Raw genomic sequence first — 576716 nt, 5'->3', positions numbered from 1 at the left:
TGGATTAAACATTAAAACTTTTGAACAGCTAAAAGATCTCATGCTGATTGATCAAATAAAAAAGCGTACTTCTCCTGATTTCAAAGAACATTTCATGGATCAATGGACAACTATAATTTCACCTACTGAGATGGTTAAGAAAATTGAAAATTTTGAAGATGTCAGAAAAACAATAAAACCGAAATTTTCTGCCAGTCAAACTGAGAGATTTAACAAAGGATCATTTAAACCTCGTTCCGATAATTTTGCGAAAAAAATAGAGCATCCGCCTCATTTTAAGCATTTTGATAAATGGGATGATTCAAAATACCAGAAAGATCACCGACAAAAAAGTCAATTTCAAAACACAAACCAAGAAAATTTATATGACAAAAGATATCGACCACGTTGCTTCGAGTGTGGGTCATACGAACATTTTAAGCCTCAGTGCCCTCGCTTAAAACCAAATGAAAAGGTAAATTGCGTATTTTCGAATGATGATTTGTTAAAGACATATACAATTAACGGTTTAGTTAATGGGCATGAAATGCCTATTCTTCGAGACACAGGAGCCACTGTTGATGTTATTTGTCGGAAATACATAGATAACGCAAAAATGACTGGAGAACATGTCTGGGTACAATATCTATTAAATGACCATTTAGTGTGTCTACCGTTAGCGGAAGTTGAAATTAATTGCGAACTTGGTCATATAAAGACAAAAGCAGCTGTTATTACAAATGATCCTGGCAGATATGTATTGGGTAAAAAAACTGCTCAGTTGTTCAAAGATAAACAGTTCTTAAATTTAGAAAGGATAAATGCGGTTTTGACACGATCTCAAGAAGGAGAAGATCGAGAAGGAGATCGAAGTAGAGACACCGAAATGGGGAAAAAAGAAGAACTGTCTGTTATTGAGTCTGACGAAGATATTTTACCGCAAGCTGATGAGAAAGACAAGGAAATTATGAAAATAATTAATGCTAATTCAAAGGAATTAATTGAATCTCAGCATCAAAGCAGAGATCTAATCTCAATGCTTAGCAAAGCTAAAAGTGAAAATTTCGGAAATTATTTCAAAATAAAGGAGAAAAAGAAATTAGATAAAAATGGAAATGAAAGGGAAGTAATTGTTATTCTTGAAAAATATAGAGATCAAATGCAGAACTACACAACTTTGATTCAGAACCAAACAAATAATAGTGCTAAGACTCAGGGTAATTTGGTCAATACTCACCCTCCTAAAAGTCAGGCTTCTGTCAATGCTTCACGGAAATCTGACAAACAATCTAAGCGTTCATCTCTTGATGAGAAAGCTGAAGTTATTTATATGGAAGTTGACTCACCTTATTTACCTGGTGATTCATCTTCTATGGATAATGTGTATGATTATTCCTCTACAAGTTCCCCAGTTCCTTCTTCTCCAAAAAGTAAAGATATGTTTGACAGTTTGTTAACAGCAGATCAAAGAACTTCTGATAAAAGAACTCATGAAGATGCTTCTAAAGCTAAGAAATTAAAAATACATTCAGAATCTACGCACACGTCAGAAAACTTAGCAAAGAGGCACAAACATGATGAAGGATACTCAAAGTTGCCACATTCAATGAGAGTGCAAGTAGCAGATAAGAACAAAGATTCATCGCGCAAAGAGCAAACACTATCTTACAAGAAAGAACTGATAAAATTAAACGATTCTCAGTTAAAAGTTCCAGATGAATTGCCAAGTTCTGAAGTTGAGATGCAAATCAAAGAGAAGTTTTTAAAGAAACTAAACAGACAAGAGCGAGTTGTTGAAGAAGTAAAACTGCCACAAAAGCCTTTGTCACACTCGCCTGATTTCAATAAGGAGTTTATTTTGCAAATTGATGTTTCAGACTCTGGTATGGGTGTCATTTTAGCTCAAAAAGATGAACGAGATAATGAACATCCAGTATTATACCTCAGTAAGAAGTTTACAGAAACTGAAAAAAAGTACTCTACCACAGAAAAGGAATGCGCCGCCATAATATTTGCTGTAAAGAAACTTCAATGTTATTTAGACGGGCATACTAAATTCCTCATCATGACCGATCATAATCCCTTAGTTTGGCTCAAAAATAATGTGAGTCTAAATCCACGACTTATGAGACGGGCACTAGTACTACAACCCTACAATTACACGATCGTTCATCGAAGTGGTAAAAACCATGAAAATTTAGACGCATTAAGGCGTACTCCCTGGCCTGATTAAAACATTTGTTTCTCTATATAGATAAAAAAATATTTGTTCCTTCCTCTCTTCTTCAGTGTATGTTATTATGTTATTTCTTGTTTAATTCTCCTTTAAATGCTTGTATTTTAATTCTGTGTTGTGCTGATATTGTTGTTTTAAAAACCGTAAACTTTAATGTATAAAAATATAAATTAAAGCTTATCTGGAGGGGGGAGAGGTTGTAATATCTTGTTATTTAATAAATAAATATAATTATTGTTGAAGTGGCAACGCCATATTTGTATTAAACCGTTGCTCAGCAACGTGAGATATTGTTTTAAAAGATTAGTATTCTGAAGATTTTTTGCAGCTAGGAGTAGTATTAAAATTTTGCCACTTAAGAATTGTATAAAATTTGTCTATCACCGAGAACTAGAAATAAAATTTATGTTCTACTAAGAAGATTGTCTGTTTTGTAAATTACTGCAAAATGCATTACAATATATATGCATACCAACTCTGTTACCCGGCTTGGTGAGCACAGTTCTTTTACAGCTATATGTTGTCAAATATTAAATTGTTTGCTTTAAAAAAGATTGGATTATGTTATTCTTATCTTCCAGTTAAGGTTTTTATGCCTTTAGCTAACCTTCATGCAATAGTTGTAGAATTAGCCATAGTATTATCAATAATTTAAAAGTTGCTTAACCCTCTCTAAGCCAAACGAAGTAGCCATTTATTTACATTTGATACTCTTAAGATTACTAGCGAATTAAGTTAGTGTTTGCACAAACTGCAGTGTCAGAGTGGGACCAAAAGTTAACTGTCAGTTTTGTGCACAGGAAAATCTGTCTTCCTGCGCGCTGGCCGAATTGCTTCTTTTTGCGTAGAAACGCTAATTTTAATTCTAAAAATTGTTTTTTTTTATTTCTTTTTATCTCTATTTGGTGTTTTACGGTTTTCTGTATTTTGCTATTTTTAATGAACATGTTTTGAGTTGTATGAATTTTTACCTTGCTGCGAAGTGAGAAAACTAATTGAATTAAAGGAATGATAAATATATCTCTAATGAAATTCAAGGAAATAAGTTCAAATGAAATGCAGCAAAAATTTGTATAATATAATAGGTCGTTCAAGGAAGTCATATGGTGTCCACATCAGATATTAAACATTTGTTTGAATACGAGAAATCTCAAGAAGGCATATAACTCAGACGACAGATACCTGCTTCGAAAGCTGTGTGAAGAAAAATGCCTCGCATTTATGTTACGCATGAGTAAAATCATGAAAACACATGTAGCGCGAACCCATTTATGCAGACTGAAACCCGCAACAGTCCTCGGCAGTCTTTATCTGCTCAGCCACTAGTGAGAGAGACTTACCATACCAAAATAAAAAAAAAAATTTATTCACCTATGTTTTAAAAGTGAAAAATGGAAAATTATGAAGCTGTAAATTCATTCTAGTTACAAATTAGATACGTCGAATGTAAAAATAATATTTTTAACAAGCAAAATATTTTCAGGACTGAAACCGTGCTTGCTTTGTGTTACTATCCGATGTAAATTAAGGAACCTTTTGGATTTTAAGATTAATTAATTAATTGTGGTAGCAAATTATTGCAAATGTATATCTCAACGCAAGGAGAAAAAATTCATTTCATCTGCTCGCATACTGTAATAATGAACAGCATTTCCAATGTTTACCTTTTGCATTAGCTAAATAAAGCAGTTTTAAAAATATGTTCAAAATGAAATCCTCTTCATGGTCTTAATCGCAGAATTTGAACTGCAGCTAAGTTATCCCTAATGTTTGTGGTGCAAATCACTTTACATAAGTCTTGCGACTAGACGTAGCAAGAGGCAAGAGAGAGGTGATATATTGTTCTTTTTTGTTTTATTATATAACAATTTCAAATTTTATTTAGTATTTCAGTAAAATATTTATTTTTTATAATTTTATTACCACCAGCCACTTATAATTACGTATTATTCTTAAGTTTCGATTCTAATTATTTTTTTAATGATTTCTATATTTCATAAATTTTATTTTCCAATATTTTTTACGATAAACTGTTATTATAAAATCAATTTCTTTTTGGATTTCCGATTTTCAATTTCTGACGCTGGAAAATTAATGCTGCTGTAACTGATGACTAAAGAAGCAGCTTGTAAATTAAATATTTAAATGATACAGAAATTTATAGTTTTAAAACCGTTTAGATATAATAATTTCAGGTACTATAAAGAAGATCGTATACGATTTAGTTAAATATTTTAAAGATAATTTGGGAATACAATTTAGTTCAATTACAAGCTAGGCTAAAAATTTGTTTATATAAACCTAAAAACGATAGTGGCATTGCAAATTGCTCGAAAGATTAAGACGAATAGTTAGTTTCATGAATTTTTTCCTGTGTAACGAGAACACAAGCCAGTTTGCTTTAGAACGTACAGCGCAAAGGCATCTCTATCTTTAGCCAAAAAATCTGGTGTGCTTTGACATATTCGAATAAGCAATTAACCGTCGTTTTCAGATTATGTTGCAAAGAAACTTCATTTAACTTAAAATAATAAATAGTTATGTAAGATAATCTTCATTTGGCTAAGAGATGCTATCAAACATAGGTATTCGGCGTGTATAATATGAATTAAGTAATCCAGTAACTTTTGAAAAACATATTGATGATTTTACTCCGATAAATAAAACATTTAATTATAAAACGACGTATTGAAAATTAGTTCAGTATCTTTTTATGTTACTTGTATTTCAATTTATAATTTTCAAAGTTAGCTATTTGTTTCAAAGTCAGTAGTTGACTGAATTATTAAACATTGTATTTTGTGATTTCAAAACTAATGAGATTTTATTTATTATTTTTCTGGATGTAGAATCTGTGATTTACAACTACTTTAAAAGGTAGGTTATAACGATCTAAAAACATTTGATGAATACGAAAACGTACAAGTACAGTAGATTTATGCTTTATATAGAGGCGCAAATTTACTTCCTTACATCAGGTTCAAACATCCACGACTGTGCGTAATAGTAGTACTCATTATAAAACCTTTAAGCTAAAAAATTGGAGAATTTGATTAAAATCCGTTTTTTATGAAGCCATCTCTTTTACGAAGCTATATTCAATATATTTCATTTCGCATGGTAATAGCTATCTTCCAGTTTATAAAAAAATATTTAATTTTTCCATTTGGGACATGGACATCCCACATTTATCACCATGTCAGAAATTGGACACATCATCGGTATTTTGCAGTTTTCTACTTTTACTATCAAACTGTAAACCTCCACCTTACCAATAGCCTCTTTCGAAAGCTTTTGAACTGATGGATTTAAAGCGCCTTTATTCTGCATACACAGTACGTTCATAAGCGTCTATGTTTTATCTGGGACGCGAATTATGAGCTTTTATAGAAGCAACATCCGTTGATTATTTGAACGATGACAAGCGGATGCTGCTTCCGTGAAAACTCAGAATGTATGAGCGTTTAAATGTAAAACGAATGTCATTAATTATAGAAAAAAATTAAATATTTGCTATACCCAGAGTTAAACTTTAATGTTTTCTATTTCGAAGAATAATGTTTTAGCAAATTAAGAATGCAATTCAGTTACTTACGTATTGCTAAATGTTTCTTTATTTAACGGTATTTCACTCAAGTTTATTTATGAATTGTTGAGGAATTTATAGACCTGATTACAACCAAATCTACATTCAAGCACAGCTTAAAAATTCAATAAAGTTAATTTGCTCAATCCTGACGCATCGCAACTAAATCCAAAACTTAAAAACTAAATGGTCACTTTACAGTAACATTTTACACGTAAGTGACTTGCCCTCGAGATGCATGACGTCAGTTGACTTATAAAATGGGGAGAAATGAAGACGCAAAGGGAATAAAAAGTAGTGTCTTTAGAGTACGCTGTGATGTTATAAGTTCAAAGATTTCTTGTCAGGAACATCCAACCTTGTAGTACCTCCTTGGTTCTCAGGATCAGTAAGTGGCTTTTCACTCCATAACGCATGAATTTCTGACAATATATGCCAGCTTTTAAACTGTCTTTGGCGTGTTTAATTTGTATACACCTTTACTCTGAGACCACAGATGTTATGCAAATCAAAGGGAAAATAATATTTACGTTTATATCAAGCTTAATTGTTACAAAAACATAAAATAATCGTGACAAGATACAGCTTTTTCAGTAATAATAATTTCGTTGTTTAGGTATTTGATTCAAATGCTTGATTTCTTTGGAATGAATAATATTTTAAATAAGTACAGTTACTGTAATTAAATGGAAAAGAAACTAACCAATGTAAAATTTAAAATTAGGGAAAGAAGAAACAATAGTTTGACAAAGATTTTAAATAAAACTCTGTGGAGTTCGAGGGCAGACACAAGTTTATATTCATTCAGGGGTAAAAAATTTTTGCAAAGTAGGGGGAATGACAACATCATTCATCGGCCAAATTAAAAGACCATAAAACGTTCGAAGCAAGGAATATTACGTTCGAAAAGGAAAAAAAGAAACAGATATTTTCGATACCTCATCATAGTTGGACACTTAATCGAGATTTTGATTTGGGTACTGTTGAAATTATTAACAAATCCTTAAGCTGATGCAATGGATTTCCTTGAAGCTTTTCAAGTTTATCGGCTTATTTAATTATGGATATTCATCCAATCCAATCCTTCCTAACTCTTTCAGAATCATAACATATTAATTTGAGCGTTACTATACTTCTCAACTAATGGTGCTACTTTCGCGTTGCTCCTCTCATAGCTTCTGACATAAAAATGGACATTTCACCTCCCGTTTTGCGAAATGTTTTTGCTCCCGAAGAAGAGGGACCTGTGCTTAGTTACCTTCTAAACCAACAGAGATTTATTAAAAATCTTAACCAAATAAAGAAGTCATTTTTGCCTAATTTTAAACTGTTATAATTATTTTTAGCATCAATTTTATAGGTATCGGTTTCATATTTAGTGTTTTCGAAATATATATCATAGAAAAAAGAAAATTGTGACTTTCCAATTTTGCCCCCAAATGTTATATAAAAACATTATAGAAATTCATACTTAATAATTACAACTGAACACCATTTCTGTGAAATAACCTTTGTCAGGTTCATACTAGATCATGAGGTAGGTAACTGTGTGTTATAGGTAACATAACAGAACATATCAATCAATATTGTAACAATCACAAACTATATAAGAATAGCTATCATAGTGTAACATTAAAGAAAAAATATGCAAACAATTCTAATTTACGAAATTGCGTTGTGTATGTCAAAAAACCCGTTCAATGTTTAAGGTCCAGTGTAAAAGTTATTTACAATAATTACAAACAGGATAATAGAATCAAACTAACGTTTATTTATGGTAGGAAAATATTATGATTACAAATTGGAAGAGAGTCATGACACTCATCATTTACGTTACAATTAAAACATGGTGCTTGGATCAATTAAAGTACAGAGGAAAACAACAGAAAAGGATGACATACCCTTCTTTAACATATATAAATATATACTTTTCACAGTTCCGTATTTGGGATCCATCATACAATTTTTTTGTAGATTACTGGTTACAGGCGAACAAATTGATCCATGGAAAAAGATCTGGAAGTAAAAAAAAAGTTACTAAGTTCATAAAATTTAACTAAGGCTATTGTTTTGGAGGCCAGGCTTCCCTCCTATTGCTGCCTCAACCCAGTAGGACACAGGTCTTCCCTCCACAGGCCATCAATGAAAGCGTAAATATGCAAGAATTATAGATGTTGAAACCTCTCTTCGGTGCTGGTTATTTTACGTTGCTACGTCTACGATGCGGCTCCCCTCCAAGCTGCACGGCAAAGTTGACATCTTTTATTTTCTGGTGCTTCGAAGGATCTCCTGAAATTTCTTTACTCCGTCTCTCGTCTCTCTCGGAAAACACTGCGCAGCCGCTTTAGTAGCTGGCGCGTTTTTTGAAAACTTGTCGTAGATGTTGATCAGCAGGAAGCCAAAACCAGCAACCCAATGCTAGAAATCTTCACGGGAAGGGGTTTCCCGACTACCAGACGAGCCGTTTCTCGCTATTCCATCATTCAACTTCCAAGGCCACACCAATCTGTCATGAAAACTGCAGACGGAAACAGGGGGGGAGAAACTAGCCTCGCTCCAGGGTCCCAGTCGATAATGCAAATCTTCTATCTCAACGAATATTTTCCTCCACCATAAGTATGCTGTAGAACATCTCCCTGCTTGCCTGGTCCAGCAAAACAGGGTCCTCTTTTCGTGAAAAACATATGGTATAACTATCCAGCACTTCGCCCCCCACACATGGTGGAACGCTTGGTAGAAGAAATTTTTGGGTGCAGTACAACTGCTGATAAGAATTTCCACTGAAGGAAATCCAAGCCGAGGGCAAGGGGTGAAAAATCTCTGAACCAAGTTAATACAAAATGACTTTGGGAAATTAAAAAAAATGAAGCTACTAATTACACAACATAATAAAAATGTCAGCACTGTAATAATTGTTTCCTCAGCCACAAATCAAGTTTAAATACAATTTATCCAAAATGAAATAAAATCAATATTCTTTCTTTCTATCGCCAGTCAGAAAGTATGTATTCGTTTAACTTTAAAAGAAAGAAGGTTACAGATTAACAGATTAAATTACTTAAGGTTAAGAAAAGAATTAATACACCAAAAGTGCAACAGCAAGGCTTTAAAATAAAATTAAACAACCTTAAGGGTCAAAACAACTAGATACAAAAACCAAAAATCTTAAGTCCCTAAACTCAAATTAAAATTAACCAACTTCAACTCAGAACTTTTAAAGCAACCTAACCAAAACTTAAAGTTTACAAAAGTTACAATTTAAACTTACAACCAACTTAAAAAAAAAAAAAAGAACTTCAATTACAAATCAAAACTGAAAATAAACAAAACAACTTAAGCTTAAAAAAAAAAAACGATTAATACATAACACAAACTTTATGGTGAATAATGTGAAAAAAAAACACTAAATACACTTTTCTCGAATAGAAAACGCCTTAAGCGACTTGTCCTTTGCTGATGCTGTTCTTTTTTATCTGAGGGAAAAAATTCTCGATCTGAGCTGTGCTGCGGTCAACACTAATGCTTTTCCTCTCCCGATTTTCCGATATGCACATGTGTTCTGAGAGAGAAAAATAAATTCTTTTATGCTTTCCCTCTTGCTTCAAGTGGCGTTTCTTCGCCCGCTAACTTGCAGCAGTAAAGAAGATTTACAGAACATCAATCAGGCACTTCAAATGTCTGAGTGTGAGAAATAATTCCTGATCCAACATTTTCTATGTGAAAGGAAAGAACTTTTACAGATCTTAGATAACCGTTACGAGATTCGGCAAGTACAGAGATCTCTTCTTTTCTCCTAAGTGGCTTTGATGATAATTTAATTTTCGCGCTAGATATAAATAAACGTAGCTCATGGAAACGTAGAAGGAAGTAATGAAATTATAACAAAACCGATCAACTGAAAGGAAAAGAAGAAATGTAATGTAGTACCAAATTCAAATATGTAATACTAAATTTAATGTCATAGTTGTAAGAAAGGCTCATTGTATTTTGAAAAATTTTAAACTGTAATGATTCCGTTTTATTAAATCAATGACTTATTATTTAAGTCTAAAAATGGAATACAAAATTACAGTGAGGAATTTTATTTGTCAATTGATCTCTTCCCTTTAAAAGATTTATTATTATTATTTAATTTTATGATTTACATTCTGCGAACTGATTTGATGTTAGTTTTAAGATGCTGTAAGTTGAATGGGATTTAAGGCATAAATTGCCTATTTTACTTGTAATTATTGTTAATTGTTACTTCAGTTATTATATCTAGTGTTAGCAAAGACCTCAACATGTTGGCAGATTTTCAAGCGTTCGATTTTTCAGTTCGTTAGAGAATCCGTGACTTGCTTCTTAATAAATAAATAATTATATTTAGGATTTTGATAATACGTATAATAATACACAGATTAAGACTTAATCTAAGATTCTCCAGTGTGTTCCATCACCATGTTTTTTGTACGTAAATTTCACGGTGCTTTTAGTGTGAAGTTGAAAATCCATGGTTCGAACTTCAGAGAAAACAAAATTGGTCTTTTGTGTTTCTTGGCTTCAAAAAAACCTAATATTTTCTAAAATAAACGAATTCTTGAAATTGCCATTATGGAATATAAACCACGAGTATTAAAACAACGTTTAATTTTTCATTAAAATTTATGGAAACTATTAACGACAGTTAAATTAAACTTTTGAATTTAAACTTCAGGCATGAAAGCAGAATTAATTATAATGAAGATGCCTATGGTATACAACGGTTTTGAAATTCGTCATTTAAATCTCAAAGACTTACCATAAATTATATTAACAATTACATGAACTCTGTCAACTGCATAATTCCGTCGTCATAATGATGCTCCCACAGAGATATCCATCTGTGTTATCTATTCTAAAGGCTATATCGTGCCTATAGTTTAACATTGTGGTCCCTGTGCATTGTCCGCATTCTATTGACTTCAGATTACAGAAATTATCGCTCAGAATGGAAAGGACAATATGTTAATTGGAACCACCAAGGATGGGAGGAAGTGTCATTCACTGATGAGTTAAGATTCAGTTTCCAAGCGGAAATTTAGGAGACATTCTCAAATCAACGAACACTTCTAAAATTGTCAGGAGAAGTTATCAGTGATTAATTAGACAAATAAGATTATATGCTTTAGCTATATATTTAATCATGATGCTGTATATACAGATTACCAACGTCAGATTAATGTCCATCTGAAATTACCTATGATGTATTTTCATCTAAGGGTGTTCGATATTCATTACGGTGGTAGCAGTGGAAATGCCAAACCAGTAAAGAATATTTTAAAAAGAAACTTTTAAAAATGTGCAAAGATAAGACACCTAAATATATGGAGCGCCAATTAAGTGTCGGTGTCCTGTTTCGGGCAATACATTGTTGAATACGCCGTGGCTTTGAGCCAATGCTCCAAGGGTGTAGTGTAATTGCATCAAATATTGTTGCTGTGATATCTCAGCTCACCTTCGTTTCGTGGAGGATGAAGGGCATTCATACAACACTAAATCACGTCTCACAAATGCTGAATTGGTTATAGATTTTGAAATCAGGCTGACCAGCATGCCTCGAAATGTATTTCAAGTGATCAAGCTACGTAATACCGAGCATTTATGCTGTTAAAAATGATATTTAGGATCCTCTCTGTACAGAAGAAAATGGAGATACTGCGAACCTTCGACAAATTGGCGCTCTTTTTATAGTGCCTGCAATGTGTGTTAGAGATGAAAGGTTGTTAGCGCAAGTGACACCCCAAATTACTGTTCCCCGTTAACGAGCCATGTGTAGCTCGAAAATGGTAGAGTCATCATCCACTCGGTCGTTGCGTCACCTTCACACCTTTACATGCTTTTCATCATTTATAAAACCGAGGCAAGGCTCGTCGCTGAAGTGTAAATTATCCCATTCGTCATTCTGCTCTGTTTTGAAGCCACTGCAAACGTTCGTATCGATGGCTAGCTGTTAACGGAAAGTCCACGTAATTCAAGGCTAGACACTAGACCTGCATCAACCAATTGTCATAAAATTATCCGCATCGATAAAATGGAGCAGTGGATAATTCCATAAATTTTACCAAATATCTGCAATTGTGAACTATGTGTCAGATATGGCATGGCTATCATATTAGTGGGCAGTGAGTGACATCTGTCTTCTTATTCTTCATCTCATATGGTGGTGCAGATTTCTTTTCTGTGTCCATTATCACCACATCTGATCAACATAAATAATCTATCTTATCTTTTTCAAAGATGCAGAGACTAAAGAGCCGACGTGAAGACCTTTATGAACTCTCTGGCTTCCTGATACCGTAATGCTCCGAATGAATTCATTAATTTAATAACTGCAATATCTTAAAGGTTTCGTTTGGTTTCTTTGATTATTACAAAGCTTTTGACAGCTATCTGCCTAAACAGAAGGATGCCTTAGTGGAGAACTTTCAAGGGAAACTCTAAGGTTACGTTACACATGAAGAAAACCACGCGACATTTTAAAGACATCACCTTGTCTTCGCCAAACTCAGAAATAGAGGGAAATTATACACATTACAGCCGTGATGATGCCCATTTTAGTGACTTCGTGAATAGTTTGGCTGCTTTTATTCCAAGTAATAATCTTCAGTTTGGCTTCCGAATGCAGTCATTAACATACTTTTCACTCGTGCACTTTCACAGAAATCTGCATGACAATGGGTTTTCTTCTTCGTGGTGTGTCATCTTCTGTATCAAGTGTGGCAGATGAGGCATAAAATAATATTTTTAATAGCTTGGCAATCAGAAAAACTATTTTGCGCATTGAGAAGTAAGAGATTTGACTGAAAAGAAGCAAAGAAACAGCTATTGGCGATAAATTATAAACTACGTTCGAAGAATTTCTTTTTTTTTAAATTCCCGCCTTATAATTGCAGTTAAAGTCATCAGGACTCCAGTTATCCAGAACGTAAATTAACCATTTCTAAGGGAAACCGGCTAGTACACACATTAACACATGGGGAAAACACTAAAACTTCCATGCAGCCAGACCGTTCGCATGGCACTGAATACAGATCAGAATTACCAGTGTTCAGCCACTTTACTGATTGGCCGCTGGTGGGCCTCTTATAGAGAAAGAAAGGAAAGCTTATTAGGCTGATTTTCGCTTTAGAATAAAAGATTATTTAATTTAGTATCAAAAAAGATCTAGAATATTATCTGGGGGGAATTGCAGTTATAGTTAAAGATTTGCTAATGACAATTAAGTAACGCTATTCCAAATCATAGGCATGTTTCCCACATTTTCTGTATTTTGTTTAGAAAGCAATTTGAATTTGTGAACGAAACGTAACAAACTGTTAGCAACGCGATTCACTTTAAAGCTGGGAGAACACTTGACTGACAGTTTAAGATCAAAATAAATAGGGCCAAGAAATTCAGTTTGCTTAATTCGATATCATGACGACGCATAATCAGAAATGGCTTTAGTATTATAATTGGAGTCTTTTATTATAGAGGGAGAGATGAAATAACTTCAAAATAAATTGCAGGTCTGCAATTCTTTTCTGACGCGGGATATATTTTGTAAAAAAAAAAAAAAAAAACTGTGAATGTTTTAGCTATAAATATGGGTTGACAAAAAGAGAAATCAAAGAATTATTCTGTACATAAAAGAGGATTTATCTGCTATCTGACTCATATATACTTAACCCGCGAGCACACGCGGCGGGTATGTCATACCCATGTACATTTTTCTTTTTGTATATTTCTCGCCAATTCTTTCATAAAAGGATGAAACTTGGTGTAGCTGAGTTCAAGGTCACATACTTAAATCGGGGGAATTCCTGAGGTGACAAGTGCAACGGTTTTTTAGGACCAGCATTGTTCGGGCATGTCATACCCGCGCGTGTACTAGCGTTTCTCAGTGAGTCACTTCGCAACTTCTCGTTTTCAAGCTTTTAGTATAAGTTTTTCTTGAGTTGTAAGCATGAGGCCGTATATTCCTTACGATGAAGAGATGAAAAGATTGAGAAATCTCCTTGAAACAGTTTTTTCTGATGAGGATTCATTTAGTGAAGAAGAGGAAGATGTTGATGACGAAGAATATAATTAGTAATCATGATTAATCCATATAGAGTAGTGATTCAGATACAGAAACAGAAAATGAAACTCTGGAATGTAGCAATGAGTTTTATGTTGGAAAAAATGGAGTAAAATGGAACAAAAATAAATTCCGGACTAATGTTAGAATTGGGGCCAAAATATTATAACTAAACTCCTTAGAAATACAAAGTATTCTAAAGACGTCTCGTACTAGAAAATTTAACTCGTGAACGGGATGAGTACTTTTCTCAAAGCCTTAGGGATGCAGCTAATAGAAAATGTTCAAAATGAACGACGACGAGTATCTGTGGTTCCTGATTCTGGACGAACTCTGACCACTGATGAACATGTTAACAATGGACCGCCCTCCAAAAAACCTGAAATGACTTACAAGAGGTGTACAGAGTGCTCCAAGAAGATGGAAAGACTAGATTCATTTGCGAAAATTGTAGCAAAAGTATATATATGGAACATATGACCCCATTTTGTAAACAATGTTAAAAAAATTGTAAGTAAATAATTTTTCCTCTCCTTATTGTTTCCTATATCTAAAATGAAGTATTAGTTTGGTTTTACATTTTAATTTCTTTTAAAAAAACAATTAATTTTTTTCGGCAAATTTTTATTTACAATATTTTTATTCGGGTATGACATACCCGGCGCGTGTTCTCGTGTTCGTCGGATCGGTGCGTGTGCTCGCGGGTTAAGGTTTTTAACATAATTAATAGAACATCTAGATTTCTTCAGAAAAGTTAACGGGAAAGAGGGAGTCCGAGACAAATAATTCCATTAATAAATTTTTAGTTTAATTATTTTATTTGGTACGATACTCATATAATAGATGCAATATTGTATCAGTATAAAAGCGTTTGCATTGTACTTATATTAGCATACGTCAAATAAAGGACATTATTTACTTGATTCCAAGTTTATAATTGCGTTATTTGTCCCTTTCTCATTCCCACACTGCGAACATTTATATCACATATAATAATCAGAAAAATTAAAAAAATATTTCATGGCTGAGGCTATTACTTTTTATAACAGATTAAGGATTATAATTATAAAACGTGTGCACAGTTATATATTCTTTACAGGCATTTCTTTCACCAAAGATCTGTATTTTTATTTAACATCCCTAATTGAAAGAAATCAGATGTGAACATTAACTTTTATGGCAAGAGGATGAAAATCGAGTATGTTTGTAGTTTTAATTAAAAAGTTCCCATAGGGTTAAACTTAAATTTGTCCCTTAACTAAGTACTCATTTAACTTTCTGGGTTGTTGACAAACTATTATCCTTTCCGCCCATCTTCCGCTTACCTGTAAATACTGTACCTCATAGGTAAAGAAAGTAATGTTTTCGGTCCAAAAATTCGATAAGGAATTTTTAGTAAATAACACGAATTAGAGTCCCCACAATATGTTTTTACTATTTTAACACCGATGCCTGTCAGTGTGTGTGTGACCAATTTTTCGCCCACAATAACACTTATTTGAAGTTTTCACAAATTCTCATTTTCCTTAATTAACATTTCTCTATTCATATAAAGAGCTGATTAAACTTTGGGAAAAACTAGACGATCGAAAGTGGTACTTTATAGTAAACCCATAAAGGCCTCACTAACGAGATTTTGAGCCTGAGAAACATGTCTGAAATCGACGGCTCCGCTAAAGGATATACATAATTTTACCTTCCGCCAAACCACAAGTATATACATAGCTTAAAAGAGGTAATGTTTACGGTCCAAAAATTCGCTGCGTGTCTGTATGTGTATGATTATTTTTACGTCAATGATAACTCTTATATGAAACTTCCAAAAAATTCTACCCACCGGCGGCCGTGCGGTACAATAGCTGAACAGTAGTAGTTCGGACCTCGATCCGATTCCAGGGAACCGGGCTGGGCTGCATGGGCGTTATCATGGTTTTCTCCATGTGTAATGTGTATATTATCCAATTTCCCTTAGAACATACCCCACGAGGGCATCTCTTCCCTTAGGCAGATAACCCAAGTATGCTCTTTAACATAATCTAACGAACGAAACTAAACTAAAAATTTATATTTTCCGTGTTTAAGATTTCTACATATACGTACATAAAGAGTTCATTAATTTTGGAGTAAAACTGGCCTGTTAGAAGTGATACATTACAAAAAGCCCGCAGCACCCGCAGATTTTATATTACGCCCAAATATGCGTTTTAGAATTACAGGCACATACACGTTTCTAGAGCTTTTGGGGTAACGCCACATTGGGTAAAAATATTTAAAAACAGCATATCTTTTGATTTCCTATAGACAGTGTCACGCCTGGCGATAAAAATGTTTTATTCCTTACACTGTTGCCATTGCTTGCTTTTAAAATTGTAGGCCAAAGAGGCGGTAGTTCAGAAGGGCTATTAGTCTCAAAATGGAATTTCACTATAAATTGCGAATTACTTTTTAAGTTGCTACCAGATAGTATCGCTATGTATTGTATTTAAAGAAATTAAATAATGAAGAACCTGCATGAATGTATGTATATTTCTCGCCATCTGAAAAAAAAAAAAAAAAAAAAAAAAAAAAAAAAAAAAACGACAGTACGTAGAGCCATAAAGTCGTGAATAATGTAATCCTCCACCTGAACATGGTCATATGGACGTCCAAATTTTGAATTTCGAATTTGTTTTATTATCTCTTTCATATGTTGTAAAACTTTAACGGATATTTCATTAACAAACTCTACGATTTCAAAGTGAGCAATGGCACCACTTGTAGAGATATTAGGTTATTTTGAAGCAGGAAAGAAGAAATATGAGAAATGCCCTCGCCGAGACTCGGTCCATGGACCTCTCGAATACGCGTCGAGCTTGCTGACCACTACACCACGAAGGCATGCTAAGAAGGCGAGAGAAATACCTTATACACTTTACGGGAAAAAACATTTTCATCTTCAGCGCGCGAGACTGTTTATCGGAAATTCTAAAGATGTGCCGCTTTTAAATATTTTATTGTGTATTTTAAATTGTGTGAAACTTTACGAATTTTTGATTAACAAACTCAATGATTTCAAAGTGAGCTGTGGCAGCATGTACGGAAAAAATCAGTTCTATCTCCAGCGAGCGAGATAGTCTATTAGAAACGATAGGCTAAGGCAAGCAGTTTTTAATATTTTTTAACCCAAAGGAAGATTAGCCCAAATGCTCTTGAAACGTGTACGTATACGTAAATGAAAAAAAGTCCCTTTGGGAGTAATATAAAATTTGAATGTTCTCAGAACTTTTTTACTGAGTTTTTTAATCAAAAATTCGTTAAGGTTTAAAAAATATGAAATATGCCATAAAACAATTTCGCAATTCCAAATTCGGCCGTCCAGGTGCCGTTTGAGGAATCTAGGTATCGTTGTTTTCTTACAGTGGGAAAAACACATATGCATTCATGTGGATGCGTCATTATTTAGCTTCTTTAAATATAATAAATGGAGGCAACCATTTAAAAAATTATACAGCCGGTAATAGTAATTCGACGCAAAATGCCGTTTCGGAGACTAATAGCCCTTCTAAGATAACGCCCATTTGAGCTAATAAAATGCCATTAATTCGGCTTCTAATTATGTGCAATACTAAACATAAATACTATAATCTATTACTTTTAAAGAGGCATTTTCCGGTCTTTATGATTACAGCTTTTAACTCAAAAATTTTAAATGCCGTTCATTGTTTGGGAAATAGATAGGCATTTTAAAACATATAGACCTGACACTTTCATTTTGAACAAGCAAATTATACGCATTTACTTTTACATAAATGGATAATATGCGTACTCTAATTTGGACATATAATCTTAAAGTAGCACAGTAGTTGATATGTTAAATATGAATTCAACATGCTGTAAGGGCTTTACTGTATGGTAGTCGGAGTAAAAAGAGGTATGCCATTATTTATTTAAACAGAAACATGTAATTTAAATGAAAATAGAGTAATATTCTGAGAATTTAAGACTTAATATATAAAATAAGTTATATACTGCATTGCTATGACTATATGAGTTTTTGAAATAAGAGACATTGAAATCTGTTATACAAAGAGAGAGAAAATAAATTTAGAAACATGATATTTAGCTTAGGTTTTGAGAATTTATTTTATATCCTACTACACGGCTTGGTGAATGACAGCAGAAAATTCCTGGAATTATTTTCGTTTATTTGTTATTTATCGTTTCGTTTATTTATTGGTGCAGTTATTATTGTTGAAACGGTTTCAAGAGGTTTGTATGATTAAATATACTTTTAATGACATTCTAGATGCATATTTGCACTTTAAAAAATAAGTAATTAAAATAATTTTAAAATGAGTATTAAGATTAACAGATTGATAATTTTTCAGTTACGTCAAAATTTTAATAAACACGATCGAAACAAAAATTTTGGCAGAAGTGTAGGTGAAGGAAAAACATATTTCATGAAGAAAAGAGATAAAAAAGTCTATACTCATATTCGTCAAATGCAAAATCAGCCAAAAAATACTCACTTTTTATTTCTCACATTAGAAAGAACATGACAAAAATTATCCAATTCATGATTAATTCAAATTCTTGAGGACAGTATGCAAATGTCACTAAAGAAAACTCTGCTGGCAAGTTTTTAAATGCAAATTTCTAAGACATATTTTTCTCATTATAATAACATGAACATATAAGGAAGGATTTTGGATTCCCAGGTTCTAAATATCCATGCCAACAACATTCCTTACCTACATATGAGGTGTCTCGAGTTGTTGATTCAAGTAACAACTCTTCGTTATCGCAATAATTTTAAAGCTCCACACGTTCAAGACATTTTGTTGTGGTTTAACATACCAAGCACAAACTAGACAATAATTAGTGTTTATATCATTGTATGTGTCTTTCATTAAATCGGCTTTTAAATCTGATTATTTCTATATTTTTAATTTTTTTAAATTTTAATTACAGTTTTTCCCTTTCGTTGGTCGATTTTAAGAAGTCAAACAGTCACTGCTCTGTTGCATTTCAAGAGTATAACAAATATCATTTTTAGAAACATTTCGTCTCATTTTTTTTAAGTAATTTTACTTTTAAAACTATATTTCTAAAAAACATAGTTCAACAATTTGCCAATTAAATAATGAACGAAATTATGAAGTTAAAGAAAAACGATATTATTACAAATGGTTTTAATTTGTAAATAACTATTATGGATTTTGCTAGATTATGTTTAACGTTTAAAAAAGTTACACGTAAATAATTTGATGACGTCTTCCAGATATTCATTAAAAATTAAAGAAATGCTGAAAAAAGGAATCAAAAGTTATATAATTAGACTGAAATTAATGCAATGATTAAAGACGTAAAGTGTTTTAATCTTTGAATAAATTTTTGGACATTTTTAGTGCTATAACTTTTATGATGCTATTATTAAATTTTGACAATGCAAATTATTATTTTCAGTAACATAATAAAGGAAATTACAAATTACATTGGCAAAATCCCTTGGCTATTTATATTTTAAAAACCATTAACTTATACAAAATTAGCTAATGGACCAAGCATTCTGCTTGCAACTAAAGAGGTAGTTTTAGATTGGTAATGCGTTTCACTAACATACGTATTCTCTGATAGATTTGACATTGGAAACTTAAGTAAGGAACATTTTAGAATTAATTGAGAAATTTAGTAGCTGCCTTATATTTAAGAAGGCATCTGATAGGAATGTTGAAATTTTTATTTAACATTGTTACATGTTATTTATACGTTGATTATTCCCCGTGTTTCGATTTCGTTCCTCAGCCTTACCATAATATAGATTAGGTGGTTAATATAATAGGTGGAGTTTAGCAAACGAATATGTAATTTAGAGAGTAAGTTTTGGCAACTTACCAGGAAAACCGATTATCTCAAGAGCCGCGCACTGTTAGAGGAGCTGGTCTCGTTGTGCATTTTCTTATAATTGCTACCGTTTTAGCTTTAGAGATGGAAATCTCTTTGTTGCCGTTGAACATATGTAAACATTTACCGCATTTACTCGCGTATTTCCCCTTCTACGTTTACTAATTTTATCGTGGGAAAATCTAGAGGGGAAATTTATGCGAGTAATCTAAATTCTAAAGGATGCGGTTGCAATAAAACATAGCAGGTAAAAGGTAGTCATGGTTAAACTATCAGCAACTGTCACGTTATTATTTATTTAAAAGAAAACTACATTTCAGTAAGAATCCATAGCAATATTAACATTACAATATCTAATAAGATAATTTCATTTCTACTTCACGGAATCTTGAATTTCGGCTGCTCTTCTTGTTGCTCACTACTAACTCCCTAGGCCTCAAATCCTTCAGTGCGCTGGAATTGCTAATATATATCGTCTATTACGGCTTACGAGTCGTCGCCATTATCATTGTCGTCATCGTATTCCTAACCGTTCTGTCTGTCTTTCCTCATGCAGCGCTTTTAAGAACCATCAATAGTATCACATATCTCTGTTTCCTTGAAACTAGTTACTATTATTGCTTCATCAGTCAGAGACCATTCACCATAAATCCATTACCAAATCAACTAGTAAGACGAAACCAACTACTAAGTGGACGAATTTATTTTAAAATTTAGAGCGCTTTGAGGAAGAGAAAAGTCACATAAATATGTAAAATAAAAATTCAGAAACTTGCGCTAAAAAGCTAGGGGTAGGAAAATACGCGAGGCAGAAACACGCAAATAAATATGGAATATTTCCAAGATCCCCCAAGCAGGGGTGAATAAACTTTGTTAAATTTTAGTAATGTTTAAAAAATTAGAGTTAATAAAATTTTAGATCAGGGTTACTTTCTATATGCGTTCTTATGTATCGCATGCTATGCGTTTAGTTAAAGTACAAAATCGGTAAGTTGTATGAAGCACAGGGAGGTTAATGAATGTTCTAATTATTTTAGAAAGTGTCTATATAACGTAGTATTGGTGGCAACAGATAGCTGATCGCTGGAAAGGCAACAAATGAAAAGATTTATTTGAATTTTAAAGGTATCCACTATTTTTTAAATTCTGTGGAATTCTTATGGTCTTGTTTAATTAAAATGCTCTTAATGGTCTTGTTAAATTAAATTTTTGCTTTATTTCTAACATTTAAAAATAGCGGAATTTCATAAATCATGCCTTTTTTAAATTCATTAAAACTGTTTCATTTTTTTAAATTTTATTTCTCTCAAATTATATAGAAAAGTGCATGAAAGTAAGAAAGCCGCTCTCAGGAAAAGTGATGAAAGTTCATTTTGCTTTCGACAGTAAAATAACCGAAATTATATCTAATTTATTTTAAAAAATATAATTAAACCAATAAAAATGCAAAATAAATAATTAATTCTATATTTGGTGCTCTCCCCTTAAATTCGTCTTGTCTCCCAAATTCGAGATCCTCCTATGTTACGTATCCCTTGATGCAGATACCTGCTGGCCAGACAAATAATTGTAAACCAAAACTTATTCTAACTCGAACTGAAACTATTTGACTCCCTCTTTTCTCCCTTTGAACTGCTACGTTCTCTTTCACTTACACTCTCCCGCTGGCTACACGCTACGTTTCCACACTGCTGCTTATTTGCTTAAGATGGCGTCGTACTTTAAAATGGAATTTGTTTTATTCAACTATAATTAAATAACGGTCTTCTCAGCCATGATGAATATAAAAAGCTGTTAAAAGTTCTAGTGATTTTCATCTACGCATTTTAAAATCCTGAAATATATATATATATGTATTATATGTATATACATACATGCATATATACATTATATTATAAATACCCAATAATTATAATAATTATACTCTCTCTCTCTCACCTATCTCTCTCTCTCTCTCTCTATATATATATATATATATATATATATCTGTATATGTGTACATAAATCACCTACACTCTGAAGACAAAATAAGTACTGCTATTTTAATATGAATTGATTCTGTTAGCACTGCATGTCTAGAAATAAATTAATACATTCCACTGACTCAAATTTGTATTAAAATATTCCATTCACTAAAAGACAGTTCTAGAAGAGCTGAATGAACTGGGTTTACTCAACCCCATACTTAAAAGTAATAGAATTTATACTAATTTAAATATTACCTCGCCGACCAAGAGATCACGTATGAGATATACTATGTCTTGCTTATCGAAATATGTGCAGATTCAGATTTAGTGAATAAACCTCAATTTGGCCTTATTAGCCTCAATTTAATTTCATTTGAAAAGGGGTATAGACAGGACTCGAGACAATATATTCAATGCGACGTAGTTTCGCAATCTTCGTGGAAAGATGGGAGAATAGGAATAGTTTATCGTAGTGGCTAAACTTAAATTATAATTTATTTATTTCTTGAAATAGTTTGATTAAGTTAATATTTTCTATTTATTTAACGGGTCACCGTTGAACTATTAAAGAGCTACAGCACATGAAACGTATCCCAAGAACTTCAAAGAATGAGGGACTGACTGCTTTGCATTAGTGTTCATATTAGTTTAATGAATGTACGGAATAGTTTCATTTATCTATTAGAAAAATGTGTCCGTGTTAATTTATTATGAAAGAAGAGTAAATAGTGAAGGACTGAAATAACTATCCTAGCTAAGGTTTCTGAATCTGAGACACACAGATTAAATTTCCTAGAATTAAAGATATTTCAGCGCAACAGCAGGATTTGTTTTATACTACAAGCGTAGATTTGAAAGCATTACTATTTCTCATTTTAGTGCTACGCAGGGAAGATGTGTTTGGGTGTATTGGATAGCAAATCCCACATTAATTCTATCGGCCTTAGGGAAGGGCTTCCGTTTTGAAGAACTTTCTGATGAAAATTGTCATAATCGTGTTACACATCGGAAAACCTAAAACTGCCTATTCATCGAGATTTGAAAACGATTCAGGCTACGAGTATTCAGCGTCCAAAGTTATGCACTGAAATAAATTTTAAGATATCTTGATTACGCCCAAGTCTTAAATTCTTTTGCGGTGAAGTGAAAGTATAAAATTCATTACACTTGGTTAGAATAACTGCACACTTTAGTAGGACAATTTGTGATTAACACATTCAATTTTTAATCCGAATAGCTCATGAAAATAAGAGGTTTGACAAGGAATTGATTTAAACACATCGCTAGAGTACGTTTCCCTAGCCAATTCTAAGGCGCAAATAGGCAGCCACTATTAACACGCCTTGCGAGAAACAGATGCATCTTTCAAAGTTTTCAGCTTAGGATCTATCACAAGAAGTAATTTGTTTGTCTTCGAAACAGAAATGATAAAGTCAGGAGAGAAAGTATTACTGAAAAAAGTCAAGTGTAATTTTAAAGCTGCCTGATGATAATCTGCATATGTAAATTTATCCTAAGTAATAAAGTGTAAAATGTACGTGAAATTATCATAACTAATACATGAATGTAAAATGTATATGAAATTATCATAAGTAATACATAATATATTTTTGAAGATATGGACCTAAATTTGTTATATTTCTGTGCTCATCTTTTCCAAAGATTAATCTTAATATGCAATTCATTACAGTGAACGTGTAGAGATATTAGGTATTGTTTTGGAAGCAGGAAAGATGAAAAATTAACAACGCTTTCGCCGGTAATCGAACCGCGGACCTCTGGAATACCTGTACAGTGTGCAGACCACCACACCACGAAGGCACCCCAAGAAGGTGGGAGAAATACCTTATAAACTATCGAAACGGCTTCCATTGCAAACGGAATTGTGGTTATCTTTCCAATAAACTTTCAGTAAGGCATTGCTAAACTTCCTTACATATATTACAAACATTACAAATAATACCTTATAAAGCAACATTTCATTACATTACGTTCAAAGTATTACAATATACGATCCTAAGTTACATCATCGATTACGGCTTGGAACCTCGAAAACGTTCCAAAATATGATAAAGTCCTTAGGAATGTATTATGTAACATTATGCATTACCAAACATTATATTATAGAATATACATTCTATTGCGAATATGTTGCGTAACATAATGCATTAAAACTTATTGTTATTAACATTATAATGCAGTACATGTCATCAAGCTTGGCATTAAATTATTAAAATCCAGCAATACTTTTCAACGCAACGTAAACGTTGTCAAATCCCCATATTTTGAAACATCTTTACAAGTACAGGATATGCTTAATACCCATACCTACACAATATCTTTATCAATGCCATACCAACTTGCCACCTTTTTTCACGCAGAGGACACTTATTATGAGATTTAAATCTTTGTGCATAGGGATTTAGTTCAGAGTATGATATTCTGTTTCATTTTTAATAAAGAATAATATCCCTGTTTTCATTTTCGTGAGATAAATGATCGTTTGGAATAAAGTCTTCTTTGAAGATCGTAATAAGGTCCCATACTAGATGTAGCTGCAGGTATGGTTTATGCAGTGATAGATGTCGACCTGAAGACTGCTACACCTAACCTTTCAAGTAGTACTCTATACCTTTGAAGTGCTGATGCAATAATTACGCCACGATGTTAACCTGGTGAAACCTAGCATTTTCGTGTATTGAGTTTGATCATTCTGATAAATGTACTCGATAATAAAGCGATAATCACGTTTGAATTTTTGTATACAAAGCGTTTCAATCCAGAAGGTAAGAAAATATTGTCTATTATACATAAAGATCGGCAGGCATAATTACGGTAGTACAGTCCTTAAACCTTTTCCTATTTGGCGCATCACAGTAATAATGAAATTTCCTCTTTCTTTCAGAAATTTACTAACGTCTGGTCCATGTTTGCCAATGTCTTAATCAGACGCGTGAATGCCGTATCTTAAATCGCAAGAAACATGCTATTTAATTGGTAAGCTGTGAGCGTTTTATTGATATTACTTTAAAATATAAGGAAACAAAATAGCAAACTGATGTCTGAAAACCTTAGGGATTATAGTTGAAAATAATTCTGTATTCGATAAACAAGATTCAACAGCCATAGATGTTTTGAAAATATCACAGTACCTAAACGTACTGAAAACACGTGAGTAAGTATACTGGGTCATTATCGATACATTATTTAATTAGCTGACAATATTGAGTTACAACGCAGATACTTTCTGTATAACGAGATAGCTACTGCACTTGTAATAAGTGTGTAGGTAACCAACTTCTTCTAATATCGAATTATCTTGGACAAACTATGCATACCAAGGTCTCCGCATCTTTAAAACATATCAGTTCAGCAAGGAAAAACGAATGCCACTGCCTCACTTGCTGCCACACTTCGCTCTCTAAATCGCTTGGAAATATGATACGATGGGTTGTAAAGAGGCGACCACATTAAACATTTGTCGTGACGCGACACAAATATTGTACATTAATAAAACGATAATTAAAAATATCGTATATTAGTAAAACTGCATTTAGTTATCTTGCATATTATTGCAGCCTTGGAGCTTCGCATGACTGGAGCCCTAAGAGTATATATAGATGCAATACCGTATAACACGCAAATAAAATTATTCTGTTCTAATTGACCACGATACGAAACTAACTACTGAGGTTAACTGACCACGATACTACTAAACTACTAAGGTTAACTGATCACGATACGAAACATTCTATGTGAAATTATAATATACAAGCATATGCAGAATGAATAGTAATGCTCTATAATATAAGACTGCATTAATCAAAATGCATGCATTTCAGTCACCAAAATGTTAAATCTCTGTGTTGATATTTCACTATGTTGAATACGATATGAAGATTTGCTAAAAATATACGGAAGCAAAACCTAATTGGTTATTATACATATATGTTACATTTACCTAACAGGGCTGGTGGATAGTTTGTTCTCTTATCTACTTAAATATTATTCACATAGGTTATTCTGACACTCTTCGAACATGTTCCGGATGTATGCATTAGCAGCGAAGTTATTATTATCTCAGCAAGGATTATGCACTAATTAAGGGTCATTTCACCTCTAGTTTCATCCAAAGCTCCAACTCAGTATCTCATCATCCAGTCTCGGTCCAGGATCCAGTCTCGGTTACCTGACCTAATTTACCGTGATAATCGTCATTGTCCAGAAAAAAGCAAAGCTAAAGGACTAAAAATTAAATGCATTTAACTTTAGTGCTATGCGTGCAAGTACAGAACATAATTCGAAGCTTTGTTGCGAATTCGAGTGTCACGGCACAGTCGACAATGATGTTTCTTTATGTGGGGCAAATTTTGTTCAGTGTGAAAAGCTATTAAAATTAAACAGAAAAGTTCCACGATTTACGCGTTAAATATGTTTTAGATCTATGTGATGGTCAAGCATGCGTAAGTTTATATTCATTTTGGTTTAATCACGAAAGGATTTGCATTTTATGATGCTTAGAACTTTTATGTCTATGACAACTGGGATGTTTAAACTAGACTCTGAGTAAAGTTTCGATTCGGTAAAATAATGTACTTGTTTCACAAGAAAGATTGTAATTTTAATAAATACGAACGAATACTTGAGGCATTTGCAGATCAGTGTTAATGTCAAAGCACTTGATTGAATCATAATGTTTTGTTTTTGTAATAAATTTTCATAATAGTGAATATTAACACGACTAACAAAATGTTTTGTCTATTGATTAAATGATAAAATATTTTAAAGGCCAATCCGATCATTCAATTATAATATTAGAATCAAACAGCGAAGCAAATGCATTATTATTTACTGTTGTTTCATCGGAGAAAAGTTAAAGCAATAAAACCTTTTGCTATATGTAAAAATAAAAACCACATTTGATTTTTTGTCAGAAACTGAGAAACCTCTTCCTTTTCACGAAATATCACTATGCTTAACGAAGCAATGCTTAACTTCGTAAATGTGCTAAACAGTTCAGTTGTTGTCGGAGTACTGTTATGTGAGGTTGTCATTGCATTATGTCAGAGTTAACAGACTTCGAACGTGGGCAAATTGTTGGAGCACGTATGGTAGGTGCTTCCGTAAGCAAGGTAGCCGAGGTGTTTAGTGTTTCAAGAGGTACTGTATCAAAGATTTATTCCGCATATTTGAAAAGCGGAAAAACATCATATGCTAAATCACAGCACGGACGAAAGTGTGTCCTGAGTGATCGTGACAGACAATCATTAAGGACAATTGTGACGAAAAATAAAAAGACCACAGCTGCAAAAGTTACTGCTGAAATGAATGTTGTGTTACCGAACCCTGTGAGTACCAAAACAATTAGAAGGGAGCTTCATAAACAGGGAATTGCTGGCCGCGCTGCAATTGAGAAGCCACTCATCAGTGATGCTAATGCCCGTAACAGGAAAAGGTGGTGTTTAAGTCATAAAGGCCTGGACTATAGAGCAGTGGAAACGAGTAATATGGTCTGACAAGTCTTCTTTGACATTGTTTCCCACTTTTGGCCGAGTTTACGTCTGGAGACTGGAGAACGCCATCTCAAGCCTATAATACAGACTGCCTGTTGCCAAGAGTGAAACATGTCGGGGGTTCTGTTATGGTTTGGGCAGCCATATCGTGGTTCTCTGCTAGCCCCATGATAACTGTGTCAGGGCACATGACTGCCAAGACTTATGTGAACATTTTGGCCGATCAAGTTCATCCCATGGTACAAACTTTGTTCCCCGATGGTGATGGTGTCTTCCAAGACGACAAAGCCCCTGTTCACACAGCTCACATTGTCAAGGACTGGTTTTCTGAGCACGAGGATGAGTTGTCCCATCTCCCCTGGCCACCACAGTCACCAGACCTGAATATTATCGAACCTTTGTGGTCTACATTGGAACGGAAAGTGCGTTCTCGTTATCCACCGCCAACATCGTTATCTGAACTTGCCACCGTTTTGCAGGAATAATGGTATAATATTCCCTTGGCAAACATACAGGAACTGTATTTATCCATTCCGAGAAGACTGCAAGCTGTTTTAGATGCCAACGGGTTTCCTACACCATATTAAGCAAAGAAACATGTTTTTTTAAAGGTGTTTCCATATTTTTGTCCAACCCTTGTAGTTATTTGTCCGGTAGTAAAATTGTCCCATTATCGAGTTACATTCGAAAAATATGTAGAACATTTTTCCACCAGATGGTTGGTACAATATAACCCAAAGTAGTGAAACGAAAATAGAATTTAACATGATTCAGATAAAGTATCAGGATTTTTTTTAAAAAACTTCTTAAGGAAATTATATCAAAGTAACAATTGTGGCGTTACCAATAAATTGTTTACCCATTTTTTATTGAGAAGACCAGGAATACGTAGATATACTGCAACATGCACTGGATAAAGTTATAAAGGTCGAAACCCCTCATCGTGCACTTCAGATATGATATGTGAATTAAGTGCAATATTATTATTCAATTATTCAATGTGATCAAATCTGCAGCAGGTAGACCGACAGTTATTTGAGAAATTTGCAGCAGATGTATAAGAAATATAAACCAGCATTTATTATATCCTACAGGCAAAACTATAACGAGGGAAAAGAAGAAAGTTCCAATGTTCCGGTGAAATCGATTACTCTTATTAAACATGCTTATTATAAAAACTTAATGACAAATCTATATGAGGAGTTCTGAAATGTATCTGAATAAAACATCATTTACGTATCTGACGATACATTAAAGGAATTTGATATCAGTTATATCAATAGTAACAGAACATATACTATGCATTAGCGCAAAAAATCTTTTTAAAGGATATGTCATAATGAAGTTTGTTTTTGTCATGAAAAGTTTTTGAACACTAAATTATATGTTATGACTGTTTTTTAGCGTGCCAGAATCGATTAACACCCTGAGTTACGCAAAAAATTCTAATGATAAAAATGATTATTCCAAGTGTATTTCACCTTACAAATTTTTATGTCTTTAGGTAAAAGCTCCATCTGCCAATGATGTTATTTATAAGATTTATTTGATTTTATATTTCAAGACAAATTTTTGAGCCAGTGTATTTTATTTTATAACTTTACTTCGCATTCTACCATATGAAGTTAATCGACTTTGCGAGTGAGGGACCTAATTTTCAAATTGAAAGTATTGAAATATATATATATACAGTGGTGGAGAAAATTGTGGATACTTTTGGAAATTTTTATGTTTTTGAAACTTGTATGTTTATAGAAAATGTTACGTTTCGCAAAATGCAAACTTGTATATATCATTTTAAAGAGAATTTATTACTGAATTCAATACAAAACACAAAATTCAATTATTTGCAATACAAAAAAAAGTTATATGTACTTTAATATAAAAAAAACCCCGTTATGAAGTAGTTTGTAATGTCTAGCTTTCCTCGCCAATAACTGTTCTTGTTCTGAGAACCAATCAAATGTTAGTAACTGACAGTAGAAGCTGACATCATGTTTACACTTGAAACAATTCATTATTTTGCTTTGTTCTGTAGAAGGAGGACCTGTTTCTTATACACTGCAATTACAAGTAGGAATTTTTGAAAAAATTTTTAATATTTAGTCAAAAAGCAATGACATCAAATAAAAGAGTAGATTGAACACCTAGAAAGAGATGTAATATTATTGTGTTACGAGAAAGTGGTCTTTCCTAAGCTGAAATTGCAAGACAGGTGGGTGGTTCAGTGACTACATCTGGAGTCCGAAAGTTTTGTTTACGATATCAGGAGACAAATTCAATAAAAAACAAAGAAGGAAAAGGCCGAAAAAGGTGCACCACATCTATTGATGACAGAAGAATAAAAAGACTATGTCTCCAAGATAGAAAAATGTCATCAGCGGCCATCAGAAGTGATCTGAATGATGCTGGTGTTTCTGTCAGTTCAAGAACAATCAGGAGAAGATTAACAGATGTTGGACGGAGAGGTAGAATTCGACGAAAAAAGCCTTATCTTAATTTTCAGTTACGAAAAAAAAAAAAAAAAAAAAAAGACTACAGTGGGCAAAGGAACACATTAATTGGACAGATGATCAGTGGTCACAAGTTATATGGAGTCATGAAACTAAGATATCGTTATTCGGTAATGATGGGCGAAAATATGTAAGACGTGAAATAGGAGAAGAGCTACATCCTGACTGCATTCAAGCAACTGTGAAGAACCCAGTTAGTGTTATGATTTGGTCACGCATGTCAGCAGATGGTATTGGCCGCCTTCATGTCATCGATGGGACACTGAATGCCAGAAAATACATTGACACTATTCTAAAACCAAAACTTCTACCTTCCATCAGAGATCTCTTTTCCAACAATGCTTCGTTTATTTTTCAGCAGGATTCTGCTCCTTGCCACACGGCCAAAATATTGAAAGGATGGTTTCGTACAAAGAGCATTAAATTGTTGTCATGGCCAGGAAACAGTCCTGACCTCAATCCTATCGAAAATTTGTGGCACCGTTTGAAAACTCTTGTCCGAACGAGGCGCCCATCAAATAAAAGGGAACTAATTGAGGCTATAATTGTTTCCTGGCATCATGTAATAACGAAAGAAGAGCTTAAATCTCTTGTCAGCTGAATGAAACGTTGATGTGAAGCTGTAATAAAAAATAAAGTGTACCCTACTAAGTACTGATAACTCACTGCAATCATCACTATCTAATGTATATCGATAACTATTATAGTTTAACTTTTTTGTATTGCAAATAAGTGAATTTTGTGTTTTGTATTGAATTCAGTAATAAATTCTCTTTAAAATGATAAAGTTTGCATTTTGTGAAACGTAACGTTTTCTATAAGAATACAAAGTTCAAAAACATAAAAATTTCCAAAAGTGTCCACAATTTTGGCCAACACTGTATATCATTTAGGACGAAGGGGACAAGACAAATATACTTGTAATCATGGCCGATGGTTATACATAGTGCAGTATGATAGTTGCACAGTACAAGGATAAAACTTAACCGTAGATGCAACATAATTTAACTATGGATAAATCAAAATGCATATTCTGATTCATACATCATCATATGCGCAACGTGCACACAACTGGATCTTAATGTAATAGCTGATAAAGAAAAGTCAGGCGTCACATATTTACTGGTGGCAAGAACGCGAGAAAAGTACCAACGCTATCAGAGAGCGTCGGAGAATATCTAAACGTTTCCGGTTTCCCCCACTGATTTGCTACAACATACCTACATTTCAGAGATATGTAAGACTGTATGATGGGGATTAACTTTAGAAGCGCAGTTTATATCGTTATATTATAAATAGTTATTATTTTTAGGACAGAAAGGGAAAATACACAAATTAAAATGTCGCCAGTTAAAATCAGAAGTTTGCTTTGCACATATTTATCTTACACACACACACACATATATATATATATATATTAGGCCTTCGTTTACTATTAAATAGCATTTATTTATCTAATTTGGGGACTAAAATAATCTTGACCCACTTCAAAGTTCTACTTCCCATTTTTCACTTCTTAGCTCTTTTCCTTGTTCATTCACATTAATAGCACAAATTCACCCTACGCACATACACAAAGCGTCAGTAGACGTTCATATTTCTAGTCAGTTCGTGGCAAAACTAATTTCATTAAATTATATTCATTATATTCATAAACTAATTTGTTTAACCAAATTAGTTATTAATGTTATTATGTTTAAATTAAATGCAGGGAATGTATAACTGAAGATTAAAAGCTTTAACGAATATCAGCAGAATGTAGTACTTAAGGATGTAGTAATGAGAACAGAAAATAAAGCTTGCAAAACGCCTGATGAGAGGAAATTTGTTTTCGTAGATTCATATATCTAGCATTCCATATAAAATAAATAGATTCCAGAAATAGAGCAGTTACAATGCTGGAAAACTGTAAATATTTTATAAGGTGTTTCCAAAACCTTACTATCATACATATTTTAGAAGCATCAGAGGATAACGACTATATCTGGTATTTCATACCATATTGTAAAAATTGCATGGAAATAAAAAAATAAGAAGACATAAAAATTCAATACATATGCAAAATATACGCAAAATAATAATTCGAAACGCATCTCTATGCTAAGAAGACTCCGAATTCCATCTTTTAATGCATGCATTTAGAACATCTGTCCTCAAAAAACTTCAAGAAGTTCAACTTCTTTATTTACTTTTACATGAAATTTTATGGAAACTTTGAATAGAATATTTTTAATTTAGGATTTCGTGATATAAAGTGCGTGAGGGATAACTTAACTCGAATTCAAATTTTTCCCCCGTTTCAGGAAATACAAATCATCTTTTAATATTGTTTAGTGAAGGCATAAGTTCGCCGAAACTCTTGAAATAACGCGCACTAGAGATGAATCACGCTAAATGAATTAACCCATTAACCGCCAAAACTACAAGGAATGTTTCTTTTCTCATGAAAATAATAACACATATTAAATTAAGCATTTATAACATAAATTTACATTGAAAAAAAATGCTCTTACCTGTGGAAAAAGCGAGTGGTGCGTTCGCGCAACGTCAGCGGAATAAGACTTCGGATGTTTAGTGAGTAGGATTGTAGTCGTGTGATGTTTCTTTTGAGTGGAGCGCAGGATTACTTTTTAGCTGTATAACGTTTTATAAATCTACAAATCACTTTACTTGTAATTAATTTAATATTAAAATATACATTGTATTTCTTTTACAAATACAGATTATTTGATTTGAAAGATTCAAGCGTGAAAAGCTTGATTACAATCATGATATAAAGCTACATTACATACTTTGCATCTATAAACAGTCTGGCTCTGGTACTCTTTACAACAAAGTCTTTTGTTATCAACGGACTTTACGATAAAATGTCTACAATCTCCCTGCAATGGTGTTTGAATGCTGCATTTACTAGTTCTTCCTGTTGCTGATCTATTTCTGGCTAATTCTACACTCTCAATAGGAGTTTGCGAAAGGAATAATGCATTCTCGCGTCTGAAATCTAAAAGAGACTTTATATTTCCAGTAGTAAAAAGTGGTGATATTTAGTAAGTTTAGATATGGTCTCACCTCATATAATTTATCAGTATTGTCAATTTGACTATTGTCAAATTCTGCTCCATATTCTTCTACTGCAAACGTGATATCAATTCTCGTACAACAGGAACTTATCAAAAGACCAATACATTTTTTCTTGATGTAAAGAATGATATCCTATAAGCAATAATATTCCAATAGATCTTCTCATATAGGCTTCAGATGCAATAAATTCTGGGCTTTTTTTATTTTTTTTATTAGCTGGGCGTATATATTTCTCTGTTCAACGAGAAGAGAGTAAATGTCTAAACCAAAAAGAAAATCGAAAATCTGTGCACTAGTTTTACCTTGTGTTTTGTCTTTTATAATTTCTCTTCTATCTCTTTCTTCATGTTTTTCCTGAGACATAACTCAACAGTTCCCTTTTTATCCACTTTAAGATTTCAGTCTTCTGCTTTTTAAAATTTTTAGTGTAACTATAACTGCTTTTAGAAGGATGAAACTTACTTCTTACATGAATTTCAACTTCCCCAGCAGTATCATTTGGTAAAATATCATTATCATTATTTAAATCATTGCCATTCCTTTCTTCAGGTCACTAGCCTCTGCAATTTCTGGTGTAACAACACCAATATCAGTTCCATTCTGGTCATTATTAACATTATCATCATCTGTTTCTTCATCAAAAAATCTTTGAAGGGCTTCTTCTAATGTAAGATACCTCGCTTTAAGCATTTTTAAACAACCAGAACATCGAAAGGAATGAGTGAAAAAGGAGATTGACTACCCGTTTCCTGCTGACATTGCGTCAACGCAACACCTGTTTTCCCTTCCTTCCCAACACAAATATCGGACTGATGTACAAACATCTGATGACACAAACATCTGACTGATGTAATGTTCTGATAAACGGTGACTTTGACTAAAAATAGATCACTCATAAAGACGGCGATTCTTTCGTTAAATATTTTCAGCAAAAATACTCCTGCCAAAATTTATGCCTGCCTTTAAGGTCAGAACTAAGTTTTCGCTGATATTTGAAGATGTACTGTAGCTTTTTGCATTCCGCTCACAACATACGCAGAGTTAAAAGGCTATTCTCTGTAAAGCATCCTAGTTCTTATTTAGTTAAGTTAGTTCATTTCTGATTTTTTACGTTTTAGACCATAAGTGCTGGTCTATGTATCCCGAAGGGCGGGAACGGCTATACGCTGTGAGAAATAAAGGGTAAATTTAACCCTTCTAACCTTTGTTGTATCTTCTATACACGCACGGATATAAAGGTTTGAGTAAAGTCCCTGTTCCTACTCAGGACTCCAGTTATGTTTCCAAAGGCAATTAGAAGGAACAGTAGTCCTGACAACTTTAGGTTAGGCAACCTCTAGCAATTTGTCTGAGAGCAAGATTTGTGCCACAACGGCAAAACACATTTATACATTTATGTTAGAGCCTTATTACGTCTTATATGCTGTTTTCGCATCTTTATAGCATCGAACATATAGAGAGTGAAGGTGTTCTATAGTGATCAAAGGAGATGGTAACCTATGGAGGTAAGGAAGGGTAATACCCGGGTTGGGCTAATATAAGGAAGACCTTGCTAAGCTATAAGGATAGACTATCAGGGGAACATCCTGATTGGGTTAAACTCCAGTCGTTTTTACCAGTGTTTAATCAAAGTGACATCTGGTAAATATGTACAGTCATTAGGATTTTTTGATGCTGGAGACATGAAAAATGTGCAAGGCCCTCGCCGGGACGCGAACCCTGGTCCTCTAGGATACGCGCCGAGTGTGCTAACCGTTACTCACGAAGGCATGCTGAAAGAAGAGAAAACTTACATACTCCCCCTTTTAAAGGCGACTGGGGATTACGAGACCGAATGGCCAAATACTGGTGGTGAAGAATCATTATCCACTACCTTTTAGTTCAGTCATTAGGATATTTTTATCCAGAAGATGTGAAAATGTTCAAAACCCACGCCAGGACTCGAACCCTGGACATCTCCAATATGCTCTGAGTGTGCTAAACATTACACCAGGAAAGCATGCTGAAAGGAGGGAGAAAATACCTTATAAATTCAATGTGAAAGCTAATGCCTTTGCGACTGATGAGTGCTGCCAAGTTATTCAATGCTTAGCAATTCTCACCTCCTGTTAAATTCTTTTAAAAATTTTTCACTTCTATGAACCACAGCAAAGAAGCACAGTTGCAGACTTTCTTTCTTCTTAGAGAGCCGCTTAGAAGTCATGGATTGAACTTCATAATGAAACCAGGAACCTGTATTCGTCTTTCGATTTTTGTTCTGTGAATCGACAACGATTTCGGTAGCGTGTAGAGGCTTGTACTCACATTTTTGCATTGATTCAGAATTCCATCAGAAACGACTGACAGATGCTCAGATAGATCCTCATATGTACAACTTCTCTCTTCACTCCGGGACAGATTCCGAAATCAGTGGTGATTGTAGTTATTTCCATCTTCACCCATTTCAGATCATATTTGTAATGCAAGCTTTGTCTGCATCTTTCTGTCTATGAAACTCGTACAATAAGCAATATCTGCGGTGCTTCTTGTAATTCTCCATTTAAGCTGTTAAACCTATGAATTATTATGATTAACTCAGTGCAGTAATTTAGTGTGACCTTTTATTCATATGCTTTATTGCTCAATAGTTTGCAGTAATTTAGTGGGACCTTTAACGTAATTCGTCCGATCACAGTTTGCACATACAAAAACGGATAGCTATTTTGTATATGTCCATTATGTTATTTTAAACACTAAACATGCATTACCTTAAACTTTAGCGTTATGGGCTACTCTTGTTTACATTATCATTCATGCATTAAAGGAGTGCCGCCCAAGAGGGATAGTAGTTGGCAACTCCACTGTGGGAATGCTCAATGTGTACCACTCTAAGGATTCTAAGTTTTACTAACGTTTATTTTATTTTAAAACTGTACTATCACTTCTTATTTTCTACTTCCGGCCAGAATAAAATGCTGTAACTTGTTTATGCAAATTATCTTGCTAACGCCAAGTACTTAAGTTGTGGCAAGAGAGAGAGAAGGAGTTATAGGAAGCAAGCCGCTTGCCACTGTAGTTTTACGAGTTTTCACTCTGTTGCTGGTTGCCTATAAGGCCAGAGGTTTAGCCCTCTTGATAGTTGCAGATGTATCGTAGTTTTAGCAGCTCGGCGTACTACATACGTACCTTTTTTAAATAAAGGCCAGTCTTAGTGCTAGGCATTTGTATACTAATTCAAAGTTAGCTTTTAGTTAAAGTTTTAGTTAGTAGTTTTTATATTCTTACGTTCAGAACACAAGTGGTTGGTCTCTGTATTCCGAAGTTTCGGAAATACCTGTAAAGTATTGAGAATAAAGGGTTTCGTATACCCTTCCTGCTTGTGTTGTCTACTTCACACCTTCCTGAACATAGCTTGAGTAAGCTCTTTGTTCCCCATTCAGGACCATTCATGTTTCCAAAGCAAATGAAGAGAAACACAAGTCCTGACACCACAACAAAATTCGAGTGGCTGAAATAGATAATATAGACTTGGAAGAGGTTGTTCGTAACGTCCGCTTTGTGTAGGGCCTCTGTTATTGTAGGCCACCACAAAGGTGTGCACTGTGCTAGTCCAGACTGAACACAGCTGCGTGTTTTTATCGATTACTTCCTGTTTAATTGTTCCAAGGCATTCAGTATTGAGCGATATTCTCTCAAATGCCAAATTGTGCTTCCGAGATAATGTTAGGAATTGCCAGATGGCGTTTTAACCACATTATCACGAGGTTTGCGTATAAATTTCACAGGGGCGGGAGCAGGTAGATTGGCTTAAACGATGAAGGTTCAGTTGGATCACTTTCTGTCTTGGAGAAGAGAATTACCTGGTCCCGTCTTGAATACCCCGGGAAAAAGTTCCATACTTTGGATTTTATTGAAGAATTTGTTAAGGAAGCTTCGTTATGCATTGTGGGACAGCTCTAATAACGTTGTTATCTAGGGAATCTGGTCCTGGAGCTTTTCCATCCGTAGTATACGGATTACCGCTTTAGCTTCTATGTTCGCTTGGTTTATATGATTGCGGAAGAGCCTCGAGGACTATCTGTCTGAGAAGAGTATGAAGTCCTTCGTGGAGGACTTTCTAATGGAAACTGTCTCGTATACACGTTGCACATGGGGAAAAACCATGAAAACACTCAATCAATCCCGTTCGCAGGATTCGGATCTAGGAACGAACTCCCAGTGTTCAGCGACTTTACCGCTCGGCCGCTGGTGGGCACTTTCTGTTCGTGAAAGGCATATCGTTTGCTGTTTTGGTGGACAGACTGTATGCTAGGTCCTCCGGCAGTTTCATTTATTCCTCCGGCTCCCGTGGAAAAACTGCATCAAGTATGGTTGACAGACCTCAGAGCGCATCTGCGCTGCGCTCCGAGGTCTCTCGACCACCAGTTTGCAGCATGCACAATTTTCGGAGTCCTTGAGAAGAAGATTCTATTGCAGAGCTCTAGCTGGGTCAATTGTAGAACAGCTCACGTCGGTTGCAATTTAGAATGCATCTACATCATTGTCAACCTCTCTGAGAGCTTGTCTTGCCTGAACAGAAAATTTAATAAGTTTCTCCTTTTAAGCTTATAACGCTTCATCGCGTATCAAACGTGAGATTGCCAGATTTGAAAGGTGACATACTTGTGGTCTGAGGCGGTTGGCACATCTTGAATGGCTCAGCTGCAAATCTTTGAGGCCAAAGATGCAGAGAAGAGTATGAAGTCTGGCAGGCTCTTTCCATGACGGGTTTTATAAGTCGGCGGGCTGTTCGGTGAGCGTGAGGTCGTTGTTTGCTAAAATGTCTTCAACCTCCTGCCTCAACCTCCTGTCTTCAACAAACTTCAATTTGTGTCTGGTTAAAACCAAGATTACATATACGCTTTGTAATCCTCAACCAGCGAATTCTGTGTCAAAGGATATGAACTGATAATTCTTTACTGGGCTACAAGCGCTTCAGCCAGGTCGGCTATAGGCGGGATGTATGAGTTTGGTGATAAGTAAGTTAAGGGTCATTGCATCCACAGAAATGGCGGCCATGCTCCTTGATACTGATATGCTGTTGGCCGAACACTTCTGTTTGCAATACATTGTTGCTGGCCTTGTAGAGTCATTAGGCCATTTTTGGAAGCAGAAGAGATGAAAAATATGCAACCGCCTTCGCCGGACCTCTGGAATACCGGCCCAGCGAGCTACCGTTACAGCACGAAGGCACGCTAGGGAAGTGGGAGAAATACCTTATATACTTCCCTTTTTAAAAGGCGACTAGAGTTTTAGGGGACCTAGTCGCCAAATCCTGGGTGCGGAGGATCATCATCCACAATCCTTTTAGATCGGGCGTCACTTGTAGAGTCATTAGGTAATTTTTGGAAGCAGAAGAGATGAAAAATATGCAACCGCCTTCGCCAAGAATCGAAAAACGGATCTCTGGAATACCGACCGAGCGTGCTACCGTTACACCACGAAGGCACGCTAGGGAAGTGGCAGAAATACATTATAGCCTTGGATTCGTTTCTTCGTTCGCTTAGATAACCGTCCATGCCAATGGACGTTTTGCCATACTATTTAAGTAACAGTACGACTATAGTGGCAAAATAAAGTCAATTTTGAGTTCCATAGCATATGTCACGAATTGAGTCGTTGCAGTTCTCGCACCTTGTAAATTAGTTTGAAGTACTTTTTCTTCTTACCGTAATGTACTTGCATTGGTGTTAATCGCAGTTCCTTGTTCCACGCAAGAGTTATTCACGTATTGTGAAGGAATGTGGATACGGAATTGCACATGCTGTTTAATATTTGATATTGTTTCTTTTGCGTCTGGCGATTCTCTCGTATTCGTGACAGCTGGGTTGATAAGCTGCGTGCCGGAAGTCATGGTTCGTGCTATATTTATTATTTGCACTGACGCAGTTCATACAGGCTGGCGATTATGCACTGCAGTTTTGCACATAATACTTCCCAGCGCAGAATGCTCAATATTGTACCGCACTTTTGCATTTATCCCGCAAGCGTCCCAGCTGCTATAACATCTCTTGATATCAAAGAATTATCTGACCACGTGTCCGTGCCATCCAGAGTATATCGTCTTGATCTTGTGTGTAGCTGCAAAGCTTGCTAGAGCGCACTCAGAATTCCACCTGACTCTATTCCCACATCATTTCTTTGGTCGGTAGAGTGTTTTGAAGGTAACTAAGTGCACCGCTGTGGCAGTTCGGAGTTCTTCGACGAGTCTCTGGCTTGGTCTCGATGACAACATCATGTATTGTTTAACGGGGCAGTCTTCTGGCAAATTTTGTAAATTCTGCCGGAACGTCTGCTCTGCGGACATGTGCCTCCAGTAATGAGATATTTCTGACGTGCTGCAAATCACCTGAAACCCTACTTTGCTCGTTGTTGTAAAGCCTTCTACGGGCGCCTTGAATCGAGCGAATGGCGTTTCATTCCTCAACTGTTTCTTAAGTTCAGCTGGTGTAGTATAATATTTTTGTTGTATTATTGACCTGAGCATTTTGGTCTTTCGTAGTACACCCGCAAATGTTTTGTGCGTTAGTTGCAGTTTTGCTGTCTCAAATGCGGATTGGGCTGACGAACCGCGTCTATGTTGATTGCGGCTTTTACAATAGTAAGAGTCAGCGGGGGCTCTATGTATTCTACAGTCAGCGGGGCTATATGTACTTGGTCCCCTCAATGCTATTATCTTAGGCTGCTATCACACATCCGTTCGTTTCGGAAGAACAACCGTTTGGGACAATTTTTCTGCTTTGTTACAACATCCAGTCATCACAGATCCCCTTGGCGTTAACACAGGGAAAACTGGTTCTCCATTACAAACAAGCTGATAGCATTCGAATAGCTGATTGGTTGAAAACGAAAAACTTCCTTTTTTTCCGAAAGGAAGGAAAGAATTTGCGTCTTTCTTTAAATAGTAAACCGAGTAGAAAAATTATCCGAAACAGCTGTTCGTGTGAAACAAATGCGTGTGTGATATGGGCCTTAAGGGCTACAACATCCGGTAAAATATGATCCTTGATTTCCTGCAGGAGCCGGAACTTATTACTGCTTCTACTGTTGGCAACGATTATGTATGCCTCGTGGAGAGCGAGGATCTTTTTCTCGTACGAGCTATTCTTGGATGTTATGAGTTCGTCTACGTTTAAATGGTTAATACAAACGTTGAACGGTAATCCAGGTTTGGCTCAATAACTTTACTGTCGTGCGGCATTTAAAGTGTTGGCAGCGAGAAACCTCAAAGCAGAATAATTACACTTGCTTGAGTTGGAAGGGACTAACTAGGTAGTGTGCATGTTTTAAGGCATCAACACTTTGTTTCAAAATTCCAAAACCTCAGCTTAAATACTCACAACTAATTTGCATTCTTGTAGGGAATACGAAAAAGAGAAGTTATAATAAACCCTGAATTTATAATACGTGTTTAATTAATATACGATACCCTACAGACATTTTAAAACAATCAAGCACGGGCGAGCATTCTTGCATCGGGCATTCTGAATTAATCTGCACAAACTGAATTTCATTAAGTTTATCATTTTACATATAATCGGACTATATTCTAGAATATATATTCGGGGCCAACGATCTGTTCGTTTTGGATTTAGATTAATTTTATGTAACATTCGCTTACACATAGAACTAATATCTTCTATAAGTTTGAGGGAACGAATATGTACCAACAATCTAAAACAGTATATTTAATGATTTTTATGGCTTTGTAATGCTTATTTTCGAAGTGTATCACTTGAGAATTCATTCTAGTAAATATTCCTTAGGAATTATATTTCAGTTATACAATATACTTCAGAGTTAAAAAAGCAATGGAATATTACGTTATTGTTCTTGGTAGGCGCAGCATAGTTTGGAACCGCCCTCAACAATATACTCTTTAAGGACTTCTTAGTGCTCTTCTGCATGTATGCCATATTTTGTAGTGTATTTAAAGCAAAAACTTCCTTAACTATTGCATCATTTAAAAATAACGTTTCGATTTCTTATTCATTCCTTAGACCATATCAATGACGAAAGCAACCTGTTGGAACATCCTGTTAAAACGTCATCTATTAGCTAAATATAATTTTGCTCACTGATTTAGTAATTTATATGACCATGGGACTGCTGTAGGAAAGTATATTAATGTGACTTGAATAAGATCATTTTTGCTGCAAATTTATTTTAATTTAACATTTTATCTCTGAGATGGTTCAACAATTTACTTTAGCCTAGCGGCACAATCAATTCCCATTCATATGCTCTAATGCAATTCATAGTCATATGTAATGATTCAGCACATTACTCATGCTGAAATGACTATTTATTGATGAGTCTTTCCTTCGTTATGTATCGCCAACGCCGAAAATTAATGATTTCTTTGAATAACGTTTCCTTTTAAGGTGCTTTTTAGTATAACTAATGTTAAAAAATGACAAACAACAGATTAAAAAAAACTACTCAATTGATTTTTTAGAAACATTCGAAAGTTCAACAAATTTTTTTCACTCATTCGCGTTATTTATGCATGAGTTTTTAAGATTTAAAAAACATCTGCAATGAAAAAAAAAGCTGCATATGAATTCCTAGATGTGTAGATGTCTATTCTATCTGTTCGAAATGTATATTGTAGTATTTTCTGAGTAAACAAAAAATTTCCTTGAAATAATCTGAAACGGGCGTTTAAGGTTTTTTCTCTCTTGAAAAGAAATCAGAGGTGTTTTTTAAACAATTATAGCTCAAGAATTATTTTTTTAAACTGAAGAACTTGCTTTATTAAAGCCTTATAATTGTAGAAATGATTCTGGGAAGTCATGCATATTTTTGTACTGTTTACATAGACACATGAAATGCATCTCAAAGGCTAAATTTTTGGTATAACTATAAACTATGTTTGGAAATATTGCAGGGATTTCTTGAAGCGAAAAATTATATTTTATTATTTATTTCAGGTTTCAATAATAATATTATTAATATTTTTTATTAAAATTCATGAAAATGAATTGTTGCATTTCGGTAATAATGAAAAATCTGATGTGTACACCACATGACTTCCTTGTACGGAATATTAAATTATACGCATTTTTTTCTAGCATTTCATTTAAACTTATTGGATTGAATTAAATGTACTTCGCCGACAGGTCATAAACCACAATAGAATAAATGAATTCTTTAAAATTTAATCTAGTATTTGTTTACCATAGCGACAGTCTGGCGCTAGATTCACTTAACAAAATTATATTTCGTTCATATTATAACTCAGAATGCACAAAATTTATATCATTTAAAGAATAGAATTATCTAATCGTTGCCAGATGTTCTATTCAAATACTATAATAAAGCAAGAATGATGTATAAAAGAAATTAAGCAAACTAAACAAAAAAGAACACGTCTTCACAGACGACTGAGTATTTTTCATTCAATTAATTCAGTTCTCACTTCGCGAGAAGGCAAAAATACATAAAAACTCGAAATATCTAAATTAAAAATTACGAAATAAATCTTAAACACTTATTTCCTCGAAAAATTCTAGAAAGGATTAAGCATGATTTAACTGGCAATAATAAATGAAGGCGCTATCTTTGTTGTTGCGAAGCTAAGTTTCTCTAGATTGGCAAAAAATCCACTAGTCTGCTGTTTCAAATGTAAACAATCAACGGCCGTTATAAAAAAAAAAAAAAAAAAAAAAAAAAAAAAAAAAGGCTTAGCGGCATTTAAACAACTTTAAAATTGTTGATAATTCTAAAAATATTGCATACAGATTTACTAAAGGCATAAAAGCCTTAACCGGAAGATAAAAACAATATAATTCAATCATTTTTAAAGCAAAAAATGTACAATTTACAAACATAAAACTGAGTAAAGAAACTGAGATGACTGAGCCGAGTAACAGAGTGGATATATATATATAAATATATTTATATACGTTTGGTGCGGTCTATTGCAACCAAAATACGAGGTGTACATCTACATGTTATATAGCAGTCCTATATACAAAATTTCAACGTTCTGAGGCTACTCGTTTTTGAGTTATGCGAGATACGTACGTACGTACATACGTACTTGCTAATAAGTCGTTCACATTAACAAATCAATTCGTGAATTCGTTCAAATTAATTCGTGACGTCTGTTTGTACGTACAGACGCCACGAAAAATTCTCTTCAGAATTAATTTTAAAGCAGTTTTAAAAATTTTTTGGATGAAACGAGTCTTTTATTCTGTCCTTACGTACATATATCACGCAAAAACTTCGTTAAATTGCATTCGATAGCGGTCAAAATGGATATTTTCGTTGAAATATGCTGCCTGAAACTTTTCGCGATTACAATACTTCCTTTTTACTTCGTGTAAGGATACTTAATCTTTCTGTATTTAATCTTAAATTTAAATTCATGTTTTTCAGGTGCCTTAGTAAGTGCCTTGCTGCCTATTGTTTAATAACACTAAATTTTTTTAAACAAGTGTAAAAACTCATTCCAAGACTTATTAGCAAGCACATTCTTCGAATTAAATGGTCAGAAAATTAAGATATCTAAATGAATGAAATTCACTTGAAAGCATTTTCCTATATGTTGAAATCTAATGTGTAATTTGACAATAAGTAACAATTTTTATATTGCAATTTATATGAAATGTGAACGCAAATTCAAATAGAAGTATTTTCAAAACGGGAGACGCTATTTTATTCATTTTATTAATGTGAAGGTGAATTATATTTACGTGTATTATAAAAATAATAGTTAATTAATTAATTGTTGCATAATTAATTAATTAATTGTTGTATAAATAACTATGTGTTAAATAATAATTATTATTATTTAAAATTTCTGGTATCAATAATAATTACCATTTTGTACTGTTCATCATTTTGGTTGCGAAAAACTTGTCTAGTGGAGTTTTTAGAATAAATGGTGATTATGCAAAAATACTTTTGCTGAGAAAAATCACTTGTAATTAAAATATATAACCATTAAAATTATTCAGTTTAACATAAAGTATAAGCATTAAACATCTAGTATTATTCATTCTTGAGTTATTTATTTATGAAATTGTTGAGTGCCAAAATCAATGTGAATACGCTTCATGAACAAGGCTATAGTGTAACAAGAGAAATAAGCATGCTCAGGTGTAAGGTGTGCACAAACATAAAGTAATTCAAAATAACTCCATTTTTAAAATAACTAATCTTTGCTTTCTAATATAAAAATACAGTGCGTTGTTATTACAAACTAAACCCAGTAAATTAGTTAAAATGGTCCAGTGTCCTAAAATTAATTAAAAGTAAAACCAACAAGGTATGTAAGAAAGAACATTTAGGATTTATTATACCAAATAGTATTATGTTGTACAATATTTACATTTTACATTAAGGGGAGTTGGAACCCCAAAATCTTCAAAATATTGTGATTTCGGATTTTTGCATTTTCAAATTCTCTACACTTTTATCCTTCTAAAAATACCATTCTTTAATCTCTATGAAAATTAGAACTGTAAAGAAATCTAGTTTTAATTTGTCATCTACTGCTTTTATCAATGAGGATTTTTACATAAAAACGCGTTTTTCTCCAAACGTGATTTCTTTATTCTCGATGTATCTTTTTTCAGGAACTACTGCTCACAGGTACCTAAACTTTTTATGGCTAAATTTACTAAATGAGCTTTTTGTAATAAACTTTAATTTTTAAAATTTAAAAAATTTTAATTTTTTTTGTGTGAGAAAAGTGCTAAATTTTACAATGCCTAACAAAATATCCTGTAATTTACTCTAAAATTCAAAATGTTTCAAATGCTCATTTCAGTATAATCAGATAGGTATAATTTAATTACAGAAAAAAATTCAATCTACAGCAGAGGTTGAGAAAAGGTACATCGAAAATGGCCAATTTAACATAATCGGTATAGGGGTTTCCGATACCCTTAAATTGGTGGTGGCTCGTCAACATTTAGTACGGTAGTAACATAAAATAACATACCTTTACAACTATTTAAATTTCATAAATTCGTGGATGGGGCCCACCTCATTTAAGATTTTAATATCGGAATTCTTCAACAAAGCTTGATCTGAATTTCCACTTAGCCGGAGACATTTTTATCCACGTCTAGAAATATATCTGTAAGGACAAAAAAAGTGTGAGATAAAATTAGACTAAGGTACCTATTCTTGTTTAGGTATGTTATACAATGTCGAATGACAAACCGGCAAGGTATGAAATACATCTGCGATTCTTTTCGAATACCGAAACTACTTACCAGAAGTTAATACATGACGTAAAAAAGACAAAATGACAGTTAAGAAAGAACCATGGGACTATTGGTTGCCCAATAGCTATGATGTGATTACTTGCGGAAGACAAAGGTAACTAACTCACTTACTTCACTAACTTCATGAAATTCATTTGGATGTTGGGCATGGGATAGAATGTTGAAGGAACTTCAAGCCAAATACCGGTAAGAATTACATTGAATTATGCATCCTTCGGAATTACATTGAATTATGCATCCTTCGGAATTACATTGAATTATGCATCCACCTTTGTGAACTCTGACAGAAAAACAAAACAAAAAGCTATTAAAAAGGGCATTATTTTACAACCTTACGATTGTTCTTAATTTAATTCCCGTTTTCAGGTTGATCTTAATGATTTCCAGTCAGACAGAGAATTCAAATTCATTATGGTGTATTAAGATCATCTCACTATTTTTTTCGCGCATTTAGAATAATTTTTTTTTAATGGCAGTCTTTCATTATTGCTTCAAAATAACATTTGTAATTTTTAGGAATGAACGCCTTTTAAATAATAGCTTATCATGACCTTTTTCTTCATATATTGCTTAAATCGCATTTGTTATTCTATAAAATGCCTAGGTATTTCATACAATGCCCAGATAAGGTATATAATAATTCTTGTATTTTATTCTTTGCTTACAAACCCCAGGCATTCTATAAAATCTATAGACTACCGGCGTTTCATACCTTAAATAGCTATGTGAAAAGGAGATTAATTTCAGTAAAATTATAATGTTTGACATCGATTTCAATAGCTAGAAAATTTATTAATGATGCCAGTAAACTCAACGATTCCCGACGTCAAAGCTAGGCAGTGATAGACAGTAAGGTTAATTCATTAAAGCGAAACAAGCGAAGACTACCTGACTGAGGGAAGGCTTGCCTTAGTAAAGGATTTTCTAAGGAAACCTATCTCTTACTTATGTTACACATCTGGAAAGAGACGAAAGATAAGAACACGGACTGAGCTGCAGTATTCATCGATATTATCTACTCGATCACTGGTGGGCAAACCATTATAAAGACGCTGTTTAGAAAATGCAGTTCATCTTGATATTGAAACGTCTGAGACTAACCCATCCATCCATTGGGAATTGAACCCTGAAACAATTACCGAACATCAATAACAATTTCTTTATCGAAAGAACGAAAGAAAATATAAATGGTGATCAGTTTTTATTGAAACCTTTTAGTAGCATTTCATAAAAATTTGAACATAAAAAGATGAAAAATATTTGACTGATGATTAATTTCTTTATAAACATGGAAATATTTCTACACTTTATTCTGAGGGCTCTTATGAAACAAAGAAACAGAAAACGAAATTTTTTCTGAATAATTTTTCTTCTTAAGAAATGGAAAAAAAAAGTCGCAGTTAATTAGTCAACAAACTTAGAGGCCATTTCCTGTGTCTTGATTTTTAAAAAAATTAAAAGAAGAATTTTTTCATCTAATAATCGTTTTTTATTTGCCCCCTCAAAAATATTAAATTTATCAAATTAGTTTTTTAACAAGAAAGGTAATTTATGATTTTTTTTATTTAATTATCAGAGAAGTTTTTAAGATCGCGAAAAAAAAGCGCATAATAAGGCATAAATGCTTAATTACAATGTTTAAATGCCTTACATTAGGATTATTTGAATGTTTGTATCAAGTGTAAATTTAAAAATCTCAGGTCACTGCACTTGATTTACACAATGCTTTTTTATATTAAATAATAAAATAAGATGTTTCATCAAAATGGTTATGCAAGTAATATTTTATTGCACATAAGCAATCAAACAGAAAATTTGCAACTAAATCAAAAGGAAGTTGACTATGAAATCGAATTACGTACTATTACAAATTTAAAATGATAAAGGTAATAGTACAAACTACAACTGATATATCAAATTTGGTTTTTTAAAACAAAAATTCATAATTCAGTTTAACAAATAATGATAGTATATCTTTTAAAATAACACGCCGAATAACGATTGTTTGGAAATATTAACGCAACAAGAATCAGGTTAAAGATTATGAGCATTTATGAATATCACATTGTTGCTTTATCTCCTCCACTAGTAATAGTAGTAATCGAAATTTGAGCGTAAAACCTTTAAAAAAGCTTTTATAGCGTAAAACCTCCTGTAAAAAGTTTAAAAAATTAAAATATGTAAAAACTTTAAAGTATCAAAATTATACGATTATTTCGCATTTTTTCTTAAATAAAAGTCGTATATAGAGTTTCTAACCTCATATAGCACAATTTTTATTTCTCGGTCGTAGCAATATTTACCTGAGTTGGATTATAATAGATATAGAGAATATATAGTATTTATTTAGATAATATTTATTTCTATTTTTCGAAATGTTTGTTTTTGTTTGTTGATACTGATATAAAAAGAAATATATCAAAATATTTAAAAAAATGTATTGCATTTGTAAAAAAATTCAAAAGCAAGTAGAAATGCATAACGAAGATCTGCAATCTATAAAATTTCATTGGAAAATTCGGATTTTATTCTCAGTGCAGACGATAGTGTAGGCAAGATGCAGAGTTAAATATATTTTATTCAACTGTTACATATTAGTGTAAACCATTTTTTATTTATAACACTTAGGACAATATAATATTTGTTGCAAAATGCTGTTAGAAAGTATAGAAAAAATAACTTTTTAGTTGTTAACTTAGCGCTGTATTCAACAACTCAATTTTAAATATTAGAATAAACTCTCTATATTCAGAAACATGATTTAAAATGATTGACATAAAGCTGCATTCAACTGGAACTAAATAAAATAGTTTATTCGTTATTAATTGACAAAAACGTCTATATATGTATGTCATGATTTTATCGAAAATGAAAATAATAACCTCCATTCGAGGTGTCATAAAACACAAAATTTATGAACTGAAATGATTAACATTTGTTACGTAACACGGTTACTCCAGCTGCGAGTTTGCATTCAATAACAAAAACTCCACAGAACACTAAAGGAAAAATTAATAGTATCTAAATAATTCAAAAATAAATGCATCCGTCTTTCTTTATTTTCTTAATAATATTTCCGTTTTGCTTCCTTTTGTTTAATTAGTTTTTCAATGTCAGTGTAAACATAGATAGTGATATTTACACTGCTATGCTCAAAATTCGGAGTGTTGAATGTACTTAGCCAGCATACAAACATCTAATCTATTCCATACTGAAACTTTTAGATGTTCCAGGCATGCTTAAATCATATTATCAAATCAAAACGGAAAACGAAATTCATCATATACTCAATAAACTTAAATATCATTCCAGATATTTAAGTTTATTGAGGCACTGTTACTGAGGCAGAATTTCCACTGATTAAGTTACTGAGGCACAATTTAAGTTACTAAGCAGAATGTCCACTCTCCAAATGGTACGACGAATAGCAAAGTCAACTGCTATGTCTTTAGATTTGTATCCAGATCCCAAATAAGGAAATGATTTTTGTAAATGCGTAATATCTTTGCCGCATGAAGTCACTTAAAAACTGACGAATCACACTTCCCCTCGAAAGACTGAATAAAATAAGCATAGAAAGCTTTTAAGATTCTGCTTCCTGTGGTGTTGTTAATCAAACCAACAAAGTTTTTCACTCAATAGAAATGTTCAAGATTTGGGGCAAATGAAAAAAAAATAATTCTATCTGGATTTATACTTAAGATCAGATCCAAAAGCTTTGCGCCCGGAGAGAAGCAATAACATAAAAAGCTAACACTCCATCCCATTTCTGTGTAATTAAAGCTATGTCGAAGTTATTCAAATTACACCTCAAAATTTTGTAAGACAGAAACGTGTCTTCATCTGAACACGGCTTTGATCATAATACTATTATCCGAAAGGAATCTAGAATTTAATTTTGAATCTTTAAAAAGCATTCGTCATCATCCCACCAAATATCGGAATTTTCACGAACTGTGTCCTTACATGAAATTCTTCCTCCCCATTTGCCTTCAGGTCATTGAGAACATCCTTCCTTGCTGATGTTCGTGGTCTTTGATCAAAAGATATTCCATATGGCGGAGAATCGAAGAAGGAGTTCTTTTGAATATTAATGGTTGCGAGTTTCAAAGCCAGCTGTTATCTCGAATTTTAAGCGGCCTTTGTGCTGAAGAACTTGCCACGTGATGGATTGCAAAAGTACCTGCTATAGAAGAGAGGGGAATAAAGTTTTGCACACAGAAAAGTTTAGCTGCAAAATGGTAGAAAATGATAAGTTTATTAAGATTTAGCAAGCATAATTTTATGTATTTTGAATAAATCTATTACAGAACTTCTGAATTTGTTTAACCAATTTTTTATTTAATTTATAAAAATTCCGATGTCGAGAGTAACGTTATGATTAAAATAAATTTATTAAAAATAGCGTGTTAAAAATCTTTAAAAAGGTAAGAAGAAAGCAACTGAAATATGAGCCTTTGCATTATATTTTGTTCTTAATATAAAAAAGGCTTGGCATAATTCAGCTTTTATGAAGTGATATTTCTGAAATTTAATTAAGATCTTGAAACTGAAGGAAACAAAAGTTTTGTAAAATTAAAAATTAAACGAAATATTTGGAGGAGACCAATTCGTTTCACCATTTAGGAGTTATAGCATTTAACATGAAGGAAATTGGTAAAAATGTCGATTCTACGTATTTTATAGGGGAGAACTAAAAAGTTGGTCTGCCGTCGAGATTCGAACCACAGATCTTCCAAATGCCTGATTGAATTAATAACCACTTGCACCATGAGAGAATTTAATGAGATATGCTAAAATTCTTTACATTTTCCTTCATTTAAAGGACGACCAGTGAGAGGAACCAGACAGAACTGGCTAAATGCAGACGGTGATGAGTTATGGTACTAAACATTTTTAGATTAGGCTACCGTCTACATACTGTCGTGCCTTTCTGATCGGTATAGTGGTTAACAGTACTTGCTGCCGTATCATTGGGCACAAGTTCGAATCCTGAAGAAGGCACAGAAAGTTTTAATTACTCGTATAATATCTATGCGGCTTAGGACACTTGAAATATTGTCTACTGAAACTCCTCTCGAGTGCTTTGGTAGTAGGCAAAGAGAAATGAGACACCCTTGGATCCTTTACCCGGATTGTTCGTCATCAACACTGGGGACAGTTAGTACAGTGAGAGTACACCTGTACAATTCAGTAATAAATTGTTTTATCCCACTCTTACAAAGGTACGATTATTCGCTTACCTGTTCTTGTATAAACGCATTTAGCCTTCAAACTGGAAAATGAGAAATATTAAATATGCCTATTAAAATGCATTAAATATGCATATTAAAATGCATGAAACTTCCACTTTGCTAGAGTCCAGACATATGCACAACTTATAGCCTGGGAAATTCAATAATTTCTTATATCCTTCCATTTAATTCCGACTAGGGACAGGTACGAGAGCTAGTCAACAAAATTAAGATAGGAAAAAGTTATCATTCACTACATATTATCTCGGATACTACTATGGAGATTATTAGATTTTCTTGTAGCCTTGAAACGAGAAAAGTGAACTGTGATCTCTCTGATATTCGAACCATTAGCCTTCATTTTGCTAGCTGGATGTGCTGATCATTTACATTACAAGAGTATGCAGAGGGTAATGCAATACGTTACTGCACAGATACATAAACAGAAAGGTTGAAAGGTTCAAAAAGTCTTCTACCATTAATCTAGATCTAAAATTACTCGGTTCAATTCTCAGTGCAGTTGTAAAATAAGGATTATCATAGAGATCGATCAACGGGATTAGCAGAAATCCAAAATTATGTTTTTAAATTCTTTGACTAAATGCTTCTATATAATGCTTAAAATGTTCACGCTGTAGTCACTAAAACTACAGAAGTGATGTTTTTCTTTAAGTGTGGTAACACTCTTACAGATGCAAAACCGATCCTTCCCATTCGGCTTCTACCTGCTATGAGACAAGTCCTTGAAAAGCACATTTTGCATTAGTTGAGCCAGATTTGGGACTACAAACATCTTTTGAATAAGCAACATTATAAATTTAGTGTTGGTCTATCAGTAGACCAACAGCTACCTAAGTAATCGTTACGTCCAGGCCAAAACTGACAAAGGCGTCTACACAGCTCATATTAAAGGAAGCTGCCCTCTAAGATCCTGTCTGGGTCTGTTGCTATGGAACATAGCATCGGAAAATTTCCCCTGTAAAATGGAAGTATGTGTATATGGAGACGATTTTCTCAACGCCGCAAAGGTGATGAATACAACACAAATGCACAAACAGCAAATAATCTACCAGCAAACTAGTCGCTGTAACACAAGCTGGTGATCTCTGTAGCCGAAAGAAATGCCATAACATATGCAGGCAAGTAACATTTGATACATGTAAGGATTTCATATATCAAATGTCACGGTAAAAACATTAAAACTGTCTGGCAGATCAAGTACCTGAGTGTAATAATAGATGATCATCTGAACTCGCAACTACATATGTGCCACATTAAAGCAAAACTCAATAATTTGGCTAACAGTACGTATAGAACTACAGCAGCTTGCTGGGAATGCTCAGGATCTGATATCAGAAGGTAGAAGAAAGAATCTAATTACACGGAACCTCTGTATGGAAAGTAAATATCTCATCTCATACGGAGAATTATTTTAAATGTGCGGAATGTCCCTTCATCTTTGGTATTTGCCTAGGTTACCGTACTTCCCGTACCAGCGCTCAGAACCTCCGACGGGATATTTCATCCTCTGCATTCAGTGAACCAGAGAAATTGCGCCATCGTGCGCACAGATTGAAAGTGAGTTGTATGCTCCAGAAAAATGAATTTATTCATACAGGTTATGACGAAAGTATTCCTCTACCAATTTTCCACTCTTCTGAATTTGACATTATAATAGACCAGCATCTGCTACATCCATAGGTGGATATATATATATATATAATTACTCTGTATATATATATGCGTTGGTTCAGTCAATTGCATCCAAAAACGATGGTACACAACTACATGTCGTAGCCCTCCCATATACAAAATTTCAATGCACTACTCGTTTTTGAGTTTTGCGAGACACATATATACGTACGTACAGATCCAATGAAAAAATATCTTTTGAATCCATTTTACAATCCTTTTTATCAAGCACACTCCTTTATTCGGTCCGTACGTACAGATGTCATGCAAAAGCATCGTTCGAGAGCGCTTGAAATTGATATTTTCATTGAAATACAATACCCAAAATTTTTCGTGATTAAAATACTTCTTTGCTTCGTACAAGGAAATAAAAACCATTAAAAAGATATTAAACTGCTATTCGCCTCCTACAAAACAAGCTGCTTACTATAATGCATATAAACTTATTAGCGCATTGAGAGGCTTAACATATATTAAACAGAAGCAGAACTATTTTGAACTTGAAAGTCAGGTTTCACTAACCTAAAACTCCAAATGACAAGAAAGCGGACCCATACTGAATATTTTGTACTTGCAAAGATATTTTGTGCAGCCAAACTTTGTAATAACTATTTGGTTTGAGTTCTCCGTTAAAATGAAAGATTAGGTTAATTGTTTGGACTAACGCAAAGAACACAAGGGAAAGAATAACTGCCTGCTTAAGAGAAAGAATAATTTCGTAGAAGACGTTTTAAAAGGATCTAGCGCATAATTCGCATTACGCACGAGGAAAATCATGAAAACTCCCATGCAGCCTACCAGTTCTTCGTGATTTGAATCCGAGTCAAAATGAAAGAAATGTTGGTACCGTTTAGTATCTTATAAATGTAATATTATTTTATACACTTATAGCGAAATTCAAAACTTGTGAAAATCGGATATAGTATCAAGATAGATATAGATATAGACAGTACATAGATTAAATTTATTAAGGTATTTGAGAACGGATATCGATGATTTTTATCGCTATCTTGAATAGAAGGTTACTTTTGCCTGTATAGTTTTTATAATTTTTCCCAGAATTCCTGCGAATTTTTTAACAAAAATTTAAATATCCTTAAAATCATCGTTGTTTGTCTTTTGATTATCAATAGTTATTTTCACATTTCCTCACCTGCTCTTCTGTATTCCTGCCTAATATTTTAAAACAAAATCCATTTCCAGAAGATACAACTCCACAATTTTTTAAGTCAGCACACATAATAAACATAGCTTGTAGAAGAGAAATCGTTTCCTTCTGGACATATAGGAGAACTGGTTGGTTACGAAATTCTTTTCCTTTACCTGTTTTCTCAAAGCGCCGAAGCTTCTTAACCTTTCATTCCGTAGTAGCATAGCTACTCCATAAGGTTTCCTAAGGGGGAAACAAAATAGATGCACGAGAAATGTTGGAGAAGATAGAGTATATGGCACAGGAGAGCATTGTAGAGGAACTTCACAAATGGAGAAACCACATTCTTCCATTTACTGAACGAATACTTCATAAAATATTTGCCAAACATAGCTGAGAGACTGTCTTTTCTCCCAGATGAAATTTTAAAAAACATAATATGTCTATACGAAATATTGTTAGAAAATCAGGAAGTGTATCAGAATCCAACACCGAGATGGACAAAACTCCTCTATTAGTGGAATTTCGCCCAGTTGGAGTAATCCAGTCCCTATTTCCTACCTTCATCCACAAATTGGGTATTTGCAAACATATTACAAAGGATTTACTGTGATGATACACTTACTCATGAGGAATTTGGGCGTCACTAATTATCCCTCGAGTATAAAAGAGAAAAGATAAATGAAATAAATTACGAGTAAAACAAAAAGAAAGAAAATGAGTGGATTCAGATTTTAACGTCTTGCTAAAGGATAAAGTTTTTATTAAGTTTTCGCTGAGAATCGCAGGTTAAAAATTTGTTCGTGGACTCGCTCTTACCAACACAATTATATTGTCATTTTAGCTTTACTATTAAACAACGCTTTCTTCGCACTTATTCCGCATAAAATCTAAGAGCAAAATCACAAAATATTTAAAAATAGCATGTCTTCAGATTTCCCGAGAGTGTTGCCATGCATTTCTTTAAAAATATTTTTTATATTATTTCCTTGAAAATTAGCCGATCAAGCGGCCAGCTGCCTAAAAGAGTTTTTTATAATAAAAAAGAAAAATGTACTATATAAGAATTTTAGTGATTAATTTCTTAATAATATTTAATACTTCTAGTTAGATATCTCATGATTTAAATGCATTTTTATTTAAATCGCTGAGATTAAAAAGTAAAATAAAATATTTTAAGTGCTCCATTTACTGCTTTTTATTAACGTGTATTGCTGCTCAGTAACAGAGAGATTAAATGTGAAAGTTAAATAAATATCTTACGCTTTTCTGAAATGCAGCACACTGGTACGTGAACATAATCAGTATTATATTTCAAGCAGTGGCAGCACATTGCTTTCAAATAGCCGAACTTGTGGATTAGAATTAAAAGATAAATACCTTACATTTACCAAATGGCAATGGTCTGGCGCGCTGGAGATAAAAAAGTTTTATTTCCAGCAGTGTTGCCACTTCTTGCTTTCAAATCAAAAGTCTATTAAACAAAATTGTTTTAAATTTTTACAAAATATGAAATAAACCAAAACCAGTTTTTCAGTTAAAAATTTCGACTTCGAGGTGCCCATATTCACGTGAAGGTCTACATGTATTAAAAATTCAGTGGCTGTGGGTGCCATTGTTTTTACACAATGCAAAAATCTTTCATATATACATACAGATACTTTGCCATTAAATTTTGTTTTAAATGGTACACCGCGAAAACATTTGGTGAGAATAATTTGAAACGTAATTCTGACACAAAAATGATACGGGCAAACAGTGAGTAGACCTAGTAACAGCTTTAGTGATAAAAAAAAAAACAAAACAAAAAAAAAAAAAAAATTAAATTTGAAAGCTTTCATATTTTATATTGCTTACAAATAGCCGTTTTTACTTCCTTGTATGAAGTAAAAAGAAAGTCCTGTAATCACGAAAAATTTCAGGTATCATATTTCAACGAAAATATCCATTTTGATCGCTATCGTATGCAATTTAACGATGTATTTTCGTGACGTCTATGCGTAAGGACAGAATAAAGGAATCTTTTCCCCAAAAAGTTTTATAAAACTGATTTAAAATTAATTTTGAAAATATTTTTTCTCGGCGTCTATACGTACGTATGTACGTACGTATCTTGCATAACTGAAAAACGAGTAGCCTCAAAACATTGAAATGTTTGTATATAGGACTGCTATAACATATAGATGTGCACCTCCCATTTTCGTTGCAAATCAGCCGCACCAAAAGTATAGTATATATATATATATATATATATATAATTGTGGAATTATCAACAATTTAAAAGTTTTTTAAGAGCGGTTAAGCCTAATTTTTGTTTACCATAATTTTTACCAATTTTTTAAACATGGCAGCCATGTTTCTTTACATTTCAAAATTTAGCAGAGTAGTGGATTTGTTTGCCAATCCAGAGAAACTAAGCTTTGCAACAACAAAGTAACGTCCTCTTTTATTATTGCGTATTAAATTATGCTTAATTAATTCTGGAATTAACATTTAAATTATTAGCTTGTTTTGCATAGAAACTGTAATTTGAATTGTAAAAATTGCTTTTTTATTGTTTTAACTAATATGATGTTTTGTGTTTTTCTATATACTTCAAATTTTAATGCGGGCTGGTTTGTAATCACAAAAAGTGCCTTCTGTTAAATCATTTGAGTCTTTCACACCCTTTGTACGTCTATGTTTACTGGACATAGCGGTAAGTCGCTTGCGTTCAAATTGAGTTTCAAGAGTGTTCTTCCAAAGAAGGTGAGACTCTGCAGGTTATCAGAAACAGGAACTTAGGCTTCCTATGATTATCAGAAAAGAAACTAAAATTATCTTTATCCGCATAATCATAAGTGGCAGTAACAGGAGGTTTAATTACATTATCAGCCACAGATCTGTTATGTGCCTTAAATAATTCGCACTTACGTTTTGTGATTTTTGCATTATTTTCTTACTTTGCACCTCCATCATCACTCAATGAATATTCTCATCGGCTTCAGGGTGATCCTTAAGATAATTTTCTATGGATTCCATAAGTGCTTGCTCGGAGCTCAGCGAGTTCCTGATTAAATCATCGTGATCGAAGTTTTACTTAGAAATTAAGTCCTGTCATCTCTCATCTATACGTCAGAGTCATTTCAAAATCCAGTTCATTTCTAGAAACGTCATCATCACTCCCTAATTATCTCAGAGTCTTTGCTGACAGTTTTGCACGGGTAATGTAATGCTAAACACATTCATCGAAAAACAATGGAATTGTTGGAATGTAACAATACTGAAAAAAATGCGAAATAAAATGTTCGGAATGATATGTTTCCCCACGACAGTGAAGTTGATATTTTCAATGCTGCTGAAGTCTGGTATTTTACAGGATGATGACAAACCGCTAAAAGTTTAAGGCAAAATGTACACTAAAGGAAAATTCTAAAAATATGAAATTTAAATTCTTGCATGTTTCAACACAAACGGAACTGAGCATTGTAGGCTTCTAGTGACTGGGAAATACTGAAAGCCAAAGTACCCAAAATTATAAAAAATCTTTTGAGTTATGGTTTACCTCGGAGCTGCCTGAAGAAAAACCAAGAAAACCTGATGAAGAATCATTTGCTCAAAAGCGAAGAATTGACTTTTATATTGCACACACAAATGTTGAAAACGCGTGATGCATTAAGATAACCATTCAATTTACGGGCCAAGAAATGATGAAGATCTTGAAATGTCATTTAAGAAAACAGTGAGAAATTAGGAAAAAAAGAACCATTTTACCTCTTTTAGAATGGTATGACAGAGAAGGGTGTCGTAAAGAGTTTGTCCTTAGTGCAGTTAGAAAAAGCTTAACAACCTGTTACCTAAGCAACCGTTGGAAATGATTTTGTTCTTGCTTGTCTAGCACGCAAAATCCTCGTCTTTGAGGATTCAAAAGCAGAGATGAGTGTCATTAATAAGTTTTGTACACAAAGATTATAAATCCAGGAATGACGCAGTCGTTTCCATTTTTGAACAAAAGTACAGATAAACGGTTTAGTCTGCATCATGCCAGCAGCAGATCAAATATTATTTCTGTTTTTACATCAAATGTTAAATAACAACTCAACATAATACGCATTTTAAAAGACTTTTTGAACCACGACTTTAATGGGAAATAATTTACAGTGTAATGTATTTTCATATGGTAAAACATACAAAGTTTAAAGTCCTTCCCTATTGGAAACAAACCGTGACTAAATTTTAGATAGACTGGCAGAGAATTAACGCAAAGTCTAAATAACAGCTTAAACTTAAGAATAGTGTAAAAGACCCTTTATTTAAATTAACTAAGATTAAAAAACTTCACTTACAATTCCAACTCACAACTCCTCAGGCATTTATGGCGAGAAACTCAAGTGGTAAGTTCAAAATGTAAAACTTAAAAATAATCCTAAAATGTAATGAAATAAACTAGTAGCCAAAGACTACACAGAGAAGATTAACATGAAGTTGGCTCTGAACGTAACCACCGTCGATCTCAACTATGAGAAATTATAATACAAGGCTGAGGACAAGAATTCTTATCTATTTTAACAACCTAGTAACGTGGCCTCAAGAGGCAGAACACGCTCTGTCTTACAATCACAAAAACTCACTTTAAATACACGTGAACAAAATTTCATTCTGGGGTAAACGGAAAAGGAGGAGTGATATTATAGTCTAAAAAATAAAATAACTAGTTAATGAAATTAAAGGAACCTCACAAACTGAAAAAACATAAAATACTTAGATATTGCATAAAATACAATTATCTGTTAATATGAATTTTTTCTACTAATTTCATTTAATTCATTTCTCATGGTATATGTGACATTTCTAACTCGGTTATTTTTATCATTCATCAGTTATTGTGAGATTTTATGAAATCATTAACTTTTCTTATCAGATACGACACTGCAAAACGCGTAAATTAGAGAGTACAAACTTTCAGTCTCATGAAGATTCACTACGGTGGATTTACTACATCTGTTATTAGTTAATGATTTAAATTTTGAAAATTAAAACTCATCTAGTGTATATACTTCATAATAAATGCAATTTATTCTTGGTAAATAATATTAAATTCAGAGTGATTACTTTGATTCCATGACTAGTTATGGAAGTTTCTGATTTTAGGAGTTGCAAGAATACATAAGTGTTTCCTAAGGCAATTCTGCTCATTCTAGAGAATCTATGTACTGTTCAGCCCAACTGTTTATACAGTTCCTATCGAGAACAAGTGGGTTTCACTATAAGGTTATTAAGTTATTTACCGAAAGTGAAGCTACGTATAATTTTGAAGCATTTTAATATCGGATTTCTAGACTTGCCAAATAATTGCTGAGAGTTCAAGTTAACGCTTGGCCTTGGTTTGCGTATTATAAGTAATATTTATGGCAATAATTGAGTTATTCTGAACTGTTGCCTATTTGATACCTTACGTAGGATGTGTTTAAATTAATCAAATCTAATTCATTTATTTATAAAGGCAATCCTGCTGATGCTCTAAAACTTTATTTCGGCAGAAAAATACTAAGAATGTAGTCCTACCGTAAGATGAATATTATTAAGATCCAAAAATCTTAAACATAATATAATTAAACATAACATAAAAATAAATAAAATGTATTAGTAGATACAATATTTAGAAATTTACTAATGTCATTTCCCCTCGCTTTTACTTTCTTGATTAAAAAAGCACTTGACATAATATATCACTGGTTGACATTTGCCACAGAAACTTAAAGCCGAGTGTCTAAACTAGGATGTCGCATTCTGCCATAGAAGCTTAACGATTGATCCTTCAATCAGATCTTCGGAAAATCTTAGAGAAATCATCAATCGCCATAAACTTTGTTCTCGACCTTCACTGTTATAGACATTGTTCGTCTTGCTGTTCGTCGAAATTATTTATTTGCGCTTCCATCACTTTATGCAGCCTGTAGCGTATTTCAATTTAATTTGGACTTTCACTTGAAGAAATCGAATGGCAAAGCGAACCTGGCATTTGATGAGAGCATTAATTCTTAAACATCTTTATAAAGATACTGCAGAATACAAACTTTTGGAATAAAGAAATGTTAAGACAAACTGCTTAACACAAAATGTATCTAATTTGATGTAAATTAAAATACTTTCCTTCATTATATATTTGTTTTCTAGCTTTTCGGACTTTATCAAAAATAATATTCACACGCATACACACACACACATATATAAATGTGTATGTATATATACGGGGTGGTTCAAAACTATATGTCAAAATCTGAAAGGTTGGCAGAGGGAACCTGAATAAGCATATTTTGTATAGGAATGCGTGTGCGAGAATGCCGCAAAAGCGTTGGCTCTCAAAGCAGTATGAATCACAGGAAACTAAAAAGACAAGTAAAGACAAAAGAAAAAATATATTAACAGTTACAATAGGTATTTGAAAGAGCGGTCACCAAAAGAGATACGAAATTCACAGCGGCGGCGCATGCATCGGCGTACATTAGAAAAGGCGTCAGGTATGTAGAGCACATGTTCAGGAGCAACAGACAAGCGGGCAACTTCTGCAGATGTGACGAGACTCCCGTACACGAGGCCTTAAATATGACCTCAAAAGAAGAAATCCAAGCAGGTTAAATCAGAAGAACGCGGCAGCCAGGGAACTGGTCCGCCCCGTCCTATTATTCAATGCTGGCCGTAGACAGCGTCCAGGGGATTCATGACGGTCCGGCTGAAATGAGCTGGAGCTTCATCGTGCTGGAACCACATTCGTCCGCGAACAGCTGAAGGAACATCGACCAAAAGTCCAAGTAAGACTTCCCTGCAGAATCGCTCCCTGTACATTCTTTGAGCAGTTAATCTATTTCCTTGTGCAGCCCCATACATGAAAAGTATGTCGGTAAGCTCTGCTGTGGTGTAACGATGAACAAAACAAGCATCTTCGAGAGTGACCACTAATTGTTCTTTCGTCGCTGTGGTCTGTGTAATTATGACCGCGGCCGCTATTTCGAACAATATCTTTAAAATTTTCTCATTGTTCTGTAACCGACAATGAACGCTGAATACAGACTGTATAGTAACTGTGAAACAATATGCTTTTGTACTCTTTGATAAAGCAGATAGTCCCTGTGTGCTTTGCCGTAACACAAGTAATCCATTTTGTACTTATTACTGTATTTTTTTTTCTGTCTCCTTTCGACGTAAGATCTGCATAAGTAGCTTAGCAATTCTCTTAACAAATGGGGTTTGAGATAGAATGCCCCCTGGCAATTATTGTCTATCTTGACGCCAGTATTATCCTCTTGAGTTTTTCCCTGTCTGAACAGAAAATTCTTTATAGTATTTTTATGTTATAACTCTAGTCGGTTTCCGATATTACTTGGGTAGTAACTGAAATTCAGTGTAAGAATGATCAGTTCTTTGTTATAATATTTCATCTCCAATATATCACATCTAACTGCCTTGCACTGTGAGAAGTGGCGTATATAAATTGCTTGCAATTATCGTCAATCCAAACTTGCACTGTGAGAAATGGCGTATATAAATTGCTTGCAATTATCATAAATCCAAACTTGCACTTTGAGAAATGGCGTATATAAATTGCTTGCAATTATCATTAATCAAAACTTGCACTTCGAGAAATAGTGTATATAAATTGCTTGCAATTATCATCAATCAAAACTTGCACTGTGAGAAATGGCGTATATAAACTGCTTGCACTTTTAAGAGATCAAAACTTTATAGAAATTTATAAGGACAAACCGCAACTGAAATTTTAATAACATTTCTTCATTAATTGTTTTAAACATGCATACAAGCAGACAGGTGTTTTTGTTTGTTAGATGCATATTACATAACTATTTAATGCGCTCGTTATTTTGATCTTACTTCATTAAATGCACTGAAATACTATTTTAATGCACTGCATGTTATATTCTTATGTGCATTGCATTTTACATAAAGGTTTATTATTTGAAATAAAAAACGTTGTTAATGCGAAATTTGCTGTAAACATAAGCGAGCGTATTTTTTTACCTTATCAATATCAGGTTTTATATTTTATTGATCATTAAAATATTGTATAATTCAGTTTATCTGATAATGAAGGACAAATTTTAGTTCCATTTCTCGAGTTATAAGAACATCATTGTAAACACTCAGTCAATTAAATTTATTGAAATTATAATACTAATGACGGCAAAGAAAAAATTAATTAATAAATATGCCAAAAAACTGCAGGTTCGTCCGTACAGAAATGAGCTAGAGCAACCAAGTAGGAAAAGCTAAAAAAATAGCCAGCTATAAAAAATAAACGTCACAATAAAAACGTTTCGAATGAATTTACATCATTAATGAAGCAGATGCTTTTCAAAAACATTAGTAGTTTTACCTAACAATTAGTAATTATAAAATTGAAACTCAATTATGATTATTATTAATAGTATCAACTGTAAATTATTATGATCACTAGGTTACTTTGGTAGTATAGGATAATAAAGCAGGATGACTACCTCAGTTATTTATATATCATAATTACTTACTTCCATCTTGGTTTTATCATTTATATAAACTCAATTAAATTTAACAACTTCGCGAATTATATGTAATATATACTTAAAGAAGATTGGGGTAGGCACATCTAAAGTAGGAGTTCAGTGTTTCAAAATATTTTAATACTTTTCTGCATTTTCTCATAAAACCCTCAATAGTTATTTAATATTCACTGCCAGCAATATTTATTCTGTGGATATCAGTTAAAATATTTTTTTTTCTTCACTGGTTTTAAATTTGTTAGCGCTACATAAGAAACATTGGAACTGAAAACAGTTTCAGTTTCTTTTTGTAAGATTTTTATTCCTTTTTTTAATTTCAACTAAATGAAGAAATAAAATAAAAATGAGAGCAAACAGACAACTTAAATAGAGAGTTACGGCAAAATTAATATTAAAATTAATCAATAAAAGTTTTAAACGGAAAACATAATTTCATTTTCTTTTGGTGTACATCATGGAGAAAAAAGTTTCTTTTACTTGAGATAACATTCAGACTGACTTGGAAGATAATGATTTTCTTTGCGAAGTAAATATAAAAACGTTTCAATCAATTAAAGTTTCTATTTTTAGGTTAAAAAAGGAATTAAAGTAAAATAAGAAAAATTGTAAAATATCCTTGAGAATTATTCTGAAACCACTCTAATTTTTTCTCGTGAATATTTGTTTTTACATAAATGTTTAACATTTAAAAACAATTGTATTTTCTTTCTATACTTAACACTAAAAAAACTAAAATGAGAGAGAGAGTATGATATTAATAAAATTCATCAAAATGGATGACAAACATATAAAACAAATATTCTAAAGAATAGAACTAAAGATGATTTCATTGACTGAAATGTAATGTATCATCATAAATTTCAGTTTTAGTATTTAAAAGCGTTTTATGTACATCAAACTTTCCCTTCTGCATCACCAATGAAACATAAACCCCAAAATCTCTAAATAATATAAAATTGAACTTATAAATTTTGAAGTAAAACAGTGCATCGAAGCCTAAAGAAGAATGAAATTATACTTGTCCCAAGAGCACAATAGTATCGAAAGTGTAGTTTTTCAAGAAACTAAATAATGATTATTTACTTTTTCAAACTTCATGTATAAATAAATGAAACATACAAATAATTAAACACTAATGTATATTGGTATGGAAATTGCAAGCACAAAATGGCTACATCAGGCTCATGATAGAGAGCGATTAAAGACGAAATGTTTTCTTATTAACTTAAAGAGAAAAATAATGCGTAAAGCAAGTAATACCAAATTAATCTTCTAAAAATGCGTTTCTCAGTTTTGATTTTAAAAAATAAGGAAAACATTGCTGATTCCAAATGTTTATAGTACATATTAAGAGTTGGAAATGACAAACGTTAGCTAACAGGGCTGCGTCTCTGTTAGCTAACATCTATTACATAAACAAGATACATTTTAAAAGGTTTCTTTAAAATAGCTTTTGACTGAAATTTCCTATACATTTTGCAATTACTGTGCCCAGGTTATGTGAATGTTTTTACATATTTTCAGTCAGAATCAGGTTTGCCAGCAACAAAGGTACTTTTCAGAGTCTGAACTTGAAGGAACATTTACCTGAATGTATTCGTTGGAGAAATAAAATTCTCTGAGGTCTATTTTTTGGCATAAATACGCTGAGAACTAGAAAAGAAGATGCAGGGTTTTTTTTTTTTTTTTTTCAGAAACGTAATTTTTCTCGAACTGGAATGTTGAAAATTTCAGAGATAAATTTAGGTAGAATTCCATGTGACGTGCTTCGAAAACTTGACAAAACGTGCAGAATATTCAAATGATAAAACAAGACGAAAAGAAAAAAGCTTCGATCATTGTAAGTTAAAAATCTGAAAACTAAAAATAAAAAAATAGTCACATATATGGTTTTTCAAAATGTTTTTTTCTCAGTACTTGGCTATATTTCTGTAACATTCTGCCAATCATAAAAATTTGAAATTTTATTTTGTGACATTACGTTTATAATTGCATTGAGTAAACTTCAAGAAGAAATGCAGTTAGAGTCATTGGTTTTATTTAAAAATACATTGCAACTTTTAAGTCATCAAATTACCTTGCATTTTCTAAGTTTCTAAGATATTAGAATGAAAATAGGTTTACATTGTAACGTCATGTTCTCTTTCCTGTCATAAAATATACCCGACGTTAAAAACTGTTTATTGAAATATCACTCCTTTAAAGTATTACAAAGTCAGGAGAACGGTATAAAGGACCCTTTATTAACTCAAATTAGGTTTACCAGTCAGCTCTAACTCCGGCATATAAAAGCTAGAATATTTCGCTTAATCCAAAAGGTTATCAATAATTTAAAAATAGAAGGTTAAATATAGACTAACGGCTTCACAGGATAACTATCGCGCAAGCTGGCTCTGACTTGAAAGTCGGCGTAAACAAGTCTAATGGCAAAAATAGCTCAACGCTACAGAATTATAATCGCTACAGAATCAAAGTGAGAAATGTGACCTTCAAACAGGCAGAACACGCTCTGATTTCACCTTCCGAAACATTCTTTAAATATTTCTTTCCTTCTACGTAATGTGAATATCGCGCGTGCTGGAAACTTGTATTCTGACAGGGAGATGAAATGAGAATTGAAAGCAAAAGTACTTTAACATAAAATAAGTTAGACAATTAAACGGTACAACATAAAATAAGTTAGACAATTAAACGGTACTCTACAACGTGCATTTGTTAATGCATTTACTAATACCAATAGAAATTCACATTGCTTTTATGAAAAAGATAGGTTTCTGGGCGTACAATGTGTGATTGTCAAATAACATTTCAAGGCACTCTTAGAATTTTTTTTCGAAAACTATACATTTGAGATTAAACATTATTTTTTATTGTAGCATTAGTAATGTTTATTAAGTAAAATAATTTAACTATGCAATGAATTTTACTTAAAAACTAATCAGGTTATTAAAAATTAATTTTTTTTTCCTTCTGTGAAAACTCTTTTGCTCCTCTTTATGCACTTCAAGGAACAAAAGCACATATCCATCTTCTCCTGGAGGGAAAAAAGTATTCTAGAAGAGCCCACTAAATCAATACTTAATTATAGAGAACACAACTCATCTCTTTGAGTACAATAAAAGTCCCAAAGACTACTTTCAAATAATTTTAACTTTAACTCCATTAGAAATTAGCTGTAATTGCAGTGTTCTAGAAGCAGAAGCAATAACTGTAATAGCAGTTACATGGTTCTTGAAAACCGGTATTAACTGAAGAACTTAAAGATTTTTTTAACATTATATGTTACTTAACTTTAAAAGCAAAGTTTCCATATTATCATAGATGACATATTCCTCTTAATAGAATTAGTAGTAATTTAGCTGTCACATTTTCATTTTTGTCTTCTTTGTTATAAAATCCTGGATATTTTACTAAATATTTATTCTTTTGTATGGATAAAAACCTAGTGATTTATTGTTTTAGAACCTTGTGCTTCGTCTGAATTGCAACAGTAGTGTTATATAGAAAAATAACCCTCGAATTTGAAATTGAAATTAGGGTAAAAATTTAAGTTTTGATTGATATTGATTTTTAAGCAGAGTATGCTTTGAAGGAGAGGGACCTCTCAGTATTCCTTGAATACAGTTTCTCTTCAAAAGCAGCCCCAACATCGGCTGAGTAGTTAGGACCGCTTTAGTAGGAGTTCGAGATGGAGGTGAGCGAGCTGGCTGCAGGTTGGTTTTAGTGGTTTTTTTTTTACATACCGTGAATACGAGCTAGTTTGCCGTAGAATGTCCTCCAAGAAGGTACCTTTGCCCTAAGCAGAGAGCCCCTGTGGGCTTTGCCATATTCAGCTAACCTAACATTTTCAATAGTAACGTCAATTAAAGGTGAATTTCGATAGAGATTTGGTTTTGTTAATTTGGTTAAATGAACGTGATAAATCTAAAATAGGTTTGAAACTTTCATTGATTGAAATGAACAGTTTTAATTAAGCTGTCCGATAGTAAATGTTACATTTAGAAATCTGCCTTTTCTGTATATTAGGTTTTGTATGCGTAGTATACATTTGTGAAATAAAAGGAAAAAAATCTGAAAGCTTTCAGATTTTATATTAGGACAAAAGGGGCGTTCTTTTCAATTACATACACATACACGTTTCGAGAGCATTTGGGCTAGTGTTTCTTTTGAGTAAAAATATTTAAAAACAGAACGTCTTAAGATTTTCCGATAGTCAGTCTCTCACGCTGAAAATATTTTTTTTCGTACAGTGTCGCCATTTCTCACTTTGAAATCATTAAGTCTGTTAATCTGTTAAATTCTGTTAGTATTCGTTAAGTGTAAAGTATGTTAATATTCGTTAAAGCTTTACAAATTATAAAATACACAATAAAACAAATTCGAAATTCAAATTTTGGGATTCCAGGTGTCTATATTCGAGTAGAGGACTACACTACTCAAAATTTGGTGTCTCTAGGCACTGCTGATTTTTTGGAATGCGAAAACCATGCATACATTCATGCAAATTTTTCATAATTTAATTTCTTTAAATATAGTATAGGGCGGTTATATTTGGTGGCAACAATTTTAAAGTGATTTTTTGACACTCATAACCCTTCTGGGTTAACGCTGTTTTGGGCTAATAAAATGAAGAATTCTCTGAAGAACGATTTTTTGACAGAAAATTTATTTTGCGCAAAGTAGACATTTTTAGCACCGAAACCGTTGCATTACAAATATTTCAATGCATTTGCTTTATAATCCTCTTTCTTGTTTATACGTGCTATGCTAATGATCAATTCAGCGTACACAAATTTCTCTTAAATATGCAATATTTAAATGCTGTTGTGTACTTCTTAGTGCAACACTTTGCGAAATTTTTGCTCTCTTTTAGATCGCATTGCTTTTCTGTGGAAGTCACAAAATACGAGGAAATTAATGCGCAAATGGCGTAACTTTATTTTACAATATAAATACATGAAGATTAAAATTCAAAATAAACCTCGATATAATACTGGTTTTTTATATATATATCTGATGATTGTATATTATAATTATTAAATATTATTAGACACGTACTTGTTATGAAGAAACTGCGACAATTATTTAAAAATTCTACTAACAGTTAAACTTTGAGCTATATACTGGCACATGCAGGCGGTTCATGATCTGTTAAGTATTACAGCAAAATATCAGTGAAAGTCCAATACTACAGCTGTAGATTAATCTAAAATATATTTAAAATTAGTAAAAAATATACTGAGTTACTTAGTTTGATTGTAAGTTGATATATGAAATTTTTATCAGATTACAATCAAAAAAGCAATCAGTACGTTTTGTTGAAAGGTGGTACTAGTAAAGCTGGTACTAGTATTACTGTAGAGACATTAGGATTTTTTTAGAAGCAGGCAAGATGAAAAATTAGCAACCGCCTTCGCCGGAAATCGAACTACGGACCTCTGGAATACCAGCCCAGCGTGCAGAACTACTACTACACCACAAAGGCACGCCAGGAACGTGGGAGAAATACCTTATATTACTACCTGCACGTGTTTAGTTAATTCAGTAAGTATTCTTTCAAAATGTTTCAAAATCGTACTGTTCAGTTTCCTCAACAGACATCTAAAGTGAACCTTATTTGTGGAAGATAATTAAAAACAAGTAAGCAAGTTTCTAAAGTATGAATAAGAAACACGTTCTCATGGCAAAGTTGTTGAAGCGTTTAAAGATGCCTTTCCACATACTCATGAATTTACCAAATGAGCTTCCGCTTGGTAAACTGATTTCAAGGAATTGGAAGCGTTCACCGTAGGAAATAAATGGGCCGCCGATCTGTTCTGAGCTCGAGCAAAGAGGACGAGATCAGGAATAAAATTTTACTATCACGAACGAAGAATGGGCGTTTCACAATCAAATTTATGCGTTACAAAATAAAGCTCAGCATTGAAAATGGTCCTGCTTGGGAAAACCTCATCTCCCACTAAGCAAATGATTTTTAAACTTTGTAGAGGCATTAGGTATTTTTGCAAGCAGGCAAGATGAAAAATTAGCAACACCTTCGCCGGGAATCCAACCACGGACTTCTCAATTACGCGCTGAGCGTGCAGACCACTACACGACGAAGACTCGCTAAAAAGGCGGGAGAAATACCTTATATACGCCCCTTTTTAAAGGGCGACTGGGTTTTTAGGGGACCCAATCGCCAAATCCTGGGTGAGGAGAAGCCCTAATTTGAATTTGAAATGTGTTTTATTATCGATTTCAGATTCTGTAGCACTTCAATGAATTTTGGATTAAAACCTAAACGATTTCAAAGTGAGCAATGGCAACACTGTATGGAAAAAAAAAAAAAAACACTTTTATCTCCAGTACGCGAGACTCTGTATCGTAAATTTTAAAGATATGCCCATTTTAAAATTATTTTGCGATATTGCTGTTGAACTGAATTTTATAGTTTGAGTATGTAGATATGATATTTAATAAATAAAGGTAACACACAAAACGTTAAAAAACGCCTCTTTGGACGTAATTTAAAATCTGAAATTTTTAAGATTTTTTTATATTTATTATTATTTTCATATAATTTTCGGCAAATAATTATGAACTTGACTTTCTAACTTTTTGCGATATTAAAATCAGTTGCGTTAAATCCTATTTTTTTATAATCTTCTCTCAACTATTTCTTCCTACACAATCATTTTCCTTTGCAAACCCTATGCTCTCTCTGTTTTGCAACATTTCACTTCAGAAGCGATTGTCATTTTTCCAGCAATATTAAAAACAGTATCGATCACTTTATTCTAAATTTTGAAGCATTTTAATTGTTATAATTAAACGAAACTAATAATTATTAATACGTGCCTAATGTAATAAATTAACCGTTTCGTTACTTGAAAAACTATTTTCTTGTGTAATTAAAAACAAAAAGCATAATATGGGTACTCGAATCTTCTTGATGGCACAGCGAGTTTAAGGTCAGAATTGCAGGTCTAGAATAAAAACTCTAAATCTCTTTCTTTAACTGTAGAAACGAGGCGATAACTTCACATCTGTTAAAATGTGTTGAAAATTCTTCTTCTTTCAGTGGGAATGGAGATGATAGAGTGAAACGTCTGGAGATTATAAACACTATATTAAAAGAAAGATTGAAGAACATGCTTACTGAGTAGTTCTACTTGAAATCTAAAAAGATAATATATGGTCATCTTCGAATTTTGATCATTTAAACACACATATTTTCTTTAGCATTCCTGACAATCCTGGAAGAATTTCTGCAGTACATCTTTTAATATCTGTTACAGATTAGCCATGGCATCATTTTGGATAGCTTAAATCGTCTGAAAAGGTTGAACTAGAATTAGTGTTACCAAAAGAGAAAAATGGAGAAAATGAATCTAGTCAAAATTCGGTATCCCGTTGAATGAACGAAAGATACCTTAATTCCCTCCTTACTGCAACACGATATACATTATTCCCGATGCTGTAACATTATGCATTTCTTCTATAGATAGTCCAATAACAATCTGTAACAGCTGCACGTAATATGATTTTTCCGAGAACTTAGAAGTTAGCAATCATAACATGAAGAAATACATTTTAATTTTATTTTGCTTTTACTAGCTTTTACTAGCTAGTATTGCAAACTGTTTGGCTTTTCACGTATAGTTTGAATAATTTTATCCACATAAAATCAACAGTAATTACCTATCGCTTTGCTTAACCCTCTGACTGGCAAGACCTCTCACCGTATATATACGGCCAAGAGTATTTTTTTTTTTTTTTTTTTTTTTTTTTGTGTGTGTTGGCTGCAAGAACGCATATGTACGTGCATCTTGAAATATGTCCAAGACATTAAAGCAATCCGTATATATATACGGCTAAGAGTATTTTTTGTGATGGCTGTAAGAACGTATATGTACGTGCATCTTGAAATATGTCCAAGAAATTAAAGCAATATATTAGAAACACATAAATCCAGCTACCTGGGACATTTCAGCATTAAAATAAAGAAAAAAGAAACCTTTTTTTTTTTTTGTGTCAGTTTTCAGAAATTTGAGCTTTTTCTTTTCTGTGCCGGAAAGAGGGTTACAAATTCATCAGTAGGTAAATAAAAATAAAAAGTTAATTTTTAATACATGTGCAATATCATGAAATTCAATTAATCATCATATTTTACTCGTATAAATTTCACTTTAGTAGTTCTCTATCTCTAGAAATCCCGTGTAGTACTTTTATTCTCTTGTGTCTTACTTAACACATACTAAATATTTTGCACACGCCGTTAAATACTTTACTCACTGCACTCTTAGCAATTACTGTCATGCTTCATTTTCTTTAATTAAGGTTTTCAGAATTTTGTGCAAACACGCAACTAAAACGCCAGTGGCATTCTGAGAATAACCAAATGTTTTTTTTTCAGGGATGAAGAAGATTAAATGTTACTTCTGTTCGAATAATTGCTCTGTAGTTAAGCTTCTAAATTTGTTACACATACACGATAGAATAGATCAAATTAACTACGAGGGATTTACATAAACTAAGAATATATTTAATGCATAGTGTGCTAATGATTAAGAAATTTAATTCTTCAAAAACAGTGTTTTAAATTCTGGAGCGATGATATTTATTTTATGTTCCTTCATTCATGTAAAATTCTGGGAATAATCTCACTCATACAATCTACGTCATGCAAATTTATCCTTTGCCTGTAACCGCAAACTCGCTTTAATGCGAGGTTTACTGAAATTTTTAACGTCTTGAAAAGAAGACTGCGTAAAATATTTAGCGACATTACGGGATGGGTATATAAATTATTTAAGCTTGTTAAACTGCAGCTTATTATAAACGTATAACAATTCAGTAATAAAAAAGTCACACAAAATTGACTTTCGGTAACGTTTTTATTTATAAAGTTACTTGTTTCATAATACAAAGCAATTCCTTTTGTGACTTTAATAATTATTTTAATCAAATTAATAATATTTTTAAATATTATTTAAAACCGATCTCAAGATAGACAGTTATTGAAAGTTTCTACGAAATACGAAAGCAAGAACTATGAGATTTTTATAATTAAATGCATTTGTTTTTTCAGAAATGAATCTCAGGTAATATTTCTTATATTGGGAATAACAATCTAAACAAGAATAAATTTTACTTGAATTTGTGTGAAATTTAAATATAATAATTTTATTCATATATAAAGAAATTTTAAATTTCTTACCAGATTATCAATTTGAACTCTTCAGTCATCAGTTATGAAAAACATATTAGTCATCATTATTTTTAAGGTCCGTTTGCGACTCGTGCTATACTGTAGATTGAAAAATGTTTGACTAGAATGAAAAGCATATAGAAGATATTTCCTTAAGGGGGAGAATGTCTTCTTGGTGGACATTTTTAAAGAAACTGGCTCATATTCATTTTACATATAGGGCAATCGATGAAAAATCTCAGCCAGCCAGTCCATGCATTGGTCACGTGCTGTTTGGATACACAGAAGTGAATTTGTAACTGATTCGACGACAGATCATATAACGCTTAATTAAGCATAACAAAAAGCAAGTTTGTAATACGAAATATATATTTTAATTTCTGCATTATAAGCTATGGCTTAAAAAATGTAGTTCTGATTTAAGCTTGTATGTGTAACACTCTTACCTCTGGCGAAGGCGATAAATCTCCGATTTAGTTAACTGATTGGCCATTAGATATAAGAATAGAACTGATTGGTCGTTAGATATACGAACGGAAATTCAGTGTATTTTAACGCAAAATTACACTTTAATTATAGAAATAAAAAAAAAAATATGAAAGGTTTCAGATTTTAAATTACGTTCAAAAAGGCGTTTTTTTAACGTTTTATGTGTTACCTTTATTTATTAAATATCATGTTCTTTGCACTTACACCATAAAATTCAGTTCAATAGCAATGTCGCAAAATAATTTTAAAATGAGCCTATCTTTAGAATTTCCGATACACAGTTCCGCGCGCTGGAGATAAAAAGTTTTTTTTTTTTTTTTTTTTTTTTTTTTTTTTTTTTTTTTTTCCGCAGAGTGTTGCAATTGCTCGCTGTAAAATCCTTATAAAAAATTCGTTAAAGTTTTACAAAATATGAAGTTGATAATAAAACAAATTCCAAATTTCAAATTTCGTCTTCCACAGGCCCATATTCGTAGGAGAATTACGTCATTCAAAATTCGATGGCTTTAGGTACCGTTGTTTTATTACAATACGAGAAATATACGTACATTTAATGCAGATTTTTCATTATTTAATTTCTTCAAATATAATGCAGAACTCTAAAATTTGGTGGCAACAGTTTGAAAAGTGATTCGCCGTTTATAGTGATTCAACGCAAAATCGCAAAACGAAAACAATAGTCCTTCAGGGACAAAGCCTCTTTGGACTAATAACATCTATGGAGATGCTGTGAAGTGATTTTCGTACTAACGTTTTTTATATAATAAAGGCTCTTTCAATATGAATAGTGCAATATTTCTGAAATAGCGATACATTTCTATTAGAAGTCTATAATGATAAAAAGCTCAACTTCTGAATCCCTGTATATAGCTAATTAAGAACTACTTAAAAAATACATTATTTGACTATACAGAACCTTTTACAGATGCAAATATTTTACAAGATTTTAAAATACTGTTTCGTGAGCATTTTTGTTTTACACTGCAGCTATGTGAGCGCTATACGAATAATTCACATAATAGGTCACACACGGTAGGTATCAGTATGAAATGCATCTAAATAAAACTACACTTCAAAGAATTTCTCTATATTTCTCATTTGAAATAACAATCAGTATGCTTATTGTAAAATACATGTTACAGGGGACATTAATGATTGTAAATATAACGTACTTCTTGCTGTTTTTGCCAAAGTGAAACAAAGTAAAGTCTAACAACTATATAAAAGTCGTTTTGGATGTCAAACGTGCTTCATCTGTAACAAGAGCTTATATTTAAATAAACGCATAAGTAAATCCTGAGCATAAATATGAGATATATAATGTTGTAACTTAACTCCAAAAGTATAGACGTAAAGCCGTAAATGTAATAGGTTTCGGAAGTAAGATTTAACTGATATCGCCTTTTCGTAATTTGCAGAACCATAGCCGCATACGCAAAAATATTTAGTGTTATTAGCTTAAAACTTTTGATTGTTAATGAATAACTGTCGAGCTATGGAAAAAAATGATGAGCCAAATAAAACAGCGTAGATAAGAACTGTGATGACTTGGTGCTTAGCTTTATTTAAACTGAAGCGTTTAACCGACTTTATAATATTGTCAATCTCTAGTTAAAACTGGAAGAAGACGTTAGTCTTTGAAGCTCCTTCTACTAAAATAAAGCTGAGCGCACGTAACGTTGTTTATCTGTACCCATCTGTCGAGCTAAGTTTAGTTCAATCCTTATTGCAACACTTTAGCAAAACGAAAAGATTTCACACAATCACATTCTTGTACACTGCGTAAAAAAATAAATAAATAAATAAATAAAAATAAAAAAGAGGGCAGTTCTATATCTCCCATTCTTCTGGGCGGATTGACGAAATTCAACTTGCGTTTTTCATGTCTCGAAAGCGCGACTTAGGATATGTATTAGATTTATATATATCATTGTTCTAATATAGATATTTTGACAAAAAATCTGCCTTTTTCTGAAATAACATACCAATCTTTTTCTATATTTTCATTCTACGACTCAAATTACGCGAAACTAGCAAGTTTTGTAAAAATCTCATGCGTAGTTTTTAAAACCTTAACTCTCAAAATTTTAGCTCCACAATGTTAATTGAGTTTGGTGTATATTTATTAATCTCTCTTTTTTTATTAAACTTATTTAATTATTCTTTTTCCGTTTCGAAATTAAGATTCACTCCAAATCAAATTCACCCATTTTTTTGTGATTTATTTTTAAAATTTGTATTTTTAATTAATTTTTAGAAATTATCAAGACATTTTTGTATTATAATCTATAAAATGTTTACCATTTTTAAAGTAGACGTATTTCTAAGCAACCTGCAAAAAACTACACTTTTTTATTCAAACTTTCCGAAGATATATGTGAATTTATCAACTGGCGCGTTTTGAAATTTGTCATATTTGTCGAAAGCGATAAAACATCAAATGTGATTTAGACACATTGCTAAAATTATTTTAAAGTAGTAACGAGGTTCCTTTTTCGCTCCAGCATAAAGAAAGGGAAAAGAAAATTGGTTGCCATACATTAAGATGTTCGTTAAGTGAATTATTCTTGGCGCAAACTGAAGAAATTGTGCCAAGATAAATTTTTGAATTTACAGGTAAATTTCGCACTAAATTTAATATCTAGGCATAATTTAAGTCGTAGAATTGAATATGTTATTTCCGAAAAAGTCCGATTTCGTGTCAAAATAGTTATGTGAGAACAATGCTATGTATAAATCTAATATATATCGTAAGTCATGTTTTCGAGACATGAAAAACGTAATTTGAATTTTGTCAATCAGCACAGTAAAAGAGGAGATATAGAACTGTCCTATTTTTTTTCGCAGTGTGCATTAAATGATCATTAAATTAGTCGCTCTTAAACGTGCATTTATCGTCTGCGTTTTTTTACATAATCATGTTATTCTGTAATGTTCACAGTTTAAGTTTCTTTGAGTAAAACAGATGCATTCCTTTCCCAATATATTCATTCCATTGCAGCTTTTCAATTAACTATATCACAGCTTAATGTTCACTAAAATCACCATACCGAAATGCTGTATTTCGTTCTTTGTCTTGTTCAGTTTTAATTGATGGAATTAACCCTGGCAAGTCAGCATTAGGAATATGTTTGGATCAAGGAGGTAACTGGATTTAGGACGAAAATTAATTTTCGGAACTGGTCTGACTTGTACATTCTGACAAGTGAAAATCACAACTTTGTTCCTAAAGTTTGGGTTGAGCGAAAAGTTTTACGTTAAACTTTTAAAGTGGCTTAAAGATTAAAAATTCGAAATTGGCTCTGTTAATCCAAGGCTCTAACTAGCTCTATTCTTGAAAACATCAGCTGTTTTAATTAAGTTGAAAGCATCGTATGAGGTGGTTATCCTATAGTAACCCGTATTTTCGCCAGCTTTCAGTTAACAAGGCATTATCGGGGATTGATTCATTTAATCAATGACAAGAACAGTTTTGCAAATGTATTTCAAGATATAGAATGGATATTTCTCTTCTAACGACTGCATCTATCTTATTTAATAAAAAGATGATTGATAAATTCCATGTAAAGTTTATCTAGATATTACTATTACATCGATTAAAAAACGGTTAAAATCAGGATATGGATTATGTTTTTTGCTTTATAAACAACAAATCCCCATATGCTTCTAACGTTTCACCTTTTATTCGCCAGTAAAATGTATAAAGATTTCAGCAGGAATTATTTTAAAGGAAGATTAATAACTCTGAATTAAACGGAATGAACAGTAATTCTAAGACTAAAATTTTATTTGCGATTTATCTTAATTAAGCATTTATTAAATACTAAAAGTATAACTAAGCTGTTTTTGAATTTTCTAGTACTTTCTTCTTGAATTGATACTTTAATATTGTAACTGAAGGCTAAATAAGCTTATAAGCTATTTCTCCCGCCTTCTTAGCCGGCCTTCGTGGTGTGGTGGTCTGCACGCTGGCCGCGTATTCCAGAGGTCCGTGGTTCGATTCCCGGCGAAAGCGTTGCTCATTTTTTAATCTCTCTTGCTTCCAATTAACCTAATGTCTCTACAAGCTGAAGCGATGAATCATTAAAGCAGTGAAAATTATATATGTTATGATGTATTATCCACAGTATATTTTTACAGGTTTTAAAAATTTAAAACTAAATTATTATTATTAATCCCATATCATTTTCAACGGCAGCGTTCCATATCATCTTAATTGTTTACTATTAACAGTTATAAAGAAAAATTTAATAATGATTACGAAACTGTTAAATAGTAATTTTGTACTTCATAAAACATCATTAATACACTAGATAAGATAAGCTACCCTATTTAACCAACTGTAGAATATGCTAATAAAATTTGCTATTCGTAAAAAAAATCATTTGGACAGAAAAAGAGTGTTTTTAATTTCCTAAGACCTTTGAGTGATTTTAATTTCTTAAGGCATTTCTTTCCTTTCAATTTTAGGAAAATACGGTCGAAGTTTAAACATGATTCTGCACAAACCTTTGTTCATAGAAACAATTTGCCGCTTGGTGTAAATAAATTGTCACTCACAGAACTTTTGGTATCAGCTACTTTTATCCTTCTCGTATTTGTTTATGTGGTTACTTTGTCCAATAAACGAGAAGAGATAGGCTGCTAGCGGAAGATACTTATCGATCACAGAATCGACCAAACTATCAAAAATAACAAATACTTTGTACCCTAAAATATCTAACCGATTTGCCCTCTTGTACAAACGAGAAACTGTTCTGTTTAAAATGTGTCTGCGAATGTTTGAGCAAACATATACTATAAATCATTTCACATATGAGGTATTTCTAAGATTTAAACTGAAATTAGTACTTGCACTGAAGACTAAACGTCGTTTCTAATAGGTAAAAAAGCATTTGGTTAGTATAGAATTGCTGCGTAATGTTTAACAGCATGTTTAACTTGCTTTAGACATTTTTGTTTCAGTTTTGATTATTATAGCTATTTCAAAAATTAATTAAAATTGCAAATTTGCAAGGTTGCAGTTGCTCAGTAGGCTGCATTTTAAGGCCTACATCCCCACTAGACAGGTTAGCGAGTTATCGCTTTGTCTGAAATAGTTTGATAAAGACTTGCAAATGTTTTAAATAACCATTTTGTTTAATATGAACTTTTCATATAACAGGCACGACTTGTGTTACAAAACGTGATAAACGCTACAAAACACGGCAAATATCCACTAACCGTGGCGATGTAAATTAAACAATAAAAATCAGATAAATTTAGACGCTGATACAAGTGACAGGTGGATGCAGAGCCGGACACTTGGACGGCTTTAATGTCAAATCAGGTGTCGTCCGGTACGCGTAATGGCAGACCGCACATTGAGTTGAACAATGTTAAGCAAATTTCGCTTAGTGCGCATGCTTGATGGTGTACCTTTGGCGCGGGGAGAAATATTGGCGACTAAGCAACCCTACGCTAGCTTATTCGTGATCACTATGGCTGTCGAGTGTGTTCGAGTGATGTTTACAATTGTAGTGTTGTGGAACTTTGCTTATTAGTTATTTTAACGTCCATACCGATTGCACTTGCTTATTTTTCTAATATATATTTCATTGTAATTTGTCAATAACAGTGCATTTAATATTTGTTAATATATGTTCGTAATAATTCGTCATTTAAATGTAATTTGTTTACATGCTATAATTCAGTAATTGTAAACTGGAGTATCTCGCTTAGTTTGTTAGCGTATATTCACGCTTTTATTTTATCATTTCAAAGAATTTAATAACTAGCATTAAGGAATTTTAAAACTTCTTCAGTGTTATTTGCAAGCACGTTTTATATCCCTCAGTGTTTCTTTACGTATGTACGAATGGAACGTATGGTAAATCCTGAATTTTTTTTTTTATTGTTTAAAAGTATAATGAATAAATTTTCAACTAATATATCCTAAACTTCAGTCTTTTTCTGAACGAAAATTTGTACAGTTCCAAAGGAATGTGCAGAATTTCATAGGTATTATATTTTACATTTTGAATGCAAACACTGCTTCACATTACTTCGCAATAATTTCAGCTTTCTAGTTGTTTGAGCAGTACAGCAAAAAATAGTATTTTAACACAGTAATTAATTTACATTTACATTATACTCTACGAAGATTTGAACGCCAGATTTGTTTACAATCAGATGGCGGTACATCTACCATATACCGTATTTATCTTCTTTTCAAATCGCGCCAACACAGTAATTACGCCAAATTGTTTTCTGGGCATGCGCAGTATGCGACATTCGTTTAACACTGTTCAACTCAATGTGCGGTCTGCCATTACGCGTCCGGTACCCGCACCTATCTAGAGCAGCACGACCATCGCGGAGTCCCACGAGGGCTGCATCGGAAATTTATTAATGCAGAATATATGAGGTTTTCGACGTGGCCAAACAAGGGCGTTTGCATATATGCTTCAACATAGAATTAATAAAAAATTAAAATGCATAGGCACATTGTATGCTTATATAAATTGGCCTGAATAGTTAATGACATATGCAAACAATAAACACTTATATCTTAATAGAAATGATACACTGATAATGATACTTGTGCATTGATGCAGGAGTTGACAAGTAATGATTACTCATAATCGTGTACCATGCTATATGGCTATACATAAACTACTAGAAATTATATACTTAAACACCTACACATTAATATCAATGATACTTTGACAGTGAAACTTGTACAATAATACGAATAATGACGATAAATAAAAACATATAATCATTATCCTACTTGGCTATGCATACATCGATAGGACTGAAACATTAAACACCTTGACAGAAACGACACACTGAGAATGATACTTGTGCATAATCGTGGAAGATGACGATTAATGATTACACGTAATCGTCTAGTAACCTACATTGTTAAACATACATTAGTAGACGTGATACTCTTTAATCGTTGACACAGAAGCCCAAGACTACAGAGCCAACCAGCTAAGATATAAACTGGCTCACTTTAATTTTACAGGGGCGTAAGTTTAAATTATTGGCGGCGAGAGCATGCAAAAGCCAAGATAATCATTTTTAGATAGAGCTAGAGGAATTTTAACAGCAAATTCTAACAGCGCGATTGCCAGAAACTCTGTTTTTGTAAAATGCAAAAGTCTTATGGTATATAATCTAAAAGCTAATTTGCATTCTGAGGAATACGGAAGGATGAAGTCATAGTAAAGGTCAAATTCTTAATAACTGTTTAATTAACATAACGTTCGTTACAACTTAATATATGGGTTGGGAATGCCCAGTAGCCAATGGTCATTTCAGGATTTGGAATTAACCATTCAGATATAAAAGAAGACAATTTTCTGTCCAGTCCTAATTTGCAATAACCATAAATAAATCCCAAGGACAAACTCTTGAAAACATTTGGAATGCATTTATTAGCATTTGATTTTAGACATGGGCGATTTTTACGTAGTGTGTTTCAGAGTTTGCCGATCCTGTGAAGTGAAAGTATTCAACGGTCCTCTTCAAGATCAAATTTAATTTGGGTGAAAGAACGGCTTTACCTGAAACATTCTGAACAATGAAGATTTTAATGAATTTCATGATTATTTTGTTATTTTTATTATTTTAGAATTTATTTCTTAACTTTACTATTCATTGTTCCGCAAAGTTTAAGTTATGTTAGGAAAAACAATAAAATACTGATCCACAATCGTTTATTCTTGATATTAATACCAAATCACAAAATGTGTATACAGCCTTAAAGCTGGATTTATTCTCTTTACTTTAATACTCCTGTTTTCATTGCCATGCAATTCATTCCGTAAAGTGTTTCAAGCGTTCGGGTTTCTGAATCAGGGACTTACTAGTTTAAATATGACTAATAAATTAATACTCATCAATAAATATTTTAGTCAAACTACGTCTGTATAAATCTTAAAATTGAGGTAAACATTAATAAGTTTGTAAAAGATTGTGTTCTAAGCAAGATCAAGTCCTATCGAAAATGGCTAACAGTTGCCAAATATGTATATTTAATAGACAAATGCTTCAATGCTGAATGTTTTGATTTGCATTTTTTAATCATAAAATTAAAAGTTTAATGTAAAAATGTGAAACTTTTGATACTAGTTAGTGAATTTTTCCTGAAAGGTTAGTAAATTTGCCCCGATCGCAGTTAATTTTAATAACATATGCTGCTTATGTTTAAGAATTCAGATTTATGATGGGCAATAAATTATGATAAAACCCACAAAAGTTTCATTTTCAAACACTTGTTACTACTTTTATTTCCAAACATCACATTTGCACTAAAAGTGATCCAAAAGTTTCCATCCAGTAAATTAAAATTGAAAATCGATGGCACTCTTGAATTATGATTGATGTTATGTATAAAACTGCTTGTGCCCTCAAAGAATTAAAATTCAAAAATAATTGCAATCGGTTATTTCCAATTCAGATTTTCTTTAAATCTTTGATGTTCACTGCAGCAACTCACAGACAAGCTGTATCCAATTTTCCCTTTTCACGGAACACTATTTCCTGCTATAAAAAGAAAACATTTGTAAGGAATTTTCTCCTTCTTTATCGTGTGCCTCGGTGGTTTATTAGAAGCATGTCCGGCAACTAATTCAGAAATCTGGAATTCGACACCCAGCAAAGGCATTTCTGATTTTTTGATGTTTCATGTCGCTTGAATTAAAATATGTTTGACGATAATATGTCGCAATTTGGATTTTGTGACTGGGTACACCCCTCTCTAGACGCGCTTAAAAAGAGAATGCAAAGTGACCACGCGCAATCGTGGTGTAATTGAAAGCAGGTCCTACTTGCAGTAAGGAGGTCTGGATCTCGAATCCCGCTGAGTACATTTCTGATTTTTCAAGTTTCTTGCTCTAAAATAAACCTTCTGCCGCTCACATCTTCTTACGGAACATTCAGTTTGCGGATTTGTAAACGTAAGGCTACTTTAGGAAACTCTTTCACATTTTACTTGTAAACGCGAATAATATAAATGTATGGGTAAATAAATGTAAAATATAAAAACGAATCTCTTCTTGTCTTACAACGATATCCAGCCTAATACTTCACAAATTTCCATTAGCCATTTACTATTAGTTTTTATTCATTCAAATATGAATTAAAATTGGCCAATAAAAGCTTTCATATCTATGTGGCAACGATTTATTAAATGTACAAGATATCACTAGGAAAACAGTAATGCGTTAATTAAATTATAACATAGTTGTGAACAAGAGTTAATGAAACTACGACGTTAATGAAGATCATCTTTGGGAACCGTGCCATTTTCTTCCTGCTAGGCGTAATGAAGCTTCTATTCATTTTCTATTCAAGTCTCTCTCTTCCTTAACCAGTAAAGTGAAATGTTTCTACCTGGAAACTTTTGCAAAATAACAATGGTAAAATCATTAACTTGAGTCAAATATCAAAGGTGAGAGAGAAATTGAAAGCGAGTTGTAACTTAATCCGTTGCTATTAGGTCTTCATTTGTAACTCCTTAAGATTTTATTTCCATGACGAATTCTCTTATATGCTTCAATTATTTACTTTAAGGGGGTTATTTATCGTCATCTGAAGCCACTTTGCGGGATTTATTGGTTGGCATACATATATCCTTAAGAGTACAACAAATCTTATTCTTACTTTACTTGAACGAAAACAAGCTAACCCGATTAACAAATGGATTGCTACACGACTAAAGAATCATAACATGAAATATTATGAAAATGTATTATTTGTTGAACGCAAAATAATTTAAAATGAATGAACACAATGTAAAACAGTTCCAAACCTAATTCGAACTGCGCGCTGATAACTGCAAAAGTGGCTGTAATAACGCAAAATAAATTAAATAATACGTTTAAAATCTATCCCTTATTCATTTTGGAATAAACCATATGAAAAAACAAAAATCCCTGAGCACAGTGGCAAACTGCATGAAAGGCGCAAAAAGTGACTGACAACCAAAAAAAAAAAAAAAATAAATAAACATTTTTCTCTTTATTGTCATCAGGAGATTGGTGTAACGAAACAAGCAAATATATCATCCTCTTTCGGAATCAGCAAAGACACAAATAAAAAATAAAAGTTTAATGCTTGAAATAATATCAGAAAATTAATCGAAGTAAACTGTGTCTTCAACCGAAGTAAACATTCTAACTCCTACAGTTAATGAAACATAGTGCAAAATATTACAAACTTAATAGCATCAAAACCATAAACAAGCTTAAAAGAACTTTATATTTTTTTTTCTTTTGAGCAGAGAGAGTCCTCCCCTCTCCAAATATCACTTATATTGTAAAGTCTGTAACTTTAGAGCAACAATTGCTTTAAAATGAAAAAATAGTATGTTCTTTTTTCTTGAAGCATGTTCAGCTTCTTGAAATTAAATTTGAAATGAAAGAATATTTTATTTATTCTTTACTTAAATTTTAATTTGACAACTATTAATTTTATTTATTAATATTGATTATATTCGCATTCATACGATGCCCTGAGTCTAAATTTATTTGAGAGGTTTTAAGAACTTCTCTTAAATTTGTAACAAAATCATTTTGTATTTACTTCCGTTAATAAAACAAATGATACCAATTCATGTATTCACATATCCTTGTTAATCGCTCAACTTCTCTGATTGTCAGGCACTTTTGAACATGATGCTCTTCAAGTTTTCTTTACTGTTACTATGGGGAGAAGGAGATTGGGGCTTTCAAATTTTTACTGTGTCAAAATACCTTAGCCATGTGAAACACCAGTATTGATGACTGCAGAAAATATTTGAACCTGAGGCAAAGTTTCAGATGGAAACACCGAGCTCTGAAAGACACCATTTTATTATAGACAGAATAAAAGCTTTTCGTTTTTATGTATAGGCGTAGTGCTAAGTCTAAAGTAGTCCAATATTGTAATTTGTATCGCCGGATTAAAGTCATTTTGTGCTATGTTGCTAAGCTATATCCCATATTTGTAAGCATTACTTAAATGAATGGTTAATTAGACATTCCTCTAGCGCTAATATACTATAAAAGGGCATGCTAACACTTTCGACCTGTTATACAAATATCCCATCGCCCACAGCGATAGCATTTTCATTTTCTTGTCAATATCGGATATTTTGTAGCCTTATGTAAAAATAGCATTCAATTTTTAATTGTTTTCTGCAAATGTAATCTCAGAAGCTTTTGTTCAGCTTACGTAAATAAATGATATGATAAAGCGTACGTAAATAAATGATATGATATAAATGATGAAATAATATGGTAAATAAATGATTAATATAAGAGCCAAAAGATGCAACACTGAAAAGAGGTAGTTTCAGTTAATTAATAAAGTTCCAATTTTCCACTTCAATTAGAAAGAAAGTGTTAAAAAAAGTTTCTAATTATGAACTAACGTTTTTAAAACTTTAACAGATAAAACATAATAGTTAATAGATAAAAAATAATAATTATTAGGTAAAAAAAAATCAATGTCAATTTCTTTTCCAATACAAATACTGATCGGGTTCTTATACCCTAATGTTTGTAAAAATGAATGAATTTTGAAAGTTTAATCAAACTTTCAGGAAATATAAAGTGAGGTAAGCCATGCAGAAGATTAGAATTACAAAGCGATTGCACATGCGTGGCATGAGAATCGGCCGCTTGGTTCCCTGTATATAAAGCACTAAATTTGCGTTGAAATCTCTTTATAGTCCTCTGTCTGCTGTGAACATTTAATAAGTGTTCATTATGCCTCGTCGTCAGTGAGGGGACCAACAACTAATGGAATTCGAACACGGCCAAATCGTCGTTATGCAAGAGGGTGAACTTTCATATCGAACAATCGTAGCCCGCACGCAGCGTAATGCCACAGAAGTGATGCGTATTTGGAAGAAATGGACAGAGGAGAACCAAATAAGGCAAAATCCTGACAGTGGAGCAAGCAACAGCACAGCGGCACGGGACGATAGACACCTCATCCGCATGGCTGTGACGGATCTCGTGCGTTAGCAAAACATTGGAGCACTGGAGCACGGTTACAGGTGTTCGTTCCACGTTCGTCACCGTCTGTGCAGCATGAACTGCGTGCAAGGTTTCTTCTATGCAGGATGGAAGCCGTATGGAATATCATTCCTCAAGATTGCATTCAAAACATGTATGATTCAATGCCACGACATCCATAGCCTCTCTTCTCGGCGTTGCGTACACACAAAGTACCGATTTTCAAGATTCGGTTTGTTTTTTTACTTAGTGAATTTTTAAGTTTCTTTGTACCACTTTCAATAATAAGTTAAATAAATTTCATTCATTTCCTAAAATTCTTTCATGGTTTTGTAAGATTGAGCTTCTAATTGCAAATCTTTATCTAATTCAAATGGCAGGTCATTTTTCTTTTAGATGAAATTCTCCATATTACATATCCAATAATGATTTAAATTAAAAATAAGATTAAATTTAGGCTTTCGACATCATCACTATTCTAACAAAGGGAAGAAAAATGGACAAAGTATCGCAGGGTCTTATAGCAGCGATGGCAGGAAGCAGTCTGACTAAAAAAAATGTCGCGTACTGGGTATTAATGCTGCAGTTACATAACACGTTAGAATATTCTCGAAAGTACTGGTCTGGGGGGGGGCGAAGATTCTGAAGCTGAGGAAGTTAATTAGAAGTTGCCTGTTCGCATATACATATATGTACACACACACACACACATATATATATATATGTATATATATATAATGAGAGAAAAAGAGAGAGTGAACTCAGTATTTTGCATTCTTATGTGTTACAATATGTTCATGTTTTGCTATAAATGTGATTGAATTATAAATCTGAATTATAAAATTGATTATTGTTATGTTCTGGTTAAGGTTTTTACGCCTTTAATTCATCTGCATGCACTAGTTGTAGAATTATCTACAATTTAAAAGTGGTTCAAGTGGAACTAAGCCTAACAAAGCCACTATTTGTTTACATTTGAAACTCTTAATAGAATTTAGAATTAAGTCAGTGTGCACACCAGCTTCGGCGCATTTTTTTCGAGTGGGATCAAAAGTAAACTTTCAGTTTTGTTCACTGAAAAATATGTCTTCGTCCTCGCTGGCCTAATTGCTTGTTTTTGTGTAGAAACTCTAATTTCAATTGTAATTTTTTAAAATGTTTATTACTGTATTTGATGTTTTCGCTTTTTCTGTATTGTATAATTTTGAATGAAGATGTTTCTAGTTTTCATGCATTTTTTCCTTGCCGCGAAATAATAACTGAATTAATTGAATGAGAATTATATGTCTAATGAAATTCGACGAAATACGTTTAAATGGAATGCAGCAAATATATGTATAATTTAAAAGGCCGTACAAGGAAGTGATGTGGTGTCCACATTAAATTTTTTCTGATTGTAATAACGAAACAAAAGCAGTATTCAGGTGGAAAATATCTGAAGTTAATTATATATTTCAGAACTCACATAAGAACAAAGACAAAAAAGCTTTTGCTATTTATAGATACATAGAATTGACATTTAAGCTCCTACATCGACTACTTTCTGGGTCTGAAAAAGATAAATATTCTGAATAAAGAAAGTGCTACTCATCCGTAAGAACCTTTTGAAATTTTTTTTCTTTTCCTACTGTTATAATAGATTTAGAAAAGCTGCTTCGAACTGATATCGATAGCCTGATTTTTCTGAGCGCCCTATATTCAATTCTTGTCTTAACAAATTTTTTGAGTGGAAAATTGTGTAGCGGATTTGGCAATCTCTGTATTTTGGATATTTTGTTATTTTAAGCATCCATGGAAAATTCATTCTTCAGTAATGATTCTTAATACTTTCTGAACTTGCACGTTCCAGTGCTGCTTAAAACTTTAGAAACCACAAAGGCTGTAATGATTTCCAATTAGTGATAAAGTCCTGTTCCTTACAGATGAAGGTCAGAAAAACCAGATCATATTGTTGCTAATCAACGATGCATAAGCATCTTTTATTACCTTCGATATCAAGAAAGTATGTTTCTTTTATTATAAAACTAAGAAAATTAATCAATTTATTTAATTTGTATACATTGATACGATTGTCCTGCAAAAGTTATTTTATATCATTAAGTGTGATAAACAAAACGCATTTCTAATACATATTAGTTATCAAAATTTCAAAATTCATTTCCTTAGTACATATTTGTCTGCATCCAAAAGAAAATCAAATGATATTTGCAAAATTTTATAGTAATTTACTGATTGCTATTTTCTTTTTATATAATTTCTTTCCTTCTTCATAATTTTATTTAATAATAAAATACATTTTTAACATTCTGATTTTTTTCTCTTTATAACATTTCGTACTCTAAAAATAAATTCAGAAGTAAGCTTGATATTTAAAACTGAAATTCTTTTTGAGTCGAGTTTCAATTTTATGCCGTAGTAAAGATTTTGTTAAAATATCGGCAGAGTTAGATATATTTTATTTAAAATGTGAAGTGAAATATTTTTAAGTTTCATATTCTTTTCACCTTTTTTATGATAAACGTATTTTTGAAATGTTACACTGAAATTCAAAATATTCGGTTTCCACTATTTTTCCAGTACTTATTTAAAAGATTGTATTTCTATAGGTATTTATTTATTCTCTGATTTTGTTTTTTCTTGATGCTTGGTTTGTAAAAAAATACTAATTTGTATTATTAAAAAATTACCGGATACGCCAGTAATTAAATACGATTTTTGTAATAAATTGCTAACTGTTTCAATCCGTGATTATGTAGTGATACGGGATGCAATAATAACATATGAGCAGATATCTCTGATTTTTGTCTTTTATGCATGGGTAAAGTATCCACTAATATGCGTACGTCGTAGATAAGATTTAAATTCAAAATTTACAAGAATAATTTATAAATATTTCCTCATACTTACAAACGAAAAGAGTATTGACTGTATCCTCTTGACTCCACAGGTCCACATATGTGGACCTTCAATTTTGCGATGCTGGAAATATTCCAGTACACTTTTACTCTATTTAAGTCGATTCCCACGTACAGGGATGTTTCAACTTTTCATTTTTACCAATGGATGGCAGAGCAGGTGCATACTTAAGAAGAAATCAGAGCAACAAGCGGATTGTTTTGCAAAAATGGCGCCGTCGAGAAGTCTTCGAAAACGTAAGTAATAATTAATTAATTAATAATTTAATTAATGTTTAAAGTGAATATTTAGAGCTATTTAGGTTAGAGCTTTTGTTTAACGTTGTTGTTTGTTCGTCAAAGTTATTTTTTGTGGCAATGCATTGAAATGTGTATAGGTCCACATAACGTGGACATCAGTCCGTTAGGGAAGTTAGGCTCAGTTGGCTACTGTCATACGCTTTTTTAATATTACGTAATTTCAGTTACTGTTTCTGAAGTTTATGTTTTATAAACAGCTCACCGATGGCATAACTGATTATATACATATAGTATGTAACTGTAATCTTAAATTATTTGTATTTTACAGGTTTTTTTTACCCTTTTCTCGTTTTATTTTTGAATTAAAATATAATATTCATAATATTGGACTTCTACTCTTCATATTCTTTGACCCATTACAATAAAGACAATGCATATCTATTACTGACCTGATTTTATATTTTTAATGTAATTTATTGTTTGTAATTTCTTTGTTATTTCATGTTATTAGTTGTAACTGATAGTAATTCAAGTTAACATGCTTGCAGGATACCTTTTAGAATGCTCCAGAGCCTTTTTCACCCTTGGCCTTCGTGTTTTGAATACCTGAGCGTGGAATGTTTTGAAGAAGTAGCTGCCCAAACTAATTTGTAGTCTGTTCATCGGAAATATAAATCTGTAAACACGAACGCAAATGAAATAAAGACGACTTGTTGATCTCAATACTTGGATGGACACACTGAAATTCGCTCAAGTAGAATTATATTAGTCACGAAACATATCAATAAGATGTTTTCATGAAACAATGGCAAGAGAAAGACTATTCACTCTGCCCCAAAGTTTTCATTTTGCAGCTAATTTAGCATTCCATGAAAATTATGATAAACTTTGGAAAGTACAAACCTTTTTAAATCCCATCAAGGAAAAATGCCTTATTTTGCCTTGACCGCAAAACATTTCTTTGGAAGAGCAAATGATTCCTTTTACGTACTATCGGTGTACTGAGATGACAAAAAAAAAAAAAAAAAAAAAAAAAAAAAAAGGCCAGTTCGAATCTTCTCCCATTTTGTGGATTTGGTGATAACAAAGTTTTGGGCGATGCATGTCCGCTATTACAAACGAAATAATCTTACGGGTACTAAATTCCTCATGGAATATCTCATGCTAGATGTATCAGCATTGCGCAGATATGAAGGAAATTTAATAACTAATAGAAAGAGGCTAAGACTCTCTTCAAGTTCAGGTGAGGAAGAATACCATAAGAAAGCAGAGTTTTCTTAGTTAAGTTCTCAACCAGTAAAGAACACGAGTCCGGATGGTGTAAATCACTTACCAAGACTCATGGATAACAAAAATGCATCTAAACGTAGAATGCCAGAGTGCACATAAAGAACAAGAATATTCTGTATCAAATGCAAAATGTATTTATGTGTATTAAAAACAATTATTTTGAAAAGTTTCATACAAAATAATGTATTGATAAAGATAAAATATTAGTTAAAGTAACTTAAAATTATTAAAACAATCATACATTAGGATGTTATTGTGAAATTATATTGTGTTCATGTTTTATTTCACATTTTAAACTAATGACGGCTTTAAATACTGATTATATTTATTAGATTATATTTATTAAATTTATAAGTGTTAAAATGTGAGATTATTTACTTATTTGAATCCCAAGGTACACATATGTGTACCTAAATTTTTTTGGTTCCCAAATATACATGTACCAAAAAAAATCCCTTTTTTCCCATCTATAGACAGAAAGCAAGCATATAAACTTCACGAATTATTTTTTAATTAAATATTTTAACTTCGGGTGTGAAGAGGGTATATATAGTGTTAAAAATGAATTCATATTATTCTACACATTAATACTGTTCTTAGACATCGCAGCATTACGATAAACATGAATTATAATAACTGCGTTTATTAAACAGAAAATATATGATATAAAGTAGAAAGGATAAAAATTTTTAAACTGCCATTTATAAACGACATTGTTAAATTTAACCCTTTTTTTTATGTACGTTAACGTGTTTGGCAAATCACTCATCGAATGGTAGAAACAAAATTGAATTTGAATGACTGTGGAATGCCATTTCACGCAGAATAAATTTGTATTCAGAACTCAAAAGTGATAGTTAAGCGTGAGGAAATACTAGCCTTCTAGCAACCATATCCCGATTAGTGTTCTATGGAACATTAATCTGGCGATCCATAAGAAAGAAGCCAAGTTAACACTTGGCGACCACGCTATAAGCGTATAACAATACGTGCGACGTATTCTGTTAGAAAGATACGTGCACGTTTACAATACGTGCGACATATTTCTGTTAGAAAGTAGGCAAAAGATAGTTCTGTGACTATGTTAAAGCAATAGTGTCCCATACTTTACTATTATGCACTGATTATTTAAAATGCTTAAGATTTGTAGAATGTGAGAGCATGAAACAGAACAGGATAGCGTCTCATGTCACATTTCTGACAATTAAAACATCATAACACTCTACAGGCCTTTCACGTAAAATTCTATATGGTATTAGCGAGATAAACTCCGGTTATGTTGCATCCACAAATTATACCTAGATTCACCGAAAAAGATGATAATCTAACATTCATGTTCGCAGTCCTTCCTTTCTGTATAACATCATAGTCTTTGATGTCATTGGAAGGAAGTCAAGAGAAATCGCGAAAGGGGATATCGAGCTACAAGTCATCTGTGCAACAATTATCGACGAATACTGACAATAGACTTCGCCCGATATGTTACTGTGATCTACTGTTGTGCTAATGCTACAGACGGTTTTGCATGATCCATCACTGCCATGCGTACCAGGCCTACCGTACCTCCCTGTTCTGTCTTGTATGCAGATGTTCCGCTGCTGTAATATCCATGCATCGAATCTTCTTCTGTCCATTGTCGATCAATCATGTGCGCATAGCTATACTAGCATCTCAACCAATATGTGCAGAGATTTTACCTGCACGAGAGATTTTACCATATCATATTGAACTTAAAATTTTTTCTCTCTCGAAGTCTGTCAGTTGTTCATAATGTTTACTCACTTTGCATCGAGACATGGTTATGTACACTAAATGTAATGGTATTGGTTTCATTGACCTGGGATGATGACGGTAAGCTGTACTCATGGCGCAACTCCATGTGGTAACTGGTGTTGACTGTGTTTGTTAAGGCTGAGTTGTAATGTTCCAACTTATAACTTACAGCTAAATATGTGGAACCTTAAGAACTGGTAAGCGAATAATCGCTTAGTTCAAAAAGATAGAAACGTAAACGTACGAAGGATTAATTACCCTTTATTATTCAAAATAGATTTAGCAGTTGACTCCTTCTTGGAGTTTACAGCAAAGCTTCCTTGGGCTTGAACTGAGGAATACTAAAAATAAAACGTAACTAAACTAAAGAGATATAGCCGAAGCTATCAGTATTCTATAAGAGTTGGCCCCTTAATGCTAAGTAAATGGCGAAGCTATCAAGGGCCTGAAATGCGGCCGAGCATAAAAATAGCTTTAGAGAGAGAGTGGTCTATAAGACGATTGCGCGCTGTTCAGAATCTCTGGCTCCCTAACGAAATCAGAAGATCCTTCAACTTTAAGTACTTGCTCTTCCTTCATTTACATTTAACCGCGATTCTGAAAACAAATTCTGGCAGGAATTTAGCTGAAATTTAGGAAGGACAGGTTAGTTATGGAATTTAGGAAGGACAGGTTAGACAGAATGTTTAGTTAAGTCGCTTTAACTAAACATTAATTGTTAGAAACTGAGGATAACCTTTGCAGCATATTACTTACTGAATTTAGAATTGAAATACATTTAAAATAGACGTATTTGAAGTTTTATTAACAATACATAACAGCATTGAAGGCATAGAAACAATTTATTGTAGGTTATTGTCCTCATCACTAGTCGAGAGTTTAAGGGCATCCTGATGTCTTGCCTTGTGTAAACGGTTGGTCTAAAACAGTTTTTAAACTCACTTAGTCACGGCTCCTTAATTGTTTGGTTGTATTTTACGTCACCCAATTCTTTGTAGTTGGAACTATATCAAAGGAACAACAGGATCATTGGCCGTGAGCCTCCCTGAAATTGTGGGGTTTTGGTGATAGACACATTGACACTGGCCTTGAGGTTATGTAATATTCTTGCAGGAACCTTTAACGGAAAGAATCATTGCTTCTGCAAGGCCAGAGCCTGTCGCCTCACACCTCGTAACAGCTTGAACACTGCAACCTATGGAAAACAGCACATATGAGTTTCATATCTTTGTGTGGCCTGCCGCAGAGCCAATGATTGATATTTGCCTTTTAAGCCCCCATTCTTATATCCTTCTAGTCAGATTTTAACATAGATTTTGGGCCCAGTTGATATATTATTCATTTGCATCTCAAATGATTACCAATTAGATGTCCAAATTTTAGGTCTCTCCGATCATATTTAGTTAATGTTACACTTCCTCTGAAGTTCAACGTATTGTAGTATAAAACTACAATTATTCAGAATTGTGATATTAAAACTATAATTATACCCTTTTAAAATAAATATAATTAAATTAAATTTGTCTCTAATTCATCTGCGTTTTCCATTTTTTTCGGTAACTTAAAAATAATACGAAAAGATGATAAAGCTGGTGATGCTTACATTTGAAAAGGCTACATGTTGTTCCTTTTACATCTGGTAACATTGATCTATTCATGACTGAAAATAGGATATATGGGAAAATAGAAACTGATTTCCAATAAACGCTATATGTGACAGAAATTCTATATTCATCCCTGAGCTTGTCACCTTGCTTTATATAAATTGTATTATGTTGTGGTATCAAATGTATAACACAGTTTAAAACCGGAAATAATACGTTCATGAATGCTTCTAAAAAGATTTCATAAACGAATTTTCATATAAACAAATCAAATTAGAAAATTAATTCGTAGGATTCCCGTTTGCTGTTATAACTCATAAGATATATTAGACGCAGCGGTATCCAACCTTGTGCTCGCCAGCCCGATTAGGTACTATGAACAAAACATAATTTAAAAATAACCATTAATTTATATTTCTTAATTGTTAAAATATGGTAAGCATTTATAGTCATAAGAGATATCTTGCAAGACGTTATAAAATAATTGATTGATGACTGATGAACTTGATGGCTAACATGGAATATTATTGCTTCATTCCGATGTTAGATGGCTCAGTAGGGTAAAAGTACTTGAACGATTTGTAGATCTTCTTTAGCTTTTGGAATCCGAAAACGAAAGTTATGAAGAATTGTACGATAATAATTGGTTATACGATCTGTATTTTCTCACGGATATAACAGCTAAATTGAAAAAAAACTGAATGAAGAACTCCGGGGGTTAAAGAAACCTTTCTCAATTGACTGGGACTGTAACTGCTTTTCAGATAAAGCTAAATTTGTGGATAAATCAGATGTAAGAAACAAATTCCACCCATTTTTTTAGAATTTATCAAGCCATATTAATAACCACAAGGCAATTGAAACAGAGATATACTCGGAAAACCTAAATGCACTGAAAAATAATTTTGAACTCCGCTTCTCTGATTTCCATAAAGTTCAACCAATGTTATTATTCATCTCAAACCCATTTGCCTAAATTAATATTTCAGATGTATCACACAAGATTGGAAATATGTTTAACAAAAATGTTGATGTTTTGAAAATGTGCTTGCGATACGTCAAAGGTTGAGCACAACTGCATTAGAGGCTTAATTGGTAGGAAATATCCAAGTGTGGTAATTGCCAAAAATTGTTTTTCTGGACTTCTAACTCTTAAAAAAAAGGAAAGGTCGTCTCCTTTTTTGACATATCCCTGTAAATTATCGACTGTTTTGCACTGTACAATTTCAGCTTTACATTTCACTTAGTACTCACTTTAGTACATTTCTAGTTCCTTACTTTAGATATTTTAGCTCGAAAACAATCAAGATTATCATATGAAACAAAATTACTACTCTTTGCTTTCTAATAAGTGATGAATACTAATATATCAAGTAGCTCATAGCAGAATATATCACTGATTTATAGCTTCATATTCACATAAGCACGAAATAAAAATGAATACACATGATTTACATCATCAGATTATTAAAAAGAAATCATCAAATTAAATTCGAATAAAAATATTTTCAGAAGCGCCTACTCTTAAACTTGATGTGGCTGTAACTTATCTCGTTTGTCTGACAGTAACATAAGAACACGTATACTAATGTTATTGCAAAGAGGAGCGTAGGACTGAGTCTGTCGTTGGTATGGGCCTTCTTTCAACTTGCCTTCACACCGCAACGACATTATACGCTTATAAAATGCAAGCACTTTCTGGGATTCGAACCCAAAAAGGCAGACAGTAACACTTACCACTCAGGGTGGTAATCTAAACTTAATGTCTAACTGGTTCGTATTAGTTTACGTCTACTATTTTTTTTTTTTTTTTTTTTTCTTTATGTTTTTGGTTTTTGTTTGTTTACATAAACGTGGTCACTGCAGACCACGCAAGCCATTTCTCTCTGGTGCGCATAAAAAAACCCTTAAAATAAATCAAGTACTAAAATTTACGATTAGAACGTGATTAAAAAACTGTGTTTATGTCATCTACAGGCTCTCAAAAATTCACTGCAAAATTCCCAGGTAACTTACAGCTGAGATTCCGTGGCAAATTTGAATTGATTACTGACATTAATCAAATAATTACTCGAAGTTTTCTTTTGAAACCTGAAGAACAGGACTCAAGCTGAAATAAAATGTTCCTACCAAACTGAATAAATTATTTTCAGCAACATAAACGATAACTAATAAAATTTCAATTTGAAAATATAAAATTCAAAATTCAGACAGAACGAAGTTTGGTAAATTTATTACGACTGCCAAGCTTTATCAAGGAACAATATAAATTCTTTTAAAAATTCACTCTTACCCCATTATGATTCTAGTTTCTTCTTCGAAGTCGTCATCAGCTGGTGCAAGTAATTTTGATTTATACTCATACGTCCCATATGGTAGGAGCATTTCATCCATAACCATGCTATATAATGTGTATTATGAAAGTCTCTATAAGTTACTGCGTGTAATTTGAGCTCATTGCAAAGAAATAGAAAAGGATTATTTCTCTTTGTGCGGATAGTAGTAATTTAGCGCCATGTAACACCCTTTCTGGCATATAACTTTTATTAAGAAAGGAAAATCGTTATTATTATATATATGAAGACATCTGCATCATCGTGTAATATGCTGTTATATTTGTGGAACAAAGCATATGTAGACTAGTTTAGATAAAGATATATTTTGTAGAAAATTTAATAAATGGTTCAGCGTAGTTCTATAATTCTATTTCACATAACATATGAAATTCCAAACATTTTGTGTGTTCTGAAAAATGTAATATTTTACTTAAAGATTAACTAATTTTTTTGTTAAATATCGTATACGTTTCGTATTTGTCTTGGTATATATACATGTGTTTGGTACATAGGTAGCTGCAATATCTGCCAATTTAAAAAATAAACAGAACAAAACCTGGAATATTTTAGAAAATACACAACAATGAATTCTTCCATTTGACAGAAAATGTTTACGAAATCGCTTTCAAATAGTAAAATTAAAAAACATTTATACCAAATTAAAAATCTGAAACAAAAATAATATGATGTTTATATTTAATCATCTCTTCTAAAGAAAATCTTTACTTACCTTTCTTAAAGAATGCTCTTAAAAGAGAGTTGTTTCGTTCAATGCTGTCCTTTATACAAACATTTTCCAAGCCTGTCTGAAACAAAAAGCATTTTATTTTCGTTCCTGAACATGCTATAAAAGAAAAAGAATGCGTTCTTATTTCATTAGTAAAGCAAATAGCTTTTAATTATAGAGTGTGTTCTTTAATGTCTTCAGCCATTAGAGAATTGACTTAGCTATTAAAAGTCTGTAAACCAAATGGTAGCAAATATAGACTGGTCAAAAATAAAATTTTAATTTGTTTGAGCATATTCTTTCACATCTTAGAGTTAATTTTCTCCTAAAACATTTTTTAAAGTTTTAAGTTTCTTAAATACCGAACTATTTTTTTCATTATTTCCTGAAGTCATTTAAAGGTACTGTGCTATATATAGCATTCGCATTACAAGTTATGAGCATTTTTTTATTGTTGAATATATAATTTTCATTTAACTTTTTTATCTAATGGCGGGAACTTGCCTATTCCACGCTGGCCATTCCTAAGGCCAGATATGGTGGCTATTTTATTATGAAGGCATCTAATCGGCAGTCACCTTTGCCTCCTATGAAGGGACGGTCGGTTACAGCCATGCCTTCTCTGGGATTCGAGCCCGGGTCTTTCGGTATCGCAATCGGCTACCCTAAGCACTATAATGTCTGATCAGTTTCTTGTGTAATATAGGTTACTCAATATGGTTAGTGTCCACTTACAGAAATTAATGAAACAATAAACAGTATTTCTGTATCTTTAGAGAAGTTGATAAACATAATGTATAGGAATATATGCTCTTTCTAGCAATCAACCATTGAAAGAACGCCATATATAGTATATCGTTTACATTTTGTATGTTAGTATGCAAGTTAACAGTCTTTCTTGCCAATGCGTGCCTTCGTAGTGTAAATAGAAGCACGTCTGGCTCAAAATCCCTGCGATAGAATATTTGATTTTTCCTATTCTTGCTCCGGGAAAAGAAAAGGGAAAAAATTCAATAGTATACGGTGGCACAAGAGTTAAATGAGGTGGACAATAAAATCTTCTTCACATGGACTAAGTGGGGTTTCCTTCCTCTTCAGTTATTCTCGTTCGTGGTGTAAGTGGTAGCACATCCGGCTAACATCAGAAGATCCACAGTTCAAATCAGGGGAGGGTATAATTAATTTTTATGTTTCATTCATCAATACCTGTTAGCTTTACAAATGCACGAAACAAATGTTTAGTAATTCATCAGTAATGTTTTTAATGTTGTGGGATTTCATTTTATTTTCCTAACATTTAATTTTATTTGGGAAGCATTTCCTTTAAACTCTCATTTTTCAACCCATGCTTTCTTGGTAGAATGAGATTTCAGTTACGCAAAGTAAGGAAGAAAGCTACTGTTTAAATTGAGCTCTGAGTTCCATCAAGACAGAACGTTTTCTGCCTTTCGGCCATGTTGTTACGCTACTAGTTGAAGCTTGTTATTTTACGGCCGCCGTGCTTAATAATTGCGGGTTCATCTACAACGGTGGTATTAACCAAGAGGTAAATACACGTTAAATGCTAATTTCGTGCAGCTTCGGCTGATTATTCAATTTAGATTTCATTTTAATTGTACGTTCTGTTTTTGAGTTGCCATTTTATGGTACGTTTATTATTGTTTTATTGTAGTTTAATTGTACGTTTTGTTGATGAGGTATCTATAAGCACGAAAAGTGCCTTCTTCGAGCTATTCTTAAGTGAATAAAAGGGTCTTTTCACATTTCTTCTTGAGTTGTTACTGATATAATAGAATTTAGCGAATAGTCGCTTTACAGTTCTAGTAAGTTCTGGCTTCAAGCAACTTTAATTTAGCGAGAATCTTTTAATGTAACTGAATATTTTAATTTACCTACTGCTGAATTTCAGAAGCATGATGTATAAATGACATATATTTTAATTTTTAAACTGTCTTCAACTTCAGAAACTTTATTACTGTTGTTCGTTGAACTATTGCCATTTTAATAAACTCAAATGCAGGTATGTAAAAACAAAGCAAATAAAGTCAACGAAAGTGTATTTTAGTGTCTGCAACTTATAGACATTGAACAACTTCTACAAGTTGCAAAGAAATCTTTTCTGCAAATTACACTAATTTCCTGCCACTCCTACAAATTTCAAAAGAAATTTCTATATAGTTTGCACTAATTTACTGCAACTCTGACATGCAGCAGGGTTATATATGAATCTTCTGTAACTGGCAGGTATTGTTAACGCAGTTCTAAGTAGTGCACAACACGAAATATTAAATTATCAGAATCTCATTCAAAGAGACTGTTAATTTAATTCTCGCTGTTTTTACTTTACTGCGAATGGTAAATTTAACCAAATAAACCATTTAAGAGCGGGGCAAATTCTGTTTATTGCTACATGGTAAATCAACTGTCAAAGTCGAAGATTTGTTAGGTCACAATAACTGCTGAATTTGGTATCCTCCGATGTTAATTGTTATATCTATATCCCTTGACGCCCTCTGTGGTCATGAATATTAATCAAATTTAGCTACATTTGAAGTCGGACTGAGCGGGGCGGATGGAATAAACAATAGCAAAGTTTGAACTAGTTACTTATTTAAAATTCAAATTCTTGAAATTTGTGTATTGATTTTTCAAAATGGACTATTATTAAAAACAAATACATAATTCAGCACTTGTGGAAGTAATAAAATTATGCGCAAAATAGAATTATTAAATATTTACAAATACACAGTCCTAGAATTGGGATAAATGAACATGCTATTTAATATGAATTACCAATCAACAGTAGATAAGCTTCACTTAGCCTATTTTTTGGTTATGATGATGAGGTGTAAGATGTTATCTGCTTGTCTGTGCTCTTATAATTTAATTTCAATTAATACAAAAATGAATTTATCGGAGACGGTGAAAGCTTAACTCATAAACAGGTCAGAATTTAAGGCCTATATCCCCGCAATCTAATGCTTTTATAACAGTGATTACAGAACTTTCGATTGTTAGAGTGGCAAATACCACAGTGCCAAATCGATGCGATAAGCATAAGTGAAAAAGAATGGTGAGATGAATAAAAAAGTCTATAGTAAAAATCCAAAACTTCTGAAAAATGCAACCGAAATCAAAAATAGAAGTGTCTTCTAAAAGTTGAGCAAAAGAAGTGCAAAAGATCTAGAAGAGTAAAAGAAAAGAAGTAGAAAACGGAAAAGAAAATGGCAAAGGAATAAAATATTCGACTATCGAAGCCGAGTTTCTACAGCTGCAACGTAAAAAAAAGGAGAAAGTGTGAAATAGCGCAGATAACGATATATGCATAATTAGTTTTCCGATTTTTCTTACATGTGTAAATCACATAAGGCATCCGCCAAATTTTTAACTTTCATCACATGGAGTTTGTAAGAACAATCGTTATAAATAATTTGGTTTTGGGCTTCGAAGTAAAATTGCTATACTTCTTTTGTATAATAATAACATGAGAAATCTTTACCGATGAGCTATGCCATAAAAATAAGAATACAGGGGTTAGTCCATTGAACATTTAGTAACTGGGTATCTCAGTACTTTGGCGATAAACCGGATAAAATCGCCAAACGTGGCGATATTTTAGTTCGTTCTCAGTATCATCGTAATAGATATTATATATGAATAAATGTATTTGATCACTATATTACCTGTAACCGTAATTCGACCCTCATATTGCCTTTAGTAAAAGTATTAGAAATATCTCGGCAGCTGGGTGAAAACTACATAAGGCCTGAGAGAGCATCTGCTGTCTGTTATCGTTTCCGTGAGTTATTAGTTCCGAGTGGCTTTGGAGTGTTCAAAGCTTCGCCTTTTTAATGCGTTTTGCATTGCAGTGTGTTTAAAACGTTCTTCGTAGTTTCGAAATGTACCTACTGATTGTACTCTCTGATATAGTGAACACATATAAGATTATTTCTGTAGAAAGTTCCAGAACTTTGAAGTCTTTCTTTTGGTAAAATAAATTTTACCAACTTATCATTGGACCTGTGTGCATTCAGTCTCTTGCGAACCCGTACGCATGCAACATTATTAAGTAAATGAAGAACCTTCTGCATATTATGTAGATTTATTCTGTACAAATGCAATATTTTTAATTACGTATGTTATTCACTTAATGTTAATTAACACGAATGAGTGAAAACAAATTTTGCCTGACGGCAACATGATAATTCTCAAACAGCATAGTAAATTTGAAACAAAAAATGTCTCTTAAGAAATTTCTCCTGTTTAATGCTAGCGCATCGAATGCAGATTTAATGGCATTCTCCCAGATTACAGTTAATTTAGTAACGGATGTCTTTTAGAGTTGCCTTTTCCAATTCTGTGACATTCAAAGCCATTCATAGTTTACCATCTTTATTTAAGTCCTCGCCTTAGATTCAAATTATCTTTCGTTACAATCTCTATTCTTCTCACACAATTTTCCACCGAAGTCTGACTCAGCAACGGAACTTCATTTGGTTGCATTTCGGTTAATTAAGCAAGTTAATTAAATACCAATTTATAATGAATAATTTATATAGTTTATTAGCATACATTTCTGGCAAAAGCATTTAAAAACTTCCGATGAAGTTCTACAGCATGAATATGTGTTTGATTTCTTTATATATCAGGGTTCTTTACAGTGTATTTTAAATTGTTGTAATGCATAATCTAAAGACAGGAAAATCTGCGTATTTGTCCTTAACTTAAAAGTATTCTAAAGATAGTTCTGTATAAGAACTTAATTATGCTTATGAGTTAATAAGGATACATATCTGAGCCTAATTTTTCACCTGAGCCAAATGTGCACCCCTGCATGCAATGTAATGAATGTGTCTGACAATTTGGTGAAATTTATTGTTTTTAAAATCAGTTTGTTGTTTCATTAGAAACAATAAACCAACTCAGAAAAGGATATTTCATATCCTTCATCATACATTTGCATTTCCTTCTTGACAAAAACAAGAGAAATTAATACTTTGAGTCTTTTAATACATCCAGCAAAACGCATAACTGCTACAGGTCAACCAGCTACTTAAGCTCCGGTGCACTTTGAAAGAGATACAAAATTTCGGACTCTGCTTCTCGTTCAACAGCAAATTTTCACAAAATCAAAGAGCAAAAGATTGATAACACTTCATTTTGAAATATTTTTACTTAGTTTCTCGAGATTATAGTATAGAAAACCGTTTTCTCGAGAGTCAATGGTTTCCCTTATATAAAGACGGTTCAATGAAAGACAGTTGCTGTATATAGCAGTTTTGATTTCATTTTATAAAGCAGTCGATGTTAAAAGTCCTAGTTTTGGTGCTTAATGAGACGCAAATCATACAGAACCTTTTTCATCGTCACCGAATAAGGTTTGTCATTCAAATTTTTGCCAGTATCAGAAATTGCGACTCAGATTTTATTTATTAGCACAACAGCGAGGGATAGCTCATTGTGGATTACAGGGAAATAGCAATGCAGATTTCCTACAAAGTAAAAAAAGGCTGTCTTCTAAAAGTCACAGATTTTTATGACCTTTCAATCTGATAAGAAGCTGAAAAATATAAAAATTTAGCAAGATTCGTGACTCAAATTTGTGCGTTAAAGCTACAGCTTGATAGTATCTCCTGGGCAAGGGTTTAATCCGTGATTGATTATTCTCCTCCTACAGCTGTTACATTATCCTGTTTTGTGAGTAGATATTATTGCCTTTGATGCTCGTGATATTGACTTTAGCACAGAAAATCTGTAGTGTGTTCTCCCTTTGTAACTGCCTATAGACGACGAATATTTAAATATGCGCTGTGCGTTTAATAGTTTTAATTTGGAAATGTTAGCTCAATTCAGCTTTAATTGAAGACAGCTAATAGATTAAATGACAAAATTTATTTGTAAAGAAATAATAAAAAATATTTTTTGAAAATGCAGTCTCAAAACAGGATGAGTTCTGATCTTAATTATTTTTTACTTTTTTCTTAAACATTCTTTGCGATAATACTGACATCACTGAAATTCATAAATTTAAGTTTTCATTTTTGGACTCAATGAATTGCTCTAAAATGTTATAATGAAACTTTATAAACGGGTCAGTTTCACTTAGAAAGTCTTTCACAAAGGCATCCTTTCCCTTAGGCAGAAGGCCTCTGTGAGCTTTGCCAAAATTAACTAAGCTAAAACATAAACGTAACATTTTATGATTTTAATGGAACAAGGAAAGAAGGGAATTTAATCTCTCCTGGAGACAATCTGTGTATTCATGAAAAACAGCGCTTTCATAAAAACGTCTCAAGTTTTATACAAAAAAACACAAAAATTTTGACAAAGTTATAGATAATTTAAAATCTTCTTTCATTTTCTACGGCAGCTTACTTTGGTATCGAATGTTCATAAATTGTATTTCTAAAGATTGAATCAAATTTATTGATTTCGCGTTCGCTTTTAATTCGAGCAAAGTTAATGACAAAGAAATGTAGACCCAATTTTTCACGCAAAATTACGGATACCGGAACAACGAAAAATTTTGTTTTCATTATATTTTTTTCATTATTTTTCTGTTGCGCGATGTACAAAAAAAAAAAAAAAAAAAAAAAAAAAAAAAAAAAAAAAGGATTAAGGAGTGCCGTAAACCAAAATCTTGAATCTTGCCAGGGGCATTTATTGATGTTTGTCGCGTGAGATGCGTCATACGTCTCGAGAATTTAGAAAGCGGTCGATGAAAAGAGGGACTTTCTTTTTAGATAAAAGGGAAGAACATTTTTCTGAGACTTAATTACTTAATTAAATTCCCTATTTGCTCGTTCACGTTATTGAATCGGAAATAATTTTACCCCAAGGTGAAGGGAAAGACAAGAATAAGGTTAGATGTTAACAGCATGTCCTTGAATAAAGACTTGCAGAAAACTAAGTTTTCAGGCGCAAAACGATTGGCTGGAGGGATCAAAAATGCTGTTGGAGGTAGATTAGGCGATATCCTTGGAAATGAGAGACGCGTGTTTCGAAATGTGTGAAGTTTCGTAAATGTCACAAAAAAAAAATCTGATTTTTGATTTAGAAATAAAAAACATGCAAGAGAAGTAAATTGCATTTCTCAATTACTTTTCAGTTGTTAATAATGCTGTTAAAATACCTTTAACTCAAGGGACATTTACATGAAAGCCATAATACATCTGAACAGAATTAGGTTACACATATTTGGAACTCTTTTGGCATGGGAGTATACAAGTCAGCTGCCATAGTCTTATATCCAAATACGAATAAATTATTTTAAAATACTGAAAACATTTGACAGGAAAATGATAGAGAAGATTAATCATGATAAGGTTGCAGTAGGGATTTTAATTTTAATTTTGATTTTTAGTTAAGTTTTTTATGTCTGTTTGTTGAAGGTGTTGTTTCTAGCTTGCACTGGCGCAGCCCGCAAGAAGGTCATAGGGCGACGTAAAGTCTGTCAGGAGGGTCGGGCTGCGTCCCTCATATCATATCATATCCAGACACGAATCCCGAAGAAGGCATGAATATTTGTAAGTGAAAATTGTCTTTGCCACATGTGAGCACGTAAACTATTGCCAAGCCGAACGTTCTGTCGAGAGGATGTGGTAAAAAAAAGGAGACAGAAAATCCTTTGGATCCGTTTCCCAGGCGCTCCTTTTAAATCTAAGCCGAGCTTCCCCTTCATGCACAGGTAATTCAGCTAGTAGCCTGGACAGTGTTCTTGATGACGATACGGCTATTGACAAGGGGGTTCGGTCATTCCCGATGGGTGCTTAACAAGCAAATTGTTTGGCCATTTGAAAAAATTAGATTATATATCATACAAGGTACAACTGTAAACTTCTAGCTCTGTGAACGGTAAGAAAAACAAATGTTATATGTACTGCATATATATCTATATATATATATATATACACACACGCATATTTATGTTGTTGTTATTGCGACTTATCTCATTTGTGTGCCAGTAGCATGCGGACAAACCCACGTAATTCACCGTGGCAACGAGAGCAAGATTGCACCAGTCGTCACCAAACAAGTGACAGTACGACTTCGCTCAGTTCTGCTTCCAATTTGGAAGGACAGCAGCCCGAGGGTGACGATTCCAAGGATCTGCCACCCCTCTTCCCCTATCACCAACTTCCGGAGAAGACTTTCAGCTCACTGCATATTTAGAGTGCCCCCCTGCAGCACAGACATTATAAATATACAAACAGTCGTGCCTTCTCCAGGATTTGAATCCGGCCCCTTCGGTATCACAGTAAGCTCCCCTAACCACTATACCGTCTGGGCGGCAACCATATACGAGTATTTTCTCTTTATGTTTCTCAGTTGGTTTTTGATAACGTCAATATTCGTTCCCTCCATGCTGTCCGTTTTACAGGAATAATATCCTCTGTATTTACTAGTAAAGACTGAATTTTAAGTAAAACACCTGCTAATCAATTTGTCACATGTCCAAATAAAAGAGTTTCTGCTTCCGTTGAGTGAAATTGCCGGAGTAATATCTATCTGAGTATAGATTTTATTTGCCATTGAAGAATATAGCCCATTGCTTTGTTTCTTGAAATACATTAATCGTTTTCAATTAATACTTACAACTCGAAAAAATATTAAATTATTTCATGCTAATAACTATTTAACAACCTAGCTCTTCCTTTTGTTAGATCTGCTGTTCACAAATGACTGCTTTCACAAATACTGATTTTCTTTTCTTTTATACCACTACGATTTTACTTTGATATAGACAAAAGACTGCACTCATCAAGTGGAACGTAAAGTTTTATCAGTTATCGGATTATCGATGTTACATGTGTTTAAAGCGATTTAGATGAATAATTGAAAAAGGTTTTAGAATAAAATTTTCTGGCAACACCTTATTATATGAACTGAGAAATATAATCTGTTACTTTTAAATTGATTCTGCTTTTAAATCTCGCATGTAATCAGCCTGTGATTTAAAAGATAGGTTTTCGCGCTTTCTGAAGTCAAAAATGCCTCTTCCATAATTCAAAAATGTTGTTAAATGCATTTTTATTAAAAGTTCTAAGTGCAAAATAAGCAAAATCGGGAAGAGAAAAAACATCAGTCATTACTTCTATATGGAATGAAGACTCGTAACCCGGAAACGAATAACCGTAAAAGGCACGTACATTTTATAATGTTTCTAAAGTTAAATTGTTGGTAAAAAAAGGAAATCTGCTGACGCGAAATTCAATTGCATAGTCTTTAAATACATCTATAGCAACAATAAAGAAAATATAAAAGCAAGATTTGCAATTTAAAAAACCTAAAAAGCATTATGCTAACCAGCTTTTGCCAAGCCATGTAGCTCAATGCAGAACAATTTGTAGAGCCCTGCAGGAAAATTAATGAGAAGATAAATGGAAATACATTCTGACTCTTGATGGAGCACGAGTTTCTTTAAATGAGTGCAAGGAAAAAAGGTCTATTCATTATCGAAATGAAGAGAAAAATTTGCACAGACCTGGTTCTGTCAATGCAAAGAAAATTTCTGTAAGAGGCTTATTATTGTCGTAGGATTATCGTACAGTGGGAGTATAAAATTAAGAAAAATGGAAATAAACATTAAAAGCAGCTCAACGTAGTATCAAAAGAGTGTTTTACGTCCGATATTTACGGGAAAAATCTCCATTTCTTTATCCCAGAGACTATCAAAGAATGAAACTTCATTAAGACAAAGCAACAAGTCACTCTTTGTAAAGTATCACTGGAATCCGTGACGAAATGAAGACTGATACACATTGCATACATATCTTTTCAACATATTCCTGTGAAGTTTCCTGACATCTGACCTACGGACTATTATTTTGTCTTTTCAAAGAGCGGTTTCTAAGCGTAAAGCCATCGAGATTGGTGAACTCTGGGAAGCAGTGGAAGATGAATGGAAATCAATAATCCTAGATATTTTAAGGAATACCCTTTTATAATGGAAATCACAATGAAGATTTATGGTCCAGAAAAAAAGGCTACCAGATATAAAAATAATCTTGCGTTTTAAACATTAATTAAACGGCTACGGAAGCTTTCTAAAAATGTATAAACAACCTCTGTAGTTTAGAGTTTGAGATACAGGGAATGACGTTAACTGTGTGTGTTGGATCGAGAACGGTTTTGTTGTAGATCGTTCAACATTAGGAATAATGTCTGTTTACCTTCTATGAAAGCGTTCTCAATTAAGAACAGGAAGTTCGAAAGATTTACTATAAAATGCTCTTATTTGAGATTATTACTCTTCATAGTTACAGAGAAGGCCTTTTGGCAGATTATAAGGGAGTCAGTTGCCATAAGCTTAGTGCTGAATTCATTTTTGATGAATGCACAGTATGTGTGGCTTATCCAATGTAGTTATCTTGCTGCTTTTAGGACCGAGTTAGTAATATTTTTTTTTTGCGTGAGTTACAGAGATTTGTAATCATATCTCTCATTTGTAACTGTAAAAATTTTGAAAAACTGTTATCGTTTAAAGCTGCAATAATAGAATGAGGTTTTTCTTTACATGTGACCATTTTGTTCAGGAGAATTTTAAAAACTGCTAAAATGTTAAATGCCAAAATTTAAGTTTTCAGTCCATCTTAAAATAACATTATTAGCCATTTTTGTGCATAAAATATAATGTATTTACTTACAAAATATTGCGCTAGAGTGTTAAAGGTTAAAATTTAAGAATGACATATGAGATTTGTGAAAATAAATATAGTTTTATAAAAGTCACTACAGTAGACGTTGAATCCGCATTAAGATTGTTTATCGGTCATTATAAAAATGTCTTTGCATTTATTAACAATCGCTCTTTTTGCCTTTATTTGTCAATATCGATACATATAATTATCAACATTTCAGGGCAATACCAGAAATGATATACCAGCTAATAATCAAACTGACATTCTGTTAAAGTATATGTGATTTTTTTTCGTTTCAGTATTTTCGCTTCTATTTTTCAACCAGACCATCAATATTCAACATTACTTTTGCAAGCTTGCCATTTTCTCAAAGCCCATAAATCATCTAATATCAAGGTCTACATTTTGCCCCACATATTTCATCCATGATAATATCAAAATTCAAACTTTTATAATTCATTATCTAACGATCTGGTTTCAACAATTAGTTTTTCTTTCAAATGAATGTATTTTTCTTAGAGTATCTGAGTATTTTCCACATTTATTCAAAGCTCTCACAATATTGCTATTTCAACTTCTGTACTTTATTCAAATAACATTTATAGAGCATCATTATCCCGTCTTTTTCCAGTTATTCATATTTATTCTTGTTTATACTGTAATTAACATAATAAAACATATTTTATCTGAAATAGTTAGTAGTAGATATTAGAAGAAGGATGCATCATTTAAGGAGAATGATGATCGACAGTGGATATTTGTTTGTGGTAAAACACAATGTGCCGAGCGAATTTCTTAAACAAATAATTATGCCAAATGGTTTGACATGATATTTTTGATTAGAGTCTAATCTGTATGTTAATGCACTAATTGGAAATAAATTCAACCATAAATTCATTATCTCTAGTAATATTTAGAATGAGCTCTTCTGTAATAGACGTAACATCCCCCCCCACAAATGCAGGAGACAGGAGACCATCAACAGAGCAACTGCACCATCATTACGACTTTCAGCTTTTGTGCTCTATTGATGGAAACTATCTACCATCCGCTATCAGCGGTATTTATTTGAAATAAAATTTTACAAGTGTACAATGTTTGTGCAAATATACATATGACATACAGAGACATATTATACAGTCTTGCAACAACAGGATAACAACAGGACAAGCAAAAAATACACCTTTTTACTCTTTCTCCCTCGTGAGTGTGAGTCGCCGAAAATCACAAAAAAAATGGCAGAGTTGATTTTCTCCATAAAAAGAACCTTCGTCTCCGCAGTAGCTCTTTCATCTTTTCAAAAATAATATATTCGAGTGGCGAATGATCAAGAGAGTACGAAGAAGGTAAAATTACTTATTGGTCGCAATTTTTCCTTATGCAAACAATGAGTAGCTTTATACTGTAAAAAATAATGTCATTGTTCAAAAGTTGAGATCAATTTCATCGAGTTTTGGGTCGTAACTTGTTCTGCGAAAATGTAGTGAAATAAGCACTATTGACAGTAATCTTATGAAGATCCTACTAATGGAGGATAAACTTTTCATGTCTGTAGAATACTATGTGCATACCTTTAAAAGCATCTTGAGTGTAGTACAGGAACAAGCGTGCAGTTCGCGAGCATTTTACCTACGGATAAATACTCATCATCCTAAAATACTCTTTATCCAAAGCAACAGCCCACAGGGTCTTACGAACCTCTACGAAATGAGGTGAGTGAACTGTTGAAATGTGTTAATTTTTTCAATGTTTGCTGTTTCTCATGATCTAGCTGTAAAATACCAGCTCATAAGAGATCAATTCACAAAGCATAATCTATAAACATTCTCAAATCATGATTAAGTTTGGTCAACTATTTACCTAGGAGATTCAATGCAACATCGCTTAGCTCTTCAAGGCTTCAGATCTGGGTTAAAAGAATGCATCTATAATTCAAGTACAATTATTATGCGAATAAGGATTCTTCTTTTTCCTTTTTAAGGTTGAAATTGCATTGTAACGTTCTGGCATGAAATACTAATTAATCCATGTTTGGAGTGTCCTGCATCAGGTATGAGCTTTACTTATTTGGCTCATCTGCAGTGTAATAAACATTTGATTCAGGTACTCCAGTTTGCGAAGCAATCGGCAAAATCATCATTGTCTGAAGAACAAAGAATTCCATTAATGTTCTTCAGATCTGTTGCTATTTCTGGAGTGCCAAATCATGTAACATCTGCTATGAGCCTTTCTTTTTTTACAGTAATGTTGCCCACCAACGGCCAAGTCTTTAAAGTCTGGTAGTTCGTTCTAAGTTCGATTTTAGAAGAAATGGGCTGGCTTCATGGCGTTTTCGCAGTTTTTCCAAAGTACAATGAGTGTCCGAGCCAGTTTCCTTTAAAAATTTCCCCACGAAGATATTCATCCTCTTAGACAGCCCTCCCGTGCTTCGTCATAATGAAATAAGCCAAAAAGCAATCTTCCACACTGTCTCATTTGTTCGAATGAAAAACAATCTCGCATAGCGAAACAATGTTTCCAAAACCCTGCTACACAAGATATGGGTTTCTCTTACGGGGTTTACTGACAGTCAGTGGCGGCTCGTGGCTAAAATTAGTGGGGGTGCTGTTCCAAAAAAATTTAACCTTTGTTTTAAAATTGTCTGAAAAAAATAACATGTATAAAAAGAAAATTTATTTTGAAGCATCAGGAAATCTTACAATAAAAAAATTAAGCATTTCTTAATTACTTTAACCAAACTTTTTACAGTTCACTCTTTGTCTATTCATTTAAACATGAAAGCCATTCTTCTTGTTTTACTTTGCACGAAAGAATCAATAATTTTCTCCTTGATCTCTGGATGACAACTGAGGAAATTTTTCTTTATTGAAAGGAATGAAAGCGCATTTAGTCTTTCCGAATTCTAGTGCTTCTTAGAACAGTTTTCATTCTTTTTAATGTTGAAAAGCAGCGTTCTGCCTCTGATGTAGTCATGGGAACTCTCAAGAGAATTTTTATCAGTTTCGTAATTCCACTAAGAACATCATCTAGATTATTTTCGAAGATGAATTTCAGTAGCTCATTTAATTTGCAGTATTCCTGGATATCAGACCTACAATAGAATACTTTTAGTTCAGTTTCAAGCTTTTCTTTGTCAATCATTGGATATGCTTCAGCAGTCAGTACTATTTCTTCTGTAGAATATTCATTCCTAAAACTAGCGAAGCATTTCTTGTTTAACAATTTAGAAGCTGCTAAGTGTTTAGTGGAAGAATATCTCTGCATTATATCAATACATTGTATAAAGTCACATATTCCCTTCTTCTATTCTGCCATCGGTGTCTTTGGAAAATTCTCACAGTACTTTGAGTTTCTTAATTCTAAGATAGCAGTTTTGGAATTTGTTATATATTCGTTAACTTTAAACACACTAATTTCTCTGAATTGTATTTGATTGTATATTATTTCAACATGAGGCATCTGATAAAAGAGCTCTAACCAAAACTTGAAATTATCATATAGTTTTTTTTAAATTCCTACTGCTTTTGCAATAGTTTGATCTGCATTTGATGTTGATTGAATTTCAGTAAAGCAATTTTTTAAAGGTTGCAAATTTCCATGAACTCTGTTTATGGTCCGTATGGTGAACCTCCACAATACCACACCCGCGGAGTAAAAAGAAATCACGTTTCCAACAACATGCCAGAATTTCGGCACTGCAAGAGCGACAGTGCTCTTCTTGCTACCCAGCTCGCGTGCTGCTTTCTGTGCGCGCATGCGCAGAACAGCCAAACATTACGTCGCCGGAACTGTGAAGCGCGCAGTTTCAAACAAAGAATTTCGTACCGTTTTCACAAAGTAGGGGATGGCAAGTGACATTAAGTTTAAGGATTATGTATTGTAAAAGTATAAAGAAAGAATTAAAGACTAAAGGGCACACTATATTAAATATTAAAAATAATAATACGTGGAAATAGGGGGTGCTGCAGTTCCACAGTGCTTATTACGAGTCGCCACTGCTAACAGTATTCAAATTTCCAGGCAAAAAGCTGCCTTATATAGCTTAATGATCCATTTTAGAGAGAAAAAAGTACTGCTGCAAATTTCTGTTATTTGAATACATAGCCAAAGCCACACTGTCATCTCATGGTATCTTCTTTCATTGGCATAGTATGGAATGCATCTACATAGAACACGTTTAGAACAGATTTTGTATTCTCTTATCTCTCTTAGATTAGCAGTAGGAAACACTCAAAAGGTCAAATCAGGCCTGTCTAATTAATATTCGCGGGAATAATTACCTGTTAGATTACAAAAGTAATCTCTTTTATAACAGGAAATTAACGTGATGCATCTCCAGTGTACAGGACTTCTATTCATTAGTGAAGTTATATTTAAATAATAATTATTTTCATACTTTCAGATGAAATTAATTCAAGTTTATAACCTTTCACAACATAACTGGAGATTTCGGCTGAGGAACTTCGCATATAATACATGAATATTTACCTAAAATTAAATTTCAAGAAATCTTTCAAAGAAAAATAGAAAGCGGAGTTCTTTTTTTTTTTTTTTTTTTCTTTTTTTTTTTTGTTACACTAAATTGAAATATTTTGTATGGTTAACGGATTTTTCAAAGATTCGATCCGATATTTTGAGTAACATTTTCGCAGAAACTGCGCCAATAGGCAAATCTAATATCTTTAACTGATGGTTCAGAATTAAATCAAATGCAATATGAACACTATGCAGATTGGAACTTTTATTACTCTCCATTTTGTGGGATACATTTGTCTAAAATACTTAGGTATTTAGTACGGATTATCTTTTGGAAACCGTACATGTCTTTTACGTTAATTTATTTTTGGTCTGTTTCTTGGGTAATATCAAAAAAACAATTTCGTTTCTTATTCTGAAACTAAGATGATAATACTATAAAGTTTTAAGCAATAGTGCATTGTAACTATCAAACTAATAAAAGTTGAAATAGCAGTTTTTACCTGAATAAAAATATGAGGCATAGTTTTAGTGATATTTCTAATACAATTAACCTCATTATCTTTCCTTTTAGTAAATTACATATTACGTTCGTGTTTCCTGTATTGTTCTTAGTTTCTAAATAATAAACGTGGCTGCAATTGCATGATGATATTTAATGTACCTATTTGCTCATATTTTAAACTGAACTTTATTTTTAAATTTGCGGATAAAAAACGAAGAAAATTTTGTATTTATAAAAGCATTTAAGTTTCTGTTCTTTTTTTTTTTTTTTTTTTTTAATTTGGAATTAACGTGTTTGCTTTTAGCAACTAATCTTCAGAGATTCCGCATTCTGTGTACTTTGTTTTTTGCTGCTTTAAACTACGGTAACACAGTACTCAAATATCCATTCAAAAACAGTGAAATATTATTACTTCAAACACCAAATTTGCCGAATACATTTATTCATCATCTGAAGTAACTCACATTGAATAGAAGGTCAGCAATTGGGGACGACGATTTAAGTTTAATATAATGAACTCGCATTCTGTTATTTGCTTTTATCCATAATGATGACGTTCTTTGAAATTACAGCACATCAAAGTGCGTGCCTACATACTGTAAGCAACAAATATACTGCATCATAATGCTACTGTTGAACTAAGACTGCATTTATATATAGATAGTTTGTTAGGTTAGTAGATCTTTAAAGCGTGCTATCCTTTGAAGGTTTTGTAATTAAGGAAGCTAGCAAATATTAGAGTATACATGTACCTACTTTATTTGCTAGATTCCTTATTCAGAACATCCATTCATTATACCTTATTATATTAATGTATATAAACATCAATGTGAAGTGTTTGACTGCTTTGGACACCGATGATTTGTTAGCTTGAAATAAGTTTTCTGGCAGAGTTAATAATGACACAAACATTCTGACAATTTTAAAATCTTTATCAAATTAAAAGTTGCCTCACGCCATTCAGAATTTAAACTTATGATAAAAGCAAAAATAATAACTGAAATTGTTAAAGGCATGTCACCTAAAACATTTTCACAATGAGTGTCGAGAATAATGCTCTCTTAATTTAAATGCAATAGAATTAGAATCTCGGTGCTTATATAAGACTTGTTTTTCATTTTAGAAAGAACTGAAGAGCTTTGCAAAGAGTTTAGTGGTTTACTTCGCTCTAACATATGCTTTAAAAAGCCTAAAATACCTCTCTTCGTTATTCCTCTCAAGTCCAATAGTATTACAACTTTAAGCTAAAGTATCACAGAAACCAACAATGTTACAACTTCAACATGTAAGGTATTTTATTGGCTTTTATTTCAAGAAAAAGAAGAAGAGTCGTGTAAAGTAGCGATTCCCAACTATTTTATTTTACAGTTGATTTCTTTTAATCGTGCTTGAACCCTCCAGCAGCTGAGTGGTTAAGAACGTTGAATACTAGAAGCTCGACATGGCTTCCATTCTAGGCAAACAGTCTGGCTGCATGCTTGGCTTTTAAGATTTTCCTATGTGTAATGTGAAAACAAATCAGTCTCTAGAAGATATAGCTTTCGCTAGAAAGATAGCTTGCTGTTACCTAACTCAACCTAACTCAGCTTCGGTTCGTTCTCATCAAATAAATTGTTAATAAGGATTTTCAGAATTACATGGGTTATGAGCAGCGGTTTAGAAAAATCCTGCAAGAATAAAGTTTTAATGTGAATATTATTCTTTAATTTCCTGAATTGCTGTTAATATTGAGGGGAAGTAACCTTATGGGAGTGTGAAAATACAACAGTCAGCTTAATGAGATCATTTTCAAAGGATGCGATGATACATGTTTGTAGCTACCAAATTTAAATTACAAAGAGAAGAGAAAGAGCGTTTGTAATGATTTTATTTGACTGTAAAATAATAATATAAACACAAAAATTTAATTTAATGCATAATTCGAATATTATAAGCATCATTAAATCTTGAAAATAATTTCCATTTTTTGATTGGATATATTGAAACGAAGCAAAAAGACTCATGATACGTCTCATCATGTACTTGGGAAAATGTTTGTACTTTATCGTTGAAAGCAGTCTTCAGTTTATCAGTCGTTTACATATATAAAGACAGTCTTCTTGAAATATTCTCAGAGAAAGTTGTTCGGATCTCTCTTATATGGAAAGTGGAATGGTCAATCACGGTGTAAAATCAGATGATTTAGAGTTTTCCATCAAAGTACAGCATACTTATGCTTGCCGTTACGTTGTACTGTTGGAATCAGACTCTATCCACCATTTACCTTGCTCACAGTTCTGGCGATCTTTATTGTTCTGTAGCAATGCTTGCAGAACATCTGTTACAAAGCATGTTTCAATGACTTCCACGACAGCACCATGCAATTTTACTGGCCAACAATCGATAGTAAACTAACTGCCTAATTTTTAACACTCTTGGGATGTGGCTATGGCTTCTATGCACACGTGCATTCCGGTAAGCTTACAAATTGAAATTGAGAAATACAACATCGGCGAATCTGTATGAGCACAAAATATGGAATCTAAATAACCAAGTGGAAATAATGAAAGTTTCACTAATTACCACCTTCACCAACTCAACTGTAAAGTTGTAGTATAATTAGATGTGTGGAAGCAGGTAGCATGAAAAATGTGCTATGCCTTCTCCAAAATTCTAACTCCTGGCCTACAAATGCTAGCCGGTCATGCTTCCATTACGCCTCGAAAGCACGCGTAAAAAAGGCTGAAAATACCTTGTATTCTCCCTCCACTTAAAGGGCAACCGAGGAGCACGAGCTGATTTGAAAAATCCATGTAAGCTTCATTTTGACCCACATTTTATAGTTAAGGTACCATTTGTATACTACATATTGTATACTATTTTAAGTCGGGAAACAAGAAAAAAGTTGTAAGTAATTTTTTCTGGATTCGAACTCCGGACTTCCCCATTTCCAAATGAACATGACTCCAATTACACCACGAAGGCAAGCAGTAAGGACAGATAAACTACCTGTCAAAATACCTATCCTACATACATATAAAGGGATTGCTTCGACATGTCTTCATCTACAACATCAAAGCTTTTTGATACAAAAGATGTTTCAGACATTCGTAATATGTCGACCTTAATGGATTTGATGGATAATAAACATCCTCAAACAAGCCCAAGTTCGACGACACGTGTTGATCTTTAAACCTGTCATTACAGTCCAATGATGGCGAATCTATGACACGCGTACCATACATGACAGCCGATAACATTTTAAGTGACACAATCACATAGTTCAAAGCTATCGACTAAGACAAAAGACTTCATTCGACTTCTATTGTTAATTTAAAGGACGTATTATAGAAAACACCATACTGAATTTTCTCTTTCAAAAGCAATTAAAAATGTTTTATAAAACAGTAAATTTTCCATAACTGGTAGAATTCAATTACATATGTAATATCATAAAACAGTAGCTTCATAATAAAATACTGAACTTACCTCTTTCTTTGAGTCGTTTCCAAAAAATATTGTAAATGGTTAAAAGAATGTTTAGATGTTTATTTATGTTTAAAGGAATACATATAAGTTTAAGATCTCATTTTCAATGATTTGAGTTCTATATAGTTTTTAGAGGTTTATTTATGCATCTTGTACTGCTATTTATGTCAATTGCAGTCGTTGCGGAAAGCAGTCATCTATTTGCAACAGCATGGATATCGAATCCTGTGCCATCATCTTCGAAGTTGTGATTAAGGCTATATAAACGTCTCTTAGAAGGATATTTCTTTCCTGAAAACTCCCTTCTGTAATTTTGCGGAAAATATCGTTTTTTTAAGTTTGCGGTACATACCGCTTTTTTCTGATAGCTCTGAAATAACGAACCTAAAGAACACCGTTTTCTCATCTTAATTTCAATCCCTATAAGAGAAAAAATAATAATTATTAAAAGAGAAGTCTACAGTATATAAATGAAATGTTTACTATAGGTTTCTGTTCAATAATTCATAAGTCAAACTGGTATATATATCAGTATGCATATATACCAGTATATAAATCAGAGTGTGGAAAATATTAAACCTCAGTAAAATGAATATTTATCTTCATTTTTGCTATATATTCTATATTAGTCTAATGGTATGTGATCATATACTGAAAATGTGTAGCTAAAGTTGTAGCTGTTTCCAATTTTATAACTATCAAAATCCTCAAAATTTCTTTTTTCTTACTTTAAAACATTTTTACACACATCATTCTTGTTTTTGGTGCAAATTAATTTCCTTTTGAAGGTTTTAATTTCATTAAATCTGAGATAATGCTCAATAAAAGCTGGAATATTCTCAAATTATTTGGTATGTACTTTAGGAAATTATATTTTCAGTTTCAGCGTGTTCAAAGAATTTTTGCATATAGTAAATAAAAGGTAATGTACCACACGTTTTCAAATTATTTCCACTTATGTAAAGTTTACAAAGAATAAAATTGAAATGAATTGGGGGTAGCCTGTGCAAAATGGTCATACAATTTCGTACTCATTTTAAAAAAAAAAATGTTTATAAAAACCAGCTATGCCGTCCCTAGTGTTTGGACTCCGGATCTCCGATTGCCAGTTTGACATGCTACGTCAGCATGCCTAGAGAAAGGCGATAATTTTCCTTATGAATTCATTTTAATTTACTGACATTTAGTTTCAGTTAGTATATCTCCTTTTTCCACATTTGCTTTTTCCACATTTTTCCACATCCCCTGAAAATAATTTCCTAATAACTAGATCCGCAAACGAATCTAAGAATATGGACTTCACAAATTCAATAATAATTTGACGGTTCTTGTATTAAACGATAATTCTCATATTCAATGATAATTCTCACAATTGAATTAATTGAACGATAATTCTCACATTTCAACGAAAAATGCAATGCTTTAAAATATCGTTTAGTACATAGAAGGAAGAAAGAAAAGTACTTTTTATTCCTCACTCTTTTCTTTCTTAATTTTTTTAATTAAAATTTTTTTGAATAGCTCTTTCATAAAATACAGATTAAAATAAATTTTTCTCAGACCATGCTATTGTAAATGAATTCTGATAAATACTGCAAGCACAGTTTTGGAGCTATTTATAGAGTTTGTGCATTTCAAACACATTGTGCATAAAACATGCACAGACATGACACGACAGTTTTATTTTTACAAATTTATGATGCTTTCAAATAATCATAAATATAAGCATCTCTCTCTTGAAAGCTTTTACTACAACAAAGGCTTTAGTGAATTCAAAATATATTTTCAGGATACATATTGAAAGCAATTTCCATTCTGAAAGAGGTTTTTGCTAGGTAGAAAATAAGCTACAGGATAAAAATAATACAGCAACGAGAATAGTTGATACCTGAAAAGGTTTAAGATACAATACTTCCTCTTCCTTCTGTAGAGATGTAATGTAATTGAAAATATTTTAACATAAACTGGAGCTGTATTTAACTAAGAAGTGGAAATCGAAAATATTACGTTCTTTTTTTTTTTTTTTTTTTTTTGAGATGAAAAATGGAATTTCAGTTTTATTTTTTTCTAAATAAATAGAAGGGAAAACGATTAAGTTCATTTCTTCCTGCTTATTGAAACGTATTTTTACATTTAAAAAAAATTTCGCGCAATATTATTTTCTTTCATAAATATATTTTTATTGTACTCTTTCAGTAGACTAGATATAATCTTAAATTTCTATTTATAGGATATCAGAATTCTACAGCATGGACTTTTACTCCATCACTTTTCAATTTCATAACTTTAAACTTCTTGCTTACGTAGAAATAAACATGACATTTAAAAGCTTATATGATTTCGATGGTCGCTTATTTCATGATTAAAGTTGCATAAGTGGATGTTATCAAATTATGAGTCATCCTTCAAACTATAGCATCACACTTAGTCGTAAATCATAATGTAGCTTGCTAACGAGTCTGGCCTGTTACCAGCAGAGTCATTAAAAATAAAATTGATTGTTTAAATTCTTCCCAAAGAATCTCGAAATCAGTTGCTAAATCAGTTCATAAAGTTCTGTTCCAAATATTGTTGTTCTGCATGGTATACAGTATAGTAAGTAATGAAAACTTAATTAATTGCTCTCAAATTTTAGACAACGATAAACATTTATGGTTATTTTTATGGAATGAATCACTCGCATACAGTTCTTTAAAAATATATTTTAAAAATTAATTAAATTGAAATATTTATTTTGTTACCGGGGCGACTTTACTGATTTATTTTGTTTCAATGAGGAGTCAGGTAATATTTACCGAGTGTATTATTTAAACGTTTACTGATGTGGATATGTCTTGATGTGAGTTGTCAGTGGGTATGTTGATTCAAAATAATAAAAATATTTTTGAAAAATTAGTACGTACATAAGTAGCAATTGATAAGAATTAAAAAAACGCAAATATAGATCTCAAAATATTCTCATTAGTACATTTATGATAACGAATGAAGACGTTTCATCGAAAATGTTAATCTTTGAACATTAAGCTATAAGCTTACTGTATAACAGTAAATTCCTTTTGTGTACAAGCCCCAAATTTCTAATTCCCAGTCATATTTCCATTTTATGGCCTTTGATAAATGTGTTCAAGGTTCGGAGCTGTTCCGAGTACATACTTAGGATTTCTTTGAATCACTCATGATGAGTTTCAAAAGCGTATACTTTTAGAGACATTCGGTTCAATCCATTTTGTGTAGATTTTTAATTAATTTTTCTCGAAATTTCGTATAATCTTTTGATTTGAGGCTATGAGAAAAGCTATTATCGATGGCAAAAATGCCCCAGCACTTCGCTCCAGGCACACTGAATTTCTTGCTCTTCGTGATTCTTTTCTTAAGGTGAGACAGACATTTCTGCTCTGATCGTTTCTTCAGGAAGTCCTGAGTGTATACAATAACAGTTCAATTTCCATCTGCTAACTTTTATAAAATTTTACTTGGCAAAACTTTTCTCATTTCCATCAAGCTGGGATTCAGTGAGGGCAATTGGATATACTGCTGTGATATAAGTGTCTTTCTGATGTGCAACGACTCCGTCCTTGTGAGTTGATCGCTCGGTTGTAGTGCTCCTAAGTATTCTTGTACAAGTAGCAAGGAAAATATATGAAAGCATCTTGAACACTTAAGAATTTTAAAAATTTTTAATTAGGTAAAAAATCAACATTATAAGATTTCGAATTGATTTCGAGAGTGATCAGACACAGGTCTTTCTTTTTCAGAATCCTCTTTTCTCAAAATCTAAGCCAAACTAAGGTTTATTGTCTTTAGTTTTAAATTTTACAGTAGTATATTTCTCTGCTAATTTGAACTATTAGAAGTGACACCAATCTAAAGTTTTCTATTACCTAGCTACCATACTCAAAATGTGCAGCGAGGCCCGCACTAAGTATTCTGAAGAAATTTTAGTGGGTATCTTACATATTATCAGCTATAAAACTTGTAACACAATAGCCTAGAATTTGGCGTAGATGTATGCCCAGATCTCAATCGATTTCGAGGAAAAGCTGGTATATTTCCCTTTTCGTCAAGACTGAGTCTTGCAGACTGAAATCTGCAGTTTTGCCTAAAGAAATCTACAAGCTTGAGTCTTGCAGATTTCTTTGCCCCTGACAAAGAGGGACGTGTTCTTGGTTGCCCTTGAAAATGATTGAGATCTGGACATAAACCTACGCCAAACTCAAGGTTGTTGTGTTACTAATTTTATGTTTTACTTATCGTATTTCTCTTTTGTATTTCTCTTTTGTTTTTATATTATCCATTGTTTTTAATGATAGTTTTTGCTCTTATCGTGATAAATTTATCTTAGCTGCAACAAAACTAATCTTTTCGATATTTGCAAGCTGGATGATTAAAAACCTGTTGTATGTTTCTTGTAGGATATTTGTTGAACTAAAATAGAAGAATGGTTACATGCTAAACTTTCGTTTGATACTGGTGCCCTCGCCGGGATTCGAATCCTGGCCCTCTCAAAAACACTCGTCGAGCATGCTTCCAATTACGTCGCGAAGGCATGCGGAAGAGAAAATGCCTTATAGTATGGTAGAGCAGGTAATTGCGTATATTTTATGTGGCCTCTCGTGGCCACATGTTTAGTATTCGCTAGCTTCGATACGATTGTAATTCTTCGGTTTTGCGTTACTGCTACCAATATTTAAATTGTTACGCTGGTGAGTAGTTTTGAGTTATGTGTTATGTGAGTTATGTGTTATGTATGTTATGAGTAGCTATGTGTTAAATCAAATATGTAGTCTTTGACTACTAGTCTTAGTTTTAAATTTGGATTTGACTGTTACTTTAAGTTCCATCGCCACAAAAAGTGGTTGATTTGTAAGCACAAGACTTCTATTCTCTATTTTATGTTCAAGTTCTGATTTAATAAAAAGGTTGTTTTAAATCGTTTCAAGATTCTGTAGTTTCTCCCGACCAAGCGATAATTTGCTCTAAGTGTATTAGGAGTTTGATACTGGTTAATCCTCCCAATGAAGGTCAAACTCTATAACTTCGGAATTAATTTTCTGAAGTACAATTCCGCCATTCGGAGCACCTTCAAATTTCGAAATGTTTTGGGCAAATTAGCATAATTAATTGGCAATATTTGTACAATAATTAATTGGAAATATTTGTACAAATTAATTAATTAATTTGGACAGTATTGATTAAGAGTTTTTCAAATCCTATTTCCAGGCAGAAAAGATAATTTCATATCCTAATCTCAGAATCGAAAATAACAGAATATTAATTTAGAGAAATAAATTAATTTTTCCTTTAAATAGTAATATTTAGTTTTATTTTTAAAAGTGTCGGTATCAAATTATTCTTTTAATAGGAAAATATCTGATGCTACCATCTGATATTTTACTCTGGGTAGTATGTATGTTTCGCAATTTGAATTTTTTATTGTTCAATTCATTCGCGCTGTAAGCTATTAAAATATTTTCTTTGTTCAAATAACAAAAAGTTTCGCTAAAATATTCTCTTTCACAGAAGAATGTCCTTCGCTTCGTGTTTAGAGTGTTAATTCGAATTGATTTCTTCTAATTAACAAAATTAGAGGCTTCATGAGATTAAAAATTGGGACAAACTTATTACAGTTCACCATTATTTTTTCTTATTTTGAACTTTACATTTGTAAAAATATAAATATTTATAACAGTACACATTAAATGTGAAATTACAGCTAAATCTTTAACGTAATGTTGAAATTCAATAGAGATGCTTTGATTTAGTACAAGGAGACTAATATTTTTGAGGATGATATTTGAAATTGTACTCAAAAAATTCACTTTTTAAAAGACAAGGTAATAAAATAACAAACGAATAAAGCATGGAGCAAAACATCTTACAATACCAGGGTAAAAAATAAAGATATTGAGTGCTTATAAAGAGAAAAAAGCTGAAGTAAAATAATAACGCTTGTTCAGAAATGCTCCAGCTGTTTTTTTCATTGTCAATCAATAAAACATTCTACCACAAGCTTCAAGATTTTGGAAGCAGATTTTGACATAAATCCAGAAGTAATGATAGGTTACCATAGTTTTCTAAAAGAAAATTTTTTACTTTTAAAATTATAACTGGCTTCCCTTAAAGTATGTCTAGGGATGCACTTACATATATATTTACTAATGGTTAATGAATTATAATAAAAATGGTAATAATAAAACTTGCAATATTTAAGTAAGCATATGGTCATATTTTTACAAACTTATCTTCGCGTTCTCAAAATATAACTTTGCATAACAAAGAGAAATATTTCCCACAATTCCATTTCTATTATTTTTCTACTATAACGGTTAATTTTAATTAAATTGACTTCAAATAGAAATAGAAAAAGATATGCAAATATAGCTGGAATTAAGATCACCCGAGATTTTCTAAATCTTAATATAAAGAACTTTAAATACGAATTAATACTGAATATTAAGAGTTGCTAAATCTTGATATTCAGTATTAACTGGCATTTAAAATTCTTTAAATATAAATTTTTCATTACTGAGATACTAAATTTTTCGTACAAATATACTGCAGATAGCAAAAATTATATATTGATATCAGTGTGAAGTTCTCAGTAAGGTTGGGGAGATTCATTTATTTTTACTAAAAGTTCATTTTTAGTTAAAGCAACTTTCCTTTTATTCTCCTTTTCATCCACGCTTTCCTATTAGAATCCTAATCAGTTAGCTCGCGTTTATTCAAATTCTGGGAGAAAAAAGGGCTATTTAAGCGAAGGTTTCCGAAGTTGATTTTAGAGCCTGCTTGAAGGCGACGTTGTTACGTATTAGCGATTTGATTCGCTGGCGTTGTATGAATCTAACCATTAGACTTGCTCCGCCGGCTTCTACGATTCAGAGCCTTCTGCGCGACTAAATTATCCTTTGAGCCGTTAAGCTAGTTTAATTATATTTTACTTTAAATTCAGCATTAGTTGTTTAAATTAGCCAGAAGTGTTGGCTTAGGCAAGCTCAAACGATGCTATATGTGAAACTTTTTTTAATTGAATGAAGAGTCATTTACGCCCCTCTTCTGATACTGTCTGCTGTCAGATCACCGGACCATTATATCTTTCAGTGCCCACTCACGGAACAGTTCCACTTCCCGATACCAGCCAATATCTCAGCATTTCACAAGTTCCTAGGCAAAAACAGAGCGGCCATAAATAAAATCTTCAAAATAATAACCACCATTCCAGCATATGGCCAGGACCTCTGTCAACCAGAGTAATAGGGCTTACATGCATTACTTGCACTGACATATGCACTCTAATGCTCTACCATCTAATCTCTGACTGCATAGGGAGCAGAAGAAAATTGAACACCATTTTTAGGTGTTTAATTTTCTTCTTTTGTTATAACCTATTAAGTGTTTTTTTTTTTTTTTTTTTTTTTTTTTTTTTACCGTGCCTGTATGTCAATTCAAATGTACTTCAAATGCCAGATGTTAAACAGTTGCCCCTGTATGGCCATGTATCCACACTTATAACTATTAAATAAACTCCAGGGGAGGACGCGGGACATATGCCTGTTAACCTCTGTTAAACTTCAGGCGTCCCCGTCCTCCGTCACCTGTCACCTGTCAAGATCAGTGAATTGGAACTCCTCTACAGTCTTTCTACAGCACGTTAGTTTATGTTGTCAAAGAATACCAGATTCTATAAGGTTACAAACAAGAGCTATTTAATATACAATAAAAAATAACAATAAAAATTTTTAATTTATTTTTTAAAATTATTTTATTATTTATAAAATTTTAAATCAAAAACCAAAGCTTTAGAAAATACATCTGACGAATTTTGTTACCAAATGGGTATTGAGGTATGATAAGAAGCAATGTATAACGCGCGAAGGGGAAAAATATTAATATTTTCTAAAGGCAAAAAATTCCTTAGCATAGCGAAATTTAAGAATTTTTATATCACCTATATTGTTGAAGAAATTGATATGGTTAGGAAAAAATTGTGTAAAATACTTAAATGCAATTTGACTTGAAAATAGAGTCCCAGTTGTCTAAATAAATTTATGTTTCTTAAATGCAGTTTTTCCCCTAAATGTGATTAAATGTTTATATCAGGGATTCAATAGAAGTCTTGAATTCGTAATTTCTAAATAGCTTCTTTAGTGGTTCGAATATTTAAAATAACACACTGTAAATGACTTTATGAATAATATTCTTTGGCATTTATACACTTTCTCTGAACTAATAAACATTGAAAATTATTTAACATTGTGAAGAATAAAAATAAATTCTAAAAAGTAAGGGAAAAAGGGAAAAACAACTGAAAAGTGCAGTCCATTAAGTTTGGTAGGAGGGAAGACTGCCTTGGTCCAGGGTTCGAATCTTGCCATAGAAAAGCCATAGAAGTTTGTAAGTATGTAGTGTTTTTGCGCCTTAAAATAATGTTGAGACGATTTATTTCTCTAAAATTTGGTAAGAGTTGTAGGTTTAGAAAGGGTGCAGATCCTAGGGCCAGTCTCTCAAGGAGCTCCTCCGTCAGTGTTGGAATGAAGCTTCCCCTTTATCGGGCATGTGATTTGGTCACCACTGTATTGACCGTGGACAACGTTCTCGATGATAAATGGCTAAATGATCAATGAGAGTTTGCCATTACGTTGCAAGTGTCCTTTCATTTGAAATAATAAAAACAGAATATAAAACATTTCTAAGGATCTACTTTATTAAAGTTACTAATATACATTCCTTTATTTCAAGTAGCACTAATGGAGATACATTATCGTAATTCATTTTGTATAAAGACCACATACAGCAAACATTACGTCTAGTGGACACAGCTTGACTTCGAATTTAATTATGTAGGAATGAATTTTAATTATTAAAATTCCCGTCAGTGAAATTATATTGCATACATTAAAGCCTTAACTTCAGAGAAGCTTAGACCTAACTAAAAGAGGATATTTAAGTAATCTGGATTAACTCTTCGGAATATATATTTTCCTGCAGATGTCTGCAACGACAGCTAAGCATAAGAGCTCTTCTCCATATGTATTTCATTTCCAAGTTTTCTAATTTCCTAGCGTGCAGTTTCCAAAGCATGAATATTTTCCTTTTAAAATTCAGCAAAATCTGGCTTTCGCTTTACGTTGTTAAGCTGAATTCGGTAAACTCAACTGTTTTGAAGAATTACACTAACAAGAAATCTAATAAATATATTTTAATTGTATTTCATGATTGATTGAATACCATCCAAGTTGCATAATTTGTTTTATAAAGTTACTAAAAAATACTTGATCAGAAAGATCGGAAGAAAAGTGTAAGAATTGCCATTTTGCAGAAGAGGCAATTTTAAATTCAGTTAATGATTAGTTGAAGTTTTTGAAAATATTTAAATAAAAGCACAGTCATTTCCATATATAAATAAAGAACGTTTAATATATCTGGTACTATTGATGTTTAGATGTTTAGGTATCAACTTATAATTAGTTCCAAATGCTTTATAAACAATTTCATCACAAAATAATATTAAAGGTTAAATAACTGAAAAGAAATATTTTTATTTAACCTTAATTTTAATACCAGTATTCGGTTCCGAATCTGTTAGCCTTTCTCCGAATTCCTTTGCTTGAGGAAAGTCCGGGTTATCGTCATCCGCTTCGTAGATAATAATATCATCTTCAGTTTCATTGATAGCATTACTTAGCGAAAGTGGTAATGTACATTTTGAAACTAGCAGAATCTGTATTTTGTTGCTTGGGTATCGCTCACAATATGGAGAACCAAAAACTCATATTTGATTCATAGCGCAACTGGGGCGAGGGATCCGGCATTTGCTTGACTAAAGGCTGATGAGTAAATTAAAATTCGAAAAATCGCCACGTTGTTACTAAAATGTCAAATGATATGCTTGCCTCAAAAGCTGCATAATTCGAAATGATCAGCTATTGGTCCCAAAGTGTCATCATTTCTTTCTACATTGCTATCAGCTCTTCTTTCATATGGAAACTGAAAGTTAACTGGTACTTGCTTCCAGTTTGTTTATTAGTGTAGCTACGTAAATGATCATTTCGAAGAACTTTTGGCGATATATAAAATGGTATTTATACGCGCAAATTTTAAATTCGGATTAGCTAAATTTGGGCAGCATATTCTTACCTCTCGACGTATCCGCGGATCGGCATATATTCGGAAACGTAGGATAATTTCCTTGTACTGTGTCTCACTTCAAATATTTAATTCGAAAAATGAGACGACAAAAATATGAGAATTAGGGAAAATTCCTCATTAATCGTCCGTTTTTCTCATTTTATTTCTTGATGTCTTTTTATCTTCGGTAACTTAAATCCAATGCACAAAACAATTTAAGAATATATAATTCACCACATAGTTGGCTAACTATAAAACAAAATATTTAGTAAATTATCTCTTTTCATTTCTTGTGTGTTTCAAACTTTAAGTGATTTAAAATTATGTTTTATTTATCTAGAATGAAAACAATTACAGCTGAACAAGGCCATGTATCTTAAATCAATTGTTAACGTCAAGCCTTTAGTTCCTTTGCTAAAGTCACTGTGAATATCTGTAGATTATATTAAATAGTCCATTCCTTAGTAATATATCCTGCTTTTTCTGTACTTAAACATTTCAATGAAGCAGGAGGATGCAAAAGATCCAGTGGTGACCCTGTATGGGCATGTTCCTTACATACACTTGATCTGTAACCGTGTATACTCAATTCAGTCGATGTAAAAGCTTTCTTGCGGAATATTAAATTATATCCTATTACGTGGTAAATGGCAAGATCAAATAACGGATAGAAATTTCATACGTAAAGGAAATTATATTTCAGTAATTGTGCACGAATGCGGCATGCAACTTAGGTGGAAAGTACTACATGCTAGGATATGCAAATAATTAGGATTCTAACTCATTCACACAAAGCAAATACGAAAAACGCCATTTGCAGTGTATGTGAATGGGAAAACTCTGCAGCGGGGTATCTTATTTGGAAACTGCATTTGAAAGTTGATTGTTTATATAAAGATCCTGTTATGCTTCGTTTGAGAAGGAGATATTTCTACCAACGTGTGTCAGACTTCGATCGCAGCAGGATCGTGGCCTATCGGGGCTGCGGTTTAACGTTCGGCAATTCGTCTGCGTGCGTTGGCCGGGACTGTCAGGTGAATATGCAATCGATGTGTACAGAAGAGCCACTGAATGTAGTGGAGGATTCCAGCAGCCCTGGGTCAGTAGCTGTCGAGAGGGCAGACATGTTGTCCTCTCGATTTTGTGAGATCGTACAGTCGCGTCTCGTACCCTGAGACAGAATCTTGGGACGCTGCAACAGAAACATGCTCGCCACAGTGGTATGACGAACGACGGCAATGGCCAAAAGCAGGACACAGCCTCTTCTTTTCAAGCGAATTCGGGTTCCGCGTCCAGCATTATGATGGACGTAGCCGTGTGTGGATGAACCGACGAAAACGAATATTGCCAATTTGCATTCTTCATCGTCATTTGAGCCCAATACCTAGGTGTGTTATTAGGTACGTATATCCGTCACCTCTTCAATGCAAAGCGAGTAATGTGGACAACTGCCAGTACATTTCTAAAGGGTAATGGCCTATGACTATGGTGTATCTTTAAAGCCTGTATGATGTCACCTTCCAACAAGATACTGCATGACACTTTTGCCCCGTGCTGTCCTGGTCTTTCTCGGTACACGGGTTCACTGTTGCTCTAGCCAGCAAGTTCTCCCGATTTCTCATCTGTGTAGAACTTTTTGTGATAGTTGTTGAAATTCTGGCACGTTACCAATCACCAGCCATAGGGATTAATGAAATCTTGCATAGAGTTGAAGCCATATAAAGTGAAATACTTGTATCTGTCAACCAAGCTCAGTTCGATTTGATGCCCAGAAGATTTACAGCCGTTGTTATTGCCACAGGGGCTCTGAAGGCTGTGTACCCCAAAACACTCTCAAATTTTATCATACCATTCTTTTATTACACTGTATATAGACAATAAATAAGATTCTGCTATTGTTTACCTTCTTGGTATAACGATTTGAATGGTTACCTTCAACATTAATGCTTCAAGGCAGAATTGAAATGTTTACTCTGTGTAAATGATTTAACTTGTGTATATGTTGAACATGTTACGGAAGTGCCTTCTCATCGAATGCCTACTTCTTGTTCGTTGATATATGCGACAAAATTTCATAATTAAAGCGAAATGCATATGAAACTTTAAATTATCTCAATTTTACTTAAAACCACTGAAGATATGAAGAATTATTTAATCTTCAGTTACGCATTTAATTTGAAAATGCTTTTAAATGGTCAGCTTTTCGAAAACTAGCATTAATTATGAAGCGGATGAATTCAAAACGCTTCAGAATTTCTAATTGTTTGCAGAAGTCTGCCACACATTCTATTTTATCTCCATTTATTAAAGCAATGGTAGGCACAGCTGACTGCTAAGCAAGGATCTCTCTACTCAAAAGAGTAAAATTTGTAAAACCAGCTCATGTTTAACGCATGAGCGATGAGAAATTAGAACACTTGCTCCGAGTCGAAAGCAGTATATTTTGCTATGAGTATAAAGTTTGTTCCTTTGTAGTACTACACAGTTTGTAATGTCACTTTCGTCTTTGATATATTTTACTTAAAACTCCCACGCTACTATATGATTTCATGTACGATGAAACAATATATTCGATTTATTATTTCTTACGTTGACGACGGAAAATAAGGGATTGTTTCTGTACAGGTACAGCGAAGATTGTGAAGAATCAGTTATGCCTTCGCCGGGAACTGAGCCGTACTCTTTCAGATTAACGGAACGCGTTAATCACTAAATCCCAAAGGCGTAATGGATGATTGCCTTAATTCCTCGCATTTCTCCTCGCTTCAGAAGTGATCAGGGAAAGAGGAAAAGACCACTTTCCCGAATTCAGGTAGTGAATCTAATTGAAAGAAAACTTACCAATGTAATATAATAGTGGTTAGGCAAAAAAAGCAACTTTACATTTGCTTCGATTTAAAATACAACTTTATCGATTTGAAGAACGATGAGATGTAGGTCCATATTTAGTAGAAGATATTTTGATCAGGTGGAAGTAACGATAGTTAGATTATACAGAAATCGGTGGGCGGAGGGATTTAATGCCGTGTGCAGAGGAAAATAATCGTGAATAAACTAAGATATTAGAAGTTCGAAACGATTGAGAATAATTAGATTAAAATTAATGTATATAATTTGTAAATGAAAAAAGACTGCAAGGAATTCCATTTAGCCCAATGAGAAAGCCATATAGGTAATTTTCATAGAATCAAAACCAAAATCGTTGTTAAATGTCCAGCAGTCCTACCGATTAATACTGATTTATATCTCCTTTCCTAACATAAGACTGACTTTTGTCTTATGTTAGGACTGACAGGAATTAAAATCAGAGATAACATCTTTAAGAATTCGCACAAAACATTTTCCTGATAAATGTCAAAGTCACATAAAAGCTGAAGTTATGAAGAACGTGAGGAATTTTTAAAAGAGAGGAGGTGAAACCGGAATGACCAGAAAATTATAGTGATTATTTTTTGAATCATTTTACCTGATGAAAATAAAATAGATTCTGTTGCAATTTTACGCATATCGTGCTCTGAAACTTTATTTTGTTAATCATTTTTTTTTCTCAGGAACTAATTTATGTACAGTCGATGGCCACTAAGAGAATACTTTCTTCGACGATCTTGATGAAGCCTATAAACAATTCTTGCCATCACAAAATGTATTTTACAGTTAAAAATAACCACAACAACCTTCTTGTCAAGCCATATTATCCTTCTGTCGGTTACAAATTTCTCGGATTCTGTAAAATTCATTGCTCGTTTCTTAAAGGTCTTATCTCGGATTTCAATTTTTGGAAAATTTTTAGCATCTTGAAAGTGTTCTTTGACACATATAGTTCAAACTTAAAGAGCTACCTGATTGTAGCTGGTCACTGAATTACAGGTTTGACCTCTGGTTCTTCAAAATTATCCGCTATTTTTTTCAATTTATGAATTAAATGTTTTAAATATTTTATATTCATTCATACTTGTTAATGATATGAATTATCGCCATCACTATAATTCTTCTCAAAATTTTGAAAATACTGATAACTTATTTCCAGTTTTTATGTTTATTCTCAAAAATGGCACTTCTATTCTATGGCGGACCTCCTTGGATGAAAGCCTTTTACAGGCATGGCTGTGGAACGGTCGATGGTTTGGCTACCGCTCCGACTCCAAAGCAAACATGATGGATTTGTTCGTGCGCTTCACTGAGTTCTTCATTTAAGAGATTCGTTCGTTTCCTGTCGTGTTCTGGCTTTTACGAACGCATGCAGGGTTAGGACTTCGCAGAGTTAGGTCTGTGAGCAGGGACGAGATACTGGCCGGCGGTTGAGATGTGGATATTAAATTACCAATAGTTTGCATGCGTAAGGGACAGTAAGCTGAATCAGGAATGACTACAGCGGTTGGAAATATTACAATCTTTGGCAAATGTTGATATGCAGGAGTTACCATTTAATTTATGCCTCTCGCGATATATAAGCGATTGTCCGAAAATACAGCTCTCTCGAAGTCATAGTTCATGAGAGCGCCTGCCTTATCCATGGATTTCCAGATAATGTGATTATCATTCCTCGTGCACGTGCGTTTTTTCCCCAGCTCCTGAAGAAGTGGGTCCTACCGTCTTATTGTATTAGAAATCGATTAAATTATATTCAAAATCTGAACGAGACTAAGCTTGTTTTTATATATGATTTTAAATATGTGGTAAAAGCCAATCACCCTCTGTATTTAAGTTCAGACTGTTCGATTTATTAGAAAAAAACTTGAAACATCAGTTGTGTTCTCACCAGAAATGAAACCAGCACATGTTGCATACTTTGACTGAATTTTCTAATCACTACAAGCACATCCCTTAATTCTTTACAGCATTTATTAGAATTAGGACATAAAACTCGCCGCTCAAGAAACCTTGCGAAAAGGTTGATGAGAGGAAGGAACCCTTGAACTTCCTCTCATCAACCTCTGAGTATAGAGTAAAGTACTCCTCAATAAGTAAACCTTGAATTACACCATCTGAGACATATTCTTGTCTCAATTATGACGTTTATGGGTCGGTCTGCCCAAGAACGGGGAATAAGCGACAACAGATCATAAATAAATACATATGACTTCTTGAATAACTAAGCAAATATTTTATTGCAATGCTTCAAATGAAATTGAATCACTAATAACAATTTGAAATCTTAAAGAAAATCAAGATGATTTTCATTGTTTAAAGGAATCTAATGTTTTCAAAATGCATAATTATTATAATATCAAAGAGGTGTTTACAAGGAGAGTCTAAGACGTGGGAGTATATTGATTTATCATATCCCTACTAAAGTATGAAATTATTAAAAATTAAATGTATTATTTTTAACAACTAGAAAATAGCTAGTAAAAAGATATAATTTCTTTAATATTACATCATCTTGTTATAGTATGAAATTACTCCTTGTTAGAGAAGTTGGAAGCATAAAATTACTGTTAATGTTTCATTCTGCGGCTTTTCATAGCTTATCAAGACTTAGACCAACCTAACATTCATTTTGTACTTAATTTAAATTTTATATTGGCCTGTTTCTGTTTCAATTTGAAATTAATTATTGCTAGAGAGGTATAACGGCATGAAAATCCTGTTAATCCTTTGCTTTGGGGCTTTCATATCTTATCGAATACAAGCAAACCATTCGAAATTCATATGAACATTCGTATAGCCATTGCTAATTAATTACCCCAGACAGTACCAACAATGATCAACTCAGACGAAGAGATGGTGTATTCCCAGGCCGATAAAATGTCGCGAAACACATCGAGAAGACAGGGATTTCTGTTAAACCTCAGCTTGAACTCAATGAAGCAGAGTGGAGTGTCCTGATTAAATTATCGGCAAAGAGCTATGGAATATCTCTTGAAATAGCAGCTTTCGGAACCTGTCAAGTGTCTGATATATTAAATGAAAGATTTGCTCTGGAAAGATTGTTCCTGAAAGATTGTTTCGCTGCCCTTCGTTTTAATCATTCTCTGTTATGGCGAATAACAGATTAATCTGTGTTTGGAAAATCATGGACCTTTGTGATAATGTAAATTATGTTTTCCATTATAACATAGAAAATTTATTTAATATACGAATCGAATGTCAGTAAAAATTCTTACTTTTAAAAACATAAATGCATCAAAATGTATTTGAAGGCTACATTCTTTGAAAACTATACAGAGTTTATTGCAGAATTTAAAATATATTATTTATCTGTAAATTACTTAGTTTGGTTAGCTATTTGAATAAGGCAAAGCACCTGCCTAGGAGGGACGCCTTCTTTAACTGTATTTTGGAAGGAAATAGCTCATTTTTAGGTTACACATGGGGAAAATACCAAAACATAACCATGCAACTAGCTCCTTTACATGGGTTCGAACCCAGGAAGAACCATCAGTATTCAGTAGTCTGAATACTCGGCCGCCGTGAATTATTAGAACGTTTTATTACATTTTTAGATTATGCATCGAAGGAATACTGTAAGTGCATTTTACAAGTTACACTCTTCAATGCAATAAGCTAGAAAAATGACACTTGTGTAATAAGTAGAAACACTATACGAATTCGCATTTCTTTTACTTATTGCACGAGTATTTCAATGCAATCCTTATATTCTTTTATGCAGTTCCAGGCTTTTGAAAGGATGCCTTTAGTTATGATGCATCGATATGAATAATTTATAATTAACTAAAGGAATATCAGGGCAGCTCCATGCTTTTATTACTCCAGTATATATTAAGAGTTCATATTTAATATACATATATGAAGAAAACTAATTAATAACAGATACATGTTTTTCGTGTACATTTGATCAAAACTCAAAATATAAAATTTGTATTCTATACTTTTTAAGCGTACGTGTACCTCACAGTTATCGAATTCCCATCAGTGCTGAAGATTTTTAGAGCGCAGGGATTCGAAGGTTCATGTTCGATGAATGGAACATTTTGGTGCTGTACCTGTTGAGTGGGAAATCGCCAGTTTTGCTTCAGGAAATCTAATGCTCGGGTTCGATACAACTTATGCAATACATGCTCGCGAAAGGTCTTTCTTGTGACATTGTGATAGCACAAATGATAATAAGACTTCAGTGCAAAAGAAACTATTTCGGTGCTATAGAAATATGTTATTAGGCTGCTTTCACCTGTAAGCTGCATCACAAGAGCAGATGATGGTTAAGTGAAGAAAATGATGAAGTCCTCTTCATCCCCAATGGCGGGTTTTACCCATTTATAGACGTTCACCACTAAGGCCAGAAGCGGTAGTCTCTTTATTACGGAGGCTCCTAACAGGTGGCCCGTTGTTGTGAAGAGGTAGGCAAATTATATTCATGCCTTCTTCAGGATTCGAACTCGGAAACTTTAGGTACAGCAGTCAGAGTCACTAACCACTTTCCCGTCTGAGCGGCGAAAAATGAAGGAGTACCAGGGCTTAAATTTCGCTTGCTCAGAAGTAAATATGTGTAAACATGTAAATGCGTCAAAGTGATGGATTGTAAAACGGTGTTGTTAAAACTTAAGACGTTCATTTTATATTCTCTTATGGTATAATAATCAGCTTATCGATTTGGTAATTCGAAGGTCTTTGTTTCTGTTCAGGGTAAAGGCGGGATTAATTTTTCAAGATTTCCTTTAAGCAAAATTCTGTTGTCTACGGAAGTTTTTTTGACTTGAACAAATTATCCAGCAGAGAAGAGTAGGTTGGTAATTAATGAAGAAGATGAGAGTAAAGTCGCCATTAACAAAAATTGAGAATATTTAAGATAGTTTACATAATGTATATCTTGGTTTAATCAACCATTAATACTAAACGCATTAGGAGGAAAGAAGAGATTATACGGAAGGAGTTATCTATCAGTCCTAGATTGCTTAAGTTTAGGCCATTAAAGTATTACAATAAATGTATAAAAAGATAAAGTTCGATAATGTTCGAACAGCATTAAGATATTTAGGCAAGTTAATAAAAGAATTTATTAATCAATAAAGTTAAGGCAAAATTTCTAAGGAGTATACGACATAGATTATTAAAAAGGAGAAAGTATAGTCATAATTAATAGTTTAAGAGAAAAATAAATTTCGTTTTAATAAGAACTCCTGTTTAATATGTCTTTTTTTAATTTTGAAAGTGAAGTCATTTTAAAGTAAACTGTCTACTAACTACTGAAGTTTGCTCTCGTTTTGCTTAAGTGTTGTTTCATCAGCTATCTTAATAATATTTATATCTCTCTTTAAAGATAACAAAAGAACTGGATATGGCTGTTGGATATTGACGTAAATACGTATGAGTACGAAGATAAAATAAAGATACTTGAAACTAATCAAAACAGTCGAAAATATATTATCATATAGAGAGTTCACGTATTGTAGAGTTTAAATGCTTATTTCAACAACATTATTAAATTATTAGCTTCAAGCTTCATTTTTTGTATCAAAATATCTTTCCGGTTCGCATAATTCACAAGTATACATCATTATTACCACTGAGGGAAAGCTTCAAAAATGATCTAATGAGCTTCTATTGCTCTTGTAATGAAAACTTTGAAGTCTTTGAAACTATTTGTTTCGCAGTAATAAATGCATAAATGTTGCTATCACTTTATTAGAAAATCTCTTAGTTTTTCCATTTAAAAGTTTATTTACTTGTCAACATTTCACTTTCGCGAAATTTATTACGCACTGATATATGAATTAGTATTCGTGGCATATTATCCTTCTTTACATCGAGAAAATAACTCAAGCTACAATAAGCTTCGAATATTATGCATTTACCTGTGGTTTAAGAGAATTCAAGTGTATAATTTTTTATAGAACTGAGAATAATAGGACGTGTTGCAATGAATCCAGTGTTTTCTTATCAAAAAGTCTGCATTCCTTTGATTTTGAAAGTATAAGATTCAAACTATAGATTGTGAATGATCTTAATATACCTATTGTTAACGTTAAAATTCATGTATGAAAAAATTAATTGTACTCGTAGAATAAGATAAATTCATTCATTCTGAATTTTTGTTTTTGTGTAGCCAATACTTTTAAGAGTGAACAGTTGATGTGAAGTTTAACACACTAAATGTATAATAATGCAAATTAGGAAAGTTCACTTTGAATAAAACTTTGGTTATTATTATTATAGAACATTTGCATAAAAACTGCAATAATAAATGCTAAGACTTTCACTATTTATATATATAATTATGCTTATATTTGATCTAACTTCACACTGAAAATTTCCACAAGAAATCCACGTTGCTTTAATAATTATTTTTCTACAAAAAATTACATAGCAGAACATTTTCAACCATCTTACTTAATGCGCGGCAAATGTCATATGAAATGATAGAAATATTACTGGAAGCCCATCCGCTCTAGAAATCACTTCCATGGTGGCTATATAGATGTACATTTACGAAATATGCTGCCGGTTCCTGTCTTTGTACATCGGATTTAATAAATGAAATCGGATCAAATTTGCAAGAAAGGCCCTGATTTAAAACAAATTTTAATTTTTAATGCTTAGAATGGTATTTAAATTGAGCAATACAGCGACTTCCGCCGTTACTAGGTTAACACTATGTTGCGCGTATCGTCCCAGTTAGAAGTAAATGGAAGTAGCTGAGAGGATAGACTTTTTAAACAAAATTTAAAACTAAATTTCAAATAACAAAGTAAATCTTAACTTCATTTCAAATTTACTTGCTAAATATTTATCAAAATATGCATAAACTATGTAAGTTTATTATTTTACTAAGCGCCATAAGTTGCATTAATTTTCTACTCATTTACAATTTTTATATGCCTAAGTTTCATTCTTATTTTTTAAGCAAACGTTTATTAGTTCATTAAAAAATATGAAATATAGAAGTAAAAGAATCCCTCTTTGCTTCTTGCGCTACCAAATCATTATACGAACATGCATTTACAACTTTTAAAACATGAAAACGTATGTCTGCAATGTTATCGTCATGCAATGATTTGTCGGTACTTTGGTTTTTATTACGATATTTTCGACGAGAATATTTTTAAACTGCGAAGTTTATTAACCGCTTTATTTTCGACCACGATATTTTGTACCACGATGTGTTAGAACTGCGATGTTTTCTCTTTGCTTTCTTGTTTCCCACGACGATTTGTACCATTACGTTTTCGACTTGCGTTGTTGTCTTCACGACGTTGTCTTCCGGATTGTTTTCGGCGGACACCCATACCACACAGGACACTTCTTCCCACTTTTTCAATCTAGAAACACGATGTAGATTGTCAGTCCTCTTCGCCTTCTGTGCTGTTGTCATCACTGATGCTTTCTGAACTGCCGGTATTTTCTTCTTCCTCATCATCCCACACTGCATAATTCTCAATTCTGTCCATGCTATTTGATATTCTGCACGTTTGAAGCTCTTAATAGCAAGTTCTTGTAAAATTCCATCCCAGGAGGCTTTGATCCATCCACAGGTTCGAGTTATTTCGGGATTCCTGGTGCGACCAATCGGTGTCAGTGCCTGATTTCCAGCGGCCATCCATTACATGTACATTCTTTTCAATACTGCTTTAAATGGGCGATTAATGCCTACATCTAGTGTTTGCTAGAGTCAGTATATCTCCTATAGATCCCTGGCCAGGCTATATTATTTTAGAGGGTACAGTAACATCGTATAACGTTATATTTTCTGGGAATACTGTAGCTTCAAAAAGAAATAATTAACACCGACCAACTGGCGTTTACCTGGCTTATATTGCTTTGTTTCTAGTACGTCGCGCACCTTGATTTTTCCGATTATAACCATCAAAAAATCCTTTGTGTGGTATTTGTAAACATACTGTAATTCTAATATGTTGAATTACCACTAAATAACTTACTGTTAGCACAAACGTAAAATAAACAAATTAAAAATGTATAACATTTTCACAGAAACCTCCTCCACTTGAAACAAAAATGAGAAACAATATCAATGACCTATTTTCTTTCCTTTGCATATTGAATTTTTTATACGCACGTGAAGAAAAAATACATATGAATGTGTCTAAAGAAAATTATACGTATCTCCGTTTTCTATTACAGCTCGACACATGATGGCCTTTAGAGTTTTATAACGTTCATAGCTTTAAAGAAAAATTACTGGAAACTATCTTTTTTCCTAAAATGTTCAATTAAAGAAACGAAGAATACTCACCTTGAGCTTTCTTACTTCCGTTTTCAGTAACTGGATTCGTAAATGATGAAATAGCTCCTTCTAAATGACTAAAAACTCAGCTTCATCCCAATTCACAAGAGTGGTTTAATATTTTGAAGACATTTAATACAGTAATTAAAGTTACAAGCACATTTTACAGCCTTATTACGCATTCAGAAATTCTACGCGGCTACAATTCGAAATCAAAACTTAAAAATTATAAGGTATTTCTCCCGCCTTCTTAGCATGCTTTCGTGGTGTAGTGGACAACACCCTCGACGCGTATTCGAGAGGTCCGTATGTCGTATTCGGGCTTTGCTCATTTTTCACGACTCTTGCTTCAAAATACGTAATGTCTCTACGGAGTTGTTTTTTTTTTTTCAGTTACAGAGGTAGGTAAATGTTCGTGATATTCTCTAGCGTTCGAGACTCATATATTTGTAACTGAAGCTCAAAAATTTTCAAAGCCACAGATTCATTCGTTGTTCCTTTTTTAACGGACGTCCAAAACGTGATTTTTGAATGACAACCTCATCATTTTCAAGATCCTCAGGAACACTTGGAACATTCACGTAAAGAGTTGAACTCCAGTCACTGGTCACTACCTCGGTTGGAATCGTTTTCCTTTTACAGTTGGTCATTATCTTTGATGTCTAATGGACATAATTTCAGGACAGGTATCAAATAAGTCCCATTTCAGGTATCTACCTAAATTTTAATCACTTTGGCTAAGCACCAATTGTTGTTTTTAAGTTGTCATCTTCAAGAAGGGTGACATCCCTTTCTTCCAAGTTATATTCTTTTGTGGTCTTGTTATATTCTCTCACCTATTCTAAATATTCAATTTTAAATCGTCTTCTAAGCTGTTGTCTAATTCTTTGTTAGTAAGAATAGCGCTTAATAGCTTTGCTTGAATCGATTAGATCTAAATTTGGAACTCCAGCTTCTTTTTTTTATTTCTTGGAAGAGCATTATAGGAGTTAAGGTATAAGATCATTCCTATCTTCAGACATGTAGGTTATTCATGATATTTTCAGCATCGCAGAGTATTATGTATAAGTCTTCATAAGCTAGACAAACATTTCCTAAAACACGCCTAAGTATATTTTTTAACATGCCTATCAAACCCTCCTAACAGTACCCTGCCTATCATTCCAGGTAATTCTCTTAAATGATATGAATTCCTAAAGTCTGGGCCAGTCAATTGATTTAAGCTCGTGAGCACTATGCATTAAATTTGAATCCATTTCTTAAATGCAGGAGATCATCAAAGTGTATCAGCGCAACTGATCATTATCACAAAGACCTAACATTTCCAAACTAAAGCTTCTCAAACACAAACTTCTGGTTAAAATCCTGCAGATACATTCACATGTTTTTCATTGCACATTGTACAAACAGAACACATCTTTATGATTTTCTTGGCGGTTTTCTTATTTTTCAATATACAATAATGTTCACATAACTCTGACATTAAATATTGCACACCGGCATATCCTAGGTTTTAGTGTTTCACATAATTAAGTATTTTGGTAATACAAGAAGTCTGAAAGTTTCATCATTTCGCATAAAAACCTTTGTTTTCTTTCTTAATAATAATCCTTCTGAATCAATAGCTGTTGAGACAGATCGTAGTCTTTTGTCATCTTTTTAAGGCCCAACAGCGGCCGAGCGGTAAAGTCGCTGAACACTGGTAGTTCGGTCCGAGGTTCGAATCCCGCGAACGAGCTGGCTGCATGGGCGTTTTCGTGGTTTTCCCCATGTGTAACGTGTATACGAGCCAGTTTTCCTTAGAAAGTCCTCCACGAAGGCATCCCTCCTCTTAGGCAGATAGCCCTCAAGGCTTTTCCATAATCACACACACACACACATCTTTTTAAGTGGAAAGTCTTCTTGGACTGTCTTTAAAATAATATTATCTCTTTTATCGTATTCACTCGCCTTTTATGTTCCTTGGTTTATTTTGATAGGTCGTCTGGTATTCTTGAAAACTCGATAAATTACTCTGTAATTCTAATTATCTTCTTATTCGGTAGAAGAAATTTGTTTTTTCTTCATTTATAGTGGATACTATACAGCTTCTTCATTTGACATCAGTTCAAAATTCGGCCAGTCATCTCTTGAATATTTTTAGCCAGATAGAACCTTTCCTACCATTTTCCTTTAGTTAGTTTTTTCGCCGAAGATCCTTGAAATGAAAGATCAGCTGAATTTTGTATTCCAGGAATATATTTTCCATTCATCGGTTGATGTCAAACTTCTGATTTCTGTGACCCTATTAGGAACAAATACGCCACAATTATCCTTCTTCTTGATCCAGCAAAGAGCATTCATTGAAACAGAGCAGATGTACGTTTCTGTGTTCTTTGATTTCAAATCCTTTCTAACTATATTGGCTAATCTAGCACCGATATTGCAAGCAAGTAATTCTAATACTAATCGGGCTATATTTGCTTTTTTAAGATCAACCTTGGATTTTGCTTGCACTAACTGACAAGTCACGGCATTCTTTGCATCCACCCTCAAGAAAATACACGTTGCATGTGACGACTGGCATACTTCGCAAAATACATGTAATGATATATTTTCGTGTCGAAATTCTAAACCTGGTAAACTTTTAGGAATTTTAATCTTCTTGATTTCGGATGGTTGATTTTTACATTTATGGTACTTTTCTTGCGATCTCCGATGACAATTACGTGTCCCACGAGACTTAAGTTTCCAGCGTTCTTATAACAATAACTCTGGTACTAATGTAAAGGGACGGTTGAAACCTATAGAATCGAGACTTTTATGAACCAAAGAGAGAATCTTTCGTTTAGTTATTGAAATCGTTTCTTCATCAGTGCATGTCTGAGCTTTCTTACTTAGTCACACTGAGCTCTCTTATTTCCGTTTTTAGTAACTGGAGTGAATGGCGAAACGTCTTCTTCTAAATGGCTAATATCTTAGATTCATCCGAGTTCACAACAGTGATTTGAAAACATGTAATAAAGCAATTAAAGTTATAAACACCTTTTGCAGCCTTTTAGAAAATATACTATGCACTCTATTCTACGCGGCTACAATTTAAAACAAAACTTTTTGACAAAAACAAACTTGAGTTCTTTTGAAGTTACAGATACAAAGGCAGGAGATCGTTTGTGATAATCTTCATCCAGGGATTGTAGATGCTCATCGGTCAAATTAAGCCATTTTGTTAGACTTGTTAATTTTGAACCAAATAGTGACTGACTCATGGAAAGTAACAACTCAAGATAAACGGACACGCCAGACTATACGTTTTATCAACTTTCGGCTGGCGAATAAATTAATTAATTGTACCGACATCACTTTAGCCTAGCCATGCACTCTGGTATGAAAGAATATAAAGTCGATGATTTTTTTATTTAACTGTCTTGATAAATCTATCCGTTCTATTTCATTTTCGCGCATATAAACACAATCCGATCTTTCTAATGTTGTCTCTATTGATATTTTAAAATGTCATTTCCAGAGATACGAATGATTAATCTTTCCTTCTTATAGCTTCTTTTACGTATCTGGCGGAGCGTTGCTATATAGGCGCTGCATATGTCCGTTTGGCTGCGAGCCAGAGAACTAGCGAACTCAATCGGAATGCAATAACTGCTGAAATGACTGATAGCGCTTCTCTGTTTTCTTAGTAAACATCGTATTGCAGTTCACTACCCAATGAATTTATGCTATATGAAAATATTGTATTTAAACAAATACATAATTTAAATGTATAGCCTGTACTCATAAAATTGCTTCGGGGCCTGCTCGCCCCGCTTGAGCCGCCAGGTTAAGATCACTGTTATAAATAATTATTTTCCCAAAAGTGCAAAAACGTGTGCCTTTTCCCCCTGGTCTGCCAGCACATACTAAGAAATATCAGAGTGATAGTTAGAAAAATTTCAGAACACCAAGCATGTAAAGAGTTTGTTGCAACAAAAGTGCACATATACTATTTATAATCCCTCAGCAGCAAGCGAGGTTTTCCTGTGCTAACGATTAGAAGCTCATTTAATCTATAATCTAAGATAAGTAAAAATTAAACTAAAACATTTACTAATAATTTATTTTAATATTTAGTTTTAGTAACCTAAAAATAATCATATTTGCAAACTTTCTTCTACATGCGGTCTATCAGACTGTGTATCAGTCCAGCATTCCATAACTGCTATGCGCAAATACGATATCAGTATTGCGCATAGCAGTTATATGAATTCGGATATCTTAGCTCTAATAGAATAAAGTCTAACTGAGGGAACATTACTCCCTCCAATTGAGAAGTTCCCCTTAAAGTAAAGATTTCATTATTTTCTAAACGTTTGCTTCTGAAAGCAAGTTTATCAAATGGCGAGCAATATCTCAGGAATACTGGTCATAGTGACTGATGCTAAGTCACAAATGTCGCTTTTCATACTCATACATTATTCTAATTGGTATTTTGCAAAAATGTCGCGTTATTCTTTTATGTTAATTTCATTTTATATGCTTTTAGAGTGATTTTTTTGTATGGCCTATTACATTATACTCGAATTTTTGGGGAGAGTAAGACTGGAAAGGAGAAAGTAATGCAGAATTTTAGTCAGTAATTTAAATCTAAATAAACCTAATAGTTTTAAACATTGTGCGATAAAAGATACTTATTATGTTTCTAGTCAACCATTCGTCGCCATAACAGGTCAACCTCGGCCGGTTATGAATCTAATGATTTCTAAAGAAGCATTGTGATATGTAGTACATATGTACCGCAAACATCGTGTTTTGGTACTTGACGCTATTATATCATTTAAATATTTTAAATTATATGCATCGCTTTTTACACAGAAAGTTAAACTAGTCAGTTCTTCAAAATGCACTTGCAAACATGTTTAAGTGTTTATTTCTTCCATCTGATGGAGAAAAATAAGAGGAATTAATAGCATTTAGTACTATTATCAACGTGTAAACTTATTAGCAGTGTTGCGTTTTTCTTTTTTCTGACACCAGTTGTTACATTATTTTCTTCCTTTACGTTCGTACGGGGTTCGTGGATTTGGAGTTAATAACGACGACACTTGATGCAGTATCGAAACGCACTTTATTTAGCCAATATTAATCAGGACAGCTCCAATAACACTTTTTACAGTCGTCGAAGATCTACTCTAAACACGCTGGAACAATCAATGACACAGCCTTCACACTGTTAGGCAATAACGGTGGAGACAGCTTCACTACAAAACTCCCAACTCTGCTTGGTCGTTCTCGGAACTTCACGTACTCTCGAGACTCCACGCTACAATTCGCGATGCACTCGACGACACACGAGTACAGCTCCCGACTCTTCGGTTCAGTCGTTCCCGGAGCTCAACACGCTCTCTCGACGATGCACTAACCGCGATACACTAAGAGACTCCTTCGGTGCACTCGACGACCCACTCGTCGTTGCTGACCCACTCGACCACTCGACGACCCACGTCTCGTTGCCCGGCTGTCAACTCGATCGACTCCGCAGGGATTGAGTCGCTAGACGAAACACCAGCTCGATACTAACTAACTCGCACTCTAGACGAGGCACACACACTGAGACACACACTGACTGCGAACCAGCAGGGTTAATATAGCTTTCGGCTTGTGTTCGAGAACATTCTGGACTAAACCGGTAAGAACTCGTTCCAGAAGGTTCTCCATCCGTCTATGGTATATCGCCAATTTTGTCGCCAAATGTTGCCAAATAGGCGATTTCTCTTGTCATTTTATGGCTTTCCCTTGCCATTTTATGGCAACCTTAAAACTGCTTTGCGGGGAAGCTATCTTACCGCACCTTTACATTTCGTAACACTGCCCCCTCCCAAGGACTGCACATCCCGGGCAGTACAACCCTTGGTCAGAAGCCAAATTCGATACAAACAAAAGGTAATAAAACATACAGATAACATAACAAAGAAACAAATATTTATACTATGTACAAGTTATATACACAAATTAAACACATAATAATGAAGCTGAATGAATTTCAGTCTCAGTCTATTCACTAAGTTATACCCGGGTCAAATACTTTTCCCCTGCAGTTTTCAGATACATTTCTGTTTTGCATATCACAGTCTGAAGATTCAGTCTTTTCAGAATTTTCATCCACAGGAAAATCAGAAACAGTTTCTTCACTACTCTGAAGTTTGTTCGCATCATGTGTACAGTTCGCCGTGATACTTTTAGAAGATGATACATGCTTATTTTCCTTCGTTTCCTGGGAACCGGCTCCAAATCCTGCATCAGAGTCATGAACGGAACCCAATTCTTCGCAAACACAAGTATCCAGGTTTAGAATCAAGTCCTTGTCTACAAAATCTGCACTATGAGACGCACACCCAGTTTGCGAAGTGGGTGAATTTTCTTGCAGTACTGGAGCGCAATGCTTAAGCTGCACATCAGCTTCTCTCATCTCTGCATCACATGTACTTTCAGATGGTTCAACACCTGCTGCCTGCGACTTCGTAACTTCACTATCAGTTTTGACGAATTTAACAGTCGCATTTTCATTTTCTTCCACTTCAGGCACTTGAGAATCAAAAGCTTCTTTCCTGTCTTTTATTTCTTCATGTTTTCGTTCTTTTTCTTTAATCCCGTTAGATGTTTCATCCTTAATTTCTTGATCTTTCTCAGACAATTCATTAGCTACTTCCTTCTTTTCTTCATCCTTTGATTCTTCAGATGCCACTACTCTCATTTCTACACATTTTTTTATAGCTACAGTTTCTTCCGGAAACTCGACGTTCACCTGTTGAACTTGCTCTCCGACCTTTTCTTGGCCGACATTTATTTCTTCTCGTAGGGCTTTTTTCCCTTCCAGTTTAGCTTTCGGACTGCAAAACTAAGATGTTAATAATAATGATTCATCATCCCAGGTCTGGTTGACTAAGAATGTATTATGGCATAACCTCATGTGTACTTACATTCACGGTTAACGGTGTTAGCACTTCTAGTTACCACTGCAAGATTCGTGTTTCGAATCCTAATCAGGACACAGCTCATTTTTCAAATACCCATGTCTGAAGAATCTAATAGTCCGTACAATATTTCTTTGTTTTTGTATACGCAATCATAGGGAACTTTGCACTGTCAAATATTTCTTCCAAGTATCACGTGAATGTATTTTGACAAATCTCTTTTTATAAGAGGGAAACGTCTGTTGTGGACATTACAAGATTTCCTTGTATGGCCTATTGAATTATACTCAATTTTTGCTGATTTATTTCAACTTATTTCCTCGAATTTTCGTTAGAGGTATATTTCCCATTCAATGAATTTAGTTCTCATTTCGCGGCAAAGCAAAAATACATAAAACTCAAAATACCTTCATTAAAAATTGTAAGATACAGGAAATTAGAAAACTCCAAATACAGTTAAAAGAGTAGAAATATTTTAAATTAAAATTAGAGTTTCTACGCAGAGAAAAAGCAATTCGGCCAGCGTGCAAGAAGACAGATTTTTCGGTGCACAAAACTGAAAGTCTACTTTTGATCCGATTCGGCAAAAAGACATAGAAGGTGCAGAAACTGACTTAATACACTATTCTGCTGAATTTCAATTGTAAACAAGTGCAGTTGACTCACCATTTAAACTTTTTAGTAGTTGCTAACTCTACAACTAATGCATGCAGATTAACTAAAGGCATAAAATCCTTAACTCGAACATTAAAGAAGCATAATTCAATCACTTTTAAAGCAAAAAAAATGCATAATTAACTAGCATATAACAATACAAAAAACAAGTTCACTGAGCCAGTTAACAAAATGTGAAAATATACATATATGTGCGATTGGTGCAGCCGATTGCAACGAAAACGGGAGGTGCCCAACTACATGTTATATCAGCCCCATATACAAAATTTCAACATTCTACGGCTACTCGTTCTTGCTTTATGCGAGATACATAACATTCGTACAAACGTACTTACAGACGTCAAGGAAAAAATCTCTTCTGAATCCATTTTAAATCCAATACACAAACCTTCCCGCCTTTATTCTGTTCCTACGTACAGATTTCACGCAAAAACAACATCGTTCAAATCGTTTCGAGAGCGATTAAAATGGATATTTTCGTTGAAATATGATAACCGAAATTTTTCGCAATTACAATGCTTCCTTTACTTCGTAAAAAGTAACTTTTTTACTTACTTAGTAAAAGGAAGTAAAAAAATAACACTACATACAGCAAAATCAAATTTAAAGTCAAGCGAAACTATGGATCTTAGACTTAAGCCAACCTGTTAGACAATACTAAATCTTTTTTGGCATTTTGTGAGCAATATTCAGGAAAAATCGTTTTTCCATTGATTGTGAAAATAACGTAAATATAAACACATTTATTTCCATAAAGTTTCTGACAAAATGAATTTCTAGAGAACACGTGAATGTCTCATTAAATGTGATTTTCCAAAATTAAATAAAAACGCTATTCATTATTGTCACTATTAATCATTCACGACTGCGGATCTCTTTTAAGCGAATTTCTATCATTCCTCATTCTCAGAATATTTCTGAATGCACGATGTTGTGACACGGAGCGTCCTTCTATTAGATGACATGAAGCAGATGCTCATTATTTATGATTCGGTTAATTTGAGTGCATCCTCTGTGGTTTCCCTGATTAAATACTGAATGAATAGGGCGGCGGAACAAGCATTAGGTATGAAGTTTTCACATTACCTATACAGGGAATATCAAGTATACGACGCTTTCAATTAGTTTTGAGGATGAAATATTTGAAAATTTCATATCCTTCTAGTTATGTTTATTTTCCGTAGTGTATGATTTCCAATCATGAAGCAAAACTTGTCTTCTGATTATATTTAACGTACAAAACATACCCGAGAATGACATAAGTTTAATGAGTTTAAATTTAATCATCATGAAGATCTAAAATGAGTTCGACTATTCAATCGATAATTAAGCGCATATGTCAAACTCCAGGTTTGCAAAGTTTATTTATTAGGATTGTAGGATTGTTAAAACCAATTACCATACATTTCTTTTTTGTGTGTGCCAAGTGTTTAAGGTTTATTTTAATTAACCTGTAATTTATGTTCAATCCGTCCTGCATTTCTGCCTTTTCATTTATTTCACCAGAAAACGTAAATTAAATAAGTTTAAAAAATGTGCGAGAATTTATTTCGTAAAGATGGAGTAGAAACTGACAATTTACGTCCGGATCACGATGATTAGGATTCTTCCTTAAAAGAGTGCTGTACTGATTGTTAATTAGCTATCTTTCATTTGTTGCACGGAAGAAGGCGCGTTAGAATAAAAGCCCGATTCTTAGTCTTTAGTAATTTGATATGGAACTAATTCGAGCTGCTATTGCATTTTCTGACCATAAGTAGCAGAAGTTCAGTTTTATTAAGCTTAATTGTAATTTTCCCCCAATCGCGGGTACTAGCTATTCTGAACATTGACTTCTACTAAGGCCGGGAAATCAGGAAATCCTTCGTTGGTACTGAGGGCCTCAACTGTAGATTTTACTTCTATCTGGCTTGTTGCTCTAAGACCACTGGTTGTAAGTACGAGAAAAATAAGCCCCTTTATTACTCAAATTAATTACCCTTTATTACTCAAAATAAAGATTAACAGATGGCTCTTTCCCAGGACATACAGAAAAGTCTCTACTTGGGCTTGAACTCAAGAGTGCTAAGAAAATCAAACTTAACTAATGCTTAACTAAAAATATATAGCCAAAGCTATCAAAATTCTACAGAAGTTGGCCCCTAAATGTTGACTAAACGGCGAAGCTATCAAAGGCCTGAAATATGGCCAAGCGTATTAATAGCTTAGAGAAAAGTGTAGCCAAAAGGCGAACGAGCGCTAGTTAGAATCTCTGGCTGTCTAACGAAGTCAGTGGAACTTCAACTTAAGTACAGCTCTTCCTTCATTTGCATTGAACCGCGATTCTAAAAATACGGAAATTAGAAGGGATAGGAAAGAAGCTTTAACTAAAGATACCTGTTAAAGACTTAAGATGAACCTTGCAGTTTTTCTATAGTATAAATTTTCTGTGTAAATATTTACACTGAGGCAAAATTAAAGCAGATACGGAATTGTATTAAAGTAACGTTAGCTTTACGATAAGTATTTGAGATCTCTTGAATAAGAATTTGAATGAAGTTGATGTGTATAACATAAGGCAACGTTAGCATAAAGAAACAACAGCAAAAATGTTCACGAGGATCTCCGAGATGCGGAACATTTGCATTTATATTATGTTTTTTGCAACGAACCTAAACAAGAAAGAGCACATAAACCTTCTGACATAAAAAAAAAACTATTTTGAGAGAGCATATTGTAGTTAGAATAATGTAAAATGATATTTCTACAGGTAAGACGGCGTTAAAAATATTAACTGAAGAATCTGTTAATAAGAGGCTTGTAACTATAAATAAGCTAAACATTAGACTTAGTAATTCCTTGGAAGCAAACAGAGACTTCAAAGCTTTAGTTACATTCTGTAATTATTAATAAATTATAAAATGAAAATTTAAAATATACATTCAACGGGATTTTTATTGTGAAAAAAACTCCATCATTATTTTCTTTATAGTTATCGAATATTTGATTCTGATTTGTGAAAGTTTCTTATTCGGAAAAGAGAAATCAAGAGCATTCCCATTTAATTGAATGCATCTGAAACATAGTTCAAATTATTTAACATGATACAGAAGCATTTTTTAATAATTATAAATGAACATTATATTAACAAACATTAGCCTCATTAGAAGTCTCATAAATAAGCACTTTCATTGATTAGGATTTACTTAATTAATGTTTTATGGCTTGACATTTATCTGATAATAACTGCATAAAGCAAACTGGAAAGAAGAATATTAGGTTCATTATTATGCGCATAATATATAATCATCATCTCATCCCTATGGAGCTATGTTTACTATGTAAATCATTACTTATTTACGTCGTTTAGGAACCTGCTTTCAAGTCTTATACTTTCTAACGATTAGTATCTGATATTATTATTTGACTATTTGTGACGAATTCATCAGATAATAAATATGTGACTCGATTTGGACAAAAAGAGTATTTTATCACGTTTCACATGTTATATTATTATCATTTAATGTCTAAACGTCTAGAAGAAGCTGTATATAAGTTTATCCTAATTTACGTACTTTATGTAGGAACCTGCTTTGAGATCGCATACTTTGTGGCTCTGTTTCCTAACTATTAATATCATGATTCTGATAATGTAGACAACTAGCTACCTATAAGCTTTGCTTCGTATGAAAGTTTACTTGATTATTTATGGATAAACTGGTAGAGCTGCACGAAAACAAAAGTTTCAAGTCTAAAAAAAACATTCAATACAAGTTAAAAAAATCTGAAATGTTTCAGATTTTAAATTAGTCCAAAGGGGCCTTTTTTAACATTTTGTGTGTTACCTTTCTTTATTAAATATCATGTTCCTCGCACTTAAACCATAAGATCCAGTGCAACAGCAATATCGCAAAATAGTTTTAAAACGAGCATATCTTTAGAATTTTCGATACAGAGACTCACGCGCTGGAGATAAAAATGTTTTTTCTGCACAACGTTGCCATTGCTCGCTTTGAAATCCTTGAGTTTGTTAATCAAAAATTCGTCAAAGTTTTAAAAAATAGGAAATCGATCATAAAACAAATTTCAAATTTCAAATTTGGTCTTCCACATGCTCATATTCGTTGGAGGATTACGTTATTCAAAATTCGATGACTCTATGTACCGTTGTTTTATCACAATACGAGAAGAGTCCGACGCAAAATGCCAAAACGAAACTAATAGTCCTTCGGGATTCAAATCCCTTTGGACTAAAAACAAAGATGATACTGTTCTATTTTAACAAAGATGATACTGTTCTATTTTAACAAAGATAATCCGTGACAATCTTACATACTTAAATATAATTTACATCTTACAATAGTTTTAAGATAAGCACATAAGTAATTACAGGATGTTTTTGTTTAATACATTTAAATATGAAACAAATACTTACTGAAGTGACTTTCAGTATTTTTATATTGAAATTTAGTGTTAAGATGCCTCATAAAATCAGTTCTATTTTGGCGCTTAACACTTGCGTTAAAAAGTGTTAATTATGTTAATTATATGCAATTAATTTTGGTTTTAAAATTTAAAATGAATTTAATATAATGAAAGATTTCATGCACAATAATTTTCTCCCTCCTTTCTCAATGCCTTCGTGGTGTAATTGGAAGCATACTCGACGCGTATTCAATAAGTCCAGGATTGGAGTCCGGGGGAGGGCACTGCACATTTTGCCGTCTCCTGCTTCAAGAAAACCCAGTGACTCTGTAAGGTATTTCTCCCGCCTTCTTAGCATGCCTTCGTAGTGTAGTGGTCAGCACGCTCGACGCGTATTCGACAGGTCCGTGGTTCGAATCCTGGCGAGAGCACTGCTCATTTTTCATCTGTTTTGCTTCGAAAAAATCCTAATGTCTCTAGAGGGGCGCCCGAACTAAAAGGTGGTGGATGGAGATTCTCCACCACCAGGATTTGACAATTGGATCCCCTAATCCCCCAGTCGCCCTTTAAAAGGAGGAGTATATAAGGAATTTCTCTCGCCTTCTTAGCATGCCTTCGTGGTATAGTGATCAGCACGCTCGAAGCGTATTCGAGTCCCGGCGAGGGCCCTGCTCATTTCTCATGTCTTTTACTTTGAAAAAATCCTAATGTCTCTGCAGTGACGCCCGAACTAAAAGGTGGTGGATAAAGATTCTCCACCAGCAGAATTTGGCGATTGGGCGATTGGTATAGTTGGAGGCATACTCGACGCGTATTCGAGAGGTCCAGGGTTTGAATCCCAGCGATGGCACCACACGTTTTTCACGTCTCCCGCTTCGAAAAAAAAAAGTAATGATTCTACGTAATATTTGCGGAAGCTCGTTTTTGTGTTACAACATTTTAATTTCTGCAAGAAAGGGAAATGTCATTATTTTTGGGCATTCAAAAACCAGTCGAATTAAAAATACGTTTATTTTATTTGAACAACATTCACTGGATTAAAATTCTGCATTGAGAAATATGAGTAACAACCTCTGATGGCCTTTCCCTGGATTATTTAATTTTAGAAAGTTACGCGGAGCTGTCTATTAAAGCCTCATCTCAATTTGGATATCGAGGTCCTCCGGATAAATTAAATAAAATTCGGCATATAATCTAAACTTAATTCGGCATTATTAGGATTTTCGCTGCAGAAAACGTAAAACATCAACGTACCCTCGCTAAAATTCTAACCATCGATCTAGCTATGCTTGCTAATTAATTATACTATAACGACATGTATAAGAAAATGCGGTAATATTTTATTTATCTTAAATAAGTAACCTTAAATTTTCTTTGTAAATATTAGGCAATCACATTTTAAAATTCCAGACCGGAATCAAAATATTTGGAACCTTCAGTGGAAAAGCACATTGTCAGTTTAGACGTTAAATCATTGGAGAATATTACTGAGAAAAAATTCGACGGAAGATTCGACAATTTTTAGTCACATAATAAGCGCAATAAAAATGCTAATTATCTTATTAACTGTCTAATATGTTAAAAAAGCCACCAAAATGCTAATTGAAATAGCAACATTTATGTTTTTTTTTTTTATTCTAGAGCAAATTCAAGGCTGATAGTCTTTATATTTTTAGCTATGTCATAATCTAAAAAAAAGGAAAACTAGAATCAGCTTAAGATGCTTTCTCATGTTTCGTGTCTTAAAGATATCAGTTATCAGAAATTCCTTGCACGTGATTCTCAATTTTAATAGCGCTACCTAACTTCAGAAAACTGCAGTATATTATCCTTTTTATTACAATAAGCCATCCGTTCAAAAAACAAAAACTCCGCTGAAGAGATTAAAGAAATAAAAGAGATTTATAACGTTTTTAGCTATACTGCAAATAAAATGACATACTTTCACTTACAGTCTACTTTCCTGCTGTATATGACATTCCACTAAATATTAAATAGCGTTACTTCCTATAGCATGGCATCTCGATAACTCACTGCACTAACGCTAAATATTTGGAAAAATTTCAAGTTTGTAAAACTGTATGAAACAAGTGTAATGTTATAAGCCTCGATAATGAACTCATCAAAGCATTACTATTTATTAATTTCAAGGATAGTGTTATATGCGTAGGTGTTCGTAATGGATTAAACCCACACAGAACCGATGATAGTTTGATGAAATTTATATTTCCAGAAACACTTTACATTTCTGGAACTCTTTAATCAAAACTATTCGTACAGTTCCTCTCGACATGACAGTACAAAATCAGCAATTACCACTTTAAGAACGTTAAACGCGAAGCAATACGAAAAGCCTCAGATGAGTATGTTCGCTCAGTGATCTCTCAGTCTCAATACTCTGAGCTAAATCCTGTCTTATATAATTTTCCGCAAAGAAATTTCTATTATTTTCAATTGTTCGATATTGCTGGAAGGTACACAATTACAGTTACATAGGGCCGGATACAGTTACAGTTAATAGGGATAGTACGGATTAAAGTCCCACAGGAATCGGACCAAAACGTCGCCAAATAATCGTCAAGTTTGGTGAAATTTGTACATTTCTCGCCACATTTGGCGATGAAAATTACTTATCAAAACCATCGCCAGATTGGCCCTATCTCCCAAATTTGACGAGATGGCCGTTTATCTTAATGTTAAATGGATTTTCTGCGATAAACTTATTTTTCCGACAACGCTTCGCATCCTGAGGTCTCTCATGTTGTATTATACAACAGATACTACAATTTACATATACTTCACTAAAACTATTTAAATACATACAAAATTCGTAACAGTAAGTTTTCTTGGCGCAACGTTCTGTCCCACTCAGAAGACCAGAGTATAGTGCAGAGGGTCGTACGCACAGTGTGTTTCTGACATCCTCAGCTATATTTTGCTTCGTCTCTGAGAAATTATAACGGCAATCGTATTTTTCCAGACAAAAATTGTCTAATAAGCAAATTCTATGTTTTTATTAACTCAGAGAGGTTTTTAATCTCATTCCTGAAATCTGTGTCTGTTCACTTTTGTCTCGAATCACTTTTCAGACAAAAGGATGCTGCCACCAGTTTTATTTTAAAAGAAATATTTTAGTGACTATAAAAAATATATGTTAACCCATAATACTCTATTTCGAATTCTAAAGATTTTTGCTTTTAAAGATTTTGTGATTTAATATAAATCCATATCCTGAATATGTGAATCCTGAATCACATATCCTGAATGTGGACAGCGGTTTTGAGAAATCTTATGTAGACAGAGGCTTTGCTCTTTAATTTGAAGGTTAGTTTGGTAACAGTTTATCAAGATTGGAATAAACCAATACATTTTTCTCTATATAGGTGATTTTTATGAATCCAGTTATTGTAATTTCACGGAGCAGCTAGTAATTAATAGCAAATGAAATGAATTTTCGCTTATTGTTTTTAAATCTGTTAAAATAAATTTGAAAGCAAAGTTAAATATCTTAAATGATAACGCACTGCCGAAGGGAACATAAACATATTTTAATTCGAGCAGTGACAGCATATTTCTTTTAAATCTCTCAATTTATTTATTAAATTCAAACAGTATATTCCGTGTCGCCTAGTCAAAAGACACGTCCTTTATATCGCTAATTCTGACTAAGCTTGAAACATAAATATATTACGCTTTGCAGAGTGGCTACACAGAGCCTTTATAAAAGATGAGTTTTAACGAAACGTTTATTCAATTCCAACACAATCTGTCTCTTTCTCTCTATATATATAGATATACGAGGGCAATACCAAAAAAAAGGTCTCCTATATTTTTAGATATGCAATGAACCGTTTATTTTCTATAATTGCTACATCACTTTAAAGATTGAAGAATGCTTTATTTTTCAACATAATCGCCATTTCGGTCGATGCGTTTTTGTAGACGCTGTGGTAGTTTTACAATGCCCATGTCATACCAGCTTGCCGCCATGCCCTTCAAGAAGCGTTTAACTTCATCTTTCACCTCATCATCGGAGCAGAACCGCCATTCAGACAAATGTTCCTTGAGCTTATGGAACAGGTGGAAATCGCTGGGTGCCAAGTCCGGACTGTAGGGTGGGTGTGCGATGATGTTATAACCAAAATTTTGCAGGAGATCGACGGTTTGACGAGCGACGTAAGGACGGGCGTTGTCGTGGAGAATGCTTACACCCTTGCTCAACATCCCTCTTCTCCGGTTCTGAATTGCCCTTCTGAGTTTCTTCAGTGTTTCACAGTACCTGTCTATAACTTGGCGGTAACGTTTATCGGGAGCTCCATTTCGAATGGCTGCCAGCCAAAACTGAGAATCCGAGCGAAGCGCCTGCGTGCTTATGTGGTAGCGGAGAAGGCACCACTCACAACAGTGTTGCCAACAACCGTATTAAAACTTTCTCTACGTCCCCACAAAATAGGAGACCTTTTTGGGGGAATTGCCCTCGTACATGCATATACATAAAGAGAGATCCCGTGCATTAGTGTTTTGATGTGTTATGTAAACTGTTACCTCTCTATTGTTTTAAAGATCAAGTATGCAAAGTTTTATCAAGATATTAATAAAACTGTAGACTTATATGAATTACAAACAAACGTACACTCTTCTTTTCTTATGTTGATAAAAAAGTTCCCAAATTCTTATTTGGAGGTATGTGCTCGAGATTGTGATAACTTAAAACAACAGAGTTCCGTGGTTAAGGTTAAAATAAAGCAGTTTCGAAATTTTCGAATGGCAATATCCAATTTTTCCTGCGTAAATTTTTTAGCGCATTAATAAAGCATAAGCGTCGTTGGAACGATACATGTATGGCGATTATTGCTGACATAAACATTTAAAAAAAGGAATTGCGAAGGACCAATGACAACCCAAGGAAGGAGAGGAAAAGAAGCTTTCATTGAAATTACAAATTTTAAATGTGAAAACAATTTCTTAAATGATAACGCATTGCATGCGAGGGATTGTTGACAACAATGACGAGCGTAACACTGTAGAATGAATCTGTGTAACTTCATGTTTTATTTAATCTTTCAATTCGGGCAAATCTCATAGATTTTAAAGCTAAGACGAAGCCCATGTTCCGTAAGAACTGTAAGAGATTTTGTCAAAACATTTGAGGAAAGTGAATGCGCATGTGGTAGAGCGCGATCCGGACGACCTTTTGATCCTGTTGAGGTTTTTACAGATGTGCATAATTTGATTACTGCAAATCCATTGTATACTCAAGAAGTGTTGCCTTCAGTTCCGAATGTACCGGAAACAATAGTCCTCAGGCTTCTACGCTCAGTTCTGCGGATGTTGTTCCTTATCGATTCTAGCGCGTCCAGATGTTGCAGCCGGAAGACGAGCAACAGAGTCTCGACTCTGGGATTATTTTTCAGCAGATACAAACGTACACTCATTATTTTTCATACGTACATTATTTTTCAAACGTACATTATTTTTCAGCAGCTACAAACGTACAAATATTGAAAAAGCAGGTGGCCGCTGCTGATATTATGGAAAGAAAATGTTTAATTAACTGGGAAAGTAAACTCCAAGAACTGCGTTTACTGTACTGAAGAAAAGATCCTCACGCTATAGCACTAGCGTCTTTTCACGGCGCTAAATTGACTATATGGTGCGGCATCAAAACCACATTCGTTCTTGGCCCGTACTTCTTCCAAGAGATCACTTCCTCAAGTATGAAAACGGGCAGTATCACAAGTGCTCGGTATATACAAATTTTGCAGAATTACGCAATTCAAGAACTGTAGCAGCGAAATGTCATTAATTACATTGTATTGAAGCAAGATGGTGATCCTCTTCCCGTCGCCACATCTGTTCGGCAAGTGCTGCAACCGCATTTTTAAGTTAGAGTGGAGTTATCCCGTTTATCCCACCCTCCGCGATTCTCCGACCATATTCCAATGGATTTCTAATTCTATGGTTGTCTGAAATATAAGATGCACACACAAAATCCATCAGATTTGTCAAAATTGCAAGGTGCCATAAAATTTGAAGTTATACAGATTCCTCCTGTTACGTTCGTCATTGTTGTTAACAGTCTTCCGTACGCAGGCTGTTGTCGTCTGTGGAGGTGTGTACGATGAAAACTCGAAATTCTAATTAGTTTTTTTTCCGTCTCCTTTCTGTTGCCATTGGTCTTTTACAATTTTCTTCTTTGAAAAAGTTTTATATCGGCAATTTTTGTCATATGTGTACGGTTTCAACGCCATTTATGGAGTTTCAATGTGCTGATCAATTTGCACTGGAAAACGTAGGTGTTACCATTCAAAAATTTCGAATTTTTAAAAAATTATTAACCATAACCATGAGAGGTTTATTGTTTTAAATCATCACAATCTCGAGCGCATGTCTTCAAATAACAATATCTAAAATTTAATTTCGACTGGTTGAACGGACAGGCCCCTAGAATTTCATATATCAGGGAAATTTTTCTGTGGCCACCCTATATATATAAATCACGTTAAAAAGAAATATTTTGTTCCTTTCATTTTACAAATTTCATATCTTCGCTCTATAAAAAATATTGGCTCTTGCGAGAAATGCTTGTTACAAGCAATAAGATAAAATACATTTAGAACTATACCTTTAATAATCAAGTATTCTCGTTATTATATTATCGCACATGATCTGCGGTGATAGCTTTACATGAATACATAACCATAGCAAATGTTTTATGATATATTTTATTCCTACTAAAAGGCATGTATTTAAATTTGTTTTGTATTTTAATAGCTCGTCTTAAATATATAATTTTTTTCTATTTTTTGAATTCCTGGAGAATCACTTCTTGAATTATAAAGCTGTCGTAATAGATGTTAAAATGAAATCCGCATACGAGACCTGGATTCATTTTATTGAAGATTTTATGTTTTTTATATTTTTTGTAATATTTTATACAATATATTAACTGTTTAAAACTTAAATATCTGAATTTCCAAGTTGGTAGACTGTAATAAATTTCCTTCAGATTCCTCTAACGTAAACAATTGTAGAATTCATATTTCGGTTTACGTTAAACTAAGTATTACAGTAAATAACTGATTCATTCGTAAAATTAATAAAAATATAGAAGAAAGCAAATACAGGTATTTTAAATAAACGTTCAGAAATAATTACTGAGCGACCTTTTGCGAAAGTTCAAGCTACATTGATAATAAGAAATATTCTTTTGCGGGCATTGAAAATGTCAAATGTAGTTGCGAGAAGAAACTTTGCTAAGGTTAAAAAACAGCATATGAAAATTTTCTTTCATTCTGATAAGCGGATTGTGTAATGTGGCTTAAAGGCTTAGTGATGTTCGTCTTCTTATTTTTTGTTTCATTTTCTAATTATGACATAACGCTTATTGTACGGAGATGTTAGCGTAATGTTAATTGAAACTTTTTTGAATCTATGACATAAGCATCTATCGGTCACCTACCTAACTCAACAAAGTATAATTTCATTTCTAATACGTGCAATAAAAATACCTAACTAATATCTAGTTGATAACCGCTTTCTAAAATATAAGGTCTGGAGAAATAACTTATTATTCTATATTTTACAATTAACCATTACTTCCTGTTCCCTAAATACCAATAAAATGTGGGATACTTTATATTTATTAATGCTTACTTGTCTTGTTTCTGCCATTTTTAAGCTCTTGCTTCAGGTACTAAGCCAGACGAATGTAACTTTTGGGACGTCAACTAGTTAGCAAAAACAGCTATTTATGCTTAAATATCACTTGGTACAGATTATTAGGATTTCTCGAAGCAGAAAACATGAATCAGTTGCAATGACTTCTCCAGGATTCGAACTCTGGGCCTGCTTCCGGAATTGTACGTACTTCCAATTACAGCATGAAAGTACGTGGTAAGAATGGAGAAACTTCGTTGCATTTTGCCTCACTTAAATTGTAACTGGAGACAAAGGGACCCAGTCCATAAATCTAGATAATGACAAATTATCATCCATCACATTTTAGTTCGGGTGTCATGCACGTTTTATCACAGCAAGAAAGTGGAAAAACGAGTAATGACTTCCAACTAGTAATGTTTCCAACTATAAAACGAAGGGATGCGATAAGGAAAGAGAGATTCCCTTATAAGTCAAATTTTGCAAAGTAAAAGAAAATGTAGGTTATAGGAATCGAATTGAAACACTGATAGGACTTTGTTTTCTCCCAAGAGTTCTAAATTTTGCACTTACAGAATAAAACTCAAAATGTGCATACATTATGAGATACTAAACTAGGCATGTACGTAGAAATGAAATTTACAGTTATGATTAATAAGATCATGATGCGTATAATAATAGAGCAAATACACGGAATAGTGTATAACAGTGTGTATTCTTTGCAAATTAGTCTATATCCTGGGAAGAAAGTAAAATTACTCTTTGAAGGATAAAGCCGTTTGTAATTAAAGATTAGGATGCTCGAAGCATTGGGTTTCTTAATACGATGTTCTCTCGTATTGCTACAGTCAAACGCATAAATTATTTGGAGTTCCCTCATCTACACAATCACATTGATGTGAAGGTTTTCTTCCTGAATCAGTTCAGGTAGCTGAGACTTTTTTTTTTTTTTTTTTTTTTTTTTGTAGACTTTCTTTCTTAGTTAATCTTTCGAAGACTTTCTTAACTCACTGGCTCTTTAAAAGACTTTAATAGCTTTTAAACTTTTGAAAGACCATAACAGGCAACATAAAAATTACGAATAAATAATACCAATAATTTACATAGATAATGCGATATCTTGTATCAAACTGTAAGATAACTTGGATGTAATAAACCGCCATTTTGATTATTACTACTTGAAAATGAGAGTCAAGTGATTCAGCATAGATGCCGATAACCCGTATGTCGATAATACTCTGGCTATTAACTGACATAGAGCAGCACAATCATATATTTATTTGGCGGAGGTTTTTATGAAACATAAGTGGAGAATGTTCCTAATCTCTGATATGTTTTTAATTAACTTTATTTAGTTATTAATTTCAAAATCGCCATAGTCAATGCGCTTCGTTCAGTGCTACAGGTATTTTAAGTTGCAAGATTTAATATTTCAATTTAAATAATATATCAGTATTTTACCGATTTTATATCGCTACTGTCTCTCATTCACTGCCTGCTATAAAATTATAGCTCCCGCCGTTAGTTGGCGCTTCGAGCGTCCTATTTCTGGAATTCTTCGATAACTTTAGTTTTGGAAGAAAGAAGATGTTAAGCCTTACAGAAGGTATGTGCATAATAATTATGCTTGTAACCGTTGTATTATATGTAAATAAATTCATGTGCTTTTTTAACGAGCGAAATTATCATTTGCCTCTGGATTTAACGCTCGAACAGAAATCTAGTTAATTATCACACCGTCTGTCGAGCAAGAAACAGCGATTAAGTTGGAAATAACAAGCGTGTAAATAAAGACTTTTTCATAAACTACAGAAAACTATTAGTATTCGAACTGAGTACCATTAATTCTGCGTTTGATGTCAGCACTTTCTTAAAATAAATATTTAACACTATTTGTTACTGTTCTTAGAAACTTTTATTTAATCTCGAAACGAGATTGATGCTAATTTGATTCTGACACTTAAGTGCAATTTAAGGTAGAGTTTGAGAACCGCCAAGTTATTCCTTCCAAATTTTTAGACAGAAACGTTTCTGTATAAAAGGCATTTTCATTTGTAAGCCTTTGTTGTTATTTGTTATAAGTAGCGATTTGCTTTAGTTTAAGTCGGTGTTCAGATACTTGAATTTTGCATTTTTACTATTCCTGGAAAGTAGGTAATGAGATAAGGCTAGAGAAAATAATAAAAGACACAATCGCTTCATAAATAACTTTTCTTTAACCTTATGTATGATTAACACATTGGGTGGTACAAAAAACAGTCTTTACTAGTAATTTTATATAAATTGTGCAGGATAGATTTTTTAAATACAAGAATTTGAGTTCTTATATTTGACCAAGAATAATTTAATTTCGTAATCAGTATCAAATTTGGGATTTTAAGACATTTGTTATTAAAGCTGTTTTCTAAAAACATCTATGAATGAAGAAGAATTTTTTTGGAATCGATCAGACTTGTGTATCGCACGAAACACGTTTATTTATTGAATTTAAAACTAGAAATATTCAATATTAATTTTGGAAACGTTTTCGTTCTGGGAATGATTAATGATGATATTCTCATTAATTTTTTATTAATTACAATTTTCTCGAGGCTCAGTATTGATAATGAAATCATTTCATTTTAGTTTTGTTTTTGATTTATTACTTCCAAGTAAATTGACATACGTTTACGAGCAACAAACACACAGTTAATAGTATGAACTGTTATCTAAGATATGCATTAGCAGGGGCGTATCTAGAGGGGGGCAAGAGGGGGCTTCTGTCTCCAGGCGCAGAATCCAAGGGGCGCCAAACTGATGTTACGACATTTTAGAATTAAATGTTTCCCATCCTTGGCAAGCAGGAGGGGGCGCGAAATTTTCAGTTGTCCCTTGGCGGTGAAAACCCTAGCTACGACTCTGTGCATTAGTATGCTAAATTAGCGTTCACCGATAAGTTTCAACTGATTTACAGGACATTGGAGAAAATTATAACGTAGCCGCATATGACGTCATCAAAAGATATTCGTTAGATGACATATCTCTAATTCAAAACATAATGTCATGGCGTATTCAAATTATCCGGGTAATGGAGTAGCAAACACGTTAAAAATGTTTAGAATTGTAGAGGCATTAGGTTATACTGCGGATTGTAGAACCCAGTCGCCAAATCCTGGTAGTGACGAATTATTGCCCACCACCATTTAGTTCGGGCGCTACTGTAGAGTCGTTAGTTTAGGTTTTTTGAAGAAGGAGACATAAAACATGTACCCTCTCCAGGACTCGAACCTGGACCTCTCGAATACGCGTCGAGTGTGTTACCATTGCACACGAAGGCATGCTGGAAGCAGGGAGATTGGTGTTGGTGTATTTAATTATGGCAAAGCACACTAGGGCTATCTGCCTAAGGGGAGGGATGCCTTTCGTGGAGGACTTTCTAAGGGAAACTGGCTCGTATACACGTTACACATGGGGAAAACCACGAAAACACCCATGCAGCCAGCCCGTTCGCGGGATTCGAACCTCGGACCGAACTACCAGTGTTCAGCGACTTTACCGCTCGGCCGCTGGTGGGCCTGGAAGCAGGGAGAACGTACCTTATAAGGTTATTCACAGTGATTTACATGCTCGTTGCTTTACGTCGTATCGAATTTGAAGAATATTTAAAAAAAAAATTTTTAAATATTTTTATTGAAAATTTTTAATTCATCGTGCACCACCTAGTATTTATTACACAAGGCTTACTGAGGTAAGTAAAAAAACAAATACAGCAACACAACACAAAATAAAATAAACTTACAAATTCACAGACGACAGCCGCCCAGACGGTATAGTGGTTAGTGAAGCCTGACTGCATACCGAAGGACCTGGTTTTGATTCTCAGAGAAGGCATAGTTGTAACTGTCCGTCCCTTCATAGGAGGCGATGATGGCCCATCTATTAGGTGCCTCCATAATAAAGAGACCACCACATCTGGCCTTCTATAGATTAATGGACTTTGTTACACTGTAACTTATCAGGTTCAATGTTTCTTCTAACCTTCTTCGGAAACATACAATGACCTGACTAGAACAGAGAGCTTACTAAAGCTATGTTCACTAATTGTAGTAAGTAGACAGGATACAGACGAAGGGTATACAAAACCCTTTATTTTTTTCTTTATATACAATGACTTCCGTACTTCGGAATACAATGACCCTCCACTCGGGGTCTAACTTAAAAGATATCAAAATAAAACTAAACTCTAATTTAACTTTAGAATAAGATTGGCCTTATAATAACAGAAAGCGTATGTAGCACAGAGACTGTGAACACTACAATACGTTTAATTTATCAAGAGGATTAAAACCTCTGGCCTGGAAGGCAAAGTAGCAACTGCGTAACTTCTAAGGTAAGCGGCCTGCTTCGAACTCACGGCTTCCTCTCTTCTGCTTGGCAAAAAGGCCACACTTAAATACTTGGCGTTCGCCAGACAACTTTGCATAAACTCCTTCACGCTTATAATTCTGGCCGGAAGTAGAAAATAAGAAGTGATAGTAAAGATTTAAAATAAAATAAACGTTAGTAAAACTTAAGATCCTTACATACTTCCCGCCAGAGTTAATTAGTTTGAAACTGAGGTCTAAAACGACCTTGTTGAAAACTTTTAGCTCTAGAAACTAACGCGAGGCCAACCTTTAACAATCATAACTTAGCTAGAAACTAGAAAATTTTAAAAGAAAGAAATTTGTTACAATAGCAGCTCCCGGAATATACAACAATCTTTTTTCTTTTTCATCTGTACTGCATCAAAACAGGAGCTTTATTCAATTCTGGTTCCTTCCAGAGATCTGGAAGGAAAACTAGTTTAATGAAATGTTACAGAATGACATTGCAAATAACATATAGAATATACTTTTCTTAACATTCTTATTTCATTCATGATTATTTTAATTATCTCTCCCCGTGCTCTCTGACATGTGTTGTAAAAACACCAAACACGAATGTGTTTCTGTCTATGTGTTCAACACTTCCTCCTACAATCAAAACACTAACGTGTTAAAATTCAACATACGAGACCTCTTAACACACCCTAATTTCAACTCTAGACCCTGAGGTACTATTCTGAAAGTGGCTAACTCTAAAGTGTAGCGTCAGAGAGCTAACTACATCATTCAACCTTTAACACATATTCACCATGATTTAATCTTTACAGTCACACGAATAACAAATTTTTAACATTACTTTCACTTTTACCATATCACGGTATTTCTAAACATTCAAAATAACAGTTCACATGTATACAAGAACATATCAAGATGCCGTTAATTTTACACATTTGAAAACATACATTAGTAGTACATTGTTAACTTCTATTCTTTTCAAAGCAAGTGCCAATTCTTTCTACATTGAAATAATACTACATTTCAAAAAGTCTTTCAGACTAAAACTTCTTTCTTGTTAGAATGTTTTAAATAAAATTTATACAATAACTTTTTACAATATTTAAGTCTTTATACAACGCTATTATACATCAACTTTAGTTTTACGCGCGAGTAATTGAAAAACATAATAAGAAAATCGGTCACAACTCATTTCTCGCCCTTTTGGCGATAAAGGTAGACCTCGCATGAGGTAAAACTTCTTGAAATCTGCCACTTGCAGTAAGAATGAAAGATTAACTTAAGTTTGTAAAGTAACATAAAATTTTACTTATCTTTGTAATATTCAGACATCCTTTTCTGGGCCCAGTCTTTAAAGGTGCTGCAGACCGTAGCTTGGTTGATCCTCCTTCTTGTACGGGCTCGCCCTTCAGTGCTTTCCTCTGGAAGCTTCCGTTTTTCACCACTACGGCCACCCTTGAACATCTTCCTTCTGTCCTCTGCTTGTGGTCTTGGCCGTTTGAAGGCAGCTGGTCTTGGTGGAACCGGGAAACTTCTGTCGTGATCCTGCTTGGACCTCGTTGTTGGCCGTTCAAATTTTTCTTGTACTTTTTCCTCCGCCGCTGATGGCCCTTCCGCAGTTCGGCGACTTTTGCTGCGGAGAGTTCTGTCGGATGAGTCAATCTTCCGTTTCACAGCCGGGTTATAGTTGCCGTCCTTTCTCCCGGTCTTTTCCACATACGTCGTCCTTCTCCCTTCTTCATTCTGGGGGTGTTCGTGAACTCTGTTTTTTGGACGGTGGAACGGCTTCTTTTTCTTTGTACCTTCAATTTTTCCGCGGGGCAATTTTCTTTTCACTTGCTTCTGTCTCTCATTGGCTTGCCCTTGTACTTGTCGTTTTCCCACCTCTGGAACTTGTACCTGCGGTGTCTGCCGTACCGGATCCTGCAAAAGATCTGAAAAGATTTGCATTTTATTACGGTCATAGAATGGTTTTATCTGGTCAATGTTTGCGGAACAGGTTTCACCATTTCTTGCCTTTAACACTACAACAGCGTGAGTTATTTTTTCTATAACATATGGTCCTTCAAAGCGTGGAAAAAATTTGGCAGTTTTATCTTCTGGTGCTGAAGAAAGTGAATGCTTAATTTTTAGTACTTCATCCCCTACTTTATAAGTTACTCCCCGTCGTTTCAAGTCATAATACAATTTTTGTTTTCTTTGTGCTACTTCCGTATTCTTTTTTGCTTCTTTTATTAGTTTTTCTATATCACCCATTTTAAATTCTGGGGCTCTTTGTTGCACATAAAATAGTTTATCTAACGGTGTTATAACCTTTCTGCCTAGAAATAACTCAGCAAGAGTTTTGCCCGTTGTATCATGTTTTGCGGTCCTAAGGGCGAAAGCAAATTCATTGACATAGTTATCCCAGCTTTTATGAAAATTTTTAACATAACTACGGATAATTTTCACTATATTTCTGTTGACCCTTTCCGCTATATTTGATTGCGGCCGATACGGGACCATTTTTAAATGACGTATGCCCAGTTTTTGGCACATGTCTTCAAATATATTACTTACAAATTGAGGACCATTATCCGATATAACTTTTAGGGGCGCCCCGTATTTTAAAATATATTTATTTAAAATAGAATCGGTAACTAATTTCGCGGAGGCTCGTTTTAAGGGAACAATTTCGGTCCATTTACTAAAATGATCAACTATAACAAGGAGATAGCGACTTTTGTTTAACTGACTTTTTGGGAAAGGGCCAAATAAATCGATGCCGATTATTTCATTTGGAAATTCGGATTTAATACTATTTAGAAACCCGGCCGGGCGGAAATTAATATAATTAAAGGCTTGACATGTTGGGCAGGACTGGACATACGCCCTTGTTAACTTTTGCAGTTCAGGAAAGTAGACTGCCTCGCGTACGCGTTGAGTAGTTTTTCGAATACCAGCATGAGAAGCTAAAGGGCTGTCATGGAGCTCTTGCAGGATATTTAATCTAAGACTAGCTGGGATAACAGGTCGAAATTCGTTGTTGGAATTCGTAGTTTTTGTATAAAATAATAGACCATCTATTAGTTCGTAATGGGCCGCCCTATTTCTTATCGCCACAATATCTTGGTGGCTAAAATTTTCAGGATCCTTCAAATACTCATAAATACTTCCAAACTCAGGATCCTTACCCAGTTCGGTTATTACAGTTTCTCGGGAATTTATTGTACACGCTGTCAGCATTGCAACTTTTACGGTATTACCCTGTTCGTCTAATTTAATTCGTGACAGGGCATCTGCTACGATACTTTCCTTTCCGGGGGTATGCTTGATTACCAGATTATATTCTTGCAGCTTGAGTGCCCATCTTATTAACCTTGGGGATAAATTTTTTCCAGAGTACAATCTAGTTACCGCCGCATGATCAGAATATACTGTTATCGGCGCCTTTCCAAAATAGATTCGGAACTTTTGCACTGCTAACAGAACTGCAAGTGCCTCTCTCTCGGTCGCGGAATAGTTTCTTTGTGTTTGATTTAAAGTTCGGCTAAAAAATGCTACTGGCTGCTGATTTTGCGAAAGTACCGCTCCTACCGCATAATCCGAAGCATCCGCTGAAATTTCTAAATTTTCATCCTTTTCAGGAAATTTCAACACAGGGGCTTGCGTTAATGCTTGTTTTAATTTTTCGAAAGCACTATTGGCTTCGGCCGTCCACGAGAATCTTGCCTTTTTCCTTTTTAATTTTAACAACGGCTCAGCGATAGCCGCAAAATCTTTTATAAAGGACCTATAATATGAACAAAGTCCTAGAAAAGAAGAGAGCTTCTTTGCCGTGTTTGGAGTCGGATACTTTTGTACAGCGATTATTTTTGATTCATCTGTCTCGATCCCTTTTTGCGATATTTTGTAACCTAAATATTTTAATTCAGGGGCTGCAAATTTGCATTTTTCGACATTAACTTTTAGACCGGCCTCATTTAATAAAGAAAACACCTGTCTTAAATCCTGTACATGTTGGTCTAGATTATCACTAGTAATAATGATATCGTCTAAATAGATAAATGTGGACTTTCCGAGAACAGGTCTTAACACAATGTCCATGCATCGCTGAAATGTTGCTGGGGCGCCTGAAAGGCCAAACGGCATTCGCAAAAATGCATAAGTGCCAGACTTGGTTATAAAAGCAGTCTTAGGCACGTCCTCAGACCTGATCCCTATTTGAAAATAACCATTCGTTAAGTCTAAAGTTGTCATAAATTTGGTTGATTTTATGTTCCTTAAAATTTCTTCTATAATCGGTAAGGGATATACCGGATATTTCGTTATGGAATTTAATTTACGGTAATCAATAGCCAATCTCCACCTTTTTGGATGCTCCAAAGGATAATCATTATTTTTCTTACATAAAACCACCGGACTAGCATAACTACTTGAGATAGGCGTTACGATCTTTTTACGTAGCATATCGGTAATATGCCATTCTATAATTTTTTCCTTATTCTTATCATACCGGTATGCTTTTTGACGAACCGGCAATGCATCTCCGGTGTCAATACTATGGTTAGTAACCTGGGTAAATCCTGGAATATCACTAAATAAGGAAGCAAATTCACTTACCACTTGTCGGATTCTATCTTGCTCGTCATTAGGCAGGTGGTCAAGATTTAACCTCGGCGGTTCAACCTTTTCTACACGCACTGGTTTCATCGTCAGCTTAAGAGACGCTTCATTAAAATCCAGTGTAGCTTGTGCGTCTGAAAGAAAGTCTATTCCTAGTATTAAGTGTGCTTGCAAATTCTTTACTATAAAAAACATCACCTTTACTTGTTCGTCCTTGATACGGATGTACAAAGGTTCTTTACCTACGCACTTACATTGTTCTCCTTGCGCCGCTAATACTGTTGTATTATCCGCATTATATATGCGGTATTTGCGAAAATACTTTCTAAAAAAGACTTCTGCCACACAGGAACACTGCGCGCCGGTATCCAGGAGTGCGGTGGCCGGGATATTATTTACCAAGACTTCAATCTTCGGAAGAGTTAAATTTTTCACCATTACTGTATTTAACTTGTAGGAAGAGGGGTTTTCGTGGCCTTCGGATTTCCGCACCCTCTCGTCAGCAGAAATCCGTTTTAGTTTAAATTATTTTTTCTTTCGGTGCTTTCCTTCTTTCTCCACTGGCCTTGAGACTTTTTTCCTGGGTTGCTATTGAACTGTCGACGTTCGCCGGCTGTTTTTGAATGCTCGGGTTTCCTTGCCCACTGATTCGCTTTTTCTCCGTAGCCATGTGCTTGAGTTTGCTGTAGTCTTGGCGTACCAAATTGGTTTCGCTGTTGATATTGGCGTCTTCTTTCGACGTCCGCCGTTCTTCTACTTTCAAACTGGATTGCTAGCTCAAATAATTTTTCCAGTGTAGTCGGATTTCTCAATTCAATAAAGTCTTGCACTTGGGGTAGTAACCTCGGCAAAATCACTTGAATTATTTCAGGATCCGGACGGTTTCCATACAAGAGCTTGAAAACGTGAATTTTTCTTAAAATAAAACTCGACATGTTTTCCATTCTTTGTTGATATATACTGAAAAGTTCTGTTTCTAATTTCGCACGATCCCTTACAACAGGGAAGGCTTTTAGTAGGGCAGTCTTGAAATTTTCGTAGGTATAGGTGGGACTTCCTGCTTGACCCAAGAGACTTCTGCCGATACATTTGAACCAGTTAAGCGCTTGGCCCCTCAAAGCGCTGGTAGCTAAGGTAACTTTTTGAAACTCGTGCACGGGGTAGAGCATGAAGTGGTCATCCAATTTTTCCAAAAAACTGGTTACCTGTGAGTTTCCATTAAACGTTGCTTCTGGTTTCATCGAAGCGCGCATGGTCTGGACAATATACCCAAATCCTTCCAGGGCGGCAGCTGGCATTTCTGGATTCTGAGCTGTTTCTGCAGGCAGCACAGGTTCTTCTTGAAACTCGGCCATGGTTATTCTTCGTCGGGCGCCACTATCAGGTTCAATGTTTCTTCTAACCTTCTTCGGAAACATACAATGACCTGACTAGAACAGAGAGCTTACTAAAGCTATGTTCACTAATTGTAGTAAGTAGACAGGATACAGACGAAGGGTATACAAAACCCTTTATTTTTTTCTTTATATACAATGACTTCCGTACTTCGGAATACAATGACCCTCCACTCGGGGTCTAACTTAAAAGATATCAAAATAAAACTAAACTCTAATTTAACTTTAGAATAAGATTGGCCTTATAATAACAGAAAGCGTATGTAGCACAGAGACTGTGAACACTACAATACGTTTAATTTATCAAGAGGATTAAAACCTCTGGCCTGGAAGGCAAAGTAGCAACTGCGTAACTTCTAAGGTAAGCGGCCTGCTTCGAACTCACGGCTTCCTCTCTTCTGCTTGGCAAAAAGGCCACACTTAAATACTTGGCGTTCGCCAGACAACTTTGCATAAACTCCTTCACGCTTATAATTCTGGCCGGAAGTAGAAAATAAGAAGTGATAGTAAAGATTTAAAATAAAATAAACGTTAGTAAAACTTAAGATCCTTACAAACTGATCACGATCTGCCATTGGAAAAAATGATCACAGAGTACACGTAAGAGATAAATTTACAGAAGAAAGAGAAAGCCATTTTATCTTGGACAAATACGTGAAGAAGAGGAGGAAATGTAATATTCACAGAGTTTAACCTAGAAATGAGTTCTTTTTGTCTTTCTTTCTTTTATAATTATATTGAAGAGGTTTTTATGTTATTCTTCTAAACATAGGGGCTTGGGTGAAATTTTAAACGTAGCGTACGTTGACACTTTATAAGCAAAATACATGATAGTTCTTAATGCATGACATTAAAAATACCTTTTCTTATTTACGTGCAAGTATTAAATTAGGTGTTTTATGTATAATAAAGTATCTAAATATAGTTTCACATACTGTTAAAAATGCAGAAATAATAAATAAAAATATCATTGTATATCCGAATCCGTAATACAGTGAAAGCGGTTACCTCTGAAAGAGGTCAGTATTTTAAGAATTTAAAAAAACACGCTGTTACCGAATATCTTTTATAGTCATGTTCTGTTGTAGGTCAACTACATCCATTTCATTCCAAAATATTCTGAAAATGGGAATTCTTGCAGGTTTCGTTGAATATGGCTTTATCAGGTCATGTTAGCTTAGGATATCTCGCGCCTATTAACTAAATGATATCATTCTGAATAGAATTCGGTCTCGATAGATATTTGTAGTATTTCTGCTCCCAACAATCTCACCGTTTTTGTGATGTGAAACTGTAAAGAACAAAGCCTAGCAAAAGCAAAGTTAGTCTTTCGTAAACCAAATTAACTTTACTTTAGGAAAACTGCAGTTGAGAACCTTATTCTTTTTGGTAAACGTTATACAAATGCGGTTTTGAGTAAATCACAAGTGCTCGAGTAATTTTTCAGATTAAAAAATTACGACATATCAGATGAAAACTGCTACAGCTTGTATCCGTATTAACGATTAGAAATGATGTAATCATCGTTGCGAAAGAGATATAGGGTACTCAATTTCGAAAAGAAAGTAAAGTCATTTACCACATTTCGGAAAATGCGTTCTCCATCCGACAATTTTTAAGAAAGAACAACATAGTGCTTGTGTCTCACTCTACTCACTAACCGTTATTGCTAAATGCGATTATTTCTCTTTTTCCTCAAATGACGAAAGTCCTCAAAGAGTATTTCAAAAGGATCTAAAAGTAATTCACTAATGTGGAAGGGGTGAAAGAAAACATTTTGTGTACATTTTGTGTGTGTGTGTGAATTGCATTCCATGTCTAATGTTCCAGAACTGTACCTATGTCTGCAGCGTTGGGCAAAACATTGAGAAATGTGTATCGATGCTGGTAAACATATCTTGAAGAGAAATAAAATACGTTAGTATTATAATGTTTCTTAAAAAATTCTGGTTAGTTTTGATTTTATTAAGAAAAGAAAACAAAGAAGAAAATTATTAAATAACTAATGTTTGTAAATATTTTCAGTATTTCACTTGCAATGTACTTATGTAACCTGAATGATAAATTAATATTTTGCAGCACGATTATTAAACTAACGATGTGCTGGGCTGACTAATGCTGTGGTAACATTGTATAAAGCAAGGTAGTGAACGTTACTTAATATGAAACATAGAAATTTCATACTCATTTCGAAGATCAAGTTCCATAATATATTTTGTAGAGAAATTAATACGAATTAAAATTAATATATTACTATTTAAAATTATACACACATTCTGCAAGCATTGTAAACTGCGAAGCACTTGAATTTTGAGATATAATGACGATCCTATTATTCTATTGTTCGTGGAAGTAAATTCTTTTCCTATTGGTGTAGTATGGTTATTATAAAAATTTAAATGCTTTTACGTGTTAAACAACATCTCAGATCACTACAGATGACGGATGCTTCAGTGAAGAAAGGAAATGAGACGATCTTATTGACATTGTTGAACTTATAATTTATGATCGGGACTATGTAAGTGAAATTTTTGATTCGTTCAGCAAACGTCAAACTTCCCATGTCCTGCAGGGACAGATTGTAAAACATTTTTCTCTCCAGTTTTATAAGCTCTTATTTTTAATATAAGCAGTATGTTCTTTCATGACGGACTTGTCAAGAATCCATATCAGCTCAATCAATTTTGTTATATTAAAGAATATAAATTAAATTCAGACTTTTTCTTTCTCTGTTAATTTTTGTAGATGAATCAAAATGGATCGAAAATACACCCCAAGTGGGTTTGGTCTTTTTAAGAAACCGTATCCTTCCTGGTACTTGTATACCAGTTTCTAAGACTCATTTGTATGTCATAACCAATTCCCTGGTATAAAAAGTATACGTATTTAAATCTTTCATAAAATGATAAACTTTCAACTTTGAGTGTAAGAGCAATCACATTTCCACATGATGTTTCAAGGAGTTTTCACCTTTTTTTTTACTGCGTGCCTTTGCGATGTAAGTGGGTTGGATTGGATTGGACTGGATTATTCAATTATGGCAAAGCACACGAGGGCTATCTGCCTAAAGGGAGGGATGCCTTCGTGGAGGACTTTCTAAGGGACTCTGGCTCGTATGCACGTTACACATGGGGAAAACCACGAAAACGCCCATGCATCCAGCCCGTTCGCGGGATTCGAACCTCGGACCGAACTACCAGTGTTCAGCGTCTTTACCGCTCGGCCGCTGGTGGGCGCGATGTAAATGGAAACACGTTCGTCTAGCGATCGGAAAATCCGGAATTCGATCCTGGTGTTATTCTTCATGTTTCCGCGCTTCATAAATATTCTATAGGTCGCGCCCGACTACGCTAAGGTGGACAAAATTCGTCACCATCAGGATTTGGCGACTGAGTTCGCTCCTTTCCAGTAGCTCTTTAATTAAAAAAGAATGTACAGCGTTTTTTTCTTCCTTACCTCACACTTTCATGATGTGATTGGAAACACGTTTGGCCAACAATCGGAATGTCCAGAGTTCGAATCCTGGCGAGTGCGTAGCCGAATTTCTCACGCCTCCTTCCCCCGAAAAATTCCGAAAGTTTCTACAATGATTCTGCACATTTTTTTCTGATTACCGTTATTGTTTCAAATGGTGTAATTGAAATTTGTTGATGATTAAGTATTTTGCAAAGAACAGCGATATGCGCTTTTCTCACACTTTATCACCTTAAAAGTCTTATAAAATATTTACCGCATTTAGAAACAAATCTTTTGTCGCAAAGTCAACTATCATCAGTGGTGTGTTTTTTTATCCCCTTTTCATATTACCGTACTTTCAACATTTCCGATGTTATTCTTAAGATATACAAATACGGGAGATATTCATGAAAATGTAGAATACATTTGTAAATATATATTGGGCTATAAAATGTCCTTGTTTCTTTCCAATATGTGTATATGTATTAAGCAAGAAAAACTACCAAAAGGATATCTGTTTCGTAAGAACTGTTTCTCAAGTCTTTTGTAAAATAAATATCAGATTTATCTAGAACAAAAAATATTTGTATTCTTGTATATTTTATTAAATATTATATATGGCGATACTTATATTTCTTTTGAGGATGAAATAAAAGGCAACAGATTCTTTCAAGATTTTTGATACCAGGGTAATAGGGCGAAATGACAGTTTTGAAAGTTTTGCAATTCATATTTGCCTGAAATAGAAGCATTTTAGCTTGCACTAGACTTAAAACGACGAATATGTGGTCTTTCTTTATTTTATGATTTTTAGGTTTCGAAAGTTTCCACTCAAATATTGACGCACGATATCTAAACTTTGATAAGCTGGATTTTATTCTGTCTTAGATTCTCCAACTTAAAATTTTTAAGCGGAAAACAAATCCCAAAGTCTTAATGAATGATTATATCTTTAAACTTGTGCTGCATACAAATTAATGTTTTAGTTCAGTTTTTAAAATATTTTCTCCCCGCCTTAACGCGTGACTTATGGGTGCAATTGGAAGCACGCCCGTCTAGCAGAGTAGCTGAGTTCTGGGGAGAGCATAGCACATTTTTCATGTCTTCAAAAATAATGAATCTACAGATTGTGAGTAAAAAATGTGCCTGAATTTCTTTAATATGCACTATTATAAAATATTAAGAAAAGTGGAATATTCCTGTGATGTACCTTAGTTTAAAAAGTTAGGTAGTATTCTTAAATAATTTCATAAAATATCGGGAAACTTTGTAATGCATTTAATAGTTTATGAAAGATATATGAGCCAAAAATACTCGAAAATCACAAATTCATGAAAACTTGCTTTTTAATAACTAAATTATGAAATCTTCATAACTAAATCTTCAAAAACAAAATATTATATGTACATTATTTAAATTTTATTTGACTAAATGTCTAGAAATGCACTTCAGCTGTTGTTGACGGTGTTTTACTATGATGCATAACACTTCTAACGTATTGATGAATGTTAAAACATATTTATCTTATATATCATTAAAATATTTTATATTATTTATGATTACATCATTACTTTTACATCTGGATAACTCAGGATCAAATTCAAAAAAGAAAATTTCAATCTACTTAAAATCGTTGAAACCAAAGTTTCAATAACTTGCTATATTTTTGGTAATTCGGTAGATAACCGTAGCTCTATAGCTAGCAAACCAGGTTTTACAAATGGCACTAATTGAAGCAAGAACTATTTTATAAACAGAAGCCAGCTTAAATGTCATATTGTGTGCTCAGACCAGTCCATCTTAAGAGAAATTAGATAAGAAAGTCATATTCAGTTGATACCAAAATAAGGATGTATTCATTAATGAAGCTGGAATTGAAGACTGCTGCTGCTTTGACTGTAGTAGAGGCTTAGATATCTGCGTATTAGCTTCAAGCAGGATTAATTCAAGTCTTATCTTTAAGCAGAAATCCGCCATTGTTTTCCATTTCAACTCATTGTAGACCTTATTCCACTATTTTTAGCGACCTAGGCAAAAGCCTCATCCTCTCGGCCCTCGAAGCAATGTAATGTGGCTCGTGAACACATTACAGTTATGAATTTGTTGCAGATACATTTGTGGAAACATTAGGTTATTTTTTAAAGCAGCAGTGATGAAACATAAGCAACGCCCTCACCGGAAATTGAACCACGGACCTCTGGAATACGCGCCCAGCGTGCAGACCACCACACCACGAAGGCACTGCTAAGAAGGCTGGAGAAATACCTTATACATTATTACAATAATTTCAAGATTTATGAAGTCCGAGTTTATGTTATTTTAATTACCATTAAAAATTAACATAAATAACGCATAAAAAAGTCTATAAATGTAGTTAAGTAATTCACAATGTGATATAAATCGTATTCAAAGAATAATAAACATAGGTTTTTTTATAGTTACCTGTCAAGACATTTGAATTATAAAATGTAGCCAACAAAAATGTCTTGTAGGTACCAAATTTTGGATTTCAAAAATAAAATTAAAAAATTCTGTCCGTCAGCTGTTCATATCGTGCATGCAGCCCCGGCAATCTGAGTTTGAGACCACTAACCCAGGCGAACAATACCGTTAAACAACAGCACAAAATAAACAAATGAAGGTATTCAAAGCAAACTATATCTGCATTTAATTCTCATTCGTGACAGCAACTTTTAATTAGTGCCCTGCAGAAACTGGTTCCTTGGCTGGCTACTAACGTAGATTATGCTTTAAGCAAGCCTCGGCACACTGAATAAATGCAGTTTGAGAGGCACATCCAGACTCAGAGTGCATGTCTCTGCTAAAGTCTGGTACTTTATGTTATATTTCAGATATTAAAATGGATATTGTTTTGGCATATTTCTATAAAAATATTCCATTTTTATGGAAACGATATCTAATTCGGTTAGAATAAATTTTAAGCACTGTTTAAAAATTTTTATTATATTGTTTTAAATAATGTATAATGCTTACAAGTTTTATAAATCTTCAGATTTTAAGGCCTATTCTATTTTACACTTTTGTGAACATTAAAAGCAACATTAATTGCAAACAAAGCAACTAAAATCTGTTTATGTACATATACGTAATAATTTATTTTTGTTCTAGATAATTTGATATTATTAGACGAAAGCTTATTTAAGGAATCCACTGATTCACATTTTAAGCATGGACGAGAAACCTGCTGCTTATATTACTAGCAATTGCAGTGTAGTGGGTGAGCGGATGGAATTTTGGAGAACGGCGAACCAGCTTGATAGTTAAAATCATTTACTTTTAAATGACAAATTTCTTAGCACATATTTTCTTAATTGGCAGAACACTGGGGGGGATATTAAACGGGACCCACAATTGTAGACACGCAGTTTACATTTTACATAAGGGAGAACAGATAGCAGAGGCTAAGCAATATGTTGCTAGCAGAAAGACGAAATAGTGAATGGGGATGCGCAGTTAGTTGCGATACTATTTATAAGCTGATCTTGAGGAGCAACTGGGCAAAATATTCCGAATTGCGGCTGTGTTGGAATAGAGTGGCGTAACAAGTTGCAATATGGATCCTTGAAGAGGGTATGTATTTATTGTGGAGATGGGCCAAACGTTATGGCCAAAGTTTGTTTAATATATAATATATCATCTCCAAGATTAAATACTTAAGTTTACTGAGTATGCCCAATAAGCAAATGACTAATTCCAACTAGAAATGCATTAAAATGCGTTATGTAAAAAACACCAATTGTTCAAAAATACCAGAATTATCGATTTTAACATTTGAATAATATTAAAACAGTTTTACTTACCTGTATAGTGCCATTATGTTTTAATTTGAGCCCAGAATAAGCATACTAATATACATTTTGCTCATTTTATTTAATAGTAGCTGCTAAATAATTTCCTAATTCTTGATTGCATATAGGTTAGTTACACGGAAACTGGCGCTCTTAAAAGAAGGAAAGAAAAGAACATCTTCATCGTTTCCTATCAAGTCACTTCATAAAGCAAAACACGTAAACACTAAAATAATCATAGTTCAACCTCAGTAGTTAATTATAATGATGTAAAATTATATTGCCAAATCACGTCAAAGGATACGTTCTTTAAAGTACTTGTAATAGTTTCGGCAAGCATGAAAAAAATTTTTGGCATTACAACTGCAGCAGCTCACCCACAGCACATGGTAAACGATAGATGACGCTGCTCGAAGACGTCGTTAGGAAGGCATTGTATTTACACGAAAATAAAGCTGTGCAGTTACTCGCTAGCAATTCTGTAAATTTCCTGTCTCATATGTTTAGGATAATTTTGTAGAAAAAGTCGAATTTGAAGATCTCGTCGACATATTCACTGCTTGCGACTTGCGAAAAAAGTGGCGGCGGTGACGAGGCCAGAAGCAAAGCTTCGTCCCTTGCAGAGCTCGGTGGAATAATGTGTCACAAAACCGGTTCGGCCAGACTTTATGCTCCCGCGCTGAGCGATGAAGATTATTTCATCGAAGTCGCAATATAAAAGCTTGCTTCTACAGTATTCAACTAAATTTAAGAATTTAAAGGACCATTCCAAATAAGTTTAATTTGATAATAAATTTTTCTTCTTACTTTTATATCTTACATATATATTTTACAATTCATGCAAGTTCGAAAAATCACAAGTCACAATAGGTACCTATGATGGAAATTGTGTAGGGTGAGTTAGAAATACGATTACCACTTGAAGTAAATGTATTATTTCACTGTGCAAGGAACTGATAAATAGTATATACTGAAATATAACTTTTTGCATTAAAAAGTGTGATATGCAAGAGCTAATATCGGCAGCTAAGGTGGCACTAAACTTGCAAAAGCAAGTTACAGTTATAAGGTATTTCTTTCGTCTTCTTAGCAGGCCTTCGTAATGTAATGGTCAGCAAGGTGGGCGCGTATTCCAGCTTGCTGACCATTACATTACGAAGACTGATTCTCGGAGAGGGCGTTGCTCATAAGGGTGGTGGATGATGATTTTCCACATCCAGGATTTGGCGATTAGTTCCCCTAAAATCCCAGTCGCCCTTTAAAAGGGGAAGCATATAAAGTATTTCTCCTGCCTTCTTAGCATCCCTTTGTAGTGTATTGGTCAGCACGCTGGTCCAAAGGTATCCCTATCCCAGAGGTCGGTGGTTCGATTCCCGGCGAGGCCGTTACTCATTTTTCATGTCTCCTGCTTTCAAAAACTACTTAATGTCTGTACATAGTTACAGTGTTAGAAACTGCATGCCAGGCTGATCATGAGACCGTGAGACTGGTCAGACATTATTTTATTGCAACATTCTCTCTACCAGCTATGGTAGGTTGAAGCAAACTACCGCATACAACGGAATTTTTTTATATAACAAAATCTCCAGAGAGAATTTCAAGAAGTACCGATGTAGTAATACCAATGATGATTAGTGAATTCTTCGAAATGGTAAATAGTTTGAAGCAATAAACTGAATTTGGTTAGTATTCTTATGTTACGTTTTTCATTCTGAAGATGAAACTTAGAAATGGTATTATCTCACTTCTTCGAACCATAATATTGTCATTATACGATGAAATTAAACATATAATCACAATTATGACTCTAGCTACACAATAATGATTTATAAGGGCTGTTATCTATAATTAGTAGTCCCACTTTCATCGTATAATTCTGATTTAATGCTATTGTTATCTACAACAGCGGTTTCAGTTTCAACCATTGAATAATTTCTAGATCAATAAAAAATTTTTTAAAATGTAAGCTATTTGCAATCACTTATAATTCGGAAGGTACTTCGTATTTCGCTATCTTCGAAATTCGCAATTCATATTTCCGAAATTTCTGTAGGAATGATGAAATACGATTAAATAAATTACAACGAAATTTATTTTTAGGCGTAATTTCTTTCTTTTATTTTATTTATCCTTTTTTGTTTTTTAATTTTTATCAACATGCTTGCGCTTCAAGCATTTTATGGAAAATTTATCTGCTCCGTTAATTCATCCAAAACGAATGGAATAAATGGAATGTAGATGATGTCAGACAACTAAAGAAGATTATTAAAATATAAAATTTGTCATTGAGTTTCATTACATTCTTCAGAAAAGAATCTGTAACATTATGCATTGTCCTCATATGCTGTTTTTCCTTAATTGTGAATTTGTTCAGAAAACTCATTAAAAATTGACGGGAACTTCACATTAAGAATATAGAATTTTTAATCAAAACACAGTTTTCGAGAGAAGATTAAAGTATTAAAACCTTTTTTTCTGTTCTAAAAGAGACTTCTTAAATGATTAGGCAGAACTCTTAGTTATGCTGGTCTTTGGATTATAGATTATTAACGTTTTCATATCCAAATATCAAAGCCGTTATCAAAAAGGAAAATGTAAAACCTGCTGAACTAATATTAGTAAAGTAATTAAAATTGATAGCCGCACATTTTCAGTTTTACTATTTATCTTCTTACAAAATATTAGATAAAATTGCCATAAACAAAACTGATATGAGATAAAAACCGATTTTTGTATGTACATATTTTTCTTTTACACAAGGCATTTCATGTTATGCATGCAAACTTTTTTTTTATCTAATGACGGCCATTTGCCTACTCAGCACTGCCACTCCTAAGTCAAGAAGTCGTGGCCATTTTATTGTGGAGGCACATAACAGGCGGCCACTGTTGCCTTCTACGAAGGGATAGGCAGTTACAACCATGACTTCTCCGGGATTCGAACCCGGGCCTTTCGATACCGCAGTCGGCTACCCTAACCACTATGCTGTCTGGGCAGCGTATTTATCCAACAATATCCGAAATCCTTAACATTTGTGTTCCTAAATATTGGTTAAGGCATTCGAATCGTATCGTATACTGAAAACATTTTACACTACTGTGCATATTAACTTTTTAAAATCAAATCACGTAAATATTTCTAATAGGGAAACAAATGACTGCTAGTTCTAAAAGCTAATGAACGTATTTAATATTATAGAGACACGATATGTTTTACTGTAGAATAGTGATATTCAAGTTGCTCTCAGAGGAACCAGGGATTCCGTTCAACTCTTCTAGGGACTCCACATTTTGAAATATTAAAACAATAAAAAAAATCTGAAAGCTTTCAGATTTTAGATTATGCCCAAAGGGCCGTTTTTAGCGTCTTGTGTGTTACCTTCATTTATTAAATATCATGTTCTTCGAACTTAAACCATAAAATTCAGTTCAACAGCAATATCGCAGACTAATTTTAAAATGAGGAAATCTTAAGAGTTTTCGATAACACAGTCTGGAGATAAAAATGCTTTTTTTTCGGAGTGTTGCCATTGCTCGCTTTTAAATCGTTGAGTTTGTTAGTCAAAAATTCTTTAATGTGTTACAAAATATGAAATAGATAATAAAACAAATTGCAAATGTGGGCTTCCAGATGCCCATATTCGGGCAGAAACGTACGTTATACGAAATCTGATGGTTTTAAGTACCGTTGTTTTATCACAATGCGAGAAACGTAAATACATTTATGCAGACTCTTCGTTATTTAACTCCTTTAAATGTAATGCAGGGCTCTAATATTTGATGGCAACAATTTGAAAAGTGAACCGAAATTTATAGTGAACCGACGCGAAATATCAAAACGAAATTAATAGTCTTTCTGGGCAAATCACCCATTTGGACTAAAACTATTTTACTATATAATAATTATTATATAAAAATTTTATTATTAAAATATTTACGATAAATATTATAGATAGTATTATCTGATTTAGATAATATTATCTGAACCGCAAAATTATATATCTAAAATAATAATTTTTTTTTATGTACTTGTAATTGGTACTTAAAATAGTTCAAGATGGTACCTCGGCAATATAATTATGAACAACAATGCTTCTGTATTCATTTTCCACAACGAAATACATGCATACAATGTTTATGTATTTTAATGCTTTTTTAATATTATTGAAGGTGATATTACTTCATAAAAAAGTCATATTTTGCATTGCTCCTTGAATCGACAAAACTGTTTTATGGGTTCTTTTCTTTAACAAAGGTTAAGACCCGTGCTTTCGAGAATAAAAGTTATAAGATCTGTGATTTTCTTCCAAAAATGAAGATTTTTTTTTTTTTAAATTTTCGATGAGTTTAAATGTGACATAATTTATTTGTGTTAGAATTTTTTTTCCTTCAAATATGTGAAACTATTTATATTATATAAAAGTCATGTGTTATGTCAAAGAAATCAGATAGATACTTATCGTCACAACCCGTTCAAACAGCATCGATAAGTTATTAGAGAACAAAAATATTATTGAAATATAATTTTTGAAGTATGATCATATCTCAGATTAAGAAGAATTTTATTTGAATTTTAGCAGTACATGAAATACGAAATACAGGTACTAAACGTCACCCTATAACTCTGAAAACTTTCTGCATATACATATAGTTGTTTCCTGGTTCCATACACTAATAAATAGCTAGTTTAAATAAACTTTCCAAAATAAAAGTAAAATGAAAGTACATTTATAAGATAATGCTTTATTGATCTATTATGGTACCTTTGTAATGCTCGATTTATTTATGATGTTATCAAATAATAGTATAAGTCTACGCAGTCTCGTATAGCTAACTTCTATGTTTATTTTAATTCTAATTTAAAACGGAAAAGTTCTCAAGTAAATTAATTATGTTTATTTTTTCTTTTAACTGAGTAAAATAAACTTTTTTTAATCATTGTTAATTGCTGATATAGACATCTTTAGGACATTTTATCATTTTAGCCAGAAATAGCATGACTCGAAGAGACGCTTCCCGATTAATTCGAGTAATTTAAAAATAAGTATTCATTTTCTTAAGCAATCCTTTTCTTAAGTATTTACTGTTAATATTTGCACTTTTAATGGTTAAAATTGAAAAACTGATATGTATTCAGCATATATCGTTTTCTCGTGAGCCTACAATAATTTTAAGATTACAAACTTATAATTGATTCTGAGTAAACTTCCATTAACGAATTAACAACATTTCTGAATTATGTATTTCGCTGATCGACGCAATATGATATCAAAAACCTGTCATTGTCTTTGTAATACATATAATTAGTAAACCCACTGTAAAATGCCTTTTATACATGTACTTCCGAAATTCGAAATTATGAAAATTTTGTCAGAAGCCACTTCATTTTCGCTTAGAATGCTATTAAAATAACAATTTTAATTTTCTTAATCTTGAAGGATTTTATTAGTTTTCTCATAATTTAGATGTAATTATCTAGTTAATGATAATGACGTGTGTAGTTGTTAAGCAAAACTGGTACCGTTCACAGAAGTGCAGAACACATAATGGCAGATTATGTCTTACAGCTTCTGCTTGAATTACACTGATATTACGTGTTCTTTAGAAGAATTTTACGAATTTCGATTTTTGGGCTTCATTTAATGGAATTAGGACAGTCTGAAGTAAAAAGGAAAGTTAGTAATAGCTGCAGCTCCTTCTAATGATCTTTTCTAGATTCTAGACTGAAAATCAAAGTTGGAATTAATTTTCTCTTTATCTTTGAAATATTAGAATTTACTTTTTATAATACTATTGAGAAGACACAAATTTCATCATGTAATCCAGAATTTAAGTGTACTTTGTCACATTTAATCAGAGAAGAGCAAAATATTACTGCAAAGTTAAACTGAGACAAAATAAAATATGTGCTTAGAAAATGACACAAAAGAATCTTCTGTAATGAGAGAATACAAATAAGTGCTTAAATACAAACATATAAGAATCTTGTATAAATGAAAGGAGCAGATGCATGAACTTGGGCATTAGAAGAATCTTAAGGAAGCTTTTTTTATGTCACATCTAATAGTACTCACCGCTAGCGAAGTGGAAAGATCTCCGGATAATGATATTTTCAGCTTGATTCAATTTTGAGAGAATGTACAGGCTGCAAAGGAGTTTTCACTGTATTTTCTATTTGCAACATTAATACGAGCCTGTTTCTTTGAAATGTTTTCCGCGGAGTTATCCCTTCCCTAAGGCAGATAATCTTATTATCTTTAGCCACAAACCAGAGGATTCCCACCTAAACTTACACATGAATAAACCTAAACCACACCTAAACTTACACATAAAATTCGGCTACTGTTTACGAAGACCCTTATAAGTAACACACATAGCAACACACCGAGGAATCCTCTGCAGGGTCTCCCCCGAAAACTTCGCGGCAAAAACATCGTGAACAAAAACCTTGCGGAGAAAACAACTCAAAGAAAAAACGTCATGGTAGAAAACATCTCGGGAGAAAATATCGTATTACAAAATATCGTGGTCGAAAATAAAGCGGTTCAAAATTTTCGCAGTTTAAAAACATCGTTCTCTAAAATATCGTAGCAAAAATTAAAGTATCTACAAATCATCGCATGACGATAACATCGCACATATGCGTTTTCAGATTTGGGAAGTTGTAAATGCATGATGCATGATTCTATAAAGATCATAGACCACAAGAAGAAAAGAGGGATCCTTTTACTTCTATATTTCATATATTTGAACGAACTAATCAATTTTTCCTGAAAAATAAGAAGGAAACTTAAGAATTTAAAAACTGAAAATGATTAGAGAATTAATGCAACTTAAAAAGCTTAATAGAATTTAATTTATATAGTTAATTAACATAGGTCATTAATAAATTAAGCTTTTTTTATAACGTTTAACTGATAATTTTACGTGAAAAATACAGTCAAAAAATGCTTAGAAAAAGGAAGATAAATAACTGCATGAGGTTACCTCTATAACAATTGCTTAGTTAATTATCAAATTATTTTCTTTCCCATTTGTTAATTTGATATTGTTTTAATGAAAATTACATATAGCTTTATTTCCGTTTATTCTTAAAGTGCCATTACCATTTTCATGTATAGCGTGCAATCAATTTTTTGGATCTCGATTTGTTAGTTATGACGAAAGTCAGTTACAAAATATGTCACTATGCGATTTGAAAAACACATGTATGCGATGCAATAGCCATGCGATGATTTGTAGGTACTTTATTTTTTACCACGATATTTTGGACGACGATGTTTTTAAACTGCGAAGTTTTTGAACCGCTTTATTTTTGACTACGATATTTTAAAATTGCGATGTTTTCTCCCACGATATTTTGTATCGCGACGTTTTCTCCTGGCGTTGTTTTCTCCACGACGTTTTCGTCCGCAATGTTTTTGCCACGATGTTTCGGCTGTGACCCTCTGTAGTAATGAGTAAACAATACTGAGAACTGAGAACTAAACTGTAATTAGTATTAAATGCCCCAATGAAACACAATGACTGTAGTGCTGTAATGGAAAAGCATGTAGTAAATAACATATGTATTGTAGATAGAATTATTTCAGCACCCATTAAGTGTAGCACCTTGTAATACTTGTCCTAGTTAATGTAACATTAACCCTAATTGAGAACTCTATAGTATTGTTCTTAATACAAGCTGCATCATGTGTTATCCTCGTCGAGTAGGCATAAAAACAAGACATGTAAAATGATATACCTACAAGTAAAATTAAGTTCGTGAGCTCAATGAGCTAAGGTTTTATTTAGTCATGAAACAAAATTACGTTAAATCGATGAATGATGATAAAACGTTCTTAATAAAATTTTTAATTTCCAGGTTTAAAAACAATAGCCTACCAAATATAAATTTTAAAAGTAGGTTTAGAACGAATATCAAAACAGTTCTTTTCTTCTTAATAGAATACAAGCTATCATCTTTCTAAAATTTAAGTGCCCCTAATACTTAAATTTACTTAAATCCGAAGCTAAATTTTAAATTCTCATTTTACGCGGGTGTTATAATGAGGAGCTTTAGAGATAAAACATTAAATACCAAATTCAGGCAAAGCCATTTTTCCCGTTTATGCAGCGTGAGGCTTATAAATAATTAAAGTTCTTTTCTAAAAAGGGAGCTGTAAACTGAATTTTTATGAGTTGACTGCATCTTTAAAGACTGCCTTTAATCTAACTTGTCAGCATGAAGAGTTAGAAATGTAAACTTTTAAAGAGTTTAATCAATCAGAATGATATCGCTTGTGAGCGTGCTTGTGACTTTAAAGTTTCTAAATTAAACAAACACCGATTTTTCTGTTCGATAAACGAAGGAATTACAAAATGTATTGGATAAAAGCATCCTTTAACATGTTTGCGATTAAAGCTTGTTTGCTCTTTGATAATTGGCACTTTTCCGTAAATCTTCAATGTAATTTGAATCACCGAACATGGCATTCTTTTAAAATGCATTTAACTTCAGACGAAAGGAGTTTGCAGTAATTAAAGTCTTAAAGCCAGGAATTTCGAGTACTTAACTTTAGAAAATGACCGTGCGATCGTATAGCAGTGACAGAGCCAGTGTGAATTACTTAAAAAGCCATTTAAACTAGGTAAAGGTTATTTGAATACGCTTGAAGGTACTTCAAAGACGGTTTTCAGTGCAGTAGAGAATAATCAGAAAAGACTGCCGTGATTGTAAAATTGTATTACTCAGAAAAAATAAGCATATATTCACGTAAAATGTTTAACACTATATTCAGAAATGTATAACATCTGTATACACATTTTAGTACATTTCAATATGTACGCCATTAGTTAGTACACAGACGTCAAGACGATATTCAGTTTCAGTCCGGGTCCTCTGAAGCATCTCAGAAGTTACGGTTACATCTATTATCTACATATTTTAGATTCTATATGCATCGGTTATGCTTTTATTGTAATCAGTGTTCTTGATGTTTCTCCTGAATATGAACTCCGGAATGTAAGATCTTGGTTTCGTGGAGACTATGGGAATGGACCATCTGGCCGACCCATGATTTGAGAAACCCCACATAGAGAGTGGAGGTAAAACTTACATCCTTAATTCAGTTTCAATACAAGAATTACTTACGAAGTTTAAGAAACCATTATGCAATGAGGTTTCGAAATACGAGCGTTTCGATTATGTATTATTATTTGAATATTTCTACTAATCTGAAGTTTATTTAAAGAATCATATGTTGTACATACCTGAATTTTAACAGGAATTCGAACTCATACTCTCTTTTCGCCCTACATGTTCACTACTTCAGTAAGTTTCCTACTGAATTAGCGAACATGTAGTATCCCTTAATAAGAAGCATAAATTTATCAAAAGCTTCCGTTTAATTAAACGCTTCCTTTACAATTAAAAAAAGTCACTTTTCCCACTTCTGTAGCAAATGTTTTTTTGCCTTGAATATGAACGTGATCTGACAAAAATCCGTTTGTATGCTAGTCCTCTGTTCTTAAGCGACAGTGTACCCAGCAAAGCGAAAGGATAATAAATTCAAGAATTCTGACTTGGTTGAGATGCTTTTATTGAATTTAAGCTAAAAGCCCTCTTCTCATCATATTATTGGGTTACAACAACTGCCTCCTCCTAGAACGGTATAGTGGTTAGCGTTGCTGTCTGCCATACCATTGTACCCGGGCTCGAGTTCCATTAATTAAGTAATGTTAATGAAAATTTATTTGCGTACTTTTTATTCAAAACAACAAATATTAAGAAAAATTATACTACACATTTCCATTAAGAAAAGAAAGAGTGTAAATATTTAAAATTTATTACTAGTTTATATTTAAACAAAAGAAAACAGAAATAGTTAAGAGAATTTTATTTCTGTTTTCTTGCACCAATGATATAATTCAGGTCAGAGGCCAGCTGCGCAACTATACTCTGTCTTTATTAAATGTGCACTTGTCAAAAATTTCGTAGCTGATTTTTTTTTTCAGATATATAATTAACATATCTAAAATGTTAATAATGTTAATGACTCTATATTAATATTCTTTTGAAAAGAGCATTATAGTATTTTTTTTAATTTATGGAATAATCAAGTTGATGGATTACTTTTAGGGAATTAATTCGTTTATTAGGGGGAACTTAGCACATTACGGTTCTGTGAAATCTATAAAAATACCGATTTTCTAACTTTTTGAAGAAAATATAGTTTAATACCTTTTCTTCATTGAAATTAAATAATGCAAAAATTTCGCGATAATATATTGCCTCAATAATCGTTTTCTTTTACATCTTAATTACTTTATTTATTTATTAAACATCAGTGTAAAAAGAGAGAAACGTAATAATTGCGACCGTAACTATCAGCATAGTCTGTTTGATTTTGAAAATGTGAGTGAAGTCTGAATTAAATATGTTTTTGAATTTTTCACTTCTGAATTTTCAGTCCATTGTGTTTTTCTTTGGACTCAACAAATAATTATCTGTGTGTTATCAATTAGGTTTGATATGTCTTCTGAGATACAAAATTTCCTGCGAATAGAAAGCCGTGGTATAAATTTAAGTGATCAGTTTCTGACAGTAACATTGCTGAATATTGTGCTGACTCTTAATTGACTTAAATATTTTTAAACTAAACAAAAAACAACTTATATATAAGAACAAAGAGATAGAAAAAGAGCAAAAATCGTAAATGTTGCTGAGAAATTTTGAATGTGAAATTCCACATTTGTAAAAATTTTTAATTATACTTTTGAAAAATTTTAATTCAACAGAAAGTTAATATAATAGTTCTAATTATAAATGTTTAGTAGAAATGTTATAATTGTTAATTTATTCATTAAAACTGTTTCCAAAATGTTTTGCAAAAGAAAAATATATTAAAGAAATAGGATTTACATTTTCTGATATTCTTTGCAATATTTATAGCTAGAAAAGGGTTTTAAATAAAGGTAAAAACTTCTGCTTATATTTATTAATTAAATTATAATAGATTTAATTTGAAAAGCATAGTAATTTAAAATTAATTAAAAAATATTTTAAACAAATGAAAATGTTTAATAATATTTTAAGAATTTATATTGTTTAAACTATATTTCCTCTGTTTGCATTCTTTCATTTAAATTCTAAAACTTAAAAAAAATGTGTAGCAAAACTTTTTTAACCTTATGTTTATTATTATCTACTTAATAGAATCGACGACAATTTTTGATGTATAATGGAAAAACAATGTATTGGAAAGGGAAATGAAGAGTTCTTTAATAAAAATCACTCAAATATACTCGTTTCCTTACAGTAGGCAAAAGGAATTCCTAATATAAAACTCCGAAATTCGTGAAGTATGTTATTGAAGTTTATGAGAAGTTGCAAAAACCTAAACTTTAACATTGGTATCCGACCGAAGCAGAATCATTACAACTACAGGGACTCCCTCCAGTTTGGCCCACCAGTAACGGAGCGACTAAAACCGTTGATACTGGACACTGGGAGTTCGAAACGGATCCTAATCTCGACGAACTGACTGGCTGCATTAGCGTTTTTGTGGTAACGTAAATCTCATGTAATGTAACTATGAGCCCAATACCCTTAGAAAATCCTCCAAGAGGTCATTTTCCTCTTAAGTAAATAGTCCGACTGTGACTGGTCGTAATATAATAAATTATAATCCCTCCAATTATGCTGCATTTGTTAAAGACTTCTAGTTTCAAGCTACATGAAATGAAAAATATGTTTCATAGTCTGGAGCTCCATAGCTCAGAAGGTGTGAAGAAATGTTATGGTATGAAGAAATGTTATGGTATGAAGAAATACTTATTTTCACATTCATTCAGTAATAGAGGTGATCATTAAAGGCACCAAATTAGCCGAGCTAAAATAAACGTTTATAGACTAACAAAAAATATATTACATTTACTTTCTGAAATACGTAGATTTTCTTGCTATTTTACGTTTTAATCGCGTAATTGTAACAGTATTAACAAATCTTCAAATTATCTTCAAACAAATCATGAATCTATTTTTTAAAATTCTAATATTAAATGAAGTAAATAAACTATTATTTAAAGGAATTCAACCTTTTGCTTCAAAACAACAAATGTCTTTGTTAGTCTGTTACGTTATAGAATATTTAATCTAATCAGTCAAAATTCTGTGTAACATATAAATAAATAATCATTAGCCGTTTGATAACTTATTGATGAACTGATCATTATCATGGTTAGTATGATAAATACTTTCCACTTCTGTCCAAGTTAATGTAACATTTAACTGTAAAATAACTAAAACTGATTAATTTCAATCTATTCTAATGACACCCCCTGAGCCGAGTGGTCTATGTTGCTTTTTGGTTATTCGCTTATGAAGGGTGTAGCCGGAAAATGATTTCAGGACAAGTAACTTTCAACATAAAAGCATTGCGTTTCTGAGTAATATTTGCATGAAAAATGACTCTGCAAAGACAGCAGTAGTTTTTATCTTACTGTCTATTATTTTGACTACGCCCCTGATAGTAAGAAGCAATCACAATTCTATAAAAAATAACTACTAATGCACATATGATATTTATCTCAGGGAATCAATTTCGAACGTCTGACAGCTTGATTCATTGTCCATTTTATCATAATTTCAAATGCGCAAAGGGCGTTCTAAATTGGGTAAAAGAAAAAGAATCATGGAATTATTACTGGAATTATATAAACCATCTCGGAAATTTCAATTTAGAAGACCGAAAAGACAAGCATGAATGTTAACGACATTATAAGGATTTATGTAATTTTACTAACCAGTTATTTTATGTTAATTATTCTTTAGTCTTTCTCGCTTTCCGTTTTCCTGCCAGAATGCTAATTTACATTTAACGCATATTCAAATAAGGTAGAATGAGATAATTTTTAAACGACGGTTTTAGATTCTACAGCCAGAGCGTTTTCCGGCTGCTGAAGACCACGTTAATAGCTGAATATCTTGATAGCAGTTTATCTGCGCCGTTGCATTATTCTCGCCATTAGACTTGTCACTCCGATATTAGGTTGATGCTAACTTGCGCGCATTCTGTCTGAGTAGCTTGTGAGATAGTTTATGATTTGCGCAAACAAGTGAATTATTTACTTCGGAGTTACGCCATAAATGCTGGCTGATTTTATAAGCACTGGCTGTGCATTCTGTTAATTTATCTGAGTTAAATAAAATGGTCTTTTACAACTTTTCCACGTCTCCAACATATAGAGATAATTTCCAACATATAGAGATAATTTGCTTATTCTAATAGAATCTCTATTTTAGTTTATATTATTAAAGTTGGAAGACTGTATATGTTGAGACTGTATATAACTGTATTATGTTGGGAGACTGTATAACCTGCTGGAAAAATAAGAATTTATTTTAAATTATAGCAAGGAAATTAAGCACTAACGTTTAATGTTTACACAGTAACAGAGATATATTAAACTATTTTTGTTGGTGGCAGTATACAGAAATAAAAACCAGCTGTATTTTCTTGAGTTATGGCAAAGCACGGAAGGACTGCTTAGCTAAGGGACGGATGACTGTGCGGAGGACATTTTGAGATAAACTGGCTGGTATTAACGTTACACATGGAAAAAAAAACCACCCACATCCTCGAGTCCGTTTGACAGGATTCTAATCCAAGTCAAAGTATCCGGTAAGTCCATAAGTTTGTACGCATTAAGAGTATGCGTGGAATTCACTATGACGCATTTACTAAAACAATACAGTTTTGAACCTGTTGAAACTTTTCAACATTTGACTAACATGTTATTCAGTTCATCACAAACTTTCGTAAATATCGAACCCATTTTAGTACCCATAGAAGATGAATATAGATAATCAGTACAAACGTGCTGTGCTACATTTTTTATTTTCGTGTGGTGAATCTGCCAGGTTTGCAGCGATAAAAATTAATAGTGTACATAGTGAACGCACTATTAGTGTAAGGAGTGCCCAGAAATGGTTTAAAAAATGTAAAGTTGGAAAAAGCAGCATTGATGATGAACCCCTTCAGGACGTTTTGAACTGTTAGAAGCAAATCAAACGATTAATTCAGAAGTTTCTACTGAACAACTTTGCAGTCTAAACTCAGAATTGATCAAAAAACGCCCACGATTGGTGAATATCACGAATGTGTTGTTTCATCGTGATAACGCTAGACCGCATGCGGCTCGAACAACACTGCAAAAAATTAGTGAATTTAATAGGAAGCTTTTGCTACATCCTGCTTACTCCCCAGATATTGCTTTAAGTGATTTTCACTTATTTCGTGCCTTACAAAATGTTTTACTGGGAAAAAAATTAAATTCTAAACAGGATGTACACAATGAACTTTCAAGTTCTTTTGCATCAAAACCAGAGTCTTTCTACAGCAGTGGCATAAAAAAGCTGCCTGTAAGATGGCGAGACATTGTACATAATGAAAGAAAATATATAATTGATCAAAATGTTAAATTCTGATTTTTTATATTATTTAAAAATTTAACAAAAAATGCGCACGGGTTTATGGGACGGATCCAATAATAGTGTTTAACGGCTTTATCTCCATGGCTGCTTATGGGCTTTGGAAACATAGATGAAATATATTTTTTATCAGCAAGACAATGAAAGAGTTCAGAAGTAAACAGCAAATGTAAATATTTTAGTTTCAATGCAATTTTTAACTCGTTTTCCTTGTCTTCGGATGTAAATCCTACAGATAATTTATAGATCGTATTAGCATAGGAAATGTATTTTACGCAGCTGTATATCCTTATGAATTTAATTTTTTCTGCTGTAAAGAAGTAACTAAAAGGTCAAAATAAAACACTTTATACTTTTTAATTAAAATTGTTTTATTTTTTCAGATTTTAAATTACGTCCAAAGATTTTTAAATTACGTCGTTTTTTTAACATTTTGTGTGTTACCTTTATTTATTAAATACCATGTTCTTTGCATTTAAACCATAAAATCATTAAACAGCAATATCGCAAAATAATTTTAAATTGAGCATATCTTTAGAATTTCCGATACTCAGTCTCGCGAGCTGGAGATAATTTTTTTCTGTACAACGTTGCCATTGCTCGCTTTAAAATCCTTCAGTTTGTTAATCAAAAATTCTTTAAAGGTTTACAAAATATGAAATCGATAATAAAACAAATTCCAAATTTCAAATTTGGGCTTCCAGATGCCCATATTCGCAAGAGGATTACATCATTCAAAATTTGATGGCTCTAGGTATCGTTGTTTTATCACAATGTGAGAAACATACATGCTAATTCAGAAGTCAAACAACAAAAATCAGCGTTATATTTTCAAAATTTTCACAGGACGAGTTTCGATGGTTTTACCGAACCACCTTCCTCAGCTGCAAAAACCGCAAATTTGCGGTTTTCATTCATTTCAAACCGCAATTTGCGGTTTTCATTTCATTCACCTATTTCTCATATTGTTATGGTATCGTTTTAATGATCTCATTTCCTTGGTTAATCATTTGCGGTTTTGCAGCTGAGGATGGTGGTTTGGTAAAACCATCGAAACTAGTCCTGTGAAAATTTTGAAAATATAATACTGATTTTTGTTGTTTGACTTCTGAATTAGTATTTATTCGGCGTGTTATTGTGTCTTAAACATACATGCATTTATGCCGATTCTTCATTATTTAATTTCTTTGAATATAATACAGGACGATAATACCTGATGGCAACAATTTGAAAAGTGATACAGCCTTTTAAAGTTTTCAACACAAAATGCCAGTCCTTCAGGGGAAATTGCTTCTTTGGACTAATAATATTTCTCAAATATAATTGTGAATGCATTTTAAAATACCCATCAAACATTAAGAGTAACATTTTTCAAATTTTAAACATAAAACAATTGTTAATTAAATTCATACACTTTCGTCTACTTTTTAGTACATGGCTTTACATAAATAACGCTGTTTATTTATAAGTAGTTTATAAATTTTATTTTTGTCCTGATTCATAAAAAAGCGTAACATTATTATTTATTACTAAATATTGAAATGGGAATGCATAAAAATAATTAACATAACTAAAAATTTTATTACCTTTGTTTTAAGGATTTTGTTTGCTTGTGAACATTATGCTATTGTGAAATATTGTGCATTCTTTGCTTTATCTTGTCAAAATACAAAATTTACATTAAAATTAATTAAGAGAAAAAATAATTATCCTCGCGTAAAGGAGACAAGTTTTTGTAACGGATACGTAGAACTTTCAGAAACTCGGTAAAGCTTTTAGCAACTTTGAAAAAAAAAGGTTACCTTCGAAGTTATGCATTATAAAAATGAGTATTTGGAAGCTGTGAACCTCTTTCTTAATCTCACGAAAGTTTGTTTATCATTTTATGAATCTAGGCCTTTTCTTTCGTATTTAAAATCTAGTTAGATATTTCTACCAAAATGAGATTGGAAAGAAAATGCGAAAATTAATTAGACTCAAAAGGAAATAAGAAAAACTATTTATATTTTTAAAAATGAGCAGTGCTACGTTTTAAGAATATTTAATTATCTCTGCCAAGAGACCAAGCATTTTCTTTTAACAATCAGTAAAAAATTGCCTGTTCCTCATATTGTTATTGTATCATTTTAATGATCTCATTCTCTTGGTTAGGATTACAATTAAATGTGATATAAGATGTGAGTTTATTTATGTATAAAAATATTTCAAAGGAGGAAAATCAGACTTATCATTTTCAATATAATATAAGTACATGGTAAATTTTAATTGTATTTATCTTTATTATAATTTCTTTTTCCAACTAATTCATTTGCATTTTTCACACATATTATTCCTATGTATATAAACAGTTCGTACAATTTGTTGATTACATGTTGTGATTATTTTGAAACCATAGCCAGCATTCATTATTTATAAAGTACACAGACAACAAATGAAATAACAATCATATGTGCTCAAAGGAAAATTACATACTGAGAGCAAATTCTTCGTTCGTTTGCTGTGACTTCCTTTGGCATGCTAATTATTACATAACGTAGAAACATCAAGCTGATAATGTGCACTTTCTTCTAATTCTTCACTTCATATCTTCTAAAAAGGACGAGGATTCTGTAGTTATACACAGTCTTTGCAAGCATCAAACATTCCCACATACAATTCCTCCTCTGTTAGTATTTTTGCATAGGAAACGTATTTACATATCTTAGAAGTATTGCAAAACTCTTCTGTCTACGCTTCTAGAAATCTTGGAAACATTTTTGGAACCTTGTTCTTTCCACTATCAAGTGCGTTTCTCAATACTTTTCCGCTCAAACATGGATGATTCTTAATCACCCATAAGAATTCAGGGAAAAGATTTAATGAAATCATTTAGTGAAATATAGTATATAGTATATAAAATCATTTAGTGAAATATAGTATATAGTATATAAAATCATTTAGTGAAATATAGTATATAGTATATAAAATCATTTAGTGAAATATAGTATATAGTATATAAAATCATTTAGTGAAATATAGTATATAGTATATAAAATCATTTAGGGAAAACTCACGTCAGATGAATATGTCGGTATCAAAAGGAAATAGTCTTTTGCCTAAGCAAGAGAAGTTCGGGAGAGCTGTCATTTGATAGAACTTTCAAGTTATCAATCCAAAGCTCAGATTAAAGAAAAAAAAACGTTCCCGATGGTCAAATAATACCTTTACAGCTTCATTTTTAGTGCAGAACTTTCGCATGCATGAACGTAACTGACGCCTGCTCTCTCGTCTTCTTCTCAGGAGCAATCTGGAAAGAAGATCACTCCAGTTTAAAGGAGTAGAATGTTATCGCTCTACTTCAGTACTTCATAACTGTTCCTGTCACTGTACAAGTTTCCAACCGTTCTTAAAATGTACTGCATTTAGAAAAATTGCAACTTTTTGTTGACAAAAACGGTACTTTTTACACATCCCCCATTAAATAATATCTGGTTTCAGAATACCCAGACGTACTCTGTCAATAACATGACTTAATTCGAGCCACCTTGTAATATATATAATGTTAACTAGCCAGTTATTATTATTTGATTTTTAATTAAAATTCTTTTTTCCGTATTCCTCACCAGTAGGCAAATTAGTTTTGACTGTATTTAAGTTGAAGGTTTGAATCTTAGAGTTACAAAGCTTCTGGCAATCGTGTCTGCTATTAGTAATATTTTGACCAGCTATTTTTGAAAAGTGATATTCCGGCTTTGCCATTCTCACTAACTTATGCGCCTATATAACCACTGAGCAAGCTTATTCCTTATTCTATTGAATACGCAGTTTTAGACTGCGTTACCCGCGTTTGAATTTAATTATATAGTTATAAGTTGCATAATCTGCACTAGTACTGCTCTGCAATATCTCTGTAGAGTTTAGGAATTTTTATTATCGTATATATTAATATATCGAGTGCACTATTAATGTGTAACGTATAAGATATTAATATATCGAATGCACCTTTTATGTTATGTATGTATTAAAGCATGCATGTATGTGTTAATGTATGTATTATTAATGTATAATGTGTATAAGTTGCGTAATGTGCACTGGTACTGCTCTGCAATACGTCTGTAGAGTTTAGGAAGTTGTATTATTGTATGTATTAATGCATCGAATGCTTCATTAATGTCTAATGTATAACGATGTATTACTACTATCATAATTAAACATAGTAATATCACTTTTTGATGTAAAATATCTCTATATTGTCATATATTATATAAAAAACATTGCTATTGTAAGACTCCGCATTACGTCTGTCTCCCAACATCAGGCCCTGTTTGTCAATGTTTTTTATGGATAGCTGCGAGATCTGGACGATACCTGAATATTCAGTGAAAGCCGCTCAGATGTCCGGACCCTGCTCTCATTTGTCCCCTACTATTGCTTAACTTAAATAACCGCAAATGGTGGTTCATCTATGTGCAGTTGGACTAAATAAAAAAGGTTGTTATAAATCTTCCTCGGCGTTCGAGTGTGTTAAGACGTAGCGATAGGTCGCTAGTAGTCTAGAGGAAATTAAACTTCCAGAGCTAGCGAGCCGGCTACCACTTATACCACAAAGATATGCATGGAGGAATGTGGCAATTTTTTGTAAAGTTACAGAACTAGACACATTGACAAGGTCTTAGAACAGATACGTAAAAGAAGTTGAAACCAAAATGGCAAAATAATATGGCTATCACTTTTAAAAGCTTGATTTCAATACTGCGAACACATGGCTTCTTTGGTTGATAAAGCTTTTAAAGATGGATGCTTTCATGCAAATTGTATGTTTAGACATTAGACGTACCACACGGGGAAATTTAAATTGTTTAGGACGTATTCTCTAAATTTGAAGATACTGTATGCATTTGTTATAAAAGTATGATTTCTTTCATTAATAATGTGTCCTCTAAAAATAAATCATAATGGAACCCTCCGTTTGAAAAACTCGGCGACTTTGTTTAAATTGATTCTTAATTATTAAATAATAGCAAAACTGTTAAAAAATGCTCTGATATTCGTATACATATATATTTCTTAAAGCGGAAGATAATACTTTCTTGTTAATATAATATGAGTTTATTATATAAGAAAAATTGCATACGTCGAGAAACATATACGTAGATCATAATATATGACTGCCTTTAGAAACAGATTTAAAGCATTTTCTCCTAAAGCTGTTACGTTAAAGAATTTATAATCCTTTCATTGTTTCGTTCTTAAGTATAAAAAAATAAGCCGTTTATAAAATAAAGAAGAACTATTTTATTGTCTTAAGGAGGTAAAGCTGCAGAAATTGCCTTTACAATGGGTCAAATTAAATTTGAATTTCAATGTTTTCACATAGGCTCGCCTATTTGAAGCACTATACCGTCTTAATTTATTACTCATTCACCCATTCAATATGGAAACTCAATTATTTTTCTCAATTTCAAATCGTTATCCGCAATACCAAAACCATAATATTGATTACTACACAGGCGTAAAAGAATATATTAAAAAAAATCTGAAATGTTTCAGATTTTAAATTACGTCCAAAGGGGCGTTTTTTTAATGTTTTATGTGTTACCTTTATTTATTAAATGCCATGTTCTTTGCACTTAAACCATAAAATTTAGTTCAATAGCAATCTCACAAAATAATTTTTAAATGAGCATATCTTAAGAATTTCCGATACACAGTTCGACGCGCTGGAGATAAAAATGTTCCCCCCCCCCCGGAGAGTATTGCCATTGCTCGCTTTTAAATTGTTGAGTTTGTTACTCAAAAATTCGTTAAAATTTTAGAAAATATGAAATCGATAATAAAACCAATTCCAAATTTCAAATTTGTGATTTCAGATGCCCATATTTTTAACGTTTTAAAATTTTAATTATAAACTCTTCGAGATATTAACTGAAGTTTTCAAATTCTAATAGTTATTTATTTATTATGGAGAAGCAACCTTGAAACCCCAATTGTACCATCACCAGCGACCAATTCCGAGGCTTCCAGTTTACCAGAAGGTCTTTCTGTTTGCTTTAACAGAATGTAAGGAAAATGCTTTAATTATATGCACGTAATGTTTACCTATATTATTTCAAACAATAAACAATCTCTTTTATTTTAGTTCTAAATTTTATTTTGCTTCTAATTCATAGTTACTGCAACACAGTATTTCCTAAATATTGATATACTAGGTCAGGATCATTAAAAAGCCAAAAAAAAAAAACTTTAAAAAGAATTAAAACGGAGAAGTAATAGCGCATATTTAACAAATCAAGACTATTCTGCCTCATTTTAAATTTCGATCTGCTATTCTATGAATCCTCCTCCTTACATCATAAATTCTGAAAAACGAAAATATAAAATATATAGTAATTAATGAATGAATAAAAAATCTGAAATACGTAATATATATTATCAGATATGTTTATATATCTCTTCATCAGCACCTTTGAGCTGGCTGCCCATTTATCTTTAACGCTATAAACATATTCTTTGCTAGAATTCGGATGTATACCCCGCAGTTTCAGTCATTTATTATTAACTGAAACCGCTAATGGTTTAATCGTTTAAAATGTCATTAAGATCTTCATGCATCTTTTGATATCACTTAATTTATTCTCAAGCAATAATATGAAAAGTAAATTATAAAGCCTCTATTAAGTGCAAATCTAAACTTCGCAGCATTTGCAATTTTGCAAGTCTATTGCGATTGCTACTATTGGAAGGTAATCTTTATATATATATATATATAAGCGGCTAAAGTGTGTGTCGCCGATAGTTTATTGTTGCCATTCGGAAAAATGAGCGCGGAAATTAACGTTTCCGCAGTTTTTAATTAATACCTCGGCCGATTTAAGTCGTACCAAGATGAGAACGGTATCGAAGGATTAGGAGAACTTTTTGGAATCCGAGGATATGAGTCTCTAATTTTAATTCGGCACTGTTTCGTAGATATTCGAGAAAAATTAATTTGGCACAAAGCCAAATCCCTCTAATCGGGAAAACCCAAGAAAGAAAGTGGAGAATGTAGGGAAAACGTAGGGAAAAATTAGTTTTTAATTAATATCTCGGCTAATCAAAGTCCGAAGAAGACGCGAATGGTCAAAATGGAGTGCCACGGGCCTGCGGAATCCAATGGTGTGCTTCGCTAAGCCCGGAAGCCAGCCGTTTTGGAGGAGATAATGTTACTTCACCCCATATATATATATGCGGCTTAAGTGTTTATTTGTCGCCGATAGTTTATAGGTTGCTTGCGTAACTGTACTAACCAATGGGGTGGAGATTCCACGGCACAGGGTTGCCATTTCAATTGAGACGTAGGCAATTTCCTGTAAAACTTGCCTTTTTCTATGGCCATCCATAAGTCTCAGGGCCAAACGCTTAAGCGTGTTGGCATTTTTTTTTTACCTGAGTCTGCATTTGAACACTGTCAACTTTATGTTGCCTGTTCAAGAGTTCGTGAAAGAACGGACGTAAAATTAAAAATAATGGATGGTCCTCTGCAAGGCGAGCTTAAAAATAATGGAAAGATCTACACGAGAAATGTTGTGTACAAAGAGGTCTTTGACATGTGAATTAACATTTCATTATTTAAATCACCTTTATTGATTGAGCTAGCGGTGGCTCTTAAGAAATGTACCGCTAGTGGTTTCCTTCATTGCACTCTACTACTCGCATATATTTCCAATTAAGCAAATAGAAGGGGAAAACCCCGTGGGGCAGTAAGCAAAGGGGCGTCCTCGCCGCCTACCCTGAGTAATTTAGTTTAAATTGACAGACACCTTTGCAGAAATCATTTTAATTACAATTTATAATATCTAGAACAGCGGTCATTTCGTCTGACCGCCGGGCGTTCTAGTTTATGTATAACTTAATTGGCGTGTGTATAACTTAATTGTTTGCTATCGTAATGCCACAAGTAGAAAGATTAAGGTATTTCTCTCACCTTCTTGGCGTGTCTTCGTGGTGTAGTGGTTCTGCACGCTGGGTCGGTATTCCAGAGGTTCGGTTCCCAGAGAAGGCGATTGCTCATTTCTCATCTTGCCTGCTTACAAAAATACCTAATGTCTCTACAAAGTAATAGGCATTTCTAATTATATATCACTCATAATCGTTCTTATTCATTCAGTTACTTTTTTATGTTTTGTTTAAGCCAAGTGCCAATACGAATTGGCGTAACTTGAGTAAATCTGTAGGATTTCTTCTTCGACAATGGAATTGAAAATGGAAAATAAAAAGAATTGCCTAGAGAGAACATCAGAGAGAAATTCTAGGATTTTACTCTCAAATGATAGAAATCGAAGCCACTCGAGCCATCTACTGAGTAAAATGTGTACGAAAAGCAAATAAGAAATAATTCGTTAATGAAAGATTGACAGGAATGATGAGTAGACATAAAACGGACATTAGAATTACAATTGTTAACCAGAGGTGAAAGTCTTTAGCCTAAAAAGACGGTAGCCCAGAAGGGGTAATTAGTTTCGAAACGGAATTCTGCGTTGTTTCACTATAAATGTCCATTTCACTTTTCACATTGTTAGCACTAAATATTATCGTCCTATATTATATTTAAAGAAATTAAATAATGAAGAATCTGCATGAATATATATATGTTTCTCGCATTGTGGAAAAACCACGGTACCTAGAGCTATCAAATTCTGAATAACGTAATCCTCCACCTGAAAATAGGCACCTGGACTCCAGAATTTCGAATTTGTTTTATTGTCTATTTAGAGTTCTGTAAAATTTTGCAAACCAATGTTTGATTAACAAAGTCAACGATTTCAAAGCGAGCATTGGCAACACTGTATGAAAAAAATATTTTTACCTCCAGCTTGAGAGACTGTGTATCGGAATTTCTAAAGATATGCTCTTTTTAAATATTTTGTGATATTGCTGTTGAATTGAATTTTATGTGGTTCAAAGTGAGAAGAACATGATATTTAATAAATAAAGGCAACACACAAAACGTTAAAAGAACTCCTCTTTGGGCGTAATATAAAATCTGAAAGCTTTGAGATTTTTTTTTTTCACATGAAACTTGTTCAACAAATCTAAGTCGACAACGCAAAGCTGAGAGAAAATGTAAATATCTTTTTCTAACAGTGATGGAGATAATTTTCTCTGATTCAGTTTGTTAAATCAAGGTTCAGTACAGCATGAGATTACAATGAATTATTGCAGATCAACAGAAGAAGATCGCTTTAACTATTACTATCATACGTTTCGAGAACAGAAGTTTGCATTTAAACACTTTTATTCTATATCTCATTGTAACTGTTTCAATATTTCAGACTCTTATCCTTAGAGATTTAAGATGCATTTTATTAATCTATGCTGTTCTATCGGGCTCAGGCAGACATAAATCAACATAGCGCATCATATCCTTTTTCCCATATCACAGTACTCTAGTGGTTTAGGGTTTAATTTGAACAACTGTTTACTTCTACGTCGTTAAGCCCGTAAAACTGGAAGATTGCGAATTCCTCTCGAATAAATATTGGAGAATGAAAGGATAAAGATACCACAACAATATCTTCTTCAAAAGCATAAATCTTTAATCCTTACAGTAGGTTTAGCAATAAATAGAATACTTCGCCTAACATCTATCTCAGCATTTCAGCATACATAAATGGCCGCCATCTTGTCTTTTTTACTATGAATATACAATATTCCTCAGTTGGATAAACCAAATTTTCAGATATTAAGCGAGTAGAAGAATTAATAATAATAATAATTAGTAATAGTAGTAGTAATTATTATTAGTAGTAGTTGTATTATTGTTGTTGTTATTACTTCTACTACTACTGCTACAACTGTTACTACTACTTCTACTCCTACTGCTACAACTGTTACTACTACTTCTACTCCTACTACTGTTGCTACTTTTACTATTACTGCTCTAAAATGACAAATCTGGTTTTTTCTTTAGTTAGCCGCTATGAAAGATGACATTACCTTATCGATTACCTGAGATGTCAAAGGAAATCATTGCAGTCTTTTACCAATACCAAATTTGCTCCGTTCCAAATAAATATGTGAAGGTGCGGTAGCAATTTCGAGCAGTGAAGAGACTCCTTCTAAAGCAACGTATCAGTTGCAATTGACTTTCGCTAGCTTTTTGTACTTACTTCGACATCTTTTGATTAGTGAAACCTTGTGATCTGAGCGAATATACCTAACGAAACGGAAATAGAAAATAACGAATCAGAACGAAAATAGGAACGAAATAGTTCTTCGTTACACTTCGTTTCAGTGTAAGAAATTACGCATGGTCCAGTTAGAGAAAATAATAGATGGAGGATTTTGTTTAACCATGAAATACATAGAAGATACAAACAACCTAATATTATCCGAATCATCAAATCTTATCGTATCATGTGGCTTAGACATATTTTTAGATCTGACATCTTGAACTCTGTGAAAAGGATGACTTTTACTAGTGTAAAGAGGAAGACCTTTTTTCCTAGTACCTTGGTAAACCACACAAGATGGATAGATTGTATGGAAACAGATCTTAAGATTTTGAAAATCAAATGTTGAGGAACCGTAGCGACTAATCGGATCCGTTGGAGGAAGCTTATTGAGACGACCTTGGACTGCGATAGGCTGTAGTGGAGTTGAAGAAGAGGAAATAAACTTAGTATTTAAAATGAAGGTAATTATCATGCTCCTACTAGTGTCAGTACCTATGTAGTAACACCTGAAGCATTCAAGATGCCATATAACTATTGTAATAAATTTTTGGAGCGATATAATCATTTATTTGGACCTGATCAAGAGAAAGTACGTTATGAGCAGCATGCTTGAAATAGGTAATGTTGTACATTGAAATCTTCTGTTTAACGTTGTAGACCAAGGTTGATCTTAAAATAAAGATTTGCTATTACTTTTTCATTAAATGAAAGCAAATAATATTTCTTTTTGATTTGCGTATCAAAAGGATTCACTTTGAAGAATTCGAGATTTCCTTAGTTCCATTTTGTATACCATATGTTACACTAGATTAGCTTTCTGTGGTTTCTGTTCCAATTAGCTTTCTGTGGTTAGTTTAAGTATGTTATTTTTGGGCAGTAAATTATTTCCTATGTCAACCAATAAAACATTGTTGTTATAATCCTTTTGTAAATCATGCGCAATAAACGACTTCCTAGTAAATGAACGATTTCCATTTTTCATGGATTCGCATTCTTCACTTTTAAAAATGCCTGTTATGTCTGCTTTTAAGTATCAAAACGGCCAATCAAAGATCAGATCCAAGCTTACATTCAGTGTGATGGTGATATCGAGATTAAACATTCTAAAAATAAAGATAAAAGGCTTACCTTTTCTGAAGATCTTTCTTGTTCTAATCCAAGGTAGTGTGGGAATATTTTATTATTAATTGAAGATAATCACTATTCATTCCAAAAGAAGGCATTGTAATATGTGCTATGTATGATATATATATATTATATAATAACATAATAGATATATGTATATATTATATTATATGTTTAATTCACTATTTACATTACTAACTAATTATATACTCAACACAAATAGGAAAATTTACGGGTTACATGTTTCATTCACGCGTCCATTACATGTTCTAAAGTTCTGTTTTAGTTCAGTTCCATTTTGGCTATGCTCATGCGCATATCAAGTGGTTTTTGGTAAAAGATTTAACGGCGAGAGTTTCAACATTCAAAGTAATTCTTTTTTTTTTTATATATTTTGCTAAATTTATTTCACATTACTCATTTTTAATCACTTAATTTTTAATTCCCTTTCTCATCTTTTTATTTCCTCAAGATATATTAATTTTTATGTTTTTTTAGATTTCTGAACACTTGTCATGTATTTTACATATGAATTCAGTGGAATTTATTAAAGTTAATTTCATAGAAACTCTTTTAGTGATGAAAATTATTGTGGTAGTATAGTTCTGTTCGCAAAGTATAACAGATCACTCATATAAATTGATGCATTCTCTTGTGTAAAGAGGACATATATTGCAGAAAATATATATATGTTTTGTGTGAAGAAAGGGTGATGATAAGTCAGACCAAATAAGGTTTGTGACAAGCCTGACATGTATGAGTTATCGTCTAATTCCCAGGATCGTTATCTGGTTAATAACACACGGTTTCCTATTAGCAAAAATTGATTTCCTTTTGTGGCAATATTTACCACTTGTCATTTTCGTGATTCTTTGTTCACCAAGAGTGAAGGTTATCTGATAAGAGTAGACTACTTTGAATACTAATAGAATATAGTTATACTAATAGAATATAGTTATACTAATAGAATATAGTTACCTTAATATAGTATATAATTATTTTAATACAGTTAAAATTTCATTATTTAAATAGTTAAAATGTACAATACTTGTTATTGGATAATGTTACTTTTGTTTTAAATATTTGCTTTTCCTATTGCTTTTCATAGCCTAAGCTAATAGGAAAACATATGTGTTTGCACTTGTTTTTAAATATACTTCATGAAGTTTACATGAATTGCACATACAGTAGAGAGATCGATAACGTACATTCTGTACGGAAAAAATAATCGCGGATGGAAATTGTTCTACCATTATCCTTCGAAATAGAATTGCGTAATCCATACTTCAATATTAATTGTTTTCCGCATTAGTAGGAGAAACTGCAAGGCGTAAAGCAGATAAACTTCTAAAATATTTCCTTGTAAAGCCGTGCGAAAACGTTTAAAAAAAGAAACAAATTCCTTGTATAGGCTAAAGTAAAGTATTTTACACTAGTTGTACACAGTTTAAATGCTCTTGCACCCCACGAAGGTATTTTCGCTAGAGAATTTATATCTTTCTAGTAAGGATGTCAAATAAAGTAGACGAATTTAGGAATGTGTTTTTATAGGAAAAGAGCAGTTTCTTCTCACTGTTTCTAACTGTGGTTTTGAGATGGTTACCAAATGAAATTTTTTTACATTTTATGATTATAATGATTTAAAGTGGGAAATAGAATTCTAAAAAAATGACTGCTTCACGAACTGTGCCAATACGCTTTCTTTGATAGGTAAACGGTTCAGATCGCACAAACGTGTTGATTCTTCGTGATCATGACTAAAATGAGAAAATAATGACAAACTGTGAAAGAAATACGGCAGTGTAGAATTTCAAGTTAAGGGTAAAAGGCTACCTTAAATTTGGTGTATATTTTGAATAAAATGCTGTTGATTTTGAAGGCAGTAAAATACCGGCGCCTCTTTTTTAGGAACAGAAACATTATTTTAAACAAATATTGCCTTCAGAAATAAGGTAACATTTTTTATAGCTAATGTGCAGCGTAATGAGCTTCGTTTGCTTTATCCGTTTCCTAGAGCTTATTTTCCGTATATCTCGGAAGGGCTGAATGAGATTTTATAGCAGCCTATATTCCTATGGTTATTTCTAAAGCAATTAATTGCATTGTTGAAAAACCTGGCCTTTTAAATAACATTATTTGTATTAATAAACTAAATATGAAAATGAAACTTAAATTTTAGTAAATTTTAAAGTAATTTATGTAAATTAGGTACATTACAAGTAATAATCGCATTTTCTCTTGCGGTATCAGCTAGAGATTTTTACTTTAAAATTTGGCGTTTTAGAGTCATTTCATTCTCCCTCATTTCGCAAGAAGTCATCACCGCATAGCGCATTTTTTCTCCAATTCATTTTGAGACTATAATTCAAGTCTCACTTCCTTCGTGCGCTTTCCAAGAAGCAAAACACTGCTAAAGAATATAGGGAAATGAGAAAATAAAATTAAAGGCTTCGATTATCTGTCGCTGCTGCCGTTACCATGACTATTAGACAGCAAGCACGAGGAGAGAAAAATGATCTTGACATATCTATTCTAATGTAACAAATTTTAGCAAAAGGGAAATCTTTGCTTTAGATTCCGTCGAGGGCATAAGCTGAATTTTAATGTACCCTTGTTCTCCCCTAAATTAACGTTTCTGCAATATTACTTCCTAATCTTCAGTGATATTTATGTATGCATATAAAATTAGACTAACCGCTTATCTTCTCTTTTATGAAATCAAAAAAATCAACAGTTGATCTAACGGGATTCACTTTGAGCACAAATTTAACCATAAAATTAGTTTCTGCACCATAGAGAACTACGGAGCCAGTCTTGCATCAGTAATGTTGATAAACGTAAATCTAATTTCAGAACTAAAATTAGAAACTTTAAACACATTCCCGTAATGGAATGCTGAAATACTGAAGCTGTAACATTTGTTTATTCTTTATCCTCCTTTAACAAATCTTCCTCGGCTGTACAGAGTGTCTCAAGCTCAGAGTCTCAGTCTTTTAGAAAATATTCTGATGATTTGGATTCCCACTGCAATAGAGGGTCGAAAATGCTTTATGACGCGGCAGATGGCGTTGAGCCGAGAGCTATCGCAAGAAGCTTCGTAGTTTTCCCCATGTGTAACGTGGATACGAGCCAGTTTCTCTTAAAAAGACCTCCACGGGGCATCCCTCCCTTTCCTTGTAGTGCCCAAGGGCGGAGCACGTAATAAACGCAGAGGTAGTAGAATGGGTTACTTATACGAAAGAAGATTCAAGTGATATAATATACGGGGCTTCTTCTACAGTATCTTCTTATGCTACAGTAGCTAGGTCCTGATGGTCCGGCGCATTAGCCTTCGCATTCGATGGTCGGACATTGAATACTTAGAGAAGCATTGGTATACGACACCATTGTTGACAATGTCAAGGAACTGGTTGTAAGCATAGCATTAGCTGCTGGAATAGTCCTCCAGACGCCAGGAATCATTTAGAATATTCAGAGGTTTAAGCTTCAGAGATGTGAGGACTATATTGCATCTCGTAGACGATACTTCAACCGCATTCTCTGACCTTTGTTTCTTTTGTAAATACACATTTATTACTAAAACACATATTAACTCATGTGATTGTCGTTTCATTTCTGGCTGCACATTCTGTGAACATTTCAGCATACATATGCCATTTCGAGTCGTATAGGTACACCGTACGTCTCCTACAAATTTGTAACCCTGGTTCCGAGACGCTCGGTAGCTAACGTCGTAGCACAGAAGAATATTTTCGCTTCTTCAAATTCAATTAAAATTTAAAAAAATACTTTAGTCTAGAAAGTTCACTGAAAGATTTTAAATGCATAAGGGAGACCACGCGGATATATACGAGTCGTGTTTATATATGAATCCCATGACATCTAGCATATGTGATGACAACAGTATACTTTAGACTAGCTAAGAGAAATGTAGATCTACCCAAGAAATTCCCTTTTTCCCTTTTAAAACTAAATTTACGTAATTGAGATGAAGATTGAGAGTACTTTCTGGAAAATACAGGGATGAATCTTTGGAATTAAAATCACGTTTGAAGAAAGGTCTACCACTCAGGAGGATTAAAATTTCTTTCGTCTTCTACTTATTAGTTTTATTCTACTGAATATTTTACTCATCCTCAAAATGTATCGTCGATTTTTTAGAAAATTGTTTGATTATCGTTCACAGCGTTGCGTCATTCTGTTTTTCCTCGACTTGGATAAAATAGTAAGTTTCGTGGAATGTTTCAGTCAGCATATGTATATTCTGCGACGTCATGTTATTCAGCAATTTAAAATATTTTAAAATGGATATAAACTTTTTTAAATAAGTTGGAAGACACGCATTTCTTTTCACTTTATTTCGGTTGGAAAGTTGGTAAACTCTAGTATTATTGGTACAGTCTTTCAAAGATACCTTCTCTTGCTTGTATGGAAATTAGAAAAAGTTTCGTCAAGATTAACTGCATGTCATTTATTCCTATTATTGTACAAGATTATTTATAAGAGAAGGAAATAAATTTACATAGTACTTCTAGTGGGCCCAATAATCATCATTTTGCTATAATGTCGGCCACAAGACAAAGAAAGCCATTTTCATCATTGACGATAAATTTAAAAGTGAGTAAATAAATAACGTTTTAGCTAACATAATAGTTCTTTAAGAAACAGGAGGAACATAAGGTATTCATGATAGTTAGAGGTATACATATTGTTTTTCCCCTATACCTGGCACCTTTTTCCTGAAACTAGCTCTCAGATGTCTAGAGACGCGCTGCTTGCTCTAGCTATTTCAGAAGCTAGATGTTTGGCTGTTAGCTTGGATCTCATTACTACACTGACATTTCGCTTTAAAATGGAATGGGAGTGAATTTCTGTTACTATCATCTGTAAATGGACTGGCAATTTCTAAACTCTGAGTGAGAAGATTTTTTACAAAGAGACCATCTCAAATTTCTTTTTAAGTTGTATATATGCCTAGCTCTGGAGCAGAATTCCATTCTTTATTAGCATGTCATAATTATATACCTCTTGTTATTGAAATAATGAAAAAAAAAACGAAAAATCTGTCAAAAACCACATGTGACCCACAGGCTGCACATTTAACATGCCTGATCTAGATATAATTGTGTTTTGTGACTTTTTTCTCAATACCACAGCTGAAAAGAAACTAAACTTGAGATACTTCGAGGCGCAATAACATCTACAATGGAGGTGGAAGTTAATTTCTACAGACTTACATCAGTACAACAGACTTACAACAGACTTTCTACAGACTTACATCAGTACAGTAACATTTCGAAAACGTGTTTCATTCGTTACACCTGCAGATGCAACACTTGTGTTACCTCAAAAAGTATTACTGAGCTTGGGAAAAACTAGCATGGCAAATTAAGAACAAACTGAGATGAATTTATATAGTACATTTTAAGTAAACTTAGTGGTGTTTTTGTGAAAGACTTATATCATATTGCCTTGCTGCCTCTGTACAAAAAGTAGTGAATAAATTCAGTTACATTTGTCAGGTCAAAATTCACAAGCGAAAATTAAAAAAAGAACTTACTAGGAACTATTAAATAGGAACTTACTAGGAAAAAAGAAACTATTAATTAACATTTCACTAAATGCTCATTGTAGTCTACTGATTTCACGTGAAAGGTCAAACGTGCCACTCAAAAATACATTAGCATCAGAGAAATTTCTGAGACCATATGTTGAGATTGCGTAAAAAAAATCTACTTCTCATCACCCAAGACAATTCATTTCTAAAATTAATCATCCATCTGAATCAAACATTCTTCAAAAATGGTATCTTCTCTACCCCTTCTTAGTTCTTTACTCATTTTCTACAGGGCATTTCTGCGGAAATAAATCATTAGTGTAATGATGGTTTTGCTTAACAGCCGTTTAATGATTTGTATGCCTGTTGCTGTCTCGAAGCATAAAATCTAGATTCGATATTATATCACAGAAATTAGTAAACTAAGAAAAAACAATGCTAGCTGTTCAGATATTTGGCCTAGCTTCCGGAAAGAAGCTCGATATAGCTCAATGAATAATAATTTAATACAAGGAAATAGAAGTTGTATATAATTAGTTCATTTGTTTTAAATAAAAAATATCAATTCCCTAGCCCTCAAAATTCAAAAAGTAATAGCTAGTTGAATAAAAATTTTTAAAAATGGATTTCCTGAAAATTCAATAAATATGTTTATCTTCCCTTATAGACATAAAAAATGCTCCCACTGACACAATAGAAAATTTTATTTATAAAACGTCAAACTGAATTAACAGCTTTGAAATAAAATCAAACATAGAGGGAATCCTCTCGTGGCGGCAATCTTCAATAAAGGGCCAACTTTGAAAGATACTTATATTTTTTAGAGCGTAAATAAATATCTAAAATGTTAATTATCGGATTTCCAACTGAAAATATAAGGAATTATTGCATTCCCCCGTGAGTGCTCTTGTGGTGTAAATGGTTAAATATTACGTTTGATCATTCACCACTAACTGAATTTGGACGAATGTGTCTCACGCATCTCTTTAGTTTTCTTATAAAATAGAGGGAGAATACATGGAATAACTGTTTTTCCCAACGCTTGCTCGAGTGATGTAACTAATAGCAAATGCAGCTAGCAACTAAAAAATATATGGCTCAAATACCGGTGATAGAATGGTGGATTTTTAACATCGTTTGCTCTCCCAAAACTTAATAACTCCACATTTTCTATACAAGAAGCTCGCTACCTAACTCAACAGAAACGAGAAAATATATTTATTTGACATCAGCCTGAAATGTTCCCAGTATTATAAAAATTTTAAAAAATTAATTTCCAAATAAAGGCACATTTTTTAAGAACACCAATTTTCTATAAATTTTTAAAGAAAAGTTTTATCTATATCTGGACCCAGTATAATTTATTTTATAGACTCCTTTGTAGCATAATGCATTTTAAATGATTTATTATATACCTAATTTTTTATTTTAATTTTCCATTTTCTGCCCGAGAAAACTTGTAAGATCGATTGGGTACAACAACTTGTATGATTAAATTTACAAATATTAAACAAGATTTACAAATCTTACAAATCTTTCGAAATGAGAAATAAAAAAGAAAAAACGAAAACATTACTTAAATTTACACATTCTTAATTAAAGCAAAATTTTAATCTTGTGTCTACTGAAGCAATTTTCAAACTACATTTCTTAAATGTGCATCTGTATTTATTATGAAGATGCAAGTGAATTTATAAATGAAATGTATAATTAAAACTCTTGAATCCTGAGGATTAATTTCTTCAATATAATGTGACCTAAAATACTTGGATACATCTCATATTTCTTAAATTGTTTCATAGAAATGTTTTAAATTAAAGCAAGTGGGGAAGACTAAGATTGTTTCAAGAGCTAACATTGATAAAAAAAATGGAACGCTAAACTGTCTTTAAAATGTCAAGAGCATGGCATTTAGTACCACTATGAAGTGATATTGGTGACCTAAGCTCGTTGAAATTCAAACAATCATGCTCATTGTTAATAAACGCCTATATATTCGACGTCATAAAATAAATCTTTCGGATGTTTTGCTTGAAACATTTAAGGGAATTTTAAATTAAGATTAGGTAGGATTCAAAAGATTCAAGTTTCAGAATCTCGAACCTTCGGCAAGATTGCTGTTGTTATTTTTGTTATTTATCTCGCTTACCTTGACAGTAACATCAGAATAAGCTAAGAAATTCATCGTGGCAAGGAGTGCAAGATTGCACCTATCGTTGGCAAGAGCCTTAAGCACCATGCAGATGACAATACGACTTTGCTCATTTACGCCCTTAATTTTGATGGAGAGCATCCCGAGAGAACGGGTCAGAGGGTTTCCCACCCCTTTTTCCATACCACCAAACTCTCGACAGGACTTTCGGCTCGCCGCATATATAGAGTGCCCCCATACCGCATGGGCACTATACATTTACAAACATCCATGCTTCCTCCGGGATTTGAACCCGGGCCCTTCGGTACAGCAGTCAACGTCGCTAACCACTATCCCAGTTGGGCGGCTTCTGAAGGATTATAGGATTCGACGATTCGAATGCCCCATTCCCAGTTTATAATGTTCATGAGAGAATTTTGGTTATCGTTCGATATTCCCTATATCATTGATATTTAATATTTCAGAAGAGTATGATATGGAAACGTAACACAAATGATAACTATGTTGCTGTGTGTCTATGTTTTAGTGAAAGCTTCACTTTTATAACAAACAATTCATCATGACCGAGATGTTTTAAAAATCAGTATTTCTCAAAAGAAAATACAATATAGTGAAGTATCTAAACATTTCAGGAAATTTTCCAAAATACAAACTGAAGATCCTAGATGGCGAAAACTATTTAATCTTGGAAATCAGAAAAATCTTTTATCCTTCAAATGCTGCTAAAAACATTAAATCAATTAGCTCGTATAAGGATGTATCAAAAGTTTCTCAAACTAGCTGTGTTGACAAAAACCTACATCACTCCGAATTGCATTTCCTTATTACTTAAGTCCTTTTTCACCTAAATCTAAATTATATTTTCAAAATAATCAGCTTGCAAAGTAATGCCGTGATTCCACGTTTCTGTCGTCGTCTGAATGCGGCGACGAAGTCATTTTATATAGACTAGGCCATAAACTTTTGCCATTCGAGTTAGATACCATCAACTGCTGTAAACCTGGGATTGAAAGATTGATTATTCCAGGCATGCGCATGGTGATTTTAGCTTACTACGTCACGACAGTCTTTCTGCTTGAGATCGTATCGCACATTCAAAACGTTTCGGATGAACAACTGTTTAGTATAATATTTCTGATTTCACTTGATATACAGGTAAAACAACCAGTAACCACGGATCACTTTAGACTTATCAGGTGAAAGGGAAACTACTTCTCCATTACAAATGATGGAGGAAGATGGAGATTTCGATGCTTATAGTTGATTGATTGTTGAAAATGAACAACTGAGAATATTTTGTGAAAGGAAGAGAAAAGTCTTGTTCTTTCCATGGTTAAGCAGATAAGAAAGGGTTTGAAAAAATTTTCGTCCGAAACACATGGATCTGTAATAGCAGCCTTAGAGGTCAGGAGACTGATTTCAAACTTGAAATAATTCGCCAAACATTAACTTCCAATAAATAGAAGAGAAACACGCCAATAAGAGTGGATTTCCTTCCTAACGCCTTTAAAATTCTGTTATCATAATTCTTTATTATTTTTGCTGATAGATAGCGTTGCCTCCTTGAGTTTGGTACTACCGGAGGGTATAAAATGCCGTTACAGAGGTTGCTTTCCTTAGCCCTTGACCGCGCCTGGCATGAAGGGCTCGTCTTCAAGCTTATCAACTTGAGACTTCCTAGAGAACTCATTCTTCTGATCTTCTCCTTTTTGCAGAACCGCACTTTCTTCGTCGCTCAAGGAAATGAAAAATCCAATTCAAGACCTATAAGATCCAGCGTCTCATAAGGAAGTATTCTCGGTATAGTGCTATATCTTTCTACATATCAGATTTTCCTCACCGTGGTTTGGACAATCACTCTCTGTTAGCATTTTATGCCGACGATATGGCGATTGCAATTAAATCCATCCAAGCTAATCATGCAATAGACAAAATACAAAATTACCTCTATGCCGTAGAAGACTGGTGCACAAATTGGCGTGTAAAAATCAATGCTATAACTTTTAATTCTTAGCAAAACTAAGAAAAACATTGCTTTTAAAGACCTCTACCTTTTTCAGGAAGCTGTTCCTCTGGTCACAAAGGCCAAATACTTACGAAATATTTTGAACCAAAGGCTCACATGGTCTAACCACACTAATAGTGTCAAGAGCAAAGTCATGAGCATAATATGCAGATTTCTCCCGGTCATTGGAAAATATTCAAATATTAGCTTGCATACCAAAAAACATATATATATACCACTTGCATTCGACCGATACTTTGTTATGATGCTCCTGCTTGGAACACGGTTACTCAAACTCAACTGCATCAATTACAAGTAGTGCAAAACAAATTTCTGCACATTATTACTGATTCACACTATCTTATCCGCAATAAACTTTTACACAGAGACTTAAAACTTGAGACGATTCCAGATTACATCAGATCTAATGAAAAATTCTTCAACAAAACTGTGCAATGTGACTTTGTTAATTACTCCCAAGTCTTTAATTATGAAATTCTCTTCGAAGATAGAAGCGTCAGACCACATGCAGCTCACACCTTCATGGGAGGAGACGACAACTTTTTCACTTAGCTTCTCAATTGGTAGCTGTTTATACTTCCAACGCATTTGATTTTGATTGAAGTTCTTCTGTAGCTTGAATATTATTCTTGGAGATTGATAAAACTAATGCTGTGAGATTTTTCGCATTGTGCTGATATAGTAGTGTTGTAAATAGGTTGCTTAGGTTGTTGTTGAGTTGCTGTAGTGTATTGCGTTGAATAGTTGTATTAAAATTGTGCTGTGTAGTTGTATTGTATTTAGCACTATTGATTGAGGTTGTTTAGTTGCATTTGAATTTGTCATTGGAACTATTGCTGTAGTGTATCTTCTCATATTGTTGTCATTGATTTGCATTGTCTTGTGTCCTCCTTGAAAGCTATGATCGCTCGTCACGTTTTGCGAACTTGTCCGATTGGATTGTCTTGCTCCTTTTGGTACTTCTCTTCTTCCCTTTTTCTCCGTTTTCTCATCTGAGATTTTCCAGAGGTCCGTGGTTCACGTCCGGATTTCTTTATGTCAAGTGCCCTTGGGCTTTAATTCTGGAACCGGCAACATTGCTCTTCGCAATAGCTCGGTGAATTATAAAGTCTAAATGCTTTCCCTATATTCGAGGTTCAGACTTGGTACGTGAAGGTGCAGTTGCCCCTCGCTCCCTATTTTTTCACTTCACTGATTTGTTTGCTTTTGTTTAGTCTACGTTTTATATGTTTGATCAGATAGCCTATAAGGTATTTCTCCCACTTTCCTAGCGTGCCTTCGTGGTGTAACGGTAGCACGCTGGGCCGGTATTCCAGAGGTCCGTGGTTCGATTCCCGGCGAAGGCGGTTGCTATATTTCATCTTGTCTGCTTTCAAAAATGTACCTAATGTCTCTACAGTGGCGCCTGAACTAAAAGGGTTGTGGATGATGATTCTCCGCGCCCAGAATTTGGCGACTAGGTCCCCTAAAACCTTAGTCGCCCTTTAAAAAGGGGAGTATATAAGGTATTTCTCCCACTTTCCTAGCGTGCCTTCGGGGTGTAACGTAAGCACGCTGGGCCGGTATTCCAGAGGTCCGTGGTTCGATTCCCGGCGAAGGCGGTTGCATATTTTTCATCTTTTCTGCTTCCAATTAACCTAATGACTCTACAAGCCTGGCTCAGTAGAAGTAGGCGGCCAGTGTAAATATGATTCAAAATCCGTTTACGACCACGTGTGTGCTAATAACGACCACGTTTTTCTGAGATTCCTTTGCCAATGCCTTATCTTTCTTCTTTTTCCCTTTTATAGTAATTTCGTTCTCCTGATGAAGAGGGACCTTTAGCTGCCCTCGAAATCGATTGAGTGTCTTTATATATATACGCTAAATACAAGGTTGTTATTGCGATTTTAATTAACTGCCAATGTTAGGAGTGTCTGCGGCAATCAATCGGCACACTAACAATGTCGTTAATTTTGTATGAGGAACGTTGCATGCATATGTGCATGTACAAGTTTCCAAATCTGTTCCATATTTGCATAGATCATGCCAACAGAATTTTTTCCAGATGGCCAGTATTCTTCAAAAGATGTTCTTCCATCTTTAAAGTGCCTGTGCGATTCAAAACTTTGCATATGACTTATTCCCCTTCATCGCCATCATTTGTATTGGAGAACTAGTTTTCCTTTTACGTGGTTACTCCAACGTGAGCTTACCGAAACATAGTTAATTTCTGTATATCCCATTTGTCTAGTTAAACGAAACATTTCAACATGGCTCATTATACCGACTTTCTGTCTATGATAGAACTGCACAATGCCACGTCATCACAAACCCAACTAAAACGACTCCCGATTTTAACACAGCGATGTCTCTTGGCACAATGCGTTTTCAAGATTGGAAAACACAACAGCTACGACAGCAACTCTAGATTGCCGAGTATTCTTGTATTGCAGATATAATCCGTGAATCTTTTGATACAGCCGTATAAATTACCGCAAAGGGGAAACCTTGAGTATTAATTCCATTCCAAACCGATATTTTTACAAGCTTTTGGGTATGATCCCCCTTTTACTATCTTATAACAAGTAAAGGTATAAAATAATAGTTTGTAGCAAATAATGGTATAAAACTATTAATAATTTTTATGCTAAGACTATTCGCGATTTTTTTTAAACTCGTACCTTTGAAATTTGTAAACTTATTCGGTTTTGAGAATACGCAATAAAATAATCGCAAAGCTTGGAACGTATTCAAACAGATGAATACTACGTTTTCATCCATTCTCCTCACTCCTTGTCATGTTAGAGAAAAGTCAACTTTAGGTATAATCGTTGATTTTACAGAAAAACTAAGCCTTTAAATGCAGGATTCGTATTAGAATTTTGCGTTATTTTAAATTTAAAACTTGATGATGTGTTACTTTCCAGTATACTACTTTCTTCTCTTTCCAGCTCAAAATGGACAATTGTAATTAATGTCCATTCCTCACGCTAATTTGGAACACGCAGTTAGTTATTAATAGAAATCCTTTTTATTTGCAATTGTTTTCATTTAGTTATATGCTATTATACAATTGTTAAAGTTTAGCATTTAAAGACAGATAAATTGCTCTGTTAAATACATGCATAGTTTATTTAGTTTACCAAAATTCCTTGGAAAATGAGGTTAATATCTATATGTCTATTTTCATCTGTTTAATATTTATGAAATTCCTCTAAAACATTTAAGGCACTTATATATATATATATATATGTGTGTGTGTGTGTGTGTGTGTGTGCATATATATATATAATTATTTATTTACTAAAGAAATATTGATTATATTATCTCCTAATATTAATTTTAGTAGAAGTATCTAAAAAGAGTGAACCCATAGGTAGGAAGTTTAATTCCGAAAATTGTTTTAAAGTAACTTGAATGTAAATTGTTAAAAATGTTTTACGGGGACTTGAAGTAAATCATGAAGAACAAAATTTCAACCTTTGAAAACGAAATTAAATTAAAAGCAAGTAATTATTGCTATTGATTGGAAATTAGTTTACTTTTCAAGGGGAACAAACCGACTTCCGTTCAATGAACAATAATTAATAAATACGAAGGTGTTTCGTCTTTTACTCAAGTAATAATGGTGATGCCAAAATTAAGTTAGACCAAACAGTTCCGTGAAGTGAAGGTATTTAGAACTAAAGTAGAGTACCAAAATGTATTGTTTAGTATATTATCTCCTTTGGTAAAGGTAGTTAGAATTCTATTGAAATGAAGTAACTAACATAATAAGCATATTTAAAAAATGAACCTAGAAAAATTTTTAAATGGAAATATCAAAAATGAATGAAGAATAAATTGAAAACGGAAACTTTTAAGAAGGTATAATTAAAATTAAAAATGTAATAAAAAAACCAAGAAATTATCGTCATTGATCGGAAATTAGTCGACTTTTCAAGGGGAATAAACCAACCTCCGGTCAATTAACAATAACTAATAAATGCGAAGGTGTTTCGTCTTTTTCTCAACGAAGAATTAATAATTCTTACTTGTGAAAAAGACTAAACACCTTCGCATTTATTACACCTTTCTGGCATAAAAATTCTTACGAGAGAATAAGACGAAGCACAGTCGCATTTATTAAATCTTTTTGCATTTTCAATTTTAATTATACCTTTTAGAAGTTCCCATTTTCAATTTATCCTTAGTTCATTTTTTATGTTTCCATTTTAAAATTTTATTTTTTCATTTTTTAAATATTCTTATAAGTTACTTCATTTCAATATAATTCTAATTACCTTTATCAAAGGAGATAATATACTAAATAATCGACTAGTAAATAAATTATTATTTTATTATTTTGCAGCTTTTGCGCAAGTATTGGACAATTTATAACGATTAATTAACATTTTTTCTTATATATATATATCATATATACTATTGTCGTTTGTGAAACATATATGTAAATAGTGAGTGTGATCTATTGAAAATTTGTAAAGCAATCATTTATGTATTAACTATTTTTATTTACAGGTATTCCTTCCGTCAAATGGAACTTCATATCTAGGAATTCAGCATTTAGTGAAGAAGTCTCGCATTGGGTTATTCAAAGCTCTACTTAAAGCCAATTTCGAACTAAGACAACATTTCTGAATAACAATAATATTAGAATAAATGTAATGGAAATGACAAAGAGATTTTACAGTAATTTAAAATTAACGTGCGCAACTGCTGTCTTTTTATCTTAGAACTTAAGTTCTGTTATCATCGTTTCCTGAAATACAGTATTAAAGGGAAAAAATACTAAAATCAATATTTTCATGCTGACCACAGCCCACAGTCTCGAATGAGATGTTACAGCTCAAAAACTAAGACATTTACATTCCGTTAAAAAGAAAACAGAAAATGAATGCGAATTAGGAAACTATTCTATTTTTTTATTCAACCTGCGCCTTCTTCAAATGTTTTCAAGATATGTTTAAAGGTACTCTGTGAAGGAAAAAATATCGAATTCAAGTTAACAGGAAGACGAAACAATGGTACTGAAAATTAATTAAATATCAAAAGCAACGTATGAGGTTCATTTTCATATCATTGATTTTAGGAAAAGAGAGGATTTTAAATCTTTGAAGTAAAACCATCTTATCAGAAAATTAAAAAATAGATGAAAAACATTTTTTGCGGAATATTAAGGATTTTTGTTATAGAGCTCTCAGAAATGCATTAAGATAAGTAAAATAATCGTCTCTGAGAATTAATAAGATATTTTTAATGATGGAAAATAAAAAGCAATGGAAGAGGTGAAAATTATCTGAGGTTTGCGAATAAAATTTTTAATACTTAAAAACGTAGGAAATTAGCACTGTATGTATTACTTCAGAGAATATTCAATAACAATTCTCATATGATTGAAAGCTCTCATACATTTCTCTAAACGTGCTCCCACATAAACAGAATTTTCTTAACTCGCTTCAGATATAAATTCAGAGGACATTTCTTCGAGATTTAACAGCAAGAAATGTAGGAGATCTAGAACAGAACCTACACTAGTTTTCATAAAGCTATTCTTTACGAAAATTGAATTTTATTTCCTATAGATATTGAAACGAATTACCAAACGTATGATTTCAAAGAAAATTTAATGATATGTCTCTCATGGTCCCGAAAATACTGTGACAGAAGCACCCTAAAGAATATTCATACAATTCTGTAATCAAGGTGTTTCTTTAAAGGAAGAATCCTAATGAAGAAATTCCTTTGAAGAAAGTTCTACATTTAAAACCAAAATATATTTTTAAGTGTTCATTAATTTGAAGTTGAAATTTTATAAATACCTAGAGAAAAACCGTTCCAGAAACCTGTGTTTATATTTTAGTTAACCATGCATAGTGATTTGGATTACAACCCAAATACTGTATTTCTGCCATCTGAACCACTTCAGCAACAACAAGGACCCGGGCTTCGGAACGCCAGTCCCACAAATAGTAGTGTAATGTGCACTAATGAGTATTGTGTATCGGATGAGGACTACATGGAAATGATCGAAGCGTACATATTTCCAAGCACATATGAATGGCTTTTGATAGCCCTTCATATAACAGTTTTCTTTGTTGGGCTGATAGGAAACGCTCTGGTTTGCATCTCTGTCTACAGGAATCATTCAATGCGGACAGTAACGAACTATTTCATTGTGAATCTTGCTGTGGCCGATTTCTTGGTGATTCTCTTCTGCCTGCCTCCATCTGTCCTGTGGGACGTGACTGAAACATGGTTCTTCGGAAGTCTAATGTGTAAACTGGTGCTTTATTTGCAGGTAAGTTGCATGCTATTCCATTAGGCCATTTTCTTGATATTTCGTTATATGTTTCTTAATATTCTGAATCAGACATTTAAAGTTACTATTAAAACCATGAATTTCACTTTATTATTGCTATCGCCTCTGCTCTGCATTTTAGACTTGCCTTTCAGAGACTTCATACATTTTCAGAATTTTATAGAATGATTATAAAGGAAAATAAGTCATGTTCATGGACATTTCTTCCTCTCAAGAAATGTTTTAAAAGTAAATAAACATTTGTTGTTATGCTACAGCTGTTATGTACGAGTAAATGGGCGTTTTCTCTTAATGCACTTTTAAAATTCTGTATTTTTAATTTTAGCATTGCAAAAGATGTTTGGAACTACATGTTCTATAAACGTTTCTCATTCGATAGGAAGCAATTATAAAAAAATAAAAGAGATAATTTTAACACTTTCTAACATAAAACATATAGCCAAGTTACTTGGCTATATGTTTTCATAGGAGTTTTAAAAACTCTTGTAAAATTTTTTTTAAATGTTCATTAATTTTCTTGCCTTTGAGGTCGCATAATTAAAAGCTGGCAAGCATTATTTAACATATTGGAAGACATCTTGAATAAACAAGATAATATTAATGTATACTGGTAAGAGGCTTCATAATGCATTATGGTATAATTAATTATATATTACACTTACTTAGTAAAAATACAGTAATATTTCAGATGTTTATATACAATATATATAATATACATACAAATATATATAAATGCATATCAATACATGTAAAAGAGCAAAACATGTAGCATGTAACAGCTTCATGTAGAAAATATTTATTATTTACGTAGAAAACAAATTTCTGAAATTTGGGCAGTTTCATTTTAATAAAGGTATTCAGTTATGATTATATACAAGTAGCTAAGAATGGTGGAGATACATTATCTTTCTTCAGTTATTTGTATTAAATAGACGCTTCCAATTACGCACATTCTTCAAAAAAGACAGCGAAACTTATAAAAACGTTTCAGCCTTCTCTGCGAAAAGATCTGTAAAATTAAAATGTAATTTTATATGATTATTTGGTTCTAATTTTGTATGGCAAGCATGAGCATAGTATTAATTACGCTTTTAATCATAAACGCATAACTGTTTAATCGCAAAAGCTAACAGAATTTACTTGATAAATTTTCAGAAGTGCTTGCTGCAAATTTAATGTCAAAAATTACTTTATTCGAAACAGAATTTTTAACTGCCAAAAGAACAACCGTTTATATCTGCTTTTTTACTTTTTTCTAAATATCTTGGTTTTAAATCAGAAGAGTCTGCCAATAAATTCTTTATGGAATATCTGTGCAAGATCTGCGCATGAAATAAGGGGCTGTTGCTTTTTTAACTCATTAAATCATAATAAAATTCCATTTACATTGGACTCAATTATTCCGTGGGAACTATATATAATATTAAGAGTTTTACCTTTCAAGATATTTTCCACATATAGTAATTGTTTTAATAAAACCATCCAAGTTATTTTAAGAATTGTTCAATAGGAAATATATATCTACGACCGATATTTAAAGAAATAAATCCAGTAAAAAATTTAGTTTTGAATAAATGAAAACTTTTAAATTTTGCATAGTCATTTGAATGAGGTCACCCAAGAAGGTTGTGCGTATGTTCAGAAAAAATGTCATCCATTGTTTTTCATTCCTTTTCCTTTAGACGAGAATGTATCATGATATCTGAAATTTTAGTAATGGAATGGGTTACTAATGTTTTATTCTTACTTTCATCAATACCTAGACCCTCAATACTGCTGATGAAAGAATAATTTTGAACGCAATATTTCAAAGCCTTTTTTTGTTTCGTATGGCCCTTCCATTATACACTTTTTTTACATTAGGGTATGCTTTTTTCTGTAAGTTTTATTTGTAATTGTATGTAGCTACTAGGTAATTAAACAAAGAAGGGGATGAATTTTAGCAAAGAATTTTCATTTATTTTTCTTAACCATTATTTATCATAAAAATAGTAGGAAAAGGATTAGCAGCATCAAATGTAAAAGGTACAAAAGGAATTTGGGTAAACGCTAATGGACAGCCATAATAATTTCTTTCTTGCCTGCATCGCTATGTATAATGGAGCTTCTATTAGGCATTTCTTCATAATTTAATAGAACGTTTTAATGGCAACAAATATATGTAATGTTTAAACATAAGCTTTCGGTAATCCTGCACAACATTTATTCTTCCGAAGAATGTATGCAGATATTGGGAATTAAATTTAATTTTCATTATGAAATTAGGAACGTTTTATACTACAATTTATAGTACAATAGTTTCAAATTTTTAAATTCCAGTTTAGCTGCCTGAATCCCTGGGGATAACATATTAATCAGTAATCTTGCTAGAATTTTATCAATATTTGTGACAAACACCATTAAGCGTTTTCCCCCTAACTATAATTTCTAGGAGATATCATCTTCGTATAATTCTCGTAAAATTTTAAAATAAGGATTTGTCTCGATTTATGGAACTACTAAATATGTTTATTAATTAAATTACCTTTTTCAAGCTGAAATAGTTAACGTACTAAATTTAACTGTAGCATATCATTAAATCTGAAAGAGAATAATTTGATAATTATGATATTATGAGACAAACGCATTATATTAAAAATCCCAGTGAATTACAAACAAAATTCAAGTATGCAATGCATCATTTCAAAAATGTTTTATTACATAAATTAATTTAAAAATTCCTTTCAATCTGTAATTTGTTATTAGCATTAAAAAATATACTTCATAAAAACATTTTAGAAATCCTAATTCTTTTTCTCAGTCGTTTATAAGATTACTTTATAAAACAATTACTATTTAGAAATTATATTAAAGTTTTGCTTACATTTTATTTGCTAAATATTTATTACATTTAGATATCTGGATAGAAGGACTGATGTCAAAAGTCTCAAAAAATTGTATTTTCGGTAACGTTTTCTAGCTTCTTATCTCCTAATAGATGGTTAGTGATGAAAATATCACGAATAAAACTTATCGATGGCTAAGATTTCATGAATAATGGTAAAAATCTTGCCTTTTCAGAAGGTCTTCTTTCTTCTTCTAATCCAAGGAAACCGGGAATATTTTACTTTAAATGAAGACAATCCAAGGACCTACTCATCATAAAAAAGGACACTTCTATAATAAAAACTAATTTCATTACTTAATTCATTACACACATCACTAATTATATACACAATACACACAAGAGAAATTATTGGAGGTTACATCTTGCATTACATCGTCCATTACTAGGTCTATAATAGTTCTTTTTCGAAGCAATGCGCATGCGCGAATGACATGATGTGAATTGTTTGGCAAGAGTTTCATGGCGAGAGTTTTAGGAGATAGCATTTTATATTTAATTCATTTTTCATTATGAATTTCGATAAGAATCACATTTTTCGGTTTTCAGACATGGTCTTTGTAACGTACGTTTGCTTATTATGAAAAATACATTTTGCTGGTGCATTTCCTTACCAAGTTTTCCGCCAAAAACCATTCAGAATGAATTTAGAGAAAAATATGAAAGTTATACCTTTTGTGCGGGTAGTAATCACCGCTCAAATCTATGTTTTTCTGTCAACGTTTTGTTAGTTTTTCAAAACTTTTGGCTCAGAAACTTGGTAGCCCCGATTGATCTCATTTCGGGCGTCCTGGCAGAATGGAAGATAGCACCAGCAGATTTGTAGCTTCTGGTGTGAAAAAAGAAAGAGGTCCGAAGGAGTAATGACGGCGCTATATGGTGGGTGTGGCAAAAGATCCTATTGAAGTTTGTACACTGTCCAGCTGATGAATGCAGTATATGAGCTCTTGCAGTATCTTGATGAAACATTACCTTTTTGCACCTGAACGCAATTCAACCTTTTCCTTGAGAGCAGTATCAACACGGTCTAGCATTTCGCTGTACACCTTACTATCGAGTGTTTCACTTTTTTCCATATACTCTTTGTGGATTATTACAAAAGCAATCCTACGAGATACAAATCATGATCTTTTTGGTTGTCAAACTGCGCTTTGCGACGCTGCCTCACCAGATGCGGACCAACCCAGTGTTGTTGAAGTAAATCCACTTTTCATTACAAGTGACGATTCGGTCCAGAATTTTGTTCTTGTGTTTATTTTCGACCAGATTAATGCAAGCCCGAACATGTCTGTCCTTATCTGCTTGAATCAGCTGATGCGGCACCCAGCGATTGCACTTGTACATTAAGTTTATACGATGCATAGTGCGACTAATGGACCTGACATTAACGTCTAACTCTTTAGCCTCTCGTGGTTTCGTTAAAACCTGTTATTTTGCTGACATGATCACCAAACATGTCAGCAAATCTCATTTTTCTTGATAATACACCAGTTGTGTTTTAAACTTAACTAACCTTTACTCTACATACTGTAATTTTTTGAAAAATTTACGTAGGTATTTTATTCGTATCTTAATTCTTTCTTAATTCTTTGTGTTCAAACAAAATGACAGTCCTTAAACAAGACGTAGTAAATATATTTCTGATATCTGATTAGACTTCTGAATTTATTCTTAATTGCTAGTAGGTATTGATCAGTTCCAGTTTTTACTAGTTTCTTTACCATAGACTCCCATTTCTTATTATAAAAATCACAATTTTTCTCGTTTAAAATTAGTTGATATTTGGGGAATAATAAAAAGTTTTAAAATGGAATTTTCATCTGAGTTGTTTCATTTATACTTCGCATTAACATACATAATACTGTGTGGCCCAAGTTAAAATCACTTGGTTTGGATTTGGATTGCTATCTTCGGCGACAAGAATGTTCCCGTTTCTTAAGAATTGTAGCTAAGTTATGACAATTATACTAACAACACCAATTTTACTAAGCGAAAACTATTCTTTTTCAGACAGAGCATCATCTAATCTCAAAATGCATAAGCAAGGAATATATTTTAAGAATAATACTTTGAGAACGTTAAGTAACAGATGCTATCAATATGTATCGATATATCTGTAGAAATAGCTAGTTATTCTTGATTAACTTCCCACTTAAACTTTTAAATTTTGATAACTCTGCAATTATTGCATTTTGCTTAACTAAATGCATAAAACCTTAACTACAACATAAAAACCGCATAATTCAATCAGTTTTAGAGCACAAAAGGTATAATTTACCAACATATAAGAACAAAAAAACTACGCTCATTGAGCCGTGTAACAGAGTGGGAAAATATATACAACTGGTGTAGCCGATTGCAACGAAGAGGAGAGGTGCACAACTACGTATTATAGCAGTCCCATATAAAAATTCAACATTCTATAGCTACTCATTCTTGATTTATGCGGGATACATACTTACATGTGTAAGTAGTACGTACTCAAGAAAAAATCTCCTCTGAATCCATTTTACAATCCCTTTGGCAAAAGCAGTCTTTTATTCCATTTGTACGTACAGAAGTCACGCAGTTGGTTGGAATATAAATTTTCGTTAAAATAATGATGCCTGAAATATTTCGCAATTGCAATACTTCCATTATTTCGTACAAGGAAGTAAAAATCAACAAAATAAAATTTGTTTTTTATGTTTCCTCGTAATTCAGATGAAAGTTGAATTTTTAATTTGAAATATTTGTCATGCATATAAACACACTTACATATATATGTGATATTTTAAATGCGTAGAAGGAACCCGTAACTTTAATTTCTGGCAGTCGATGAGACTTTACTGCGTAGTTAGAAAAATGGATGCATAAGCCAAAAACATGCTTTAAAAAACATACCGTTTGGAAACATACTTTTATTCCATGATAATGCAAATTAAATCAGAGTTTTGTAGACAAGATAGCAACAATAATTTTTGTGTACACAGGTTACAAAGTAGGACATCATCTTAGACAAGTCAGCATAGCAGCGCAAAATTGTTTCCAGGGTAGAAGTTAAAAAACGGAACGACGTAATTCCTTATACTAGGCACGTGTATATGTACAGCTAAGCTGCAATTGGTTAATTTTAGGTTTTAGTTCTCTTTGCAAGCAGTGCGTGGGAAGATCTCGAATTTGGGAGAAACGATTAACAAGAGGAGAACATAAAATTTAGTCAGTTTTGAGGTCGCTAATCATTTCTTAGCGCAGCCATCGTATTTTATTATATCTTACATATTCGTTGTACTATTGTAATTTTGGCGGAAGATAAAAACAAAACAATCACATTCTAGTCATGGCCGAAAATACTGCTACATAGATGAATGGAAACTGCGACGTAGTGGAATAACCTGCTGGAATTTTGGAAGAAGCACGACCCATCTTGATAAATAAACATCATTAATTTCTGGATGACGAATTTCTTAGCACTTACATAACTGGTAAAAGATCAGGGGTGGATGCTAAATTCGCCAGATAATTTTAGATATGCAATTACATTTAAATAACGGTGAACAGATAGCAGAGGCTCAGCGACACGCTGTCAGCAGACAGACGAAGAGGCGAAAGAGAGAAAGACTATGCAGTTAGTAGTTATTTATATTAGAAGGTTTGTTTAATCTGATTGGCCTAGGAATCATGCGCAATGCGGATGTTATGCAATGCAGAATTAATTTTCACATATGACGCATCTTCAAATTAAGAAAAAATCTGATGTGTACACCACATGGCATTTCCTGTACGGAATATTAAATTATACGCATTCTTTCTTGCATTTCATTTAAACTTATTGGATTGAATTAAATCTACTTCGCCGACAGCGCATAAACCACAATAGAATAAATTCATTCTTTAAAATTCACTCTAGTATTTGTTTACCATAGCGACACTCTGGCGCTAGATTCAATTAAGAGTATTAATTATATAACAGTTAACTTATATAATAATTATATAACGGAAACTAAGTTAACAGTTATATAATCCAATAATTATATAACAGTTAACTTATATATTTCGTTCATATTATAACTCATAATGCACAAAATTTACATCATTTAAAGAATAGAATTATCTAATCGTTGCCACATGTTCTATTCAAATACTATAATAAAGCTAGAAAGATGTATAAAAGAAATTAAGCAAATAAAACAAAAATGAAACAGTTTTTCACAGACGACTGAGTATTTCTCATTCAATTAATTCAGTTCTCACTTCGCGAGAAGGCAAAAATACATAAAAACTCAAAATATCTCTATTAAAAATTACGAAGTAAATTTCAAACGCTTATTTCCTCGAAAAAATTCCAGAAAGAATTAAGCATGATTTAATTGGCAATAATAAATGAATGCGTTATCTTTGTTGTGAAGTTAAGTTTCTCTAGATTGGCAACAAATCCACTAGTCTCCTGTTTCAAATGTAAAATCAATGGCCGCCATAAAAAAAAGGCTTAGCGGCACTTAGACAGCTTTAAAATTGTTGATAATTCGAAAAATATCGCATACAGATTTACTAAAGACATAAAACTTTTAACCGGAAGATAAAAACAACATAATACAATCATTTTTAAAGCAAAAAATGTACAATTTACAAACATATAAGAGTAAAGAAACTGATATCACTGAGTAGGGTAACAGAGTGGATATATATATAAATATATTTATGTACGTTTGTTGCGGCCGATTGCAACCACAATACGAGGTGCACATCTATATGTCATAGCAGTCCTATATACAAAATTTCAACATTCTGAGGCTACTCGTTTTTGAGTTATGCGAGATACGTACCTACGTTCGTGCAGACGCCAGGAAAAATTTTCTTCAGAATTAATTTTAAAGCAGTTTTATAATTTTTTTGAAGGAAAAGAGTATTTTATTCTGTCCTTACGTACATATATCACGCAAAAACATCGTTAAATTACATTCGATAGCGGTCAAAATGGATATTTTCTTTGAAATATGCTGCCTGAAACGTTTCGCGATTACAATACTTCCTTTTTACTTCGTACAAGGATGTAAAAAAAGGAATTAAGAAAATTAATAGATAGTTTAATGTTTAATCTAACCTTATGTTAATGTAAATTAAGTTGCAAATTTAAATTCAAAACAAGTTCAGATACTGCGAAGCAGAAAGAAAACGACATTTGAGCAGAATAATGCAAACAACCACTACATAAAATTCAGAAAATTTAAAAGCAAATGTTTTCTAAAGATTAAATGACTTTACACTTTTCCATATTTTTAGTGTGGTGGGTTGCACTGTTTTGATCGAATTTCGTTTATTTTCCCTTTGTTACATATGAATATTTTTCAGTTTTAATTAAAAATTTTATAACGAAATTCTTTGACAAAAAACACACTTTTCACTTTTGACAATATGTAATTATTGTCTACACTGTTCTGAAAGAATTTAATTTTTGGTTCTACTTTCCTGTATCTGAATATAATTTTTGAACTTGCTTTTAATTTAAATTATTGTCATGAAACTGCAGAAGCTTCATTCGGCGGTTTATTAGAACTCATTGTTGTTCTTTCTACTTCTATTTCATTTTATTTTAAGTTAAGTATGTGTAGATACATGTTGGTTGCTCTTGGCTGCTCTCCTGATTATTTGCAGTTCTTACAAAATGCCTCAATCGGTGTCCTTTAGGACTTACTCAATACAGCATCTAGGAAAAGAGAAGAAAAATATCAAAGATTGTCGCCCAGCAACGACGATTATTTGTGGTGTGAAGACTATTGATTCGACATTTCACGCGATTATACCTTGCTCAAGAAACAAAGAGGCTTGACTTGTGATTGTGTGCTTAACAGCTTTGTTGAAAAGCCAAAAATGATTAAATGTTGCTCGCATATAAAAATACATAGACGTCATTAAAAAAATAAAACAATATTAAATAATCATAACGATGAAAAATGTTGACAGAAATCGGCAAACGTTTACTTGCTGATTTTAATCACTTTTTTAAATTTTGCTAAATTACTTTGTTCTATTCTACTACGGAGTAGCTATGAAAAATTATAGATATTATAAAAGAAATTATTTTATGTAATTAAGTCAACATATTCATGCCTCAGGGCATGATCATCTACCTTCCGCATGCAATTCTAATTAAAAGTTCATTTATATTAAAAGTTCATTATATATTTTAAAAATTTGCCCACTATTGACCAAACAATAAGCCAACTGAACTGGTAATTCGACCTGGGGTTCAAGCCTGCCAAACTGCTTGTCTACACAGTAACTTTGTTTAGACAGGCCATTCGCCTTCATAAACGTAAACCATATACTAGCGAGTAAATCAAAAAGTCAATTTTCCTTTGAAAGTTCTCCACGATTTAGAATAATAATTAGTAGTTATGTACGATTATTTTTCTGAAAAAAATTATTTTAAAAAATAGTAAAAATTATTATGTTGAAATAGAAATAAATAATACACTGTTTTAATTTTAATATTTAAAAATGTATATAAATGTGTAGAATTCAGTATTACGCGAAACTTGATCAGTTTTAAAAGTGTAACTCGAAAAAAGTTTCTATAAGTCATTTCTTCCTCAGTTTTCTGATTTTTTTGTGACTATCACACTTGTGCAACGATAAATAAGTAATTTATAGCATTGGATTAATTTTACTAAAGAATTAAATAAATTGGAATTATAGCATAATATACTACAACTACCTGACTGAGGTTAGAGGATGCTTTCTTGAAGGACTTTCCAAGAAAAACTAGTACGTTCCCTGGAAATTTGACTTAAGTCAGCTTTTAAGTTTTCAGTGGTTCTTACCTACTATTTTGGCAGTGGTAGGATACTTCAATTACCAGCAATTACCAGAAAGCACTTTAGATTTAAATGCTGTAGTAGAAAACAATGCGTCGTTTCTGGCATAAAAATTATTTTTCACACGGCCTACAAATTTTTAATATGATACAAAATTTTGTTGTGATTAATTTCACTTGTCTGACGTAATCAGAACAAACCCACATATTTTATCATGGCCAGGAATACAAAACTGCGTCTGTCGTTAACTCAACGAACGGTAGATGTACCTGAGGAAAGTCCATCAACGGCAACCAGTCAGACTGTCCGACGTTACTCAGGTCCACCCCAAGTTTGAAGGAGAACACACCGGGGGATGGATCTGAGTATGTCCAACCTCTCTTTCCATACCATAACCTCTCGAAGGGATTTTCGACTTGTCGCATATTTTGAGTACCCTCTACCGTACAGACACTATACATTTGCAAACATCCAGACTTTCTCAGAGTTTCCAACCCGGGCCCATCGTTAAAGCAATCAGCGTCACTAACCGCTTTTCGATCTGGGGGGGGGGGGCTATAGAATTCTTCATATATCAAGTAACGAATTTCAAAGATTTCAAGTATTATCTTATACACATAAATATTCATTTAATCAATGTATACATCAGAAGTGCTATTACAAAAAATGAAAAATCGGAAAGATTTTTATTTATAATCTTATTTCCCGCCTCTCTCTCGTTTCTTTTCTTAATAACTAATTAAAATTTGAAAATAAATCTCAAAATTAGATTTCCGAAATTCTAAAATGCCATTAGTAAAATCGAATATTGGTCTACGTGACTATGACACAGCACGCAAGTGCTATCTGCCTAAGAAAGCTGATCCCTTTGCGTATGACTTTCTGAGGTAAACTGGCTTGTAACCACTTTACACTTGCATTTAGCCAGCTTGTTTGCCTGAAATCAAACACAGACTAAGCTACCAGTGTTCAGCGTCTTTACCGCTTGGCCGCTGGCGGGCCTGATGTTAAGTAAATGTTAATTCTTTAAGTGTGACTGATAAATAATAAACAAGTAAAAATCGGATTTTTACTGTGAGAACAGTAAATTCGTCGATATCCTTATATTATTTATTAATATAATATAAAAACATAACCTCGCATGGATAATTTATGATCTAATAAATTCCAATCTAACCAATTCCTTCATGTTTGAAACTGGAAGCTCAGAATACTATCAAAGCATAAAAAACTGTCTTTTAAGACAGAAATGATAGCTTTATCGAGATTCTTATAACATGTATTAATATAATATAAATTCTAGCTCACATGAATAATTTATAAACTTAATAATCCAATTAAATTCTAAATATCTGAAACTGGAAGCTCGAGGTATTGATTTTGTATTGCAGTAAATTCTATTTTTGTTTCTAACAATATACAAAGTTTTTAATAGCGAAATTTAATAAGAAATATACATGACTAGGAATGGAATTAGCTTCAATTATTCACGCAATCTCCGAAAAACCGTTGACATCAATAGATTTGATATGTCTTTGAAAGAATGCAAATATTCTGATCAGTTTCATCAGTGGATTTGCATGATCTTGAACGAACGCAAATATTCTAATCTGTAACAGTATGTCACACTGATTGCTTTAAAAAAGAAAGAGAATCAAAACTGAAACGGTATAGTTTTTTACAGAGTAGTGGTATATATCCCTTTTTTAATCTTTTTCAAATTCAGCCATCTTCTTTAAAATGGGATCTAAATTTATAATAAATCATTCTTCCTTATAATAAATATCTTTCTTTTTCTTAGTAAGAGGCTTTTGATTCTTCATAGTGTGCGATACAGAACCCGTTGATTCCCCATAATGAAACTTTTTCAATCCTGATGAATAGCGTATTCTTCATAATAAACCTTTATTCTTTATAAAACGTTTTTTGTTATTGTTGTTTTTGTTCTAGTAATTCTGCTTCTTCATCGTATTGTAACTTCCCGTTGACACTGATATCTTATTAGCTAAACTTAAAAACAATATATTACCATACAGTTAATGTTTAAAATGATATTGACGTCATCTAAATAAATAAGCAGAATTTCTATTATATGAGTTTAAAATTTGATTGCAATTTTCTGAATATCAAATTGTAACTTTTTAGTTACAAAAGGAAGTAGTATAATTTAAATTTCAGTTTATGATTCTTACTGAATGAACTTTTAAATGTAATAGATTTAAAGCTGTATTTAAAGCTGTAAGGCAGTTTAAGCCATTTTCATAATTTTATAAATATTTTGTACATTTTACCAATATTTCATTTGGTATTTTACTTATTTACTTCTCCACGAAAAGTCGCCAACTCATTGTTGACTTTGTGAATTCGCAAAGAACTTTTGTTTAGCTATCTGTACGGATTGTAGGTACTGTTCTTTTCATAAATAATGAAAAGCATTTTTAATAAGAACGAAATTTTATCATGGAAAAATCTATATAGGCGACATTTGCATTTCTACAGCTGATTGATATAGTCCGGTGATGTGATGGTTTAAACATAAAACTTATTAATCAACGTATATGGTCAAGTACAAGATAAGTATGCTCATGCGATGGTTGGCTAATGTCACATGTATCTTGAAAAAAAGCCAAAAACTCGCCAGTTCTAACGAGAGTGAAATAGAGAATGCAGATAACAAGAACGTATCTCCTTTAATTAATGTAATTTTGATATTAAAAGGTAAACCCTCAGCAATCTCAGTACAAAAGGCGCACGACTGCTCACAACGCACCTACTAGTGTTTTAACAATCAGCATAAATTTACGAAGATTTAAAACAACTATTGCCTTAACTAAAGAAGATTTAAAACAACTATTTCCTTAACTAAAGAAGATTTAAAACAACTATTGCCTTAACTAAAGAAGATTTAAAACAAGTATTGCTATCAATAAATAAAAACCTTAAATAAAATAAAAAGCTATTTATATTAAGAAATTAGCAACCTTATAAATAAAATTCTGTAAGGATATTACAAAGCGATATAAAAATGTATTTCCTACATTAATGTTTCTATTGATTCTTGTAGGAATTTTTCATCGGTTGTATTACACAGCAGATAAAATACAGAGGGTACATACATTTTTGTTACAATCTTCCAAAAATTTATATACAAATAAACCTTAGAATTTTATTTTCTAATATGTTCAGTCTGATAGCTCTTTTGCTGAACTATCGTATTACATCTTGATTTCCAAGATAAAAGTTCTTTTCTTAAAACATCAAGTTTGATTTTTATTCTACTCCTCCATCACAATCTTCAAGAGTCCATCCAATGTTTTGGGATGCTGCTTATAAAGAACATGTTTTAAAATTCCAAATGCATAGTAATCCATAGCAGACTCATCAAGGGACTTCGGTTAGATTAGCCTCAATTCCGCTTTCATTTCTCATTTTTAGGAGTAGTATTCTCATCATTAGAGCAGTAGATTTAGAGGTATGGCTTGGAGCCTTATACAGATGGAACTTCACGCTGTGAAAATTGTTTGGATAAAAAGATGGAATTTCGCTTCTAAAAATAGGTGTTAAAACATACTTTTGATAGTAATCCGAATGACATTTTTTTTTTTTTTACTTTGCTTATTTTAAGTTTTCCGTTGTAAGAAAATCCAGTAATAACCATAAAAACTTTAGAAAAACTTTCCTTGTTTTCTCTGAACCAACATATTAAGTCTTTTTCTCCTCTTTTTCTGTAGTAAATCGATCTTTTTCTGTTGCAATCAGATAAGCATATCCAAGTCTCATCAATTGTAACTACATGTTTCCATTTTTCGCCTGCCAAATAATTTTCGTAGAGCAATCTGCACATAATATTACGCTGAGAAACATGTTTCGACGTTAGGCGATGAACATCGTGTTTTTTTTAATTAGCTTTAGATCAGATTTTATAATTTTGTTCACAGTTCCTACAGAGATAAAGATTTTTCAGCAGTTCTTAGAGGGCTTGGATTTTCCTTTAAAGCATGATTAGGATTTAACAAGAGCTGTACAAAAATGTATACCCAGAGTCGTAGCCAGGGTTTTCAGTGCCCAGGGACAACTGAAGATTTCGCGCCCAGTATTGCTTCCCAAGGCTGGAAAACATTTAATTCTAAATTGTGGTAACATCAGTTTGGCGCCTCTTGGATTCTGCGTCCGGAGACAAATGCCCCCTTGCCCCGCTCTAGCTACGCCCCTGTGTATACCCTTTGTTCGGTATATATTTTTTGCCTTTTTCCCATTCAGATGTAAACTATGGCGTTTCTTTCATTTCATGTTAATTATCTCACTTATTTTACGTGTAGAAATATTAAAACCATGCTTTTTAAATATTTTTGTATAATTGAATAAAATTATTTCTCTTTGGACATCGCAAAGTATAGCCTTCGACCCATTGTTTATTTTTAGCGGCATTTTAAAGAAAAGAGTATTTTTAATGCTGCAGACGATAATTAAACCTTATTCCAATTTGACGCCAGTCACGTTTATATTTTAAAATTAAAATTTAAGTTCATGGAGAAAATCAAAATCGTTACGAAAATGCGTAAACACCCTGTGTATATTTCAATGTAATATAAATATCAAAGAATTATTTTAAGTGCTTCATTTAAGATAAATTGACTGTCATACTTTATAAGGTATTTCTCCCACTTCCCTAGCGTGCCTTCGTGGTGTAACGGTAGCACTCTGGGCCAGTATTCCAGAGGTCTGTGGTTCGATTCTCGGCGAAGACGGTTGCATATTTTTCATCTTTTCTGCTTCCAAAAATCCTAATGACTCTACAACTTCGTTAGCTATTTCTTACTGTTTTCTATAGGGCTGTATTTATGTTTTCATGGGCACAGTATCGGCAGAGTAGTAAGACCTCTAAACACTGTTAGAAAGTCCTTCACGAAGGTATCCCTCCCCTTAGGCAGATAGCCGTAATGTGCTTTGCCGTATTCTCAATACACCACCACACACATCACCTCTAAACACTGTTATTTCGACCTGGGTTTCAAATCCCAAACAAGTCATCTGCCCATTTTGAAAATATTCTTAACTGGTTTAATCGAAATAATTCAACCCAACTCAGTCTTGTTTCGCCCTGATTTCCTTATTCATCACAGCTTTCCAGTGCTACTTTTTATCGTAATTCCAATCATTGCGGACCGTTGAATTTCGAAATTTTCGTATCATAAAACTACTGGCTGTCAGCCATGAATGCAAACAGATCAAATATCAGAGCAGTCAAAACTATAGAAACTGCGCATAATCAAATTGTGAAAAAGATTAAAAGTGTCTTACTCACGTTATAATTAATATATGAGAAATGGCATCAAACCATGCATCACAGGCAATGATCAGGAATTAGAAGTATTTCTGAACTTCTTGCCCATTTAGCCATTTTGACAAAACAAGAACTAAACAGGGGAAGCTTTCATAAAAGATTAAAAGTTGAATGTAGATAAACAGGAGGTATATGTGAGTACATAATCAGCAATAAATGAAATCGTATGTGATGGAAAACCAGTAATATTTAGTGTAATTATAACTACAAATTACACCCAGAAGGACAAATGTTACCATCAGCGTACATTGCGTACACTTGCAGGACTATAGTTTCGAAAGTTAATTAGAACATTCTGCATCTATATGAGTGGAAAGGGAGAAAGCCAAGCGTGTGCAGTCCTGCAGGTAAAGAGGAAGTTTCTATTTAATTTTCGAAATTACAGGCTTGCAAATTTAATCAACATAGCTGATTCTTGTTAATCGAAAACATTTAACACTAGTTTAATATATGTAATGAATATTTCTTACATCAGATAAATATTGTTTTATATGGATCTTAAACTATAACAATAATTTTGTAAAACTATACGCTTTTACAAAATTATTGGTGAAAATTCTAAAAACGATTTTGAATATTTTCCGTGTCTTTAATTTTTCTAAATTAAATAACAAAATGCATTAATATTCAAACAACAAAATACAGAAATAGGATATTTGACTGGATAAAAATTAAGATATTAATGGAAGTAAAATTACTGCATTTTATGCTTAAAATTTGGGAATAAATGTTCAATTGCAAGATAAAAACGTTTAATAAAAGTCTGGAAAGGAATAAAAGGAATCATATTCTGGTTATAAAATAAAGCTTTTCAGACATAAAACTTTCAGACTGCGTTTGTTTATCTTTATCTCATTTACTGTTTATTTTTAAAGGCAATAACGAAATAGAAAAGTATTCTTCGGAAGAATTACTTTACTTTTGCTCAGCTATTTATAGCAATATTTCAAAGACATTTCTGCTAGTTACGAAATAGTATAAGCGTATATACATGTAGAATAGCTAATATACCATAACTGTCCCATCGTATTCTGCATATATTTTATATATCAAAGAAACCTAGGCAAAATAAGGATGCTTATTTTCTGCCGCATTTAAGTCACATCGTGTCATAGATGCTTCGATTTTTCCGTAGCTGAAGCTTCTGCTCACAAACAGATAGTATTAAGGAAAGATAATTGTTACATAGCGTAAGTAACATATACTTCCTTAAACTCACTATCTGTATAGTTGCTTTATCCTGCAAAAGCAACAGCGTTGTTGCATGGCCTCCCTATTTTTTCGTCGGTGTTTCCAGATTTATTTCTTTGAGCTTCAAACTGTATCGTGCTTTTCCCGCTGATAAGGCCTCTTGTCGCAATACAGCTTTCGATTGTAGCAAAAGCTACTCCGTTCTTTTGACAAAACTCGCTCCATGACTGTGCACAGAAAATTTAACATTCACATAACAAATAGTTGGGTATTTTCTCCCACGTTTCACCATGCCTTCGTGGTGTAAAGGTAGCACACACGGCGCGTATTCGAGAAGTCCAGTTCCCGGCGAGGGCATTGCTCATTTTTCACGTCTCCTGCTTAAAAATCCCTAATGACTCAACAAGTATAATAAAATATTTCTTTCATAAACACACGAGATAACCACTCCCTAAATTATAAGTCTCATATGTTCCTATTTGCAAGCTACAAAATATGTGAAAGGTAACATCGTGTCCCAAAAAGTCTTTATTACACTTTTACTTTCGCAACTATTAGTTATAGATGTATACTTCCAGTTACAAAAATATTTTAAATCATGTAAATAATCATGTGTAGACAATTTGTAATGTATAAAATCAATTTTATGAAAACTAGAAATCTACAGTTGTCACTGTAGTTGTATTAAGGAAAGCTTTGTACTCATTCTCAAAATTAACACATGTAGCTTTTGAGTAGTTTGAGAAAAATTAACCAAGAAATTTAATTTCAAAATTTGCAACTTTTGATTTAACTTTCAGCTTGTTTTGAGGATTCTGTTAAGCTAAATTAGAAAAATTCGAGGATAATTTTTTCCTGAAATTCAGAGATTTTATCTTGTGATGCAATTGTTTGTAAATTTTTCAATTTATGATTTTATTTCTCTTTGTTTGACGAAAAAGCTTTTACTCAAGTAATTTACCACTTAGAAAACGCTAAATGCCGTTAATTAATTTTTCAGAACGTTTTATTGCTTTAGAATCATAATCCAATAATCACACAGAAGAATAATTATACATTTTTTTAAACTATAAATATTTTTCACTTTAAATTTTTGCAAATAATGTTACAGTTTGGTACTTGCTGATTCGGTGAATAAGAGTTGTTAAGTACGAGTCTGGCACTGTTATCTAATATATGAGTGCTATAACATTCAGTAAAACAGATCTCCTTTTCGGGAAAAAATAACTGTATTGTTTATTACTTTTCATAACAGTCTCCATAGCGACGCTAGTCACTAAATCTATTAATACCCAAACCAAACTGTTTTTAAACTGTTATTTCACTTTTAAAGCAACGTACAAACAGAAACAACTTAGTCTTCAACTCATGTATATCCCTTGAATAAGACCCCAAACTTTAAAAGTAAATATCTCGAGCAAATGGTTTTAAGCGAGAGTGAAAATTTGTGTATTTTATTTTTAAGAACGTGCAAAAATGTTTCTTGGAAACATTTTTATATTTTAGAGATCTGAAAACTATATAAAAGATACGTGGATTTTACAATATAGGGATATGAAAACTATACAAAAAGGCAGACTTCATATATTTAACCAAATTTGTTTTTAACTTTAAAACCACTAGAGCATGAATATTTGCACAATTTAGAACATTGCTGCAAATGGAAATATAGTCCATGACGAACGATTGCGAAAATAAAGACGCATTAAAATCTCTGGGCAAACAGTCTATATTTTCAATAATTTCAGTAATAAAGAATAAAAGCTACCAATTTTTTCTTAATGTAATTTCTTAATACATAAACTGAATAAGTATATTATTTATTCAATTTAAGTATTTTTATAACTAATTCTAGTACGGTAATATCAGATTTTAGGTTTCTATTTCTGTATTTATACTCCATTTATAAACACGTCAAGTTAAAGACAAAACGCCCATATTAATGCCTCCTGTGCTTGTATTTCATTTAACTGATCTAATTAAAAGATTAAACTCTGTCCGAATTTAAAATTCATTGCCATAAACACTAGGCTTATTTTTCAATATACTCAGTTTAAACTAAATCCTTTCCTTCTCACCATTGAATCTCTTTCCCATGAAAATAGTTTACTTGATAAATTTGCAAAGATTCCTTCCCTTTCCTCTTTCCTTGAGACACTTAACGCATAACGTTGCCCTTAATCCTTTAACATAGGAAATTTACTTAAAGCAAAAATTCCTTTCACATGCTCATTTTGTCAGAATAAAATGCTAAGCTTTATACATGCGTGATCAATCGTTTCATTACTGTTAATCTTTCTGTGGAATTTCTTCCTCGGTTCTGTTAATAGCGCTGTATTGGGAACATACTCGGCATTGCATGGTTTTGAAATACTTTTTAAGAAATGACTTTTAAAGAAATTCTAATTTTTCATTTGGCTTTCCGACGATTTATTATTTTTACCTTCGCCTCCTTCAATCCTGTCGCTTCAATAGTTATTTCAAGTGCTACATATTTAACATGCAACGCCACAGTATCACTTTCTAAACTCTTAGTTCATTTTCTTCTAATTTATCAACTCTAATAATAAGCTATCTAAACGATAAAGCCATGTGCTTATAAATATAATTTATTTTAAATTGGGTTTAAAATCTGACCGATGTTATCATCTACAAAGCTGCCCTTTTGTCGAAAGAAATTTGAGAAATAATATCAAAATTAGTCAAAACGTAACGGCGACTTATTTCTCTTTCTGCCTTTCTTTTCTCGCTCCACCAGTGTTGACCACCAGATCACAAGAGCTGAATGTTTTTACACTGGCGTGTTCATTCAATTCTTTCATTTCACAGAACTATAATGTAGCCTGGATTTCTATTATTTACTTCTGTATACGCTCAAATACTCAATAATGCATCGGATAATATTTTTGAATCCCTACGCAATTTCCTTTTCCCGTAAGCATCTGTCTGTGTTAATGCTCAGAGTATACTCAAAACTCTAAATATCCGAATAAATTAAAATAATTAAGCAAGTTAAAACATTTTAAATGCTTTGAAACTTGGCATTTTTAGGATCTATCGCCAATGGGAACAATTATTTTATCTCTGACACAATGAAATAGATAATTCGGTTTTATTTTCCCATCACAGCACATGTACAAGTTAAAAATTACTTACAAAAACTGATTATGGTTTTCGCAAAACTATATTTTTAAAAGCATCACTCCAAGTAATCGTCCTTTTCCGCTGAAAGTCAGTTTTTAAATAGGAGTACTTACTTTTTTCTGCTCACCAGCGACTTAGAGAAAATCGCTGAAAATTGTCTGCTTCCACTTGGGTTTGATTCCAAGAGAACGGGCTGGCTTCATGGGCGTTTTCGTAGTTTTCCTGATGTGTAACGTATATACTAACCAGTTTCCTTAGAACGTCGTCCAAGAAATCATCCCTTCCCTTAGGGAGATAGCCTTATTAGGCTTTGCCATAATCTACCAGATCCTTAATTTTTTCCATGATTATCAGAAGATTATCACTCTGCTTTTAGTTCATTACTTGAGAACTTCGCCTTATATTTTCCTCCTAAGATTGCACCTTTCTTCTAAAATTTGCTGTGCTGACTCTGTCATTTGCTCATTCATAGCCTTGTTTTCTTGTGCGTCAAAATATTTTGCCCGTCAGTCTCATATGATCACTCCTTCCGTACACAGTGATACTGAAATTTTTACCGCTGTTCATATTTTCTTCACTTGGTATTCATGGTACAAAGGGCCATGTTCAGCCACAGATCAGTGATCTCTGGTGTTTGCCGCTAACAATGTATGCACAGAAAATTAACATTACAATTTTCATCTGCTTTATCTCTACTTCTGGGTTTTACTTTCATTGGTTTTTAATCCTTTGTTTGGATACCCGTCCACTGTAATTACCATGTACTATGGGTATATTAGATTACAATTTACTTCGCCTTTCTTCCAACAAAAAGAGATAGTAGTTTGTTTCTAGATTCATCCTACGTAATCCATAGACGTCGTCTAGTCTCTACACCATAATCGGTCTCTTCATCATATCTTTCCTCAACTTTCTGTTTGACGTACCTTTCAACTAACGTTTTTTTTCATTTTAATCTCTGCAAACGTATATCTGCCGGCAATTATTTACAAAAAGAAATTATTTTATTATGACTTAAAAAGTCACTATTATTTTTTTTAGATTCATAAACGATAACAAACTGACTTCATAACTCTTAAAATTAAAATTATACATTTAACAAAATCTGCTTCCCCGCTTACCCAATTGTGAGTGGTGGGAAAATATTGCAGATGGTAAAGGAACAATTCTCCAAGAAACATTAAATTTACCACTTTGACATTCGCTAGGGAACGGTTCCATCACTCATTTGAAATTATCGTTACCGTGACCGTTGCCCACTGTGCGTCACTGATAAATCGATACCGCATTTGTTAGGAAGAGGAAATAGAACAGAAATAACCAAAGTTTGCGCAAGTTTGGAGCCCTTGCTCATCGGTATTGAAGCTATCAGCCGTTACAGCTGATGTACACCGTCTATAGTAAAATAAAGACAAAATTAAAATTAAATTACGATCTTGGGATATTGTGCAAATATATACACACCATAAGAAACCCATCAAAATATTTTTATAAATAAAAACTTACTCTCATATTTTTAAACAAAAATAAAACCTTGCTTTCTTTTGAGGCACTGGTACTCTAATCGATGATTCCAAAACTACGCGGAAACCTCTTAGGAAGATAACCAAAACAGAATATTTGGATGATATCTTAGAAATGAGTAAATCAATATATTTGTAATATTTTCATATGGATGTTAAATATTTGCATAAGTCGCCTGCAGTAACGGCAACCGCCGGCAATAAAAGGAGGTGCTTTCCTTAGTGGTACCGCAGTTCCTTTTAGTTCGAGCCAGAATAGACCTGCCCGGGGAGAAGCCAGGGGATGAGAGATTCCGGTTTCCGCCCTGTTCCGGTTCCCGTCTTGTTGCGGATCCAGTCCTGTTCCGGTTCCCGTCTTGTTCCAGTCCTGTTCCGGTCCTGATCCAGTCCTATTCCAGTTCCAGCCTGGCCGTTTAAGTCCAAAACACGTAGGAGCGGATGTCTGAGTTCAGCGGAATGGAGATATACGCCGAAAGGGCTAGATGGATTCTGTCTTTTAAGGGAAAGTGTTCTTCACCGTGCCGGCATAGCTGTTACTTTAAAGCACTTTGAAGTTTTCCACCCAAGATGTTAAGTTTTCGTTTGTGATGTTAAGTTTCCATCAGTGTTGAAGTTCCAGTTAAATAAACCTTTAAGTTTTAGACAAGGTTTTTGTGTTCTTCAGAAAATTTTAGATTCGAAGTCAGATACAACACATAGGATTATCATCGAAAAATCAACATTTGGCATCAAGCGACAGGATATTATCTGCAAGGTAAGCGACTTTTTTATTTTTGAATCATGGAAGCTTTAAAATTAGCAAGAACTCAATATAGAAGACTATTCAGTAAAGCTTGTAATGAATTTGACAATGAAGAAACTAAATTTAATCAGGAAGAAAAATTAATTAAAATAAAAGTTATTGCCGAGAAAGCTAAAGTTTTGTTTGATACTGAAATGAAAATACGAGAATTAATGTTTAAAGAAATTACAGATGAGACTTTACTTATTAAAGAAATAGATGAATCTGAATTATATTTTGATAGGTGGAGACTTCTGGAAAGTAAAGTAAAAGATCTTACTTCTGGAACTCCGAATGTAACTTTAATTGATCCGTCCTTTATTCAGAATAAAATGTTACATTATCCGAAGATTAAATTGCCTATGTTTGACGGCAACGTGAAGAAATGGCTAGGATTTTGGGGGCAATTCCAAAAGATTGATAAAGATCCTACATTAGATAATAATGATAAATTTGCTTATTTAGCACAGGCTATGGAGAAGAATTCTCCTGCAGAGGAAATAGTTCAAAGCTTTCCGCCAACTGGCGATAGTTACAAGAGCGCAATCGAAGCATTGCAGACGCGTTTTGGTAACAAAGAATTACTAACGGAGATTTATATTCGTGATTTGCTAACCCTTGTTATTCAAAAACAAGGTACACACTCTTTGCGGAAATTATACGATGAACTCGAATCTAATCTAAGAGCCTTAGAGATATTGGGAATAAATAGAGGCAAATATTGCGCGATATTATATCCATTGGTAGAATCAGCATTGCCGAATGAAGTCTTAAAAACGTGGGAGAGACTTAGGTTTTCGCGTAAAGGATCAGAAAGTTTAACCGGCGAAAACGCCGAGTTAAGAGAAAGGGAATCTGACCTTGAGCGCCTTTTATGCTTCTTGCGCGGTGAAGTTGAAAGTGAGGAAAGAATTTCTTTAGCAGCTAAATCTTTCAATGTTTTCGATCGATTGGCTCACGGTAATAAGAAAGGGAATTCTGGTTTAAAGATAAGAGAACCTCGCTTAAAACCTACGGCAGCTGAACTGTTTACTTCTTCTAATGAAGCTAGAAAAGGCTGCATATTTTGTTCCAGTATAAATCATGGTTCTGCGGAATGTTTTCAGGCGCGTAACTTATCGTTGTCAGAAAGAGAAGTTTTGGTCCAAAGGACACGCTCTTGTTATCTGTGTCTGAAATCTGGACATTCTGTCAGGAGGTGTAGATTAAAAACAGTTTGTTTTACATGCGGCAAAAGGCATCATATTTTTCTATGTAAGGGCCATTCACAAATGAGTGAGACAAGGGCAACGGAACAGCCTCCAAATCAGGCTGAAACACTCGCCAACATTTCTTCAAGGTCTCCTAAAGTTTTGCTGCAAACAATAAGAGTAATAATTAAAGGAGATAAAAAATCTCGTTCGGCTCGAGCTATAATTGATACTGGTTCTCAAAGGTCGTATATTCTGCAAAGCGCAGCTCAAGATATGGGTTATAGGTATACGGTAAAAGAATACCTTAGCCACGCATTATTTGGCGGTACAACGACCAGTTTGTGTGAACATAAAGTTTACAAAATTCATTTATCTAGTACGTCTGGCTCGTACAGTTGTAATTTTGATGCGTTAAGTCAGCCTGTTATTTGTAATAGTATATCTTCTATTGGACAAGGAATATGGATTAAAGAGCTTGCTGACTGTGGAATAAGTTTAACAGATCGTTTAGAAGGACCTATAGAAATTTTAATAGGAGCCGATGTTGCAGGACGATTATTAACGGGGAATCGTAAACAAATTTCAAACGGTCTTGTGGCTATTGAGACAAAGTTAGGATGGACGGTTATGGGAAAAACCGGGGAGTTGAATAGTGAAGGTTCAACATTCTTAGTTACATCAATGTTGAATAAAGAGGCTTGTATTTCTGATTTATGGGCCCTCGACTCGCTTGGTATTACGGACCCATCCGAACAAAAGACTAAATTGGAATTGTATGAGGCTACCAGGCAACATTTTCTTGATACTGTAAAAATAGAAGATGACCGCTTTGTAGTGTCTTTGCCTTGGTTGGAAGGGCACCCTCCCCTGTCGGATAATTTTGAGTTATCGTTTAAAAGGTTGCACGGTACGATTAGGCAACTTGAAATAGATAATCTTCGCCAAGAGTATGAAAATATATTCCAAGAATGGCTCAAAGAGGGCATAATAGAGGAAGTACCCGTAAATGAATTAGATTTACCCCATCATTATTTGCCACATAGACATGTTGTTAAGGAACATAGTACTACGAAGTTACGGCCAGTATTTGACGCTTCGTCTAAAGTAAAGGGTTCTCCGAGTCTCAACGATTGTCTTGAAAAGGGGATTAAACCTTATTTCATTTATTCCTACAATCTTAAATAGATTTCGCCAAGAAAAAATAGGGGTGATTTCTGATATTCGTAAGGCCTTTCTACAAATTGGTGGCCTGAATTTTAGTGACAGAAACTTCCTCCGATTTCTTTGGATAAAGGGTGAAGATGGCTTGAAGCATTTTCGTCATTGTCGAGTCGTATTTGGTGTAACCAGTATTGCGAATGTATTAGGTTTGTTATGGGAAAGACAAGGCGATACTCTTCAAATAAATGTTGCTAATTTACAAAATCTTTGTTTCGAGAAAGTTACGAAAAGAAGTATTTTGGCAATAGCCCATAAAGTATTTGATCCCATCGGTATAACATGTCCAGTCCTTATATTACCTAAGATGTTATTACAGCGTACATGGGAAACAAAAGTAAAATGGGACGAAGAAGTTAACACCGAAATTAAAAGTAAATTTTTGAAATGGGTAAAGGACATTTTTCTTTTGAAAAACATTAAAATTCCAAGGTGGATACGATATCATCCAAAACAGTGTTCAATCCATGTTTTCTGTGACGCCAGTCAAGCAGCGTATGCGGCAGTAGTTTTTATTCGTGTAGAAGAACCTGAATCAGTTAAAGTACAGTTGCTTCAGGCTAGGTCTAGAGTTTCCCCTTGTGGTAAAAAGGAAACTACTATTGTAAGATTAGAATTGTTAGCAGCAACTATAGCATCTCGTCTTGCTGCAGACGTTCTAAAAGACTTTGAGGCCAGAAGTATATTTTTCTGGACAGATTCAACTACTGTCCTTGCATGGATAAAAAGGGAAGAACAATGGGGGACATTTGTAGAAAATAGAGTACAGGAAATAAGGCTTTTGACACGTGTGGAGGATTGGAGGCATATACCTGGCCACCTTAACCCTGCAGATCTTCCAAGTATAGGGCGTTCAGTTCGCCAACTCTCCCGGTCAAAATGGTGGGAGGGTCCGAGCTGGCTTTTAAAATCGCAAGAAAATTGGCCGAGTGCCGAATTTATAACTGATGAAGCGGAAATAGCCAGCGAGAAAAAAAAGGCAGTGGTTTCATCTCTAGTGTCTACTGAAAGGTTTAGTTTGAGTGAGCGATTTTCTAGCTATCGAAAAACAGTTAGAGTTGTTGGTTGGATTCAACGATTTTTCTTTAATTGCAGAAAATAAGAAAAAAAGGAAAGGTGAACTCACTGTTGATGAAACTGATTTTGCAGAAAAGGTTGTTATTCGCTTGATTCAATCGGAATCGTTTCAGGATATAGAAGACGCACGTTTACGAACTCTTAGTCCATTTTATGATGCGGGAATTCTAAGAATTAAAACTGGTGCGTTTCGAAGAGATGACACGTTAGAGTTTAGAACACCTATAATATTACCAGGAGAACATCCATTAGTTAGGAATTTAATTATGGAAGAACATAAAAAGAAAGGACATGCAGGTGTACAATATATACTGAATACCTTAAGGGAAAGGTTTTGGTTGTTATCTGGCAGAAGAACGGTGCGTTCTGTTTTGAGTAAATGCATTACTTGCAAGAGATATTCTGCTGCACCTGTTGACCACATATCAGCCCCACCGCCAATAGAGCGAGTAAATGATTCAGCAGTATTTCAAGTAACGGGTATAGACCTTTGTGGTCCTTTATTGTTGAGAAACAAAGAAAAGGCATGGATTTGTGTTTTTACATGCGCCGTTTATAGAGCGGTCCATTTGGAGTTGCTGACTTCTCTATCTACAGAAGTGTTTCTTCAGGCTTTTCATCGGTTCGTGTCACGAAGAGGTAAACCCACAACTGTGTACAGTGATAATGGAACTAATTTTGTAGGAGCTTCAAATGCATTTAAATTAATAGATTTTGAACAAATTAATCGGCAGGCAGCCAATGAGCGGATAACAAGGAAATTTATTCCCCCTGGTGCTCCATGGTGGGGTGGTTGGTGGGAACGTCTGATCGGAATGATGAAGCAAGTCCTTAAAAAAGTTCTTAAACATGCTTGTTTAAATTATGAAGAAATGTACACGATACTGTGTGACTGTGAAGCGATTCTTAATGACCGACCGTTGACAGTAATTCCTTCCGATCCTGAATTTAAAGCTTTAACTCCTGCCGACTTTTTAAAAGAAATTAGAACTAGTAGTTTGCGGGATATAAAATACGGTATTAAATCAAGTAATTTACAAAGAAGATTTCAGTATATTCTAACTGTACGAGAAGCATTTAAAAATAGATTTCGTAAAGAATATTTGGGGATTCTCAAGGTTTCGCATAAAAGAGCTGAAAGGAAAGTTACTATTAAATTAGATGATATTGTTTTGATTGGTAGTAGTGACAAAAGACTTTTTTGGCAACTTGGTCGTGTCATAGAACTACTTCCAGGACCTGATGGAATAAATCGGCTTGCAAGAGTAAAGACCCGAAATGGAATTTTGCTTAGAGCAGTTCGAACTCTGTACCCTTTAGAGGTAGCGCAAAATGATGTACCCGTGAAGCTGCAGAATGAAAAACAAGATTCGTTGTCTGAACTTAAACTCAACATAAATGATAAATCTGTCAGGCCTGTAACACGATCTGGTAGAACTGTAACTCCGCCGGACAGACTGGCATATTAAGGCTCTTTCGTATTGTTTTACTTTGATGTGAAAGTTCACTTTTTCCTTTTTTTTTTTTTTTTTTTTTTCCCTTAGGTGGAAGGATGTTAAATATTTGCATAAGTCGCCTGTAGTAACGGCAACCGCCGGCAATAAAAGGAGGTGCTTTCCTTAGTGGCACCGCAGTTCCTTTTAGTTCGAGCCAGAATAGACCTGCCCGGGGAGAAGCCAGGGGATGAGAGATTCCGGTTTCCGCCCTGTTCCGGTTCCCGTCTTGTTGCGGATCCAGTCCTGTTCCGGTTCCCGTCTTGTTCCAGTCCTGTTCCGGTCCTGATCCAGTCCTATTCCAGTTCCAGCCTGGCCGTTTAAGTCCAAAACACGTAGGAGCGGATGTCTGAGTTCAGCGGAATGGAGATATACGCCGAAAGGGCTAGATGGATTTTGTCTTTTAAGGGAAAGTGTTCTTCACCGTGCCGGCATAGCTGTTACTTTAAAGCACTTTGAAGTTTTCCACCCAAGATGTTAAGTTTTCGTTTGTGATGTTAAGTTTTCATCAGTGTTGAAGTTCCAGTTAAATAAACCTTTAAGTTTTAGACAAGGTTTTTGTGTTCTTCAGAAAATTTTAGATTCGAAGTCAGATACAACACATAGGATTATCATCGAAAAATCAACATGTAGCATTTTGGGACTGTACATTACTTGTAAATGATAAATAACGCATTGTAGCCACAGTTACCCATTGCAGTTAATACTTTACAGCTGTTTCTTAGGAATAAATACCTAGATAAAAGCAATAAATATTTAACGTAAATATTTGCATTCTGAAGTCCTGCAAAGCGAATACAAACGTGAAAATTTTAGACTGTAAATTTATAATTAATTTCTAATTGTAATATTTTCTGTGCGAATTCAAATGCATTAGACTTAAAATTAGAGTGAGAAGAATTAAAAGAAACTTCCAAATATCAAATTGAAAATTAGATATTAATTTTCAAATTAAGCCGTTATTTTTTAACAGCTTTCCGGACAATTATGGCAGTTGTATTCAAAGAATGCAGTGTTTTTGTTTGGGTTCGTAGTGACACAAAGACGAATAATTGTGAATACAGTAATTGAGCTAATCTTAAACCTTAGCCGAAGTCGTCAGAAACTGCGCATGAAACAGGATTATTTATAATTGTTTAAGGAAACCTCTAAAAATCATGTCAGTTTGCTTAATTATTGCTTTTTCTATAGTAAATTTTTGACGGACGTGCTCTCTCAGACATGTTGTTGTTAGGTTAGATCCAACGATTTCTGTTTCACACACTCTGGGTCGATCTTCAGTGTAGGTAATGATTCCTTGTTCTGAAACAACTATACTAAGAATGATTAGAAAACGTTGAGTCAGATGATGTTTCCAAAGAATATTGTTAACGTCTTTCAGGCTTTGATTTGTAACACTCTAGCTTGGAATTAGAACGATGAAATTAGTTTTTTTTTAATTGTAGACAGTAGCCATTTTAGGCTTTCGTCACTTCTAAGGAAAGAAGCGATGATCATATTATTATTTCGGCAACTAATAGGCAGCCACTATGAAACATTCTATGAAAGGATAGCCAATTTACATCCATGCCTTATCCGAGAATCGAACCTGAGCATTCGGTACCGCTGTCAGAGATACTAACCACTTTCCCGTCTGGGCGGAAGAGTAAAAGAGTAAATTCATTTAAAGAGAAAGTCTAAAGCACTTACTCGCCAAAACCACAGGCGGTCATTAGATACCTCCCAATCGTCTTATGGATATTTCTAGCCATGCGTAAGCTATATTATACAACAATTACAAAAGTAATTGAAAAATTAGCGGGTAGAATATTTTTTCAAAAGATCTAGGAATATGATAATTAGAATATTCCGAGTAGGAGGTTGGTAATACACCTCCCCCCATATTTTCTTGATATATAAGTATTTTGATGTTTGTAGTTTCGGAAGTGCAGACAGTGATAAATACACTTCCATTGAAAAAATAACGTGTAACATTTATTTTCTAGAAATGAAGCACAGAATAACAAATAATTACCCCATGCACTATCAATAAAGCATATACTTACTGTCAACACTACGTCTGTTGATAAACGTAAAGCAGACTGCAGCATACGTCTGGTAGACCACACATTTCAACGATGGATTTCTATTTATTTATTTATTTAGTGTAAGTGATTTTTATTCAAAACATCATGACGGAAATTCAATGGCTTGTAATGTACATTTTCTACAAATTTATTTTTAGATTTTGAATCGTAAACTTAAATACGAGTGGGTATATCTTAGTTCTAGCTACTCAAACTTGCTGCTGATTTCATTACTTTTATTATTTTAAATGAAATTTAGCGTTTGTTATATTGCCTGAATTGTTACTTAATTAATTTGTAAGAAAGCTTTAATTTAGTTTTTCAATTGTTTTTGATTTCTTTGAAAATTAAAGTTTTTCAAACGTGATGTTTTCGATTTCGAACTGAATATTGTATGTATCAGGTTAAGAATTAATTCTGTTGCGTGCGTATAATTCGTAATGAATTAAATGAGAGTTTGATAGAATTTATTTTCACTAAAGGAACACTTAACAGTTCTGGAACTTTCCGCAGAAATTCTTCTAGAGATCTTCTCAGTAGCATAGAATACAATCAGTAGTTACACTTCAAACAACTAAGAACATTCAACTCAGAGCAATGCAAAGCGCATATAAAAGATGAAGCTTACACGGAGATATCTTAATACTTCAACGCTGAACTAAACAACTGAGAACTGATGCTCTCTTCGGGCTCTAGTACCTTCCATTTCTCGAAATTACAGGAAGGCGTATACGGTTAAAGTTACATATAGGGACCGGATACTGTCACGGTTACATATAGGAATCTATTAAAGCTATCCAATAAAAGTGCCAATTATAGTTGTACGGGGATTGGACAAATTCCGCTAAATAGTCGCCTAATTTGGCGCTTTTGGTTACTTCTATCGTTATCTTGGAGATATCTTCATCAGTTTAGCGAAATAGCTCTTTACCTCAGTGTCAAGTAGACCTGTCTCTGTAATATTACTTTTCCGATTAAGTTTCATCTCTTCAGACCTTTCTTGTTACATTATACAAAAGATACTACGGTTTCACTTATAATTTTATTTAAATTATTAACATACATACCAAATTCGTAACATTATATATCTTTTACCACGTACATTTATATAACTAACGGTTTTATACGCTATCACGTCTAAAAGAGAATACACGTAACTTTAATGAATAGAAACACTGAGCAGAGAAAAAGAACATAATAACTTTTGCGCAGCGGATAACTTCGTTATAAGCGGTTTATATGAATTCATTAACCCACATTTACGATCTGTTCTGCCATATATATTGAAAAATATATAATTCAATGTATTTGAATATACCGATTTAAATATATCTTAGAATTTGTAATTATTAATTATGTTGAAATTAATACTTCTTGAATTTGTATAATAGCTTACAATTACTTATTAGTGCAAAGCAAATAAAAGATGGCACTTAGCCTTTACTAATTTTAAAGGAAAAATATCAGATAACTATATTTAAAATAGTTAAAATGAGTTAACATATAGCATTTTAAAATGGTTAATATAATTGTAAGATTGTTATTAGAGAATAATTCAAACTAGTTAATATTCAAATTTCGTCATGTGTTTGAGAAGGGGAAAGTATATAGCGGTGACTCGAAAATATTTTGCGAAAATATAAAGGCCGATAAAGGTTACCGAAATGAATAGATTTTATAATGGAGTCTGCGTATAGAAATATCGAGTTGTTGAAGAGCATCATTGACTAGCAGCAAAAAGCGATCTGCTGGCGTAACGCACTGTTCGTCGAGCAGATTACAGCCCATTGAAAATGTTTGAGATAGAAGCAATTGTTTAATGACCATAATCAATAACGGTACCCTGACTATCATGAATTAAAGTTAAAAATCCAATAATTGCAATGGGAAATTTTTATGTTTGTTGTTTCTTAAACCCTAATGTTGTAACCCTTAATTACCAATAATCAAAAAAAAATAGGTAGCAAATATACCTTTGAAACTCTTAATGAAATTGTTAAGTAATTACCATACAAGTGAAAAATTCCAAATCCAAGTAATTACAGATTTATTCTGCATATGGAACTGAAGCATTTCTGTAAAGATCATAACTAAACCTCTTTCAATAAATGTTTTTAAAGTAAAACTTTATTATTTTTATCACTAGTATTTTTGTTAACAATACCAAGGAAAATAGAATTGGGGATACTTTCAACTAATAGAATGGTTCTAACGTTAATTTACAATTTTTTTTTTTGTAATTACCAAAAATTAATAGAAAACTTTTTATACTAGTATAAAACTTAACACACGTCAGTAAGAAAAAAAAACAGGATTTTTTCCCCCATAATAATTCAACTTCAGTGTTAGATTATTATGAAGATTAAGGAATAGAGACGAGAAGAATTGGATACAAAAATGTATCTCAGCAAAGATTCGTAAAATTTTATTCGGAACGTAATGTTAATGGTCTTGAATACACTTACCGACTATTTGGATAATTCATTTTAATAATAATGAAGCAGAAGTATTTTCAAGCCCTGTGGAATGTTTTAATTACATAAGCATTCGAGAGATAACTGTGTCAGAAGAGAGAATGCCTCATAGGCATGCTTCTTACGGAAGATGGATTTGTAATTGCTTTTAATATGGAAAATACCACTAGAGAATTATAAAGTCAGCCTACTAAACCTTCAGGAATAAGTCGGTTTGGTTTGGTTTATGTGATTATGGTAAGGCCTCGAGGGCTATCTGCCTAAGGGGAGGAATGCTTTTCGTAAAGAACTTTCTAAGGGAATCTGGCTCGTATACACGTTACACATGGGGTAAACCCCGATAACGCCCATATAGCCAGGCCTTTCGTGGGATTCAAACCGCGGAACGAACTACCAGTATTCAGCCGATTTGTGGGCCAGGAATAAATCGGAATGAATTACAAGTGTTCCGCAGCTCTAATTAGTTCTCCACTCACAGATACCAGGCAATGAAATGTAGGAATATATCATGGTGAGAAACAAAATGCCAGTCATCAATCTTTAAAAAAATAAATTTTGTAGAACATATTTTTCGATGACAGCTCTCTTTTATGATTTACTTTAGGTTGGAAAATTTAATCATCATTTCTTCTTGATCAAACACAGACTTCTGTATGAAATAATTCGAATCTTTGGCAAATCTATTATTCCTAAAGCATGATCTGATAATATTATTTAACATTATGTTAAATAATTATTTTACTTAACATAATGTTGAATAATAGTAAAATATGATACAGTATTTTTTTTCAATCTTAAGCTGGAATTCCGAAATAATAATTTGTTTTTCCATTCGCTAAGTTTATCGTATTAAACTTAGCTCTTCAATTAAAACTGGTCCCTAAGTCGAGCACTTAAGACTGTTTAATGCTAGTACCTCGATCTAGGATCGAGTGTAACTGAACACCGCTTGGACGGTACAGTGGTCAGGGGTGCCTACTGCAGTACCGAAGTGCTCGGGTTCGAACCTCGGAGAACGTCATGGATGTTTGTAAATGTATCTTGTCTGTGCGGCAGGGGGCACTCTAAATTTGCGGCCATTGCTCTCGAGAGGTTCATGGTAGGAGAAGAGGGGTGGGAGACCCTCGGAACTGTTCCCCCGGGATCGTCTCCATCAAAATTGGGGGCGGAACTGATGTAAGTCTTAGTGTCACCTGTATGTTGCTCAAGAGTCTTGCCAACGACAGGCGCGATCTTGCACTCCTTGCCACGATGAATTTCATGAGAATGTTCTGATGTTAATGTCAAACAATAAGTCACAGCAACACGTAGTTGAATGGGCGTGGCTGGTTTCCTTGGTATTTTTAATGTGTAACATGAATATGAACCAGTTTCCCTTAAAATATCCTTCACGAAGGCAACCCTCTTCTTAGTTAGAAAGCCGTAATGTAATTTTCCATATTCAGATAACCTCAAGAAATAAGAAAAATGTAATAATTATACGCAATGTGAATATTACGAATAACCAACATGTAGACCTGCCACTTTTCTCTCGTTGTTCATTTTAGGAGAAACTGGACAGAAAAATTATTCTCAACAGATTTTAGCACAAACTTAAGTTATTCCGGAATAAACAATATAAATTTAGAAAAGATTTGACAACAACTAAAGCAGTTGACATGATATACGTCTTCGTATTACGAAACAAGTAAGTCTGAATTATTCTAATATTTACACACTGCGAAAGCATTTGACAGGATCTAGCGCGTAAGCTTCCATAAGCAACTCGCTCGACTGATGACTCTTACAGATGTCTTCTGTCCAATTTAAATCGTTTTCGGAAATCGCGGAATGTTTTGGCTTATCTGAAGTGTCATTTGCGCCGGCGGAGTGAAACGTAATTGTAACGCAAAATCAACATTCTTTCATTTTTTATACTAGCAAAAAATCTTAAGTCTCGAAAATTATTCTAAGCGTATTTTGTCCTGCAATTTGGAAATGTTAATATTATTACCAAATTCTGCAGAACTACGCATACCGCGAAAACACTGCAGAACAAACCGAAACGATCGAAAAGCGTGTAAAAAAACCTGCATTATTATTATGTTGTTGTGGCTTGTCTTACTTCTTTGACAGCAATATCAGAATAGGCCCACGAATTTCATCATGGCAAAGAGTGCAACGTTGCGCCTGCCTTTGGCAAGACCTTTGAGCACTATACAGGTAACAATACAACTTCGCTCAGTTCCGCCCCCAATATTGATGGAGAGCACCCCGGGGGACATGCCCCAGGATCTCCTACCCTCTGCCACCTCTCGAGAAGACTTTCTGCTAGCCGCATATTTAGAGTGCCCCCATGCCATGCAGACACTATACAATTACAAACATCCATGTCCTTCGCTACGAAATAAAACGAATAAAAATTTATTTTCATTCATTAAAGATTAAGAAGAAATTAGTTTATGCATTCAGTACTAATGTTAACAACGTAAATTTAATATTAAACGTGGTGCCGAAAACAAATTAACGTTAGCGAACTACCGTACAAGCGGAAAAGTCGTCTAATAATGGTTATTTGACCTGGGGTCCATTCAGGCAAACAAACTGTCCTGCATGGGCTTTTTTTCTTAATTTTTTTTTAAATGTGTAACATATATACGGCCACTTTCTCTTTGAATCGATATTCTCAGGTAGATATAACACTTACGTACTTTGCCGTAATTAAATACACCAAATCAAAATAACATTTTAATATAACTTATGTTGATTAAAAATTAAATTTCGAATATATAATTAAAAATAGAGATGTTAAATGTGAAAATTGTCTTTATGTATGTACCTTATCTCAAAAGCAGTTAAAATGAAGTTTCCATATTCTGAAATAAAAACAGAAACAGTTTCATATGAGCTAAAGAAAAGCATTGAAACAAACGCTTATGCATATATTTATATAGTTGAAAACATCGCAACTTATGTGTGAAAATATCTTCTACTTACAGAGAAAATTCAATAAATTTCCTTTTCTGTTTTTAAAATAATGTATTCCTTATTTATTTGCTCAGGTTCTAAATTTTTATTTGTAGCAAATGATAAAGGTTAAAAATACGGAAGTATCTTAAATCTTTAAATCAAATATTATATAGAAGTTATTCTGCAGAAATACATTAGCGCTGTATTTGTGGATTTCAAAACACTTCCCAAACGATGCGGACACGTTATTTACTCATGCAGACTTTTAAATGAGGTCGTTATGATAAAGTGAAAATTACATTTAAGGTAATTCAAATATAAAAATTCAGTCAGGGTTTTTCAGAAATGTTTTAAGTTAGGAAATATATAATATTGCGTCATTTCATGATATTTAATTCTCAGACTTGTATTTATGAAATGTTTTATATTCACTGTGGCACTAAACAAAAAGTTTAAGAATTACAACCATGAATTAACTTTTAACTCAAAATTTCCGACTGCATTGGTACTGATGGAATATGAACCGATAAAAGTCGTCAACTTACCGTTTACACTTACGTTTTTTCATAAAATATGTTATAAAGGTGCTTCTACTCAAAATATATACATTTTCAGACAGCTTTGCTCATATAGATATATCAATCGGTAAAATAATTGCAGACATTCTTGCAAAATATATCTAAAATTAATTTCCTGTTGATAGGTTGGATGCTTTGTTTCATTTGATTATGGCAATGCATGTCTTCGTGGATGACTTTCAAAGGAAAGCTGACTCGTACCCACGTTACACATAGTAAAACTACGAGCACCCACGCAGCCAGCCATTTCACATAGAATCGAATCCAAGTCGAATACCAGTGTTGAGCGATTTGGGATTTTACCTCTCGGATGCTGATGAGTACGATAGACTGGATGAAACCTTTTCATCCAGTCTATCGTACCTTAATTTGGATACCTTAAATTGGAGGTTTCACCTTAATTTGTTTCAGCTTTAAGCATCATACTAAAATTTTGTGGTCTTTTTGTGTGCTCGAATACCTAATAACACTGGGTATTTCTGATAGACAAGAACAAATATAATTTATCAAGTCTTTTTGTGCAGCTGAGGACAAGAAAGAAAGGAATAACCCTCGCACAATATGCCCTCAGAATGCTTTCAGTAGAAGTTAAGAGCTATGATTGATAATTAAAAGAAATGCCCATACTTTTACTAGTGTATTTTTACTCCACTCCAGATGATTGCATTTTAACTTCTCACGGACTTTTGCACTATAGTTGTACAGTCATTAGGTTATTTTTAAAGCAGAAATGATAAAAACTAGCAACGCCCTGTCCGGAAATCCAACCACGGACCTCTGGAATACGCGCCCAATGTACTGACCACTACACTACGAAACCATGCTAAGAAGATGGGAAAAATACCTTATATACTTCTCCTTTTAAAAGGCGACTGGGGTTTTTAGGGGACCCAATCGCCAAAATCCTGGGTGTGGAGAATCATCATCCACCACCCTTTTAGTTCGGGAGCCACCGTAGGAACATTAGGTGGTTATTTTTAAAGCAGGAGTGATGAAAAATGAGCACCGCCCTCGGCTGGAATGGAACCACGGACCTCTGGAATACACGCCCACTGTGCTGAACACTACCCTACGAAGGCATGCTAAGAAGGCGGGAGAAATACCTTATATATTGTCTGAAATATCCAAATTTCTTGGTATCAGAATAAGATAAGCGAGGTGTTCGAATAATCAATTTACTTATTTAAATAAATAGTTTACATAAACCATTTATTTTTCACAAGATCCAAAATATAAATATTCTATTTCAAAAAATAAATTCATTACCAAATTTCCGCATATTTTAATATTTGCAAGTCATGGCAAGTCAGTCAGTCACCCATACTCCAGCTCTTTGTTGAATATATTGTATTTGTTATTACAGTTCCATAAATTTTAATATCTAGAAGACCGTATTAATGTTTTCAATTTAACGCATTTCACAGGATATCAAAATAAGCGTGGGCAAATCCTTACTTATGAAAAATATTTTTTAAAAGTGGTCTGTTAAATTAAAGATGAACATCTTCTTCAAAAGTTGAATCATTTCTTTATAACATGAGCTCAAAAATTGCAAAACGATATAGCATTTGAATAAAATTTTAATTCTATTGTTTTGCGCTGTTAATTTTAATATCATTATAAATATATGATTTTATATCCTGTATGTTGAATGTTCACTAACTAATCGTTAAACTAAGCGCTTGCATTAGCTGCTCAGCTCAAGAATGTTTTATGTATTCATATGAAATTTATATACGAAGAAGAAAGAACATTATATATCATTTAAAATTTTTAATTATAGATTTTTCTCGGGACATTCGGCGGAATGAAAATTGAGGGTAAAAATAGAGGCATGAAAAGAAAAAAAAAATTTCCTTATGATTAAATGAAAAAATAAAATACCCTTTACGTATTTAATTATTTTGCTGTTATTGAATATAAATTTCAAAATAAGGAAGAGAATGAAAAATTAAGATTTTTAAAATAATTCAGAAACTTATCAAAAATATTTAAAATTAACAATTTTGCAATTTTTTAATTAATATTTTTTATTGTTCTTTCAAAGTATCATACTTTGGGGAAAATAATATTAAATCAAATAAAACAAAGTTTCCGAATTTGAAGCCAGTGGTTAATATCGCCAGCATATAATACATACTTCATGCACCAAAAAAGAGAGAGTTAGAGAAAGCTACAGTAATTGATTTTTGATAGCGGAAGTTACTGTGGAACGGAAGTTACTGTGTGAGACTTATCAGTCCAAATTTGATGCCTGAGATGTGATTTAATCTTTCTTAGGAAATTGAGTTAGATCTCTTACTCCACCGTCTAAATTAAATTGTGTGATATAGTTAATTAAGTCTGATGTTGGTCACTCTGGTATTTTTTCTTCAGTTTGTAAGGACCTATATTGAGCAGATTCTTGTTTAGAAACTGACTGGTGTAAATTTAGTCAGTGATCCTGCAATAAAAATTGTTTATCGATTTTAAAAACATACCAATTATTTTACCAACATTTTAAAAACATAAGCTTTTTGTTACTCACAGAGTACTTGCTTTAATATTTAAGTGAAGACATTTAGGCTTACCTTTATTAGAAAGAAACTGTACGGAAAACTGACTTTAGGCAGAATCGATACGCGAATAGCACAATATATAGCGTCGACACAGCGTACAATCGCCGTACACGTACCATCGATACGCCTTAGGATCGACAATGCATAGCGCTAGTAAGGCTTAAGATCGACAATGTATATATGGCGTATATTTGACGATACGTAGCGTCAAAATGGCATAGGCTACAAAATTCAGGGCAGTCAGGTTGAGAGTTCATAGTGTTGATGTGGAGTAGTTTCAAAAATACGTATCTTCGACATACTGTAAAATCGAGTCTGGCACAAAATCTACACTGGCAGTCAAACGATACAAGAATCCAGCATACTATCGACGTGATAAACTGGAGAATTTATAATGCAAAAATTATGTAATTTATAATCCAATAATAAATTATAAAGATACAATTAAGAGTAACAGCAATAATTCAATTAATCACCTTCACAGAATCATTATTTGGTACATGATTGACACATGGACCCGACGTATGACCCGCAGTGCGTAAAAGCATCAGCAGCACAAAATAAACACGACGTTGGATTGGCCCCAGCAATACTATGTATATAAAAGAAAACCTGACTCGTGTCCACGTTACCACATGGTAAAACTATGAGCACCCATGCAACCAGCCAGGTCGCATAGAATCGAACCCAGGTCGACTACCAGTGTTGAGCGATTTGCGATTTTACCTCTCGGACGCTGATGGGCACGATAGAGTGGATGAAAACTTTTTGAAGGAGAAGGTTTCACTTTAATTCGTTTCAACTTTATGCGTCATACTAAAATTCTGTTTTTTTTTTCTGTGTGCTCGAATACTGAATAACACTGGGTATTTCTGATAGACAAGGACAAATATAATTTATCAAGTTTTTTTGTGCTGCTGAGGACAAGAAAGAGAGGAATACCACTCGCACAATGTTGCTCCAGAATGTTTTCAGCAAAAGCTAGAGCTGTATTTGATAATTAAAAGAAATGTGGTTTACCTTTCAGTTCAAATTACCCATGCTTTTAGTAATGCATTTTTTACTCCATTTCAGATGACTGCATTTTAACTTCCCACGGACTTTTGTACTGTAGTGTCTGAAATATCCAAATTTCGTGCTATCAGAATAGGACAAGCGAATTGTTCGAATAATCACTTTACTTATTTAAATAAATAACTAGTTTATATACACCCTTTATTCTTCACTGAATCCAAATGTAAATATTCTACTTCAAAAAATCAATTCATTAGCAAATTTCCGCGTACTTTTATATCTGCAAGTCATGGCAAGTCAGTCAATCATCATACTCAAGCTCTTTGTTAAATATATTGTATTTGTTATTATAGTTCCGTAATTTTTTTAACATCTAGAAGACCGTATTGATGTTTTCACTTTCACGTATTTCACAGGGTATCAAAATAAAAGTGGTCAAATCTTATTTACTTTTATAAGTGATCTGTTGAATTAAAGTTGAACATCTTCTTCAAAAGTTGAATCATTTCTTATTGTGGAAATAAATGGTAGTTCTTTTACCTCTTATGATCACTGTAGCACTTTGCGTAGTAACCGGAACCCGTTGAATCTACATCGGCGTACAGTCACAATCGGTGTCGGATCAAAATTGGTTTTTGAACTGCCATTTTAATCGTGTGCCGGCAAAGCTGTCGATCCTATGTCGTATTTACTGATCTTACGCCGCATTTCCCAATGTTTAGATGCTCGAGCAGAAACAGCTATTCTTGTTCGTATGCATATATATCCTATGTTTATTTTAGACGTGTGTTTATGCATATATATCCTATGTTTATCTTAAAATCACGGGGTGGTTACGAATATCTGCTACTCAGAGACTTGTGAACGGCAAGGGTGGTAAAATGGGAATCACATTCTATTACTTAAATACATATCAATATTTTCATATACTCCGAGTTATTCCATGAGATCAGAATTGAACACCTTTCTTCCCAACCAAAAATTTTCCCATTATTTTCTTATTTTCTTACATTGTAATATGCATATATCTAATGTAAATCATTGTAATATGTATATATTTATATGTAAAGGCTGTATATTGTTGTGGGTTGTATTGTTGCACAAGAGGGTTTCAAAGTCTTTCAATTACGAATGATGTTTTATTCAGTCAAACACAAGACATGTAATAAAAAGCGGGTGCCAAGCACAAAACTACGCATGAAAACTTCCGTAACACAAAATTAAATTGTAATTACAATTTGATTACAAAATTTATATTAAATACTGGAAAATAGATACAATATTTGAGAGCAAAATTATAATTAAAAGTAATTTTTGTAACTTGAGCAATCTTAAAAATCTTATCTTAATCATTAAACATATATTTCACGGTGTTTAATCTGTTAACTTTGTAGGGAATTTTATGTTAATTAACCAGTTATTTATAATTCCAGTCTTTATTATAGCTTTTCCTTTCCGTATTCCTCACCAGAATGAGCGTATTTCTGGCATTGCGTGCAAGCTACATGTTAGCTTCCTGCCATCTCTGATAGTTGTAATTATTCGGCCTTGTGTTCAATCGCTGCCTACACTTAAAATTCTGACGCTTCGGTAAAGCATGTGAGCCAGCTTCTGGTATAGTTATTAATTGTGTAGTCTTTGACTACTGTTTCACGTTTAACTTAAATTTATTGCTCTGTTTAATTGTATCACCGTTCATTGTGGCTTATTTTGTTGCACAAGAGGGTGCCGCTTTGTTCTAAATTATGTTTAAATAAAAAGTTTTTTTTTTTTTTTTTTTTTTTTTTTTTTTATATATATATATATATATATATATCTTTTTACGACTTTTTCGTTTTTTCATACATAGCGATAAATCGCTTCACATCTTTTAGGGTTATTGAACTAATTAACTTTACCAGATCAAATGAACCTTTACCAGATCAAACAGACTTACAATTCTTTATTAATAGAGTATTTACAAATCTACAAATAAAGGCTGCATTTCGCTAGTTTTTGAATGAATGCACATTACATTAGAAAACAGATATTTATAAATTTGGTAAGTTCTTTTGCAGCTGGTTTACTATACTATTTCGGGTAATTTTTAAATGTCGTCTTTTCATATCTTACTAAACAAAATAAGGAGCGAACAAATGATTGTCTAAAATTTTCCCGTAAATAGAAAAGTTCTCTACATAGAATTGAATTTCCTATAAAGAAAAATTATGTAAAAAGAATTGTCGCTGCATTTCGTCCCATGCTTTTAAGATTAAGCGAAATTTATGACTCTTCAGAACCTGGAGAAATTATTCAGAATTTCAAGCAATATTTTGCAGACAACATTTCATTCAAACTAATCAAAAGTATTTTCAGAGAACAATGCACTGTTATTAATTACCAATGACGTTATATCACCAGTTCTTAATGACATTTCTCACTCTTATTATATTATTCTATGAATTTATATATGTTAAATGCGCTTACCAGTTTACATATGTCAACCAAAATTGAAATCACGTCAGAAGTAGATTATTAACGAGACATTTATTGCCTTACTTGATTTCCAAAGTGTGCCAAAAAAAGAAAGAAAACAAATTACTTCAACTTGCAAGTGACAAACTTCTTGAATTTATGAAAGTCTTGACTCAACATCCAAATTTATTATAAGCATTATAATTCGGTATCTAGACATTCTTTTTTCGGGGGGGGGAGAAATTGATGGCGTCAAGACATGCTATACATGTTCTTTTTAGACTTTCTTTCTGAACCAGATAAAAGTTTTAAGCATAAAGAATGATGCCAGACAGAATTTGCAATACAGATGAGCAAAATCCTGTTGTAGGATAAAATAATTAAGAGAAACATCAGGGAGTATTATCCGAAGTTAATAATACTAGTTATTACCTGTATAATACTAGTTATTACTAGCTGAATATATTAAACATTCATAATATGCAGTCGGTGATAAGCTAGGCATTACATTCATTTTGAATCAATATGACCATTAAGTTTCATTTAATGAAGCATATGAATGAATTTAAAATATTTTGATTAATACCATAACATCGAAAAAATGATTTTTAGAAAACAAATGATTATTACTTCAAGACACAAGAGACACATGCCGACGTGGAAAATAAAACAAGCAAACCAACATCCTTGTATTCGGCGTAGATTTTGTAAAATCCCAATCGATTTCGAGGGTACAGCGGGTCCCCTTTCATCAGGAGCAAAGCAATTCTGCAAAAGCGAGAAAGCGAATGTCGGTGACATGACATAGTACTCCTTATGCTAAGTCATGTCACCCGACTAAACAAAAAATGGCTTTTTTTTACTATTATGTATTAATTCGAGTTTTGTTTTATTCGAGCAAGTTTGTTCCTCGGAATCTCCTCTTAATGAACTGAATTATTTAAGATCTGTTGTCCTTTACCGAGGATTTCTCCCGTAGTCATTGATAAAGCTGCTCGAAAGTTCTCATCGTGCCATCTAAGAACACATTCTGATTCAGAAGTCAAACAACAAAAATCAGCGTTATGTTTAAAAAATTTTCACAGGACTAGTTTCGATGGTTTTACCGAACCATCATCTTCAGCTGCAAAACCGCAAATGAACAAGATAGGAAATAATGTTTAGATAAGATAAGAAAGCCTGGACAAGAATAAGCAAGTGGCGCCATCTGTTGGCGAAACCAGAACTAAAACATAATTTCTCTAAAAGCCGAAGGCAAATTTGGATTGGAATTAGGATCGTTAACTAGAACAGAAAGATTTTTATGAATGTGAAATGCCTCTAGAAAATCCAGTTCTTCAATGGAAGTTGTTTTTTGAATAATTTTGGCAGCAGAAAAATTGAAAGTGTGATTTTCGGACCAACAATGCTGAGCAACAGAAGACTTCTGTGTTTCCTTTTTTCTAACATATGCCTCATGTTCTTTGACGCGAAATTTTAAGGCTCTCTTAGTTTGGCCAATGTAAATTAAACCACACTGGCAAGGAATCCTATAAATACCCCAGGAATTCATATCCGGAATGGGGTCCTTGAGTATAGAAGTTGGAATTTTACCGTCATAAAAACCGTCATAAATTGTTAACCGTCATAAAAACACCCTTGCAGTTAAATTCGAAAAACTTCTTTTACAGTCTTCCAGTTCAAGTAGTTCAAAAAATCTTCCCATTGTAAACATCAAGCCAATAGTTAATATTTCTAATGTTAGTCTTTCAGAAGAACAAGAGAGAATTCTAAAATATAATTTTAACTTCTCACAAACCTGTAAACCCTCGATTCCAAAGATTTTGGCTCCTATAGAAAAAGCTTTCAAGTTCAGTAAAGTTTCAGATTCACAGAAAGAAATGATTAGGCATCTTATCGCTCATAATGTGAAATTCAATAATAAACCTTTGAAACCAAATCTAACTGCGAGAGAAAGAGCTACAATGCGCGAGATTCATTCTAACCCGGATATTGTCATTTCAAAGGCCGACAAAGGTGGCCAGATAGTCGTCATGGATAAGAACACTTACATCGGTGGTGTCACTAAACTCTTAAACGAAGGACCATATAATCCTATCCCTAAAGATCCTTCACCTTCGGACTTATCCAAAATAAAAACTGCGATCAAATCTTCGCAAATCATTTCAAGCAACTTAAAACATTCACTTATCCCATCTGTTGCGAATTGTGCCAGATTATATGCTCTTCCCAAAATTCATAAAAGTGGTATTCCTTTCCGCCCTATTGTATCAAATTTAGGTACTGCCTCGTATCCATTAGCTAAATATTTAGTTTCTAGATTTTCCACTCTATTAGACAATAACATTTACACCATAAAAATTCAATAGAGTTTGTAAAAAAGGTTAAAAACATTTCTCCTCGTAATTTTCTCATGGTTTCTTTTGATGTAAAATCATTATTCACCAATGTCCCAGTGGAGGGTGCATTAAGATGTCTAGAAACCAGACTTCGCGAATTTCATTTCTCTTGCATCGAAATTGATGAGCTAATTTCTCTCACTCAACTCTGTTTGAAACAAACACATTTTGTTTTCCAAAATAAATATTACAAGCAAACTGAGGGATTAGCCATGGGAAGCCCCCTCAGTCCCATCCTGGCTGATATCTACATGCATTATTATGAATCAAAATTGTTTGAAACTTTAAAATTCCCGGCATGGTTCCGCTACGTAGACGATACTTTTACCCTGTTTGAAGGTAATAAAGATGATTTGAATAAAGTTCTTTCAACAATGAATTCTATTGATCCTGCTATTCAGTTCACTTTTGAACTTGAGACTTGCAATTCTCTTCCGTTTCTCGACATTCTGGTCACACGTAACATATCCAACTTCAGTACTACAGTTTACCGTAAACCTTCATCGGTTTGCCTTCCACCACACTTTAAATCATGTCATCCGACTAAACAAAAGTTAGCTTCATTTTATTCCTATGTTTTCCGTGCTCTTCAAGTTTGCTCCTCCAAACTAGCCCTTGATGAAGAACTAAATTATTTAAAAGCAATAGCTATTGACAAGAGCTTTTCACCCAACATTATTAATCAAGCAGTTAAAAAATTCTCATCTCAACACACTAAAAGCCACACTCTTATTTTAGGAGATTATAAAATTTCTGTTGTCATTCCCTTCTTTCCATCAATTAGCTATAAAGTTGCACATATTTTGCAGAAATTTAACTTTCGGGTTGTTTACTCTCCCATCAATAAAATTCCAACTTCTATACTCAAGGACCCCATTCCGGATATGAATTCCTGGGGTATTTATAGGATTCCTTGCCAGTGTGGTTTAATTTACATTGGCCAAACTAAGAGAGCCTTAAAATTTCGCGTCAAAGAACATGAGGCATATGTTAGAAAAAAGGAAACACAGAAGTCTTCTGTTGCTCAGCATTGTTGGTCCGAAAATCACACTTTCAATTTTTCTGCTGCCAAAATTATTCAAGAAACATCTTCCATTGGAGAACTGGATTTTCTAGAGGCATTTCACATTCATAAAAATCTTTCTGTTCTAGTTAACGATCCTAATTCCAATCCAAATTTGCCTTCGGCTTTTAGAGAAATTATGTTTTAGTTTTGGTTTCGCCAACAGATGGCGCCACTTGCTTATTCTTGTCCAGGCTTTCTTATCTTATCTAAACATTATTTCCTATCTTGTTCATTTGCGGTTTTGCAGCTGAAGATGATGGTTCGGTAAAACCATCGAAACTAGTCCTGTGAAAATTTTTTAAATATAACGCTGATTTTTGTTGTTTGACTTCTGAATTAGTATTTATTCGGCGTGTTATTGTGTCTTAACACATTCTGATGTTAGAAATAACATTAATAACCTTGTTGTGCTTCCATTTCATCCTTCTATCAGTTACTAAATTCCACGGATTTTACACAAGTTTAATTTTGAAGTTGTTTTCACGCCTTTAAATAAAATCCGAGGTTCGGGGAATTTATAGCATATCGTGTCACTGTGGCTTAAGTTATTTTGGCCAAACAAAATAAGCACTGATGTTTCGCATAAAGGAACATGAATCTTACGTTCGAAAAGGCGAAATTAACAAATCTTCAATAGCTAATCATAGTTGAAAATTCAATCACAATTTTAATTTTTAGCTCTGCTGAAGTTATCCAGAAAGCTGGTTCTATTAGGGAATTGGGTTTTCTTGAAGCTTCTCACATCTACAAAAATTTATCTTGTTTAGTCAATGACTTTACTTCCAATCCAGTCTTGTCTAATGCCTTTAAAATTCTATTAACTTAAAACTTCATTTTTTGTTACTATATCTGCCGACAGATGGCGCTATCGGCTCTTCCACTAGTCGCCTGTCTATATAATAATAAAAGCAAGTGTAATGTGTCTGTCTGTCTGTCTGACCGAGCTCTCCAGCCAAATCTATCGCACGCAGGGACCTGGAATTTTTTATACGGAAGCACAAAGGGGCTGGCCACCAAACCTCGAAGCCCGATTTTCGATTTTTGAATTAGAAAAATTTAAAAAAAATTATTTATAATTAATTAATCACGGTTTTTTTGACTCACTGATATTATTATTTGTTTTCAAATAACGTTCGATTGTAACAATTGATTTCGTTATTCTAGCGTTAGTTTGCTGTTTTGACGATACATTAAATCGATTAATTACAATTCATTTCTTTTTTGTAGCTTGTGGGGGGGGAAGAGAGAGAGACAGTCTACGTGTCCTACACTACTATTCCTGCGCTATTCACTTATCTGCATTTTCTAAATGCACGGGCAACGCCGGGCGGGTACACCTAGTAGGGTATAAATATGATGAACATTCGCTTTCTCGCTTTTGCAGAATTTTTTGCTCCTGTTGAAGGGGGACCCGTTTTGCCCTCGAAATTGATTGGGATTTTACAAAATCTACGCCGAATACAAGGTCGTCGATTTGCCTGTTTTAAATGATTACTTACTTTAATACAATATTACTTACGGAATCATTACGCTTTTTCCTTTGTGAACAAAATTCTTGAAAAATCGCTACTAATCGAATCTATTATTTTCCAAATTCTAACTGTTTTGGCTATCATTATACTACAAGGACATACGGAATACTGCCCTTAAATTTTTACAGCCCCTTCCACTTAACAGGCAACTAGGGGAAGAAAACGAGACTAATCGACCAACCAAAGATATTAAATATTCCCCTTCCTCAAATGAAGCTTTAATTATACACTCGTCTGGAATCTAACATTCAGGTTCTCATTCTAATAACTAAATGTGTTGAATGATACACAACAAGGCGCAAGTAATAATTCCTCACATATTTATACACTGTAATATATGCATTTAAATGCCAAATTATTCGGAACAACACGCTAATAATGCACTGAGTCATCTTCTGCGTTATCTGAAAACCTCATAGACATAACACAAAATAAATTTCTTGATAATGTATTTGCAAATATGCAGCCATAGTGCAGTAAGCTACAGGCTGTTGCTCTAAAGCAGGCACTTCAAGGCAGTTTGCCAGCCACCCTCCCTATTTGCGATCAGAACTCGTGTTTTTATCACTATACAGCATTTATTTTCTTCACGTCATTTGAAGCTGTAGTTAAAGTCAGCTTTCGTAGGTGTGCTTTTCATGAATCGAAACAAAAAGTTACGAAACATTTTTTGATTTTTTTTCCTAATGGTGGGTTTTAGCCGTTCATAGCTGTTGACCCATTAAGGCGGGAGGCTGTAGTCCCTTTATTATAGGGACACATAATAGATGTGCCACCGTTGCCTCCTATAAAGGGAGGGACAAATTACATCCATATCTTTTCCGAGATTCGAAGCCTGGCCCTTCAGTGCAGCAATCAGAATCACTAACCACTTTCCTCATTGGGGGACTAGTTACAAAGCATAATAAAATAAAAAAAAAATAAAGTGCAATTTTAAAGAAATTCCAAAAAGTTATTATACTCCAAGAAATTATTAAATACATTAACTGCGCAATGATAACAAATAGTACTAGTGTTCCGCTCAACCAGGATAGTGGTTAGCGACTCTGACTATGTAACGAAAAGCCCGGGTTAGAAACCCGGAGAAGGGATGGATTTTCGTAAATGTAAAATGTCTGTGCGGCATGGGGGCACTCAAAATATGAGGTGAACTGAAGGTCCTCTCGAGACGTTGGTGTTATGGGAAGAGGGGTGGGATAACCTTGGATCCGTTCCCTCCCTTAAAATTGGGGGGGGGGTGGAACGGAACAAAGTCGTACTCTCATCTGTATGGTACCCTAAGATCTTGCCAACGACAGGCGCAATCTTGACTCATTGTCTCGATGACTTTCCTAAGCTGGCTCTTATTCAGAAAAGCGAGATTAGTCACAAGAACAACAATAGCACAAGAATAGCTGTTTGTTTCAAGTAATTGTGAATTTATAAAGAAATAAAAATTACTTTTAAACTGATATTTTGCTTCCTAAATTGACAAAATTATATTGTTACGTTTTTCTCTTTACGTTAAGGGTTCATGGATTTAAAGTGAATAACGACGACACTTCGCGAAGTATCAAAACACAATTCATTAGCCAGTATTAGTCAAGACAGCTCCAAAAACCCTTTTGCAGTCGTCGAAGAACTACCATAAACACGCTGAAACGATCAGCAACTCAGCCTTCAGACTATCAAGCTATAACGGTGAATACAACTTCACTACAAAGCACCAGAGTGCAGCTCCCGACTCAGCTCGGTCGTTCTCGGAACTGTACGTACTCTGGAGACTCTCCACGCTACAACTCGCGATGCACTAGACGATACACTACAGTACAGCTCCCGACTCTGTTCAGTCGTTCTCGGAGCTCAGAACACTCTAAGATGAAACTCGATGATGGACTAACTCGCGAAACACTAAGAGACTCTCTCGATGCACTTGACGACCAACCCGGCATTAGACTGTAAGATACTCGCTCACTGACTATTAACCTCTTCGTCGTCCGTAACGCGTCTAGCGCGTTCAAGTGAAACTTCCGCAGGGCGCCCGTAACGCGCCTCAAGCGTTCTTCTACATTTTAAAACTTTTAAACGTTTAAAACGCTTTCTAAATGTTTAATTGTTTGAGTTTTTATTTTTGTTTGCTCTAATACCTCCCAGAGGGCAGCGCTAATCAGGCATTCTATTTCTAATTGAATTTGCCTCGGGTTTTATGAATATTCTCGCCATTCTACATAACATACAAGACACTGAGCGATGTCTTCAACGTCTACTCAGCAGAGAAAGAGAAAAAAATGAGGTTGTGAATTGGAAAGACAAAAAGGATATACGTTTGATGAGTACAGTCCATAATAACTTGATGATTGATGTTGGAACACGGAAAAAAACTGTAAAAAAACCAATAATTGTAAAAGATTGCAAGAACAAAATGGAAGGAGTAGACCGCCTGGATCAGATGTTATCAAATTATCCTGCTGTTAGTAGTAAGCAGAGATATTATTATTTTTCCATTATGCTTTGTTTCCTTATAATTTTACTTAATGTTCATTGACATTCATCCATTACGAAAGTCAGGTATGGAAAGTTATGATGTACAGAGAAAACAACATTACACGCTGCGAAAAACAGACGACCGCTGGGGGGGAATTTTCGCGGACAGGTGAAGACTGCGAAAGGGTTAACTAACTCGACTAGGCAGTCACTGACTAACTATCAACTGACTCTTCGGGGACCAGCAGTGTTTATATAGTTTTTAGCTTGTGTTTGAGAACTGTCTGTGCTGATCCAGTAAGAATTCGTTCCAGAAGTTTCTACATCCATCTATGTCATATCGCCAATTTTGTCGCCTAATTTCGCCAATTGGGCGATTTCTCGACAAATGTGACAACCCTGCCAGTTTCTGGTAACCCTAAATATGTTTTGCGGAGAAGCTATTTTACCGTGGTTGAACATTTCGTAACAATATATATGGGTAATTATTAATCTAACTTCCTATCACTCTCTGCAATTACCCGTGTTCTAAGTAATACAAATTAACATTAGTGTCTATTAACTCATTTAGTCGGAAGCTGACATCGTTTAAAAGAACAATTGCAAATGTGTAAAAAGAGCATATAGTTTCCTGAGTTAGCATTATTTTTATATATTTGTATTAGTGTTCTAAATAGCATTTTATTAACACTGAAAGTATGATATTAATTAGCATCCATAAATATCAATTATTTTTAAACACATCGAAAGTAATTTCTTCGAAGTGATTATCATTTTCATCTGACAGATTAAGCACACTGGTGAAATAAAATGTATTGCTATTTGAAGGAAGTATTAATTGCAAGATTAATGCTCAAGAGTTTGATGTAATAAAGCTACAGCTAAGTCTTATGTAATTATTAACTAATTTATTTATTATTAAATAAATGCACAAGTTTCCGTATGTCATTAGATCAAAATTAAGCAATATTATAATAAATATTTCTTCTTACCATTTCGGTTTAACATGCTAAACAGTTCATTTTGGTAATGGTATATATCTTTAATTTCTACGAGACTCTTTCTCAACATAGCAGGCAGATTAATTGCTTAGTATAAAATTATTTTCAATGTTAAACTGAACTCTCCATATCAAGATCAGATTCTAATCTTATGTTAATAGTATGATTAAAATATTTACACTATCTTTTTAAACTTCTTGAAATTTTCATGGTAGATTCTTCGTGGTTTTAAACACACAATCTGAAGTTTTCAAATTCCTTCTTTTTTGATTATTTGTTTGCAAATACGACGAATGATTATATTATCGATTGCATATCACTAATATTTTTCTAATATTTTTATATTATAATATATTTATTTCAGAACATACTTTAAAATATTTAAGAATATTAAAGTAAATGCTGAAATAATAAGTTTGTTTATATGATATAAACCTACATAATTTTTAGCATTGTAGTTCCTGAGTGAAAAAATATCTGCAGTAGTTTCTGAATGAAAAAACAAGGTTATTGGGGCGAACATAATGTTCTCCTAAACTAGTAGCTAGACATGGTATTTCTTTTTTTATCTGTCGAAGAGGAAGAAGAACAAGATAAGTGCGTGGAAGAGTAAAAAGAAGTCTCGTTTGTCATTTGGTAATTATATATTCTTAGATGGCTTATATGCAACTAAGCTTTGAATAGAAAGAACAATACTTAATCTTTTTCTTCACAGAAAGGCAACAGTAAATCTATTATCCGACCTGAGTAACTGAGATTATAATGCGAGTCTCAAAGAGGTTAGAGTAAATGGAGCAAGCTTCCTCTGTATGTTCCGTGCAATGAAAGTGAAAATTTTCCATGAAACATCACGAATTATCATGGCTGCTGCCATATGTGGATTTCTGGTTGGTTTTGTTTACATTCTAATCGGCATTGTCTGCACATTAGCTATTCGTCACTGAACGCGTATCAGACTCCCATTTGAATTTTAGTAATTAACACAAATTATTTGCTACTCAGTACATGAAAAAAAATCACAGGGATTGCAAACAATTGTTTCAAATTTAATAAAACCTGGGTGCATGACAATGTGTAAATGGCATTGTCAGACAAATGTATACTTGATAGAATCTAGAATACGAGTAAATATTTATCAAATTATGCCTCATAACACTTTTCTGAACCTGTGGACAGTGGGTTTTCCTCTCAAAGACGGTGTAATTTTATTTAGCAATATGTTTCGTAGTCTCACACATACGCTATATGTCGGGCATTGGTAAGTCGTGACATCAAGTTGTTGACATCTCCATGGCTTAATTTTTGTGACGTCATGCTTACATCATCTATCTCAACCTCCTTGTTGAGTCTTAAGAATGTAAACTTTACGTTTATCTCTTCATACAAATTTCATAAAAGTAAAATAAGTTTCTAATTGAGAAATTTTGCTTATATTCTAACATCTAAAAGAATAATTTTTCATTAAAAATTTCAAAACTAGTAAAAAAAAAATTTTTAAGACATTAAAAACTTTAGTTATAAAAACGACAAATGATTTCGATCCAGTTTCTGACACTGGATTTATAAATATATTTTATTAATTATAGGAAAAACTGCATATTTTCACTGAAGTTATCGGAACGGTACTTATATAAATTAAATGCATTTTAATTCTATCAACTAGATACGTAATGTTTATAAAATACACGTTAAGTGAATAAAATTTTGCTTTTAGTTTTTTTAAATAGCTCAATTTTTAGTCACTAAAAGACTGATTAAATGTAAAAAAATAAATTTTATAGTATACGTTTTGTTGAATGAAGGGGTAAAACCCTTTGTGTCCCAGTCACTTGTAACACAAAACCACACGCGAGGAAATTGGGTAATTATTTATAATTTTATAGCATGTATAGCGTAAAAAGAGCAATGCTGCATTTTTTCAAATTATGCTAAATTTCACAAGAATGCGAAGCAGATGTTATAATTATTTTACTGAAGAAAACGAACATGTAGATACTATTATCAAATGGACACACAAATAAAAGACATCATCAAAGAATAATGCACTATCCAAAGCATTCCACTTCAGTTAGGTCAAGGAAAAGATATTCTGCCGCGCATTAATCTTTTACTTATCCGAAACTTATTAATCGGCCTCCTTTTGCCACAGTTTACTGACCGAATGCCTATTAATCCACACTCCTTTGTCAGAACTTATTGACCGGAAATCTATTAATCTACTTGTTTCGTAAAGCTTACTGATAACAGAACTCGAATTAGTTGACATTTGTTCTTGATATTTGTTCATAAACATTGACTGGATTTCATTTTTTCCTTAAAACATATTTGATTTCTTATTTAAAATAAATGCTGTTTGTGAAAATGAAGAATTTTATTTAGATAAATTATCTGTGTATTCAAAGTTATTCTAAGCTCAATGATTGCAGTCATTCAGAAAAAGCAAAATCTAATCTTGACGGGGATGAAATATATAAAGTATAAAATTATATTTAAACAAAGCTGATAAATCGATTCTGTAAAATAAAATTCAACACTTAAATCTTAGTAAGTATCCCAAAGCGAAGCGAATATAAAAAAACTTCTACTTCGAAAACATTTCTGCAGAATGTTTTTAACAAATCTAATGAATACTATCAGATACATACAGAATAGGAACAAATGATAATCAATTATTAAGAAATAAATGAATATTCACTTTTAGTTATAGTATTCACTTAAATTTTAGAATAAGGAAGACAAACAGATTTTATTTCCAAATTTTGTAATGCTCTACTACATGCGGCAGATAATTACAAAAAGTACTGTGTTGTGCTGTGTTGACATATGAAGTATTACTAATTAGAATCATAGTTTTGGGGAATTTGCATTCCTCGTTTGCGGCTGCGCTGAGGCAAAAGGAAAGTATGTAATCCATAAGTAGAATCTATAAGATGTGAGGTGAAGACAGTGTGTCCTCCCGATGTGTTTTATCGACGTGGCCAACAGCCGTGAATAATTCCAGAGTGGTGTGGCCATCTGATGTATAGAATGTATAGAATCGACAGATCCTGTCATGGGAAGGTAATTGGCGAATATTACAATGGAAATAAGAATCTAGTTAAATGTTCCAGATAGCAATTATGTTAAAGGTGTACTCCTTTGTTAGGGAATATCGTTTTTACACTACTGCGTATCACTCAGAAGAACCTTAAAAAAATGAAAACAACAACAATTTTCAAAACCAAGATAAGGTTTTGGAGAATTCACAGCTTCTTTTCCTTTAGAAAAAGCACTTTTGGAGTAAATTGTGATGGCCCAAATTAGATAGAAATTTTGGCTTCTTAAAATATGGAAACATTTTCGATATTGGTGCGGCAAGCAAAGCAAAAAGCGTTTTTGGCCAACAACAAATGACAGAAGTGTTACGCAAAAATGTTTTAGTATTCCCTGTGAGTAATTTTGGATGCTTTGTTAAATTTTATCTTTATACACCAGATGAACTTTTTAGAAAACGTTTCGTTTCGTTTTAAATATTGTTTGTGTGAATGTCTAATTAAGTACGAAGACATAATAACAACGGTCTCTCAAGTACATCAAAACACAAGAAGGTTAAAACGGAAGTACTTTACTAGATAAGTAAGTTTAACTGCACAAAATATGTTCAGTTTCAGAGAGATATATAGAAGGCAATGACAAGCAGAAAAATATAATTCTTCTGCTAAACAGCTAACCGAATTGAGGAAAAGCGAAATACAAGATCTTGGAGGATCTCACAGAGCTATTCAAAAGAAACAAAAAATGTAAGAGGCCCAACCAGTGACTGAGTGGTTAAAATCGATGAGTACTGAAAATCGAAAACAGTCCAAGGGGCTACCTGCATATTTGGTTTTTGTGTTTTACCCCTTGCATAGTGTGAATACCAGCTAATTTCCTTTAAAACGTGCTCCGCGAAAACGTCTCTCCTCCTAGGCAGTAGATAACTTGTTGTGAAATTTACAGCTTTATAGACTGCATTGTAAGGCAATTCAAGCTCTTCTAACGCAATATCTTTTGTGTGAATTGGATCTACATTCCAGAATATCTTGAGTTGTAGGTGTACACTTAATTACAGTAAACAGTGGATAAAATGTTTACAACTACAATCATCAGTAAACTTTCAGGATTCATTTATATATCAGCTTTCTTAGGATAAATGTATTAACCGTTGGACCGCTATTATCTTTCATTCTTTTCTTTTCTCAAAGAGAAGTCAAGGAAACCAAGTACAGGAATTAAACAAATAAAGGATGAGTTCCGACATGTTGTTGAGAAAAGTTTCCGAAGTACTTGATCTTGCAACCTAGAAACGGAAAAAGAAAAGATTTAGTCGTCGAAGAAGAATGAAGAGCTTAAAAGAAACTTCGCGGTGACAAAAGCACTTTCTTATCTGTCTTAACTTCCAGCGAAGAACATCTTATGAATTTCTTTTGTTTTAAAGCCGCGAGCATGACAATAACTAAGAATTATCGTTGGTGACCGAAAATAAACATGCATGGTTTGAGCATTTAATCCTTGAGCAGGAACAATATCTTCAAGCCTTAGGGATTAAGAAAGAAATAATAGATGAAAAGGGGAAAAAATGAGTATACTCATGAAAAGATACAATGAGGCTGAGTTCCCTTTCACATATCTTCTTTTATGTCGCATAAGATGCAAGATATAAATTACAGTACAATTTATTTTTTTCATTTTTTTTTATTCATTTATTTAAAATTTAGAACATCGAAACAGTATTTTATTCCAATGTAAAAATGCAGATTTTATTAAAAATAATGAGAAAGAAAATCATTTTTGCCTGCATTGTTAAAGAGAAAAAGATTTAGAAATTAGCAAAATTTTTAAAATAATTAAAATATTTCAAATTCATAATAGAATATTTATTCGTTATTCCCAGTTATTTTTCTCTAAAGACGTTTAGTGTTTTGTCTTAAAATGATTGTGTTTTGTTTTAGAAGAAAAATAACCACAATTAATAAGTATAAATCACATTCAAACATAAAAGATTTTCAGTTAACATGAAAGAGTTTTCAAAATTTATGGCATTTAAACCTCAGCTATGCTCGAGTGAATCTTCTGTATTTTTCCAATCCATAGAGAACACACAATATCATTCTTTAGACATTATTGCAATAAAATAATATTGCTTGTAAATATTTATTTCGTGTTTATATGTAATTATCGAGTTTTAAAAGTTTTATGAGACCTTACAAGGTATTCTCTTCCTCCTTCCAGCTTCCCTTCGTAGTATAATGGTAGCACACTAGCCGCGTATTCGAGAGGTGCAGGTTCGAATTCCGGCGAGAGCATTACGCCTTTCTCACGTCTCCTACTTCAAAGTAATATAATGTCTCTACCAATAGAACTTAAAGGTGTTGGTTGGGAAATAATACGTCACCACCAGTATTTGGCGATTGGGTATCTAATCGCCAGCCACTCTTTTAAAGGGATATTTATGTCATTTTCTCCCTCCTTCCAGCATGCCTTCGTGGCGTAACGGTAGCACACTCGGCGCGTATTCGAGAGGTCCAGGTTCGACTCCCGGCGAGGACATTGCATATTTTTCACATCTCCTACTGCAAAATAACCTAATGGTTCTACAACCAGAACATTAGCTAATAAGTAACATTAAAACTAAAGATATAAGATTTAGAGATTTGGCGATGGAGAGAAGCTATTTGAAATAACTCAAATTTCTGTTTAAAATACCATTTGATAAACATTATTCACTAGGAGCTGAGATATGTTTTTCTTTACAGCGGGGGATTAACCTTGTGACATATCAGTTGAGTTTTAAAAACAGTTAAGAAAATTACTTTCGAGATTACCTTTATGTTTCCTTTCTTCATGCTCTCGCTCAGTCTAGAGGTTTAAGCTGATGTTCTGGCAAGTGGCGTAGTTTAAACTGAGAGAAGAATCGTAACTGGAAAACTTGTGGAAGAGACGTTTTGTTGTTGCTACGGATGGCCGTCATCTTTCCCTTCTGAAAAATTCTTATACGTTTAAGAGGAAGTTAAGAGATTTAGATTAACATATTGTCGGTTGTCCAACCCAAGTATTATTTATAGCTTCAAGTAGGAGCACTGATATTGTAGCCAGTTAAATTGTTCTATATTCCAGGCTGTAATTGTTCCAGGTTGTTGTATGTTCCAGGCAGTAAGTAAGTCGAGGAGACATAGCTATTACACTATTTTGTAAAAAAAAATCGAAGCATCACGTAGATGTGTGTGCTTTGATGAAAGCGAATATGTGTATAGCTCATACACAGATAATCAAATGATTAAAAAATCAAGGTCATACAACCTGTTCACGACTCACAGTCACCCATTAAGTGTTCAAATGAGTAGTTGGTCGAACCACCCCTGGCGACAATGCATACTTGAATTCGTCGAGGCAAGGATTGGTAAAGATTCCTAATGTTATTTTGCGACACATTCTGCTAGGCTTCATCAGTTGTCGCTCCAGATCTGCGATATTTTGTGGTACCCGAATCTGGCGACCTACCATGCCTCAGACATCCTCGATTGGTTAAAGGTTTGCTGGCCAAGGAAGAGTATCAACCGCTCGGAGATAGTCCAGAAATATGCGAGCGGTATGTGGCCTGGCCAGAGATATGCGAACAGTATCTGTTCAAAAATGGCCCCAGGATGACGTGCCATGAAGGGTAATGCAACCGGCCGCAGAATGGTATCTACATACCGTTGAGCTTTTAAAGATGTACGAAGGATCACTAAAGATGACCTGCTGTAATAAGAAATAGCGCCCCACACCATCACGTTAGAGGTTATGGCTGTATGCCTTTGTAAAGCAAAGGCTGATTGGGACCGCTGGCCCCGTCTTTTCCAGACACTAACACGGTGGTCATCTGCTCCAAGAGTGAAGCGGGATTCATCGCTGAACACTTTACGATGGTAGCCATGATGATCGGCTGCGACACCACTCCAGACGACTCCGCCGATGTTATGGGTCAAAGGCAAACGTCTTAAACGCCTCTATGAGAGTACCCCCGCCTCAAACAAGCGCCGTGAGATGGAAGACGGTACCACGGCAGGTATAGACGTGGCTGTAGTGCGTTGAATAGTCGACAATGATACCGTTGGGGCGCTTCGGCCCTGGCAAACAATCATCCTATCTTGCCTCGCATTTGTGCTCCTTGGCCTTCCAGAGCCTTCATTTCGTCTCTAGTATCCTTGCAGCAACCATTGCTGTCAACATCTTTGCACAGCAGTGTCTGTACGCTGTAGGTGGCGGCTTATTTTTCGGTATGACCACACAGCTTCACGCAATCCTACAATGCGACCACGTTCGAAGTCGTGTCTAGTTGTCTGTAATGCCTTCGATATCGTTGCATTTGCATCTTTAGTTGCTTCTTTATGGAATTACAATGGCAGTAACAGAAAAAGATAAATTGTCCACCTCTGTTACTGGTATTATACTTTCCGAATTGCGCACTAGAAATGCGCGCTATGATCGCAATTCCTGTTCATTTGCCTTGAAACTTCCATCATTTGCATGTTTGATCAAGATGTTTTGCATACTAAATTTCGTCACTATCGCAAAAGTCCTTCTTGGTGCTTCGATTTTTTTTTTTTTTTTTTTTTTTTTTTTTTGCAAAAGAGTGTATATTCGTATTTTAAAAATTTATTTCCAATATTGAGCAAAATGAAGTTAAGTTAATATTTTTAGCCTTCGTGAGTTTGCTGCTTCCAGTCCTTAAAGCCGATAACTCTCCACTGCAGTTAAGGTAGCGCATAAGGATGAAACTGTAAGGCACTTAGCGAGAAAATTCTCCCATACCGGGTCATAACCTCTTTCCGGTTCAAAGAATGAAAACTTTACAATTAACGCATTTGTGCAGTCTTTGCGTCATTGCGCCCTCATATCTTTATTTATTGAAGGTTACTAAAGCGGTGACTAATATTTAATACCATATTATTAACTAAGCCCATGTTAAAGAACTTTTGAACTTAGCTTCACACTTTTGCACTGTTTTTGTCGTCGACGAATAACATAGATTTAATTATTGTGTCTAAAATAACTTTATTCGTTTATGAAATTAAATTAAGCTATCTGCAATCCTGCTTTATCTGTAACTCTTAAAAATGCAGTTTTAAGTAATAAATGTATTTGAATCAAATGGTACCTAAATTGCACTAATATTTAATCACACGAAAAGAGAACTAAAATATGTATTTGGTAGGATATATACCTTTTTCAATCCAAATACATAGCAATTAGGCAAAACATGAGTCACTTAAGTATCTAGAATATTGTGTGTAGACAACGTATACCCATTTTTATGGAGTAATGATATAAGGTTTTGTGTGCTGAATTGTATGAAATGCTGAAATAAACCCTTGCAAATGCTACATGTTTAACTGTATCTCATGCATATTTTATCAAATTAATATTTGTCTATGCATCAGGCCAAAATTTAATGCCTAATTCAAAAAATTCTTTTCACACTACAGACTGGTGGTATTGAAGCCATGCGTTTGTTTCCTCCCACTAAAAGAAAAATGAATACATACGAAAATGAGAACTCGTATTTTAGTTCTCTTTTCGTGTGATTATATATTAGTGCAATTTAGGTAGCATTTGTTTCAAATACATTTATTACTTAAAACTGCATTTTTAAGAGTTACAGATAAAGGGACTTAAACAATGCAAATGAACCACAGAGAAGTTTTTGTAAAGCCATCCGGTCAATGGGTGTTTGCTGTAATATCGGGGTTATTAGCGTGTGTGTGTGTGACTGGGGCAACGTATACCACACAGACAAAGAAACCAGCGACTACATAGGACCATTGCTTTAAGAGTTATTATCCACAAGCATAATCTTTCATCTATTCAAGGTCTTCTAATGACATTTAAGCATTTATAGTTAGTTTGGAATTCAGTTTCCTTTGAATGTTTGTATTTCCATCGCGTTTCATTTTCCGCTTATATACAAATATATTTATTTGCATGTGAATGCAAATCAGTTTTCCTTAGAATCTTCTACGAAGATAAAGGCCTAAAATATTGGAATTTTGAAGATTAAGCTACGTGTGTCCTGCGACCTTGCGACCAATTTATAAGCAACTGGCTGCAGTATCACATGCAAAGAAGGAAGGCTGAGGTGTCCAAAATTCTCATCTTATGTACTGTCCGACTACTCAAATTTTGTATTATTTGAGGCACATTGGCTTTTGAAATGGGCACTACAAAATTCTGTCTAACTTTTAAAGATTAGTTTTAAAGTACTCCATATTTTTAAAGAATAAAGTTGATTATTATGTTACATAAGCGCATATGACATCTGTTATACATGGTGATACAAAAGCTGCACACATCAAATTTGCAAAAAAATATAGAAATTCTAAAACGCGTATTTATGGCAAATTATTTCACTGCATAACAATCTTATACTGTTAAATAATATACCACTTAAAATTGCAGTTTCAATTTTTGTTGTTAGTTTTAAAAACCGCTTGATTTTTGAAAGATGGAGATGAGTTATGAATTACCCTCCCCCCAAAGTAAAATGAATTTTTATTGCTGAATTTTATTTTGCGGAGTATTCTTATTTTAAAGTTGTTGAATAATTTTAAAGAGATCTTCGCGAAACTGCATAAACTTACCAAAAATTGATTTTCTGCTTCATAATCTAACTTCGAGAATCTAAAAAGTTTCACAAAAACAAACGAAGTGGCCATCTATTTCTTATGAGTTCGAAAACAAAATATGAGGTCAGGAATAAAATATTGCAAACAACAACAAAGAGTATGAGAACGATGTCAATGCAAAACCATGTATACATTTCGAAGTAATTTGGATCAGAGAAATTTGTTCTACATAGGAAACTTCATCTCTTTGCATTAAACAATCGTTTTTAAAGCTTAATGTTAACCTTCAATTTAAATTTGAAGTAATATATTACTGATGATGAGGATGTCGTCCATTGAAACAATTTAAAAAGTTATAACCATTCTGGAATTTTCACAGTATTGAAAATTTAATGGCCGCTACTTTTGGATCACCCGGTATATCATGTAAGCAGTTTCTTAACATTCTTAACATATTTTCTCAATAGATTATGCAAAATGCTGTCCCTTGCTTACTTAAATTAATGTATCCAAAACAAAATCTGTACTACTTATTTTTTCATTTACATCAATTATTTAGTGTTTCCTCTCAACATTTTGTATTGAGGTAAAAGAAAGTAATGCATATTCTGATAATTAAATATAGCGTAAGTATTATTGTTTATGTCCTAATAGTATTTTATGAATATTTTGGAGTCATGCTAAACGCTTTTTTTTTCCTCCCAAACAATATCCACTACTTAGTACAATATCGAGTTTTGCTGCTGATGTTAATTAACATGAACCTTACAGAATGATTATATGTTTTGGAAGATAAGATGCTTTTATATGTTTGGGTTTGTGTTAGAAAAAATGAAGATTAAAACATGTCTGTGTCCTGGACGCAGTCAGATAGATGATCAGCAATCACATTAACAGAGTATTAAGTGTTGCCATACATTTCTTATATTCACTGTAATATTTATATTCTGGATGTAAATCGATGATCCTATTCGGGTGATGAAGATATGAGAAGCATAAAATTTGTTCCTAGCACAATTTGCAAGAAAGGTTCCACATTTTTTTTTTCCTCTTCAAACATGTTTATTCACAAAGTTTATAAGAGCTGTTAACACTCAAAAATTCTAACTCACTGTTTGAAACCACTGTAAGATAACAAATATTTAATTTACTTTTCTTTGTTTTGATCCTGCTGATGGCAAGACCTTGTGAAGCAATTTAAAATGAAACCTCAAACTTGTGAACTTCTGTTTATAAATCTGTTAAAGATTCTGTTAATAAAATCTCCACCAGCGGCCGAGCAGTAAAGTCGCTGATTGGAAGTTCGGCATCGCATCGAATTACGGCCAGCGGGCTGGCTGCATGGTCAGTATTCGTTTTTTCCCTCATACGTAACGTAAATACGAGCCAGCTTTTCTTAAAAATTCTTCCAAGAAGGCATCCTTCCCTCTAGACAGGTAGCAATCGAGTTGTTTTACCTCAATCAATTAACCTAACCAATAATATAATAAGTAGGATGTTATAAGCTTTATTATGATCAAATTTTGTTATTTGTATTCTGCGAACTGCTTCGATATTAGTTTTAGAATATTATGAGAAGAAGGAGCTTTAAGGCTTGAGTTTCCTACTTTAGTTATTATTCATATCAGTTATTATTTATCGTTATTAGTCCAAAGAGGCAATTTGCTCGGAAGGACTATTAATTTCGTTTTGGCACTTTGCGTCGATTCACGATAAACGTTGTTTCACTTTTCAAATTGTTGCCACCAAATATTATCGCCCTGTATTATATTTAAAGAAATTAAATAATGAAGAATCTGTATAAATGTATGTATGTTTCTCGCATTGTGATAAAATAATGGTACCTAGAGCCACCCAGTTTTGAATGACGTAATCTTCCAGATCTTAAAATTCTGATTTACGTGATTTCAAATGTACCAAGTTTCACCTGCAAATTAGTGTTGTGCTTCATCAAGATATTGTGAACTGTGCTACGTTTCTTCTTCTTTCGCCGGAGGGAATGTGCAGGTAAGCCTCAACATTTATTCAACGTCAAGTGTGTTCACTGCGACCGCTGAATGACAAGGCGAAATTGACGGCTACAACCGGTTTCTCCTTCCTCTGCTGTTGGGCGCTGAAGGTATAGGACGGTCTTCTGGCTGTTCTTACCCCAGTTGACGCGTGTGCCATTTTTGGTTCTTTTTGGTTCTTTTTTTGACTGCCGTTTTACGTTGCTGCATGTAGAGCCATGGTATTTTTTTTTTTTTTTTTTTTTTTTTTTTTAGTAAAGAAATTGGAACTGAAGATACAACTAAAAGATTTATATAACTAACATCTGCCGATAATTAATAATGTTCTACAATTTAAAAATCTTCGAAAGGACTTCATGTACACGTGCTCCTCTTTCCGGATGATTTAAAATTTCGCCTTGTGCTTCTTCAAAAATATATTGGGATGACCAGTGATCTCAATTTCCGCCGTTAAAAATTTTGATTTTCTTCCCCACGAAACTTTGCTTTACGTCGATGGAATGAGATCTACTTTGAGTGGAATATTACGCACATCTCGTACGAGAGGATAGGATTCAAATTGGTAGGACTATTATTATTCTGTCTGGTGATATTTACTTAATTTATGCTTGTACTGATTAAAAATTTAATGATGCCAAGATATAATAAATATTAATTGATTTGTATTATTTGAATTGTCATCCTTTGGTTTTATATTTTAGTTACTTTAATTTTATATTTCTTTCAGAACACACATTTCATCCTGCACGTTTATCAAGTATTTCTGGCTTATTGCGTTATTTTCTCTTACAATATGGAAGCACTAATTTGAATTTGAAATTTGTTTTATTATCGATTTCACATTTTGTAACACTTCAACGAATTTTTGATTAACAAACTAAAGGATTTCAAAGCGAGCAATGGCAACACTGTACGGAGAAAAAAATTTTTATCTTCAGCGCGCGACTCTCTGTATCTGAAATTCTAAAAATACGCTCATTTTAAAATTATTTTTCCATATTGCTGTTGAACTGAATTTTATGATTAAAGTGCGAAGAACATGAAATTTAATAAATAAAGATAACAAACAAAATCTTAAGAAAATGCTCCTTTGGATGAATTTAAAATCTGAAACCTTTCAGAATTTGTTTAATTATTATTTCTAGAAATATCAGTGGCATCAGCATCTTGAATAATATGATTTAGAAAGGCGAAGAGGGGAAAATGGCAAAGTAAGTAAAAGAGCGAAGAGAACAAAATCGTTGACAACATAGAGGTACTCAGCGGAACCCACCAGCGGCCGAGCGGTAAAGTCGCTGAACACTGGTAGTTCGGCCCGAGGTTCGCATCCCGAGAACGGGCTGGTTGCATGGGCGTTTTCGTGGTTTCCCCCGTGTGTAATGTGTGTACGAGCCAGTTTCCCTTAGAAAGTCCTTCACGAAGGTATCCCTCCCCTTAGGCAGATAGCCCTAGTGTGTTTTGCTATAATTAAATAAACCAAACCAAACCGTACTCAGCTGAAAAATGCATACGTTTAAAAATAATATTTTCGAAGATGAGCGTAACAAAAATCTATCTGAGAGAGATTATTGAGCACTCAAAAAATTTTAACTCTCTTTGTGCGCTCCATGAGTTAACATCAACACAGAGCCATCAAAGCGTTTAGTTCTATCCGTGCACTCGATAAGTTAATATCAAAATTCAGACACCAAAAAACACTATTCGAGGCAGAACACTGGGAATTGAAAACAAGAGTTGAACGTTGTACAGAACACAGGTACGTTGGTCGGCTTCGCATGCTTAGCGGATATTCAGTTAAATGTAAGTAAGTAGAATAATGTTTCTGGTATTGAAAATATTTACATTGTTTAACAAGATTCCTAGAGTTCACATTTAGAAGATGTAATGGAATCTGGAGCTTTAGTTTGGTATACTAGTTTAGGTCTGATAATAAACGTATTGGCTTGTCTAACTGGTTTAACAGTACTTATGATGTACCATATCTTAGCATTATTAGTAATATAAGCCATTTTTGTACCTTATCTAACTATCCAGAAATAAATATTTTGTTCTTTCTTAGCTCTACCATTAGCCGGGTGTTTATTACTGAACACTTGTATTTTGACACAAGCTGGAATCTGGGTTGAATGGGCTGGCTGCATGGTTATTTTCCGAAATCTTTCGCATGCGCACAACGAAAATGCAAACGAGTTTCGTACAGAAAATTCTCCACGAAGGCATCGCTTCTCTAAGACCTCATATTTTTTGCCATATTGAAATGACCTGTCCTAAAGTTATCCTTTTTCATTCATTAGATGTAATTTGGGCTGCAGTGGAATGCAGATGCAGCCTGAAGGTATTAAAGCCTAAGCTTTACACATCAATGTATTTAATACCTGAAATTCAACCTGGCATCTCACGTAACGTTTTATGGATTGAATACTGAAATTGTACACCAATTGTTAGTTATCGTAAGAGTTATTCAAGTTTTATGTACCTAAATTATAATTGGCTACTATGTTTACCATGTTTAGTTAAGGTTTACTACGATAATTGTCACTAAATAACGTTCACTTTATAACGCTGTTAAACAGGTATATGTAAAGCTTGATTTATTGCGACAGTAGTACACTGATGGAGAATTTATGAATATGACAACGACTATAATCACTTTCGCTGTTTGGATGTCAAATCATGCCTGGGGTCAGTGGAACTACAGCTACTCTTATGCTCATAATGATAAAGGTAGTTGAAATAAGTTTGATTTAGAATATGGAAATTCCGTATTTAACCCTACACTGCGTAAATTGCTAATTATCAACATAAATTTAGGTTATGTTTACAGACATCTATATTATTTCCAGTTGGAAACATTGTGCATCTAGGAAACCGTTATATGTAGTCTCAGCATGTTGTTCTTAGTTACATTCACAGAATACAGCAAAATGCTTTGTTTTCATAGCAATGTAGCTGACGGCATGATAGCCAGTTTTAACAAACTTTGTATTTTATATTCGTATTATATTTTAGAAACGACAAGATTTTGGTATTTTAAAATTTATTTTAGCATTACATTTATATGTGACAAAAGTACAAAAAATAGAAAACCAACAATTTTTTTCCATTTTTAGGCACATAAAATTCTATGTTGCTGTTAGCAACGTCATTCATTCAGTCAACGTCTGGTGGTGTATCTATGTAAATTAGCTGACTGCTTATTGTTCATACACTTCACACTGTTTCTGTGGTTTTATACGTTGTTTGGAAGCTTTACGCAATAAAATATAATGAAATGAGAAATTAAAATGTTATACTGTAGAATACATGATCACTGAGTATGTTGGTAAATTATGCATTTTTTGTGAACTGGAGATTTCAGTACTAGTGACAGAATCTTAAACCGACCCTAATACTGGCTCTTATTACTAAACCTTACGGTATTAATATTTGCTCACATAAACTTAACTTACTTTAAAGAGGCACTTGCCTTGCTTTGATCTGGAAGCATCACACTTCTAAATTAATGTTCATATGTATTTTTGGAAAATAATTCATAGCTGCATTCATAGATGTCACCAAACCTTCACAGTGTCATATGATACTACGTTAGTACATAAAGCTGTACGAATGATTTGGTGACATTATGTAGCTGACTTATTGCAACAGAACTGGAAGTAAATGATGGTTCTAATCTGGTAGCCTGATAGTTTCATTTCAGACACCTTGTATTTAATGATAATATTTTTTTTTTACAAATTTCAGGTTTCTTTCTTTCATATGTCAGAAATCGGTTGAAAAAAAATGATTAAACACGCCAACCCGAATGTTTTGCGCAGGTGATATTTGTGGTGACGGGAAACTTTCGTTCAAATCCGAGGACTATCTGAATAGAAAAAAGGATGTCTTCGCGGAGGATTTTCTAAGGCGAACTGGGTCGTATCCATGTTACAGATGCGGAGAACCTCAAAATGCCATGCTCTCATCTTGTTCATTCGGAATGGAGTCCAGATCGAACTAATGACTTCTACGCTCGGCGGTTTGATCTTATGTATAGTTTATGAGTTTCATGTAATTAGATTTTAATTTGTGAAAAATTTTTATTTAGGAATTAGGTGGTTAATTAGTGAAGCTAGGAAACAAAATATAACTGTTAACCTTGAAATCTGGAATATCGAGTGATTTATATTTTTGTATGAAAACTAGGGAAAACTGGGAAGATTTGGCTACGTGGCGACGTCATTTCAAAGGAAATCCAAACGTACTTAAATTCACTTTAAAATGCATGATTCAGGTTCTTAAACTACTAATAATAAGATTCTGAGTGTAAAATGTATTAATATTTAATTACATATTCTGAACTTTATGTTATTTGAGCAATTTAAATTTTTAAATCTTCGGCTCACTTTTTATTCCTATATGTTGGTAAATTATGCATTTTTTGCTTTTAAAATGATTGAATTATATTGTTTTTATCTTGGAGTTAAGGTTTTTATGCCTTTATTTAATCTAAATACAATAGTTGTAGAATTCTCAACAATTTAAAAGTTGTTTAAGTGTGGCTAAGCCTAATTTTTATTAACTACAGCAGCTATATTTGTTTAAATTTGAAACTTAGCAAAATAGTGATTTCAGTTTCTGCACCTTCAGTGTCTTTTTGCCGAGTGGAACCGCAATTAAACTTTCAGTTTTGTGCACCGAAAGTTCTGCCTTGTTGCCTGCTGGTCGAATTGCTTGTTTTTGCAGATAAACTCTAATTTTAATTGTAAATTTTTTGATTGTTTTAATTATACTTGATGTTTTATTTTTTTAAATTTTTCAATTTTTAATGAAGATATTTTGATGAGGGTTTATGTATTTTTACATTCCCGCGAACTGAGAACAGAACTAATTGAATGAGAAATATATCTCTAATGAAATTCGAGGAAAGAAGTTTTAATGAAATTCAGCAAAAGTTCGTATGATTTAATATTCCGTACCAGGAAGTCGTATAGTGTACACATCATATTTTTTGTTTTTGTCTTTAATTTATTGGCGGGTACTGGCCTATTCGGCATCTACTCCTAAGAACAGAATTGGTGGCCATTGTATTGTTGAGAAATCTAGTAGGCGGCCATCGTTGCCTCCTATGAGTGACAGACAGTTACACCCATGTCCTCTCTGGGATTCGAACCCGGGTCCTTCGGTATCGCAACCGGCTCCTCTAATCACTATATTCGTTTGGTCGGCTTTTCATAAAGGTTGCAGAATCCATATTTTTTAGGTAAAATCTTTTAAGTACTGACTTATACATTTATATATGTTCTAAAGCATTCCAAACTCTGTATGTATGTAGAAAGAACTTGTTAAATATCGCTAACTTTCTTTCGAATTATTACATATCTTTAATTGTAAGGATGAAATTCTGGCTTTTACTCGTATTACTTACAAGATTCTAATAGCTATTTGCTATAAATGTAGAGAGTAGCATTTAATTAATTAAATATCCCAAAACCCGATTATTAGGCATAAATTAAAAATAATATAAATCGAGAAACAATCTATCCAAAACTATAATAAAATAAGATGTAAATAATAAAAATTATAAATAAATTAAAACCAACACACAGTAAATGATTTTATATGTATAGCCTTAATGCAAGTAAAAAATAAACCGTACAGATAAATTACATAAATTATCTTATGTGCATTGCCTTAATACAAATAAAAAAATAAACCGTACAATGTAAACAGATGATTACATACATTTAAAGCACTATTGAAAGTTTTCTTTAACATCAGAAAAAAAGGATTATGACTTTTAAAATTGATCACCACGGTATATAAGGGAAGAAATGTTTTTCTTATAAATATTTCACATGAAAACGTGTACTTCTTAAAACTCCAATCTGTAAATTTTATACGCTTCTTCGCAAATACTTAAATTGTTGAAAAAATGGAAAGGGAAGAAAACTGCAGAAAGATTTATTTTCGGAGTCACTGCTTTTCCTTTATCGGGAATTTTTCAGTTTTAACTGTAACTGCTTCCCCATTAATCTCTTGGTTTCGCAGCAAGCACGTTTATTTTAATAAACTTCCCTTTTCCCCAGAGTTTAAAAAAAAGTAATTTTTCTCAAATCTATTGCACCCAAGCAAGTTACACATTTATTTGAAATAGTGGCTTGAACGCGCATATTTCAACAACGAATTGTTTAAATTCTTTCCCTTTGCATATTTCTTAAGAAGTTGTGAATAATCAGAATAAATTTTAACTAACATAAATAATTGAAAAGGAATATATTCCTCTGGAGTATATGGTAGTTTTACGCATCTGAATTTACGAAGAGATAAAACGTTCTATAAATTTGATTACAAAACATCTGAACTAAATATTACAAAATTCCTTTTCATAAGTAACGTTGAATATTTCAATAAGCCCTTTTTGCTAATTAGATAAGTATACTTTTTAAAGTGATAAAAATAGTTTGGAATAAATCTAAAAATTTCAAATGCACATTTTATTCAGAACAAAATATTTCTTGCACGTAAATGGATGTTGTAATAGACATTGTGAACCTTTAGGGAGAGCTTCTTCCGTAGAGGATTTTTTTTAACAGAAAAAGGCCGATAATTATGTTAAATGTGAAGAAAACCACAAAATCTTTATTCAGCGAGCAGTTGATTGAAACTACAGTTTTGGTGTATTCTACTACTAGTTGGCCTACGTATGAAACTGCAAGATATATATTATAAATCAACCCATTATTTTATTATTTTAACTATGTTTTCCCTCCTACTTTCGTCAGCTCTCACCGGGACATAAATTAGATATGTGTATGTTACCGTGAAAGATCGAAATTGGAGAATGTCGACTTTCACCGGAGAATATCATCATTCACCAAATACGTCGGTGAAAGACCGAATATTTCACTACATTTTTGTATATTCGGACCCTCACCGGTGTATGCCGACAATCGCAGATATGCTCTGGTGAAAGTCGAAAAGAGAGGGCATAAAGTGCCATAATAGTTTAAGTTGTTGCACTAAATAAGATTTGAATCGCATAATTTAGTAAATTTTTTATTACTGTTATTTTATTTTCTCATTTAGAACGTACTGTATAATTAAGTAAGTTTTTAACGTCTATTATTTTCCTTTCTCATTTTGAATGTATTGTGTGTTTTAGGTTCTCATGTTCTTAAGTTCTTATTTCAAGTTTCAAGTGCGTTTATTCGCGACTGAATTACGGAGAAGAAAATATAATATTGTTATATGTTTAGCATGCACCATTAGTACATGGTGAATGTCGACATTCACCGGTGTAAGCCAGAAATAAGAGTATTTGGAAAATATTTCGGACATACACCAAGAGACTATGTGAATGTTGACATTCACCGGTGAAAGTCGACATTCTCCAGATTTCGGTGTTTCACCCTAACATATGTAAGAACAGGGTTCGTATCATTAGGAAGAGAGCTTGGGGAGCAACGTTAACCATTGCACTATTTCCTTATCAAAGCACACAGGAATTTTAAGAAGAGCTTCTTCCATAAAGGGTTTTTAACAGATATTGGCCGATAATTATGTTACATGAGAAGAAAACCAAGAAATCTCTATGCAGCCAGAAGTTGGTGTAAGCTACAGTTTTGGTGGTTTAAGGTAGTCTGCTACTATTTAGCCCAAAGCTGCGTAATGAAACTGTAAGGTTTATATTAATTAACCTATCGTTTTATTATTTTAATTATGTTGTCCCTTTCGTCTGCTTTCACCAGGACATAAATTAGATATGTGTGTATAAGAACAGGTTTCGTATCGGTTACGAAGAGAGTTGTGGCAGCGATGTTAACTGATGTGCCATTTCGTCAGCCAGCTCTAAGAGATACTTTATACCGACGTAAAGCCATCTTCTATCCAAGTTGCTCTTTCAGATTCTGTTTGGCTTAGGCTTTTGAATCTTCAGAATTAAGTTACTTTCAATTTTAGCTTACATTTTATGTTAGTTGAATTTCGCAAGCGACGGATATTATTTTCTAATCGCAAGTCGTTCTTTTGCTAAGCTCAAAGGTTTAAATAAAAATCTTTATCTGAGTTTGTGGCTGTTTTAATATACGGAACAATAAGTCACCTAAAGATTATTAATAGAGACCATATTAGTTAATGAGTGGATCCACACTATTAGCATCCAATAAATCACATTCTAAAAGAAGCGTTATGAAAGTACAAAGGTACAAAGAATTATCGCATTCCCCGGCCTTTCTTATGTAAGTGGTTAGTATATATAACTAGTAATTTGAAAACCGTGCTTCAAATCCCGGCAAGAAATTCAACTGATATCTCACATTTAATTCTGTCAAAAAGCTTAATAGTCTCAAGGTATCAATCCTAAATTTCTAATTATTTCTGTAGGGCTCTATTGAAGTTCTCTAAAGGGATGCCATTCAAAGGCTTGATTACAGGTCTTTAGATGTCATTAATGGTATTAGATGGCTACCCTGATAGCTGAAATCTTACTATGGGGGGAGAGGAAATTATAGCGAAGCCACAAATCAGATGCGTACAGTGCGATGCACTATGATGACTTTGAAATGGCGCTGTGGAATAAATTTAAGCAATAATATGCAAGGATGGAAAAAATTATCTAAGAGACAGGGCCGAATGGACGAGTCGAATACGTAAATTAGCTGTGCTCAAAATACATTTATAATGTTCTGAATTAAATTACAATCATCCTACATAAATGATTTATATAAAATTCCAGGATTGCAAAATCAGTGAACATCGGTAATAATAATATTGATCAACATCATCAATACAATCGAACTACATTCATCTTAACTTTATAAGGGTAAATTCATTTTAGCTTAACCTTAAACTAATCTAAACTTCAAGCTTGGACTTTAAATCCCAGGACTTTTCCATAATATTATAATACTAAATGAATGTAGCAGAAATAAAAACTAAAATTTATCCTGCCTCCATCTTAAAATGCAATTAAAAGCAAAAGACATCAATTACTAAAGCTAAAGAGCTAAACCTGAACTAACAAATAACCGACTTCCTCTTCTCTAAGAAATAACAGACAACATGGAATTTAAATTATTTACAATTCACAAGTCAAATCCATTGCGAGTTCCTAACTCGGCTAATTTCTCGAACTATTATTTAATATTCAACAGCAAAGGGAAAACTCTCTAATTATGAAAAATACCGCTTTTGTCAGATACAAACAGAAAACTAACTACATTATGCCGGTTGGCATTTCCAAATCCTCACCACTTAGATTCTTTTTCCTAATTAAAACACTTCACATTTATCTATTGCGATGGAGTAAACGAAACTGTCAGAGTATAAAATAGATTTTTTAATATATAAGCAAAATCTTGTTAACTAAAACAAACTTTGTAACTCTTGGCGTCTGTAAATACCATTGAAAAATGCTCGAGTCAATAAGGCATCGCCTTTGGAATAATTTCAACTGTCTCCGCAGCGGACAATCTAGCTTTAGACCGAAATGTTTCTACGAGTTGTTATCTGCCTTTCAAACTCATCTCAGAATTTTACTAAAGTTTAAAAACACTAGCTGAGAGTAAATGCCATTCTTAAAACACCTGAACTAATACCAAGATCTTTATAGAAGAATTCATAGTATATAATTCCAGTTTGTATGTAATTTCCAATGGGCAGATCTTTCTATTAAAATAGATTGGCGCCATGTTTTCGTATAAAATATTCGAATAAACAAGGAACAGAAGAGAATATAAAATTGTACCTATCAGTATACAACTACCACAAAGAAATAGTTCAGGGATTCCTACTTAATCCACGTTCTGTGAGCAGCGTGTGGTCCATCAAGAAGTGTCTTTAGGTGCGACCCGAAATGTATTCTGTTTACATTTCTTGCAATCAAAGATGGTTCCTTCAGAAAATTATTCAAAAATTTGCAATAAATTAGCTGATTTATCCAAAGAATTCAAAACCTGACATCAAAATCTGAGGACGTTTTTTAAGATATTATTATGTAACTTATTTGCGAATTAATTTTGGGCTAAAAAAGAGGAAAATCTGGAGGCTAATCTTGATAACAAGCAAAACGAAGAACCTGCTGGGTTTTGAAATATAAGACTACTCTCACTTTTCTCATCAATACAACTTTGCAAATGATCTTATACTAAAAAGAAATATGCCAGAAACTTGGATAGATAATTGGCTCACTTATCCTCAACCTTGATGGTGTAGTATTAAGGGTAGCATGAAACGGCTGATTTGTCAATATTAGAATATCTTTCTCTCAAAACAAAAAATCACATTTTTTAAATAATAATTTGGATGTATTAAGGTTATTTGTTTTAGACGTTTACATTATTAAGATAATGCATAATGTACTAAGTTGAAAACCACGTGACATAGAGAATATGTGCATATGGACTCAGAAAAGAAGCGTTTGAGACCCATCGATGTACATTCCGATGTACAATCTAAATACAGAGATGTGTTTTATTTAAACTAATATTTATAACTGCAAATAAGCACATATAAATCTCAGCTCATAACATCTCTGTTCAATTCAAATCAATAAACTCGAATTTTAAAGCTGATTTTCTTAGATCAATAAAAGAGACATAATAAAAAAAAATTAAATAATGTCAGTTTGAACCAAATATATTTCTTACGATAAGGATTATGTTAATTATCTATACCCTCAACAAAGGAGGGCGGAGAAATATATCAAACATCAATAATATGCAAAAAAATAAATACGTTTGAGACAAGTACTTGAAGTTAAAAATCCAATTACTGAATATAAAAACTTTTGATTCATGTTACATGCACAGGTAAGGCATAACAGATCGTTGTTATCTGAGAAGTTGGTTTGAGAAGTAAAAGCAAGAAAAGAAACTCTTCAACTTCCAAAATTAGCATTATAAATATGTTGGTTTAAACCTAATATGCATATGAATTCCTAACAATCAATGTTTGAACTGAGGAAAATTTTATATATGTTCGCCAAAGATTGTTGTTGGCATCGTTATGAAGTAAAGAATTTGAAAAATATGTCACTAGAAAAAAAATAGCGTGTTTGCTTTTCGAATGCTTGAAAGTTTAAGAAAGCCGACAGTATTTAGATGTATTATGTCAGATATAGAACTATCTAAAGACATGTTACAGGTTTGTTTTTATTGTTTTGCTTAAAAGTTCGTTTCTGAACTTTTTATTGCTTATTCATTTATTGATATTTATTATGTAATTGCAATGACAAAATAAACGCCTTTGTCTTACCAATCTTCTTACTTCATAAGTGATTATCAAAAGTCTTATAGAGCTTACTTTAATTATTATTAATAGGTGTAAATCGTTAATTAAATGTTTACGTGATAATTTAACTGGGATCTCTTTGGGATCCGAACTGCTTTGCTTCCACTGACATCATGCGAGAACGCACGGGAGTATCGACAGTTTCTTGCTTTCTCCCTCAATTATCCCTTTCTTGCATTCTTCCTACAGGCAACTAGATAGAGTGACTAGGTGCAGTCGACCATTCAGCGTTATTCGCATTTTAGTTCAGGTTTAAAATAAAAACTATTAAGGATTTTCTGAACGTGAAAAATAAGAAATCAACTACTCCCACGCCGTGATTCCATCACAAAAAAAATATATGCACCCAAAAGAAATCGAACCCCAATCACAAAACTCAGCAAGAATGTAATCGGGTAAGAGATACGGTAATGATTTAAATTTCGATGCCAATAAGGCAAGGGTAAGCGCTTGTCGTCGGGACGATCCCGTGCGATCAGCCTAAAGTTATATACAGAATCACCACATGATACGGACACGAGGTCCGATTGGTTTTGGTCTCATAAAAGCACTCGTCCCCAGAGGGTCAGAGCTCTGCTGCATGTATTAGCTCTAGAATTGCCACAATTATCCAATTAGTAAGGTAAGATCCAAGGAACCATAACTGATTTAATGAGCCATTAGCGGTTTCGCCTTATTACGGCATGTACTAATACGCATTTAGACATGCATAGCTTAATCTTTGAGACAAGCATATGAATACTGGCAGGATCAACCAGGCAACTTGTTTACGATCATAGAACGTTCGAGCTACAAGCAACTCGAATCCACCATTTCATACCGCACACCTTGGAAATGTGCTGGAAGCCGCTGTCCAAACAGCTTTCTCTTTTATTTCATACGCACGGAATATTATCTCGTGCTTTCAGTAGCGGTTCACAACTCACTGCGTTTTCCAAGGCATCAGCGCCGGGATGTGAGCTTTTGTGGACATAGCTTGATCTGCGTGGGACGCAAATTCATAAATTCAGGTTAAACCGTGTTTCAGGTTTTATTAATACGTGTTTGGACGCCCAACCACGGCACGGGGGCAGAACTGGTTGCAGACCTGCTGTGGAAGATTTTAGTTCTCAAGCTCACATTGAGAAGACGAGGGAAGCCCTAGGCACACGCGAGCTAACACTCAGGAGGATAACACACTCGTCTACCACGAAAGAACTCCGCGACGAGTTTACGTGAAACCAGTTAAAGACAAGTCCCAACCAGAAGTGGTAGCCATTTCTCAATCATAGGCCGCTATCTCGTCCCTGCCGGCAGATTTAACGCTGCGAAGGAACGGCGGACTGAATGCCGTTCGTAAAAGCCAAAACAGGAGAGGATACGAAGTGATGCCGTTAGATGTCCGGAGCCGCACGCCCGCTTCAGCGTGTGCTTCAGCATAATCCGTTGAACCTCCTTCGTGCTGGGGATAGGGGCTTTTAAATGTTCCCCTTAAACTAGAAATTCCCAGTAAGCACGAGTCATAAGCTCGTGTTCATTACGTCCCTACCCTTTGTAAACATCGCCCGTCGCTACTACCGATTGAATGATTTAGGTAGGTTTTCGGAATGGCTCTCGAAGCGGCTTTCGGGCCCCGTCGGCGAGCCGGAAAGATGACCAAACTTGATCATTTAGATGCGTAGCTAGGACTGTTTAAAAACATGATTGCACGTGTGGTAGAAGTATGTAAACGAATCTGTCGACTTGGATGGACGGTATTGTGACTATAATTATTTTTGAGACGTAACCAGCTTCAGTATGGACAGTTGTCAGATTTTGAGAAAGGACGTATAATAAGCCTTAGAGGAGCATGTTTGTCGAACATGTGTATCAGCCGCTACCTCGGTCAGAGCGATATAGCTGCTCGGTGTTGGAGACAATGGATTACAGAAGGGATAGTTCACCATTCGCAGAGGGTCAGAGCGCCCCAGGAACGGAAATAAGCAAATAAGTTTTCCTGAATGGCAGTCATCAACGCTGTTGCACAACGATCGGGAACGGGGACCAGAAAACTTTCTTTGCTTTCCCGACATAAATCCCCCGAATATCCATTATTCCGGAAGAACACATCCAATGTTTTTTTTTTTTTTTTTTTTTTTTTTTTTTTTTTTTTTTTTTGTGTGTGTGTGTGTGTGTGTGTGTGAAAAGACTTTCGTCTCTTCTATGATTTTGTCATCTTCACCGATTTTCTTTTCTTTTACGAGACATCAGACTATTTGCACATACCTCAAGTAGTTATTTTAATTTTACTGTTTTGTTATGGCTGATTTCTAACTGCAGTTAACAAAACTCAGTCGCCGTCAATTCCTTACACCACAGATAGATAAAACGAACGACATTGAGGAAAGAAAAGAAAACTGAATCGTCACTGAAGAAAGACACGAGCCTTCAAACCATATTTTGGTTCACACTTTTTATTTTCACAGCAATAACGTAACAACGCCATATAGGCGTTTGAGTCAAAAGTTAACTTCATCAAATGATTTTGAGAACCAAGTCAATTTTTTTAATTATTCCTTTGTCCTGAAGAAATCTTATGGCAGTCTCTCCGTCAAATCTGCCAAACCTTGTCCATAATACTAAAAAAATGGCGAAATATGGCAAAAAATATGATGATATTTCAAACGAAAATTAGGAATCTCCAGCCTCGATATTTGAAACATTAAATTCTCAGACCACGATATTTGGCGAGTTGTTGAAGCATTGTTTTCTTCTCATATTTTCCTTCATTTTTAACTGACGCCGCTCTAACGAAATAATACCTAGGTTTGAGTATCTGGGTCGAAAGATCAAGAGTTACTTTGCAGAGGGGAGTAAAAAAGCCCCGCAGTACAAAATTTCAAAAAGCTGTTAAAATTCGAAAAATGGATTAATGATAATTTCTTCAATGGATAACACCTCCACATTTTTACGAGTATGTTGAATCTCCGAAAATTTAGGTGTTTTATACTTTTTTAACCTTGAACCTTGACTCAACTTATGGTGCCGGACAAAACTAACAACAAAAAATATATAATCATCATAAAATTCATTCATACATCATAAGAACACTCTTATAAACATTCGTATAGTGGCAGTACTATTTACCTTTTAGGTTCGCGTTGTGAGTAACCTATGCAAAGGAAAAATCAACAATCCCAATTCAATAAAACTCCATGCTTCTTAAAAGCCTCCCTATTCAAACAAATGGAGGGACATGACAGACCACAGTAAATTACACACAAGATAAATACATAAATGCAATTACATTTTAAACACACATTTATTAAATTCTTGAATATATTATATTATTAGTAAATACTTGGGTAACTGATCAGTATCCCCTACTACATATTTTTACTATGAAAATATCGCATCTGTCACATAAAATTTCAGCTTACAATAATTAAAACATTTAATTAATAATTAACATTTTTTCACAAATTAAGAAGGTGTAACACATTATAATTCTCCAAATAAATGGTTCTCATTAATTAAAGGTGAACAATTTTCTAACTCGCATATAAAGCTGGCGTAACTAATTTTAATCCTCCGAAATAACTGGTCATTCCCTTAAAATTTCTAATCACTTCTCAATTTTACCAGCTAGCAATATTTAATTTATAAAATAAAAATTTATATCTGGGAATAAATGGCTATTAACTAATCCACCATGGCATTTGGGAAGACAGAGAAAACAATGAAAATAATCTTAAAATTTCACTCACAGATGGAAGACAGTTTTTCCGGATTGAAGGATCTTTAGTGTCCAATCCACTTGGAAATGAGCGAAGACATTCTTTTTTGTCAAAACCTTTCAGAATCGTCCATTGATTTCAGAAATCACAGGTGTAATATGTTAAAGGCAAATTATTCAATCAGCCAGGAACCGCGTTAAATATGTCCATTAAATAAGAGACAATTTCCGAACAGAAAGATCTTTAGTGTCCAATCTATTCCACTGGGAAATGAGCCAAGACATTTTTTTTTCTGACAAAACACTTTCGGAAGCGTCCATTGATCTCAGGAACAAGGGGACCATGATACCTCCTTCTGGAACAAATCTGTATCTCATGACAAATTTCTTCAACTGCAATGTCTCAAACATGACTATTCAAGTTCTCCAAAATACACGATGAAGCGACGAAACTAAATTTTGCGTAGAGCACTTTCGGCACAAACGTCTTAACTGTAACCAATCTTTTTTGTCTATGACGAACAATTCTAACTGAAAAGCCTCTAACATGACTATTCAAAGATCTCAAAATACACGATGAAACGGTGAAATCAAATTTTGCGTAGAATATTTTCTCCGTTCGAACAAATTCTCATCAGCGGGAAAGCCGCGAGAAACTTCGCCTCAGACCGAGGCGCAAGCCCCCCGCAGGAGGTCAAGCCCAACAGAACTTTGTCTTTTACTGCCTTACATCTTCGCAACTCAAATCAGACTCCAAATCCGACGCAATAATCGGCGCTCGCAAGATTAAGACCCGCAAGGGGTCAAGCCCTCACTCTTTTCTCTTTTCTTTTTCTTTCTCTTAGCTTGAAAATCAGAATCAGAATGAACTCTAGCCTGCATTAACGCTATTTTTCATTAATATATATTTTGGAATTTCCCTAAAAATTGACTCACACGACGTTTGGATCAAGGTGTACTCGCATGGTAACAAAAAGCATTCATTTCTTGCTGTTTACTTTCTATTATATGAAAAAGACTGATGTCGATGCCAAATATAATGTTAGACAAATATCTGCATTAGATTATGGTTCATTTGTAAGAAATCTACCGATTTTGGAGGAGCGAAGCAAGGATGTCCTAATATGTTTAGGACTTCATTTCGTAATTTCCTCCAACCATTTTGTATAAAACACTTTCCAGCCTAGGAATAATTTTGGCTGGTTTTATATCGCTTTCTAGCGTCACGGAGAACTTAAATTTGTCTTCCAAAATATAGTTTATTTGAAATGAATGGGAAAATTTAAATTTGAAATCAAAAAAACCACAGCTTGCAAGGAATTCTAATGAGTTAATATTGTTATGTGCTATAGATTCTTAAAAATCTCGTCGAAATATTGGGCGAGGTGAGCAAAGAAATTTTATGCGAACTTCAAATGAATGCTATTAAAAAGAAGATAGATAGCTATAAACAGTATGAACGAAACAAGGAGATATCCCCGAATCCTCCTTAACCCATAATAATAATGCAAGTCATAGCAATCGGCTGTGAGAGCTAAGTCTAAAAGCAATAATTACTGGGCAGGATTTTTAGCAAGTGAAGCAGATTAAGACTCACGATCGCCTTACAATTTTCCTTTTTATATGATTACTTGTGGGAAACAGTAAATACTTTTGGAACAGAAAAAATCCTTCCTAGGGCTTCAAAAGCGCAGTTTAGTTTTTGAAAATTTCCTAAATAATGCCAATTAAACGATATCAATATTCAAATGTAACCAACTTTGTGATAAAAACTGTCAATGCATGATTTATTTGAGCTATCCCTACAATCATAGCATCAACAAACTTTTAATGAAAAGCTCCAGGGAATAAAAACATGAAATAAGCATTCAATAGGTAATTCCGCATCTAAATTTAAACTGAACGCACAATACATAGACACATCTCCCTACAAAATATACTAAAAACTGCTAAATTAAATTTAAAAAATAACAAAACAAAAATACCTATAAAAACCAAACTGCAAAAAATACATTCAAATCTAAATATAAATTATAGCAGTATGAAAAGAATATCAAATTATCTAAAGTGTGTTTCAGAAACAGAAATTAAATTATGGAAAAGAAATTAAAAATTTATATCATAAATAAATGAAATCATTGCTAGCATAAAATGCATTTTCACAACTAATCCTTTCCGAAATTGTGAATAATTAACAGTCTTTCTTTCTAAAAGTAATGCATGCTCAATTAAACATTTTCTTCGGTCTTTCGAACTCATTGATTCTAGAATCCGAAAAACAAAATCTTTAAAAGGACTTAAATATTAAAAGTCAGTAAAAAGGTGTATTCCATTATTTTTGAGGAGTTAAACTGATTTTTCTGAATCTATGCCCGCGAGAAATCTGGTTATTTTACTTTAATTTTTTTTTTCGTTGAAAAAGAATTTGTTTCAGAAAGAAATGAACTTACATTTTAGTTCTATCATAAATCATTTCTGAAGAAAGCTGTCAGAAATACCGAAGTTACGCTGTTACTCTTAAAATTTGTAGGTATTAAGCAGTGAGGCATTCAATTTCATTGCGAAGGTATTCTCATCATCTAACTTGAAGGTTTAAGAACCAAATGTCAAACTTATTTTAATATTTAGTAACATTTCCTGCACAGTGAAACTACATTATTTACATCTACTGTATATAGAAAAAGTAAATTTACATTTAGATATGAAACACCTTTATAGAATGTTTATATTTTTGTGCATTAGAATATAAACAGTAAACGTTTGCTTTTCCATTAAGTTGGCATTCTTAGTCCATTAAGTTATATATATGTATATATTTTATTACACGATGCATTAGTGTTATCACAGTTTTCTTGAAGCTTTATGTAATGTTTGCGTTGCGTCATCCAAACAGTCATCAAACATTTATGTTTGGCTCAAAGTGGCGCCCCATTAGTAGAAAAGTACCGAATAAAATATGTGATTTATAAATGCTTTAAGACATTAGTAAAAATTTTAATTACTGATACTGAAGTAACAGACAGAATAAGCATTCCTTTATAAAACCTACTAATGAAATTATGAATTGCAAATGTTACGTTATTTCACGTTTCATTGCATTAAAACAGAATGCAATGCAACGTGAAACAACATAAGAACAAGTATAAAAGGCAATAATGCAGTAATGGCTACCAACCTCGAGGAGGTTGGACTTCTACTTTGATAACAGTTTTGAGGAAAAGCAACACCGACGGTAAGAGGCTCCGAGGGTCTCTTAAGTTGCGTTCCCACTGGGGTTTGTCTGAGCTAACGAACACAATTGAAGTAGCCGACCCATTTCCAAAACCAGTTTTTTCCCATAGAACGGCAACTTGAAAAATCTGAACTGCAGGCACTGCGGAGCTAGTCGACACATGAAACTGACTCCGTTAGCTCAGATAAACCCCAGTGAGAACGCAGCTTTACCTCTCTCTCCTACGACCAAATTACACGAAAGGACTTCCGGCTCGCCATATATGTAGTGATTCCATGCCGCAAAGACACTATACGTTTACAAATATCCATGCCTTCTCTGGGATTCGAACCTGGCCCATTGGTACTGCAGTAGGCTTCCATAACCATTGCGCTGTCCAGGCGGCCATGTTGGTGTAAGCACAGGAAATCGCGATAGTTAATGTACAACATTTACTTCGGTTTCCTTATTTAACGGATAAATACACTAGTATTTCCGTATCAGAAACCGATATTAAAATATATTTTGCTTGATAATTTTTTGTGGTGTATTTGACAATGGGTCATACGCAAGAAACGAAATCATTGTCAGCAGTTTGTCCAAGGGTGATAAGAATGTTTGTAACTTCTAGTTAGTTGCCTTAAGTAATTAAAACATTTATATTTGCTTTAGTTAACTATGCTTACTTTGCTTTAGTTAAAGCATTAAAAATGCCTCCTGAAATGATGCAACTGTATCAAATACACATACTAAAAAGACACTGAAACTGTTTTATGGACCAATGTAAAAGCTACAGATCGGAATTATTTCCAGCCATCGAGAAACTTTCATGTCCCACACTTTCACAAAATCACTTCCGAAATCTCCGATAAGAATAAATGTATTGTTTTTATACGCATTTATAGCTTTCTCGGATCAATAAAATGACCGGAGTCTTGTAACATATATATATCAAATACCTATAGTCTCGTTTTTCAGAGCCTTTTTAAAAAACTTCAGAATTCTACTTTAATACGTCCATCCACGTTTAACGATCTCAAAAACGGGCTCTTAAAAGCGTCATTAAATTTTAGTACTCTTTTTTAATTTAAAGCTGTGCGTTTATTGAAAGCCATGAATTTCAGCAGACGTTTTTGTTCTAAAAGATAATATTCACGAATAGTCTAAATTTCATGCGCGGTCACTTTTTCCTCAACCTTCCAATCCTGTTACTGATTACAGCAGTTTTGTCGGGTGTATTTAAAGTACACTTCGTGATATGTTATGAAGAAGAAAAGTAAATTAATTTACAGATACTGTACTGTATACGATATTAATTTGTTCCGGATTTTGTATTTAATTTGCTATTTTTAGTAGAATTACAATTAAAATTGTTTTATTTTCCCGGGCAATGCAGCGCGTGACGAGTTTTAAGAGAAAGCTACGCCGAAAAGTAAAAATACAGGAGAAGGCGCATTTAACATTTAATATATAGATATCTCATAATTGTGCTCATTTGCTTTCCAGAAATCTTCAGAAAATACCAGAATGTTCTTGTTCATGATTAAAAAGCTTCTAAAAGCCGGAGAAAAATATCTCAGTTCAGCTGTTCAGATAACTGTTATTGTTTACTGTAGCGAATTCGCGGTGAGATCGGATTAAGTCTCTCTGCACTTTGAATTTTGTTCTATTTAACGTTTAGTAGTTAAAAATATAACTACTGTGTGATAGTATGACAAACTTAGATTTAACAATTTATTTCACAGTAACATGAGGGCACCTCTACGAATTTTATCATGAATAGGAGCAACGGGTTGCATCTGCTTTTGCCAGGGGCTTTAGACAGCCTATAAGTGACATTAAGACTTTACCCATTTTCGTTACAATTTAGAAGTTATTCCGGGGAATACGTCCAAGGGTCTTCTAACCCCTTTTCCTCTACCACCAAATCACCTTTCGGGCAAACGGGCTGGCTGCATGGCCGTTTTAGTCGTTTTCTCCCATGTGTAACGTGTATACGAGCCAGTTTCCCTTAGAAAGATTTCCACGAAGGCATCTTCCTTTAGGCAGATAGCCCTCGTGTGCTTTGCCATAATTAAATAATCCAAATCCAATCCACTTTTGGCTCCTCGTGTATTTTAATGTCTTAATGCCGCTATATAGATACAAACATCTAAGCCATTCTCGAGTTGCCCTACAATGGCGAAGCCAGCATGGTTAGCTATTGCACCTATCAAGGGCACACGAGTCACTGTTGATCAGGGCAATTTATGTTGAATCTGATCAAATCCTTATGCTGTTGTACACAAGCAATGATTTTGATAAATATGCAATTTAGATGAATTCCTATATGTACCTTTATGTATTGTTTACAAAAACAAATCACATTTTTTGCACATTCCATGCTTCTTTCGTGATATGAAATTACTTTTCTTCGTATTTAACGCTGTTGTTGCCATTCCTTATGCGATTACTCAAATATCCCGGGGGGTGAAGGATAAATGTTTTGGCCAGCGAATACATTTAACAAGTCATCAATTTATGATTTAACAAATATTTAATTTTTTGTTCCTAAAATGGGACTAAAAGGGAATTATCCTTACAGACTTCTGTTTATTTCAAATGTGACGCTTACTTCGTTACTCAGGATATACGAGTAATCGCATGAGAAAAGGTAAAATAACGGTAAATAAGATGAAACGTAACTTACTCTAAAAAGAAACTTCGCAGGCAAGAGACAAATCTGATTTCATTTTTTACAATTAGCAAAGAAATTGTACAAAAATCAGCACAAACAAAACCATTGCTCACTAGTGTTACCATAGAAAAATGTTTGTTGAAAATAGTATTTACTAGCGGGTTGAAGCCAAAGCAAAATTTGTGAGTTCTGCGTGCACCTGACAAAAAATGTATAAAAACATGTCAGTATGGACAAAGTCAATTCTACATATCGTTTTAAATCACAATGAGAAAAGGTATGTTATTTCTAACTCTAGAATGAAAAACTTAATATTTATTACCTCAGAAAGTAAGACTTAACAACAATTTTCTAACGTGTTAATACACAAAATAAATTATATTATATAGTATGCAATTTATTACTAGTCTTTTAATGAAAAGATTTAATTTTTGGATGCTTTTAAGTATGATTTCTTTTAATGAAAGAACCACCGTTCATCGTCCCTTGACGCAAGACACAATATTAATACAGTTGTTAAATGTATTCGCCATCCTTACATACATTCAGAATAGCACATTTAATTCAAAGAACATTTAAAATATCATGCTTTTTCCCAAACATGTGCATATATTTAATTGGTATTATCTCTGCCGTAAAACAATTTTGAAATTTCCATTTCCCAAGGTAACCTTACTGATTCTATCTATTTCCTGGTGAAAAATTATATGATGTCGTGTTTGTATAACACATATTAATCAAGTTAAGAAGTCGAGTTCTTTCTATCAATGTCACTCATGCTACTGTATCTGCAAGAAAATCAGAAATCATTTGAAAAATGTGCACAAATGTAATTTGAACTATTACTGAAATTATTTGATTTTCGACTAGATTTTGTGATATATAAAATTTCTGAAAAGACTGATATCCTTATCTAAAATTTTGTACAGATAATAGGTAAATTAACCTACTTATACACAGCAGGGTTTCAAAATTTTTTGTCACAAGTCGATAGCAATTATCTTTGTAGCCGAATTTTGATCACTTAAAATTTAATTCTGTAGCCTCCTCATTATTGTTTCTCTTACCAACTTGTATGCTTGTTTATTCCGGTTATCACTAATATATAGGCTTTTGTACAGTCGATTTGAATATTGGCATTTTAATTCTTGCTTGGTAGGGCTAATATGTGCTAGGCTATCGTGAACGTTTTAGCACCAGAAAATTAGCGTTTTGTTTTTTGACCTTGATTTATAGTGAGCGAACGATAAACACTTATTAATGAAAATCATATACTATAAAGATTACGCATGAAAATACGAATGATATACCAAGAAAACGAATTCTAAAGATTAGCGGAACACTATGATTATATTTTAAAAGCTATTCGGAAATTTAGGTTGTCGTCCAGATTTTCTAACATATTCTTTTGACAGAGATTCTTTTGCTGGAAAACTGAAACAGGAGTCTAGATCACGACTCTAATGAGTTGTGAGTGCATAAAAATGGTTCCATTATTAAAATACAAACTATCTAAACTCAATTAACATTTATTGAGACTTAACACACAAAATTCAAAAACAAAATAAATCATAATTCTCGTTCTAAACTCTGTTTCTAGCATCAGCACTCAGCACGTTTTATCCCTCAGATTCGCTATAACATTTAGGTTACTTATGAAAATAACGCATGCAGTTGCTTGTAGCTATAAATTCCAAATAGAAATATTCGTTTTTATAATGTCAAAAAATAAATCAATAAAACAAGCGTTTCAATTAACCAATTGAAAGAGAAAGGCTTTAGGAAGCTGTGGAACAGTTATTCTTAAAATTTATTAACAGATAAGCTTAAGTTAAGGGGACTCGGTACCTTTTAAATGATTTTTTTTATTTAAGAACTTTCATCTACTTTTTATGAAAAATATTAAGTGGTTTAATGAGACAAAATGATTTGAAGCTGAAACTAATTTTTTTTGCTAGTAATATTTGTTTAATTTAAATTTAAAAAAATTCAACAATTAAAAATTCTTCCTTCTTCCACAATTTTCAATATTTTTGCTTCAAATTTTTTATAATATTTATAATAGTGTTCTTAATAACTTTACGCATCGATTTTTCAATTAATCAATTAGTTTCCGAGGAAAAAAATAAAAAGCACATTTTTATATAAAACCTTTAAAAAAATATGGTTTCAAAAACATTTTCACTTCCAATAATTTTTTTCTCACTATTTCTCAAAACCTATACTTGATTCTGCTAAGTATATAATTTTCAATAAATAGTACAGTTATTAAATAATTTGGCCCATATCTGTGCAAGTTTTAGGCCTTTAAAAAAGATATTTTGAAAAATTGCAAACTGAGAAAACGCAATTTAAAGAATGTAAACTGTTCTGAATAGTCATTAAATCATTTCAAATTTCTTAAAACTTTTATTAGTGAATTTCAATACACATATATATATATGAAATAAAACTTAGTACTGCTCAATTGATTAATATGAACATAGTAAATTCAAGCTTTTGTTTAAAACTTTATCTGGCTAGAAATATTGTAAAAAAAATCATGAAATGCAAGTAGAATTTTTCTTTACCTGTTTTCGTTTTTTAAAACACGCTCAGAACAATTTTAATGCATGAATGAATTATAATATATTTCCTAAAACTCTTATAATCAATATTAATATTATTAATTTGTCGTTTTATGCATTTTTTAAAAAAGCAAAATTGGAATTTTTAACAGACATAAAACATTTTATTTAAAACCTCTCAGCAGCGTATGTGATTTCTTCTCTTGTTTTAGCCATTTGCTCTCATATATAAATTGCATTTTTAATTAATTTATGTGCATTTTAATTAATTAAAGAGTTTTATGCTTATTTCTGCACTGTTTCAATAATGCTACAGTCAGAAACTTGATCACTTTCATTACACCACCTCTTTCTGTTCGTATCTAATCACAGATAATTTCAATTTTTGAATAAGCATAGCAAAGCTAACTGATAATACACATAAAAGTATTTGCTGAGACAATATAAATATATAAACTTGCCAGTTTAAAGGTGAATTTTTTTTCCAATTTCAATTTGTATTTGAATAAATCAGTTTATACACATAAACAGAGTTTTTTGATAGCTGGAATCATATTTAATTACACTCCTTTTCATTTACTCTGATTTTTAGTAAGTTACTGAAAAAATTAAGAAGTAAAAAAAATAAACACTGAGGGGGCTGTGGCATTTAAAGGAGTGTCAAAATTTTTAAAAACCTTTTTATAGCATTTATAATCGTCAGATCATTTCAAAATTTCTCTTCAGTGTAGTAAGTGTATTAAGGTACTTTTCCAGCAAAAAATTGAAAAATCGGTAATTGAAAATTTCATTGATTTTGGGGTACCGAGTCCCCTTAAACGTGGCCTTATCTTTCCTTTGATTCGTGGCACATATATTCGCTCAAATTAAAAAGCTACGCAAATATAAAACAGCCGCACTAAACGTTAAACGCTAGAAAATATTAACTGCAAATTGTTGCATGCCTTGCTGCATGAAAAACCGTATTGTTATTGTTGAATGCTAATACTGATCAGCATTTAAAAGAAAGTAGTACTGGTCGAAGGCGACTTCGAGTCCTGGTATTGTCCTATATTGGTATTAAGGCACTTTGGTAACTCTTTTTTAGAATGAGTAACTAAGCATTAAAATACTGGGTATCTTCTTTTGAGAAATTTGATTTGGATAACTGTAAACTTCAAGGCAAGTCAATGGGATTATTACCCATTATCATCGATACGAAGTCGACCCTTTATCTTGTAAATTATCATTACCAGGTTGGGCTTAGGAGAATTTTAAATCTGTGCTTATTAGGTCGAGAACTCACTGAAGTATAAGCAGTAACTCACGGTATAGAACCGTTAGTTATATAGAACTTAAATTAGATCATGAATTATGTTACAATTTCAATTTCCTGTATTTTTCGTCTGCATCTGCATTTCCTGTCTTCTGTCTGCATCTAATCTCTATCTGAAATAGCGGAACACAAAAGGAAATAGATCTAAAAGACTTTAAGATATAAAAGGAGAAAGCTTTTTTTCGTTACCTATTTTAATATCCGCCTCTCTTTTAATGGTGAAAACCTTATCCAAAATGCTGAAATGTAGGTATTTAGATTCTTAGAGCGGCTGAATTCAGAATAAAGAAATTAGCCTCCCAGTTTATTTGAAGAATTAGATTACTGAAGAAAGGAATAGGGTTCCGCTAGTTAACGTAAAAAAAGCATTTTGTTGAAACTCATCACGTAGAGCAACTTTTATTTGGTCAAATATACCTTCTTATTACACACTCGACTATTTCTCAACCAAACTTGACTTCTAGCAAAAACAACACAAAACTGAAATGGAATTCTTTCCGATGCTGTAGCAAGAGTACCTTCAAATTCGCCAGCAGAACCTAACATAAAATAGTTAAGATGATAGAAAACCATGTTCTTTTTTATTCGAAGAAGAAAATGTAACAGAAATAAGAATATATATCGATCACTCAGAGCCTTTATTTTCTTAGTTTAATCAGAGGTTTGTTTCGACTTCTAAATTTTTAGGAGAAAGATTAGAAAGTAAATTTATTTTCCATGTGTGCATAGTATAAAAGCTCCTAAAAGTCGGAATCAAATGCCCCATATATTTTCAATGTTAATTCATATTTTATATATACAAACCTTCTAAATGGCTAAAATTGTTAGTTAAAAGAAATGGATTCATAAATAATTTTTAAAGGTTGTAGGGATTTATATTTATTTTAAATAACCAATTTATTTAATTTTTAAGTTGTTTCCTATAAGCCTTCATTTCCCTAATGCCCACCAGCGGCCGAGCGGTAAAGTCGCTGAACACTGGTAGTTAGGTCCTAGGTTCGAATCCCGCGAACGGGCTGGCTGCGTGGGCGTTTTTGTGGTTTTCCCCATGTGTAACGTGTATACGAGCCAGTTTGTTTCCCTTAGAAAGTCCTCCACGAAGGCATCTCTTCCCTTAGGCAGATAGGCCTCGAGGCTTTGCCATAATCACACACACACATTCATTTCCCTAATTGTCAATGCCAGAATATTTAAATTTGGTAGCGAGCGTGAAAAAATGCAAATTCTACCTTGAGGAGAAAAAGCTTAAATACCAAGTTCTAGAAGGTGTAATGTTAGAGTTTTAGGCTATTGCCTTCACCTGTGTTGCGTGAGCTTCTATTCCCGCAGTTACTGCTGGTTTACATGGCATATCAGCTTTTACATTGTTGCCACTAGTTTAGACGCGGTTTTAAGTAACAAGAGTTTTCTGAGCCCTGTAACGTGATTTCTACTACTTGTGAATATCTTCGAACTTTTAGTTTAGTTCTTGTTATTTCAGTTATCGCTCGAGTGAGGCGTATTGTGTTAGCATCAAGTTGACGCACTGAATTTTAAAAGAGTTTAAAAAAGTACTCTTTTAACCCTTCTCCTGTGTAGTTCTTACACGCACTTACTACACGTATAGTTGTCACTTATATGATAAGCAAGTGATCCCTACAAGGTTTAAAGAGCAATATTTTTTTTTCTGTGATGCGAGAAAATAAAGATAAGGATTTTATATACACCGCTGTGGTGTATATGGGCCTTGTCTACAGCATTCCTTACCTGGCCTTTATATTTGCAACCGCTGGCTGTGGACTTTTTTTTCCAGTTATAGAAATGGTTTATCAGACGCAAATATTCATATTTTAGCTTTTTAAAATGTAAACAACTCAATTATGTAAAAATTACAAAATATAACGTTTTATACGTTTCCCTGCTGCCTGTATTTATGTTTAGGAACATACTATGCTCATTGTAAAAAAAAAATAAATAAATAAAAGAAGCATGATTCCCGTACGACATAAATTGACCTAGGTATTTCAGGTGAAGTAGTACACAAATTCAATAGCGAAATATTTGCATTTATACGTAGTTTAGAATATGGCTTCTGATGTTAACAGATTTATTCTGTATAGATTATCTTGGAAAGCATTCATCAATATACTGTTTTCCAATCTTATAGAATTCATGTTCAAGGAAATATTGGCAGACTTCAGTATGGGCATGTAGCCAACTCACAATGAAAAAATATCTGTATTTTAATAATTTTTTGTAAAATTATTATAGTCTGATTCTAAAATAATGAAACTTCACGAGGATAATAATAACATAATTTTAAAAAACTATATAAATTACTTGCGCGAAAATTATTTCGGCATACCAATTACGGAAAAATTATAAATTAAAGATTGTTACATACTAGTGAAACACTAACGAATATCACTAAATGTCATTTAAAGTGAAAATATAAATTTCGAAATGTTCTAATTTATTTATTAGCCGAGCCCTCAAGGTAAAAGAAAAAAATATTTAAAAAACTCTAAATTTTAAAATTAATGACCTTCGTAATTTTTCTGTCTTACGGTTCAAGTTTAATGTTTTACATTTTATTTTCATAATCAGTATAAAGATATCTTAAATATAAATATAGGGAATTATGGATATTATAAAATGTTAGTTGCTTAATTTTTTCAAAATCTTTAATTAATTTAAAAATTAAAAAAAAAATTAATTTTAAAATGCTGGAACACACATTTGCGTCAAAGGGGGAGTATATAAGGTATTTCTCCCCCTTCTTACCATGCCTTCGTAGTGTAGTGGTCTGCACGCTGGGCGCGTATTCCAGATATCTGTGGTTCGATTCCTGACGAGGGCGTTGCTCATGTTTCATCTGTCCTGCTTTCAAAAAATACCTAATGACACTACAAGGTGAGAACTCCAGTGGATACGGTGCGTGTGCTATTGCAAATTATACTAATACAGATTATATATATACTGAGAGAGAGAGTATCAGAAAATTTTCATAATTAAAAACATAAATATTTCAAGTATTTCCGCAAATATGCTGCTGAAAATTTATCAGTATAGACAAAAAATAAAAATTTAGAACCAATTTTACACAAAGGCTGAAAAGAATTGAAATTCAATACCAATAATTTTCAAAATACCCTGCAAATGAATAAGAATGCAAAATACGAATAAAAAATGTGAAACTAAAACCAAAATTTATAAAAACTTGAGAAATATATCAAAACCAGAAAAAGTGTGAAAAAAGAGGAATTCAATTAAATCTGATATAACGTTATCAAGAGGAGGATACATCAGACTGAATTACAATCGTCCTTCCACATGAAAACCTTTGCATTTCTGTATCCAAAATCCGCTGATGATCTATTCTAAAGTATTTAATTACAACAGTTCATTCTAAAGTCCTCCCCGCCGGAGGGTAGAAATTCCTATGTCAAATCGTGCAAAAGAATTAAATTAAACACATTTTACTGAATTTAAAATTGAAATAATGTAGAAATACAAAAATTAAAATACCAAAAAAAAACTAATAAATCGAGAACAAGAATTAAAAACTTAAACACAGAGTATGAAGAAGCAAAACGTTCATAAAACATATTAAACACAACGAACTGAAAAAAATCCCAAATTTGTATATAGTGAATAATTAAGTATATTTTTTCACATAATGTAAGATTAAAATTGAAAAAAAAATTAATTAAAATGTAGTATATAAAATGTACTAGAAATTAAACGAAAACATTGTAATCGAACTACAAATTTTTAAACAAAGAAAATTTAGATTCAAAATTGGCACTGAGGGTTGCCAGTTTGGCTTCATTGGCGAAACAAATTGGATAAGGCGAGTTAAAAAAAACTCCTAACAGGGGTTTTTAATGCTTGTAAGATTTTTTTTTTTTTTTTTTTTTTATTTTTCATAAAAATAAATGTGTAAAGGAAAGGAAGAAGAGAAATAAATGTTAGAAGAGTAAAACATCTTCAAGTCTTGGGCGTAACGTGACGACTGGAGTATAGTAGGCCGCTTACCCAAGTAGCAAAGCAACGTCGTAACGACATTGCAAACTCGTAGCGGATGTCGTTGCAAAAACGTTGCAATATGTCGTCTTTAAGACGCTCAGATATCCTCGAACATCCACTGTTTTGCAACCGCTGCAAAGACGTCTTTATTACGATTCTGCAGATGAGATATTTGTCGCATAGACGTCGTTATTGCGTCTTTCGCAGGTGATATTTTGGTTGTGAAAACATCGTATCACAGCGTCTTAACGACGCATAAATGTTCACAAAATTCCACCTTTTTGCCACAGTTGTGAAAATGTTGTTATTATGTACTTTTACATATTAATTTATGCAGAAAAATAAGCTTAATAATTAATATATTTTTCATCTTTTTTAAAATTTTGTATTCTTGTATTTATCTAAAGTTTAAATATTTTATCATTTCCTGAAAACCAGAAGATAATACATTTTTTTCTCTTTAGACTAAATATGCATAATAATTAATAGCCTTACTTATTTTTAGTTCTTTAAACTATAGTTTTTAAATTTCTCTTCAGACTAAATATGCATAATTAATAATATCCTTAATTATTTTCAGTACTTTAAACTATACTTTTTAAATAACTAAAACTATAAGTTACGATTTTTTAAGATTTCATCATTTTTTACTTCCTTTTACGAAGTAAAAAGGAAGTATTGTAATCGCGAAAAGTTTCAGGCAGCATATTTCAACGAAAATATCCATTTTGACCGCTATCGAATGAAATTTAACGATGTTTTTGCGTGATATCTGTAGGTATGGACAGAATAAAAGACTCGTTTCCTCCAAAAAAAATTGTAAAAGTGTTTTAAAATTAATTCTGAAGAGAATTTTTCGTGGCTTCTGTACGAACGTACGTACGTACGTATCTCGCATAACTCAAAAACGAGTAGCCTCAGAACGTTGAAATTTTGTATATAGGACTGCTATAACATGCAGATGTGCGCCTCGTATTTTGGTTGCAATCGGCCGCACCAAACGCATATAAATATATTTATATATTTATCCACTCTGTTACCCGGCTCAATGATATCAGTTTCTTTACTCATATATATGTTTGTAAATTGTACATTTTTTGCTTTAAAAATGATTGAATTATGTTGTTCTTATCTTCCGGTTAAGGATTTTATGCCTTTAGTTAATCTGTATGCAATATTTTTAGAATTAGCAAGAATTCTATTCTTTAAATGATATAAATTTTGTGCATTCTGAGTTATAATATGAACGAAATATAATACTGTTAAGTGAATCTTAGCCAGAGGGTCGCTATGGTAAACAAATACTAGAGTGAATTTTAGAGAATGCATCTATTCTATTGTGGTTTATGCGCTATCGGCGAAGTAGATTTAGTTCAATCCTATAAGTTTAAATGAAATGCAAGAAAAAAAATTCGTATAATTTAATATTCCGTACAAGGAAGTCATGTGGTGTACACATCAGATTTTTTTCCTTAAGTGAGAGTAATTATGAAAGTGATTATATTATAAATATATAACATTAATAGTAGGTTTTAAGTAACTAAAACTCAATTAGACATAAATAAAAGTAATATATGTGGGTAAAAAAAGAGCGTTCCTGATAACAGAATTATCACATTTATTTTTGTTAAATCTCAGAGACATTTAAAATTGCGCCTGTCATGATAAATTAGGAAGCGGTTCTTAAGGTAACATAATCAGTATTTTACCTGAACTCAAGTATACATTTATTCGCGTTTCACAGTAAAAAATATAACCATTAACTTCTATATATCCAAGATATTCAAATAAAAGACAGTATAAAATATATGTGATAAAAAAATATACCTAAATCTATTAACTTCCGATATTCATATCTAAAATGAAATAATAACCTAACAAACAACATACATGACAGCACTATTTAAGAAAAAACATGAACTAGTAGTGTTTGAAAGTATAAACAGCAGTAGGAAGGTAACAAAACTAAAATTTCCAATTAATAAAAAAATATTTGTGTTTTTTAAATAGTAAGCAATTAAAAGTGAAATAATTACGGATTGCAGTATTTATTAGTAATGCTGATGTTTCTTAGCACCATTTCTTTCGATCATATGTAAATATATTTACCTATTTTTAGTTTCTACATTTTAGAATAGTGCTAGATTACAATGATCATTTCAGACATTTTTTATAATCAATTAACTCTCCTTTTGATACTGTACATAAATAATTTAAATAATATAGTATATGATAGTAAGCTAAGTACGTTAAAGTAAGCTCTTCGTTAAATAGCACACGTGAAACATTTTGTTTTTATTTATTATGAGTTTCTTTGTTATCACAAGCACATAAAATGTAAGCAAAGAATATATTTAAATTATGAATATACTATACTTAATTGACTTACTTAATATACTTATTTAAGTATAATGAATATACTTAAATTTAATAAAGAACAAAACCAAATTTCCAACATTCATTTATTGAGATAATCTAATAGACATACATAACGGCAACATAAAAAAACGCGAATTACACAGTGTTTGGAAGAATAGATACCAAATGACAAGTAATAAAACTGCAATTTGAAATCAATAAAAAAATATTTAGTGTTTTTCAATACTACACAAATAAGTATGGCATAATTATAGATTACAATATTTCATAGTAATGCAAAGTTTCCTTACTATTTTTTCGATTATATGCGCAAAGTCTGAGCACAAACCTGTATCATGAACACAATAATCGATTAATATGAATGATATACGCTGTAGAACTTAGAACGTTAACCGAATCCGTGTATCCAAATATGACGATAATCCGTGTACCAAATATTGCACGACGTTATAACTGAATCCGTGTATCCAAATATAACGACAATCCTTGCATCCAAATATTGCACCGCTACAGCCACTGAAGATTGGAAAGCCACAATATAAATTTAATCACCGGAAAGTCGTAAAACACCAAACAGAACGCTATTTAACTTTATAAACACGATATTAGCACATTGTACGCAGATATTCACAAACAAAATAAGCAGAAATTCGGCATTACCACGGACATTTCTCTTCAATTCAAAATAAACTGCTATCATTATATTTTTGTACGCCGTTCTTTTTCTGTATTGAAGCTCTCCAGTATTTAATTCCAACGGTGAATTACAAAAGCGTGAAGAAAATACTCCTGAAAATACGATGGAGTGAAATTATCGCGCAGTTACTAACTTGTTCTGTTAATAACTTGTTCGAATTTGGCAGCTAGCCAAAGCGCGCAAGTCTGGAGCTCAGATGTTCGTTTATATAATCAATCAGTAAATAATATACATGGAATGTCGAACAGCAATTCAGTTTCAGCGATTTATTCGATTGCATTTAACATTTCAACGGTTCTTCTGATAATTTAATAGAATCTTTTTAAATGGCCTAGAAAAATTATTTCAACTGAATAGAATTACGAACAATGTTCACAAAATACGAAATTTACAAAATAATATTTATCGGGCTCGCTAAAACATTCGTAATATCAATGTCGCCAAGTCCCGAATATACCGTAATACTAGGATTAAACCAAACATTTTTGAATGCACTGGAAAAACGTGAAAACATAACAAACAGTTCATCAGAATTTTTATAGGTAATGAATTTCGTATTTTTGTTCACAGTTTCTCTAATTTTGATGTCAACATTTATTAGTAATTTATCAAAGGTATTAAATTTATCATTTTCCATTAAAATTGTTAATATTTCTTTCTCCTTTTCCATTAATTTTTCCGTTCTGCTTGTCCTGACCGTCCATGAGTTTTCCGTCATATATATTGGACAGACGTTAAAAATGCATGGATGTGCATCGTCTTTTAACATAGGACGTTCTCACGGAATTCTTAACATCACCCTATTTTTATCCGTGTATACATCTTCGTAAATTGTACTTTTTGCTCTGTATGCGGTAAAATGTTTCATATTATGTCAGCATATTAATTTAAATAAATTCGTCCTTACTTCAAAAATAATAAATAAAATCATATTTTAGCAGTGAAATAATTGCTAACATGTGATTTGCATTGATTTTGGAAATATAACTTTTTTAAATATATAAAATGCATAACTACTTATAGAACATAAAATGCAACTTACTTTATAGATTAGTTTCATTTTTAAATATTTTGCTATAATATTTATAAAAAATATATTAATTATTTTTCAAAATTTTAAACAATAATTTAGTACTAATTAAATTTAATAATTCAAGTATATATATTAAATTTATATTTCATTAGACGAATCCACCTTTGATTAATATATTTAGATGAAATAAAGTAATGAAACATCGCAAAATAAATCTTATGCGGACTTCAGATTGTTGAAAGGGCAGATTTAGTCTCTTTTCATTCTAAAAGTAACGCTGATGAACTATGAAAAAGATGCTGAAACGACCACGTCTAAAAGCGATCGTATCATGACGTTTCAACGACGTCGAGAAATTGCCAAGATGCAACAGCAAATATTTTGCGTCTTCACAACGTTGTAAAGACGTCGTAAAGTTACCACGACCACTTTCCAACCTCTCGGACCAGTTTGCAACGTCTTTGCAACGTCATGTGCTACTTGGATAATTTGTGTTAATATAATTTATAATAAATATGTATAATTTGTATTAATATAATTTGCAATATATATGTGTAATTTGTATTAATGTAATTTGCAATACATATAGTTTTTATTAGTATAATTTCAATAAATATGTAATTTTCATTTGTACACTTATAATTTGTAGTGAGAATAGTTACATTTCTGTTATTCTGGAGAAGACGTTGGTACAGTAAGACTTCAATTATTTTTTATTCACTGAATTGCTTTTTGAGAATCATCTCGGCAAGAATAGAGAATGTACTATAGAACTGCTCACGTTTTGCAACTACTGTTGAATTGACAAAGACGAAAACTGTTCACATTTCGATGAACATATTACGTTGATAAAGTTGAATTGTCATAAAAGGCTGTCAGAATCCGCATGGTGGCATGAAACACATCATTTTTTTCAAGGCACAAATGACTTCTGTTTGCCATACGAAATGGCATATCCTGTATAATACATTTTATCATTACCTATATTTGTAACCAAACTAATCTGTGCACTGAGCATCAGTTTTAATTTTCTTGGTTCCCTGTCCTACTTCCTACATTTACTAGCTATAAAAAAAGATCTTTCCTCCCCTTCCAAACAGACTGTATAGAAATGTGGGGATATTATGTCAGTTCATCGCGCAAGGAATTTTCGCCTTGCAGTTTTGTACAGTGTAAAAGAAATAGGCCTCTCGTGCATACTGTAGCGTTGTAGTATGGCAATTTAAAAAATTGTATAATATTTTTTCAAAGCATAAAAATATGTAAAATTTACCATAAATTGAATTATATATTTTATATTAAATAGGCATTCTTCAAAACAAAGTGTAAGGTTTGAAATATTGACTAAAATAAAAAATTAATATTATATATGTATTTAGCTTATCCCATCTAAAAAAAGAATTAGCCAGATTTTTCCGGTTCCAGAAAGGCGGTTTGCCTGTAGTTTTAATAAAAACATAGATTAATATTTTTTCCGTACTGCTAATTTCGATACTTATAGTCAGAGTTTACAGTTATATTAACCTGTTATTATTTTACGATTAATTTAATACAATTCTAACCGAATTTGATTTTTCATAGATTAAATAAAGTCGTAAGTTTAAACCTAATTCGTTTCTACTCTACGCCTGTTTACTCTTTAAGCTACGTCTAGTAATACAACTAAAATTTAACAAAACCTAGGAACTATAGCTTGCAGGGTCTCATAAATCCTAATTTTTGGATACTTACAACACTGAAGTTATCTTTCTACGCCTAACTAACTTAGCGTGAACTCTATTCTTCTGAGCTTAAAAAATTACAAAAGTTTATTCTCCAAAAATACATATTTGCTGGAAGTTGGCATTTTGCTGGTAGTTTGTCACAGATCCCTCTCTTAATTACAGATTCGCTCGTTTTTTTAAACTTAACCTAATCTGCAAAACTTAATTTTATCTTATAACTTAATCTGGTGATGGTTGTTGGAAGAAATGGAAGTTTCAGAAAAGAATTAACAGGAAAATAACCTGTTAGCTAATATTAAACTTACAAATTTGAAAATCGATTAGTTTATATACTTATATATATGTATATGTACATATATATATATACATATATATATGTATATACTTACATCGTACAAAAATCTACACCTTAATCATTAGTGATAAATACTGCAATCATTGCAAGAAACGGGTCACCAGAGTGTTTTCATCTTATTGCTTTCTTTAATTCGTAAATGGAGAGCAAATGGAGCGAAAACATCTCTGACAGAGCCAAAGCTATTTACAGACAAGATTAAAGATCTCGGGGTTGAGAAACACAGTCAAAGACATTTTCCGTGAGGATTAACGATCCAGAGACTCAGAAACAGATCCAAACCATCTGTTTGTGAAGAAGATTCTAATAAATGGCCTGTGAGATAGCATCCATCTTATTTGTTTATAAGTATGACTTAAAAATATTTATCTATTTATCGCAAATTTCAAAAGCATTTCAATTCTAGGAGCTATTTTTATAAATTTCAGCATTATTTTAGAAGGAGAACGATTACCGAATATCACAAATACATATATTTTCTGAATTTGACAGGATATTTTATTTTGTTTTAAATAAATATTCTTTTGTTTTGGAAACTGAATTTTTCATTTAATTAAAAATTACGTATGTTCACTTAAGATGGCATTTAAAATACTGCTAGAAAATTTTAAAAATTTAAGTAATAAAAGAAAAGTCAGAAATGCTCCGAATTAATCATTAAAACTCTGAAAAAAATTAGCTTAGTATTCACAATTTATTTAAGCCAAAATAATTTAATTATAGATATAAAACCCTTTTTGATAGCATTTTCTGCTAAAATTTCCATCGTTTCATAAAAAGCAATAAAAGATAATCTTACACTTCAGGACCAGCACTCGAATGGGTTCAGTCAGTGCGTCAGCACCAGACGGCAGAATTAGAAACAGTGCTTTATGCAACAAAACATTCCAGCACCGGTTTAGTTCTAGCGATGTACATAGGTTAATCATAATCGGTGTACATAAGTTATTTAAATTAATCACATTAGCTGAACACTTATTTATTTGTTTATTAGGTTTTACTGATTCTTTATGTAAAATGTTTCTAAACAGTGAATTGGATTTAATGTGCCTGTGAACTTCACAATTTATCTAACGTGGCCAATTTTAGTTTTTGCTGAGCATTCTGAATTTTTCAGCCAAATTTTGCTCTAAAAAAACGATATTTGCTTTAAATTTATAGTAATTAAAGGTTCTTCATGAAAGTCGCTGCCAATATCATTTAGACTAAAATTAGACAAGTGAACACATTTTTAATCAGTGTGAAAAGCAAATCCAAACTTATAATCTAAGGGTTCTTGATTTAATATCTATATCTTAATTAAAGTTCTTATTTGCTACTCGATTTAATTATTTTCTGGACTTTCTCTGGACATTATAGCGATATCTTCGATACTCACGTTACTTCAAAATGTATCTCATAATCGGTCTCCTTAATAATTTTGTCCAGTTTATTATTTCTAATTTTCACTCACTGGAAATGTGATTTGCTGGAATGTTTTGATAGCCCTACGCCATTTGCTACTCTTTGCTCTCGTTGAGCATTTCAACGCATTTCATCAAGAACGCATTTCATCAACGCATTTCAACGAGAGCACAGCATTTCAACGCATTTCATCACTGAAATGCTGTGCATTTCAGTTATGCATTTCAACCACATATTTCTTCAGTGAAACAAGCATCTTGCAATAACAATAAATGTTATGAATGGCTACTCGATTTTTTTTTCAAATGAATATGTTTGCATTTCCACTTTCACATTACACATTTTCTTTGATACATAATCTGTGTTCACGAAAGTTTTTTCCCCGCCCTTTATTCTCGCAACCGTTGGTCGTAGAAATATACTTGCAATTACAAAAATGATTTAAATAGCACAAAGATTTGTTTCGGTATTTTTAAGTTTTAAAATATCGATATTGTGAAAATTACGAAGTTTAAATTTTTGTACGTTCCCTTAGTCCTTACGCTTATTTTAAGAAAATTTTTACTCATTATGAAAGATAAAATACAAAACGTGTAACTCCCATGCGACAAAAAGAAAAAAAAACACCTAATTACTTCATTTTAAAGTTAGAGATAATTTTTAGCGACAGTATACAAACTGAAGAATGAACTATTGCACTTGTTCATTCCCAAAAATGAAATATCAGTTTAGAAAAATAGTTTCTGATGTTAACAGATTAAGAAACCAGCATTTCTGCGCAGATTGTTACGAAAAGTATTGATCATAACAACAGTTCAAAAAAGAGACCTTATTGACAGAATTATATAGAATTTGTGTTCTAGGAGAAAATCTGGAAGACTTCGGGTATTGGCAAATAACAATATGTGCTATTCTGTGTGCAGCGACAAAACTTCATGAGATGGTTCATAATGTATATTTAGCTATTGTAAATGATAAATTATTTGTCGGCATATCAGCTGTGATCCAATTGCAAATTAAAGAATATTACACATTAGGTAAATCGGGAGATGATGTTATTGATTGGCATTTAAATTGAAAAAGCCTTCTCGAATTACTATAACTTGTTTATTAACCAATCCTTTAATTTAAGTAGGAAATAGCATCAAATACCTCAAATTTTAATATTAAATATCTAGATCTCTTTTCGTTGTACAGGAGCTAATTTTTTATCAGTATAAAATTTTCTTAAATACAAGTATACTGCACAAAAAAACAAATGGGACAGTTCTATACTGTTCTAATGGGCGGATTGACGAAATTCAAACTGCTTTTTTGATGTCTCGAAAGCGCGACTTAGGATATCTTTTACATTTATATACAGCGTTGTTCTAAAACAGGTATTTTGGCATAAAATAGGACTTTTTCTGAAATGACATGCCAATTTCTTTCCCTATTTCGATTCTAGGACTCAAATTATACAAAACTGCCAAGTTTTGTAAAAAATCGCTCTAGTAGTGTTTAAAAAATTAGCCCTCAAAATTTTAGCTCCTCGATGTTAATTGAATCTGACACATATTTGCTAATATCTCTTTTTTTATTAAACTTAATTGATTCATTCTTCTAGAATTCGAAATTTAGGCTTAATCTAAATATAATTAATCTATTTTTAGTTATTTATTGTTAAAATTTGTACTTTTTCATTTTTTTTATAAATTTTTCGAAAAAGGTTTTGTATTATAACCTACAAAATTTTTAACATCGTCTTAAAGCAGATCTATTTCTAGGCATACCTGCAAAACATTAGAGCTTTAGAGCTTTGGATTCAAAATGTTCTAAGATATACACGAATTTACATATTTTCGCGTTTTGAAATTTGGCATCTTTTTTTTTTAGCGATAATAACGCCAAACGATAATACGCACTTTGTTAAAATTATTTGAAAGTATGAAGGATGACTCAATGAAAAAAAGAAAAAGAAAATGGGTTGCTATAAATTAAGGAGTTCGCCAAGTAAGTTATTCTTGGTGAAAACTGAGAAAAATAAGCCAAAAATAAATTTTTGAATTTCTCCGTACATTTCGCACCAAATTTTATAAAATTTAATATTTAGGCATAATCTGAGACGTAGAATCGAACTATGGAAAACAATTGACATGTCATTTCAAAAAAAGTCCGATTTTGTGTCAAAATACCTATGTTAGAATGATGCTATATATAAATCAAATATACATAAGTCGCGCTTTCGAGACATAAAAAAAGCAATTTGAATTTCGCAATCGGCCCAGTAGAATGGGAGATATAGAACTATCCCATTTTTTCCCCTTTTACGCAGTGTACAAGTATAAAATTTTAAAATGTCAAAGCTTAAATATTTAAGTCATTCATATTTTTAAATGGAACCATTCTTCATATTTTTCGGAATTTTCCTTCATTGTGAATTAAAAACTCTTAGCTTCCGTTTTCTTATTTATCATCTCCCAAAATCTTAGACCGACTAGCGGCCGGCGTTAAAGTCACTGAACGTTAGTATTTCACCCCAGGGTTCAAATCCGGACGAACGGGCTGGCTGCATGGGTGATTTCGTGGTTTTCACTGTGCTTAAACATATATACGAGCCAGTTTCCCTTAGAAATTCCTCAAGGAATGCATCTCTCCTCTCAAATACCTTTTACATTTAGTCTTAATAAAGCAGAAGAGGTAAATTTGTACTACAAACGAAACTTCCACTATTTGTGAATATTTTAAATTAACGAAGTTAAATTCAATCGTAGAAAGTAGATGAAGACATAAAATACAGTAATTTATGATGACTCAGATATTTTACCGGTACAAATGTCAAACCATCGACTTACAGCATGCTAAAGAGAAATATAAATTTTAAGCAGAGCTGGCGAGAATAGTGACAGAAGTGACAGCAATCATAAATTTAGTTGCCAGATGTTCTAAAGTAAAGATTCAAAACTCTCAACTCAAATACCCAAAAAACCTAATTTGCATTCTGGTGAGAAATACGGAAAAGGAAAGTTACAGTAAAAAAATTAAGGCAGTAACTACTAAGTAAATATAAGATACCTTACGACATACTGTATCAGTTTACCATCTTCTTTGATGACTTTTCTCTGATGATTAGCATGTCTTGTCTTTGTAAATAAGCAAATTTCCGTCATACGAATGCCATTTATACACTAGAAAACAATTAAACTTACAGCATCGGAAAGAAACGAGTTTATTTCAAATTTCTACTGTTCGATAAAATACGTTTTCCTCTCCTAGCGACATAGGAAACAACCTATACAAAGAAAACATCTATAAAAATCTATAAATCCTGAAACCAGAGTGGGCGAGTGGGATTTCTCAAAGATTTGAAGACCATTTAACAAGAGAAATGTTCTCTTACATTTCTAAAAAAGTAAAATAAAAATAGATTGATCTGTCCTGAACCTGAAGATGGTGGGCAAGAAATTCTCGAATTTGATCCGTTAGAAATGAAAAACATTTTCAAAATACTTCCCTTGTTTTTCTTTGAAATACTTTGAAATTGAAAAGTTTCTGTAGGTGAACAATTCTTGAAATCCTTCAAAACAGCGCATGAAATTTCTTTGAGCAACGGTTACGTATATCCTGCCACAATGCTGCGTTTTGTACAATCAAATACAGTGCAATAATTGCTCATTAACTTCTATAACGAACTAAAGAAATTGTTATTATTAAAATAATTTTAAAATTACAAATTTAATACTTTAATTTAAATGGAAATTTAATTTTGCATAAAGTAATTTCTTATTATGGATTATTATTAATAATAGATTAATTCATTATTATTGTGAAATGAAATTACCTTTTATTCGTTAAATTAATTATTTAAAAGAAAGAATATTTCATTCTAAATAAATAAATTTGTCAAAAATTTTTTTGAAGAAGTTCAAATGTTTCACCTTCTCTGAAATAAAAGAAAAAAATGTTTCGACGAACATCACGAAACTGAAAGCTGGTGCAAAGTAAAATATATTATGACAGTGAATTTTTAAAAATATGAATACGAGAGCAAAAACGCAGTAAACTTGAAAATCATTTTATTCACGTCCGAGGTTTGAATCAGTATTCCCCATGCGTAACGTATATATGAGTCAATTTCCCTTATAAGGTTCTTCACGAAGGCATCCCTCCCCTTAAGCAGATAGCCTTCGGGACTTTGTCGCAATCATATAAACCAAACCAAGGAGTCAGTCAACCGATGAACATAGCATCAATCAGTTTGAAAAAAAATGACTAAATTCTCTGAAAGTTTAGAAAATAACCCATATTACTTGAACACTGAAACTTCTAAAAGTATTGTTACAATATTAGTAATGCACTTTGATAACTGTCATGTAAACTTGGGATTTCCCAGTAGAAAAGAAGTGCGAATTTTTTGCCTAATAGTGCATTTCATATTTTTGTTTTGCGCAGTGATAGTAACAACATCACTTTGAATAAAAAGTTAACTTTCAGTAAAATTAAAAATTAAATTAAATGAAACCTTCTTCCATATTTAAAGAAAATAAATCCCTAAATATTAATTAGGAAAGAAAGAAGAATGTATGCAAATGCAAATACCTTCCACTTCGAACCAGTTCGTCATAATGCAAATAATTTACTTCTAAACTTGATAATCTATAGCAATGTAAGAAAATCTGCAATGTTTTAAAAGTGTTTAAACAGGAATATTTGCTAATTATACTGTTTTAGATTCTGTAATTTTTGTTAGAAAAGAAAATATTAATCCAATCCTTCAGCTTCCAACTTAGAAGTTACGAATGTTCTTGCAATGCAAAAAGGTACAACTGTTCAAACATACTTATATTATTTAGGCCAATAGCAAAAATTTCAAATTTGAGCTTTATTGGAATATAAATTAGAAAGAAAATATGATATTTCGTTTCACATTTGAAATAAATATAAGGATGATATTTGTCATTCAATAAGAGGTAAACTTTATTGCTCAAAATTAAAAGATAGAAAGAAATGTGTCATTGTAAATTACATGTTGGTACGGAAATTTGCTGCTATCATTAAATTTCATTTTTGATAATTCGATTATGGTGTACAAAGGGTAGACATTTTGAAAGCCAATTACATAGTATAAGATAAGCATATAAAATGTGTATTGCCATTCATGCTAATAAAGCAAACTTTAATAAAATGGTTTAACGTTCATACAAATCCAATGTTCTCTTTGCAAATATCTATGATATCGCTGAAATCGCGGTAATAAACCGCGGCAAATGTTCAGAAAATATACTGTTAATTATCTTGTTGCTAATAAATGTTATCAAAATATTGTTAAAAACGTACATATTGTTTCACAAAGGTTGGGTAAAAAGATGTCGCAACACGCAGATAACTCTGAAAATATTACCGTAAGGGCAAACCTATAGTCTTTCAATATAATCGCCTGCTATATCTGCCAAATTACTTAAGTTACATTGTACACTATCAACACGCCCATATTTGTTGATACCCCTCAGTGGTAGCCCTAATATGTAGATAATCTCTATTCTATAATTGTAATGAATTTTTCGCAATATTTCTCTCATTTATATATACGAGCAATCACAGGAGGCCATATCTTGTGAGGCTGAATATGCATGAATGTGCAGCTGACTCAGCGAAACTGTCTACCGAATGCCGATTCATATTTCCTTCACTGTGACTGGTTGGTTCTTATATCTTTGAATTGGCAAAACGATTAAAGGTAGATCATTTTGTCTAGATTCTTACATCAGTTTCTGTGATGTAGAATGGCCTGGTTTCCCAGCAATGAAGTTCACTTGTAACGGCAAAGCCCTCGTGTGAAGCTCATGAAGTACTTTATTATCACCATATTTCCTGGATTCAAGTCCCTGTAGCAATGATCTGATTCTTTTCGTTTCCGATCTGTTACAAAAATGTTTCACGAAACAGACCACTTCGTTTCAATCATCAACAGAAAGAGCCTTGCTACAGTTATATTAAGACTCATATCACTATGAATGCAAATGGCTGCACTGAAGAACAGTATAGGTTTTGCAGAAGTACCACTTTGGAATTCTTTGTAAATAAAAAGGTGAAGTTTAGTTCCATCCTCCGTATATGTGTTTTGTGATCAGTGTTTTACCTTTACGATTAGAATAAAATGTAAAATTTAGCTAATGATGAATAAAAACTAACATTTCTTTAAAGGAAAAGTACAAAACATTTCTTTATACTCAATTAAAAATTAATTAATCATAAAAAAAGTTCAAATGAATTATTTCTGATCAAGATATAATCTTCTCAAGCTGTAAATAAAGAACTTTTTAACCACTACAACAACCTACCTTGTTCCATGAAATTATCTGGAAAATGTTCTTTAGATAGTTTTTTTAACTGGCAAGGGAATTATTTTTTACGGCAAAAGTAGAAAAACCGAACATGATATTTTTTAACTAGAAAAAGGTAGTAATGAGAGAGAGAGAGATTAACTTTCTGTTATTCTTACACGTATTAGCTCAAGAAACACTTTATTTTATTAAGAATAATTATCCTGTTCCTCTTTGGTAAGGCTTATTGTTTGGTTTGATATTTCAGTAACAGAGAAAAGAATCAATGTAAAGAGAATAAAAGGAAAAGGAATGTGTTTTATCATTAACTACACAAATTAAAATTTGTTCAGTAAGAAGTGTCAAATGTAGTTTGAACTTAGGAATTATTTAACCCAGATTAGAAATCTTTTGCGGGATTGCACGTAGTATATTGCTATAATTGATTTAAAGGATGCAAAGAAAACTTTGAAATGTTTATACTTGAAACACTACTTAATGCATTTCTATTATTGAGAAATAAACTATAGTTCAAAACCGTGAAAAACAACCTTATATTTAGCGTAGGTATAATGAAACACTCAATCGATTTCGAGGGCAGCTAAAGGTCCCTCCTCATCAGGAGAAAGAAATACATAGAAAGAAGAAAATAGGAATCACAGAAACACGTGGTGCTTATCAGCACTGCACGTCGTTATAACTAGATTTTTAATCAGAGTTGCACTGGCCGCCTACTTTTACTGAGCCAGGCTGTCTGATCAAGCATAAAGAAATATTAGCGAAGTTAAAATAGGGAGCGAGGGGCAAAACTATAGTTATTTATTAGAAATCCATAGTGTGCGTCTATAATTAGGTAGGCTCTTAAGTATTCTTTTATAATTTTATATTAAGGAAGACTTTTAATTCTTTAAATGTTTTTTTTTTTTTTTTAGATACAGTTATTTCAAAAACATTAACTTCTATGTTTTCTATGTCTTTACCTGAATATTTTCCCTCGAAACTTGTAACCACATATTGGCTTTGATATAATTTTTATAATACAGTTACGGATTATAGATTATTATTATCATCGAAGTTATTGGCTGTAACATAACAGAATTTTAAACTAAATACTGTCATTTATTGTACTAACAACCATAAAATAAATTTAATCAACAGCTTTTCATAACGTAATAAATGCTAAGGACTACATAATAGTACTATCTAATTTGAGAGAAGCAAAAGAACAAAAAAGATATTGAAAAAAAGGTTATTAGGAACAGGAACTAGACTTCATGAATTATAAAAAGTCATGTTTCATTTAGGGATAAATATTGATGTAAAGTTGTAAATGGTTGTAAATAACGTTCTTTTAGGCAGGAAGGTTGAAACATCTAACCATGGAATCAATACTTTCTTTGCATATTAATTTACAGACTACTGTTTCAATTCAAAAATAAAGGATTGAGATTTTTTAAAAACCTTTTGTCTGATAAAAATGCTGTTGACAGAAAAATCGAAAGAAGTAGCATCTTACACAGATCGTGTAGGGCAAAGATTTATTTAATAAATTATGTATTATGTGTTACTAAAACGAAGACAAAAATTTCCGTACTTATATATGGAAAATCCTCAGAGATATTCAGAGTAAATTTATTGACATGGAACATTTTCTTTTGCTTCTCGCCGGCTTATGCTAGAGATTTTGAGATCAAACGTAACCAGCAGTTACATGGAGATTGATAGTTTTGTCTTTTGTTATAACAACATTTAACATTAAATTCGTCTCTGAACTATTTTGGTGAAAAACGTATTAATTAAGCATATCTAAAAAGTATTAAAAAATAATCGGAACTCAGAAATATGAATAACTCCGAAAAAGCACTTCTTTTTCTGAGTTTTCTATGCCTTTTTTTGCGATCTCACTTTTTGAAATATAAAACATTACCTATGCGACACATTTGTGAACACAGTTTAATATTCCTCATTTAATAAAAGTCGGGTTTTCTGAATAATCACTGTGGGCTTAAGTAGCCACAATCTTTCTTGCAAATATAGCCAGTATATTTTGATTTTACGCAATATCCAATGCGTTCTGTGTTTGATGATTGTCAACGCTTTTATTCAATGAGAGAAAATGTATTTTGTATCTAATGATAAGAAATACGTTCTGCGTTTTATGAATGATTATAGTGATAGCTAAATGTGTTCCGAATTTGGCGGTAGTCAATACATTCTGAGTTTGATTATAGTTTAAGTTTTTACGCCATGATAGCCAATGTATTCTAACCCTGATTTAAATAAATTTAAAAATAATATTAGGAGTCCAACAGCAATTAAAGCTAGGTAATTAACTAGCACTCCAAAATTAACTAGCACTAATAATTAGCAAATTAATGTAACGAACTCAGATCACGCAAAGGCTAACGGGGATACTTTCACTTAGAATGTGTTTGGACTTGGCTTTTTATTAACTGGTTAAGGTAACGTATGCAATAATTATCTGCATTATGTTGAGAAATGCCTCTGACTTTTAAAACGAAATTGAGGCTTTTTACATTAACCGTACGGAAAAGCACATAAAACGGAATAAAGAACAGAATCCAGAAAAAGCTATTAGAGTACAGCGACATTTATCACTCGACCACTAAGAGACAGGGTTATTTAGAAGCAATTAGTATGTATAAAGTAGAATTAATCACGTTTCTTATTTCACTAGGATGTTTGTGGTCAAATATTTGATATCAAACTAATCCAATATCAAACTCTTTGTCTTTAGAAATAACAACTAAGGCATTGATATTGCTTTTTAATACTACAATTTGACATTTTATTCCTTGATATTTCGGAATAAAGAAAAACCTGAAACAGAATCTTCGATGATTCTTTACTGTGCGCCTTTTCCTTTTCTTTTCTTTTCATTTGAAAGCAAGGTTTGATGTTTTTCTATACCTTTTATATCCAAAACGTCATTTCTATCTTAAGGCACTCCTTTTTGTATGTGTGTCATTCAAAAAATATTTCGCAATTTTGGGGAAATAGCTACGGGAAATTCTTCGGTTGAAAACTTGTTTGGAGAATTCGAGCATAATAAAAATAGTATAGAACATGTAGTGGTTTTAGACTTCGAAGACTAAAGGAACTGATATCATATGTTTGCTATCCATTTCTTTTCGGAAAAGAAAAAAAAAATTCACTTTGAAAATCGTACATGTTAAAACCTTGCGTCATTATAAAGCTAAAATAAATTATTAATGTTTTAAATATTTTTTACTCTAACTGAAATTTCTGCAAATACTTTTCAGCAGTGAAGAATAAAGGCAAAAGGGCATTCTAAAAGGGCATTTAAATTAACATTAAATACTAATAATTTTGGCCATTATATTTACATATGTGATGCAGCAAATAGAAAAGTGCTTACAGTTATGTTAATTAAAGTTTTAAGCATTAATTGTTTTAATATTAAGATAATGTTGATATACGATATGGAATATTAACTGTGAAATCTTTTCTACAGAACGTGAACATAAACTTTAAAAGTATTTGCAAAATAATTTTTAAGGAATTGAAACAAATTTGTTGGTTTCAAAGAACAAAGAAGAAAGTTTAATCTTAAATTAACTTATATGAGCAAGAAATTATCGCTGATTGCAGTTTCGTTGGAGCTCAGTCCAGCTTTATCACAGTCCAGCTTTATCACAGCCTTTACAGTGAAAAAGTGGAAATTGCAGTGGATATTGTCTCATAAAAGTTGGAGGGCTTGGCCCGAAGAATATATGAGATGCTCGGAATGAGTTTTTTTCCACACTTCCAACAGAAACAGACTGAAAGCTGCGTTATTCATTATATCATGATGATGGAATATTTCGAAAACTTACAAGAAATTTAAAAATTAGAAGCTAATTAGAACAAACCATGTTTTGGCCTGCGAAAATTAAAATTATCGTATTTCAGCGGTATGGGGCTGTTGATAACCGTTTTTTCTCCTTGACACTCTTCCGTTAACTTTTCATTCATTTTTCTTTTTACTTCCTTCTGTGACAGATGCATCGGGTTGAATCCTATCATTGGTATGGTACCAGTTCCAATTTAGTGATGGGGTTAGCAGATTGATGGCACATCGGTAAGTCCCCAAGAAGCTTTAAAATTGCCTATCTCGACTGCAAAATTTATAAATTAGATATATATTTTTTAATAAAGGAATTACCGAACCTATCGATTACGTAAATTACTTATTGCATGCAGAGACCGAATTTGTAACTATAAACTAAACGTTGTGGAAGAAATTATTTTTTTTTAAATATCACATTTTTTTTTTTTTTTTTTTTTTAGATAATAAGAAATATTTTTGCAACATACCTGACTATACAAATTACAATCCGTATATTGTTTAAATAAAATTAGCTACTTCAATTTTTATTTTCTAATTATCATCTGTTTGTGCTCTGCATTTAAAAGTGATATATTCTTCGACATTTAATTTGCGTCACAAAAGCAGTGATACTAAGCATTTGTTTCCCATTATACCCTTTCGGAAATTCACGCTACTTTTTGCATTCATGAAAATTAATTTCTTATCTATTATTTAACTTTATGTTTTCGATTAATTTTTTTTCTTAAATTTCTGTTGTGCTGTGTTTTTTTAAAATTCCTTAAGCTGTATTTTATTTAATATTTACTGTTAAACTGTGTTATATTATGAAACTATAAATTTAAAATGTTTATTATAATACTATTTTATTCTTAAAGGCAAGTATACTATATGCACAACAACATAAAAAAAACAAAGGCATTAATGTTTTGCTGCACGAATAGTCACAATCTTCTAACAATTTTCATGTTCAAAATGCTGTAAACAAAGCACTTAAAAATTATGAGTAAACACTCGGGATTTTTAAAATTTCACTACTTCATTATTTCTTTTCATTTATTTAAATGAGATGATTATTAATGGAAACTTCTCCAGTTTCGAAACCATTAGTATTTTTAATACAGATGGATAACTGCGTCACTAATGAGGCAAATGTTAGTATCAGTCAATATTTTTATATAAATAACGATTAAAAGATCACATTACGTCAAAATATTTTACAAAAGAAAGCGAATGTCAAGGTTGCAGCATTAATTAAATCTATGCCTATGCAAAACCTTTGAAAACCGCTCACTTATAGTTTTACACTTCATATAATATGAAATACTTTCCTTGTTAAAATAACAAGTTATATAAAAGTTAAAAGAATGGAATTCTATAATAAACGAAACACGCTTTACAAATTCACTAATAAAATTCTGCGAGCAAATCTTCTCTAATTCTCAGAAACTGTATCCTAAAATGAAGCATTTTATTTTTTAAGTAATTATTCCTATGTTTCCAGATTTGAACTTTCATATAGTACTTCGTGAATGATGTACAAACAGTATAAGGGATTACAATGTTATCTTCATTCTTTGGAAGCATCACATAGTTGAATTTTCACGTCTGCTACTAAAAGACCTAATGTTTCCACAGTAGCACGCCAAATAAAATGTTGTAGACAATAATTGAATACAACCTGAATTAGGTCGAGTGAGTCTCATACATTTACCCACTACCTCTGTACATAGAGAAAAATGTAAGCAGTTATTTTATCATTTCGTGATGTGTATTGTTAGCATGTTGAGTTAGCAGTTGAAAAATCCGTGGTCCGAATTCCGATTAAGCTATAGTTGATTTTTAGCATTTCCAGGTTCAGGAAAAACTTTGTGTCTCTCAGTATTTTTAAATGTTCTTATAAGGTATTTCTCCCGTCGTCCTAGCGTGCCTTCGTGGTGTAATGGTTCTGCACGCTGGCCTGTATTCCACAGGAGAAGTCCGTGGTTCGATTCCCGGCGAAGACGTTGCTAATTTACATCTCTCCGGCTTTTCCAGTTAACCTAAAGCCTCTACTGTGGCGCCCGAACTAAAAGGGTGTTGGATGATTATTCTCCTCACGCAGGATTTGGCGATTGATTCCTCAGTCGCCCTTTAAAAGGGGGAGTATATAAGGTATTTCCCCCGCCTTCCTAGCGAGCCTTTACTTTCGATAGAATACTATGCTTTTCCTGCCCTGTTTGCGCATATTCATGTAAATCATATAGGAAAAAGTTTAGCAGGCACAAAATTGTGCCCTAAGATCGATCACCAACTCGCCCTGGTACGTTGGAAATCAAAAACGTCATGATGAATTAGACATTGAACAACTGAAATATTTTTACTGCCGGCTTGCGCGGAATTTTTATGCTAACCTCCAAAGTATCGGCAACCCTCTTATAAGGGTTTACGATTATGATGTGAATGACCCAAATAATTGTGAACGTCCTATGGCCATACTTAGTACACATATTATTTAAATTGAGATGCTTTACCTGTATTGTACATTTGTGACTTATAATTTAAGTGCAGCAGTTGACTCACACTATCTGTATTGCGTGTATGTATTATATGCATCTCTAGACTCAGGTTAAAACCAGCTCGTTTTCCCTTTCTCAGCTTGCTTTCCCAGATGGCATTTTTAGTATTGGAATTCGGCGCACTCTTTATTTCTGCTAGAATTACCAGTTGTCTCACTCTCCTTTTACTCAAAACTATAGCATAATAATTTGAAAAAAATCATATTTTATGTTAGTTACTCATGACAACATTCGAAACAACCTACATGTTCGAGAAGAGGTAGGGTCCTTGACCCAGGCGCCCTGGTGCTACAGTGTTTCCATGTGAGCTGGCATGCCTTCATGGTGTACTGATTCTGCACGCTGGGCCGGTATTCCAGGATTCGTGGTTCGATTCTCGGCGAAGGCGTTCCTAATTTTCATCTTTCTTGCTTCCAAAAATATCCGTAATGTCTCTACATTCTTAGCAAGATATTTATACAAATTTCGATTCTTTTCGAATCCTAATTGTGTGGCATCTGATTCAGAAGTTATGGACTCGAAACAAATTGCAAGCTGTTCATCTATAGAATTATTTTTAACAATCAAATTTTGTAATTTATAATAATTTGATAATAAAATATTATTATAATGTTATAATACACTTTTATAATAAATATTTTTAAAAATCTTCTGCCATGTTAAAGTAATGATTCAGATCTTAAGGACTGTTTGACCACTTTGAACTGCGTCCGATTCTAATTAAATGTTTCTAGCAGCCACAAAATTTCTTTTTTAATTCGCAGCGCAGTTTTTAAATTTTATTTCAAATTTTGTGCTCTCTCAATTTTAATTATGAAGTTTTTAAATTTTTTCTCTGTCTGTATTGCGTGATTCTATGTAACAGTGAATAATATGGTATTAAAAATTAAGACTATAAATAAAAAACCAAATACGTAAACATATGGTTATGTTATGTATGATCAATTCCAGGTCAAGGTTTCACTTAAAAAATTTTTTTTAAATAAATTCCCTGTTCTAAAAATATTTACCTAAAAAAGTGCTTGAGGAGTTTAGCATAAAAAAAGTCAGATAATTTATATCAAAATGAGGGAAAAAAGTAAAGGAATCTTACATTCATATTCTTATTGCAATTTAACATTTAAATAATTTTAATCTGAAGAGTTATGTTAAGCTTGTTAATTTAGAAATGCATTTAGAGGAGTTTAATGAAAAACTTAAAAGTTGAAGTTATGTATTATTTGAAAAGCGATATGGCGCAAACATTTGGGTACCTTATAAGCAATATGCGTTATCGTCCGAAAACCAAACATTCGACAACATGATATTTAAGCATTATACGCTTCCATATTTTATTTGAAAAGTGAAATACCTCAAAAATAATTCAGCAAAGTTAGGATACGTTATAAGCGATATAAAGTCTAAGAAGAGTTTTACGTTATCGTCCGAAAAGCATACATTCGGCAACATGATATTTTTGAACGCTGTAAAGGTAACTTATAAGCATTTGGCATATAAGCGCCTATGTGCTATAAACATAAGTTATAAGTGTTAATAAGCATTATGAGTGTCACTGATAGAATTTAAATATTGGCACAAGTTTACAATAATATCACTTCTATTAGCGATTCTTAGAGTACAAGGATTTCTGTATATACAGGGTGGTCATAAAAGAACTTCCAAATAAACAAATGACAAAATGATTAACAAATAAACACAAATAAAGAATGAAATACAAAAAAGAACGTCATTGTGTTATTCGATTTCTTGCCTCCCACTATTACTCGACCAAGGTAGCCCCACGTAGAGCTCTGCAGTAAGAAATATAGCGACTATGCATAATGACGTGATCACCAAAAAGGTTAGAATAAAGGATTCGGAAAGATATTTTAAACATGTGTCCAACCAAATAGTAATGCTGAGTGAAAAGAATAAAAATTTCGTCCACTTCACGGTGGAGCCAGTCAGGCATGTTCATTTGCTCCATAACCTCCAAACTTTAGAAGCAGTTTGAACTCTTAATCCCTCATGGTGTCAGGAAAGAAACAAATTCTCGATAAAATATATTATCGTACAAAATGGAACATTGTTACGTGGGACCTGTAGTACGCCAGCACCTTTCTTCGCCAGTTTGTCAGCCTGTTCATTCCCACTTAATTCACAGTTATCTGGCATCCACTGAAAAACAATTGTTTTTCCCATCAATTCCAATTTTTTGTATGGATAGTTTCCAATCCAAAACATCCCAAGAGGAAGGGTCATGTGTTAGGCTAATGCACTGGGTAGCAGCTCTGAAGTCGGAGAGAATGACGGGCCTTCGCAATTTATCTCAGCGAATAATCAGTTGCTTTTAAGCTATGCGTATGTCTGAAACCTTTCCATCGAAAGGCTGTTCGAAAACTTCCAATAGGGGAATAAAAGGTGAACAAGTCACAAAAGATTACCGCCCTAGTTTTAGATTGGTCGTTAGAAAATGCAAACAACAGCCAGGCTGACTGGTTGTTGTTTAAAATCTTCAGAGCAAGAATGTGAAGAACTTGAGAAGCAGTATCGTATTCTAGAACGGAGTATTGTCTATTTAATTTAACCCTAATTCTCTAACATTTATAAAGGATTATGTGGCTTCAAAGCCTTATTCACCGTTACAGGGAAAGTTTTGGTATGGTGTTTGATCGACACACGTATGACGAAAACTGCCGGTGTAAAATATCTGCAAAGAAGAGCATTGTAAAGGACCAATGACAACACAAGAAGGGATAGAGAATTTTTTTTTGTAATTACAAGTCCTCAACTTGCTCAGCTACTCAAACAATAACGTATTGCCTGCAGGAGATTGTTGACAATACGGACGAACGTAATATCACAGGAGGAATCTGTGTAACTTTCCGTTTTAGGACATTTTCCAGTTTTGACAAATCTCGTGATTCTTATTCGTGTACACCTTAGATTTCATATAACCCCAGAATCAGAAATCCATTGCAGTGAGGTCAGGGGAACGCGATGGTCACAAAATTGCAAAGTTACGGGAGATGACTCTATCTCCAAAATGATGTTGCAGCATTTGTGGAATATATGCTACGATATGTGGAGGAGCATTATCTCGCATGCTTACAATGTCTTTAACGACATTTCGTTGCTGCAGATCTAGAATTACGTAGTTCTGCAACATTGGTGTATACTGAACACTTGCGATAAAGGACATTTTCATACCTGTGAAGGTGATCATTTCGAAGAAGTAAGAATATACTTGCGATCTAATATTCTCGCTCACTTTAGCGAATTTGCTCTCTCTTTTTAGCTTCGTGTAAAGGTGCTGGTTCCACATCGTGAGTATTTTCATAAGACCTGGGAACACAGTTTTTGAAGTTTACGTTCCCAGTTATGAGAAATGCGCCTCATTCGTCCATAATATCCTCAGCGGCCGCTTCATCGTGTCTGTTGAGGAAGCAATTCGCAATGTCGACACGTTGTGGCTCGTCTCCAAGTTCAGGATACACTGGAATCAATTAAAAAAACATTCGCAATATAGAACGCAGGAGGAAAATGGTTTTCGCTCGATATAAACTGGGAGCAACACTTCTTGCAGTATAGAATGGATCTGGAGTAATCGCCTTATACATTACCACAAGAATTTCAACACGAGCACATAGTCGTCCAGATCATGTTCTATCACATATGCATCCAGTTTCTTCAATCTGTTTACCAAATCATGTGCAATTTTTATGGAACATGGGCCCCATCTTAACTTACGATTTCGCCGATAAAATCGCACTGCTTCAACTGCACTTTTTCCGTACAGATAAAACAGCTTTATAATTTTACTTCATTGTTTCCCTGTAAATGCCATCTTGTTAGCTTATTCGAACACCTAGCTAAAGAAACAGTCATCCCACAGTGTTTGTTAAAGGTTTTCCACATGTAGGTCTTCGCACATAGTGTTCTCTATGATTGCTTATTGCACTCTCTGCCCCCTGTGAATAATGCAAAGTGCGTCGGTGAACCCTCTCTCTGTGTTGTCAATAACACAGCAATGTTTTTCTTTGCAATGCTCTTTTTTGCAGATTTTTTACGCTGGAAATTTTCGCAATACATGTATAGTTCGAGCGCCATTTAATATTTTTCAATGTGTTGATTAATTTGCCTAGTAAAGATGTGAAAATTTCCAAATTTTTTCACCGTAACGGTAACCCTGAGAGAACTCTTCGTTTAAATTATGACAATCTCGAGCGCATACCTTCAAATAACAATATCTGAAATTCCATTTCTATTGGTTGAGCGGATAGGCCGCTAGGGTTTCATATATCGGGGAATTTTTATTATTACCACCTTGTATATATATATAGGAGAGTCGAGAGAGAAAGAGAGTTACATGAAATACTTCAGGTATAAAATATGAATGAAAACTACTAGTTTTAATTTAACAATAGTCCTTTAAATTCCTCCTTTTAATTTTGTTAAGTTCCTTTCCTGTCTTAAAACTACCTCTAAACGTTCTTACAACTGTCTTAAACTCACAAAAAAGTTCTTAATACTTTCTTATTAAAAAAAAGTTCTTATGAATCTAAGTTGCCTCATCTGAAAACTAATCTACATTATATCATTTTATTAATCTTGCAGTGTGGTTAAATCTTGTCTAATCACCGTTCAAAATTCACGCAAAGAATTCAACGCTACGCTAAGATGCACACACACACTTTGCTCTCTCCTTGCGCTCTGCCTGTACGAGTTATTTGCCTCTCTGCATTGCCCATTGTTTTAAATATGTGTTAAGTTACACAAAGTTGTGGGGTACTTGTCACAGCCGAAATGGTGTGTAATTGAGAATATGTGTCCTAAAATATTATTCATCATTAAATACAGTCATGTGCTACAGCTAATTTTTGTCCCCAAGTTCCATCTTTCTGTTATGCATTATCTCTCTCTCTATATATATATATCAGCAACATCGATATCAGTCTCTGCCACCATTAAAAAACAACTGGTGTCTTCTCTCGCACTCATCCTAAAATATTACATATACGTATATATATGATGACTTATGATTTGAAAGGCAATACATTCAAAATGTGAGGATAGAAAATGCTAACAACAAAAATTTAAATAAAAAAATAAATTTAAAAAAAATTAATTAAAATTAATTAATTAATTAATAAAGTAAATAGTGGCTGAAAAAAATCAGACTTATTGCATTCGAAAGCACTCATACATAAAGCTCATTATTTTTGAATGAAGCTCATTCTCGAAAGCTCATAAAGTTTTCATGAAAAAGAAACTGTCATTTATTTTTAGAAATTCTATTCTGAACTGAAATCAGCCTTAAAGGATCCGTTTTATCACCCGATTACGGTCAATTCTGCGAGAAAATGCATCTGCAATATATCCTACTTCGTAATTAAATTATAAAAATTTATTTTAATTACATACAACACTATAGGGAGTATATTATCAAATGTTCAGTTATCCAGTTTTCTTCTCCGTACATTAAAATTTCAATAAAATGAAATTCTTATGTGAGGAATTTCGTAATTTAATAATAGCTAGTCTTATAATGTTCTGAAAGAATTAGCACTAATACTGCTTAATCTCATTATACCAAGCTAACGGCCACTGTAGTTGCATTCCTGGCGATTAAATTACTTTAATGATGCATGGAGCAACGAGTTTTTCCTAATTAATATTCCCTTGTTGATCGAATCTTTCATTAATAGTATGGGGACATTATCTTCTGGTATAATCTAATTATAGGAGAAAGTACCTTCATGTTCTACGTGATCTCTGCTTTATATCAATGCTGCAACAGGAATTGCAGCTACAAATTCTTAATAATAAAACCAAATAGAACTTTTATTTCAATTTCAATTTAAAGATTCTCGTAAAATGTAATAATTTTGTTCTGTGTTGCGTTTATCGAAATTAAACATACGGTTAAAAATTGTTATGTTGCTAAACAAAATTTTTAAATAAAACATTATAAATAAGATTCCTTTTCAGAATTCGTTCTGGAATAGTAATTGCCCTTATCAATTTTGAATCGATGTTTTACTCCGAAATTTGTTAGCCAGTTAAAATGTCTAGGGAACACGACTGAAGTTAGTTAATTTCAGAATAAATTCTAACTTTTTTTTTATTCGTCCAAAAGGGCGATAGCCCGAACGATTAGCCTCGAAATAGGAGTTTGCGTCGTCCACTATAAGCATTTGTATTATTTTTTTAAATTTTTGCCATCAGATTTTTACAGAAATTATAGAATGAAGAATCTGCATGTATGTACGTATGTTCCTCTTGCTGTAAAACACGACAGTACTAGGGCCATTAAATTTTGAATAACATAATCCTCCACCCGAGCAAGTGCACCTGTAAGCCCGAATGTTTTATTTCGAATTTCATATTTCATATTTTCTAAAACTTTAATGAATTTTTGATTAACAAAACGATTTAAAAGCGAGCAGTGGCAATATTGTGCGGAATAAAACATTTTTATCTCAAGAGCGCGAATCTGTATATCGGAAATTCTAAAGTTGTGCTGTTTCTAAATATTTTGTGATTTTTCTTTGAACTGAATTTTATGTGGCGTAAAAAAGAACTTCATATTTAATTAATAAATTTGACACACAAAAGGTTAGTAATAAAAAGACAAAAAACGTTTTGCACTAGTTTTGCTCTTAAGCCATCTTACTAAGAAAACTGAACACTGATATGATGAACAGAGAAAAGACTGGAAAAAGTAGAAACATGTATTCCAACACTTAACATTGCAGTGGGAATTCTAAACTTATGCCGCTAAATTATGCTGCTTTTATTACTTTTTTTATTATTTTGCTGATGAACTGTATATCGGAAAAAAACGATGCTTAATAATAAATCCAAAATACGAAAAGAAAAGGTTAGCAGAAGTGAGTGCAACAGTCAGACTAGTAGCTAGCGAGCTCAGCGGGAGCGCAAAATAAACCTTAACAAGCCCTTTCGAAAAACCGTTAAAATTTGAACCCTTTCAATTTTTTTTTTCTTTTGCTGTCTTTTTCTTTTAATGATAAAAACTATTTTCATGTTTTTAGTTTTATGGTAAAAACTATATATGTCTTAAATTTTAACAATATTTTTAAAATGTAATTTTTTTAAATATTCATCAGTTTGCTTAGATAAAATTTTAAATTACTAAAATATTTGCTATTACTTTTTTAAATATTAACATTTTTGCTCTGATTTTTCCTCTATTTTTTTAAATATAATGCACAAAACTGCTCATGGAAATTTTTAAATATACTGCAAAAAAAAAACTACATATGGAATTTTGGATGTTTCTTGTATTAGTTTCAATAGCAATTTCTTATTACCATGCACAATGAAAAAACATAATATTCAAACTAATTCGTTTATATGTTTAAAAAATAGCAACTATTATTAATGTTTATCCAAGCAGTGATTTATCAAATATGTTACAATTAAAGAGTGCAAAAAATTTCAAATCTGTTTCTTAAATATTAAACAAAATGCCTTAGTATTTTTGCCCTAGCATGCCAGCAAAAAAGTAACACGAAAGAAATGAATTTAAAATTTTGAGTAGTGGAAATAACCCGTTTAACATGCATTTTGTTTAATCACATAAATTACTTTATCAAACAGAGAAGCCTTAGTATATCTAAAATATTTCATACATCTTTAACGAGAACACAAAATTCCTAAACCGCTTTAAAAATTTTGATGTTAAGTTTCAAAATATTTTTATTTCTTACTTTATCACCTGGTATATGCGGCTCTATCCTCGCGCCAGATGTTTATTCTTGCATACGTATTTTCATTTTTGTTTGTTTTTTGTTGCAGCATATGTGAAATCATAAGTTAGAAAAATCGTTTATTCGTTTAAAATCGTTAAAATCGTAAAAATTCGTTAAAAAGTGTGTAATAATAACCTTTCTACTAGCACATATAAAAATCTAAATCTTATTTATTTTGTGTCCTTATTTATCGTGTCAAAAGTCAAGTGCTTCCAGGTAATTGTAAGTCTATGAAAATTCAAGGTAAGCTATTTAATAATTATTAATTATTGAACTTACCACCAACCAGTCGACAAAAATGAAAATTAGTTATGATGTTCATTTGTGTAAAACACTACCTGTCTGTTATAATATGGCTTTTTTAAGATAAGTATTTTTATAACAATAAATATATATTATTATTGTTAACGTTAATCATTACTTAATTTCACTTGTAACTTTTGGTGTCACGAAATAAAATATACCGAACGCTCTCTAAGACAACCACTCACAGTTAAAAATGATTTATTCTTCTATGGAGGTGGTCGTCTTAGAAGACGTCACATTTAGTGCCAGTGTTCATTTCTCTTCTTAGATAAGTGCTCTGTTTCAGATTGAATCTTCTCAGAGAGATGGTCGCGTTTAGAGTTTCATTGTTATTTTATATTTCGCCAAGATATGACACTAGATATAGCAAACGTTTAACCTTTTGAGGCCGGGGCTTTGCTAGCAGTAAAAGCTACCAAAGAACGCGGAATCTTAAAGCGAATGCTTTCCCCCTTTAAGAAATTACCTCCTATTTGTAACAAAGATTCTTGTGTGTAGTTTAATGGATCCTCAGAGGGGTGCATCTATGTCACAAAAGGAAGATCTTTGAAAGACATAAGTGGTTAAAGCCCCACGGATGTCAAATTTGACATTTCACCCCACTTTTCAGCCTGGAAATGGGGAAAAAAGACATGACCACTAAAGTGGACAACCCCGTCTCTTCAAAGAGAGCAATCTTTGGCCACTATAATGGCCATCCCGTCTTCAAAAGGTTAAAGGAATATTTCTTTGAATTCTAGCTTAATATATTTCCTACCTATTGAAAATGCAGTTTTGAAACTTTTCAGTATACACTAGTCTGCAAAACTTAAGCAACATTTCTTATTTTGGCCGTAATTCCGCAAAACATCAACTGGGAGATATAAAATTCATACTACGGAGCCTCAGTGTAGTACTTAAAGGATGAGAAGGCATAGTAGCAAGAATAGCACTGATACAGTATGAAACAAATAAAGGAAAACTTTATTGAAAGAATGGTATCGGTACAAAGAACTGTCCAAGAGAAGACAAACAGATCAAAGAATCTTCGTAAGAGATACGACACTTCAGCAACGGTTGCGTTGCAATGTCTCTCGATACTCAACACCAGATTTGATTTCGATATCTTTTCGCCTTCAAAGCAATATATCTGTCAACAGTCACCCCATTGTTTTCCTTGACCTACCAACACTAACTTTTCCTACAGCTGTATCTGCCGTTTGGAAGGCTTCCCAAACTCGTGAAACAGAATTTTTATCAGTTCCAAACTCTTGACCAACGGACGTCAAACTATGTCCCTCCTCAATTTTGCCAATTTTTCTACCACGCGTAAAAGTGTCGTGGTGTTTCCTTGTATCCATACTGCACGTACAACCTCATTTTTACATGCAGAAAAATGCCTAGAAATGTGCCACTGTTTTTTTCTTTTAAGTTGCTTTGCATTGCACGAGCTGACTCCTTGCTTGATTGCCTAAGGACACAAAATAAATAAGATCGCGGTGCTGATATTTGCATATACAACACCTTTCTACTGAGTTGGCATTTCACTGTACTGATGCAGAAAGCCCTTTCTAACATTTTCAGGATTGTATATTGAAAAATGAATTTGTTACTTAGATTTCGTTACAATAATGTACTTTACGGGTGAAATCCATAATAAAGAATAATAATAAGAAAATAAAAAAAATCCATAATAAGAAAATAAAAAATCCATAATAAGAAATAATAAGATCCATAATAAGAAAATAAAAAAATTGGCCATTTTTAACCATTTTGGGATACTATATACCCTTAAATAGACCTGTTTTTTCCCGGACTCATTTTTCTGTATCATAGTATTCAGTTCAGAAATAAGAACGTCAGTCAAGTACGCAATATTTCATGCGAAAATCAACGAATTTTGAATTTGGCATATAACATATGACGTTAAAAACCTATTTTTTTACAGTTCAAACTATAGTGCAAATGTTCATAAAAATTAACAATTGGAAATTTTACGCATCGAATTTGTTTAAAATTTTATCAGCTGTTTAAACTAGCTATCAATAAAATGAAAATTTAAATCATTAAGAAGTGGGTTCCTTGCTTTTAAATACTAGATCATACATTGTAGATCGATTAAATTCTTGAAATAAATTAAAAACATGTTTTGTAAAATTGCAGTACTCTGAAAGCTAAAATGCTTTAAACTTGCGTGAAGATAAATTAAAAACCTTGTGCTTCGCTCGGTAGTATTACCGACGGAGTAAAGTGAATAATGTTACATCGCAGCGAAACATAAGGTTAGAACACTTTTGGAAGACTACGCTAAAGAATTTCTAACCCAAAAACAATACAAACAGAATTATGTAGTATTTTACGTTGGAGTGAAATTGCTGACTGACTGCCAGTTCATGTGATAAATCTCGTATTCTGCACAACTGGGAATGAAGCATCAAATGTACTTTTACAAAATAACTTGTCCGTATGGAAAGTTTAGAGCCAGTCAATTATTCTGACAATCGTATACCCGAATTCGTTAAAAGTTTAGCTAGATATTGGCGAAGGTTTTAGAAAAAGTCGAGAAAGAGAAAAGAAATGTGATCAGAAATTCTTTGAAGTCTCCCCTTTCCTTAATACTCGATTACTTAGTTCTTAAAGCTAGCTTTCTTATCGCTAAAACGTATCATGTGATCAAAGTTATTACAGTCTGAGAACATGCCTCATTCGATTCTTGAATACCGTCAGTGCCTGGACCTAGGCACATTAGTCAGTGCCTTAACATTTTCCTTGTAACTTTGTTTCTTACCTTCCAAAAACGAAGGAAAGTAAATGCTCAGGATGTCTGAGATATGTGTCTAGGACTGTAAATTTCGATCGGACAATGCCCGATTCTTAAACTGGAACAGTGCGTCTATGACTGTTTGTTTAAGAGACGCAGTGTGTCCGAAAAAATATATACATACATTTCTGATCGTTAACTCAGCATTTAATAAAATAACGTTTTTCACCAGTGGCACTAGTTTGTAAATATACGCTCCAAAAATTTTCTTGGGAAATGTGCATTCTCTTCAGATCTGGTTAAGTAAGGCTTGCAAAACTTCTCTTTAAAGTTCGAATTATCTCTAGTGAGAGTGCTCATTTTCTTGAAGTAAAACGTTTCCAATGACAGTACTAAATTCAATGTATACATGGTTTTGAAATTCCTTTCTCAAGGTTCGCTTCGATCAGTTTCTTCAATTCTGGCGATCATTCTTTCTTGCCTTGTGGAGCTGCTTGACGTCTGCGGTCTATTGAAACATTCTGAATGGCTTCAAACTATTTTAAAATCGAATAATCCCAAGTCGCGTAAGTGCATTTATTTGAAATTCTCTTAGACTTTCGAACTTTAAATATTCAAAACATTTTAATTTCACATATATTTCATGCTTTTATATTAAAATCCGTTTTCCTAGAAACATTTAAGCAAACTCCAAGTAAAATTTCTCTGTACAATGGTTACCATTATACAGAGTGTGTGTGATTAGGGCAAAGCTTCGAGGGCTATCTGCCTACAGGGAGGGATGCCTTCGTGGAGGACTTTCTAAGGGAAACTGGCTCGTATACACATTACACATGGGGAAAACCACGAAAACGCCCATGCAGCCAGCCCGTTCGCGGGATTCGAACCTCGGAACGAACTACCTATGTTCAGCGACTTTACCGCTAGGTCGCTGGTGGGCACCCATTATTCAGAGTAAATAACCATTTTCTAAAGCTTGTCCCATTAATAGGGCTATATGGATTGTTTACATTTCCTTTTCTCTTTTTTGACGTATTTAATTCTTTAAAGTATACATAAACTACTTCCACATACACTTTTATACAAATTTATAGTTATGCATGAATATTAACATATATAAACTTATCAGCATATATATTTATGCGTTTATTCATGTTAAGACAAGACATTTCATACTGACAAGTTTCCAGAGTAATTTCGTTTTCAGTTAACGTTTACTAAAACTGTGAGTACATTATTTCTGTTACCTGGTTGATTAGAATTTCGAGAAATTTCCATTAATGATGTAAGCTCTGCATCTGTATAACGTGACCAATTCCGGTACAGGTCGGTTCGACGCCAGCGTTTTGACGCGTGGTCAGTTGGACACGAGGTTGTTTCGACGCGGGGTCAGTTCGACGCTATACTTTTCGTATTTTTATTTATTTTTAGAATAAGTTTGCATCATCATTCAAATAAATTTGGTGTCATCATCATTTGGTGTTTCATACTCCATGGTCTCAGGCGTGTTCAAAAATCAATTGATCAATGTTATGAACAATTTGTACGTGGAGATGAACCGCCGCCCAAGCGGAATAGGTATCTGCGAGCTGATATGAGAATTAAAGTAATAGGTGAATATTTTGAAAATCGAGAAATAATGGAATACATGAAAGGTGTGGCGCATAATTTTGCAATGGATTAGTATAATAACAGTTATGTGATGTAATCTTATTTATCTCTAATCTTATTTATGTGTAATCTTATTTATCTGTAATTATATTTGTCTGCAATATAATATAACTACTTTGTAACCGTATGTTTATTTAACAATTCGTGTATTTTGCCTTTTTGATGCTGTTTTTCGAAATAAATAAATAAAAAAACCCTCCCTCCTGTCCCGGGGCCTTGACGTTGGCGAGGGGGCTTCTCACTAATCTGGGACACAAACAGAAATCTAGAACACTTTCACACATATACACACATATATTTATTTCAAATATGCATGCAAACAATCGCTAATTCAATAAATAAAAATCAGTCATATTACTTATTAAAACTATTGACTATTATTGACTGATTTTTATTAAGTCATATTACTTAATAAAAATCTGTCATATTACTTCATATTTATTCTAAAAATAAATAAAAATACGAAAAAAATATGGCGTCGAACTGCCCCTGCGTCGAAACGTACGGCGTCGAACTGCCCCGGCGTCGAACCGTTGGCGTCGAACCGTCGGCGTCGAAACGACCTGCTTCGACCAATTCATGTGCCTTTTTTTGACTTAAGAACTTTTAGAATTGTAAGAAAAATAGAAATCATATGAAAATTTTGATTCATGAATTTTCATTATTCCGGTTACTGTTAGGACGACTATGGAAGCAGGTAATAGTTTAAAGATATAATTTTGCATATTTATATACCTTAAATGTTATCAGATATATTTTTATATTTCTTTACTGACGTCAAAAAATAATGTAATATTATATATGATCATAAAAAAATAGGATATAAAGAAACTAATTCTCGAAACTATAATTCTTCTGCTTTTGTGCAAAATTTATCCGCAGTCGTAGTCAACGTACAAGAATTTCGGTCAAACTGTATAAACTCTATGTGAGCATAAAAGAATAAATTATTTTACTTCTCGAATAAAAACTTTAGAAATAACCTTAAGTTAAATAAGTTAAATTAGAAGCCAATTTTGGGCTCTCTTAAGATAAAAACATGCCATTCTTTTAAGAAAATTTGAATCGGTTGTTTTTTAAATGAGGTTACTTTAACTATGCGTTATATTTTTTTAATCTGAGAATAAAGAACAGATTAAAAAAAATCTTTATTTGTTTCATCTACAATGCAGCCTATAGTTATGTACTATAATTTTATGTCGAAGAATGCATTTTATTTAATTTTATTTAAAACATTATAAAATCTGGAACATAAAGTAAAACGGCAAATGCAATATCACGAATAACGAAATAAGCATGCAAAATTTTACGATCATACACTAGTCTGTTATAAAGATTCTGAGCTCTAAAATATGTTATATTACTGGTATATTATGGTATAATAAAGGTACCTGACTCCTTAAACTATTTTTCCACTTAAATTTCATTTTCAAACGTGCATAGCATATAGAATATACTTTTCTCAGTTCAGAGCTTGGTTTAAAATGCAGCCATTATTTCAAAACTTTTGAACATGAAAGAAAGAAATATTAAGTGGTTTGGCAAATGCTAAAATGTGTGTACTTTTTCTTTTTTTTTTTTTTTTTTTTTTTTTCGTGATGCACTATATTATGTTTTGCAGTCTTCTTGAAACATCTTTTATACTTTATATTATGTTTATTTTTGCAACTTCTTTTTTAACCTCCTTCTATGTCTTGTCGTAATGCAGATTACTTACTTGAAACATTTCATTTTCTTAAATACCAAAAATCATTTGTTTTCTACCAACAAAAACGGTCTTTCATATAAAATAAATTTGTTATTTCTAAATAAGCTGCTTTGCATATTAAAGGTTTATTTGTGCAATGGCACAAACCTCTCAATTTGTCCCATGTGAGAAGAACTATTTTTACTTACTTTATCGGCTTGGCAATTTATTGCTTGCATATAACAGTGCATTCCAGTTCTCAATAAAATATTCAAATGAGAAATAGTAAATAAATGAATGCATTCTGAGCGATAAAGAGCAGTAAAGTTGATTAAGGAAAATGGCTTCATTTTGTTTATGTTGAAAAAGATGGTGCACTTTATTTCTCTTCCTATAAAGAGCATAGGAATATATTTTTCCATTACGCATCCTTTTCTACCTGACTTTAAAAGAAATAAATCAGAATGATGTTTTTGAATGGCTTAAAGGAATGTCCATAAAGAGGAACAAAACGTCAAATTGCAAAGAAAAAGCTAAGAAAACAATATTTTTAGGCATTTCTTTCCTTGATTTAAAGCATGACAATAAAAGGGATAACTTTTCTGAACATTAGTATTACTATAAAATAATGGACTTTAAATCTTAATCTCTAAAGGTTATATTATATAATACATCTTTTGCGAAAGTAAGCACTGTCTGGATTAAAAAACGTAATGCAAAAGAGGTAATTTTTGGTATAATTTTTATATGTAGAGTACTCCTATAGCTTGAAATAAATTTAAAACAATTATCGCATTTCTGTCTCATGCGTCGAAAAATGACGGTCCTGCTGTAGAAGTATTATATGTGATAACAGATATTAAGCAAACTCTTCTACGCAACATTTCCATGCATCCTACATGATGCTATTAGATGGGGTCACATGATGCTATTAGATGGGGTCACATACTTAGTTCTGCTTAATGAAAATATTTCAGTTTCTTCTCTAATATTTGAAATTAGTTAGACAAATAAATTTCAAATACTTCGGTCTGATATCACACAGTATTCTTCAATAAGAGTTCACAGATAATTTTACACATTTTGTGTCAAAATATATTCGCCTATGTTTAACTTATGGAACTCAACTGCAATCTTGATGACCGGGACAAATTTCATCATTGGATCATACACATGCGGGCATCATAATCTCATTCCTTAAGCGACGCAAGTCGTGATTTCCAAACAACGCTCCCTCAATAATAGCCACCCAACAACTGAGTGTGCTTGTTGAATTCCACATTAATTAATACGATCATTTCTGAGTTATTTCGGTTTGAATTACGGAAAACGCGATAAGTTTGTCCGGTTGGATTCTTGCCTATGCAGTAATGGAATGCATGTTCATATTGATTTAATAGCGAAGCTATTTGCTTTCAGAAATGGAAGGAACTCCTAAAAATGAATAAATGGATAAAGATATATTATAAGTTTTTTCTAAGTAATTAGTCAACAAACAAGATAATTTCGATTTGTCTAATTTAAATATAATTATACCGCAAATAATATTACTTCATTACATCCGGGCAGATGCATAGCAGACCAAAAGTCCCTCTACCATTTAAAAGCAGAATGAATTGTTTTTATTTCTTTATTAAATTAAGTATTTTATAAATATATGACAGCAAAGGACAGGAATAAGCATACTTACCGAATGGTGGTTCAGGTACTATCCCGTGATGCAACTGAGTGAAGCATCCTATCGCAACTTCCTTGCAGGCCTCCTAAAATGTTTCCATGCAGTTATTATTTAGGAGAATGGGTATACATAAAGACGTTTTCGTAACAATTATTCCTCACAAATATCTTACTCTTATTCCGAAAGATATTTTACTATGTTGTTGAATCTGTGATAAAATTTTGGATTAATCATTATATATCTTCGAAACTCAAAACTTCGAAACTCTTCGAAACTCGAGTCCGTTTGTAGTTCGTTTAACACTGCGATTTACTTGTGATAATGGGCATAAGAAAAGGTAGTATTCTGGAAATCCTCATTCGCCGCAAACAGAGATGTCTGAGAAAGACATATTTCTCTCGTAGTAATAAGTCGGTAAGTGTCTATGTCAAGACATGAGTTGATTTAAACGGAGGTCATTGATGCATCTTTTCCCGTTTATTATGTTGATTAGTTCATGTATTCTCTTGTCTTGGAGAACAGTTCTAATCTTTCTACCATCTTTGATTTATTGTCTTGTTTGCTTCTCTTTTTTAGGTATGACTTAGGCTATTTTAATTACTAGTTCCTGCATCTCTAAGCAAAAGGAATTTCTAGGCAACCTGGTAAACACAAACTCAAAGTCTATTTTGAACAATTGCACTAACACATCACAATGACTCCTGCAAAAAAAATCAATATAACAAAAATATAGCTATCTTAGTTCAAATGAAATTCAAAACACTCAATCAAAATTAAATAAACATTAATATATTCGCTATTAAATAACTCAATATAAAACAAAATTTAATATAAGATACAAAGTAATACGCACCTAAATAAACTTTGCCTCACGCTTAATATTTTGACGAAGCACTTACGGCTAGCGAATCTAAAACCGTTAAGCAATTCAATAGGAGGAAGATCTATCAGAGTCTGTGATACAGAAAATACAGTGAATGTGCTGCGCTGCATAATTCTGGTATGCGTTAGTGCAGAAATGAGGAATGCAGAAAGTGTGGAATAAAGAACTAAGGATCATTTTCGTCATATTATGCTCTTTTAGATTAAAAAAGGAAAAAATGCTAGTCTTTCAGCTCGTAAAATTTGTCCATCTGTGAACAAAATGCTATTTTTGATAATACCGTGCGAAACTGGTTTGAGAAGTTGAAGCACTGAAGTATTAGCCTGGAAGATAACTTTCGCTATTGATGACCATTCTCTGTAAACAAAAACTTAATAAACTATTGCTGAAAATCCACCTTACTGAGTTCAGGAACTATCAGAGAACCTAAACATTCTAAAAAAATACAGTATACGATAATTTGAAGAAGATTGGATATAAAAGGGTTCATGTTGTTTGAGTACCCCATACTTTGAGAGAGTAGAATACTTGCTCGACTTTCGGTATGTGATTCTTTGTTGAAAGGATACAAAGAAGCCTCCTTTTTGATAAGGTTTGTTACTTGAAATGAGAAATGGATATTATACTATAACAATACAAGAAAAATATCATGATGTAAGCCAAAAGAACCTCCTTCAATAACTTCGAGATGACAGCTGTATCCCGAAAAGGTAATGCTTTGTGTATGGTTGAGATTACAAAAGAATTGCATACTACGAATTGTTGCCGTCAAATCAGACAATAAATTCAGAAAAATGCTTTCCCAACTGAAATCTTTAAAAGCATAAATCGAAGCAACCACCCCTCATTTCGATGAATGTCAGTCGGAGACTTATTGACTATACCTGGAATGTTTTGTATCACCCCCAATATTGTGTCACCAGCAACCATACCATGCTTCCTTAGATTTTGATCTCTTTAAATCATTTCAAAATTCCTGAAAGGCATGGAGTTCACTTCTTCGAAGATTATCAAATAGTATCCCGATATTTTTTGAATAAATTTAATAGCTTTTTTTTAAAAAAAAAATATTTTTAAGATGCCGTAAGGAAGGCAAAAATTCATTGAACAATACGGCGCTTATGCGATTCATTGATATTTTCTTATGAGTTTGTACTTTTTCAGTTGTACTTGTGATTAAAAACGCCTCTTTCAATAACCCAGTTAAAACTCTACAGTTTCAAGACTATAAACGAAAGGGATTACTATGTATAAACTCTAACTTCTTATATAGTTAGGTAACACATAATGATTTCTATAGCTACTACAATTTTTTAGGGAACGCAGAATAATTAAATGCTAAACAAGGAAATTGTAGTTCCCATTTATTCCATAAATCTGAGCATAATGTTTTCAGTTTTCGGAGGTATGTATGTGTGTGTGATTATGGCAAAGCCTCGAGGGCTATCTGCCTACGAGGAGGGATGCCTTCGTGGAGGACTTTCTAAGGGAAACTGGCTCGTATATACGTTACACATGGGGAAAACCACGAAATCACTCATGCAGCCAGCCCGTTCGTGGGATTCGAACTTCGGACCGAACTACCAGTGTTCAGCGACTTTACCGCTCGGCCTACGGTGCGCCCGTTTTCGTTGGTAATAGTTAATGAAACGTGATCAAATTCAATGACTAAGGGCTCACTAAAAGTCCAAATGACGAGTTTTTATTATTCCAAAATTCAAATAATAATTAGCAGAAGTCAAATTGATGAAATTTTACAAAAACGTAACAAGTTGTATTGTAGGTTTTTCCTTATTTTGCATAACAAATTTATTTTAAGTTTGATTACCTTGTAGAGACATTAGGTATTTTTTGGAGGCCGGAGAGATGAAAAATTAGCAACGCCTTCGCCGGGAATCAAATCACGGACCTCTGGAATACCAGCCCTGCGTGCAGAACCACTACACCACGAAGGCACGCTAGGAAAGCGGAACAAATACCTTCTATACTCCCCTTTTTAAAGGGAGACTGGGGTTTTTAAGGGGCCCAATCGCCAAATCCTGGGTGTGGAGGATCCTCATCCAACATCATTTTAGTTCGGGCGCCACTGTAGAGACATTAGGTATTTTTTTGGAAAGCAGGAGAGATGAAAAATTAACAACGCCTTCGCCGGATTCCAACCACTGGAATACCGGCCCAGTGTGCAGAACCACTACACCACGAAGGTCCGCTAGGAAGGCGGGAGAAATACCTTATAACCTGTTCTAAACTTCTCAGCTTCCCCTCACATTCTCTCGCCTGAATGCAAATTTAAAGTTAAGTGAAGTGCTATTTAAACGTGTGAATATCTTAGTTTATTCAAAGCGTGTTTCGCTAGCCAAGCGCCCGTTTCGTTGTTATTTCGCGGTCACGCTAGTAAGCTTCTTGGCCTTATCAGATTAATATCATGCCGATTAGATTTCTGTGAGTCCACCTCTTAGGTGTAAGCTTAAGTGCGCTCTTTCACTATTTATTTCAGGTTTGACTTGTATTATATTCTACGTTTTAGTTTCCACTGTAAATGGACGGTGTTTTTGTAACGCACGAAGTCTGTGCCTTTCTGTTAACTTTGTTTGAATTAATAAAGGGTAATGCTCCCCCTTCTTCTGTGCTCGTAAATAATTCCCGCCTGTGCGAGAATTGGCCAGGTTCATTGTAGAATCTAATTTAGTTTATGTGGAATAACAGATACAGATCTTACAATATCATTTTTGCCTGACCCTTTTCCGATTTTCTTTTCCATGTTACAAACAAATTCTAAACGTCTTTACTTCAAAAATATAAATATTTATTATCCAGATAACTAAAATGCACTCACAATGGTTAGCTACGCAGATTTCAAGCCTCATTCAAAACGCAATATCTGTTTTAAAATACATTCGTTTCGATATTAAAATCAATAGCTTCGATCATACAATTCATACAATTTATTAATCGTTTAAAGAATAAATTAATATGTGCATATTTTGGATTCCATTAATCAATATAAAAATTGTCATTAATTAATATTCTTTATCCTTTGGCATAATTTCGTATCCCCAAATGTTATAATTATCGAAGGAAAAAACTGCAGTTTATGAATATTAACTAACTAATAAACGAAACATAATCCGAAAGATTATGTCAACTTATTTGTAAAAAACTAGTGTGAGATAAAAAAACACACTAGAAAAAACAAAAAATGCCTTTAATGTTATATGAGGTTGTAATTTCAAATAACTAATTAGAATATTTATTTTCTAAAAATACATTCAGAATATTTGGTAACATTCTATTAGGGTTAATATATTTACATTTTTAGATTAAATTATGAAGTTCAGAAGAACGATAAAGCAAGAATTTCGAAAAAAAATTAATTTCTTCACATTAATAGTTGAGAAAAACAAACTATTAAACTATTTTTGAACTTATTAACATTTTGAGAAGTTTCCACAAAAGGAATTTCCTTAAGAATTGAAAATCAATTCGCTTTTATCTAAAGTACTTAAAATTCAGCCTTTTTTAATCCTAGAAAGAAAAACTGAAATTAATACCTGAAAGAAAACAACTAACTGACATTAATCTATTTTTTAAACTTCTTAAAACAAATACCAGAGTCTACCTTACGAGAAATTAATGATTTTTGTTTTAGAAGTCTTGGTATACCTAAATTTCTTTCCGATTTTTTAATGAAATGAACATATAATGATACACGAAAAAAAAAGAAAATTCAAGCGTCTAAACAAAAATTTGCACAAAAGAAATTGGATATTTTGACTGCTATTTAAACGTCAAATATTTCTATCTCTTTAACTTTAGTTTTGATTTATTTTTCATCGCATTCGTTTCCTAGTTTTATTTCTATGCTTCTAAGATGTCTTGTTTATATGTATTAATGCAATTTTTCTTCTCTGTTAAACTGATTAAATAGATTAACTAGCATATCATGGTAAAATTGTTTTCTTAATGCATCAAGTAAATTAGAAACCCTTCTAGAGTATATTCTTTTCTCCCTATAAGGAAAAATAGCTCGATTATATTTTGATTTCATTTTTCTAGATACATGTAATATAATTAGCGCAGAATTTGGTTTCTCGAATATAAACCGTATCATGTGTATATGTTTTGTGAATGTGTTTTATGCACGTTATTAATTTATGTAATTTTAACTGAGAGACAGAAGAATAAATAGGTAAATGTTAATGATTAGGTATATAGATAAGTAGATAAAGACAAACTGATAAACAGATGAATAGTTATAATACAGAAATGATTACAAAAGAAATAAAATTAAAACAGGCACATAAAAAAATATTTAATCAAACTTTCTACCTCACTGAGAGCAAGTAAAAATATAGTCGTAACAGCAAACACGCTTAAAACTTTTAATTAGAATTAGAGAAGGACAATTTGAAAATACGGATTTTGTTATCATTTTGATGTCATGAGAGATAAAAAAAAATCAACCATGTTATTCAGATATATAAGTAGTTAAACTACCGATGCATGCAAATGTTCAATACAAGTACGATGCTTTAAAATTCTTTACAAAATGTTCACATTCGTTTTCTTTGTAGGTAAATAAATACTTTAGTTTTTGATTTAGTATGATGATAGCGAATTTGTGGAGCACGAATTATTTTCATTTTCAAAAAAAGCATTCTGTTTTTGAGCAATTGCTTTGCGTTATTAAGTAGCAAAGAATTATTTTTATTTATTCGTATTTTAAGTACTCTAGAACAGACGATAATTAACTAGAAATAAAGGAAATTGCTGATGGGAGCATTTTTCTTCAAAAGCTGGTCATAGTCAAAAGTTTTACTTTGATTTTAAAGTTATTGGGTCCTAACTTGTGTGAAAATAATTTAAAAGTTATTTGGGAAGCCTGGCACTTGTGCATTGATTAAGTATGGCCATTTGTTAGGAATCGCATATTGCTTCCGTTTTGCATTCGGCTCCCGATGGAAAACACTCCACGGTGTGGTCCCCAATACGTTTACAAACATCCATGTCTTCTCCGGGATTCGAATCCTGTCCAACGATACGGCAATCAGAGACATTCCCACTATCCCATCTGGGCGGGCTTTTAAACAACAGGTAAAACGTGAAAGTCTGTGGTGAACACCAGAACTTCACTATGAGATTTTACAGGTATTTTGCCCTTACACTGACCGTCTAGAGAAAAGACCCTTCTATGGGATTTCGCGAGGAACCTTTTAAGCGAAACTTGAAATCTTGGGGTACTGGGTGTTTAAACGGGTGATTTACCGGCTGAGAACGCATTCTGCGCGTCCGCTACCTTCATTGGTCGAAATTATATTTGATTATTACTCAGAGTATACGGTGATTCGCAGAAGAACCTCCATTGGTATTAATGAATCAAACTTGTAGAAGCATTAACCTAACTTTGTGACGTAGCATTAAAACTATTGCTTAGGTTGAGAACATACGCTGTTATGCCCATTTCGCAAGGTAAGTTTGCAAACAGTAAATTAAACAATTATTTTGGTACTTCATTGCATAACTTGATAAATTAATAATTACTTCCGTAGTTTAACTTTCTTATTGTACATATAATATAGATAATTCGTAAGACACATTTTACATTAATCAGTAAGTAGCAGTTAAATAAGTAAAATTCATATTAAATAAAATAAGATACCTTAAATTATAATTATATACAAAATGAGAATACAATTTCCTAATTGGGATTTAGTTTTGGTGATTTTATGAACATGTTAAGTGGCAGTGGTAATTACAGGGATTAGTCTTTCTATTCTGCAGAAATTCTCTCTCGTGCTACGGACATGTACAGAGATCCGAGTTGTTTCGAATCACTTAATCTTAATATAGAGCTCTTGGGTTCTGAGTTCATTGTTCATCCGATTTAAATTCATGAATCGGTTCTTAGTTCCTTGAGCCCATATTTGAATCCATTTGGTTACTGAGCTAGGTAGGATCAATTCTTGTTGATTTGTTCTGGAGATCTGCTATTGCTCTGGGATATCGGGAGAAGTTTGATAAGTTTCTGTTCCATATCAGTTAACTTATTATATATACAAAAGATAAATATTGGAAGCCAAACTCAAGTCATAGCACCAATACTACGACAACAATGAAAACACTCGTGTTCACTCTACAAAATGACAACAAACAAAATCTTCAAGCTAATCCCAATTCATCACCCCATGAACAATCCGAGTACCCCAATGACAGACGAAGTCAAACCTCAACTCTTTTCTCACTGCTGTCCTACTAAAAAAGAACCCTGAAGATTACGGCGAGGTACCGAAATTTCTCCAGAGCAACGTAAGTCCCGCTTCCACTAACAAAGACCCGCCATTCACTCAGCAAGAAATAGCATCAAAACACTAAATCAGAACACGGGTCCAAGATCAGATGTAATCTGCCCTGAAATAATTCAACTAATGCACTCCACTAATAAGAACATCATCCCTAAATTCTGTAATAAATTCGCCGAAATCCACACTTTCTCCGACTCCTTTGAAAGGGAACAAATCATCTCCGGATAGTCCTGAATCATATAATCCTATAAACGTCCTACCAGCGACCGGAAACGTTCTACTACATGGCATAGTAGGAAGAGTCATATTCCTCTTTAATTATAATGACAAAATTGATAAAAACCAATTTGAATTCCGACAGCAGACTTTAACAATCAACGCTATTCAAGTAAGCCTAAAACGAAGGGAAGACGACAAATTCGGTGCACACCCCTCCCTAATCTTCAACCTAGACCTGAAAAATTCCTTCGACTCGCTTTGTTGGCCTTCGATTCACCAAGATCTCAGCAACCTAGACACCTTCATCTCCCGCAGACAATGAAAAGTGTTCCGCCATGGGTCCTACATGATTGCAGACCTGTGTAACATAATATTTATTTCCATAATTGATCAGAAATACTCAGCACACTGTTCCATTGCAACTTTCACCGACGACGTCGGATTTGTGGTCAAAGGATGGACTAGAGACATTCTTGAAATGAACTGCAGAGAAATACTACCCAAATTCAACAATTTTTTGAGAAAAGTATAAATTCCAACTTTCCGAACAGAAGTCATGGTAATTCACAAGCCCGGGCAGATTATTATGATACTCATGATCAATGGAGATCCCATTAAGTATGTCAAAACAATAAAATACTACAGAATTCACATCGATCATAAACGAAATTACATCAGTATCTCAAGGATATCAAAATGAAAACGCAACAAATTGGCATCAACCTTCGAAATTTCCCCGGGAAGCCTGAAGCCTCAGCTCACAAATTACAGAATCCTCTTCCTGACGATGGTAGTGAAAATGGTAACATACGGAGCCGCCATATGAGCCCTTCCTATGACCGAAAGGAAAAATAAAATCCTAGCTTCCATTCACAGACAATTCAACCAGCGCATAACTCTCGTCTACTTCGCAACGTCCAACGCAGCATTAAATATCATTACTGCACCACCCGTCCTGAAAGCAATTCACAAAGCCATTTACTCCACAATCTTACAGCTCAAAAGCAACATCTCATTTGCAGACATGATTTTGCTGCAGAAGAATATGATTCCCGTCCACCATCTAACACTAAGCATCCAGCCAAACCTTACACCAAAAATTATATTTTCATCCTACGGAATGCAATAATCGCTTATACTGACGGTTCCAAAATACCAACCAGAATGCCATTCAGAACACAATAAACTGGAATGGTAACTTAAACTCATTTAACTGCATCTAGCAAGCTTAATTATTTGCAATTAAAGCAAAAATACATTTAGCCGACCTCCATAATGTACATATTCTAAATATAAAATCCAACAGCCAAGCTGCCATATTCTCTATATTAAGTTCAGATAATCTATCCCCCATATCATTTGAAATCTATCAATCATTCAGAAATTTACCAAATCCCAACAACTCCATCCCAAGCCGCCCAAAACCAAACAGGAACGGCCTTATCAATCAAACTCTCAAAATCTTATCTTCGAAATATTATGTATGGCGGGAGGAATGAGAAATTGCCATCACAGGACGCTTTTACCTTAACTCAAAACAACAAAAAGTGTTCAATCTCACTTGACAGACCGTTCCCTGAAAAGAAGACTAACAGCAATATATGCGTATGTGAAGATCATGGAGACGCCGATCACTAGGCATTCTGTTATCAACTATCCCAAGACCTTCGCCAACGCCATCCGTCATTAGTCACCTTAACATTCAAACGTCTTCTAGTTTCACAACGCAACTTCATCCATACGATTAAAAAAATAATATAGTATATAATAAGTTAACTGTACTGTTGCTATGATCTGAGTTCGGCTTCCAAGATTTGACTCATAATAAGTTAACTGATACTGAGTTAACAGTATTGTTGCTATGATTTGAATTTGGCTTCCAAGATTTGCCTTTTATAATGAGTTTCTTATGCCTGTATCTTGAAGGAGTTCTTGGCGATTCTCTTCACGTGTTGCAGATTTCTATGAAACAATGGTAAATTAAATTTACTTTTCATCATTCGAGACTAATACAGACCTAACTAATCGTCGGCTCAAACCTTTAATGGCGCGATTTGACTTCAGTAGGAAAAATAACTAATATTAGAAATGATTCTTATCATAGCTGCGACCATCGCTTCAGGATCTCTATATCTGAAACATTCAAGTCCTTCGCATTAAATATTCGTACCTTATTTGCTTCCTGTGAGGGCTAACAAAAAGAATAAAGGACAGTACAGATCTAAATCATAAGAAAAATCGGCTAATTAATATAAAATTTATCTAATGAAGTTTCCAGAACCTTCTTCGAATTCAAGTGGTAAGGAAAGTTCTTGTCTCAAATAAATGAATTTTTATCTGCTTAAATAATTTAAAAAAAAATGTTTCAAAACTGAACAACTGATTTAATTTAACATAAAAATTAAATTTATTTTTATATATTTTTTTATTTCCGTAATTTAATTCTGTGGAAATTACATGCCAAAAGATAACGATCATTTTATTTTCAGCAGTTACATATATAATACTAAAATATATATCTCTTTCATAATTAAGCGTCCTTGACTCCTTCAGTGCTCCGAAATTCTTAAGTTGCTTTGATTTTTCCAAAACCAACGGTTTTTGATTTTTTTTCCTTTATATGGCCAACGGAACAATAATAATTTTCTCCTAGAGAAGGTATATTGTTCAAAACCAAAAATCTTTTAGCAACATAAAATATTTGCTTCTAAAGGATAAAACACCCTCGACATCTAAAGAGTTTTACTCAAAATCTAAGCAATCGTAAGGTTGTTCTATGGTCAAATTTATTAATTAAAATTAGGCTAATTAATAACTGTATGCAAAAATTATTTGCTTAAGAAGTAATACCTTCATAGAAAACAAGCAGCTTCCTTTCCATATTGTCCCTCCTTAAAGTTTCTTTTACGTAGGGCAAAAACGAAACTACCAATGCATCCAAACTATTAAAAAAATCCAGAACCGTTATATCCGGTATTTCATGCCATTCGTTTATTTCCTCATAAAACTGTAACCGTTTTAACAACTAGTTTCTTTAAAATTAAAGAGAATTATCATATAAAATAATATGAAAACTGCAAAATTGCTTACATTTGAAAAAAAAAAAGATATTTTATATTTTTGTTTCTAGTTTTATATTTTAACTCAAAGGACTTAGGCCCAGAAGAATTATTAATTTTGTTTTGCCATTTTGCTTTGATTCACTTTTCAAACTGTTGCCACCAAATATTACAGCCCTGTATTATACAAATATTTAAATAAATTAAATAATGAAGAATATGCACAAATGTATGTATGTTTATCGCACTGTGATAAAACGACGGTACCTAGAGCCATCAAATTTTGAATAATGCACGTTTCCATCCGAATATGGGCATCTGGAAGCCCAAATTTGGAATTTTTTTATTATCGATTTCCTATTTTGTAAACCTTTAACGAATTTTTGATTAACAAACTCAACGATTTCAAAGCGATCAATGGCAACACTGTACAAAAAAAACATTTTTTTATATTAAAGAATTTAATTTATATTTTTTTGTAGTTTTAATATATATTCAGAATTTATTGCCTTTTATAACGCCATGTCTTCGATGTAATTTAAGGAGAAAGAAAGTTAAGATTAGGGGGAAAATTTTAAAAATTACCCAATGAAATAAAACGAATAATAATAAATTGAAAACTATCAAACTGGTTCTTATTAAAACATTATGTACATTAAAAATAAAAGATAAAATTCTAAACGAGAATTTTTCAAGCTCTTAGAAATGAAGTCATTAAAACCTAACATTTTAACTCATTTCACAGATTCTGACGAAAAGAAACATATTAATCTATTCATTTTACCCAGTTTATAGAACTTCATATATCTAAACGTGAAGCCAAGCAGAATTCAGCTGAATTTCATATCTAAAATCTATAGTTGTCTATAGTTTTATGTCAAATATTTCTAAACCATACTTTTATATCTGTCACTCATATTAAAGTCACTGAACCTTGAAAAGATAGACAGCAGAAAATATAATGTGTTTTCTTTAAGTAAACAAATATAAAATTAAGTATTTATTATTTGACACTGTCTTTTCAAACAATTTTGGAACTCTTTCAAGATTATGTATGGCATAGGAATTATCTCAGAATACATACACTTATATGTATGTCTAAGCTTCCTAATTAGCAGTAAATAGTAACTAGGATTGTAGATTTTCATGTTAAAACAAGATGCAATTTTTTCAGAGCAAATAAACCTGTTTCGTGATTCCAAATTCCATTTTGTGGTTAAACTTGTTCAAATATTTTACTTGTATTTCAGATTCTGAAAGTTTTATTCTTTGTAATTAATGCACAATATAATTTTATCAAATATGCAAACTGTAAATAACTCAGATCTGTGCAATTACACTTTAAAATTTGAAATAGTGGATAAAAACTATTAAAACGCCTTACAATTATTTGATTATAAGTCATGTAATATTTAATTACTAGCGGGCAAGCCGCAAAATGAGCGGGCTGTGGCCAAAGCAAAATTTATATGTATATGAGCTCTATGTACATTTGAAAGGAAAATGCATAAAAACATTTCAGTATGAATAAAATCCGTTCATTCTTTCCAAGCAACAACAAATTCGTAAATATTTTTGTGTTGCCAACCAGGAAACAAAAAGTTTTGACACTTCAGGTTAATACGTATGCGTATGACGTCCTCACATAAATTTAATGTAATATAAGAATTTTTTTCAATATCAATAAGAGAATTAATGTTGCAATGACATCGTGTCAGTTATCCTAACCTGAAACAAAAAAATTGTCAAAAAGCAGTATTTATTTAAAATGCTGACATCAAAGAAATATTTTCGACATATAATGATGTCACATGCAATCGCCTGCTTTCTTCAACGTCAGATTACGGACGGCACTATATAATAATAACATGATGAGAAGGATCAAAATTGCGTGCAGATTTTGATAGCTTAGATTTCATTATGAATGATAAAATAAATAAGCGCTGAAATTATTTACATCATAGAAAGCCAAACGATTTGAAATTTACGTCGTAATCATCTACTAGCTTTTAATCCAATACATATACTTTTTCAACTAATATAATTTACAAACTTTACCAAACGCGAAACTCTATTCCAAGTTTCTAAAAGTTAAAAAGAAGTCGCATATTTTTAATTAAAGCAATAGAACCAGTCGACAATACGAGTATCGCACAATAGAAATATTGGAGAATCGACGATATTCCTGGCACGAACAATTTCTGCTATTCAGACTGGTCGGCACAGGAAGCTGCAAGTGTTATATTTAACAGCCAGTAATGAGGTCGTCATGCTTCCATTGCGGTATGTGACAAATTACGAGACAACCTCACTAAGATAAAACCCCTTTTCTCTTACTATTCCTGTCAGGAAGCATGTTTGTAAGAGATATTTGCAGCGGTGCAAATGGACAACTTGCAATCAAATGACATTGCCACCACGTAGCTCTTTATTTCGTTTGCTGATAACATTCCGGGAAAGGAAATGGGAAAACTAAGCTGAATGCAGAAATATGAGCAATAAATCTAAACCTTAATATCGGAGTACTCTTTGAAGCCGTAAACAGTAGATGTACATTCCAGTAGCTATTAAGAGGTATCACTGGTGCAATATTTCCTGATAATTACTGGAATATGTATAAACTTATCTGAAAAAAAAATTGAAGTCATTCATTCTAATCCTACTTGAAGCTGATAGATCTTACTATGGCTTGTGGCCTTTGGTGAGCAGAGCTTTCCATTAGACCTGCACATGTAAGGAAAATCTTCAAATACAAGAAGAGAGTATGATAGTATACCGTTTAGACAAATAACTCAGAGAAAAACTGGTTATCAGATGCTACCTAGCGCAGCAATAAGTGATTCAGATATTTTATTCCTGTGCTCGAGGGTCTATTTTAGGAATTTTATAGAAAATAAATAAATAAATAAAAATAAGGGATAAACACTCTAACTTCAGATATATAAACTTGCGAATAGGAATAAGATTGCTTGAAATTATTTTAGAATTGCAATCCATTATTATACAGATGATTTTAAATTCCAAAATAATGATATACCAGCTTTGGTATATTTTACGGTCTCAAAAACATCCTTTTGCTATTGTATAGAAAATATTACTTTAAGGAAGCACTTTTGTTTTTAATGCTTTTGCTAAGTAAACGATTCTGTAATTGGGGAAAGCTAACTTAAGAACACTAAGGAAACTTGAAAACAATTTACTCTTTTTCATGCATGAGTACTAAGTGAGAAACTGATGTACCACATATAGATATTTATTGTTATTTTATTAACCTCAACATAAAATTTCTGCTATGGTTTGTCTAAGATTTTATTATTACTCACATCTTAATATTCAGGAGTATGTGTCCGAAAGCAAATGTATGGAATATACAAGTAGCAATAATTTTTATTTTTAACAGTTTATTTAAATTTCTATATTCAGAAATAGAACTAAGGGTATGACATTGGTAACTGTAGCAAAGGCTTTGAGGAAATCCATTTCACCAGCTGAAGAAGTTTTGTGGACAGCTTTAGCACAATCAAAGTAAAATTGAGGTTAACTGGCCAACTTAGATTTCGTTGAAGATTTCAACATTCACAGAACTTAACTTCTTTAGTTAATGGCATTACTTCCAGTACATTATTTCCTTATCTTCTAAAAATTCTCTTTGCTACGTTTGATTACTAGTACCTTTGACAGATGGCACTACTTTCGTTTTTTCTTTGCTTCGCCCATTGATATCTTTCATAATTTTTTTCTGCTTCACCGGCTTTTGTGAATAGAGAGAGAAACCTATGCCACATCGGGATGGAAATGAATAGCATGAGATTCAAAATCTGGGGACATTTAAGTTTAACTTTTTTGCCCAATTTAAAATTTTACATTTTCATGTTACGTTTCCAATTATAAGTAAACATAGGAAGATTATTGTTAATTAAAAATCTTCTCAATGGACGTTTTCATTTCTTAGGATTTGAATTTGTTGGGATAAAATAAAAAAATTATTGTGAGAAAAATGTAGCGAAAGATCTTTAATTGTGTTCAACGAAGTAAAAGAAGTTGGAAAGTATATGTTAATTTGATGTCACAATCCAAGATAATAAAGAAAATGTATAAAACTCGAAAATGAAAGAATTTTGTATTAATCAATTACTTTCATTTACTAATAATTTTTAAATAATTTCCAATAAATGAATTTCTTTTGCGAAAATGTGTTTACAGAATACGCTACAAAGCGAATCGGAACCTTTTGTAGCTGCTGTCTACGTTTAAGATTATCTTTGCCTTGGGTGTAGGAATTTTAAATTGACAGACCATATCGTTACTTTTGCATCACAAAGAACTTATCTCTATTGGAACGTTTCAATTATTCTTTGTTTCATTGAACGTTTCGGACCGTCTGACTTTCTTGTATTAGTATGAAGCGTGTAGGTTATTTAATACTTTAATGAAAATTCTTTTCCTGTCCTGCAAAGATTTATTCCAACTAGGAATCAAACTTGGAGCGTTCCAATTTGCAGCTGAGTATGCTACATTTGCACCATTAAATCAATTTATGACGTTTGCTAATTGAGCTCTGTGGATCTGTTGAATGTCTATCTTTAACGAATCACCATGTTATATCCATCGTTGTCGCAAATAGTGGCGTAGACCCGAATGTACATTTGAAAGTTCATAAAACATTTCATATAATGTACGTAATTGAAAAATAGATATTGAAATCTCTGAAGAGCATCAAAAGCCTTAAAAAAGAGACTTGTGTTACTGTCTGATAAAACATGTGTGTCGATTATTTCGATAAAATAACCCAATGAATCTAAATTGCCAATTTCTTTAGGTTTCATAAAATCTGCATGTGTGCTGTTGTTGCTGCTTTTCCTCCGGATTCTGACGGAGTCAGACAAGTTCCAAAAGACTGTTGACTCTTAAGAAAGTGGCGCACAAATAGGAGATTGGTATAAATATCCTCCCTGGAAAGGTTCAAATAGAACAGAGTATGTTCGGCAAAAGCTTGCTATTCCCGGCATTTAGTGCACGTGGAAAAGATTTTAATGCCCTCCTTGAAAGAGAGGCCCTTAATGTGACCGCTGGATATATGTGAGATCTCTGTCTGGAAGCTCCTGTCACATCCAAGGTTTAGATTACATCCAGAGCTGCTAACCAAGTACATCCATGCATCCGTTCTTGGTGCCTACTAATATTTAATACTCACTAAAATTCTGAATAAAATGCTGTCCTTATTAAAGGTATAAAGAATTAAGTCAGAAATAAATTTTCATCTTTCTGAAAATATCCTTTGAAAACTTCCAAAAACATGTTATAAAGTTATCTTTCTTGATTTTCCCTTGAAAAATAATCATAAAGTATTCGTTATTACTCTTTCAACATCCTTACGTAGTATTACGTGTTAACAGCTCGTGTAAAGCCGCTTACATGCAGCGCCAGAAAAGAGAAAAGTATAATCGATTTATTGCACTTCTAAACCTAGCAACTTTTAAGGAAGGAAATGAGCAACTGCATACTTACAAAAGCTACTTGAAGGATAGCTGGAAAATATTCTTGTTACTCTCAACATGGAAATCAATATGGCAGTTTTAATTTGAAAGGTGCAAAGTCACTGAGATAAGAAATCCACAACTTTGGAATAAAGAAATATGTGAAACAATTACAAATCGCTCACGCAACAAAGGGCATAAACACTGAATGCGTTAATTGCATGGCATTTTAGCCTACAACGAAATTAAAATAACACTCAACCTAGACCTCTCATGAAAGCGGTACTTAACTCGCATCTGAGTTGTAAACGCAAGAAGCAAATATATATTTATATATTTCCCACATATTCTCAAAACATTTATCCTGGGCTCTCAAAATTTATTTTCTAGAAACTATCTCCATGTCGACATGATTGCAAAAATTCGAAAAGGAATAATAAACTTCAACAATGTTCAACTCAAAAATTTCCAAATGTCAACGAAATTTAATATACTGTTTATATTATTTACATAAGACCAAAGCTTATTTATACATAGTTTCAAACGTTGCAAAAGCAGGTAAATACATAAAATGCAACATGCTTCCACAGATTAAGAACCAGCAGAAACTCACATAAACTAAACACAACATTGCAATAAATCATGTACATAAAATTCATGTATCTTATAAATCATCCAAATTAGATAAAAAATTTTCGGTGATTTATGAACGTATTGTAGCTTCTGAAAAGCAGTAACTGATTACACTATAGTACATAACGGAAGTGAAAAAAAAATTAAATTCAAGGATTGCTTTATACCTTAAACTTTGGTTCTAGAGAAGTAATACGATGCTGGAATCTCGAACGTTTTATGTACTTATTTAATAAATAAATATGAATTAATTTATAATATGGACGGAAAATCTCCAGCTGCATAATATATATATTATTTGAATACAGTATTTATAACATATATAAAAGAATTTTTTTCCTTCATTCTTTCAAATGAAATTGTAGCAATAAAAGGTAATAATTTTTATTACAAACGTTTGTTTTTTTATTTAAACTTAAACCGAATAATGTCATAAATTTGCCTCCTTTCAGTGTAAATATGTTGAGCCATCAAAAAACACCAATCTATCGTTTAGTAATGAGGAATATTTACTCTTAAATACATATATATAATAAGCGTGTGTTTATATACATATGTAATTCAAAGAAACTTTACTGTACTTTTAAACTGTACTTTAATAAAAGTAAAATATGATTTAGCCGCGCAACTGGAATAGTGATTAGTAACTCTCACTGCTATACCAAAGAGCCCGGGGTCGAATACCGGAGAAGGCCTGGATATTTGTAAATGTACAGTGTCTGTGCGACATGGGGGCGCTCAGATCCCTCGACACATTCATAATGTTTACAATATTATATGCATCGAACCACATAACGTTTATCTATCAAAAGTACATGAAACTCAATAATTAAAACGATCAATGCAAAAATTGATTGGTATCATATTAAAAATATGAAAGCTCAGTTAGAATAATTTAATTTGATAAACAATTGAATGCAAAAACAATTTGATAATGACTGGGAGGCGTTGAGTCTAAGTAAATAAATAATACTTGTAATGATTTGCAAACGCTGTAAAAATCGTAGCGACTTTTAAACTTTGGATTAGAACTTACTGGTATCATATTAACTACTAGTGTCTTTAGTATATTCGATTCAATTATGATTGCAAATTATCATCAATGATAACTTCAGTACCCTTTTACTTCGATTTAATTCTTTTAAACTAAGTTACAATTTCTAAAATGAATTAGTCGGTGTACTGTGTGCAAGATTAGTTTCTCTCTCTCTCTAATTGCGCAATAAGTGACCACTGATTAAGTACATTCATCAGCTGACACTGCCCCCTTGGCGGTGGAGGCTAGTCGTTAGTAGAATTTCCACCTAGCAGGCATTATTCCGTTCGATTTTCGCCTTAGGTCGGAAGCCTCCTCGGTGGCATTACAAAGTGTAATTACATCAAAATTGTAGGCGGGACCGAACGGAGTTTTTACCTGAGTCTTTAGAGATATTCTCTAAGATTGATAGTAAAAAAAAAAGAATGAAATAATGCTCAAAGGAGCAAGCAACATCAGAGCAAAACTAAGGTATCGAGCTGGTGACTTTATGAATGGTGGGAAATAATGACAAGTCTATAAAATTACATACAGTCACTATTTGACTATATCCACTTGTAGATTTGCACAATAACACTGCTTTATAAAGAAGTATACTGAAATGACTAAAACAGCAGTTACGTCCTTTGGAGTATGTAAAGAAATAATAATACGTATAGAAGAGAAAAAGCTTTGAAACTTGAAAAGTCATAAGAAGATTTTACTTACGATTAAAGGTTGGTCTTACTTCACCACTCGAGGTCATACTTTGTAGTGCCCTTAAACATTTAAAATTATTTAGAACCGCCCTATAACTGTTCACAGACGCTGCAATTGTTTCAAACTCTGAGTTCTAAGTCATTTTGAAGAAGTTATAGAAAGATGTTAGAATATTATCATGAAAAGTGAACTATATTTAGACCGTTTAAGTTAATACTGTTATGGACAAAACATGAATGTTTGATTATATTTCTTAGCAACTTGTTCTGAAAGCAGCAGCGTCTTCTCAGTTGGTTTGTGGTATAATGTAGATATAATATTATAACTGATATTGTTATGTAGAGATTTTGACTTCTCTTACAGCATTATTCAAGGGTATTCCTAATTAACGGAAACCAGCGACAGGAAATGAGCAATAGGCGGCAGTAAAATTGCGATTAAGATAAAGGATCCCTCTTCACTCTTGTGCCTGTTACAGAAAAAGGGAGAATGCATTTTCGTCTCTTAATGAGCGGCAAGCCTCGTGGATGTCTTGGAAAGACGGAGCGGTAAAGATTCTTGCCGTGCTTTGATGAAAAGGTTCCTGTTTGCGGTTGTAATGGTTAAGTGACACAGGTACGGAGCTTCAACCTCTACATAGCAATACAGCGCTTAGATAGGGCTTATCATATAGAACAGGCATGCAGAATTCTTTCGTTTTTATGGTTAAGACTAGATTTCCTGCCAGAAATGCTAAGTAACTTTCTGTAAATCCGTACAGATATATAAGATGTTACATTGCGTAAAGAAATACCCCTCTCCGACAATTCTTCTGTGATAAGTGAAACACGGGCTGTTCAATTTCTGGCAACACACATTCCAAGTACTACATGGCTCATAGTATACGTTTTTTTTAATTACCTGCCATCGTTGCGGAGGTGCCAAAATATTGCTATACTTGTTCTCTTACAATTGCCGTATCACATATTCCACGACATGTTTCTGCTGAAATATGTTAACTATCGTACACAGACGGAAGATAATATGTGATCCAGTTTTTTTCTTTTTCATTTATCACTTAGAAATGACACGCAGCTACCATACCAGCGTCTTTTACTAGACAGCACATAGGGCAGTTCCCATATTACACCATTATCATTTAGCGAAATGTACAAAGCACAATTCCAAAGCCGTTACTAGAATAAAAATGTTCCATATGCTCATAGTTATGTTTTTTGCGGGGAAGGACTTGAAATATTTCCGCTTTTGATTGCGCTTATATTGGCACAAACAAATATTATTCACAAATTGCTGTTACTTAAGTTAAACTACACTGAGTAAGCTAATATCTCAATACTTTATAAGTGCCATGTTTTACAATGTGAGAATGTAAACAAAAGATCTTATTTTATATGCACTGATTATAGTTTTCTATTTTACTAAGCCATAATTCTTTTGACAAAATTTTTGACATAATGTTTTTAGTTTGGCTGTACTATATTTTTGGTTTCTTCAACAGCGCCTTGATATAGTACTTAAATATTCATTGAGCTTGTAATGTAAATTTCACAGTTGAATTGATTAATTCTTGTAGAATAAATTCCGCTTTTAAACCGAATCAAATGTATTGCAAAGAATATATGAAATTGTTAGCAAGGGATATTTCAAACTTCGTTCTATGCATACCGGTGTTCCCTTAAATACATACACATTCCAAAGCAAGGATTTTGTTCGCCAGTTAAGAAAACACTGAAAGATAATTTACATATACTTGTTATCTGAACTTCCTAAACAAAAATTTTAATTAGTCTTTAATATAGATAAGAAAGCAGAACTTTCAGTTTTCCCCCTCTTTTCGCGAATCGGTATTCTTTGAAAATGAAACTTCGAAGCTGTAAGGAACAAGAATATTTTTCTTTGCGTCAAAAGCGAATTGTCGATTTTTTTCCTATTTAACTCGAAACATTAACTTACCTTACGTAAAGAGAAACTTAACAACAGATAATGCCTCTGTTCTAGAATCTGAGATAACGCTTCGGGAAAAATTCAAACTGACAGAATAAGGTAATTATCAGTCTGAAATTAATTACGTTTTAAAATTAAACTACCTAATGATTAAGTCTCACGATTTAGAAAGTAAGAATTTCATGTAAATAATACTAATCTTTTTTATCTCAGCTGCATTTTTTTGCCTGTATCAGATAAGGATAATATTTAGTTTAAATTATTCTTCTTTAAGGGAACAAGTTTGGAAAAAGGCGTCATTAAAATATTTTACGTATAGCAGAATAATAATATTAAATGAGAACATGCACATCATTAAAATGTATACCTTGTGCCATGTAACGTTAATTTCAAATAACTAAACAGTTTTCCCTAACTTTCTTTCTGATTTTAAATGTAGCCACACACCTGTCCCAGATGTTTATGGGATAAAAAATGAAAGATACTTCTTAGCAGTATACGCCATGTGCACAAAAGTCTTTAGAATTTGGAAATTTAACGTTTTAAACGGTTTCTTAGTTCTTATATTTAGGAAACTTCTGTACTCGTTTTAAAAAATAAAAACACACGTTTTAGTCTGTTGTGAGAAAAATTGATCTAGATATTTAATTCTAAAATTTTGGATATTTGACGTCATTTTCAGCTCGCTTTGAGAAGTCGGTTAATAAGAAAATTTTAATAATTTAAGCTTCATTTTCTCACTTCAAATGCCGTTCACTGATATTCTTTTGTGATTAAGCGTATAACATTTTCTAATTCAGAATTTTATCACATATGCCGAAAACTTTCGTAGTATACCGAAAGAATTTTCCTACAAGTAATTTATAAGTTTTCAAACGTTAAAAAGTACGTTATTGATATTATCATCAAGTTGCATTGCTTTAGAATGATACAATAAGCTTATAAAACGCTCATTAAGCTAAATATATTTTTCATTTTTAATTTATGCAAATAGCATTAGGAGATCGCTGTGTTCCAGTACTCAACTCACCAGTGTTTTCTAGAACAAAAATTTAGCAAGATTCTGCGAATAAAACGGTTCTACAAATATATAATTGTGCGAATATATATATTATTCCATACTGTGCATAGAAATACTCGTCGATTAATCTGCTAACACTGAAAACCTTTTTGTAAACTGATGTTTTATCTTTAGTTGCGTACAAATGCAAACATTTCGTTCTTTAATTTGTGCACAACCGCTAAATAGGATGTCTAAATTTTAAAAGAAATATCTCGGTCAATTTGTATTGTGTGAGAGTCACACTTTTTACACTGAATTTTTTTTAATCGGGTTTAAATTTATCCTACATATAAGGTTTTGGAAAGAGGATTAGAAAGTTAAGAGTTCTTATTCATTTTTTTTTTCAAATTGATTTTCGTTTTAATTTTAAAATGCCTAAACGGGAATATTTTCTTTATTTAAAATATTTCTGTCCTTGAAGATATATGTCTACGGAAAATGGTTGCTAAAATAAAGGCCAGGGGAGGACTTGTAAAAACATGGTGCATAGTTCACACATTAAGTCTAAACTAAAGTCAAGTCAGATCACCATATTTAGAAGTACACTGTGAGTAAAGAACTTAGCCGAATTGTTAGCGGCACAGAAGGTTGTGATTAAATTTATCACACTCTCAAGAGCAATTTTTTCTCAAGTTATATTTTTTATTTAACTCTGAAAGTAGTTGTAAGATTTTAGTAAGTGATTGTTCATTTTAGGTACTCCAGTGCTACTTTTATTTTGTTAATCCATACAATAATTAAGAAATAGGGATTAGGAAATACAGAGTTAGAAATTACAGATATTCTTTTATAGAACCAGACAATCACGCCAACTGACATATGCGTCATTTGATGGGGAAATGTAAATAATTTAAGTGACATATTTATTTTAAATAATACAATATAGTTATACATCCAAAGGGTTAGAAGTTACAAACAAACCAGTACTTTTACACTGCTGGCCATTAAAATTGCAGCACCATGAAGGAAAGAAAATACAAAAAAGATATTTATTTTGCGTAAACAGTATGGCATGAGGACAAAATGATCAAATTTGTAAGCAGTCTGAGGGTTTACAGAAGTGCGAAATTAGTAGAAACAGCTGCCAAACCTGGCAGCTAAAACGTCCCTTATTCGATTAGGCATGCAGTCGAACTGTGTTTGGATTACAGAAACGGAAAGCTCGTTTCATGCTGCTTCAAATACACTCATGTCCATAAATTAAGGATAATTCGGAGTCACGCGGAAATCGAACTCTAAAATAAATATATCACCTGTAAAATCACTACACACATCTTCAAGAATCATATTCAAATTTCAGGAAGTAACCAGATGACACCGATGGTACGTCACAATGACGAGAGTGTAAGTGAGTGATATATAAGGAATACAGGCAAAGAAGTAAAATTGTTCGCAGGCGCTTTATAAGCATTTTAGTGCAATAACCGAATAGTTATGACACAAAGGACGCATTTGGATGATTTTTTACGTGGTAGAATTATCGGCCGTCTGGAATGTGGGCGTACCCAACTGGAAGTATCAGACGAACTTGGAATTGCCAGAGTGTCATCTCCAGGCTTTGGCAACGATTCCAAGATGATGGTAATGTGAGTAGATGTTACAACACAGGTCGCCCCAGAGTTATAACGCCGAATGAGGACAGGTATTTGGCAGTTACTGCCAAAAGAAACAGGCGGAGCACAGCCTCAGGCCTGTCTCGTCAGCTCTCTTCAGCCACTGGTACGACATTTTCAAGGCAGACCGTGTACAGATGCTTAGGGCAGATTGGTCTATATGCTCGTAGATCTGTCAGATGCGTTCCACTTACTGCAACTCACTGTCGCCTGCGGTTAGCCTGGAGGAGAGAGCATGCACTGTAGACACCGCAACAGTGGGCTTGTGTGATGTTTTCCGACAAGTCTAGGTTTAGCTTGCAGTCTGATTCTCGCCGGACTTTCATATCGAGAGCTCCAGGTACCCGTTACCACGTTTCCGGGTGCCATGGACGCACTATTTGTGTTTATGGATGACAACGCCCGTCCTCACCGTGCAAACATCGTAAGCGAATGCCTTCAATCGGAGGATATCACCCGTATGGACTGGCCAGCATTCTCACCGGACTTGAATCCAGTAGAGCACGTGCGGGACATGCTTGGCCGACAAGTTGCAGCCAGGTCAACCTCCTCCTACATGTCTACCGGAACTTAGGAGAGCATTGCTTTTTTAGTGGTGTAATACCCCCCAAGATCAGATCGATAATTTGATACTCAGCATGCCTAGCCGTTGTACGTACTGTATTGCATCGTCTGGGAGACATACAATGCATTAGCAATACATTGTATTAATACAATTTACCTCCTCCTACATGTCTACCGGAACTTCGGAGAGCATTGCTTTTTGAGTGGTGTAATATCCCCCAAGATCAGATCGATAATTTGATACTCAGCATGCCTAGCCGTTGTACGGACTGTATTGCATCGTCTGGGAGACATACAATGTATTAGCAATCATACCAACCATGTAATATTGGTTTTTTGTAAATACTTTTTTTTTTTTTTTTTTTTTTTTTTTTTTGTAATTTGCTCCAGGGAGAAAAAATCGCTAATTTTTTTTAATAATATCAAACGTATAGCATCTTTTTTTGCTCTTTACCCTTTGTTTAATAAATAAGCTTTACAAATTAAGTCAAATTTGTTTTGCTTCTTACTCTTCCTTTGCCTGATTTTGCATTATCCTTAATTTATGGACATGAGTGTATATGTCACACTTCATTGACTATATTATCTGTAGAATGGTGTCGGATCAGTCTCTCAGCAATTCATGACCAGGTGTTTTCAATGGGTGATAGATTTGGAAACAGTGCAGGTCAAAGAAGCAATCGAATACCCTGTGTATCGAGGAAGGTCAGAACACGACGTGCAAGATGTGGTCGTGCATTATCTTGTTGGAAGGTGGCTCTTGCCTCAAAGGTAGGGCATATCAGCTGGATGTAAGATGTCAGAAATGTACCCATTAGTACCCGAAAGTAAGAAATGTACCGAATGTAGGGCATAGCCACTGGATATAAGATGTCAGAAATGTACCCGAACTAGAGATGTGCGTGTCATGTACCTAATGGCTGTTCAAAGCATCCACCCAGGTGACGATATCGAATGCAAACAGGTGAAGTGCGGTCTTCTCAGAGCCTCCAGAAACGTATACGGCCATCAGAACACAGCACGCATCACTCCTGTATCCAGCTTTGCCGTTCGGCGCACCAGATTTGCTGTCTCTCTCTATGCTGCATTGTCAAGGGAAGCTGAACTAATGGTGACCGTGTTGAAAGTCAACGCTGCTGAAAACATCAACGCAAGTGGATGCTGGGTGTGCTGCAAACATTCCCATTTTCTGATTAATGGTCCGTGATGTGGTTGTACGGTTTTGCAGGGCTGACCTCACAATATGCCTGACCTCTCGACAGTTAGTCAAAGGAGGGCGTTGAGATCCCACATGCCGTTCAGTATGACCCTTAGCAATCCATTGATTCCATATTCGCATGACAGTGGTTGGATGTCGACCTGTGCGCCGGGCGATATCACGGAACGATAATCCACACTCTCAATAGGCAACGATCTTGCCTCTCTCGAATTCCAACACTTGTTGGTAAGCATTTCCTCTTATTATTCGAGGCATAATACGATATTCTGAGCAAACTCTGACCTTACAAGGCATTTTCCGGATGAAAAATCCACTAAACATCTGTTCGTTTGTGCAATGCTTCATATGTCGTTTCTCTCTCTCCAGCTTCGTCTAAATGCTCTTAAATTCTAATCACTTGTATATCCCAACCTCTTCTTCCTTTCTTGTAATTTTGACGTTCGTCAGAGCATTCTTTCCTGGTGTTGCAATTTTAATCACTAGTAGTGTAATAGGTTACATTACCCATTTTTCAAATTCGATGCGTCATTGATAAATTTAAAATACGAGTACATTCCACTACTTTACTCCCTTCCTATACCTTTGTTAGTCGGTTTCAAATTTTTTATTAGTACAAACATTTTATCAGTTCCGTTAAAGTCAATTACACATGTGAAACGATTAATGTTGGTTTGCGTTCTGCACGGGTTGCGTTCGGAGGTCATCATTTTGCAGGTACGGCTTAGTTAGCTTCGGGACTAGCACTTTAATGAGGACAGTAGTTGCTCAGCAGTTGCGGTGTTCAATACCTTTTGGATTAAACCGCGATTTATTAATTTTATTATAAAATTAATGAAATTAATTTTAATTAATTTCATTAATTAGAAACTGAATATTGTTCCAGAATCCCAAAAGTGTTCTCGTGTCCCTAAAGTCAATATGTCAATCACTTCAGTGAGAGCACCAGCTTGCCATATGTATAGGATCTGCAAACGCTCAAATACTGAAACTAATATTTTTTCTCTTTAAATATTCAAATCTTTAGAAATACTATCTTAATTTTTGTTTTAAATATTTACTAGTTTTAAAAATCTCAGAAATTCTACGATTAACGTATATGAATAAAAAATTAAAATTAAATAATTCTGTAAATTTTAGAACAGTTTGCACACAGTACATGCATTACAGTTGCATGTATAAAATTATACAGCGAAGCTTTCATTAGATTAATTATCGAATATTTTGAAATAATTTTAGTTAAAGATTTCACTTCTAGATCAGTCGTCGGAGGTCGGAGGTATAGCAGATATTCCGGTCCATAACTATCTGAGTATGCGCATATATTGTCTGGATATGTGTGTATATTATCTTGATATACGGGGGTATATTGTTTGTTTTCTTTTGAATTTTGAGGAACTAAATTTAGGAACGCTGTAAAGCGAAGATTTTAAGACGGACTTCTAAGAAATGATTAGAAATTTATATTTTCATTAAAAAAATTTTTTATATAGGCATAATGTTTCTTTTCTTTCAATTTTTCGTTGTCATTTAAAACCTTTCCTCAAGTTTAAAATGTTTTGGGTTATATGGTTAACTGTTTACTAAGCTCTTTGCTGTCTTGATTTATTTCATAATTTATTTATTATTATATCCTTGATTTATTAGTCAAATTCCGCCTTTCTTTTATAACAGGATTTATAAAAAGGCTACTGTTATCGCTTTTAAATAACTTACTACTTATTTTATAATAGAGATGGACAGATATATACATGAATGAATATAGATGAATACTTAATATTATGTTAAATGGACAGAAATATAAATGCGTAGGTAAACAGACCAACGTATATTCGTGTGATATAAATTTTAAATATAATAACATTACAATATTAGGGCTTTTATGTTTATTAACCTATTATTTTGTTATTTTAACAGTACTAACATTTTTACTTTCACCGGCTATCATCAGGATGAGATTAATGCTGTAGTATATAAAACTGATTTCTCCAGATTAAGATTCGGGCAAAGTTATACAGTCTGGCAAAGACTTTTGCCCGATTTCTAGACTAAATTGAATAGGCTCGAGCTTTTGATATAGCTTGTTACTTTCACATAGGAACTTCAAGGTTACTTTCCTCTACCTGATTTCACTTCTATCAATGGAAACAAAAGCTGCGGAAAAACGATCGAGTAGCTAAATTTTCTTTCCTCACTTCATTTCCATTTATTGTGTTTTGCTACATAAAGAGCACGTGAATGAAGGCTGATTAACCGGAGGTAAATTCGGTATTACATCCGCGACAGGAGATAAGAGACATGCGCACTTTCTACTTCGGGCTAGCATTCAGCCTTCTGTACACACTACATCGTTCAGGAAAGTATTTAATTTTGCACTGTGCATGTCAAAGCTATCAGAATAATCCACATCTGATTCGTAACACCGAAAAGTGTTCTATCATCAAGTAGAGTTTCACTGCTCACCTCACAGAAGGCAACCTCACATGACAGCCTAAGTATTTTTAAGTTTTTATGTTTCCTTCTCCAACGCTTTTTTCATCTAACATTAACTAACATGAGATATATCTGCATACCGTGTACACAAAATTCTTTATCTGGCCTTTATTTTCGTAACCATTTCAAATGACCCAAATATTCATGTTTTGGCTCTTTTAAACAAAGCAAAAGCGTAGCTTTGTAAAACCTACGAAATGTTAATTTTTATACCTGTCCCAGTCCCTATACGTGTATGTTTAACAAAATATACTAAGTTTAAAAAATAAATCCAAAAAATGCTTGATACCCGTACGGCAAAAATTTGACCAAGGTGCTTAATTTCAAAGTTTTAACATCATTTTCGATTCTGAGATCATTCTCGATTTGCGATGTGCCGATTATTAAATAGACTCTATCCCCCCTTAAATATCATTCAGTGATATATTCTTTTGTGATTTACTACTGTCTTTATTGCAATTTATAATCTTTTCATATTTCGTATGCCGAAAGAATTTTCACACAAGTAATATGTAAGTTTTCGAAGTCTTAAAAATATTAACATTCTTTATGAAGTTTTACTGTCTTAGAATAATAATTTGGTAATCATCCAAAATACATTCGTTAAAATACAAGTACTTTACATATTTAGTTAATGCAAATAGTGTTACGAATGCCATTAAATGTTTTGCCTCCCAGTGTTTCCTCGAACGCAGATTCCTTAATATTCTGTAAATGAGATTTTCATTATGAAACAAATATGACATTGATGAGTACTTTTCACAACAGCAATGCACAGAGATGCTCGTTGCTTAATCTATCAACATCAGAAATCGTATTTATAGTTACGTACAAATTCAAACATTTCGCTCTTCAATTTTTGTGCGGTGCCCGAATATAATATTCGACTTTTAAATGAAATATCTCAGGTTTTCGGATCAGGAAAACACATAAAAATTACAGTTCGTAATTTATAAAAAAAAAAAATTATTTTTTAATTTAGGAAAGAGCCCAAACATGAATATTTCTTACATTTAAACATTTTTGCAATTGGAATTACATGTCTATAACCAGTGTTTGCAAAATAAAGACCGAGTAAAGGCTTTTATGTTTACGGTGTATAACTCATTTTAGCCAACTATTAGTTTCCTTCAGTTTTCTTCAGCTGATTAGGCATTGCAATCAAAAGTTAAAGCAGGTCAGCTGTCTTTTCAGTTTTGTTTGAAAAAGCCTTCTATCCCAAAATATTCGACTTTTGGAACTGGTAAAAAAAGTAACTTCTTGAAGCACGAAGTCTAGAAAAGAGCTGTCAGTTTGGGAGCAATAGATGGACACATTTTATTTATTTTATTCTTCCGTGCGAGAGAGATACAAGAAGTTCAAGTTCCTAACATCCTTATCAAAATGCCAATAAAAATTCAGTATATTTTGTGCTCTGATCCGTAAACTTGAAAACTTTTGCAATAGGAAAGTTCAGATGAAAGTATGACAAGAAATCCCCTTTCCATGCTGAGTATCGAAAATGAAATCTCCAATTCACTTACAGTGGACAAGACTACACTGTCATCTTTCTGTCACTATTTTGCACTTATTTCATCTTTTATCAAACCTTAGCTTTTGGGGAAAAACAGAAATAAAATTCATATTGCCTACATAAAACAATTTCCCAGAAAAACGGAAATTCTTTTTACCAAACTTAGAAATATGACAGAAATTTTCTAAAATTCATGCAAATCATCACTTTACATATGTAGATTTTATTTTATATTCCCTTTACGAAATTGGCTTGCTCTGAGTAAACAAATAAATGTAAAGGAACAATTTACGCTACGCAATCATATCAAAGTTGATGAAAAATATGAAAACTATTTACATTATTAAAAGCCTCATAAATGTGATTACATAACTTTAAATGCTTTTCATATGTTCTTGAATATTGTTTATAAAATAATTTCAAATATTCTATATTCTTTGCACGCGTACCTCATATCAAACCCGAGTTCATGTGGCCATTTCAATATTATTCGAGTTCAAACAATATAATGTTCAGATTCTGCATTACAAAGGCAATTTAATGCACAGCGTTGTAGTAAGGTGACCTGATTCAATACTGTTTCATCAGCCATATGTAAACGCAACTTTTGAATTTTCATGTTTTTGCAGAATCCTCGATTTTATCTCGTGAAACCGCAAAACTTCTCGGAAAGCCATTATGCAAGCTTATCTTAAAAGGAACAAAATTATTATTAGATCTCTTTATTATATCAAACGTGTACGTAAGTAAAACATATTGGCTATGTCAAATTTCAGAAAAATGGACAAAACCAAATACCATTAACTGAACTCAAATGTAATTTTGTGAACAATAAGTAATACCCACGCTCAGGATTTGGTGTGTGATGACATATATTGAATAAAGGTTATAGAACAATATATATTCTTTTATTTTTCTTTGGAAAGCGATCATGTTCAAGGATCTGTAAAATGGAATTTTCTTTTTATTTAATGTTTATCTTTCTCGAGGCTTTTCAATACAATGAAATAAAATGAAATTCCAAAGCCTTTCAATATTATTGTGTTCAGAGAACAGTATATTGTCTTTGTACGCAAGAGAAATAAAAACTTTGTTGTAATACTATTGGTATCATAGCTTTACGGATATTATACTGATTGAACGTGTTTTTACCTAAAACATGATGTATAAATTTACTTAGCTTTGAGGAAATTCATTAGCATCTCTCCCACGAGGGGGGCGGGGAAATCTGAAAGATTTCAGATTTTATATTAAGCCCAAAGGGGCTTTTCTAACGTCTTGTGTGTTACTTTATTTGTTAAAAATCATGTTCTTTGCACTTAAACCATAAAATTCAATTCAACAGCAATATCACAAGATATTTCAAAAGAGCATATGTTTAGAATTTCCGATAGATAGTCTCGCGCCCTGGAGATAATTTTTTTCCGTTCAGTGTTTCCATTCTTCGCTCTCAAAAACCCTTGAGTCTCTTAATCAAAAATTCGTTAAAGTTTTACAATTAAAACAGATTTCAAGTTTTGGCTTTCAGGTGCCCATATTCGAGGCGAAGACTATTTTATTCAAAGTTTGATGTCTCTAAGTACCGTTGTTTCTTCACATCGAGAGAAACATACATATATTCATGTAGATTCTTTTTGTTCTTTAATTTCTTTAAGTATAATAAAGGGTTGTAATATTTGGTGGCAACAATTTGAAAAGTGAAAAGCCGTTATATAGTTGACGATGCAAAGTGCTAAAACGAAATTAATAATCCTTCTATACAAATTGTCCCCTTTGGACTAAATATGTTTTCTAAAATATCAAACAGATCCTTACCGTGTCTACAAAAGTAATTACGTGCCTTTTAATTTCGCAGTATTATTATATTATTCGCAGTATTATTTCGCAGTATTATTAGTATATTGGAAGTATTTATTTACGACCATTGGTCATTGGTCGTAAATAAATACTTCCAATTGCAAAACTTCTGACTTCAATAAATTTAATAAAATCAGTGTTTTATAGAAGTAACGAAACCAAACACTTTGCACGTTCCTCCACTCCGCATACTTGTATTTAGGAAAGTTTTGTACTTGGTATAAAAATTAAACCGCAAAATATTTCACTCCCGTACCAAAGAAATTGGCGGAGATACTCGATATTAAATGCGGAGGTCATATTAAGGATGATGCAAACTGAAGAGAGAAATGTGTGCATTTGTAGACGTATTAATGGTCTTAAAAATGCACATACTTTCATGAGGTTATTCAGTTACATAATATGATCATGGCAAAGCAAACAAGCACCATCTGCTTAAGTATGCCTTTATTCAGGACGTTGTAAGAGAAATTGGCTGCTATTCATATTAAGGAACATGCGTAACACTAGAAGAAACTTAATTGCGAATATCTCACTGAACTTTACATTCAAAGCTATGAAAATTTTAGCACTTAGTTTTTCAAATTCACCATCTAACTGTACTAGGGACCATATTGAAAGTTAAATTTTGCATTTTCAAAATCGTTCTAGCTCCATCCCTGACACTCACATAAACTTCTATATTTCATTACGTTATTTTGAACATTTTTATTGGAAATACATGCATGGGATCGTAATTTCAAGATACAGAGCCTATAGTCACTTTCACAAACCCCCTGAACGCATATTCTGTCACCATTTAAAGTTGTGATTATTAATTCTGTTACTTTCTATATATGTAAGGTGTGACTCCACCAGTGGTCAAGCAGATAAAACTGCTGAATATTGGTAGTTCGACATGGCTTCAAACTCAGACGAACTGGCTGTTTGTCTTTTCATGGATTTCCCAGGTGTAGTTTCCGTATTTCAAAACTATCCGTGACTGAGCGTCAGAAGAAACATTTCTAGAAGTCGTCGCTTTTGGGATATGTAATTGGTTGACTTACTAGAAAACGAGATCTTTGGGAAACTTCTACGCGAGACACAACTGCAAGCAAAACATTTTCAACGTTATCTCAAAATGGCCAGAGTACATAACCCAGACATTGGTTCCAGAGAAATTGTTTTCACTAGGAATTCTATAGTGATAGGAAAAGGAGAAGCTCTTCTCGGAATTTTTTTTTCCTAGAGTCCTGCATCGTTAGATGAGACAAACCCATAACATGAATGCTAGTTAGTTCCCCCTTAAACCGTCCTCCATAAAGGCATTTCTTCCTTTAAGCAGATAGCTTTTGTGTGCTTCATTCATATAATCAAATTTAGATAGTATAACTAATCATATATACCAAAAAATATAAGTAAATAATCAGATTAAGCTGCGTCACCGTTAAAGTACAATGCCCCCCCCAAAAAACTGGGACAATTCTATATTTCCCGTTCTCCTGGGCCGATGGACGATATTCAAATTGCGTTTTTCTTGTCTCGAACCACGACTTAGAATATGTATTAGATTTATATATAGCATTGTTCTAATATAGGTATTTTGACACAAAATTGGACTTTTATTTTTTTCTGAAAAAATATACCAATGTTTTCTCATATTTCGATTCTACGACTCACATTACGCCAAATTGCCAAGTTTTGTAAAAATCGCCGATGTAGTTTTTTAAAAAACTAACTCTCAAAATTTTAGCTCCTCCATGTCAATTGAATTTGGTATATATTTATAAATATATCTTTTTTTATTAAACGTTTTTGATTCGTCCTTTCACATTTCGAAATTTAGGTTTACTCCAAATAAAATTAACCCAATTTTTATTATTTGTTTTTAAAATTTGTATTTTTAAAAATTTTTTATAAATTTTTCGAGAAACATTTTGAATTATAATCTATAAAATTTTTAGCATCATCTTAAGGTATTTCTAAGCATATCTGCAAAAAATCAGAGTGTGTATATTCGAAATTTATGAAGATATAAGTGAATTTACATAATGGCAAATTTTGAAATTTGGCATATTTGTTATAAGCAATAATAACGGCAAATTTGGTTTACACACTTTGTTAAAATTATTTGAAAGATGGCTTTTTTCCTCTCCTGTACAATGAAAAAAAAGGAAAGGAAAATAGGTTTCTATAAATTAAGAAGTTCGCCAAGTGAATTATTGGCGCAAACTGAAACAAAATGCGCCAAGATGAATTGTTGAATTTCTCCGTAAATTTCGCAAAACATTTTACAAAATTTAATATTTAGTCATAATATGAATCGTAGAATCGAAATATGGAAAACATTGGCATGTCATTTCAGAAAAAGTCCCATTTTGTGTTTAAATACCTATATATAACAATGCTATATATAAATCTAATATATATCCTAAGTCTCGCTTTCTAGACATGGAAAACGCAATTTGAATTTCGTCAATCAGCCAAGTAGAACGGGAGATATAGAACTGTCCCGCCCCCTTTTTTGCAGTGTACTTTGCAGATGAACTAATAAAGTCTTCTAAATTCTATGCGAGCATATGAAACTAATTTTATTTTCCCTTTATTAGCATTTATTTAGATGCCCTTCAGTATTATTATAAAATTTTATCAGACAGCACATCAAATTTTATATGATTACTAATAAGTCAATAAGATTTGATTGTCACGCATTCTTAAGCATTTAAAGTCCTTTGGTACAATTTTACTGCTTTAAAAGTTTTGAATAAGTTTAACTATCATAATTAAGTTTCCTAGTTCGAAAAACTCAATTATATTCCAATTCAAAATTAATTACTTCTCTCAGGAATTTAAACCTTGCAATTAACTCGTAATCGTCGTAATATACTTATTAAATAAGTACATGCTTGGTAAGCTTTCTCCCAATTTCCATTGATAACTATTCTCATTCAAATGACTTTAGAATTTCCTGTCAAATTTCTGACGCATTAAAGGATGACTTCTAAGGTAATCATATATACTTTGCTGTTGAAGTTCATTTTTAAGTAATATATCATGAAATAGAGATATATAAGCTTGTAGAAAAAATAATCCCATAAAAATATTGAAATTTCTTATGTATAAAAAGTAAGAATAATGTGTTTTTAGCCCAAAGGGGCAATTTGACCAGAAAGACTATTGCGTTGCCTATTGGCTAGTGTCAATTTCGTTTTGGCATTTTGTGTTGATTTTTTATAAACGGCGAATCACTTTTTAAATTGTTGCCACCAAGTATTAAAGAACTGTATTATATTTGAAGAAATTAAATAATGAGGAATCTGCATAAATGTATGTTTCTTGCACTGTGATATAAAAACGGTACCTAGAGCCATCAAATTTTGAATAATGTATGTCTCCACCCGAATATTAGCATCTAGAAGCCCAAATTTGAAATTTATTTTATTATCTGTTTCAAATTTTTGAAGCATTTATGAGTTTTTGATTAAGAAACTCAACCATTTCAAAGCGAGTAATGTCAACACTGTACGGAAAAAAGAAAGACTTTTATCTCCAGCGCGTGAGACTGTGTATCCGACAATCCAAAGTTATGCTCTTTCAAATAGTTTGTGATATTGCTGTTGAATTGAAATGTATGGCTTAACTGTGAAGAACATGATATTTAATAAATAAAGGTAACACACAAAACGTTAGAAAAACGACCCTTTGGCATTATATAAAATCTGAAAGCTTTCAGATTTTTTTTATGTATCGTTCTTGTGTATATAAGTGTTTAGACAAACAATTTATGAAGAATATCAATAATCCGTTTGGAAGTTTTAAATGCGTTATTAATGTTTTCATGAGAAATCTATAGTCTGAGAAACATGTTAGGGAAAAGATAAAAGAATTTGCTAACTAATCAATGTTTTCATTAGTATATCAGTTATGATATTGTTAATTTCCGTCAATGAGAATTTCAATTTTATATGATGGAAATTGATTTTACTTTCTCTTTTACAACTCTTTTGGATATTTAAGCTCAGAAAGTTTTTAAAGCTGAAAGGAGTAAGAACTAAAATGGCTAAAAAATATCTCAAACCAAAATGAGATTTTGAAATCATGTAAATTTTCTTTTTAAAATGCAATAATTTCAGAAAAAAATGCAATAATTTGCAAAAATTTCACGGCATTCACAACCATCTCTATAGTGCCAAAAATCTTCCATCTAAAAAAACACCTTTCAGTTCACTTCAAAAACCTGATAATTCTCATTCATTCTCCTGATCCGTCTGAGTAACGTAATCTCGGTTGCAAATTAACTGACCTCGAGCTCACATTGCAATCTCTTTCTAGCTGATTATTCTTTTCCTACAGCCATCTACACCAAAACCGTTCTCAGTCGTTCAAGTGGCAATCGAAAGTAGCAAAATAAGCAAAAGATTGATAAGCACTAATATCACATAAGTCAAACTATTGTATTTTCGTAAGCAGTAAATGCAATGAAAATGCAACTGTGTCCTCGCTGGGATTTGAACCCGGATCTTTTACTGGGATTTGAACCCGGATCTTTTACTTCCACGTTAACTTTTCACATCTTTACGGCACGCGCGGTAGAATGTTATTTTACTAACCACGTTAGCTTTGTACTTCATAACATCACGCGCAGTAGAGTGATATAATTCCTTACACGCTTCCTCACTTTAAAACACTGGGTACAGACACGAGACCCAGTTGGCCAAATCTAGATAATGACGAGTTTTCATGAAAAATATTTTTCATTAAGAGTCCATTGTAGAGACTACCAGATATTTCGAACCACCTGTGCTGCTGCCTTTATTTCATGCCATGGATATTCGACTTGCTGCTTGGACTTGTTAACCATTTACACCACGAGAACATGCACGGGAGAGAAAAATGAAATCGAATTAGTTTTTCTTTCACATTCCTTTCTACTTGGTACAGAGGGATTTTTCTGAAGTCAGAAAGTACAATATAAATGAATGTTCGATAGGGTGGGCAAAGGATTAGAAAATATATATAAATATCTCAGAAATACAGATCACATAAAACACATAAAAGAATGATGTGTTCTAAATAAAAGACGAATGATATTACAATCATATTCTTGTGGTGCTGCAGAACAAAACATCCAGAAAATTTAAGTAATATATGTAAACAAAGGTTTAGGAATTTCAGATTAAAATAATCAATTATTAAAATACCTCAGTATGCTGAGAATTTAATTAAATAACCAACAGATAATAATTAAACCACGTATGATACCAGGAATATCGTGTAGCTCGTTAAGCCCTTTCTTAATTTAATTTGTGACTTAATTACTATCTCTTGATTACACACATACATAAACTATATTATTAAATTGAGTTTAGGATCTGAAATGATGTAATATAGAACTTCATCAGTTAATAATTTACATTTGTTAAACAGCATTTATCTTCCATATTTATCATTTGAAATTTATATTAATTATGAAAAGTTAGATGTAATCCGGGAAGAATTATAAATTCCAAAATATGCCTTACAGGAGGTTGAAAAATCAAAGAAAACAAATCTGAATAAATTATTTAAATGAGGATAATTATTTGTTTATTCTTCTTAAAATTTACAAATCATTGAAGATATATAAATCATAATTAAAGAATTTCATTTTTCATATTTAAGTCATTTTTAATTTCCCAGTGTAGTAAATAATAAAATATTTATACGTTTCTTAAGTAATTACCTTTTAAACGATTATAAAGCTGATAAATGAAATAGCTTGCTTATTTAATCTGAGAATTGATTTTTTATTTTATTAATGATCTGAGAATAATTCTTCTTCATTTATTTCTTTTTGAATATTAAAGATATTTCAGCTATGTCTGAGTTATGCAAATATCTGTTATTACAGAAATTAGCAAAAAAGAAAAAAAAAATTCTTTCGGGGGTGTAGAAACGATACAAAACGTGTGTACTGAACTAATATTTAACATAACTCCTTTACAATGAAATAATAATGAATTTATATTCTGGCTGTGATAATATTCAAAAGAATGACATTGTTTCAAAATATTATGTTAACATTTTACAGATTTTGAAAGCCTTGGACTTCCTAGGATATTTTGTACCTTCTTATTTAAAAGAAGTCTGATACACTTCAATTATTTAAATTTACAAAACGTAAATCTCTTTAGGCATGATATATATATATATATATATATGTATGTGATGTAACAGCTTTTGTCCGGAATAAATAGATTAGTAAAGAAATATAGATGTAATCGTAGCTTAAATTATCAGACGATAAGTTTAAAAAACAAGGATTCATTTATTACTGGTCAGGAGAAATAGCAGTTACAAGACAAAAATCATATTTCCGGAGTAAATAAAAAAGAATTACTAATAACGTTTTATATGAAGTTTACTGCATCGTTACATTAAAGAAAAGACCCCGATATACCTTTGCGAGTCCTTTTATAGCCTCTGGAAAGGCGGAGCTTCCAAGAAATGACGTCAGCCATTCCAGTTCGCTTTAAATATTTCCAGAACATTCTATAACTGTACGTGTAGAAAAGGCGGGAAAAACAACTTGACTACGGGGCTGTGGATTTAATTCCACGTACTTTCAAATAAGAGACCGTCGCCATTAAAAAAATGTAAAGAACATATAGTTAGAATTTTAAGTGTATTCTTGACTATGGAATTTTGTTATTACATGTGTATATATATATATATATATATATTGCCAAAATTAAAATTATGTTTAAAACCTGTAAAACAGTATTTGATAATTAGTAACTGCTTTACATTTATTTCATGGGTTATTATATTATCTCCTAGTTTTCTAAAATAGGTTTTCATTTATTTTTCAATCTACAATACAGATGAAATTTCCCAAATTCTTTCATCACGTTACCTCTTTTAGTGAGCCAGATAAATAAAATTAGAAATAAAAATATATCTCTTCGTGTTGTTATAACAATTAATGATTTTTAACTTAAAAGTAAATGCGGGTGAATATGGCGTTTTTTTTATTCAGTTTAAATATTTAACGTTGGAGTCAAATATTTAATTATCGTCATAGGGAGCAATTAATATTTTTTTAAGTAACAGTCAATTTAAATAGATTATCCTCCTACCATTTACCATCAAACGGTAACTGTTGTTCTAATGGCATGTTTTACTGGCTTAAGAAGTTTTAAGTGAATATTTAAAAGAGAAGTAATACTCAATTTCCTTTAATTCAGTCTTCGAATTTAATTGAAAGTACATAAGAAATACAACCCTAAAATAAAATATGTTTTAATCTCATGTACTTTGAAAAACTAAAGAATAGTTCTTTAATAATAAAGCTCACATATGTTATCAAAATATTGTTCTAAATTTTAATAAAAAGCTGTGGGATTAATTTGACATACATCTAAAATTTTCGAATTAAAGCAATGAAATATATCGCAGCCAACCATTCTCTGCAAAAAGATTTTTAATTTGATTTTCTTAAATCTTGATTCTAAAAATTTAATTATTTTTATTTAAATTCTGAAAGATTTTTAGCAGTTTTGAAAATACTAATTCAGCTGACTGCTTCTAACTCGACTAATTGTTAGTAGGTTTCTATTTCGGGAACTTTTATTTCATACTGTTTAATTTTATAAAATAATTTTTTGTTTTGGTTCAAGTCGCAGCAGATTGTATCTTGATAATTTACTAAAAGAATCTAAATTGTTGTGGTACTTTTCCTTTATCTGCCTGTGAATCTGGCAGACGTATCTCATTATGCTTTGGTGGTCAATTTTATTCTCGAAATTCTCTTTTTGAGTCTCGCCATACAGCTCTTTGAATTATCCAGATTCTTTGAATTATCCACTGAGAAAGATTCGATAGAATATTAGCAGCAACGTGGAGTTCCCCCAAGTAATCGAAAATATTCAAATCTTCATGATATAAATCTATATTGTAATATTGTACCACGTCTGCCTACGGGCATGGCACCAATGTAATAGTGTGCCTTCTGCGGTACAATATTTACGTTTCATTCTCTTAGCAAAAAGCATTCAAATGTTTTCCAATTACTAAAAACATTTTTTATGCATTAAGCCTCATATACCATATTACGTTCAATTTTACCAAAACTCAAGTATAAGACCGAATATAGATATGTGCAGGCGCATGTATTTTTTCATATTGCCGGGCTCGTGCCCCCAGTGAATAACCATACCAGAAGAACTATTATGATAAACAAATAATAGTCAGAGCATTAAGCAGGTCCATTTATTTTTACTTTTAAATTCTTCTAAACTATTTTGTTACAAAAAAAAAACATATAATTAGAAATCATTTCATCTACGTAAGCAAGGGTACCCAAAACCAATTTTTACCCTTCTTTGAACATGAAGTCAGTTACAGTTATTAAACATTATTAATCCATTCTAATAAATATTAAGATTTCTTAAGTGTATTATCCTAATTTAATACTATTATCAATCCTTGCCAAAAGTTATTAAGAATTTATAAATACAAAAATCAAGAAAGTCAGCAAAGAATTTTACTGTTAATTAAAGCGAAATTTTTATCCGTTAAGCAGATAAAGCGTAAACTGAAAAAAAAATTAAAGAAAATAAACTTATGCTAGAAGATATAGCCCGCCGATGACAACCTGTGCTTTGTAGAAGACTGAACCTCAAACGAGAATCTAGAAACAAAGGCCTTGACAGAAAAATCAGCCCAACGGTGAAACATGCAGATGATACTGGCTCAAAAGGGAATTCGGAGAAAAGCATCGCAAGGTTGGCGCACTTGGACGAGACGATGACATTCCAAAAAAGAAATGTTAGATGACAAACGCAGGAACAGTCAGGTTAAAAGGAACTTGCCGAAAGCAACACCAGGTCGACGAGCAAGAGGACGACATAAGGTTTCACGTTAAGTCTAACTAATGGCGGCACCCAATGACTGATAATAAAAAGAAAAATTCTAAACACATTCAATTGCAGATTTCACGTTCAAAAAGCGGGTGCTCATGGGTTAATGGCGAAGTGTCTGAAGCTGAAGTCCAATGCCTTTTCGAGACCCATACCAACCATATGTACCACGTCATGAGAAGAATTTACGCGAGCTCCCAGAAAATGTCGTAACGGAATACGGAGTGGTAGAGGAGCTTATTAATTGTTTGCTTCATTCATATTGTCAATACAAACTACGCAGTTGATTTTCATTGCCTTCGAAACACACGTTGAACAGAAAAAGTCTCTGCATATTCTAAAACATAAAAGCTTATTACTATAAGTACGTTATTATGGGGATAGAACTTACATCTGCCACCTGATGTGCCAGAAGAAAATTTTCATGTGAGAATTTAACAATTTAAGGTTTTTTATCTGTTTCAGAAATATGAGGAATACATGGAGTTGTAGTGCGGAAACACGTGAAAACTTATTGGACTTCGGAATAGGATGGGATATTTATAATAGTTTTGTATATTTTTTCTCTGACCCACATATTCCTCTGTGAAGAATTTTTAATTAAATCTATTACCATTTCATGCGATGTAAACAATTGCTGAAACTCAAATAACCTAAGAATTAAGTAGAAATAACACAGAATATATAATGCGTATGGATGCAGTCACAAACATTGCCAGTCCGTCTACAGAGGCTGTCCGCACATTTTTAGACGATTTTGGTAAGAGGTAATAAAACATCGTTTGCTGCAAAAGAAGTAATTGCAATTGTACTATGTTTTCAAAAGTCAAAATTATCGTCTGTGGCTAGAAAGTTTTGCTTTTATTCAAAATGGCGAATTTAACAAAGCAGTGGTTCGAAGGCTACATTTACGCTCTTTCCGAAGAGAAATATGAATACTCCGTTATCCAAAAACGATATGAGTGTCATGTTTTTGTGATATCTAAAGCGTCGATAGGTAATATAATCAACAAGAAAGGAGAAAAACGTCAAATTGGAGCCTCAAGTGGGACAAAAATTCCAAACAAGTATCCAAGGAAAAAACGGACATCTTCGACTATTGCAAAGGCACGTTGTTTAATGTTAAAAGAAAATCCCCCTAGTCAAAGGAAAGTTGCGAAATCATTAAAATGCTCGGTGTCCACTGTAAACAAAATGATAAACGTGGATTTAAATCTTAAGAAAGCGAAAAAACGCAATAAGCATCGTCTTCTTCCAAAGCATATCGCTCAACGCAGGACACGCTGCAGAATTCTATATGAGAAACACTTATCCAAAGAAAAATGGAAAACAATTGTCACAATAGATGAAGCATGGGTGTATTTAAATGATTGGGACAAAAAAAGAGCCATTTATTATCATAAAAGAGGAGAAAAAAATTTAAGTACATGGTTCAAAGAATCGAAAGAAAGTTTTTCTAAGGGATTCATGATTGTTGATAGTTTTTCTTATAATGACAAGTTAAAAATAAAGAGAGTGCAAAAAAATGTCAAGATTAATTCCAAATACTATCAGGAACATATTTTATCGCCAATTTTTCTGAATGAAATACCATCGCTTTACCCACAGTGCCATCAATCTGTGAGACTCCATCAGGACAAAGCTAGCAGTCACACATCAAAATCCACTGTAAATTTCCTAAACGAAATGGAATAAAAAACTGATATCAAGGCATACCCTTCACTGATATCCCTACTAAATTTCCCGATATGTCATGTGTGGATTTTTGTGCTTTCGGACTTTTAAAAACTGCATTATCCAAACGTTGTCCCAAAACCCTAACAAGACTCTGGAAAGCTGTTCGGGAGGAATGGGATAGAATATCTCTTCTGCCACTTCAAAAGGCATTATTATCCTGGAAATTGCGGTGTCTAAAGATAGTTCAGAATAAGGGATGTCAAATAAAACATTTAAAACACAAGAATTTTATGTAATTTAGTTTTGTGAATACAATATACATCGTCTAAAAATTGTGTGAACAGCCTCTGTAAATGGATTGCAAAACTAATATCCACTGAGATCTTTATGTGATCAATATATTTATGGTTTAAAAATATTTCTTATGTCTGATACAAGAAAATAAAAGAAATGTCAGCTTTTTATTAAAAGCGAAAACTTAAATAAATTTCCTGAAATACGGATAACAGATTCTCAAAAATATATTAAGATGCTGTAGTTTGTGAAACACAAATCTTCTTGCTTGTTGAAAAGCGCCTTTATAATCATAAAGTATATCCTTTAGTTTTCTTGTGTCATATTCCTTTTCAGCAGTTTGTATGTGTATATAGATATAACTCAGGCTAAACACAAAAAGTATCTGCTCCCTAAAATTGATGCGACTGCCTGAAAAAGTTATTCCTTTAACATGACACCATCTACGAACAGTAATGTAATTTAAATTGATAAATTAAATTTGTTTTTTTTTATTCTGAATAATATTCTAAGTTCTTCACATATGTTCTAAATTCTTCACTTCGCAGCAAATATTGCGCTTTAATATTTGTAGATGTGAAGTGTTACATATCCTTAACTCCTCTATAAAAACCTTTGTTTACTTTAAAAAGTTTAAGTCCAGTTTGAGATTACTTTCAGCGAAATTTTCGGAATTGCATTATAATATTATTTAGTGAATCTTATATCCAAAATTATTTCTTACTTTCCGTTGAACAAATTTTCCCATTTACCTACCAGCGTTACTGTTATTTTCTTGAAGCGTAAACATAAAAATTCCCAGAATCTCCCGAAAAGTTTTGATGTTTCGCAACATCAGAACTGATTTATGATCATATTTTTTAAACTCTCTAAAATTTTTTCCCAGTATGATTCGTTAAATGCTTCGTTATGTTTTTATCACATCGAAACAGAAGTTGTTTAAACAGTGTGAATAAGATGATTACAGATTGTTTCGAAAGGTCTGTACGACTGCAAATCTCTTGTGCACATGATTTTCAAAGTACTGTTCGTAAAGTGAATATATCATATACGAAAAAAGGTCAAATAAGGTAGGCTTCCAAAATGGGAAAATTTTGGTTTTGTTTGGTTATGTGATTATGACAAAGACTCGAGGGCTATCTAAGAGGAGGGATGCTTTCGTGGATGACTTTCTAAGGGAAACTGGATCGTATACACGTTACACGTGAGGAAAACCTGGAGAACACCCATGCAGCCAGCCCGTTCGCGGGATTCGAAACCTCGGACCGAATTACCGGTGTTCAGCGTCTTTACCGCTCTGCCGCTGGTGGGCCGGGATAATTTTCCTCACGCATCAGTTTATAATAAAATTATGCAAAATTAAAGCTTTTATAAGGACATTCTATAAAACTATGTCTAATTAATGCATTTACCTATACTGTTATTCTCTTGAAGCATAAACATTAAAATTCCCAGAATCTCCCGAAAAGTTTTGATGCATGCATTTTCACAACATCAAAACTGATTTATGATCATATTTATGATCGTAAACTCTCTAAAAATTTTCTCCAGTATGAAGAAATAAACGTTATCCAAAAGTACTCCTCAAAACATTTAAAAAAAAATTATACTACTTCTTATTTTTGTTACTCCTTCTCACTTGTCTAGCAGTAACGACAAATATGTTCACGAATTTTATCGTGTCAAGTAGTGCAGGACTGCATCTGTCGTTGGTATGGGCTATGGGTCCTTTTTGTCGACAGTACTACTTTGCTCAGCTTTGTCTCGATTTTATAGGACAGTTCCCTGGGGACGGATCCGAGAGTCTTTTCTCCTTCTCTCTACCCACTCGACAGGACTATTAGCTTGTCTTGTATTTAAATGCCAACATGCTGCAAAGACACTGTTCACTTACAAACAACCAAGCTTTCTCTAGGACTCGAACTCGGGCCTAGGGAGTGATGAAAGCACTTTTACGCGGTGAAGATAATAAAAATATTGATTTGGGGGATCATGTAAAATATGAATTTCATCACTGAAAAAGATCTTTTATAAAGCTGCATTGCTTAGCGGTCCTATACCTCCATGGGTAATCCTGACTGAATTCGCAACTCGAAAATTTACTTAATTATATTTCAGGTTAAGCCCTGGACGGTATAGGAGTAGTTAGCCCAGGCTAACTAGTGACCAGGTGTAAGGAGTTTGACACTCACGTAAAACTTCGCTATATATGTATGCCTTTCTCTTTTTCTCACTAATGTAATATTGATCATTGATCAACCCCTGTGGTGCAACCTTGACAGCATTCTTGCTGATGAAACTGCTATATAACCATTGGGTTTGGGCATTTCTGACAAGTGCTTTCAAAACAGTATTCGAATGGCAGAAAGGTAACGCAGTATTGATCTTTGGATATAAAATGCGCATGTCTTACTTATTTACTTATTAGCTCAGAGGAGCGTTAACCCAGAAGGGCTATTAGTCTCAAAACGGGATTTTTCGTTGAATCACTATAAAAGTCTGAAACATTTTTCAAACTGTTGCCACCAAAAATTATCGCCTTGTATTATTTTTAAAGAAACTTTTGCATGAATGTATGCAGGTTTTTTTCAATATTAAAAAAACTAGAGTCATCAAATTTTGAATAACGTAATCCTCCCCCCCCCTGGAAGCATAAATTCACCTGGAAGTGTGGACACCTGGAAGTCCAAATTTTTAATTTCGAATTTGGTTTATTGCCTATTTCATATTTTGCAAACCTGTAACGAACTTTTGATTAAAGATCTCAACGATTTCAAAAGGAGCAGTGGCAACACTGTCGGGAATAAAACATTCATAACTTCAGCTCGCGAGACTGTCTATCGATTTTTTTTTTCCTGTGTATTTCATGTTTTGTAAACTTTAACAAATTTTTTATTAACAAATTCAAAGATTTCAAAGCAAGCAACGAGATGATTTCAAAGCAAGCACTGTACGGGAAAAACATTTTTATCTCCAGCGCGCGAGATTGTCTATCGGAAATTCTAAATATATGATGTTTTTAAATATTTTATTGTGTATTTGAAATTTCATATAATTTTAAAGAATTTTTCATCAAACTCAAAGATTTCAAAGCTAGCAATGGCAACACTGTATGGATTAAAAGAAAACAATTTTATCTCCGGCGCTCGAACCTGTTTATCGGAAATTCTAAAGATAGGCTGTTTTTAAATATTTTAGCCCAAAGGAACTTTAAAACCAAATTCTCTCGAAACCTGTATGTTTATATAATTCCATAAAACGGCCCTTTAGGCGTAATGTAAAATCTGAAAGCTTTCAGATATTTTATGATTTTTTTAATTTTATGTTTTAGTATTTTTTATTTTTTATTGGAATAAGAAAACATTTTTCACATTGAAATTTTTATTACGGTGTCCGGAATATCTGTATATTTTTAATAAAAGCTATTACGTGACGAAAATTATCGCAACAGTATTTTTTAACATCAGCGAAACGTTACGCATATTAGAATACATGACTACATATTAAATACTGTGCTACGTAACTTCATATTAACCATTAGAACACATGACACTAAATTAAACATAAGAATAAGCATCTCACGTCTAGTGTAAAATTTATGTGTCGTAAACTTTCGGTTTTATATTATTGCATCATTTCATTCCATTTAAAATGTCACGTTTCTTCGTCGCATACCTGAACCGCTAACTATATTTTTCTGTTTGCAGAGCCTTACTCTCATAAGCAAAGTCTCTTTTAAAGTTTACTCAGGTACATATACCCTGAATTTCAGGATGGAGATGAAGTTTTCTGAAAGAGCGGTGGAAATGGAATTGTGCTTTCGCATAAAACCACGATGTGCTTTTCTGAAGTGTTTGTGGCCTTGAGAGGAGTATAGAAAAGCCTTTCTGTAAGAAATTCGCGTATAAGAGTTGATATATAGGAGATACTACATGAATTCTTTTATGTTTTCCTATAAAAGCGAAAAAATCCTTAAAGTCGCTGAATGATGTAGAGAAAGTATATTCTTTCAACAGAAAGCAAATGGTCAAACCTTCCGGGGATCTAAAGTTTGAGAATAGTATAAAATTTTCCTTTATTTATTTTTTCTTGTTATATGTAATTGAATATCGTCATAGAATCATGAACAATAATATTTACTTCAACATTTCGATGTAATGCTTACTCGTAAGGCTTTTAAGTTATTACCAAATATGCTGTTATATTTTTTAAAGATTGTGTCCATAATATAAAGACTTACATTTTGCATGTGAATATATAATAAAAACTGCTTTTTTTATGTTTTCTATAAAATTTGGCGTAGCTAACATTTGCAGTGATTACAGAATAGATGTATGCATTTAATTTCCTGCTTGATCTCTGCCATAATTTAATTTAAATTAATTTTATTAATATTGCATAAAGCAAAAACGATTCTGTGTCGAGGTACATAACATACGATGTTAGAAGTATATTTTTCTTAGTTAGAACAATGCTGCAAATGTAGGTAAACATTATCGGGTGGATATTTATAAATTTAATAAATTATATAATACTGTGTAATATTATATAATTATGTTGTAGAAACATTAGGATTTTTTAGAGCAGGAGTGATTTTATTTTATTTTATTTATTATTATTCCGCCTGCTTCCCTCCTCAATGGGCACTACAGGTCAGTCATGTTACTCTGATCGCTGCTGCAGCAACCTATTTCGGTTATCTTTTCAACCTTATTATAGATAAACAGATTTAATAATAATTATTACTTTTATTGGATGCTCCAAATTAGAATTTTTTGTGAATGTTAGTATAAAATTAGCAAAATGGGTTAATTAACTTAGAGATATTTACATATATACATGAGTAGAAGCAGGTGCCTAGACCTGATTATCTGCTATGATTATGTTTCTCTTAGAATAGACATACATTATTATTGTTCTGACGCCCCGCTGTCCGTAGTAATCCTGAAGAAGGTCTTTAAGGCTATGTGAACCCTGGAGCTGAGGAAGGAAGGCTCTGATGGGAGAAGTGAGTGGACAGTCGTGGATGTAATGTGAAACGTCTGCTGAAGAAGCTGAAGCACCACAGGCGCATTTTACGTTTCGATGGCAGAACCTGTTGAGGCACGCGGGAAATCTTCCGTGATTTGTGAAAGCTTGTAGTAGATATAAATCTGTTTTGAGCCTTTTGGTAGAAACCACGGGAAAATTGGAGTAATTGTGTCAACTGGTATCTGAGTCGTCCCAGCGAGCTTGCCAATTGGACATGAAGGCGCAGAAGATCTTGTTTTCTTGTTTTTGGCAACGACTATGGAAAGTGGTACCTCTGATTCGATGAAGGGATGACTTGTGGTTTTTTCAGCTAAAGAGTCTTTTACCTTGGGTACCTTGATGACTACGTACCCAGCATAGAGACACTTGCCTGGAAGAAGGCAGGGTAATAAGCACTTCTTTTAATGAAGAGATATGGAAGCTTTGTGTGCCGTTCTTGTTCAGTACCTGTAGGACGCTCATGCTGTCCGTATAGAAGCTGATGGATGGAAAAATGGTATTCCCTGCCCAGAGAGCTGCCTTCTTTAAAGCGAAAGAGAACCGAGGCATGGTCGCTAAGTCTGAACCGTGCTGACTTAGCGACCACGCCTCGGTTATCTAGGCTGTCCTTCGCATTAAAGAAGGCAGCTCTCTGTGCAAGCAATACCATTAAAACTAGCAACGCTTTCGCCTGGAAGCGAACCACGGACCTCTGGAATACCGGTCCAGTGTGCAGAACCAATATACCACGAAGGTACGCTATGAAAGTGGGAGAAATACTTTATATACTCCCCTTTTAAAAGAGCGACTGGAGTTTTTAGGGTACCCAGTCGCCAAATCCTGGGTATAGAGAATCCTCATTCAATACCATTTTAGTTCGGGCACCACTGTAGAGACATTAGATGTTTTTTTCGAAGCCAGAGAGATGAAAAATGAGCAACCCCCTTCGCCGGGAATCGAATCACGGACCTCTGGAATACCGGTCCAGCGTGCAGAACCACTACACTACGAAGGCACGCTAGGAAAGTGGGAGAAATACTTTATAATGTAAGGAATTATATAACATTATAATAAAAATTTATTATATAATAGGGAAATAAAATAATTATTTAAATTATCGGGAAGTGCTTTTATTTTCTTTTAAATTACTAAGTATGATAAATTGTTACAGATTGGTTAAATTTGAAATATAAATTCTGATATGCGTGTTTCTTTCGTTTATGTTTTGCTAAATGCTAACATTAAGAGCAAGAAACTATGTGCAAGTTCAATATATATATATATATATATACTGAATACATATATATATATATATATATATATATATATATATTGAACTTACCTTACATATATATATATATATATATATTACATACTATATATATATAAGGTATTTCTACTGCCTTTTCAGCGTGTCTTCGTGGTGTACCTATCAAATACGCGCCGAGCACGCTGACCATTACACCACGAAAGCACGCTAAAAAGGCAATAGAAATACCTTATATATATATATATATATATATGAAAAATCAATGCATTCAATTTTAATATTAAGTACATTTCAGTTTTAGACTGGTGTTAGTTTTTCAGGGGGGGAACTGTTTTTTTTCTTTGAAGAAAACTCGGACGACATGTGACAGACACTGACTTACTCCGATAAAATATATTTATTTCTTAAGAAACAAATGACATCTTGTCAATCACTTATGAAATGTAAAGACCTTTTCTTTATATTTACTGTCAATCTAAGTTTGAACTAATCTTTGTTATTAAGTGCATAAGACTTCTGTTAAAAAATGTTCTTCAATGTTACTGTAAAACATGCAATTTCTTGCTTACGCAAAACAATTCAGTTACAAAAATTCAAATATATATTCGGCTTTAAATACATCGATGTAAGTATAGAGCAACATACTCACCTAATAACAGTTTTAACTGCATGTGCAAATGTCATGCTTAATACCAATAATTCCATATTTAAGCAACATGCTCACAACATTGCTCTGTTTTGTGATTCTACGGAAAGGAACTACATATTCTACCAACTGGATATTTTAAATTTGTTAAATTTACGAAAATGGACGATAATGCTAAAAAATATGTCGAGACATTAGGTTATTTCGAAGCGGGAGATGTGAAAAATGAGCAGTGCCCTCGCTGGGACTTGAACCAAGGACATCTCGAATACGCGTCGAGTGTGCTGACCACTACACCATGAAGGCATGCTAAGAAGGTGGGAGAAATACCTTATATATTCCCACTTTCAAAGGGCGACTGGGGTTTTAGGGGACCCAATTCCCAAATCCTGGTGGTGAAGAATCATAACTCACCACCTTTTAGTTTGGGCGCCACTGTAGAGGCATTAGGCAGTTTTTGAAAGCAAGAGAGATGTGGAGAATGAGCAATGCCCTCGCCGATAATCGAACCACGGATCACTCGGATATGCGTCGAGCGTGCTGACCGTTACACCTCGAAGGCATGCTAAAAAGGCGGCAAAATTACCTTATAAATGTTTAGTAATAAACTTCAGCTGCTTTTGGCATCGCAGTCATATTTGAAACATGAATAGTATTACGTAAATAATATTGCTATCAATTGTATTGTGGTCTTGCAAAAAGCAGCTGTTAAGCCAGGTTAGGTTATTTGAATACTGCAATATACGAGTGCTATCTGCCTAAGATAAGCGGTGCCTTCGTGCATGGCCTTCTAAGGAGAACTGAATCGTATTCTCGTTACACATGGGGGAAATCTTGAAAACCTTGCTACCAGACGTTTTACCTGTGTTCGAACTTACGTTGAACGCCCAGTATTGAGCAGTATTAATTACTGGATCATTGGCGACGCAAGACAATTTATCTAGGCTTTATTTTATCTAGGCTTGGCAGTTAAATGGAAAGAAAAAAAAAATATTTACAAGTTTTGATAAAAGTCTGTTTTAATTTTCGCACGTTTCTAAAATTTAAAAAAATTTTAAAAAATCATGTAAATTTCAAAGAAGTAATTTCTCTTTGAAACTATTTCTCCAGGAGTCCTTTTTTTTTCTTTATCGTTGCAAGTAATACACAGTTACTTTTTATTTAAGAAATGCAGTAGAATCTCACTTAAGGTATGCGCCTATCTTAAATTCGTCGTTTTGATGAAAATTTTCGAAATTTTTTTTATTTATTCATTTTATAGGCCATACATTTAGCTTTCCAAAAATGCTTTATTTTTGTTTTTACGATAACTAGAAGAAAAGTTATTGTATAAAAAATAAACCGGAAGTGAATTTTTGGATGCCGGAAGTTGGCATTTAAATGGTCGTAAAAATGTAAACAATAAGTTTAAACAACTATTTTCTAATTATTAAACAATATAAAAGGTGTAAAAGCAACACTTCTTTCACTTTCACTTTCTTGACATTTTGCTGATAAAATGCCTACATGGGAAGACTCAAAACAATAATGAATGTTTTAATAACCTTTTGAGGACTATTTTACCTAAAGAAACTTTTGTCCAACTGAAAACATTGCTTTTAGGTGCACATATTGCTATATTATTATTTAATTCAAGATATTTAGGACTTTTACCTATTTTCAGGTATAAGAAATACAAATGAATACCATTATGCTTGAAAGCTACAGGGGAATAGACAAACAGCGAATTCAGAAATCGAAACGCCAATCTCTACAAGCAACAGAGTTATCCAGAAAAATGCTAAAAGAAAGTCAAAATTAGTTAATAATGAAGTAAAAGAGGGCCTAACATACGAATACGGCGAGTTTTAAAGGTCTAAAGTAACTACAAATTTTTTGTGCTGTATTAAAGTCTTTAAATGCATTTTCTGAGAAATTGGGGTTTTCGTTACTTTTGATTGCGATTACGTTAATTTCTCAAAATGTATTTAGAATATTGAAATGAAATTTTACCAAAGGGTTTTATTCATCTTTAGATGTGTTCTGTAGCAAAATGTGACCTCTTTGTATTTATTTACTGATTTTATTGACAGTATTTTGAAGAAAAGAGGATTTTTTTTTTGTTTTAATTTTGAGTTTTTGTACTAAGTTTTGAATATTTCAAAAAATTTTATACGTACAGCAAATCTTTTGCTACAGAACACAGGTAAGTATGTTATTTATATACTGTGTAAAGATTATTGAAGTATATTCATTAGAATCTATTATAAGAGCTTTGGCGTAAATGAAAATTTTCACTAAAATTTTATTAAATATTGCCTATATTTAAAAAATGAATGAAACGTTTTATAAAATCCCATTTAAATTCATAGTTTTATATCCCATCTTACTCAAAAACATGTGTGTTTAATTAAAATTTTATGTATTTAAAAAAAGGGCTTCGTATGTAGGCACATACCTTAACGACCATAATTTGTTCCCGAATCTTATTTGTAATGCTAAACTTCATCAAGAAAAACACTTTTTTTGGTATGAATCAATATAAAATAGGATAAATTGTTCTATTTTAAAAGCAGCACTCAAACAAATTTATAATAATGTGATTTTTTACTTATACTGGATCCCTATTTACAGAAAATTTGACTAAAGACGTTTGGTTTTGCCTACCTTCAAAATTTGGTAAAAATGAGCCATAAAATTATATTTAAATGAATTTGAAGTGCTCATAGCCTTATTAGAGTGATGCTTGTGACAGATTCTCATACTTTCAACATCTCCCATCTTTCACTGGAACGGTTATTGATTTTCTAAGGCTGTTATGTCCTCCTCGCCTGACGAAATCTCCTCCATAACTTCTTACTATGACATAGAATGCAGCTCTGTTACTTCTTCGATGATCAGCTCCTGGCTGTGCTCTTCCACTAGTTCATCGATGTGGTTTCTATCGACATCTAACCACATGATCTTGGACAGAGACGCTATCTCGTCGATTACAGGTTTCACAGGCACTTTATCAAACACCAAGAAGTTACGTTCGACAACATTGTCCGGCCAGAGCTTCTTCCTTGCAGAAATAACAGTTATCTTGGTGACCCACTCCCATACCTTGCAGATTATCTTGAGGCAGGTGTCGACGTGAAAGCGATTTTTCTAAAACTCTCTCATACCTTGTATACTACCTTGAGACAGGTAACGATGTAAAAATGGTTTTTCTAAAACTGTCTGAGAGCGAAATTGGTCAAAAGAGCTCTGAAAGAGTGCTTTCGTGTACAGCACTTTTAAAATCTGAAATGACCTGCTGGTTCATAGGCTTCAGGAAAAGAGAGAGAGAAAATGGATCTTGATGAATTTAAATTCCTCAAGGAGGTCATCTCTAGCCGTGGAGAATGTGCAGGAGTGTTGTTTATATATGCAAGGCATGGAGTGAGTAGGGGTTGATTAAACTCAAGCAGATATTTTTTACAGACGGACCAAGCAGTTCATTGATCCAATCTGTAAAAATGCTCACGTGTGACCCAAGCCTTGTTGTTGGACCTCCAGGTAATATTTAGCTTGCTCTTCTGATTTCTTGAAGGCTCATTGATTGCTCGAATAGTAAACAATTTAATTTTCAAATCACCACTTGCATTTGTTCAAAACAACAGCGTGAGACGGTCTTTCGTTGGCTTGTGGCACTGCAATGTCTTTTTCTAACCCTCAGAAATCACAAGCTTATTTAATACACCTATGCAATTCTCGGTTACCATTAAGTCTGAACTTACTGCTTCTGTGTGAATGTCGTATCTTCTCTTAAACATTTCTAACCACCCATGGCTTGTCTTGAATGCTCCTTCCTCGTTCGTTAATGATGTTAGCATCCTCTAAATGAGATATGCAAAAATTAATTTCGCCCTATCACAAACTACATTTTCGTTAATAGCGTCGCTTTGCATTTCCTTCTTGTTGATCAATATAAGAAACAATCTTTCACCATCGTCTAGAATATGTGGCCAATGTGTAAGCATTCTTATGATATACTTTGTAGGATCAATCTACTTAATCTTATCCTTCATTTTGAGGATAATGGAAATTGTTGATGTAGACCTATTATCTGTAAGTGCTAAATCGGCTACGTTTGCACATCATTCCTCTTTATCAGTGATTTGAAATCTAACTCCTACCACGATTTTACTTCTGTAACCCCTGTCTTCTTGCAGCTTTTCTTTTCGGATAAACGCTTAAACTCCGCAGTGAAAAATGTACGCAATAATATATTCCAGATACAAGTTTCACAAGAGACCGTAAGATGCGAGCTGAACGAGCGCTAAACACAGCTTGATATCTGAGATGCAGCCAGGATCCTGCATGTGACGTCACGATGTCTCCACATCACTCATTCTGCGAAACATTGTTCGTTCAGGGAGACTTCTTTTGCATTTTGACTAGCATTGGAGACTTTTGTTTTGCTAGTTGGGCGAATCACTCATTATGGTATATGCCCGTTAAGCGAAGTTTGACTGTATATCAATAAAACATTATTAATAATAGGCTTTTGATATGAATGAACATATTGCACTATTCTTTTGAAGATGAATCTTTTGAAATGAAAGTACATTATATGTACACCCCTGACCTTCTCTATGTAATGAAATTTTCGATTTCGGTAAAGAGGAGAGTAGCTCTCAAACAAGATTATTTTGGAAACGGTTTTCTTTACCTTTCGATGTTAATAAAGTATAATAGAATTAGCCCAATGAAATACTCATATTAAAGGCTCATACAATTCAGTATGAAAATTTCATAGACATTTCCTCACTTGTTAAAGAAATCATTAATAACCTTATCATTAAAACAAAATTCGCCAGTTAATTTGTCCTATTATTTTCGTGAAATTAAGGGTACTTTCTATGACTTCGAAAACATCAGAGTTTTCCACGGATATAAAATAAATCCTCGAAATTCAGAATAGTCGAATTTTTCCTATTATTTGTATTAACCCATTAACCGCCAAAACTACAAGGAATGTTTCTTTTCTCATGAAAATAATAAAAAATATTAAATGATACATTGAAAATTTAAAAAAATGCTCTTAGCTGTGGAAAAAAGCGAGTGGAATAAGACTACGGATGTTTAGTGAGGAGGATTGTACTCGATTGTGATGTTTCTTTTGAGATATATATAAAACTTATATAGTACTTTCATATTTAAATACTTTTTATGTTATTTTCGTTCGTAATTTCTGCAAAAGTACACCGAAAAATAATATCAGTTTAACAGTTTTGTCTGCATTTCTATATTTTATTGTAGATGTCGATAAGAAAATGTTTCATGTAATTATTATTAAGGACTTGTTATTTGTTTCTGACATACACATCTTACCCCCCCCCGCAAAAAAATATGTTAATGTAAACCCTCGATCGCAAAATTAATTTGATCCATTTTGAGTGGTTTGATGTGCACATAACCAGCGAATGTCTGTTGAAACTGCTAAATATAGCGATTCACTCGCCCCGATTTGTCACGTAATATTATTCATGCTGACCTTAAAGTAGATTTCGTCGAGTATAATACACTGAGTGAGATGCCTACAGTCTATGGAATGAGTTATGTGAAAGTCCACTTCCCGGATCTCACAGAGATTAGAGGGGATAACGGCACATTGCTCGAAAAGCGCTGTAAGTGCACGTAGATCATTTTACCTAATGAAGGATAGCTGATATTGTTCAAGAGACAGTTCTTATGCACATACATTTCTCACCATCATTGTCAACATAGATCAATATAAAGTTATGCAAGCACTTTGCTCAAACGACTGACTTGGTAATTCACCTTTAATGGACTTGTGTAAAAGGATCGATTCACACCTTGTTCACAAAGATATTTTCCTTGCCTATATTTTTGTACCGTTGGTCACAGACAAATACTTTCAGTTACAGAAATATTTTAACTGATGTAAATATTCATATTTAGACATTTTTAAATTTAAAAAAAATCAGTTTATAAAAGTTTTCAAAATCTAACATTTTATGCGTTTCCCTGTCTTTACATTTATTGATAGAAAAATTTGGTACATATTATAAAAAATAAAATTGAAAAAATGTGATTCTTGTACGACGAAAATAGACCTAAATATTTCATTTTAAAGTTGGAGATCATATTCAGGGGTCTTACACAAACTGATTAAGCGAAGTTTAGCTGATGAAGATGAAGAGCGAAATGTTTGCATTTTTACTTAATTAAATATAAAATATCAGTTTTAGAAAAAAGTTTCCGATGCTAGGAGTTTACATCAGTTCAATCGCCTATCTAACGCAGTCAAGTCTCTTACACGCGAAAAAGCACAACAAAGCTGGACCAGCTACCTTAACTCACTTTCCACAGATGATAACTCACTGTGGAAAGCTGTCTCTAGGTATACTAAATGCTACAATAAAATTCCGCCCCTTAAAGGCCCCACGAGGATTCACTACACTGAAACTGAGAAAGCAGAATTGTTAGCATAGCAACTGGAATCTCAGTTTTGCACGAACAACATACATGATACATCAACAGAACACATTGTTTACACATTTCACAACAGCATCACAGCAGATACAAACATAAACAACATCCCTCCGGTCATGCCCTCGGAGGTTGTTGACTATGTCAATAAACTCAAGAAGAAGAAGAGCCCTGGCTTGGATGGCATTACTAATTCCATGCTGAAGAAACTTCCATTGAAGATCCTTTTCGTACTGGCAAAGCTCTTCACTAGGATTATGCAGCTTCAATATTTTCCACAAGCATGGAAAACAGCGAAGATTATACCCATCCTCAAGCCAGGAAAGTCATCATCAGATCCAGCTGCTTACCGACCAATCAGTCTACTCTCCTCCATGAGCAAGATCTATAAATCAACACTCCTTCACAGAATCAACAACCATCTAGAGCGAAATAGCATCCTCATCCCAAGTCAATTCGGTTTCTGAAAAGGCTTGGGAACAACCAACCAACTGTACAGGGTGGTAGAGCTCATCTCAGAAGGACTACACAAGAAGAGAGTCACTGGTGGTCTGTTTATTGACATAGCCAAGGCCTTTGATCGGGTCTGTTGATCGGGTCTGGCTGGAGGCACTAGTTTACAAAATACACAATCTGGGCTTCCCAGATTACATCACAAACATCACCAAATCCTACCTAACAGGTAGAAACTTTGTCGTTCACGTCTCTGGAACAAATTCTACTGTACACCCTATAAGGGCGGGGGTCCCTCAGGGGTCCCTTTTAGGGCCCATTTACTTTAATATTTACGTGAACGACATCCCTACAACACAGAACACAACACTGGCTATGTATGCCGATGACACAGCAATCCTCACACAAAGTGCATTTGCTGGTTCAGCTATCCAACATCTACAAAATTACATACATGCATTGGAGACTTGGCTCCTGCAGTGGAAAATTAAAGTTAATATAGACAAGACCAAAGCTATCCTATTTACAAGAAAAGAGAAATTTAAAAAGAATCTTATCATGTATGGCAATTCTATCCCCTGGGCCAAGCAAGTCCCTTATCTTGGTGTGATCCTCAGTAAAACTCTGTCATGGAACCCACACATCACAAATATTATCAATAAGTTTCGAGCCCGTAAAGCTCAACTCTTCCCCTTAATTGCTCGAAACAGTGTTTTGTCAATAGATAACAAGTTACTCATTTATAAATCCATATTGCGTCCATTACTATGCTATGCATGTCCTGTATGGGCGTACTCATGCAATAGGTATCGGGGTAAACTGCAAACAGCCCAAAATTGTATTCTCAGACAAATAGCTAATGCACCTTGGTATGTGTGCAATAATAAAATACATGAAGAACTGGGCGTACGCCCTCTAAAATCTGTTTACTATCATATAGCCAAAAGGTTTCACTGCAGGCAGCTAGAAATCCAAAACCCTGCCATTAAGATACCTGAGTACGACCCATGCAATCTTGACAACGAAAACAGATCATTGGCCATTCTAAATGAGTGGATTATGTAGCATAGCATAGTAATGCATTTCTGCTTAATGTATTTATATATTTATGTAGCGCTTTCTTTTGTATTTTTATATATCTTATTTTTGTATTGTCATATATGTATGTTTATATGTAAATATTCACACTTACCAAGGGCTGGTCTCACTTTGTGCACTGCTTTTTGTCATAACATCTTGACTTCCAGGTTTTTCACCACTCGATAGCTTTCTGTCCTTCCAGTCCATTACAGCAACTGAAAAAGATAACCTGGGTTAGTCCAGGAGATAGAATCATAACTTAGAATATATAACAAACCCAAAAAATCTACAAAAAAAAAAATTAAAAATCAAAAATATAATATTAAAAACAAAACAAAAAAAAATGATGAAATCATAAAAGTTAATGTCATATCAATTAGTCGAAATGTCTAAACATATTCTACAAGGGGTAGAGCCTTCGGCCCAGGTACCCTGGTGTACCAAAGCACCGTTCCACTGGGTTGCTAGGAGTTTATGTGACCAGCATTTTGATGTAGATTGTGATGAAATGCATTAATCAGTATGTACATTTCAAAAAATGAGGTGTTTACATAAGCTTATAAGGTATTTCTCCCGCTTTCTTAGCATGTCTTTGTAGTGCAGTGGTCAGCACGCTAGGCACATATTCCAGAGGTCCGTGGTTCGATTCTCAGCGAAGGCGTTGCTCATTTTTCATCTTTCCTGCTTCCAAAATACCTACTGTCTCCACAGTGGCGCCCGAACTAAAAGGGTGGTGGATGATGATTCTCCATACCCAGGATTTGGCGACTGTGCCCCCTAAAAATCCCAGTCGCCCTTTAAAAGGGGAGGTATATAAGGTGTTTCTTCCGCTTTCTTAGCATGCCTTCGTAGTGTAATGATTTGCACGCTGGGCGTGTATTCCAGAGGTCCGTGGCTCGATTCCCGGCGAGGGCGTTGCTCATTTTTCATCTCTCCTGCTTCGAAATGACCTAATGTCCCTACAAGCTTATAGATCTCGTGCTCTAGGAAACACTGGCAGTCTTCAGTACTGGCACATAACTAACTCGCAAGAATATGCGCATATACTGGAAACGAAAAATATTTATAATTTTATGAAATTTTTTGTAATCATTTAATTACGAATTAAAAATAGTAAAATTCTGATGAATATTAATAACGTAATTTCACCATTCGAAAACTTAAAATGTACTTGTGTGAAAATACTTTCGACATACCAAATGTAGCAAAATTATAAATAAATGAATGTTATGCCCTAGTAAATCTCAAAAAAAGGATTATTGAATGGCATTTAAGAAGGAAATTGAATTTAAAGTTTTTATAATTTATTCATGATCTTACCCATCATGGTTAATTGAAAATGACGTCAAAATGACACTCTTGAAATTAAATACATCCGTCAATTTTTGTTGTACGGGAGTCAAAAGTTTTCCTTTTTATTTTTTATAACAAATATAGAGTTTTCCTATGTAGAGAGTGGGGACCTAAGTATAGGACTAAGTTCAAACTTTATACCGGTATGGGGACTAGGATAACGTATAAAATATTAGATTTCGTAACCTTGGCGAAGTTCATTATTTTTTAATTTAAAGAATATCAAAAGGTGAATTATAACCGTCATTTCAAACATTTTTGTAATGAAATTTTATTGAAAAACTTTCATTTATTTTAAATTATTAGAAACGCTATATATTTCGAGTTGTAAGAATTTTTATTTTTCATGCCTTCAGTTAAAATCCATTTGTGTTCCATCTCATCATATGAAATGTATATATAAAAGAAATAAATCATACATGTAAATATATATTTAATATAGTATTCTATTAAATGAAATTATTGAACAGCTATACTATTAATTAGATTATGTAGCAAATAGTTGAAAATTATTTGGCCTTTTTTACGAAGCAGTGAAAACATCCTCAACACAGCTGCGTTTCCGATTTACATCTGAGTGATTATCAAAGCAAATTTATGAAATAAATTAAAAATTGATGGAAACATAATCAAATTTAAAGTAATATAAAACAACAATACAAGACCTTTAAAACTTTGGATGTAGTAAGACTAAAGAATGCCAATGGCCTCCCAGACAGTATACGGGATGCGTAATGGCAGACCGCACATTGAGTTGAACAGTGTTAAACGAATATCGCATACTGCGCATGCCCAGAAAACAATTTGGCGTAATTACTATGTTGGCGCGATTTGAAAAGAAGATAAATACGGTATATGGTAGATGTATCGCCATCTGATTGTAAACAAATCTGGCGTTTAAATCTTCGTAGAGTATAATGTAAATGTAAATTAATTACTGTGTTAAAATACTATTTTTTGCTGTACTGCTCAAACAACTAGAAAGCTGTAATTATCGCGAAATAATGTGAAGCAGTATTTGCATTCAAAATGTAAAATATAATACTTATGAAATTCTGCACATTCCTTTGGATCTGTACAAATTTTCGTTCAGAAAAAGACTGAAATTTAGGATATATTAGTTGAAAATTTATTCATTATACTTTTAAGCAATAAAACCAATTCGGGATTTACCATACGTTCCATTCGTACATACATAAAGAAACACTGAGGAATATAACAAGTGCTTACAAATAACACTGAAGAAATTTTACAACTCTTCAATGCTAGTTATTAAATTCTTTGAAATGAGAAAATAAAAACGCGAATATACGCTAACAAACTAAGCGAGATACTCCAGTTTACAATTACTGAATTATAACATGTAAACAAATTACATTTAAATAACGAATTATTACGAACGTATGTTAACAAATATTAAATGCACTGTTATTGACAAATTAAAATGAAACATATATTAGAAAAATAAGCAAGTGCAATCGGCATGGACGTTGAAATAACTAATAAGCAAAGTTCCACAACATTGCAGTTTTTAAACATCACTCGAACACATTCGACAGCCATGGAGATCACGAATAAGCTAACGTAGGGTTGCTTAGTCGCCAATATTTCTCCCCGCGCCAAAGGTACACAATCAAGCATGCGCAGTAATCGAAATTCGCTTAACACTGTTCAACTCAATGTGCGGTCTGCCATTACGCATACGGGATAGGGAAGCCTACTGCGATATGGAAGGGCTCGTTTTCGAATTCCGGCGAAGGCATGGGTATTTGTAAATGTATAGTGTATGTGCGGCATGGGAACACTCTAAGTAGCGAGCTGAAAGTCCCCTCGAGAGGCTGGTGGTAAGGAAAAAGAGGTGGGAGACCCTCGGACCCTTACCCCCCCCCGAGTGCTGTCCTTAAAAATTAGGGGCGCAAATGAGCGAAGTCATATTGTCATTTGAAGGGTGCTCAAGGCTCTTGGTGACAGACACAATGTTGCTCTCTTTGCCAGGGTGAATTTCGCGGGCTTGTTTCGCGGGATCTGATGTTACTGTCAGACAAGTGAGATAAGTCACACCACAACACAACAAGCATGTTAATAAACTTAAGTTTATTTTTTTTCTTTCAATTTTTTAATCAATCATCAAGATCTAATCTGCTTCAGCGTGACTCTAAAGATATCATACACCACAAAAATTTAAAAATATAAAACTGGAATTCTCGAAATTAGTAAAGGAACAAAACAAAAAAAATTAGGCAAATTATAAAAGCAGCTTGATGAATGAATAAACTTCCAGTAACCAAAGAAATAACAAAACGGTTAAATAACTGTTGCGAAACAAAAATAATTAAATTTTAATGTCAAAATTTGAATAAATGAAATTGAATTATTTAAGAAGGTTACTTAACTGAAAGTAAAGCAAATAAGCATCGAGATAATTTTTGTTTAAATAAAAAATTTCCGGAACGAGTAAATAGAGGAAGAAATCATATTAGAGAACTAAAGACAATAAACTTAAATTTGATTATGTCAATAAAATGTATTAGAGATATAATTCAATAGACAATAATCCAAAATTTGGAAGAAAATAAGTTATAAATTGAATGAAATATAAAAAAAAAGAAAATGAAAAGCCCGTTTAGAATAGCTGTTCCTTATATCTATTGGAACTTTTCGCACGAGACTGCAAAGAAGTGAGATGCGATAGTATGAATTGAATTGACTTACAGAGAATTGTGGTTTAATAATTCCGTTCGCCTGAACTCGAGCCCGCGTTCGACTTCCAGCATTCATCACTCGCAACCACTCTGCAACTAGTGAAGCCCATTAAATGATAGAAGAATGAAGATTTGGTTTCACAGAAGAATTACAAAAGTATGTGTTAGAGAAATCTCTAGTTAACCTGAAGACAGTCCAGTAATGATTTTTTAATTAATTCTTATCTATCGTGTTATACAGTTGCATACAGCAAATTTTCTGGTGTCTAAAATAAAGCTTGAAGAGACAAGCTTTCTTCTATGACTTTCTAACCTATCATCAAAATCAGCATTAATATGTCCACCTTTTACGTTACTTACCCCTTTTGATGAATAAGGAGCAAAAATGAAATTCTGCCCATACTTTTTTTCCTCGTTAAGAAAAAGGGCAGAAGTACCTGCATTTGATCACCCTCTAAATCGCTAGAGTTTTAAAAAATGCACCAAAATAAAGTTACTGTTTTCCCTAATTTTAAATATCATTTTTATTTTTTAATTAATTTAAAGTAAGAAATCTAATAATGTGGAAGAAATTATTAAAATTTTCCACTAATAATTGACAATAAATCTGAATTTCCTGTTTCAATGTAGAATAGTGTTTTTAAATACATTTTCCGTTAATATTTAGTGGCGTAATATCTTTAGCTAATCTTTTTGCCACAGACAGTCAAGTCAAGTAAAACCATTAAAGGCTTTTTAGAGATATATACTGCGCTACAGTATATACAATATGCATTTTAGTATATTATTTAAACAACGAAAATATTAAAATTACCAAAAATAAAATATCAATGATCTTAATTTTAGTTGAAAAAGTAAAATAGAAGTTTTAAAAAATGAGAACAATTTTAAGTTATCAGAATGAAGCTCGAGTGGCGTGCACCGTACAATTCTGTTTCAATTACACAACTCGCAAGACAAAAACATTATGTATTTGTGGTTTTGTAGTCCATTCATACTGAGATCAGACTTCCCTAGACTTTTAATGTAATTACATAGAAACTTTGTCGTTTCTTGTGAACTATATTTTCCATTCCGAAAAGTTGAGAGCATTGCCATTCTCTTGCCAAATTCTCATTACACTTACTACTAGTCAAAGAATAAAAGAGATGGGTAAATATTTGCAGACTTCTACAGAAGCAGACTATCTAGTAGATCTTGAATGTCCGCCTACGTTACGTCTTCATTGAGTTTACATTAGTTGTAAAAACTTCCGACTATCTTAAATAGAAATCTTACGACAAAAGCAAACACTAGATACATTCTGAACAAAGACTAGAAAGAGATCTTCTTGAAGTTTTGCAGTTTACAAAAGAAGTCTGTATTTCTGAAGTTGATGCAATTCTATAAGTACAAATAATACTATATATGTATAGAAAGCAGTAAAAATAATCACCCAGAAAAGTGCTTCTAGTTAAATAAAGGGGGAAATGGCTTTCAGAGAATATTTTAGTTTTAGTGTTATAAGCTGGACATTTCATCCATTTTGTAAAAGGAAGTTTAACATGCTGTGAATATTAAAATTAGATACTTTTCGAGCTTTTATGTGTTAAATGAAATGCGTCAATAATTTCTAACAATTTCTCTCAGATCTCTTCTATTCATGGAGCATGATTACGGTTCCTAATTTAAAATGTAATTCGAAAACAAGCTGTTGCAAATTTTTTGCATGGATGGATGATTTTAGTGCAGTTTCATGTGAAACTGTTGTGTTGTTGCTGTAACATGAAAATCATAAAAAGCGAAGCTTGCGGGAGCTTACGAATACAGGAGCTAGTCTATTTAACATTGAGTAAATGGCTATCTCGTTAATTTTTCGAGACTAATTTTGTTGCGGTTTTCGAGACTAATTTTTGTTGCCAAATGTAATGAGATATAGCCAAACTTGACGAGCATTTTGGCGACATTTTGATCCGGTCCCTGTATAAATGTAATGAATATTGCAACTGAATAACTGTAACTAATGTATGTTCTCTGCAACTGTAACCGTATTCAACCTTCATATGCTTTCTTGTAATTTCGAGAAACATTAATTACTAGGAATACCTCAGCGACCGTGTGAAAACTATGTAAAAACGGAGAGAGCGTCTACTCTCACTTTTTAGTTGTTGTTAGCTGTTTAGTTCAGTGTCAGTTGGAAGTACTGAGATATCTCCGGGCTAGCTTCGCTCTTCATACGCGCTTTGCATTTCGTTGTCTTTAACATTTTTTGGTACTTTTAAGTCTAACTATTGATTGAACTCCGTGATTCTATAATGAGTTGAACGACTATTTTTTGTTGTAATTTCCAGACCTGTGAAGTGTTTTCTTTGGTAAAATAAATTTTGTCAACTTACCATCGGATTTGTGGGCATTCAATGTATTACGAACCCGTACGCATGCAGCAATGCCTTTCTTGCTTATATGACGGTAGGCAGTTTTATTGTTAAACACAGACACAATTTGCATGATTTTTTAATTTTTGCATTTTTTCACCTTTTCTTTAAATAGAGAAACAATACGTGTAACGTAAATGAACATAAACGTAACTTGCAATCACTGAAAATTAAGTGATATGCTTACAGAAAAATAAATTTCATAAGCATATTTTTAGATAAAATCAAAGTGTATATTATTCAGGGGTATACCAGCTATCTGTAATGGGTAACATAGGAAATATGCTGTAAAAACGTTCATCTTAAAAGCAAAATTCATTCATTAATTTAACCTTTTTTATGTTACAGTTTTGAATAAAATTAAAAATTATAATATTTCATATCAAGGGCTGTTTGTTTATGAGAAATGCCTCAATGCTACTGCGTTTAAAATGATTAGACTGTAAATTTTAGGAAATATTTTAGGATGACATTAACTAATTTCATAAATTTAAAATTTGCCTTCTATCTGTTGCTCAATTATAACTCCTATTTTTTATATACTAGATTTTATTTTCGATCAAAAAATAAATTTATTTCATGAATCAATTCTTATAAATGATGATGTCGTTACATAAAATATTGTTACGTTACGTTCGTAAGGGGTTCGTGTGGATTTGGAGTGAATAACGACGACACTACTTGATGAAGTATCGAAACACACTTTATTAGCCAGTATTGTCAGGACAGCTCCAAAGTCACTTTTACAGTCGTCGTAGATCTACTATAAATACTCGCTGGAACAATCAGCGACACAGCCTTCAGGTTATCAGACTATCACGGTGGAGACAGCTTCCTGCAAAGCACCCGACTCTGCTTTCCAGAGTACAGCTCCCGACTCTGCTTGGTCGTTCTCGGAACTCTACGTACTCTCGAGACTCTCCACGCTACAACTCGCGATGCACTTGACGACACACGAGCACGGCTCCCAACTCGTTGGTTCAGTCGTTCCCGGAGCTCAACACGCTCTCTTGACGATGCACTAACCACGATACACTAACAGACTCCTTCGGTGCACTCGACGACCCACTCAGCACTCGCTGCCCGGCTGTCAACTCGATCGACTCCGTAAGGATTGACTCGCTAGATGAGACACCAACTCGATACTGACTCTCTCGCACTCTATGCGAGGCACACACACACTAACTGACGGTGACCAGCAGGGTTTATATAGCTTTTGGCTTGTGTTCGAGAACATTCTGGGCTAAACAGGTAAGAATTCGTTCCAAAAGGTTCTCCATCCGTCCATGGTATATTGCCAATTTAGTCGCCAAATGGGCGATTTCTCTCCGAATGTGGCAGGCCTACCTTCCTTTGCCATTTTATAGCAATCCTAACACTACTTTGCGGGGAAGCTATCTCACCGCACCTGTACATTTCGTAACAATATAATATCATACGTTAATTAAATATTATTTTTAAATTAAATTTTCATCATAAATATAACATTCAATTTCTATTATATTTCAATATACCTCGAAATTTTAAGTAAAAAAATAATTAAAACAGTATTCCCAAACTTTGAAATTCTTGAAGCAAAGATAAAGAGAGATCAAAAGGAACAGAGATATGCAAAAGGAAAGAAAGAAAGAAATGAGATATACAATAGAAGAGGTAGAAAAGGCAAATCCCAATATATTAGAAAAACAATCAGTGGAGACGAAGAAAATTACAAAAGTCGCCCTAAAAGGGTAATAGTAAGGATAAGAAAAGAAAACCAAGAATAAATAAATATGAATTAAAGTAAAAAAAGGAAGAACAACAACGAGAAAGAAGAATATAATAGGGAAAGAAAGAAGGCAAGCACAACAAGAGATATTCAACAAGAAAACACGGAAGAAGAAACATAAAAGTAGCAGGAGAAAAGGACATAAAGTGAAAAAAAAAGAAAAATTGATGCACAGTAAGATAGAAGAATAGGAGACGAAAACTAAAAGCAAGAGAACGGAAAAAGAGAACAAACACACAACAGAAAGAAGAATAACAAAAGAAAATCAACATGAATATATTTTACCAAACTAAACGAATCTTTAATTCTCACAAAAATACCTTGTACTGCTCAAACTAACAAATTTTAATAATTAGGACATCCATAAGCAACACGAAACAGTAAATTTTACGACAGAGAATTTTCATTGCTAATAATTAACCAACCTCATTCATATCTGAGATTTAAACACTTCATGTGACATACAAAATCTAACAACATTTGAAAATAAACTTTATACATCTTACAATAATCACTAACAATATTATTCTGCAATAAATTTCTTTTTATACAATTACATCGTGAGTTCTAGTTCCGCTTAGAAATGAATCTCTGTTTTCAAGAAATGAGTATTAATAGACATCTAAAACTCTAAAATATTACACTGTGTATGAAATACATATTTACTATGGTCATCTGAACAGAAACCAAATCCTCTAAACTAAACTCGATTCGAATAACAATTATTACGTAAGGCTTTCATAACAATTTAATTCTCCCTTAGTGGCAACAACGTATCCCGGGCAACGAATCTTCACTATTCATTGATGACGATTGCAAGCAGTCATGTTGGGATTTAACTGCGTTTCGCTTTTAATCCAGAAATACGATGATTCACTAGATGCTTCTGTTGCAGAGCACCTCAGACTAAGAGCAGTATATTTATTACTCAAGTGGTTATATTCTGACTACCTCAGTTTATTCCTGTATCTGTCTGAAAGCTGTTGATAAACCATACTCAATTTATATCATCCTATGTCGTCGATATTTAATGTTTAACTAAACAAGAGTAGATACAAAGGCACTTCTGTCTCCACAGAAGTCCTTGCTTCGCATTTAATCTAACCTTTGATCGTAAACATATACATGCAACAACAAAAATGCTTTAAAGCACAAAGAATTTATGTTGGCAATTATTTTCAAGCTTAAAACAATTAGTGTTATGAAAACTACTAGGTATCCCAGTCTCTTTACTTATACAATGGAACCTCGTATTACGAAAGCTTCTCTTTGTAAATAACTCGATTCAACGAAAACATTATCTGAGCAAAATCACTTCAAATAACGAACAGTGTCTCGAGTTATGAACACTCAAATCGGCATTGAATGCTATTCAAAGGTATTTTGAGGTAGCATTTGCTATATAATTAACGCACAAAAACTTCTGAAAGCATCATTTTAATATTTTTCATTGCTTAATTTTTATTAACAAAGCCTGGTTGTGAGTGAATTACAGGACCATGAATTCGGGCTGAAGGAAATTTTGGCCAGACTTGGTTGCAGACAGAGATTTTGAAGGGTTTAGCACTTAGCATTTCTTTTCGTTTGTGCGATATTGTGTCTTTCAGCAAAATCGTGGAATAGAAGTTAACAATGAAGATGTGGAGAAGTAACTACAGGATCACAAATGTAACCTCAAAATCGTTTCCTTTCAAAAGGAAACGATTGCAACTTCAGAACAAGCACCGACAGACGATTTCTTTTATCTGTATACTTTATTCAAAATAAGGTAATATGCAACGTTTTGCTGTAACTACCTCACTCTGAAAAAGCAGTGACAAGCTACAGTATAAGCATTTTCATTGACAATGCTATGTCTTACTTTAGATACGTTTTAAAACGTAGGTTACAATAAAACACATTCGAAAAATTCTCAGTGAAACAGAGTCCCACTCAATCTCGAGTAGAGAAGAGTACCGCTTAAAGACAAAAACAAAATATTTTAAAATGTGCGTGACAACAAATCACATTGAAGAAATTCGGAGTGAAACAGAGTCCCACTGAATTTCAAGCAGATTGAAGTCCCACTTAGAGACAGAGTAAAGATAAATTTAGAGATAAAGAAACATGATTAGAGATAGCGAAAATGCCGTTTAACAGCAGTTACACGATATTTTTAAAGAAGAGAATTTCATATCTATGTAATAAGATCTCTCTCATCATTTTCCATTTACGCCGCCCACTCCCTTTCGTATAAATAGAGTAAAATTTAAATATTTTTTCCTTTATTTTATCTCTTAACTACAGCTTAAATATTCTTTTGTCGTAGATTTAATGATTTCTAATGGTATGAAATTGTAAATATTTGTACAAAGTGCTGCTGTAAAATTTAAATAAGCAATCATCTGTGGTCCGGGAATGAATCAAAATATATTTTACACAACTGTTTTTCTACGAAGAAAACTGTTTTGGTGTACGAACATATCGGTTTCAGGAACAAATTAAATTCTTAACCTGAAACTTCACTGTATACTTCACCGTATAGTCATTATAAAAAATATAATTCGAAGGTATGACTTCCGTAACACAAAAATTGACAGATGTTTAATTTCAAAAGTTTAGATATTTGGCATCATTAAGTGATGTAGTAGTAATTCACTACAGCTGATCATTATTCTAAAAGCCGATCATAAATCCTTCCTCATTCTCATTAATAAAAGCTATCAGTCACCCATGCTTTTCCTCTTACGCTATTTCACTAGCCAGATAGTCTCGAGCACACATATTAAGTAACAATTTAATTCAATTCATTATCATACATGAAGTCTATACATTTTTAGCAAATTTTCCTTCATCTCGCACATTCTTGCGGATCATCCCAGAATTACTCCTATCTCTTCCTTCCTTTACTTCCACAAATTTTATCTCATTAATCATCCACATTTTCGCTCTCCTTTTTTAATTTGTTTCTTCTTCGTTTCGTCAAACTCTTCAGAACCGCTCACTTTGTAGAGACATTAGGTTATCTCGAAGCAGGAGAGATGAAAAATAAGCAACGCTTTCGCCTGGACTCGAAACGCGAGCCTCTCGAATACGTGCCGAGCGTGTTGACCACTGCACTACGAAGGTATGCAAAGAAGGTGGGAGAACTATCTTATATACCCCCTTTTAAAGGGCGACTGGGGATTAGGTGACCCAGTCGCCAAATCTTGAAGGTAGAGAATCATCATCCACCACCATTTTAGTTCGGACGCCACTATAGAGACATTAGGTTATTTCGAACCATGAGGCTTGAAAAATGAGCAGTTCCCTCGCCACGGACCTTTCAAATTCGCGTCGAGCGTGCTTACCACTACACCACGAAGGCATGCTAAGAAGGCGGGAGAAATACCTTATGACTTAGCTTTATTGTTCCTTTCTTATTGTTCCTCTATCTTCCTTTTTTGTTCCTTTTGGATCATATTTTTCTGTATTAAACTCTTGATCTAAATATTAATGCGAACCGCCTTCTGATGCATCCACGCGTCACATGCTCTTACATTAGTTACACCATTTTTTCTAAACCAATCACAATACCGGAGATGTCAAATTTATGTACTGGAATTTCTCTTTTTGCCTACGAAGAGAAAACCAAACCCTCCTTCGCACAGCATGAGATCCAGCGCAACAAACGTAGCGGCTCTTACGAAATAATAATCCTAGTAGATAGTTTGTCCACGTTTTCTTTCTTTATCACTCTACAGAAAATTCTACAATAAAATGACGCCTTACTTAAAGGAAGTTTTCAAATCTATCACTTATCGAACATCCTACAGCGAATTTGTTTCCTATATATTTAACGTTTTTCTAATTTTAACGTCTAGTTATTTCATAATCATCATACATATGCTTGTTACTTAATTTATTAAAATCAAAAACATTTTATGAACTCGTATTTTATTTTTAATTACGTACAAATGCAAACATTTTGCACTCTATAGCCACAGAATATTATCTCTGATTTAAAACGCTATATCTCTGTCGCCTTTTGTTGTATGGGAGTCAAACTTCTTGCATTTATTTTTTTAATAATAAGCATAAATGTTTCCTATAAACATTTGCATCAGATTTTTGTACTTAATGACGATGGTTCTAATAGCATATGCACACATTCTGTAATATTAAAACTAAATATTAAATTTAAATACAAAATGTTGTACGAAGAGAAATAATGCTTTAATTTTTTTATCTATGATAAATACACATACACACACACACACACACACACACATATATATATATATATATATATTTCAAATCTCATTTTTATATATTTTATCTATTTTCACTTTCCTTCTCAAAGAAAAAAAAAAGAAGAAGGGGAGGTGCGAAAATCTCAGAATTTTTAATTCCTTAGCTGTATGCAATACTTGTGATTGTGGTATAAAATCAATAAAAGTTACTGCTCTTTCATTTTTGACTGCGATTGAAAATCACATAGAAAATAAGAACGAAAAAAAAAATCGTAAAATAACGCGGATGCAGCAAGATTGGATACGAAAAAGAAAATGCTGTCTAAAATAAATGAATATCAGTTTGAGAGAAAGAAAAATGTGCTGAGTTTTCGCATCGAGATTTGTTTAGTGGCATGAATGTGAAATTGGAAATGAAATGATGTGGATTACTAATGCTACAACAAGAAGGTAAAAAACCTGTTTCTGTGACGAAAAATCTTGATTCAGAGCTTTTTATATAAAGCAAATGATTGAAAATTCAAATAACATTCGCTTGAAACAACAGTGTCTAATACACGTAACAGAACACATTATGAGATTTTATAGACCTTATGGTGAAATATTTAGATTGCATCACGGGTTTAAATTGAAAATCCAAGTTTACAAAAGTTTCGGGAAAAAAAAACGAAAAACGAAGCGCTGAAGTTTGCTATAGTTAAATTGACCGGCATTTTTAATCTACATTACCTAATTTTTTTCTATACTATAGAAAGTATTAAAAAGAATTTTAAATTAAAGAAAGTTTTCGCTTACCATTCTTATCAACTCTAAATTCCTGCCGTCGGGATCCAATACTTCGGCATTCTAGTTTGAAAATTGCTTACTTAAAGGAAGGACTCTATTCCATAAGCTATTAAATTTAATGAGTTGAAAAAACGTTTGCAACCGGATCTTTCAGATGCTAGTGAAACTCGTAGAAGCGATTATTTTTAATTACCTTAGTAATGGATATGATTTTTTCTCTTTTTTTGTTTTTCTCTCTTTTTATTTTTATTTCTACCAAATAATGGCCTATCATTACTATATAGTAAGCACTTTCGTTTCTTTTTATAATACCAATGGCATTTTCACTTTGATTTGCAAACATTGCTACAAACATTGTTGCGTGATAATGTTTGGCTGATTGCAGCTTTAATTTTTTAAAAATATTTAAAATTTGTAAAATAAATAATGAACTAGAAGTGGATTAAGAAAATTAGCTTTTAAAATTAAATGCTAAGTAAAGTGTATAGAAACAGGAAATGAAAGACACTGAAAATGACACGATAGATTTCCCAGTAAATAATTTTAAACGCTAATAAGTTTAATTGCTTTTGAGATTAATAAACGAAACTAACTGTAAGCGCAAAAATCTTATCTATAAAAACGGGGAGAAATGGCATGTATTTAACGGCAGAAGACATCTGTAGTAAGCTTAATCTCTTCTCGCCAATAATGAGATGATCGATGCACTGGGGTGTTAGTACATCGGCCGAAAGATGTCGCTGTTGTAACTCTCAAGAACAGACAGGACCGGATTTAGACTTGCCCTAAGGTAGTTGAGGTATGGGGCCCTTTATTAGTCCAGATACTATATGTCAGTGCCAAATATAATTTTTTGGTACCTAGAGAGTTTTTTTGGAGGGCCCCCAAGAAAGCGAGGGCCCTATGCTATAGCTTGTGTAGCTCATACGTAAATCCTGCACTGATAACAGACGTATCACAAGTTGCGACAGATCACTAATTAATTGTAATCAATGATTTAAAAGGATGGATCATTATAAAACATTGGTGAGTTTTCCAGGCTGGATAGTAATAACGCATTCAACATGACTTTCTCTGACGCTGCTTTCCACAATCCCTACGGTGTAAATGATGTCCATAAATAATGAAGCTGTTCTAATTTAATTTTTGAAGCTTTAATAACACCATAACTAAAGTTCCGAGTAATATGATATGGTTAATTCAAACTGTCTGCTGCGATTGGGCTTTTTTGACAATTAACGTGATAAATGAAAGGGTTTATTATTATTATTATTATTATTATTATTATTATTATTATTATTATTATTATTTGCAGGCTTCAAGACGTTTCAAAACCCTTTAGGATTCGGATTCAGAATTTCCGCTGCCTTTTAACAAATTCAATTAAAGAAATGTTTCTATTGGTTACGCTGCGCATCTGCGAATCCTATGAATTAATTTTCCAGCCTTTTCACGTAATGTATTTCTAACCCCCCAATCGTGTCGTAGACAGTTTTACGGTTATTCTTTTACTCTAACATGAGTTTATCATGCTGAAATCAATCAGATCATCTCCTTCGGCTGAGGAGCCTTGTATTTATAGTCTGTTACTTTGGAATTGGCAACTCAAGATCAATTCTGTCCTTTTCTGACTTTCCAAGTAACCATGGTAATGCCTGTTCCGAAAAATGATGAAGTCAGCTAACTTTTTCTCCCAATACTTTATTTACGCGCTATCGATTCTGCGTTAAATCAAAAGTAGGCATCAGCATACTGAATTATTCTGGGAAATGAAAAGTAATCCAGAACAAAATCAAATACTGATTTTCCAAAAAAACACACAAAAACAAATATTCCTTTAATTACAAAATTACATTTGTAAGTTAATACATGCTATGAAAGGCGAGATTTTCGAAGGGCGGGAGAAGTTAATAAACAATAATAATTTTGTAAATCAAATAATCAATTTTTATAAAATAATAATCAATTATATAAAGTTTTAAGAAATTTAAAATTTTGCTGACTTAAACTACTGTCTTTTGTGATGAGCGGTTTTTTTTTAATTTATAGAAAAAAAATAACTGAAACCATCGTAAGTAAAAGTTATGAGGATGCATGTTCTCTTATTAGTAATATTATTTTACTACATTAATTATTCATTTGAGCATTAACCTTCCTTAAATTTCGTTGGCCTAAAGAACGATTCCATAGTGTTGTTTCTTTCATTTTTTACTCAGTTAACCGCACACGTTTTTTTGCCTTGTAGTGGATTTAAATGGAACGCCACCCATGTTTTTTACTCTCTCTGTATTCAATAAAGCCAAAAATAAGACCCCAGAGATGTGAGGAGTTCTACCTTTAGTTCAGTACCCTTTACTTTATTTTTGCTTCTTGTGACGTGCTTTGTTGTGAAGCTATATATACATAGCTCTCTTTTCCGCTTTAGATGGCAATACAAATTTTTAAGCACATGAGTAAGAACACTGGTACTTTTCGCCCTATTTACTGAATAACTGTACCTGTACAAACAGCAATAAAAGCTCGTAATTTTTTTCTTAAGAAAGCGTAGGCATATTTGCTAGTACGTTTTTACAAATTAGAAAGATATATTTTATCTTTCACTTCCTAGAAAGAATTTTGCTTGTGTTCAGACTACATAAAGAAAAGTTCGTTGAACTGTTAAGTTTATTCTTATGTCACAGGAAGAGGTCGATCATATTACAGGATATTCACCATATATGCACATCGCGCATTTATTTTTATTGTCTCCGCTGAATCAGAATAAAAATTTATAAAAAAATGCCCGTAAAATCACGCCTTGATATCAAATTAATAAATAGATAAAAAAAATCTGATATGCAAAATTCAGATTACAATCTTAAGTCTTCGAAGAAAATTTTATCAGTAAAGCTTTAAAAGATTTAATTAATTAGAAAACGTAAAGCACTTTAAAACTTAATCCAGTTATGTAACATATGCCATTAGAAACATTTTTATGAATGACAAAACTACAGACATTCATAAAAGTTAACGGATCAATGTTTTCACAATAAATCCCCTTTATTTAATAAACATATTATAAAGAGAATATAACTAAGGATTTGTGTGTTTTCATCTCATCAATTTGATTAGTTTGTCAACTAATCACTTACTCATTAAATGAGGATACTAAATACAAAATTTTATGTTTTGGCGAATGGCAATATTCCGAAAAGCGGCTAAATACTAGAACCAGTGGAAGATTAGTCAAAGTTTCAAATTTTATGCATAATCGTTCAGCTTGTTAATAAATAATATTCTGATTAATTTTTTTTTAAAAATAAGGCTTTCAGGCTTTCTGGAATAGTATCATTGAGAATCGTCTGTGCCCGAAGGCATATGAAGAATTCGTTCGATAGCAATATTGCCACGCGAGGATTTTTTTTTTCCATTCTTCAGTTCCCTGTCTATGGATTTTAATTTTCCAGGCCAAGATTCTACTGTCTAATTTACTGTAAATAAATCATCTCTTCCGACATGGGAAAAGTAACTCGCAATTTATTTTTCTCTCTTAATAAACACATGCAATAAATTGCTCATGCAAAAAGTCACACTTCACTCAAAAAATCACAATTATGTACTGTAACATTAGGATTCTTCTGCGAAATTAGGTCCTCCAGTATTGAAGGCTGTCCAGCAGACGAAACGTTAGCAATAAATAATGTTCATATCGACGGGAAAAACGTACCGTATGAGTTATTGAACCCTAGGATTCATTTATGTGCAGCTTATAAAACGACAGTTTAAACTACTAGGCAAAATAAAGAAACCCTTAATGGCAAGGAACATACGTATAATGTTAATATACTATACGAGTTAAAACTGGGAAACACCAAAATGATTCTAGCGGAAAGGCGTCGCGCCACAGATTGGTATAACCATTCAAAAGAGTTTAAAAGCGGTTAAGTGCATATATCAACTGCAGGTGTTAGCAGAGTGTAGCAATAGGATGAGTTCGGGTTGTAGATACACATAAATAAAGAATCTGATGTGTACACCACACAACTTCTTTGTACGGAATATTTAATTATACGCATTTTTTCCTGCATTTCATTTAAACTCATTTCCTCGAATTTCATTAGAGATATATTTCTCATTCAATTAATTCAGTTCTCGCTTCACGAAAAGGCAAAAATACATAATACCTCAATATATCTATATTAAACAATGAAAAATGTGGGAAAACATAAAACACTAAATACAATTAAAACACTTCAAAAAAATTTTTTACAATTAAAATTAAAGTTTCTACGCAAAGATAAGCAATTCGGCCAGCAGGCAGATTTTTCTGTGTACAAAACTCAAAGTTTACTTTTGGTTTCATTCAGTAAAAGGGCACAAAAGGCGTAGAAACTGACTTAATTTGCTGTGGGCGTTATGCTGAGTCAATATATGGGATAATTTAATAACTTAAACGATAATTCCAGAATGGATTAAGCATAATTTAATTCGCAATAATAAAAGAAAAAGTTATTTTGTTGTTGAGAACCTTAGTTTCTCTAGGTTGGCAATAAATCCCTGGTTTAGTCGCACTTAAACAACTTTTAAATTGTTGATAAATTTACAACTATAACATACAAGTTAACTAAAGGCATACAAACCTTAACCGGAGGATAAGAACAACACAGTTTAATCATTTTTAAAGCAAAAAATGTACAGTTTACCAAAATATAAGCATAAAAACCTGAGTTCACGGAGACGAATAACAGAATGGATATATATATATACATATTTACATGCAATTAAAATTTCATAATTTAAAATTTCAATTTTAATTAACTTAGATTTTAAAAGAAATTTGCTTTATACGAATAGAGAATGTTTGTTAAATTATTATTATATATATATGTAATGCATAATAAAATATGATAGCTGTTTCGGAAAAATAATTGGCGACCTCAGGATTGGCATTCTAGATTTCATGATTTGCCCCTGGGTTCATCTCTCCTCTCACAGGTTCCAGATTTTTCTATCCTACGTAACATTTTAATGCAGATGCCTCTCGTCCAATCAAATTAATTGTAAACCAAAACTCTGAACTGAAACTTTTCCGACTCCCCTTCTTCCTCTGAAGATCTATGATACTCTTCTTTTTTTTCACATAAGCTCTCCTGTTGGCAAGACGCTTTTCATGTATGCTACTGCCGCTTACTTGCTTAAAATGACTTCGCTCTTCAAACTGTAACTTAACTGTATTCAAATATGATTAGGAAACATCTTATCTGCTAAAGGATGGTTTGATATACGTAAAAAAAATAAAGATTGTGATTTTTCAAGGCACGTTTTGCTAAATTGCGTCATCATGCTTTCCACTCTGCCACCTTCAAGACACTACGGTTTTCTCGGTTATCTACGCAGTATCTAAGCTGTTAAAAGTTTCACTATTTTCATCTACGCATTTTTAAAATCATTACATATTTATATATACACATACATACATATATATATATATATATATATATATATAGTATATGCATTTATATACGTTTAATGGAGTCGATTGCAACCAAAAAGTGAGGTGCATGTCTACATGTTATAGCAGTTCATACAAAATTTCAACGTTCTGAGACTATTCGTTTTTGAGTTATACGAGATACACACATACGCACGTACAGACTCCTTGAAAAAAATCTCTTCTGAATCCATTTTAAATCTGTTTTATAATTCGTTTCGAGAAAAAGAATCTTTCATTCTGTCCTTACGTACAGATGTCACGCAAAAACATCGTTAAATTGCATTCGATAACGGTCAAAATAGATATTTTCGTTGAAATATGGTACCCGGATTTTTTCGCGATTACAGTACTTTTTTTACTTCGTACAAGGAAGTAAAAAACCAATAGACACATACCGGTGGATTGAGTAGCCCAAGCTATGGAAGCATCTTATCCAGTCTTCTGCTACCGTACTTAGAAACAAGATGTGCTCGCTATTTCATGTAAAATGTACAGAAGCTTTATCAGACATCAGCAGCACATTGACATCAGGTTCTTCCTAATGACGCTGGTAAATCGTTTTCCAAGAAACCAGGTACTGGTAATCCAAATTAAACTATCAAGCATCAGATTCTACAGTATTAAATCATAAATATAGGAAACACATGCGCGAAATGCAAATAATTTGTACAAAATATTTCTCATTGCTTTTTTTAATTTGTAATTTTATGGACTTTCATGTTTGGAATCTTAAAATCGTATTTCGAAGTTAAAAAATCATTATTTTTCAGGACACATTCCTGAATCAAATGGATGAATAAAACAAGAAGTTATGTTTCCTTCTTATTTTTCTACAGTAAAAAATCTGTGTACACCACATGACTTCCTAGTACAGAATATTAAATTATACGCATATTTCCTCCATTTCATTTAAACTTGTTTCCTCGAATTTCATCGAGATATATTTCTCATTCAATTAATTCAGTTCTTACTTCGCAGCAAGGCCAAAATGCATAAAACTCAAAATAACTTCATTAAAAATTGAAAAATATAGCAAAAAATAAATACAAAATACAGTTTAAACAAATAAAAAAATTTACTTTTAAAATTACAGTTTCTACGCAAAAACAAGCAATTCGGCCAGCAGACAAGGTAGATTTTTTGGTGCACAAAAATAAACGTTTCGTTTTGATCCCACTCGGTAAAAAGACACTGAAGGTACAGAAAGACTTAATTCACTATTCTGCTAAGTTTCAAATGTAATCAGCTCCCTGAGTCGAGTAACGTAGTGAGTATTTTATATATATATATATATATATATATACATATACACTTTTTGTGCTGACGATTGCGACCAAAATGAAAGGTGCACACCTACATGTTATAGCAGTCCTATATACAAAATTTTAACGTTTTAAGGCTACTTGTTTTTGAGTTATGCAAGATACATACATACATACCTACGTACATACGTAAGTCAGGTACGTACAGACGCCATGAAAAAAGTATCTTCTGAATTCATTTTAAATCAATTTTATAATTTGCTTGGGGAAAAATAATCCTTTATTATGTTCTTGCATACAGATGTCATGCAAAAACCAACGTTAAATTGTATTCGATAGCGGTCAAAATGGATATTTTCGTCGAAATATGAAATGCGGAATTTTCAGTGATTACAGTACTTCATTTACTTCATACAAGGAAGTAAAAAAGGATATAATCTCTCGATTAGATCGTAACAAAATATACTGTATGTTTGGCTGTCTAAAAATTTGACAAAAATAAGAATTTGTAATACAGTGGTTTTCAGAATACTTGGTGATTTTCGAACCATATTTATATTTTTTAATATTCTAAATGCCTAGATTTGTTGTTCATCTCTTTTTTAAACGTACGTAATACTACTCTATTAGACTAGATGTTGAAATATAGAAGTTACTATTAATCTCTTTCAATAAAGGATTAGTTAGATTACTGTAATATAACATTTCACATGCGCTTACATATATTCTTGGTAAAAAGCTCTAAACTTTAATAACTATGAATTTTCTCTAAACCTACAAACATATTTAAAAACAGTGAAATCAAACGATTAATTATTTTCAGTAAACCCAAATATTATCCGTAATTATCATTCATGATTTATTAATGCACAAAGCGCCACTGGGAGGACAGTTCAGCGAAAATATTTACAGCTATTTCTAAATTATTCGCTAAGATTTTAAAACAGATAAATCCGCAACCACTTTACGCAGACACGTCGGCCAACACAAATTCCACGCGCGACTCGTGACAGACAATAAATTTCAAGACTCCGGATCATTTTTCTCGCGGGAATTACAGAGATTAGAATGTCGAGCTAGATAGAACAAAGGCCGGAAGGGGCTCTACAGAGATATTTCTGTATTAATAAAGTAATAAATGCGCCGAGAAATTTTCGCTGATGCTTCGCACTATGAAAGCATTCGAAGCGCCATTTCTCAACTTATGCTAGAATGAAGTTCATTAACTGGAAAAATATTGCAGATTCCATAAATTGTTTTGTCAATTTCGTAAAATTCGACTCTTAAGAGCGGAAGATTAAACTTCAAGCACTCCTGTCTACGATCATATAATAGAAATTATTGAAGACATATGTCTCAATATATCATATTAATAAATAGCTGGAAACATTAAATTAAACCCTTTTATTCTTTTTTAACTTCGATCCAATACCGATCATTTAGAGAGAAACGATTTCTTCCAAAACAGTTACGGCCAAATGGTGTTCAGCTAATCTACTGCTTTTTGCAGACTCGTATTACTCATACTTTGCTTAATTCAGTTTATAAGGTACAACATTACAGAGCGGATAAAACCGCTAAACACTGGAAAATTAACCTGAAATCAAATCCTGGCCAATGAGCTGGAACTTTCCAAATATTTCATCTACATCTGAAGATCATAAAACTTCATCCATGGCTGAAACTTATTCATTGATAATTGGTCATTCAAATGTAGTGTTGAAGTATCAGCCAGAATTCCAGTTAGATTGGTATGAGCTGTAATGAGAATTCGTTATTTATCATAGCAGAAAATGGTGGACTTGATGCGGAAAAATTACTTTTAATAAATGACTCCTACTTCTGAATAAATAACCTCTTAAACAATATTCTATATTTGGTAAGACTCATATTTCAGCAATAACGGTTTTCGAATGTGATTATCAAATCAAATGCCAATAACTAATTACGTTCTAAGATTTTTACTAGTGTATTTCTCAGTTACTGTAGAAAGTGACGAATCTTAAGAGCTAATTACCGAATAATCGCTTAAGTTCGTCTAACAAGAAACAATAAGATGGAAGGGTAACTAACCCTTTATTAGTCCAATAAAATTTAACAAAACTCCGTCTTGGAGTGTACAATAAAAGCCGACACTTGGGCTTGAACTTAAGAGACTATGAAATAAACTAAATCTAAGATTACCTAAAGAGATATAGCCGAAGCTATCAAGATTCTAATCGAGTTGGCCCCTTAACTCTATTTGACTACGAAGCTTATCAAGGGCCTGAGTACGGCGAGCGTGATAACAGCTTTGAGAGAGAGAGTAGCCAAAAGGCAGACGCGCGGAAATCAGAAATTCTGATTCTCTCTAACTCTGCAAGTAGACTTCGGGGTTTAAATACCGCTCCCCCTCATTAAGTATTCAGAGTGATTCCACAACTACGTTCTGACCGGAAGTAGTAAGTTGTAGTTAAGAATTTGACAGGAAAGGAACTTAAAATTTAACTGTTAATAAAATTAACATAATTCATACAATGTGTTAACACTTTAACTGACAAAGTGTTGAGAAAACTTTCGTGGCACTATCTTTAAGATTTTATTGGTTTTTGACTCCAATCAAATTCCAATTTGATCGGACTATTTTAAGGTAATAGTAAAAATTTTGAAGTTTATAATTCAATTTTTATTTCGAAAAATATCAAAAAAATCATTAAACAATACAAATTGTAAAAAGAAATGATAAAATATCTGCGAATTTTATTTGGTCTAAATGTAAATTTTGAACTGTGAAAGAAGGAAGCAAGTTTAATTACAAAAATCATATTATTAAAATTATACCAAACTAGAAAGCTCGGCAGTCATACGAAATGACCGCTGTTCTAGATATTATAAATTGTAATTAAAATGAATTATGCAAATGTGTTTGTTAATTCAAACTGAATTACCCAGGGCAGGCCGCGAGGACGCCTCTTTGCTTACTGCCCCACGGGGTTTCCCCCTTCTATTTGCTTAATTGCTTAAAGCAGAGTGCAATGAAGGAAACCACTGGCGGTACATTTCATTTCTTAGGAGCCACCGCTAGCTCAATAAATAACCGTGATTTAAATAATAAAGTGTTAATTCACATGTCAAAGATCTCTTTGTACACAACATTTTCTTGTGTATATCTTTCCATCATTTTTAAGCTCGCCTTGCAAATGACTATCAATTATTTTTAATTTTACGTCCACTCTTTCACGAACTCTTGAACAGGCAACATATTGTTGACCTTGACCAAATGCAGGCTCAGGTAAAAAAATGCCAACACGCTTAGGCGTTTGGCCCTGAGACTTATTGATTGTCATAGCAAATGTCAAGCTTTATCGGAAATTGTCTACGTCTCATTTGAAACGGCAACCCTGTGCCGAGGCAACTTCACCCCACTGGCTAGTACAGTTGCGCAAGCAACCAATAAACTATCGGCGACAATAATAAAGATATTTATTTATTTCATTTTATTTGTTTTTTCATCGTTGCCTGTTTTTTCTGATTGTATACTTCCGAATTCTATTATATATAGATGTTAAATTTATTTACTAAATGTTAAATGCACGTCCTCTTGTATTTTTAATTTTTCCAACTTAGCTGTCTCATAATATTCGTCACGCGCTTCAGTGCACGGGGAATAAAACATTTTACAGTTACGCAAGCAACCAATAAACTATCGGCGACAAACACTTATACACACAGCTTAGAAACTGAAAACGGGTTCATGTGAATGTTATGGAAAGAGAACTGACTCATATTCACGTCAAGCATGCATGAATACATGTAACAAACCGAGCTTTACACACAGAGTAAAACTACAAAAACTTCATGCCGACTGCTCCTTCTTAGGTATTTAACCTCAGGTTTAAATTAAATTGTTCAGTCATCTTAGTCACTTTTGAGGTGAACGATCACGAGATGCTGAATCTTCATAAAAACCTGAATTGCGGGATAATTGCTTCTACAATGGACAAAGTATAAAAAGACATCAGAACGGAGTTTTCAATAGTTTATACACTGACTACCAATAAGTATTTGGACACCTATGCAAATGACGGTATCTATGATTTCGAGAAAGGTATAATTATCGGTATCACAAATGTGGCCGATCCTTAAGGGACATATCTAGCGATCTGAAGTACCCAAAATCGACAGTGGCCTATGTGATTAAGAAGTGGAAGGTGAGCGGTGATTGTCGGAATGTGCCCCGAATCGGCAGACCAAAGAAATTGGGAGATAGAGACCGACGAGTGCTGTCCAGAGAAATTCGGAAGAACCGCCCCTAACCGATGGTCCTCATCCGCGAGGAGTTTCAACAGGCATCCGGGAGTATTGTTTCAATGAATACCATCCGTAAGGAAGTACATCTGTTTGGTTTTCATAGTCGTGCTGCTGCCCATAAGCCTTTGATCACAAAGTCCAACCGCGCTGCTCGGTTAATGTGGTGCAAAGCACATCGAAATTGGACCGTAGATCAGTGGAAACGGGTTCTTTGGAGTGACGAACCAAGGTCCACCCTTTACAATTATGATGCCAGGGTTTGGGTCTGGCGTCTACCTTGAGAACGTCTCCTGCCAGAATGCATTGTGCCAACAGTCAAGTTTGGAGGAGGTGGAATTATGGTCTGGGAGTGTTTCTCCTGGTATGGGCTGGGACCCTTGGTCCCCATTCATGGTAAGCTCAACTCCGATGCCTACTGCACTATTTTGGATAACAATATGCTTCCTACGTTGTGGCAGTTTTACGGGTGGGACCCCTATTACTTTCAGGACGACAATGCCACTTGTCATGTTTCGACGTTAACCAAGGCTTGGTATGGTGCCAATGGAGTTCATCGAATGGACTGGCCTGCCCAGAGTCCAGAAATGAACCATATCGAGAACCTCTGGGACGAGTTGCATCGCCGAATTCAGGAGTGCACTACCCGTTCAAAATCTGTGAAAGAACTTCTATATCCTTTCCAAGCCGATGGGAAGAAAATACGACTAGCTGTCATACAAAGACTTGTGGAAAGTATGCCCCGGAGGGTCCACACTGTAATTACCTCTCGTGGAGGCTCAACCAACTATTGATTTTGAATAAAGTTAGTTTTTCTTTTCTATCACAGGTGTCCAAATACGTATTGGTAGTCAGTGTATGTTTGCTGGGGGCCTTCATTTCTTCATTGAAACTTTTGAATAAAAAACGCGAACTTCATTTAAATTATAATCGCAGTGACATAAATAAGGAAGAGTTCCTCACTGTGAAATACTTAGAAATTTTATTTTTGGTACTATTTACAAAGATAAAACAAACAACTGGAAGAACAGTCATTTTGAAATTTTGCAGTATATTCTAAAATCCACTCTTTAGAAAGTAGTTCTAAATATTGCGAAACTACTTCCAGTTTTCTTCACAGCTATTGAAAGTGGGTACAAGAAGTTTCTAATTAGAAATCTATTAAGATAACCTAATAATTAAACCATGTAAGCCTGAGTACTTTTCGTTTATGCAGCCGTACTATAATCCTTTACTGAATGATAACTGGAGTGATGAAATTTCTCGAATGTTATCCACAGTTATGCTCTCAGATAACAAATTAAATAGCAGTTTAGAATGTTGAAATTAAAGCTTTATTTTAAAACAAGTAAGCGCAGAGCTTTTAATTTGTAGAGTCGTGAGGTTATTTTGAAGCAGGAGACATAAAATATGAACATTGCCCTCGCCAGGAGTTGAACCTGAACCTCTTGAATACGCGCCGAATGTCCTACTATTACACCACAAAGGCATGCAGAAAGGAGGAATAAAATACCTTATATACTCCCCTTTTTAAAGGGTGATTAGGGGATTAGGAAGCGTAATCGTCAAATCCTGGTGACGAATTATTGTCCACCACATTTTAGTTCAAGCGCCACTGTAGAGTCATCAGGTTATTTTTGAAGCAGGTGGCATGAAAAATTAGCAATACCCTCGGCGGGACTTGAACCTGGACCTCTTAAATATCGTTACACCACGAAGGCATGCAGAAAGGAAGGAGAAAATAATTTTTTTTTTTTTTTTTTTTTTTTTTTTTTTTTTGTATACATTGCATGTGGTGGCAAAAAGATCTTCCCTGGGGGCAAACGCTCTGGCTACTTATTGTTACAGGATAATAAAAGAATATCGTAGGAAATTTCATACCTGTTTCAGACGGTATTAATGTACATGTCTAAAAGTTTATTACACTTGAAGGAACAACAAATTTTACAAAATGAATTCACCGCCTTTTGCGGGTTCCTGAAAACGAAAATGCTTAGGTACAACACAATAAACAAACGCTTAAGCTTAAGGTCTGCTTATTGTGTTGTATTTAAACGTTTCCTGAAATAGAAAACGCTTACGTACAACACAATAAACAGAATTCCTGACTTTACAACCCCGGATCCGCATCATCGGCAACCTTTAAGTATAAATACAAGCAAAATGACAAAACTCACTTCCCGAAACCAGCTTTGACTACTTACAGGTAAAACTATAGGAAAACACTTATAGGAGTCAACAGAAAAATATCATGTTAATTAAATAAACTTCGCAAAGTTCTCAAATAGTCTTAATGGTAACAAATCATCCGATTATGCCCTGCCTTCAAACGTGTTGGACAATCTAGAATAATCAGTTTTTATGCTTCAGCTATATAACTTGAAATTTTGATCCAAAAATTCCTTTGAATCTAATATTACAATGCATAGAAGGTATTCTTTTTACCATTATGCAAAGGGAAATATAATAAGGGTAAGCTATGTTTTCGGATAATTTTTATACTTTTAATTTTCTAACCTAACATATAATTGAATTGTTTTCATTATTAAAGATAAATAAAAGCCATTTCACCAAAATATTTTTTTATTCGTATGCATTGCCTTTCTAAAGAGCTAGTGTTCCTTTTTTAAATTTAAATCAAAATTTAAACTTAGATAAATTTACTTAAGGTACTTAAGGTTAAACGGAATGCTCTTCAGCTTCATGAGTGAAAGCAAAGATTCTGTTAAACTTTCTTTTCAATTGTGCAGCTGAACAAGGAAAAGGTTCCATTTAATTTTCGAAACTAGTCATGCACATTTAGACAACTTACGTTGTTTCTTGTTGCTATCATAACTTTAATATTAGTTATCTCCTTCTTTGATTCCCATTATTTCCATGAGTTATTAGAGAGACTATTTACACAAGCTGGTTTGAATCATTTTAGATATGTCTTTCAAAATATCTTTTCAAAATCCGTAGTTATATTATAACTCATTAAATTGTATTCAAATTGAGAGCTACGATTCATTGGTAGTGAATCAGAAGTAAAATCTATTCTTCGTAATTTATAATCTTGTTACGTGCATGGAATTAAAGCATTCCAGAAAAGGATTATTTTATACCTGCGTAGGGGTGTTAAATCTAGTGCGTAGACAAGCAAGTGTAATTTTAATTCCAATTAAACTAAAGCACATACAGTAGGGACATACTTCGGAGAAATACTAGTTCGTGCTAAAAGCTCTCTGATATGGAATTTCAAACTGTTTTCAAACATTTGGTTGTATTACTTCTTTCTTTAATTTCCGAATCTATCAGAATATCTGAATAAAGCCGCAATTTTTTACCTGATTTTTGACTTCTCTTTGTTCGGGTTTGTTTAACGATGATTCATTTATTTTTCAAAATTTAGTATCTTTTCTTCTTAAACAATTGCAATTTAAATGTATTTCCTTTGAAACTGTTATAATTTCCTTTCAACTTTACGGATCATTTCTGAAGTTACAAGAAATACGTACCCTAAGCAATGTACACTGAGCCCCTTCCCCAACATAAAAGGGAGAGTTCTACATCTTTCTGGCGAACTGAAGGAATTTAGCTTAAGTTTTTCATTCGTCGAAAATGCGACTTAGGTTACATAGTAATATTTGACTTACAAATAGCGTTGTTTTAACATACGTATTTTGATACAAAATCGGGCTGTACCTGAAATGCCATGTCAATTTTGTTTTTCATTTTTCGATTCTACGCGTCAAATTAGGTCAAAGTGTCAAGTTTCGTAAAACTCGCAGCAGCAGTTTTTTCAAAATCAGCAGACAAAACTATACGCCTGTATTGTTAATTCACTTTGGCATTTATTTAATTATATTCATTTTAAAATTAATTTTACATAATTTCTTCTCTCATAATTCGAAATTTAGGTTTAGTTGAAGTAAAACTGATCTAATATTTTCTGATTTAGTTTGAAACTTTTTATTTTTAAATAATTTTTGCAAATCTTTCTAAACACAAAATATATTGTAATCTTAAAACGTTCAACCGTCATCTTAAAGTAGATATAGTTCTTGGCATACCTGAAAAGAAAGTAGAGTATTTTTATTCAAAATGTTCGAGGCTATTTATCTTCTGCTACTTTATTTAATTTTAGGTGCAACGAATTTATTTGTATATATGAAAATAGTGCGGCGCATACGTATTTAAAACTTCTCAACACTTCAATTAATACGTCAAAAATATCGTATATAAAGCACGTTGTCATCTGCTACAGAAATATTGAACCGCGGCAAAATTTGCTATAAGATTTTTCTATGCTTTTCTGTGTATAGCAAATGCAACAAATAAAACCTATTTTTAAAATAATTTATGTCTATAAATATCGCATGGCATCAACTAAATAATATATTTTGAAACAAATGCTGTTTATATTTAAAAGGATTGCTAAGATTGTTATCAGAGACTCTTTTTTCAAAGCAAAATATATTTTTTATGTAAGCATAAGATTTAGAATAATCATTTTTATTGAATGTTTGCATTACAATTTGGCATTTAAGAAAGTCAAATTTTAATTCAAACATTCAGTGATATAAAGATCGAATTAGTCAATCAAATTACCGAAATTCAAATGCTATGCAGAAATCATACGCAGCTGTTCTTGATTTGATTGCCAACGAGTACACGATCTTTATTAAAAAATTTAAGATAATATTTTTAATAAAAATAAACTAATTTTATCAACGTATTTTCACTATGTGCTTCAAATTCTAAAATAAAATATTATTTCTCAAGTTCAGAATTTATATCATTACTAACGTAATAAATTATTATTATTATTATTACTTTTATTTTCACATATACTGTTATGTTAGATTTTATTAAAAGTCTTCTTGTAAAATAATTTCAATAATTCGAAACGTTGTCGTTTCCTGTATTCAATGTAGAGTCATTATGATTTTTGAACTAAAAAATGAGAAACGCCCTCGCTGGGACTCGAATACGAACCGAGTGTGCTAACCGTTACACCACGAAGTCATGCAGAAAGGAGTGAGAAAATAGCTTATAAGGCTTGGCTGTTCGGTAACGTCTCTCAAATGCCGTTGTGTGTTGTCCGTTCAGGCGGCAATCCTAAGCTGAATATTTGAAACTTATAAGGCTTTTGCTAATTTTATGTCAGTCAAGGATTTAACACCTGCACTTCTATTCTTTTCTTCACCTGCACCAAAAAGTGCAAATTAAATTAGTTAAACTAACTACTGATAACCTGTATTTAGAAAAACAAAACTGAGAATTTAGCTATTGGCTATGTATCTTTAATATTCATGGAGAGCTTCTGTCTGTGATAGTCTAGAAATCTGTAATTATAAATCTTGTATAAATTAGGTTGCTTGGTTATTTAAATATGGCAAAGCACAGGGAACGTATCTCCAAAGAGGGATGCCTCCATAAAGGACATTTCTAAGGCAAAATGACTCATATTCATCTTACACATGGGCAAATTTACGAAATCCAACCATGCAACCAGCTCGTTTGCCTGGGTTGGGCTGTTGCAACTTATGATCTTTTTTCTTATTCTTATTATTTACATTTAACAACATCGATAAGTGAAATTTTGCTTACCTTTCTTAATGAATATCCACAGGAACGCTTGGACTTCCTTTTCATTTTTATCACACAGAAGCTTTATTTACAGCTATGTACAAGAATTGTATGCTTACATTAGAACATTCATCATGTTATTTTGGTTGCCATTACATCTATCTCAAAAATCCGCAATGCGGTAAGAAAAATATAACAAGCTAAAAGTAAAAAACGCTGCGCCCTCTCGTGGCCAGCTATATAAACTGTAACATCCTGCCCCCTTGATGAACTCTTGGTTCATCAAAGGATTGGATTCTAAAGTTATCTTAAACACTAAATGTTTTTAATGTTCTACAAGTTTAAGTGTTCATAGATGCAGTGTTCGCAATTTAAGTTCATTGTATTCAGTTCAAAGAGTTCAAGTCATTTCTAATGGGTACAATAACTGCACAGGACGACGAAGATGAGTTCCATTAGCTAAACGGACAGTGCAAGCCCTTATTTTCCCATCTCGTCCTGGATGACACTCCTGTACAACTCCCATCTTCCATAATAATCTTGGTAATTTTTCTTCATGTACAGAGCCTTTCAAAAGATCTGTTACGGCATTACCTCTCTGAATTTGTTTTACGTTTCTAATTTCAAGTAAATATTCTCTTTTCCATCTTTTCCAAAACTCTTCTAATAACCTTAGCCGGTATTTATATCGCCTTGTTAAATTTTCTTTAGTTGAATCAGGTTCAAGAATTTTGCCAGATGGTAAGGATGTCAGTCTTCGTCCAACTAGAAAATGAGCTGGCGTCAGCGGTTCTGGTTCTCCAACTTCACTATAAACATCCGTCAGTGGACGGGAATTCAATGTCGCCTCAATTTCGATTAAAACTGTTTCCAGCTCTTCAAATTTAAGTGAAGCCTTCATGAGTATTTTCTTCAAACATGACTTGATAGATCTAAGAAGCCTTTCCCAGAAACCGCCCCACCAAGCCGCCTTCTCCACATTGAATTTCCACTCAATACCTTTATTACCAAAATAATTTTGAACTTCTGTGTCCTTGATGGTATTCCATAGTTTTTGTAATTCCTTGCTCTTTTGAAGGTTTTTGCATTATCTGAATATATTATTCGACATATTCCTCTTCCTGAAATAAATCTTCTAAAGGACAGAAGAAAATTGTTTGCTGTTTGGCTAGACACAAGTTCCAGATGCACTGCTCTGGTTACAGCGCATGTATACAGAGCAATATAAGCTTTCCTAGTTTCATCCTTTGTACTCATAGGACCAGCAAAATCAAGTCCTACAACTTCGAAGGGATTTGCCTCTGTTATTCTTTCGATTGGTAAAGGAGCGATATCCTGACTTAGTGGCTTAGCTTTAAATCTGTAGCAAATCACACACTTGTTAATATTACTCTTTACACGCTGTCGACCCTTAAGTATCCAAAATTTTTCCCTAATTTGAGTTAAAGTTTCAGCTACACCAGCGTGTGCTTGCATTTCGTGACAATCTTTAATGATATGATCTGTGAAATGAGACTTCTCAGGTAGTATTGCTGGGTATGTTTGATTATAGCTTAACCCAGCATTTTGAAGCCTTTCTCCTACTTTGAGTATTCCATTTGAGTCTACAAATGGATTTAATGTAAATATTTTCGAACTATGTATGCTTTGTTTCATCTTTAATTTCCTTATTTCTTCTCTAAACTTTTCTTCCTGAGTTTTCTTGATCCAGAAATTCTCTGCTTCATTCATCTCTTCAGCCTTAATAGGTCCAATTCTTCTTAGTTTTGGGTTTTTCGAATTATTGATAAATCTGAAAACATAAGATGTTATTCTATATACCTTTTTTATGTCACTGAAGTTCTCGATAGGAATGATAGGTTCGCTGTTTTCAACAATACAGTTTGCTGTTAAGATTTCTTGCTTCTTTCCTTTTCGTTTCTCAGAATTTGTTATTTTATCATCTTCCTTAAAATTTCTCGAAGATCTGGGCCAAACGTTGTTATCTTTGACAAGCCAAGGTGGGCCATACCACCACAGCTCATTTTTTGAAAGGGTTTCTACCTTCTGTCCTCTCGTCAATAAGTCCGAAGGATTCTCATGGCTGGGACAATAATTCCACAAATCTGGATCAGTTTTCTCTTGGATTTCTAGACACCTATTTCGTACAAATTGTTTCCATCTTGTCGGGTCAGCCTTGACCCAATGTAATACAATTTCTGAATCTGTCCACATATAAATCTTCATTTCTATGTTTTTCAACGAATGTCGGATGTATGTGATGAGTCGAGCTCCTATGACTGCTCCTAAAAGCTCCAGTCGAAGTAACGTAACCCTTTTTATGGGAGCAACTCTTGCTTTGGACATAACAAATGATGTTTTTGTTAACTCATTTTCATTGTATCTCAAATATACAACGGCACCATATCCCTTTTGGCTACTATCTGTAAAACAGTACAATTGAATATTCGACAGATTTCCTTTTGACAGATTGTTGAAACAATGTTTTGGAATTTCAACATTCTTGCATCATCATTTTAGCTGCAACGACAAATGGAGATATGAAACCGATAAGATCGTATAGTTCGCCCGACACTTGAAGAATCTTCCGTTTTGTTATTTCCTCAGCTGGATCATTGAATAATTCATCTTTGATTCGAAATTTCAGTTTATCTACTTCATGATTCCAAATATATCCTAACAAAGTGCTATTCATTCTGTCTCCATTAAACTTCGTATTTTCAGCTGCATTCCAAATCGCATGTAATTCGGCGTTATTACTCCTCCACTTTCTCATATTGAAACTAGCAAGCATCATAATTCTTTTCACATCTTCATAAATTTCTGCAGCTTCTTCTTCATCATCTGTACCATGAATCAAATAATCTACGTAAAAGTTTTCTTCAAGAAGCTGACAGATCTTCGAATATTGTGCTTTCAACTTTCTTGCGTGATGCTTTATAGTTGCTGCTAGTAAAAAGGGGCTGCAGGTTGCTCCGAATATTACACGCGTCATTCTTAAAATCGTCGGTTGCTCATTTTCCTTTGAAGTCCAAAGAAATCTTATTGCATTTCTGTCCTCAGGCTTCAAGAGAATTTGTAGAAAAGCAGCTTCGATATCTGCAGCAAATGCTGTTTTGTGTTAACGAAATTTAATTAGCAAATCTAATAATTCAGGGTTTAAATTTGGTCCTGAATGTAAGCAATCATTTAAATATAGACTGTCATGAGTATGCGAGGAAGCATCAAATACGACCCTTAATTTCGTAGAATCGTGATTTTCTATGATTACACAATGGTGTGGCAAATAATAGATGTTTTCTTCAGAATTCTTCGGAGCCATTTCAGCTATTCCTTTATTTAGATAATCTTCAATTACCCTTGAATACTTGTCATAAATTTCAGGATTTTTCTTAAACCTTCTAAGTAAACTGTTCCATCTGTTTAAGGCGATGTTATAATTACTACCTATTTTGTTCATATTGTCCTTCCAAGGTAATGAAACTTCATAACGATTGGTTTTATATTCAATAGTTTCTTCAAATCTACGCATAACTTCAGTATCATTCTCATTTGTTGAATAGTCATGTATTCTAATTGCATCTAAATCCCATAGCCTTTTTAGAGCTGCACTAATTTCTAAATCATGTGGATGTGAAGTATTCTCAACAACATTCATTACCGTAATTCCGGAATGAAGTATAGAAACATTACTTAATGCTTCAGTTCCGCTTATAGTGTAACCAAATAAGGTTTCAGAGGCAACAAGACCCTTTGATAATCTTTTAACCTTCCCGGTGACTATTTTCCAGTAATAATCATTACCAATTAATACTGATATTTGAGAGTTATGGACACCTATATCTGTAGCATCAGCAAGTCTTATCGAATTTTCCTTACAATAATTAAGTATTTCCTTTCCTGGCATACCAATAACAGCTTGATTAATTTCTGGAGTTTCAAGAGCTTCAATTATTATTTTCCCAGGTCCACATATATCTTTAAGAATAACATTAACCTTTTTTAGCCTTTTAACTGTAGGCTCAGTAGAGCCGAAGGTGTAAATCTGAAGTTCTTCTTCCCCCACAACACTTAATTTTAATTGTTTTGATACTTCTGTCAGGATGAAAGATTTATGAGAGGCAGAATCGAAAATGAGTCTTACATTTTTTCTTCTATTCTGACCTAAAGCTATTGCATTTGCAGTTTGTAAATAAACCCTATTTTTGTTATCTCTTTCCGAAATTGACTCCACCAATATGTCTGTTTTAAGCTCACCTTTATTTTCCCGTTTATTTTCAAATTTATTATCATGTAAAATAGTATTATGCCTTAATGAACATAAATCACAGCGCATATCCGAGCTGTAACGGGCAGATGTATGAGACTTACGAAAGCATAAATAGCATCTGTTAGCCAATTTTAATTTTTTTCTTTTTTCCTCAATTGGAATTGCGCAATTTGAAGTAGAATGTTTCAAAGATTCATTTTCTATCTTCCCACAAAATATACAATCGGCTGTTGATGTATTCGTATTCAACGACGCAACTGCTGGAACAAAATGTTTGTTTTTGAAGGCAGTATGATATTTCTCACTTTTAATAAGGTCTCGCGATTGATGTTTATGTTGTTCGGTTCTAATGTTAAACTCGGAATAGTTTAACATAAAGCCAAACTCGGAATAGTTTGGCGATGTTTGGAAAAACGTACGCTCTCTGCTTTCAACTTCCTTCTTCAGAAATTCCAAAATGTTAGTCACTGTGGTTTCTGTGTCAGGGATTAAAGATCGATTAAACTCTAAAACCAATTCGCTAGGAAGTATCCTCATTAACAGTGGGCATAACAAATAACTGTAAGAATTCGAAGTAACGTTAAGGGAATCAAGGCTTCTAATTTCAATTTCTAAGCTATCATATAAGTTACATAATGTTTTAATATCATCCATTTTTTTAACTGGCTTTAAATTCAGCAGACGATTCATATGTGCATTTATTAAAATGTCCTTTCTACCAAACCTTTCTTTAAGAATATTTATTGCCTTAGCATAATTTTCGGCAACTAACGGTAATCCCTTTATTGACATTAAAGCTGTATCCGTTAGTAAAGATGTGAGGTAATTAAATTTGTCTACATCCTTCAAAGCAGAGTTATTATGTATAGCAGATTCGTATTGAGCCCAAAAACATTGAAATTCACATATTTCGCCTTTAAATTTATTTATGGTTAGTTTCGGAAGTTTAGCGCTATTTGTATTTGTGTTCTCTACCGTATCTATAGTAGTAGAATTAGATGGCAACTCGCTTAATTTAACACATTTTCTATTTCTAAATATTCTACTGATCTTCGATTTACACAAGGTAATTTTATTTTTATATTCCAAGCTATCCTGTATTTCAGTTTCGTACTCTTTTTCATCTGTTAGGATAGATTCGATTTCAGAGTTCAATATTAGTATATCGTTTTCATTTTCATTTAAGATGGATAAATCATCTTCTAATAAATCAAATTTAATATTATCCGATTCTATTTCCTTTTCCATTTTAGCTATCAGTTTTGTTACTGATGCTCTTAACATTCCTCGCTTCTTTTTTAGTGCTTTTAACTTATCCATTTTAATAATCAATATTCAATCACTAATCGCACAATAATAAATACTTAAATCACAATATATCTAAAGATCACTGTTATCTCGGAATTTCGGCACCATGTTGCAACTTATGATCTTTTTTCTTATTCTTATTATTTACATTTAACAACATCGATAAGTGAAATTTTGCTTACCTTTCTTAATGAATATCCACAGGAACGCTTGGAATTCCTTTTCATTTTTATCACACAGAAGCTTTATTTACAGCTATGTACAAGAATTGTATGCTTACATTAGAACATTCATCATGTTATTTTGGTTGCCATTACATCTATCTCAAAAATCCGCAATGCGATAAGAAAAATATAACAAGCTAAAAGTAAAAAACGCTGCGCCCTCTCGTGTGGCCAGCTACATAAACTGTAACATGGGCAAACTGCAAGTAATCAGCAGTCTTTTACCGCTCTGCCACAGATAGGACCATTTTAATTAGGAAAATGTTGCTTATTTACGATTTGATTTGCATGTATATAATATATTACATTTTCATGAACAAAAAGCAGAGCTGAATTTCTGTGAATACATTAGTTTTAAAACTAATAAATATTTAGCATTGCAAATGAATGTTCTGTTACATTTGCTGCAATTGTATAAACTTTTCATTGTAAAGTTAAAAATAGCGATTATTATATCCCTTCATCAGTCACCATGGAAAGATTAAACTGGTGTTTAAATTAAGCGACATTTACATCAGTCTCCGTAGAAATTAAACTGGTGTTTAGATTAAGTGACATTTACATCAGTCACCATGGAAAGAAACTGGTGTTTAGATTAAGTAGCATTACTTTTATCTTACAAGATGAGTGTCAAAACAATTCTTCAATTTTAAATCTTTGCTTAGAAGTTGACGTTTCAATGGATGAAAATTAAGCAGACGATTTTTAATCTTAAAATATTTAGTTAGAAACTGTTATTCCAACTACGCTGTATAGCACGATAATGCATCTTCGTACTGGCCAATAACCACTTCGTACAGCCAATGTCTCCTATGTATACTCTGTCATTCCGCGCTTTCTCCAGATTTGTATCTCTGCAGTTAATTTCGCTTCTCGAAAATTAATGTTCCCTTTCAAGGAGAAGCTTTATCTGACATTTAAAAGAGAAAAAAGAATAGAACATTCTACCCATACACTCGGGCTCAAAACAGACCTCTATAACCCTTCTTTTCTATTAGTACCTGTCCTAGTTGCATTAATATAAGACGTTTCATCCGTTTAAACTCTGAAATGATTCTATTTTTCAAAACCCTCTAATTGGGTAATTGCCATACGGTCAATATACACTAAAACTTCGATTATCTCAACTTCCGTTAGTCCAATTTTTTGATAGAATTATTGCGAAAGTAAGTCAAAATGAATATCGAAACATTTTACTCGAAACTGATACCAAACCTAAGTCGGACTTTTACATTTGCTTTTTGAGCAGTGCGTCCCTTCAAATTTTGCTTACTGAAACTTGATTCTATTTAGGTTGATTCATTGTTTTTTTCCATAAAAGCGAAAATACTATGCACGGTATAAGTATATCGTAGACTATAGTATCAAATTAAGTATTTAACAAAATAAGCTAAGCTTTAAAAGTTTGCCAATTTTTGTCATATCCCATCTTTTAGTAAAATTATAAGAAATACATATTTTATATTAACCCTTTTACAAAGAATAATTAGTTTTTCCTCATACTATTAAAGATAATTTTTAAAAATATGGTTTTTAATACATAACTTATTGATCTTAAAATGGTCAAAATTGTATGATTTAGAATATTGGCACCCGATATAAAGACTGGATCACTAGGTGGAATATACTGCTCTAACATTTAGTAAGCACGCTTTAACCCAACTATTCGTCTTCTGGATTTCACTTTAAGCTTAATGTGCAGCTAAAATTTGTGAAAAGCTGTTTCCCTGAAAGATACAAGAAAGAGAATTTGATAAGAATACAAATTTATGATAATATAACTGTCTAAAAAATGTAATATTCTTTTATCCCCACTAAAATCAAATGTTTCTGAAAGAAAGATGTCGGAAGAAAGAACAACAGTTTTCAGAAAAGCCGCTTTCAAGAAGTTGCTGTTCAAGGCGCAAATATTTGAACGTTCTGTGCGTCAAATTCTTCAACGAACTGGCCTAAAGGAAGAGACACAAAAGATAATATCGCGGATGAATACGAAGATGACTATTTTTCAAATGAATTATTGTGTAAATTTAAACTACGCCAAAGAATGCCCAAAGAATCCAAAGATATCTCAGCCGAATTTTAAGATTTAAGATTTTATCTAAACAGATACGTTGATATTAGCTAAAGACGTTTTCAGTGTTAATGAAATCAATCTTATCTTTTATCTCATGCCTTACAATTCCTAGTCTATAAAGACGTGCGGTATGGTGGTCAAAATGACTACAGTGTTTTACTCTCCACTAAATGCTGAAGAAACAGTAGGTGATGCCTGTACTCAGAAGAACGTCACAAAAACCAAGCTGTTTCGGAAGTGTTTATGATGTATAGCCAATATAAAAAAGAAAATTGTTATGGACTGCGGGAATGCCTTGAGAAAATTGTTAATATTTTGAGGCAGTAAGGCGTTAATAAGAAAGATTCAAGACATCATGGAAGCATTAAGAAGCATTTTTTCCTAAACTTTATTTATTTATATTATGTTATTTTACGTTTTTGTTATTTACGTTTGTGTTGTTTTTATTTTTGCGATTTAAAAAGTGAAAAATTTGAACTTATTTGAAAACATGAATAACATTTTAATTAACAAAATGTAGGATGATAAAATTGCGTAACATATTGACATACTGATTAAATTGTGCAAATTAGTGGAAAATTATATGTATATTTATCATTCTAAATTGAAATATCGATGATACATCTTTCTTATTTCTTATTTATTTATTGTATTTTTTTATTTATTTTCTTATTTCTATACATCCAGCCAGATTAAAGAAGACATAATAATACTTTGTGATATTTTCCCTTGCAATGGAATGCGCAGTTTTCAAAGGCATCGTGGTAAATGCTGAATAACAAAATATTCTTTCAAACGAAATGCAATTCAAATTAAAAAAAAAAACTTTAAAAAAATTATGTGAATAAATACGATTGAAGTACATCATTCGAATGAATAAATAGAAATTTCTAAAATAAGTTTTTGAAGAAATATAATTTTCAATCAAGCAACTTAAATAATTAAAATATAATTCTAAAAAAGAAAAAATATGTAAAAGAAAAATCCGCAATATAAAGTAAAAATATTTGCAAGAAAGAAGAAATGAGGCCCTTTTTACGCCCATGGAGAATTAAAGGAAAAGCAAAAATATTAACATAAACCGAAAAGTCGCCAAGTGATTTACTCTTGGCGGAAAGTTGAAACGTGAGCCAAATCTTTTCTCGAATTACTCGTTAAGGCATAATATGACTCGTAGAACCGAAGTATGCAAAAGAAATTTATCTTCATTTCAGAAAATGTCCGATTTTGCGTCAAAATAGAAAATAAGTAGTTTAGAAGAACGCTGCATATATCCTAAATAGCGCTTTCCAGACGTGAAAAACACTAACTCAATTTCGTTCATAGACCGGGAGATAGAGAAATTATTAATTTTTCTTTGACTTGTATATATTCCATAAGATTAAAATGCTTGAATTGGTAAAACGATATCATATGTTAAAAAAGCATTTTATTGAGCACTAAAATTCCTATTTATAGCAAATGCTGTTTGATTTAAATTCAAACTCGTCTAATCTTACTACTTAATCAGCTCTTCAAGTAATTTCACAAATGTTTCATTTATTACATTTAGTTTTATTTCATGCATTCAGATGAAACGTCCTGCCTTGATCATTTGCTTATAATTTGATCTTACGTAAGCGTATTTTAAAATAGTTTTTCATGCTATATATAAATAGTTTAAAAGTGCTCGTTTATAACATAGAATGTGAACTGGATTGAAATTTACTGGAATTTGTACAAAAATTCATGCTCTGAATTTTTGATTATTTGTGCTGATTAATGCAGTAGCATACATAGATAAATGTAAATCCAGAATTATACCGAAATGGTAAAAAAGTCACCTTTCGTAGATTTTAAATGAAAGATAAACGATGTATTCCTTAAAATAATATTTATTTAGAATGATGATAAAACTTGCATAGATTTGTAACCTTCCTCCTGAAAGCAATTTATTGCATTATTTTCCCTGGTAGCTATACTGACATTCTTTCATGGAATCTAGCTAATAATGAAAAAAGTCATGGCATCGTTAATTTCAGATTTAAGCTGTTTGCCAATGCAACGTAGTAGTTTGTATGTATACTCCGGAAAACAAATTTGGGACATTTCTATATCTCCAGCTCTATTGGGCCGATTCACGAAATTAAACTTGCGTTTTTCCATGCTTCGGAAGTGCGACTTAGGATATGTATTAGGTTTATATATAGCATTGTTCTAATATATCGGACTTTTTCTGAAATGACATGACAATTTTCTTTATATGTCTATTCTACGACTCAAATTATTGCAAATTGGCAAGTTTTATAAAAGTCGCTCGAGTACTTTTTTTTAGCTCTCAAAATTTTAACTCCTCAATGTTAATTGAATTTGATATATATTTACTAATATCTCTTTTTTATTAAACTTACTTGATTCCTTCTTCCAGAATTCGAAATTTAGTCTTAATCCAAATATAATTCCCATATTTTTTTTTAATTTATCTTTTTAAATATTTTTTATAAATTTTTCGAAAACATTTTTGTATTTTAACCTATAAAATTTTTAACATCCTCTTAGATAGATGTATTTCTAGGCACACTTGCGAAAAATTATTGTTTTTATTGAAATTTTCTAAGATATACCTGAATTTCCATATTGGGGCCTTTTGAAATTTGGCATATTTTTTATAAGAGATAGTAAACGCCAAATGTGGTTTACGTTCTTTGCTAAATTATTTGAAGGTATGATCAGTGACCTTTCTTCCGCTCGTGTACAATGAAAAAAAAAATGAAAGAAAAATAGGTTGCTATAAATTAAGCAGTTCGCCAAGTGAATTATTCTTGGCTCAATCTGAAAAAATGCGCCAAGGTAAATTTTTAAATTTCTCCGTAAATTCCTCACCAAAACTTACAAAATTTAATATCTAGGCATAATTTTAATCGTAAAATCGAAATATGGAAAAAAATTGGTATGTCGTTTCAGAAAAAGCCCGATTTTGTGTCAAAATACCTATATTAGAACAATACTATATATAAATCTAATATGTATCTTAAGCCGCGCTTTCGAGACATGAAAAATGTCATTTGAATTTCGCCAATTGGCCAAGTTGAACGGGACGTAGAGAACTGTTCCCTTTTTTTCTTTAATTGGAAACGGTAAATAAGCCAAACTTAGCCGTTCTTGGTACTTACCGCCATCTTTTTTACCCCCTTGAGCTCTTCTGTGGACTCCTTCTCGAAAATGTATCAACGATGTCTTGGTCTGAAAACATTCTGAAGCAATCATTGCTGTTTGAGTAATACCAGCTACAACTCAACTCTGTTTAAGTTTTATGTTTTGAAAATAAGTTCTATCGTTTCTGTAAGAATAACTGCTTCTAAATTTTTTGGAAATATCTGCAATTAAAGTGTTTTTTCATATTAAATCCATAGTTATTTTCGAATCCTTTAAAATATTGGCGTCCGTGGAACAGGACTATGGATAATTTAAAACGGGAAAGAACACAATTACGGCGATATTTCACAAGATCTTTGAAAGAAGTGGACACTTTTCTAAAAGATGAAGCAGTAAGTAAGATTGATTTGATATCTGTATTTAATATATTTAATGATAAAGCTGACAGATATTTTCAGTTAGATGAAAAAGTTAAAGTAAAATGGCTATAAATGGAAAATTTTAATAAGATGAATTTTCTAATGATATGGATTTAACGGAAAGCTATCTAAATAGTGGGTTGCTATGAAAACGAAAGTGGATTTAATGTTACCAACCACTGAAAGAAAGGGCGATATTTCCTGTGTAGTAAATGAAACCAAGCGAAATTTCCGTCTTCCTAAGTTGGAATTGAAACGTTTTGATGGTAATATTAAAAACTGGCTAGGATTCTGGGGACAATTTAAAAAGATTCATGATGATGATAGCATGGATGCAGATGATAAATTTCAGTATCTTTTACAAGCAACTGAAGAAGGTTCATCGGCTAGAGATTTAGTTGCAAGTTTTCCACCATTTGGAGAAAACTATTATAATGCTATTGAACAGCTGAAATCTCGTTTTGCTAAAGATGAACTATTAATTCAAATTTATGTTCGTGAACTTTTAAATCTAGTTTTAACGCAAGCGAAAATTGGCGAAATTTTTACTTTGCGGATTTTTTATGATAAATTGGAGACTCAGCTGCGAGCATTAGAGACTTTAGGGCTAACGTCTGAAAAATATGAAGCAATTTTATATCCTTTAGTAGAATCAGCTCTGCCAAAAGCTCTAATCAAGGAGTGGGAACGCACACATAACCGTGTAGAAAATAAAGACAAGATGAACATGTTAGGAAATTTATTAGAATTTCTTCGTTTGGAAGTCGAAAGTGAAGAGCGATTACAACTTGCTCGATCAGGGTTTGCGAATGATCAATTTGAAAAATTTAAAACGAAAGAAAAAATTCCTACTGCAGCTTGTATTGTATCTAATGTAAAGCAAAGAGCTGAGAAAAATGACAACATTGTTTATTTTGTAATGAGTCATTTCATAATACCTCAGAATGTTTTAAGGCTGCCGAGATGTCATTGGAGGCGAAAAGGGAAACATTGAAGAGAAGGGGAGCTTGTTTCGTCTGTTTGAAAGCAGGACACAATCTGCAAAGCTTATTTAAAGTGCAAGAAAAAACACCATAGCATTATGTGTCCAAATATAAATCAATCAAAACAAGACAAACAATCTGAATCGGATGCACAGGTTCTTTTGTCACCCAAAAAAATCTCCAACGTTATTGTTAACTGTATTGGTGAAAATCATCAATGGTGACAAATCCGGAATCGTTCGTGGATTATTTGATACTGGTGTTCAGAGATCTTTTATACGAAAAGATATTGCCGAGAAACTAGGATTGAAACTTGTAGATCAAGAAATGATGAGTCATGGACTTTTTGGGGGCAGTGAAACTAAACAAGAGTCTCATAATGTCTACAATATTACATTACAAAGCTTGTGTTCAAATTTCAAGTACACTATTTCAGTTTTGGACGTAAAGAAGATATGTGGTGCGATTCCACGTGTAGAGGATCCTGTTATTTATCCAATTTTGAAAAAGAAAAATATACGCTTAAGTGATACAGGAGAATATGTGCCTGAAATAGGTTTATTAATAGGAGTTGACTATCTTGGCGCATTATTGACTGGGAGAATTGAGCCCATGGATAATAATTTGGTAGCTATTAAAACAAAACTTGGATGGACGCTTCAAGGAAAACAAAGAAACTACTCAAAATCTTTGGAGAGTATTGTATATATATATGCTAATAATTTGAATTTGACGGAATTATGGAGCCTAGATGTCATCGGTATAAGATGTCCTGCAGAAGTAAAGTCAAAGCAGGTAACCGATGAAGAAACGGTAGATTTTTTTCCATAAAACTATTAAAAGAAACGAAGACAAAAGGTATGAAGTATGTTTGCCATGGAAAAGTGGACGTCCAGAATTAGAAACGAATAAGGAATTAGCCACTAAACGGCTAATGTCAACTACCAAGAATCTCATATGATCTAGACATTTAAGCGAATACGATGTGTTTAATGAGTGGGTTCGGAATGGAATTATTGAAATTGTAGGTAAAGACGAGAAAAAGGGACACTATTTACCACATCATCCTGTGATAAAAACTGGTGTAACAACAACAAAAATTCGTCTGGTTTTTGATGCGTCGACGAAAGATTCCAAAGGAAATTCCTTGAATAATTGTTTAGAAAAAGAGCCAAATTTATTAGAATTGGTACCCAAATTTATAATGCAGTTTCGGAAAAACGCAATTGGCGTAACCTCAGACATCAAAAAAGCATTTTTACAAATCAGTTTGAATCGAAGGGATGAAAGTGTCTCTACGAATATGCCTCTACGCCCTGAAGCTAATGCTTAAGATTCCATTGAAGATGATGATTCATCACCCCAAATCCCAGATTTTGTTACTAGAGCTGGTCGATGTGTTAAAATTCCCAATAGACTTGATTTATAACTTTTGTTGCAATTTATAGGTATCCTACAAATTGCAAGGTGGGAGGTTGTTTGAGTAATACCAACTACAACTCAACTCTGTTTAAGTTTTATGTTTTGAAAATAAGTTCTATCGTTTCTGTAAGAATAACTGCTTCTAAATGTTTTGGAAATATCTGCAATTAAAGTGTTTTTTCATATTAAATCCATAGTTATTTTCGAATCCTTTAAAAATTGTCCTGCAATGTTGATATTTTTTCGAGATATGTAGTAAACATTGCGCAAAGCCATAAAGCTTGCAACTTCAGATTCAGTCTATTTGTAGAGTCAATTAGGTTTTCCAATGCAAGCAAAGAGAAAACTGAAGAGTGCCCTCGTCAGGATACGAACTCTTAAGCTCCCGCCTGCTAGCTGGGTACACTTCCCGATTATGCTAATAAGGCACGTGGTAAGGAATGGAAAACTTCCTCTTGTATTCACTCATATAATATTCACTCATATAGTTTGTGTATAACTTGGTCATAATAAGTCCAATTACTGTAATCTTTTCTACGCTATCTAGCTTTTGTGCTGGTTTTGTGTCAGTACTGAATCATGAGCAAAGTCTTGATCTGATAAAATTCATTATTGAATAACTCTTGTATTACTTCATCCGAATTTCTACGATTTTAAATACTCGTTTTTAGTTTATATGTAAAATTGCATTTTGGTAGTCCTGCACGCAACGCAATCATGTCTTGGAAACTAACAGACAAAAAGAAGAAAAATATCCAGAAACTACATTTACCATAAGTCATAGCAAGTACTCTGACTGAACAAACTTCAAAATATTTCTCATGCATAGCGGAATATGTTTTTTACAGGTACAGCCATTTTTTTTAGAATATTTTCATTCGGAAATACTTAAGATCTTTAGTTCGAGTTTCAGACTTGACTAGACTGTTGTTGTTTAATAAAATTAATTAATTCGAAAACAATATATATTGTTCTTAATATCTATATTTTCAGTTGACTTTTTAATAATACATACGACTGCCAATTTTTATTAAAATTCGCAGTTTTACTGCAGTTAATGAAATGAGTGTCACCAACATTCGAAACATACGATGTTGAATATATCTTTCTCACGCCCAGCCGATTTTCAGGGTATTACGTTTTGGCAAAGTTCGAATGCTTAATTTGTTTACGAATTTGGTCTAGGATTCATTAACAATCTAAATGCAATAATTTATTTTTCATGCTAAATATGAACAGTTAACAAAGTATGAACAGTTTAAAAGCAATAAATGCATTTATTAATAATTTGAAACTTTTTTTTCTTTTTAATAATGTATCTATTGTTATGAATTTTGTACATATATAGATAATTTTATGTGAAAATGTTATATCTAGAGAGAGGATGCTCTGCCGGAAAAATAAGAATACAGGGCAAGTCTATTTAATGTTGAATAGACGGGTATCTCGCTAATTTGGAAAGATATCGCCACGATGGCAACGGTTTTCACGACTAACTTTTGTCGCCAGATTTGGCGAGACATCGACAGAAGTCCCAAACTCGCCTATCATTTGGCGATATTTTTGTCCGGTCTCTGTATCACCCTAATAGGTATTGTAACTGAATAACTGTAATTGACTTCAGATGTACCTGTAACCGTAATTCAGCCCTATATGCCTTCCAGTAATTTCGAGAAGCAGAATATACTAGATGCAGCTCGGCGGACGCGTTTTGCATTCTCGTAGTTTGAAGTATAACTACTGATTGTATTCTGTTCTAATGTAAACACCTGTACCAACACCTGTAGTATTTCTGTGGATATTTTGAGAAGTATGAAGTGTTACTTTTGGTAAAATAAATTTTATCTATCACCAATTCTGTGTGCATTCAATCTGTTACGAACCCGTACGCATGCAATACTATTAATTCAAATTTAAAACATATTTAATATACTACATAACCAACTGATAATTTTTATGAATAGCTGCCAAATGGTAAAATTAATAAAATATATTTCTAACGCCATATATTATGTAACCGGTGCATAAACGTTTTAATTTTTTTAAGCTGTTTTAAATTTTTATCTGTTTTCTTTCGTTCTTAATTACTTTTTAGTGGTAAATTAATTTGTATAGTTTAAGACAAATATCTGAAATTTACTAACTGCAGTTTTTTACCGAGAGTTAAGCTTGCCATTTTTATTCTTCATTTAATAGAAATGCAATAACGCAACTAAGATATTTCCGATGAGAATAACTGTGTATAAAACTGTGCATCTTACATCCATGTGTTATCCTAATTTATTTTCTCTGCTTATCCATTACATAAACCTCCACAAATAGACAAATTTATAATGTAAAAAAACCTGTTTTCCAACTTTTAATAAAAGTTAAAAATTAGTTTGTTTTAAAACATCGAAATGTGAAGATGTATTTAAATTCTATCGTTAAAAAATTGAAATCTATTTAACTTCTGTATAAATCACTGTAACTGTCCGAAATAACGATAAAACCAAATGGTTAAAGATTTTTCCTTTCAGTAGATTTTGTTTGCTGGTGTAGTGTTAAATCCTTTTTTTTCCATAGCTATATTGCTAATCATCCGATGTCACGAAAAGTCTGTAATTTCCGCTGAACCTGACAGTTACCGCAATCTGGTTGGTGAAGTTTACTTTTTTTTATCTTACCCTAGTTGTTTCCTTCGGCAAAAGAATTTGTTCCAACCACCTCGCATTCCAGTTGCAGTTACAAAAACTTTTCGACTTCCTTAAGCCTGACTAAACTTATTTCACCACTTCTGCTTTGCTTCCTTTTCCCCAGGAATGTTGTTTTTACTCCGTTACAATTGCTTTTCCTCTGCTATAGGAAAGAAACTTTCAAGTCCTTACCTGGTTCATTTTAAGTTCAAAGAATATTTTATAACTCTTTATATAAAACTGTATATAGAATTTCAGAAATGAAGTCTGAGGTATTAAATAAAATTGCATTTTTTTAATTTCAGTGAAGTTGAACTAAGCTGATTTCTGTATTCACGTGTAAAAGGGAAAATTTCTTTCTGACTCAAAGAATCCCAGAAGGGCTATCAGTCTCGAAACGGTATTTTGCGTTGAAACACTTAAATGCGATGCATCACGTTTCAAACTGTTGCCACTAAATATTATCGCCCTGTATTATATTTAAAGAAACTAAATAATAAAGAATCTGCATGAATGTATGTGTTTCTCGCAATGTGAAAAAACAACGGTACCTAGGAGTTATCAAATTTTGAATAACGTAATTCTCAACCCAAACATGGAACCTGGAAGCCCAAATTCGGAATTTCGGTTTTGCTTTATTATCTGTTTCATCTTTTGTAACACGTTAAGGAATTTTTTATTAAAAAAACTCAACACTTTCAAAGCGAGAAGTGGCAACACTGTAGGGAATAAAACATTTATATCTTAGGCACGCGAGAGCGTCTATCGAAAATTCTAAAGATATGTTGTTTTTAAATATTTTTAGCCCAAATGTTTTGGAAACGTGCATGGGCCTCTAAATAAAAAAAACACCTATTCGGGCATAATATAAAATCTGAAAGCTTTCAGAAATTTTCTAGTAATGATAAAATCATTACTAGAAAATTTCTGAAAGTTTTCTAACAATTTATTTTAGTAATATTTCTAATAATCATACATTTTTGTAATAACAATCATACGATATTACTTGTTACGGAGTTAGAAATCGTCCGAATCGATACCGTTTAGCATACTTATTGTTAGACCTGGAATAAATCCGGGAGAAGGCTAGAAATTTTATAAATGTATATTGTCTTTGCGACATAGAAGCAGTTAAAATTTTATTAAGTACTTCATTAAGTCCCTTCGAATCGTCCCGTCAAGACTATTAACTCTTCATAAGGCTTTAGTATGTTTTGAGGAAACAATGAGCCGAACGTCCCCTGAAGAGGTTGGTGTAAGAGGGATAACAGATCCTTGGATTCTTCCTCCGGAATGTTTTTGACCAAAGCTGGGACTGAATTTATCGAACATTTAAGGACCGTTCACAATGGTTTTCGTCTGAGCAAATGCAGTTTGTTACATGAGTCAACTAGCTCTAGTGTACGAGAAGTTCAGACTTTTCAACTGCAAAAAACTGGTTTTCTTGACATTGTGAAGCCCTATTGGCTGTGCCAGATGTTTCCATTACCCCAAATAAACCTTTGTGTGAACAGCCCTTTATTCTTTTATTATAGGTTACATATATTATTCATCTATTATTATAGGGTACTCAAGATACTAACCATTCACACGCTCAGTTCTCTCTGTTTTAACCGCAATAAAATTGTTGATCTGATCTGGAATCTGATCCAGGATCAGGATATTTAATTGCAATAACAACGAGTTAAAAGAAAGTTTTAGTCCTCAAGCTAAGGATCAGAATTTTTTCGGACACATGTTTGCCAATGGAAATTAACCATCTGCCTGTTACTTCTACTTCTGCATAAAATTTGGGCAGTTTGACCTTGTAGAAACATTAGATATTTTTTCGAAAGCAAAAGAGATGAAAAATGAGCAACCGCCTTCGCCGGGAATCGAACCGCGGACCTCTCAATTACGCGCTGAGCGTGCAGACCACTACACCACGAAGGCTCGCTAAGAAGGCGGGAGAAATACCTTATAACCTTAACTAACTGATCCAATCATAGTATGCCGTGTGCTCCGTCACATTTTTATAATAGGTTTAAATGCTAATAAAATAATTCAATTGAATAAGAGTTAATTCTAAATTCTAAAGCAGTTTAAAGAAATTAAGCTTCATAGAGCAAAATGTAAGAATGTTATTTTTCTTTTTATCCCAAAGGGGCAATTTGTCCAGAAGGGTTATTAATTTCGTTTTGGCATTTTGCGTCGTCCACTATAAAACAGCTTTTCAATTTTCAAATTGTTGCCATCAAATATTAGGGTTCTGCGTTATATTTAAATAAATTAAATCATTAAGAATCTACATGAACGTATGTATGTTTCTCGCATTGTGAAAAAACAACGCTACCTAGAGACATTAAATTTTGAATAATGTAGTCCTCCACTCGAATATGGGCATCTGGAAGCCCAGATTTGGAATTTGTTTTATTATCCATTTCATATTTTGCAAAACTTTAAACGAATTTTTGATTAACAAATTCAATGGACTGCCTTCATTTCCCTCCTGCATGAAATACCGACGCAAAATTTCAAAGGATTTTTTTCGCATCCTGTGTTGTCACTTGCACTAACTTATTAGCGGCATCATCATCATCACTTTCTTGGTCCGATGCTGTTCTGTGTTTTGCTGCAACTCGAACAGCGATTGCAGCCTCATAATCTTCGTTTCCATTGTAGCATTGAAGCTCATTGTCGATGGATAAAAATTCTTCGCCAAATTTGTACCTGTTGAAGTTCCACATGTCTGTCATCATTTTCACTTTCAATGAGCATGTCCGCATCCATCTCGAACACTGCTTAAAGCCACAGTGAGAAAAACAGTTCTGAATTGTCTCACTGCTCACTTTTCGCCAGCTGTCGGCAACAAATGTAACTGCTTGTAAGATGTTGACCTTTGCACTGACTTCGCTGGCTTTTGACGATGAGGTTAACAAATTTTCTTCAATTGTTTCAAGGATATTAATTAACCAACCTTGTACGATGAAGGGGATTCAAATTTTTTATGATGTCCATGTCCATCGGCTGGACCGAAGCTGTGGTCCTGGGAGGAGAAAATTCCAGCTGGATATTCTTCAAGAAATCTAAATGAGGATGTGCTGCACAATTGTCAAGAAGAAGCAGCACTTTTCTCGACTGGCGTTGTAGCTCTCTGTCCCAGTCCTTCAGCTATTCTTTAAAAAGTTCAGAGGTCAGCCACGCATTTCTCTTCACAGGATACACAACTGGTAAACTCTCCATCCTAAGTCCTTTAAAGCAGCGAGGCTTAGTGCTTTTTCCTATAACCAATAGCTTCCTCTTATCCGTTCCTGACATGTTTGAGTAGCACAAGACGGTTACGCAATCCATTGCTTTTTTGGATCCAGAGAGTGCAACATATTTATAACTTAACGAACCATCCGGTGTAGCACGATAATATAGCCCAGTTTCATCAGCATTGTAGATGTCGAATGCTGAAAAATTTTCAAGAAGCTCGAGCAGTTTTGTTGATTTCCATTCTTCAGCATCTACACTATCAGCACTTTCTCGCTATGTGTTTTCTTGAATTTTGTGTCATGTCTAGATTTCGATCGAGACAACCAACCGTCCGTAGCTTTAAATTCATCGTGGCCGAGCCTTTTAGTGAGTTCTTCTGTTTTGCATTTTAACACTGGGCCGCTCACTCGCACAGCTCGTCCAGTAACAACGGCAAACCATTCATTAAGGGCCTCATCGACGTCTGGATTCTTGCCTTCTCGCTTCCGTTTTTTGGAAGTTCTTCCTCGTCCTTCACATTGTACCCATTCTTCTCGCAGCTCATTCTCTTGTTTTATCAAGCGCGAAATTGTAGTCTTTGCCAATCCGGTAATTTCCACCAACCGACGCTGAGTAGTGTTCGTGGTTATTGCTTGCTCTTATCCAGGAAACCAATTTTTTTCAGATAACGTCAAGTCCCGTTGTGGCATTTTGGCAGGAAAGAAAAGACACGCGTACAGTTCACTGACTAAAGTGGTCTGAAGAAACCTTGGTGTTTCGGGGTAAAGCTGTTGAGGTTAAGAAGGAAATAAAATGGTCGCCATTCAAAGCTTTGGCACTCAAATCATCCCAAAAGGGTGGTGTTCTCGTGTAAACTTTAATCATGATTCACAGGTGAAAATTCCTTTCAGGTGGAGCTGGACACTCTGTTGTTCATTTCCTCGAAAATCGGAGACGAAATGAGACCACTAACCTCGCTGGCGGCTACTGGTAGCTCTGTTTTAAGAAAGGAAAAAACAATGGTGCGCGTGTGTCACCCTCCCATTGGTTTTGCTCTTGTCATGCACTTTAAGGAATTCATGACCTTTAATCTACACTATCAGCTTCTACCCTTCTCCTGGGGAGTGCAGCTACAGATCCTCCCATATGTCGATTACCACCTGTACATCCGCTGTACGCGACAGATTTGTGGCTTCTGTTTCTTATTCGCTCTCACGTTTTTTGGACCGATTAAACGGAGTTTTGGTCCAAATAAGCGAATGATATTAGGCTTATGTACATAGGATTCGGTCCTAAAAATCGGCTGGTCAGATTATCCGGTGGTCCAATTAACCGGATTCGACTGTAGTGTCTTTGCGTCATTGGGGGTACTCTAAATATATGGCGAGCCAAAAGTCCTCTCGTGTCCTCTCTTGATGGAAGGGAAGAAGAGTGGGAAACCCTCAGACCGCACCCCGGGGTGCTGTCCCTCAAACTTAGGGTCGAAGTCCAACCTCCTTGAGGCTCTGGCAACCATTCTTCCATGATATTCATGAACAGGACAACATCAACAACAAAAGGAATATTTCGAATGGGATTTGCAGCTAAGAGTGTAAAATTGTACATACTATTTAAATAAATTTAGTCTTGAACTTTGATCTGTTCTCATAATTAACATATACTGAAACAAAAAGTTATTATAAAGCTATAATAAACAAGAACCAAACTCTGGTCTGAAGACGGTTATTTTTAGAAATCATAATTCATAATGATACATTTGTTCATGAAACAATGTGAAGAAAAGTTGAAGTGTCGGGTAATCCCTGTAGGTAACGTAATACCTTTTATTATGTTCTTTGTTGCACAAATTGGGAATTATGACGCAATTGAGCACTTTCTCTCCCTCACATTGCAGTTTTCAGAGCAATTTTGTAGCTAAATAATAAGGATTTGGAACAAATGAGTGGGTGTTTATAAATCCCGATAGGGCGAAGATATTTGAATATGTACTTCGCCTCCGGAAAGACGCAAAATCAGAAATAACAGGGTTATTTGAAAGCATTATTTGTTTATACCATTTAAGAAGAAAGAGAAATAAGAGGCACTGTTTGAAATGCTTTTCGACAAAAATTGGGCAAAAAAGGTAAAAATGAAGAGTTAGTCATACTATTGAGTTTCATTACCTAGGGCTTGAAAGCGAAATTATTTCCATGCTTTGCGCTGGTTTATAATACAGGAAATTGTGCACTCACCTTTTTCTTTTTTCCCAATTACAGTCAGATAATTTTTTATTTTGATCTAATTTAAATTTTGCAAAAAAATTATTTTTAAAAATACATGTCAGTGAATGTACTTAATATAAAATAGTGAACACGCGAAATTACAATTAATGAACTTATAGGGGAAACCATTTTGTTACGGAAATATTTTCTGTAAAATTACTAAATAGAACTTCATATAAATCAAGCGTCATTATATGTTGACATACAGTGTAAAAATAAATAGCGCTACGTGCTGAAACATTACATTGTATAAAAAGTAGCGTTACATGCTAAAACAATTAATAGTATGACTTAGAACTCTCATAGATACAGATACAATAATATATAGATATAGAATACAGATAATTAATATGATTACAAGGTAATTTTTCTCTCCTTACCGCGAGTCTTTGTAATGTAACTGGAAGGACGCCTGGTTAACAAGTCAAAGGTCTGAAGTTGCGAATCCTAGCGAGGGCACTAAAAATTTCTTCAGTTTCTTAAATTCAAAAAAATTTAAAAGACTTTACAAATGGCCCCCGAGTAAAATTATGATGAAAGATAATTCGTCACCATTAGGAACTTACGATTGGGTTCTTGTCTTCCGAGTCGCCCTTTTAGTGGAGAAGAGTATAAGGCGTTTTCTAACTTCTTACCGGGTGTAATTGAAACGGGCGTGGTGTAATTGAAAGCATGTCTAGCTAGCAGTCGGGAAGTTCAATGTTCGAATGCCAGAGAAAACATTGCTCTTTTTTCATATTTCCTGTTCTGATAAACTTAATGTATACAACATATCAGGATAAGACATACATATTTTAACATCAGTTTTAAAAATCTAGTTAATAATCCATGAATATGCTTCGTGGTTATTTCAGTCTAATGAATCTGTAAACAATTTTGCATTATATACCAAAAGCATACCACTGACACATGTATCTGCTGTAAATTTGCCCCATCAAGCGCCCGAGTGGTGAAATCGCTGAACACTGGCAGTTCTGATCTGGGTTAAAATCCAGGCGAACGGGCTGGCTGCATGAGCGTTTTCATGGTTTTCCCCATGTACTTCTTGAAGTACTTAGAAAGTACTTCAAGAATTACTTAGAAGTACTTCAATAAGGCTTTCCTCCACTACGCACACAGCTTTGTGTACTTTGCCACAATAAATTAAGCTAAACCTAACCATTTTCTGTGAATTTATAATTATTACATGTTTCATACCTACAATGGCTTTTTCATCTTATGAACTTGTAGAGACATTAGGTTATTTCGAAGCAGGAGACATGAAAAATTAGCAATGCTCTCGCTGGGACTCAAATCACGGACCTCTGGAATACGCGCCGAGTCTGCTGGCCATTACACCACGAAGGCATGCTAAGAAGGCGGGTGAAGTACCTTACATACTGCCTCTTTTAAAAGGCGACTGGGGAATCAGGGGATGTAATCGCCAAATCCTGGTGGTGGGAAATCATCATTAACCACCTTTTTTAGTTCGGGCGCCACTGTAGAGATATTAGGATTTCTAAAGCTGAGAGACGTGAGAAATGAGCAATGTTTTCGCCGGGACTCGAATCTCGGACCTCTCGAATACGCGCCGAGTTGTGCTGCATATTAAATCACGAAGACATGCTAAGAAAGCGAGAGAAATACCTTATAAACTATAGTTTTATTTTTTCTTTCAGTTTTCATGTTGTGTATTTGGGGAAATTTTTAACACTGAAACATTTCTAAAATAATACTAATATTTTGATACTTTTAAATAAACACATACTCTTTGAAATGATACATGAAGGAGGCAATAATTAATCGATATCCAGAGGCAATGTAGCGCGATGATTTTCAGCATTTCATCAAGAACAAATAAATGATATTTTGTAGCAATTATACTTACTTAAGTCTTCTTGGAGGTGCATTCGTTTTACATAGCTTGAATTTTGTTATAATGAAGTAAAATTAATAAATAAGAATTAATAAATAAACTTTCCTTCGAAACACACTTTTTAGTGCCCTTGTTATGGAAACTACATTTTTGATTAGATCCAAAAATTCGATATTCGATTTGGGTAAATTTTCTTAATGATTGCCTAACTAATGTGCTATTAGTTTTAGATATAAAAAGACCACTTAATCTTCTCTGTTGATTAAAAATTCTAAGCGCTTAGAAGCATTAGAATTTCTGTAATCCATTAAAAGCTTCTGGGTGAAAGAATAGAACTTTTCTTTGAAAAACGTTGCTCTCATAGAAATGTCAAAAACATCTGCTGTGCAATTTTTATATTATGATTTTAAGGGAAAACGAAAGTACGTGATATGTATTATGAGAGCAAATGGTCGCTGTATTGAGTTCTCTGAGCTTCTCATTGAATTTTCCCTCCAAAGAAAGCGATTCGTTCATTTTTTGAAAAGAAGTGATACACAGTTGAATATAAAACAGATTTAAATTTCATTTCTTGATATTTTCATCTTCGGTTGATATTTTCTCTTCATATTGAGCACAGTGAAGTCGTTTTTTATATCCATAACTAATTAAAATCATATTTTAAAACCCTGAAATTGTTCAAATATTCGTGCTGTTTCTAAAAAGCCATTTTTACATGTAATAAAGTATTAAAAATTGCTACGAAAACTGACGAAAAATGGAGTGTAAGAATAAATGTCTTGACATTTTTTGAGAAAAAATCTTTCCATTATATGTGTTCTGATATTCTCGACTGCCGTAAATATTTCTACAAATGACAAAACAGTCTAAAGTAGTAATTATTTTCGGCACTGTAAAAGAAATTGATTTCTGAGTTATAAAATAGCATAAAAAGTAACAGAGAAACCCGCAAATGAATCCTGATTTGCTTTAACTGCACGTCTTAATATCATAAAAGTCTGATTTAAAAAGAGCATATCTTTAGAATTTCCGACAGACAGTGTCGAGCGCTGGAGATAAAAAAAAAAAATTCTGTACAGTGTTGCCATTGCTCGCCTTGAAATCATTGAGTTTGCTAATCAAAAATTCCTTAAAGTTTTACAAAATGTGAAACAGATAATGAAACTAATTCGAAATTCCAAGTGCGGGCTCCAAGTACCCATGTTCGGGTGGAGGATTACGTTATTCAAAATTTGATGGCTCTAGGCACCGTTGTTTCTTCGCAATGAGAGAAACATATTTACATCCATGCACATTCGACGTTATTTAACTTCTTTTTAAAATAACACATAGCGATAATATTTGGTGGTAACAATTTGAAAAGTGATTCAATCTTTTACAGTGATTCAACGCAAAATTCTGTTTCGACACTAATAGTTTCGAGACTTCTGAGCTAACGTTCTGTTGTTGTAAATAGGGTAAGTACCATTTTAGGGAATATTTTTTAAAATTTTCTCGCATGTATTTTTCAGATACGATTATAAACATACGTCTATTTATTCAGTTATACACGGTGATCCAAATGTCGCAATATCAAGTTTTGAAAAACAGCGAAAATTCCAAAATAGACATTAATGGCAATGGAGGACATTTCTATGCAGTTAAAATGAATACATCACTTGAAATTTTGGTTGCAGTTTATGCTATTAGCTTTAAAAACCGTTTATCTGATGCAAGAAGGAGATGAGGTTTTGCCTAAGCAAAACAAATTTTTATGATTGGTCATTACTTCGCCGCACATTCTTACAGGAAAATTGTTTAAGCATTTAAAGATACCTTCTCAGTAATTATGAACCTAACAAAATAACGATTTTCTGCTTGATAACTTGATTTTGAGAAAGTGGAAGAGTTCATCATATGAAACGAAGTTTTCGGTCGTTAAAACTAAGTTAAAAGAAAATAGACAAAATAAGGAATAAGATATTGCAATATAACAATTACTGTGAGAAATATCAGCACCGAAATGAAATCTGTCATATTTTTGGGAGTGTGCAAATTTGTTTGTTTCATTAACGCTTCCACTTTCTCAAAATCAGGTTATCAAGCGGAAAATGATTGTCTTGTTAAGTATATGAATACTTGGTAAGGTCCTTTTTAGAGGTTTCACTAACTTCTGGATATTAATGTGTTGTGAAGTAATGCTCAATCATAAAAATTCTTTCCGCTCGGGAAAACCTTATCTGCATCTTGTACCAAAATGACTAGAAAGCAAATAGCTTAAAGTACAACTGAAATTTCAAGTAATATATTACTCAAAATATAATAGTTTAGGAGTGTCATCTGCCATTCAAAATGTTTAGGAGTGTCATCCATTAAAGCTGTTTGCCATCAATATACATTTTTGAATTTACGAACATTTTGAAAGTTTACTTGCATAATATTTACCCTGTATTAACTAATTCACTATAAATTTGGTAAAGTTTTATCTTTAACTGTGCTTTTATCTGATAATTCTAATAAAAGTTATTTTAGACCTCTTTTTTCAAAAATGCTATCATGTTGTAACTCTGTAGTGTAAAATTAAGTTTATAGTCATTATAAATGACCTAACACATAAAATTATCTTATTACTGTTGCCCAGGTATCGCTCTCACCTAAACAAACACACAAATTAAAATCCAAATGAAATTTATGTAGTGGTTTACAATTGTAATACAAACTGAAATGATTATTTGCTCCATAAAAATATTTCATGAAGAGATTGCTTGCCTTTTTGCTAAATGCTCAACTTTTACAAAAATAAATATTTCTGAAATAATTAAACCTTGGTCTGTATACACAACAACTAAATCTTTAAATTATTTAGTAGCTGTACAAATGCTTATCTTAGTTAGGCCCACAACCGATGCAGAAGGAATTACTGGTCAGTGATCCAGCTGTAATGGGACAAAGGCTCCAATGGGCCATAGTTAAACTCCTACTTTTAATGTATGACATTTTGCTACTTGCATAACTTTCTGATTTCAGCAAATATTGCTATTTTATGTATATTATATTTAATAATTCCAAATACAGAGTATATACGTAATAAAAAATTAATAGTAATGATGGCGTAGGAGCAATTAATAGCATAGAATGTAAAATGTTGAATCCATAATGAATAGAAAACTTGGCAGACGAAAAAGATAAAAATCTTCATTTTTATTCCAGTAAATATGTTGCAACCACAAACAGCTTTATACACTACTTGTGTCTGTTTCAAAATTTTTGCATTTTTGGTAGTTTTGCAGTAAGAAGAGAGCAGCAAGCAGCAGTCCAGCTAGGCAGACAGGTAGAAAGCAAGGACAGTTCTGTTCAAGATGAAATTTTAATTCAGACTTAGTTTTGGTTCTCAGTGCATTTCGATTATGGATTAGTGTCGAAATAACGAAGTGCTGAAAGAGATATTAATGTTTTTAGAACAGAAAGGTGAAAATAAATTTAAGTATTAAGATGCTATGGCTAATTTGAATTATAATTTATCTTTTGCATATTTTTATTTTACAAATACATATTCAGTTATCATCAAATTGGTTTTACATTAAGTTTCATCTTTAAAGATTGACAATACTAAGAATACCGCTTTATGCGTGAAAATACCTTATTTATAATTTTATTTAAATTGAAATCTTAAGCTTCTTATGAAGAAATTTTGAAAAAATATGCATCTTCCTATTTAAATAGTGTTTCGAAACCAACAAACTTTAAAGACAAACTTTTAACGTTTGTTTTAAACAAAAACAAACTTTAAAGAGTGAAGTAGCACACCGAAAGAAACACTTCTCATCACAGAATGCATAATCGCACTTGTTAGGTAATTAGATATTGGAGGGCACTTTTATGTTTTTTCATACAACATAATCTTTCTCTAAGCAAAATAATAGGCAATAATATGCGCATTTCCTCATGCCAATCCATTTCAAGTCTACAGTGGTGAGGCATAAACATTAAACATGATGATTTCACCGTAAATATTTCGCGAAGCGGCACTTGTCACTTTCAGTGGGAATAAAATTATTGAAAACGATGATGCAATTAAATCTGGAGCTGAGGGTCTGAGGAGTTTCGATTTTGGAACAAGATTCTTCTGCAGCATATGTTTAGCAAAATCTAAACGTAAAATGTATTATAAGGTATTTCTCCCTCCTTCTTAGTGTTCCTTCATGGTTTAGTGGTTTGCACGCTCGGCGCGTATTCAAGAGGCTCTTAGTTCGAGTCCCGGCCAGGTCATTGATCATTTTTCATGTCTCCTGCTTCGAAATAATCTAATGTCTCTACAATTTCGCACGAACTAAAAAAGGTGGTGAATGACGATTCTCCACCGCCATGATTTGGCGATCGGGTCCTCTAATCCCTAGTCGCCCTTTAAAAGAGAGAGTATATAAGGCATTTCTCCCGCCTTCTTAACGTGCCTTCTTGGTGTAGTGGTCTGCACCCTCGGCGCGTATTCGAGAGACCATTTTTCATGTCTCCTGCTTTGAAATAACCTAATGTCTCTATAGTATTTAGATATGAAAATAATATAGTACTCATGTTGGGAATTCAAAATTTTTTTCGGGAAAAATTTTAATTTCTGTCTTTTATTCGACATTCCCAGGATAATTTGATATTTGCTGTATCTTAGAAAATCCTTTAAATTTTCGAGAGAATTTCGCTTCCCATTAATTTCTTGCCAAACCTATACGATAAGCATTGAAATGAATTTGTTTTCACCTCACTCCCTCTAAACATGATCTCTGTTATTTACAAGCATTGGGCGGTTCTTTCCCTCTGCGATTTCTTCTAAACTGAATATCAAGACCATTTAAAAAAAGTGTAGGGTTTTTATCACAATAAATTATTTTATGTTTGGTATTTTTCCTGATCATCTCATTTTCCTCTCTCGTTTCCTCGCCAGGATGCAGATTTAAAGTTAAATGAAAAAAGTATGAAAACACTTGAAAATTGAAGTTTATTCAGAACATTTTTTCATTAGCCAGCGCATGTTACTATTTTGTCCTTACTGCTGTTACACTGAGTTGCTGATACGCCATTTTTCCATTTAATAAATATATCACCGGATAGGTTTTTGTGTCAGCCTACTTAGCCTTAAACAAAACTGTCAGTCCAGCACTACTATTTACCTTTGAAATTATTGTTAAATTATTCTCAAGTCCCACCGCAAGTAGTCAGGATTATTGTGAGCACGAAACGTGAGCATGTGTGCTAAGAGTTTGACGAATAATAAAAAGTTTATTTTACCCTTCTTCTGTGTTGGTATTATTCACTCCCGTGAGATAAGTCGCCAGATTTCCTCGTAAGATTTTTTTAATATATATTTTAACTGTATTTAAAGAAGACCAGATCTTACAAATATAACGTATTTTGTCCCCAATTTCCGCATGCCTTCGTGGTGTAATTGAAAGCATACTCAACGTGTATTCGAGAGGTCCAGGGTTCGAATCCCGGCGAAGGCATTGCTCATTTTCCATATACTCCTGCTTCAAAATAGCGTAATGATTTTACAGTGGTGCCCGAATTGAAAAGGTGGTGGACAATAATTTGTCACTACCAGGATTTGTCCAGTGGGTCCCCTGATCCTCAGTCATTTTCTCCCTCCTTCCAGCATGCCTTCGGGGTGTAAATGTAGCATATTTGGCGAGTATTCGATAGGTCCAGATTCGAGTCCCAAGGGCACTGCTCATTTTTCATGTATTCATGCTTCAAAATAGCCTAATGACTCAATACTTTTGTAGAGTCAAAGAAGAATTTTGTAAAGAACATTTCAATTAGATATTTTATTACGGATATTAGACAGATAGCAATTTTAAAGCTTACATTTAACATAATCTATACCAAATTTTGAATAGGAATAAACTATATTTTATAAAAATGCATCCATTCGAATGCTAAATGCAGTTAGACAATAGCTTTTAATAAGATCCTTTCGACCATGTAAATTAGAATCTAAGTCTCGAGAATGTTGAGCGTATTGTGTTATTTAGCACATTTTATGACTTTTTATCCTTTTGTTTGTCTGCAAGTAATATGAAAATTATTTTATCGCTTCAACATATCATTTGAAATCATGTTTATAGTTAAAATATGCATTTAAATGTCAGCTCCTATCAATTTTACTTACTTAAAATTAAATTCACATTTATTATTCACGCTTTAAATATTAACTTAATAAAAAAAAAACATTCTTCCATCAAATTTAAAATTACATAAATTGAATACATAATGTAGTAAAATAAATACAAAGCGATAATCTTTTTAATACAATTATTCAATTATGATCTTTTAATGCTGTGAATATACCCATTCAACTATTTATCATAATCTATTGAATTGTTAAATATTATACTATCATTTAAACGTTTCTACCATTTCGAAATTTCAATATGGTCATTATTCACATTTATAAAAAACATTTACACTACTGTTCTAAGAGTGCCTTTTTAATTTAATATTTACATATACATTATATTTTATGATGGTTATTCGTAAATGTAAATTTTACTATGTGGCACTACATAGACCACTTAAAACCGCTGGCAGTTAAATAAATAATTCATCACCTTGTATTGAATTAATGTACTTATATATAAAGTGCTTTTACATAGGCTTCGTATTCGATAATACATTATACTTATGAATATGTATACATTAATAATCTAAACTACCAACAACTGGAAATTTCTGCTGTATAAATTAATAACTGAAAATTTAAAGCACTTCCTGAGTTCCGATGCTTTGTTATAAATTTTTTTAAAAAAGTATTGAAATTTTTTTGCCTAAATATCAATATGACAATGTATGCAGTTCTGAAATTTTCTGTGTTCCAATTAGAAATAGATTAGTTAGAAAGTCAGAGAATTTAAAAATATTAGGAGATTTATTGCAAAAGTATTGTGAGTTTGTTAAATCTGATTATTGACCCAACAGAAACTGCAGGAATATTTTCATTAAAAAAAAAATAAAACATTTTAGTTTAAATATTTAACACCTTTGGCTCAATACTTTTCTTAAAAATAGTCATAATTTTCAAACTCTTTTAATTATGCACATTATCATTATTAATTAATCGAATCGTACCAACTTTAAAGATAATGTTTTATGCAATATAGATGTTCTTTTAAAATGATTCCTTTTATAAGTGAATGCTTGGATTCTGTTGCTTTAAATTCTAAAATCTGCGTATGAGAAAGAAACCGAAGATATATATTAAAGATCATATATATCTTTGAGATAAAAAAATTTGCATTTGCTGCACAATTCTCTTCTGCAGATAATATAAATAAATATTCAAGTGAAAAATATATATAATGAAGCCTCACAAAACAACATCTGCTTAATCATTTTCACATGTAAAATTATTTGCGATAAAACAAAGGAAATTATTTTCACAGACTTTTTACTTTCTTGTACGAAGTAGAGAAAGTATTTAATCTCGAAAATTTTGGGGTATCGTATTTCAACGAAAATATCGATTTTGACCGTTATCGAATACAACTTAACAATGTTATTTTCCTGACATCTGTACGTAAGAACAGAATAAATGACTCTTTTTCTCAAAACGGGTTGGAAAAAGGATTGAAAATGGGTTCAGAAAGATTTTTTTCGTGACTTCTGAACGTATGTATGTATGTATCTCGCATAACTCAAAAACGAGTCGCCTCAGAACTTGGAAATTTTGTATATAGCACTGCGATAATATGTAGCTGTGCACCTGTCTCTCTTTCTTTTCAATCGGCTGCACCAAAAGTACATATATGTAAAATATTTATAAATATATATAAATTGATGTTTATTGACACTTAAAATTAACACTGAATAATTCGATTGTACATTAGCCTAACCAGGCCACTTTGTACAGGTTTTTTCTAACATTTTTTAATAATTTTCCTCTTTAAGCAAACAATTACAACTTTAGCGTTTTAAATTTATTGCAAAGATGTTTTAAAGCACGTCGGGAAAAGGGACAAATCTATTGAGAGATTTTTAGTAGTAGATAAATAATTAAATTAATTTCAAGGAAGTCGTTTTCATTCTCAATATGTTTGTTCGACAAAATGTGTTTGGATGTCTTAATGGGTTAGTCAACTTAGTTGAAGGCTTCAAGCATTTTTCCCTTGATAAGTTCTGTTTGAAGCTTTGAATACAGAAGATTAACCATAATTTTTTTATGTACAATTTTTCTGTTATATATATATTGGATACATGTTTTCGCTTTTTTGAGTTACTTGTACAATTTTGCTAATATAAGTAGATTAGATAGGTTTTTTTTCGCAAATATTTTTTATTTAATTTTGATTTAGATGATATGACATTGTTTTTCATATAATGTTAGGAATTAGATAGGAAGTTCAAATGTTCTTTACGGCCCTAACTATATTTTTAATCTCTCCTTTATATATATATGTCATGTTTAAGTGCGCAGAAGAAGGAATCTGGTACTTTTATCAGCTTGTGGCTGTAGACAGGCTTAGTGGATAGGCATGATCACGCATTTAACACAATTGAGCTTAAAGTACCACAAGCTTTATTTTTAAGCATATCGAATCATCCTTTTGGAGGCAAGATTTTTAAAATCATATTTGAATACAATAATTTCCATGTACACGGGTTTTAAAAAGTACGATGTCGTGTTAGATAAGTAAGCATAGCATCAAAGCGTCCACCAGGAGGAAAGCGTAAGCGAAAAGGGACGCAGCAATTCAGAGGAAGAAGGGAAGGAGTAAAAAAGTTTCAGTTCCGAGTTGAAAGGTTTTGGTTTACAATTATTTGATTGGGCAAGAGGTATCTGCATTAAGCGTTACGTAGGATCGTATGATTAATTTGAATGACGCAGTTTAGACTTAAAGCGCTAATTTTAAGATAGAGAGAGGACATTCTCAAATTAAATAAAAAATAAAAGTGGTTATAGCCAATTAAAATTAGAAGTTTACTTTCATATATTTTTCCCTACATATATATAAAGATAGAAAGAGAAACTTAATAATATAATAATAGGCTAAAAATTAAAAAAAATTTTTTTTTAACCCGTCCTGCGCTACAGCTGCAGAACAGAAGTGAAATGAACTTAAAGCATCTAAAATTAATATTAAATTGGAATCACAGCAACGCTATTCCTCAACAATGTTAATAACTGCAATCGTGTATAAGAGGTTAACACAATATCTAAATAAATCAAAATTAAAATAAGAATTCATAGTATAACAAACTCGAAAAATAAAACTGTAAAAGGGAAAATATACACAATTATAAAAATATAAAAATTAATCTCTTTTTCCTGAAACCTCAATTCAGAACTCATCAGGGAAAAGTGAATTAAAGCTTCACAAAAGTTGATTAACATGTTTAGAAAACATGTTTCTTTCTCCTGGTTGATTTGAGATCAAAAGCCAAAAAATAGATTCAAATAAATTTTCATTTAAAACATTAAAATTCATATAAAACCGAAAAAAAATGATTCTCAAATGTACAATCCACCAGAATTTTAGCTGGGGAATAGGGAATAAGGAAATTTCTGGTACATTTGAGATTCGTTTTTTTAGGGGGGGTATATGAACTTTAATGTCTCAAATGAAAATTGAATTAAATTTTTTTTTCGGATATGCACCCGCTCTGTTACTCGGCTCCGTCAGCTTACTTTTTTTAATTCTATATGTTGGTAAATTGTGCATTTTGTGCTTTCAAAGTGATTGAATTATGTTGTTTCTATTTTCGGGCTAAGGTTTTTATGCCTTTATTTAATCTGCATGCAATAAATGTAGAATTATTAACAATTTAAAAGTTGTTCAAGTGCTGTTAAGCCTAATTTTGTACCATAGCATCCACATATGTTTATATTTGAAATCTAGCAGACTAGTGAATTAAGTAAGTTTCCGCGTCTTCAATGTCTTTTTGCCGAATGGGACCAAAAATAAACTTTCAGTTTTATACATCGAAAAACCTGCCTTCTTGCCCACCAGCCGAATTGCTTGTTTTTGCGTAGAAACTGTAATTTTAATCGTAAAAAAATTTTTTAACTATTTTAACTGTATTTGATGTTTTATATTTTTCTATGTTTTTTCAATTTTGAGGTTTCATGTAGTTTTGCCTTGCCGCGAAGTGAGAACTGAATTAATTGAATGAGAAATATATCTCTAGTGAAATTCGAAGTAATAAATTTAAACGAAATGCTGCAAAAAAATGCGTATAATTTAATATTCCGTACAAAGAAGTCATGGGATGTACACATCAGATTTTTTTTTAATATTACGAACGTACACATATATACTAGAATGATTTACGACCTTAGCTTGCGTCTGTGATGATAGTTATAGCTCAACTACTTCGAGAAACTCAAGCTTTCGAGATTAGGCCATGATTTACGCGCCTTGGTCTTAATGAAGAGTCATTGCTCCCTGCTGAGAATCAGCGCGCAGTAGAAGGCATCACCTGAAGATGATTAAACACTAAACCTCCCCTTGATATTTGCCACACACATTAAACGCAATTATTTTTAAATTTTAAATAGTGTCGATTTAATAATATTTTAATTGACTTATCTTTAAATTCCTGGCAAGGTTAGTAATAAATTCATTTTAAACTGGAAATAAACATCTTAAATCAATCAAGCATCTTAAATTGTTTTATTAGCATTTAATTTATTGTCGTATATATCTTTATGTAACAGATTATATTTAATTTATAATCTTATATATCTTTATATGCCTATCTGAACAGACAGACATGCAAAAAAATTAAGAGAGATGTATGTACAATTTCATTTACAATATTTAAAAAATTAAAAGGTATTCCTTCTATGTGCTATTTTGGTGTAACGATCAGCAGTTTAGGACTTTTTTTTGCATCCACATACAGTTTTAACAAGAAAGATTTAAGGAACCGAAAGAAATACAGTGTCTTTTCAGTTACTCAGTAATAAGTAAGTAAATATCCTGAGTGAGAATTTGAATGTGCTAGTAAATCATTAGTAAAAATATCATAGAAAGCAAACTCGATTCTAGTAAATTTTCAACCACCAAACTGGGGTAATCATTTGACTATCGCAATTAATCACGAGTCTAAAGTGACAGTTTCAAAATAAACTAATGCAATTTTATCTACAGGGGACTTTCCATGTGTTTATAAAATATGTTAAAGACAACAATATATCATAATTCTAGTACATGGAGTATGGGTAATTTTATTCAGTTACACTTTTTGATTTATACATTTTTCAATTTCCATGATCTTTCCATTAAATACTCATTTTTCAAGCCTGAAATCATTCGTGATCCATACTTCATATCTTACTATTTGCCTTATACCTTTATTTTGCGAAGAGGTCTGAATATTGTATTGAACTTATTTACATCAATATTTTCTTTTCACTATTTCTTGAGGAAATATTTCTGACACTGTAAAACCTCACTGCTAGTGAAACGTAAATACTGCTTAATTAACCTTTAATTTGAAAAACGATTACTAATTATGTATTTACCTAGTTTCACTAATGAAGAGAACTGCTGATTTGTAGTGATAAATCTAAACTCCATATTAGGCAGAAAGTGGGAATTCGGTTTGCATCTTTGGATCCCCATTTCAGATGCACCATGTTTTATTCCGAAACCAGCCTCACTCGTTGTTGCTAAATAAAGAGCCTCGAAAAGAGAGGAATAATTGAACTCTGATCTGCCGTGTTCCCCATCAGAAGAGATCTTAACTGGTGCCCCATTTTACATATGATTTTTCTTCAGAGCTGAAGACCTCTGAGTTCATTCTCAATAAATACCATAAACGACTCTTGTTAAAGATTTGACTTTAAATCGTAAAAACTCTGCCTTCATCAGCATCAGATGTTCACAAGAACTGCAAGAAAAGTATATATTTTCATTTTTCTAGAGCCTCAGAGTTAATATTTTTACTTTGTAAAAAGGTCTCCAGCACCACAGAAATTTATCGCAATTCATAAGGCACCAAGTAAGTTTTCTGAGAGAATAATGCATTGATTTCCTAAAACAGGACGTAACACTACTGACACTGCCATAAATTTTGCTTAAATAAATGTCGCTTCACATCAGTCTACCAACAGTTGAATGGCTAAGGCAGCGAAAGAGTAGTAGTTCATCGATTTCTAAGTTCGACAAACGAGTGCACTGACTGCAAGAGATTTCTGAATTTTTCAACCCGAGTAACTTAAATATGGACTGATTCTCTTAGGAATTTCCTCCACTAAGACATCTCTCATCATGGTCGATACCCCTAATTTAATGCAATCCTTTTCAAGTTGTAAAGAGTACTATTTTTCAACGTGTAAAATAAACAAATCAGTTATTTTTGTTATCAGCCGTCGCCTTACAGTGTTTGCGAAGTTGCAGCATCCACAAGATTTATGTATTATGCTCAACAAGCAATCACTGGTAATCATTGTAAACAGGTTCTAAGGAATTCACTTATAATACTTTACTTATGAGCCATTTTCTATTCATATAACATAAAATTTTAAATTCAATTTTTTAATTCAAGTAAACTTATTTCTTATTAGTAAAACGGTATAAACAATGTTATCCTGGAAAACGATAGCAGTATTTATTAAAATAATCATCATTGCTTCTATTTTTAGAATCTAAGCAAAAGAAACTATACATTTTCAGACACAAGCATTTTAAACTTATAAATCAGTCTCATGTAGCATTTTCTATATTATAACTATTAGATATTCAGTACTTCCATATTAGTATGAAACCTGTGATAAAAACCACATGTACGATCGATATCACTGTCGTGCCGGGTATGAAAGCTAATGATCTTAATCCGCCTAACAGAAGGTGTATTCTTGCATTCATAGGAAACTGAGGAATAATTTTACAGTTTGCAGTATCCTTTCAGTAATGCACCAAGCAACAGCAGTTAAGTGTCGTCAAACTTCTTCTAAGCGAAAGAGTTAAACCTTTAAATATATAAATATATGAATGGATCAGCGATGGTGGTATCATAAGCGTAAGAGATTCTGTATGCAAGGATCCAAATGTCACGTAAGACAACATAGCCCCTGTGGAGAATGTAATCGAGAAACCCGACAATCACGAAAGTGACATCACTATTGGATATTATGATGAATAAACCCATCAGATCAATCATGGTGAGTAGAAGTTCCTAAAAGTATGCACAAGTTAGATAGACTAGGACATGACATCTGAAATAAATCAAAAGATGTGTCAATGAATTTGTAAGAATTTCTGCTCCTTTATAAGGCTGGTAATGGAGTATTTCTTCAGCATATATTCACTGTAGAAGAAATATGAACACATTTCTGAACGGTATGAAGTTCCGAGACGACAATAATATTGAGTTATTGAAGCGTGAGTGGTTGGATATTTGTCGGAAAGAAATATTTTCAAATTTATGCCCTTTTTATGTATTGGCATAAATAAGTTGAATTAAATATAAGGGTCCGGGTTCAAATCATGAAGAAGGCATGTATGTTTCTAAATGTATAGTGTCCGTGCGGCATAGTCACTCTAAATATGCCGCTATCCGAAAGTCCTCTCGAGAAAATGGTGGTAGAGGAAGAAGGGTGGGAGACCCTCTGACTAGTCCCCCCGGGCTGCTCTCCATCAAAATTGAAGGCTGAACTGATCTAAATTACACTGTCACCTGTAAGATGCTCAAGGCTGTTGCCAATGGCAGGCGTAATCTTGCAATCCTTGCCACGAGGAATTTCGTGGGCTTAGGCTATTCGTCAGACAGGTGAGCATCAGTAACAAATACATCAGAAAGTTTTACCAATTACAAAAGAATTAAACATTAAAGGAAAAGAATGTTATAGAGTGGAAATCATTAAACTGAAAAAGTTTTATTAATAATTAAGTAATTGCTTTTGTAAACAAAGAGATTGATTTTCTGTTTATAAAAACTGAAATTATCTATAATTCTGTTTTTATATGCTTAAATGATAATTTGAAATGTTTACAACCAAAAGCCTACTATCTCTAAATTTACTTCAGTGTTGCTTCCATAACTTCTACGAAATGCACTTCGAACCTGATAAACAAATCTTATTTTGAACTTTACAGCTCTAATCTATTCTCTCCATGTGTGCTATAATACTTCCTCAGTGTTTCCGTTAAGTACCAAATGGCAATTATTCGAGGTGTATAATCACTCTCCGAAGTATTCATTATGTATTAACTAACACAGCCGCCAGGCTATTTTCTGCCTAATTGCTTTGCAAATTAGTTATCATGAAATTCATTTAGCAAATCTCAATAGGCGTAATTCCAACTCGAATTGCAGTTAGGTCGAATGGAAGGTTGGCTTGCTTAAATTTATTAAACCTACAAACTGTAATTAACCGAAGCTTAAATCTAAGCTTCTTCATAACAAACACAATATTTGAAAATATTATTTAGACACTGGAAAGTTGCATAGTCAGGTTTTACCATTGTTTCCATTGTTGTGTGCATACGGGTTCGTTACGAAATGAATGCACAAGTCCGATGAAAAATGAACAAAAATTTATTATTATGAAATATGATTAAATATCCTCAAATAACCGTGCAGTATCACAATATATCACAGTAGTTATCTTCTAACTAATCAAACGTTCAAGAGAACTTAATTCAAAACAGCTAAAGAAAGCTAATCCGCGAATTCGCTACAGTCAACAAGAGCAGTTTTCTAAACAATCTCTTAAAAACAACAACAAACTAAAATCACTCGAACTGAGAGGTTTTCCTCCTTTTATAAGATTTTTAAATCGCGCGCGAGAACTTTCTAGAACTTTCTCGAAATCAAAAAGAGATATTTATTAAATGTTAAATGCACGCGCTCTTGTATTTTCAATTTTCCGGCTTAGCTTTCTTTTAATATTCGTCATGCGCTGCACTGCGCGGGAAATAAAACCATTTAATTTACAATTCAACTAACGTTAATTATTTAAATGCCAAATTCGTAACACTGTCCCCTTCCCAAGGACTGCACGTCCCTGGCAGTACAATCCCTGGACAGGAAGCCAAACTTACAACTAAGGCATAAGTGCAATACTAAGCATTACATTACAATAATAAACAACAGGAACATAAATGCAATCAAATACTAAATACAAATTAAATACTACACATTTAAAAACAAAAAGACCATGGTCTTACACTATTTACAATTATTTACATTACGTACTATGGCTATAGTAATGAGCTAACCTGTCGTAATGAACGACTTAGAGTTCGAAGACTTGCGGATCCGAACCACGACGTCTTTCAGCCCGTTTAGGACTGTGTACTGACCATCCCAAGATGACTGTAATTTCGGACAGAGTACATTCCGTCTAGTCGGATTCCACAACCAAACCTTGTCTCCTTCGTGGAACTGATCTTCAGTAGCTCTTGTGTCGTATCGGGTCTTCATCTTCCCCGTCGCCAAGTTGACTCGTGACTCGCTCCCGTGCAAAGTTGTGCATCACTTCAAACCGGGTCTGGAGATCAATATATTCCTCTTGCGATGAAGGAGCATCCGAAGGGCGACCGAACAAGAGATTATAAGGCAGATGAAAGTTACGACCGAAGATCATCATCTGTGATGGGGAATAGCCGCTTGTCTCGTGGACAGCACTGCGGTAATCCAGTAAAAACAGTGGTAATTTCTTGTACCAATCCTCTTGGTTTCTGGAAACCACTAATGAGAGGTTATTAAGGATGGTTCGATTGAAACTCTCTACCATGCCGCCAACTGACTGGGGATGTAATGGCGTCGTTTGGGCTTTGTCAGTGCCGAGTAGTTTGCAGAGTTCTTTGATTATTGCCGACGTAAAATTCCTTCCCTGATCGGAATGTAACTGAAGAGGCACTCCGAACCTGGAAATCCAGTGCTGTATCATCTCCTCAGCTACTGTGACAGCCTCTTGATCATGAATAGGATACGCTTCAGGCCACTTGGTGAAGTAATCAATGACAACGAGTACGTATTTGTTGCCATCAGCAGTTCGTGGCAGAGGTCCCAAAATGTCAAAGGCGATACGTTCAAAAGGCGCCCCTACGTTGTAACGTTGCAGCTTGCCTCGGCTGCGCCTCTTCGGTCCTTTCCGACCTGCACAGGCATCGCAAGATCGGCACCACTTTTGCACGTCATGCTTTGCATTATTCCAGTAAAAGCGCTCACGAACTGTCTGCAAGGTCTTCATTATTCCAAAGTGACCTACTGTAGGGCTGTTATGTAATCCTTTAAGGACATCAGGAATCCGGGATCTTGGAAGTATCAGTTGCCATCGGAACGTCTTCCCATCATCCGATTTGAATTTCCGGTATAGGACGTTGTTTCGAATGTGAAGTGAATCCCAGAGTACCCAGTATTGTTTTGTTGTAGGACTACAGATAGAAATGTCCTGCCAGGTAGGTTTTCTGTTTCATGACTCCATTAAATCAATCATGGGTTTAATGTCGCGGTCTTCCAGCTGGTCTTTTCTGACTTCAGCATCACTCCACGGGTCTCGATCAGCCGATGATGATGTTGTAATTTGTCTTCCGACCGGAGTCAGCAGTTCGTATTTCGCTTCCACCCTGCAACAATATCGGCAGCTTTCTGGTCGTCTAGACAGAGCGTCGGCGTTCCCGTGTGATGATCCCTTACGATGACGGATAGTGATGTCATATTCTTGGAGTCTCTGTATCCACCTGGCTATTTGACCCTCAGGATTCTTGAAATTTAAAAGCCAGGCCAATGAGGCATGGTCCGTGCGGAGGAGGAACTTTCTGCCGTATAGATAATGATGGAAATGTTCTACAGCTTTGACTATGGCGAGCAACTGTTTCCTGGTGACACAGTAATTCTACTCCGGTTTTTATAGGCACTTGTTCCAGTAGGCTATGACGAATTCTTGACCCTTTATTTCTTCGGGCAAAACAGCACCGACATTATCATTGCTCGCATCCGTGTCAAGAATACATGGCTAGTTGAACTGCGGATACATCAGGATTGGAGCCAATGTTAAAGCTTCCTTCAAGGTTGTTAAATACATCCTCACATTCTTTTGTCCAGGAGAACTTTTGCTTGTTTTCTGTCAGCTTGTGAAGGTGTCTTGCAATAAAAGAAAAGTCCTTCATGAATCTAGTATGGTAGGTGCAAAGCCCTAGGAAACTTTTCAGCCAATCGACATTTTCATGACGTTTCTAGTCTTTAATGGCTGACAAGTTTTAAGGATCCGTGCACACACCTTCATCAGAGATGACATGTCCGAGATAAATCACTTTCCTGTCTTCCTAATATGCATTTAGCGGGACTCAACTTTAGATTGGCTTCCTTTAGTTTCTTAAGTACATTTCTAAGATTTTTTAGATGGTCTTCAAAACTGTTTCCGTAGATGATGATGTCATCCAGGTATATCAGACAGGCTTTGTAGGAATAATTTCTGAAAACGGTCTCCATGAGACGTTCGAATGTTGCCAGCGCATTACACAGTCCAAACGGCATCACCTTGAATTGCCAAAGCCCTTGTCCCGTAGTAAATGCCGTCTTTTCTCGGTCTTCAGGATGTATTTCTACCTGCCAATATCCACTCTTTAAATCAAGTGTGGAGAACCACTTGCTTGCAGAAAGAGTGTCTAGAATGTCATCAATTCTAGGAAGAGGGTAACTGTCTTTCTTCGTAACCTCATTCAACCGGCGATAGTCAACGCAAAATCTCGTTGAGCCGTCTCTTTTCTGACGAGGATGATAGGGGATGCCCATAGACTTGCCGAAGGCTTGCTAAAGGCGATAACTTCGCCTTCTTCCATATCCTTTAAAAGTGTTCGTAACTCTTCCTGTTTAGCAAACGGTAGACGTCTTGAATGTTGCTTGATCGGGGGATGATCGCCGGTATCGATTCTATGTTGTGTCAAACTGGTTCGACCCACGTCAGAAGACGAGCGGGAGAAAACAACTTGAAGATCTTTAATGACGCGATCGGCAGCATTCCTCTCTTCATCGTTTAATTCCGCATTCTGCAATAACTCCGATGTAATACTCTCTGAGGACACGGATTTCGGGATGTTACTCTTTCTTTCAACGCTGGTTACTGGAGTACATGCTGTAACCACTTCACCTTTCTTAATAACTGTCGCCCTCTCAGTTACATTGGCAACTCTCACCGGAATAACCGTTCTCGATAGGTCGACGAGTGTTGAGGCTACTAGTACTCCTTTCGGGCTATTACAGTTATTGGGATATTCTATGATGCCGTAGCGGTAGATAGTTTCAGAGAGGGACGAGTAGGCATTGGTAAAAATTAAAACCATCCGAATTGCTCCCTGCCCTGAATTGCTTTATCGCTACGAATTTCTTTAAAGTATCCACTTCTTTGGAAACTGCAGAAACTCTGTCATCAATTTTTTGTTCGATTTGTTGTTGAACAGCAGAAACCTTTTCTTCAATTTCTCCAACTCTATTATCAACCATGTTCATTCTATTTTCCTTAGCCTCAAATTTGTTTTCTATTATGCAGGTAATTTCTCTTTTCATTTCTTCTTGACCTTCTTCAATCTTTTCTTGACCAGCTTGAACGGCTTCCATTTCTTCCTTAATGGAATACATCTCATCTTTAACAGAATCTTTCATCTTTTCCTTGCCAACTTCCATCTTCTCTTTCATTTCTTCTGGTCCCGCTTTCATTTCTTCCTGTCCCGCTTTCATTTCTTCCTTAAATGAGGCAAAGGCTGATATCAACTGCCTGAACTGCTCTTCCATCGCTCTTGTTATTGGCATTCAAATCCCACTTCTGACACCAAAAATTGTTGCGTGCGTACGGGTTCGTTACGAAATGAATGCACAAGTCCGATGAAAAATGAACAGAAATTTATTATTATGAAATATGATTAAATATCCTCAAATAACCGTGCAGTATCACAATATATCACAGTAGTTATCTTCTAACTAATCAAACGTTCAAGAGAACTTGATTCAAAACAGCTAAAGAAAGCTAATCCGCAAATTCGCTACAGTCAACAAGAGCAGTTTTCTAAACAAACTCTTAAAAACAACAACAAACTAAGTAGCTAATAATCACTGACTTGAGAGGTTTTCCTCCTTTTTATAAGATTTTCAAGTCGCGCGCGAGAACTTTCTGGAACTTTCTCGAAATCAAAAAGAGATATTTATTAAATGTTAAATGCACGCGCTCTTGTATTTTCAATTTTCCGGCTTAGCTTTGATTTAATATTCGTCACGCGCTGCACTGCGCGGGAAATAAAACTATTTAAGTTACAATTCAACTAACGTTAATTACTCGTATTTAAATGCCAAATTCGTAAGACCATATTATGATTTTACACCTCGAACAATGTTATTGTTTCGAGAAGATATCATCAGATCTGAAAACGTTAACAGTTGCAATGAACAGAAAGTCTCGAGAATCAGCCTTCAGCAAATTCTAAATTTATAATTTATTTTCCTATCTCATAGCAGATTCTTTGATAGATACCAATAGCCTAAAATCATAAGATCTTTAAAATATATTTCCACGTTAATCTGTCTGCTACTAATCACTGAACTTAGAGATTTAAAAGCAATGTACTGTACTTTCACAAAAATAAAACTTTTGTCTTCCTCTCATGTAGCCATTCTTATCATGCTGTCGTTCGATAAAGCATGAGATGTTTAATTTATCATTCTAACATAATTATTTTGTTGTTGATTAGCAAACTGTGACATTTAAAAGCAATAAATGCATTTCTTAAGAATTTAAACTCTACTTCAGTTTTTTTAATAATTTACTTGTTATCTAGTTGATATGAAATAAAGTTTGTTGAATTTGTAGTATATTCCGCTGATAATTATTGTGGATGTTTATAGTTTCGTTGGGATTTACAAAAACCTGCTTCGAATGTTAAATATTATCAGTTATATTGGATACCAGTTGCACTGGTAATTTTTACACAAATATCAGTTATAGCGGCAAACAATATCTTTATGATGCTTTAAATTTTTTAATATCTCAAATTCTCTTTTATTTGTATTGGTGAAGTCTTCTTTGAAATACTAGATTTTAATCTGATGTTTTCAGATTACACTTTGCTGTTTTGCACCTTATTTGAAAACTATCGGATTATTCCTTTATCCATGGACTGTTGTGGTTTACTTGTGCAATGTGATAGGCTATAAGCCTTCTTCTACCCCAGTATTTCAAGCAAGGATAATTCTTAGTTTCATGTGACTAGAACACATGTGTAGTTTAAATATAATTATTAAATTTTCTTACTTTTCCAAAACGAATTCTTTAAAAAAAACTCGAAAGTTTGTGAAATTTGGTGCGTTTTACCATTGGGAAAAATGAAAAGAATTTCTTAAATTAAACATCATTAAATGCCCCAGCAAAGAAGTTTTAGGGTTGCCATAAAATGGCAGGGGAAGACAGGGTTGTCACATTTGGCGAGAAATCGTCCATTTGGCGAGACAGTTGGCACGCAAATGGAGAACCTTCTGGAACGAATTCTTACCGGTTTAGCCCAGAATGTTCTCGAACACAAGCAAAAACTATATAAGCCCGACTGGTTCGCAGTCAGTTAGTGTATGCCTCGCCTAGCGAGCTGATAGAGAGTGCCTCGTCTAGAGTGCGAGTTAGTATCGAGTTGGTGTTTCTTCTAGCGAGTCAATCCCTGCGGAGTCGATCGAGTTAACAGCCGGGCAGCGAGTGCCGAGTGGGTCGTCGAGTGCGCCGAAAGAGTCTCGTAGTGTATCGCGGTTAGTGCATCGTCGAGAGAGAGTGTTGAGCTCCGGAAATGACTGAACCGAAGAGTCGGGTGCTGTGCTTTGTGTGTCGTCGAATCCATCGCGAGTTGTAGCGTGGAGAGTCTCGAGAGTACGTGGAGTACCGAGAACGACCAAGCAGAGTTGGGAGCTGTACTCGGGTGCTTTACGGTGAAGCTGTCTCCACCGTTATTACCTGACAGTGTGAAGGCTGTGACGCTGAACGTGTCAGCTTGTTTATAACAGTTCGACGACTGTAAAAGTGATTTTGGAGCTATCTGATTAATATTGGTAAATAAAAGTGTGTTTCGATACTTCATCAAGTGTCTTCGTTATTCACTCCAAATCTACGAATCCCGTACGAACGTGAAGGAAGAAAATAACGTAACAGCTGGTGTCAGAAGTAGGATTCGAACCCACGCCCAGAGTATGTTCTCCCTCCTTCTAGTATGCCTTCATATTGTAACTGTTAGGATACTCGGCGCGTATTCGAAAAGTCCAGATTCGAGGTCCCGGCGAGGGCATTGCATATTTTTCACGTCTCCCGCATCAAAATAGCCTAATGATTCTACAGCATAGCTGAGTGAAATTGAGCTTCTATTTATATACATTGCATAAATCTTGCGTGTACGCAGTCACCGTGAAATTAATTCAACTATATTATTTTCAGTTCTATAACTTTTTCTTTAAATACGAAATGGTAATAGTGCGTAAGAGTAATGCATACGAATGCAACATTATGTAATATAAGAATATTTAGTACATTTTAGTAATTCTAAAAAACTGCTTTTATAAAAAACAATGAAACTAAATTTTTGACTACAAAACTTGTCTTGATACTCGCTCATGGTAACCGTTTACTAGTATCATTAACTTTTAGATCTCGGTTAATTTCGAATAATTCTTATAACCAGAGAATAATTTTTTTTTACTAAGAATGATAGAAAAAGCAAAATGTATTTTTCTGCCTTTTGACTTTCAGCTTTTGAGCACTGCATGTAGTGGAAAATTTACTGTTCAAGTACCTCAACTCTTCGGAAAGGCATTAATCTTTAATCTTCGGGAAAGTATGCAGGGTTTAGTCTGTAATTTCACTGATGTTGAGGGAGATCTCTAATGGAGAATTTATCTGCAAAACTCAGAGTAAAATAATATGAAAAATCATTACAAATGTAATAATTCCCATAGGTTGAAATGAGAGCAATAATGATATTCAAAGCCCCTTCGTCAGGAATTTTGATGAAAGTTGGAGAAAATATTCAGTACTTTGTGAATCTTAGGCCTGAAAGAAAATATTGTGTTCCCGAAAGATATTTCATGAAAAACGTATCTCGTAAAGAAGCCTATCCAGAAATTAGGTGTAAATTTCCAGGTGCAGAAAGATCTCAGTATGGAATTAGTAGCTTCTTTACAAAAATGCAGGGCCAAATAAAAGTGTTTCACATTATTTATAACACTATAAGTCAGCTCTGTAACTATACTTAAAAGTAGTTCTAAATCTGCTGGACTGCTGGTTTAAGTCTACACTCTATTTCACGTAAATAGCATACTATTTAGTGTACAAAATGAGCTGGTTATTTTATACACACAATGACCTTATCTTAAAGATATCATTTCTATAGTTGACCTCAGTACAGATAATTGATAAACTTTCCATCCAGAACTTTGGGATGAAGAATTAAGGCTAGGATAATGTTCTGTAATTCACATTGAGCGAACGTGAAGTGTCAGGTTTGTTTTGATGCACCTTGTTGGAGCTCATGGAATTTATACCCAGTTCTTTCAATAAATAATGTAATGAACATATTTTATTTCAATTTTTCCTTTAATCCTTTCGTAACTTGAAAACGAGTGGTGTAATTTGAATGCGAGTTATTTTCTCTCAGAAGATCTTCTTCGATGGTGTTCTTTTTAGGACGCTTCGAGATGCTTTTCCTCAGTTAATAATCAGTGAGTATATGAAACAAAAACCAACTCCAAAAAATCATTCTTATGCTGTTATGTTACTGTGTAAATTAATGGTTCAACTAATTTCAATACGATATACCCATGCTATATTCCTTTCTCGATTTGTGGTGTTGTAGCCGAAACCGCTATGCAAACCCTGGGTTGTGACATCAGGTTCAAAACAAAACACAGCATAAAAATTTTATTGAACGCAAAAAAATGGCTACATACAATTCGACAAGAAACTTATCTTTTTCAAAAATCAAATTCTATACATAGAACGTGCGAGAGCAATTCGTGGCTCTCGAGCTTGCGTTTTTAACATTGCCAACGATTTAATTATTTTAATAAAGACTATTTTAACAACTATTGAAAACGTGTTTGTAAGTTAAAAAATAATAATTTTCAGCTTATTCTCACGAGACATCCTTGTCCATTTTAATCTTCAGTCTGTTCTTCTTTTATGTGACCTTTTCACAACTCCTCACCTCATAAAGAAATTTTTCTTGACTATGATAGGAAAAATTCTAAATACATTTCACTGCTTTCAAACCACAAGTGGTAACCATTTAAGTGATATTAGAGAAGCCAGTTATCCTGCACTTATTTATAGATAACATAAATGCAAAAATACAACAAAAAGATTTAAATTTTGAATCTACACAAAGTACCTTTTCAGTTTACAAAATGCTAATACTTAAACATTTGATTCTAACCATTTTCAAAATGAAACACACTATGCAAACAAATTTAAATCTACAAAAATATAATTCCAAAACGCTACAAAAATCATTTTTCAAACAACAGTTTACAGAACAAAAAGGATTGGCTCCTCCATATACTTCATATGCTAAAGTTCCTGCTGTCCGTAGATCTGATCTCGAATAATCAATCACTGAGATAGGACACTCTTCAGCATTTACAACTATATTTGGATAAGGTCCCAATTTCTTTTTCCTGACTTTATGATTTGTCAGTTCATCCAAAGAAAACTCGCCAATGGCTGGTAATGTCTCCTTATACATAGCACACCATATAGCATATGCCTTTGATTCAGCATTATAATTGAGCATCATTTTTACAGCAAGGTTATTTGGAAGCAATTTCTCAGAAGAAAACATCTTGATAGAAGTGGGTTTTTCATATATCGAATTCTGCAGATCTTGTGTTCCTTCAGTATGCGATATAATAAATTTTGTTTGGGGTTGAACATTATCATGAGTTTCTGTTGCTTGTGCTTCCGAGAATTCTGCTGGCGAAACATCCGCAAGGATAGCCTTTTTCTCTAAACTGATGTCTGGAATTTTAATGTTCTCCTCCGTATTACTGGATAACCTCCTTTCTTCCGAATGCTCATTATTGACCGCACTTTCACTTTCTATCTCTTTCTTTTCTTCCGATCTGGAAGTCTTTTGCACTCGCTCTCTCTAAACTCCTGCGCGCATGCGCCTGACTACGAGTCTCCACAGCATTCAAGAGAACCGGTCGTTCCCTAATTTCCTCAATCAACTGTGCAGTTTTATTCCCTAACAAACAGTACTCTTTATCTAACTCTACCGGAGTAACCGCTGCCTTTGTGGTAACCACACCAAAATCACCTTCATTGGTGACTTTCGCCAAAGGTAAACATTTACATTCTGTGTCCAAAGGCTGTTTCACCCATACAGTTTCCCCTAAGAAGTCACTAGTATTAATCCAAGTACTATTACACAGATCTATACCAGCTCCAGTATCTCTCAGATATTCTCTCTTTATCCCATTAATTACTGCTTTCTTGAAATACGGCTCAAAACATTTTCCTAAACTCTCCGTTCCTAGATTATTCACCAGATTAGCCTTATTCTTTTCCAGCGATGGACAGTTAGGTCGGATATGTCCGTCCTTTGCACATTGGTAACATCTTATTTTCCGCTATTTCTCGAAACCTGCTTCATTGAAAACTTGCTTTTTTTAGGAGCCTCCACTTTTCTATGCTCCTCTGATTTAATTCTTTGATGACCACTACTTTTCTGATTATAACTCCAGTTAGAATTTACATACCGCTCTCTATCTTTCTCAAATGGTTGCTTTAACCCCGCTCTCTGTTCTAACTTCCTCGTATCTCTTCGCAAAGCCTCATACTTGTCGCATTTCTCTTCTAAAATGGAAGCTGTTTTAAATTCTTCCCAATTGTCTAAGTAGTGCTCTCATATTTCTAGAGGGACTCGCCGCTTAATTTGCTCAGTGAGCATAAGTTCCTTAAGACTTTCAAAATCTTGAACTTCTACTGAATCCAACCAATTCTCTAAATACACTCTCAATTCATACACTAAATCCACCCATAACATTCCGTTTTTTCTAGAATGTTCTTCAAATTTTGTTTTTAGTGCCCAAGAACTAAGCTTGAATCTCTGCATGAGTAATTTCTTAACATGCTGATAATCATTTCCTTTATCCGCTGGTTCTTTCACTATAATCATTTCCTTTATCCGCTGGTTCTTTCACCTTACTGGGCTACATCGTAAGGTGATAAAGGAATTAATTGCGAGACCCAATCAATCTCATAAACGTTCTCTTTTTGAGCTTGTTTCTCAAATAGCTTAAAGAATAATGAAATATCTATATTACTCGGTTCAAAACGCGGTACTAGATCTTTCAAATTAACCTTTTTTTTTCTCTAGATTGTTCAACTTTCGAAACCGTGGAAGCTAAGCTATTAGTCTGAACCACATTCATCAGTTTTAACCTTTCCAATTCAAAAACTCGCTCCCGCTCCCTTTCCGCTCTCTCTTGTTCACGTTCCCGCTCTGCTCTCTTTTGTTCCCGTTCTGCTCTCTCTTGTTCACGTTCCCGCTCTGCTCTCTCTTGTTCACGTTCCCGCTCTGCTCTCTCTTCTTCCCGTTCTGCCCTCTCTTGTTCGGCTATTTCTTCTGCTTTTCTCTGCTCAGCCGCAGCCCAAATTCTTGCCGCGTATTCTTTCGCAGCTCCTTCTTCATAGTCCTCGGCATTTAGAATAGCCTGCCTAATTTCTCTTACTCTATTTGCCTGAGACACATTTGTTTCAAACTCCTCCGCTAACTCCAATAGCAGAGCTTTAGTAAATTTCCTCATAAACTCACACATTATGGAAAATTAAAGAAAAATAACCCACCCCCGAAATACAATAACACAAAAACAACAACACGTCTATCTCTCGAAAACTGAATAATTCCCTAACAATTCTGAACACACATTGCCTTACAACACTTAATGATAATACCTATGCCTACAAACAAAGCGTATATAAAAAATGCTAATTAAGAGGCAACCTTTTCCTGCTCTATATCCAAAATAAGCCTAGTGTCGAATAACTGGCATAACTTCTCCAAAATCACTAAAAAGGGTACTCACCAATTTTGAAGACGCCTTCGATTCACTCTCCTGGCACTACTTGGATATTCTTCCCGGAAATTTCACTATTTTGCGGCACTAGATCACGCTTTCTCCGGCGTTCCCTTCTGACACACTGTCACTTGTCACTGAAGAGGCTTCACCACGCGAACTGTCCTTGCACGCAAAATTAGATCGTTCTTGAAGAGAAGAAAGTCTTGACTGTTCACTGGCGAAAAGGTCCGTTCCTAAATTTACTCTCAGGAACAATCCCTAAAAGCTGCCACCAACTTTTAATATTTACTGCTGTGGTGTAGTGGCCGAAACCGCTATGCAAACCCTGGGTTGTGACATCAGGTTCAAAACAAAACACAGCATAAAAATTTTATTGAACGCAAAAAAATGGCTACATACAATTCGACAAGAGAGAAACTTATCTTTTTCAAAAATCAAATTCTATACATATAACGTGCGAGAGCAATTCGTAGCTCTCGAGCTTGCGTTTTTAACATTGCCAACGATTTAATTATTTTAATAAAGACTATTTTAACAATTATTGAAAACGTGTTTGTAAGTTAAAAAATAATAATTTTCAGCTTATTCTCACGAGACATCCTTGTCCATTTTAATCTTCAGTCTCTTCTTCTTTTATGTGACCTTATCACAGATTGCATGGCCATAAATGATGAAGATTACAATACATAATATAGAAATTAAATACTGGATCTGCATTTTTAACTGCGTTTTTAAGAAAGAATGCGACGGTTTTATTGTTGCATTTTGCTTCAATCAGGTCAAAAAACGTTGTTTCAAATGAGCTTGTAAGAATTATGTTAATTTTATTAACAGTTAAATCTTAAGTTCCTTTCCTGTCAAATTCTTAACTTCAACTTACTACTTCCGGCCAGAACGTAGTTTTGAAATTTTTCTGAATAGTTAATGAGGAGAAGGGGTGTTTAAACCGCGAAGTTACTTGCAAAGTGAGAGAAAATCAGAGTTTCTGATTTACGCGCGTCTGCCTCTTGGCCACTTTCTCTCAAAGCTGTTATTACTCTCGGCCGTACTCAGTCCCTTGTTAAGCTTCGTAGTCAAATAAAGTTAAGGTTCCAACTCGATTAGATCTTGATAGCTTCGGCTATATTTTAGTTAATCTTAGTTTTAGTTTAATTTTTAGTCTCTTAAGTTCAAGCCCAAGTGTCGGCTTTAATTGTACACTCCAAGACGGAGTTTTGTTAAATCTTATTGGAATAATAAAGGGTTAGTTACACTTACATCTTGTTGTTTCTTGTCACACGACCTTAAGCGATTATTCGCTAACTAGTTCTTAAGATTCCTCACTTTCTACAGTAACTGAGAATTACTCCAGCGAAAATCTTATAAACTATACTGCAAAACCTATTTGCATTGACAGGAGCAGCAATTGTCACTTAAAAAAAACTACTATTTAATCGCGCGGATTTATCTGTTTCTGAACAGGTTCTACTCCTAAAGTAAAATTTCCTCGCAAAGGAGGATTTTTTTTCCTGGTAGTGAAGATGTCAAAGATCTACAGCATCCTTTCCTAAAGCTACATCAAAAATACAGTTAAAACTTTCTTTTCGTTATCTGATTATCCCAATTTTCCTGTAACTCTTTCGACTCCAATATATTTCCTAAACTCTCTTTTTTTACTTCCTTGTACGAAGTAAAAGGGAAGTACTGTAATCGCGAAAAGTTTCAGGCAGCATATTTCAACGAAAATATCCATTTTGACCGCTATCGAATGCAATTTAACGGTGTTTTTGCGTGATATCTGTACGTAAGGACAGAATAAAGGACTCGTTTCCTCAAAAAAAATTATAAAACTGCTTTAAAATTAATTCTGAAGATAATTTTTCGTGGGGTCTGTACGAACGTATGTACGTACGTACGGATCTCGCATAACTCAAAAACTAGAAGCCTCAGAACGTTGAAATTTTGTATATAGGACTGCTTTAACATGTAAATGTGCGCCTCGTATTTTGGTTCGTATATAAATATATTTATAAATATATTTATAATATAAATAAATAAATATATTTTTATATTATAAATATATTTATAAACGTATATAAATATATTTATATATATATATCCACTCTGTTACCCGGCTCAGTGATCTCAGATTCTTTACTGTTATATGTTTGTAAATTGTACATTTTTTGCTTTAAAAATGATTGAATTATGTTGTTCTTATTTTCCGGTTAAGGTTTATATGCCTTTAGTAAATCTGTATGCAATATTTTTAGAATTATCAACAATTTTAAAGTTGTTTAAATGCCGCTAAGCCTAATAATTTTTTTGATGGCGGCCATTGCTTGTTTACATTTGAAACAGCAGAATAGTGGATTTGTTGCCAATCTAGAGAAACTTAGCTTCGCAACAACAAAGATAACGCCTTCATTTATTATTGCGAATTAAATCATGCTTAATCCTTTCTAGAATTTTTTCGAGGAAATAAGTGTTTAAGATTTACTTCGTAATTTTTAAGATAGATATTTTGAGTCTTTATGTATTTTTGCCTTCTCGCAAAGAGAGAACTGAATTAATTGAATGCGAAATACTCAATCGTCCGTGAAAAACTGTTTCTTTTTTGTTTTGTTTGCTTAATTTCTTTTATACATCTTTCTAGCTTTATTATAGTATTTGAATAGAACATGTAACGATTAGATAATTCTTTTCTTTAAATGATATAAATTTTGTGCATTCTGAGTTATAATAATGAACGAAATATAATACTGTTAATTGAATCTAGCGCCAGAGTGTCGCTATGGTAAACAAATACTAGAGTGAACTTTAAAGAATGCATTTATTCTATTGTGGTTTATGCGCTGTCGGCGAAGTAGATTTAATTCAATCCAATAAGATTAAATGAAATGCAAGAAAAAATGCGTATAATTTAGTATTCCGTACAAGGATGTCATGTGATGTACACATAATATTTTTATGTTAGAGGAGTAAGTAAGTCCACTTTACGTTATTACGTTATAATGTATTGTTTGAATATCAGTTTCCATATACTCGACTAAATTCTGGTTCATTGCGGTATTGTCATACTTCGTAACTTCAATGTTTTCATTTATGATTGTGATGAATTGGTAAATAGAACTAGATATAAAATGACCGTTTTACTGATTAAAAATAATATTATTTATCTGTTGCATATTCATGGGATACTTGTGGCCCAGAGAGATTTTTGAACAGCTTATATACTATTACAGGTTATACATTCATATTGTTGGCTTGAGAAATAGAAAACTGATCCTGTTTTAAATTGAGGTTTTAGTCGCCAGTTTGAGTAAAGTACAATCGCTCGCAGATAAATCAATTCGACTTCTCTAAATTCGAAATTTGGACCGAAATATTTAAGGCTTGTTTACACTATCGGAACTTTGAGCCCCAGACACGCGTGCGAACTTGATGGCTTTTTAATGGAATTTGTCTCATGCGCTGAGAAGGTATTTTTTAAATTCTGAATCATATTATCACCTAGGCGATTTTTTTGTGCAGTGAAATATATAAATATTCAATTTTGTCTCAAAATAGCTGGCTGCTTCTTTTTGCTTTTAGCCGAGTCGTAAAGCTTGTGTGCGATCATTGGACTAAATAATCCATTATATGTAAACGAAAATTTAATGTAAGGTTGTCTTATTTCGGATAATGCACATCAGTGTAAGATGTAATACCATTCAATCTTTTTAATGAATTCTTTTAACTGAATTGCTATACATGAGCACATTTAAATACATTACCGTGATTTTTAAGACTCTTTAAATAATATGTATACAATTCCTATTCTTGTATGTGTGATGTACGTATATATAACCGAATCCTTATCTTAAAAAAAGCGCAATTTTATATTGTTGAATTTTTCACGCCGCAGGTACGCTAGTTTATAATCCCCTTTTTCTCTTGAATCAAGTTGAAAATTATTATATCAAATTGTTCTACCTTATCATGGAGGACTGCCATTCGTGGTGATCTCAGAGCAAAATCTTTCCAAGGAATTAACAAACTCATTCTTCTGCTCCTGATAACGGTTCTACGAATCAGATCATTTTAAAGAGTACAACTGATTTAAGCTGCTTAAACTACTTTCCAATTATTTTAACTGCATAAAAACAGAAGCTCATTTTGTATATTAAGTTTCCATCTGATAACATATTGATGACATAACATTAAGAAAATGAAATCAAAAGAAAAGATAGAACAGAATATATTTTATGCTATGGGAGAATACGTATGGTATATTAACTAGTATGCAAAACTTAAGCAATATAAAGTCAATTTCAACTTAGAACCATGAAATTGTTGAAAAGAGCTTTATGCACACAATGAAAATCCAACTAAAGAGAAAGATGACGTCAAGGTCCGCAAAACGCGAAGTGTCACCGCTTGTTGTGTAAGGCAACTTAAAAAAAGAACGGAAGGCGCATTTCCATGCAGTCTACTGAAAGCGAAAGGAAGATTTTACGTGCAGTACCTCTGACAATTTAACATGTAGTAAAATGACTGGAAAATTTGGGAAGGAATGTAGTTTGACGTCTGTTGCCCAAGAGTTTGAAATTGATAAAAGTGTTGCTTCACTAACTTGGAAAGTCCTACAAACAGGTACAGCCGTAAGAAACATTAGAAGTGGCCTGCCTAGGGAAACAACGATGACTGATCACCAACATACTCTGTAGGCGAAACGCGGTCGAAACATCATGTAATATTGCTCAGTAGCAGCGCACGGCAACCGAACAACAGATGTACCGGTTTATTGTGGCTAGAAAATCATAAAGGTGGCTTATTCGCTTGCCGTCCTGAATGCTGCATGCTAATGACAGCAGCCCATCAGTGGCGCCATTTAGAGTGGCGCAGGGAACATAAATACTGGACACCTTATCAATGGAGACCCTTCCTCTTTATAGATGAGAGTCATTCGAGTCTGGCAAACGATTCTTGTCGCCAAATGGTATGGAAAAACGTAGGAATAGTACACTGGCACACAGGACTTAAACTGTTGAGGAACTCCTGAAAAGTGAAAATATCCACAGAAAGGATTGGTCATTGGGCTTCACTGATCTAAATTCTATTTATCATTTGTGGTATACTTTAGGGAGACAGCTGGCTGCTCTATGTTACCACCTGGAGAACTCCAGACAACTGAAATTGACACTTCTTGGAGAATAGGAACTCTTGCCTCAAAAAATGCTTGATAATTTGGTGCTGAGTATCGACAGATGGTGCAACGCAACCATTGTAGTTCGGGAAGTTCATGTCCCTTACCAAGCCTCTTTGGATTGTTGTTCTCCTTCTTGGGCAGACAGCTTTTTGTACCAAATCCATTCTATCAATAATTCCTTTTTCTGTTTGCTCCATAATCTCTATACGGCCTATTCATATATATATATATATATATATATATATATATATAATAAACGAAAAATATTCCCCCTTCAAAGAGAAAAAGGCTTAGCGACAGAAAAGCCTTTTTAGAAAAAGCATTAAAGCAGTAGCAAAAGAAACGAAAATACAATAGTACTTATTGTATTTCCACGTGGAAACAAAAACAAAGTCACAGAATTTTGATCTAAATCATTTTTAAAAATAAACTCTTGTAAATATCACTTTTTAACAAAAATCCAAATTGAAAGTCTGCAGTTCATTTTTCTGTAGAATCACTGAAGGAATGTCCTAATTTCTTCAAGAAATACTGGAAAATTTCACAGTTTTTTAAAATATTTGCATCAATATCATAATCGTAATATTTTGCAATTATGTTAGTAATTATTTGGTCAAAATTTCAGAATTTGCATTTTTCAAATTACTTCTTTTTATTTGCTAGTGCTTTAACGCTTTTTCTCTAAAAATCTCTTTCTCTCACCTAGCCCTTTTATTCTTGAAGGGGGATATGTAAAATATAAAATATCTAATATGTAAAATATAAAATCTAGCTTTCAAATAATAAATGTATAGCCCTTTAACTTCTGTTTCATTCTAAAAATAACAGCAATAAATTTTGCTCCCTACAGTTCTGATGCGCACTTACCAATGAAATCTGAACCCAAAATCCTGTCGACTAAATTGTAATAAACGCAAAATTTAGAAGTACTGATATAGGAACACCGAAACTTAGAAAAGCAGAAAATACTGATGATGAAGCACGTGGCTGGCATATTGAAAAGGAAGCATTCCGACTGCGTCATATGCTAATATGCTAATTTCGTAATATCTAAGAAACTTGGCAGCCGAGCCGATTTTAATCCCATTTTTATTTGCAAATGACTTTTGTTGCCACAATCACTTGGCACTCTAGTCGTGCCTATTCACAGAACGTTTATATCTTTTATATTATTTCGATAGCAAGATAAACATCCTAGCAGGGTAGAGAGCGAAACCAAAGGGCGTATTAATGCAAGATGGAAGCCTACGAAAAGAAAAGTTTTGGTTTGAGTTTAAAGTTTCAGTTCCCAATTATTACGTGATCAGAGCTGCGCAGGCCATGCAAAATAGATTGATCTAGAAATGAAGCAATCCATAGAAGTTATTACGTTTTTTGGAACAGAGAGGGATAATTAAAGAGTTTACCATTAGTTTAAATTATAATTTTGATTTACATATTTTTGATCTTACATATATATATATATATATTGCTGCTACGCTTTTCTCATTCTTTAAGTAGTATATTTTGCCTCTACACTGTGAATTTCATGTCTCCCAGATGATCTTTGCGTAATTCTGGCCAGAACCAGAAATGTTAAGTTTTGCACACTAATCTAGTAATTCATTTGTCATGTACGATACCTAGCAAAAATTATTATTAACACATTTTACTATATTCGAAACTTTTTAATCATCGTCGTAAAGAAATACATGTGGCATAATATGTTTTAAGTTTTTTTTTTTTTTAATTTTATTTTTATCTATCTGGGCGTAAATTTGCACTCAATTTAACTTTTCTAGATTTAGAAGTTTGATCTTTGATTATCGTTAAAAATCACGGAGCTGTTCACAATGATAGCTTATTTCATTATCATTTATTTATTTATTAAGAAATCGTTCATGAAAGCTGCATCTCTGATTAGATTCATTATAATTCTTCCTCCATGGTTGATGATCACCTTCTTCTCTGTCTTACTCAAACAGAAAGTACCTTGTCCAAACATTATTGGCAGGTCCAGATCGCATAAGACTTTACATACAGACTTGTTTTGTAGTATTCTGACATTTTTTACGTATTTTGCCTTTGTCTCCATTCTGTATTTTTTAGCATCTTACTTTTATTTTAACTAAATTTTATCGACGATTTTTCAATGCACTGGGCGTTAAAAAGTCCTTTATTGTTGGAAAGTCCACAATAGCTAAAAAAATCCAATAATTTTGTAAATAACTGCCAAAATGCTTTAAATTATCTAACAAAGTTCTAACAAATCTTAAACCAGAAGATTATTTTTCGATTTCTAAAAGATAAATTTCAAAATTTTAAGAGACTAAGTTTGACCATTAAGACAAAGCTAGGTGAAAAAATATTTAAGATAATATAAAATAAAAACCTTCCGAAACTTTCTGTAAAATTAGTCTGCTGTCATCCTAAGTATGCATATATGAAGACTAGGTGAAAAGGAATCATACGGGATGATGATAATAATAAACCGAATTAAATAAAACCACGTTAGAAAATGAAAAGTTTTCACATGCAAGATTTTCAAGTAGATACTTTAAAGAATTAATAGCAAAACTTTTTAAGGCGTTAAACTGGTGAATAAATTTTAAAAAAATTATATTATGATTGTTTATTATTTTTTTCTGTTAAGGCAAAATACTTGGCATGGATGTTTCTTAATGTAATGCTATATTTTCATTTAATACAACTATTTATTACAGCTGTGATAATAAATAATAGTTATTGGTCATAGCTGTAGTAAAAAGTAATAAACGGTTATTGGTTTTGAAAGATTTCACAGACAGCTGTGATTTTTCATATTGGAGTCAAAGGCCTGGCAACGTTTGAAAAATCTTACACTTTATTATTGTTTTCCTTTAATCTTACGTAATGAAATATTGCTTCAAAATGCATAAAACTTTTTTATAAAATCAATACCGTTCTAAATTTGGATTTTAAGTTTAATTTTACTATGCTTTAAACTATGAATGTTAAATATTAACCATACTGAAATTTATTCGAAATTTTTAAAGGTTTTTCTAAGTTTAAGAAACAAATATTTCTTTTTGAGAAACTTTTATGGGCACTTGCATTTGTGCTAATACATAATTAACACGAATTTTTAATTTCCAGTATTTCAAAAGTTCTAATTTCGTTGCATTCCAAACTCCATTATGCAGCATGGGATGTTTATTTTAGTATAATATACCCGTAGGACGATTTTGGAAGAAATAAAAGATATTTAAACTAAAATATTTTAAGCAATGTCCAAAAACAAGAAATTTCATTTTCAAATGGGGAATAAAATTCAATTTCTTGCGTTCTCCAAAATATAAAATATTTTTTAAACTATTTCAGGAAAATAATTTCAGGTTTTGATAAAAACCAAATGCAAAATAGAAAACAGTTTTTTCCCCCTCAAGAACTACAAAAGAAAAATTCGTCAAATTGAAAATAGGAAAAAAATCTCATCTTTTTACCTCTTCTTTAATTTCTATCTCTGCATGTTCCTTATGACGTCATTTGCAAAAATATTACAAGGAAGCATTTTAAATTTTTTTGACTTCATGGTAATTAAGATTAGTAAGAATAAATTTCCGTATTTATTTTTAAACAGTCATACAGTGAGAGCTACATAATTAATAAAACTGTCTACTATTCTCTTTTGTTTTTCTTTGAACTTATTTGAAACGAGCAAAGACACTTTTCAGATTTTAAATTAAATTTCTGACTTGTGCAATCTCTGTGCATGACTTTTCTGATTTGACATTACGACTTTATTATAAGAATGTGTACTATATTGTTATGATACTGATAATATTTTACAAATTCTTATAATGAATTTCGTAATTTATTATAAAAGTGCGATTAATGTATAGAAAAATTTGCTCTTGCGTTATTTGAAGATTAGTTGCAATAAATAGAAATATCGAATATAATTTGGAACTAAAAAATCTAAATGAATAACCTGTTAATTATTACATTATGAGTCATATACATAGTAAGTTTATAGCAGTTCAATCATCTCAAGTGAGGTATTTAATAATTTGCCGTTTTGTTTCAAAATAGCACAGTATCGAAATTTTATTTTTCGTTTTAACATACAACAAATTTTAAGAATAATACTAGGCCTTGTTTAACCATTTTTAATCCATTTTTTTAATCTGGTATATTTAATTTACTACATTAGTTGCGCATTTTAATTACACATATTGGATAATTATCATAATTTCAGTAAAAATTTGCAAATGTAATGTTCACTATTTCGTTCATGCACCACATTGAAGACACTTAAGACTTGTGCTACAATGGTTGGTTTGGTTTATTAGATTACGGCAAAGCACTCGAGGGTTATCTGCCTTAAGGGAGGGATGCCGTCGTGGAGGACTTAAGGAAAACTGGCTCGTATACACTTTACACATGGGGAACACCCCGAAAACACCCGAGCAGACAGCCTGTTCGCGGGATTCGAACCTCGGACCGAACTACCAGTGTTCAGCGACGTTACCGCTCGCCGCTGGTGGGCCTTCTGCTACAATGAAGTTGATATTATGAAACTTCTAAAAAATAGTTAATATTTTAGTAAATATATTACAACAAATATTGCTTCAAACGCATCCTCTTAACCAATATCCTGATGTGATATTAATGATAAATATTTAAAATTTTCCCATTCAAACTGCTTACCAGTAATTCAGTTTAAACGGTTAATTACGTTGTAGAGATTAATTTCATTTAGTTAGCAGTTAAATTTTTATTTTAAAGCAACTTTCTTTTCATTTTTTCTCACGCTTTCTTACCAGAATGTAAATAAATTAGCGCGCGTGTATTCAAAACGAGGTAGAAAGAAGTAGTATTTAAGGCAAGCTTTTGAAAGGTGATTTCAGAACGTGTTATGCCTGCTTGAAGACCACGTTACTGTTTTGAATCACTAGCGATTCGAAGCTCGTCTAGCCAATAAGCTTGTTTACGCTTACTTCTACGAGTCAGACTTTTCCTGCGCGTTAGATTATCCTGTGAGCCGTTAGGCTAAACTTACTACATTTTAAATTCATCTTTACATTCTTTGAGTTAAGGCAGAAGTTTTGGCTTTGTGTACGCCCAAGTGGACCAATTTGTGAAATTATAGTGAGTAAATAAACGCCCTTCTTCTGATTTTTTTTTTTTTTTTTTTTTTTTTTTTTTTTTTTTTTTTGTCACAACTAAGACCTGAGGATAATTTCTCACACAGTCCTTTTGGTCTCTTAGTTTATGCTACATAAAATTACGAGACTCTATAATGATTAGCATTTCAAGTACGTCAGGTATAAAATTTTTGTAATGCCAATTTAAATTCATGCTTTGTCTGGTATTTGATTCTGTAATCTTCCAACTTAAGACAATAATAAAAAATATTCATTATTTTTATTTAAGAATGATACTCGGAATACCGAACTTCACAGTGTAGTATAAGCAACATCAACTTTTCTAGCTCTCTAATTTGATAAGGTATCCTTTTGAAAGCATAATAAGCGATTGATAAAAACTGATGCTTACTCTCGCACTCGATTCTGCACTTTTATTTCAGCACTCATTTATATAATCTTTAAATTTTATTATTTCTTTACTTACCATTTTCTTCATTCTTTAAGATCTTTTTAATAATGACGTGGTCATATTTACCTTAAAATTATTTCAAATTATTTTGTCTGTAACTTTCGGAAATGATCTTATGCATGTTCGTAAATTTCGGTCTTCTAAATATTAGTCATGATTTATTGAAATGTGTGGCGATAAATGTTTGAGAAACATCTGCAGATAAAATTATATTTTCTCCCTTTTCTGTAATAATAGCTATTGCTATGCCTATTACACTTTGTCAAGGTATTCAAAAAGTTGATCATATAAAAAGGTACAGCAGTAAGACACTATTTCATTTAGTTAAAAAAAGCTAACATTAATATTTCTGGCATCTATTTTTTTAAACAATTTGTGTCAAAAACAAGACACAGTACTTTCCAAAAGAGCTCCAATGTTTTCTTTCCGAATTGTGGTGCTTCTACATTATAGCTTGCATGTTTTTCCTTATACAGAAGAGAAAAATTATAGTTATAAGATTCTCTGTGTTATATTCAAACAGAATAATTTCCTAATTCGGAAAAAATTATTTATATAGAATAAAGTATGTTCATCTATTCATGCATGTAATAAAAAATGTCGCTATCAAGAACTAAGAACACGTGTTGTGAAACTCACTTATTTTTGTTAACTTCCTTTAGAAATCTTTCTTTCTATTTTAGTATCAAACAATATCATTTCATAATAATTACTTTTAAGATATCCTATCTTGTAATGTAAAGTTCTGGTTAAATAACAAATTTCAACCACCTCTTGCTCTGATGAAATTTCCTTTTGTTTCTAAACAGAAGTGTAGAATAAAAAAGAACTAAGAAGTTTAAAACTCAAACAAGACGTAATCCTTAACTAAAAGATTTATTAAAAATTACGTCTTGGAGTATAACTCAAAATTAGCAATTATTAAGTATCTCTACTTTCTGGGTTTTCAAGAATTTAAATATATAAAGCTGTAAATCTCAAAACAACCCTTTCCAACAGTTTACAATCACAGATCGCACTCACGAGCTGGCAGTTCTTCAAACTACAGTTACAGGTAGAAACTAGGTCAGAACCTTTGTAATGCCGTAGGTGATGGAGGTATTGTTGAACTTTGAGGATGAACATTCAGGGAGGCGGTCCGAGGGTTTCGCCATGTGTTTTGAGTGCCATCTTGCTGCACAAACATCTTTTTATTGAACCCGGACCCATCGGTTAGGCAGTCCTGTCTTGGAGTTCAGAGTGTTCAAAACATCTTTCCTCAAATGAATACTATTGATCTATGGGGTCAAATACAGTGCCACAACCAAGACAACTACCGGCTATAGATGAACTCTGGCAACAAATTCTAGCTGCGAATTTTGCAATATCTCAAAGTACCTTTCAAAGCCTCTTTGACTTTATGCCTTGCTGCATAGCAACACTTATTTTTCCTCATAGTTGCCCCATTCGCTACGTATCATAACATATTTTGTTTGCTCAACGCATTTTGATTTTCAAGTACTCTAATATATAAAATAGTATCATTAAAACATCCTAGAGCTACCTTCCACTAGAGCAACATTGGAAGCAATGTTCGCACTCAGCATTTGGCAGTTCCTCCACGCAGAGCAGGTTTCAGTTCTGCCTTGCCTGATGCGTTCACCAGATGTTTGCTCAAATTGAACACAACTAGCCTATGGAGTTAAAGACACTGGCCCAACTAAAATAAATACCGGCTACTATAGATGAAATCTGCCAATGAACGGTTTCTCTCCTTAAATGTATTTTTTATTACTGACATATTAACGATTCCACGTTAAACATTATGAGGCAAGTTTCTCCAACTAATAAGAATGCATGCCACATGTTTTCTATGCTCAATAAACTATTTTCTTTTCATACAAAATCCTAGTCTAAGACTCCCAGACCTACAAAGCGACCTCAGAGAGTGGCTTGTATCAATGAGACATTAGAAAGCAATCAGTATTCTAATTCAAAAGTGATGCAAAATTTAATTAAATATTTCGTAGAGGGGGAGATATGTAAACGTGTAGGGTATCTGTTTTACACTGACGTTTCAGGAAAAAATAGCCTATTGTCTATCTATTATTTGAAATTTAGCACATGAGAAATGCTAGAGAAAGTGCAGTCAAAATAACGTTGTTGTGGAATATCATACGCCATTTTTGCACGAAACGTATTTAAGGCATTCTTATCACCTTTTCTATACTTTGTATCTAATATATTTACACTGAAGTGTTTCGAGAAATTCCTCCTTGAGGCTAGAAATGCACATCATATATAAGAAACACGTTAAACTTACAACGTACAATTTTAGCGTCTGTATAAAATGATTCAATTTTGAAGTTGGTTTTCACCGTTTTGTTTCTCCAGAAGGTTTTGCGAAAACAAAAGCACAGAAGTTGTGAAGACATGGAAGTTATTATTGGAAAAACTCAACTTTTATTGTTTTTTATTGAGTCAATTTTCAAGCTGCTACAAAGTAAAAATCATGAAATAAAAAAATGAAAATAGAACAGAAAGTTTTTTATTTCTTTCGCGAATTCACCACCAGAATAGTGTAAGTTACTTCATTGTTTTTCAGGACTTTTCATTGTAGACAAGAACATGGGGTTTTCAATAGTTGAGATAAAAATAGCAGCCGTAAATTGGCATCTATTGTTATCTGTCAAAACACCCTGCAGGATGAAATAAGTATTTTAAATTGTATTCTATAAGTTTTGTGGCCAATCATTTAAACAGTTAACAGTATTTTACTAGAAATTTGTTTTTATTAGCTAAATGATCTATTAACTTTTCCAAGTTATAGATCAATTTAGCTAATAAAAACTTAGCTTAACTTTTCCATTGTTGAATAAAATGGGTGATTTCAGGCTTTAGGTACTTAAATATTTATCCTACATATTTCTTTTTCAGTACAAATCGCCTTAACATAGTAAAGATAATTTTAAGCAGTTCTCTAACATAATATTACGGGAGGTCATGAACGAGACAGCAAATGAAAATGTATAACATACCTGTACCGCTCATGGCCTGCAATATTGGCTCAACTCGAAAAATTAAGTTTTGAAATAAATGTTTGTAAAATTTTCCTTGGCTTTGAAATGTGGTAATCACACGCTTAATTGATGTACTAAGGAGAAAGAGATACTCGAGCCTTCGTACAAGTTCTGTTAAAAATAATAATTATACAATATTGTGATATTAACATTATTTAATAATAAATTTTATTAAACTATATTACGGTTGCCCTTTTGTTTTACATTATGTTGAACTATACTGGTGATTCTCGGCTAATAAAAAATAATTTAGAGACTAGAAATTAAACTTTATTAGCACTATTACCTTTTTGTGACATGTTGCACAAAATTATAAAATGGACTGTTTAATGGTTCAAAGCGGTATCATTAATCCAAATACAAAAGAATGTGAACAATTTCCAAGTTTCAAAATAAATCCTATTTTTATGATTCAAATTTTAAACTTCTGAAAATGCCGAATAATACAATGGTATTGCATTGGCTGGTTATTAAATTAGTAGGTCGTCAGATTTATTCTTAAATACTGCTGGATGTTTGTTATAAGCTTCTTCAATGTTGCTTCCTGAAAGTAATGCAAACATTCCTGCTTCGGGAACCGTTCCCATTGACAGTTGGTCCACCAGCGACCGAGCGGTAAAGTCGCTAAACACTGGTAGTTCGGTCCGAAGTTCGAATCCCGGAACGGGCTGGATGCATGGGCGTTTTCGTGGTTTTCCCCATGTGTAACGTGTATACGAGCCAGTTCCCTTAGAAAGTTCTCCACGAAGGCATCCCTCCCCTTAGGCAGATAGCCCTAGTGTGCTTTGCCATAATTAAATACACCACACGTCATCCATTGACAGTTTTAAAATCTTCTTTAAAAGAAGTCCTCCAGAAGTAATCAACAATTGTTTAATTCAATGACTCAGGAACATCAGCACAATTCAAGAAGGTTCATAACTGATGAACAGAACTTGCAGTGCTCGCGCCAACTACCTGACTCAAGCTGAAAAGTATCATTTCAGTTTGTGCCAGGAATTTGCCGCCTACAGAAGAAATCAAAGAATGCAACAGAGACGCATTTTTATTTGCTAGTGTAGTATTTGAAATAAATACTTGAATAATACGGTTTCTGCCAATATTGCAGCCCATGAATGATAATGACTTCCGTAAACTAAAAGATTTAATTAATAAAATTATCTTTATTTTTCCATAACCTGAATTCATTACGCTTAAATAAAAAGGGCTCATACTCATGCATGAAAATTTCCAGCACATATTTAAGAATGATTTCAAAGATTTAGCTCCTGATACCTATCATCGAATGAAACTGATAGTTATTTTCACTAGATTTAGAAGGTTGTGTTCATAAAAAGCTTGTCGTAGGCTTTAAACTCCTTAAATACTTATTCTTGATATCTATATTCAAATGTTTCCAAACGGGTGATGGGAGGGCTCGAGCAGTATTAAGACCAAGCAATTCTGAGCAATATAAGTAATATATAACATTAGAAATATCCTTATTTAATTACAACAACCCTGAAAATGCTCATAAATGTTACCAGTTGGCTGTATTATAAATCAAATATATATCTTGGTTTAATTAGATATACAGTACCTGACGGATATTAAACTCATTGTTTAATAAACTCAGCCTCTTATTACATTCTAATTTCCAGGAACTAAAACAAACACATACTAATCACTAGAAAAATCACAGTTTACTAAACTTATCTCTCCCAGTAGAATATCATAACGGCAGAAGACTGATTCTTCAGTTTCAGAATGTCCCACTATCAAAGCTTTTCGTAGTTCATTCATTTAATGTATTGTGGATGACTTTATCATTCAGGAATGTAATGCTTCAATAAAACCAGTTTGACTGAAATTTCCTTATCCCCGGTTTCTGTACCTGTGACACACTGAGTTTTTTGTATGCACTGGACTTCAAAGCGGCAGAACTGTCTTCCCTTAAGGTTAATAAAAAATATTTTCTGGAGGCATTATTAATGAAGGCTCTTCTCAAATATAAGCTGATAGGAAATGAATTTGCAACTTCTATATTCCATCTTTTGAGGTTTCTATCTTCAAAATCATCAGCTTGTAAAGGATTCATTGTGTTCACAGAGAGTTATAGAAGATGGCGTGAAATTCTTTAAAGCGTTATCGTACATTATTATTATCTATAGCGTTATCGTACATTATTATAAGTCTTTGAATGTAAAGGAAGTGTTGATTGTAGACTGAAGAGAAAGGAAGGAAAGCATTTATCGTACTTGTAATCATGAAGTGGCAGATCAACTAAACAGACAAAGGGCAATCATTGTGTTGGCTAGAATCGTAAATTTTTACATTTGAATAAATAACTGAAAAAATCTTTTTTTTTTTTAATTTATTGTGTGCTTAACTTCCAATTTGTCGAAATGACGAGCGAAAAGACTTAAACCTGAAAAAGAAAAGGTTTCATTGTTAAAATATTTTAATTGTTAAAATATTTTAATTGTTAATTGTAGCCAAAGAAATACTGCATTTAAATTAGAACGTTCACAAATAGCATTGGGTAATTTACTTAAAAAAAGAATTGTAATTAATGAAGAACTAATAAAAAATGCAGAGGTCTCTAGCAAGTGCAAAAGAGATAGAAATTCGGGAGACTTTGAAATTGCTATTCTAGATGGTTTTATAAAGCTAAAATTGTTTCTATTTCTAGAGCTTTTTTCACTAACTAGCTAAATACTAAGACATAATTTTACATCAATTCACATATGCCTCACGTGTTGAACCAACAAATAAACCAACATTATCATTAGAAGCTGCGTAGTGAGAAGGAAGAAGCGGATCGTTATACAGCTGATAAGTATATAGAAGATACTTCACCTGGGCTGCTAAAAGAATATAAACCACAGGAAATATATAACACAGAAGAATGTACAGAGGGTGTTCACACATTTCTGTAACAATTTTTTTTTCTGAATTTACATATTAATTTTAAAATACAAACGTGACCGGCACCCAGTTGAATTGTTTAATTATCGTCTGCAGAATTTTAAAAAATACTTTTCTTTAACATGTTGCCAAAAAATAAACAATGGATAGAAGGCTATATTTTTTAGCTGTCCTAATAGAAATACTCTTATTCAATTATTAAAAAAAGATGTGAAAAGCATGCTTTTAATATTTCTACATGCAAAATAAGTGACATAATTAATATGGAAGGAAAGAAACGTTAAACTTTACATCTGACTGAAAAAAAGGCAAGACATGCATGCAACAGCAAATGTACAGCTCTTATTAAATCTAAAGTCACATCTCATGTTTTAAAGGAATATTCAGCCCTCCTCCCAAAGAGCTATTGCAAAATCTTTAACTATCTCTATAGGAACTGTGAACATAATTATAAAATCTGATTTAAAGCTAATCAAAACAAAGAAACATGATGTTTATCACCTAACGCCGAAACATGTTTCTCAGCGTAAGACTATGTGCAGGTTGCTATATGAAAATTATTTGGCAGTAGAAATCGGAAATGTGCAGTTACAATTTATGATGCTTGGATATACTTATCTGACGGCAATAGAAAAAGATCGATTTACTAATGAAAAAAAGGAGAAAAATGCTTAACATGTTAGTTCAGAAAAAAAGGAAAGTTTACCTAAAGGTTTCATGGTTATTACTGGATTTTCTTAAAATGGAAAACTTAAAATAAAGAAAGTATTAAAAAACATCAAATTAATTCGTAAATTGGAAAGAAAGGATAGAGCAGAAATATGTTTTAAGACCTATCTTTAAAGACGAAATTCCATCTGTTTATCCAAACAATCTTCACTATGTAAAGTTCCATCAGAATAAAGCTCCTTTAAATCTACTGCTCTATTATTTGAAAATTGAGAAATGGAAGCTATTCCCTTTAAATGCATCCCACCCAATTCCTCCGATATGTCTGCTATGGATTACTGTGCATCTGGACTTTTAAAATAAGCTCTTTATAGGCGGCATCCCAAAACATTTGATGGACTCTGGAAGATTGTGAAGGTAATTAAGGTCAAGATGTAATATGATAGTTCAACAAAAGTACTATCAGACTGAACATATTAGAAAATGAAATTCTAAGATTTTTCTTTCTTATATATAAATCTTTGCAAAGTCGTTACACAAATGTGTGAACACCCTCTGTATGTGGATTGCTTTAGAGAACAGTAATAGAAAGTGTATTAATACTTAAAAAGGAACGAGCAGGTACCCTGAAGAAACGAAATAATATGTTACTATGTTATTAATGTGCAATATGGGCCCAGCAATTAATAAAGACAACACTGGTTATTGACAAAAGCAGAAACCTCGATGTCTGAAAAGAGTAAAGAAGATATAAGGTATTTCTCCCGTCTTCTTAGCATGCCTTCGTGGTGTAGTGGTCAACACGCTCGGCGCGTATTCGAGAGGTTCGTGGTTCGAGTCCCGGCGAGGGCATTGCAGATCTCTTCACTTTCCTGATTCAAAAACATCCTAATGATTCTACAGTGGCGTCCGAGCTAAAACGAGTGATAGATGATGATTCTCCAATACCAGTGTAATGACCTTGCGGATTAATAAGGCACCATGAGGAAAACGACACCAACATTTATTAAAATTTACCTTTCAAAGAATAATGAAAAAAAAAATTAACATTTAAAGAATAAAGGCAAACTCGGAGCACTACCTCGCTCCTACAACATAATTAACCTACAACCTGCCTCCTCTGAGGCTAACATGCAACTGTTCTCTCTCTCACTTGCTGGGCTCTGCCAGGCAGCTGATTGGCTCACCGCTGCCAGATACATGACAACCAGGTTGGCGATTGGGTCCCTTAAACCCCAGTTGCCCTTTAAAAGGGGAAGTATAAAAGGTATTTCTCCCGCCTTCTTAGAGTGCCTTCGTGGTGTAGTTGTCATCACTCTCGGTACGTATTTGAAAGGTCCGTGGTTCGAGTCCTAGTGAGGGCATTGCTAATTTATCACATCTTCTGCTTCGAAATAACCTAATGTCTCTACAAAGTTACTTCTGGTTTACCATAGCAATAAAGACCAACAGATGGCAAGTAGTATTTTTACTGATTTTCTTTAGAATAGGACAGTGAAATAAAAAATGAAAGCATAGTTTTCTTAAAATGAAAGAATAGTTTTGTTAATTCGATGACTGTACAGCATACGCAAACATAAGTGTCTCATCCTGTAAATAAATTTTGTAGCTTTTACTTTTTCATTTCATTTCATATTTCATTAAATGCTTTCAAATTTCATTACAGAAAAGATGTTCAATAAATAATGAAGATAATTGAATTTAGTCTAAAGACAAGCATTTCGAAGTCGATATCCCTGCTAGAAGCTATTTATATTATAATCGATGAAAAGGATTAATCTCTTAAAATCAGCTGAAAACTGTTTTGAAGATTTGTCTTTCTCGTTGATGGATTCTCAAGAGAATTGCAAACTATATCTAATGTTTTAAATGTCAGTGAAGAAACGTAGGAGGATTTATTTTTAGAATATATGTCAATTCATAACAATATTGGAACAACATGTATAAAAAGTGTCTAACAAAGTATTAAAAGAACTGTAGAAATTGACAGCAAAGTGACACAGAGAAATGTTACACCATGCCATCATCAATCGAATCTAGAAAAGCATTGTAAATTCTACGAAAAAGCTGTGAGCAGTTTTACGAAACTGAAAATGCAATTGAAAATCTGTTATTTAAAAATACGAAACAAACACAGATAGGATTGTTGTTCGTGAAGTATAAAATTTCATGTAGAACGCAATAAACATATTTTAATAAAATTCAAAAAACGAATTTCAAAATTGCTTAAATGGTTTAATTTTAATATTAATTTTCATTTATTATTTTAGAATTGGTTAATTAATAAATTGTTAGCTATAGGGTGGGGCAAATAAAAATGGCCCGGAAAACAGAGTAACTCTATTCTCCGGACCATTTTTATTTGCCCCACCCTGTATCATTTTACCTGCAAAGTTTAAAACTGATATGACTGTTCGCAATACAAAAATCGCCGTCTATTAAACTCAGCCGCTTAATAAATACGTTTGTAACGGATATGATTTCAATAAGTGGTGGTTACTGTATTTCTAAAATATAAAGTAAAGAGCTGATGCATTAAATTGGTGCTTATTATTTCAAATAAATGTTTGTCATAATCATATAATTTAATAATTTTATGATCTGCCGAAGGGCAGCACTCCGAGAACTAGCTATGCGTGAGGTCAGGAGCGAGATAAATTTAAGACCTTATATTTAGCTCAGTGGCAACACTTGGCAAGATAATTTTGGCATGTGATTGGTTCGCAGCCTAAGAAAAATGAAACTGTTGTCACTTGTCAGCTTCGAAAAGACGTTTCAGCTTGGGAAAAACTTGTCAGCTTCGAAACACTTGTCGGCTTCGGAAAGATTTCCTGACATCAACGTAAACTTTAATATTTAGAGAAAAGCGTAAGGGAACCGTCCCTTCTGTTTTGATAAATTAATGTTCCCATAAAATTATAAACGTTAGTTTAGAAAATATTGCAACATCTAGATCCAACATTTGAAAAAATGTAGTCTGTAGCCATTTTCATAACCCTTTGTATTGTAAACCTAGTGAAATGTACTTTATAATTTAGTACAAAATTAAAACACAATTATTTGGAAATGGTAAAAACATTCCGAGCTTGTTCGGCCTTTGAAAGTATTCTTGTAACATAACATTTTTCTGAAGCATCAGCAAAAATGTGCTGTGCCCGTTAATTTAAACTCAAATCTACGATTTTTAACAAAGACTGTATACTGCTAACATAAACGTACATCTGAGTAAATAATAACAGAGTTAATGACCATCCATAGCAGCTGCTTCAACCATATTCAGTGTTTTCTTAGTCTTTGTTAGAACTGCATTTACAGGTCTGAATTGCCATGCTGCGTTGTATCTTTAAAGCGTTTCTCTAACACCATAAAATTGCATTGAGAAGAACCGTTACAGTTCCGTTCTTTTAGCAGATATCTTACCAAGAGCAGAAAATTACTCTTGCCGTTTGTTCAACTCTAATGTTGTTTGTAGTTGAGTTCCCTTCTGTGATGGAAATATTTATAATACGATGGTGATTTTACAATACTGATATGCTTCGGAATCAAAATTTCTTTCTAGTCATCTTTTAATCAGCTAATTTTTGAATGCGTTTTCTCGCCACCAAAATTTCATCGACCTGTTGGTGCTGATATTTAGATCCTTGGAAGCCTTATTTTAGGGAAGGAGCTTCATCCTCAGTGCAGCATTTGTTTCCAGAGAACGTAAACTGAAACGTAAATTGATGGAGCCTTTCAGGACAGTAATGCTCAAATTCAGAGACACAAATTCTAAGTTCATGGAAGATAAAGATGAGATTAAGCATTTCCTATGCTCACGTAATCAAGTGAATACTATTGAATGGATATATGTGTTTTAGACATGAGTGTGGGATGTGTCTTCTATCATCAACAATGAAAAGTCATGATATATTTTGATTGAAAATGTATGAAATCAGAAGTTCTGTTCAGGCTATTTAAGATTTATTTGCTTTATTTCAAAATTGCAATTTTGCATTTCAGCTAATTGAAATCAGAACAAAGATTTTTAAGATTAGTTTTTTACTTCATATCCTGTCATTATTTGGTTCTCCATTTCATATTTACTTCTAAAGACAACCTTCATGAGAATTTTTTAACCAAACTGGTTCTCGTTTCAGTCACAAATGGAGAAAAATCGCATAAATTCTGTGGCATATAAAATGTCTACAATGAAATTGCTAAAAATTTGAAAGTTTTGTCCACTTGCCTGAGTATGTTATAGAGTCGAACCATAAGCTACAGGTGAATGCTTAAAGCCTTGGAAAATCCGTAACTTTGCTTATAGTTTAAATTTATCACATACGCAGCCAAACGGGCAAATTTTTTTAAATACTGAAAGAATTTCAAAAGAATTAAGTTTCATTTCTTATTTAATTACACCGTTCGATAACCACAAAGTATTAAAGTATCTTGAAAACTTGTGTAAAACTTCCCTGGCCTTTGTAGAATTAAAAATGTAATTATATTTCTATATAAGAAATTAAAACCATAATTTTATTTCAGTGAGCATCTGGCTAATTGTTCTCGATAGATCTTAAGCTCTTCCTTTTAAACAGATAATGCACTGTTGTTATGGATGCATAAAGTAACTAATTTATATACAAAAATATGACATTTATATAATTTAAGTACAACGAAATAAATTTTGATTAGATGCTGTCCTCTAAATACCTTTTATTTCTTTTTCCCACAGAGCGTGTCCGTATCCGTTTCGGTACTGACTTTGACTTTCATCTCCATCGACCGTTGGTATGCTATCTGCCATCCTTTGAAATTCAAGAGTACGGCCAGCCGGGCGAAGAAGGCTATTATCATTATCTGGTTTACGTCCCTGATTCTGGTTCTACCGGATGCTCTAGTCATGGACACCATGAAGAGTTCTGAGCTAAGGGTGGAGACACATTACTTTACCGATTGCACGTATACCTGGAACAACCATTACACGAAAATATACCAGTTGCTGATAGTGTTCTTTCTATATTTTGCTCCCTTCTTGTTCATGTCCTTCTTCTACATTCAGATTGTAAAAGTATTGTGGAATAAGAATATACCAGGAAGCGCGGAAGTTAACTCCAGGCAAATTAGAACAGGTAAGATTAGATGTTTATCAACTATCTCTTCTATTGGTTATTAGTACTTCATGTACTACATCTTCCATAAAAAATGGCACGGATATATATATCTCCCGTTCTACTGGACCTATTGTCGAAATTTAACTTGCATTTTTCATGTCTCGAAAGCGCGACTTAGAAAATATATTAGATTTATATATAGCATTGTTCTAACGTTTGACGCAAAATGGGACTTTTTTTATAAATGGCATACCTATTTTTTTTCTATATTTCGATTCTACGACTCAGATTATGCCAAACTGCCAATTTTTGTAAAAGTCGCCCTAATACCTTTTAAACAATTAGCTCTCGAAATTTTAGCTCCTCCATATTAATTGAATTTAGGATACATTTATTAATATATCTTTTTTATTAAACTTACTTGATTCCTTCTTTCACATTTCGAAATTTAGGTTCCATTCAAATCAAATTTGCAGCTATTTTCAGATTTGTATTTTTTAGAAACTTTTATAAATTTTTCAATTTATAAGCTATAAAGTTTCTGCCATCTTCTTAAGGTAGATGCATTTTCAGGCGTACTTGCAAAAATTAAGAATTTTTTATTCAAAATTTTCGAAGATATAAATTTACATATTGGCGCGTTTTGAAATTTGTCATATTTGTTATAAGTGATAATGACGCCAAATATGGTTTACGCACTTTGTTAAAATAAGATGCATTCCGCAAGAGAAGAAGAAGAAAATGTGGTCACGTGGGCTAGGAACAACAACATCCGCATGTGCTATGTCTACAATGGAGTCGAAAGCAGATATTCCGCTGAAATTAATTTATTTTTCGAATTTAAAAATTTATGGCTATTGCGAGAAATTAAAAAATACGATTGGAAATGATTTCGCTTTCCTTGATGTCAACAAGAAGGGTCTTTTGTTATTCAAGGAAAAACATGCGAACAATATTTGTTTCAAAGTAATGCCGGATAGCATGGTACTTATAACAAGCTGTGTTAAGGCCAAAATAAAGAAATAAATTAATTATAAAACATCTGTGCTAATTTCTGCAGAAAACGAGGTAAAATTTATAAATTTTTCTTATGCATGATGCTAACCAGTATTAATAAGTTTTTTCATTAAGAATATTAAGTGTATATCATTTAATTGAAAACTATTCCCGAGACCTTGAATAACGTTTTCCAAACTTTTAAATGTAAGTGTAATAATAGTATATTCATAGCTCATGAATTACTGAAATTCTAATTTACTGAAATAGCCGTTCTAAATTACTGAAATAGCCGAATTCATGAAAGATCTGTTTATCTGCAAGAACGTAAATACAAAGCCAATTTTCTTTTATTAATATTAATTAATGTCATAGAATATTTTATGCAGCTAAAATTTTATTAATTTCATCAGGATGCGTTTTAATATTTTAGCTGTTAATAAATACACATAAATATCGGAAAGTTAATTATTTTAATACCTTCCATTGTAGATATTAAGGATACCAACAGCTGTAATATTAGAAGCATCAGTAATACTGAAACATTTTAATATAAAAGGATGCTTTGATGAGAATTTATACTTAATTCTAAATTTTCATGGGCGATTGCTGAGTTTTTTTTGTTTAAATATTAAATTAACATGTATATTTAGTCTTTGAAAATCAGTGGTTGTGTCAGTCCGTAATTTGAGATAACATGTGCCTTACGTATATGCATTAGAATTACACTATTCTATTTCCTATGGTAGATCTTTGCAATAAATGCACTTGAAATATTTTTGAGCTACATGATTTTAAAATAAAAAATTCTGTACATAAATTACGTAACTTACAAGATTAAAAATAACTTCAAATTTATTTTTTGAATATTTAAAATGTATATAGATAGAACTTTTTTACTGTTTATTATTATAAAATGAAGAAAAGTGTTTTATGAAAAATTATTAGTTTCACAGCTAGTACTGTAGTGAACTCAGTTGCATAAATCTCTATATTTTTCTTTTTGGCATTTATATTATAGTATACAAAATGTGTTAATTTGCAGTTTATACTATCAATAGAATAATAGTCAGTTGCTAAAAATTAAATTTTAAGTACATATTTAATTTATATATTATATATTTTATTATATAATTATATATATTATATATATATTTATATATTATAATTTAATTTATATATTAATATTGAACTGCGCAGAACATTGGCATCGTTATCCTTATATGATTTAAGGGCCAACTGCATTTACAGTGCTCCGTAAATTTGACTATTACGGTTTTCAAAAACCAACTTACTGTTCTGCTTGTTAAGCTGATAAAATTATTACTTAAAATATTTATAGTAACTTTCTTTTCAGTGTAGAAGAGCAATCTATGTAAACATGATTTAATGTATTCATTTTTACATTTTGTATAAATCAATCAATTATCAGATCAAGGAAAGAATTCATAAATAAATATTAACAATCAAAACATGGTAAAGCAGCGAACAAAAGAGTATCATGAAGATAACAATAACATATAAGAGTTACCAAAATTATACTAACCAAATGAATGAACAGTTAAATAATGGATGAAATAATAATTAACGATGAAATGCAAATTTCATAACTAATTAAAAATAAACAAAATTTCTGAATTTTCAACATATCTACCACAGCACAATCCTGTTTGTTTACATTAGCAGTTCTTACATCACGCGACCTCCGACGTCACCGGAATGTACGAGGGCCATCCAGGAAGTAGATTACGTTTCCGTCTGTGTCCGCTAGGGGCGGGGCTAGCGCGGCCATCTTGGGGTCAGAGCGTTGCGCAGCTCAGTCTGCATCTAGCCGTGCTAGTGAGAGGTTCGTGCTGTGCTCCGTTCAGATACTGTGACGGTTTGAAATGTCTGCGTTAATTGAAAATCTCGCGAGCTGCGAGGTGCGCTCAGTAATAAGGTTTCTGACTGCAAAAAACTGTAAACCGATAGAAATCTATCGGCAGCTTCGTGAAGTGTATGGGGACAACATTATCACTGAAGGTGGAGTGCGTCAGTGGGTCATAAGATTTCAAAATGGCCGAACCAATGTTCACGACGAAGATCGAAGTGGGAGACCCAGCATAGTGACCGCCGAACTTCTCGAAAAAGTCGATGCTAAAGTCCGTGAAAATCGAAATTTCACAATAACGGAACTTTCTTTGAGTTTTCCACAAATTTCGCGAAGCTTGTTGCACGAAATCATCAGCGAAAAGCTTGGTTACCACAAGTTTTGTGCAAGATGGATTCCAAAAATCTTGACAGAGGACCACAAAAATCAGCGAATGGCTGCAGCGTTGAACTTTTTGGACGCTTACCATAAGGATGGTGACTCTTTACTCGATCGCATCGTTACTGGTGACGAAACATGGGTGAAACATGTGAACTGTGAAACGAAATTGCAATCAATGCAGTGGGGGGCACCACAAGTTCTCCCCAAAAACCCAAGAAATGCATGCAAACAATGTCGGCAAGGAAGATGATGGCGACTGTTTTTTGGGACAGAAAAGGTGTAATTTTGGTGGACTTCCTGGAAAGAGGCACTACAATAAACTCTCAAAGGTATTGCCAAACTCTCCAAAAACTCAGAAGAGCAATTCAAAACAAGCGCAGAGGAATGTTGAGCTCTAAGATCTTGTTGATTCACGACAACGCCCGGCCCCACACGGCAAATGTCACTCGTAAAATTCTTGAATCTTTTAAGTGGGAGTTGTTTCCTCATCCGCCGTACAGTCCCGACCTGGCACCGAGCGACTTCCACCTATTCCCAGCAATGAAGAAGTGGCTGGCTATGCAGCGTTTTGATGACGACGCACAGCTGCAAGAAGAGGTAACGAAGTGGTTGAAGGCGCAGGCGGCCGAATTTTTCGACGAAGGAATTTCCAAGCTCGTACATCGCTACGATAAATGCCTTAATTTGTATGGTGACTATGTAGAAAAGTAGTATTTGAGTGTGGCTTTCATCTGTATATAATAAAATTTGTTTCCTATACTTTGTTTATTTTTTTATTCCAAAACGTAATCTACTTTCTGGATAGCCCTCGTATCTATCTCATTATTTGAAAGAATGTCTGATGTACCTTTTATTCCGCTCGTGCTCTCTGAAAGGGAAATAAAAAATTGGCTACTACAAATTAAGAACTTTCGTCAGTGACTTATTTTTGGCGCAAACTGAAAAAAGTGCGCCAAGGAAATTTTTTAATTTCTGAACAAATTTTACAAAGTTTTATATATAGGCATAATTTGAGTTGTAGAATCGAAATATGGACAAAACCAGGTGTGTCATTTCAGAAAATTTCCGATTTTATATCAAAATACCTATGTTAGACAATGCTATATATAAATCTAATATATATTCTAAGTCGCAGTTTCGAGATAAGAAAAACGCAAATTAAATTTCATCAATCAACCCCATAGACTAGGAGATACATAACTCTTCCATTTTTTCGTGCAAGGTGTACCTCTTATAATACATATCTAAAAGCAATACCATTTCTTTTTTTAAATTTATTTTTAATTTATATTTTTAAGAACTCATATATAGTTACCATACGCATGTCACATGGTACAAGGTGGTTCAAAATTCGACACAACATCAGTATAACTTAAGCTGTATACCCAATGCTGCTAACTAAAACAACTATGGGATAGACATACGCTTTGTCAATTCAATATTAAGCTGGTTGGGAAACTCCACAAGAAATTATTTCTGATTCACAGACTCATTAAACTCTAATCCAAAGCCTTACCGGTTTCACCAGGTCCTTGGGTGTCGGATCTTCCTAAGAACTCCCACTAGCGTTATTATATGAAACTTTAAATAGATTTTATCATCAGCTGAACATATTTAAAGCATGTCCAATGTTTCAGAATCATGTGCACTAATTCTGTCTTTTTGTACCTTCAAACGTTTGAACGAAAATACCTGAATTACTTTTGAAATCATTTGAAGCTGTTTTCCCAATAATAAGGCAGATGTTGCAAGCGTTGCACCTGAGTAAATTTATTTTGGACACATTTTTAAGCTGTTTCGTTTTCTTTTTGTCTCGTACTGCGTCAGTATGAGATGAAATGCGCAATTCATTTACTAAATTCGTATGTAACATTTATGTGTTTACATTAAATATAACTTTGCATTTTATTTATTCAAAAGAAAATGTATTTATTTTGAATAAATAAAATATATTGTGTAATGTAACGCAATGTATTTATTGCAGGAATTAAATATAAAAATTAACAAAAGATAAAATCTAAAAATTAGAATAAAATTTGTCGTCGAACAGACGTAAAGAATCTGTCAGTTTAATTATAAAATAAAATACCTTGAGTTTCAATAGTAAAAATGCTTCAGTACTCGAATTACACTTACAATTTATTTTTCGAATGTCTGGAAAAGTTAGCACTATACGGAACACAGACTGTTAAAAAAATATTAGAAACGTATTTTGCATAATTTCATATTTTCCACAACGATCCAAAGGAAATTTTTGTCTTTGTTTTCTAAAAGTTTTATTTCATTCTTTTCATATATTTTGTAACACGTATAGGACGTAATAGATGGTGTGTGTGTGTTTGAGATTTTGCAAAATTTAAAATTTGGTTAGAAAGTTTGCCATTGTCTATCAAACTCGTCAGACAATTCGCGATTCACAATCAAAATTACATATAGAACTTTTTATTACATATAGAATATCAGCAGCTGATTTATATTTATTTCAGTTTTATCTGTAGATAGTATATGTGTGTGTGTGTAGTGATTCGGTGGTGTAAATGACTAGTTGAATTTCAAACTGCGCATATAGACTAACAGAGCCGTTTAGATGGAAATGATGGACTTGCAAACAACATAATTTTATTATTGAGTAAAGCATTTTTGGAGACACAATAGGGTGCAGTGTTTGACTCACAGTTTTAAAGACTTAGCTCATCTTCAAACAATGACGATACAGCAAAAAGAGTAAGCGTGCTAGGTAGAGCAGGAAAGAAGTATAATTGAATTGTAATTGTACCTGTCGCAAATTTTTTCTTAAAACTGATTGGCTAATACGTCCTGCAGAAGGTTAGGATGACATAATGCGGGAATATTTATCAGATGTGACGCAATTTTGAAAAAGCTATTATTGTTTTTAAAATAAAGATGGGGAAGTGCCCAAATTAAAAAAAGGAATTGAAAAGAGGGACTACTGCTAATCTAATGTAAAATTAACAATTAAATATTTTTATTATATATGTATACGTGTGTGTGTGAAAGAAAAATAAATTAAAATTTAAGTTAACAAATTATTGAATGAAATTCCAAGAATTTTGAACAAATGCATAAAATTAAAACATAAATTATTACGTTTCAAAAGACGAAATAAAATAAAAAATACATAGACATCAAAGAAAGAAAGAAAAATATTTGACACTGAATAAAAAAAAAATGGTATTAAAATAAGCAGTAAAAATTTAGCAGCAGCAGTAGTAAAATAAAACAGTAGTTTTATGGTAAGTTGGAGATGGGAATAAAATTAAATAATTAAAGATTTATTCAACCTAGCTCTTACTCAAGGGGATATACCAGTTTTATTTAATTACTAAAGCCATATTTCTGATCAGCAAATAACGCAGTCACAAAACGACTTTTAAGCAACATTATAAATAATATATTTTAATCAATGCTCGGTGTGTCAAATATCCCGTATTTTCTTTTTATTCTCTGCAAACTTTGCGACAAGAATCCATGAAACTTTTAAAGGTGGCAATTTAACCAAAGTAGAAAAAATTAATTTTTAATGCATTTTATTTTTAACGTTATTTAAAAACATTAAACTAATTAATATAGAAATAAATGAGGTAGTTGCTCAATTGGTTATTCTAAGTTCATAATAAGAACTAAAACGAAAAGCCTTTTATTATTCAACGGAAAGCCTTTTATTATTCAAATGGCACAGAAAATAATTTAATTTTTTTTAATTTTTGGTGTTATTTTAATTAATATATTTAAAAACAAATTAATGAAAGAAATAAATTAAACATTTCGTTAATGTGTCAATCTCAGGCAGTAAAAGCTCTTATGGAATGGCTTTGGTTTTACCGACAATCCGTTGGCACGCAAAATGGAAGTTTTTACTCTATTTTTTTGTCTTACTAGCAGGCTGCGATACAGCGTGCATGAAAGACTTAGGATCTAGTGCCAAGCAAAATTTCAACATTTTCCTAAGTGATAGTTTAAAAGACGACGTTGATGACTACTGTAGAATAATACAACGTAATAAAAAAAAAATAAAAAAAAAAAAATAAATAAAAAAAACTAAACTACAGATGTGTGTAATATACTGATTGGTGCGGACATTTAAATCTCATTAAATTTTAAGAAGGAAGTGAATCCTGAACTTTGAAACCCTTTACGTTTGCTTATGATTTGAATATTGTTATGGAAATTTCTTATGTATTTATTAAGTCGTGTGTAGAAAAATTTTGTTTCTCAAAATTTTTCTTTTTCCGTACCGTGCGGGAATTGTTATGGAAATTTCTTATGTATTTTTGTTGTGTATAATTTTTACGTATTATTTTACTGTGAATTTGTATTGTGCTTATTTTAAAATTAATGTATAATATTAAAACTTAACGGCAAAGCTCCCTTAAGTTTGGCAGAATATGTGTTATAGCTAAAAGGGCGCGGTTGTATTTCCGTTTCTCACGCGTAGGCTTCCTTGGAGGTTAGAGGTCACTGTCCAACTGCATTTTCCCCTTTTTTCGCGGGGGTTGAAAACACGTGTTTTTCTCATTCAGAGGCGAATAGTTCTAAGGGGCAGCGATTTTTTTGACAGAGTTTTATAGGTTGGAAACATTCTTCTGTTGCGTGGGAAAGAAAGGGTCTGTCTTCTTGTAGAAAGTTCTGAATTTCTGAGAATTTCAGTGGCGATTTATGACCTTTTTCTAGTTGTCGAAAGGGAGTCCATTTTCCTTAAGATTGGCTAAATTTTTAATTTTAGTGTTGTCTGAACCAATAGTAATTTTGAGGCTTTTCTTGGTGTGGGTAAGCCGAGGTTTCTTAAGCCGTTGCTCGGAAGGCAGGGGGAATCTTTTTGGACTTGAAAAAAAAAAAGCGATTTTTAGAGAAGACTTTTAAGAGGTTTTTGGAGCCTTAGGGGTTTGCTACCTGGACGGCGGCCCCTACGGGGCCGGCCGCGGTCAGGAGGTGCTGAGATGGTGCGGAGGAAAAACGCGGCGGTTCTTCGGTGGTCGACCGCGGTATACAGTTAAGTTTTATCTCCGAGATTTCTGGGTACGGAGGGTCCGAGACAGTGTGGGTGCTCGACATGTTTGACGGCGGCGATTCTTGCGGCCTATTATTTTCAATTACGTCGCTGAGATTTCTTTTCCCATTCGTGGAACAGTCTGAACTGCTCGTTCGTGCTGGAGTATCTATTTTGCTTTCGAAAAGATGGAAATATGGAAAGTCGTCATCGCCTGAGGTCTGCTTTGGTCTTTTGTCTCCAGTTTCGACCCCCTTCTCATATCTCCAGTGGAACTTCGAAAACGGGAAGTTGATTGAGTTAATGTGCTGCTTAACGGAGGAAATTGAAAACTATGAACTATGAAAAGGCTCCGGTTCCGGAAAACAACGATGAAGATTTAGTAGTTATTGTTTCGGTGATTTGAAATTGGATCAATGGATTTGGGCAGCTCCCTGAGTCTCTCAAAGGTGGTACGCCGATTTCGTGAGTGACTTTTTATTTTGATACATAATCTTTTTAAAATTTGGAAATGTTTGATACTAAGGCAAGAGTTGACATGTTAAGTAGATAAAAAATTGAATATTTTTACCAAATTTCCAGCTGAGATAGTAATTTTTATTTAATGTTTAATAGTCAGAAGTCAATTGAACTAATTGGAGGAAGTGAATCTTTGTTTTAATGTTTAAGTGCTATGTTCAATATGTTTTATTCTAAATTAGTTTTTTTAAATGAGTTTAATATTCTTGAGTTCCTGCTTAAAATGATTAAGAACTGTGAAGTGTTTCACGATGATTTTTGTATTAATGGATTAATGTTAAATATGAGATTGATATGAAAAAAAAACTATGAGTAACTTTAAAAGATTTTGTAGGGGTAGTCTGGCCAGCTAACTTAAGTTATAATGTGTGGGAATTTTCAATAAATGTGTTTATTATCTTTAATATTGTATGTTTTTTTTTTTTTTTTTTTTTTTTTTTTTGTGTATTAATTGTGGTCTACTGTAGGTCACCCATGTGATCCTTACGGAAACATGGTTTTTCAACCGAACCTGGGTAATTATATTGCGGTAGTAGAAAAAAAATTAATTTTAGTGTTGGTGACTATACGATCGGTTTGCTGAATTTATTTTGATTTGAAGAGTAGACTTCTTAATTGGGAGATTGTATCTTTCCCCGGTGTTTTGAAGAGTTCTGTGTGATATTTGAAATGTTCAAGGTTTAAGCTTATCTCTAGATTTAAGATTGAAATTTATGTGTTTTCAGGTTGGAGATCTAAATTAGTTTTCATTTAGTGAGAGATAGCTTGTAAAAGATTTTGTTGTGGAAGTGCATTTTCGAATTTTGTTTTTGTCAATTAATCGTGATTGTACCAAAACACCAGGGAGGATATCTTTCTTTGATGTCTTTTAGATTTAAAAGTTTTGTTTATGTATGTACAAAGTTAGAGTTAGTAGTTTTAGTTTGTTTTTTTTTTCTCTCGCGGCACCAAGCAGTCAGTTTTAAAGAGATAAAAGTTAAATGAAAAATAATATTTTTTTTCGACGTAACAATATTATAAGTTACAGAATTTTCCCCCTTATTTTCCACTCATTTCCATAATATTCTGAAATTTTTATAGTAAATATTTTACCTTATCATACATTTTACGAAATTGTATGAAGTGAAAAATTCTAAATATTCACAAAGTAAATTTGTATATATTACTAAAATTTTGACTATAGTTTCAATTCATAATGAACGTGGAATTTCAAATTAAGTGAATTATCATAAAGTAAGAAAATTATCTAAGAGATAAGTTATAAGAATAAGCTAAACCACATTTCAATTTTGTGTCATTGAAAGACATTACTAAGTCTACAGATACTTTTATAATATTGTATAATGTCAAGCTGTAGACATTCAGCTGTGGAATGATCAGAAATTAGCGTTAACACGTTGGTAAATTTGCAGATACGTACAATTTGTGTAACTAAAGTCTTCAAATGCTCTTTCTTTTCATTTTCTCATTATTGTGAATGGGTTGTGCCGCACATACAAATGGATTGCAGGATTGTTTTTTATTTTTCATGAATAAAGCTTTTCTTTCTTAATACGAATATTTCTGATACTGCAACACGATATCACTGCGACATGGTTTCACTTTAACATAGCTTAAGAAATGCAAACAAAACCTATCATACAAGACGGAATTTCGACTACAATTGCAACTATCATTGCAACATAATATAGTATAACTCATGATGATATTATTCATATTTAAAAATTTCTAAAATTAAATTCAAACAAAAGCTCAGCCATCTCTCGGAGCTAGTTTTGTAGAGATTTCTAGGAATTTTGAGGATGTCAGGCAACCAAGATCTCTCTTACTTGAGGAGAAAAAGCATTTTATATGATAAAAGTATTCTTTTTCAGGGAAGAATAAAGTACCTATATTAACTGATTCGCTAGAAAGTAATAAAATTCTGTATAAAACCAACACCAATGTTAAGACTGAAATTGGATCTCATTTTATATAGGATGTCCGCTTGTACCTCTTCCTCGTATATCTCAAGCTTCTAAACTTTATTCTTCTTTACTTTTCTTTTTTCCCGTTGCTGTGTTAAAATTTCTTTAGCATGAATTAATGAAAAACAAATGCTAATGATTAATTAATATTAAGCAAATACCAGTGTTTTCTAATTTCATATAAATTCAGTTGAAGATTAAAATTACATCTAATAAAATAAAAAAAGGACCTCTTTTTTTTTTTTAAGGACAGTTCATGATAAAATTGCATTTCTTGCCAATAGAGTTTACCATGCAACCACCAAACTAAAAAAGAAATAAAATGTTCGATAAAAAACATTAGGGGAAAATTCGTAAATGTTCGGTAACTAATTACAGCTAATTGCTTAAACACAGTTTGTTGGTGTGCAGTATTTGCTTGAGGCGAAAGATTAAAAATAGCATCAAAAATTTTAAAAAAATTAAATTATTTTCTGTGCCATTTGAATAACATTAATCCGAATCCAATTTTCTTAACATTTTAAAATATAATATCTTAACTTTAAAATAACATTAAAATAACATTAATCCGAATCCAATTTCCTTAACATTTTAAAATATAATATCTTAACTTTTTTTTCATATTCCGTAATTGCTTTTTGATATACATGACGCTATTTCATTTCTCTTTGATTTCCCTTTATGACTTCGTTTTTCCTTCTCACCTTTCCAAAGTATTTTTTTCCTGCTAAAGAAGAGGGTCGTTAGATCGCTTTTAAATTAAGCTTATCAAAATATTTCGTCAATCTAAAGTTGCTTTTTCCCCTAATATTTAAAGAGTATAAACTATTTTTTTTATTTTCCCTTTGTTTATTTTCATATAGCATAGTTTCATTTAACTTATCATTTCTCATAAATTTAAACATCCTGCAGTTTTTAAATTTATGTATATATATTTCTTACAACATTTTAAAGTAATTAGTTTTGATTTTAAAAAGCTTATATTGTATGTTTTTATAAAATAAGAGAAAAGAAGAAGGAGAAAGAGGCAACTTACGCTTTGGAAAGAAAATATTGTTTTAAGAGACCAGATAATTAGCATTCAAATTGAGGACAACGACAAGACAAATGACATCACTTTTCAAACTATGGCTTTCATTTATGTTTTATTTCTTTCAATTCCCCTTAGCCGCACCCAAATTTTCCTGAAGTATAATTACATCATAAATATTCAATGACGAATGCCTTCATCTAGCTGCTAAAACAGAAAATCAAAAACGTCAACTCGTAAATAAGACAATGGTGTCTGACTTTCGCGGAAAGATATAAAACTCATTATACTTTTAAATATACTCTATAATTCTTGAAGTTATTTTTCGATTATGTTTTACTCTCTGCTACACATAAATTATCTAGTTAATGATAATTCTGTAAAAACAAGCTTGACGTAATGATTCGTAGCTGAGACTACGTAGAAAGACAGGGAATATAGACATTCTACTTAGGCATATAATTTAAGAGACAAAAAAAGGAATGCAAACAGACAAATTTAACAAAAATATTTCACTGATCCGTTTACATATCACGATACGTAATTACCTACTTCTTACTTTTCCTGTTGAGTAAAACAGAGGAAAGCTTTTATTTTTTTAAAATGGGAGCGAAATTTTTAGCACTCGTGGCGTGATTGATAAGACTTCCGGCTAACAATCGGAAGTTTCGGAGTTCCAATCCGGGAAAAGGTATAATATGTCACACTTCTTGTTTTGAAATAAATCTAATAACTCTACAAATTAAAACAGGTATCTACAAATGCATATAATACAGAATGTTTTAAAACTCCTATTTCTTGCAGAAACGTTTGTGTAAAGATAAATGTGAAACATTCGGCATAAAATTACGATCGTCCCTTGCATAAAAATATCTTTTCTGCTGACGATATTTTATTTTGGAGATGCATGCGTAGATAAGATAAATTGAATTCGAAATTTAAAAAGAATTCAGTACTGCCGAAAAGAAACTTTCATAGTTCGTTTTAATTAAACGCTAAATGGAAATAAATATTTTTAAAAATGTAAAATTTAATAAAAGATAAAATGGTATAATGGAAAATGTGCTGAATATGTGCATTCTTCTCCAACATGCGACATGAAACCAGTATCTGGAAATTGAAAAAAACCGATGTGAACAACCGCATGACTCCCTCATTACAGCCTATTAACTTATACACATTTTTTGCTGCATTTCATTTAAACTTATTTAATAGAATTTTATCAGAGATATATTTCTCATTCAGTTAATTCAGTTCTCACTTTGCAAAAACGCAAAAGTATATAAAAGCTCAAAAAAATCTTCATTAAAAATTGTAAAATACAGAACAAATACATAAAACATCAAATACAGTTAAAAAATGTTTTAAAAAAAATGTACACCTAAATTTAGAGATTTTACACAAAAACAAGCAATTCGGCTAACGTGCAAGAAGATAAAATTTTTGGTGCACAAAATTGAAAGTTTATTTTTCCTCCCTCTCGGCAAAAAGACACTGAAGTTGATACACAAACTGACTACTAAGAGTTACAGATGTAAACTAATTGCGGCTTCGTTAGGCTTAATATCACTTAAACAATTTTTAAATTGTTAATATTCTACAACTATTGCATGCAAAATAACTAAAGCCATAAAATTTAACCGGAATATAAGAACAACACAATACAATGACTTTCAAAGCGTGAAAATGCACAATTTACCAACATATAAGCATAAAAAACTGAGTTCACCGAGCCGGGTAACAAATGAATATATATAAAAAACAGAGTGAGTATGTATGCATATAATAGAGTGAGCATATATATATATATATATATATATATACGTAATGATTTTGAATGCGCTGTCGAAGCCTGGAACTCTTAACAGCTTTCGATAACAGAGATGGCTGGTGGTTAAGGTATACAGATGAATGCAACAAAACTGAATTTCTACAAATGACCAGTCTTTATTTTCACACATATCCAGTTAATTTGGCAAACACTTATTCAATCATAATTAAATATGATAAATTTATTTCTATGTACATTGGCTTTCTAAAAGGAAATGACGTAGTAAGTTAAGAAGCGAAGCGATGGGGATGGTAAAGGTATGACGTAGTTTTGCGGGCCATAATTATTTATACCAAGTCTGAGGTATAAGTAGAGCTAATCTGTGTTTGGTTAATTTGAGGTTGTTACATAACATAGAAGATTCTCGAATTTAGGAGAACAGATGAATTTAGATGGAGATCACCAAATCTAGAATTGTTAATTTTGAGGTGGACAATTACTTTTAAAGCAGCTATCGATTTTGTTATATCTTATATATACAGAGAGATATATACCCACTCTGTAGCACCATTAAAAATAGCAAACGTTTTGTGCGGCAGATTGCAACCAGAAAGAGGTCCTACATACAAAATTTCAACGTTCTAAGGCTACACGTTTTTGGATTATGCGAGGTACATACATACGTAAAATACAGACATCACGAAAAAAAAACTGTTCTGAACCTATGTTAAATCCATTTTAAAATCCATCTGGGGGAAAAAAGTCCTTTATTATGTCCTTACTTACAGATGTCACGTACAAACATCGTTCAAATGGAGAGAGCTGTCAAAATAGATATTTTCGATACCCGAAATTTTTCGCGATTACAATACTTCCTTTACTTCTTACAAGAAAGTGAAAAAGTACTATTTATAATAGCTTCAAAAACAGATATGGAAAATAAAAAATTTCTTATACTGAGGGTAGGAAATTTAAAGCATTAGTTAAGTATTATTGTTCTCTTCATTATAGTCTTAAACTCTATTTTCAGATGACAACTTCGGCTATTAGTAGGAGTTTCCTGAAGCTTTCTAAAAGTTTAAAATTTTCCAATATTAAGTAAATCGCTCTAATTCCAGTCACACATCTTAAAATCTGAATAGGTAATCCATCGTTCGGATAGCCCACGGATCATTCAGTTTTTTCCTGCTTTATCCAATTGGCGTGAGTGATACTTCCAAAACATAAAATGTTTCAACCGTCACACCAGATATTAACTATCGACTTCGTTTTTTGGAAATGTCGAAAACGTTGTAAACTATTTTGTGCATGCGAACTATTCAGTTGGCTTTAGTTCAAAATATCATAATATAATTTTAAATGTATGTTAACACGAATGTTGAGAATGAATTTCTTTTTCAAAAGACTTCTTTCTTTCTTTTCCTAAGCGTTTGTTTTTCTCGTCAGTTTCATATGAAATCAATGCTCAAAATATATCATTCAGTTATGACACTGCATTAATTTTACAGAGCGAATCTTACGTTTTTCTTCATTGAACTAAATTTATGAAACCCAATGGATATTAAAACTAAAAATACGAAATCTTAGAGATAATTTTGCAACGTACTTGAAACCTTCAGAAATTTAAACTCTTGGAGTACTTAAATTACTGCTACTGTTATTGATCAGTGCTTCTTCACTAATCAATTGTATTCTTAAGTAATGAAACACTTGTATTAATAACAAAAGAAAATAACTATCAGACTGCGGACAATAACTATCAGACATAGAAAACTCTATGAAGTATTATAGCAATAGCTCATAAACAGCTGATCTTAAATAAAAGCAAATTATAAGTAATAAATTTTAACTGTCCGCCAACTACAAGCATAATGCAAAAAAATTTAAATACATTCTATTTTATCTATAAGCAATACTTTCTTTTTTGCAACCGTGCTAAGGAAACCAAATAATTTTACATACTACAATGGAATGAATTTTGTACGCATGTTTTTTACTTACTGTTACATTTTTTAAAATTTTATTGCGATGTATTTATTTAATTTACTCTACGTTATCAAATAAAAATAATTTAAATCAAGATATGCGGTTGGTAATCGTTTAAACAAATTACTAAATCCTTTTTTCCATGAAACTGTTATCAAAAGAATTTTTTTTTCTTTGCTGCTTTAGATATGAACAAATACATTACCAAGTGAAAATATTTTAACTTCCTGTTTATTCTTAAATATGTTAACCAGATGTTTCCATAACCATAATAATATATAAACAGAAAAGTCTTTTCGGAAAACTGGCTGCAGTTTTCTTAATACGTTTTGCTTCCCAACATAACCTAAATTCCCAGGAGTTGACTTCTGGAAATTTTAGATGGCACAAAAACTGAGCGAAGAGCAAAGGGTAAGCATGCAGAAGACAAAAGACTAGAAAGAAGTCATATTTTGCTTTGTTTTGTTTATCCAAGTGACAAGGTTCGCATGAGGAAGAAGGCAAATGCGAGAAGATTATGTTACCGGTAAACTGTACTATTCAAATTGAATTTGTTGTGCTTTATCAAAATGTCAAGTAAACGGAGAGATTTAAACGATTCAATTTCAAGAGTGAACAAAATAACGGACAGAACACACGCAATCTATGATTGGCAATTTATTTTTAAAAAACTTCTTTACCTTCAAAAGAGAAAACAATACACTCAGTATAAAAAGCTAAGAAACAAATTCTTTCTGATCAATACGAATCAATATAATGTCAATAAATATCGGCAAAAAGATACCTGTAAGAATTTTTATGGATAATCATTCTTTTAAGCACCACTCCGTATTTTTAAACCAAACTTAGTTTATTGGAGGTAAAAATTAATAAGAAAAACAAGTTTTTTAATTCCAGTGCGTGAATAATGGAAATCCTGATTTCTGATTCCAGAGCTATTCAATATTCCAATAATCTGGAAAATTAGAAAACACAGATTTAAGAAAAACAAAAATCCCTTCATAAACTTCTATAGTAGCAGAGCGTTTAAAGCTCACAGATTTTACAGACACATATCTAATATTAAAAAGAAATTGAATAGTGAATATTTCGAGCCTCTTAGCGGATTTTTTTCAAAGAGTTTCTAAACTATACGTGCTTAAGCAAAATAATTTTTTTCGCTTTATTAATCAATAAATGAAGGAACTTAATAATTGGGAAATATTTATCCCAGAGAGCAGTTTCGTTCGCGCTCAGTTTATACTTATAAAAACGTTTCTGCTTTAGCGATGAATGTAGTAGAAGTAGTAGTTATAGAGTTCGACGTGAAAGCTGGAGTGCTACTCTCTACGTAATTAATACGTTCTTATAAATGCAACAACTTCATTAAATGATTCTATCGTACGAACATAACAACTTAAATACCAATCAATACTCATTTATTAAATTGAAATGTACTTCATAGCGAAGCTACTTAAAATTACGAACTTCATAATGACAAATCGTAGAACAGAATTTTACATTTGTCAACTGTTACTGTCCATTTTACATTTTACATTTGTCAAACTGTTATTGTCCATGAACAATAACAGTTTTGGACTGTTATTGTTCATGGACTGTCCTTCACTGTCATTGTTTCCAGCAAATCATATAATATATCTCTCAAAATTAAAGTGAAACCAAATTTCTGCAAGAAACTCCTGACAAACGAATTATAACTTCATGAAACTTTAAAATTTTATTAAAGAGGAATGTTTGGGATGTAAAACTTTTTTAAAACTCACAAATTTCATTTTAGCAAAAACGCTCACAACTTTAAATCAACATTTCATTCAAAAGCAAGTGAAAGACCTCGCGTACATTCAAAACACAAAATTGTGAATGGTTCTCATATTCCCAGTTGCTTAAGCAAAGTCCGCTGTGGAGAATTTTGATTTTGTCACTTATTATTTAACATCAGCTTGAGGAATCCTTGTGCCTCTAATAATTTTTCTCTCTTTTTTGACCGTAAATCGAATTTTGTACTTATATATTCCCTCTTGGAAGCTTTCACTGCGATTTGGGGAGGTTGGCAATATTTTTATTTTTCTAGTGAACAAAGAACTGAAACGCATTTCATATCAACAGAGTGTTACTTTTACACGCAATGAAACCTTTTGGGAAACAAGTTTGCAAGGAATCTGATTTCTATTCAGTGCATTTCAAAATGTATATCATGGGACTGACATACACTTTGAAATTATTTATTATTCCTTGATATCAAAGAATCAGCAGGAAAAACGAATGCATGTATATTTTAAGATGAAAGATTTTTAATAAAAGTTATACATTTTCTCCGATGTATTTGCGGAGTTCCATTTCTCTTGTGTAATGTGCTACTTAAAACTTTTTGGATAAAAATATAAAACTATGCAGTTATTTCTTCGACAGAAAAATATCTAAGTGCAAAGACATTCACTGTATTATTGCTTCTGTTTAAACAAATATTGAAAATGTTGCAGAAACTTTTAGCAAGGTGTTTATCTAATAGCAATGATGGGAATTTCACCGTAAACTGCTCTATGAATACTGTCTTCTTCTTCTTCCTAATCCATCTGATCTGAATTACATCAGATCCATATGTTCATTAGCCTTCATAACTTCCAATACCAAATTAGGTCCCTTCAGCAGAACTTCACGCACCAAGGCAACACAGCTAAGTTGATGTTGCGCAGTAGCTTCGTGGTTTTTACATTTGGTGCTAGTGGGAAATGTTTTAGTACCACAGGAATACCTGAGGGTCCTAAATGTTCTGAAGTCAACAAAGACAGGTTTAGTTCTTCCTGACACCCTTGAAACCAATAGCAGTACCAGAGCCTGTACTTCGATACCCTTAGTGTGTAGGTAGCTGTCTCCAGCAATCGCTAATTAAAGCCTTTCTTCTCGAGTATAGCTCTAGGTAGGTCAAAAGTTCAGCCTAAACCTGATGTACCTCCCCTTTGCTAATCTATCAGCTATATCATATTTTTACTGCTGTGGTACATTCTATCCAGCTTTTAAAAATAATTAAAAATGGTGTTATATTCCGCTTTCATATAAATAAAAAGAATTAAATGCATTTTTAGAATGTTTAATGGAAGCAAGGTTTTAAATAATAGCACAATACGTTCTCAAATGCTAGTTCTCTTTCCGTCTGTCGCAAATACATAAGATAAAAAGTAAATAATACCGAGATAAAACTTAAAACTTGCTGTAGTCTCTTGACTCTTCGTTTTAATTTCGTTATTTCTCCTATTAATTCTAAAGCAACTGTTTATAATAAATCCCTCTAAACTGCGTAATTTCAAAATTAATCCCTCTCGTACACTTGTTGTGAAACGCTAATGACGCAGGCATACATAAGCCAATAGTAATTTTAGATTTGCTAATCGAAACTTAAAGTTAACCAATAAGATTATTCTTATTGGTCTGAGACATTCTTTTAAAAAGTTAACCAATAAGATTGTTCTTATTGGTTAGGGACACACTTTTCGTATTCCCATTCTAGTCTTTGACAGCTATATTCCACGTCAAGATTCCGTGCATCACATAGCAGCAGCACGCTTGAGAGAATAGCGGCTATTGGCCACGTCTATAACCAGGACGAAACACACCCCAGGATAGGCATGTCTACAGAGTTTTCACACATTTTCACCTATTCAGCACTGCGCATCTGCAAAGGAAAATGCACATTTCACAACAATTATATATTGGCTTTTCTCGCTAACGTATTTACTTCACGAAACTAGAGGTACTAAGTTTAAGCAAAATAAGTACAAAACTGAAGAAATATATTTGTGATAAATATTTTGAAATGTCGCTTTGGAATCCTGTTCGCTTTGTCACAAAATTCAATCTAGATCTCTTTAAATATCACGCTTTGTTTTTGAGTTGTAATTTTGTTATCTCAAATTAATGCAGTCACGTACTGAAGTACCTTAAAATAAACAATAACTTTGTTAACTGGCTATGTACGTAAAATGGAGAGCACATTGTACGCATATTAGATTAGTTGTCGAAAACAGCACCATGCATGGATTGACTAAATGAACAGCCTTCGTAGAAACAAGGACCAGAATACAAATGTAACTTTGTTTTGATTAAGAGTGACACGGACACTAGGAATAAACTATGCAGAAAAGTAAAGGTAAACGCAAAACGTATCCGGAAAGGAATAATTATGCAAAGCAATGTAGTTGCAGAGTTAATGAATCTCGACGAACAATTAATGAAATTGCACTTTAAAAGGAAAACCCAAATGATAATTCACACGAAAACTGCTAGTAAAAGATTAGCGATATGTATGAGTTAACTATATATACTATACACTGTGTCAGCAAAAGTTTTTATAAGACCTTTACTTTCGCAACCGTTGGTCACAGACACTTGCAAGCATGTTTTAATGATATAAGTATTTACATTTTGGCATTTTTAAATTTAAAAGAAATATATGTTATTAAATTAATTATGAAATTATGAAAAATTATGAAATTTAACTTTTTATACGGTCACCGAATTTTATACTCGTATTTAGTAACGTTTTATACTCCTCATAAAAAGTAAAACATAAAACATTTGACAAAGGTTATGTAAGGTCCATATGAAAACAATTAACAGAAATGTTTATTTTAAACAATTTAGATATTTAACGCTATTTTTACCTGTCTTAAAGGATCGATTAATAAATAAATTAAGATAACTTTCATTTTTTCCCCTGATATACTATTCAATAATATTCTTTGTGATTTGCTACTGTTTAATAATCTTTAATTTATAATTTTGTTACAAATGGTAAACAGAAAAATGTTCACCTGAATAATTTAGAAGTGTTCATATTCCAAAAATACGTTATTAATATTTTCTTGTAGTTTTATTAGCTTAGAATCATAATCTAAAAATCATAAAAAATTCATTAGACTTGAAGCATGTTGAATCTATGCAAATAATGCTACCATTTAGCTATGTGCCAATATTAAAGTCTATCAGTGTTTTCTAAAATGCGAATTCTGTGAGTGTCTGTTAATTAAATCTCCTTTTTTAACTCAGTGTACCTAACTCAGTGTGATAATACTCAAAATTATTGATAATTATATTAGAGAACATTCACTGAATCTATTTTAAAAGCTTGCATAATTCTTATATATATATCTATAAATTTACTGTGTTTTTTATAATGATACTAATATAAAACCTGTAGGGTAAACCTTTATATGCATATTTTTAAATTATATTTTGATTCAAACATTTGGAAATCCAATTTTTTAAGAATTTTGTTGAAAATTTCATAGACCTTTAACGATATCAATATTTTTCTTTTACATTTTTATTATAAAATTCTAATTTTTCGCCTGTTTCAGAGGTTGCCGACTGCGGGAGGCGTAATGGCAAACCGCACATTAAGTTGATCAATGTTAACGAATTTCGCTTAGTGCGCATGCTCAGTGGCGTACCGTTGGCGTGGGAAGAAATAAATACTGGCGACTAAGAATAAGCAGCCCTGCACAAGTCTGGTCGTCACGTAGATCTTATCGACTGTTTACAATACTATGGAAATTTGTTTCTATTTATTGCATTTGCTTCTATTTCATTTTAGTTTGGTTTATTTTGTGCATAAACATTATATTTAATATCAATTATTTATCATAATTTCTTTGACTGGTATTAATTCAGTGATTTAAACTGGATTTATTCCTTAATTTGTTAAAATATATACGAATGAAACTTATGGCAAATACTCGATAGCTTTTATTCCTCAGAAGTATAATCAATAAATATTCAGCTAATATATTTTGCAATGTTTCCTGTTTTGTAATCCTTCTTAAACGAAAATTTGCTAATTTACAATCGGTATTTACACTTTAAGTAATGAAACAACTTACAAACTAACAAGTTTTAAAAACCCGAACTGTTTACGCCCAGATAACAGAAAATCAACAATATACCGTATTTATCCTGTTTTAAAATTGCGCCACATTCCCCTCTGGGCATGCACAGAGTGCAAAATTCGTTTAACATTGATCAACTAAATGTGCAGTTTGCCATTACGCCTGCGGGAGGCGTACCCCGGGGGGGGGGTAGGCGGTATCTTAATCAAGAGTACACGAAAAAATAATCAGTAACTACGTAAAATAGTAGCTACGCGAAAGAGTGTTTTAATAAATTCTGATAAAAGGAAAAAATATTTAGAAATTTCAAATTTATCCTTAAATAAAAGCAAGTGAAAGGATTTTCTGTGTGACTGTAACTAGAAATATGTGCACAAAAACCAATTAATTACCATAGAATTTCTCCCACATCCGTAACATGACTTCATTCCTTACGTATTCCATACTTCCATTACTTTCCCCACTCTGTCAACGTGCATTGAACAAAATAATTGGAAGCCCGTCATATTTTCAGTATTAAACGAATCATGAAATTGGTTATAAAATTCTCGTTGTCTACAGCTGCGATTTTTAAATTAGTTTGTACGCTGAGTTTTGCTTTAAACTAGTTTAGTTCTTTTTAAAATGTTAGATGTAAAGTATTGTTTACATAAAAACGACTAAATGTTTGAAAAATAGGAGTTCGCACAAAAGCGACACTGTTAGGGATAATAGTGGATTCAACTTCTGCCCCAACTTTTTTTGTGTGTGTGTGTGTGTGTGTTTAAATATCCAGCTTAATTAAGGTTGAAAGTTTACGCTGATGAATGACTTCCGTTCATATAAGTTCATATAAGACCGTTCATATAAGTATCTGATATCATTTCAAAAACTGAGAAGTTCAGTTTAGAATTAGAGGATACTTCTACAACTGTTTTCAAAGCGCCTGACAAAACTGATTCCATGATCAAAAAGCTAGATTTGGGAGATCGAATACTCAAATCTTCAAACTTAGGAACAAAACATTTGAGACAATTTTATGTCAGAAAATGAGCTATAACCAGCAAGTGGAACACAATAACCCACCTAACTGAATTACTAAGGTAATTGAAACATTACTTTCTTACACGAAGTAAGCAGGAAAACTGAATTTCAGATCATTTAAGTTCTTTAAAGCCACCTCAAAATTATCATTCTCTGAAAACCGTTTACTGATTTTATGTTTCGACCTTTTTAAATTATTGTATTAAAGTAATACAATAGTAAGATATTTGAGGCATTAGTAGAGGAGATGAAATTTTATGGGTTCTGAAAGAGAGGACTAGGTTCTTATCAAGTTTCATGCGAAAATAAAAATTTCGAAACCACTATTCTATGCCGTATGAACAGAGAAAAAAGTGTTTCCTTCTTGTAACTAGATATGTTTTGCTTATATATTGTTACGAAATGTACTAGCGCGGTAAAAAAGTTGAAAAAGAAACTTAAACAAGTCCCAGCAGGTGAAGCCCTTAACTGGCTGCGAGATGATAAAATTCGAGAATTCTTCGGAAAAATCATCGAGCTCATTGAAAATATACAGAAAGCGAAAACTGTCGCAGAAAACTATCTTCTGGCTTTAAAGCAGCAATGTATTTGGTGCAGGTTGCCGATGAAGGATATTAAAGACATTATTTTTACATGAAATGCAGTGATTCTACGGTTACGTTATTTTTCTTTACTTTTTCGCACTAATTCTACTTCCCAGTTTAATCTGGTTTTTCAAGCAGTATCGTGCGGGGTCAGTTTCTGGGAGGGTGACCTCTCGCGTGACTGTTTCCGATAAATCAGCAACTATTATTTATCGACAGGACTTTTTACCACTACGCACAGTACTTTACTCACCAGCTCGACTGTTCATGCCTAACTTACCGCTATTAGCACGCTACCATCTTCTATGCTAATTATTTATATTTCAGCTTCCCAGCACCAAAATTTTTACGTAACTCTCTATGCCATGTTAATTATGATTTATGCTTTTTCATAATTTTTTCTAGAAATTAACTGGTTACTTCTCTGACATTTTTCGATGCTACAAAATTGTTCTACATGGGGTAGGGATTTAGGCCCAAGTACCCGGGTGTACCAAAGCACCGTTCTACCAGGAGTCAGTTAGTGTGTGTGCTTCATCGAGAGAGCGAGTCAGAGTTCCTCGTCTGGCGTGGGAGAGAGATAGTATCGAGTTGGTGTCTCGTCTAACGAGTCAATCCCTGGGGAGTCGATCGAGTTAATAGTCGGGCAGCGAGCGCCGAGTAGGTCGTCGAGTGCACCGAAATAGTCTCGTAGTGTATCGCGGTTAGTGCATTGTCGAGAGAGCGTGTTGAGCTCCTGAAACGACTGAACTGAAGAGTCGGAAGCTGTGCTCTGTGTGTCGTCGAGTGCGTCGCGAGTTGTAGCGCGGAGAGTCTCGAGAGTACGTGGAGTTCCGAGAACGACCAAATCCGGAGCTGTACTCTAGTGCTTTTCCGTGAAGCTGTCTCCACCGTGATAGCCTGATAACCTAGAGGCTGTATCGCTGATCGTGTCAGGGTGTTTATAGTAGTTCATCGACGACTGTAAAAACGTGTTTTGGAGCTGTCCTGACAATACTGGCCAACAAAATGTGTTTCGATACTTCAGCATCAAGTAGTATTGTCATTCTTCACTCCAAATCCATACGAACCCCTTACGAACATGAAGGAAGAAAATAACGTAACAACTGGTGTCAGAAGTTGGATTTGAGGGTGAATGCCAGTGCGAAGACTAATGGAAGATCTATTAATACAGCTCGTGTCTGCCTTTGCTGAATTCTCAGAAAAGATGGAAGCCGGAGAAGTTGAAAGCCAGATATGCTGAGAAAAGCTGGATATGAAGAGATAAAAGCTGGATATAAAGAGATGAAAGCTGAGATCAAAGCCGAACTAGAAGAGAAGAAAGGCCGAAGAGAAGAAATAAATGTCGGCCAAGAAAAGGTGCGAGAGCAACTCCAACAGGTGACAGTGGAGCTTAGAGAAGAAACTGGATCGATAAAAGAAATTGTAGATGTGGCTTCTGAAAAATCAAAGGATGAAGAAATGAAAGAAGTAACTAACAAACTGTCTGAGAAAGATCAAGAAATGATGGATGAAGCATCTAGCGGGATTGATGAAAAAGAACGAAAACGTGAATAAATAAAAGACGGTAAAGAAACTTTTGATTCTAAGTGCCTGAAGTGGAAGAAAGTGAAAATGCGATTGTTAAGTTCATCGAAACTGATAGTGAATTTATGAAGTCGCAGTTCGCGAGTACTGAACCATCTGAAATTGCATGTGATACAAAGATGACAGAAGGTGATGTGCAGCTTAAGCAGTGTGCTCCAGTATTGCAAGAAAATTCACCCGCTTTGCAAACTATGTGTGCGCCTCATAGTGCAGGTTACGTAACTCTCTAAACAAGGACTTGATTTTGATTTTAGACCAGGATACTTGCGTTTGTAAAGTATCGGGTTCCGTTCATGACTCTGATGCAGAATTTGGAGCTGGTTCTCGGGAAACGGAGGAAAATGTGCATGTACCAGCTGCTGAAAATGCCGAGGTGAACTGTACACACGATACGAATAAACTTCAGAGTGGTGAACAAATTGTTTCAGATCTTCCTGTGGATGAAAAGTCTGAAAGAACTGAATCTCCAGACTGGGATATGCAACACAGAATACATCTGCGAACTGCAGTGGAAAAGTATTTGAGCCGGGCATATTTTAGTGAATAGACTGAGACTGAAATTCATTCAGAACTTTAATTTGTATAATTTAAAATTGTTATATGTTGAATTTGTGTATGTAACTTATATATAGTGTAAATATTTGTTTCTTTAGTTATGTTATCTGTATGTTTTAAAGCGATTTGATTATATCGAATTTGGCTTCTTACCAAGGGTTGTACTGCCCGGGACGTGCAGTCGTTGGGAGGTAGCAGTGTTACGAAATGTACAGGCGCGGTAAGATGGCTTCCCCTCAAAGCAGTTTTAGGGTTGCCATAAAATGGCAAGGGAAGGCAGGGTTGCCACATTTAAAGAGAAATCTCCCATTTGGCGACAAAATTAGCGATATACCATGGACAAATGGAGAACCTTCTGGAACGAATTCTTACCGGTTTAGCCCAGAATGTTCTCGAACACAAGCCGAAAGCTATATAAACCCTGCTGGTCTGCAGTCAGCTAGTGTGTGTGCTTCATCGAGAGAGCGAGTCAGAGTCCCTCGTCTGGGGTGCGAGAGAGTTAGTATCGAGTTGGTGTCCCGTCTAGCGAGTCAATCCCTGCAGAGTCGATCGAGTTGACAGCCGGGCAGCGAGTGCCGTGTGGGTCTCGTAGTGTATCGCGGTTAGTGCATTGTCGACAGAGCGTGTTGTGCTCCGAGAACGACTGAACTGAAGAGTCGGGAGCTGTGCTCTGTGTGTCGTCGAGTGCATCGCGAGTTGTAGCGTGGAGAGTCTCGAGAGTACGTGGAGTTCCGAGAACGACCAAGCAGAGTCGGGAGCTGTACTCTAGTGCTTTGCCATGAAGCTGTCTCCACCGTGATAGCCTGATAACCTGGAGGCTGTATCGCTGATCGTGTCAGTGTGTTTATAGTACTTCATTGACGACTGTAAAAACGTGTTTTGGAGCTGTCCTGTCAATACTGTCCAATAAAGTGTGTTTCGATACTTCATCATCAAGTAGTATTGTCATTATTTACTCCAAATCCATACGAACCCTGTACAAACGTGAAAGAAGAAAATAACGTAACTGGTGTCAGAAAAGAAAAACGCAACAATATTCACAATTATCTCATTCTCCTGCTTTTTTCGAAAGATTTACCAAAGGCAATAAGTATTAAATTTTAGCGGGGATTCTAATCTTTTTCATTTATTATTTGATTGAATATTGTTTTATATCCCTGCTTTTTCGAAGAAAAATTCTTTCACCGTGAATTTTTTTAGGATTTTAAGGCATTAAAGGGAATTACATTTATTAGAGTTCGCTTTTATTTTATAACGTGTGTCCGTTTTCATTTGTTGAATAATATGCATTTGATATTAATCATTTCTTTTAAATAAAAATTGGATTTCCGAATAAATAATACATTGTTATGAATAACAATTTTGTTTTTATTTGTTGCCGAAAGAAATTTAATCTTCGCATAATAAGTTTTCGAACAAAGTTTATTTTATTAGAAGTGTAATTGATTCCTCCCACTCACTCAAACAAAAATTCAAAATTTCAGGTAAAGAAATCATTAACAGATTATTTTTTTAAATAAAGAAAAGCATATAGATATGTATAAGTTCATATATATATGTGTGTGCATGTAATAATTTTGATGCGTAGTTGTGATGGCAGAGTGGCAAGATGAGACGAAGATGACGAAACTAGTTCTTTCCAAATCACTAATCCTTATTTTCACACATATCCAATTAGTTTGGCAGACACTTCTACAATCATAATTAAATATGATAAATTTCTATGTACATTTTTTTTTTTTTTTTTTTTTTTTTTTTTTTTTAAGAAATGACGTAGGGATTTGAGAAGCGAAGCGGCGCGACATTGGTAGAGCAGCACTTAGGGAAAGGAATGGAATGATGCAGTTTATTGTGCAAAGAGTATTTATACTAAGTCTGTTGTAATTGCAGACAAACTATGATTGTTTAATTTCAGGTTGTTATATAACATAGAAGGATTTCGAATTTGGGAGAACAGATAAATTTAGGCGGAGAGCACCAAATCTAGAATAGTTAATTTTGAGTCTACAATTATTTTTAAAGGAGTTTTTAAAATTTGTTTTATTATATCTTATATATATATATATATGATTGTCTCGAAGTATCTATAGCTTTTTTAATTTGAAATTAGCACCAAACTGAATATTTACTAATTAAAAAAGTCATTTAATTTGAATTTTTTAAGAAAAATAAAAAATTTTCTAGAATTTTAGAAGCTTCTACGAAAATTCAAAATAACAATAAAATATATTAAAGAATAATTATTTTGTCTTATATTATTTATCTTTTATCTATATCTTATATTATATATTTATATTATTTATCTTTTATCATTTTAATCCGTGAATGTCAAATATTTTAAATCAGAATTTGTCTCAATTGTTCCTTTTTAGTACATCATAAAAGCAGCAATAACTATTGTTGTTTTTCAAAACAACAATAGAGTTAAAAATCATGAAATTTTTTAGATTCCTATTGGGATAGAATGGCAGTTACGAAATGTTTTTATTCGACTGTATAAAGCATTTTATGTGGAGTTGAACACCGTGTTTACTACGTTGATTCCTAAGATGTGTTTTGCTCATGAGGCATTTTCTCTCTTCCCTTCATAAGAAGAACAAAATCTCAAATGTATAAAATGAATTGTCAGTTAACTTATCCAGAGGGAAAACGTAATATACTGTAACTAATAGACAGAAATTAAATTCAGGTAAAAATTTCTTATAACAGTACATCAAATATAAACACAAAACCTCACAAGTTAGATGGGCGGAAAATTCCCATCTGAGGATCATAGCAGGCAAGGGGTTAATTTCATTGACAGATAAACAATTTACATTAAAATAAAACTGCAAAAGCATATCAGAAGTGTTATATTCCACCTCAAAGATTTTCTTTTCTGTGATTCTACAGGTAGTTCCCGCCTTCGGGTTGAAAATCCGGTAATCGCATAGGAAAATTCCGCACGAAAAGTTTTTTAATGGATATTACACTTTCTCCCTTTTAATTTTCTTGATTTTTCCTTTGCTGCATGGTTCATTTAATTTCCTTAAGATTAATGATTCCTTTTATAAGAAACATTATCCTGAAAAATTAAATGTGTATAATCTTGTAAGGTTAAACTTAATTTATTCTTAACTTAAGACTCTATTAATATTCCTCTGTTACAAAAGACTTATCATCCTCACGCTTAAATCTAGAACTGTAGTAAATGTTCGATAAACCTAATGACTGGCGTACATAACGAAGTTCTAAAGTAATTATAATACCAAACAAATTAATCTAATCTAGAATCAATTTGAAATAAGATCCACAGTATTCAAGTTGCATCAAATAAATCACCCATATAAAAGAAAAAACACACGTATAAAATATATCTTTCAAAAACGGGTATCTACTGACAGCATTCGATTTTTCCATTTTTGCAAAAACTGTCATATCAAATCACAAAAGCAATTGTCAAACAAAACAATTCGAGTTCAAAATGCCTGAAATGTTGATTGGTAGTTATCAAGCGATACCCTAACAAGTCCCCCACCCCACTTCGGTTGATTTGAATTGCCATCTACATATTGAAATCTGAAACTTTTCAGGCAGCCCTCGTATTTTTATCTTTACGTTTGTATAGGAGATGATGGTAGACTTGAAGGCATCGAAGCCTATTGTTATCTCCAACAAAGACTTGAAGATTATTTATAAACTTAAAGACATTTTCCATGTCTATAGAGTTATCTGTCCATCCAGTGGATTTATCTGTATATTCATATATATTCATTTATTAATATCTGTATCTATTTTCAGCCTATCAATATATCTGTCCTTCTTCTGATCGATTGATACGCACCACACACACACGCATACGCAGTCGAACACAATGTTTTTCATAACGATGGCATATTTAAATATCTCTATAACACCTGAACTCTTGGTTCCACATTAAGAAACGAATTGAATCAAACTGATACTTTTGCAAAATGCCATAACTCAGATTGAAATATATATTTCAGTATAAGAAAATTAAAATTTCATAGAGGAAAAGAAATAGTGAATCAGGAAAATAATCAGCTTAGTCAAATTAAACAAAGGTTTTAAAAAAATTGCTCTAATCAAAACTTATATCTAGATATAAGTTTTGATTACCCAGATCACCCAGATAAACTTATGTCGTAGATATAAGTTTATCTGGGTGAATGTAAAAAAACAATTTTCAGGATATAGATATTAATGCAAGTTTTCGAATGAGAATCTTTAAAAGATACCTTTAAAGCAAGAAAAACATTAATTTAGCAGTTTGGTGTTTCAAATTCTCATTTGTGGAAATGTTAAAATTCTGTAATGCTTATCTGATAATGATTCGACTTTTGTACGATCCCTAGAATCGATGTGCATGGTGGCCCTGAAGAATGATGTGAATAACAGCATTTGACTTTCACAGTCACGTATATAATGAAAATATATACAAAATTTTTAATTCAACCCCCAATTCTTTGCATCATAAAATGATCTGTATAGTAAATAACTATAAATGGCATTGCAATGATACCAATAGCTCGAGAAAACGACAACGCAAATATCACAAATCGTAGAAATCGTCGTTAGAAACGGCGCAAATGTTGCCTAATGGTTGATATTCACTTGGGTTGTGTGGTTTGTACCTGTGATTTTCAGGATCAAATTGCAGTTTCACTTAAACGATGCAAAGTTCGTGAGTTTACATGGCTGCGAGTGACATTTTTTAGTGTCTGCCGTTCTCTTATTTTCTAGTGATTTTGCGCCGGTGTTATTCGAACCGCACGTGCCATTGCAATGCCATTTTCTGTTTTTCACTAAACTAATTATATCACAATGAGAAAACGTGAATATTGGGGATTGCGAATTTTCAAAATTAATCCGCTGTGAACATAACCGTGATACCTCAGTTGTTAATATTCGCACCATTCAATAAATAATGAAATGAATTATAATAAGTAAATAAATAATTTTTCTAAATTATAATATTTTTATGACTTAAAAACAATAACACTAAATAAATTTTTATTTTCGAATAAATAAGTTTTGTGGTTGCATTTTAAATAAATAAATTGTTACTACTCATCAAAATTCTAAATTGTTTCATTCAATATCTTTAATTCCAAATCATATTCATTATTGCCTGAGAAAGTTGTCTATTACATTTCTATTTGATAAAAGGTAAAATAAGTATTTATGCATATTATTGGTATTTTTTATGTATCTAATTTTTTCATATATTCAACATCTTATGTCAAATTTTAGCATTTTATATAATCACTTCAAAGCAACTTGGTACCCTACAATCAGTGAAATTCCCAATTTTGTAATTTTTTGCTAAAAATATACTTTAATATTTTGACTACAGTGAGAGAAGAAATTTTGAAAGATCTAACCATAATAAATGGCATAAAAAAGGCTTTTAAATGCCGCACCTATCTCAGCGTTTACTTCCTTTTACTTCTTATGTACCTCAATTATTTATATAAAACCAGTGTAGAAGAAAAGTGTAAAATTATTTATTTAAAACCAGTGTAGAAGAAAAGTGTAAAATTATTTATTTAAAACCAGTGTAAAAATATAGTACTAAATTGCTGTGATTGCAACTATCAGTAAACTCTGTTTATTTGTGTAATTTAATGAATGTTAAATTCCGAGTGAAGTTTGGAAAACAAATTTCGCTTTTAAACTTGCGGGTTTTTTTTAACTCAGCTTAGCAAGTGTTTTGTCTGTATTATCAGCCCGTTTTGATATGCATGTTAGGAATTGGAAATTATTTGTAACAGACATGAACATTAAGTTCCTCATTGTATCATAATTGAAATTCATGCAGGAACAAAGGTTTTAATTAATTAAAATATTTCCAAATGAGCTTAAAAGACAAATTATATACGATAACAAATGGCTAAAAAAGAGAAGAAATCCCGTAAGCTGCTGGGCTGTTTAAATAAATAGTTGTCTCTTTAAATTTCATATTATATTTTTTAAAGAAATGAGTTAATTGAAAAATTAATATTAATAATATTAATTATAAATGTTTTAGAAAAAATATTTTAACTAATTTATATACTAAATTATTTTAATGTGTTTTACAAATCAAAAACAAGTAAAGAAAATTTCCACTTATATTTTGTGAATTTTTCTTGCAATATTTCAGGTCAGATAAAGTTTCGAGTAAAATCTTGTAATTTATGTTTTATGCATTAACTGAATAGTAAAAGGTTTAATCTTAGATATACATTGTTTCGTACATACGGGTTCTTAATAGATGGAATGTACACAGAACCGATGATTACCAAAAGAAGCATTTTACAGTTCTCGAACTTTTCCCAAAAATACTCGTACAGCTCGTACAGCTCGTTTATTGTTTTGTTAAAAACAATAAAAAAGCGGCTTAAAGACATTGAAAACTGTAGGAGAAGAAGGATATTTTAATTCTTAAACCTTTTTTGAAACAATTAAAAAAATCATTATTGGCATTTTTTCAACTTAAAATCATTTTTTTTAACAAAAAATATTTAATATAATCAGAAAAAAATACATGAAACTTCTTAAATTAGAAAAAAAATCATTCAGAGGCACAAGCCTCCTAACAGATTAAACGACCTGTAAAAAAGTTTCGATTTCATGACTATAATTCAAAATATATTTCAGTTACAGCTAAAAATACATTATCAGTGTTAATGTTGCATAGGAAAGCAAGAAACGACTTGAATTTAAAATTTAATAACCCACACTGACGTTGATTTATAGAGAAATTGTACATTTTAAAGGAAACTGATATGGGTGTGTCTTTCTACCACGAGACAAATAAATCTGCAAAGTTTCGGTTCTCCCGCAGACGAGTGAGCTACTCCTTGAGTCCTTGAAATGCATAGCATTTCTGCAAACTGAAGTCCCTCGAAGTTTAAATTTGCCTATTACAGGTAAAGATTTACCCTCGCTTGCTTTAAATGAAGAAAAACTAATGCAGTTTCCAGACGCCTCTTATTTTATCTTAAGGCTAACATCTACGATCAAAAAATAACACAGACGTTAAGAAATCAGCATTTCAGTCACTACGGTGCAAGAAAAAGGCAAGAAAATAAAATGATTTTCTAGATAATATTATCCCAGTTATTTGTATTCCATGATTTTAGGAATGCAGACAATTTTATTATCTTTATAATCGCTCAATAAATTGATCAATAAATGGTAACTTCGTTATTAACTAAACAGTCTAGTACTGGATTATTTGTGAAAATAAAATCTATGGGAATGACAAAAAGCAGCAATAATGCTCTCGTAGTTATTGTATTTCGAAGATAATGAATGCAAAATACCAGGAGAATCACTGAGGCATAGAATAAAAAGAGAAGTCTCATTTTGATATTATTTAGTGGCATTTTAATGAGCTATTTGCATAGCTTCTTTTGTTTTGGTCCCTGGATTAGTAATAATTTCCTATTACATATTCGTATAGTCTAGTATTAATTCCTTTACCTACCAGATCATCAAAGAGGTTTAACCAAAATATTCTTAGCAAGTTCTTTTGTAAATAATTTTGGAACACTGTGTCAAGTAAAAATGTACGAGATGAAATGAAAATCAAAATAAGTCATTAAAATCATGCTTTTTGCTACTGCAAATAATGTAAATAAAGAAAGATATTAAAAAGGAAAAAAGATATATATCACATTTTCTACTTTATGACGAGAAATATTTCTCATCAAAACTGAATTTTAAAAAGCGAAAAATTGCAAATACAGATTGGAGAAGGACGGTTGAAGAATGGATCAAAGGTTGTAATGGACATCAAGGCAACGGAAAATATGATGAATCGGCAGAAGCAGCAACAGTTGATCGAGAAGTGAATGTATAGAAATACCATGGAACTGACAAAAAATGTAGCAATTCCTCAAGAAGGTGATTTGTAGAAATACCGTAATTCCAACTGAAACAGAAAGCCTTTTTTTTAAGTTGGCAAAATGAATGGGATAACGCACTAGAAAGAAGTAGAGCCCACAGTTTCCTTCCAAAAGTGAAACACCAACCGTTACCTTTACAAATATATATTTGGTCTCTCCCTTTTTCCAATATATGTTCATGCAAGAACTATTTCTTCCACAGAAATCTTGGATGGGAGAAGATCATTATGTATCTTTCATCATCTGAATTTCATTTAATGAACTTAGCCAACAAAACGAACTCTCTTTCAAAAGATATCTGGTCAAAACTCTACCTCTGATAGCAAAATTAAATAGACTAACCTGATTTTTTAATGCCCTGCTATTAATAAAACTGTATTACCAAGAAGGGCAAATGAAAATTAAATGTAAGAAAAATTCATGTTCCATGTATATGCATATTTCAGTATGTTGCGTAAAAACAAATAGTACTGGTTAATGCAACGTGATAACTGAGGGAAGGTCTAACAGCCCTGTACAAACCTAATTAGTTCAGTTTTGTTAGCCTATTGTAATGCATTTGTTTCATTCAGTGTACTATGTATTACGATCTCACTGCCTGAGATGCGAAGATTGGATGCTGAAGAGAGCGGAGTTGGTTCTGTAATGTAGAACAACACACAGCTTTAAATCGTAAAAGAAAAATAATAAGCGGGGGCAATATCTGGTGATTTATTATGACAGGCTGGCGAAACGTGTGAGGTCTCCAAAAATCGAAAAGCGTGTCTTACAGAGATTTACAGCAACGTCATTTTTACCTCAAATTTTACGCGTGCAGTGGTATCCGTCACTAGCGTTAGTCACAATGCGTTGTGGAAGGCTGTACATACGCCATGCACGCGGCTCCTTCTGCGAGCAGAATATCCAATCATTAAGGGCAAATGACTTTCCCGTCAGCTAAAGAGACTATAGAATACAAAAAGAATGATATGTGACATTTTACCGTTCACGCGTTTTCAGATGTGGTGCCCTGGTAAAACAGAAAATATCAACTAAGGGAAGTAAGCTAACCAACTAAGCTAAGGGAACTACTTGTAACAGGCCTCCAATGTTCACACAGTGAAATAAGTGCAGTTAATAATAAAGTTCTTCTCTATTACATAAGAGTACAACTCTCCAAGTGACATAAATACATGATGAAATAATATTGATACGGATTTGGTATTTTAATATCTAATCTTAATAGAATTATAAATTAAATTGTTTTATTCCCCGTGCAGTGCAGCGCGTGGCGGAGAAATCTAAGCCGGAAAATTAAAAATACAAGAGCGCGTGCATTTAACATTTAATAAATAAATATCTCGTTTTGATTTCGAAAAATTCCTAGAACATTCTCGTGCATTTAAAAAGCTTGCAGCATATATATAAGCGGCATGAAAAATTTCTCCAATTGGTTAGTTAGTTTTATGAGTTTTGTCTAGAAAACTGCTGATGTTTACTGTAGCGAATTTGCTATGAAACCGGATTAGCTTTCTATGTTTTGAACTCAGTTCTGTTGAACGTTTGAGTAGTTTAAAAGATACTTACTGTGAGATATTGTAATATCGTACGAATATCTGTGCAAATTTAAGCATTTTTGTTTTATTTCTTGTGATAATAATAAATTTTATTCATTTTTCATCGGACTTGTACATTCAATTCATAACGAACCCGTAAGCACGCAACAATATTACAGAATCTTGTTTCCTACTTAAAGGGGTTTTATGCTTTAAGTTTTGCATTCTCTGGATGATTTATTCTTAAACAAATAAATAATGATGGTTCAGTTTAAAGTTACGTTAGGGGTTAAATTCAAATCTGCATACCAAGACTAAGTGACAATTTCTTTTTAAACGTGATTTTTATGTTCTTTAATTTTTCAACTTTTTCTGAACTTTTCAAAATTATAAAGATAAAATTGTCGAGAAATTAGATAGATTGTCATTTTGATTTTTCTTATATATGAGATTAAACTAAAATTAGGTATTTATTCCCACAACACAGAACAAAAAAATATGTTTATGTATTTAACTATTTTTTTAATTTTTTTTAGTCAAAACAATGTTTCATAACAAAATCATGTATTGTTGAAATATTTTTATTGTGATAAACAGTGCGAGTTTTTCAAAACATACAGCAAAAATGTATTACAAACTGTTAGGAAATATCTTTAATAGTTTTAGTCAATACTTTCTTCACTCTTCCCCAGGTTGTCTTAAAACTGAAGAAACCTGGAGGGAAAAAACTAAGTAATTGTATTTAATCAGGCGGCTCCGAGGTTAAGCAATACTCTCTTCTCAAATGCAGTTTGAGCCCACTGCGGGGCGTAACTAGAATACGAGCTGAGCTCGTTGATGAGCTGAGCTCATGAGGTTAATTCACTGGTATGAAGCCAACAATCTTTTGAAAATGATTCAAACTGATCATAATTCAATTTTTTTGTCTTATATTATATAAATATGCAGTTATGTACAATATAAAAGATCAGATTGTGAATAACGGTGCAAAACGAATTCATAAGCACGATATTCGTTGAGTAGCATAAAGAGCTGATATTCTTTAAAATTCTGAATATCTGAAAAGAAGTATTAGTATTAAAATAAAGGCAATGAATATTTTCCTTCAAATGTGTACTTAAGTGGAAATATTTGAGAAAATCCATCACTCCTTGTCAACTTTTGCCACTTTAAAAGTCCCTATAGGAACCAAACTCTTAACTGAATAATATTTTGGCATACTTCTATTCATCCGTAAATTCTTTTTTATATAAAATAAAGTACTTTCAGACTCTTCGGAAAAAAGGGAATATTTTAATTCCTTTCAGAGCTGCGGAATAATAAAAAAAGCACTATACGAATCAACAGTCTCGGTGTAATTCAATTTTGAGCATTTTATGAAGCTTTGTGTGGGTTTGTTTTTACTATATCCTAAAACTGCAGATCTCTGTACAAAATAGTTAACAGAGTATTATTCAAGTTATTTAATATTATTCAAGTTTAGCAATATTTACTAGTAACATAAAAATTTAAATATTACCTGTGAAATTTATAAGCTATAGGTGTATGAAATTTTTCGTAAATTATGATACGTATAAGAGCTTAAGCCAGGGACAAAACATTCGAATCTAAAATTCCGAGAATTTTGAAAATATTCCAGATTTAAAGCCTGGAATCTTCGTGCTTTTATCCTTATTCAAACTTTCCGCATGCTAACCTGAAACTTCGTTTAAAATTTTAACTCGAAAGTTTGGAAAGAATATTTTTATTGGCATCCGGTAGAAAATCAGTACAACTGGTTGCAGTTTCTATGATATGATTTTAGTAATTTGGCAGATTTCTTTGCTTCTGATGAAGAGGAATCTGTACCAGTCTGCCTTCGAAATCGAGAAAATCTTGACAAAAATCTAAGACAAATATAAGGTAGTTAGTTGTGTTGCCTAGTTTTATGTTTTACGGTTGCGTTTTCCTCTTGTATTAACTTTGAATTATATGTATGGAATTAAGGCAAATAAATTAAATGTTTATTTTTTGAAATCAAATATCCAGTTCTACAGAAATACTATGCAAAAACTAAAATTTTACCAGTCCGTTCACCGGGATTCGATCCCCGAAGCAGTTCAGTAATTTGGCCGCTCGGCCTCTCTTACGTTACATTTTTAGAAGTACTTAATTATTGCATAATATTATTCACTGATTATTATCATATTTATTCGTTGATTCTTTTTTCTGACAAAATATTGATAGTCTCCGTGTCATATGACGGTTTATCCATTTGACAGCGAATGCTTAATCATTAGTTTGGTTTGTTTGCTTATAGCAAGGCACGCTAGGGCTATCTGAGTAAGGAAAGGCATGTCTTCATGGAGGAATTTCTAGGCAAAAACAGAGACTCGTATCCACGTTATACGCCGTGGAAACCAGTTCGTTCGTCTGGAATCGAACACAGGTCGAACTGCTAGGCAAATGCTTAATCAATAAGTGCTTTAAATAAAGATAATTACAAGAACGAAGTTTTATATATGCTGCATCCCGAACATCGGCTGATAAAGTAACGAAAAAAAGAGTGGTATGTGATTATCTAACTAAATTCAGAGCTTGTCCCTTGAAGATTCCGCTGGAATGACTGGCGTGAATTAGGTGGGATGTCTGCCAACCTTACGGTCGAAAAGAGCCAACTTTTAAACGCCGGGGAAATAACAAATCCGAAAGAATAACTAATCCGGAATAATTAGAAGTAAATGTGTTAGCTGCACAGCGCTTTCACATTCCCAATATGTAGCGTGTGTGAACACAATCATGTAGGATTGTACAGCCAATTTGCCTTAAGTCCTTTAGAAAACATGTCTCCTAAATATACAGTCCTTGCATGCATTGTCATACCCAATGATTACATTATACATAAAGTTATTGCTTCCTCTGACCAACTAGGCAATTTTCATTGTAACATCTTTCTTCTCCGTTTAATAGCATTGTTCACGCTTTTACTGTTTTGCAGCTGTTGTAAAGAGCAGCGGCAATGGAGCCATCAGCCTCACTTCTGCTACAGCCACTTCGTCGTCTTCTTCCGGCATTGAGACCCAGATTCGAAGTCGAAGGAAAGCAGCCAAAATGATTATATCCGTCGTTGTACTATTCGGACTGTGCTACATGCCGGTGCATCTCATTAATACGCTCAGGTATTAATTTCAACTCTTACAATCCAATATAAGTACAGCGTAACTCTTTTTATTAGGATGCAAATAAGAACATTTAAAGCAGACTATTTAAGACAGTAAACAAACAGGATAGTTTGTGAACAACTGTAAAATAATACAGAGTATCAAAAGCGACAAAAGTGAATGTCAAATCTCTGGAATCCTTCGTATGATATAAAAGAAATAAACAGAAGGAAAAAAATTTTGCTTAATATTAAAAGTTTTTAGAAATTTTAAATTTACCTTTAATGAATACTGATAGGAAATACAGTTTATAGAAAACACAATTTTTTGTATTTATCGTTAAAGAGTTATACTTATTAAGGAGATACTAATGAACTTTGCTAAATGAAATATATAATAATTAAAATTCTTGAGGCTAATTTTCTTAATTTATTTTGGGTAAAAAAAGCATTTTAATCATTGTTAACAGTATATATTTTACATAAAAGTCTAGACAGTAATAATGAGTTTATATGTGCTCTTTATTATTGCTTATGCGTAATTATTTTAATTGTTACTGATTATAAGCAATATTGTTTTCAGATATTTAACAAATATATTGTGTGTAGCTTTTTATTGAAATAGAATGTTGCAGCAGATCACAAGGTTCTACTCTAGTTTTAAAGACACAGATTAGAGGAAACCTGCCGTTTGAGTTATCATTCCACTAGAAAAAGACAGCTGAAATAATACGAAAATTAAAATCAATTTACTATAAATTAATCACAAAAAGAAAACAAAATGAAAAGTTAATTAGCAGAAAATTCCGCTTGGAAAGTAATAGTAAAGATAAACTAATTACATGCAATTCTTGACAAATTATACACAAAATTTTTAAAAATACAAAACTTTGTAAGTAAAATTAATGTCGTCTTTTCAATAGTTCATGAAAGAAACTTGTTTCGAGATATATATATTTTTTCTCTCTAAGAAATCCAATCTTCGATGAAAGTTCAAAGAGGGAAAAACGGAACATTTTCTAAAGAATAGGACTAATGTAGGTTATAAGTTCTGTTGTTTTAGGAAGCAGGAAACCTAGAAAGCAAGAATAATAATTAAACAGGATACTATTATTAATAGACAAATACAGTTGTTCAGCCATAAAATTCTTAACATATATATTTATAAAAGAATATGCATTTAATCATATTAAAAGGAAAATTAGCTGACGCATTAAGTATTATTTGTGATTTCGTCCTTGCGATAGCCATAAGCTTCCAAAAACAGCAATTGGAACTAGAAACAGAGCTGCGATCCAGTTTTTTAAAGGTATACGTGATAAGCTCAAGTTTTTTACCTCAAACTCAAGTTTTTTTTACTATCTTTTTAATGATTTTAGCATTGAGTAAAATCAATTTAAATAAATAGTGAGTTCATTTCATTCCACAAATTTTGAACTATAATAATGAAACTTGAATACTCATATAATTTTTCCTTTTTCCCAAGTTTGCCGTAATGCCGCGAATATCGTGCTCCTTTCAGAACGTTTTCTGGCTTAGCACCCATAAGGGCGCGTGAAATTAACCTGAATGGTGGTGCTCCAAGTGAGAAGGGCACATAAGTTGAAAGAAAGGGGAACCGTAGAAAACATCATAGACCTAAAAAGAAAATTGAAAATCGTCCTGAGAATGTAGAAAAGTATAGACAGATAAGTGGCGCCATCTATCGCATCGATTGAAACTTCTCAAATTCATCTTACAAGTAAGATCAGAAAATTATATTTCTGCATCTTGTAACATTTCCACAATCAGTTTGAACTTCTCTGCTGGATATTACCCTGACTACATTTCAAGCACCTTGGAGTGTTGTTACAGTAGATTTGGCCATGTCCAAACCTCTGAGAGCAAAAACATATCTTGATGCGTTTATTCAATCTATGTCTTCTAATAGAAACTTTGAGATTCAAAATAATATTAACTTTTTAGATATTTTTTCCTGCGTCAGTCTTTTTACCAAGGCAAACAATACACGAAGCATCATAACAAGTCCATGCGAATTCCTAGGGAATTTCTTCTCTTATTTTAACCACAGAAAAATCTGCAATGCAGAGTTGCGTCTTAGTATCATCAGAACTGATGTCGGTGGTTAAACTACGTATAACCACTTTTAATGGAGTTTGAGTTCCAGTTTTGAAGGTGCTGAACTGAATATCATTTTTCATCAAAAGTCCAAGTGCTTTTGCACGTTCAGTAGTTTATCCAAAGAAAAGAGGAATCTTATCTTTCGTCAGCGTACCAGTATAGTCATTCATTCCGTTTCGGAATAATAAACTTCTTTGGTCTTTCTATGGTCTTGGACAAACTATCGTGGTCTTCTCATTATCGTGATTTGTTATGGCGCCCAAGGTGTCGTCTATGCATTTGTCATCATTGCTACGTTTCTCATCTTGGTAATCCATTTTTTCACCCTCAGTTTCAGCAACTGGTTTCAGCAACAAGGAGTCGGAATGGCTGTTTTCTAGGGAAAAATCTAGTCCTGACCATAATTTATCTTGGTCGAAGTGGCCTCAGAGGCATCTTGCGTTGAAACAGTCACTTCGGCAAGCTTCTGTGCTTTCTTTTTCTCCAGTTTGGGAGATCCTTAATTCTATTTTCAGATTGGTTGATTGCAGCGGGATCCCTTATCGTGTCAATGGGAAAATTATCTGCTTCTATCAGTTCAATGAAGTCGGATTCCATTTACTTCAGTCTAGCTTTACCTGGCTTATCAGAATGTAATTCACGTTGCAAATCGTAAATTTCCTTAAGAATTATGGCAAGGCCAATCATCTTTATCACATATAACGTTTTGAAGTAACTTCCGCACATGCAAAACTTTAACTGGAAAATGAGAAAGATAACTCGGATATGCGTTCATTTCAGAAAATAGTAAGGACTTACACACTTCACTGGTAAAGGTTTCTCTGTCAGTCACCCTCTACTTTTTCCTAGACTGAAAAATATTTAATATTATAAGTAAAAATTCTTGATTACCAGTAAATACATCAAAAGAGCCATCAGTTTTCATTATTTTTCGTACAAGAGATTTTTTTGACAAATTTCTTCGTTACATTTTATATCACTATGACATTCGATAAAAAAATCGTCTGTACATCTAAAATCTGTATTAAATATCATTCCATAAATCGTAACGTAGAGATAGATAACAAGAGGAAATAATTTCATTGTCTCTCTCTTTAAATTTCAAAAACATTGTACTTCACTTTTTTATTACCAACAGATAAAATTTTTTTTTTAATTTTCTCGTAATTTAAATCCGTGATGAGTCGTTAGTTTTCAAATCAAACTATGTCTTTATAACGCTTTTGCGGCTGTTAAGCCAAACAATATTCTGTTATCAAAAGGGTTTATTTTATAAATAGTTTTTGTTATGTATCAAACTTTTAATGTTATTGCTAATCACTAAGAACATTTTTTTCTTCTTGAATTCCTTAAACATGAAATTCAAATTGTTGAATAATTTAGTAATGATTTTTTCATTCTAGAATCTTTCATTTCTGCTAATAAAAAGAAATTTCACAAGAACTCTATTAAATTTTTCCTAAGTTTCCTCTCCCGCCGTTTTAGTCCATTTTTACTAACTTACATATTGTTAACATAAGATTTCCTTTTCTTTTCAAGAACTATAACCTTTTCTATTTTTAATCTGGCTTATAGAAGAATGAATTATAATGTCAAAAAATTCTTAATGAATTCTGCTTTAAAAATTCGCTGTATGATCCAGTACGCAAGAGAGAATTATAAGGTATTTCTTCCGCCTTTCTAGCGTACCTTCGTGGTGTAGTGGTTCTGCACGCTTAGCCGGTATTCCAGAGGTCAGCGGTTCGATTCACGACGAAGGCGATTGCTCATTTTTCATCTCCGGCTTTTCCAATTATTTTAATGTTTCTACAGCGGCTCCCGACCTAAAAGGGTGTTGGATGATGATTCTCCTCACCCAGGATTTGGCGACTGGCTCCCCAAATAACCCCAGTCACCGTTTAAAGGGTGGAGTATATAAGATATTTCTCCCTCTTTCCTGGCGTACCTTCGTGGTGTAGTGGTTCTGCTCACTGGGCTGGTATTTCAGAGGTCCGTGGTTCGACTCCCGGCGAAGGCGATTGCTCATTTTTCATCTCTCTGGCTTCGAAAAAATCCTAATGTCTCTACAAAGTTATAAAATAAAAGAAATCTCTAAATAAATTAGAATGAGAACATTTAGATAAGAGCTTTTGTGCAAAAAAATTAATAAAAAAAGTTCTACAGTTGTCAAGATATAGATTTGAATTTATAAGAGTCCCAAAAGCAAATATACAAAACGTTAATTATTTTATTTATTCGCTAGTAAAGTATATTATATCAAAGCATATAAAAAATTTCGAGTTAGGAAACCAAGTTTTTGTTCAATCAGAAATAAACATTAAAAAATTATTTAAGATTTTAAATGAGCACATTGCAACAAAACATCGTTGAAGTTTGAGAGACAATTAAAATATTTTAATAAAATTTTTTTCGTAAAACGTTTTACTGTAATTATGCTTTACAAAATTTTTCATATTCATTATCTCTTTAAAAAAATTTACAATTTTATATTTATACCACAAATAGGAAAACATACTTGATTAAATACAGCTTGAATTTTATAAGCTCTATTTAATCAAGAGAAAAGTTTTTAACTTTTAATTTCTATTTCATTAAAAATGGAGCATTTTTCTAGATGAATTAGGGCTAAATTTTATAAGCTAATAAAACAACTTTAAATTTAAGGCTAGTTATTTTTTTAGCGTGATGAATTAAAAATACTTTTTTTAAAACGATTTTTAAAATTTATTATTGAATATATTGCTGAATACTCAATCTTCAGTAGATATTTCTCTTAATATATTCCGACGTGAACCTTCGTTTTATGCAAAATTTATGAATTTAAGATGCAGAATAAATATTAAAATGAGATAAAGTTATAAATTTTTTCATCTTACACAATATATAAAATTTGTTTTCACATTGAAAACGCAATTTATAAAATATTATCTTCCATAGGTATAAAATTCAATCTTTAGTTAAGAGTTATATAATGTCTATGATTTTTAAAAAATTCTAAGTATAGCACTGAAAATACTTGTGTCTGTGGAAATAACAAAAAGAAAGCAATATGAGAACGTTTTTCCTTGTGAAATAAATAGTATAGTTTTCTGAGTCTGAACATACTGTCTAAGGCTTTTCCTTAATATTTGACTATGCCAAATAAAGAGTTAATATTAATATAACAATTTTTGTGTTTTTATATAATATATGAGTACATTCAAATTACAGGGCAAGATATGGAAAGGTATTAGTAGTACTAAATTTATATATGTGTAATAAAACTGCTCCATTATTGTGATAAAACTGCATTATTATGGAAGTAAGATGACTTGCTGAGAGTTGCAACAGACTGGCGTCGGAGAGGACTGCATCATAATTTGAAGACTTTGCTGCGCAGTTAGAAAGGTGACACTCGAAGAACACATATAACGGTAAATTCCACACGTAATTTTATTTTCGGATAATGAAGATTATCACTTTTGGTGCGCATTCCACCTTCCAGTTTTGTACAGATTACATCTTCTTAAAGAAAGAAAATTAGGAAGGTAAAAATAACGGCAAGGCGACACTAGCGTCTGGAAGCAGAAGGAAAGAGCGAAAAGAAGAACGAGTTGCGATGTAATTGACCTTTCAATACGAATTTTACATACGTAAACATATTACATATTTACGGTTATGTGTGTTCTTCGAGTGTCACCTTTTTTTACTACGCAGGAAAGTCTTCAAGTTATGATGCAGTCCTTTCCGAAGCCAATCTGTTTAAAGTCTCACCAATTCATCGTTTTTCTATAATAACGCAGTTTTATCACAACAATGGAGCAGTTTTATTACTTATATAGATAATATAGTATTTTGTTGCACAAAACTAAATTTCTTGTACTAAATTGTAAGTCTAAAAATATTTGATTGTGAAAAGCTGGAAACATTTAATTTAAAATTGCATGTTAAATGTATGGATCAGTATTATGCACCAAAACCATGTTCATGTTTCAGATATACAACTGGTTTACCGCAGACTCAACTTACAACAGTAGCGTCTTTGATATCTCACTGGTTGTGTTATGCCAACAGTGCTGTCAATCCAATTATTTACAACTTCATGAATGGTAGGTAGTTATCTATATTACTTTCTAAAAGATGTTATCCAATATATACAATATTTTACAAAATATATAAGTGCAGCTATTTAATAAATCAGTAATACTATTTATTTACAATCGAGAAAAACAGTTAAAAAAACAAGCTGGATATAAACGCTTGCAACACCTGTACAATAAACTGGACATAACTTTTATACTTTTTTACTTGCAAATACAATTAATTTGAAAATTACATTTTAAAGCAACTAATGTCCAGATCAGGTTAGAAAGTGCCGTTCTGATTCAAATGAAAGCAAGATATTTATTGTTTTTGAAATACTCTGGAATTGTTAATAAACTCATCACAATGAAATGCAAATAAGAGTATTTGGGTTAACATGAAGAGCAGAAGAAAGGAGTTAATTGGTTTTCTTCTTTAAGCCCGAATCGTTTACAATTACTGTGCTTGAATAATCATATGTCAGTACGCAATCTTAGTTCGAAGTGAAACCAAATACTATATTTTTATTTTAGGTTATGTCAACTGAATAATTGCTTGTACGTCATAAACACTCATGAGGTGTAATCCTAAAATTCCTCATAACTTTTTTTTCTTTTTTTAAATCCATGAAATGGTCAGTTGCCGTAAGTTTTACGTATGAAGGCTTTTGTTTACGGGCACTCTCACAAACAAAATCCAGTCTAGCTCACAGTTCGCTTGGTTAGCATATCAGCTATTTATTGACTTTCCCCATATAAAAACAGAAGACACTGTAGAATGATTCCAAAACCTATTGAATATCAGCTAATAGCGAGAGCCTTTGGAACTCACATGATACTTTGATACTTCGGTGAGAGTTGGATCAAATTTGATGAAAAACGATATATACTACGAAATACCGGAAGGCAAAATACGCAGCATTCAAAAATCATACCAAGATTCAGTTAGAAAGGGCTACAAAAATGTTCATCTATAAGGTCATCACATGACTGTACATACTTCCAAAGTACCGACTAAATCTTTTTTTCCCAAGCTTAAAGAAAAACTCAACAAGTTGTGCTATCTAATAAGGCTCGGCCAGCACAGATTTTACCAAGCAGAATCTATACATTTCTCCAAGATCCCGAAACATCATTGCTTCCTTAAAAACTGGTCGCCCCCTTTATTACGCATTATAAACTGGGTCATTTAGCTAATACTGCCCCTTTGTGATTTTTATTTGTATGCAAAACTCCATAAACATATCAACATGTAAATTTAAATCTTAGGCTATCTTCAAATCTTTCTATAAAAGAGCTTTCTTTATAAAAACGGAGATGAAAAACTACCCCTCAGAATCCTTTAAAGAACATTTGTAACCTGAATAATAAAAATTAGTCGCAGTAGCCATATCGACATCCCCAAGTAAAAGTATTTATTTTAATAAAAAATAAAGAATAATAGCACTTTAAATTTAGTCACATACATTATGACCCGCCAGCGGCTGAGCTGTAAAGTCGCTGAACACTAGCAGTTTTGACCTGGCTTCGATTGAAACCCCCAGACGGTCGCATGGGTGTTTTTGTGGTTTTCTTCATGTGTAACATACATACGAGCCAATTTTCCTTAGAAAATCCTCCACGTAGACATCCCTTTCCCTAAGCAAATAGCCCTAATGTTCTTTGCCAAAATCTCGATAAACCAAATCAAATCATGCGTTGTGAATCAATCTATATAATCACTGTCATTGCTTTTGAAAGAAAAATAGCAAACCTATTCACACAAAGGGGCACAAATAACATGTAACCCTTGATTTCTGATAGACTAACATGAACAATATTTGCTCCATTTTCTTAATTCTCTTTAAATCTTATACTCTCAGTAAGTATTGTGCGCATTAGCAAATTTTTCTCTCACATGTGTTTTCTTAGGCTTTTATGTAACTCACTCTCAGTACAAGACTCATAGCTATCCAAGGAGGGGCAAGGAAACTTGGATTCATATTGCAGATGAAAATAATTTATATAAATAATTAGTAATTAAATAACGTATTCATTTGGAAATAAAAAATAACCTTGACATAATGTAGATTTCGAGTACTGTTTACTTGGCAAACTGTTTGTTGATTTTCATTTAGTTATTCTTTGCGTATTTCAAAAATATATAGGAAATTAAAATCTTTCGTAATTAATTTGACATAAATTAATTCTGAAAAGGAATTTCTTTTAAGATCTTTTTAATTATTTATTGTTATGGCTTATCTAACTTGTCTGATCTAATCAGAAGAGGTTTACAAATTTTATGTTGGCAAGGAAAAAAATAATTGCGTCTATCATTAGCATGTATCTTGAACACCAAAGTGACAGCACGACTTTCCGTTCCAGTTTTAACAAAAATCACTCTGGTGACAAAAATGACTCTGGTGACTCTCATCGCTCTTCCTCTACCATCAGATCATTTTTTGACTGTATTTTAGTAGCCCTTATCGCACAGACTCTATACAAATACAAATATATCCATGCTTTTGCCGGGATTCAAAGCCGAGCCCGACGAACATACAGCATCCAGGAACACTAACCGCTAAACCGATTCTTTAATAATTTAAATAATATAATTATTTCGTAGCTTGTTTGCAAGAAGGAGAAGAGCATTATTTCGTACAGTAGTACTAATTAGTCGTTTTTCGTCAAATATGCTTGTAACCAAAATATTCAACAAATATGCTAGAGATGCTCATATCGGTGAGGAGGTAATCCATCTTTCATGCATGTTACTGTGTGAAAGTAATTATGCTCCAATCAGTGCTGGATTTACATATAAACTACACAAGCTATAGCTTAGGGCCCGCACATTATTGGGGGCCCTCAAAAAATATTAAAATATAGTATAAATAGTATTAAAATATATTATAACAGACTTATAAAGGGCCCCATATCTCAAATAGCTTAGGCTCAAATAGCCTTATCAAGTCAAAATCTGGCTCTGGTTCCAATAAACGCGATATCACTTTCTTCGTGTATCATTTGTAAATAGTGTTCCGATAGTCTCAGCCCGTCTTTCGGCCAGCATTTGCATAAGATCGTTCAAAGAAAAATATCCGCAGAGTAACAACGGAGCATGAAGCCACAGCAAACAGAAATACGTTGTGAATGCAGTGGCTTAATAGTGTTGTATTCTGCTTTGTCCATATTATGTAATTATAGATAGATATTAACTGTACTATGCAATGAAAAAGTAAGCTTCATCAATCCAGATTATACTATACTAAGCAACCGTTACGGACCTTCTGCAATTTTCTTCCAACCTTAACTTTGCGAAATATCGCTTGTTAACTGTTATATTTGGTGTACAACAGTACAGTACATCATGAATGATGGCTTTTGGTTATTCCGATTATTATTCGCATTCATCACGCGCCGAGTCTCTCCTATATACTAGAACCACTGTTCTTAGAATGTCCTTTTAGTCTTCGCATTTGCGAAGCACTAGAGGCGTGAATTGCTACAAAAACTATTAATAACTTTCATTTTCTTCCAGATGTTTAAAGGCAGAATTACGCAGTTATAAACAGATCAAAATATATTACGTTTTTCACTACAAAAAGAAAGTTTGAGATGAGAACTCATAGAAAATCCAATTTGTCAACCCTGTTTAGAGAGGTTGAGTTAAAAGATTTGAAAGCATTGTTGATCTTGGAAAGTCTGAAATAGGACATAACAGGTTCAGTTAGGCACAGATGTAGATGTTTACACACTTCATTGCCTATGCGAAGATGCTAATTCCAATAAAGATTTATTAGAGTTATAATTTGCTTAGTAAATATTTATGCTCCTGTTTTAACACTCTTTCCTTAAGTTTGCGCCATATCAAAGGATGAAGTATAACCCTCAGCAGCAGCAATGATGAATCGCAAAATCCAATAAATAATTCAACACCTTTTTTAATATAAATCAAGGATTTCCATACTGTGATTAAAATCAATCAACGTCTGGGCATTGAATATGGACATCATATAATTCTGATAAAAAAATAACACACGAAAAACTAGCAGGTTTCATTATTTCGTGAATAAACAAGAGAAAGTAATGAGAAACCTTTCATCTATGAGTGCTTAAAATAACATCGAACTCGGTGTTTTTTTTTTTTTTTTTTTTTTTTTTTTTTTTTTTTCTTAGTTTTTGCTCTGATCAGAAAAGTGTTTCGAATTGCAGAATCGTCTGACAAATTGATTAGGTAAATATTCTCTAGAGTTTTTCCCCAAAAGGTAAAGGGAATGTTTGTTATTACTTCATTTGGATTGTTTTTTATCTAAGGTAATATTAGTTGACTACATCTGTCAAAGAATAAATATGCATAATAATAAAAGCGTAATAATATTCCTGCGAAAAAAGCCAAAACTAGAATTAAAAAGAATTATTACCATTATATTCTCAAGTATAAATGTTGCGTAATAATGCTATCATTCGATCGGCACTTTATTCTTTCATCTACCATTTCTTTCATCAACTTTGCTTTCCAGTTATGCGCTTGTTATTTTATTCGCTCTGTATTGCTAACATCAATAAAAGTAGTTTATGTTTTAACTTCTACATCTCGCCTCTTCAAAACAGAAAGCCGTTTCTAATACAGGGGCGAAAAATCTATCATTTATCTCCCATATAATTGAAAATTCAAGTATAAATATTTGTACTTCCTCCTTTATAATTTGGTTTCATTTATTTATATCTAGTGAATTTTGTGAAGATCTGCTCGGTATGGCAATCGGCTGAAGTGGCTGCACTGTTGGCATTTGTAAATGTATCGTGTCTTTGTAGTATGCAGGTATATAAAAATCGGAAATCAGTTTAAGAGCTAAGGGTAAAATAAGAGGGTACCAAATACTCAGATTTTCAACGGAGAATTCTTCTTCATATTATTAATGGTTATAGAACCTTAAGCTATGAGGCTACTTTTGTTCTTGCAGGAGTTCCGCCTATTGATTTTGAAATTGCATATAAGAATAATATTTTTGAGTCATTGGCAACTCATGCTTCGGAAGACTGTATTAATGGAATTGTCGCCTTCACTGATCTTCCTCATCCCGCTTCTTTAGAACCCATAAATTTCTGCGATTATAAAGAGACTGCTGAAATAAATTTTCATATGGTTTTCTTTACAGATGGCAGCAAGATGAACAACAAGGTTGGCCTTGCATTTGTTCTTTTTGAAGGCCATTCCGAGATTTGTTTTCTTAGACACCGTATACGGAATGAATGTACAGTTTTTCAAGCAGAACTTCTGTGCATTTATCTTGCCGTCAAATGGATCCAGGATCATGGGAGAACATCCTCAAAGTACCTTATTTGTTCTGATTCTCTTTCTTCTCTTCAACTTTTGAACAGTATTACCAGCTGCGATAAATTAGTTATCGAAACCCTAGTAACTGTCAGTTCACTTAGAATTAGAGGTATTGATATCTGCTTTGCTTATGTGCGTGCTCATCATGGTTTCTACGGAAATGAAAGAGCTGATTTCTTAGCTAAAGATGCCTTAAATTTACCAATTGATATCAACATTAGCATTCCAAAGAGTTATTGGAAGTCCTTTCATTATAAAAAGCTTTTAGCTATGTGGAATGAGGAATACATTTCATCTTGTAATGCGGAAGTCACCAAAATGTTCCTTCCTTCTATTTACCATAGACTGAATTCCGAGTCTTTCCTCTCGTTAAATTTTAAAGTGTCTCAGTTTTTATCTGGTCACGGTAAATTTGCAAGTTATCTGTTTCGTTTTAATCTACGATCAAACAATTTATGTGAATGTTCAAAAAGAGTTCCTCAGGATGTGGAACATTTGATTTTCTCGTGCCCTACATTTGATGCCCCTAGATTATGCTTACAGAACGATTTGAAAATGTTCGGAGTGACTTGGCCAGTGAACTTATCTGTTTTCGTGAAGTCCAGACTGCTGTTCTCTGCTTTTGTTCGCTTTATTTATGCATGTAATTCTTAATGTTTATTTATACATGTAACCTTTAATGTTCTAGTTAACTTACTTCTGTAAGCCCCGTGTTGTACATGTGTGGTGCACGGGGAGTCTGTATGTTCTCAAAGGAAAAAAAAATACTCAGATTCCATTCCCTGTCGTATTCTCGATCAAACCTAGAATGAGGCTATGTAAATATCACTCATGAAGTTTCCAAGACTTTACCTCTTGACCATCATAGATGAATCGTGGACCTGATATAAATCAGAAGAATTAGTCGTAACAACAAAGTCATTGTATGTTAACTTATTGAGTATTTTATCTAATTTTGAATTTGTGGCTTGCTTCATGTATTAGGTTTGTGTATATTCTAATTTTTGGCTCACTGATACGTGAATTCAAGGATAATTTAAGCAGTACCGAATATACAAGCAAAAAACCACTTACCTGGCGATAAAGATTAATTTTTGTCGCCAAACCAAATTATTCAAAATATATCAAATATTGGCTATTTTTCGCCATCTTGGTAACATTTGGAAATTTTCCGAAAACACTTCTTATAAAGCCCTAGTGAAAATGTTTTTCGAAACTGACCTGAATGAAGTGCATACCCTAACCTTGAGTAAACTTATAAATAAGAATCTATGAGCAGCTATGAGTCAGCTAAATCGAGACTCTTATCTAAGCTACTGCTCGAAGCTTAATTCTTTGCATTTTACAATCATCTCAATAAAAATCTGAAATGCTTCTCTACATATTTGCCCTAGTTTTTAAGGAGATCTCATTAAACTCCTAACATGCAACCTATTGTAAAACAGAGAGCGTTTACACATTTTTAGAATTATTTCAGTAAAGAATTTTAAAAAGCAAATATTTAAGAACACAACACAAATTTCTGACAACAGCTTATTATTTAAAATGAGAAATATCGTCTGTTACTTTTACATTAATTCTTTTTCCAAAATGTCACATAAACAAGCTGTGGATTTTTGGGTTTTTCAAAAAGAGATATTCCTATTCCATAATTCAAAAACGTTGTGAAATGCATGGTATTCAAATTTATAACTGCAAAATAAGCGACATGTTTGATGGGAAAACGTCAATAATAACTTCTACATGGAAAGAAGACTCCAAACGAATACCCGAAAAATGTGCATAACATTTCTAATGTTTCTACAGTTAAATCGTTGGTAACAAGAGAAAATCTGCAGATGTATAAATCAAAGTCTTTAAATATGTTTGTATCAGCAATAAATGAATAAAAAAAAGTAAACCAAGATTTACAACTTAAAAAACCCTAAGAAATACGTTATATTCACTAGCTTTTGCCGAGACATGTTGCTCAGCGCAATTTGTAGAATCATGCATGAAAATTATTTAGCAGGCGATGGAAGGAAATATATTGTGACCCTTCATGAAGCATGAATTTACCTAAATGACTGCTACAAAAAGTGTATTGTTACCGAAAACGAAGAGAAAAAGTTTCACAAACCTCGCTTATGAATGCAAGGAAATTTTCAGAAAGTAGTTTATGATTCTCTCAAGACTCTCTAACCGTAGGGAACTGCAATTAAGGAGTGTGGGAAAAAATGTTCAAATCAACTCAACGTACTATCAAGAGAAAGTTTTACGTCTAGTATTTACAGAAGACATTCTGTTTCTTTATCCCAGTGATTTTCAAAGCGTGAAACTTCATCAAGACAGTGAAACAAGTCATGCTTAGAAAAGTACTACGGCTTTCCTTGGAAACATGAAGATTGATACAGGTATTTCTTATGTACCTTTTCAACGTATTCCTGCGCATTCCCCTGGAGTTTCACCTATATTGTGATTATGGGCTCTTTCTAAGCGCAAACCATCACGATATGTAGACTCTGGAAAGTAGCGGAAAAGGAAATGAAATTAATATCCCTGGAAATTTTACGAAAAGCTCTTCTACGGTGGAAATCACAATGCAAATATATGGTCCATAAAAAAAAAGCCTTGAGTTCAAGACGTTTAAGAACATGCTCTCTCTCAATAAAGAATCGACTGTCGATTCCTTTCAGCAAGGCATTTTCTGTTCAGAATTATTATAAGCGTTTCTTCCATACGTTATGATTATGATGGAAGTCCAAATCGTATGTATTTTATAAAAATTATTAATCGCTAAGCCAAAGGTTCAATTCTGCGTATAAACATATGCAAACATATGCGAAAAAATGTTTCTTTATTATAGTATAGTTGCAAGAGATTAGATAAATAACAAAATAAAACGAAATTTATTTATTCCTTTGCCATTAATTATATTTCCTCTTGCAAAACGCAAACGCTGCCACGTACGTACATGTAATAACACTGTAATCAGAATGGTACTTTAAGAGAATTTTCAACATCTGTATCCTATCGTTGACTTTTCAGTCACGAAAATTCATTTTTCTAAGCAAAACATACTGAAACGCCATCAAAACCTTAAGATAATTAAATTTAGTATTATGTATTAAAGAAGTTGGATCATTTAAAAATGTTACGAAATAATCACCTTTATCACTGAAAGTAAAACTGAAATTCCTTGCATTCTTAAAGTAAAGAAAGACGTTCCATTTAAATACATAGAACCATTATTTTTAAAATAAAAAAGAACTAAATAATCCTAGGAGTAAATTACTGATGAATGACAATTTTAGATGGCCCATATTGAAAAAAACGTTTTTAGGTTTGCTGGGTTTACAAAGCGGAATTTTCCCTAAAAAATTCGTTCCCTAAAAAACGTTGTTAAGCTTCAGATTCATGCGAAATGGAGATTATATGATATAAGATTCCTTTTCTTCGTGCAGTAGCTTTGATGAATAAAAGATTCTAATGCCTGGGATTCTTTAGCATTGTCGGTTCGAAAAATATTACTTTGTTTTGTGTATGTGTTTCTTCCAGATACCCTTATTCTTTCCAATTTGTTTGGGCCTAATATGAACAGTATTTACGCTTTTAATGTTAAGCAAACTGGCTAAAACAAACGTTGTTAATTTAAAATTGAAATAAAATGATTGCCCTAAAAAGTAAAAACTACAATAAAATTAAATATCAGAGACTATCCGGATGTTACATAAACTTGGATAATTAAAACTTTCTTTTCTCGGCTACCTAAAATATTATTTACTGTAACGAAAGCAAGAGAATTTTATTTTTCCCTCTATCATATTTTATTTCAGTAAAATTATGCTATTAAAATAAGATAAATATACATACAGGGTGTCTATAATTAAAAATCCCTTTCCAAGCGAAACCATTGATCAGAAAATTGTGAAATTTTGTAGCGGATTTAATGAAGGGGATGAGAATATATTTCAACAAAAAATTAGTTACAAATAGCGTCACCAGAGGTCATTATATTAATAAATTATACATTTAGGCGCACCTTTACAACAGTTCTACAATTTTACAAATTTTGTTACAAAAACCATGTTCCACTTCGTGGCCATTGTTTCCAGCTACCATCTGAAATCGTAAGATAGTATATTCCACGGTTGACCGAAGTGTGTACTTGGAAATGTTAAGCAAGGGGCGTGAAATGCTGGCTTTAAATCAAGGCTTATGGTCAGGTAAAATTCTTGGATTGTCCCGACTTACCAGACGTTTCAAATATTCTCAAATCCAAACATCGCATGGATTGAGGTTGGGGATCGGAGAGGCCACACATTAAAAAAGTGCCGGCTGATGACACGTTCTTCTGTAAAACGATGTTTAAGAACATTCGTAACACACCATGTAATATGTAAAGGAGCTCCGACTTCCATAAAGATAATGTATGCAAGGCACTAACGTGCTGGGTCAGGGACGGAAAAATTTCGTTTTCTAACAGCTATGTATATCGCTGCCCGGTGATCGAGCATGTCAGTGGACCTGTGGAACTTAACTCCTCTAAAAAGCATGGACCTATAAACTGACGCAAAACCTCCACACCATACCGTCTCTTTTGGTGAATGCAATGAAACCTTTAAGACAGGGAGCGGATTTTCTGATTCTCAAATTCGGTAACTGCCAGTATTTACTACACCGTCCAAATGAAAATGCACTTCGTCTGTCCAGAGGATATTCCACGGCCATTCTGAATCGACCTCAAAGCGAGCAAGAAATTGACGTGAAAACCGGAGTGGAGCGTCAAAATAATGCGGAAGCAACCGCTGCACTAATGGAAGTTTGAAGAGTAATATCAGAAGATATTCTGCAAGATCTCATGGACAGTTAAAGGTGGCTTATCCAACGCCTCTGCTATGCACCGGACACTGATGCTAGCCTGAAAGTTTGAAGCTGGATTCTCTACGACCTGAAGCGCAACCTTCTGGTACTTTGCTCCTGCAGAAACAGGTTTTCTTCCTCTTTCAGGACGAACAGAAAACGATCCTGTTTCTTCAAATTTTGTTATCTGTTCCCGAGGGTTTTTAATATTCATTGGAGCTCATAGAATCCCTTTCAAAGTCCAAAATTTCCGTAGAGAGCAACTACTGCGGAATTACTGTTTTGGTAGAACAATTTTACTAACAAAGCGTGATCTGGTAAACTTATCATCAATGTGAACAACATGCACGTTGAAAACAAAGTCTCCGCGAATGTTTCTAGGACTGTAACAGCTGCTGCATGACGTCGACAAAGGTGTGCATTTCTACTAAAGTTTTCCAAAGTAAAACTCCCTCTGTTTTTGCTATTGGTAACTGTTTTTTTTTTTTTTTTTTTTTTTTTTTTTTTTCACTGAGAGAAATTGCCATCCTTTCATTGCGACCGCTTAAAATTTCACAATTTTCTGATCACTGGTTTCGCTTGTAAGCAGCTTTGAAATAGTGTTCTTTAATTATAGACAATCTGTATATATAATTTTCTAATTCGTAAGATTTCAGTTAACTACGCTAAAAATATTAATTGTCACAGCATGCTTATTCGGTCATGTGTCATTAAAATAAATTTGTAGTGCTTTTAACTATAAAAGGCTTCTAAATCGAATTCTGAAAAAGAAATTTAAAGAAAATAAAAACAACCATTCTTTTATTTCAGTTGTATGTGATCATTTGTCCTATACTTTAAAATTCTGTAATTCCCCCAGTGTAACGTTTTTAGAAGCATCCAATCTTCTATTTTGATCGCATATTATCAAGAAATGTTGATATAGTTATAGTTTGTAGTGTTCCTCCCTTTTATCTAATAGCGAAGTGGGGAGGAACCTAGTAAACAGCTAAACGAATAATCGCTTAAGCTCAGTAACAGAAACGTAAAGTTCAATAATTACCCTTTATTGCTCAAAATAAGGATTAAGAGCTGGTCCCTTGCTCAGGACATACAACAAAGCCTCCACCTGGGCTTAAACTCAAAATTATAAGAAATAAGAACTAATGACTAACTAAAAAGATTTAGCCGGAGCTAACACAGTTCTAAGTAGTTGGCCCCTAAATATCGAATGAGCTAGTGAAGCTTTCAAGGGCCCTTAATACGGTCGAGCATAGTAACGGCTTAGAGAGACGAGGCCAAAAGGCAAACGCGCTCTAGCCAGAAACTCTGCTTCTTCTCTATGGAAGTCAGTATAACCTCGACTTAAATACTACTTCTTCTCATTTGCATTAAATGCGATTCCAAAAACACATTCTGATAAAGAATTTGCAAGCTGAAATTAGTAGAGATAGGAAAGGAGCTTTAATTTAAAATTAATTGTTTTAAACTTAGGATAAACCCTAGAAGTTAAAGGAAAACTTACTTTTTTAAATTTTCAGACACTTTAACTAAAACCATGCAAACAAAACAAACTTTATACAAATTTTATTTTCTATGTTTTAATCTAGCAAAAAGATTAAAAATTAATATAAAAGTACGAAATCTAAGTGCAGGAAATTATTTTCTTTAATCAGCATAGCACATGACGCTTTCTTTCCTCCAAGATCTTTCGATCTATCCGATGATGTCAAAATTACATTCAACTTATTTGGACTTATTTCTAATAATTTTGAGTTTAATATCTGCCATTTTTTAAAAATTTGAAGATTATTAAGAAATGCTACCGTTACAGCAGATGTGCCGGTTTGAGAGATATCACCAACAAACGATATAGATTCTTTATATTATATGAACCAACTTTAGTTGTAAATTTATTTTCCAGTTTATCCGAAATTACAAAGACTGAAATTCTGCGATGATGATTAGTTTAATAGTTATATAATTGTATAAACGAAAATTTGTAAAACTTTTTTTCAAAGTTAAATCAAAATATTCTACATCGAATTTTAAAAATATTATCTTGAAATATAGCACTGCCATTACAAACTCATATCTGTGCAAAATTTCAGAAAGTCGTTTCTTTAGAAATGAGTCCAAAAATGGTCCATCCAAACTAATAGACTCATATTATTCCATCCCAACTAATAGAGAAACCATCTTAGATAAAACTGTGTTTAAATAAATATCCTTGTATTTCTATAAAACGTAAAACTTATCACTTAATTTGACAAATCGAAATATTTAAATGTTTTATTAGTTTCTTAACCTATGTGAATTTCATATAAAATGAAACAGAATTCCATTTCTGTTTAAGTAGAATGTAACATTAATCTTGTAATCTCGTCTTTATTTTTGATTAATTAAAATAAACGTAGAAATTGCGTAAAACAAAACGTATAAGGTTATTCAACGCTATTCAATTAAATTTGAACTATGATATTACTTTGATGGAGATAATATAATGACATTAACGAAACATACATATCAAATTTTTACATTTATATTTCTACATAGTATGATTAAAAAATATATACGTAATGTAGTATTTTATCTTTTCGAAAATTTAAACAAACAAAAATATTTTAAAACATTCACGTAAATTAATAAGGTATGTGCCTACATACAAAGCACTTTTTTTAAAGCACATAAAATTTCAATTAAACACACATCTTTTTGAGTAAGATGGTACATAAAACTATGAATTTAAATGGGATTTTACAGAAATTTTCATTAATTTAAATATAGACAATATTTAGTAAACTTTTAGTAAAAAATTTCATTTATGCCACATCTCCTATAATAGATTCTAATGAACATACTTTAATAATCTTTACACAGTATATAAATAACATAATTACCTGTGTTCTGTAGTAAAAGATTTGTTATACTAATAAATTTTTTTGAAATATTCCAAACTTGGTACAAAAACTCAAAATTAAAACAAAAGAAAATCCTCTTTTCTTCAAAATATTGTCAATAAAATCAATTAATAAATACAAAGAGGTCACATTTTACTACAGAACACAGCCACAGATGAATAAACATTTTGGCAAAATTTCATTTCAATATCCTAAATACATTTTGAGAAATTAACGTAATCGAGTCAAAAGTAAGGAAAAACACAGTTTCTCAAAAAATGCATTTAAAGATTTTAATACAGCACAAAAAGTTTTGTAGCCACTTTAGAACTTTAAAACTCGCCATATTTGTATATTAGACCCTCTTTTGCTTCTTTCTTAACTAATTTTGACTTTCTTTTAGCATTTTTCTGGATAACTTTGTTGCTTGTAGAGATTGGCGTTTCGATTTCTGAATTGGCTGTTTGATTATTCCCATACAGATTTCAAACATAATGGGATTAATTTCTATTTCTAGATACCTGAAAACAGGTAAAAGTCCTAAATATCCTGAATTAAATAATAATACAACAATATGTGCATCTAAAAGCAATGTTTTCAGTTGGACAAAAGTTTCTTTAGGTAAAATAGTTCACAAAATGTTATTAAAACATTATTGTTTTGAGTCTTCCCATGCAGGCTTTTTATCAGCAAATTCTTGTCAAACAGTGAAAGATGTTCTTGCCGAAGATAGCTCGAACTTATTTAATGATACTTAACTTCAGTAAGTGGACTGTAATATTAACAATAACAATTTTATTTTAACCAAAACAACATTATTGAATACTAGCACACGCATGTGCTTATAGTTACCTATGTAACTTAGCTAAGAGCGAGCAACCATATGCTCTTACATCAAGTCAGAAATCATTCATACTAATAAAGCAAAAACGAAATAACTTTAGGGTTACACTAAAGCCAAACTCTGCTTGGCGTAAAACAATGCTGCCAAGCAATACTCTTTCAGACACCGAACATCCCGCCCGGCGTTGAAATATTAATTTCAATACAATAAGTAAAATTCAAAAAAGTAATAAATGTTCATACAATACAAAATGACACAATGTAAATTAATGCACAAATTATAATACAAGTAATTACACTGTGAAAAGAACAAATATGATAAATTACAATTCAAACCTTCAAATAAACATAAAAATTCGTACATTATTTCTCAATTGGCAGTACAGCAATTTTAGTAACTGCTCGTTTATAAATACCATTTTTGGTTTTGACAGAGACAACTCGCACAAGGTTGTCCTTCCCATAAAACACATCTACAATTCTTCCTAACAAGCATTTGCAGGTAGGAAGATTTTCTTCCTTAATCACTACCATATCCCCTATTTTAATATTTTGTTTAGCAATCATCCATTTATTTCTTTGAATCAAAGTGCTCAAGTAATTATTAGTCCAGTTCTTCCATATATTTTGTACCATTTTTGTAGTTTTTTGCCATAAACTAAGTCTGTTATTATCTACTTGTGTTAAATTGGGTTCAATTATTGAATTGATCGGTCGACCTATAAGGAAATGACCAGGGGTCAAAGCATTTAAATCATCAATATTAGAAGTTAACGGTGTAAGAGGGCGAGAATTTAAGATTCCCTCTACTTGAACTGTTACTGTCAAAAATTCTTCGTAGGTTAATACTGAATTTCCTACTGTTCGTTTAAAATGAAATTTAAAGGATTTTACTCCTGCTTCAGATAGACCATTAAAATTTGGTGCTCTTGGGGGTATAAACTTCCATTGTATACCTTCCTCGGCTAGAAAATTAGCTAAAGTTCCATTCTGCTTTAGAAAAATACTCATTATTTTTTTTATTTCTGTATTTGCACTAACAAAGTTTTTTGCATTGTCACTAAATATTTTTTTTGGTTTACCTCGTCGGGCAAAGAACCTCTTCAGACAAGCAATGAATGCTTCTGCGGTTAAGTCATTGACAATCTCCAGATGAATTGCTTTTGTCACCATACAAACAAAAATACAAACATATATCTTATGATAGTTACCCTTGCGTTGCCCTTTGTACTTTATCAAAAATGGGCCGCAGTAAACAGTAGCACAACAATTAAATGTAAAGTTAATATTAATTTTCTCTTTAGGTAATTCTCCCATTAGTTGTTGAGAAATTATTGGTTTTGCATTAAAGCAAATTATGCAGCTTTGGACTATCTTTCTAGCTATATTCCTGCCATTAATGGGCCAATAAATTTGTCTAATAGAATTTAATAGTGATAAATAAATAAATATAAGTTCAGTTAACTTATTCTTGGCAGGCAAAATAATGGGATGTCTTTGACTATAACTTAAATTAGAATTCTTTATCCTACCACCTACCCTTAACAGACCTTTTTCATCTAAGAAGGGATCAAAATATTTTAACTTACTCCTTGATGTTATCTGTAGACCTTTCTGCAACAAAGAAATTTCTTCTGCAAAATACCTACCTTGGATATAATTAAGGAGTGTATTCCTTGACAGCTCCATTTCATCTATACTAATACTACCTGTTCGTTTCTCACTTGTGTTCCTACAGTTGTAGATAAATCTGAAAAGTAAACTAAGAATTCGTATTAGTTTCAAGAAATCATTAGTTATTTTTAGGAAGTCATAAAAGAATGAATCAGTTTTTAAAGTCAACAAGGAAGTCGTAACTGGTTTCAGTTCTGAAGAATAAAGCTCATCACTAAGTCCATTTTTATCTTGAAAATTGTCCTTGTTTAAAAAATCAGGACCTTTCCACCACAGCTTGTTAGATCCAAGAGTTGTAGCATCTGATCCTCTGGAAATGATGTCGGCTGGGTTCATTTCTGAAGACACATGTCCCCACTGATAGTTAGAAGTAAGTTGTTGAATTTGTGAGACTCTATTACTCACAAAGGTTTTCAAAAGATGCGGTGATGTATTGATCAAGGCTAAAGCAATGCTTGAATCTGACCAGAGCTTAACGTCATCATTTTTGAGTTTCAAAGCTTCTAAAACCTTTTGCATAAGTTTGGACAGGAGTAGACTGATAGTTCTAATCCAGGAATAGTCATAGTCTTGATTGGTGCTACACGAGATTTGCTACAAAGAAGTTTACTACAATATTCACCAGGGCTTGTAATGTTTTGAAGATATATCACTGCCCCAAATGCCTTCTCGGAGGCATCCGCAAATCCCTGTAAAATGAGCATTGAAAAGGTCTCTTTTAAAATGCAACGAGGTACTTGTATATTTTCTATACTCTGAAGAGTTTTAATAAGCACATTCCATTCATTGGCAAGAGGTGGTGGTAACTGTTCCGCCCAGTCTAGCTTAAGCAACCAAAGTGCTTGCATGAATATCTTTGCCTTGCTAATAATAGGACCGAGTAGGCCTAAAGGATCATATAATCTCGCTATTTGAGATAAAACATCTCTTTTCGTAACATCAGGCTTTTCATTAACAGTAACTTTATATTGCAATGTATCCTTCTTATTATTCCACAACATACCTAACGTCTTCACAGTTGTATTTCTATTACGATCAAATGAAAAATTCTGTAAATCAGAGTTCTGAGAATCAAAACTAGTACACCACTTGTGTAGCATCATTCCTCCTCTATGGAGCAATTCTGTCAAATCTTTCTGGAGCTGAATGCATTCCTTCAAATTCGAAGATCCAGTAAGACAGTCGTCTACATAGAAATCTTCCAAGACCACTTTCGATGCTACAGGAAAATCCTTTTCTTCATCCTTCGCTAACTGTTGAAGAGTCCTTTGTGCCAAATATGGAGCGCATGCTGTGCCATAAGTTACCGTTTTGAGTCTGTATATTTCTATAGGCTTATCTTCATCTTCCTTCCAAAGTATTTTCTGATATTTGGTCTGCGATGGCAATATTTCAATTTGTCGAAACATCTTCTCAATATCGGCAGTAAATGCATAAATATGCTTTCTAAACCGTATCATGATGGAAAAAGTTCCTCTTGAATCATTCCACCTTTACATAATATGTCGTTCAATGAACAACCGTTAGTAGTTTTGGCACTCGCGTCGAACACAACGCGTAACTTTGTTGTTTTACTATCAGGTTTCAGCACGCCATGATGAGGAAGAAAATATCCTCCTTCAGTTTCAGAATAGTCTTCCATCCTCTCCATATGATTTAATGATTCATATTCCCTTAAAAATGAAACATAAAGTTCTTTCATTACAGAATCACTCGACAAACGTTTCCACAACTGATTCAGTCTTTTTTTCAGCGATTTCCTTTGAATCCCCTAATTGTATGTTTTCACCAATATCTGGCTTGAACGGCATTTTAACCACATATCTTCCATCCGCATGCCGGTAAAATGAGTTTTTAAAACGTTCGTTGCAATAATTTAATTCAGAATTAACTGTAGATTTAGTTTCATTTACTTCTTCAACTTCCCAGATTGATTTTACTAAGTTATTTAACGAATTAATCTCTGTTGACAAAAAACAATAATTTAAGTCATAATTTTTTACATTTGGAATTCTAATGCTTCCAGAAACTAAAAAGCCGAAGCAGCTGTTTTAAAGAAGTAACTCATTATCTTCTAAACGTATTTTATCTGTTTTTAAAAATTCAAAAATAATTCCGCACCTAATAATAAATCTACCTTTTTTGCCTTGAAAAATTCATCATCAGCTAACTTTATTCCTTTCGGAATATTTAATTTCGTAATATCAATAGATTTCGATGGTGTCATGTCAGTTATTTTGGGAACAACTAATAACTCTATTTCCCATTCATTTTCCTTTTCTAAGTTCGATAAACGCATCTTTATTTGCGATTTAACATTCAAAGTAGTGTTGCCTATTCCACTAACTGGAATAAATGCTCGTTCTTTTTTTATTCCTAATGAGTTCATAACACCTACAGTACAAAAATTAGAAGTCGAAGCTGAATCAAGCACGGCTCTAAAAGGAATTCGTTCATCGTAAACATCGCGAATATAAACAATCGCTGTATTTATTAACACAAATTTAGATTTATTTGCAGCTGCCATCAAAGTTGTGTGGGGGGGAGAGGGGCAGTCCTCTTTCCCATTCACTGACGAAAGGTTCAAGGTCAATTCATTTTCTTTCGATGATTCATTTTGTTTTTCGTCAATTTTATGCAAAAGCGTATGATGTATGTCTTTCTTACAGACATAACAGCTAAATTTAGCCTTACACTGCGATAATACGTGTGATGGAGAAAGGCATTTAATGCATAATTTATATTCTTTAACAAAATCATACCGCTCAGAAACAGAAATACTCTTAAATTTCGAACAATGATAAATTGGGTGTGGTTCTTTACACATAATACACTTTCGAAAAGGGTTTGTTTTAGTTACCAAGGGTTTTGAATTTCTAGAGCGACTTAATTGATTTAATACTTTAGTAGCATAGCTCTGCTTAGGAAAACTAACTTTGTTTATTTCTTCAAGAATGCGAATTCTTTCTTCGAGAAATTCTAAAAATTCATCAAGTTTGGAAATTTCATTTGATTTTACGTTTAGTTCAAATGCTTTTCTAGATTCTCTAACTAATTTATGCAATAAAATATTTAATATCAAAACATCAGATAAATTATTTCTATCAAATTCTAATACACTTAAAGATCTCAAACATCTTTTAACATTATCTACCAGTGATCTCAACTGAGAAGGTGAGTCATTTATTTTTATAAAGTTCAACAAATTATTGATAAAGGCATCAACTACTGCTCTTTTGTTTTCATATCTGCTTTCAAGTGCAGAAAATAGCGACTCAAATGTATCCTGACATGATTCTAACATTTTTGCTTCACCTTTAAGTGATGCTTTCAAATAAAACAGTTTCTCAGTATCATTTAAATTATTATTATTACCAATCATAGACATAAATTGCACTTTAAAATTTTTAAAATCTTCATATTTACCATAAAATTGAGGAAGAGGTAAATCAGGCAGTTTAAAATTTGATTTAGAAACATTTTTGGTTTCAAATTTATCTTTATTATTTGTTTCACAATTAGAAAGAAAAATTATAAATCTTACTTCGAACTCTTCGATGCTTTCTTCCAATTCTTGTGTAATGCTTAGATTATCCTTCAAGTCAATTTCCTCTGGCAAATTGGTGTATTCCACTATGAGTTGTTTAACCCGAGATTTTAATTCCAACAAAGAATCCAATATAGTCTTCATAATAACATCATGGTTGAGTTTATTCTCCTCCATTTTATACTCATCAAGGAATTTTATCAAAGCTCCGAGTTCCGTTTTCACTACGCCGCGTTGGCGATTCAATGAAACAATATTAGTAGCCATATTCTTCTCCGGCTAACGTGAGACCAAACTGTTCTTGCCGAAGATAGCTCGAACTTATTTAATGATACTTAACTTCAGTAAGTGGACTGTAATATTAACAATAACAAATTTATTTTAATAAAAACAACATTATTGAATACTAGCACACGCATGTGCTTACAGTTACCTATGTAACTTAGCTAAGAGCGAGCAACCATATGCTCTTACATCAAGTCAGAAATCATTCATACTAATAAAGCAAAAACGAAATAACTTTAGGGTTACACTAAAGCCAAACTCTGCTTGGCGTAAAACAATGCTGTCAAGCAATACTCTTTCAGACACCGAAAAAAAGATATGTTGCTTTTACAGCTTTTTATATTGTTTAATAGTTAGAAAATAGCTGTTTAAACTTATTGTTTACATTTGTACGACCCTTTAAATGCCAACTTCCGGCATCCGAAAATTCACTTCCGGTTTATTATTTATACTATAACTTTGCTTCTAGTTATCGTAAAAACAAAAATAAAGCATTTTCTGAAACTTAAATATGTGGCCTATAAAATGAAAACATTTTTTTAAAAATCGAAAATTTTCAGCAAAACGACAATTTTAAGGTAGGCACATACCAAACTAATTTACCTAGATAGATGAACAAAACAACCGGATAGCTGGATCTGTGTGACAAATTATTTACAAAACTTTTTAAAACATTTTACTCAAAAGAAGGCTTGGTATCGTGAAGATAGAGAGAACAAAATATGACAAATTTCTTTTATATCGAGGATCAGTCTCTTCCTCATAGGCAAGCAAATATATCAAAAGGAGATCTTAAAATTTTTTGTAAGGGAAATCTTTCCTTAAAACTGGCAAAAATGAGTTTTTGTTTTTCGTAGATTGTTATCTTTTAGAGGTGATTGGTTGGTTAATAAGATGGTCTCAAAGGATATCAAGTTTTGTCACCAACTGTTACTTCTAGATTTTATTTAAACTCTGGATACTTAGTTCGTTTTAGACATCGTGAAAGAAATTCGTGATATTACAAGAGATGTAGTAATATATCACCAGTTCTCAGAAAGTATGATATACAAAATCAAGCTCATTCATTTTTATTTTTTTATCTTTCCTCAAACTTTCTCGTCTTTCACCAAATATAATTTTTTTTTACTTTTAGATCCTTAATGACAAGTTTCCGCTTTTCACAATCCCACTGAAGATTCTGTTGAAAAGGTATAATTACCTTTACAGGTTTAAGTTATTATTCTTCCTCTCTATCTTTTCCATTACTTGTTCTTCGTAAGAAATATTGTCTCCTTCATAAAACATTTTTGATGGTTACATTTTAACATTTTTAAATGGTTAACATTACTTATTTATTGCGATAAATGGAGTGTACACAAACCTAAAATGACACTAATATAAGGATAACTTCAGTAAAATCAAGAATGGCATGGTGCATACACAATTGGTTTCACTTCATAAGAATCAGGAAAACAGTTAGGCAAACTGTAAGGCTACAAAGTGGTAATAGTGGTGTATGACGCTGCATTAGATTGCAGTTAGGTGTTCATGGAAAACTGAGTTGATGAAAAGATTTAGGTGTCTGTAATGGTGGAGGTATTCAAAGATGACAAAGCTCAAATGATCGAGTACATTCTGGCAAACCAAGTACATCGTTATGAATGTCAACATTGTCCCCATGGACAGACAATGAATACGGTATTGTATAAGTCATCAAAAATCCCATTCTGTGGAGCCCTAAAAAAATATCGAGTTTTCTCAAGAAAGAAAGAATTTTGATCCAGCCCAACATTCGGAGGCACGCCATTTCAGTGGCTGGCATTGACAGCAGTAACTGGGATCGTTAGAAAAGATTTAAAATGGTTTCCATATAGCCTAACAGTGCTAAAATGAATATCACCCAAGTCGGTTTAATTTTTCTCTTCAAATCTGTTTCAAAATCTGTTTAATATTTCTGTTCACGAAGTGCTATAAAATATGTAGGAGTGAAAGACTTTGAATTTGAAGCGAAAGGCTCTTCTCTGAGAATGAAAAAATTATAGGGTCCAAAGAAGGATCTAACTCCGAGTGTTATTTAAAACTTTTCAATCAGCCAACATACCTATGTAAAATGTTAAAAATTGTATGATTCCATTTAAATGAACTAAAATCTTTTTAAAAAGTTGTTTTTACCTACCCCAACATTCTCGGTCATATGTAACTAAGCATAAAATCATGCGGCTTCCGTACAAGAACCGCGTTCAGATATTAATACGTATTTTAAGAGAGTATAAAACCGAGAAAGACAGCATATAACATAACATAAACATATACAGCATAGAACATAAACATAACCTAAAGAGCATAGAAATGACACAGGTAAGAAAGATTACATTCCCTGCATTTCTGTTTGATAATTTTGAATTAAAAATCCACTATTAGCTGCCTAATTTATTTTTGTTACATACGACTTAGAAGTTTTTTTTAAATGCTTTTTATTTTTCATTTATATGTCAAGTATTAGTTTGCATTTTATGTACTCCTTTCATTAAGCTCTTTATAGTTTTGCTTAGTAAAGGTCACAAAAGAAAGATCTACTTTCGTATGACGAAGGAAACCTGTAATACGAAAAACAGTATTAAACTTAAACAAAAATAGTGAAGATTATTTGCTATTTTTGTCAAGATAGGTATAGTTAGTTCTGCTACCTCAAGCTCGTGAAAGAGTTGAATATATTTTTTCCTGAGTGTTTTACTGCAAAATGTGATTTTATGTCAGTATCAAATACTTGAAAAAACTTGTATTTATTAAAATAAATAAAGACTATGATCTTCGATAAAAATCTCTGTATCTGAAACATTCATTTTTATGAAACTTGATTAACCTAACGATTCAGTTATATGGTTTCATCTTGATCACAACCATTTCGAATATTCGAGATACTAATATTTTCTTCAATCGAAATTTAAAATCATTACAAGAAAACTAAGCATTTAAAATATATGTGGGAATTCTTTAACACTCTTAGTTTGATTATCATTTTTTATTGTGAAGTTTCTTAAAGATGCAAATAATATGTTCTGTTTGAATTTTTTTTAGGTAAATTCCGACGAGAGTTCCGAAAGTCCTTCTGCTTTCTGTGCACCACAGAAGTCGATACCCAGACACCAACAATGACCCAAACTCTCAAGGGAGTTTAAGATAGATGATTTGAACTGTCCAAAAAGACCGTTATATCCCTCAGAAAATTAAATTACGCATGCAATTGCAGATAGTCAAATATATGAGATCGCAAGATTTTCTTGATTATCCCAGAAACGTGATGATTGTGCAAGATAGCAACGCTCCTAGGTGATGAACTGTTTCCCGTAAGCTGATGACAACTAGCAGATAAAAGATAAGAGAACATTACAAGTAATAAATATATTGTAAAGTGCTTTACAAGTACATCGATTGTAAAAGGACAAGATAGGAACAAGTATGATGGATACCCAGTTTGTAAGGTAAAACGTTAGTGTTTATGGACAGCTGTCCGATAAGCAGATCTCATTCGATAAAAATTCTGAAATTTGGATCAGAAAGGACATTTATGTAAAATAATGTGCAACAGTTCTGAAAGTAGAGTGAAGCTTTGTTATCTGCAAAGCACAAAGAACAAGTCGCATTTCTTTAGAAATATTAATTTAATAACCCTTCAAGAAATATAGCAGATTCAACTGTAAGAATCATTTTGAGTCTGCATTTAATTACGCGTAAATAATCACTTGATCTTGATATCTATGTTAACATCAATAATCATCTGATCTTCAGATTTATGGTAGCATCAACAATTATTAGATCTTCAGATTTAAGACAGTATATATCTTTTCTATTACATGATACTGTTGTAATTAACATATTAATGTTTTCTTGCATATTCGTGTTAACTAATCGCATATCAATATTTCGCTGTTTTAAGATTGCATATCTATAACTTACCTTTTTAAATTTCGACAAAACACTCGAGTAGTTTTAAAAGGTCCCTAGATTTTATATAGATTTCGCGTTTGAAACAATGGACTATAAATAGCCTTTGATTGTGGTATTTTGAGATATTTCTCAAATTATTTATGAATTAATTAAAGGTGTTATTTTATTGCGTCTAAATTAATAAAATGAGAAAATTAAAATGTATAAATTTTATATTTTTTAATCAAGCCAAAAATAGATTGTTAGATCTTTTTACAGGAAAAGGCTGAAAAAAATAAATGAAAAAATTTGAATGGTTTAAAATATAACATTAACAACATAATTGCACACTTTTTTAATTTTAAGAATTATCAATTTTGCTAAAGTTAGCAAAAGAAGTATTATATGAACATAATTTATATTAACTATATGTACAATGTTTACGCACAAATCAGCTCTCCCTTAAAACATTGATTATAAGTAAATGCTTTCTCTGCCGTTTTAGTAAATCAAGGTGCTCTTTTCTATACATAACAAGTGAGGAGATATAAGTACCCCGAAGATCTGCGTTCACACCGGAAAATGGTTTAAATATACAGGGTTGAACATTAAAAGTGCAACACTATGAAAGACAAGAACTATAAAAGTCATATTTATTAAAGTATTTAATTCATGCAAGAGTCAAAAGATTAAAATTATAACTCTATTTAACTTGCGGCGGGTAAAATAAAATCAGTACCATATGCAGCCAGCCACACAAGAGTTAATAAGTGCTGTTACACGACCCGGCATTAACTGAAGTCATGTTAGATGTCAATTTAAGATACGGAATTTCGACAAATTGATAGTTCATCTGTTGTAACTGAGGGTATTCTAGAGTGTGACACAAGTTGCACAATAATGGGCGAAATTAGTGAACAGCCGATAGGGATCCAGTAATGTAGGAGCCAAAAAAGATATCGAACGTGATAGTCATTTAGGAATCGATAGAAGTTGTTTGCCACATTATGTTCCGCATTACCTGCTCCACCAGACCCTGAAGATGAGAAAAAACTGCAGACTCTCTCACCTCAGATAGTAAGGCTGGCTGTTCAGTGTATCAAAATTAATCATGTATTAGCCTCAGGCGGCGGATGAAGTCAATTTGTGGTTGCCAGATACCGAGCAGTATGACAAAGTATAATGCAGGACTCAATCATCCTGTTCTAATGCTACCAGCCACGGATGTGATCATCACGTTGCTGCATTGAGAAGCGGGATTCGTCAGAAACAAATAATGGCATGCAATTTCTTTCTCGATCCTTGACATTTAAGGTTTTTTTGCAACAAAAGGCGCTTCTATGTAAAGTCCAAGGACGTCTTGCGAATAGTCGTCTATGCTACAGAAGATGCCACACAATCTACAGCAACGTAGAATTTTTACAAGGTATCTCGCGGAACTTTGATTTCCATGCAGCAAATTTTGAATTAAGATTTGCGATATGGAAGCTCAGTAGTCCAAGATGTCTTCTCTTCTCTTTCAGTGTTATGATGCAATCATGAAATTATGTTTGTGAAATCATCTTTCCGACCCACCGATTCTATATTCGCAGAACAGTAGCCGCTCTCCGTCCAATATGAACACCAATTTCTCTAAAGCATAATCCGCTGTCGTAATATGCTGCAATTCTCCTCCGATCGGTTTCAAACTTTCTAGTACGGCTGTTACATTCTTCTAAAAGCATAACTTACATCGACTGTGCACGAAACCTTGAGAAAATACAATTCAAGTGTTTAACAACGTCTCAATGTTTCCCATTCTTAAGCTGTTTTTGTCTGTTGTTATTCAAATACAACTTGCATATCTTCTGCATGTTAATCATTTACATATTCTCCTATTATCCACACAAGTTGTGGGTCAAAATGTCCTTCCCGGTGTTGCAATTTTAGAAACTGACAGTGTGATTCTTTTATTACAGTATTTTCCTCAAAATTGCTTTTAATTTCAAAATTATTTATCCTTCTCTAAGTATTCTTTATAACTTAATAATTGAGTAACCCCTATATTTTATAAAATATTATCACATATGTACATATGTAAAACGAAAGGAGAAACGCAAATATGCACTTGACTGTTTTAATCGCTGAATATTAATTATCACATAAAAATAGTTTACTATTTAATCATCACGTTACTACGAATGATCATTATTTTTAAAAGTATTTATAAATATATGAAATTTCAGACGTCATTTACTAAATTCATTTTTTGAAAGTCCACTTCATTTACTAGTAATAGTTAGTATTACGGCTTGCACTCAAAAACTTCACAATGTCTAAAACAACCATGGCAGATATCAAAAACAGTACCAAGGGTAAAAAATTTGTTTGCTAATATTTTTTTAGTTGTGACCATTGCAACTCTGTTTTTTGAAATAGCAACATGCAGATTTGGACCAATAAATCATAAAAGATCCGCGTATTTGACTCAAATGAGTAAGGAGATTTAATTTCAGTTTGTAACCGTCCTTCTGTAAGTACTAAAATTGTTTATTAACAGAGCACGAAAATTTATGCTAAAACAGCAGATAACACTGAAACGGAACACCTAATTGAATTAACGTTCGAGTCACGGAGACGTAGTAATAGTGCACAGCATAACCCCATCGCAGCTGGAAGTCGACTGCTGTAAGTTGTTCTCGTTGCCACTAGATGGCGTCCGATAAAATAGTTCGGTTATTTCCAAATAGTTCTGTTACAAGTAGAATTTAATATGAAAAGAAAGAAACTGAAACTTGTTTTTTAAGTGATAAAAGTTGTTAGGCAAAAGAACAGTTAATAAAGTCAAGTACGAATTAAAGAAAACTAGAATAATACATAATAATAAAAACTGACGCCAAATAAACGTGCTTTATCCCTACTTATTTTACTTTATTTTATCATTCTCTAACAAAGTAACAAGGCAAGTAACTTAAAAAACGCTGCTCCTATAACCCTTTGACGCTTAATTTTTTTTAACTAAAAACACTAGAAATCGAATATTATGATCCTAGAGACAAATAATATACGAATTAAAAAAAAATCTACTCTCGCCCATTAATCTGTGGGTGGTGGTTTCGCTGTGAAACCAGCACGCGTCTAGAACTTTAAAACTTACTGAGTTAATAGGAAAAAACAACTTACCTTTTTCCGTACGCATTTCCAATGAATTACGAAATTTGCGAATAAAAAAAAAAACTGCATTTAAAAATTGCATCAAATATAAATTTTTTACTTTATTTTACAAAGTATATTATCAGAAAAAAAAATTATAATTTATGGAATTTTTCTGCAGCAGTGAAAACATAAGGACGTACATAATAAGGAAATTGGGATAAATAGATGGATAAAAGCCATAAATATATCCATGGGTTTTGCATCTTCCATAGAGGTAATTTCGTCATTTGGGCCATAATCCTCAGAAAATCCGGGAATGGATTTCACTACATTCTGCATTTTATTCCATGTTACATCTGCAATTCTGGAAGGACCTGGTAAATTTATATCATCATTTTCTGACTGATCATCACTTTCATCTTCTATATTTCCATAAGCAGGAGGGAAGGGGGTAAAGGAGTATTTCCTTCTCCTTCACTTACATCCTCAGAGACCACTGATTCTGGATTTGAAGGTAATTCTTCAAGTAATGCTAATGCATCAGCTATTTCTAACCCTTTGCAAGGCATTTTGAATCTCAACAGTAGAAAATAAAATATTGGCAAAATATTTTAAATTTAATTAAATTTTTGCGCGATTTCTATTTTTAATTATTCAAAAATATATTTGCAATTTTTTGGAACCACACAAAATAATTTAGAAAATCACAGTACTAGCATAGAGAGCAAGCATGTTGAAAGCAGAGAAAAATCGAACGAAAAATATTTTATGGGGGCAGGTGCATGTATTGTTTGGTAATACAATAACTCTGCGATTTCAAAACCCCTTATCTATATCCGGGTGAAAATAAACACTTCTATTTCAAAGCAGCAAACATTACTATAAAGAGCAGTGGTTTCAGGGCGCGACCACCGAGCCTCTAGGGGAATGTGAGCATTGTAACGCAATGCTCTAGTGGGGCAGTGGTCGCGCCCTGAAACCACAAAGGAAATACCATAAATATACACAGGTTGTTTATATATGCAGTTTAATTATTGCTGTATTTTTATTGTTTATGATAGAAATAATGATGTGAGATAAAAAAATTTTTTTAATTTTAAGTTATTAATATAAATAAAAGGAAATTATTTTGTCTCACTGAAAATGAATTTTAAAAGGCATCCGATTTAAAATACTAAGACCTAAAACATGTATAGTTCTGCAGTAATTTTGCGTTATTTAGAGGTAAAAAATAAGTAATCAATCGATTTTCACTCAAACAGTTTGGAAACAAGAGCGGGAAAAATTTCGAAAATTGGTGGTTTCAGGGCGTGACCTGAAAGGCATAATGTACAGAAGCATCAATTCGATTAAATTAAAACCAAAATTCTTAATTTAACTTTTAATCAATTAATCTGTAACAAATTTGAACAAATTTCTGATTTAACTTTGCTTTTATTTGCAGTAGCAAGTAAAGTTAAGTAATAACGTTAAATTTCTTCGAAGTATTACAAGTAAACAAATCTGACATGAAACTACTTTGGTCACTGTAATGAGAATTATAAAATGCAAACAACAGAATCAGTTGAATAATTATTAATACTATATAACTGTCGGATGAGTAACTTGAGTAGGTGAGGTGACACTTGAAAACGTTTATAAGTGGTCCGTGAGGATTAAATGTTTACTCTTACGGGAAGCCAGTTTACTCGTACAAATGCTCCCTGTTCCTGTTCTAGCCAACAATAAAATAGTTGATTTTACAGTTCTTTTTATTGTTTCATATCCGCTAAGTTCGAAAACAGAAATCTTAAAAATTGCCTTTTTCGAACATTTTAAGCAAAACGTTATGACACTGACTTACTTTCGCTACTAATTTCATGCAGACCGTTATTCGTGACAATGACGTAGCTCAATATTTCTTATGTCAAATATCTTCTGCTTGCAGAATGTAATATAAATAGAAATTTTATTTGATTTTAAGCAGTCAATATCTGCTGATAAGGATTCAAAAATCGAAAAGTAAAAATTTATAAAATTTTCTTTCCTAAGTCACCTGTCATTAAGCAGATTATTGCAAGAAAAATATAGCTTTTCATTTCTTTTACTCGCCAAATCCAGTACTTGATGGGTACTTTTATAAACTTAAGGTTATAAGGTATTTCTCCCGCCTTCTTAGCGTGCCTTCGTGGTGTGGTGGTCTGCACGCTGGGCGCGTATTTCAGAGGTCCGCGGTTCAATTCCCGACGAAGGCGTTGCTCATTTTTCATCTCTCCTGCTTTCAAAAATACCTAATGCCCCTACAGTGGCGCCCGAACTAAAAGGGTGGTGAAAGATGATTCTCCACACCCAGGATTTGGCAACTGCGTCCCATAAAACCCCAGTCGGTCTTTAAAAGGGGGAGTATATAAGGTATTTCTCCCGCCTTCTTAGCGCGCCTTCGTGATGGTGGTCTGCACGCAGGGCGCACATTCCAGAGGTCCGCAGTTCGATTCCCGGAGAAGGCGTTGCTCATTTCTCATCTCTCCTTCTTCTAAAAATACCCAATGTCTCTACAAGGTAAATCTCATCTTAATTCGCCCCATTCTGAGATCATACGAAAAGCTGAGGATAGTGTAATGAGGAAATTAACCCTTTCCGGCACGCTACCTTTTAAAGTTCGAATTTCGATTTAAAATAAAAGGTAGGCAGTCTAATTAGGCCTAGTGGAGCACACAAGTAAATATTTGTGAAGACAGTACTAATCGTTTTAATTCTGTGGGTGTGCCCGAAGCGGGCACACTGATTGAATAGAGCTTCGAAAAAAGTGCTGAAACAAGCATTGCTAGGAAGCGCGTAAAAGAGTAAGAGGTTTTGCCTACGATTAAAAAACACTAGATCCTAAATACCGTAGCAGATTTAGCATTACCTAGGGTGTGCTACGGGAAGACCTGCTACTCTGCACCCCCTAAAAAGCTCTTTTTTGGTTATATGATGATTACATGCGTATGAATGGAAAAAAGAAGTAACTTGGGTATATGATATTTACATTATTTAAATTTCATATTTACGCTTTGGTCTATTTTTTTCATGGTGTTACTTTTCGAAGAAAGTGACACCACCTTTAAAAAAGCACAACCCAATATTGTATGCTTTGCACATGTACCAGGATCCGTATCACATTCACGATCTGAAGCAATTCGTGTAGCACATTCAGTGCTTCAGAAATGGTCAGCCCTCTCCGATACGTTTGGAAAATAATTCAAAATCCGAAAAAATAAACTACTATTATATCTACAATTAGAAATTATAAACTATAAAATAAAATTAAATAAACTTCTAGAACTCAAAACTGCTAAACGTAGCGCTAGCGAAACTTTGAACGAAAGAGAAAAGAGAACTGCTCTAGTGAAAAATCAAACAGCTAACTGATAAAATTAGCCTTGACCTTAAGAAAATCACCCCAATAATTTGTTAGTTAATAACCAAACGTCCCCTAGTCCCCCCCAAAATGAAAGAAAAACAGAAAATGAAACACAGATGTGGACCCACCTTTCTGTTGTCAATGAACTTGACCGAATATGATAAGGAGAAACAAAGAATACAGTCTCTCAGTCGTCCTAGAGTCTCGGGTTCGCCGTTCGATTTTAGACAAGATTTCAAAGTAAAAATTTAAAATTAATATAGAATAAGGAGATTAGCATACAGCCAAAAAAATAACATAGAAATTTCTTTTCAAACAATGCCTTTTATACCCTAAAAAAACTCAAAGATTTCGATGAAAAATGACTGTTTTAAAAAATTTAACATGGCTAAAATATGTCTTTAGCTGCCATCTACTATAAATAAAGAAAGTTTCAGAGTAACCTATAGTAACCTATAAATCGTTTTTCATTCAATTTTTCTGTGCTTACAGAAGGAAATTTTTAGGTGCGCCCAGACCGGGCACACCGTGCCTCAAAGGCTTAAGAACCATTGTAATAAGTGACTTCTTAGAAGGCACTAAGAAGTTCTTCGCTCTTGGAGAATTAAAAAGAGTGCGCATAGAAAGTTAAACTGTGATGAAATTTCTTTATTCCGCTAAATCTTGACCCGCTCCTCAATCTTTATTTACATTTTTAATCTTTATTTACAGTTTTATTTAAATTTACACCGCTTCAAAATTCAATCCTAAATTTTGTCGACAAGTTTTGTTTACCTGATAGGTAAACGTATAGTTTAGGGTACCCCTTGGCGAAACTTGGCGATTTTTGGCGGTACATGGATACCGATTTTGTGCAGTTCTTTGACTCGTTATTTTGGCTTGCGAAGCAGCGATTTTTGCGCCCAAAATCGCCGCTACACAAAGCCGAAATAACAAGACAAACAATTGCACAAACTCGGTATCCATGTGCACATCGACTTATTCTCACTTAAACAAAAAAAATCCCCGAATTGCACAAAAATGGCATTGCGCACTCCTTTGACTTTATCCATGTACACGTCGACCTATTTTCACTTTAAAAAAAAATCCTCGAATTGCACAAAAATGGCATTGCGCACTCTTTCAACTTTATCCATGTACACGTCGACCTATTTTCACTTAAAAAAAAATCCCAAAAATTCCATTGTGCACTCTTTTAACTTTATCCACGTATACGTCGAACTATTTTCACTTAAAAAAAATCCCAGAATTGTACAAACTTGCATTGCGTACTCCCTTTACTTTGTCCATGTACACATGGATATATTTTCACTTAAAAAGTCAAAGGAGCACCAAATTCTACAATATAGGCAAACAAAAAATGCATAATCTCAATAAAATACATTTTAAACCAAACAATAAAATAACATGAAAAACATGTTATACATTTAAGCACTAACAAAAGCAAATATTCACTTACCATGATTTTCGAGTTCGCTTCTTACACCCAGAGCCACGTAAAAATCAAAATATCAATCATACTCAAATGACTTTTTTCAAACCAGGTACTCTTTCTGATCGAACGCTTCGCATAGTGACCATCTGAACCTATCTTCCTACAAACCCATTCAAATCCATCTAAACGGTTTTTACGCTCGACTAAACGCATATCCTTCCTACATACAGGACACATAATGGCTACTAAGTAAACCATCATTTACACACCAGTCAGTTAAAGCTCTTTTTCCCTTTCGCTCCAAATCATACAGAAACTTTAAATTAATCTTACTACATTCGGCCATTCTACCGTCTAAAGAATCAAGCCAACACACACCACAAAAACGCTTACAAATCATCCCATGATTCAAAATTTCCCAGAATCATGCACCCGATTACGTCACAATAGGGTTTACATAACATTCAACTACTCAGGCTACCATAAATGAAACAACTTGGCGATAAATCAAACAATTTCGCCATAATACAAGGGGTACCTTAAAGTCTACTCTACCCACCAAATTTTACCAAATTTAATAAATCACAGATTTTTCTTGTAAAGCCTCAATTTTGTACTTAAAAATACGAAAATTTTGAAATTAAAGTTTTACATTTTATTCCGAATTTAAATACCTTATAATTTTAACTTATATTTTTGTGATATCACAAAATTTCTTAATCTGATCAGTTTGCACTAAAACATCAGCTAAGCTTTATGATGGAGTCTGAAAATTTTCTAATCTCATCCTTATGAGCTTTAAATTGTGAAATATTTATAAGCACAAAAATTTAAGTTTTAATTCGTTTTGAAATTTTAAACTAAATATAATTTGTTTAGTTGCAGATGATGATAATTTTCAACCTCTGTATACAGAAACAAATAAGTCTATTAATATATGCTGATAAATCTTTAGATATTAAAACATCCGTTATTTCTCATTTAGCGTTTTACTTTCCTTTCCGATATCACTACGCGTGATTTCCGAGAGAATTTGCTTCAATGTAATAAGCACATCTCATCAGCAAACGCAGCTGCTCATGGTAAGTATAATAATTATAAATTATTGGGCTAATAATTAACTATTACATGCTAATAGTCGCATTTATCTCGAAAGGTTTTTGTGATTATCATACAGGATGCACTTCACCAAAGTACTTATTTTCTCAGATAACACTTCTGTTCATTGTTCGTAATGAAATGGAGAGTCCGTAATTAACTTGTAAGGTACTTCTCATTTAATTAGCTACTTGGTTCTTACTGAGATTGTCATGTTATGTACATTAAAGCAATTATGGGCGCAGAAAAAAGCTTAAACAAACCTATTTATTTAAAACTTGAATGTAACAAATGCATGCTTACAAAAACTATCTCCGCAGCTTGCGGGATTCAGCCAACATAAAATTTGGATTAAAAATCCAAGCAAAAATTTAGAAATATACGGCCTCAACAAGCATTGGCTCAACTCTAAATTAATTCCGCGGGTGGTTGACGAAAACCTAACGCTGGATTAATAACCAGAGCTGGGAGACGGAATAGCAAAACAGTCAGCGTCACTGCCAAAGCTTTCCTTCTCTAACTGTCTCTAACATTTCAACTTAGATACTCGTATCTCATTTCCATCCTGATGTTAGCTAGAGAAACGTAGAAGTGATAATGTGGTTCAAGTAATAAGATAATATGTTAATTACTCTAAATCTTACAACTCACTGCAGCATTATATAGCTCTGCTCATTTTATCAGCTGCCAGAATCAGCAAGTGCTTGGTCAGTGGGGGGGGGGGTCAGTCTAACCAACTCTGAGCATATTATCGATCAGGAAGTTTGGAAAATAGTAAAATAAAAGCAGAATTTTTTTTAAATACTAAAATAAAAATATCAGTTAATTTGTACATAAATTAAAAGTATGTGATAAGCAAATATCCACTTGTAAAATAAATGAAGAATAACCCATCTCTTTTAAAACAGAAAAAATATATTTCAAGCCGCTTAAATTTATTACATTTCCAAATTATTTCGGCGCCGTGTTTATCGATTGCATTTTTATGGTAAAATTTAACTATGACAGAGATTCATTGGAATAAAATTTTATCATCTGCTACATTAGATGGGAAATATGTTTATTAAGAATAAATCATATTACTTAGAATTTTCAGCATGAAATCGCATTGCAGCGTCCAGTATATAACCATCCATTTCAATACAATTCAATTGCAGTCTAACACGCATCTTAATTTTGTTTGAATTTCCTGTATGAAGGCAATTTTTGGCCTTTTGATGTTCGTTAATTTACACGAAAATGCACAAATATGTATTCAAGTGAACGCATGGACTGTACAGTACTTCTTATGTTATACAATGCATGGAATTCTCTCAGATATTACTTTTCATATGTACATATATCGCTAAAAATAAAATATATATGGAACTAAGTTGTGTGTTTGTTATTCTTTTCTAAAACATTGCGCAATAAAACTGCGCACCAGTTCTGTTCTAAATATTTATTTTTCGCCAGAAGACCAGTGTTGGGATATAATCTCAAATACAGTTCAAGTTTAAAAAGGATACATAATTATCCAGCTTAAATTTCTTTTACATAATATGTGCATTGCCATTTATTTGTGGTTTTAAAACAATGGTTTGGTTAGGTTTTTCTAGAATACGGCAAAGCACACTAGGGCTATCTGCCTGAGGGATGCCTTCGTGGAGGATTTTCTAAGGGAAACTGGCTCGTGTGCACGTTACACATGGGGAAAACAACGAAAACGCCCATGCAGCCAGCACGTTCGCGGGATTCGAACCTGGGACTGAACTACCAGTGTTCAGCGATTTTACGGCTCGGCCACTGGTGGGATTTTAAAACAATGGAATAAATGTGAATTACTTTTTCAAAATTATTTACAAATATTTCAGTTCGTAATAATATTTTGAAATAAGAAATGTACGTTTTAGTTAACGGTTCTGTGACAGTTATTAATTTTTTATTGTATCATAATTTCTGCTTTAAGAATTCAATTTTCTAATTTATTGCAAAATTAATTAATAAATCAGATTATTGAAATTAATAAATCAGATTAAAAATTCGGAAAGTCATGGTTTGGAAGAGAATTAGTCAATTTACCTTATGATGCTCATTCCCTATATATACTAATGATTAGTTTGATCATTAAGAAAGGATATAGAGGAAAAATCCAACACTAATTCTTAAAACATATACAGTTAAATTTGAAAAGCGAGCTCCATGCAGTATTGAACTATCATTATGAATATGTACAAATTCAAAATTTCCTAGTATATTGCTCTATAGAAGACTTGTTAATCAATCAGATTGAAAATATTTTCTAGATCTGACTGATTAATAAGCAAATAAACAACAAAACCAAGTAAATAAAATCACGTGAAAAACTACTCTGTAGAGCAGCAAAGAATGTGTTATTATGCCATATACTAAAATGATCTTTTCTTAGTTAATTGTTTATTGTGCATCCTTGTCATTAGAAAACTCAAAGCCAAACGTAGTGATAACAATTCATATCTCTGACCTTGAT

General features: G+C 33.0%; 1 protein-coding gene across 1 annotated transcript; it reads left to right on the top strand.

Moving 5' to 3' along the window:
* Window positions 1–211974: 211974 nt before the first annotated feature.
* On the top strand, window positions 211975–575594 carry LOC118203138 (orexin receptor type 2-like). The gene is made up of 5 exons (XM_035375394.2): window positions 211975–213746; window positions 497594–497990; window positions 535539–535719; window positions 541797–541909; window positions 564330–575594. Exons 1-5 carry the CDS (start codon window positions 213315–213317, stop codon window positions 564428–564430), a joined length of 1224 nt encoding a protein of 407 aa, XP_035231285.1. The 5' UTR covers window positions 211975–213314; the 3' UTR covers window positions 564431–575594.
* The last annotated feature ends 1122 nt before the right edge of the window (window positions 575595–576716 follow it).

The sequence above is a fragment of the Stegodyphus dumicola genome, chromosome 12 (genome assembly GCF_044657685.1).
Source record: "Stegodyphus dumicola isolate Sdum_Otavi_A_Nest chromosome 12, ASM4465768v1".
NCBI lineage: Eukaryota > Metazoa > Arthropoda > Arachnida > Araneae > Eresidae > Stegodyphus > Stegodyphus dumicola.
Note: the sequence above shows the minus strand (reverse complement) of the source record. Positions and strands in the feature narration are given on the sequence as shown.

What these genes read in the sequence shown, in the direction of transcription:
- LOC118203138 (XM_035375394.2), top strand. Translation starts at nt 213,315, where the DNA reads ATGCATAGTGATTTGGATTACAACCCAAATACTGTATTTCTGCCATCT. An exon ending in CATCTCATTAATACGCTCAG is followed by an intron (nt 535,720 to 541,796) that starts GTATTAATTTCA and finishes TTCATGTTTCAG; the next exon opens with ATATACAACTGGTTTACCGC. An exon ending in TATTTACAACTTCATGAATG is followed by an intron (nt 541,910 to 564,329) that starts GTAGGTAGTTAT and finishes AATTTTTTTTAG; the next exon opens with GTAAATTCCGACGAGAGTTC.